The 576,716-nt window shown below is 40.1% G+C and overlaps 3 protein-coding genes, 3 long non-coding RNA genes, 1 other non-coding gene and 4 pseudogenes across 19 annotated transcripts; 2 read left to right on the forward strand and 9 right to left on the reverse strand.

The window, feature by feature from the left end:
• Nucleotides 1-7,619: 7,619 nt before the first annotated feature.
• Nucleotides 7,620-7,772, reverse strand: LOC112654919 (U1 spliceosomal RNA; annotated as a pseudogene).
• Nucleotides 7,773-16,732: 8,960 nt separating this feature from the next.
• On the reverse strand, nucleotides 16,733-86,978 carry LOC112654363 (uncharacterized). Of its 5 annotated transcripts, XR_007402235.1 has the most exons (6): nucleotides 86,790-86,951; nucleotides 86,239-86,348; nucleotides 67,995-68,506; nucleotides 66,491-66,684; nucleotides 56,256-56,427; nucleotides 48,453-49,256 (listed from the first exon to the last, which is right to left on the reverse strand). It is a non-coding gene; the product is annotated as an uncharacterized LOC112654363 (long non-coding RNA). The 5 variants fall into 5 exon arrangements; XR_007402234.1 differs by having other exon boundaries at nucleotides 66,491-68,506; nucleotides 86,790-86,978; XR_007402233.1 differs by lacking the exons at nucleotides 48,453-49,256; nucleotides 66,491-66,684; nucleotides 67,995-68,506 and adding an exon at nucleotides 16,733-17,510 and having other exon boundaries at nucleotides 86,790-86,959.
• Nucleotides 86,979-87,017: 39 nt separating this feature from the next.
• On the forward strand, nucleotides 87,018-276,927 carry ZDHHC17 (zinc finger DHHC-type palmitoyltransferase 17). 5 transcript variants are annotated; one of them, XR_007402232.1, is made up of 18 exons: nucleotides 87,020-87,198; nucleotides 113,756-113,859; nucleotides 123,336-123,458; nucleotides 131,645-131,722; nucleotides 132,332-132,476; nucleotides 137,839-137,903; nucleotides 138,534-138,696; nucleotides 145,633-145,758; nucleotides 153,925-154,067; nucleotides 155,785-155,885; nucleotides 163,038-163,162; nucleotides 164,232-164,294; nucleotides 166,918-167,011; nucleotides 167,917-168,000; nucleotides 169,515-169,672; nucleotides 170,395-170,489; nucleotides 230,676-230,769; nucleotides 276,821-276,927. XR_007402232.1 is itself a non-coding variant. In XM_025439403.3 (17 exons), exons 1-17 carry the CDS (start codon nucleotides 87,106-87,108, stop codon nucleotides 211,969-211,971), a joined length of 1,956 nt encoding a protein of 651 aa, XP_025295188.1. In that variant the 5' UTR covers nucleotides 87,018-87,105; the 3' UTR covers nucleotides 211,972-212,092. The 5 variants fall into 5 exon arrangements, 3 of the variants coding, with proteins under 3 accessions (XP_025295188.1, XP_025295190.1, XP_025295189.1); XR_004804989.2 differs by lacking the exons at nucleotides 230,676-230,769; nucleotides 276,821-276,927 and adding exons at nucleotides 190,389-190,570; nucleotides 196,675-201,047; XM_025439403.3 differs by lacking the exons at nucleotides 230,676-230,769; nucleotides 276,821-276,927 and adding an exon at nucleotides 211,776-212,092 and having other exon boundaries at nucleotides 87,018-87,198.
• Nucleotides 112,844-113,020, reverse strand: LOC112654898 (U4 spliceosomal RNA; annotated as a pseudogene).
• Nucleotides 181,457-195,192, reverse strand: CSRP2 (cysteine and glycine rich protein 2). The gene is made up of 6 exons (XM_025439408.3): nucleotides 195,062-195,192; nucleotides 186,561-186,673; nucleotides 185,998-186,166; nucleotides 182,914-183,043; nucleotides 182,350-182,443; nucleotides 181,457-181,764 (listed from the first exon to the last, which is right to left on the reverse strand). The coding sequence occupies exons 2-6, from the start codon at nucleotides 186,670-186,672 to the stop codon at nucleotides 181,688-181,690; spliced, it is 582 nt and encodes a 193-aa protein (XP_025295193.1). The 5' UTR covers nucleotide 186,673; nucleotides 195,062-195,192; the 3' UTR covers nucleotides 181,457-181,687.
• On the reverse strand, nucleotides 255,077-271,545 carry LOC112654823 (uncharacterized). The gene is made up of 3 exons (XR_003133395.3): nucleotides 271,034-271,545; nucleotides 260,009-260,577; nucleotides 255,077-255,389 (listed from the first exon to the last, which is right to left on the reverse strand). It is a non-coding gene; the product is annotated as an uncharacterized LOC112654823 (long non-coding RNA).
• Nucleotides 276,928-303,406: 26,479 nt separating the features above from the next.
• On the reverse strand, nucleotides 303,407-344,234 carry E2F7 (E2F transcription factor 7). 5 transcript variants are annotated; one of them, XM_049094026.1, is made up of 14 exons: nucleotides 344,009-344,233; nucleotides 342,956-343,048; nucleotides 335,434-335,712; nucleotides 332,314-332,482; nucleotides 327,484-327,774; nucleotides 325,964-326,122; nucleotides 324,408-324,542; nucleotides 314,614-314,799; nucleotides 314,071-314,140; nucleotides 311,187-311,661; nucleotides 309,647-309,902; nucleotides 307,975-308,040; nucleotides 307,619-307,743; nucleotides 303,407-306,183 (listed from the first exon to the last, which is right to left on the reverse strand). In XM_049094026.1, the coding sequence occupies exons 2-14, from the start codon at nucleotides 343,046-343,048 to the stop codon at nucleotides 305,977-305,979; spliced, it is 2,511 nt and encodes an 836-aa protein (XP_048949983.1). In that variant the 5' UTR covers nucleotides 344,009-344,233; the 3' UTR covers nucleotides 303,407-305,976. The 5 variants fall into 5 exon arrangements, with proteins under 5 accessions (XP_048949983.1, XP_048949981.1, XP_048949980.1 ...); XM_049094024.1 differs by having other exon boundaries at nucleotides 307,852-308,040; XM_049094023.1 differs by having other exon boundaries at nucleotides 307,619-308,040; nucleotides 344,015-344,233.
• On the reverse strand, nucleotides 316,801-322,496 carry LOC112654267 (small ubiquitin-related modifier 2-like; annotated as a pseudogene).
• A 51,224-nt stretch (nucleotides 344,235-395,458) lies between the features above and the next one.
• On the reverse strand, nucleotides 395,459-397,362 carry LOC112654347 (14-3-3 protein zeta/delta-like; annotated as a pseudogene).
• A 26,089-nt stretch (nucleotides 397,363-423,451) lies between these two features.
• LOC112654905 (U6 spliceosomal RNA) lies at nucleotides 423,452-423,558 on the forward strand. The gene has a single exon (XR_003133456.1). It is a non-coding gene; the product is annotated as a U6 spliceosomal RNA (small nuclear RNA).
• A 129,164-nt stretch (nucleotides 423,559-552,722) lies between these two features.
• LOC112654350 (uncharacterized) lies at nucleotides 552,723-566,415 on the reverse strand. The gene is made up of 3 exons (XR_003132933.3): nucleotides 564,759-566,415; nucleotides 553,909-554,015; nucleotides 552,723-552,918 (listed from the first exon to the last, which is right to left on the reverse strand). It is a non-coding gene; the product is annotated as an uncharacterized LOC112654350 (long non-coding RNA).
• Nucleotides 566,416-576,716: the final 10,301 nt, after the last annotated feature.

Raw genomic sequence — 576,716 nt, forward strand, 5'->3', positions numbered from 1 at the left:
AAGGGATTTAGGTAAAGCTGGTATTTGTTGTTGATTTCCCTCAGAGTTGGAGAGCAGACCTGCCCAGATTTTTTTTGCTTTGTCTCATTTGATGAGTCATTTGTTTTTGACTCATCAACAGCCTTGACAGAAGTAAAGGAATAAGAATCAAGAAGTGAGAAACTCTATCCTGCTTAGGTATTAGCACGGAAAGTAAATGTAGGTTAGGATGACAGTCCGAGATCTTCAGTACAGAACATTTATGGGCTGGGCAGTGACGAACAAAAGAACTCTAGGCCTCATTTGAATTTATATGTCTAGTTTTATTATATGTCAAGCCTAGTTGTATTAAAGCACTTCCATTTTTTTTTTTTTTTTTTTTTTTTACCCTCGAACTATAACTTTTGTTGGGAAGAGAAATCTTGCAAACACATAAAACAAATTGCTAGCACCATGCCTGCTAGCATAGCATAGTAGTTGTTAGGAGTTAGTTGAACAGTTAGGTAGTCAGGGCCAGGGTCCCCACCAAGAAAATATGGAATTGGGACAGCTAAGACAGAATAGCACTAACATCCTGTTGTGTAGCTTGGACAGGAACACACTAACATTCTTTTCTGTGGCCTTTGCATAGGTGACTTCTGCAAAACATCCCAAAATAAAACAATTCACCACAAAGCATTTATCACCATCACAAGCAAGGGGCACTTAAGACGTAAGCCCCCAGATGTCGGCCCCAAAAGACCATTAGCACATAACATTAAGCGATAGATAGGCAGATATGTGACCAAAGCCCTGGATGGCACGACTCAGCACATCCTGGTTGCTTAGATAGTTCCTCGAAAGACCGCGTAACAACCGCTAATCTTAGAAACTCCAGTGGCAACCCTCTCAGGTTCGCTTCCCCTCTTGGACCTCTGTACTTTTGCTCAATAAACTTTGCTTTCCTGCCCACCCCTCCTTGGTCCACCTCTTCATTCTTCAAAGCAGTGGACCAAGAACCCTGGGTGCTAAAGGAATTAGAAATCCTGTAACGTAGTTACCAATGTGGAATCTGGAGTCAGACTGCTTGGGTTCGAGTCCAATTGTATAACTATTGGCAAGCTGTTCAACATCCTAGTGTTTCTGTTTTCTGTCCTGTAAAATGGGGATAATAATATCATCTACCTCATAGAGCTGCTGTGAAGATAAGTTTATACATGTAAAGTGCCTAGAATATTATTATCTATGATCATCTGGTATCTGCACTTGTCATATATTATTTTTTGAAGTCTTCATAACAACTCTAGAAGTAGGTGTTATAACTCCAGTTTTCAGATGGAAACTACTGACCTTTGGGGCCTGAAAGACCTTGATTTGAATTCTACCTCTTAGATGTTTGGCCTGGCCAGGATATTTAAAAATAACTGAGCTAATATTCATGAGATAATTCCTGGTTCCCAGTATTCTGTTAGAATTGAGTGAGTTGTGGGGTACCTGGGTGGCTTAGTCAGTTGAGTGCCTGACTCTTGGTTTCAGCTCAGGTTATGATCTCGGGGTAGTGAGATCTGAGCCCCACATCAGGCTCCATGCTGGACATGGGGCCTGCTTGGGATTATCTCTCTCTCTCCTCTTCCCTCTGCTCCTCCCTGGTACATGCAGGCATTCTTTGTCCTCAAAAAAAAAAAAAAAAAAAAAAAAAAGGAATGAATTGGTGAATGAATGTAAAGCACCATGCCTGGCAAATATTATCAGACTGGCTTCATTGCAAATCTCTAGAAAGCATCGTTCTTGTTATAGTTTATGAAATTAGGACCCAATTTCATTTCCAGTACACAAATCCTTATTTAATCATATTTAATCTTGACGTTTTTAGTGATGAAAAACTCATTACTTTAATTGGTCTATTATTTTTGAGGATTTTTAATTGTTGAGAGGCTCTCCATTATGATGAACTGAAATCTGTCTCTTTTTTTGGCAGTTATATATTCATCAGAAGTGAAACATTGTTACTCAGATGCTTTTACTGGTTGATGTGGGCTTTTTAAAAAAATTCCAGTGTAGTTAACATATAGTGTTATATTGGTTTCAGGTAGAAATCTTGTCTTTCATATAACTTGAACCCACTGAGTGTAGTTCTGCTCTTTTGAATGGTACAGAATGAGTCTAGTACAGGTCCTTAGAGTCCTTACATAGGTGAGTGAAAGGAAGGCATGAGCCAAGGACAATTGCATATTTCAGGGGTCCATGAACCCAGATGAGGAAAAAATGACATATTTATTTTTGTTTATCTCTAATTAAATTCAGACTTCCTTCAATTATGAACGAAAACAACAACCAACAGCAGCCCTAACAGTTTCTGTGAATTTGTCAACAGAAATTACACCTTTTCATATCACATTCCAGTTGTTCCAGAAATCTGAAAAATATCACTCACAGCATAACTTGGCAATTTTAGAGATTATTAGGTCTGTTGCTATGCTGTGTTATTTATTGTGCTAATAAAAAATCATATATGTTGCTATATCACAACTTGACCCTTTCATCTCTGTCTTTGCTCCTGTTCTTTCTTCAGCTGATTCCTAACAGACCCTCTTCTTTGATAACCAAACTCCGCCCTTTTCCCTCTTAAGTAGACCAAATGCCTGTCAGTGGATCAGTGCTCTTCAGAGGTCTCATCCTATTTATAACACCTTTCCTTACCTTTCACGTAGGCATTCTCCCTCTCAACCCGGTTAACCTAATAAAGGCACGCAGAATTAAAGGATTCATCTTCAACTGAGATTACTAGTTAACCCGCAAAAAAAATCACAATTAAATGACTAATGAGAATGTCAATGAGTATATTTCTAAATCAGTCATTATTCCATCATTGATTTTTCCCTCAAGTGTTTTAAAACTCGTACAAGCTATTGTTTGAAAAACATAATATTAATTATTCTTTATGCAAAAGCTGTATTGGATGTACATTAACGTGGCTGAAGTAGAATATGAAAGGTGAAGGATCCATTCTATCACTGGTGCTCGGATGCACCATAATAATGACAATTCATTGTAAGAAGCGTTTGTTTACTGAGCAAATACCATTAATGGGAGGTTCTTACTCTAGGAGATAAATCAGTAAACAAGATAAACTCTCTGTCCTTGGAGAGCATTTCATTTTATGGCAGACGCAGCTCTAATATTGAAATGTTTATAGAGGTTAGACAAAATGTTAAATAGAAATACCTTCTTTCCAAGTAAAAATAAGGTTTTGGAAGACAGGCATTGCCTTTATCTTTCCTCCCACCCTCCCTCCCTCTGTCACTTCTTCCTTTTATAACTTTAAAAATCATTCATGGCATCTAACATACATGTTACCTGCAAAACATTTCTAATAAATTTCAGTCTGATATGTTGAGCTCAGGTATTCTCATAAAACATTTCAAGATGGTAGGCCTTAATCATTAGACACTATGTGGTGTGTGTCCACACGAACACTGTAAGAGTTATTCTTTCTGCAAATTACTAGTTGATTTTCCTTTTAGCAGTCTCTCTGATTTTGATGACAATGATGATGACGACAACGATGACTTTACCTTTAGAGACAGTGTGTTACAAGTTAGGTTGATGTCTCTAAGGCTTTGCTTGTAAATGACAGTAGCAGTCTAAATGATCTCAGACGGCTCTAACAGGTCTGTACTTTTTTTAAAAAAGATTTATTCATGAGAGACACAGAGAGAAAGAGATGCAGAGACACCAGCAGAGGGAGAAGCAGGCTCCTCGCGGGGAGCCCAACGTGGGACTCGATCCCAGGTCTCCAGGGTCACTCCCTGGGCTGAAGGCGGCACTAAACTGCTGGGCCACCAGGCTGCCCCAGCTCTGTACTTTATTGACACCTATCAAGAGAGGCCCATTTTGTTTATGCATTTATCACTGAGTTTCCCAATAGTCATTTGGTTCTGTAATGGTCACAAGACCAGCATAAGGGAGATGTCAAGATGTTTTAAGTGGAACTATATTACAACATGGTTTAGTATAAAGAAAATTGTGTGTCTGTCTGTCTGTATGTATGTTATTGGATAAATCACAGTCTGAAAAATGCCCACATAAAAGCTCTTTATAACTTTGTTAACTGATTATGCTGGTAAGAATCTTTTTACATAATACCAAAAAGACTTTTATGGAATTAAAATCAATTCTCCTGCCTACATTAGCGTGTGACCTTTCAACCACATAAATGAAAATTACTTTTATGTGTATTTGGAAGTAGAAAGAGGTCTTTAATATTGAAGCAGCCATGGCTTTCACCTTCAGAATATTTAAAATGCCAATTAAAATGTAAATTATGAATAGTTTGAAAACTGAAGCTTCTTTCTTAAAAATCAGTTTTTTAAAATATTGAGTGCTTGAACAAAGTGGAAAATATACTGCACACTTAATGATTTCTTCTTGAGGTTCACAGAGACTTACAAGTGTGAAATAATATGTAAAAGCATTACCTCTTGTTATTTATGACAAGTTAAGGAAAGGGAAAAGAGTAGTCTTCAAGACATCTTTTTAAAAATTAAAGTTCTTCAAGTATTGATATTGTGAGTTTCAGTTAAGTGCCATATGTTGGGGTTAAGCTGTTAACCTTTCTTGTAATGGCAGTAAATCCTAGAGGAACATGGAGCCAAAGGAAAAGTAGCTTGGCTACTTTTGAGATGTGTAATGGTGACAGGGAGCAATAAGATGGGAAGCTAGTCAGAAAGGCCTGGGAAAGGCCCAGGCAACTAACGGAAGCTTCATATTGCCACTCCCAACCTCCCCCAAGACTTAATACCTCATGTCCAGAACAATGTGGATCCCTAGGAGAATATACCTCTGACTACTGTTTGCTTTGGGGCTAACTCCTGTGCCTCTTAAAGAGGGATATTTGAAGCTGTAAAATATGTCGATGGAATGATGACAAGAAAGTGTCATTTCCCAAGGTGTGAGTAGGCCCTAGGGCATTATAAAAATTTAACAAATGATCACTCTCCAGCAGAACATTTCTTTAAGACTTGCACTCTTTTGTGCCGTTTTTGTCCCTTCTTGTTTTCCTCCAGGCACCTATGAGAGGAAAAAAATTTAAAAATTGAAGTGTTATCCAAATAATATTAATAGTCAGTAATCATTAGCAGAAATAATAGCTCTAAAATATCAGTGTAATGTTAGATATTCCAAAAGTACGTGAAAATGTAGTGTGAACATCAAAGTTTCTCAAAATTTGGAGTTTTAGTAATAACTACATATATTGTCAATTGAAGTATATAAAAAAATAGCACCAGGGATCCCTGGGTGGTGCAGCGGTTTGGCGCCTGCCTTTGGCCCAGGGCACGATCCTGGAGCCCCGGGATCGAATCCCACGTCGGGCTTCCAGTGCATGGAGCCTGCTTCTCCCTCTGCCTGTGTCTCTGCCTGTGTCTCTGCCTCTCTCTCTGTGTGTGACTATCATAAATAAATAAAAATTAAAAAAAAAATAGCACCAGAAATCACCACCGCCCCCCCCCCCTTTGTAGGTCAGTGCTCACTGCTGAGTGTGCTGTAATTATATACACTAAATGAGCCACAGCTTGAGCTAATAATACCATACTAAGTACTAGAAAGCTGTAATTACACAACTACATAATATATGCTTGGCAAGATTTTCAGTATTGGAGAATCTACTGTCAAAGAGCATCTGGCAGAGTTAAAGGTCCAAGTTAGAGGTTAGAATAATTGGTCTAGACTGAACTAATGCAGGGTATTGTGGCTCAAGTAGAGTAAGCCATATGCCTATTAGACAACCCAGTGATAATGAATACATCTAGAAATAGTGCAAAGTCTTAAATCATATAATCCTATTACTTTAAAACAGAAAACATTTCCAAGACTGAACATCTACTACACTCCTGTGCATCATGCTAGGTACAGGAGATTTTAAAACAAACAAACCAGGAGAGGAAGAGATAATTTCTGAATGCCAGTTGCTCAAAATTATGACATAGGGTGAATCTGTGTTTTCATAGAGATACATACAAAGTACAATGAGTTAGCAATACCATTGCCAGCTCTGCTGTTAATGACCTAAATTAAATCACTACTCTACTGTTATGTTTGAAAAACGTTTCCATTAAACCTCATGTTCTCATGTTTTTTTTGTTAGAATTACATAGGATCACCTTCATAAAGATATTTCTGTTCCAATTTTCTCCCTCCGTGCTAAGCCATTATATTTTACTTTGAGTTCTGCTCTATTAAGAGCAGCTAAGATGATCCCACTGTTACAAATTTGTCTTTCTATCTGTCCCACTTAATGGATACAGAGAAGTCTGTTCTCTTTAATAAGAGCTAGTCTTAGTGCTTCTTTTGTATGCCTTAGCTCTGGATTTAATTTAGCTTACAAAAAGCTTTATGTAGAAATCCAATTCATTCTGTTTAAAATACATATGCTTAAGGGTACCCAGCTGGCTCAGACAGTAGAGCCTGTGACTCTTGATCTCAGGGTTGTAAGTTCAAGCCCCACATTGGGCATATAGCTTACTTAAAAAAAAATTTTTTTTTTTAAATGAAATACACTTGCTTATATTTTGCCAAGTGCTATACTTTTATTTTGGTAGGAACTACTTGTTAGCCAAATGATTTCTTGGATTTTTTAGATGGTGAAGAAATTTTCAGTCCAATTGATATGATCATTTTCAGGAATTTGTTTCTAAAGGCATCTAGTTTTCTTGTGACTATTTTGGGAAATTTCCAGATTTTACAGTCATGTGTTTGCATGGAAATTTTGTCCAAATTTGTTATAATGGAGCATAATTTTACTTTGTAGCTATTACTTGATTTAGGGAATCGTGTGTATATTTTGATGCTACTAATCTCTAAAGCTCTTATTAAGCAATAAATTTGGATCATCAGGCAAAAATGATCTCTTTAACTTAGGCATCATTTAGGTAGGTCATCATTTAGGAAACTACTCAAGAGACTTTCTCCTCTTCTAATACATATGCTTAAATTTTTTCCTCATTGTTAGTCCTGGTGAGAATGTTCAGAGCTATTAAATATGACTATTCAAAGAAAGCCATAGAATATTGATTACTGCTCTGCTCATGGAGATAAAGCAGTGTACTAACTGCAGTGGTTCTAACCTTTCATAATATAATACATTCCTGAAATTCACAATTATACAGGGCAAAAAGGACTGAGCATATGAATAAGGAAGCCAGAAGTAATTATAGGTACTTATTAGACAGAATTGGACAAGCTGATCATTGCAAATGCAGAGCAGAAATCACCTGTGCCATTAAACAGATCAGCTGATTATTATGGTGTGTTCCACAAGGGTTCAATTCTCTGTCCTTGCTACATATAGGTAACTAGATTACTGGTTTCTCTTTATCTGCTTCAGAGAAAGTATTTTTTAAAAATATTTTATTTATTCATAAGAGTCAAAGAGAGAGGCAGAGACACAGGCAGAGGGAGAAGCAGGCTCCATGCAGGGAGCCCCATGTGGGACTTGATCCTGGGACTCCGGGGTCATGCCCTGAGCCAAAGGCAGATGCTCAACCGCTGGGACATCCAGGCGCCCCTTCAGAAAAAGTATTGATTTCTTTTTCTTTTCTTATTCTTTCTTTCCTCCTCCCCCCCACCTTTTGTGTGTGTGTGTGTGTGTGTGGTGGCACAGGGAGGGGAGAGCACTAATGCAGTCCCTGACTACCATAAATCACAAATTATGCAGTCAAGTTTCGCACATTTGGGGAAATCTCAAGCATCAGTACATCTGGAGTGCAATGGATAAGCTTAGCCTTGGGAAAACCACTCCTCTGCCAGGTAAGTATCCCCTCTCTTTTTTCTTTCAGGTGAGATAATCCCAACTGAATCAACAGAAAGACTATGCATCTAATAAGAGGTTTCACAAGAATTCCAGATACTAGATCCATTTACAAAAATTGGTAGTGTTCCTCTGTATCGTCATTAGCTGACTAAAAATGTGACATTCTAGGATGTAGTCAAAACTACAAGCTATGAATTTAACTGAATAAACAACGTATATGATCTCAGTAGAGAAAAAGTTTTAATTTATTAAGGGCATTATGGCCTTAAATAAATAGAGTGCTATACCATGGTAACGGAATGGACAGCAACAAGGTAAAAGGTGTTTTCCAAAATTAATCTGTAAATTCAGTTCAATCCTAATGAAAATTCTAGTAGGACTTTATTTTTGTTTCTAGTAGGACTTTAAAAAACTGAATTCAACATACTTATTTTCCTAAGTATAAGAAAACTAAATATGTTATGAGTAATTACAGCGATTTTGAAAAAGGGTCTGGGGAGAGGTCACTGCAGGTATCAGATAACTGGTAGATAGAATTGATAACTGGATAACTGAAGAAAGAATTGATAAAACATTTAACAGATGATATTAGAAAAGTGTCATTTTATAGAGAAAATGCTAGATTCTTAGCTCATAGCAGTGTTTCTCAATCCTTTTTTCATTCTTTTCTACGTAAGAAACTTTTTTAGATTCCCCCCCAATTTTCTACCTTTTCCAATGAAATTTTAATACCACAAATATTTTATATATCTATTGCTGTTTATGTCTCTTGGGAAGGTGAAATTTAATTGGATTAATGTCCTAAATGGACAATGTAAATCTGAAAAGTTAATAGTAAAAGGAAAAAAGAGAAACACAGATTATTTTTCTGGCTTTGGGATGTGGGAGATCTTCTTAAACCAACTTCCGAAAGCACAAACTCTAGGATAAAAAAGAAATGGATGGAAAAGATTTAGAATTAAAGACTTTGCTTGATTGAAAGATATAATAGGTAAAGTACATGTACAGATCACAGATTGGAAAAGGATATTTTATTTATTTATTCATGAGAGACACACACACACATACACACACACACACAGAAAGAGAGAGGCAAAGACACAGGCAGAGGGAGAAGCAGGCTCCACGTAGGGAGCCCGACCTGGGACTTGATCCCGGGTCTCCAGGATCATGCCCTGGGCTGAAGGCAGGGCTAAACCACTGAGCCACCCAGGCTGCCCAAAACCAATTATTTTAATATAAAATATGCAAAATACAATAGAAGACAAGCATGGAGAATTGACCAGATATGAGCTCTTAGAAGATGCTCTCACTAAACACCAAAGATGAACCAAGTCTCTCAAAAGAATAAACATATAAAAAGCTACAGAAATTAAATGTTAAAACAATTTTTCAACCATACTCCATAGCTAATAACTGTGATCTAATGCCTTCAGTGGAGTGCTAAAATTATCAGTAGTCCTGGCAGTGTTCTCAGGGACATCTTCACCGGGTCAGCAGCACCCCCAAAAGCAAGCAGCACATTCCAGTTTTGTTACTCCCAGTGCCAAAGCCCTTCAGAAGCCAGGCCTGAGCAGCATGGATCACCATCTGTCCTTTGAAAGAAAAACAGTTAAGAGTCTGTTTGCTTGGTTATTCCCTGCAAAGTAAAACCACACTTAGGAAAAGAATCAACCGGCCTCCTGGTTTCACTGACACTTGCTCCCACCTGCTAATAGAAGGTCTCAGTGTTCTGTACAGGATCTTCTCAAACCAAGGTTTTTATGAAGGTCCCCAGGGTGTCTCTCCAAAAAATGCTGGTCAGTTAACCTGAGGAAACAGCCATTTTTTCCCCTTGTCCTCTCACCTCCACTGAGCATGTTAACCTCCTTCTCTAGATGGAACCAGTCTGTGAAATTCTGCTCTCATGTCCACTGGCTATGGCTGCTGGGCAATACAGATTGCTCATACTCGATGCTTCTAATAGAGTGAAGCCCTGGAAATTGCTTCTCCTCTTAGAAGATGGCCAATAGGTTCTTCTGTCTCAACAAATTTTTGTAAACAAATAGTTTTTAGTTAGAGGTTTTCTCTACTGGCCATTCCCACACTGTATGTGGAACGTGAGTCTTTGGGGCCTGATCTGATGGCAAGGCTGGGTTGAGGACTCTCTGCAGAATTCTGAATTGCCCCTCCCCTCACACCTGTGAGGTCTAGGCCCTTTTCTCTGGGAAGGAGTCTCACCAGAGGGCTCCTCCTCTTGCAAATTCTTGAAGCTCCACCTCTGTTGCTCACCAGAAGGGCCCTGAAACATCTGAGTTCCACTTACATTCAAAGTGGGTCACCTTCCAACAGCAAGATCAGGAAGGAGGAGGCACAGATTAAATTATACTCCCTATTTCCTGACACTGACTGTGAGCCATAACTCTCCCTCAGCCTAGCTGTAAATAGCAAATTTCATTGGAAACCCTGGAGTCCATCTCTTTCCTGTTTGGGCACAGAACAGTCCTCTAGAAATATGCACAAAAGATTTAAATACTCAGTGCAATAAAGATCTAAGAAATGGCTCCTGATGTGTTTTCCCTTTGCCAAATGTCATTTTTCAAAAGAGAAGGATGTGAGGTGTGGACGGTGCCTGTTGGGCAGGAAAGAGGGAAATAGCCTCTCCTGTATTAGATAAGAAGAGAAAAAGAAGCAAAGTTTATACCATCGGAGAGGAGTCCAAGCACAGGAAGAGAAAACAAACTGTTCAATTAGGGGAGCCAGCTAAAGCCAAGAGGCAGGAAACCAACAGGATTTCAAAAACCTTTCTTTTTTTCATGCTAATGGACCCTTTGGGTGAGTGGTGCTGACCGAGGCAGCTCTCTGCAGAGATGATGACCTCCTGTCCTTTTTCTTTAAGTAATGTCTACACCCAACCTGAGGCTTGAACTCAGAACCCTGAGATCAAGAGTCACGTGCTCTACCCAGCTGAGCCAGCCAAGCCCCTATTGTCTTTAATTCTAGCCCCAGCCCTTGATATCCGGCTCGTGACAGTGGCTTGCCCTTTTATCCCGGATAATAATCTGAGTGAAGCAAGGCTGGAGTAAACCCACGTTGCTTTAACAACACGGGTTCATGACTTTTACCAGTGGCCTAACTCATGCGGGCATATAGAGATTGCTTCACTGCTTAGGTGATTCTAGAAGGGAGTTATTGGGAAAGCATGAGCTAACTCCCGGGGGTAGCCTATTAGCGTCGTGCCAGCGGCAACAGATGCCAGCAGTGAGTTGCAAACAGTGAGCGTGCCATCCGCCGTGAGCTTGCAGAGCCCAGCTTCTGTGGGCATTTAACCACTTACGTGCACTTCTGCTGCACATTTTTTCCAAGGAGATGCTGCATCGTTCATTTAGTTGATCAGGACGACAAGGACCCTTAGCTGGAAAGGAAAAACGATTGAATAGTTTGTCTTATTTTTAGGAGGGAGAAAAAACATTGTTTTAGTAAATTCAGCATTTGGAGCTGAATATGTAATTCCCGTGATGGCGATGAAGAACAGTAAAAGCAATCCCCCCTATCCTGAAGCCTGGCTCCCCGCACCCATCCCTCCCTGAGGAGTAGCCTGAGGAGTATAAATGACTACTGGATGCTTTATAAGATGGGGGAATCTGAATCCTTAAAAAAGGAGAAGAGATAATGGTCTCTGAATTTCATCAACAATCTATATTCCTCAAATAGAATTAAAATAGAATTAGAGCTGCTTATTATATAGAAAAATGTTTCCCGAATGGAAACTTTAGTATCTGAGTATTGATTTCAGTGATACCCAGGGCATTCTTTTGTAGACAAAGGTCCTGCCCAGGTTTGATTTCTGTCCTTTTACTAATTTAAGTGCATTGAATAACCCCCTTGAAGTATTGTTCGTTTTTTTTGGTGGTTGTGGTAGTTTTTTTTTTTTTTTTTTTTTTTTAAGTCAGTAGAACATTTCTTTTGGAGAATCAGTTTCTTTTATATACACTTTCCTTTTTTACCCACTGGTAAGCAGAGACTTACTAAGGATCCGTCATCAGAGGGAGCATGGCTTGTGCAGACACGTGGGGGTGAGCATCATAAAGAAGACTCCTCCTCCCTTGGACTCTTTTCTTTCCTGATGTTGACACCACTTCCTCCAACATTTTTTTCATCATAGTCTGAAAAGCAGTGAGTTTTGGCACACTAAACTGGTGAAAGTAAGTCATTTTTGAAGAATGTGCTCAGGAGACACAAGTGCAGTGCCTGCTTCACCTGCTGATGCCTTCTGCTTTCTTCACTCCACCCCCTGCAGGCAAGCAAACCCAGATGTTCACCGTCTGTGCTTGTCTAGCATTGCTTTAGTGACTAGGTGGCTGGTATAATTCACTCTGATTCAGGTTTTGCTTTGTTTTGATAACAATTTTTCCCTAAGTATTTTGAACTATTTTGAATTGCTGGGGGGAAGGGGAATGAGTGCTCAAAAAGATTAATATTTAATGGTGCATGCTGTGGATAAAATTATATCCGGATTAACAAAGCATTTGAATTTGTGTTCAACTAAGAACAAATTTCTGGTATTTCTTTGACTGCCTGTGGGTCTTGAGCAGTCATATTTGAAATCCACTTCTTTCATGCTTCTCTTTACTTTCGTTAGCTTACCTAAGCAAACTGGAAATTTACTCTTACTGTTCTTATTATGTTCATTTCCAGAGTTTTTAAAAAATTCTCTCCAAAGAGCTTGAAATCCAGTCATTTGCACCATCCCTAGGCCTTTGTTGGCCCTGGGAAACTTTTTTGTTTAAACTAAATCCCTTACATTTATTTTTTTGTTCTGTTTTATAATCTTATTCCTGACTATCAAAATAATGTGCTTTTGGGACACCTGGGGGGCTCAGTGGTTTAGCGTCTGCCTTCAGCCCAAGGTATGACCCTGGGATCCCGGGATCGAGTCCCATGTCGGGCTCCCTGCATGGAGCCTGCTTCTCCCTCTGCCTGTGTCTCTGCCCCCCACCCCCCTGTGTGTCTCTCATGAAAAAATAAAATCTTAAAAAATTTTTTTTTGTTGTAAGGGAGCCACTTTTGAAGACTGTGCTCCAACAGAACACATGTTACCACTACATTTGGTCTGGTAGATAGGTGAGAGAAGTGTATAGCGATTTATTCAATAAAAGAGCATGAGCATGGTTTCAAGTGTCTCTGCACTATAGTGGCTGGAGAAACAGATCATTTCTAGTTGCAGTAATTCAGAGAGGCTTTTGCTGATAGACAGGAGAGAGAAAGAAAGAAAAAGAAAGAAAAAGAAAGAAAGAAAGAAAGAAAGAAAGAAGAAGGAAGGAAGGAAGGAAGGAAGGAAGGAAGGAAGGAAGAAAGAGAAAAGAAAGAAGAAAAGGAAGGAAGAAAAAGAAAGGAAGGAAGAAAAAAAGAAATTCAAACCAACTTCTAGAAACTACTGGCTCATATTTAGAATCTTTACCAAATTGGAAACTCTAAATGTCTCATTAAGAAACAAAACTAACAATTTTTAGGGATCCCTGGGTGGCGCAGCAGTTTGGCGCCTGCCTTTGGCCCAGGGCGCGATCCTGGAGACCCGGGATCGAATCCCACATTGGGCTCCTGGTGCACGGAGCCTGCTTCTCCCTCTGCCTGTGTCTCTGCACCCCCCCCCCCCTCTGTGTGACTATCATAAATAAATAAAAATTAAAAAAAAAACTAACAATTTTTAGCATTCAGGGACAGCTTCTTATGACAGCCCAAGCCAACTGCAGGGCACAAGATCACAAGTCAAGCTTGTGGGGTGGCCCTTTTAAAAACCAAGGCCTCTGAAGCTGACAGATGAAAGTCTTATTTTTATAGGGTCTGCAAGATCCAGGTGGTACAAAATTTTGCGTGTCACACTTACAACTGAAATTCAACCATTACTGATTTCCTTGAACCAAATGTGCCTAAGAGCACTTAGTTGTGACTTCCAGACTCCTAGGCTACCTATCTCTCTGGTAGTGGGAGGGGCGAGACCCGGACAAGCACACTGGCTCCCCGCCCTGCAGTGAACCCCCGCGGGCGTGCTTGAGGGGAGAGGAAGGAGGGGGGGCAAAATGGCCCTGGAACCTAAGAACCAAAATGTGTGCTCGACACAGTGAAGTCTGTCCCAGAACTGGAAGTGCCCGTGAGAAGCAATTCTTTGGTACTGAGTAAGGGAAAGGTTAAGGTGTAGACAGAGATAGGGGGCCCCTGGGAGGCTCTGAGACTGTTCCTGGCAGGGAGAAGTGCTAAGCAAGCGTGAGAGAGAGAAGGAATCGACCAGACCACCTGGCCCCAGATGTTAAGGAGTAGTTTTCTCTGGTGGCTACAGCGTGATCCAGAACATGACCAACCCTCAGAGAGGTAAGTCCTTAAGGATGTCACCAATAGTCCTTGCTCAAAGCAAGACGGCACAAGAATCTCTGGGCCACAGGCTTCCTGGTCAACTTTTCAAAAAAGACTGGCCCTAAAAGCCCTCAGTGGCCACCCCTCGGGGACCCCCTCACTCTGGAGAGCTTTTTCATCCTTTTTGTTCTCACCCTCACTTAATGAACTTTCACTTCACTTAACCCTTTTGTCTCCATGAGACTCATTCTTTGACTTCATGAGCCAAGAACCCTGCAATCCTTGAACTGCACCCCAGTGTTTTCGGAACAAGCCTTCGCCAAGCCTGTGCTAGAAGAGGGCTCCTCTCTTCGAGGCTCTGCAGTGCCTGGGAGCTGGGATCCGCGTGGCCACAAACCACACAGGAATACTCTGGTTGTGATACTCCGGTTTTCACAGCACAGTATACAGGTTAGGAATACGGTCTCTGGAGCCAGACGTTCTGAGTTCAATTCCAGTTCCTTTGTTAGAATTTAGAGCCAGGAAATCCAGATTACAATCCTGGTTTAGCTATTTATTATACCCAGTGACCTTACTTGGGCAAGTTCCTTAACTTCTGCGCGGTCTGCCTCTGTACGTTCCTCATACAATGGGGATGACAAGCGACCACCTCGTTGGCTTCTTTGTAAGAATTACATGAGTTACTATATGTAAGGTGCTAAGAAGATGCCAGACATGAAGTAGGTGGTAGATAAATGTTTGGCCTTTCCTTTCCACCAGCTTAACTTGAACACTTTGTGTAGCAGACAGAAACCATGTACGGTTAGCTGACGCAGAGATGAAAAAGGTGATGGGGTTTATTATAAGAATATAGGGATGGGGCAGCCCTGGTGGCGCAGCGGTTTGGCGCCACCTGCAGCCTGGGGTGTGATCCTGGGGACCTGGGATCGAGTTCTGCATCAGGCTCCCTGCATGGAGCCTGCTTCTCCCTCTGCCTGTGTCTCTGCCTCTCTCTCGGTGTCTCTCATGAATAAATAAATAAAATCTTAAAAAAAAATAGATTACATTCCCTGACAGTATATGTATCTTATTATCTGTAGCTTTATTTTTCATTGCAAAAACACAATTTTTATCTTTTCGATAATGATATCTTCTAATCTCTCAAATTCCAGACATCAGAAAAGTCTGTATGGTGAGATTTTTTAGATTCTGTTCTGATGCTTGTGGGGTGGGAGGAGGTGGAGGATGGTCCCAACATGGTATCACATGGTACATATAGCCCAGCATAGCCCTATCCCTCTTGCGCTTGGTATGTGAGCAGAAGCTGAACCTCCCCAATATCCTGGGAAAATTTCTTCTTTTTTTTTTTTTGTCCTCCTGCATATTTGGTGAGAACATTTCTACAGAGAATAAGTCATCAGTATCCTAGAATTTGTGAACTCAAGGTCATCAACTTTTTCCTGCTGTCTTATGCTACTCGTAGGTACAAATCACCTTGTCAATACAATCTCTTAAGGGAGTGGGGATGAGCATCCCTTGGTGGACTCTTATCCAAACAAACTTCCTTTATACACAGATGGGGAAAAGGAGGGCTTGTTGGACCAAGTCCAGGCTAGTGGAAAACCTTGTACAACTGGGGGATCTTCTTTAAGAAAAAGAATACACAAATATGAAGGAAATATCAGGTATACAAGCAAATATCTACTTTTAATGAGAAAAAAATCACAGCACATTATAAATTTTGAAAAGCTAGTAAATACCACAAATACCACAAAATCCAAAAAATATAATACTCTTATTAACCATCTGCTTGACCTCTGTTATTCTTTCCTACTTTTTTTGGCCGCATACTTCTTAATCACCTCTCTAAACGATAATTTTTTAATTTTTTATTTTAAGATTTATTTATTTCAGAGAGAGAGCATGTGAGTATGAGCAGGGAGAGGGGCAGAGGTAGAAAGAGATGCAGACTCCTCGCTCAGCAGGGAGCCCAACGCAGGGCTCAATCCCAGGACCCTGAGATCATGCCCTGAGCTGAGGGCAGACACTCAACTGACTGAACCACCCAAGCTCTGCATATTATAATATTTTAAAATTAGAGAGAATTGAAAGGTAATTTTATCTTTCCTCCAACATTGTTGACCAAAATTTGTTTTTCTTATAGTTTTAAAAAGTTTTTATTTTCAATTTCATAATTCTTCTGTGTAGGATTGTGTAAATTTTTAGGATTGTCAAATTTGAAAAACCCTCTATTAAAGTTTCTTTCATGGCATGAACTGCAAGCTTCTCAGGGCATTTAAGTTTTCTTGAAAAATGACCGATTTTATACTCTTTAAATTGATGACAACCATTAACTACTTTATCATCAATGTTTTCATTGCAGTTGGTGAAATGAGTTTTATGTTGTTTCCATAGATATCAACATTTCATGTTGTATCAGTCTGGGTCCAATCAGGAGAGAAAATCACATGGTAATTTAATAGGAAAACTTTAATAAAAAGACATAAAAATATAGAGTATAGAAATAGCAGATGATAGAGGCAGCTACTACCCTCAGGGCTGAGATAGAGCATGCCGAGCCCCCACACCCCCAATCAGGACTGAGATGCGTTGTCTAGCTGTGACTCTTTGAGTGGCGGAGAAGTGGCTGTGGTGCCCCCCCCCCCCCCCCACCAGTGGGACTCGGGGGCCATGGGCCTCTAGAGTGCTGGTGAGAGCTGATCCTGGGCCTCCTTAACAGAACTGCCCAAGGGGCTGGTTGGGGGGCTCCAGGCTCCAGTGCAGGGCAGGGGCTGGTACTGGAGGAGCTACGAGTACTGTAGGGCTGGATGCTGGAGAAACCACCCACTGCAGGATCTGGGGCTGCGGGGCTGTGGCCGGCTCATGTGCTGTGGGAACCAGCCTAAGCACAAGCCTAAGCACACCGAGTAAGGGAGCAAGCCTCTTCCTCCCGCAGGGTTCTCCGGACGCTCTCCTGAGCTACTGTCAGAACCTCAGTGCTAGCTAGGAAAGGAAAATGATTTTAAAGGCCTGCATCCATTTTTCAAAAAGAAAAAAAAGGGTGATTTGACACTGAGGGTCAGGACCTCAGTAACCATACCTATATCAGCTAAGTGGGAAATTTCAACCTTTCTCCACGTGATCAACTTCTCTCTTTTTTTATTTTATTTTATTTATTTATTTATGATAGTAACACAGAGAGAGAGAGAGAGAGAGGCAGAGACATAGGCAGAGGGAGAAGCAGGCTCCATGCACCGGGAGCCTGATGTGGGATTCAATGCCGGCTCTTCAGGATCGCACCCTGGGCCAAAGGCAGGCGCTAAACCGCTGCGCCACCCAGGGATCCCGTGATCAACTTCTCTTATCAAACAATCCAAGAGTCTTATTTTTTTTCTTCTTTTTCCTTTACAAAAGATGCTGCTTTTGTCATGCTCTGAAAAAAAAAAAAATCTTGTTACTATTTGCCTCTCAATGTCAGAATAATTTCCACTGGTTTCATTGCTCTTCTTTATCCCTTTTGTTTCATATTGCATTAAATTTTTATGACTTTTTATCAGCTCTGTAATAAACTTAAAGCTGACAAAAGAAGATAGCTTTATATTTTTCAAATTAAAAGCCTATCATATCTGGCTAGTTTTGCTGAAACTTTCCAAAATGACTTTCCAAATTGTAGTTAAAGTGGCCCCTTCACAACTCCACTTTCCTTAGCTGTATTCTCAAGGTGCCTATTGCCATTCCAATGCCATCTGACATTAGAGAAAGTCTGACAAATGGGAATTCTGAGTAGAAAGAAATAGTGGTTAAATATCTTATTTTTTCCCCAATTTTAGAAAAACATATAATCATATTAAAACATGTGATCATATAAAATTATATAGGAACATTTCAGCAGAACCTGACCACCAGTTCATTCTTTTCTCCATCTTACTAAACTCTCTGGTCTGCTCTGCATGCTTTTACAAACCAGACCGTATATACTATTAAAAGCCTGTGGTGAAACCAGGCAAGGAAGTGATCTGGATGGCTACCTACATGTCTAGGCCTGCTCCCCGCTGCTCCTTAGCTCCTGGCTTTCTAGATGCTTTGGATCCCTTCCATGCCATACCCTGGTCCCTGTGCTTTAACTAGCCCAGGGTTTAAAATTTTTTCAGAATTCAGAAGCAAGTAGGTATTGCAAATGAGCACAGCAGCTCTGTTAGTAAAGGGGGATTTATGAGGAAGAGGAAAGACATTTCCCATTGAAAAGAATACTGTTGCCATGCAGAAATATCCACCTAGAATAATTCTGACTTTTCAAGAGAAGGTAAAAATTTAAATGTTATGTGAAATCTCCCGAATATTAAAGATTGGCAGTTACTTTAAAAATACTTAAAATTTTGGGATCCCTGGGTGGCTCAGCGGTTTAGCACCTGCCTTCGGCCCAGAGTGTGATCCCGGGGCCCCAGGATCAAGTCCCACATCGGGCTCCCTACATGGAGCCTGCTTCTCCCTCTGCCTATGTCTCTGCCTCTCTCTCTGTCTCTTATGAATAAATAAAATCTTTTTAAAAAATCCTGTGGATCACAGTTTTCTTCTGGAGTAAATCTGATATGTGAAAGACTGACCACTCAACCAAAAGTAACCATCCTCTACCTTTCCAGTCCCATCTTCTAATTACATCATCTTGTTTCATTATAATAATAGCACTTATTTACTACCTGACATTTATTAATTATCTGACACACACACACACACACACACACACACACCCCATACAAAGAAAGCTCTGTAAGGACCCTATGTAAGTTGTTCACAACTGTACCCCTGGCACCAAGAAAGAGCACATGACATCTAATACACTCAGTATGTCTATTGAATGAAGGAATGAATGATTTGTGATTTAATACTTTTGAGCTGCCCATCTTTGTTTCTTTTCAATATGAATGTAAGGTTATTTCCCTCTAGTCCTAGAAACACTGGCAGCACTTTCCCCTCTTTGTTCAGGCCCCAAACTGACGGGAGGAGAAGCAAACATAATTGCCTTCATCTCCATTTCAAAAAGACACAAAGTTTTTAAAATAAAGTACTGTAGATCAAAATTTTAAAATTTACATTTAATTATATTTGAATCAAGAATGTCAGTGTGTTGATCAGAATCTAAGATTCAGATAAATATCTTTAGCCAAATATATAAAATATAACTGATAGAAAATACAATAAATATAAAAATCCAAAGTTGTTATAGTCTCATGGAAGTGATTTTTCTTTTTTGTTTGCTCTTAGTTTGTTCATGTCAGTGCTTTGAGTTACAGAGGATGAAGTTTCCAATATACTGAGGTTGGTGAAGCATCTAGCATCTCCTCTCCTAATCTGCTGTCTTACATGCATGCATTGGTTATAGAGCCATATAGCATATGTTATTAGAGCCATTTTTTAAATTTTTAAATTTTTTAAAAATTTTATTTATTTATTCATGAGAGAGAGAGAGAGGCAGAGACACAGGCAGAGGGAGAAGCAGGCTCCATGCAGGGAGCCCGACATGGGACTCGATCCCTGGTCTCCAGGATCACGCCCTGGGCCGAAGGCAGATGCTCAAATGCTGAGCCACCCAAGTGTCTCAGAGCCATTTTTTTTAAAGCAGAGTCAGGTCGACCAAAGAATTCATTTTGTCATCCTTTTTGGAAATGGAAGACAAAAGCTTTTTCTTATTACCACTGTTAGAATTTATCAAAAGAGTTTTAAGGCCAAAGATTTACATTTGCTTGTATTGGTCTGTTTGAAGCTGAAAACTCATCCACAATATTGTATCTTGTGTGAACAGAACAGATGGATGACAGTTGTTTTTTTTTTGTTTGTTTGTTTTTAAGATTTTACTTATTTATTCATGAGAGAGACACAGAGAGAGAGAGAGAGAGACAGAGACACAGGCAGAGGGAGAAGCAGGCTCCACGCAGAGAGCCTGATGTGGGACTCGATCCTGGGTCTCCAGGGTCATGCCCTGGGCTGCAGGTGGCGCTAAACCGCTGCGCCACCAGGGCTGCCGGATGGATGACCCTTGTAAGAAGGGACAGTATGGGGTGCCTGGGTGGCTCAGTCTGTTAAGCACCTGACTCTTGATTTGGGCTCAAGTCATGATCTCCAAGCTGGGCAAGGAGCCTGCCCCTCCCCCCACACTCTTAAAAAAAAGGAAGAACAATGCAAGTTTTGAGCAACTGTGGCTATTTCCCCAGCACTAATCAGAAGAGCGCATCATGTAGGTATGTCAGGCCTGCTTACTTTGATGTAATAACTCACCATTAGAAATAAGCAACTCACGCCCTTTGTTTTGATTCTCTGTTCAGTGAACTATCCTCTCTGGCTTCCCACACGAATTTGCTGCCCTAAAACACATCAGGTTCTCCACCCAACCTGCCCATCAGAATTACATGGGGAACTTTTAAAAAGTAACAGTACTGCAGCCTCTCCTGAGACCAATTGAACCAGAATTTCTGGGGCCTATCATAGAGCTCCGTCGGTGATTCTAAAATGTAGCCAAAGTAGAAAGCCGTTGGCCTACAGGAGACAATGCGCTGATTAGATTTACCTGCTCCAAATCCGCTAATGGAATCCTCACCATTGACTATAATTCCTTGTATGATCTGAGCTCTGTCCGCCTGTGAAGCCTGTCACCCACTGCATTCTCTTTGCTTCCCATTTTCCAGCCATACTGGCTGTATTATCTAATTCTACATAATGAGGGCAGCCCTGGTGGTGCAGCAGTTTGGCGCCGCATTCAGCCCAGGGTGTGATCCTGAACACCCGGGATCGAGTCCCACATCAGGCTCCCTGCATGGAGCCTGCTTCTCCCTTGGCCTGTATCTCTGACTCTCTGCCTCCCTCCCTCTCTCGCTCATGAATCAATAAATAAAATATTTTAAAAAATTCTACATAATGAGTCACCCTAAAACTTAGAGGTTAAAAATAATAGACATTTATTATCTGAGAGTTTTAGTAGGCCAGGAATCCAAGCAGCTTAGGTGGTGCCTGTGGTCCAAAGTCTCTTACGAGGCTGAGATCAAGGTGTAGGTTACAACAGCAGCTTCATCTGAAGGCTCAAGTGGGAAGGGGTTCACTTCCCAGCTCACTCACATGGACGGCTGTTCTTTACCAGCTGTTGGAGGGAAGGCCTCAATTCCTCCTTCCTGGCTGTTGTGGCCAGAGGCTTCCCTCAGTTCTCTGCCCCGAAGACCGTCCCATAGAGCAACTCATGGAAGCTAGCTTTGTCAGAGCCAGTGTGTTGGAGGTTCCCCAGGACAACCTCCATGTTCAGAGATGAGTCAGGAAGCACTCAGGGGACTGGTCACATAGTCGTACTCACACTAAGATTTACCAAAGCAATGTAGTGAGGACACACAGTCGAGTCATAAAAAATGGCACAGAGTTTGGAGGAATCCATCTGCAGGACCCCTTATACGCTCACCCTGCCATAAAGGCTTGCACAGATCACACGCCTCTCCCAGTGAAGAAAGTGCAGCAACGTGTGTGCAAGATTTCTGCCCAGGAAAGCCCATGAAAGACTGAGCACCTGAAGATTGTATCGAGGGCAGCTCATACAGGTACCCCCTGCCCAATGAATCCTGAAATTCCAGACTCCCCGCTGGAAAGCAGGTGCTCGGCATAAGCATATTGTTTGCACAATCAGTCGAGGCGTAGTGAGTGGCCCTTATCAGTTTGGGAAAGTCCTACAGCAGTGTGGGCAACTGTTCACCAGCCACATTCCCAGATGCCCGCCAAGAGCCAGTCTTACCAGTTGGCCTAAGGACAGCCGTCTTGGCAGGCCGTGGTAACTTTTTCTGCCCAGTGAAAAACTAAGACAGCAAAAAACACCCAAGGCCAAAGCCACCGCCTTTTTGGAACCTAATCCTGGCAGTGACATTCCATTACCTCTGCCAGATTTTATTCAGGAGAAGGTAGTTACTGCCCCAGGCCGCACCCCAGGGGAGGGAGTTTCCTAAGGGCGCCAACACCAGTAGCCAGATCGCTGACAGCCGTCTTTAGGCCGCCCACCCGACTGGCCTACTTCTTACTCCTCAAACCTCCCCAGGATTATTTCTGCCTCAGAGCCTCTAAATGTAATGTTTCCCCTTTCTGGTATTTTCATCCCTCACTTAATTCAGGTTTCAGTTTAAATGTCCTTCCTGGGGGACACCTTCCCTGATTATCCAATTTAAAATAGCACACACTCCTTCCTGACAAGCTTCATCTTTTTTATCCTGCTGTATAGATGCTTTATAACAGCTGCCATGATCTGCATTTATGTTCTTGTTGCCATCGTTTGTGCAAATTGCACGATAGTAATGGTCTTGTCTATTTTGTTCACTGTTGATACAAGGATGTAGCAATACCTAGCGTACTTCAAATTCGTTACATGAATAAATGAGCAGAATTCCGGACCACCCAAGTGTGGGGATAATAAATATATACATCGGGCTCTTAAGAGTTTGTTTAGTCTGAGTCTACCTGCAAGACAATAATCGGGTTTGGCCACGGCTCAGGGCTGCTCTCCCAGGTGTGTGGAGCCGAAGACCTCCTGGACCAGAGCGCCTCGCTGAGATGCTGCCGACCTGGAGCTCTGCCCAGGCCCCGCCACGTCCCTGTGACAGAACACCTCTGTGTCGCCCAGAAGCTCTCAGCCTACCTCCTTCACGATTGCGTCCTAAGGGTCCAGCTGTGCCAAGCTCTAGGCCAGAGAATAAAAGCTGCTTGTGGGCAATACAGTCTCGCCTTCCCGGAGCTTGGCCCGGGCAGAGTCCCCGGTAGCCCAGGGTTACCCAGGCCGGGACGGGAATGGAGCGGGGCTCCTAGGTGTGGAGCGGAGTCGCTGGAGCAGGCCGAGCAGGCTGTAGGAGCCGGGGCTTGGCGGCCTGGGGCGGCTGCAGGTGACTGCCACTAGCGGGACGTGGCGGAGCACAGGTGCGCCGCCTGGTCCACCGGGACCACCACCAGGCTGCCCCTGGGGGGCAGGTGCAGTCCCTGGGCTGCTGGACAGACCGCGCTGGTGGCCCCGGGCCCCCCAGGCCTGCACCCCCCCGCCCCCGCCGCAGCCCAGCGGCCGCATACCTGACACAGACAAGCCTCCTCCGCCCGGTGCACAGGTGACAGCCCTGGCCGCACCTGCGATGCTGAAGCCCTAGGCTGCACGTCACCCGGTCCCAAGGGCTCCAGCCACGGGCAGCGTTTGCCAAAAGCAGGGGTGAGGAACCGGCTCCGGCAGGTGTGAGCGGTGGGCCCGGGCCCTGGAGCGCTTGGCCTGGCCGCACGCCCACCTCGCGTGGCAGACCAGTGTGCCCTGTGTGAGCAGAGCCCCCACTGCTGATTCTGTTTTTTTTTTTTCTTTTTAGATTTTATTTATTTATTCATGACAGACCCAGAAAGAGAGAGGCAGAGACACAGGCAGAGGGAGAAGCAGGCTCCACGCAGGGAGCCCGACACGGGACTCGATCCCAGGACCCGGGGTCACGCCCTGCGCCCAAGGCAGGCGCCAAACCACTGAGCCATCCAGGCGCCCCCTTCTTCTTCTTCTTCTTTTTTTTTTTAAAGATCCATTGGTGATTCTACATATAATCATCTCTAAAGCTTCATGCTTGGGCAGCCCGGGGGGCTCAGTGGTTTAGCACCGTCTTCAGCCCAGGGCGTGACCCTGGGGTCCCGGGATCGAGTCCTGCGTCGGGCTCCCTGCGTGGAGCCTGCTTCTCCCTCTGCCTGGTCTCTGTCTCTCTCTCTCTGTTTCTCTCATGAATAAATAAATAAAGTCTTTAAAAAAATAATAATAAAGCTCCATACCTACTAGTAGTGAAAAGCCCCCTACCTGTGTCGTCCTCCCGTGCGTCACGGTGACCTTACTGCCAAACGAAGCCCGGCCCGGCCACCTCTGCAGCCGGTGTCCGGCGCTGACCGAGCCCCAGGAGCCGTGCGCACACACGTGCAGGCTCACCTGGCAGGAGACACGTGCAAACAGGTGCCGTGACGCAGAGGCCAGAAGGTCAGTGTGACCAGGAGGCGTGACGAGGCGGCACCCCGGCGGGTGGGCCACATTGTGACTGAGCCCACAGCTCAGCAGCGTCCCTCCTGCGGCCGAGTGTCCAGGCTGAGGCCACTGCCAAATGGTGACACAGAATGTCTGGCAGCTGCCGGTGGGGCCGGGCACTGCTTGCCCCCTGCCCCCCGGCCAGGCCCGAGACGAGTCCAGGGCAGGCCACAGGGTGCAGGGCCACGGGCCCACCTGACTCGGGCCCCCTCACGTCCCGCCCGTGCCCGCAGCTCACGCCACCTCTTTCTGGACTCCTGCCACCAGAGCAGCCACATGAATGAACGTTTTAAAGCTTCAGTCCTACGACGCTCCCGGCCCCGGCCCTGGACTCGGCCGCTGCCGCCAACTGCACTTTGACACCCAGACCTCTTGCCACGGGGGGGTCACCGTCGGGCCCCCACCCGCTCCCCCAGACTCCACGTGGGGCCCTCCCGGCCCTCTGCCCTCCCGCGGGCGCCTCCCTCCTGTCCTTCGGGCCGTCCCCAAGCCACCCCTCCCGGGGCCTTCCCTGGGCCGCTGCCCACACGGCCCACCCGCCACCCTCTTCCTGCGAGCACCTACCACCAAGTGACGTTCGTTTACGTGTTGACTTACCACTGACTTCAGTCAACCAGAATTCCAGCTCTCGGACGGCAAGGCCTTACCTGCCTTGTTCACAGATCTTCCCTGGTGCGCAGAATGGTGCCGGGCGTATCATGTGCACTCAAAGACATTTTCTGAGTAAAGCTTGGACTACAGTAATTTGTGGTCGTCTTTCTCTGCTTCAACCTTGCTTGCCCTAATTCATCCGCCAAGATCTCCCCACAGCATAAAATTGATCCTGTTGTTTCCCCCTACAGATGGCTTGAATGATGAGGTTAAAAACTGCTGAGCATGGCCTGACCTGTGTCGTCCTCCCAATTTGTCCAATTTGTCAGAAAGATAGTTCTGTTAGGGTATTATTTATGGGCATATGTCGGGGTATATTTATTTATACACAGATGTGTGTGTGTGTACATGCATTTTGTTGGATTTATTACTTGTATATCCTTTGTAAGCTCACCTGTTACCTTACTACTCCCTCGAGTAAGTACCCCAAGGGAAAAAACTTTGCCCGATTCATCTTTGTATCAGAGTGCCCAGTGGGACACCTGATGCTGATGAACTTACTGACGGGACTCACTCATTTATTCATCAATTCATTTCAACATTCAAGAAATAGGTGTCAAGCTCCAAGCTGTGCTATGAACTAAGCACTGTGTTCTGTGTCACTGGGGATTCAGCAGTGAACCAAAGTCCCTGTTCTCAGGAAGCTTGCTTCCTGCTAGGGAAACTGGCCGTAAAACTATAAACAAGTGATTATACAATATAATGTTGGGTGGTGCTACGTGCCTTGAATAAAATGAAGAGGTTCACTTATTGTGAAGGAATTTTTCTTTATGAAACAACTAGATCCCATGTGAAAAGTAGACCCTGCTGGGCCGATAGGCAGTCAGAAGGAGAAAAAGACCATTGGCTAAAATAAGATTGGCAAGCCCCAAATACAGGAAGCACAGACAGATTTCCTGAAAGCTCTGGACTAGCAGCAATGTAGGGGAGGTGAAGCAGAGACTTTCAGGCTAAACTGAAATCCCAAAAGGGAACTTGTGTGGTGCCAGGTGAATGACATTTCTGGATCCCAGCAAAACATCACAAAGGCTCTCTGAAGAAAGCATCCTCCCAATATATGCCCTCAATAATAGCTCACAATAAAGTTCAAATCCCAAATTCACACACCATGAGTAAGAGTCAGCAGAAACAACAAACACAGAAGACCCACGGACTATGCATATCAAATATCGGACGTATGATGCAAAAGCCACATATCAAATATTTAAAGAAATAAAACAATTGCAAAATTAAGCACAAAATAAGACTACAAAAATTATTTGGAGAAGAGCCAAGTAGATGATTATAATTGTTGCAATGAAAACCCAGTGGATGAGTTACCTGGCAGGTTACATATGGCAGCAAAAAATAATAAACTGGAAGACTGATTTCGAAAATGCAGCATAGGGGATGAAAACAATGAAATGTTACTATTGACCAATATTCTCTCGTTTTGTGGAACAGTCAGTCAATGCAGACAAAAGAACACTACTAAGGATGGCTGCCCTTAAGAGAGTACCGTCTACTTGGTAGGCATATATAATTGTAATTAATTTTCACAGTGACCCAAGAGGCATGTATTACCCCTGTTTTACTAGTAAGAAAGCTGAGCGCAGAACTTGAACCTGGTTTATCTGACTCTCAAACCTACCATTTTAAGGAGGCATGGCTATGAATTGATTATAAAACCAATTTTACTTGTTTTGTTTTTACTATTTTAAAAATATACTGTTTGCTACTTTTTACTAACATTCACATAACTAATAAAATTGATACGTTAAAAAAATCCTAGCTCTCTCCATACTTTGGTGTTATAAATAAGACGACAAATTCACTGAATTTTTGATTTACAAAATTGTTTCACTTGGATGCCTCCTCTAAAAAGTAAGTTAAGTCATGTCACTGCTCTGCTCAAAACCTTCCATGATAATAAAAGGCAAGGTACCTGCCATCGCATGTTAAGGGCCTCACGATCTGCACCCCTCCCGGCTCTCAGGTGGTGCTGGCCTCAGGACCTTTGCATTTGCAGTTTTTTCGTACTGTAATATTTTTCTCTCAGATATACGCATGACTGGCCTCTTATGTCTTCCAGGTTTCTGCTCCAATGTCATTGCATCAGAGACGTTTCCTGATCATCTTGTCCAAAAGTAGCACTCCTTCTCTCTCAGCCCATTGCCTTTATCTTCACGTCCTCCCGTAGTTGTGTACATAGAACTAACTTCCTACCCTATGTTCTGTAGTCCTGATATATGGTTGGTCACTTGTTTGTTATTGGTTGCTTCCCCACATTAGAATGTAAGCCCCATGAGGACACTGGGCAAATGTTTCTTGAATGAATGAACCATGTAGAAACGTCTAGAGTGAGCTGTATCTGCTTGGTGGTTCTCATGGTCTGTCTGTATTAGAATCACCAACATACATGTTAAAAATACAATTCCTGGGATCCCTGAGTGGCGCAGCGGTTTGGCGCCTGCCTTTGGCCCAGGGCGCGATCCTGGAGACCCGGGATCGAATCCCACGTCGGGCTCCCGGTGCATGGAGCCTGCTTCTCCCTCCTCCTGTGTCTCTGCCTCTCTCTCTCTCTCACTCTCTGTGTGACTATCATAAATAAATAAAATTAAAAAAAAAAAATACAATTCCTGCGCCCCATACCTAGACATGCCCTGAGTATGAAAGCAAGGATCTAAGAATTTATATTTATCCTTTATGCACTACCTACTAATGGTTTGTATTTTTTAAAAGTAGGCTCCATGCCCAGTGTGGGGCTTGAAGTCGCTACTCTGAGATCAAGAGTCACATGCTTTACTGGCTGAGCCAGCCCTAGTGGTTTATATTTTTCTTTTTTGTTGTTGTTGTTGTTGTTTTTTTTTTTTTTTGGTTTATATTTTTCAACGGATTCCTTTACCAGAAGATTCCTTCATACTTAGTTTTATATGCAGAGATCCTGTTCAGTTGTTTGCATGATTTGGTAAGTCTGAAAATTTGGATTGGGTAGTTCTTCTAAGATAAACATTTCCCCTGGAGATGGTACCCTATAATCAGAGATACTCCAAGAAGGTGTCAGGCTTATATATTCTTTCAAGTTTGCACACAAACATATAGCTATCAGCAGGAAGAGAAAGTTTCCAGCACTGCGTACGTGGGAAGTTTCCTCTAAATTTCTTCACGTTGTGGAGTCTTGTATCATGATGACTACCGCAGGGGGCGCCCTATTAAGTAAAGTGGCCCGTTGACATCAGCTGATTGCAGGAAGATCAGAAGCTTGAGTTCTGTGTCTTGGGTCAGTGCAGCCTAATCCAAAAAGAATTCCTTTTTTTTTTTTTTTTTTTCACTCAGATGCCTAATGTACCAAAATTATTTTTGGGGTCTTCATTATCTTCAGTCAACTCCCAGATGTCATTTTTTGGGTTGTCTTGATTTTGGAGTTTTAAAGTCCTATACCCAAGAATCTAGAGTGCAGGGTTAGCATGGAAGACCAGAATATTGCAAAGACCATAGAAATTGACAACCAAAACCACTTATTTTACAATGTCTCTTGGTGATAGTTTCTGTCTGTATTGTGTCAGCAATGCCCCCCTCTTTTTAAAATTAACTTGGGAGAGGTTGATTTTTCCAAAGTCCTTCCTCCTTGAGCATGGGCAGGAATGGTCTGATTGACTAACTACATGGAGGTGGATGAAGGCCCAAGGCTTTCTTCCCCACGTGTTTGCAGGGATCTGGCACGTGAATGTACAGGTTGCATCCTGCGCACAGGCACCAGGCCTGGCGGACCGCCGGTGGAGGCTGCTGTGCAACTGTGCTCTGGTCAGTCATCAAGCTCTGTGCCCTTGGAAGGACCTTCAGTGGCTGAGAGAAGTAGGTATCACAGGCTCCCCACAGTCCTGTATTAGACTTCAGTTTAGTATCCTTGTGGCTCTTGTGGACTTTTGTGTAGGAGTGACTAGGGCTAGGACCAGACCACCAGGGGAAGTAAACCAGACATCAAAGGAACCAAGAAATCCATATAATTACAATATGTATATCTGGCAAATATACCTCCCTACAAAATGCCTATTTTTTTATACTCATTTTTTTTTAAGATTTTATTTATTTATTCATGAAAGACACAGAGAGAGAGAGAGAGAGAGAGAGAGAGAGAGAGAGGCAGGCTCCATGCAGGGAGCCCAACGTAGGACTCGATCCCGGGCCCCCAGGATCACATCCTGGGCAGAAGGCGGCGCTGAACTGCTCAGCCACCCGGGCTGCCCTATACTCATTCTTTATTGGTTCAAATTAGATATCAAAGAGTTCATAGGGGACAGTAACCACATTCATATGATGAGAGTGGAAAAATCAGTCAAAATCAGGTCATAATTCTGGAAACCATGGAGGAACAAAATATAAATGTAGTGAGTGTAAGAAAACCTTTGATTCTAGTTCATATGTTATGTGACACCAGAGAACTCATACTCAATTAAATATGTGGTATGCAATAAATATGGAAAAATGAGGATTTACTGGAATGGAAGATTTCCCATTTGGATTCAAGGTCCCTTAGTAATTTTTAGAATAAACTCATGCTTTTCTAATTGCATTTTGACCTTACCCAGCAAAATGCCATTCAGTGGTTATTGGTGAAGGATTGAAGATGAATTCTCATTCCCTTGAGAGTTTTGTTTTTCCTGAAGTCTATTGCCTGAGGCATGGTACCTTGCTTTTTCTTATGTTGTTTTTTTTTTTTTCTATGCCTGGAATTTTTTCCTCATCTCTCCAGCTTAAAATTTTAAGTGTCAATTTCTTTGTCCAGCAGCCTTCAACTTTTGTTAGATGAGCTAGTGACTCTCTCTAATCTGAATTTCATTCTTTATTCATAAATGTACTCCAGCTCTTGGCACTGTAATGGTTTGTTTATCACTGCTACTCATTAATTTTTATTGTTGTTTTAGTTGTTGGATGAATGGATATTTTGGCAGCGCTAAAAGAAAATGTTTTCGTGTAGTTCAATGTTTTTAGAAACATTTGTAGCTAAAATAAAAAATAAGAGTTCAAATCAGTATTTTTTTATTGTGCTCATACTATAAGGAAAGCACTACAGAGAAATAATTAGATGGGATCTTTTTCCTTAAAATAAGTAAAACAGTAAGGGAGATAAGACATATAAGTAAATAACCATAAAACAAGGCAAGAAGAGTGTATTTACTGTGTCAAGAGAAATACAGGTACAGTGCTATGGAAAAGCAGAAGAGGAAGACATTACTTCCCACTTTGGGTTGGGAGTAGGAGGATTCAATGAAAAGTTTTCACTTTTTGTCTTGTGTCTATTTTCCAATTAGTTTAATAGGTGAATATAATATTGAGATTTATAACAAAAATATATATTTGGTCTTTGTTTACATTTCTAGCACAGAGCTCTTAACATCCTCGGAATTTCCTAAATGTTGAGAACAATAAATATCTTTTGTTATGTTAATGAGGTGACTTTTGGAAAGCTATGTAACCGAAGAATGGGGGCTGGCTTCCAGGGGAGCCAACCGTGTCATTAGAGGGCTGAAATTGTCAGTGTCTCCCACCCCCCACTGACCACCTCTTGTAGGGGAGAGAAGCTGGAGGTTGAGTTCAGGCACCCACGGCCTATGCTTTAATCAGTTACCTATGTGATGAAGCCTCCATAAAAACCCAAAAGGATAGGGTTCAGAGAGCTTCCAGGGTTGGTCAACATGTAGAGATTCAGGGAAAGTGGTACTCCCAGAGTGTACGGGTTTCATGCCCTTTTCCCATACCTTGCCCTATGCATTTCTTCCAACTCATTCCTGAATTATATCCTTTTACAATAAACTAGTAACCTAGTAAGTAAAATGTTTCTCAGAGTTCTCAATAATTAATGAGCCACCCTAATAAATTAACTTAGCCAATAGAGGGGGGTCATTGGAACCCTCAATCTATAGCTGGATGGTCAGAAGCACAGGTGACAATCTGAACTTCCAACTGGCATCTGGAGTTGGAGGAAGTGGACTGAGCCCTATGGGACTGAGCCCTTGGCCAATGGGATCTTTATCTCCAGGTAAATAATATGAGAACTGAATTGAATTGCAGGACATCTGGCTGGTGCTGAATTACTTGATAGTGTTGGGAAAACCACCACACATTGGAATCAGAGGCAGAGTCATTAGTGAAAAACAAAGTTATAATATGTGTAACAATGAAGGAATAGGGATCCCTGGGTGGCGCAGCGGTTTGGCGCCTGCCTTTGGCCCAGGGCGCGATCCTGGAGACCCGGGATCAAATCCCACGTCGGGCTCCCGGTGCATGGAGCCTGCTTCTCCCTCTGCCTGTGTCTCTGCCTCTCTTATTTCTCTCTCTCTCTCTCTCTCTCTCTGTGACTATCATAAATTAAAAAAAAAAAAACAAAAACAATGAAGGAATATTTGGAACATGGAGAAGATAAAGGAACATTCCCAAACATCTAAGCAAAATCTAAGGAGTTTTCTAAAAGGATACCATCATTACAACCTTTGTTAGCACCTAATCTTCTTAATATGCAAATTTCTTTTTTTTTTTTAAAGATTTTATTTATTTATTCATGAGAGGCAGAGAGGCAGAGACACAGGCAGAGGTAGAAGCAGACTCCATGAAGGGAGCCCGATGCAGGACTCGATCCCAGGACTCCAGGATCACGCCTTGGGCCAAAGGCAGGCGCTAAACTGCTGAGCCACCCGGGGATCCCCAATATGTAAATTTCTATGGGTAAAAATGGCATTGTTACATATTTGTCCACATCAGGGCATACAATTTTAGGCATCAATAAATTAAACCAGCACAACAAGATTGTCAATGTTTCATCAGTTAAGGTTTAAAGGAGTCCATAAATGTGAAAGCTTTACAAGTTTCTGCAAGATAGAATGCCCTATTAAAGGAGTGAAAAAGGAAATAATGGGAAAGGTTATGGACAAATTATCAGAGAATAGCTATTTACTTTAAAACCTTCAAGAAATGAATGTAGAACTTTTTCTCCATAAGCACACTGGATGTGAGAGGAAGAGTCACGTGGTATATTTGACGTGAATGTAAATTTTACATGGGAAAGAAAGCAAGGTTATCTTCAAATGAAAGCTCCAGTTTCTTTTGAGAGTAAAACCAAGAGAAATCACGTCATGAATGCAATCAGTTGTGGCAGAGAGGCTAGCTGGGCACTTAGCTAGGCAACATTTCCCAGTCTCCCTTGCAGTTAGATAGATACAGGCGGGTGACTGAGTTCTAATCAGTAAAATGGAGTTGGAGTGATGCATGCCACCTCCACAGCTGGTCCACAAGATCCCCCCAGCCCCACTCCAAGCATGTTCCTTTCCCTTTCTGTAGTTTGATGAAAATGAACACTGTAGTTTGGAAGTCACATGTTGAAGATGAAGGTGACACAAGATGGGCTGGCTCTTAGAGGAGGGCCATCAGCCATCAGGAGCAATCATTTTGGACGTCATGTATGTGAAAATAAATTTTTATTGTGTTTGAGCTGTTGTACATTTTGAGATTGTTTGTTATAGCAGCTGGTGTTACCTTAACCGATACAAAAGGGGTGTGTTAATAACTTCTTACTGAAAGTGGCGCACTTCAAACTAGATTAACCCAACGACTTCCCAACAACAATGCTGCTACATCCTGCCTTTATCTGACCATCAGTACGGCCCATCCCTTGTACTGATATAGACTTTAGCTAAAGGTGTAATTGGGTAGGTGACATTTAATAACGTGAAGTCTTGAATCCGTTAGTCTGAGTTGAATCCCATCTCTGCAACTGGCCTTCGGCATGTTATATTTAACCTTTCTATTCCTCAATTTCCTCATCCATTAAATGAGGATAATAACCCTACTTTAGAGTTTATTGTAAAGATTAAAGGAGACAATATAATAAAATTTCTCAGAACAAGGTCCCCGCAGAAGGTTTAGTAATTAGGTTAGCCATTATTAAGATCATGTGGGAAAATAGGTCCTCGCATTTGTGTGTTCCCCCCCCCCCCTTTGGGTTCTCTTTTTGTCTTTGTATTTCTCTTTTTGGATTCTCCTCTTTTAGAATAACATTTGAGGGTTTCTGTGGATGATCTCTCATGGACCTCCTTGTGGCTAGTGCCATTGACTGGGCATAGCAGAGCCCAAACTGTCCCGTTGGTCCACGGGAAAGGAGACCTCTCCCAGGCCTTCCTCCAGTCCAGGCAAACAGGACAATTGTGATTCAGCTTAAGCACTAAGTTTCATTGGAGCTTATATCCACAGCTCCAGAAAGAAATATTGAATGATTTTGTAACCTAGGAAGAGATCCTGTGGCTTTGGGAAGTAACTGGTTCAGGATATCAGATTTGGGGCATTTTGCTGTCTCTTTCTGCCTGTAAGACGTGACTACCATTCAGAGATACCGGTTTCAACCTGGGTGACCTCAATGTCAAGGAGTTAGACAAAAATATTATTTTAATTAAAGGGAATAGTTGATGTCAATTGAATGTTTAGTGTGTGCCAGCTACTGCTTTTAAGAATTTTGAAGTCTTTATTGCTTGAGATAGATGGGGGTGCTTTCTCCCCACAGCTCATATCTTTCCCAGTGTTCTCTGTACATATCACTACTATTGATCTAGGTATTCACATTAAAATCTTGGAGGTGTCCTAGATCCCTTACTTGTACCTTATATGCATACTTTACTCATACCTTATATGCATCAGCAAGTCCTATAGCCTCTACCTACAAATATATATTTCACCACTTCCTAGTTTTTTGTGGTCACCCCTCTAGCTCTCTCTTCCCTAATCTACTGCTGTAGCCCTTTAACTGTTCTACTTCTTCTGTTGACCTACTGGAGTGTATTCTTTATGCAGCAGTGAGAGTGGCCGTGCTATAAAATGTGAGACACATCACGTCCCATCACTCACCCTCCCTAGTCTCTTAGTGGTCTCCAGCATCCATTCCAGGCCTCCAGTATACTTTCTCAGCCTGAGGGGACTGGAAAACTAAGAGGCAAGTTTCTTAGACTCTCTTGCAGTTGTGGCTTGGACACATGTAGGAAATTAGGAGGGTGGAAGTGCAGTGGAGGCCATGTCACCGCTGCTCTGTGATAGCAGATAAGGGATCACAGAGATCAACACCACTAATGTGGTGTTGAGAGATGGTCGTGGTAGCAGCAATGAAGCCTTCCTGTTCCCTGGGTCACAGCCACAGCATGTATTCTGAAAATTATCAGCTCCTTTGCAAACTCTTTTTTTTTTTTTTTTTTTAAGATGTATTTATTTATTTAAGAGAGAGAGCATGAGCGGATGTTGGGAAAAGGGACAGAGGCAGAGGGGGAGAAACAGGCTGAGCACGAAGACAGTAACAGTAGTGGGGCTTGATCCCAAGACCCTGAGATCATGACCTGAGCTGAAACCAAGAGTCAGATACTTAACCAGCTGAGCCACCCAGGTCCCCCCCTTGCAAACTCTTGATCGCCCATTTTCCTGATTGTGGTAGAGGTAGAAGCTTTTCTGGCAGAGGCTGGTTTGGTGGTGCTGTTCTGCATCTCATTCCTGAGGATCATCGTAGAGATTGCTCTATAGCTTTTTTTTTTTTTTTTTTAGATTTTATTTATTTATTCATGAGAGACACAGAGAGAGAGAGAGAGGCAGAGACATAGGCAGAGGGAGAAGCAGGCTCCACGCAGGGAGCCCGATGCGGGACTCGATCCCAGGACCCTGGGATCACGAGCTGGGCCATAGGCAGGTGCTAAGCCACTGCGCCACCCAGGGATCCCCCCTCTATAGCTTTTTTAATGGTTTTATAAGCACCCAAATTTCTTTTTCATTAAATAATGAAAGCATTTTCTTTTCCCTGTGACTGAAGCTTAACTGCTACACTCTAATCACACTTAGAATCAACCTCAAGGGGATCCCTGGGTGGCTCAGCGGTTTGGCGCCTGCCTTCGGCCCAGGGCGTGATCCTGGAGTCCCGGGATCGAGTCCCACGTCGGGCTCCCTGCATGGAGCCTGCCTCTTCCTCTGCCTGTGTCTCTGCCTTTCTCCTCTCTGTGTGTCTCATGAATGAATAAATAAAATCTTAAAAAAAAAAAAAAAAAAGAATCAACCTCAACTCCTCGCCAAGGCCTGCAAATCCTGGATGATCTGCCCTTAGCTACTCTCTGCCGCTGACTCCACTTCAACTGCACTGAGCTCTTCCCTGAGCACACCAAGTTTGCCCCTACTTAGGGCTCTTGCACCTACTATTCTTGTTCCCCTAGATCTATAGTATGACTCATTCGCTTTTTTTCATGTTTGTACTCACACACCACTTCTTCGGAGAGCGCTTCTCTGACCACCTCTCTAAAAGAGCTGTCACTCTTGACCTTTTACCTTCCTTTATTTTTCTTCAGGTACCTAATATCTGCCATTACAGTATGTATTTGGTTAAAGTCTGTCTGCCCTGTTGGAAAATAAGCTCTCTGTTCTGCTAAGGGCTCTATCTTCAAGAGAGTCAAACAATTCTTGGCAAACAGTAGGTATTTCATAAATATTTTTTGAACAGATTCCCATTTTACAGAAGAGGAGACTTGAGGCAAAGATTGATCAAGTAACTTGTCCAGACTCATGACAAGAGGAGCGGCAGCCTGCTGTGGAGCATCTAATGTCCTGTCAAGCACGATACCACGCTGCCTGCCCAGCCTAGCTGGCCTCCAATCACTCACTCACAGACTCCACCTGAAAAAAGACTGATCACACCGCTGCGGGGTGGGAAGCAGGTATAGCAAAGAGGTTGAAAAAGAAAAGGCACAAAAATGCTTAAGGATTTGCCTGCCCAGGAGAGCTACTTCCCACCCATGTGCCTGTGAGGTGGGCACATCCTGTGCTGGGCCATAGCACCGCGCCTGTGGGGCCATCCAACTCCCCAGCGCAGCCGGGTTCTAAAACCACCTATTCCTCTGCTTCCCAATCTCTAAATGTACTGAAATGACTTCAAAATTGCACTATGCTAGGGCGCCTGGGTGGCTCAGGTGGTTAAGCATCCGACGCTTGATCTCAGCGCAGGTCTTGATCTCAGGGTTGTGAGATTGAGCCCTGTGTTGGGCACCACGCTAGGCATGGAGCTTACTTTAAAAAAAAAATTCACTACCCTACTCAGCACCTGGATCTTCTCTAGGTTGTGGTGGAGATTTTTTTTTTTTTAAATACTGCAAGAGCTAAAAACAAAACAAAACAAAACTGCAAGAGCTGATTTTTACTCTTTATCATTTTCCTTTCTTAAAATTTTTTTCTCTTTTTTGTTCTCTATAGTTTAATAAACAATAGCAGTTCAATGCTGGTTTTATAACATTTTAAAGTTCAGAAGTAACAAAGTGGTACCTTGTTCACATTTCCACTTCAGGCCCCCAGAGAGGGAGAAGTTGATGGCTTTGTATCATCTGTTCTTTTGTCACTACCTGAAGATCTCCATCATTTTCTCCCACATGAAACCTTATCGTATCTCTCTGGGAGTCACCCTAGCTTGGTGGAATGACTCAAGCTCTGGAATCACACAAGCCACAGTTCAAATACTGGCCTACAAGTTTCTTACCTCTCTCAGCCTGATTCTTTACCTCTAAAATCAGAATGAAGACATCTTCCTTGGGGGCACCTGATTGGCTCAGTCCATAGAGCATGCAACTCTTGATCTCAAAGCCGTGAGTGCAAGCCCCACGTTGGGTGTGGAGCTGCTTAAAAAAAAATTTTTTTTTAAATAAAGTAAAAAATAAAATCTTCCTTGCTGAGATTTGTATTAGAGATCATTTACATAAAGAACCTGGCACAAGCAATAAAACATAATCAAACTATATGTTGGCTAATTGAATTTAAATTAAAAAAATTGAATTACCAAAGGAAAGCAAGAATTTTTCTTTTTCCTCCATTTTTAAAAAGATTTTATTTATTTATTCATGAGAGACACAGAGAGAGAGGCAGAGACACAGGCAGAGGGAGAAGCAGGCTCCTTTCATGGAGCTCGATGTGGGACTCGATCCCAGGACCCTGGGATCTCGACCTGAGCCAGAGGCAAACCTTTAACCCTGAGCCACCAAGGTGCCCCCTTTTTCCTCCACATTAGAGCATAATAGCATGAAATTAGTATTCTGTGATTGCACATGGAATTAATTTGCACAGTTCACTTCCTGAACATATATGCTTTCTTTTTTTTTTTTTTAAAAGATTTTATTTATTTATTCATGAGAGACACAGAGAGGGAGGCAGAGACACAGGCAGAGGGGGAAGCAGGCTACATGCAGGGAGCCCCATGCGGGACTCAATCCTGGGACCCCGGGATCACGCCCTGAACTGAAGGCACTCAACCGCTGAGCCCCCCAGGTGCCCCAAAAGCACATTATTTTGATAGTCAGGAAGAACATTATAAAACAGAACAAAAAAATAAATGTAAGGGATTCCTTAACTGTAGAATTTAAAGAATCAAACAGCAGAGTGGAGTACCCCCAAGCTATCCGTAAGTCTTGCTCTCCCTTCACTGCTTCCCATTCGCATCTTTCCCTGAGAAGGTAACTGGTTCTTGATACTATCACATCTGAGGCAAGATGAGAAAGGCTAGAGTGCCCATGGAGTGAGCGCTGGCCTCTTCTAGGCCTAATGCCCCGGAGAGAACCAGCTCTTACCCTGTACACCCAGCTAAACAGGTTAGGTTCATGTCTTCGCTGTAAGCTGAATGTCTACGTCCCTCCAAAATCCAGATGTCAGAAAGTAACTTCCAATGTGATAGTCCTAGGAAGTGGGGCCTTTGGGAGGTGATTAGGTCACAAAAGTGGAGCCCTCTTGAGTGACACTTGTGTCCTTCGATAAAAGACCTCACTTAGCTCCCTTGCTCCTTTTGCCATGTGAGGGCACGGCAAGAAGATGGTCAGGAAGCAGGTTCCGTCAAGACACCAAATCTGCCTCTGAAATAAATCTAGAACTGAAATAAATCTCTGTTTGTGATGAGCTCCCAGGCTCCGGTGTTCCTTTATAGCTGCCCTGGGAAGTAAGACACTTTCCCTCACTGCTTCCTGGCACTTTCAGTTTCCCTGAGATCACTAGTGTCGGGCAACTGTACCGGGCCCTGGAGATACGCTGTGGCCTTCTTGGAGCTCTGGAGAGAGAAGCCGAAGACACAGTAGAACAATGTGCTGACCACCACTAAGAGGTAGACCCTGGGGTGCTGCGGGCGTCAGGAGACACCTTAGCCCAGCCCATCGCCACCAGCGAAGACTTCTTGGAAGCGTTGATCTGTAGTCCACGTTCACTCCGAACGCACACATCTCTAACCCCTGCAGTCCCACATCCTAGCTTAAGAATTCTTTTACTCGTCATCAGTCAGTTCCATCTCTCATTCTGCTGAGGGACTTCTGAACCCACCGCTGCTTCCCTGACGTAGCTCTCGACCTCCTCACCTTCAGCAGTCAAACATGTATTTCCAGGAAACCTTGCATTCTTCTTTGCGTGTGCCACTCAGAGTTACATAATTGGCACCTTTCCATTTTTGCCTTTGCTACCAAGAGACTCAGAGTTAAAATGAGAGTCCAATTATTATTAGAGTTTTATACCAGATTCTCTGCTTCTAAATGATTTATGGTTTTTTTAATGGTTTTTGATAACAATGATGCCATTATTTCACGAGGAAGCCTGAGACCATTATATGTCAACTACCTCTACTTTTTTCCAAACGCATTAGTTTTCTGTCTTTGTAATCCTCCCTCCACCCCCCACCCCCACCCCCGTCTCAGGGGAATGCACTCAAATATATGGGCACTGTGAGTGAACTCTCATGGGGTTTCTTCACTGGTTTCCCTAGCCTCTGTAGTCACCTTGCTATGTGACTAATTCTTGTCTATAAAATACCATGTTTCTTAAATATTTTATTTATTTGAGAGAGAGAGAGAGAGAGAGCAGAAGCAGGGGGAGTAGCAGAAGGAGAGGGAGAAGCAGGCTCTCCACTGAGCAGGGAGCCCGATGTGGGGCTCCATTCCAGGGCCCTGGGATCATGACCTGAGCCCAGGGCAGCCATCTAGCCAGCTGGGCCACCCTGGTGCCCCTAATTCTTGTCTATAGATATACACAAAACTTCCCTCCAGGGGACAGAGAGAACTTCCCTTCTCTTCCCTATTGCTTAACTCCCTCTCCCCACCAGTTCCTATAGAAAAAAAAAAGTTTTTTAGTCATTTGTTCTAAATGAATTTGTTCAATTCATTTCAATATTCTTTTACTCCATGTAAGTTTGTGGTTCTCTGACTCCAGATTGGTTGTACCATCTTTACAATTTCCTAATAAAAAATACATAATAATAATCTTTGGCATGCCTTGACTTTATATCTATATTTTACCCCTTTTGAAAACTGTTAACATGTACATAAAATTTTGAAAAATGAAGTCTATCTTTTCTAGTTCCATTTTCTCACTTTTGAGTTACCCATTTAAATCTGTCTTCTGCATCCCATCCCACACCAAATGTATATATACGCTCATCAACTCTATGCTGAAACCATTCTGGAGAAGCTCAGGAGGGTGAACATTTTTCATTTCAGTCTTTGTGTGATTTGCTGCAAGTGATAGTGTTAAGTCCAAGTGATATTTACTGGTGGAAAAGACAAAGGTTCTATCTCATAGTGTCATTTGTATAACCAAAACTGATGATTCTGACCTTGGTTTCAGTATTTTACTTCTTTCCTTTCTTTTTCTTTCTTTCTTTCTTTCTCTTTCTTTCTTTCTTTCTTTCTTTCTTTCTTTCTTTCTTTCTTTCTTTCTTCTTCTTCTTTTTCTTTCTCTCTTTCTTTCTTTCTTTCTTTCTTTCTTCTTTCTCTTTCTTTCTTTCTTCGTTCTTTTGTTCTTTTTAATTTTGGATGAAAAAGCTGAGATAAAATACTGAAGATATCTACTGTCCCCCATTCTGTATTTATAAAAATTTCTCATCCTGGTGGGGAGAATTGCCCCAGCTATGCAGCTGAACAACCCTGAAGCTTTATACCTTTGAAAAATATGGTGGTCCTTTCCCATAATATCCTGCAAAACTTTTAAGCTTCATTAGGGTTAATGTCCTCTTTCAGATGGAGCACCCCAGAGCTGAGTCCTCAGATCTCTATCTATACTCACTCTTAGGTGTTTTCATCTAGTCTCAAGGCTTTTATATATAGTTCCTTCACTGAAAACTCCTAAATTTACTTCTCCAGCCCAGATTGTTCCCTTGAACTCCAGATTTGTATATCCAACTGTCTTCTCAGTGTCTCCTCTTGGGAATCTAAATGGCTCATCTCACTACTTAACATCTCCAAAATTAAGCTCCTGATCTTCCCCCACCACCTCCTAAACCTATTCCTCCCACAGATTTACCCATCCCAGCAAAAGGCAACGTCATCTTTCTGGTTACTCCGATGAACAACTAGCATCATGCTTCATCCCCGTCCCCACACCTACCTCTTTCTCTTACATTCAATCTATCGGCAAATACTTTTGGCTCTACTTTCAAAATGTGTCTAGACTCTCACCCTTTCTCAACACTACCACTGCTGCCATTCAGTTTCAAGTTTCCATTGTCTCTTGCGTGGATAATGGCCTCCTAACTGACCTCTTTAGTTTTGGGCTTGCCCTCTACCATCTGTTCTCAACACAGCAGACAGGGCAATTTTTATGAAACACAAGTCAGATCATGTCACCCCTCTGCTCAAAGCCCTGCAATGACTGTCCATCTGTTTCAGAGTTAAAGCCAGAGTCCTTAGAGTGGTCTCTTCTGATCCCTACCAGAACCTGGACCTTATCTCCCACTTCTACTTCCTTAGCATTCATGCCTCCTTACTTGTCCTTGAACATACGTAAGCACACTCTCATCTGCAGGTCTTTGTACTCTTGAGCTCTCTGACATCTTCAGGTCTGTCTCTCTCCCTTCATTTACATCTTTGTTCAAATATCACTTTCTCAGTGAAGCCTTCCTTCACTTCCTTATGCAAAATTATAACTGCCCACTAGCCCTACCTTCTAGCCCTCCCTGTTCTATCCTTTGCGTTTTATTTCTCTATAGCACTTGTCATCATCACCTGACATTCCTTGTATTTTACTTTGTTTATTGTCTGTCTCCCCAGGGAAGGCTATCTACAATGCAAAATTGACCAAGTGTTTTCCTTAATGAAAGGTATCCTAATGTCATGTTTATGACCCCTAGTTATAGATATGGAGTCATATCTAAATAGATATAAAGAGACTGCCTGGTTTGAGCCCTGGTTCTATCACTCAAATTCTCTATGCCTCGGCTTTTTTGTTTATAAAATGAGGATAATAAAAGTACTTTTCTCATAGCATTGTAGTAAGGACTAAATAGGACAATGCATATACTTAGCATAATGCCTGGCACATGGGAAATGTACAAATGATAATTTACTGCCTTGGTTTCAGGGCATAGGATATGGGCAGGTATTTGGTAGTCTTTCCTTCTTAATTACTTTTTTCTTTTCTCTTTATTCTTTTTAATTGTCTGGTATTAATTTGGTAATTATGGTGAATAAGTGAAGATTGGTCTGAATAGCTTCAACTACCATTTATACTTGGGCTCAGAGACACTGTAGAACACCCAAGCAAAAATATGGCTTCCTTTGCTCCTTGGGGCAAATAGCAGAACACAGCTAGCAGCAACTCCTGAGTTTTACACATTTATAATTCAGGCAGTGAGCAGCTGACTTGATGCTTTTGGTCTGCAGTCCATTAGCCCAACATGAGCCAGGTGTTCACCTCTAGTTCAATCACTATGGTGATGGCACGGAGTCATGAAGCCTGGGCGGCATGGAGTCTCTATGGAGCTGCTCCCACTGTCATAATATGGATGCAGTCGGCAGAGAGAATTTCTGAAATAAAGCAATGAGGAGAAAAGAGTGCCGCAGGCATCCATTGCATTGGTACAGTATCATTACAGAAACTGTTCAAGATTTCCTACAATGTTTACCAGATTTGAGTCAAAATGATAAGAGGTACCCATAACAAATCTGTAATATTTCAGCTTCTTCAAAGAGACTCCATATCCTGAGTATTCAATGAGGCTCTAACTTCTTGAATATTTTACATGGTAAATCCTGCCCTTTGAGAACAATGTTTCATTGATTTGGGGTTTTCTCAGTTGTTTCTTTGTCTTTGTTTTTGCTCCTTTCTTCGATATATGAGGAGAAAACTGCAGCTATACCAGGGACTGTATGGTTGGCAGCTGATGTTTCTGTATCTTTCTGCCGATTAATGAACTATCAGTATCTGAATTTTTGGTAAATGTAAATTAAATGCATGCACTTGGTGTCTTAGCCAGCCTGGCATGTAGGGCACAGTGTTAAAACCACAAACAAAAATGAAAGCAGTCAGACTGCTCTCACCTGCTAGGAAGCTTATAGATAATATAAAAATATAATTTATGTCATCTTGCTCAGCATGAGCTGATATATTCTTCTATGAAGAGTGTCAGACTGAGAGTTGTAGTCTTAGGATCTAGTAGCACTAGACACTAGATCTCTGTGACACTAGACAAGTCACAGCTGCTCTGGATTCAGTTTTCCCATTTGTAAAATAAATTGATTAGAATAAATGTCTACACATCCTCTCAACTTCTGAAATCTCATTTTGCTAATTGTGAGTCTCAGAGCAGGTAGGTAAACAGTTATTTATAGGACTAACACCTACTATAAAGGCAGGGAGGCAAAAATAGCAAAGAACCTTGAACTCCTCAAAATACAAGCAGACAAACTATTAACAAGCAAACATCAGTTTATCAGTTTAAGTCACTGAGGTCAAGGAAAGCAGTGCCTTAACAAAATCAAAAGGGAAGAGTCAGAGGATTGTGTAGGATTTGGGAAGTCTGGACTCAACGGGGTTTATGGCAGATATGTCAGAGTGAGGGCCAGATTGGGATTGAGCAAGTTTGTGAAATAATAGTTGAGGGTTGGTGGATATAATGAGGTGAGAGTTTTGAAGTGAGTCTTGATAAATAAACCCTGGTTTGGTAAGGGAGGCTGTTGTCTGAGATAAACTCATTTGCAAGGGATTTCCTAAAGCAAACAGTCAAGCTATTTATTGGCTTATGGTTTTATCTTTGGGCAAAGTTAACTGGAACAAACAGCTGAGTTGTGTTGACACAGGTGGTCTCAGTCTTTAAGCCTCCCCGCTCTATCATATTGATGCAGGTGGCCACAGTTCTTAACTTAAGTCGATACAGAACAAAATCGCCTGCAGCAAAAAGTGTTTGATGAAAGCTCTACTCCTGGCCTTTCTTGAATTCCAAACTCATATATTTGACTTCTCACTTGACATTTCTTTTTGGATGCATTATATATTTATCAAATTCCAAGTAGAGCAAATAAATTCTAAAGAGACCTCTCCTCCATATTCTACAGTTCAGCAAATGGCAACTCCCAGACTTAAAAGTATTTATTTACTTATGCAAATACTAAATGTTAAAATAACTTTCTGGGTTTTGCAAATATATTTGAAATCCTATTTCTTCACTTCAGAATAGCAAAATTGAATTGTAGTGATTAAAATAAAAATACTAATTTTTACATGTACTCTATTCAAGCAACTTAGAGTTGGATTTCAGTTGATGAAGGGAGAGGGCTTCCCAGGCAGCACCTGGGAAGGTACCCCTGGCTACAGCATGATGCCACTGAGCTACACAGGTCAGGAAAGCATAGTGCCATCTTGAAGGAAATGAATGCCTACTGAAGGTCTGCGAAACATGCATAAAATGAGTCTGAAAGAGTTGGAGAATTTAGGAAGCTTATCCACTTCATACAACCACAGAACTAGGCCAGAAACTCCTTAACAAATATTAATTGAACATTTACTATCTTCCGGGCACTGAGCTGGCAATGAGAATGTAGAGATTTAAAAAATCCCACAAACCTGTGGTTTCTGCCCTTCTGGTTTTTTCTGTGAAGTGATTACACATATGGAGACCTAAACAGGGTCTAAATCATCCAAGGCCTCATGTGCCAACCTTGAAAGATTTACACAGTAAAGTGACACATTTAGTTTCTAATTTTACAAAGAATAAGTGGTCTGTTAGAATGTTAGAGGATGACTGTGGGTTAGGAGGTAGCTGGTAGAGGTCAGAGGCAAAGAATCTGAGAAACCACATGGGAGGCTGCTGTAGTAAAGCCAAGCAAAGAAATGATGGTGGCCCGAAGTCAGAGAACTAACTGCACCTGAGATGGACATACACAGATGGGAATGCTAAGGACACGGAATTAGCAAAGCCCAATGAATGGTTTGATGACAGGAGCTCAGAATTAGGGAAAAGGAGAAGTCAAGGATGAAAACTGTTGGCAGAGAGAAGGTAAAAAGATCATTGAAAGGATTCTGGTTTTTTGTTTGTTTTTTTGAAGTTTTACACCCCACAGGTTTCTGAGGTAACTTGCTTTCCAAACAAGCAATTAAAAGAACTCCCTACTGTATTAATTTATTCCACAAAATTTACTATTATACATTGTGTTTGTGATTAGAAACCAGCAACTGGTAAGCAAGGAGCTTTCCTGAATTACAAATGTTCTTATCATCCTGATTAAGATTTTGAAGTAAAAGAATGAATATATTTAACAAAAAGCCTGGTAAAGATACCTGTGCTTTCTGTGTGTGTACTAAGTAAACTCTCTGTGTGGTTGGCAAATGCATAGTTTCTCAAATTTTAAAAGAATTCTCTGAATGTAAAGTCATGGGTAGTAGCGATGAGACCACCCACATGGGTTTTATATAGACGAACTCTAAATTATCTATATTAGAAATGTTCTAACCACAATCTTTTTTTTTTTTTTTTTTTTTTTTTTTTTTTAACCACAATCTTTTCTAATTATCATGTTCTCAAAAAGTACCCCTCAATTAGTCAAATAGTTACATTCAGTCAATTCTTTTCATACATCAGCATAAAGCAGTTTTAATCGTCTCTAAAATTAAAAAAGTAAAAAGAATTGTACTTTTCTTTATAAAATAAGCAAATGAAGCAAGCTTTTTATTTAATCCACAGGTATAGAAAACTGATTATTTCTATTTTGTATAATATATAATATTTCCCAAAGGACTTCCTCTACCAAAGCATAATTCATAAGAAACCTGTGGTTGCATTTATTTACATTTTTAGCAGAATTTCTACAGTTTATGAATTATTCCTTTCTTCTTTAAGATTTTCTATTTATGGGCAGCCCGGGTGGCTCAACAGTTTAGTGCCGCCTTCAGCCCAGGGTGTGATCCTGGAGACCCTGGATCGAGTCCCACATCGGGCTCCCTGCATGGAGCCTGCTTCTCCCTCTGCCTGTGTCTCTGCCTCTCTCTCTCTCTCTCTCTCTCTCTCTCTCTCTCTCCTCTCTGTGTATTTAAATAAATAATAAAAAAATCTTAAAAAAAAAAAGATTTTCTATTTATTTCCTTGAGAGAGAGAGAGAGAGGGAGAGAGCGTGTGCATGCGCCCAAGCACGGGGCGGGGGGGGGGGGGGGAGTGCATCAGAGAGAGAAGCAAAGAAAGGTCCCCACTAGCAGGGGGCCTGGTAGTGGCTTGATCCCAGGAGATCATGGTCCTGACCTGAACCGAAGTCACATACTTAACTGGCTGAGCCACCCAGGCACCCCAGTTTATGAATTATTTCAATTGGCATTCTATAATGCAAGAACTTTCTAAGTCTTTGCTCATTAAAAAGATTTTCTACACAAATGGACATTGACATAAGTGTTCTCTGTGTAAATTGTGCAGGCAGCAAATTGGGCAATGGTGAGGTGAAGCACATACGCTTGGACATAGTTTCAGTTCATTATAAATATGTAAAATCTGTAAGAGACGAATGCATTGATAGATACACAAAATCATCTTAAAAGATGACTCATTGCCCGAAGAAGCCCTGATTAGGATCTAATTGATTGCATTAATATTTTCAAAGATAGGAGTTACTAAACATACAAAATATGACAGTAAAGGCAAGCCAAGTCCCCAGTAATTGTCTCAGTCCGTGAGAATGGGCGCCTACACATGGGACCTAATCTGTGGACAGATTTGGGCAGCTTCAGTATTTCCTATGGAAAGGACTTCTAGAAGGCAATCCTTCCATCATGAGAAGTAGAGACCTGTCTTGAAAACTACATTTGCAAATAAGCACATTGTTTTCACTGCAATTTAAGTTGCTTTAGGAATGCTGAAGGATATTGGGGAGGCTCAAGGGCTCTCAAGCCATCCCTTGGTGCTCTGTGAGAGAGCTGAAAGTCTCAGGATGTCTTGGGGGCACAGCAACTCAGAGGAATGTGCCTTCAAATCCAATACCTATTATGCCAATTACTGGTATGATACTTTCATAAAATTATTCAATCTTTCTGAATCTTGGTTTGCTTAGTATCATATCATCTTGATCTTGGTTTGGATATTTGAATCAAGACTGAATGTATTAAATGCCAATTATTATTACAACAGTTTAATGCATTAAATACTTGTCATTTTATCACTCAAAAAATGTTCTGTACCACTGTACTTGTTTCCTGTTGCTGCTAAAACAAATTAGCACAAACGCACTGACTTAAAACAGCCTAAGTTTATTATCTTACAGTTATGGTGATGAGAAGTAGAAATGGGTCTCACTGGGCTAACATCAAGGTGTTAACAGGGCTGCACACCCTCTGAAGCTCTAGAGCAAAATCATTTCCTTGTTTTTTGTTTTTTTTTTTTCCCAAGGTCCTAAACACTATCCTTGGTTTGGGACCTCCAGACAGACAGCAGTCCTGTCATTTGGCCCTCTGCTTCTGTCATTACATCTCCTTCTCCGATTCTGACCTCTGCCTCTCTCTTATAAGGATGACAGTGGGCCTACTGAATAGTTGCAGATAATCTTATAATCCTCTCACTTAATATCTTTAAATTAATCACATCTGCAAAGCCCCTTTTGCCACGTAAGGTAATACATTCACCAGTGTACTAGCCAGGGTGCTCCAGAGAAATAGAATCTATATATATCCCTATCGATCTCTCGGTCTATCTATAGTTTATTGTAAGGAATTGGCTTATATGATTATGAAGGCTGTCATGTCCAAAATTTACAGTGTGGGCCAGCAGCTTAAGACCCAGGCAAGTGGATGGCGCAGATTAAGTCTGAAGGCAGTCTGCTGGAGAATTCCCTATTGCTCAGGGAGGCTACTCTTTTTCTATTCAGGCGTTCGACTGGTGGAATGAGGCCCATCCACATTCTGGAGGGCAATCTGTGTTCACCCATTTAAATGTTCACCTCATCCCGAAACACCCTCCAAGCCTGTAGAGGCCACTTTTTAGGCAAACAGGCTTGAGCAATGAAATACAGACAGGCCCATCAGGTGACCCACCTCAAAATGTGCAGAGGCCCTGACTGGTCAATGGGCTACTTAAAACCAGGCACAGTTCCCACAAAAGGGAGAATTCCTACGTGCCTATACCTCCCTACCTGCCCCCTTTAAATACAGCCCCACCCACTACCTTGTTGTAGACAGCATCTCCTGGCTGCTGACCCGCCCGCAGCTCCCTTGCTGTGTATTCAGTAAACTATCTCCTTTATTCTACTCTCATGAGTTCTTTCATCTCCCATGCCACCAGCGTCCACCCAATCGTTGCTCCACACTGGGGGACTCCCATCCGATTGAGAGACACCTCATTTAGGTTCCACATAGTTGACATATAAAACCATCACAAGAGTTTCAGGGATTAAAATTTAGAATCTTTTGAGAGAGGGGTGATTTTCCTGCCTCCCGCAAATTATCCACCTATCTATCCATATACTGAGCTCTGTGCTAACCACTAAATCCTTAAAAACAGATTAGCCTAGTTTCTGCTTTTAAGGAACTCACATTTAGTGGAGAGGACACATAAATTGATAAGTACAATACAACAGAGTAGGTGTAATGATACAGTTATGCACAGTGTGCCATGGTGATACAGAGGAGAGGCAAGTAATTCAGCTTGGGAGTGGGAAGTACAGGTGGAGAAGGTGGGGGTAACAAAGAAAGCTTTCTAAAAGGGGATAATGCTTAAGCTGAATTTTAAAGGATATGTGGGAGTTTAAAAAGGGAAAAGGCATTGCAGGCAAAGGAATCAACCTGAGCATAGAGAAATAACTACTCCTCTATGTCTGATTCTAGTAGCTTTTTCATTGTATTTTAACTTCATTTGAAGCTTTTTGTGTTTTATAAAGAAATACCATGTTGGCCAGAGAACCCAAGGGCCCAGTTCTCTTGGCAATAATACTTTTCAGTATAAGTGAATAAATGAATAAATAAATGCAGGTGTATATGCCAGTCTTTGTGGTATAGTTAGAGCTATTGGTTACTGACCAAATAACAATCTTGCTCTTATCCAGAAATCCAATTTTGTTCAGAGATTTGGTACTAGAATACTCAGGGAAGGTGGGTCCCTCCTTAGCCCCAGGGGACAAATTGTGAGTTTCTCTAATTCAATAGGAGAAATTCTTTTTTTTCTTTTTTTTTTTTTTAAGATTTTATTTGAGAGAAAGCATATGAGCAGGGGGAGGAGCAGAGAGAGGGAGACATGCTGACTCCCCGTCAAGACCTGAGCCAAAGGCAGACGCTTAGCAGACAGAGTCACACAGGCGTCCCCTAGCCACACTTTAAATACTTCGTTGTCAAGGGCCATTTCTATCACTGCAGAAAGTTCTATCAGACGGTGCTATGTGAGATCTGACAGGAGGGGGAAATTCAGTACTTCACAAATCAGGACACAACAGCAGCTCAGCTGAAAGGTCTCACATTTATTACTGAACCAACCTACTGGTATAGAGGCATAGTAACAGAGAAAATCATTCCCTTGATAAGACATGTCCATTGGCCAGGTAGGAAGGATGTTTCCATATTGATAAGATAGGAACATGTGATCTCCATGTGGCTTAAATATGTGTGCCAATTATGTTTGCTATTTCATGATGTGTGATGCTTCCTCACAGACCCAGCTTGGTTCTTCTCCAGTGTCTCCTCTTGGAGTTGTACCTGATTTTATTACCAGTTTTCATCCGAATCCACTGGGGAATAAGACGATTCTGCTTTTGTTTCTTGGCCAGGAATCACTTGATTCTGAAAGTCTTGTGAGAAGACATGGCGATCACAGTCAACCACACGCAACCAGGATGGCGGCGGAAAGGAGAGATCAATAGGAGAAATTCAATGGAAATATCTATTCCTTTTTGTTCTGATTCCTTTAGGAAAGGCAGGTGACATTGTTGTGGCCATTGAAACAAAAGAGAAAAGAGAAGTTGGCTGGGGAGCTTCTAGAAAATATTTTTCTTTTTGATGAAAACATACATATGAGGAGAGGCTCTTGGCTCTCCTTTCTTGTTTGTTTTTTGACTTTGTCATTTGTAAATGTGACGTTTGGAGCCGAGGCAGCTATTCTGTTACCATGAGGAAAACATTACTACACGCCAAGCATGAAACCAGGAAGATGGAAAGAACCTGGAGTTTTAGAGATATCCTTGAACAGCTAGACCAAAGGAGCAGGGTGGAAGCCAGGGAAGACTTCATATTGAGTGCACCAGACATCTGCAAAATAATCAAGCATTATCTAGATTGACTTCCTCCACATTATTTATAAAAGAGTATTTTTAAAAAATCTTATCATAGTCTAGGATGCTAGACTCCAGGAGGATATAGGAGAAGAAAGAAAATTCCATCCTAGAAAAGATATATTTATTTTAAACATGTTCTAAACTCTTTCTACAAACAATGAAGCTTTGGACTTAGAATTCAGGAAAAATCATCCCACCTTACACTATCCACTTTTCTCTCCTCTTTTTGGAATTTTCTTGTTCTAATTAAGTTTTAGACACTAAGAAAACTTTTTTACTTGCAGTATTTTTTTTAAAGATTTTATTTATTCATTTATTTGAGAGGAGAGAGAGTATGAGTGGCTTGTGGGGGCAGAGGAAGAGGGAGAAGCAGCCTCCCCACTGTGCAGGGAGCCAGATGCAGGGCTCCATGAGGGGCTTGATCCCAAGATCCTGAGATCATGACCCCAGCTGAGAGCAGACACACTCAACCAACTGAGCAACCCAGGCACCCCTACTTGCAGTATTTCTGCACTTACCATTTTATTAGTTTCAACTATGCACAAAATTCTTTTTAGAGACATGCAGAAATGTTTAAATTTAGAAATAATATGGTTTAGTTTTTTCTTTACAAGTTACAATTTTTAAAGTAATCTCTACATCCAGTGTGGGGCTTGAACCCACAACCCCAAGATCCAGAGTCACTTGCTCCACCAACTGAGCCTGTCAGATGCCCCTTTCCTTTACATTTTAATTCATGTTTCTACATGTGTAATTATATCTTTCCACAAGTCTCTAAAAAATGTGAAATTTACATATACACATCTTTAAAATTATGGATTTCACTGTTTTGATATCACATTAACAAATAGTTAATGAATAAATAACTAGAGAATATACCTACAATGAGGATTCCATTCAGTATTTTGGATTTTTTAAAACTATTTTTTATTATTATTAAAGTATAGTAAATGTTCTGAGTCACTATTGTGCATTCTTGCATTATATATTGATTTATAGCACATTTAAGTAGCAATTATTCTCACTGCTGCAAAGTGCTTGTGCTCTGCTCACTCAACATGCAAACATTTTAAATTACAGTACATTAAGATGTCAATGACAGAAGGGAACATTCTAAAAATAAAGTGATTTTTAAGCATTTTATAAAATGACTAACTCCTCTTTTACCAATGAGGATATATTCTACATTCCTTCAAATGCTTCTTAAAAACTTAAAACTTAAAAACTTTTATGAAACAAAGAGACAAACTTCTGATTATTCTATATTGGTGAAATACTGTCTATACTGATTATTCTATATCAGGAAATACTGTCTTCCTGATTCTTTAGCGTTTTCTACCATAGAATTAGACTTGTGTTTCAGGCAAGAATGAATCTTGCTATGTACAAAGATAAATTAATATGATCTTCTTGATGACTTTTTCATTTCCATTTTTGCCTAAAGCACTACATTGATCGGATACTTTTTTTTTAAGGATTTTATTTTCTTTATTTGAGAAAGAAAGTGAGGGGAGGGGCAGAGAGGGTGAGGGAGAAAGGCAGCAGACTCCCCTCTGAGTTCGGAGCCTGACACTCATGATCCTGAGATCTCAACCCTGAGATCACAACCTGAGCAGAAACCAAAGGTTGGCTGCTTAACCAACTGTGCCACCCAGGTGCCCCTGATCAGATGATATATTTAGCCAAGACTTACAGTGATTGTCAATTCTCATTCATGGAATGAAGGAAATGGTCAGAAAGTTCCCCGACTGTGTGTCAATAAAATGAATTTGCCACTTCTTTGCCCCCAACATAGCCTGAAGTGTGTGAGCCAGGAATTTCAATACCATTTTGAGGCTTTGAAGTTTAATATATTTGATAAAACACCTCCTGTTTCTGGATGGGTAATGAAAATATTGTTTTAAGGTAAGTCTGATCCTTGGTGAGCCCAACATTTTGGGTTGCCTTACTCAGAGAAGAGCTTTTTAATTTATTCTTTCAACAAGTATTTATTGAGTGCCTACAATGGGATGGATGCTAGAGGTATATCAATGACCACGACAAAACTGGTTCTCTTTGCTCTGTTTCAACCTAGAGGGAAAGGGATATGGTGAGACAGGATGTAAGAGAAGGAAAACAGCTCACATTAACTGGGCATCTCTCTGTGCTACTTACTGTCCAGGTGTGATCACATTTAAACCTCACAGCAACCCCATGAAGAAGGTATTTTTGTCATTATCCACATTTCACTGATGAAGAACTGAGACTTAGAGGAATATCTAACTTGCTCAAGACTGAAGGGCTCATGAACAGCAGAGCAAGGAATTTAACTCCAGTTTTGCCTGAATTAAAACTCTATCCATTTAAGTACTATGCCCAAATGCCTCTGTTATCTCATGGTGATAATTACCACTGAAAGAAAAAAGATTGTTTTCCTTATTTGAAAATAAAATTTTCCATCATATTGAGTTAAAGCACTTTCTCTATGGGTTTGGCAATCCAATTAGACATCCTTGGGCCTGAGTCCTATCCTTTCTTACTGGTAGAAAGTGGGCTGTCATCTTAAAATAAGCAAACCAGAGTGGCCTCTGTGTGTCTGTGTCTGTATACACCATTTTTTCCATATATATGGGAAATTAGTCCACAACATATGGAGAATTTCAGCAAAGAGATAAAAAGTTTAAAAATTTCAGCAAAGAGATAAAAAGTTTTAAAAAAATGAAATGCTAAAAATGAAGATATGATATTAACTACAAAGAATTCATTTCATGGGCTTAAAAGCAGTCTGGACATAGTAAATAATCACTGAACTGGAAGACATTTGGGCCAACAGACATTACCCAAACTAAACCACAAAGAGAAGAGAGAGATAAAAACAGATTACAACATCTAAGACCTTTGGAACAATACTACTGATCTAAAACATGTAATTGGAGCCCAAGAAAGAGAGATGAAAGAGTCGGGAGTTTCCAGTAATTTTCCAAAATATTTTTAAAGACATTAACTCAACAGAACCAAGAAGCTCAGCAAATGACAAGAAAGATAAATACAAGGAAAACACACATATCTATATTATAGTCAAACCACAACATCTTTAAATTACCAAAAGTAAAGTCAACCTATACTATACTCTAATGGTTCTTTAAAAAGAAATACAAAATAAAGACATTTTCAGATAGATATAAGATGAGAGAGAATTTGCTGACAGCTGACCTAAACCATAAGAAATACCAAAAGAAATTCTTTGGTCTAAAGGAAAAATGATACTCGATAAAAGCTGGGTCAGCAGGAAGAAATAAAAAGCACCAAAAGGCTTAATATATCTTTTTAATATTCCTTATTTCATATAATATTATATGTTACATATATCTTATATGTGCTTACGTAGATAATAGATAACAGAGACAGAGACAGAGATAAAGACAGATTCCTGTAACCTGCAAAAACTGGCAGGAAAAAAAAGGGTCCCGCTTAGAGGGACAAGGAAAAACACCAAAATTTATGGAACACCACCTAGAGTGGTATGGAGTCTTCATGCATGCAATGTAGGCATCGGCAAGGGCGCCCGCACCCTGCAATCCCAAGTTCCAGATATGATTGGCCCAAACCTTCCATCTCCATTCCCTGAATTCTTTCTATTCTCTGCATGTTTGTGTCTATTCTTTTATCTCTCTGTGACTTTAATGCAAGCCAGGGCACATAGTACCTGCTCTGTTCCCCTCTTCCAACCCAAAGTGGTTTTGAAATATAAGATTGTATCAGGTAGCAGAAATTTTACTGAAGATAGAAACCTGCCATCCCACTTTGAACAACTGAACCTTTAGAACATTCTGTTGTAAATGTCTCACCGGTCTCTTCTTCTATGTACTAGGCCTCCATCCACCATCACATAAGCTTCTTTTTGCCTACCTTTCTGATCCTTTTCTCTCTCAAGAACTAAAGAAGAATTTTCTCATGTTCTCATACAGAGAAGCTTAGCCATCCCTCTCATTCATTGCTTTGGCTCCCGTCAACATTCTTCCCTTCTTCGCAGAGGGACTTCACTGCATAGCTCCAGGGGCCTCACGGAGTCCACATCTATCTATATTATAGTCAAACCACAACATCATAGTCAGTCCACATAAATGGGGCTCCCGGGGCTCGTGTCATGCGCAGATTGAACAGCAGTGTGTGGCAGCCCTACCTCTGTTCTGTTAAGATATTTTGCTAATCAAAGACTGTTCCACTCTTAGCTATTATGCTAATAATCACCTATATTACATAAAAGACCTACAGAAACTTTTAGGAGATTGGAAAAAAAGATTGAATAAGTGGAAAAGCTATGCTATATACTTGAACAGGAAATCTAATGTAAAAAATGTCTACTCTTTCCAAATTACTCCTAGGTGTCATCAATTCTAATAAAGATACCAACAGATTTTTCTTTTCTTTTTTGGTACATGACAATTCTATAAAACATTTGAATAATTGCACAGAAGAGAATAGCAAAAATAAATCTTTTGGAAAAAAATAATGAGAATAAATATTAGACCTTATAATGATCATTAACACATGTAACCATCAGCTAATTAGCTAGTTTCCCATCAAGCTAGCTATCTTTGATCTATCTTTGGTGAACATTTGAAGCATCTTTCTTTTAATGACATCTTTCTCTTCTTCAGGAGAAGGGCATTACCCCCACTATGCATCCCGTATGGTTTTTGTGAGGTTGCCAATTATAGGACCCTGTCCCCTGGTCAAAAAGTGGACATGTACCATAGGCAGGATCAGAGAAGACTTCTCTTCTTGACCATAATGCTTGGCCCAGGGACAGGTAAATGACTCAAGTCACTCAGAGTTTTCCTTGGAAAAATCCAAAATGAAGCTGAGAAAATATATCCTCTTCTGAGAAAGATAACTGGGATGATATAAGCCCAAGGCTGCTGGCAGATATGTTTTCTGCAGTGCAAAAGGCCCATCTGTTACAGGAGAGAGTGAAGCCAAGCAGAAGGAAGTAAACATGAGAGATGGAATGAGTAGAAGGGAAAGTCCTGGAGGTATTAAGTCCCAGACTGAATCTCTGAAAATCCAGAATGCATCTGGTTCTGTAAGGTCTTCTCCATTCTCAATTTCTGTTTCTCTAGTTTATTTCTGATCATATAGCCAGAGATTTAGTGATAGAGCTACAGCAACAGGAAATATTTCACCTCACTCTGCCCACCTGTCTCTTGGTTACCACCCAAAGGAGGAAGAGAAGAGGCACACCCTGATTGGTCAGGATCCCAGACATGTTTTAAAGTTATGATTTGCTATGGGAGGATTTCACTCTAAGTTAATGGTAGTGGTTATGGTGATAATGGTAATGGTGGTGATAAGAATATTCAGAATTGTCAGGCACCTGGCTGGCCCAGTCAGTAGAACACGTAACTCTTGGTCTCAAGGTTGTGAGTTTGAGCCCAATGCTGGATGTAGAGATTACTTAAAAAAAAAAAAAAAAAAAGAATATTTGTCAACATTTTTTTTTTGAAAAAAAAAGAATATTCCTATTTGCAATAATAGCAGCAGCAGTAGCTCTGCTCCTGGATGTGCCAGGAGGTTCCTGGATGCCCCGAAGTTTCTCTAGATGTTATTTGCCTCTGGGGCTAAAGTGTGAATCAGTTGCTCAGAAAAGTAGATTGTAGAGAAGCCATAATTGGTTTGGAATAATAGCATCTGAACAGACAAATGGCATGAATTATTTTATGCAAACTCTGTGGGAGTTTTACCATGGGTGCAGCTCTACAAAATTCTCCTTTACTAGAAACACTGGAGTTCCCCTTCTTTGGGGGAAATCTGAGCATGCTCAGCCTTACTTTCAGCTATATGACTTCGACCGTGCATTTCTCTTGGTTCTCCTAGGTTGTGCAAGCATAAGGCTCCCTACACATGGAGACAGCAGAGGATTATCATTCTAACTCTTCCTGGCATGCTTTTCTGCCATCGCCCCGCCCCCCCCCCGCCCCCCCCGTCACTTCACTTGTATATTTTTATCCCCTCTCATTTTTAAAAAAAATTTTATAATTTTTTAAAATTTTTATTTATTTATGATAGTCACAGAGAGAGAGAGAGAGAGAGGCAGACACACAGGCAGAGGGAGAAGCAGGCTCCATGCACCGGGAGCCCGATGTGGGATTCGATCCCGGGTCTCCAGGATCACGCCCTGGGCCAAAGGCAGGCGCTAAACTGCTGCGCCACCCAGGGATCCTTTATCCCCTCTCATTTAGGGAGTTTGTAAAACTCTGTTGAGTGTTTCATCTGTCTCGAACATTCGTTCATTGATCCACCCATTTATTCCAATCTATATTTAACGAGTGCCTACTATGTGCCAATCATTATGCTAGTTGTACCCCAGGAACTTTTAACCTGGTAGGAAGACAGACATGGAAACACTTTAATAAACGATTGCTAAACCCAGTCCCAAGTACCAAGGCCTTGATATGGTTGGTCTAGCCACCTTCCCTCAGTAGCTCAGTGTTTCGTGCCCTTTCTTTCCTGTGTTATATACCCAGTCTCCTCCCGGGAGTATAACTGAGGGCGCTTAGTTCCACCTTCTAATCACAACCAATTCAAGCATCTCCTACCCTCCTTATTTCCTTGCTTACGAAACAGGGAAAGAATAAGTGCCCCATCTATAACATGTGATGCTTCCTCCATAGGCACACTGTGTAATACCAGAGCCCCTGGCCATAAGTCCAAAGAATCTGGGTTTTTCTGGGGCAGGGATAGGAAGTGGGGAAAATTATATATCTGTGATCTTGCAAATTACTTCCTACTGCTCTACCAACGGTGGCAATGGAAGGGCAGCGGAAGATGTAAACTTGAAGACAAGGGATTTCACTGTTAGCCAGTGAAAACAGAATTCCATGCAATGAACTTGCTTTCATAAAATAGGATTCAGTAGTTCATTTTTATTGGTATTTGTATTAATCTATTTGTACTCATTTAATCTATTAATGTAGATTAAAAAGTAACTAACCTTGGGCACAGTTGGTTGAGTGTCTAACTCTTGGTTTCAACTCACGTGGTGATCTCAGGGTGGGGATCTCAAGGCTGTGAGATCAAGCCCCGCCTCAGGCTCTGCGCTCATCGTGGAGAGCTTAAGATTCTCTTTTCCCTCTGCTTCTCCTCACCATGTTCTCTCTCTTTCCCTAAAAAGAAAAAAAAAAAAGTGACTAACCTTTAAATTTCACTTTTATATGCTTTTATTTGCTCTCGTACTTTATTGTCCTAAAATACCACCTACTATGACAGTGGCATGTAAGCTTTAATTAATTTTTTAATTTTATAGCGAAGTATAATTGCATTTTCTATTGTTTTATGAGTTGTGTTGTAATGCAAAATTGTGATTAAAAATTTATTATAAAACTATGTGTGTTGTATAAATAGAAGTAGTTGGGAAATAAAAAAAAAATTACCCTGTTTTTTCCTCTCAAATTCTACTTCCCAGAAGCCACATCACTTTAAGGATGACTGATTTTTCTCCACAAATCCCATAAATGACACACACACACACACACACACACACACACACCTTATAATTAGCGTTCACCACTAAACAATCTGTTCAATCATATAAATATTCATAGTTTTGATGTACTATGTAGTATGTTTAACTCTATTGAAGTACAATCAGAATAATTTTAGCTTTTTCACTATTACAAACACTGCTATAATAAATTTGTAACATATAATCTTGCCTGATTATGTGATATATCTCTAAGGCAGACTTCTAGAAGTGGAATCAATGGGTCAGTGAGTAAACATATTTGAAATTCAGACAGATACTAGGAAAATGCCGTTTAAAAAGGTTGTGCCCGCCTGTGCTCTCACCAGCAGCATGTATCTGAGAGTGCCTGTTTGTAACCTTTGCCAGTCCGGTAGTCAGCATGGTACAACATTGTTTTGTTAATATGCAGTTCTTTCATCATGAATGGGATCTAGCACCTTATCATATATTTATTAACCATTTGTATTTCTGTTTTTTTGAACTATATTCTTTTTGTGACTGGATTTTTTATATTGCAGATAATTTCCAAGAAGGTATATTATGTACATGTTTTTGTCATTAAATGACAAAATTATTTATTTGTTTATTTATTTATTTATTTATTTATTTATTTATTTATTTATTTTTTGACAAAAATTTTTAAACCATATCATTAACATTAGACATAGATGCCAGGGTCTTATATAATGAAATGCTGACTTTTGATATGAGGAAAAGATACCCAATCCGTCTGGGTCCCTGGGACCTTCCTCCTTCCCACATTGCAGAGCACCAGTGGGTTTGCATTTGCAGCGTTGTTTTACAGTATGGGTGGATGATAGTCTCAGACATTCACATCCTCTTTACACAGCTGCACAGCATGGTTTTTGTCGTCTCAAAAACTGTAGCTCAAAAATACAAAAATTGTAGAGGATGGGCTAATTCCATGCCAACAGCACACAAAGGTTTTCAGAGGTTATGTGAGAAGGAGGTAACGAGACAGCATGACTATGCCATGTGTCGCACTAGAGAGAGGAGCTTGGCCTAGCTCTCAGGTGCACCTGTGGAAGACACAGGGGACAGGAGTTGAATGCAAAGAAGATTCTAGTCCTGGGGTGAGATACTGGGACGCCACACAAAGATTAAGCAAAGGACCTATTTGTCTTTGTTTAAATTCAGTTTAAGTAGCTCGCTAACATGGGGACACCCTTGAGCAGAACAAACCAGCTGTTTTAGTTTGTTTGTTGGTTGGTACTGGTGCTTTTTGGTGGCAAGCTCAGGTCCTGACTCAAATGAGTTCAGGCTAAAAAAGAATTCACTAGTTTATGTGAAAGGAAGTTGAGAATTAACTATTTTCAAGCATCAGTGAGTTCAGGGCCGTCCCTTATTTCTGGCTCTGGCCTGCCTTTCTCCACATGGGCTCCTTACCCCATGGGCTTTTCCTATGGTCACCAACAGCAGCAAGGTTTTACCTAACAAATGTCAGGTGATTTCTTAAGTGCTGGCAATATAAACATGAGTGAGAAGACATTATCCCTGTTATTTTTTTTCCATTTAATAAAAATTTATTATTAATTCCATTTTTAGAGAATTCATCTCCCTTCCCTTAAACAGCTAATTCCTTCTCTTCTTGGACTATTTTTGTTCTCTTCTCACCTATAACCTCTCTAGTAAATTCCAAAGTATATACAGTTTTTTACCTTTTCACTTGGATATTTCATTTCAACTTGCACAAGAATATAATTTTTTTTTGGTAAGAATATAATCTTTATATTTTTATTGATGGTTGCCCATTTGTCCATTGATTCAATATTTTCAGTTGTTTGGGGTTTTTTTAAGAACAGTTTTAGGTTCGCAGCAAAATTCCCATATACCCTCTGCCGCAACATGCCATACAACTTCCCCTATTTATCAACACCTGGCACCAGAGTGGGACAATTGTTACAACTGATGAACCTACATTGACGTATCATTATCACCCAAAGTCTATAGTTTACATTAAGCTTCACTCTTGGTGTTGTGTATTCTATGGGTTATTACACATAAAGATGATATCCATCCATCATAATAGTATCACACAGAGTATTTTCAACACCTCTGTGCTTTGCCTGTTCATCCCTTACCAGCCCCCAACCCCACAATCTCTGACAACCACTGACCTTTTTATTGTCTCCATAGTTTTGCCTGTTCCAGAACATCATATAATCATATCATATGTAGCCTTTCCAGATTGGTTTCTGTAACTTAGTAATATGCCTTTAACAGTCTTCCATGTTCTTTTCATGCCTTGATAGCTCTTTTTTTTTTTTTTTTTCCCAGCCCTGAATAAAATTCCATTGTCTGGAAGTACATTTACCTATTGAAGGACATCTTGGTTGATTCCAACTTTGGCTATTATGAATAAAACTGCTGTAAATATCAATGTGCAGGTTTTTGTGTGACATAAATTTTCAACTCCTTTGGATAAATACCAAAGAGCACAATTGGTGGATCATATGGTAAGAGTTTAGTTTTGTAAGATATGAACAAACTGTCTTTTTTTTTTTTTTTTTAGTATTTTATTTAAATTCAATTAAAACTGTCTTTCAAAGTAGAGGTACTGGGGTGCCGGGGTGGCTCTGTTGTTTAAGCTTCTGCCTTCAGCTCAGGTTGTGATCCCAAGGTTCTGGGATCAAGCTTGCATTGGACTCCCTGCAGAGCTTCTCTGTCTTCTTCTGCTCCTTCCCACTACTCGTGTTCACTCTCAAATAAATTTTTAAAAAATCTTAAAAAAAACAAACAAAAACCGAATTAAAGATACCAGTTTGCATTCCTACCAGCAAGGAATGAGGGTTTTTGCTGTTCCACACCCTACCCATTGTTGGCTATTGTCAGTGTTCCAGATATTGGCTATTCTCATAGGTGTGTAGTGGTATTTCACTATTGTTTAATTTGCATTTCACGGATGACATATGATGTGAAGCATCATATGCTTGTTTGCCATCTGTGTATCTTTGGTGAAGTGCCTATTAAGATTTTTGGCCTATTTTTTTTTTATTTTTTATTTATTTATTTTTATTTATTTATTTATTTTTATTTTTTATTTTATTTATTTATTTTTAAATCAGGTTGTTTGCTTTCTTATAGTCAAATTTTAAGACTTCTTTGTTAATTTTGGATAACAATCCTTTAATATATATGTTTTGCAAATATTTTCTCCTAATCTGTGCCTTGTCTTTTTTTTTTTTTCCTTTTTAGAGATGGGGAGGGAGAGAGATGGGAGATGGGCAGAAGGAGAGGGAGAGAGGGAGTCTTAAGCAGGCTGCATGCCCAGCACAGAGCCAGGCACAGGACTGGATCTCACAACACTGAGATCATGACTTAGTCCAAAATCAAGAATCAGATGCTTAGCTGACTGAGCCATCCAGACACCCCTCTTCTCATTGTCTTGACATTGTTTTTCACAGAGCCAAAGTCTTTAATTCTAATGAAGTCTAGCTTATCCATTTCTTTTATGGACCATACCTTTGGTGTTGTATGTAAAAAGTTATCACCATACTCAAGGTCATCTAGGTTTTCTCATCTAGGTTTTCTCATATATTACCTTTTAGGAGTTTAATAGTTTTGCATTTTCCATTTAAATCTGTGATCCATTTTGAGTTAATTTTTGTGAAGGGTGTAAGGCTGAGTCTAGATTCACTTTTTTGCACGTAGATGTCCAGTTGTTTCAGTACCATTTGTTGAAAAGACTAACTTCTCCATTGTATTGCCTTTGCTCTTTTGTCACAGATCAGTTAACTGTATATATTTGGGTTTATTTCTGGGCTATTTTGTTTCTTGATATATTTGTTTAGTCTTTTGCTAATACCGCACTCTTGACTTCTGTAACTTTATAGTAAGTCTTGAAGTTGGATAGCTTCAGTTCTCCAATTTTGTCCTTTTCTTGCAATATTGGCTGGTTATTCTGGGTCTTTTGTCTCACCATATAAGCTTTAGAATTAATTTGTCAATTTTCATAAAATAAGTTACTGGGATATTTATCGGGATTCCATTGGATTTATATATCAAGTTGGGAAAAACTAATATCTTGACAATATTGAATCTTCCTTTCTATGAACATGGAATATCTCTCCACTTATTTAGTTATTTTTGTTCTTCAGAGTTTTGTAGTTTTTCCTCATATAGATTTTGTACATATTTTGTTAGACTTATACTGAAGTGTTTTATTTGGAGGGTCTGCTAATGTAAATTATATTGTGCTTTTATTTTCAGATTCCACTTGTTCATTGGTGGTATATACAAGATGATTGATTTATATATATATTAATCTTGTATTTCAGTAACTTGCTATAATCAATTGTTAGTCACAGGGCTTTTTCTCTTTTTCTTTTTTTTTTAAAGATTTTATTTTAGGGATCCCTGGGTGGCGCAGCGGTTTGGCTCCTGCCTTTGGCCCAGGGCACGATCCTGGAGACCCGGGATCGAATCCCACATCAGGCTCCCGGTGCATGGAGCCTGCTTCTCCCTCTGCCTATGTCTCTGCCTCTCTCTCTCTCTCTCTGTGACTATCATAAATAAATAAAAATTTAAAAAAAATAAAAAAAAGATTTTATTTTATTTATTTATTCATGAGAGACACAGAGAGAGAAGGAGGCAGAGACACAGGCAGAAGGAGAAGCAGAGAAGCAGGCTCCATGCAGAGCCCAATGCGGGACTTGATCCTGGGACTCCAGGAGCACACGCTGAGCTGAAGGCAGGCACTATACCACTGAGCCATCCAGGGATCCCTCACAGGGCTTTTTTTTATTGTTGATTCTTTTGGATTTCCTACATAGATGATCATGCCATCTGCAAAAAGACAGTTTCATTTCTTCCTTCCCAATCTGTGTACCTTTTATTTCATTTTCTTGTCTTACGGTATTAGCTAGTACTTCCAGTATGATGTTAGAAAGGTGTGGTGAGAGGGAATATCCTTGCCTTATCCTTATCTTAGTAGGAAAGCTTTTAGTTTCTCACCATTAAGTATGAGCTGTAGATTTTTTGTAATTTTTTAAATCAAGTTAAGGAAGTTCACCTTTACCCTTAGTTTACTGAGAGTTTTTATGATGAGTGGGTGTTAGGTTTTGTCAAATGCTTTTTCTAAATCTGTTGATATGATTATGTGATTTTTCTTTTTTGGCTTGTTGACATGATGGATCACATTAATTGATTTCCTAATGTTGAACTAGCCTTGAATACCTAGGACAAATCCCACTTGGTTGTGGTACATAATTATTTCTATACATTGTTGGATTTAATATTTTGTTGAGGATTATTGCATCTATGTTCATGACAGATATAGGTCTATAGTTTTCTTTTTTTATAGTTTTTATAGTTTTTCTTTTCTTTTTTTTTAAATAGTTTTTTATAGTTTTTCTTGTAACATCTTTGTCTAGTTTTGATATTAGGGTAATGCTGTCTTTACAGAATGAGTTAGAAAGTATCTATTCTGCTTCTATCCTCTGAAGAGATTGTAGAGAATTGGTATAACTTCTTCCTCAAATGTTTGATCAAGGTAAAATTTTAAAGTACAGTTTTCTTTAAAGACTTATGTATTTATTTATGAGAGACACAGAGAGAGGCAGAAACACAGAAAGACAGAGAAGCAGGCTCCTCACAGGGAGCCCGATGCTGGACTCAATCCCCCGACCCAAGATCACACCCTGAGCCTAAGGCAGACGCTCAATGGCTGAGCCACCCAGGCCTCCCTTAAAGTACAGTTTCCATTTGAAAATTACATACTAGCATAGAGTAAAAAAGAGCTCAAATCTTAAGCAGGTATCCTGAATAATTGTCATAGGAAAATGAAGTGCTAGGTCACCTAGAAACCTGTCCTGGGCATTGTGTTAGGTGTTACACATACACACACACACACACACACACACACACCTATATGGATAAATAAATACACACCCATTTCTTTTATTTAAAATTTAAAATTTCAATCTTCATATAATTTTAGACCTTTGTTTCAATAACTATGTAACAGTTATTCCATATTTCTATGTGGAAATAGAAAATTTCCACATATCCTTCACCTAAGATTCCTCAAATATTAATACTTTATTACATTTTCTCTTGAGACTTTCAGACATGATGGTCCATTACTCTTAAATACTTCAGCAAATATTTCCTACAAACAGGAACATTCTTTTATATAACCAGAGTATTATGATTACAATTTGGAAATTAACATTGATGCAAAAGTGTTGTCTGATATATGGATCATATTCAAAATTTGCCATTTGTCTTAATAATGTTGGCTATAGCAAAACAAAAGTCTGGGTCATATGTTGCATTCAGCTTTTATTTAATTTGAAATAATTCCACCATCTTTCTTTATCTCATGACATTGACATCTTTTTGGAGTACAAGCAATAATACATTTTGTAGAATATCCCTCAATTTAGGTTTGTCAGATGTTTCTTTATGATCAGATCTAGGATGTAGCAGACATGATGTTTTCTTCTCAATGTATCACTTCAAGAGGCATATAATACCAATTTATCCCATGTCCTTCTTTTTAAAGTACTTAGCATCTAGGATTGGTGACAGATACACAGAGGAAATAACTGTGATATAGTCTGATTAGCACAGTAAGAGAGGCGTGTGTGTGTGTGTGTGACATCTTTTATTCCTTCCCTACAATCTCTTAGCTCCCCTTTTTCTGTAGCTATTTCTGCCATAACCAACTATGTATGCGCTGCCACGGTCTTGCATCAAGTGCACAGATCATCTCTTGCTTTTTTGCACTAAGGGCTTTTTTGCTACCACCATGTGCAATGCCTGCTGCCCATCCAGCTATTTTGGCATAGGCATAGGCTGGGGAGGGTGAGGGAGCTGACACTCAGTGAGGCAACCTTCTATCACTGAGATGTAGAGCCAGTGAATCCATCATCTCCTCTTCTGTGTCAGACAATTCTGATGATTCTGAGACATAATTCACGCAGCTCCCAAAGGCCTCCTCAGTAAGACCAAGCTCCAGGTGGCCACAATATTGACCAGCTCAATAGTTCATCTTTGGATTGGTTTTCTTTTGTTCCATTTGTCATTCTTCTCCAGAATCCTCTACCCCCCTGCTCCTGTCCTCTGGAATTATTTCCCAAAGTAAACCAACTGCATCCAAGTCCTTGTCTCAGACTCTGCCTTTCAAAGGAACTCAGGATAAGATGTTTGATATAAGGAGTAGACCTAGAAAGCAGACCATCAGGAAAGGATTCTGGAATTGAATCCCCTGCCAGTTGGACACTTCCACTGCAGGTAGAAAGTGTAGGTAGTCATAACCCCTAGCCTGACTCAGGATCACTAAGGTTTCCACTAGCAGATGTTTAGAATAAGTAATGATGGAAAGTCAAGCATTTGTTCATGGACTGGGAATGGTCCTTGAACAATTTAAAGACAGGTACTTTTTAAATTCAAGTATAATTAACATACAGAGTTGTATTAGTTTTAGGTGTATAATATAATGATTCAACAATGCTATACATTTCTCAGGGCTCCTCAGGGTACCTGTACTCTTAATCTCTTCATCTGCTTTCCCCAGACCTCTCCCCACCTCCCCCCTGGCAGCCAACCATTTAAGAGTCTGTTTCTTTGTTTTATTTCTTAAATTCCACATATAAGTGAAATCATAATGATATTTGTCTTCCTCTGATTGACATATTTCAATTAGCATTATACTTTTAGGTCCATCTGTGTTACATGAATCTCTTCAAATTAGTGTTTTCATCTTGGGTGGGGGTTAAATACCTAGTAGTGTAATTACTGGATAATATGATAATTCCATTTTTAATATTTTCAGGAACCTTTATACTGTTTTCCACAGTGGCCATATCGATTTGCATTCTTCACCAACACTCATCATTTCTTGTCTTTTTTACTTTCGCCATTCTGACAGGAGTGAAGTGATAACTCATTGTGGTTTTGATTTGCATTGCCCTGATGATTAGTGATGTTGAGCATCTTTTCAAGACAGTAGTATTTGTAAGACCTTGGGATTGGCTCACTTTTGTTAAGGGCTTTTGAAGACTTTTTTAAAAAGAAAAAAAAAATAGGCTCAAGGTACCAAGTTTCAGTTCAAGACAGGCTGTGAAAATCAGAACTCCTCCAAAGCAATATTTAAAGACGTACTTATCTTTTGCACCCATGGGAAAACTGTGTTGATAATCAGATCTAAGACGGATAGATAGTATAGCTACAAGGAGACTGAATACACTGCCTTGACAAGTCCTCTATGCCAAAGGAATGGTCTTGGTAGGGAAAGAAAAGAACCCTAAGACTTGCAACTGTAGCATGTAGGTGGGCAAGTCTGAGAATTCGAACCCCCAGATTCTTTTGAACTCTCTATTAGCACAAGTGGCTCTGTGTGCTTTACTTGAGAAGAATAGCCTCTCATTTTTGGGAGACATTACAAAAACCTCAGATGAGGCAATTGCCTATAATTAAACAAAGAATAGTAAGACTTGGTTAATAATTTACGTGGAAGGATTGAGGATACAGGTGTAGGAATGAATTTTTAAAGTGTTGGGCCAAGGTGAGCAGCATATAAAGGTGGACGGGAGAGATTGAGATTGACATTTATTGACATTGAAAAATACTTTCAAGACATAGCAAGGAAACATGGAGCTAGTCCTAATATATTGCTGAGATGGTTCTCTAAAGTTTGGATAGAATGAAGGGCTATAGGAAATGAAGGAGAGATTCTAGGAATGCCCTAACTGCCTTAAGGAAGGTGTCAGAAGGCTCAGGGTGGTTAGAATAAATTTAAAATACAAGACCTGAGAATCTACCATCTGATTATGTTCCTTGTGAGGGCCCAGGAGACATACCCATCTCCAAGGCAGTCGGAAATACAGTAAAGAAGGTACCGTTGGCATCTTTGAAAAGCTCATTCATAGCTATTCACTGCAGTTGACAGTAAGAGATGCTGCTGTGGAACTGGGCTCCCCAAAATCAATTGGACTGATAAAAATCCAAAATAGCAGAGGCCAGATAGAGCACATGACAGACAGAAGGAAAATGTACATAATTATAATAATGGGCTGCAAGGTCAGAGTGGCAACCAGCGAATCTTCACCCACAGGACTCTGTGATGATGATTAATAGACCATGGTGTTCCTCAGGGCACGTTAAATGAGCATCCACTAGGGTGTTACCTGACCTATGTGTATAACCAGAAACAGTCAACAGCTGCTGAACCGAAGGCTGATGCCAGCTATCTCCATGAAATGTCACAAGCTCTCACTCACTTTACAGATCAAGCAAGTTTCAGACCTGAAACTCATCATTTGAAGGGGAGGCTGAGACCCACCACTAGTAGAACAAGTATATATATACAACAAATATATTTCCAATTATTCTCCAAAAGGACACACACAAGGAAACCGGATAGGTCAGATTCCTCTCACAGTGCTCCCATGAAGTCATAGACCCGGTTTTGCTTATCTCCCTGGTTTCCAAGTGAATGACTGGAAGGGATATACTTAGAAACTAGAAGAAACTTCATTTTGGTTTCTTGTCCTGTGCAGTGAAAATTATTATAAGTGGAAGGACCAGTGGAAGCCCCTGAAGCTGCACATTCTGACTGGCTAAGATAGTGAATCTGAAGGAATATAGCATCCTGAAAGGAAATATAGAGGCCAGTGTCCCCACTGAAGACTTAAGGGATGCGCAGGTGTTGGTAGCCATCATATCTCTGTTCGACTCACCTATTTAGCCTGTTTAGCCACTGCAAAAACCAGATCCATCATAGAAAGTTATGGTGGACTACTATGAATTTAATCTAAGAATATCTTCATCACAGCTGCTGTGCCAGATATGGCATATTTGATAGAAGATAATCACACAGCTTTTGGCACCTAGTCCATAGTTATTGCTTTAGTGAATAGGTTCTTCTCAATCCCTGTCAGTAAAAAGGAGCAAAAGCAGTTATCATTTATGTGGGAAGGGGAGCAGAACATACTCATTTTCTTGCCCCAGAGCTATGTTAACTTGCGGCTTTCTGTCACAATATATGTGGTCCACAAGAACATTGACTTTCTATAGAACATCATGCTACACTGATAAGTTGAGTAGCAAGATGCTTCCACACCTGCTGATAACCATAAATGGACAAATGCAACAGCCTTTATCCAATCAGGCTAAAGCAACGTAGGGCTTTCGCCCCTCCAAGATGAAGAAGCGGGTAAGCCACCAGATAAGCAACCTAGATGAAGCAGAGTGGTGGGAGAGAGAGAGGAAGAATATTAATTATGACCTTGAGAGCAATTGCAGCTGGTAAGGGAACGTTGCTTGTTTCTCTAACGCTCCTGTGTCAGATCTTTTGTGGGCATTGCTGTCAGCTACTGCCTTGAAGGCTCCCTGATAGACTACATGTAAGGCAGGCCACTAGCAGACCTGGGTGACACACATTGTGGAGTATACTAGACATCTCTTACGCTGACCCCAATCCAGTTGGGCAACGTGACTGATAGATGATAGCTACTACCTCTTACTCTCCACCCTGGGGCTTTTCTGCTCTGCAAACCTGGAAGTAGGAGAGTTAATAGGCCCTAAGGCAACAATATCAGTAGGGAACAAGATGCTTCCTTCCATCTATGTGGCAGCGAACAATTCCTAACTCTGCCCTCTTAGATACTCTCCTAGGCCCCTATTGCCTATAAAGGTAACCAGATCAGTAATGTACCTCTGTACTGATTTTTTTGGTTACCCTGTTTTATTTCTAGTCCTCTACCCCCAAATTTTGTCCCCTGAGATCATGTCCCAAACTAAGTGAATATGAATGTGAACCTTGTCTCAGATTCTTCTTTTTATAAACCCCAGCAAAGACACCAAAGTAAGATGGAACCCCAAATGTGATGCTATAAGGTTTTTCAAAGAAAATAACAATTGAGTTATGCCTTAAAGTCTCACCTAAAGATTTTCCATGTGGATAAGAGGGAAGAGTGTTCTGCGTAGAAGTAAAAGCGTGGAGAAAAGCAAAGAGGCAGGAAAAGGTGTGGCATATTCAGGAAATCTTAAGCGTTTCACAGTGGTAGAAGCAACAGGGTCATGTACTGGAGGTGGCAGGGGATGTGCAGGGATAAACAGGACACAGGGAATTTTGTGTGCCACGCTAGCTGGGACTTCTTTTGTAAACAATGAAGAAACAATTACATTAATCCTTTTACCAAACTTTCTGCCTAGCCTGAAGGATTGTGAAAACCAGCTTACTTTTTAATTTCCAATTGAAACAGGAGTTGCCATTATCTATGAACACTTAAAGATGAAGCTGTCCTGAGAGAGCTCATTGAAAATTCTAGAGAAGATGTATGGTGACATAAAGTAGACACTGTTGGGGTGCCTGGGTGGTGCAGTCAGTTAAGCATCCGACTCGGTTTCAGCTCAAGTCGTGATCTCAGGGTGGAGCCCCCATGTTGGGCTCCCTCTCAGTGAGGAGTCTGGATAAGACTTTCTCTCCCTCTACTCCTCCCCACCACTCACTTTCTCAAATAAAACTTAAACAAAACAAAACAAAACAAAACAAAACAAAACAAAACAAAACAAAACAAAACAAAACCAAACAGACACTGTTGACTGCCTATCCAAATCCATTTCTTCTCCCCTCTCCCTTCTTGCTGAAAAGGGTCCCAATTTTGTTTGTGCATACGGGCCATACAGTTGGAGCAAGAGAAGGGCTTCCGGACTTCAGGTGACAGTCTAAGCCAGAGGTTAGCAAACTTTTCCTGTAAAGAACCAGATAGTAAATATTTTAGGCTTTATGAGCAATATGGTCTCTGTTTCAACTACTCAACAATACTGTTGTAGTGTGAAGGGCAGTCTTTAATAATGCTAAACTTTATTTATGACACTGAACTTTGAATTTCACCTAATTTTAAAAAAAAATATGTTTAAAGATTTTAATTCCAGTAAAATCAACATACAGTGTTATATGAGTATCAGATGTACAACATAGTGATTCAACAATTGTATACATTACTCACTGCTCATCTACCTCCTCTCTGGTAACCATCAGTTTGTTTCCTATAGTTAAGAGTCTGGAAAAAAAAAGTGTGTTTTTTGTTCTTTTTTTTCTTAAATTCCACATATGAGTAAACTCAAATGGTATTTGTCTCTGATTGACTTATTTCACTTAGTGCTATACTCTCTAGATCCATTCATGTTGTTGTAAATGGCAAGATTTCATTCCATGGCTGAGTAATATTCTATTATATGTATATAGTCCTTCCTTATCCATTCATCTACTGAGGGACATTTGGGTTGCTTCCAAATTTGGCCATTATAAATAGTGCATATACCTTTCCAAATTAGTGTTTTTGTATTCTTTGGGAATATACCCAGTCATGGAATTACTGGATTGTATAGTAATTCTATTTTTTTTTTTTTTTAATTTTAAAGGAAACTCCAGGACAGCCCAAGTGGCTCAGTGGTTTAGCGCCGCCTTCAGCCCAGGGCGTGATCCTGGAGACCCAGGATCGAGTCCCACATCGGGCTCCCTGTATGGGGCCTGCTTCTCCCTCTGCCTGTGTCTCTGCCTCTCTCTCTCTCTCTGTGTCTCTCATGAATAAATAAAATCTTAAAAATAAATAAAAATAAAGGGGGGACGCCTGGGTGGCTCAGTGCTTGAGCACCTGCTCCTGGCCTATGGCGTGATCTGCAGTCTCAGGATCGAGTCCCACATCAGGCTCCCTGCCTGGAGCCTGCTTCTCCCTCTGTCTACATCTCTGCCTTTCTCTCTTTGTGTCTTTCATGAATAAATAAATTTTTAAAATCTTAAAATAAATAAAAATAAAGGAAACTCCATACTGTTTTTCACAGTGGCTACATCAGTTTGCATTCCCACCCACAGTGCACAAGCGTTCCTTTTTCTCCACATCCTTGCCAATACTTGGTATTTCTTGTGGTTTTGATTTTAGCCATCCTGACAGGTGTGAGGTGATATCTCATTGTGGTTTTAATATGCATTTCCCTGATTGTTAGTGATTTTGAGCATCTTTTCATGTGTCTGTAAGTTATTTGTATGTCTTCTTTGAAGAAATGTCTGTTCATGTCTTCTGCCCATTTCTTAATTGGATTATTTGGGGTTTTTGTTGTTGTTGTTAAGTTGTATAAGTTCTTTATATACTCTGGATACTAACCCCTGATGTCATTTACAAATATCTTCTCCTTTTCAGTTGATTGTCTTTTTGTTTTGTTGATCATTTCCTTTACTGTGTGGAGGCTTTTTATTTTGATGTAGTTCCAATAGTTTATTTTTGCTTTTATTTCCCTTGCTTCAGGGGATATATCTAGAAAATTGTTGCTCTGGCTGGTGACAGAGAAGTTTACTGCCTGTGCTCTCTTCTAGGATTTTTTTTGGGAAATATTTTATTAATTTATTTAAGAGAGAGAGAGAGAGAGCAGGGGGAAGGGGCACAGGGAGAGAGAGAGAATCTCAAGTGACTCCACATGCAGCTGTACAGTTTTCCCATTTGTTGGGAAACCATTTGTTGAAGAGACTTTTTCCCATTGCGAAGTCTTGCCTCCCTTGTTGTAGATTAATAGACCATATACATGTGGGTTTATTTCTGGTCTCTCTATTCTGTTCTGTTGATCAATGTGTCTATTTTTGTGCCAGTACCATACTGTTTTGAATATAACAGTTTTGTAGCATATCTTGAAATCTGGAATCATGATACCGCCAATTTTGTTCTTTTTCAAGGTTTCTTAGGCTATTCAGGGTTTATTATGGTTCCATACAAATTTTAGGATTATTTATTCCAGTTCTGAGAAAAATGCTGTTGGTATTTTGATAAGAATGGCATTAAATCGGGGATCCCTGGGTGGCTCAGCGGTTTAGCACCTGCCTTTGGCCCAGGGCGCGATCCTGGAGTCCCGGGATCGAGTCGCATGTCAGGCTCCTGGCATGGAGCCTGCTTCTCTCTCCTCCTGTGTCTCTGCCTCTCTCTCCCTCTCTCTCTCATAAATAACTAAGTCTTAAAAAAAAAATAATGGCATTAAATCTAGACTGCTTTGTGTAGCATGGACATTTTAACAATATTATTCTCTCAATCTGTGAGCATAGATTATCTTTCCATTTCTTTGTGTCATCTTTAATTTCCTTCATCAATATCTTATAGGTCAGAGTATAGGTCTTTCACCTCCTTGGTTAAGTTTATTCCTAGATATTTCATTATTTTTGGTGAAATTATAAATGAGACTATTTTCTTAATTTCTCTTTCTGCTGCTTCATTATTAGTGTATAGAAATGCAACAGATTTCTGTATATTGATTTTGTATTCTGTGACCTTACTGAATTCATTTATCAGTTCCATCAGCTTTTTGGTGGGGTCTTTTGGGTTTTCTGTATATAGTACAATGTCATCTGCAAACAGTGAAAGTGTTAGTTCTTCCTTACCAGTTTGGATGCCTTTCATTTCCTTTTTCTTGTCTGATTGCTGTGGCTAGTACTTCCAGTACTATGTGGAATAGAAGTGGTGAGAGTGGACATCTTGTATTGTTCCTGACCTTAAGGGAAAAGTTTTCAGTTTTTCACCATTGAGTATGATATTAACTGTGGGTTTTTCATGTGTGGCCCTACTTTTTTTGGGTGTTTTATCATGAATGGATGTCAAATACTTTTTCTGCATCTATTAAAATGATCATTTGGTTTTTATCTTTTCTCTTGTTGATGGGATGTGTCATGTTGATTGATTTGCAAATATTGAACCATCTTTGCATCCCAGGATGCAATGAAACAGCTCCTACTTCATCAATCTGTTCTATTGGTTTTATAGTTTCTATTTCATTTATTACTGCTCTAATCTTTATTTTCTCCTTCCTTCTACTGGCTTTGGGTTTTGTTTGTTCTTTTTCTGCTCCTTTAGGTGTAAGGTTAGGTTATTTATTTGAGATTTTTCTTGCTTCTTGAGGTAGGCCTGTCTTGCTATAAAATTCCCTCTTACAGAAGCTTTTGCTGCATCCCAAAGATTTTGGACTGTTGTGTTTTCATTTTAATTTATCTCCATATATTTTTAAATTTCCTCTTTTTAAATATTTTATTTATTTATTTATGAGAGACATAGAGAGAGAGGCAGAAGCAGGCTCCCTGCAGGGAGCCCAATGTAGGACTCAATCCAGGACCCCAGGATCACTACTTGAGCCAAAGGCAGACACTCAACCACTGAGCCACCCAGGTGTTCCTAATTTCCTCTTTGATTTCTTGTTTAGGAGCATGAAATTAGTAGTATGTTATTTAACATCTATATATTTGTGTTTTTTCCAGATTTTTTTCTTGTGGTTGATTTCTAGTCTCATAGCATTGTGGTCAGAAAAGATGCATGGTATGATCTCAGTCTTTTTTAATTTGTTGAGACTTGTTCTGTGGCCTAACGTGATCTATCTTGCAGAATGTTCCAAGTGCACTTGAAAAGAATGTGTATTCTGCTGTTTTAGGATGGAATGCTCTAAATATGCCTGTTAGATCCATCTGGCCCGATGTGTCATTCAAAGCCATCATTTTCTTGTTGATTTTCTGTTTGGATGATCTACCCACTATAGTAACTGGAGTGTTAACATTCTCTACTATTACTGTATTACTATCAGTTACTTCCTTTACATTGGTTCTAAGCTGCTTTATGTATTTGAGTATACTCATGTTGGACACAAATATTTATAATCATTATCTTCTTGTTGAACTGTTCCTTTTATTATTATGTAGTGTCCTTCTCTGTCTCTTGTTACAGCCTTTGTTTTAAAGTCTACTTAGTTTCATATAAGTATTGCTACCCCAGCTTTCTTTTCACTTCCATGCATGATATTTTTCCATCCCTTCACTTTCAATTTGCATGTATTTTTAGGTCTAAAATGAGTCTCTTATTGGCAGTAGATAGATGGGTCTTGCTTTTTATCCATTCTGTCATCCTATGCCTTTTGACTGGAGGATTTAACCCATTTACATTCAAAGTAATTATTGGGAAGTATGTACTTGTTCAATTTTATTGTCTTATGGTAGTTTGTCTAGTTCTTCTCATATTCTCTTATCTATGGTTAGCTGGTTTTCTGTAATGATATACTTGGATTCCTTTATTTTTGCATACCTATTACCAGTTTTTGATGTGTGGTTACCATTAGGTTTATATATAATATCTGAAGATATAGCAGTCTGAATTAAGTTGATGAACGCTTAAGTTTAAACCCATTCTAAAAGAGCTAAATTTTTACTCTTCTTCCCCTCCATGTTTTAGGTATATGGTATCATACTTTAAATCCTTTCATTTTGTGAATCCCTTGACAGATTTTTATAGTTATACTTAATTTTGCTGCTTTTGTACTTCCTACTTCTCTTACTCCTGCTTATGGTCTATCTTTTCCTTTCAGAGTCCCCTTTCACATTTCTTGCAAGGCTCATTTAGTGGTGATGAATACCTTTAACTTTGTTTGGGAAACTATTGCATTTTATATTTGAATTATAGCCTTGCTGGATAGTGCATTCTTGGTTTCAGGTTATTTTCTTTCAACACTATGAATGTATCATGCCATTCTTTTCTGGCCTGCAAAGTGCCTGCTGAAAAATCAGTTGATAGAAGGTTTTCCTTGTAACTGTTTTCTTTCGCTGCTTTAAAAAAATCTATCACTACTCTCTGCCATTTTAAGGTCTTGGTATGGACCTCTTTGGGTTGATTTTATTGTTCTTTGTGCCTCTGGCTCTAGATTTGTTTCTTTCCTCAGATTTGGGTAGTTTTTAGCTATTACTTCCTCAAATTTTCTGCCCTCTTTTCTCTCTCTTACCCTTCTGGGATCTCTATAATGTGAATGTTAATATGCTTGATGGTGTCACTGAGTTCCCTAAATCTATTTTCATTTGTTGCTCTATCCTCTTTTGGTGATCCATTCTTCTGCTTCCTTTAGTCTACTCTTTATTCCCTCTAGTGTATTTTTTTCCTTCTAGTGTATTTTTATTTGTTATTGAGTTCATCTCTGATTGGTTCTTTTTTTATGTTTTCTATCTCTTTGTTGAGGAGCTCACTGAGATCCTCTACTCTTTTCTCTAGGCCACTGTGTATTTTTATGACCACTACTTTAAATTCTCTATCAGGCATATTACTTATCTCTGTTTTGTTTAGCTCTCTTGCTGTGATTTTTGTCTTGTTCTTTCATTTGGAATATATTCCTCTGTGTCCTCATTTTGGGTAACTCTGTGGCTATTTTTTAATATTTTAGGAACATCAGCTATATCTCCTGCTTTTGAAAGTAGTGGTCTTATGAAGAAGAGGTCCTGTGGTGCATTGCAGTGCAATGTCCTCTGATCACCAGAAACTGGCACTTCAGAGGTGTCTCCTATGTGTTGTGCGCACTCAATTGTTGTGGTTAAGCCACGTTTGCCTTTAGTCCAATCATTTGCAATGGCTTTCTTTGCCTTTTGTGGATAGGGTTTGGTCCAGTCTGGGGCCACCTTGGACTTGAGTCAGACCAGGAATTTGCGGGAACTGAGGTAGCACCAAACTCCCTGTGTTGTCCCCGAGAAGCTTTTGTTGGTAGTTGGGGTTGCAATCAGACCAGATGTCTGCCCCTGCCCACTGCTAGGGCCCCAGTTGAACTAGTGCATGTAGTTTTCTTCCTGTCTCCTTGGGACAGAATCACTTTGGAATGGTGCTGCTCTCTGTCATGGCTGTTTGCACACTATTATGCTTGTGGTGCTGCTTTGGATGGACACCCATGTATGTTGCAAGGGACAGGGCTGCAGTTGACCTTGAGGGCAGGATGTGTTAGTCCAATGCAGAAGGGGACCCGCAGTAGTTCAGGATCTGCTAAGGTCAGACTGGAGGGGGCAGGCCTATATAAGAGCATGGGGGGAGGGCATGAGTATGGGGGGAGGGCATGCTGTTAGCACAGTCTCCACCTAGCTTGCTATCTCCCCCTGCAGGTATTAGTGTATCTAGGCTGGGGAGCAAGGGAAGGAAATGGCACCCTCTGGCTCTTTTGTTCTTGGGGAAATCTCCCAAAGATCCCTGACCCTCTAGCACAGGCTCTGAGGTTAGTAAACATATTTTCCTCCCATATATCCTAGGCATTTTTCAAACTGTTGCTTCTATGCTGTATCTCCATGGGGCTGTTTATTGTGTTGTCTCTTTAAGGGCAGGGACTCAGTTTTCTAGCACCCTTTCATCTCTTCCAGGTGTTGAAGTTCTAGGTGTTAAGCCCCACTGACTGCAATAACTTGAAAAGTTCGGCCCCTCTGGTTTTTAAAGCCAAGTTATGGGAATTCGTCTTCCCAATGCAGGTCCCCCATGGCTGGGGTGCCTGGCATAGGGTCTGCTCATCTCCCTTCTCCATGCCTGTAGCATCCCTCCCTCCTGTGGACAGTCCTGTGAGTCTGTTTGCCCCCCCCCCCCCTGCTTTTTAAAGATTTTATTTATTTCTGAGAGATACACACAGAGAGGCAGAGACATAGGCAGAGGGACAGGCAGGCTCCCTGCAGGGATCCTGATCGGGACTTGATCCCAGGACCCTGGGATCACAACCTGAACCAAAGGCAGATGCTCAACCACTGAGCCACCCAGGAGTCCCGAGTCTGTTTGGCTCCTGATTGTGTCTCTGTCCTTCCTATCCTCTTTGATGTGGCCTTTCTTCTACAATTAGCTTAGAGAGTGTGTTCTGCTGGTCTTCAGGACGCTTTCTGGGTTCTCTATACTGATGTGGATATTATCTAGCTATATCCATGGGACAAGGTGAGCCTAGGATACTCCTACTCTGCCATCTTCCCTGGAAGTCACCCAATTTTTCTGTATCACAAAATATTTTTCTTTTGATTTTTTTGCAACTATTTAAGAATTTAAGACCCATAGCCTGTGGCCCCTACAAAAATAGGCAATGAGCCAGATTTGCTCATAAGCCATAGCTTACCAACTCCTTGTATAAACTAATCAGGGTGGTCTAATTTCCTTTGCCAAAATTGGCTTTACTGTGGACAGGTAGTTGAATCTTGACCAATGCAATCTGAGGAATGGTATGTTGCAAGCTTTCCTTGATTTAAAAAAGAGGCACATGAGAAGGAACAGTCCTTTTATTGCCTGTAGATATTGCTATATGATGAATAATGCCTACAGCTGCTATAGCCATGTTGCAGCCATGAGGCTTCTTGCCTTTTTACTGAGAATAGCAGAGGAGAAAGAAAGAATCAGATTGAATCTTCATATTAATGAGCTGTGGAACTAACCTGGAAATTACTTGAATTCTCCTTAGGAGGATTACTCAAATTACTCAAGTGTTGAATTAACTTGACTGTAGCTTCTTGTTATAAGAAACACTAAAGGTCCTTACTATAATAGCTACTTTTAGTCAAGTTTTCTGTTACTTGAAGCCAAAAATATTCTGATACTAAAGGACTCTGGGGAATACTACGTAAGCCATTAAATAGAATAAAATAGAACTATAAATGCTGCAATGGAAGGATATTTAAATCAAATTAAGTGGAAAAAAGCAATGTATGTAACAGTTTGCACAGTTAGGATATCATCTCAAGGATATATAGGTATATACATTAAAATTTGGGGGAAGACTATGATTAATTATGATTCACTCTGGGAAGTGTTATTGGAATGAATGGGGAGGAAAAAGACTTAATTTTAATTGTGGATATTACCTATTGTTTAAATGTTTTAAAAAGATGTGCAATTATTACTTTCCAAATTGAAAAGCTCATTAAAAAACAGAAACTTGTTAACATCTAGATAAGCAAATATTGTGACCAGGATTCTGCAGGAGTTTGGAGATAGAGCAACTCAATGCTAATGCCCAAAATGTAGTAAGGCCCTATATTCAGATAAACGATTTCACTTCTATTTTATTCTCTTAATGTGGTATCTTGATCTATGCCACCATCTCTCTGAGTGAAGCTTAGAAAAGTATAATCTAGAAGAGCAGAGCAGAGCATAACAGATACTGCAACTACAACAGTTTAGCTCCTCTTATCTTTCTGAGAGACTGAATATCTAATGGATTGCCTTTGGGTGTTACAACTGCATCTTGTCTCAATTACCATGTGTGTTAATGATTTAAAAGTGGGGGAAAAGGGTACTCAGTAATGGAAGTCTTTCCTTAAGTTTTACTAGTGAGACTTCCATTATCTGGGAATGATTTGGGTAAGGAAGATAAAAGAGAAAATCAAGAATACTGAGAAGAAGATAAAATAAAAAGAAGATCTACAGCATGAGGGGTTTAGAATAGCAATCAGGAAGAAATTTCTGATAGTAAAAACTATTACCAACAGAACAGAACAGAGGTTAATTACACACATTGTGGACTTTTCATTATGACAGTTTAAAAGGAAATTATCATCTGTGTAGGATGGTAGTATCACTAGAATCACAAAGATGAAGGAGAGGTTACAGAGCACCTATTCCAAGTCTCTTCATTTTACAGATGACAAAACTGAGACTGAGAAATTAAAGCGACAAAGATCATCCAGTTAATTAGCTACAAAGCCAGAACCAGTGTTCAGTTTCTTATAATAGACTTTATGCCACATTTACTGAGAATTGTCTGAAGGCAGTAGAATAAACTAGACGTCCTTTATAGCTTAAAGATATTACCCAAGAACTAAACCTAATTTATCACAACCAGGGATTTTTTTTTTCACCTGGGGTCCTTGCTCAGGAAGTCTTGAACCCTTTGATATTTATGCAAAATTATGTGTGTGTATGTATGCTTGGAAATCTGTAGTTTCCAGTGCCTTCTTATGATGGACTACTTTAACATCAAGTACCCCAAAAGCTGAATTTGAGATTAATCTCAGAGAATGAAAGTAGGAAAAATCATGCAATCGATGAGGTGATCAGTTAGAAACTAACCTCAGCAAAGACGGGTGGAGGAGTTAAGGGGACTCTCCAGGTTCAGGGATGCATGAATATTCTCTAGAGCATCTGGTTATATCAGCATATCAAAAGTTGACTGTGTATGGAGGAAAGCTCTCATGTGTTGGGGATTTTTGAAAGTCCAGGTGGCCAACTAAAAGTGCACAAGACTTTTTCTCTTTAATACCTGCCCTCCTCCTCTCAAAAAAGTTCTAGAAAATTCACCAGTTCGGCAACCAAAAAATGAAAGGGGCACACCCTCAAAGTTAAAAAAGAAAAATAAAAAAACTTGCAGGCACACAAAGAAACATGAACATTCTGAAACAAATACCAAATTATGAGATTAGCACAAACATCCCCAAATTCGTAGAGAAATAAACCTAATGCATCTCCTTATATTTTTCATTTTCTCAGTGTACATTACTAGAAATAGCTGTAAGAAAGGCTGGTGAAATGGAGAAAGTGACCTAGGGGTCTGACTCTAAAGAAGGGCTTCTCACTAAAATGGGGAGACCATCTGATATCTGAGATTATGTTTTTTTTTTATGGGAATTCTCAGCTAGGACAAACAATCAGCAGAGAGAGTATGGCTCAAGTTTTCTAACACAAGTTTTATCTTTCCACACCAGAGCTTATCTCTCCTCCCTCCCATTTCCTTGAGGTACAGAAGAGTAAACAGAAGATGAAATACTCTGCTAACAGAAACTGAATAGAAACCAAACTGGACTCAGAGATGAAGGAAAGGAAGTAAAAACGTCATCCACTCGGTATCACAGCAAATAGAAGGTCTTTCAAGAGCTATCCAAGCCTGAGCAAGAAGCAAAGAAATGGCATGGCTACCATGTACGCAGGTTATAGCCAGACTGTATGTAACTTTCCCCAGGTCACAGAATTAAGATGGAAGCATTGGGATTCAAATCCAGGGGGTCTGATTAGCCTGGAAAATCTGGATAGAAAAGTGTTTGATTTACTAAACTCTTTCCTAAATGAGATAAAGCTGTTGAGCCAGCTGACTTCCAACTCAGTTTGACCCTTAGATGTCAACAAGCCAACGAAAGAAAGGGACTGTGGTTCCTGTTCTCATAGCCATAGGGGACAAAAATCATTCAGCATCTCTCTCTCCCATGATGGACCAGAAGCCTGGGGTAAGAAGTCAGGGACAGCAATGCTGGGGAACATTATGGGCGAGGCCTGGTCACAGTCTAGCTCTACAATAGCTACCACACACTCACACTGCCCTAATGAAGTCCTGCTATAAAAGTTTATGCCTTTTAATGCTTGCTTAAACAGGAGCCTTGGCAGAGGTCCAGCATAGCAGTCAAGGCCCTATTAGCACAACTGTCGCCCTTTCCATTACTAAGTTAAACATGCCTGAAACACGAGTATCCTGTTCTAGAATCTGGGTGACAAGAGAATGGATGTCATAGTTGGGGCCATTTCCTTCATGCATCACAACAACCAGAGCCCTATTTTTTTTTTTTTTTTTAAGACAAAATGTGAAGAACACTCAATTTATTCCTGCCACAGGTTTGATCTGTAGTCTTGTAGTCCAGTAGTTTCTGAAAAACATAAATGACACTAACTAAATGACATACAGGGTGCAAGCAGAGGGTGGGCAGAGATGTAGAAAAGATGTGGAAAGGATGCCTGGGTGGCTCAGCGGTTGGGAGCCTGCCTTTGGCTCAGGTCGTGACCGTGGCGTCCCAGGATCAAGTCCCGCATTGGGCTCCCTGCAAGGAGACTGCTTCTCCCTCTGCCTGTGTCTCTCATGAATAAATAAATAAAATCTTTTTTTTAAAAAAAGAAAGAAAAGATGTGGAAGATCACTGAAAACATGTTTTGACCTTTCCAGATTTCCCCTGATTCAGAGGGCAATGACACAGTTTCTCTCAACTGCTTTCAATGCCTCATGGTAACCACACAAAAGATGTATTTTTATTTTATTTTATTTTTAAAAAATATTTTATTTATTCATTCACAAGAGACAGAGAGACAGAGAGAGAGAGAGAGAGGCAGAGACACAGGCAGGGGAGAAGCAGGCTCCATGCAGGGAGCCTGATGACGTGGGACTTGATCCCAGGTCTCCAGGGTCACGCCCTGGGCTGAATGTGGCACTAAACCGCTGAGCCACCTGGGCTGCCCAAAAGATATATTTTTAATAATAACTAACTTCATTTCCTCTTAAAGTTGTGGCTAATTTTAAGTACTATGTAGATAGTCAATGACAAGAAATTTCCTGGGATTGTTGAATTGTTATATAAAAGCTAGTAGTGTATATGACATTGGATCAAAGAGGTAATTTTATGGCAACAAAACTATCTTTCTATCCAGTCATGATAACATAATCAACTAGCGGGGATCCCTGGGTGGCGCAGAAGTTTGGCGCCTGCCTTTGGCCCAGGGCGCGATCCTGGAGACCCGGGATCAAATCCCACATTGGGCTCTCGGTGCATGGAGCCTGCTTCTCCCTCTCCCTGTGTCTCTGCCTCTCTCTCTCTCTTTCTCTCTCTCTCTCTCTGATTATCATAAATAAATTAAAAAAAATTAAAAAAAACAAAACAAAAAAAACCCATAATCAACTAGCATATATCAACCTAACAGCTTATTACCTGTTGTCTACATATTTGATTTCGGGGCCCATTGATACATCATTAATTATCTGCAAACTACCTCATATGTAGATGTCCTACAGAATCCCATGTAGCCATCATATTAATTCACTGTAAAGTGTTAACTTACCTGTAAAAGGGATATATCTACCATACTTACTTCTTAGCTTCGTATGAGGAATAAATGGGATCATGTACATGAAGGATCTAGAATAATGACTGGTACCTAGAATATTTACCATTAGTCAGGGCTCTTCCAGGGAATAGAATTCCCTCCATATGATGCAAAGAAAGAAGTGTTAGTGAAAGTACAGTGGTGTGGGTAGGGTGAAGAGAATGAGCAAGGGCTGGTAGGAACCCAGAGACTAGCAATGCTCCTCAGGCTGAGGGGACATGGGAAAGAGCCAGCTGCCAGCTAGAACTGTAGAAGAGGGACCACCAGGTAGGCATTAGGCTAAGGGGGATGAAACTGCTGACAGGGAAGGTTTGTCACAGCAGAGGGGGGATGGGAAGAAATACTCTAACCTATTTCTTAATGCCACTGCCTCCCATCAGCCAAACCCAAGGGGCAGCCAGTTTGGCCAGATAGTACAGGACATGCAGTCCTCAGTGATCAATTTGCTAGAGCATAAGGCAGAAAAGAGCAAATCATGGATTTGCAGGGAGTGGGGTGCTGCTAGGGAGAAGGGTAAAGCAGATTAACCAGCATGCTCTAGTTCATGTTCTATTTTAAATTAAAAAAAAAAAAAAAACAAAACCAAAAACAAAAAACAAGAAACCCTATCAGAATCCCAACAAAGTTGGTAAAATGCTTCTTTTCCCTACTATGAGAAATTATGTAGAATTTTATTCATATAAAGGCTCATATATGCTTTCTTTTTTCATTTATTATTCATTCATGTAACATAATTAGGAAATAACTGCTTTGAGAAAGCAGTATGTCAAGCATTATGTATAGGGTTGGTATTCTTGTCCTTATGGAGATTGTCATTTACAAATCACTCATAAAGGGTAATTTAATATCATGTAAATAATATAATAATATAATAAAAATGCCCAAATTTTCATTTATGTAAAAGGGAGCACTACTTCTAAAAAAATGGAGATTTTACATTTTAAATGTTCCTAGATTTGAGCAGCCTTTTTTGGATCTTATACCCATTTGAAAATCTGTTGAAAGCTATAGATTCTCTCTCCAGGAAAAAAAAAACAAACGTGCATATGCATAAAGGCTTTCATTGATCACTGTCCTAGTCTCAAGCTTATTCACTTGAGCCTTTCTTAGATACTCTTCCTATCTCCCCACTGGCAGGTGTTCATAGTATCTTTTTGGACTTAGAGGAACTCAGAAACACTGCAGAGCGTGGAGGGTCAAAAGACAAAAAGAGTAAAACTTAGTGGCCCTGCCTGACATGGCCATACCTTGTTATTCCCCAGTTGTAGTAAAATGATGGAGCCCTGGTGCTTAACAAGAAAAATTTGCTTCCATCTACAGAATAGGTATTGCCAGGGCTCTGATCCGTGAGGCTCCTGGGCACTCAACATGCCTTCAAAGGGGAATCTTTTCTTCTAGGAGTACACTCCCTCCCTCCAACTCCCCATTTCCTGTCCGCAGGATACTTTCTTTGACAAGTTCAGATCCAGCACTCCATCCTCTTGCTACCTGCGCAATCCTTTCTCCTTGTTCCCCCTTCAATATATACATTGCTATTTCAAATCCTCATTATTTTTCAACACAAAGTTCCACTGTCTTTCACACTGATGGTCCTTAAAGGCTGATCCTAGGTTATCAGTACTGATTCTGTTCTCTTTAGAGATGTGACCACCTGCTCTTAAACATTCCCTAGAAAGGAAGAATTTGCATACCACACTTCCCCCTCCTCCACCAAAAATAATGACAGGGTCACCTGGGTGGGTTCCTAGGTTAAGAGTCTGACTTTTGATCTCAGCTCAGGTCTTGACCTCAGGGTTGTGAGTTCAAGCCCCATGTTTGGCTCTATGATGGACATGGGGCCTACTTAAAAAACAAAAACAAACAAACAAAACCCCCAAATTCAGTTATACATTCATTTTAAGTTAGTAAAACTTAAGAAACAAAACTTTCTATTAAATCAAGTTGGATGTTTTGATCTTCCTGCATTTTTTTTTTAAGATTTTTATTTATTTATTCACGAGAGACACTGAAAGAGAGAGGCAGAGACTTAGGCAGAGGGAGAAGCAGGCTCCATACAGGGAGCCCAATGTGGGACTCGATCCCAGGACCCCAGGATCATGCCCCGAGGAGAAGGCAGATAGATGCTCAACCGCTGAGCCACCCAAGTGTCCTGATCTTCCTGTATTTTTGTAAGCATATAACTCTGCAAATGATTTCAAGGGTTTTGGGCTTTACATACTGTATTATCTATTGTATAATATATATCTTTTTAAAAAAGATTTTACTTATTAATTCATGAGAGACAGAGAGAGAGAGGCAGAAACACAGGCAGAGGGAGAAGCAGGCTCCATGCAGGGAGCCCAACATGGGACTCGATCCCGGGTCTCCGGGATCATGCCCTGGACCGAAGGCAGGTGCTAAACTGCTAAGCCACCTGGGCTACCCCATAATATAATATCTTATCCCAAAATCAGCAGCTCAGAAAAATAAACACTTAATACTTTACACAATTTTAGTGGTTGAGGAATCCAGGTGCAGTTTAGGGGGATGGTTCTGGGCCAGGGTCTCCCATGAGCTTGCAGTCAAGATGTCAGCTGGGGCTGCAATCATCTGAAGGCTTGACCTGGGCTAGACTATCTGCTACTGAGGTGGCTCAGTCACCTGCCTGCCACATCCAGGAGGCTGCTGGCTGTTGGCAGGAGGTTAGACTTCCTTGCCTTGTGGACCTCTCTCCATGGGGGCTGCATGAGAGTTTTCATGACATGGCAGCTGGATCCTCCAGAGTCGGTAATTCAAGAGAGAATATGAATCCACAATGCTTTTTATGAGCCAGCTTCAAAAGTCACACACAATTTTTCAGCAACATCTTATTGGTTATGCATATTAGCCATATTCAGTGTGGGAGGGCACTACCCAAAAGTGTAAATACTGGGAGAATTGTTGGCTTATCAGTTGACTATCACACATCTCAAATTCCATATATTTCCTTTAATTCTCCACTTCCTTTAATTCTCCAGCTTAATTTTATTTATATCAGTGATTCCTACAGAGTGCAAAAATATGGTTCTCATTTCACTTAAAATAAGATTATAGGGTACTGCTTGTGTGCTTGCTTTTCTGTATTAAAATGGCAATAGCTTGGGCAGCCCGGGTGGCTCAGTGGTTTAGTGTCGACCTTCGGCCCAGGGCGTGATCCTGGAGTCCCAGGATTGAGTCCCACGTTGGGCTCCCTGCATGGAGCCTGCTTCTCCCTCTGCCTGTGTCTCTGCCTCTCTGTGTGTGTCTCTCATGAATAAATTAATAAAATCTTGAAAAAAAAATGGCAATATCTTGCCCTATCCCAGTTTTGAGTAGGTGACATCTAATTTGGTTCTAGAGTCCACAATTCTAATGAGATACAAAATTTATGAAATGACTTCTAGGAAAATCTTGGATTTCCAATGGATCTCATTAGAATCCAAAGGGCTATAACTACTGAACAGCATTTAGCTAAGTCAAATAATCTGTATGGTATCTTAAAAATGATCTCTTTGTTGTGGTCACTAAATCTAGCATTTCACAGAAGAAGTGTTTAATAAAGTATTAAATGGACCAAGTAATAATTCACCCAAGATAATTACAACAGAACCAAGAACAGTAGATGGGGAAGAGTTAGGAGGCTTTCAGACATGGTTCCGCTACGATCTAGTTTGGTGACTTTAAGCAGGTTTCTTAAGTCCCCCAATTATCATTTTCCTATTTGTGAAATGTTGGAGTTTGACTAGAACTGGATGACCTCTAATAGTATCTTTAGCTCCAGTAGTCTCTGAAGTTACATATGAAGCCACTTCTATACAATAATTGCCCATTCCTCTCTGCTTTTAGATCCATTTCACAATTCTCCTCTGACAAGGTCCATGTTCTCTATTTTATTCTCTTTCAGCAACTATTCTGCATTCCTCCATAATTCTGTGCCATTCTTTTGCCAGTTTATCCATTGACATGTCTACTTTCTTGGCTGTCCTTCACAGTACCCTGAATATATCGTCTCAAATCTGCATGTAGATAAGGACTCTGTACTTACCAAGATGGACTTATTGTATCTACAGGGTTCATTTGGGTCCATATTGAACCTCACCCAAACCTCAACTTCAACATATTTTCCCTAAGAATGTCTGCTCTTACTCTTCCTTTCTTCCTTCCTTCCTTCCTTCCTTTCTTTCATTCATTTAATAAGTATTGTTTTCAGTCATACAGCAGTGAGCAAGGCAGATATGGAGTCCAGTTGAGTTGCTTTAACTTTTCATTCACTTTTAGTGTTTTGTCCATGTTGTAGAATTCCCGGAAGTCACAAATAAAAGCATCTATGGCAGCCAGGCAATGATGATGAGTGATGTAGGCCTATGAGCCCAGTAGAGACCAAGCAAGGAAGCCCAGATCTCTCATGTTTTCCAGCTAAACTAGGAATCTAGATTTTATATATATATTTATTTTTTTTAAAAAAAGATTTTTATTTATTTATTCATGAGAGACACACACACACAGAGAGAGAGAGAGAGAGAGAGAGAGAGAGAGAGAGAGGCAGAGACACAGGCAGAGGGAGAAGCAGGCTCCATGCAGGGATCCTGACATGGGACTTGATCCCAGGTCTCCACAATCACGCCCTGGGCTGAAGGCAGCGCTAAACCGCTGAGCCACCTGGACTACCCTAGAAATCTAGATTTTAAAGTGAAATCTCCTGATTTATTGAATTTTGGTATCTACTTCAAAAATATTTGGAAAACTACCATGTAGGCCAAATGAAACATTTTGGTGGCTGAATTTGACCACTGAGCCTTCCATTTAGGGACCCCTGTGAGCCTAGGCGTCCTGGGAAGGCTAAACATCCTCATTTTTTGTAAGCTCATACACCCCAATGTTCCTAACACATGGGCACCTGCAAAACATTCTTGCCTGCTATCTATGCCTTGTGTCTCCGTCACCCCCCAACAATTCAGTATCTTCTTTACCCCATCTCCCAACTGTTGCTTTTCTTTACTCCCATTGTCTCTTTCCAGTAAATGTATGGCATAAGGGTAAAGAGGAGCAAGATGAAAATTGAATTGTTGAAGTGAAAATTCTACTTTAGGGCAGCCCGTGTGGCTCATCGGTTTCACACGGCCTCCAGCCTAGGGCGTGATCCCTGGGGTCCTGGGATTGAGTGCTGCCTCTGGCTCCCTGCAGGGAGCCTGCTTCTCCCTCTGCCTCTCTCTCTCTGTGTCTCTCATGGATAAATAAATAAAATCCTTTTTTTTTGTTTGTTTGTTTTAAAGAAAATTCTATGTTAAAATGCATCTAAAAGCAGTTTGGAGCTCCAAAGGGAGAGAACCCTAATTCTGTGTAGTTCTGCAGGCTGGGTGAAAGAGTCAAACCCAAATCCTTGGTTTGGGGTGGGACCAAAATGATGCAAATGAGCTCAGACTGAGAGGAGACCGAGAGCAGCGCTGCCGGGAGGACGGAGGCAGGTAAGCCAGCTGCAAAGTCAGCAGAGGACCTTGCTCTTCCCACCGGCCGTGCAGCAGCTGTGAAGAGCTGTGCCCGCCTCTCCCTCTTATGAATGATGCCTCGACCGTTAGCTATGCAGCATTTCCAGGAGCTAATATCTGCTATTTAGCTATCTTCATGCATTTCTGGGAGCACCCCGTGAAGGAACAGCAGACTCCTCTTGAGAGCATCCAATGCCCGGTCGCTCCCCGCTTTTCCGGGCCCGGCTTCCCAGGGAGCGTCGGATGCAGCGCTGCGCCCCGCCGTCTGCAGACCCTGCAGCTCCCCTTGGCGGGAGCCTCAGCCTGAGGGCAGGCCCCTGACCCTCGCCTCCCCTGGGCCCTCCCTCCCGACCTTACCCGGCGGCTGCTCCTGGCTGATGCGCTTGCTCGGGAGGCAGGCTGCTGTCGGGATCTCTAACGCATCGTCCTGGCGGTCTCTGCTGCATCCTCCTCTGAGCAGCTTAGGGCTACAATTTTTAATAATAGCAAAAAAAAAAAAAATACAATTTTTTTGGCGATCTCTGCTGCATCCTCCTCTGAGCAGCTTAGGGCTACAATTTTTAATAATAGCAAAAAAATACAATTTTTAATAATAGCAAAATCAAAGAGGCATGTGTTGTAGGCCTGTTGTTTTAGCACATTTGTAGGAGCCACTCCCCCCCCCCTCCCCCGCCCCGATTCCTACAGCCCTAATATGCGCTTAAAGACGCCCTAGGTCCTTTTATCCGGTTCGAATTTCAGCGAATTCCGTTTTAACGACGTGGGTTCTCAGCCCCCGGGTTACATTAACATGCAGCAGGTGGGGGGGGGGGGGCGTGGGCCTCGAGGGTGTACGTTTTTGATGTAATTACTGCTAATTGAAGACCAACGAGGTCCGGCCGGGCCGTCTCCCGGGCCCCAGGCCTCACCCGTTGCTCCGGGCGCCCCCGAGGGTGCATCGCGGGAGGCCGTCCCGGCGGGGGTGCAGGGCCGCACGGGCAACGACCAGCAGGCCTCCCAGGCCCCAGCCGCGCTGCTGCAGCCGCGGGGTCTCGGGGCCGCGCCGCGCACGCGCACAGCCTCCTCCCCCGCTCCCCCCGCCCCGCCCCGCGCGCACGCGCACAGGGACCCCCGCCCCCGAGGGAGGCGGGGGGGGCGCAGGGGGGTGCGCGGGGGCCGCGGCTCGCCCTCGCGCGTGCCCTCGCCGCGCCCGAGCCCCGCCGGGGGGAACCGCTTTCTCCCGGCATGCAGCGGGCGCAGGGATTTAACACCAAGATGGCGGACGGCCCGGACGAGTACGACGCCGAGGCGGGCTGCGTGCCCCTGCTGCACCCGGAGGTGAGGGGCCGCCCGGAGCCGCCCCAGCCCCGGGCCGCGGGCGCCGGTCCCCCCGGGACGCGCGGAGGGCTGCGGCGGGGCCCGGGGCCGTGCGGGGGCTGCGGGGCGCGGGCAGGCGGGCAGGCCCGAGCGCGGCCGCGGCTGCGAGCGGATAACGGGGCGGCGGCGGCTGGGCGGCCCGGGGCGCGGGGCGCGGGGGGCAGCGCTGCTCGGCGCCGTGCGGGCCGCGGGGGCGCTTCCGGGGCGGGCGTCCGTGCTGGACGCGGCCGCGGGCACAGGTCGCAACTTTCGGGGGGAAGGCGGGCGCTCGCGGCGGGCGGGGCTGGGGGGGCTCCCGCTGCGGGCTCGGCCCCCGGGGTCTGGCGGCGGGCGGGGGGCACGGCTCGGGGTCCGCCGGCCTGGCTGCAGCTGCGGGCTCGGGGCCTCCGGGCAGCTCGGCCGCCGGGTCGCGGTCTGGAGGCGGGGGCAGGGGGCGGTGCACGGCCCCGGGCCCGCTGGCCAGGCTCCGGCTGCAGGCTCTGGGCCTCCGGTCGCGGTCTGGCGGCGGGGCGGGTCTGTGCGCTGGACGGGGGGGAGGGGGGGGTGCACGGCCCCGGGCTCGGGACCTCCGGGGCAGCTCGTCCCCGGGTCGGGGTCTGGGGGCGGGGGGTGCACGGTCCCCGGCCCGCCGGCGTGGCTCTCGCTGCAGGCTTGGGGCCTCCGGTGCTGCTCGGCCGCCCGGGTCGGGGCGGGTCTGTGCGCTGGAGGGGGTTGGTGCACGACCCCGGGCCTTCTGGCCTGGCTGCCGCTGCAGGCTCGAGGCCTCCGGTGCAGCTCGGCCGCCCGGGTCGGGGTCGGGGTCGGGGCCGTGCATGGCCTGGCCTTGCTCCCGCTGCGGGCTCGGGGCCCTCGGGGCAGCTCGGAGGGAGCTCCGGGCTCCCGCGGTCTCTGCGGGATGAAGGCGGGACCACGGCCTCCAGGGTGCGGTGGCGGCGACGGACGTGCACGGCTGCCTGGCTCCCCCGGAGCGGGATGGTTCTGCTGACCTCGGGGTTGGGGCTTCCAGCCTGCGTCGCCCAGTGAAACGTGGACACACACACACACACACACACACACACTCAGAGTGCCGCGTATTAACACCCAACCACCGTCTTATTCATCACTTTGATTTACTAGAAGCAGATGGGACAGTTCTTTAGGAAGATGCTTGAGCTGCTCTCAACCAGAAAGGGCTCCTCAGGATTTCTGAGAAACAGAGCTGTACAGTAAGTCTTTGCGACCAAGGTAGTGACATTTTTATTTATTTTTTGTTAAGGATTTTATTTATTTATTCATGAGAGACACACACAGAGGCAGAGACACAGGCAGAGGGAGAAGCAGGCTCCATGCAGGGAGCCCGACATGGGACTCAATCCCAGGTCTCCAGGATCACGCCCTGGGCCAAAGGCAGGCGCCAAACCGCCGAGCCGTCACCCAGGGATCCCCAGTAGTAACATCTTTGGAGCTGCCATAGGACATGCCCTTTCTTTTAGTTCACACTTAGGCCTTAAAAAATACACCAGGGCATAAAGTTCTCAGATGATGACTCGAAAATGTTGCCAAGGAATAGGTCTGTTCATGTCTTCTCAGTGAAAGTCTTAAATACTGAGATGTTGATTTTATGTATTCTGACATAGTGTTCTTTCAGTGAACCGTTGGTGTGTGGCGTGGTACATTGTTTGGCACTTTAGGAGTAATTGTAACTGATAACAGATCCCTAGCGCTGTTGCTGGTAGTAATGAAGTGGCCTGTAGGCTTGGAATGGAGAGCCCAGTCTTCGGGTTGCCACTTAAAAGAACGTTATGAGAACATCGGCTTCTCCTTCCGCACACTGCAAGTAGAAGTTGATATGAGATCTGCCATTCTTTTTCATCTGGCAGACACAAGGCCCAACTACTTTAGATGTTTTGAGTCTTAACGCTGTGGTTTCCAGTGTTGCATGCACACCTGGTGCAGACCTGGTAAAGTTCTGCTTCCTTGCACTATGTTCTTGGGCAGACTCCTCTGAGTTCTAGCTTCATCATTTGTATTTATGGTATGAAGTGACAATAACTAATAGGCTATTATGAGGATCGTGATAATGTATTCTTTTGTTGTTGTTGTTAAAACAAGCAGCTTTTGGTCTCAGAAAGAAACCTGTTCTCTGCCTTGGTGGGCAAATAAAATAATAAGACTTTTAACAACTGTAGGAGACTTGGGTTCCAGTTCTGTTATTTGTAGTAATTAATTAGCCAAAGGACTTGAGACAAGTACTTAATCTCTCTCTCTCTCTCTTTTTTTTTTTTTTTTAAAGATTTGTTATTTGTTCATGAGAGACACAGGCAGAGGGAGAAGCAGGCTACCTGCAGGGAGCCCAGTGTGGGACTTCATCCCAGAAACTCCATCCCAGGACCCTGCGGTCACACCCTGGGCCCAAGGCAGATGCTCAATCACTGAGCCCCCCAAGCGTCCAGTACTTAATCTCTTAAAGCCTGAATTTGTTAATCAGAAATGCAGATGTGGCCTAGTTAACTTGGTTATAAGGGATCAGGCGAGACTGTATGTTGAGGATTAAGAACTGGCACATTGTAGGTGTTCACTTAGTGTTATTTCTTTTTCCTCTACCAGGAGGGAGATGTTACACGTGTGTTTTGGTTTTGGCAAATGGTTTAGAGACTTGTGTGGGTTTTAATTTATGGAATAGAATATTGTAGGAGCAAGTTTTATTTTACTTCAGATTTAACACTGTGTCACAAAAATAGTTTTTCACTTAATATTTGTTGAACAGATGAATTATTTGTAGGATAAAGAAATTAGCCATTCCTTAAATCTGCTCTTAGTATGCATACTGCTCACTATTAAAACCTTTCTCGGGATTATGTAATTAGCTGAACAGGGAAACCTTTTTTTAATTTTTTTTTTTTATTTTAGAGGTATTTACTGTGAGAAAACTTACTTTTTAATTAATCAAACGATCCATTAATTTAGTGAGTCTTTTAAACATTTGTTTATTTTGTTTGGGTCAGGTACTGTGCTGGGCTCTTGGCACTTTGGGATTTTCGTGTTTAATTCAACGAGAAGCAGAATAGGATGTGGTTGAGAGCCACTGGTAACAAAATCTGGGTTCTGCACTTGCTGTTATTATGGTAAATTTACATTTGTAAAACTGGGTTGTTACTCCTTATAGTGCTTATTGTGAATATTAAGTAAAAAAATAATGTTTATAAATGTTTATCAATGTTTATAGAGTAGCCATCCCAGACCACAGCAGGTGGTCTGCCAACAACTCTGACCTTCTGAAAGCCCTAGCATGTAGTGAATACTGGTGCTATTACTTTGCTTTCTGATGAAATAGGTGATTATTCATTTTATTATAATGGAAGAAATTAGAGCTATTTGGAAAAAGTTGAACTGATTATCCTGGGATTAGGGTGCTAATCCTAGCTCTGTGACTTTAGGCTGTTGGACATTTAACTACTCTTAGTTTCTTTGCTTTTAAGATAGAGAGGCTAGGGGCGCCTGAGTGGCTGAGGTCATTAAGCGTCGGACTCTTGATCTCAGCTCAGGTCATGATCTCAGAGTTGTGAGTTTGAGCCCTGCGTTGGGCTCTGTACTGGGTGTGGAGCCTACTTAAAACAACAACAACAACAACAACAAAAACAGAACATAAAGAGGCTAGACTAGATCTCTTAAGATTTTTTTAAACTCTACTGTTGTAATTGTATGTTGTGATTTTTCAGAATCAGTAGGTTTGAGCATCTATCTTCTACATGCATAGCACTGTCCTAAGTTATATGGATGAAAATAAAATAAGTAAGATATCTTCTGCTTTCCAGAAGTTAATGATCTAATTTGGAATGTATACACATGTGAAACACTTAACAGAAACCAAATAAATGCTGAATTGATTAGCCTATAAGCAGTGTCAGATTTCTGTCACCTAGAATGGTTAGAAGAATGACTTCAACAGAGAGAGAGACCATATGTTGGTCTACAATCCCGTGGACTTGGTATCACCGCTCTTATGTTTCATCCGCTGGTGTATCCTCAGTAAGCCGTCCTAGCTCTTTCATAGAATGAGGCCACAATACCTCCTTTTGCCAGAGTATTATTATAGGGGCTCTGTGTTTCAGCAAGATCTGACTCAGCTTTGAACTGGATTGCCTAGATTATCTAGGGCTTTCATCTCTTGTTTGCTTCCTTTTTTTCTCAATTTCAAAACTTCTGTTACTCCTTTTCTTTAGTTTCTCTGTTTTTTTTTTTTTTTTTTTAAATGACAACATTTTTTTTTGCTTCAAATTAATATCTATCTGGGATGCCTGGGTGGCTCAGTGGTTGAGCATCTGCCTTTGGCTCAGGACGTGTTCCTAGAGTTCCGGGATCGAGTCCCGCCTCGGGCTCCTGAATGGAGCCTGCTTATGTCCCTGCCTCTCTCAGTGTCTCTCATGAATAAATGAATAAAATCTTTTAAAAAAATTAATATGTATCTCATTTTTCCCTTTGTTTAAAATGTTAAGCCAAAGTATTACTACATATCTCTTGCCTTCCGATTTTCTAAAATTTCTTTTTTGAAGTTTTTCTTTAGTGAAAATGATTTTGCCTTTTTCCATTGGTATTTTTTGACCTATTACATAGAGATAGACATATGTACACATAACTAAAACATTTGCTTTCAGAAAGTAGATAGAAAATTCCTTTGAAAATTGTTTTTCTTCTTTTGATAGGTTATGGACATATTCCTTATCCCTTTAAAGCGTATCTTTCTGGCAGGCTTTAGAATCTGATGCCTTTTTTTAGGGAGAAAGCTATATGTCATGTTGTTGTAATTTAGATTTAAAAATACTGTAACCACTGAATCAATAGATACAAAATGAAAATGCAACTAATTGTTGACCTCATGGATTGTGGCAAAGCCAAAGTTGAAAACTACTGACCTATACCCCAAAAAATTGTATTTGGTTGTGAGATACCATTTTAAGTTTTGACTTCTTTGTTTTATTTTGCTTGTTTTTATTTAGAGAGTCATCCCAAAAGTATTTATTAAGAATGGATAGTGGAGTGGATAGATACAAGAAGATACAGATTAAAAGTATGAGTAAGGGGGATCCCTGGGTGGCTCAGTGGTTTAGCGCCTGCCTTTGGCCTAGGGCGCGATCCTGGAGTCCCGGGATCGAGTTCCGCGTCAGGCTCCTGGCATGGAGCCTGCTTCTCCCTCCTCCTGTGTCTCTGCCTCTCTCTATGTCTATCATAAATAGTAAATAAAAGAATATTAAAAAAAAGTATGAGTAGTAGTGTTTGGCTGCTTGAGCTTAAATCCTTAGTGTTGCCACTTACTAGCTATGTGACCCTAGGCAAGTTATTGAACTGTGTCCTATTTTTCCAGACTAAAATGGGAATACAATAGCACCCCTGTCTCATGAAGTTGTTGTCAAGGTTAAGACAACATATATAAAATTCTGAGTCTGGTGCTTTGTAACACAATACACGTTAATACTAATGTTGTGGTATGAATTTAGTAATTCTCAAGCAGTAGTAGTAAACATATATTAGATATGGAGGCAACTAAGCAGCTAAGATAAATGAAACTGGGGATTGAGGAGAGGATGGGCAGAGGAGTCTGTCATAAGCTTTTTAAATACTATTACATTTTCTTAAAAATGTGTGCCTTGATATGAGGAGCATTTATTGAACATCTAAATTACAATGCTGATGCTCTGATAGGCCACAAAGTAATGGGGAATATAAAATAAGGCATTGCAGAATAACAAAAGATTAACTGTAGGCCTTCAGATCCCTCACAATAGACAAAAGTGTGTTAAAATTTTGTTAAGAATTAAAAACCCATGGCAAAACCCATTTTCCTCCAGAGGGTATCCTAAGGTTATGTTAGGGTAGTTAGGATTAGTAAAGGCATCTTGATACAGTGTGCTTTTTAATAGAACCTCTTAAAACCACATAATCCCCAAACCATTTCAATATCAGGATTATGTGAAATGCTCTTTCTCAGCATCATCTAACTGTAGTTAGATTTCTACACTTTCTACAGTTAGATGATCATCTAACTGTAGTATGATTTTGTAAATAGATTCTATTACAGATAGGTATTTTAAAAATAAAATATCAAATACTTTAAACTTTAGAGTTTGAAAAATTGATTCAAGGCAATATTTAAAAAATATGCAAATAAAATTCTCATTCAGTATGATTTTCCAGTGGTAGGATAATTTTCTATTGAAAAAATCTTTAAAATAGAGCTACATAGGCAGCTAATTTAAAAGTAATGTGAAACTTCAGTTTTCTGTAAAGGAGATATCACAAAGAACTTAATTTCATGAGTTATAAAGGTATATTTTTTGCTTTTTTAATCGTTGGTGAAAATTTGTCATATGATTATTGCATTTTCTAGGGTTAGTAGATAAAATATGAATCTTTCTTTGATAAACCACAATATTACAATGCCCTGAGCTAGTCTTTCAGATTGTCAATGATTATTATTGAAGAGATGGAGATGAAGGGCCTAAATGTACCTGGAGTATGGTGGGTTTGGTTTCTCTCTCTTTCTCTCTTTTTTTTTTTTTTTGCATATATGTTAAATAGCTTATATTTTTAAAAATCAGTTCTTTAATACTAGGAAAAGTCAAGTAAAAAATAGTAACTACTGATTGAGATGTTACTGTACCCTTGTCAATTTTTTTTTAAAGGTTTTATTTATTAGAGAGTTACATGCACGAGATGGGGGAGGGGCAGACTCCCAGCTTGACAAGGAGTCCAATGGGGGTGGGAGGCAGCTCTATCTCAGGACCCTAAGGTCATGACCTGAGCCAAAGGCAGACACTTAACCAACTGAGCCACCCAGGTGCCCCTACCCTTGTCAATTTTTAAAAATAACTTTCTGGATTATCAGCATTTGTTAATTTATGAAGGATTTAATGAGGATGAGCAAAACTATCGCTATTTTCATGAAAAATTAAAAAAAAAAAACTCTTCTGTGAGCTGAAGAGAGAAGTTGCTTGTTTTTTTTTTTTTTGCTTGTTGTTTTAGAATCCTTGAGTTGCAAACCCTTTTAAAACTTACTTGGGGGCAGCCCAGGTGGCTCAGCAGTTTAGCACTGCCTTTGGCCCAGGGTGTGATCCTGGAGACCTGGGATTGAGTCCCATGTCGGGCTCCCTGCATGGAGCCTGCTTCTCCCTCTGCCTGTGTCTCTGCTTCTCTCTCTCTCTCTCTCTCTCTCTCATGAATAAATAAATCTTAAAAAAAAAAAAAAAAAGACTTGGGCAAAAAAGGGAAGTTACTAATTACATAACCCTAACTTAGGATGGCAGGGATGCATTTAAACTCAAGGATACCTGACTTGAGCTGAGAATGTCACCAAGACTATTTTCTGTCTATCCTCATCTCTGCATGTCAGCTCTATTTTCTTCTAATGGGGAGCTGCTGCTTTCTTCTCTGTAGTGGCGACATGCATGCTGACTCCCCTCCCCCCCCCGCCCCCCCCATATCTCAACTTTCACTAACCATTAGAGAGGGACTGCATGTCTTCCTTTATTCCACACTGGAAAGTGGCATTGCATTTTCCTGTTTTAGGTTATATTTCCACATGACCATGAAATAGGGCCTGTAATTTGCTAACATCTCTTGGTTGGATTTGGGGAAGAATAGTTTGCTTAAAGAAGGAATGCTGGCAGGCAAAATTATTTGTCTTCTATATTCTTAATGGAAAGAACTGTTTATTTGCTTTGTTTCCAATCATCTAGTTTTTTATATGCTTTAAGAGATATTGTAATTACATTGAACTCATTCTTAATGCCAAATATTCTAATTGGCTTACTGAATAGCATTCTGTATTAATGATCTAGACCAGGAGTTGGGAAGCTTTCTGTAAGGGCCAGGTAGTAAATATTTTCAAGTTTGTGGGCCATATAATCTCTTTAGCAACTGCTCAGCTCTGTGCTGGTCATAGGAGAGCAGCCAAAGGCAATATGGAAATGATTGGATGTGCTGTGTTCGAATAAGACTTCATATATAAAATCAGGTGGTGTGCCAGATTTGACCTAGAGGCTATACTTGCCAGCCCCTTATTGGGACAATACATTGAAACTCCAGGAAATTTATATTAAAATATATGTTTCAATGCCTTGAATTCATTAATCACTTGTGTTCAGTAACTATTAGAACTGGATTCATGTGGGAGATGGGTTGGGTGAACTAAGAGAGAGAGAGAGAGAGAGAGAGAGAGAATGTGTGTGTGTGTATGTATTAGAATCTTATGGAGACTTTTGATAGAATACACCTATTTCCATCCACACCTCTCAAAGCCTCTAATTTCGTATGTGGATTTGTGCTATGTATATTTTGAAAAAGTCCCAGGGATGATTCTTATACCTCTCTAATACTGGTACATACTTGATAGGTGGGAAAAATTTTACTACAGGAGGAAGAGGGAACCTAATTTGACATTTAATGTATGAGGCATTGTACCATATGCTTTTCATGTTTTCTCTTCAGTTTGATAGCAATGGTAATTGCTAACATTGATGAAATTATAACTATGAGCTAGTCACTGTCCTGAACAGTTTTGCATATATATTCATTCATTTAATTCTCACACTTTTTTTTATACCTATATTACAAGTGAGGAAATGGAGACATAGAATAAGTAACTTGCTGGTAGTGCCCTAATTGAATTTGAATCCAGTTGCTCCTTTTTATAGTGCAGCACAGTGTGAAAGTGATACAGTCGTAGATACGTTTCATTGGATATTATTTACCAGGCACTGGTTACCTGTGATTGCAAATGCCCTCATTTACTTTTTTTAAAAAAACTTTTAATAGGCTTTGTTTTTTTTAAGACCAGTTTTGAGTTCACAGCAAAACTGAGCAGAAAGTGTAGAGCTTTCCCATATACTCTCTGCCCCCCATACCAGCACCAGCCTCCCCTGCATCAGAGTCACATGTGTCATGAATGTACCTTAACACTTCATTATCACCCAAAGTCCATACGTTACACTAGGCTTCACTTTTGGTATGTATTCGTCAGGTTTTGACAAACGTATAATGATATATATCTATTGTTACAGTAATATACAGAATGGTTTCACTGCCCGAAAAAATCCTCTGTGCTCTACCTTATATTCATCCCTCCCTCTCTCCCTCCTAGTTCTGGCAACCACTAAATTTTTCTTTCTTTCTTTCGTTCTTCCTTTTTTTTTTTTTTTTTAAACTGTTTCCGTAGTTTTGCCTTTACCATAATGTCGTGTCACGTAATTTGAATCATACAGTCTGTAGCCTTTTCGGGTTAGCTTCTTTAGTAATATGCATTTAAGCTTCCTCTGTATTTTTTCATGACTGGACAGCTCATTTCTTTTTTAATGCTAAAGAGTGTTCCATTGTGTGGCTGTACCATAGTTTAGATACTCATTTACCTACTAAAGAACATTTTGGTGATTTCAGTGTTGCACTCATTTTACTTTTTTACAGTTCTGCAAAGGAGGTGTTACTGAGCTGTTTGCAGATTAGGAAGCAGTCAAGGGGTGAAGTACTTTATTCAGGTTCACGTCATTAGCAGTTGGCAGAGTGTGTATTAGAACCTAAACTCTTGACTCCAAAGCCATAATTCTCATATATATTCTGCTATATAGTTTAATAGGTCAAAACACAAATTGTTTTTGATTATGTAATTGAAAAACTGTCAGAATTACTATCAGCTTTTGTTAAAGGTGTTAGAGGAGGACTCAATTTTGGTAGTTGCTCTAAGTCCACTTCTTTGAGTAGCTATTTGACTTGAAATCCAAAACCTAGATTTTCTTAAAAATACTTTTCTTCAAAATGTTTCTTCAATTTATTCTGTTTTGTCTTTCTCCTGCTTAGTCTGAACCTGTAAGCAAAATATGTTTTCATTCATAAAATCCCTTGAGAGGAAATGAAATAACCCTAGGTGTGGATCAGGGTGGAGGGGCTGGAGGGGTCGGAGAGAAATACTCTTAGTATTAAATCTGTGGCAGTGGCTGATAAGACAAATGTTACTGGCTTGAGTCTAGACACTTGGGGTTTAAGCCTTTTTGAAGAGTCCCTCTTTCATTTGTGTTACCATGCCTCACTGTAATCCTAAGTATTCACTGCTCTGCATTCGTAATTCTGCAGCTATGATCATGAATGAACTGTAGATCTTTCTAATGGAATTTTTGCTTTCTGGTTGAACACCCATTATGAGTATCCAAGATCTTTCAGCTGTTTAAGAAGTTAATTGAGTTGATTTCATAAGTTTCCATTGTTTAAACTTGTTTTTTCCTTATATGTCTTCTTTCCTGTGGATAATTTAATGTAGTCAAATCCTAAGAAAGGCCACACCTGGGGGGAAAAACTGACAAACTGGAATCTAGAACTGTATCATTGCAGAACAAGTAAGAACTTAAACTTTCTGAACTATGATCCCAACATCTGATTTGTTCTATATTGAATAGTGCATATGAATTTTCAAGGTATCAGAAATTTAAATTCCAGTATGGGTTTTATGACTTTTAAAAATAATGACACATGATTATTGTCAAAAATTTAAGAAATACAGAAGGTATATAGTAGAAGGTAAAAGTATGTAACCAATGCATTTTTTTATGAATACACTTTGGATGTAGTCCCATTGTAGCATATAATTATCTTTCCCATTCTTTGTAATGTCTAGACCTGCCTTGTTTAACGTGATAACCACCACCAATGACATGTGCCAATTTAAATGTAAGTTAATTAAAATGAATATAATAGATATTCAGCTTTTCAGTCACACTAGTCAAGTTTCAAGTGTTGATTAGCAATGTGTGCCTAGTGACTACTGTTTGAGACAGCATAGAAATGTAGAATATATCTGTAATTGCAGAAAGTTCTGTTGGACAACACTGGTCTGGATGGTTTTTAAAAAATGTATATGCCTTTAAAAATATTTTCTGCATAACTCTTTGTTAAGGCATATTTTATTTATGATAAATTGTGTGAATTTAAAATGTTTAAGCTGATAATTTTTCTTTGAGTTAAACTTTTTGAGATAGTTTAGATTCACATGCAGTTGTAAGAAAAAGTGCAGAGAGATCTTGTGTACCCTTTACCTAGGTTCCCCCAGTGGTAACACCTTGCAAGATTATAGTGTAGTATCACAACCAGGAGATTGATATTGACTCAGTGAAGATACAGAACATTTCATCATGACAAAGATCCTTCATAGTGCCCTTGTGTGCCATGGTAATCTGTTAATTCATTTTGGGGCACCTGTGTGCCTCAGTCGGTTAACCATCTTCCTTTGGCTCCGGTTATCATCCTAGGGTCCTGGGATTGCCCCCCATGTCGGGCTCTCTCCTCAGCGGGGAGCCTGTTTCTCCATCTCCCTCTGTGTGCTGCTCCACTTGCTTGTGCCCTCTCTCTGTCAAATAAAATTTTTAAAAAATCCATTATCCATTTCTATAGTTTTACAATTTTAAGAATATTATTTAAATGGAATCGTAGTGGTATGTAACCTTATGGGATTGGCTTTTTTCAATCAGCATAATTCTCTGGAGATTCATCTGGTTGTAGCAGTCAGTCATTAGTTCCTTTTTATTACTGAGTAGTAAGTATATGGATATACTACAGTTTGTTTAACCATTTACCTGTCAAAGGAGATCTAGGTTGTTTCCAGTTTTTGGTTATTATAAATGAAGCTGCTTTAACTGTTTGTGTATAGGTCTTTGTGTAAAAATAAATTTTCATGAGGCACCTGGTTGGTGCAGTTGGTTAAGTGTCTGACCCTTGATTTCAGCTCAGATTGTAATCTCAGAATCCTGATATTGAGCTCCACATTGGACTGTCCACCCAGTGTATGGAAGCCTGTTTAAGATTTTCTCCCTCTCCCTTTGCCCCTCCTCCCCATGCACATGCTCTCTCTCTTTATCAACTAATACATAAATAAAGCTTAAAAAAAAGTTTTCATTTCCTGGATAAATGCCCAGGAGTACAATTACTGGGTTATATGGTAGTTGTATGTTAGTGTTCTCAAGAAACTGTCAGGCTGTTTTCCACAGTGGCTGTATATTTTACATTTCAGTCTGCAGTGTATGAGTAATCAGATCTCTGCATCCTCACAGCATTAGATATTGACATTTTCTGATTTTAGCCCATTTTAATAGGTATATGATGATAAGTCATTGTGGTATTAATTTGCATTTCCCTAATAGCCAATGATGCTTTGTTTTCATGTGTTTGCCATCTTTATATCCTCTTGGGTGAAATGTCTCTTCGTATTAGTTTGCTAGGGCATAGAAATACCACACATGGTGGCTTAAATAATGAAAATTTATTTTTTAATTGTTCTGGAGGGTGGAAGTCCAAGATCAAGGTATTGGCAGGTTTGGTTTCTTCTGAGGTCTTTAGCTTTAGCTGCACTTTTGCTGTGTCCTCGCATGGTTTTTCCCTCTGTACTCAACAGTGCCCCTAGTGCCTGTGTCCAGATATCCTCTTCCTTTAAGGACACCAGTCAGATTGGATGGAGGCCCACCTTGGTGACCTCATTTAAACTTAATTCCCCTTCTATAGGGGTTAGCTCCAAATACAGTAACATTCTAAGGTACTGGCGTCTTGGCTTCAGCAAATGGATTTTGGGGGGACACAGTTCAGCCCATAACAATGCCTTTTGCCACTTTTTTTTCTCCAATTGATTCTTTATTTTATTGTTGATTTTTTAAATATATCCTAGACACTAGTTCTTTGTCTTGGTTTGCAAATAGTTTTTCCCAGTCTATACAGTCTTATCAGCCTCAGTAGGGTCTTTCTTATGGCATAAGTTTACATTTTGCTGAGGTCCAGTTTCTACGTTTTTACTTTTATGGGCTGTATTTTTTTGTGTCAAGTCTCAGATTCCCCTTCCTTAGCCATAGATGTCAAATATTTTCTTTTTCTTTTTTACAGTTTATAGTTTCACAGGTAACACTGAAGTTCAGGATCAGTTATTTTTTGCATAAAGTGTGAGAATTAGGTTGAGGTTTTTTTGTGTTTTGGGGTTTTTTTGGCCTTTAAATGTCCAGTTGCTTCAATACCATTTGCTGAAAAGCTTATCTTTCCTCCCTTTAATTGGCTTTTACATTGTTGCCAGAGATCAGTTGAACATATTTCTGTGTGTGTGTGTGTGTGTGTGTCTAGGTTCTGGGTTCTCCGTCATTGATCTATGTATCTGTCCCTCAACCAGTACTATACCAGCTTGATTACTGTCGCTGTATAATAGGTCTTGAAGTTAATTAACTGCTTTCTTTATTCGTTTCTTTCAAAATTATTTTAGCAATTTTATTTGCCTTCCTATATGAATTTTAAAAATGACCTTGTCTATATCTACAAAAATTCTTGCTAGGATTTTGATAGGAATTGCATTAAACTTGTGTATCAATATGGGGAGAATTGACAACTTTATCATGTTAAGTGTTCCAATCCATGAATGTGGTATATCTGTCCATTTGTTTAGATCTTCTTTAGTTTCTGTCAATAGTGTTTTGTTATTTTCAGCATAAAATTAAGTGTTTGGTTACACTACTTTTTATACTCTTAGGCTGACTTAACAGTGTCTCTCCAGCAGTTCTCATAGTCCTATGTCGTCAGTTTTTATCCTTATCAGAGTATATATACTAGCAATCATTTCTCCCATCCTTAAAAAAAAAAAATTCCCAAACCAAACCATATTTTCATTTGGTCCCACTTACCTCTGACTTCTCTATTTCTTTGCTCCTCTTTATAGCACAACTCCTTAGAAGAGTTGCTTATATTTGCTGTTTCCAGTTCTTTTCCTTCCCATCTTTTCTTTAATCAGCTGGGCATATGCCCCACCTTGTCAAAGTAAAGCAGCATCTATATTGCTGAATCCGGTGGTCAGCATGGACTCTATCTTTCTTGACTTTTCATCGGCATTGATATAGTTGATTTCTCCTGGATACATTTTCTTTGCTTTATGGAATCAAAACAAAGTGTAGTTTGGTATCCATCAGATTTCCTCAAAATTAAGTCTGGTAAATCTAAGTATAAATCTAATCTAAGTGAAAGGAAAACTCAAACATTGCTAGTGAGAGTTTAAATGGGTACCATCACCTTAGAAAGCAATTTAATGATAGTAAAGTTGAGTATACTCAAAGTCTTTTTATCCAGAAGTTCTATTACTAGGTGCTTTCCCTAGAGAAACTTTTACAGGCGAGACCTGTATAAAATTGCTAATTGTAATAGGTTTATAGTAGCAAAAATTCTCGTAGGGAATTGTATGTGATCATTCATAAAGCAGTATCTAGCAATTGCATTGAACTACCATGTATCAGCACAGAAAAGTCTCAGAAACATAATGTTGGGTGAAAGATACCAGATATGAAAGAATAAATACTTTATGATATATTTGTGTATATGCTATTAAGTGGGACTTTCTGTGTCATCTAAGGATTTTTCCTAGAGCTCAAAGCTGAGGACAGTAGCTGACAAAGGATCCCTGCAGTGTAAACAGAGAGGCGGAACTTGCTGAGAAGTGGCTATGATTTGTCCTGGAACTCTATTACCTACAGCTTATACAAAATAAAGATTTTAATGAGGAGAAGGGCTCTTTGAAGGGTTACTAATCCAAAAAAGGAATCCAAAAAAGGATAGTGTTTATATCATCCTCTATGTGGATTGCAAACAATTTCTCTGAAAAATTGAGGAACTTTCAGGAGGGAGAATGTGTCTGTGACTGGATGCCTGCTGGGATGCTGTCTTGGTGGAGTGTTAGAGAATTCATGGAAAAGTGTGATTTGGCTCCCCTGCAGTTACTGACGGGGCTGCTGCTGCTTTCCTTGGGAAGCATAAAGGTAAGGGATATATGAAATTAGTCTTGCAGTGGAAGAGCTAGAAGAGCGGGCTTCCTCTGTGTATGTAGTGACGTTAAGAGTCTTTCCTTTGGACCAGGTGAGCACTTGAGATGCTGGTTAGGCCAGAGCTGTCATGAAAGAAACTTAACCAAAAGATAGTTGCCTGCTTGGCATAAGCAATCCCAGGTTATACCAGTAGCATAACAGCTAGGGAGGAGTTTTTAGACGTGTGCTGAAGAATGCCTGCCTCTCCTACAGCAGAAGATGTTAGAGAGGAGATTCTGTCAAAGAAAACCAGAGCTGGATGGTAGTTAAAGTGGTAAAAATTCATTTCATTCAGGAACTATTGCAATAGGGGGGAAAGAAGCCCCTCAGAATAGAACTGAGCTCAGTTCTGAATATAGCAAGGACAATTGGGAATATGGCCAATAAGAATGAGGGTTCAGTGGATTGAAATACTAACAGGAGACATCAAGGGTAGGGGGATTCTTGCTGAACTGACTTAAGAGACTGTTGCTGAAAGCAGGCCAGGGATCAGATATCAAGGTGGGAGTTTCTCTCAAAGCTGATGTAGCAGCTTACAGACAGCATCAGCGTATATGAATTTGTCCCTTTACTTCTCACTTTCTCTCTCTATCCCTGTCCTGTGGTAGGCAGAATGATGGGCCCCCCAAAGATGTCAAGTCTTAATCCCTGGAACCTATGTTGTTACCTCAATAAGGGAAAAGAGTCTTTGCAGGGATAGTTAAATTGAGTGTTGAGATGGAGACGTTATCTTGGCTATTCAGGTGGATTCTAATTGTAGTTACATGTCTCCTTATAAAAGGGAGGCAGAGGGGGACCCCTGGTTGGGTGGCTCAGCAGTTGAGCATCTTCCTTTAGCCCAGGGCATGATTCCAGAGTTCTGGGATTGAGTCCCTCATCGGGTTTCCTGCATGGAGCCTGCTTCTCCCTCTGCCTCTCTCTCTCTCTCTCTCATATGAATAAATAAATAAAATCTTTAAAACAAAAAAAGGGAGGCAGAGGGAGATTTGAACACATGTGCACAGAAGGCTATGAAGTAGACTAGAGAGATCTGGAGATGTGGGCCTGGAATATTGGAGTAATGTTGCTGCAAGTCAAGGAATGCTGGAAGAGGCAAAGAACAGCTTCTCCTCTAGTACCTCTTGAGGGAGTGTTGCCCTGTTGATACCTTCTGATACTGATACTTGATTTTGGATCTTTGACCTCCGGAACTGTGAGATAATATCTTTGGTTGTTTTAAGCTAATAAGTTTGTGGTAACCTATTATCGCTGCAATGGGAAACTAACACACCATCACATAGTATTGTAATTATTTGTTTGCATAACCTTGGGAACACAGAACACTGGATCATTAACTCTGCCTGAGGGAAACAAAGAAGGCTGTAGTGACATTTGAATTGTGAATCGAAGGATTTGTAAAAAGTGTGCCAGATCTGAGATGGGATATGCCTTCTAAGTAGAATAGCTAACATGACCAAAAGGACCCTGAGGTTTTTTGATAAGCATGGTTTCTTGAAATGGCTGTTATACATAAACATTTAGGATGCTTAGAAGAAAATGGTAGAAAAAGTAATTTGGGGCCAGTTCATGCAATTTTGCATGATTACTGAAATGTTCTTGCTTTACCTTCTTTTACATGATTATAAGGATTTTAAGCAGGGGAGTGATTGGAATAGCAAGATGGACAGACCATTTGAGAAGATGTTGTAGAGGCAAAGCAAAAAAGAGGTGATGGATTTATTTTGAGTAAAGTAGTTAAGAGTTGGTAGCTAATTGCACCTGAAATTTTGGGGACTTGAATGAGATTTAGTGTGGACGTTTTGTCCACACTGTGAACATCAGAATTGTTTATCTCATCTGTAATTTCCTTGTTCAAAATTCCCTGTTTGTCTATTGCTGACTGAACTAGATGTCTAAGTCTTTGTTTATTTAAACTCAACTGCAGATGGGATTTGTGCATTTCTTTTAGGATTTTCAGTGTTTCTTTGCCATCATATTTGCAATTTGGTGATTGAATTTAAAACTTAGTGTACACATGCACTTAACTCATACATTTAAAAAACAAACAAAACTTCTAGTGCTTGAAGGATACTTCCTCAGATTTGCCACAGGTGGGACATTTTGTGTCTGCCCCAGCTTTCTGGGGCCAAGTGGGAAATGTGGCCAGCACTTGAGCTTGGGCTCCTGGTTAAGAAGAGTTAGTTGTGTGTGTGAAGGGCAGGAAGCAGAGAAGTGGAGAGAGGCTTCCATAAGAGTTACAGGCCAACTAGGAGATAATATTAAAAGAATGCTAGTCAGAATCCTATAGTTGGAGGATAAAATTAATCTCAAGTGGACGTATTTTATAGTGAAAGGGTATGGTGGTCAACTGGGCATTATATCCAAATACAATGTTACTCATTCTCTGGAGTAATGTATTTGAATACAATTTAACAACTTTATATATAATGGAGAAAGAATAAAAGGCATTGCCTTTTTAAAATGGAAAAAAAAGTAAGGAAATAAGGATTTACTGTCATTATTTTTTCCTAATGTTGCATTTGATGTGTTTGCCAATGCTATATGCCACAGAAGTGAAAGACCTCATTTACTTGCAGGAGTAAATGTTTGGAGTGCTTGTTTATATTCTTGGACTATTCAAAGAAATCATCAAAAAAACGGATTAAAAAAAAAAAACGGATTAATATTTTCAACCATGTGTGCAGATACGAGATAAAGTTGAAGATTACCAGTACTCTTATGTACCAGTTATTACATTAAGGATCTTGAGATGGGGATGTTATCCTGGATAACCAGCTCCAAAATATAGTGGTTTATGTACGTCTTCATTGCAAAGTCTTTACCAAAATAATTTTCAGAGTTGTATTAGTCAGATTAAGCTGGGTTTTGCTACACTAGCCATGCTGAAGTCTTAGTGGCTTACATGTTAGTGTGCAGTACACATGCACTGTAAGTTGGATAGTGGCTCCTTTGGGACCTGGACTGCTCTCTGGAATATTGCCATTTTCCATGGTGGTGGGAAAGAGAATGAGGAATTGCATACTGGCTCCTAAAATCTGTTCTCTGAAAGCAACATGTCTCTTTTATTTATATCTCATAGTTGAAAAAAGAAAAAGTCAATCACTTGGACTCAATTTAACTTTCAAGGGTCCATGGTGTACTTAATGGGTAGCAGTAATGATTACAGTAGTATTTAAATATAAAAATCAAGACCAAAAAGTCCAAGAAAAAGATTGTATGTGATTATAGAAAGTATAATCCTTGATATATATTGAAAACATAAATAACAACCCCAAAAATATAACAAGTGTTTAGATCAGTATGAAAAAGTTTAATAGGGATCCCTGGGTGGCGCAGCGGTTTGGCGCCTGCCTTTGGCCCAGGGCGTGATCCTGGAGACCTGGGATCAAATCCCACGTCGGGCTCCTGGTGCATGGAGCCTGCTTCTCCCTCTGCCTGTGTGTCTCTGCCTCTCTCTCTCTCTCTCTCTCTCTGTGTGTGTGACTATCATAAATAAATAAAAATTTTAAAAAAAAGTTTAATATATAATCTCAATATGTGAAAATCTGATTCAAATGTATTAAACAAACAGATTTCAGGCTTCAAATAGAATAAAATAGCCAGAGGATAAGAACAGGCAAGTCTCAAAAGATGACATAGAATATAGTAAAGCATATGAAAAGTTAAAATATGAAAGGTTTTTTTTTTAAGATTTGATTTATTTCAGAGAGCAAAGGAGAGCAGGTACCTTTGGGTGAGGGTGAAAGGGTGGGGAAGAGGGGTGAGGGTGAAAGGGTGGGGAAGAGGGGTGAGGGGCAGAAGGACAGGGAGACGCAGGCTCCCCACTGAGCAAGGATCCCGATGCAGGACTTGATCCCAGGATCTCGAGATCATGACCTGAGCCAAAGTCAGATGCTTAACCAGCTGAGCCACCCAGGCACTCCTGAAATACCGAGTATTGTTTGTTTAAATTAGGGGAAGAATTCAATAAAAATAAGAATAATGCTAGTGAATTTATGGAGAAATGGGTTAATCATATGATACTGGTGGGATTATAAATATAATCCTTTTTTTTTTTTTTTTTTTTTTTTAAAGATTTTATTTATTTATTCATGAGAGACACAGAGAGAGACAGAGAGAGGCAGAGACACAGGCAGAGGGAGAAGCAGGCTCCATGCAGGGAGCCCAATGTGGGACTCGATCCCGGGACTCCAGGATCACACCCTGGGCTGAAGGTGGTGCTAAACCACTGAGCCACCCGGGCTGCCCCATAAATATAATCCTTTTGCAAAACAATTTACATATTGTATCATGCATCATAAAAATATTCATTCTCTTTAGGAATTTCACTTTAGGAAGTTTACTCCAGTTAAAAAGAAGAAATACTAAATGAGTTAATGGTAGTATTTTTAATAGTGGGGGAAACCCATCCATTTATTGTGTAATTTTCTTTAAGGGCATGAAATACTATGCCAGGCTCTGTTTGTGCTCAGCGCTGGGAGTACACAAATGATTGAAGATAGCCTTCTTGACTTGTCATAGTTTCCAGTTCGATGGTGAAGAGATGGTGAAGATGGTGAAGAGAAGGAGAAGACAAGGAATGGAATGCCTAGAAAATAACATCTGAGTTTAGTTAGGAAATATAAGCTTAACCTAAATGTGCAGTGGTTGGGAAATGTTTCAGCATTTTTTTTAAAGATTTATTTATTTATTTATGAGAGAGATTGAGAGAGAGCGAGAGAGAGAGCGCGCGCGGCAGAGACGCAGGCAGAGGGAGAAGCAGGCTCCATGCAGGGAGCCCGACGTGGGACTCGATCCCGGGTCTCCAGGATCACGCCCTGGGCTGAAGGCGGTGCTAAACCGCTGAGCCATCCGGGCTGCCCAGCATTTTTTTTTTTTTTTAAGGTTTTATTTATTCATGAGACACAGAGAGAGACAGACAGAGACACAGGCAGAGGGGGAAGCAGGCTCCATGTGGGGAGCCTGATGTGGGACTCGATCCCAGGACCCAGGGGTCACGCAGATGCTCAACTGCTGAGCCACCCAGGCATTGCTCAGCGTGTTTTAATATATCAACATAATTATTTTGCAGTGGTTCAAAGCATTTCTTACAAAAACTACCTGTAATGGCATGAAGAAATGTAAAACGGAAGATTCTAAAATATGAGTACTATGATTACAGACTGAAAATATTTGGACAAATGAAGATTGTTATAACAGTTTTGAAGGAAATTTTAAAAATTAGGTAAATTAGAAAACACCACTTTCTCCTAAAAACACATAACTCTAGTCTATGAAAAACAAATCAGATATATCCTAGTTGAGGGACATTCTGCAAAATACCTGAGTAACACGCCTCAAAACTGTCAAAACCATTAAAAGCAAGGGGAAGTCTGAGAAATTGTTAGAGTCCAGAGGAGCTTAGGGAGCCATGAGAACTTAAATGTAATGGGATAGATGGAATCCTGGAACAGAAAAAGGATATTATGTAAAAACTAAGGAAATCTGAATAAAGTATAGACTTCAGTTAATAATAATGTATCAATATTCATTAATTGCAACAAATGCAGTAGTAATGTTAGATGTTAATGGTAGAGGAAACTGGGTGTGCAGAATGTAAGTACTCTGCATTGTTTTTTGTAAATCTTATACTATCCTAAATAAAAATCCTAAAAATTTTATTTTTGAGGAGATGGGGGTGGGGGATGTACATAGAGGCATTTGTTCATCACCTTCTGTGGAAAGAAAAAAATGTATGCCAAATTAATGTATATTGTTACAAATATTTGTATAGATGTAGATTAATTCTAGAAGGAAATGAAGTGAAAACCAGCTTTTAAAGAAGCTACAAGGTGGTGGTGAAGTTTATTGGAAGCAAGCAAGATTAATTTGAGTTTGGATGGAGGCAGTGGTGGTACTACCACAGTATGGAGAGAACTTGTGAGTCAGGTCGGACTCTTATTAGAAGCAATAATCATATAGTGTTCGGCAGGGATCCAGGACCACAGCAGAGTATGTAATATATGGGATCTGTTGCTTACTGAAAAAATTGATTTGAAATCTTTACATTTTATAATCAAATCACTTTTGTCTAATCTTCCCTTGAAGAGAGCATCAAAAAAAGTTAGAATTCTGTTGAATTGAGTGTAGTGCCATCTGCTGGCACTGTTAACTAAATACATTTTAAAATCATTTTATGATCTTGTAATGGCTACTGCTTTTCCTAATGCATTGTTCCCTTGGTTATATTTGTTGTATGCTTATGCATTCTTTTTGTTATGTTTAATTGATGTTCCTTTTTAAAAAATCCTATGGTATGCCTAAAATTTAATTCATCACTACTTCAGGTTTTAAGAAGATCTCACATTTGGCTTGTCAGTTTTAGCTGGGACTTAAAATAAGTCATGTATGCATAGACCTTTTTTCCTTTCTTCTTGTCAGTAACCCTTTATGGTTAAAACCTAATTTTATCTCATACATTTAATGAAATTAAATTTGAGTGACTCAAAGTATGTAATTAAGTACATTTAGCTTCTTGATTCAGACTTTGTCCTATTAGAATGATACCTGACAGCATACATTTACACAGGGCAGATCATAAGCATGTAGTTGATCCCTGGCTTGCTAAAATCACTGTGTATGTGGGCTGAGCACCAAAGATAGGCAGGTAACATGTGCCTTGTAGGTAACATGTATGTCCCCTAGAATGTTGTTGATTTCTCCCTCTTTGGCGCGTGGGGGGGGGGCGGGGATTGGAAATGCATTTACTTAATTAATTTGGAATTGTGGCTTTTTCATCTCTTTTGCGCGTGCACATGGCTTTCTCTCTTTCTCTCTGGCAATTATGTTTTGCCCTCTTTGAATTATCTTCATAGTCTTTGCCCATTTTGTCAAATGTGGTGTTATTTATGCTTTTCTCAGAGCTTAGTTTTGTGTGCACTAGGGCTGTTATTGCCAGTATTCTTATATTTAAGCCTTTGGTCTGGCTGGAAGTTATCTGAAATAAAGAGGGAGGTGAGAATAGGTAGGCTGGAGTCTGGTCCTGTCAGGGGGTAGTCACATCTCAGGGATGCCTGGGAAATTGACCTGCAATTTACCTTGTCCTGTAGTAAACATTGAAGAAAGTCCTAAATTAGCTTTTTGAACAAGTTACTTAGACTTGGTATATGGCCAGAATTTCTGGAACAGTCAGGAAGGTTGCACACTCATAAGAACAGGAAGATGCATCCTTCTCTCAGGAGGAGAACCCCATCCTTCTCTCTCTCAGGTATCTGTATGTTCTTTTTTTTTAAGATTTTATATATTTATTCATAGAGACAGAGAGAGAGAGAGGCAGAGGGAGAAGCAGGCTCCATGCACGGAGCCCGACGCGGGACTCCATCCCTGGTCTCCAGGACCACACCCCAGGCTGCAGGCGGCGCCAAACCGCTGCGCCACCGGGGCTGCCGCATCTGTATGTTCTTAGGCAGATATGGGCTGACCTGGGAAGCCTCCATTAGTTTGCCCTGAATTCTGTTGTGTGTGGCCCTGTTATTTTCAGGTGCATTTCAGTATTACCTACCATTAAGGAAACTATATCCTTGGCTATATTTTGTTGACATCTTTCTATCAAGCATATCAGTCTTTATGTTGGAGATTGCTAATTTTTTTTTAATCAAATGGCTAGCAATTGTTCATTTATACCATATATTGAATAATACATCTTTCCCTCCTGATTCTTTTTTTTTTTAAATTTATTTATTCATGAGAGACAAAGAGGTAGAAACAGGCAGAGGGAAAAGCAGGATCCCTACGGGGAGCCCTATGAGGGGCTTGATCCTAGGACCCCAGATCGAAACCTGAACCAAAGGCAGATGCTTAACCACTGAGCCACCCAGCCCTCCCCCCCCCCCCCCCCCGCCCAATTCTGATTCTCATTCTTCAAGCTCTCTTCCGTTGCCCTGTTTATTACTGCATCACTCCTATTTTGCTTTTGTTTCCTTCAGTGGTAGGGCAAATCTCTTCCCTTACTCTTTTTTTCCTGAATATTCCTAATTTACTCTTTGCACATTTATTCTTTCAAATATACTCTTCTATCAAATCAATTTTTAGAGAACCTTTTCTGCTAGAGCACTTATAAGACATCTGTATTTAGTTGTTAATAAACGTAAGCTCTGGGCCATAGAGGATTCTTTAGTTAGTGCTGCTTCCCTTTTTTTAAAAATAAAAATGAATGTAACTAAAGATTTAATAGGTCTAGCATTCTAAAAAAGTTAACTAGATTGCACACAGACACCTGGCAACTAGTTGATTGGTTATATTCCACCCGGGCATTTGAATAAACATGTTTATGACATCTACCATCTTGATGTACAAAGCCAGCGTTTGCGTCCACCTGCTGTGTGACTGCAGCAGCCTGCAGCTGCTCGGGATCCCAGCTCTTCTCATTCTCGTCTGTTACTTCAGCATTAGAGTTTGGAGGTGTCTTCTCCTTCCTTCAGTTCACTTCAACTATTGAGCTGTAAAATCCTTTGGTTGTTGGGACGCCTGGATGGCTCAGTCCATTAAGCATCTGACTCTTGATCTCAGTTCAGGTCTTGTTCTCAACGTTAGGAGATCAAGCCCTGCCTTGGGCTCCATGTTGAGGGTAGAGCTACTTTAAAAACAAAACAAAAACTTTGGCTGTTAACTAGCTGCTTTAAGGATCTTCCTATGGCTGCCATTTCTTTAGTATAGAAAATCATTTTATGTTAATCTTAGAAGGCATCTTGGAGGATTTGTAATCTAGTAGTTTTTGAACTCTTTTAAAACAGCTGCATCTTGTTCCTCCCCCTTGCCCCCCCCACCCCCCATTAAAGGAATATTAATATAAAACCTCAGTATCTAAAGACCGGGTAAGTAACAAAGGGCTTTGTTTAAGAAGTGAATGAATTGAGAGTGGGGCTTAAGCCTTGGAGCTCTTGACACCCTGTTGTTGGTCCTTGAGGCACTTCAGAGGATCTGTGTCCTTATCTTATTCATCCTTCTCTTTTTACAGATGAAGGACCTGAATCCTATAGTAGTGAATTGCCTCACTGGGTGTAGCCTAGATAAGAAAGTGGCAGACTTTGAATTCAGGAGCCTCTCAGTCAAGGACTTTTTCTGTTACACCAAGCTGCTTCTAATGGATTTACCACATTCTTAAAAGTTACAGTGGTCTACATATGTATTTTTAAAGTAATACTAATTTCTTGGCAAGTATCAATTAAATTGTTTCTTGGTCCCCATTTAAATCGAAAAATTATACAATTTAAAAGTATAATTAAATATGTGTTGAAAATGTATCTGATATGTAATAGCAAATTTGTAATTAAAAATTGTACGTTTATTGAAGATACACTTATTGACATGAACACAGTATATTTTTTGTGTTTTTTTGAAATTAAAAAAAATGTTTATTCCTAGGCCTAGTGATTAATAGTGATTATCTTGATAGTGTTGTCATTCGTCACAGTGATGAGGTACTAGTTCTACAGTTCAGTTTCCAGGTTAAAAGCGAGAAAAATAATTTGAAATCCATATTACAAAATTTGTTTTTTTGGAAATGAAACAGGTTGGAGATTCGCTTTAACATCATTACTTCTGCCTTTTAGTGGGAATAACTTTACCTCTCTGGAATTACTGTAGGGATATTTTTAAGTTATCTTTTAAAAATCAAGTTTCTTTTACTAAAAAGTAAAAACAAAACCTTGTAGATGGATAAAACAGATTTAATATAAAAATGTAACTGGAAGAAAAAAGTGATTTTTTTGCAGTTTCTGTGGAGAAACTAAGAGTATAATTTAATCATTTTGTATAATAAATGAGGTTTCTGGGGATAAAAATGGAATTAAAGTCCCTGGAAGCATTAGGATAGTAAGCCTTAAAAAGAGATTTATTTTTTATTTTGTGAATATTATTTTTGCCTGTAAAAGTAAATAAGAATAGTAATTTGCCTTAACAGATTTTCATATTGAAATAGGTTTTTTTTTTTTTTTTTGAAATAGGTTTTAAAGTTATTACTTTTTAGATCTTACATTGTCTTTATTTAGGTTTTAATTTCTTATTGCGAGGTTCTTGCTTCCAGTATTTGACTTAGGTTTCTTACCTACTTTGTCCTTCCACTCTGGATTGTAAAGTTCTGGAGGGCAAGTGACTGTCCGGACCACAGTGGAGCCTGGTGCAAAAGGAAAAATCAGCAATACTGTTGTTGCTGTCTATATTTAAAAGGTTGACGTTTGGGAATTTCTTTTTCTTGCATTGGCTTTGATTTTTAAAACATAATCTATTAAAATATGTATTTAAAAATTCCTGTATATACGTTAACATATATATATTAGTTTCAGGTATACAATATAGTGATTCAGCAACTTTATACATACACTGGTCATCGTGATAAGTGTACTTTGTAATCCCTTTATCTATTTCACCCATTGCTTCCTCCAGCCATCTGTTTTTCTCTATAGTAACAGTCTGGTTTTGGTTTTTTTTTTTTTTTTTTGGTTTGTCTCTTTTTCTTTGTTTCTTAAATTATACATATGAGTGAAATCATATGATACTTGTCTTTCTCTGACTTATTTTGCTTAGTAATATACCATATATCCATCCATGTTGCTTCAAATGGCAAGATTTCATTTTTTTTATGACTGATGTTCCATACCACGTCTTCTTTACCCATTCATCTATTGATGGACACTTGGGCACTTTTTATCTAATTACTGAATTTTTTGGCAACCTCTTAAACTTAATGTTGGTTTTATCATATCCTGACTTGAGGATGCAGTACACCATATTGTGCTTTCTGGATAGCAGGCCAAACATGTTCAGTTTTCTGTTGTCATATAAAAGATAATTGTATCTTAGTGTTGTGTTATATTGAGGAAGCTATGCATAACAAATTTTGTATTTTCAATTAGCAATAATCGCGCCTCGGATAAACCTCATTGGCTACGATACTGCCCCTGCGCAAAGCTCAAATTTTGTATTTTAAGTAGAAAATTATGTATAGCGTACAAGCTTTGAATGGTTGTAATATTCTGTAAAACTGTTTAAAATTAAGAGTGTTGGCCTATTTAGAAGTATTTAAGCAGACTTATATTTTATCAGAACTGACCTGTTGTTCCTTACTCACTTAATGGTAGATGTTTAACAAGCCCTCAGCATAAAGGAGTTTAAGGAAAGATAGTATCCAAAAATAATAGAAGAATAATTTCCATTGGTTTGTTTCTTTACCACTTTAGAGTTTATTTGGCATGTGATGAAGGTTTTAAAGTGTTAGGTGTTAGAGTGTTGTTGAATGGCTGTGTTGTATACCTGAAACTAGTGTAATGTTTGTTGCATGTCACCTGTACTCAAATTTAAAATAAAAAAGAGTGTTAGAGGCAGCGGTTATGCTGGAATTAAAAAAAAAAAATTGGTCTGAGAGAATGAGAATTGATTTGATGAAGTAAGAGTTCTATGGAGCTAAAGATGAGTTTCAGTTGCAAATTTGTCACTAACTTCTAGGTTCACAGCTTTCTGTTTTAAGAGTATGCACAAGGGGTAGATCTATTAAACATGCTTTTTCTCTGCATCTTTAGAATGAGATAAAACTAATCATTTCAATAGTGAACATTTTTCAAACAGTGCAAAAGTGGTAGTAAAATATTGAAATGTTTTCTGTACCTTTCTTCTTAACTTTTGCCTTTGTGTGATTTACTCTTTAACAGGAAATCAAACCCCAAAGCCATTATAACCATGGATATGGTGAACCTCTTGGACGGAAAACTCATATTGATGATTACAGCACATGGGACATAGTCAAAGCAACACAGTAAGTTTTACGTTGTAATCATTATCTTCTTGGACATAGTATTTCTTGTGAAATATGAGCACATGTATTTATTTATCTTTATTGATAATTCTCTATTTGATACATTGTTCTCATACATGCTCCTTGTATAAATTTAACATAGCTGATATAAAGTCTTTGTCTAGTCAGTCCAATGTCTGGGCCGCCTCAGGGACCATTTCTGTTAATTGCTCCCCCATCCTGAGTGAGTTACAGTTTCTTGTTCCTTTGCATCTCTTATAATTTTTTTTTGTTGAAAACTGGACTATTCAGATTCTATGGGGTGATAGTTTTTGTTTGTTTTAAGATTTTATTTGAGAGAGGGGGAGAGAGAGCACTGAAGGGGAGGGATTGGGAGAAGCAGGCCCCCCACTGAGCAGGGATCCCAATGTGGGGCTCGATCCCAGGACAGGAGATCATGACCTGAGCCAAAAGCAGATGCTTAACCAACTGAGCCACCCGGAAGCCCCTGAGGTGATAGTTCTTATATTAGATTCTCTTGGGGTTTTTTGTTATTTGTACCATTTCTAAACTAATTCTGTAAAGTCTGTGTCTTTGTCATGTATGGCCACTGAGGTCTCTGCTCAGTTAGTTAGTGGTCAGTAAATGATTGGACAGAAACTTCTTAAGTGCTTTTTGCTTGCCCAGAACCTCAAGGTCAGTCAGACTAAGAGCTTAGGGCCTTCCGAGGTCTTTGTTGAACACGTGCACACCACCTTATGCTGGTGAAGGGCCTTCTAGATCCCCAGGGATCTGTCAGAGCTTTTCAGGCCTCATGGATATCTTTTCCTCAGCTTCCGCTTTTAAGCTTTTTGATTTGTCTCCTGTTTGACCCAACTGTCATCTATTCTCTCAAGCAGCTGTGGTATTAAAATATTTCACAAATAGGCCCCCAGGGAGAAGCTTTTCATGAGTTTAGGTGAGGTTCCATAGATAAGCCTTTCGAGTGAATGACTTCTCTTTTGGACTGAGGCTTTGAGAGAACCCTCTCCCTGTTCTCACTCCAGGTACTGGTGTAACCGAACCATTGTGAGTTCACTCCTTGGTGGGTCACAGGTACCCCGGTGGAGTTGTCCTACAAAGTAAATGTTATTTGCAGCAAGTGAGGAGGTCATGGGGAATAACTTGCAAAGCTGTGACTCCCTGAGCAAGGGTGGATGGATTCCTTTTATTTAGGGTTAAGATGAATATTTTAAAAAGGGATTCTTGCCATCACATGTAGATGCGGGCATGGGTTTGCACACTCGCCTTAAGAAAAAGGAAACATGCCTGACATACATTGTATGTTATGTAGATGAGACCTGTGCTCCTTCTTGGGCAGAGATTTTAGTGTTACAGTGAGTCAAGGTAATTGTCAGTCATTCTAGAGGTTACTCCATGGTCCGTCTGTACAGGTGCACTTTGGGGCTTGGAATCAAACTGGTGTGGATGGCCTGGGCCAGCTGGAGGTCTTGTGAGGGCCATTGCTATCCCTTGAGGGGTGCTTTTGGCTTCCATTTGCGGGAGTTAAGAGATAGCTGGAAAAAAGAGCTTAAGGAAGAAATGTGGGACAGAGGTCAGTGAGTGGGCAGTAGGAGGTTAGTTAGGTCTTGGGGTCTAGCTGGTGATGCTAGTACCAGGAATACAAACATTTTTTCAAGGCTGCTGGGGAGCAGAGAGGCTAGGATTGAAATGTTAAAGTACCACAAAGTTCTCTGTTCTTAATGAAGCTCATTGTTCTTTTTGACTGAATGCTCCTTGGATTGCTGATAGCCTTTTATTAATGTCCAGAGTTCTGAAGAAGTTGACTGTTGACACTTAATGCCAGTTTTTTCTTTACTTTGGTGGAGAGACAAACTTTCGAAGTTTCTTAGTTCAGTGATGTCACTGTACTTTCCTGAATGTTATATAGTTGAAAATCAAAGCACATCTTGAATGTTAGTTATATAGTCGAAAATCAGAGTACATCGTGCGGCCTACTCTTAGCAAATTCTGCTGTGTTACGTTCATCTTTCCTTTTGAAACTGCTCCTTTTGATATCTCCTTTCTCTCATTTTTGATTTATCTGTTTCACCCATATGCATCATTTCCATCAGCAAATAGACTCCAGTATCTATCATATTAAGAAAAAAACAACCACTTTATCCTTCACATACTCTTGTAACTGTTCTATTTCTTGAAAAATATCTATGCTGTCTGTAATTTCTACCTTTGAAAACACTTATTTAAATTGTGAAACATCTCAATTCTTTGGTAAGGTATAGAGAAGAACATAACTGTCAGATTAAGCAGATGCTACTAACATTTTGCTGTAATTGCTACAGGTTGCTCAGTGTGCTACTACTCTCTTTCTTCTCCCCAAGGAAACTTCTCTTGAAACTGCTGTGAATCATTCTCATTCCTGTACATTTATTTCGACAAACATCTATAAACAAAATATGCCATTGTAATATATGCCTAAAATTTATATAAATTGTGTTCTACTCTGCATATACTTTACAGCTTGTTTATTTTTTTTTAATAAAAAAAACATAGCTTTTGTGATTTATTAGTGTTGGTAAATAAGGGCCTCATTGTTCAACTGCCTTGCATTCTTTTTTTTTTTTTTTAATATTTTATTTATTCATGAGACACATGGAGAGAGAGGCAGGGACACAGACAGAGGAGAAGCAGGCACCCTGCAGGGAGCCCAATGCGGGGGGGGGGGGGGGGGGGGGGGGGGACGACGACGACGACGACGACGACGGACACGGGACAGGACGGGACGACAACTTGACTCGATCCCCTGAATCATGCCCTGAGCCCTGAGCCGAAGGCAGATGCTCAACCACTGAGCTACCTCAGGCGTCCCTGCTCTGTATTATTCTCATTCCTTGCTGAAGGACACTTAAAATAGTTTCTGTAGTACTTTTTAAATTGCAAACATTGCATCAATGAATGTCCTTTTTCCTGTGTATACAAGTACTTCTAGGGTAGATAACTCAAGTGGAATTTCTGGCTTCTACATTATGTTCCCTCATCTTTACCAACTATTGCCAAATTGATTTCCAAAGTGTCTGTGCCAGTTTGTACTTGCACCTGCACGGAATGAATTCTTTGATTACTTCTTGCTAAATCCTAGTTTTGTCACACTAACAATTGTCAGGGTTTTTTGTTTGTTTTTGTTTTTTTCCCCAAGATTTTATTTATTTATTCATGAGAGACCCAGAGAGAGAGAGAGGCAGAGACAGGCAGAGGGAGAAGCAGGCTCCGTGCGGGCAGCCCGATGTGGGACTCCATCCCCTGACCCAGGATCCAGGATCATGCCCTGAGCCAAATGCAGACGCTCAACTGCTGAACTACCCAGGGGCCCCAACAACTGTCAGTTTAAGAGTTGTGAAATGTTTTTTTTTTGTTTGTTTTGATTGTCTTTCTCTGATTACAAATGGTGTTGAATATATTTCCTGTGTTTATTAGCCATTTAAGTTTATTCCTGTGCAAACTGCCATTTTAAATCCTCTACCCATTTTGGGTTCTTTTGTCTTTTTGTGATTGATTTGTAAAAGTTTTTTATGTATTTCGGTGGAGTCCAAAAGAAGTGAATGGTATCTGTGTCCTCTTGGTGCCCTCCGGAGTCCTGTCTTGCTACTCTCCTCCACCCCTTTGCACCCCCCAGTCATGCAGCTCACCATTCAGTACTCCTTTCCAGGGTGTCAAAACTCGTATTTTTTTTTCCTGCAACAATGTGATAGGAACTTGTCCTCTGGAAACCTGGACTTGCACAGAGGTTCTCTCATCTGTGGGTTGTTGTCTAAGATAGCATCATCCAGGGTTTCCAGACCCCTGTCAAGAAGGACTGGAGCCAGTTTATGGGCCACTGCAAGACCCATGGTTGGATCTGTCTGTATATCTGTTACCCAACACATGGGTGGGTGAGACTTCTCAGCTCCCTTCAAGTGTGGTACTGGATCCGACAACTCCCACAGAGGCACTTTTGTCCATGACTAGATCCCAAATTACTGTTGTTGGAAGGGGGACAGAACGATAGATGTCTTATTCTACTTTGATGCTGACATCACTCTGGTCCATTTCTCTATACTCTTTTTCATTTGTTTCCACATTGTACCAAATTGTTTTAATCGTTTCTTGGTCTGCACAGTTGTCTTAGCTATTTTTAGCCTTTTACTCTCACAAATGAATTTTAGGCTCTACTTGAGAAGTTCATAAGATACTCATTTGTGATTTTAATTAGAATTTCATTGAATTTGTAGACCAATCTGGGGGAAATTGATGTATATATTTCTTTAGGTCTTTAATGTCTTTCATAAATCTTATTTATAGTGAGAGTAGTGTAATTAAATATGCTTCTCATTATTATTTTAGATGGTTTAGCATTTCATATTATAATGATGTAGAAATCTTTAAAAAAAAATTTTTTTTTAAATTTATTTATGATAGTCACACAGAGAGAGAGAGAGAGAGAGAGAGAGAGAGAGGCAGAGACATAGGCAGAGGGAGAAGCAGGCTCCATGAACCGGGAGCCCGACGTGGGATTCGATCCCGGGTCTCCAGGATCGCGCCCTGGGCCAAAGGCAGGCGCTAAACCGCTGTGCCACCCAGGGATCCCAATAATGATGTAGAAATCTGATCCTAAATTTATTTTACTTGGATACTTTGTTATAATGATCTTTTTTTTTTTTTTTTTTTTTTTTTTTTCTGGAAAAAAGATAACCTCAGAAAGATACGTAATTCCCTTAAGGAAGAATTACAGCATATACTGTATTTACTAAGTCATAGTAATTACTTTTTCAGTATTACTCACTAGGCAAATATTTTACTGAACTTTACCTTGTAAATACCATGTTTTTCTTTTCTTTTTTTTTTTTTATGATAGTCACAGAGAGAGAGAGAGAGAGAGAGAGAGAGAGAGGGGCAGAGACACAGGCAGAGGGAGAAGCAGGCTCAATGCACCGGGAGCCTGATGTGGGATTCGATCCCAGGTCTCCAGGATCGCGCCCTGGGCCAAAGGCAGGCGCCAAACCACTGCGCCACCCAGGGATCCCTCCATGTTTTTCTTAATTTTTATTTTTTAAAAATTTTGTTTAAATTCAGTTAATTAACACATAATGTATTTATTATTGGTTATGATCATCAGCCTTATGTAACACCCAGTGCTCATTATATCACATGCCCTCCTTAATGTTCATCATCCAGTTACCCCATTCCCTCCTCCCTTCCCCTCTAGTGACCCTCAGTTTGTTTCCTATGATTAAGAGTCTCTTATGGTTTGTCTCGCTCTCTGATTTTGTCTTATTTTATTTTTTCCTCTCTTCTCCTATGATCCTTTGTTTTGTTTCTTAATTTCCACATGTGAGTGAAATCCTGTAATTGTCTTTCTGTGATTGATTTATTTTGCTTAGCATAATATCCTCTAGTTCCATCCACATCTTTGCAAATGGCAAAATTTCATATTTTTTTTTGATGGGTAAGTAGTATTCCCTTGTACCACATCTTTATCCATTCATCTGTCCATGGACATCTGGGCTCCTTCCATAGTTTGGCTATTGTGGGCATTGCTGCTATGAACATTGGGATGCAAGGGTCCCTTTGGATCAATACATTTGTATCTTGAAGGTAAATACCCAGTAGTGCAATTGCTGGGTCATAGGGTAGCTCTGTTTTCAACTTTTTGAGGAACCTTAACACTGTTGTTCAGAGTGGCTGCATCAGCTTGCATTCCTACCCACAGTGTAAGAGGGTTCCCCTTCCTCCACATCTTTGCCAACATCTGTTGTTTCCTAACTTGTTCATTTTAGTCATTCTGACTGGTGTGAGGTGGTATCTCATTGTGGTTTTGATTTGTATTTCCCTATGCCGAGTGATGTTGAGCATTTTCTCATGTGTCTTTTGGCCATTTGTATTTCTTCTTTGAAGAAATGTCCATGTCTTCTACCCACTTCTTTTTTTTTTTTCTTAATAGTGTGTTTATTTATTCATCAGAGACACAGAGAAAGGCAGAGGGAGAAGCAGACTCCCTGTGGGGAGCCCGATGAGGGACTCAGTCCCAGTACCCCAGGATCACAGGGTCACAACCTGGGCCCAAGTCAGACACTCAAGCACTGAGCCCTCCAGATGTCCCTGCCATTGTTGAGTTTGATAAGTTCTTTATAGATTTTGGATACTAGCCTTTTATCTATGTCATTTGCAAACATCTCCCATTCTGTAGGTTGTCTTTTGGTTTTGTTGACTGTTTTTCCTTTGCTGTGCAAAAGATTTTTATCTTGATGAAGTCCCAGTAGTTAATTTTTGCCTTTGTTTCCCTTGCTAAATATCCATTTTTAAATGACAGTTCTTGCAAACTATTCAAGTTTTGGCATTTTCATAATTAAAATAAATGGATTTACACTTGTTAACAAAATTATTTCAAAATATTTTAGTGCATCCGCATGAGGTTTTTATAGGTGATATATTTAGGTCTTTCAGATTCTGTATATATAATGATGCAAACATTTCCAAACATACAATTTTTAAAAAATATTCTCTTTACAGCAAGTTTTTTTCTGAAGTAGAAGTAGTTACTTTCTGTGTTTAAAATACTGCTTTTGCCTTGAAGGGGAACAGACTGTCTTTACCCATTTTAAGAATATATGGATGGGGCTCCTGGGTGGCTCAGTCAGTTAAGCATCTGCCTTTGGCTCAGGTCATGATCCCAGGATCCTGGGATTGAACCCCCACATCAGGCTCCACACTCAGTGGTGAGTCTCCTTCTACCTCTACCTGACTCGTGCTCACGTGCTCTCTCTCTGTCAAATCAATAAATAAAATCTTTAAAAAAAAAAAAAGTATATGATTGATAGCGTACTGTGCATTCATTTACCAGCCCCTGCCCCCACAAAAGCTAGTAACTTTGAAATACTTTTCTTTTTTGTTAAAGGGAAAATGCAGTTCATTTCTTTGCATGGTTAAAAAGATTTTCGGGGCACCTGACTGGCTTAGAGAAGTGTGTGACTCTTAATCTTGGGGGTGTGAGTTGAAGCCCCATGTTGGGTGTAGAGATTACCTACATATATACATTAATTTAAAAAAATGATTTTTGTTGTCACTTATCACTTATTTAAAGTATGAGGTAGATTCTGCTTTTTAATGTGTGTCTAGTTCACTTAACTAGGCACATGTAGGCAGATTTCTGAAAAAGAACAAAGAACTTAAGGTACCACTGTCATCTCCTGTGGATTGTGGAATTCTTGCTCTTCCCAGGTTGATTACCTTGTGCATGTGTGTGTGCATGTGTACACACGTAGTACAGAGCCAGAGAGGGCAGCAGTGTGAAGGCTGTGTTAAATATTAGTGAAGCTTGATTTACTTTTTTTTTTTTTTAAGATTTTACTTATTTATTTATTTATGAGACACACACACACACACACACACAGAGGCAGAGGCAGAGACACGGGCAGAGGGAGAAGCAGGCTCCATGCAGGGAGCCCGACATGGGACTTGATCCCGGGTCTCCAGGATCACACCTGGGCTGAAGGTGGTGCTAAACCGCTGGGCCACCCCGGCTGCCCTGAAGCTTGATTTATTAACTACCCCATGAATATAGGTAGATGTTTTAATATTTACTTCGAATGTCCCATTATGTCCCCCAGCCTCACCCTGTGGTGTGCCTTCTCCATCTTGGAGACCACTCTGGGAAATTACAAATATACTCAAAGCTCATTTAAATTTGCTTTTGTGTCTCATATTTCCAAGGACCTGATATTTTGTTTAGAATAAAATTGATGGTTTTTGAGGCTCCATGATGGATTCTTGGTGGTTTATTGTACTGTTCTTTCTTTCTTTCTTTTTTTTTTTTTAAGACTTTATTTATTCATGAGAGACACAGAGAAAGAGGCAGAGACACAGGCAGAGGGAGAAGCAGGCGCCATGCAGGGAGCTCGATGTGGGACTCAATCCTGGGACCCCAGGATCACGCCCTGAGCCTAAGGCAGACACTTAACCGCTGAGCCACCCAGGCGTCCCTGTACTGTTCTTTCCATTTTTGCTTATGCTTGAAATTTTCCATAATAAAAAGTTTAAGAATTTTATATGGCCACACAGTGATTGAAAGCTGAAGGAGGGAGGAAAGGATCAGGCTTGCCACAAATGCCATTCTTCTTTATCAGATAAAATCATTTTTCCTAGAACTCTCTCAGTATACTTTCTCTTCTCTCTGATTGGCTTAAATGCATAGGACTCTTCTTCCACCAGTCCTGCTTCCCATCTCCACACATTCTTCTTTATTTGCTCTCAGGAATATCAAAGCTAAATTTGTAAACAAAGAATACTGAGGTTGGGAAGCATCCTTTCTTCTTTTTGTTCTTATAAATCATTGATAAGCACTTTGTTATTTTTTTTGTGATTTAATATTTTTTAACATAATTGCATTTGTTATAAAAATCTTTAAATGTTTTGTGGAATAAATGGTGATATTAGTAAAAACAAGCAATCATTAGCCATTTTATTTCTGGTATCCTTTTCTCTTCCAAGTGATGAGATATTGCATACTTGTAGATGAGACATTTAAAACTAAAAGTTTTACTAATGGGATTAGTAAGAGCTGTTGGAATATTGATTTTTTTAAAAAAAGATTTTATGTATTTATTTGAGATTGAGCAAGGGGGAGATACAGCATGAGCCGGGGAAGGTGCAGAGGGAGAGGGGCTTGATCCCAGTACCGCAGGATCATGACCAGAGCCAAAGGCAGACGCTTAACTGACTAAACTACCCAGGCGCACTGGAATGTTGATATATTTTTTTATGGTAAAAAAAAATTATTAAAAAAATTATAAATTATAAAATTATATTTAGATTCATAGCCAGCTGGACTCAGTTTAGATGATCCCAATTTTGTTGGCAACATCCAAAGCATCATAGGAGCCAGTCGAACATATGCTTTCTTCCTCCATCAGGCCTGATCAAGGTGCTGACCTTGGCCACATCAATGTCCTAGAGCTTCTTCGCAGCCTGTTTGATTTGGTGCTTATTGGCCTTGACATCCACAGTGAACAGTGTTGTTGTCTTCTATTTTCTTCATGGCTGACTCAGTAGTTAAGGGGAACTTGATGGCGTAGTGATCAAGCTTGTTTCTCCTGGCGGCGCTCTTCGAAGATATTTGGGCTGCCTTCAGAGACGCAGGGTCTTGGGTTGTCAGAATGTAGGTGACGTGCAGATCTTCTTTTTTTTTGTGACTGTGCACACCTTTCAGCACCGCTTTCTTAGCTTTCAAAGCCTTTGCTTTGGCTTCGGCTTTCGGAGGGGCAGGGGCTTCCTTCTTCGCCTTCGGTGCCATCTTCGTGAAAGGAGCGGAATGTTGATATTTTTAAAGTAACATTTTACCTTGAGAAGTCCATTTTAATTTCCAGGTATCAAAATGGAGCATTATTTTCTTGTAGACATGTTACTTTGGGGGTTAAATTTTTTGTCAAAAGTAGTAACAATCTCATATTTTCTTTCTTTTTAAGATACGGAATATACGAACGCTGCCGAGAATTGGTGGAAGCGGGTTATGATGTACGGCAACCAGACAAAGAAAATGTTACACTCCTCCATTGGGCTGCCATCAATAACAGAATAGATTTAGTCAAGTATGTGTTTTCTGCATTTTAAAGTAATTATTTATTATAAAATTATTATAAGTAATTATGAAAATTAGCAATTTCTAAAATTCATTGCTTTTAAAATGTAGATTTTATGTACCTTTTTCCTGAAAATTGTTTTTTTAACATATATTGATGCTCATTTGTACAAGGTGATGTGCCGAGTGCTTTTCCATGTATATTTCCTTTAATCTTAGTTCTTAAAATAACCCTGAGTGAACACAATAATTACTGTTCTCTTGATGTGAAATTTGATGCATAAATAGATGAAATATGTTACCAATGACATGCAGCTAATAAAAGTTGGAATCAGGGTTTCAATAATGTAACTTGCAGCTCACATTCTAAATGTAAATTCTATAGGGAAAAGCTAGAAAAGAGGGATTACAAAGATAATAGGTAATAATCTGTTTTAAATATTCATGCATACTGTATACTGCATACTTAGTATGCATAGTATGAGTGCATACTAAGTATAAATGATTTTTATTACTTATTGCTAATCTGCTTGCTTAGTATTAATAAGAGGTAGTTAGATAAGCAAGAGTCAGGGTGATAAGATGTCTTAGTAAATCTAGTTTAATATTCTCTGACAGTTTTGACATAAATTCTTTAGATGAAGACATGAATCTGAAATAAACTAGTTGCAGACGTGCAGTTAAGTACAGCATACAGAATCCAGGGACAACTAGGATATTAATGCTAGGTAAAAGAATTCGTCCCTTTGAATACTAAATAAATTACTAAGCATTGAACTCTGAATCATTTCTTCCAGAGAGCATATCTCCATTTTATTTGTTCCTTTTTTATTCTTGTATGTCTAACCTTCCTTCTGCCTTCAATATGGGTCTACTGATATCTTAATTCTTTCTTTTTTGTTTTTTGTCGTAAAATGTTTTTATTTCATCTTCATTTGTGAAAAGATTTTCACATGGTATAGAAATCTAAATTGGCAGTTTTGTTCATTTTATTTTTGTGTTTTACTCATTGAAAATATGATTCGTCTGTTTTCTGGCTTCTGTTACTATTGAAAAATCATTCTAGATATTGTGCCTTAGAAGGCTTTTTTTTTTCCCCTTCCTTCTGCTTTTAAGATTTTTCTCTGTTTCTGGTTTTCTGTAGTTTCATGACGATGTTACCAGGTGGGGATTTCTCTTTATTTACCCTGAGTGAGATTGCAAGGAATTCTCTATTCTTTGGATTGATGTTTTCATCACTTCTGAAAAAATCTCAGTTATTATTTCTTAAAATATTGCTTCTACCCCCTCTTGTTTTGCTCTCCTTCTGGAACTCCAATTAAACATCTGTTTGACCTTTTCGTTGTATACTTTGTGCCCTATATGTACTACTATCCTTTGGTGTGCTTCATTCTGAGAAACCTCTAACTTACATTCCAGTTCATTTATTCTCTATGTATAATCTGCTGTTAAATCTATTCATTGTGTTCCTAATTTTATTTTTGAGTTCTAGAATTTTTATCATTTGTTTTTTTCAAACCTGTATTACTTAAATCATCTGTGGCTGAAATTTTCAGTCTTGTCTTGTATACTTGAACATAGTGAATATAGTTATTTTATAGTTGTATCTGAGAAGATAGCCTGTATCTGTTAATGTTGTTCCTGTGTGTGCCTGATTATCTTTAAATATGTACTAGACATTGTGCTTGAAAATTATTTGTTGAATAATTGGAGGCCTAAGATGAAATTTCCATTTGTTTTTGCTGTACCCACCTTAAATTTAATTTCAAGGCTTTATATTTTGTGGATCATTCAGGTGGCTGAAGACCAAGCTAGGGCCAGGTTTACTTATGGTTGATAATTACCGCTACAGTGTAACTTTTTTGGGTCCCAACCCTTGTTTTGCTTTTGTCTGCTTAGCTTGCTTCTTGGTCAACTCTCCCTTGTCTGCAAATTATCTCTAGGGCAGATGGTGCCCAAGCAGTTTTCTAACTTCTCCAGATTTTAACGCTCTCCTGAATCTGGGCCTGGTTAATGCTGGTTAATCTTCTTAGGCTTTACTTTTTAGGAAATGTTTCTTAGATTTCATTGAACTTTCTAAGTTTTCTTTAATGGGAGGGTTGATTCAAATTATTTAGCCTTCTAAACCTGTTTGTTTTTCAGTTAATGTTATTTTAATCAAAATAATGTGTAGACAATTTAAAAACTCAAATAGTACTTAAAGGCTTCAATGGGAAATGGCAATCCCTCCCTATCCACTCGGTCCTGTAGCCGAAATAACTATTTTTAGCACTTGAGCTGTTTCTTTTGGTATATACTCTTTATTTCATATACTTATGTTGCTACATTTATCTAGAAAAAAATGACAGCCCTTTTGCTTTTTCATATATATACATCTTTAAGATTTCTCATTAACAATGCAAGTAAGAGCTGCATCATTTTTAAATAGCTATATAATCAGTTATATGGGTTTAATTTATTTAATGGTTTTCCTGTAAATGAGTGTTTAGATCGATGTTGATGTTTTTATCATTAACAACTAGTGCTCTAATTGATATCTTGGTCACGTATCATTTTGCTAATGTTCATACATATCTGTAAAATTCATAGGAGTAGAAAAGTTAGATTAATTTTGAATTTTAATAAAATTGCCAACTTTTATGTTGTTAATTCTTATCAGTTACTATATTTTGACTTTCTATTTTGAGATAACTAGATGTCCTAAATCTCCTCACCATTAATAATTCTTCCAGCGCCTACTATAGTTTTAGTTAAATCACCATGCAGAGTTTAGGTTGCTGTATGTAAATTCTCAGTGCTAAGCCCAGAAGTGTTCCATGATTATCTGTTCTTTCCTTGTAGAATTTTGATTTTTGTCTGAAGTAATAGTTAACTTCATGTTTAAAATTTTCTCTATGTTGTAACTAATTCTTCCCTTTTAGAAGTGTACAACTTTTCTGTATGGAAACAGAATCACCTAATCTATCCATTCCATTTTTGGAGGTGAGGAATGGAGGAAATCATTCCTGGAATTCTCCACTTTTCAGCTCCAACCCAAATTGTTTGCTCTTTAGCGCTAACATGCAACCATTATAGGGAGACTTTCCTTTGGTGTTATTCTGGGAAATCATTTTGCTCCAGTGTTGGTCTAAGTTTCCTGGGTCTCAGGTTTTTGTGTCTATGGGGTTGCTATCTGGTTTTAGTAGAGCACAATTTCTGATAGCTTTCTGAGAGAACACTTGGGAGGTTAAAGTTCTAAAGTTACTGTCATTTCTGCCCTTATACCTTATTGGTTGCTTGGCTGACCATGAATTTAAAGATTAAAAATAGTTTTCTCAGAATTTTGAAGCATTACCTTATTATTTCCTTAATTCATATATTACAGTTGGGAGTCTCTTCGTTAAAAAAACACGCATTTGGGCAGCCCGGGTGGCTCAGTGGTTTAGTGCCACCTTCAGTCCAGGGCATGATCCTGGAGTCCTGGGATCAGGTCCCATGTTGGGCTCCCTGCATGGAGCCTGCTTCTCCCTCTGCCTGTGTCTGTGCCTCTCTCTCTCTCTGCGTCTCTCGTGAATAAATAAATAAATCTTAAAAAAAAAATACACATTTGTGTTTAAAAATAAAGTCTGAAGTGAGAAATAGAGACAAACAGACTTGATGCTGCCTGCCTTACAAATGTTCCAAGCCACATGTGGACTAGTTAGGTTATAGAATAGTCAGTAATTGTAGCATAGGTGTCTGTGTGCATTATATTTTCAGGTAGATAAACTTAATTTTTCACAGTGCATAATCTACCAAGTTATTTTCCTAAAACAGGGTAAAGGCAGTTTTTGATAACAACTGGTATTCATAGCCTCAGGATTATTTTGTTCTACTGCATTTGGAATTACACCTCCACTTAAAAGCTACAGTATATCCATAGCACAGCAAATAGCATGAACATCATTTTTGCATAGGGCTCCCATACTCCTAGGTCCTGGGGGAGTGGCTTGAGGTCATCCAGTTGGATTTAGCACACATAGTAGGAACTCAGTGCTTTTATAGTAGGAGCAAGCTTGTTCTTTGTTCCACAGGAGACATTACCTCATCTCTCAAGGCTGCTTGATACGAACACAGCTTGGAGAAATGACCTGTGTAAAAGTAGTCAGGACCTTGCATTCTATTCATATACCTGTAAGACATATGGAAATGTGAGAGACCCATGGGGACGTGTCTCTTCTAACAGTTATGTTCCATCAGGGTATATTAAGGGTACTTACTGCAAACAGAGTAGTTGTGTCACTTTCGTGATGATAAGGTGTAAGTATAATGTGGGAAGGCAGAGATGTTCACCTCAGCCTGGATTGTTTGTATTTCTGATGTTTTCAAGTGAAAGTCTTTAAACTATTTTTCAACTTTTCCCCTAATGTAATAAAATAGAAAAGATTAGCTCAAGCTCTTGTCTTCAGTAGTCTTTTGTTACCTTGAGATTCTTTGTTAAAAGTAACTAATAATACTTGATTTCATTTTGATTTCAAGTCAGACCTTTATTAAGGAACATGGGGCTTTGTTAAAAAAATATTGAGTTTAAAATTTTCTGAGAACACATTGTATGTATGGCTTATTCTTCTTCCCTGGGAACATTTTTTTTTTCTTTATGTGAAAAGTTCACATTATTGTGAAAGTTCACATTATTGTGTACTGATATGGCTTGCTTTATTTATTTACTGACTTACTTTAAATCCAGTTTGTGGCCATTAAGTTGTCACTTTTAATCAGGAAACTTGCCTTTTTGGATTAGGGAGGTGTTCTTGCATGTGCCTTCAAGAGTGCCTTGCTTTCATTTTCTCTGTTTGGTTTTTCCCCTTAGGAACTCAGATGCTAACACCAACCAGACTGATTCTTTCTCTTACCATTATCCCAAGTACTTTTTTTTTCTTTTGGTTAAGATTTAATTAAATTAATTAATTATTCATTTTAAAGAGAGAGCATGAGCAAGAGGAGGGACAGAGGCAGAGAGAGAATCTTAAGCAGACTCTGTGCTGTGTGACACCCCACATGGGGCTCTATCTCACAACCCTTGAGATCATGATCTGAGCTGAAATCTAAAATCAGGAGTGGGATGCTCAACCAACTGAGCCACCCAGCTCTCCATATCCCAAGTAATTTTTATCTCCTAATATAGCTATTGTGCTTTGGGGGAGAGTTTCTTTATTTAATTTATCTTTTAGTGCTTCCTTTGAATTTCTAATTTTATTTTTTACATTTTCAATTTCAAGCATTTTTTTTCTTGATCTCTGTACCCCCCCCCCCCTTAAAAAATATTTAGTTCTTCATATCATGAGTATATTCTCTTAGATTTTGGAGGATATTAATTGTAATTTTCGTTTTGTTTCTTAAATTTTTCTTCTCTATATATTACCTATTTATTTTAGACTTCTGTTTATTTTATCTCCTTCTGTACTTGAAACTTTCCTCAATTATCTGGTCATATTTAGGAGAGATATATCAAAGCTGATTGGAAGTTGTAGAACTTACATCACAACAGGATCCTCCCAGATGTCTGTTTCTAGTTTTTCTGTGGAGTTGTTCAGTGTTTCTTAGAGAAGAATCTTCTAATCTCTTTGTGAGAAGGAGCTGAGTATCTTGAGTATATGCATGCTGACTTGATCAAGGTTATGATTGTTGTTTATAGTGTAAACTTTCATTGAATTATTGTTTTTTTTTTTTGAATTATTGTTTTTTCAGTATAGTGTCTCATATGGTTCTCTGATTTAATTCCATGAGTCTTAAATTTCTCTAGTAAAGGTGTACTGAATATACCTTTGAGAAAGTGCTGAATGGTTGAGTGTTAAAATCAATGTGAGCCTGAGGCTGGAGCCAGAAATCCTCATTCATACAATGAAGATTAGGGATGTAAGAATGATTCTAAACTTTATTTTTTTATTTTTAAAAAGATTTTATTTACTTTTTCGTGAGAGGCAGAGAGAGAGGCAGAGACTGGAGAAGCAGGCTCCATGCAAAGAGCCCGATATGGGACTCGATCCTGGGACTCCAGGATCACACCCTGAGCTGAAGACAGACGCGTAACTGCTGAGCCACCCAGGTGTCCCAATTCTTTAAAAGAAGAGTTTGAGTTAATATTACAATAATTTTAAAATTCTGAGTAGTCACATTTTAAGTTTGAACATATCAGTGCACAAAGAAATACTTATCTAGTACTATCAGCTTCCTGATTGTTTCAGTGTCACTAAAATGCCTGTGATGTTAAATATTGAACTTTCAGTGAAAATATAAGTTACCAAACAACTGTTTTTTCAACTTTTATTAGCTTTTATTTATTTTTTATTTTATTTTATTTATTTTATTTTTTCTTTTATTAGCTTTTAGTCAGTATTTTTGTTTATAGTCTACTTTCTTCATTACATTCTACAGAGGTAACAGTGACCTTTAATCTCTTAGTCTTTCTAGGGTTTTATAACATACTCCATTTCGCTTCTCATTGGTATCCCCCTCTGGAGACATAGGTGTTTTAGCTATTTACATTTTATCTTTCAAATGGTTATTGATATCTCTTGTTCATTGATGATCCCACCTCAAAACCTAGGGATCATTAATTAGTACCTGCGAACATTCCTTGATAATCTCGTAGTAAGCAGGGGGGCTTGAGTTTAAAAATAAGAATCACAAGACCATCTCAGAATTATGTAGTTTTGAACTAGGGTCTTAGCAGCTTTAAAGAATAACATGTTATAAAAAGTTAGTACTTCTAGTAGTTTGCAATGAAAAGGCGATAGTTCTTATTTAGTATGCAGAAAAAAGGTTCTCCTGTCCTTATGAAAAAAAAAAAAAAGGTTGCACTGGAACCAGTCTGGAAGTCACTTTTTTACCATAACCCTAGCAAAGATTTGAAATGTGAATAAAAATAACTTTCAGGAACAAATATATTGACTAAAGAGAAGGTAATAAAATTGCCTTTAAAAATATCCCAGTTTGGGGATCCCTGGGTGGCGCAGCGGTTTGGCGCCTGCCTTTGGCCCGGGGCGCGATCCTGGAGACCCGGGATCGAATCCCACGTCAGGCTCCCTGCATGGAGCCTGCTCCTCCCTCTGCCTGTGTTTCTGCCTCTCTGTCTCTCTCTGTGTGACTATCATGAATAAATAAATAAAATCTTAAAAAAAAATAAATAAATAAAAATATCCCAGTTCTTATCAAAGCTGTTTGGCTGAGCTATACTTCTCTTTGGGCTCAAAAAACCATTTTCAACTATTATATAATGTCTACCAAATACCTTAGGAAAGAATTTAGGAATAGTTAAATGTTTGTGTTCAGTCTAATGTCTCTGATATTTTGGACGGAAATATTTTAGTCTGGAAATATTTTGTTAGGTTACTTTAAACTGTTTTACATGATAGAGTGGAATCTGGCACTTCATTACGTAATGCTTTAAAAATGCCAATTTAACCAATACATAAAGCGATAAAATTCTGAATCAAGCATGTAAGTATGAGTATATTAAATGTTTAAAACTGTGCATTAAAAGTGAATGCATTAGTGATCTAAAGCAGTAATCACTTAGACCAGTTTAAGAATCTCAGTAATATACGGCATAAAGCATTTGACATCAAGGGCTTGAAATCATTTATAGTCAAGATTCATTACATTGATCAATCCAAAGTAAACATTATGATAAGCAGCTAGGTCTTGTTCATTTCAGAGGATATCAATGTTATAATGTTAATATAGTAAGAAGGTTGTTCATTCTTTTTAAAGCAACACAGCTTTAAAGGTATAAGTCATTGTAAGGAACCTCTGTGTTGTAACTTATAAAATTCTTGCATGTATATTGTTTGATTTAATCTACAGTAATTTTGTGAGTAAAGCTCAGCTTCTACCCATGGTAGACTAAGTGGCCTATTCTACACCTTTTCTCTCTATTGCTGCTCTCTGATCCAAGTCCTGTGGTTCTCTGACTGCCACCTTTTTTGTATGATTGTTATTTGACACTGCTCTTCTTTTTTGTAACTAAAAAAAATTACTTTCCTTTCTTCTAGAACAGAAGAGTGATGTGTTTGATAAATTCTACTGAATATATTTTTTAAATATCACAAAAGAGTGTTTATCATCAAGGGCATAAACTAGTATGAGGTCTACAGTGGAAACATTTTTACGTTTTTTACATAATTTCTTAAAATTGAAATGAAAGTTGTCTAAATTATTTAAAATTTTGTCTTATAGATACTATATTTCGAAAGGTGCTATTGTGGATCAACTTGGAGGAGACCTAAATTCCACTCCATTGCACTGGGCCACAAGGTTTAAATTTGCTTCTGGATTTTTTTTTTCCTTTGGTTCCTTAATGAGTCTATAAACAACTTTTCTTTTTTTTATGATATGCTAAAATGAATGGGATAACCTATGCTAATAGTTAATATCAACAGTGTACTAATATATTGCTGTACACTGTTATACCTGCATTGACAGCAAAGTTTATTGTCCCAAAGTGTCTTTAGGGAATTCTCTATACTGATATTAATCCAGTTAGATTACAACTGAGTTAAACTTTGGATTTGTAAATGTAATAATTATGCAGCCTCTATATATTTACAATTAAACAAGTTGCCCAGTTCATGGGACAATTAAGATTATATTTGAGTAGAACTAGTAGTATATAGTAACTATTTTATGTTACATATTTAAATAAGTTATAAATACCTAAAAAATTTAAATGTTATTTCAGTTGAGACTTAAAGACCATAAAATTATCCTAATTATCCCATATGTCTTGACATATACATATTTTAAGAAACTTTAATAAAAATTGTGTAATCTTTTCCACCATTGCCCTATTTAAAAATGATCTTTCCAGGAGATCCTGTTTGAAATAACTTTATATATTTAAGTGTTTATTCTTTTATGTTTTAGACAAGGCCATCTATCTATGGTTGTGCAACTAATGAAATATGGTGCAGATCCTTCATTAATTGATGGAGAAGGATGTAGCTGTATTCATCTGGCTGCTCAGTTTGGACATACCTCAATTGTTGCTTATCTCATAGCAAAAGGACAGGTAAAAAAAATCACAATGGTGTGGCTTTTAATCAGATGTTCTTCATGGTTTAAATGCCTGATATCATTGGTGTTACAAGTGTAACAACCTGGTGATATTTAAATAGTACTTTCTGATAGATGGAAGAGAATAAATAAATAATATCCTTAGTTTGATATTGAGGTATTAGAGTTAAAAATAAGAAAGATAATAAAAAACCAGATAGTGATCCATTAAATTGCATCTTTTATTTCTGAGAATGATAGAGATCTGAGAAAGTAAGAAAATTCAGGTATCTATTCTTTCCCTTAATTACATCTTTTGAGTATATACTCTGAATTCATTTAAACTTTTTTGAACATTTTACTGGTTATTTTTTCTATTAAGTACTTCTCATAGTAGGGAATCAGTTTCTGCTGCATTAAATAATGGTACTTCTCCATTATTACATATCTGAAAACATGATTACATGTCCTCTTACATATCAGAAAACTTATCATGATTTAAATGATTCTTCCTGATTTTTCAAGAGTGTGTACTGTTATAATCACATTAAACAGAAAACAGCTTATATATACCATCTTTTTGTGATAAATATATTTTGTTGAAATTAAGATCACTCAGTTTTTCTTTCATGTCATTTCTCTGGTTATACTTAAACATTAGTTTTATAGCTAAGAATCTCATAAGAGTAAGACAAATGATTTTAATTCATTGCTATTAACATTTATTTTAAATTTTATGCAGATTTGGAATTCGAATAGTGTTTATTTTATGGATTCTTTAAGATATTTGTTGTTGGCAGTGCCACACAATGACATTTGTGTGTTGTGAATTAGATTGTAAGGAAAGTGGCATAGACTGGCTAATTGTTAGATTGTAAGGAAAGTGGCATAGACTGGCTAATTGTTGGAAGAGGGGTTTATTATCTAATATGTGTTAACAGAGTACCCCCAAAATCTAATGGCTTTAGAACAGTGCCAACCATTTATTACTTTGGGTTGACTGGGCTTGGCGAGATGGTAGCCCTTGTGATAATCCCTGGGGATTACAGTCATTGGGGGCTTGACTGGAATGGAGGATGGCTCACTCATCTACTTTGTGCCTTAATAGGAATGGCTAAAAGGCTGGGTTCGGTTGGAGTGCTGAGATAGTGAAGATAGTGATTTCTTCTCCATGGTACCCATTGACATAGTCTTTCTAGCAGGGAACTAGACTTTTTTTTTTTTCTCAAAGATTTTATTTATTTATTCATGAGAGAAACACAGAGAAACAGAGACAGGCAGAGGGAGAAGCAGGCTCCATGCAGAGAGCCTGATGTGAGACTCGATCCCAGGTCTCCAGTATCACACCCTGAGCCAAAGTCAGACACTCAACCGCTGAGCCACTCAGGTGTCCTGGGAACTAGACTTACGTGGTGGGAGCTACCGAAAGAACAAAAGCAGAAGCTGTCTGCCTTTTTAAAGTCTTATGTCTTGAACTGGCACAGCAACATTTTTGTTCTATCAGTTAAAGCAAGTAACAGGGTCAGTCTCTGTTGATTGTGTGGACAACGGGTGTGAACCAGCAGGTGAAGTTTGTTGGGCCATCTTTGGGTACCAACTGCCACAGATTACTTTTGTTTTCCCAAATTTCTTCTAGACTGGGGTTTGGAGCAGTGGATGGTGCTATAACACATGATAATGTTAGTGGCTTTTTATTTTGCAGGTATACATTTATATGTGTTCACTTTTTATTTTGGTTTTTAACTGGGTAAGAAAAGTGGTATACATTTTTTGAGTCTTTGTTAGCTTATTGATGTTGGGGTCTGGATGTTTCAGTATTCTTTATAACTTTGGTGTAGGATGTTGGCTATAAAATTCTTAAGGGACAGGGATTTCTACCTGTCACATTACCTTTTGTATGATAATATATGCATGATGATAATAAATGTCTGGCAATTTTCTTTTTTTTTTTAAAGGTATCTTCAATATTTTTTTAAATTATTTTTTATTTTTATTTATTTATGATAGGCACACAGTGAGAGAGAGAGGCAGAGACATAGGCAGAGGGAGAAGCAGGCTCCATGCACCAGGAGCCTGACATGGGATTCGATCCCGGGTCTCCAGGATCGCGCCCTGGGCCAAAGGCAGGTGCTAAACCGCTGCGCCACCCAGGGATACCCAATTTTCTTTTTCATGAGTAGGTTTTTATTTTTGATTATTCAATTCTTTCGCTACAAAAGTAGCATGCTTATTATAAAATATTCAAAGGTAAGAGAAAGAGTATGACTTAGAAAATGAAACTCCACCTTCTTCCCTTAGCCCCCCCCACAATGAGATTACTTTCTTTAGCAGTTTAGTATATATTTTTTCCATGTATACACTAATTATAAAAGGAAATTCCTCTAGTGTTCATGACACCATACTCTAAATGAGGTGCAAAGTCTTTCCCTGCAGAAGGACTACAGAACCATGTGTGGTCTAGTCGGAGATACTCTCAGGCCCATCTTTTGTCATCTTCCTACTTACTCTGCTTTGATACACCAGTCTTCCTGCTGTTCCTTGAACAGCTCTAATATGCTGTTGTCTTCCGGCCTTTGTGCTTGATCTTATCTTCTTCTGCTTGGTAAACACATTCCTTAGACAAACAGTTCTCTTATTTCAATCAGATGTTTGCTCAAATTTTATTAGTTCTGATTAGTTCCCAATTATAAGTAATAATAAATTTAGTATATTTTTTTCTCTTTCCTGTCTTTAACTGACTTTATAATATTGTTTTTCTTAGTGTTAACTTTGTTCTGGTAGGTATAACTACATTTCTTTTAGTTGATTTTCAGCTTTAAGTAATATCCTTTGATTCATAGCTATTACAGAGTAGGTACTTCTACTTTCTTTTCAGCCTTTTTCCATTTTCTCAATTTTTGATTAATTGTATCAGTTTTACATTCCTTAGGACATATAACATTTCCATTTAGTTTGTCATTCTGTTCTTCACATTTGTTTCATTTAGTTATACTGTTAAAATATATTTAGTGCTCACTACCAATTCTTTTGGATGATTTTCAGGAGAAAAGGGAAAATACTAACTTATGGAGCCCTGTTGATCATGGAATCCCCATAAGCTTTTGATCTGGGCTTGTTAATTCTTCCTTATAGAGAATACCCATACGTCCAGGCTGAACTTGGAAAAGAAGTACCAAGTTTTAAACCCCGACCCAAAGAAAGAAAAGGTTGAATTTCATTTTTCTTTTAGTATTCTAGAGATGTGGCGTTATTTTACATTTTTAATTTTACTTATTGATATTTTTTAATACTATCACTTTTTAAAAAGGATATGAAAAGACAACTAAGAAGGAAGAAGAAACTAAAACAAGAATTTACATGTTTGTTTTAATTGGACATCAAATTTAGTTGAGCTCTCTTAAAATTAAGAAAGTGAAAGAAGTAAAATTAAGTTACAGTACTTGGCTCATTCAAGAAACAAGGAAACTTGTCATTTCTGAGAGGATTTTCTTAAGATTTTTATTGAAAAAAATCAATGTGTATATTGGAAATATTGAGAGAGGTTGCATAAGATGTTCCCAACCATTGTTAATGTATATCCATAAATGGATTTGTAATGGATAAGGTGTAACATTTGGATTTCAGCATTCATGATGAGGTACTAAAAGTAATGATGTCCAAGGATGTGTGTTCTAGTTTGTCTGATGTACTGATTCTCAGCATTTTTTATGCTTCATTACACTTGGATAATGTTCATATTTGAGACCTACTCCCATCAATAATAGTGGTTCACAGAGAACTGCATAGAGGTATAGAGTGTTTTGCAGTGTACTCACTATAACTCTCTCCTCTCTGCACTGACTGGCATGTTAGATAACACAACTTGGATTAGAGCTGCTGCCTTTATATAATCCAGGAATGGACGATGCAGAAAAAAAGATTAAGGAACTGCTTATCTATTAAGCGTTTGTTATGTTCTAGGGTATGGGCTAGGTGCTTTACACACATTATTCCATTTAATCATCACAAGGATCTTACGAAGCCATTATTTATATTGGCATTTTTAGATGAAGAAGCTGAAGCACAGAGAATTAAAGTCATTGTGCCAGTTTTATAGCTATTAAGTGGTGCAGCTAAGAATTAAAAACCATGTCTTTCTTATTCTAAAGCCTGTACTTTCCCCAAACAAGTAGGTAGATAAATGTCTTTTTACTTAACAGATGGTTGTTGATAATTTACTCTGCTGGGCACTGAGAATACAAAGATGAAGTTAATATAATTTTAATCCTCAAAGAACTCCTGTTCCTGTTCTAGTTAATGAGACAGATGCCTCAGGCATATATAGTCCAGATTGGAGTTAGGAGAGATAATTTTAAGGAAGTGAAACGTACAGAACCTTTGATGCATCAAGATGTCTTGAAAGATTTAGTTAACTAGGGAAGAGTTTTAGTTGAATAGATGGTAGTTTTAATTGTAATTTGTTAAAAAACTAAGCAAAAGGTTGGGGAAGTATCATAGGAAGGCAAAAAGTTGGCTGGGAGAAGGAAAATAATCATGGTTTACTATGCATTTTTTGCTGGGTATAGTATTCATGTACATTTATAATATAAATATCAAATATTTATAGCACCAAAAATACAATAGATCTCTTGAAAGAATAAATAGGTGTATATTTGTGATGGGGCAGGAAGAGAAAAGAGGGAAATTCTCATTTCACATACTGAAGAGTCTCAGCAGATAATGCCTAAAACTGAAAAATCAAAAAGTAGCAATTCAGTCATCTTATTTTAAGATTTGGAGGACTGAAAGAGATGAAAATAGTGGGGAGTAAAACAGAATTGCTTTATCACCACACACTTTGCAGAATTATTTGACTGTAAAAATGTACATGTGTAACAATAAAATAAAAAGCAAACTTTTTTCAGTTTATTGAAAAGAGAAGTCTTTTTATTCCTCGTTTTGAAATGCCTAGAAATAAACAAGGTTTTATTATTCCTCTTTCATGAAATGGTATAAATCTCTTTTTCACAGACTTCATTTAACTTATCCTCTGTGAATGAAAGATGAAGAATAGATCAAGATTTCTAAATGTAAAACATTGAAAAGGGTGATTAAAGCATCTGAAAAAGGATATCTATAAGTATGTTACTTAAATACATATTTAATGTATAATCCACTAAATATATCCCACTAATGAAAATATTTAGTGACAAATGATAGTTTATTTTAAAGTTAGAAAAGAAAAAAAAAAGTTAGAAAAGAAAAATTTTCAGAAATCAGCCTTAATTGAGTAATGTTACATTGGCTTCTCCTATGATATGTAAATAGATTTTTCTGAGTAAATTTGGTAGGAACTTAAAAGTCAGACAGTAAAAATTTCTTTCTTTTTATTCTATCAGGATGTAGATATGATGGATCAGAATGGAATGACACCTTTAATGTGGGCAGCTTACAGAACGCATAGGTATGTAACCATTATAAAATATTTAAGATCATTTTCAACATATTAAAATGTAAAATAAGTGATGAGAAAAAGCAGTTAATGTTCTATTTACTAATATTGAAAATTCTTATGAGTACATTGTATATAATAAATTACCTTTTTAAATGTTTGAGTCTGGGCTTACCTTGACCTTGGTAATGGTAGTATCTTTATTCTTTTAGCAGTTTTTAAGAATGAAAGATGTTACCTTATTTTTAAAAACTATTTTTTTCGTGTTATTTGTATATTGACAGGTTTATTATATTAGTAAGTTACCTGAAAACATTTTTGGAATAATCCAGATTTAAATTTAAAAATGTGATTGTTTAATTATATGGCTATTAATGACCTTACTCCCTAATCAAAATTAGAAAATGTCAGGACCAAGTATGCCCTCTCTTGGAACAGTATTATTTTATACGGGTGTTGCATATCCTTAATACATCATATTAGAATGTCCCCTCGTTACCAATTATAAGGTTGAGTATAGGCTAGAATAGAAGTGTTCCAAGATGGAATGCAAATGCAACCACGATCAGTTTAGTGTCTGTAATGATTTCTATAATTGAAATTAGGGTTGTTGTTGTTGTTTTTTTTTTTTTTCCTTTTCAGTGTGGATCCAACTAGATTGCTTTTAACATTCAATGTTTCAGTTAACCTTGGTGACAAGTATCACAAAAACACTGCTCTGCATTGGGCAGTACTAGCAGGGAATACCACAGTCATTAGTCTTCTTCTGGAAGCTGGAGCTAATGTTGATGCCCAGAATATCAAGGTAAAAATATCCTATATTGATTATGCTATGTGAAATGTTAAGATCTTAACTCCTCAGTAAAAGATAGGCTTTTTCATAGAGTGTCAAGGAGGGAAGAACCCTCTTATTTAAGCTCAACTCTTTGCTTCCATGCAAGAATTTGTTTGGAAAGACTGGATTATTTGCTTTTGTCTTTTAATATTGAAGTAATTTTCAGATTTGATGGTCTTTTCATTGGTGAATTCTTACTGACTTTTGAAAATTAAGTTCTATAATATGTATTTTCATAGCTGAAGGAAATAGTTTTCTGGTTTCTTTAAGAAGATCAGTACAGAGATTCACAAATTTGTAGTTAAACCACATTATGCATAACAACTTCTAGTAATTCTTTGACTTGTTATTGTCTTATTTTAAAGGTCAAGATCTTTAAATTTGATAGGCACCTTGATGTTTATAGGAGAACCCACTTCCCCCAGATGTTGGACTAATCCAGGAAAAGTACACAGAGTTATCCAAGAGCAAAGCACAGTTAACATTCACACTGAACATTTAGAAATTTGTAGACATTTTATGAGTACTTGAAAGAAAATTCTATTACTAGTCTTAAATTTTTACTTAACCATTCTAATTTTTAAAGCCTGAGTATCTGCCACGACTTTCATCAACCCTTTCTGTGAAATGACTTTAAGTTTTTAAACATCATCTTTCAGTATGTGAATTCATAAGTAACGTTATGCCCTTTGACAAATGTTCTTTAATTTTGACTATAAATCATAGTATTTTCTGAGTCATGTTTCTTAAATTTCTAGGGGATATGTGCTAATTAAATCTGAAAGAGATTTGAGCCACATAATCTGAAATGGCAATCAAAAAGAAGGTTATCTCCTGCTGGATCAGGGCATCTATTTATGTTCCAATGAATAGTTCTTTCTGTATTTGATTACTCTGAGGTTGAACTACTAAAATAATACAGCTTAGACTAACTATATGGAGCCTAATTTACTTGAAATTTTAATGAATTTTTAAAAATGAGTTTCATTAAAAATGTTTAGTTAAAAGTAAATATCAAATATCTTGTTGGAAACTATAAGAAGTTGAGAAAACCATATATTTTCTTTCTTTTTAAAATTTCAAGTCATTTTGTCTCTACGCAAAGTGAACAGAGTGACCTAATATCTACCAGTAAAAATTGAAAAGAGGAAAGTTGGTATACCATAGTGCCTGGCACATGGTGGGCACTCTAAATATTTGTTGAGAGACTGAATGAAGATTTATGTAGTCATGAGCATAACCTGGAAGCTAGTTTTCATGACTGCTAGTATACCTGTCTGCCACTTCTGTAATTCTAGAGAAAAAAGTTTGCTTTCCCAAATGTCTTTAAATAGGAAGCTCAGAAAAGTTCATAACACGGTGTCTAGTAAATTAGGCCGACCTCAGGCCTAGAGGATAAGAAGGAAGAAGTTTGATTAAGGCTGACCAATATCTGCATAAGAAAAAATTAGTGAGTCTACCTTTATGTTTTATATCTGAATTGCTTTAGAGCATTATTTTTCTTCTCTTTGGTACCAGACACCCATTCCTAAAATGATCATGCCCCAGGAATATATTTCAAAATATTTATTTTAGTGTTAATATTAGTGAAAAGATAGAACCAATTTCACCATGGCAAATATTGAGTCTTTGTAGATTCTGCCAAGAGTCAGTCACATCAGTGTATTGAAATAACAGTAATGCTAAAAATTGTGACAACATGACTATACAGTTCTGGAATTTGAAGCTAGTAGTGTGTATTTTTAGACCATTTAAAAATATTATTTCTGTCCATATAGAATTTAGGTAACTTCACTCAAATCATGATCTTTAAGTATTTGAAGTGTGGTTTGTAAATTTAATGTCTTTCAAATAAATAGTGAACCCCCTTGCACTTCACCTTAACCATTGCCTAAACTTTTATTAGACTTAGAATAAGAAATAATCTATAATGAATTTCAACAGGAAGGTAATGGTAAGAGAGATATTTGAAATGATTTATATGGTTTGTACCTTATATTTTTAATATTTTGTAGGTTCAGGCACATGATCTATTTGGTACCAAGATAGAATATGCTTAAATGTAGCTCGCTGGTTTTCTTTCTTTCTTTCTTCCTTTCTTTCTTGCTTTATTACTTTCTTCCTTTCTTTCTGAGAGAGCACTCAAGAACAGGGGGGCGAGTCAGAGGGAGAGGGACAAGCAGACTCCCCAGTGAGCAGGGAGCCTGATATGGGGCTCAATCCCAGGACCCTGGAATCATGACCTGAGCCGAAGGCAGACACTTAACTGACACCCCGGCACCCTTGAATGTAGCTTTCTTAACTAGTGCACTTCGTATGAGTACCTTCGAGTCCACAGTGTCATATAATTATTGTGCATGTAAAACTTTTTTTTTTATTCTGAGAGACAGCATGAGTGAGCATGTGTGGAGGGGACAAAAGGAGAGGTAGAAAGAGAATCTCAAGGCGACTCCTCCCATGAGCCTGAGATCATGACCTGAGCCAAAATCATGAGTCATACGCTTAACTGACTAAACCACACAGGTGTCCCCCAAAAGAAGTTATTTTAAATGTAATTCCCTGGTAGCTTCTGGAGTGACAACACCATCATCATTATGTTATTTTTCTTAATTGAGGTATAGTTGGCATGCAACATTATGCTAATTTCAGGTACACAGCATAATGATTGGAACATAGAGTGGGGTGACCACTGCAGCAGATCCAGTCAGTATCTCTCACCATTACATAGTCACAAAATGTCCTTTTTCCTTGTAATGGAAACTCTTAAGATTTACCTTTTAGCAACTTTCAGATATACAGTAGATACAGCCGCTATTCTGTACATTACATCCTCAGGACTTATTTTAAAACTAGAAGTTTGTACCTTTCAACTCCCTTCACCTATTTCACCCCTGCTTCTGGCAACCACCAGTCTGTTCCTCTGTATCAGTGAGCTTGGTTTTGTTTTGTTTTATTTTTGTTTTATAGATTCCACAAACAAGTGAGATTATATTTATCTTCCTCTGATTTATTTGAAGTGACATTATTTTTAAAGAAAATAAAGTCTAAGTAGTTGGTTCAGTTGCTCAGGGAACATTTATACTTTCAGAATAAAAATAATCTTGCTGTCTACACTGGTGGAAAAGTAGAATTTTGTTTTCAAATGCACTTTTTCTGGAACTTAAAAGATGAAATAAGTATCAGCTGTTTTTTTTTCTAGTGGAATCTGGCATTCCTAATATGCTGCTCTGTAGTCACCACCTTCTAGTGGAAACTGTTTATTCATTTAGCAAATATTAGTGCTGGGGAGTCCAGGTGTTTTAGACAGATGAAGTCCATATTCTCTCAGAGTTTACATTGTATTAGGAAATAGTTAATTAAAACACACACATGAGACATACAGGCAAATATGGTACAGTGATGAGGGCTATGAGTGACTTGTGAATACCTCTGAGGAGCTAGCATTTGCTTTGAGACTTGTCTGATGAAGAAGGGATCAGTTATACAAAGACACGTGGGAAAAAACTTTGCATGTAGAGGAGCCTGCAAGTTGCAAGTCCCAAGGCCAGGAGTAAGCTTGCCATATTAGAGGTGCAGAGAATGACAGCCTGGACTGAGTGCAGTGAGCAAAGGAGTGAAGTCACTGAGAGAGGCAGGTGCCAGATCATGCAAGGCTACGATAAGTGACTTTAATTATGTTCTCAGTCATGAGAAACAGTTGGAAGGATTTGTGTAGCCTGGCTTTATACCTTGTGTTTTAAATATTCTTTTAGAAATATTTAAAACTTTGGTTGCTGATGGAGAATGCATTGAAGAATTAAGAAAATGGAGAGGATGAGTGGAGCTCATTTAGGCCGTTGTAATCAGGCAGGTAAACTTAGTTTAACCTACTATTACAGGAATAGAGATGGAGAGAAGTGAATGGATTTGGAAATGATATTTCAGAGTAGATTAGATATGAGGGTGAAAGGAAATATTGACGGCTGAATAAGTAAGTGTAATACATATTGAGGTTGTGAAGATGAAGGAAGAGGACTTGCTTGGCGAGGGTGAAAGGAATTGGTTCTATTTTAATCATATATAATTTGAGATGTAGTGCCTTTTAGTTATGTGGAATGGCAAGCTAATTAAGTAAACTTAAATTGGTGTGAATTTCAAAAGGGAAAAATTTATTAATTAAAAATAACCTAGGTTCTTTGTCCAGGAATTTGAGAAATAAAGTTGATTTATGCCTGTTTATTTTTCCATTTTTCTTTTTAAGTCTTAAAGAGAGTCTAGTTGATCATGAATTACAACAAAAAATATGTAGTCTGAAAATCTGGATATGGCTGTAATAGGAGTAAAAGTTGCATTCTTCAAAGAATATAAAAATTATACTTTGTGTTATACAACTATTTTGTTGATCCTAATCTAAAATAGCTACTTTCTAAATAAGATTAAACTTAAGTTTCTTAGAGATTATATCTTTATATTAGATATTTGCCCTTGTAAATTATTTGAATAAGGAATTCGATTCTTTTAATATGTAAATAATGATTTTTTTTTTTCAAGATAAAGTAACTTTAAAATGACTGTTTTGATCCTTAGAAGAACAAGATTAGCCATATAACCTAGATTAGAAATTCTTAATCTGGGACCTACCAGTGAATTTTGGTTAGGGGGTGAGCCCATACGTTGTTACGAAGAAATGACTTGTATCAGTACTTTTCGGGGAGATTGTCAATGGCTTTCATCAAATACGACTCAAAAGAATTTAAGAACCATGGCCCCAGAAAATAGTTACATGGAATAAATCCAAATCTTAAGAAGCGATAACAGTAAGGGAAGGAAAAGTGATTTGGGATACTAAGAATTAAAAAAAAAAAAATGACCTATGTATGTAGTAAACCCTTCTTATGGTAGCATCTCATTTGTGAATTTTTAAAAAATAATATTGTTCACTCTCCCACATGTTTTGGTTGTACAGATAAATGTAGATGAATTGAGTTTTGGGAGAACAATTAATCTCTGAGTGCTGCCCAAGCATGTATAGTTTATTCTTTCTAAAATTATCAAACAACATAATTTTTAGTTTGTGCAGGCTATAAAATTACTGAACTTTGTTAATAGATTGAAAGACTCTTACATGGTTTCTTGAAATGAGGTAAGAACTTTTATCTAAAAATAGTTTTCTTTACCTCTTAAGTACCTGACCTAGATGGTCTCCAGGAAGGAATTTTCCTTAGTTTTCATAATGAAATTCAATCTCCGGCAAAAAGTTATCTTTCACCCTCCACCTTCCATTATGTTTATCTCACCAAAACTTTTGAAAAGTTTCTCTTATTACCAGTTACATAATCTATAAATACTCCATGATTCTTGTTGTTATTGGTCTTGTTTTATCGTTTACTGTTTTGGCTGACAACATGGAGTAATCAAATAGAGACTTGATTCAGAACCTGGGCTTTAGTATCATTCTTTAAGTTAATTGCTTGTTTATTTTACTGACTGAATGAAAGAACTATACAAAAGCAGTCAGAAGACTAGAGGAGTAGTTGGAAGATTTCTTAAAGCTCCCTCCATCTTTTTATCTAGGCAATCCTTAGGTGTCACATGGCCCTCTAGTGGAAGGGATGCTCAGCTGGACCGAGGCAACAGCAGGATATTCTCTGGGAATTGTTACCCAAGGGATTGCTTTTATTCAGGTAATCTTTATAGTTTGGATTAATTAGCTGGTTCTTACAACTTAGGCGATAGAAGTTTTGAATAGGTAAGGAGATATTTTACAGTAAATATCCCTATTTGTGGAAGACTCACCTAGATTAGCCCATTCCTTATTAAATACTATTGACCTTTTATTAAAGGATTGGTTGGGCTTTTTTGTTGTTATTCTTGTGTTGTTATAGTTGTTACTATTGGTGGTAGTGCCGTGTTTTGTTGTTTGCTTTTTATTTTTTAGTATTTTTTTAAAAAATAAAGTATACTTTATACTTGATAATCATCCCTCATAAGTAAGGCACTCTAAGGTTTATTTTTTGTTTTTATCCAGTTTTTCAAAGTAATATTTAAATATTTCCCCTTTTTTAAATAGTTTTGAATATTCATCTATACATTCTTAAAATTTTGGCACACAAAAATTTTCATTTTACTTTTCTATTTAAAAAAGTAGATAAATAGTGGAAACTATTAAATAGAATAGAAATGTAGGTGTTTGACTAATGAGAAAAAGGATTTTGAATTAATAAAGGCACAAAGAAGTATGGATCTAGAATTAGGGGCACTTATGTCTCGTTTCTTTCCTTCCTTAAAACACTTTATTTTATTCACTTATACTCTTGGGCATTCCTCTTCATGAGATTAAAGGGAGAGCTGTAGGTCCATAACCCGAGTCACTATTTTTTTGTTGCTGTTCTCATTCTCTTTGGAAATTTCTGGATGGGTGAATGAATTTAAGATGACCAGAATGCCAGTACAACAGTAGGAATAGAAGTTGACTTCTCTTTTTCTTCCCTATTTTCTTCAGACCTTTGTCATTACTGAGATTAAACTGAGAGGTTTCTGGCAATTTGGTGTTATAGTAATATATTTTGTAGTGATAAGTACTACTAATAAAACCCTTAAAGAATATGAAATAACTGATAAACTGAATGATAGCCTCTGATCCAGCAGGTGCTAAAATACCTACTTTTTGGTTTACTTTTATATGTCAAAACATAAGCAAAAATAGAATCTATAGAATAAGATGAGTAAATATATTTACTGATTGTACCTTGAATGGGAAGCATAATACAAAATTAGATGCTTTTAGCATTTGACTTTGCCCAGTGTCAAAATAATGTTAATGAACTAATTGTTCAATTTGTTTTTATGGGAGTACTTTAAAAGTTGGCAACTAAATTATTTTACTTTTTCTTTTACTTTTAACATGAATTTTTTTCTGCTTATTAGGGCGAATCAGCACTTGACTTGGCAAAGCAGAGAAAAAACGTGTGGATGATCAACCATTTGCAAGAGGCGAGACAAGCGAAAGGATATGACAATCCTTCTTTCCTTAGAAAGCTGAAAGCTGATAAGGTAAATTCATGACTGAAGACTTACATAATCTTTTAAGTAAGATTCATAGGCATACTTTCTTAGCTGAGCATTTTTAGCTTTTATTTATTTATTTTTTTAATTTTTATTTATTTATGATAGAGAGAGAGAGAGAGAGAGAAAGAGAGGCAGAGACACAGGCAGAGGGAGAAGCAGGATCCATGCACCGGGAGCCCGACGTGGGATTCGATCCCGGGTCTTCAGGATCGCGCCCTGGGCCAAAGGCAGACGCCAAACCGCTGCGCCACCCAGGGATCCCCATTTTTAGCTTTTAATTTTGCCATTGGCCAGTGTAATTTTTAAAATACTATATTACCCAAGACAAAATGAAGTCAGATAGCAGTTTCTCAGGGCTCTGCCTACTTGGTAATTTGATAATTAAGAAGAAATATATGTAATTGTTTAAATCTCCATAGGCTAACATAAATTTTAGTTCATTGATTAAGCTTTCCTTTGTTAGTGAGAGAGAGATCATAAGTCCTTACTGTTTAAGTGCACTTATTAATATAATAAATCATGAAAAATTGTAGTTCTAATACGTATCTTTTTAAACTGCTCACAACTCTGACCTCTAATTGATTCAAGCTTCCCATTCTTTTATAGTATGTTGTAACTTTTTTTAGAGTGAGAGAAACTTAGATTCTTCACTTCTCTATAGAAAGACTGTATGACTGTTGGTTCAATTGCCTAATTGTAACACTATGATTTTAAAATTAAGAATATTTCCTCCAAAGAGGGGGTCTATATTCCTTAAAAATTTCCTTCCTTTAAAAAGGAAAAGTCAACTGGCAGTTTCTTTATAATACTTAAATAATTGACGAGGTATTTTGGCTAATTTGTCAGTAATCACAAGTTGAGTAGTATTATGCCTTGACTACCATTTTATTCAGTCTGTTCTAGTTGTAATAAAGATGCTTTATTTAAGGTTAATGATCTATGTGTTATCAGGACAAAATGACAAGTTTTGGACAAAGGGAAACGTGAAAACATGCCTCATTTATTTATAGTTCAGACTTCCTTAATGCGTTGAAACCATTGGTCATTACTTAGACATGAGAAAGGTTAGATTTATAGTTTATAAACTTACCTGTGGGGTGCCTGGGTGACTCAGTTGGTTAAGCGTCTGCCTTTGGCTCAATTCATGATCCTGGGACCTGGGGATCAAGCCCTGAGTTGGCTCCCTGCTCAGCAGGGAGTCTGTTTTTCCCTCTCTCTCTCTGCCCCTCCACCCCAATTTTTTTTTCCTCCACCCCAATTGTACTATCTCTATCATGTGCTCTCTCTCTCTTAGGTAAAGAAATAAAATCTTAAAAAAAAAAAAACTTGACTATTTTAGAAAAGAACCTTGACTATTCTCAACCCATAATTGAGAATAATGAGCAGTTTTTGCATGTCATGTGAACTCTTCCATTTTACTATTAGATATAACATAGAAAGTGATTTATTTTAATTTTCTCTGATAGAGCTCTGTCCTCTAGGGTGTACAGCAGTTTTTCTCAACACAGTGAACAAAGCCTGATGTCTCCTAATAACTAAGCTTGTAATAAAAGTGTCTTGTAGTACTTTGAACAGTCCCATAGTATTTATGCTTTCATTTTGTTTAGTGTAAATACTCTAAAGAATTTTTAAAAAATACATTGTCAGATAAAAATGACTTTGTAAATTCCAAATGTTTAATAATATACTTATTATTTATTTTTCTTGTTTTTAATTTTATAGTTAATATAGCTATATACACATTTATCTGTTTAGATATGATTTCTTTTTAAAAAGAGAGCTTCACAATTGCCTAGGTGGTGCATTCAGTTGAGCATCCAACTTTTTGCTTTCAGTTTGAGTCATGATCTTAGGGTCTTAGGATGGAGCTCCATGTGAGGCTCTGCACTTAGTGCAGAGTCGGCTTGGGATTCTCTCTCCCTCTTTGCTCTTCCTACTTGTTCTCTTTCTTTCTCTCTCTCTCAAATAAATCTTTAAAAAGTAATAAATAAATAAAAGAACTTCATTAAAGAGTTTAGCATAATTTTATTAACATTTCTATATTATTGTGATCAGTTCAGAAGTCAAGTGTTATGTATTTTTGGTTTTGCATTAGTATTTTAAAATATATTACATTTTTAAAAAGATTACTATATAAAAATATATGATGTTTGGGGGCTTTGTAAAATTAAGTATTTGTAATTATATAGACTATTCTCTTTTCATCTCATTAGAAATATTTAAATCGTAAGCATGATTTGATTTGCTAATCTGTGAAGTATCTTCTTTATTTAAAACTAAACAAACAGTGACACCTAGGATTCAGTAGTATTTTACTAAAAATAAGTCATCCCAAGGGGGAAAAATATTTTTGGACAGTGCTAGTAGATAGATGTGGAGGGAATCTTAATTTTAGAAAACAGTATTAAAAGCTCATAGATTTTTAAGGTTAGAAGATTTTAGACACAAGTGAGGGGCAAAGGGAGAGGGAGAAAGAGAATGCCTCCTAAATAAATGTTTAATAATAAGTTAGGAGAAAATCTCTAAATTAGTATTTTTCAACACTTAAAAACCCACGATCCCTTTTGTTAACAGTGGAAATCTCATTGTCCTCTTTAACACTGTTTATTATGTGAAAATGAATCTGGGAAGATGGAGTAGATATGCGCTTCCTATTCTTCCCCACTAAGTACAACTGAAAAAGCTGGATGTTATTGCTGTAATGTAAGAAGATTCTAGGGATGGAAAGAAGAAGGCAGAGTGGCTAGGGAGCTCAGGATCTGAAGAATGACATGGTGGCGAGTTCCTGCGTTTCCTTTTTTTTGTTGCATATATCCCAAAAGTGGAGCTGACAAAGCCAACAACTTAGAATCACAAATGGATATGGGCAAAAAGGGCTCCAACAAAATCTTGCTCTCTGGCCAAAGAACCACAGAAGAGGCAGCTTAGCAAGATAGAAGCTTTTAGAAAATAACTTTCTATCACAGCCAGATATTTGGCTGATATACTACAGCCAAAAACTGTGGCTCCACCCTGAATCACATGAGCAAAAGCCTAGACATTTACCCTTACCATACTGTAATGAAGTACCCGAACTTCTTTCCTGGGGTGGTGTCAGAGAAGACTAAATAGGGATTTGGGACTTTCATCCCCTCTGGCTGTTAATGAGGTCTCATCCCTGCTGTATCAGGGAAGACCACATAGGAAGCAATAATGAGGCACTCCTAACCCTCCTGGCCAGGGGAGGTATCAGTAGAGGTATAGTGGGGAGCTGGAAGCTCTACCTTTGCCCAACAGTAATGAGGAGCCCCCTGTCAGGCGTCATTGGAGTCCAGTTTGAGATCTGAACCTCCATCTCACCTGACAGTAACATGCTTCACTCTCCTCATTCTGCCAAGCTACATCAGAGGAATCTATCTAAAAACAAAACAAAACAAAACAAAAAAACAGAAAATCACTCATACCAGATACTAAGAAGGTCCAAAACTGATGAAATGCAAATCAAATAGATGCCAACAACATGATGACAGAGATATTAGAATTACCTGACGAAAGATTTTAGAGGAGTCATTATAAAAAGGCTTCAATGAGTAGTTACGAACATGCTTGAAACAAATGAAAAGTAGCCTCAGCAAAGAAATAGAAATCTAGAAATAGAATATACAGAAGAACCAAGTGGAAATTTTTAAACTGAAAATTATAATAACCAAACTTTGCAAAATTCAGTGTATGGGCTCAAAAGCAGAATAGAGGGGGCAGTGGAAAGAATCAATGACCTTGAAGATAGAACAATAAAAATTAGACATTATAACAAAGTATCTAACAGTGATATGATTAGAATCCCAGAAAAAGAAGAGAAGGAAGTTAGAGCTAAAAAAGTACCCAAAAGATACAGTGGCCCATAAAATCCCCAAATTTGACAAAAGACCAACCTATAGATTAAGAAGTGGAACAGAATAAAATCAAAGAAATCCTGCCTGAACACACCAAGTCAAACTTCTGGAAACCAAAGGCCAAAAAAAATTCTTGAAATCCCCTTGCTAGTAAGGGTGAAATAGATCAAATAACAATGGATTTCTCACCAGAAACCATAGAAGCCAGAGGAAATTGGCACATTTTCCAAGTGCTGAGTGGAAAGAACTGTCAACCCAAAATCTAGTATCCAGTAAAAATATCTTTCAGGAATGAAGGAGAAATCAACACATTCTCAGATAAAGGAAAATTAAGAAAATTTATTGCCAGCAGCCTGGAAGAATAGCTAAGAAATGTTCTCTAAACAGAAAGAAATAGATAAAAGGAAAAATCTTGGAACATAAGATCATGTAAACAAAATTATGAATAAGTACAATAGACTTCTCATCTCATGCTTGACAGTTGGAGCAAAAATTATAATATTATTTGATATATCTCTAAATGTAGGTATATATGTGAGACAATTTATAATCTAAACAGGGAAGGGTAGAGGGACATAAAGGGGTAAGGTTTCTACAGTTCACTTGAACTAGTAAAATGATGACACCAGTACATTGTGATAAGTTATGTTTATATAATATTTGAGTAACCACTAAAAAAACTATGGAGGGATAAACTGGAAAATACTATAGATGAATCAAAATATAATTCTAAAAAGCTTTCCAGTAACCCACAAGCAGCAGGAAAAAGAAAATAGAGAAACAAAAACATAGAGAAGTAGTAGAAAGCAAAAAATATAATTATGAGAAATGCAAATTAAAACCATGACTTACTATCATATGCCTATCAGAATAACTGAAAAAGTTGCAGCACCGCCAAATGCTGGTAAGGAAACAGAGAAATTACTCCTGATTACGCATTATTCATACATTACTCGTGGAAATACAGCACCCTAGAGAACAGTTGGACAGTTTTTAAAAAAACTTAACATGCAGTTACCATACAACCCAGAGGCTGCACTCCTGGGCATTTATCCCAGAGAAATGAAAACTTACATTTACACAAAATCCCATACATGAATGTTTATAGCAGCTCTATTCATAATAGCCCCAAACTAGAAACAACTCTACAGTCCTTCAGTAGGTGAAGGTTAAGCAGACTATAGCGCACTCATACCATGGGATGTTCCTTAATAATAAAAAGAAATGAACTAATGATACAAACAATAACCTGGGTGCATCTCTAGGGAATTAGGTTGAATGAGAAAGCCAATCCCTTAGGTTATATACTATGTAACATAAAATTCTTGAAATGACAAAATTACAGTAATGTAGAGCAGATTAGTGGTTGCCAGAGGTTCATATGCAGGTGAAGGTAGCTGGTAGGAGGGAAGTTGCTCTAAAAGGACCACGTGGGGAATCCTTGTAGTGATGGAAATATTCTGCATCTTAACTGTATCAGTGTCAACATCCTGATTAGGATATTGTACTACTGTTTCTCTAGATGTTAGCCTTTGGGGAAACCTGGGTAAAGGGTCCTTGGGATCTGTCTGTATTATTTATTACAACTGCATGTGAACCTATAATTGTTTCATAATCAAAAGTTTAATTAAAAATAGGTTACTGAATTATAGAATCTAGGTGGTGAATACAGCTAGTATTCACTATAAAATTCTTTCAGACTTACTATATATTTGAAAATTTCTATAATAAAATTCAGGAGAAAAAAAAATAAAATAAAATTCAGGAGAAAATAGATTTTTTTCATATCTACAGAAGCAGCACATCACCATTACATCTTTTTAAAAACATCTTTGTGGCATCATAAATACATATGTTAAATAATATTCTGGGAAGAAAAAAAAAAAAAGAAAAACTCCAGAATCCCACACATAGGTATTTATCCAAGTGAAATGACTTCTGTTCACACAAAAACCTCTATGCAAATGTTTATAGTGGCTTTATTCAGTCTTCAAATTTGGAAATAACCCTAATCCCTTAGCTGCAGATGAAAGAACTGTGATACTATAATAGAATACTAGTTAGCTTTAAAAGGAACAAACTGCCGATACAACATGGATGAATGTCAGATGCGTTGTCTCAGGGAAAGAAGCCAGGCTTAAAGGACTGTGTCAGTATGATTCCATTTATAAGACATTCCTGCAAAAAACATAGGGGTAGAGATTAGTGTTTGTCCGGGGCTGGGACTGGGAGCACAGGGTATTTCAGGATATAACTGTTCTGTGTCTTGATTTTCACATAACGATGTATGTTAACAAAACTCAGAGAACTATACCCAAAAGAGGGTGAATTTTACTATTTGTAAATTGTATCTTTATTTTTAATAATGAAAAAATTATGGCTGTTGCTGAGGAAGAACAAGTATCTGAACTAAAAACAAGGCAAATTACAGATAATTTTAGAAAATAGTTTTTCAGGGCACCTGAGTGGCTCAGTTGGTTCAGCATCTACCTTCAGCTCAGGTCATGATCCTGAGGTCCTGGGATGAAGCCCTGTATGGGGCTCCCCGCTCAGAGGGGAGTGTGCTTCTCCCTTTGCCCTTCCCCCTGCTCATGCACTCACGTACTCTCTCTCAAATAAGTAAATTAAAATCTTAAAAAAAGAATACTTTTCCAATCAAGGCAAATTACAAATAATTTTAGAAAATAGTTTTCCAGTGACACATCTGCCTTCGCTCCCATCAGTACCCACCCCTTACATGCTCTGTCCTCCCGGTTATACATCTTCTCTAATGTCTTGATATAAAATTCTTGCATACTAGAGATGAAAATACAAATCAGGGGGATCCCTGGGTAGCTCAGCGGTTTAGCGCCTGCCTTCGGCCCAGGGCATGATCCTGGAGTCCCAGGATTGAGTCCCGCATCGGGCTCCCTGCATAGAGCCTGCTTGTCCCTCTGCCTGTGTCTCTGCCTCTCTCTCTCTCTCTCTCTCTCTCTCTCTCTCATGAATAAATAAAATCTTTAAAAAAGAAAATACAAATCAGAAAGGTTAGTTATTTTATGACAGCATAAAATTAAACTCTGAAGTTATATTTAATTATTTTTCAAGCCAAAATTACACATCATTCAAAATGAATTACAGTAATTGGGAAAGGCATGGCCACTTATATAAAAAATATTTATTTCAGTGGAAGCTAGCAGTATAAAAAGGGGCACTAAAAAAGTGTAATATCTTAGCCTTCAGAAAGGTAGTCAGTGAGGAAAGTAATATTTGTACTCTGAACTTTGTTAGGTCACAGCTGGAAGATCATATGTTGTTCTATCACTTAAGGTTTAACTCTAGAGACTTGATAACTGCCTATCATTTTGTGAGGGGCTGCTATGTGGAGGAGGTAATTAATAGACTTGCTTTGTGTTGTTATGAAGGTAAAATTGTGGTAGGTGTCCTAAGGAAGTAGATAGGTTTTGTATTTAGAAGTAGGGACTTTGTGGGGATCCCTGGGTGGCTCAGAGGTTTAGCGCCTGCCTTTGGCCCAGGGCGTGATCCTGGAGTCCCGGGATCGAGTCCCACGTCGGGCTCCCGGCATGGAGCCTGCTTGTCCCTCTGCCTGTGTCTCTGCCTCTCTCTCTCTTTCTCTCTCTCTCATAAGTCAATCAATCAATCTTAAAAAAAAAAAAAAAAAGAAGAAGTAGGGACTTTGTAACAACTAGATCAGTACAAAAATGAAATGGAACTACCTCCAGAATGTTAGACACTGTGCTTTGAAATATGTTCAGGGGCACATAATCTTCATTCCGTGGACTCTGGGACTCTATAGACTGTTTTATTTTCTGTCTCATTTAAGATTTTAATATACTGTTTACATGTATCATTCAAAGTGTCTTCTTCAGGCTAAGCATCCTCACCTTTCTTTATCTGATGTAGCTCTTAGAACATCAAGTTATCCTGGTTCTTCACTCTCTAGTTATCAGTGGCCCTTTTAATTGCGTGGTATCGTCATGAACAGTTTTCTAGTTTACGTGTTGGCAGGTGGCACTGCTGTCTCCCGCATCTGAATATCTGGACCCACTCCTATAACTTACATTCTCTTTTTCACAATTTTACCTAAGTACTTTTAAATTGCCTATTAAAGCCTATCTAAAAGACTGAGACTAGCACCTTGAATAGTACCTGTGCGTAGTAGGCATATTTGAATGAATGAATTTCACCTTCTGTTGCATGTTTTCACAAAGATAACAATGGTTCACATTCAGATTACTTGAAACATGCAAACTTTCTGACATTGTTTTTTTCTGTACAGGAGTTTCGGCAGAAAGTAATGCTAGGAACTCCATTCCTAGTTATTTGGCTGGTTGGGTTTATAGCAGACCTAAATATTGATTCTTGGCTCATTAAAGGGCTAATGTATGGTGGTGTTTGGGCTACAGTACAATTTCTTTCAAAGTAAGTATGTTGTTTTTAACTGTATTTTTAACTGTTCACGAAAGGATATAATTGGGAACTTGCTATGTAAAATTAATGTTTTGTGTGTTTAGAACACTGCCTTTATGTAATACGTTCCATCTTTATTTAATGTTAAAGAATTTTGGCAGACTTTTATCTGGAATCTTTTAAGTTTTTTAAAGTTGAAATTATTTTTTTCTTTTTCTTTTTAAATTTTATTTTTAAAATTTAAATTAAATTAGCCAACATATAGTACATCATTAGTTTCAGATGAAGAATTCAGTAATTCATCAGTTGCATGTAACACCCAGGCCTCATCACATCACGTGCCCTCCTTAATGCCCATCACACCCAGTCACCCCATCCCCCACCCACTACCCCCCAGCAATCCCAGATCAATCAGAGAAAGACCATTACATATGGTTTCACTCGTGGAATATAAGAAACAGTACAGAAAATCATAGGGGAAGGGAGGGAAAACTGAATAGGAAGTCATCAGAGAGGAAGACAAGCTGTAAGAGACTCTTAACTATAGGAAACAAACTGAAATGTTGAAATTCTAAAGGTACTTTGGGTGACAAAGTCTAACATTTTTAAGGCCAGAATACAGTTTTAAACATTTCAGTAGAAGTAGACGAGTCATTGAACTCTGACTGTAATACACATATGGCCTATTTTTAGGTAATTATAATCCTTGAGCTTACCTTTCCTTAGGAATTATATTTTCTTTGGTCACTTATTTTAGCAGTTAAGGTAGAGTCTGAGCATATGAAGTAAGGCTTAGCCTTGGTATTTTCTCCTCTCTCATTTTTCTTTAAAATATTGTGATCTTTCCCTGTCTTCCTATCCTTAGATCCCTTTCCTTTAAGTTGCCCATTCAGTAAATCTAGGCAGTTGTCTATGATCAGATCTGAAACTTCCCACCTCGTCTCCATTTCTTTAGTACTTTGTTTTCACCTGAATTTCAAAAAAAAAAAAAAGTTCTGAAAGTAATTCATATAGAGATGAGAATGACTGGTAATACACTAATGTGTTAACTGTCAGGAAGAAGCTTAATTCTAGGTAATTTAATCTCACTTTAGTGTTCCTAGGAGCTCCAAGGGATCCTATAAATAGGAATACTTCCTAATTAGCCTACATGGATAGTTGATCCTGCTTATGTGTAATAAAATTCATTAATACTTATTTTTCCCCGTTTAAAATTCTGTACATAATAACCTTCAATTCTATTACACTGCCAGTTCATTCTATTTGAAAAAGCTGTACTAAAAGCTTAACCAGGAGTCTGTAAGTAAGGAGAAATAATGAAGCATGAAGAAAAACTTGAGGATTGCTTTGTACTAGTTTATCAAAATTATAATGCATCTTTGGTGACTAATATGCTGAATGATAAGAGTTACTAAATATACTAAATTGTTGATTTAAGAGGATAGGAGTAGACTGAAATTCTGAGGTTGAAAAGTTCACAGAATAGAATATAATTCCATTTCTTGTCAAATTAGGAACTTCAAAATCTTGCTGACTGATTCAGCTGTGCACTCATTTATTATTGATTACCGTGAAAAATGGTCTTGGTATTTATTTAAGGAGCCTATATTTCTGAATTTTGGTTAAGCCAAAGTTTACTATGTAGAATGTGTATAATTTTCATTTAAAAAATCATTTATTTTTGCAACAAAGTATAGAGCTCAAATTTTATAAAATTTGTATTTTGCAGATCCTTTTTTGATCATTCAATGCATAGTGCATTGCCCCTTGGAATATATTTGGCAACCAAATTCTGGATGTATGTAACGTGGTTCTTCTGGTTTTGGAATGATATCCTTTGGTTATAAAGGTCGTATCTAAAGCAACTTTTGTTACCTAAATGAATGTTTCATAGTAATTTAACATTAGGACTGAACTACTCATGATTTGCTGCGGTAAAACAGTATTTCTAGAAAAATACTAAGTGTGAACCAATATAAATATTGTTTTAAAATGTTTCATATTTAATAGATTGCTTTTGAAAGCTGCTTTTAATGACTACATCAATAATGAGTAGCTATTATTTATTGTTAAAGGGCATTTTCTTAAATGCTTTGTACACCTTTAATATACATTCTGTATGTTAATATTTTTATCTCCACATTTTGTAGATGAGAAAATTTAGACTTAAATAGGTTAAGCTGTTATCCTTGCCCAAGCTCGTCTCTGGTAAGGCAGAGATAGAAACACATACTTGTCTGATTCAGAAACATCTATTTGAAACCTTTTTACTAAACTGTGATTTTCATGGCTTAGTATCAAACTGTTTCTCTAAATATTTTCTTAATATCACAACTTTTTATTTTGTTGTGGTAGGTAACAGTTAATTTTTTCTTTTGTATCAGGAAAAGCATGCAGTGCTGTGTCTTCAAATATTGCTGATTATTTCAGTTTAGTATACTTTAAAAAAGTAATCTTATTTGAAATTGTAAGTATGCATATGTGCATATGTGTGTATCAAAGAAATAAGGCCAATGTCAACTTTTTATATTTTTATATAGAAAAGATCAAATCATTAAGACAGTCTGTTTTATTAAAATAAAGGCACATGTTTCACAAATGTCTGTTAGTAAATCATTTTTCAAAATATTAAAATACAAAGCTGTAAGATAGGTTTTAAATAGAATGCAATTTTTGTTGACTTATGACTGTTCTGAACAATTTTAATTAATACCTAGTTTCACTTCACAGTCTTGCATGTTTTAACGTTGTGTTCTTTTTGTTGTGTTTTAAACAAAAATGAAGTATCGAAAAACAAATGCTTATTTTGAGACAAAGGCACAGAACTGTGGCTACACTTGTCATTCTTACATTTTTATAGCATTATGCTTTTAGAAAGTATAGTGCTTTTTAAATATTTCCTTAGCCTAAGTATCTTTTGAAATATTTCCATGTAGTACTTTTTGCTACCTCATTCTGCCTTGTACTAAACTTTGACATAAAAATTGTTTCTCAAGGATTTATTGAACATTAGGATTGTTTTCTTGGAACAGTTAGCCTAGGTAAAACAGATCTGCTTATTTTCGTTACCTCATCTATTTTAAATTTATAAGGAGCACTGACCTCTGAAATGACATTAGTATTCCAGACATATTTTCTAATTTTGTTTCCTAAATTGGACAGTAAACTTTATATCATGAAAAAACTCAGATTCACATCTCAAAATAATTTTAGACTGTTGCTGTTCTATTAATCTGTTGTACATATAAGTGGAGAAAAGCAGGAAAATTAGTAAATCACAAATAATGAAAACTTCATGCCAGAGAATTTTATGTATTCTGACTTGAACTTTTTCTTTCTTTTCCTTCCTTTTTTGGAGATAGAATAAAATAGCTCTGCAAGCTTCCAAATATAGGGAGTTGAGAATGTTAGAGGTAGATTTTGAAAGGAAGGTCAGCACAATCAAGTCAATTTAACTTGCCCTATATAAGTCGCATGTATTAGTTTAATTTTTCAAATAAAAATTATGGTATGAGAATACCAAGTTTTTATATTTAACCTATCTGTAAAGGAGGGATGATCATAGAATTTTTGAGAAGATGAGTTTAATAAATTAATAAAGTATAGGACACACCTGACATGTAAAAAATGTTAAATAAGTGTGTGTTACTACCTTATGCATGACTTTTTGGATCATCGTGTTCACATGGGCTTTAAGTGTGCATTAACGGTTTCTTTTATCTGAATGTTTGTGTATATGCTGCTCACGGAATGTGGAATGAAATCACAAATAACTTTAAATTGTGATTATAAAAAGAAAAACTTAACACTTCTCTATGTTTAAAAGAACCATATCTCTATGCCCTATGTGATTTTAGAGCCATATTTTGTTTTTCAGTATTAAACTTCGCAGCCAGAGATAGGAGCTCTAGAAACTTATAGGAAGGGAACAAAAAGAGCCCAGAATAATTTATGATGGAAGCACAAGGATGTTAGAAGTTCATGAGGTTCATGATATAAGATGATGATTGAGATAATGGAGTTAAAAATGGTAGCTGTTGTCAGAAACTACCTCTATTGTTGACCTCAGCCTTTTTGCTGTTGTTTCTACCACTTTCCTCATTCAACTCTTGACTGCATATGTAATTAAAGCTGCTTAGACTAGTGAAAAATAGTCAATTTTCATTATTTGTGCTAATTATGCTCTATAAAGTTGCTGCAAACACTGAATTAGCAAATACTAAACCTGTTGCTCCTAGGGAAAAAAGAAAATGTAAGCCTCTAGTCAACATTTTTTGTCAGCCAATCAGTACATAACCTTGGTTTTATGTGTTTCTGTATAAATACCAAATATAATATTTGTCATTGCTTAACATTGAACTAACCGCCAGCAGTATTATAACCCATGCTTGAACAAAGCATATCTAACTCCTATCAAGTAAGGCACACCATAGCTCTCTCACATTTAGGAACATTTGATACACTTCAGCATTATAGTAGGAGGCCATTTTAAACAGCAAAATCACCGACAAGAAGCGCAAATAGGTAAACAGTAGGACATAGAATCAACCATAAAAAGATACTTGTTTACGGTATAAGAGCTGGAACAAGTAGGCAGACTATTGCCTTGTTGGATTCAGCTGTCATTGTGTACATAGGGTGACTCATATTTTTTGCTACTTTGCACATATCCATGAATGACTGTAAAAATACTGTGAGTATTGATTTTGTGGTTTCAAATTTTAGCAAGTAGGCATGAAGGTCAACTGTAAAATAAACTTTATTTTAGTATCTTATATATGATACCTAACGAGTGTTTCTGTGGTGATTATGAATTTTGTATTGATATAAACTATTCTAACAAATAAGTTCTTATTCTGTTTTGCTGTTCATTAAATAATTATCATCTCGATGTGCCTTACATTTTATTCAGTGCTTTTTGGTTTATAGTTCTTTCAGATATATTGTTTGTCTTGGTTCTCAGAGCAATTCTTTGAGATTAGAAAAACAAACCACACAAATCCTAATCCTGTTTTCTAACTGATGGAGACACTGAGACTCAGAGAAATTGTATGTCTTGCCCAAAGTCCCATAGATAGGTAATTATCAGGAGTCTTGGGTAGGACTCAGCTTTTTGACCTGATAACAGTGTATCTTCAAATGTCTTATCGTACACTCTGAACATAATTTTAAGTTTTTAAACTTTCCTGGAAAGTAGCATGTAGAAAGACTTTAAAAATACCCTTCATAAGTCATCAGATGTAAGTCAAAAATTTATTTACAAAGCTGTTTACCAGAGTACTATTTATAATCGAGAAAAAAATGAAAATAACCTAAGTATCCATCCTGAATGGGGAATAGTTGTTATCAGTTAGCTGTGTGTAATAGGGGATAAAATAGCCATTAAAATGCTTTTCTAAGACTTGATGTGGGCATATGCCTAAGACCTAATAAGTGAAAAAATATTGATGATAAGCTATTAGAAATTTTATGTCTAAAAATAAATTAGTTTTCATTCAGGTTTTAAGTTAAATTAAGCTTAAACTAAAGACGGATATAAAAAACTTCTGGAACCTGGGATGATTGCATATATAAAAATAAAGACATTACTAAATTATCATTATCACCATCCTCTCCTATACATTTGCCTCTTAAGTATTTTTTTCCTGTAGTTTACTATTAGGACTTCTTCAGTTTTTTTGTGTATCTTTTCTAATTTCCTTATAATATTCTCTAAGCTTTTTAATACCTGTCTTTCAGTATCCAGTCACCACTTTCTGTGAATTCTGACAATATTGCTATAAATATCATTGTATATCATTTGTGTGTGTGTGTGTTTGTGCAGATGGAAGTGTTTCTGAAGTCGTTAAATATAATCTAATTTATTAATTCATGTGTATTTGACTACTGTGTCTAATGAATGATATGAGTGGGGCTTGTGTCTGTCTTCCTTTTTGCTTATTAGGGAACTCATTGCTTCAGTATACCCTTTCCTCACTCAGTCGCAGCATCAACCTTGATATTTATCAGTTTTCCCATACTCTATTCAGTTTATTGATCTCTCTGCTTGTGCCAGTACTGTTTTATTACTATAGCTTTCTCCTTCCTTCCTTCCTTCCTTCCTTCCTTCCTTCCTTCCTTCCTTCCTTCCTTCCTTCCTTCCTTCCTTCCAACTTCGTAACTTCCTCTCTCCCTCTCTTCTAGTACAGTTAACATACAGTGTTATATCAGGTTTAGGTGTACAATATGATTCAGTAATTCTATACATTATACAGTGCTCATCATGATAAGTGTCCTCTTGATCCCCTTCTCCTATTTTACCCATCCTTTCCTCCCCAACCTCCCCACTAAAGCTTTATTCTTAAATCTTGATATCTGGTAGGCCAAGTTTTGCAATTTTTTGTTTCTCAGGAATACTTTAGCTTTTTTTGGCCCTTTGTGCTTCTGTTTAAGTTTTTTAGAATCAGCTTTTCAAGTTCCATGAAAAGCCCAATGCAATATTGATTGAAATTCTATTAAAGTTGTAGAAGAATTTAAAGAAAAGTGAATTATTTTGATGTTTAGATATTTGCCACTGCAAAGTAACATTAGATTGGTTAGCTTAAATAACAAGGAAATTGATTTTCTCACAGTTCTGGATAAGGATGCCAGCATGATTATGTTCAGGTGGGGATTCTTTTCCTGGCTTACAGGTAGCCAGCTCCACCCTGTGTCCCACATAGCAGGGGAGAGAGATTTCTTTCTTCTTCTGAAATCTTATACAGCCACAGTCCTGTTGGATTAGGGTCCCACCCTTCTGAACCTCAATTGATCTTAATTACTTCCTAGAGACCTTATTTGAATTGTTACAGTAGAAGTTAGGGCTTCACATGAATTTTGGGGGGTTGGGTGGGGTAGGACATTAATTCAATCCATAGCAGAGAGCCAGGTTGGACTGATGAGAATTCTGGCTTTGTCTTCTCATCCACATTTTCCATACTACTTATACAAGTGGAGGTGGGATTAAGAACTATGGCAGGCAGCTTGCCTCACCAGAGTCGTCTTCCTTTCTTGATCTCCAGTTGAACTTTATGGTATAGTATGGCTTGTCCCCTTCCTGAAGTTGTTGCTGGTATTTTACAGAGTTGATTCATTTGGTATACTGTTCTTTATTTTGTTGGGTATTATGGTAAGTTAGAGCTACAGTTCACAGCAGGCATCAGAATACATCCAAGCAGATTAAAGAGTTAAATGTAAAAAAAGGTTCCATAAACATTTAAATGAAAACATTGATGACACATACTTCTTTTTTTACCTAATTGGAGGACTGTTTAAACATAAAAGCAGAAATATAAATTAAGACAATAAAATAAGGCTTCTTTTGCTTCTCAAATTGGTAATTCTTTGCTTAAAGCTGATGGAAATATAGTAATCACGCAGTATGTGTTGTTAGTGGGATCTTAAATTGGTGTATCTTTCTGGAAATCATCTGACAGTATAAAAATATACATCAAGCCTTAAGTATGTTCATACCCAAAGATACTGTTCCCATAATACCTAACGACCCAGCATCTTTTGCTGAGTGCGTTGGAGAGGCAGGCTAGCACAGATAAAAAGAGCCTGGAATTTAATGCCTGCTCCACCTTAATTTACTCGGCAACTTTGGACTATTTTGTTAACCTCTGTCTTAGGTTTGTCATCTGTAACATGGGGATAGAGTTCTTGTGCAGATTAAGTGGCATCTAGTTGATACAGGTGTTACTTGTTTTATTAATGTTCATAAAAACACTATGATCTCAGTTGTTAAAGATGCAGATTACAAAATATAAAAGGAATTGTTGCTGGGTTGTGGAAGTATTGTTTTTGCCTGTATGCTTTTTAATGTTTTCTGATTTTATCAGAAAAAAAAAGGTTGTTTTAAACCTTTACGAAAAACAACCATGCCATTTGTGGAGAGTTTGTACATTTTTTTCTGTAACTTTACAAAGTTAACTGGTGTGACCTGTTAAAGCTAACTTCGAACTACCGTTTGAAGATATCTAATCTCTTTGCCTGTAAAGACCAAGCAAATAAATTCTATAAGTTCATCTGATATTTGATTCTTGAATATCCTATCCCTTTTAAATCTGTAGTCCTCTCTTGAGTTGCTCCTTAGCCCTCTTGCAGATTTAATCCAGGCTTTAAGAATCTGAGTTATTTACATACACACCTTTTGAAACTGTTATAGTGTATAAAGGTCTGGCTCCTGAAAAATACAAGGTTCAGTATTCTTTTCTTGTACATTTACCCAGCTTTAATCTCAAGAGTTTTAGCTGTTGATGCTTGTACCTACATAAAAATCTTGAAAATGATATTTGAGTATTCAGATATTTTGTGCCTCAGAAATGTGTTGCTGTAGCAACATTATTTTTCTTAGTGTTATTTAAAGTAGTTTTTGATTCCTCATTTATATTTTTAAAGCCTAGTACATTTCTTATATTTTCACTAGGTAGAAAAATGTGAACATAGGAACTCTGTTTTAAGCAAGTTTATAAATACTTTTCTAAAATTAAGGTCAATTTGAATGTGTTCAAAAAAAGGCAATGGAGAGAACTTAAAAGCAGTCTTTTAAATACATGGGTATGGTATCCTAAGTGGTAGATATATAAAGACTTTAATGCATATAAAGGAATATGTTAATAACTTTGAACATGAGAAAATCCCTTCAGTTTTTATCAGAAGACATGATCATTTAAAAATAACATGTTCATTGAATTTTTAATACATTACTGACTTTTTTTAAGTGTCAGATAAGTGTACCCAAATGATTTAAAGTTGGTAAAGAAATCACATTTTTTCTTTTTATATTCAGTTATGAACATAATTTAAAAGTATATTTTGATATAATAAATCAGCTTGTATTTTTAATGGGTAGGTGTGTGTGTGTGTGTGTGTGTGTGTGTGGTAAAATTTTAAAGACTGTAAATTTACCTATAATAGTAACTCATTTATCATTGCTTCTTTAGATTCCTTAACTTCAGGCACATCTCAACTTTTTATTTATCCATCTTCCATTCCTTGCCAATAGTGTTGCGCTTTTCTACAATTTTGGAAAATCTTGGAAATCAGATCCAGGGATTATTAAAGCTACAGAAGAACAAAAGAAAAAGGTAGCCAGATAGAATCTAACTAGTCACATGTGTTTAATTGCCAAATTATCAATATTTATACCAGATATTAGAGTACAAAGAAAGAAACAATCTTTTAGAACATTAAAGGAGTTTCAAACCAAACTGAGGTTATACATAGTTGTTGCTCACCCTTGGTACTCCCAAATGCCTGTCCTTGCATTTTCATGACATTTTAAAGTTTCATGTATTTCCCCTTTATAAGAATTGTAATTGCTTTGAGGAATGAGTACAGCATTTCAAACATCTCTGAAAACCCTCAGCAAATAATACAAATTCAGTAAATGTTTATCAAATGTGTAATTGGAAGGTCAACAAACTGGTTGATAGTTCAGATATTATGTTTCCATTACATGTATATATTTATGTGTATTTTCAATAAAAATATATGTGTATGTATATAAAAAATCCTGGGCACCCCCAGGTGTACTAGCCCAGGTACTTTAGCAAACCAAATGTACAATTCAAAGGTGTCACAAAAGTAGAGAATTCGATTAGACTGGAGGCAGTTGAACTACGTTCAGAGCTATTTTATCCAATCTCTGAAAAAAAAAAATCCTAATGAATTATTTCTGTCCACAGGAGTCTAAAACACTAGCAAGTTCTTAGGGTCTGATCCTCCCTTTTCTGGCCCTGTAGAGATTGCTGCCCTTATGCTTATAATATTCTTCAGACTTCAATACTAATTGGTTTGCTGGGTTTTCTTAGTCATAATACAGTTCTGAAGATTCAGTTTTTTATTAAACTTGAGTTTATTTTCATATCTTAGTGATCAAAACTTACACAACCAATTCTTAGGATAGGTAATGTAGTCTTATTGTCAGAGGAATAGTCCCTTAAGTTTAGAGTTGGGTTTTTATATACTCAAGAAATAAAATTCCTATATTCATATTATAATGAAATAGTAGAAGTAAATGAATAAAAAGATTTTATTACTTTGAGCTGAAAATATTAATTAAAAATGAACATTTTTATTGATTCATATTGATGGCACTATAGTTGGTGAACATTGTTAGTTTTGAATAAAATATATATTTTTTTAAATTTACAGACAATAGTTGAACTTGCAGAGACAGGAAGTCTGGACCTCAGTATATTCTGCAGTACCTGTTTGGTAGTATTTTTTTCTTTATTCTTCCTTCTCTCCTCCTCCCATAGCAGTGGCATAGCATAGAGGGGTGGGGAACAGGAGAACAGCTTCTTATGCTGAGCACATGCCCCCCGAATGTGCTTGCTCCCGTGATGGTAGACCTTGACTATACTTCTGATTCAACGTGTATTAATTCTTAATCTCTTCTTCTTAATGTAACTCAACAAAGAAAAATCTAAGTAATAAAGTATTAAAAAAATCAAAGGTTTATTATAATTTCCTAATAATTGTTTTCCTAGATATTTTAAGAAAAAATTAAAAAAAAAAAAAGAAAAAATTTATTCTTATATTTAAAGGTCACAGGGGGGAAATCTGTTAGATAACTTTAAGACAGCAGGGCCTCTAAAATGGTTCAGTTTGAGTAGTTATCTCTTTGTATTAGAGGATTCAAGCAACTTTGAGCACTATTTTATCATTGATGTTAAAAGTTGTCATCTTCAACCAGGTCATAAAGAAAGATATATATGAAATTAAATAACATTTACTTATGGAATCAGGTATAGTAATACATTGTTTATGTTGTTACTATACATATTGCATTTCTATAGAATAATACTATTTTGTGTTTTAATTATTTTCTGCTAATTTTTATAATCAGTTCTTGAGAAAAATATATAGACTGCCACAGTGGTTAAACCATATTTTCCTACACGGAAACAGAAATAATCCTTAAATCATACCTGAAACTGAATGTCCTTTTATACCTTTAAGTTGCACACTGCCACTGAACTAATGTCTTAAAATGTAAATAACAAGAATTGACTTGGTTTGAGATTTGGGAATATGTCTTTGAAATGGAGCTCTAACTCTCCAGATTCTTTAAGGTGTTCCACCTAACATTCCTTGACCAGTTAGGATTTTGAATATTCAAAATGTATATTGCTTTACTCTAGAGTCCTGACTAGATTCTTTTGTATTGTCAAGTATTCTTTAAGAAGGTTTCTGTTTCTGTGCTTTGCAGTGGTTAATTTACAGGCTTGGCACTTTACTGTTAAGAACATTTTTATATTCTCTGGTTCTCTGGACATAAAGCCAAGTATGCACAAAGCCAAGCATGCATTGCTGATATGTTTGCCATATGACAAACAAATTCTTTTGTAGAGTCACTCAGTGTTGTTTCATTGTTAAATAAATACCTGATGGCAAGAACAAGACTAATTTTATCATAGCATAAATGTTTTATTATATATTATGTTATTCTAAGCCATGTCCTTGTAGATAGATAATTCAGTCATGTAAAGAAAAGAGCATATCCTATTATAAAATAATTCAAACTGATAGAGGTATTTGACATTATATGGGTATCCTTCACTTTGATAGACAAGACCCTAATAAGACATGTAAATAAAAATTTCCAAAAGGTGAATTACTCTAAGTGAACCAAGGAGCCTACCATGTTCAGTAGCCTTGTGTCAGTCTTTGTTTAGAATTCATTGACAAGTATTACCAAAGGAGAAGTGTAGCTGAGGGTTACAGCTGAAGTAGCTGAAGTGGGGGTATAATTTGTTTAATGCGTCCTTCTTTCTCCTAAATATATTTAGTTTCATATCTGTGGTGAAGAATAAGTGAGCCTTTTGTTTATAGGATCCACAGATCATTTTAGTACACCTAAGAACTGCATAGTCAACCTATGCTTTTTCTTAGTGCCTCAAAATGGTATATAACCTTATGCAAACTGGTGGAGAAAAGGCAGTGCTTTTATTGAAACACTAATGAAGGATATTACAAATTTCGTTTCTGGCATGGGTTAATAGCTAGCTCTTGTCATGGATCCAGCATTAAGACTAGCAGCCCTCCAAAGATCACTAATGAGGTCTTTATGCACTTGGCTGATTCAGAGTAATAGAGAGTGAAACATTTCACAACACCTAAAACAGTAAGACATCATAAACATGAATTCCTTATTGCCTGTCAGCAGCTGAATAATGTATTTTATGTTTTTGCAAGTAATAGGGGCTACCTAAACTTGCTAATAAGCATGGTGTACGTTCTTAGGTGGCTCATGAAGTTCAGCAGGGGAGATGCTATACCTTAATCTGAGATCTCAAGAGCCACTGAAAGAGAAAGATGTGTACACTTACTGATTTTTGCTAGATTTGTTAACTTTGGGAAGACATTAATGATTTTGAATTTTAAAAGCTGCTTTTATTCACTTCTAATTTGGCCTTCCTCTCTTACTAAGGAACAATTTCATTTTATTAAACAAGAGCCATATCATGACCATTAACCACAATAACTTTTCATTTAAAAGCCTGGAGAGTGAGGTTTTTATTATTCAGAAACTCGAGGGATGTGAATTAAATATAGTACCATTCATCGCAACAACAAAATGGTTTTTGATTCTTAATTATTTTTGTCAAGTGATGGTTCTACTACATTCTGTTTATATTCCACAGTAGCCTTATCCTTTTTATCTTTGTTGCAGTTGAAATCTCATTAAACAAAACAGTAGTGGTTTTTATTTTATTTTATGCCTTTGGAAACATAATTTTGTTTCCTTCATAATTGTATTTTGAGAAAAGAAATGTTCAGCTTTCCTTTCTTCCATGTAATTCCTTTCATAACCTTTTAAAATGCTTATTAACAGATACGGAAACCAGTGAGGTCCAAACATTGTGGTGTGTGCAACCGCTGCATAGCAAAATTTGATCATCATTGCCCATGGGTGGGTAACTGTGTAGGTAAGTTTTATTAATAATATCTAAGTGCATTGTTCTTTTAAGTTATTCTAGGTAACTAATGAAGTACAGTATTAAAGTAGATGATAGAAACTTCATTCCTACATCCTACTGTAGCCTTCTTCTCCCCAATCCTCATGCCTCCCCCACCCCCCCCACCATTAATCTTCTAGTTGACAAAGAGCAACTCACTTGTGAGAAAGAGGGGAAAAGTTATAAAATCAGCATCTAGAAAAGATTGATATTTCTCTATCAATTCTTTTTGGTGCCTACTCTTTCCTATTTTTTTTTATTGGGTTTAACAGTGAAATCAACAAGGAGGTAGATAGTATTGCTTTTTAGTTAAACTGGAGAAAGTTAAGGCAATAAAAATATTTGGATGGATGTTATGTACAGAAGCAGAGAAGAATGACAGATAAAAACTCTGTATATACCTCAGTGTTGAAGAATGGTGTGGTCTCAGGAGGTCAACTTAGTGGTCTGAGAGATGGCCCTGGGTTTTTATGAGGTAACAACAGGAAAGCATTGCAAAGATTGCATGACTGATGGGGAGAAGCCTTTAAAAAGTTGGATTGTAAAGTTTATAAAAATAAAGATAGAATAGGTTATGTTAAACCTCACAAAGCAAACAGTAGGTGTTAAAACTCAGAATTTGTTCCTTGGCATTTGACTTCAGAATGAATATCATTGTGGTCATCACATCTTTGTAATTAAAAGAATTCTTATTTTAAGACTTTTAATAAAACATTTATTTTCCTGAAGAACATTTTATAAAATAAATAATGTATGTGATTATTGTCCAAATTGTATCATACCTTTCATGACGTTCTTTTACCCTATCCCCAAAGGGTGTATTTCCAGTTGTTTTTTTTCTTACCTGAAAAAATTACTTCTGTGTTGTTCTCTAGGTGCAGGCAACCATAGATACTTTATGGGCTACCTATTCTTCTTGCTTTTTATGATCTGCTGGATGATTTATGGTTGTATTTCTTGTGAGTACAATTAACTTTTTATTTTCTTAAAACAAATGTATACTTTTACCTACCATATTAGCAAAATAGGGTAACAAGTCTTTTAACTAAAAATTATGGTTTGGGGCATTTTACTACAATAAAACAAACAAAAGATTAGATATAGAACTATAAACAGGGAGGCCTGTCAGTTAAGCAACTGCCTTTGGCTCGGGTCATGATTCCAGGATTGAGACCCAGAGTCACGAGTCACAAGTCACCAGTCAGGCTTCCTGCTCAGCTGGGAGTCCGCTTCTCCTTGTCCCTCTGCCACTCCCCCTGCTTCTCACTCTCTGTCAAATAAACAAAGTCTTAAAGAACTATAAAGATATTCAATATATAATATAAGCAACAGAATTCAGTTAGCTATGTTTTAATATGTGTGTCCTTTGAAAAACATATTAGTTTAATAGACTTTAAAAAGCTTCTGGGTGAAATATAACATTTTTCACATCACGTGCTTGCATTAGTAGCTTACAGATTTTGTGACCGTGCCAGTTGCTCTTTCATACCAAACAGTTGGGAAAATACAGTTAACTTTGCACAGAACTTGAAATATTTCAGAGTAAGTTGTAATTATTGCCTATTAGAGAATATTAAAAGGTGTTAGAAGATCCTTTTTATTTATTTTTTTAATTTTTAATTTTTTTAATTTTTAGGAGATACTTTTTAAAGAATAAATTGTCATTCACTTGATCATATGGGCATAGGGGCAATGATGGGTTTTTATTGCATTGAGAACATGATTTGAAAAGAGTTTAAATGAAGATACTAGTTACTAAGCTTCAGGTCTTAGCATAATATGTGTTAGATCCTGGCTTAAAATAAGATGTGGAAGGATGATTTCCTAGTCCCCGTTTTCACAGATATTAAGAATAATGTCTCTTACTGCCCTAATGAAAAAGGCTCCTTCCTCATATAGGATTAATAGAAAGATTTGGTCAAAGATCTTGACCTAATTTCTGGCCCAACACACCTCAGGGAGAACATGGTCCTGCTAACAGTAGTAGTACTCACAACAGTAGTTTTTTAAGGCAGCATCTCTAAAAGAAGAGATTTTTGTTTTTGGAAAAAGCCCTCCCTCACCAAGGTGATCTTGTGTTATATGCCACCCCCCAAAAAAATCACTTATATACATATCATCTTATGTTTGTATAAAGGTAATATTAACTATTGTATGTATGCAATGCCAATCAAATAAAAACTGTGTATTCTTAAAGTACTGTAGGGTTGTTTTTTTTTTTCTTTTTTTTTTGATTGGCTGGTGCGTTTTTCCATTTCTGTCTTTGCTGTGTTTTTCCACCAGTTATACACTAATCAATATACTAATTTTTCACTAATTATGGGGTTATTTAGAGTATAAAAATTTGCATTCAAAGTCATCAGCTAAATCTAGACTTTTGGATCATGGTTTCCAAGCAGTGCCTACATCAGATGCCTTTGTGAGGTGGTTGGATGATTATTGAGTAAATGTGAACCTTCTGACCTCATTTTAGACTGGGGACTCCACTGTGAGACCACTTACACCAAGGATGGATTTTGGACATATATCACTCAAATTGCTACATGTTCACCTTGGATGTTTTGGATGTTTCTGAACAGTGTTTTTCATTTCATGTGGGTGGCTGTATTACTCATGTGTCAGATGTACCAGGTATGTACGTGATTGGTTCTTCAGTGCACTAAAAACAGTGCTTCATTCCTTGTTAAAAGACAATAATGAAGTCTCTTTCTTAATCACTTCTACTTTCCAAGGATTAAAATTTTCAATTCACTTTTCTTAATCTTCCTTTATTCTTTCTTTACTTTTCCTTTGCTCTTCCTTTCTTTTCCTTTCCTTTCTACCTCCCACTTTCCTTCCCCCTCTCCTTCTTATATTATGAACTTTGTTCTTACATTATGATTTTTCAGTACTGCTTTTGACAGAACTTACTTCTGTTCCTGATTCAGATAGAGCCATTTGGATATAGGTGTGAGCTTAGATCAATGATGCCATTAGTTTTGTGTTTATTGGGAATGTTTTATTATCTACAAATATCAGTATTTTTCAAGAGCCTTTTTTTAATTAAGGATTTTTTTAAAAGCTCAAATTTTTAAGGGGCTGATGGAAAAGTGGTCTATGTAAATAGTGTCCATCTCTCCCCGTGTACAATGCCAGATAACCTGTTTTTTAAACATTTTCCTATTTAACTGGCTGCTTTTCACAGGAGTCAAAGTGATATCGTGTAAACTAGTTTGATGATCTCCTCATGGAAAAAGCAAAAACAAATGTCATCATTTTTCTCTCCATCCTATTCCTCTTGAATATTAACTTATTTTACATTAATATTTATTTTACATCAGAGAATTAATGATTTGCTTTTTCTTACCTCTTAGATATCATGTTTAGGTATTACTACAAATGAAAGAATGAATGCCAGAAGATACAAGCACTTTAAAGTCACAACAACATCTATTGAAAGCCCATTCAAGTATGTACATGTTTATAAATTTAGTATTTTCTTTTGGCATATAAGTTAGCAAATATCTAGTGAATATGTCAAAGAGAAATATTTTTTGGGTATGTCAATAGGATATGAAACGTTTCTTTTGCTTAGCAATATGTAAAAGAGCTCATAAATCCTACTGCATTCTAGGGTTTCTTCCAGACATAGCAGTGGTTAGTTTACCATAACTTAAAAATTATCACATTAACTGTATATAAATTTGTAGCATTCTTTTTTCTTCATTGCACAATCCAAACGCTATTGATTTACTAACAGTTAGTAATATAATGATAATGTATAATGATAAACATGTATCATTATACATTAACATTCAGCTTTAACCTTGCAGTAAGTTTTTACAAATTTTCATTGACAAATGTATCCAGAGAATTGAAATACGATTTAAAAAATACAATAATTGAAATTCATATTTAGGGAAACTTCTCAGTGCAAATTATTGTATTTGCTCTGTGCATGACACAAAAATATCCATACGCATAGTTTTATTTTTCCTTTTTCTAATTGAGGTATAATTGACATATAACATTATATTAATTTCAGATGTACTACATAATGATTCAGTATTTGTGTATATTACAAAATGACCAGCACGATAAGCCTGGTTAACATTTGTCACCAAACACAGCCACAGAATTTTTTTTCTTGTGATGAGAACTTCTAAGATGTGTCTTGGCAACTTTCAAGTATACAACAGAGTATTATTAGCCATAGACATTACATTATATCCCCATGACTTACCAATTTTATAGCCCTAAGTTTGTGCTTTTTGACTTCCTTCACCCATTTTGCCCACACTCCACCCTCTTCCTCTGCCAACCACCAGTCTGTTCTGTGAGCTTGGTTTTTGTTTATTTGTTTAGATTCCATATATAAGTGAAACTACATGGTTTTTGTCTTTATCTTTCTAATTTATTTCACCTACAGTAATGCCCTCAGTGCCTATTCCTGTTGTCACAAATGTTAAGATTTCCTTTTTTATGGCTGAATAACATTCTGTGTGTATGTATGTGTGTGCCATATATGTGTGTGTGTGTACGCACATACATATGCACACACACAACACATTTCTTTATTCATTCATCCACTGATGGGCACTTAGGTGGTTTCCATGTCTTGGCTATTGTAAATAATGCTGCAGTGAACTTGAAGGCACATGTATCTTTTGGAGTTAGTGTGGGTTTTTCTGTTTGTTTCTTGTTCTTTTATTTTTAGAGGGTTTTTTTTTTTGGGGGGGGTGGGGGGAGTAGATAAATACCCAGAATTGGAATTGCTGGATCATATAGTAGGTAGCATCATCTTTAATTTTTTTAAGGACCTCATACTGTGTTGCTAGTGGCTGCATCAGTTTACCGTCCCACGAGTAGTGCACAAGGGTTCCCTTTTCTCCACAGCCTCACCAACACCTGTTATTTCTTGTCTTTTTGATGAGAGCCGTTTTAACAGGTGTGAGGTACTATCTCAGTGTGAGTTTGGTTTGCATTTCCTTGAAGATTAGTGATATTGAGCATCATTTCATGTATCTGTTGGCCATCTATAGATCTTTGGAAAAATGCCTCTTCAGATCTTTTGCCCATTTTCTGATTTTTTTTCTTTTGAGTTGTAGGACTTCTTTTTGCTCTCAAATTTTATGAGTTCTTTCTTTATATATTTTGGGTATTAATCCCTTATCAGATATATGATCTGCACAAATTCTTTCCCATTCAGTAGTTGCCTTTTCATTTTGTTGGTTTCTTTTGCAATACAGAATCTTTCTATTTTGATATAGTGTCACTTGTTTATTTTGTATTTGTTGCCTTTGCTTTTGGTGTCCTATTAAAAATTTCACCACCAAGACCTATGTCAAGGAGCTTTACCGCATGTTTTCTTCTAGCAGCTCTGTAGTTTCAAATCTTGCACTCAAGTCTTTAACCCATTTTGAATTAATTTTTGTGTATAGTGTAAAATAGTGGTCCTCCGATTTCATTTTTTTTGCACTTGGCTGCCCAGTTTTCCCATCACCATTTATCAAGGAGATTGTCTTCTGTGTGTGTGTGTGTGTGTGCGTGTGTGTGTGTATAAAATCTTCTATTTAGTCTGATGCTAAGAAGTAGTTTCCTAATTATATGAAATACTTAAAACTTTTAAATTTTACTCAAGCTACTTGCCTACTACCTTCAAGCTTTTGTAATGCTATTAATTATTGCATGCTTCTGGAAAGCATACAAACCTTTAAATAAAAGCAAAAATAAAGGAGTCAGTTGAGTAGTTTTGAGAATTCTCCCATAGGCATGATTGTTATATAAAATGTAAAACTGTGACTGTTTTTCCAGAGGTGTTCTTGAAGTCCTAAAATTCCCTGAACTTATCCTTGACGTTTCTTTTCTTAAATTGTAACTTTTAGATACATTGCCAGCTTCAGAATGCTATTTGTAATTATTTCGTCTTTACATTCTCAATTTTGGATGTAGTTTGTCTCCTTGCCAAAGAGCCACCCATCAAGGAAAGGTTTTATCAAAAGTTACATATGACACAGGAATGAGAGAGATGCAGATTTGAATAACTTTAAAATATCATGGTGTAACCCATTAAACTAGCAAAAGAGAGAAGAAAAATTAGTGTTGGGAGAGCCATGAAGAAACACGAATGCATATATATTTTGTAAAGTTATAAACAGGTTCTATCTGGCAAGTACCCTGAGTTTTTAAGTTTAGAAAAAAAATATATTTAACACCAAAATTATATTAAACTCGTGTATTAAATTATTATACTAATAGACTTTTTCTTTTCTTTTTGTTGCGGGGGGTGTTATAGCCATGGATGTGTGAGGAATATTATAGACTTCTTTGAATTTCGATGCTGTGGCCTCTTTCGTCCTGTTATCGTGGACTGGACCAGGCAGTATACAATAGAATATGACCAAATATCAGGATCTGGGTACCAGCTCGTGTAGCAACATCTTTATCCTATGAAGCATATTGCTGAGTGGTGCCTGAAAATTGTGTCTGTCCGTGTCTCTCTCACACTCGAATCCACACTTTTTGAACAATAGCATGCTATATGTAGGGCTAACAGTGAATTTTACAGTCTTTTTTTCAACACTTTTATTAACAAAAGTAAACATGGACAGAGCACACTGCCACTTCTGGGAAGAATAAAGATCATTAAAGGAATTTTAATGGTTCTTAATGTGGGAATTCACAACATACTCAACTTTTTGGTTTTGTTCTCATAACATTTTTCACAAAGAAAGAGTGAACTTATTCTGTTGACAGACATGGTATACTGATTAGAAATGTTCGATTTTAGCTAAAACTAAATTTATGGTATACGGCTAAATTTTATGATGCAATCTACTATGACTATTGCATTTAATTCCAGGAGAGTTGTCTCAAATTGATTCAGGCTAGTATTATGTACATTTTAGAATGTACATGTAAATACTGTGATAAAAATCATGTGGTTTTATTAGGGATCTACTGTAATATGTCTTCAAGGGCACAAGAAAATAATGTTCACAAAAATATGTGCTAACAATATTTTATCGCCATCAGCTGTTGCAATGCTGATATATTTCTAGTTCAGTGAAATAATTTGTAGTAACCTTGCTCTGAGGTTTTATGGTCTGATAATAAAGCACTTGCATGAGTATAGTAAGTCATGTTATTTTGTTCAAACTTAAAAAGCCCTACTAAGTGCATGATACACCTCATAGAATGTTATACTAGCACATACTATCCAGTAAAGCATAAATTAGAATTTAATTTGATGTGCACAAACAGTCCAATTTTTAAGAGTTGAGGTAATTTCAAGGCAGAACAAATAAGTTAATGCAAAATTCTCAGTAATAGAGATAAATGGATATACTTCTAGAATTCTGAGCTGCAAAATAAATTGTAGACAAAATAATGGAGTTTAGCTAAAGATGGAGCATGATCTCTGTACATATAGCACATGCGAATAAAAGAAAAGCTAATGGTATATTCTGGTTTTTAAAAAATGACCTATCTGAAAGAATTTAATCCTCAAGATTATTTCAATTTTCCCAATATTGAATGTTTTGAAATTTGTTAATGCTGTCTGAAACAGTTTCAGAAAGATTTTCTTACTGTTAAATGTGATGCACTGATCAGTTTTTGTTGCAGCATTTCCATACTCTCACGGTGAACTGTTAGTCACTGCTTCCATAAATATTGTTTACAGAGTGAGACTTGGGTTAGTCCTCTTAAGTGCTGTAGCAAACTGTGGTTCAAGCAACCTGTGGGAAACCTGTGAGAGGGAATGGGCTTGGGGGGAGGGTGGGAAAAGAGTGGTCGGACTGCTGACAGATCCTAGACCAGTGTAAAGATTGTGTATCTGTATATAAATAATTTATCAAATAGTTTTCTCTTTGTGTCTATATGTGTTAGTGTATTTAAAGCTGCTCATTTCATTTTATCCAACCAAAAAGAAAAGGGAGATAACTAATGAGCTTCTAGTGATGTTCAATATTGCTGTTAATAGGCATTTATACCCTGCAAGTTCACTGCATGTCTGATGCTTGGTAAAATTAGTATTCTCTGTAAAAAGCAGATCACAGGTATTAAAGCAATCTAGTGGTATACCCGCCCCTTGCCTTAGTAAGAGGAGCAGTGAAACTGTATATAGTTGATGTTCAGTATTTCCAAGTACATTTTTATATAGTAGTTTCTTTGACCATAAGTCACACATCGAAAAGATTACCTTTAGTGTATTTGAGTGTTTTAATATTAGAAAATTGGCATACGTACTTTATTTTTGAAAAGGGAAAAGATGGGTGTGGGGTGGCAATAGCATTGTGCCATTTTGTCATAGAATGTAAAAAATTGGTTAACTTTACAAATGTCTCTGCTAGTTTTGACTACTAATTGGGGGAAATTTTAGATAATTTTTAAATTCAAAGTTATTTATAAAAGGCTAGAATTTGTTTTAATTTTTTGTATTTTGAGCCACTTCACATGAAGACTCAGTTGCAATTTTTATTGAATACATTTTTATTAACAGTCGAATACAATGGTGGGATTCTCAGAGTTTGGATAAGAGTGTTGTTACCATGTTCTTTCTTTGTGGTACAATATTCTTTTCAGTGCAAAAGAGATGTCTTTCAGTTAAATACTTTAGATCTATAAGTACATGGAAAATATTAGCAATGTTAATGCTTTAGTACTAACCATCTCACAGTACCAGTGAAATCTGTAACTTAGAGATGGTCAGATGGTCAGGAGCCAACTATGCAGCAGTGTACCGTACCGTCTGTTTACTTATTTTGTAAGTCCTGTGTGTGGATCCAGCTTAACCCAGTTCTAAAGTTGTGTATGAAGGTGACCCTTTTGGGAATAGTTCATAGCAGCTTAATTGGATACTTTTAGCAAATAGGAACTTATTTCTCAACCTCGGACATGAATTACTTCTCTGGAGGTTTTTTTCCCCTTCATATTTTTTGTTGTTCCCAGGAATTCATTTGAAATGTTAATAGGCATAAAACTGCATCGTTATACTTAAGCTATGGGTATTTTTATTTTATATTTTATTTATAACTGTGCCAAGTATTATTTTGCTACTTACCGTGTTACTCTGTGGAAAGAAAAACCTGTAAAGTGTTTAATAAATTAGTTCTCCTTACATAAATTAAATCTGTCAAAATTTTGTAAAATATTAATCAGAATAAATATTGACTCTTAAATGTGTGCTTGCCTGTTATTTCACTCAGTTCACGTCAAGAAACTGAGGACACTCTGGGAGTGGTACCTGTGATACGGAAAGATTCTTTGTGTATTTATATCTGGGTCAACTAGGAATCAAGTAGCAGGACTAGAAATTAGCAAAAGTAGAAGGTGGTGATAGTATTCCTTCAAGAAATCCAATACTGTGTGTATGTAATTAGTGTTTTTTTATGAAGATTTTATTTATTTATTCATAGAGAGACAGAGAGAGGCAGAGACACAGGCAGAGGGAGAAGCAGACTCCATGCAGAGAGTCGGACGTGGGACTCGATCCAGGGTCTCCAGGATCATGCCCTGGGCTGCAGGCAGCGCTAAACCGCTGTGCCACTGGGGCTGCCCTGTAATTAGTATTTTTTAAATAAAAGGAATAAATTTTTCTTTAAGAATTTTGGATTCCATAGAGTATTAGGATGCTCAGGGACTGTATGAATCTCCAAATTTTATTTTATTTTATTCCTTCTTAAAATATTTTACTTCTTTATTCATGAGACACACACAGAAGCAGAGACACAGGCAGAGGGAGATGCAGGCTTCAGGCAGGGAGCCCAACGCGGGACCGATCCTGAGACCGCTGGAATCACGCCCTGGGTCGAAGGCATACGCTCAACTGCTGAGCCACCCAGGCGTCCCTAAATCTCCAGATTTTAAATCTAAGTGCTGTCTAAAGACACCAGGGTAAAATTTTGGAAAAGGAAACCTACCAAACATTGATCTCAGTTACTTGAAAAGCTGTGCAGGACAACTTCTTTATTGGGGAATTTAGAAAGCAAAAATTGTGAAGGAACTCTTTGCTTCCTGTTCACAGGATTGTTTATGGTTTAATTGAGAACCCAGTCATAGTAAATATTTTCAGATTGGACTAATACTCATTTCACGATTATCTTATGATACTTGAAGTGATCCCTCCAGAGCTTTATAGAGCTCAGGTAACAATATTTTGAACAAAAGTAAAAATGAAGCAAATTCTACAGCAGGCCATCTATGATAAGGATATCTGGTTCTAAGTTTTAGAGATAACTGGAAACCAGTGATACATATCAGGTCAGGAAGTCTTAGCTTCTTGTCAAAAAGAAAATTTCAGTTCCACAAAGTTGTTGGTATAGAGTTATTAAATATCTTTATGTGATGTATAAAATAGAGAAGTCTGTAAATCCAAGTGGAATATTCAAAACGTTCCTTGATCTAGGTCGGCTAAGTCTGTACATCCAAGTGGAATATTCAAAACGTTCCTTGATCTAGGTTGGCTAAGTCACAAACTCCAGGAAACTAGTAGATGTGCCTTTTAAAATTTTTTTGCCTTTGGAGTATGAATTTTTTGCTCAGAATATCTATCATCAGACATTTATTTGGATTGAAAAAAATACATTTTAATAGACAGCCGTGTTTCTAGTACTCAGAAGGAGGGACTGTTCCCATTCAAAGCATCAGAAAGCCTCATTGCTGTTGGTTCAGCTTGGTTCTGTAGGTTTACAGTTTTCATCAGATTTGGAAATTTCTCAGTCATTATATCTTTAAATATTTGCTTTCCCTCCCCACCCCCCCGGCTTTTCAGGAAACCCCAGTTACACATGTATTAGGCCACTTGGGATTGTCCTACAGCTCACTGATCAACTCATCTTTTTTTTTTTTTTTTTTTTTTAATTTATTCGTGAGAGAGACAGAGAGAGGCAGAGACACAGGCAGAGGGAGAAGCAGGCTCCACGCAGGGAGCCCGACGTGGGACTTGATCCCGGGACCCCAGGATCACACCCTGGGCCCAAGGCAGGCGCCAAACCACTGAGCCACCCAGGGATCCACGTTTTTTTAAAAGATCTTATTTATTCATGAGAGACAGAGAGAGAGGCAGAGACACAGGCAGAGGGAGAAGCAGGCTCCATGTGGGGAGCCCGACACAGGACTCGATCCCGGGACTCCAGGATCACGCCCTGGGCTGAAGGTGACGCTAAACCGCCGAGCCACCTGGGCTGCCCATGACTAGTAATTTTTGATTGGATGCCAGACACTGTGAACTGGATGCTAGGTATTTCTGTATTCCTACAAAAAGTGCAGAGCTTTGTTCTGAAACGCACTTACTTAGAAGCTCCAGGCCTTTCAGGATTTATTACTAAGCAAGACTTGATAGGCAGGACCCCAGTGGTGGTCAGTTTGTTTTAATTAGTCCCCATTGCTGAGGCAAGACCTGTGTGCTCCGTCTGAAACAGCACGACTCGTATTTCCCATCTCACTGGTGGGAATGAACCGGCTCTATTCTCAGCTCCTTAAGCACCAGACGTTGGTCTAGGTCTTGCAGTTAGTTTGCTCTCTGGTCTTGGGTGTTACCTCACATGCATGCACGATTCAGCCCTCCGCTGGTCGTAGTCTGCATGCGTGTGGTTTCCTGTGCAGCTCTCTCCGGTCCCTCAAACTCGAGTTGCCGGGGTCCCTCCGGGCTCAGCTCAGTCTCCACTCAGTGCCTTCCAGCCCCACCGGTGTTCTCCCTCTTTGTGCCACAGCTACAGCCTGGAAACTCCCTAAAGCAGTAAGCTTTGTTAATCCTGGGACTGGTCTCATTTTGCCTGTAACTGTTCGTTGTTGCCTGCTGTCCAGTGTTTACAAACCATATTTTTTTCCATGTAACTTGTGGTTTTGGTTGTTTCAAGTGAGAGGGTAAATCTGGCCCTGTTGTTTTCACTTTGCTTTAAGTAGAAGTCTGAGTTAATACATTTCTTTAATTTCTAATATGGAAAATGCTGATAGATGTAATTGGTCATAAGCAAAAGCTCCTTGGGGTCCCTTAATAATTTAAGAATGTAAAGGCATCCTGAGATTTAAAAAAATTTGAGAACCAATGATTCAGACCAACATTGCCCAGCACTTAAGGTGTTAGTGGTTCCATGGCCAACTAATTTGGTGTAAGGCTCTGAAGTTAAAACAGAAAGCAAGCAAGCAGGCTTCTCAACTACAGGCTCTCCAGGCCTTCAACGTGCTAGTGTGTGATTCATATATTTATATATACATATTTATACCTCGATACAGGTTGATAGCAATACTTCCATATGGCATTTTAATATCACATTTGGATTGCTTTGGGGGCTGCCCTATTGACCTAACATCCAGATATCGAAGGTGATTCATCCCAGAGCAGTCTACCCAAAGCCAAGTTCTCTATTCTCCTCCGGGAGTCACTGGTAACTAATTTTACAATTCTGTAGTAACTGTTTTGTTGTGGCTCCCAATTTAATTTTTATTACAAGTGGCTGTCTCAATTGTTTATTGGGTAGAAATCTCAAATTACTACGCACCTGGCATTTAGAGTATTTTCCTCTCCGATATCTAGGAGTATCTACAATTTCAGAAATTTAATAGGTATGGGAAAGTGGGTTGTGTGTGTGTGGGGGGGGAGTTTAATAGATCCATTTTGGTTATCTATAGCTGCCTAATCAACCACTCAAAGATTTAGTGGCCTAAAAATGGTATTTTTGTTCATAAGTCTCTAGTTTGGTCAGGACTTGACAGGAATAGCTTATTCTGTTCCACTTGGTGTCAGCTGGGGTGGTTCAAAAAACAAGACCAGAATAATCTGAAGGCTTGCTCACTCATGCCGGCTGATACTGGCTGATGGGCGAAATCTCAGCCAAGGCTACGGCTGTAGCATCTCCCCGTAGCCCCTTCGTGTGTTGGGCTTCCTCAGAACATGGTGGCTGAGTTCCAAGAGTTAGCATCTGAAGCGAAAGACACAGGCAAAAGCCATACTGTCTTTACTGATCTTGTCTCGTCCATCGTATTGTGCTGGTTAAAAACTAGTCACTAGGGTTGGCCTTTATTCAGAGGGAGGGGAGAATCAGTCTCCAGGTTTTGATGGGAATGTCCAAGAATCCGTGGGCAGGTTTTAAAACTACCACATAGGGAATTAGAAGCTACTCCGTAAGCCTTCTTTCATGCGGCCTAACTCCATTTATTGCTGGTTAACCGCCCCCAGGCTAACACAAAGGCCTTCTCCTCTGCCACAGTGGAACTTGGCTTCTAAGACATCGATGAGGTGCTCAGGGCCGTGATGCATGAATTCTTTTCCCTAGTACTTCCTCACGATGGACATCTTCCCACGGAGTCCCTGCTATGTTTTTGATGGCCTGCCCAGCACAGCCCCTGTAACTTGCCATAATAAGTAATAGCAGATGTTAAGATAGGCTTTGGATTAAAATATGCTATTGATCATGTCAGTTCAGTTTTACCAATACACATTGAGAGACCCATTTCACACCCTACCCCTGAAAAAAAAAAAAGGTTGGATTAGTCTTTGATAACTCAGTCTCGGGAGACATAATGAAAGTATTCTCTGTACAGCCTAAAGTTCCTTTTTTTTTTTTTTTTTTTTAAGATTTTATTTATTCCTGAAAGAGAGAGAGGAAGGCAGAGACGTTAAGCAGAGGGAGAAGCAGGCTCCAGGCAGGGAGCCTGACGTGGGACTCGATCCTGAGGCCGAGGATCACGCCCTGAGCCAGGGGCAGGTGCTCAACCGCTGAGCCACCCAGGCGTCCCTAATGTTCCTGTGCCAGGACAACACAACATTCTCTGCAGCATATGCAGGATTGAGATGTTAGAGTGAAGCACTTTAGTTACCAGGATCTAGTAAGTGACCATCTCTCAGATCAGAGTGGAGTCTAAAAAAAAAAATAAGTCCTACCCTGCCTCAGATTCTAAAGTTGTCCGTAGGTGGCTGTTGGTAATAATCTGTAGATTTAGGTGAATCAAAAAATTGTTTCAGTGTTTGGACAGCATGCCCACCAACCTGTGGGTCACTGTCCCTTTCTGGGGAGCTTGTTAGAGGGGCCTCTGTGGCCCTGCTTCTAGAGAGTCTGCTTCTGTAGGGTCTAGGAGGCCGCCTTTAAATACCTCTAGGTGCTTCTAATACAGGTGGTCTCGGAGCCACGCTTTAGAGGTGTAACCACCAGATGGAGTGGGGAGGGAGGAAGGGCAGGCAGCCAGGAGAGGCCCTGAATGCTGACTCTGAAGGGCTAGAACCCGTTGCCTGGCAACCCTCACTCTGGAGGCTTACTTGTCAGGTTAAATAATCTCTTCCACCAGCTGGAGTGTAGACATTAGCCTAGTAAGTCACCTGTGTAATGAGGTGGACCCTCCTGAACCACTAAAGTGCAGGTAGGGATCCAAGTGACTTTCTACAACCTGAAATCCCAGCTCCTTCTCCAAAAGGCTGACTGAGAGACACTCACCAAATCAAGCTGAAGTTTTATTTAACATGTAAAAGAAACAATTCTTGGGAATGCTGACGAATAAAGCAAACGGATACAGTGCTCTCCTCCTGCCAGTCAGCCAGCCTGTCCGCGTAGGGGACAACAGACGGTACTCAAGTGCTGGCACGATTTCACAGTAGTTAAGTGTTGGGTCATCTGTGCCTAGGTGATGTAGCGATTCTCCGTGTGTGATCTCGGTTCTGGGTTTACACCTTCACTGGGCGTGAACAAGGGCTCCTGCTCCTTGGCCGTAGCCAAATCCCTTGGGCCCAAAGTTCTTTGCATAGCATCCTACAAAAGAAAGGGGAGAGACAGTGGGAGACCATTAAGTTTTGCTAGCATTGCTTAAGACCCACAAAACGACACAAACCCTTGTAAGTCTAAAAAAAAAAAAGTTTGCCACGACCCAAAGAGTTTAACTTATTTAAGATCTAGAACGAAGTGATGTATTAAAGATCTCAGAGCCGCAAAGTTAAGTCCAAACATTTTGATTCCTCAGTATTCTGCTCATGGTCCTACTTGAGTTACAAGCATAAAAAAATCGGGCCAGGCAAGTTACAGATTTGTCTGTTACCTTCATAGCTTCATATGCTCTGCTGGAAACACGTGAAAAAAGACTCTATACTGAGGGGTTTTTTGTCTGATCTTCTGGGGAGTTGGACCAGAACATGGCTTTATTGCATCCTCTCAAACTGTTCTGTGGGTCTCTGCTACCTGCAAGCACCTCAAGATCCTCTATTTTCAAATAGTGGCAGTCTCACCTTTCCCCACTGCCAGAGCTGGGATCTTTTTTGTCTTTAAATGCTGGTGACATTTCCTTGACCCATGACCAGTGTGGGATACTCAGATGGGCGTAAACACATAAATTATTTTTACCTTTACAATAGATTTCACCTTCTTTCTCAGTCAAAGTTGTTGATTCGAGACTCTTCCCACACTTGGCACACCGGAAACAGTTTTTGTGCCAGGGCTGGAAGAGACCATTAAGGCAGTCTGAGGGCCCGGGCTCCTGCGGCGCGGCCCACCCGGCCCAGGAGCAGCGAGCCTCTCCCCCCCCGCCCCCCCCCCCCCCCCCCCCCCCCCCGCCTCGCACCTGCCCCAGCACCTGCACGCTTGCTAGCGGGCAGGAGGGCCAGGTGCCGGCTGCATGGGCCCGGCCCGAGGCGCCCCTGGCAAGGGCTGCTCCCCGCTCCGAGGTGGGGGCCGTAGGGAGAGAGCACCTGGGCTTCCTGACACTTGGCACCACCCGGCAGGTCCGGGTTTCGGGGCGCCCTGTCTGAAAACAGGTTTCTTTCAAGCAGAGAGGAGGTTTGCCGAGTGAGGGCACTGCTTCAAGATGTCAACGACTCGGGTGGGAAATCTAAGACCCGAATCCGAGGGGCTTGTTTAGTCCTGGAAGGGAGCTGGGGGGGGGGGGGGGAGGACACCCCAGCACCCTACCTTCCCGGCTCCGATGATCTTCTCGGCTGCATACACGGCGTCCCCGCAGCGGGAGCACTTCTCAGCGCCTCCGAATTTCTGAGCAAACTTAGAAGTGTTGGGGTTCGTCGTGGGCCTGTGAGGTGGTGCACTGGGGGGGGGGCACAGCAGGGCTTAGCAGCGGTGACCTGGCGCCGGGTGTCCCGCCCCACCCGGCAGTCGCTGCTACCGAGGCTCCTAAGTCCTGTGTAGGTCAGTGATGGGCAGGGACCACGGTGGGGGTCCCCGAGGTGGGAGGTGCGACTCCAGCGCTCCCTCGGAGGAAAGCTTGCACCGAGGTCCCTCTCTGCTCCGTGCTCTTCGGGTCCCTTCTCTCCAAGTCCCCGGAAACCCGGTTTTCCCCCGCTTTCTTTCGTGAGCTCCCCCTTCACTACACAGGGGTGTCTACTCCGCAGCGTGAGGGCTCGGACACCGGAAGGTCAGAGGACAGCGGCACGTGGCACAGGTGTCCCGTTTCTCCCGTTGGAAAAACAGGTTTTTTTTTTCCTGATTATAGTTTAAGTCACATACATTTTTAAAATAAAATGTTCATTTATAAATGCTGCCTTTTCATAAAACAACGTATTCCAACGCTCCACCTGTGTGTGCCTTTATCCGTTCACCTTCGCTGGGTCACGCACCCCGCGTGAGGCTTCCGTGTGTGGCGTTTATGGAACCGTGTTCGCCGGCTCACTGGAAGCCTCACTCTGCGCAGCAGATACCAGCGCGGTACAGGCCCGCGTATCAGGGTTCCCAGTCGCCCCTAATGTATGCATTAAAAAAAAAAATTCTACAACCTATTGTATATACTTCCCCCCCCTTTTTTTTTTAAAGATTTTATTACTTATTCGTGAGATAGAGAGGCAGAGACCCAGGCAGAGGGAGAAGCAGGCTCCCTGCAGGGAGCCCGATGGGGGACTCGATCCTGGGACTCCGGGGTTACACCCTGGGCTGAAGGCAGACGCCCAACCGCTGAGCCCCCCGGGCATCCCTACTTCCCTTCAAGAGTGATCTTTAGAAGGTGTTCACCGGGATACTCATCATTTGGATTAGGAGTCTCCCAAGAAAAATTTCCAACACATCTTGCTATTAAGAACTTAGTGGAGATCATCTCCCGCCTCCGAGCGAATGACCCGGGAGGCTGCGGATGACTAACCCCACGGCTCTGATGGGACGTAACTGGCTGGCGAGCCAGGGAATCCGGATGGCGGGGAGTCTGAGCTGAAAAGGGCAGTCCCGCCTCGGAACGTTCCTGCCCACTCAAGGCCGCTGCCTCCCCAGGGGATCCCATGATGATCTACGGTCCCCATGTGCCATCGGCACCACGGCCCTAAGGGTGCTCCAGGCCAAGGCGCTCCCAGACTCTAGTCACGAGGAGTGGCTTCTGGAAAAGGAATCCTCCACATCTGGTCCTCGTATGTGGCCAGGCCAAGCCGGGGAGGCGGCAAGGGCGCAGGTGGCCGGGCCAGCGCAGGGGGCTTGCCAGTTACTGGAGAAGGTGGAGAAGCGGGCAGAGGGCCCACTGGTCTGCGACTTTAAGACCATTAACTTTTGGGGTTACGGATGAATTTGGTTTCACTGGGGGTAAGGTGTCTAGGTAGATGTGTTCTGAAAGACTTGAAATAAAATCTTGGAATACAAGAATGGATCTGAACAAGCTGGCACGGAGAGCAGAACAAGAACAATGGACTTTAAATAAAGACCACGGTAAGCCGGGCTCCCACAGGCGATGGCACGCAGCGTGGAGTCAGCCCCGTACAGGTGCACGACGGGGCACGGGGGCTCGGGAAGTCTGAGTGTGGAAAAGACCCGAAGAACGGACAGGTGGGCCCTCATGCAGGGGAAAGAGCACAGGTGTGGGCGCTCCGATCCTGGCTGTGTCACTTCCCTGTGACCTGAGCCTCAGTGTCCTGTCTGTAGAATACAGATGACAGTATCTACAGAGGTGCTGTACGGATTACGTGTAATGAACATAACTGTTCCGCAGGCAACAGGTGCTAAGGATTATTTCAGGCAAACCCATGATGTTTGAGACGGTTACACCAGGTTCCTTTCCAGCCTCTACAGTTAAGCAGCAACGTGACTGTAGACAAATCACTTAATTTTCATTGTTTGAATTTGTTAAGACGGGAAAGCCTACGCTGTCAGGTTGCGAGGATTATACGAGGTAACGTGTTGACATTGCACGGCGGCCAGCTCACAGAGCGTGATTAATGGTCTTGTCCAACAAAAGGTCGTCTTGTTGGAATATTACACCAGTTTTGGCTTCTTTAATATAAAATGTTTGTGAAAAACGTGAAGTTCAAAAGAGTGAGTCATTGGGCCAAAAACAGGAATTAAGAGGGAATTGCAAATGAAGAAATTATGTAGCCTGAACATGAAATACAAAGTGAAGGTTAGCAGAGTCAGCATCGTGCTGTTTAGGTACTGGAACCTTTTAAAATTTAACACTGGGCAGCCGGGGTGCCTCAGTGGTTTAGTGCTGCCTTCAGCCCAGGGCCTGATCCTGGAGACCCTGGATCGAGTCCCATGTCGGGCTCCCTGCATGGAGCCTGCTTCTCCCTCTGCCTGGGTCTCTGCCTCTCTCTCTTTCTCTGTGTTTCTCATGAATAAATAAATAAAATCTTTAAAAAAAAATTAATACTAGTCTCTCAAAAGCAGGAAATAATTCCAATTTTTAAGTAAGAGTTTTTAGGTTAAAGTCCTTGCTTGGTGAAGTAGCCTGAGGTGGAAGGAGTGGCGAGTGGCCAGGACTTTTCACTGACTTGTTCCCTGCAGGTGACCGGGCGTCCCATGACTCAGACCCTGCCTTTCTGTCTCATTTGATGCCTGCCCCTGGTCTGGGGTAAATGTAAGCCACGTGCTTCTGAGAACAGGCTCCTTGATACACTGGGAACTGCGGTCACTGGAATAATCAAGGATTTTTTTTAGGTCCCAGCCTGTCCTTTTCAAGCTTACAGAAGAGTCTCTTGTTGATACTAGGAAACTGGCACAATTGGGCTGACTGGGGCCGGCCCTGGGCGGTGCCCCCCCCCCCCCCCCCCGTCCCCCGGGGCAGGCGCCCACCTCTCGGGCTTGATGCCCAGCCTCTCTCCGCGGTCGGTGCTCAGCGTGCCCGCGCCCTGCCCGTAGCCGTAGCCCTTGGGCCCGTACTTCTTCCCGTAGCAGGACCGGCAGTAGATCTCCTCGTCGTGAATCGCCACCGTCGTGCTGTCCAGGTTTTTCCTGCAAACCACTGCGGGGAAGAGGTCAGGGAAGTCAGGCCTTCAGGGGCGCCGCGCGGCCCTTCTCCTGGGGACGCTGAGGCCAGACGCTGCCCCCCCCGCCCCACCCCCCCCCCCCCCGTGACCCGAGGCCGAGGGGAGGCGGGGGCCGGGTGAACGGGGAGGCTGGGGGGGGGCGGGGGGGTGGAGGGGGGACGAGGGGGGGCCGGGTGCACGGGGAGGCGGGGGGGGGGGAAGGGGAGGGGGATCCGGCTGCACGGGGGGGGGGGGAGGAGGGGGTCCGGGTGCACGGGGAGGCGGGGGGGGGGGGGTAGGGGGAGGAGGGGGAGGCCGGGTGCACCGGGAGGCCGGGTGCACGGGGCGGTCACGCGGTGCGGGGGCGGGGGGGGGGGGCCGCGGACTCACTGCACAGGAAGCAGCAGCGGTGGAAGCTCCTGCCGTCACACTGCACCTCCTCCGCGTGGTACACGGTCCCCCCGCAGGCCGCGCACCGGTTTCCACCTCCCCACACGGGCATCCTGCAGGAGAAGGGCTCGTCAGGAAGAAGGGCTCCCCCTGCCCACTGCCCGGGGCGCCGCGCGGAAGGGGCCGAGCCCGCAGCGCATCCCCCTCCAGTAGCCCCCCCGCCCCGCCCGCCCATCATTCTCCCATCCAGCCCATCCCCCCCCACCCCCACCCCCACCCCCGCCCGTCCGGACACCCAAGGACCCGGGACCGGGGCCCCAGGAGCCCTGAAGGCCGCGGCGGGGCCTCCGGGAAAGCCGGTGCCCGGAACCCCCTCCCCCTTCTGGTCCCACGTCCCCCCAGATTCCTCCAGGGAAGCGACGTCCCTTTCTAGGCCCACGGGCTTTAGAAAAGTATTTACTAACATGTGGTCTCCTAGGACGGTCCACCAGGCCTCCCCAGTTTCTGATGAAATTCAGCTGAGAATTTACAGACTTTATCATCTTTTAAAGATTTGATTATTTCACTCCTGAGAGAGGCAGAGACACAGGCCGAGGGAGGCGCAAGCCCCACGCAGGGAGCCCGACACGGACCCGATCCCGGGACCCCGGGGTCATGCCCTGAGCCAAAGGCAGAGGCTCAAGCACTGAGCCCCCAGGCGTCCCATAAAACCTTAATAATTTTACATCCCAACAATCAAGAGCATGATCAGGGGACCCATCCTGTTGAACAGCATAGAATCAGAGAATCAACCTGTAATTGGAAATTAAAACCAGGAAAAAAAAAAAACGGTCCTTTACCAGAAAGTTTGAGAAACACTGGTGCAGATGGCATGGACCCCACCCTCAACTCCAGGGCCGGGCACTCGGTCATGGCAATGAGGCCACTGCTTCCTTTGCCCTCTCCCCGGTGCCCTCACCCCAGTGATCTATGGGAGAATGGGCACACGACCCCGAGGCAGGTCAGTGAAGTTAAAGACCGGGCTTTGGCTTAGGATGGTGTGGCCGCAGGGGCGGATCCGCTGGCCGCTGTCTGACCATCCTAAGAAGAGCCTAAGACCGAAGCCAGCACAGAAGAAAAGGGACAGACGAGGTTCAGACACCTTGCAGCTGTGTCTCGCCCCACCCCGGGCACTACGGGAGCCACTGAGTTGCCTTCTGAGCCTCCTTCTGTCTTCCGATGGGGCCCAGGTAATTCCAAGCATCTGCAAACGTCACAGCCTCCCACGAAGGCCTCCCGGGAGGATGGACAGCGCCGGACCAGGCCTGCAGGCTCTCCCCTAGGAGCGGCATACACCTCTGACCCCCTTCCCTGGACACAGGTCGCCACTGTTAGCGTCCTCAGGGAAATCTGAGCCTCACTGTGCGCCCTCGGCCACAAAGCCTGGCTCCGGCGGTCTGCGCTGGCTTGAGCCTGCACTGCGATTAGGGATATGGGCTTTACCCCACGGCTCCAGAGTTACCAGAGTTCTGGAATGCTCGGAGATGCCACAGACATCTGCCGGAAGGACCTAGTGATTCCAGGGGAAACCTAAAACCAAATTCAGGCCTGTAGGTAATGGCCTTGCGATTATTTAAAACTGGATCCCACGGATCAACAGCCCAGCTGGCTTTTAAAATACCTGGTTATTGTCAAGGCGTTTCTCAGGAAGTGTACTATTCGACGTCAATGTGTATTTTCTGTGTTCACACCTGTTTACCTCGGTGCCATCCCCAATAAGGAACCAGATCTCCATCAAGGCTAATGCCCTCTTGGGTTATCTCCGAATAGCATTTGAAAATATAGTTTTCGAAAACTCATCACTTTATGTTATTCTCCACTAAAGAGCAGTCTGGACTTTTAAACAGGCAAGATCTCTCCTTTATGTAATTCACGGTTACTTGAGTTGACTTCTTGTAAGTCAGGTCCGATTTGTACCGCACATGCCACCCCAGCCAAGTGAGTCACTTTTCAGGAAATACCCATCAAAGGGCCTCACCATTCAGCCTACTCTGTTAAAAGCTTCTTCCCCTCGAGGGCGGGGACCACATCTCTTCCACCTACCAGAGTCCTTGGCACATGTCAAAGTGACTTCTGTGGTTTTAAGGAATTCTCCCTTTTGCAATCGTCCGTACAATTCCCAATTCGGTCTTATGCTTGTCAAGACGGAGGCAGCACTGGTCTACTTCTCCTTGTCACATTTTTTAATTCTAAGTAAAAAATTTGGATTCTAAGTAAAATTCCCAAGTCCTTAACTCTCTAAAAGCTCCACCGGGGTTCAGGGCTTTCCTGAGGATTTCTAAATAACCCTCCCCATGGTCCAAGCCGATGGTGTAACAGAAGAGCCTCCTCGCAAAGCTTCGGCCGGGCGTGTGCGTGGTTCCTTATGTTGGATACCGGGGGGCTGGGTGTTCCCTGCAGTATGTCTGGAATATTTTCGAACGGAAAGAAAGGAGGGGAAGAAGGGAGGGAGGAAGGCTGGCTTGGATGGATGTGGCTTAGCAGCACTGTGAAAATGGTTGTGCGACCTTGGCCTTCGTTTTCTCATCCGTAAAATAGGGACGGGTAGCTCGCTACCCAGCAGATGCTGTGAAGGTAAAGGGAGGTAAGCGAATGTCCTGGCCCCGTCACTGTCCCTCCTGCCCTCAGTCTTCCAGCCGGCAAACCCGCTGCAGAAGAGCACGGCTCCCAGTGACAAACAGGCTGGAGAAAAGACTCAGCTGACTGGTCGCGCGTGGATCTTCCCAGGGGGCCGACAAAACACATTGCAACCGTCCTGAGGGTTCCCTTTGCGGCGACTCAGAAATGAAGTTCAAATTTACACTCTTAGGGTGACCCTGACGGACGTCTCCTGACTTTGGATGATCTTCCATGTGTCACTCCTGACCCTGCTGTGCAGAGACAACGACTGTGAAGCTTCGTGGCTCCTACGAGCCTGGGGCCGCACCTCTGCACGACGGCCGCCCCGCGTCCCAGCAGTGGATTTGCACTGAGCGACCCGGGCCACGTGTGCCCCAGGCCTGTGCATTCGCTTGCGGAACGGTGACAGGAGGCCTGGAATCCCACCTGACACATGTTTCGCACAAGAGGCCAAACACAGGCTTCTTCTCGGTTTCTCAGTCTGTTGGGAGTTTTTCAAGGTCTGAGGGAATTCTAACGCCAAGCTTCTTCCACCACGTTAGATTAAAAAGCTTGCTTTACATCTGAACCCCCTGATGTAATTTCTTTTTGCTGCTTCTCCCCAGGCAAAGTCACCACCCCAAATTTCATGAGACTCACCCCTAGGAGAAAATGACTGTCATCCACATCTGAGTCACCTTGTGCTAAAGTTACCTCATTCCCTAGATAAGCAACGGGAGCCGCAGAATGACCACACGGGTCATTCCCATGCCACCTGTTCTGCATTTACCATCTTATTTTAGATTCTATGTGTCTTAAATCTGTGAATTCAGAGTCTACACGTCACCACTTAAGAGTTTAAATTATTTGCTCCGATACCAGAGGCTTGGAGTGAATCGGGTCTATGAACCCAGATCCTAAATACTTCCAGAAGCTTTGATGTTTTCTTACTACATACAGGGTTTGGTTATGACACTAGAATCAGGCTAGAATCCCGTCTCCTGAAAAGGACATCCATCATAAACTGGCTTCATCCTGAGGCCCATCCGGCGGGGTCACTAAAGATCATGTAAATGAGTAGCCTGGTCCTGAATTACAGTGATTTTTTTGCAGGATCAGAGAGTTGTAGTTTGGTCGGAGATGAAGCTTTCCTCTGAGCCCATTCTAAAAATGTTTCAGTCTGCTCCCCAGGCCATCTGGTTAGCCCGCCTCCCTTCTCTAGAAGATACGCCGACCAGGAGGGACTTCAGGGCTCAGCCCCGGTCCCGGCGGCCCCTTCTGCCAGAGCCAAATCTGCAAGGCCGCGCAGCCTCAGGCCGCAGCCAGAGCATGGATTTGGGAGTCGACACAGCGTCATTTCCTTCGTCTGCGAGGTGAGGATAACGTGCCTTCCTTACAGTTATCAAGCGGGTGAGATGGAAAAAATGCTTGCAGGAGGCACCCCACGTACAGGGACAGGCTCCACAGGAAGGCACCCCACGTCCCTCCCATCAGGGCAACTGGCTCTCTGCTTCCCCGAACTTCCCTCCTGTTCACAAGTAGAGGGGCAGCTCCCGCCCCCCGCGCCACGCTCTCCTGCGCGGAGGTTCCACGCGCGTGTGCTAAGCCAGTGTCTACTGAGCCAGGCTGGGGATGGGCCCGCGTCGGGGACTTCTGCTCTGGCCGCAGAGCGATGCACGTGGATACGGGGACAGCGACCTGGGACGCAGAGGGGGCAGGAAGGGACCCGTCCTGGGTGCACCCTCCGCTTCCCCGGGCGATGGGCGATGCTGGGCTCTGGGGGCAGTGGCCCAAGGGTCTGGGTCATGTCGAGGCTCCGGAGACAGGGGCGCCCAGGGCTCAGCGGGGGGCTGTGCTCTGAGGTCCCGGGATCAGTCCCCTCTCTTGGCATCTCTCATGAATAAATACCATCTGAAGCCCCCCAGATGCTGCATGCAGAGGCCTGCGGTCTGGGGGTTCAGCGGGGAAGCAGGTGCCTAAGACCCCCGGTATGCAGGTGGGGCATGTGGACGGTGCCGAGGCTGCGCGGGAGGCCGCCTGCTGGGGTCCCCGGCCTCGTGGCCCCAGACACCCTATGTGATGAAGGGTTGAGACCATGTTGCCGCCCGAGACTCTTGCCCCAAGTTGCCCCACGACCAGTGGGCAGGAAGGCCCGCCCGCATCCCCTCCCACCCCCTCACCCCCAACCTGCTGCTTTCCCCAAAAAGCTCCCGACGTTCCCCTCCACCGCCTCAGCCTGTTCTCACTGCAGAGGACCTGTCTTCTCGTCAGTTCTGTGCTCCCGAGCCTCCCATCAACGACTAACTGTACAGCCTGCCTCCACTTACTCTGCAGCAGGGGCTCCAGCAAATTCCTTGACCTGGATGCCACCTGCCACACCACATATCGCAAGCACAATGCAACTGGGCTGTCAGTTTGGTCACCCCGGCCCCCAGCACCTGCCACTGCGAGATACTTGATTATTCAAACAGTTTACTGTTTGTGTGATTTTTTACTAGTTCTGAGCTTAAACGATATATGGAAAGCATTTAGAAAAGTGCTTGCCATGTGGTAGGTAATAATGATTACAAATACTTACATACAACCTACTATATGTGTCACCTGTATTAAGTAGTTTACTCATACCGCCTTATTTAACTCTCCTACTGAGCAAGGTAGACATGATCATTATACCCGTTTTATGGGTGGAAAAGCTCTGGTATAGAGACCTCAAATGGCTCGTAACTGAAACCAAAACAAAATTACCAGTTCAACTTAAAAAATTGACACCAATAAAATTCAAATCAGCTATAGGGTTTGTTTCACTGATTTTTGCTAAAAGTAAACCACTGTTGGCAACACCGAGATAGTACTGACTTCCGTGGCTCTGGCACAGGTGCTTTTTATTTTTTTTTAAAGAGTTTATTTTATTTATTCATGAGAGACACAGAGAGAGAAAGAAGGAAGCAGAGACACAGGCAGAGGGAGAAGCAGGCCCCACTCAGGGAGCCCGATATAGGACTGGATCCCGGGATTCCAGGATCACGCCCTGGGCCAAAGCCAGACACTCAACCACTGAGCCACCCAGGTGTCCCCACAGGTGCTTTTTAAATTGGGCATTTCTTGTACTACGTGAGGATTCGATTCTCTCTGGACTTCTCTCTTTCTGAAGTACTGTGACGCCACTATGAACCCTCTTTCCTATAGTGAACCAGGAAGCTATTTGACCCTAATGGAGTACATGGCATTTGTCCTTTTTTATTAGTGAAGAACAATTAGTAGTACTAATTGGCACAACCAGATAGTAAACAGAACAGCAAGGAACCTGATATCCTCTGCGAGTGATTCACAGCATAGTTCTATTGGTTCGTCCCCTTGACTGACACCAAAACTTAAAATTCTTAACAATCAGAACTTGTGCCAGGCTCCTCCGCCACCTAGTCTGAGAAAACTCCCAGTCGGGTGCTTGAACGGGGACCACAGATTCCTTGAAATACTGGGGACTGGTGAACTTGGTACCATGTACTTTATTTTACGCACTTAAAAACCTTTTGAGGGCACCTGGGTGGCTCAGTGGTTGAGCATCTGCCTCCGGCTCAGGGCGTGAACCCGGGGTCCTGGGATCGAGTCCCGCGTCGGGCTCCCCGCAGGGAGCCTGCTTCTCCCTCTGCTTGTGTCTCTGCCTCTCTGTCTCTCATGAATAAATAAAATCTTAAATAAAATTTCTTTTTTTAAAAAAAGGCTCAGAGGTTTCACCGGACTGCCAGAAGCATCCACCAGACAAAAACAGTTGAGTATCACCATTCTGGGTTATCAGGGCCCCACGGGAGGCTAGAGACTCCCCCACCCATAGAGCCCCAGGGATGCCATGCAAATACCAGCCCAGGAAATGATCAGGTCGGTGCCTTGAGGAAACCTGTGAATATCTGCAAAAGAAGAAACCTCCCCCAGGCAAGGCCCAGTAGCTACTGCTCAGCTGGCTCTCGCTGGTGGCCATCTCCCCATCCGTGCAGCAAAGTTCATAATAGCGTTTAATGACAAGAAATCTCTCCCTGGCTGAGCGGGGCTCTGTTCACAGATCAAGATCAACAAGCCTCTGACAACCCCTCTGTACATGCCATTACATCCATTTTATAAGATGAAGTAGCCGAGGCTAGAGAGTAAAAGTAACTTGCCCAAGGTCATCAAACCAGTGGGTGCTGGAGCTGGCACAAGACTTGGGGACTGGGCAGTCCTACCCTTTTCACCAGCCCAAGACTCCTCTCCTCGAGGGGAGGCCCATTTGATTTGATTTACCTCATTCTTGGCAGGAAAGAAAAATTAGAGGCTCCCATCTCCATGGTCAGTTGGTGACAATATTGAGGCTAGAGCTAGGCTTCTAAAGCTCCTCATTTATTGCCATCTCGTCTATTCTATGCTGACATTCTTGCTATTTTAGTGTATAATACAATTTTCCCCAAATCCAAGTTATTTGGCAAGTTCATCAGACCTCCAGTGAGTATTGCCTTCATCACAGTATTTAGCATATCAGTATTTCTATCAATCAATATTTGAATACATTTTGGAGGAATCCATTAAAAATTTATGATCGAAACCTTAGATGAAATCTGCTAATGTTATCTCCTGCCTGAGTTCAATTAAATATCTATCCCCTACAATTGCAATCTTACTCCTTCCTTTCTTCATTCAATTAACCAATACTGGCTCTTGTCCAGCTGTGTTCAAGGCACCCGGGCAAGTATAGTGAGTCTCAAAGACTGATGAGATGCAGACCCTGCCTCTTGTAACCTCCCCCTAAAAGAGCAAAGAAAACTAGAATCCAGAGTAGAAAGAACACAGAAATATTGATCAAGTACCAGCAGCGGTCGGCGGGAGAGAACAACGGCCGAGGGCAATGAGGGTGGACCGGGGCGCACTGCGTAAGATCAGTGATGGTCTGGAATGCAGTTTTGAAATTCTGTGATTGCTTTGTAAACCCATCGGCCATCTCGGTCCTGAGAAATCTGAGTCAAATTATAGCCAAATGTGTGGTTGTCCTATTTGAATTCTTGGCATTTCCTAAATAGACCTTTCAAACAGGTTAATTAGAAAAGGACTAAGGAGACCCCTTTTACTGCCTGAGTTAAAAAAATTACTACCCCAAACTACAAGATTGTCTCTACTGAAAGCACAAAAAAAGTGAAAATGTGCTTAGTCTGCAGACTGCAAATAAAGCAGGTTAAACGTTTTGGGTAACTATTGAAACAAATGCCCTTACAGAAACGTCGGGGTGGGGCAGGGGGTTGGGGGGAAGGGCCGGAGGCAGGGCTGGGGGCAAGGGGTCTGGGTGGGGGGGCAGGGGGGTCGGGGGACCGGCCGGGGCAGGGGAAGGGCCTGGGGACAGCTCGGGGCAGGGGAAGGGCCTGGGGACAGCCCGGGGCAGGGGGAGGGCCTGGGGACAGCCCGGGGCAGGGGGAGGGCCAGGGGTAGGGACCGGGGCAGGGGTCAGGGGGAAGAGCCGGGGGATGGGCCAGGAGCCGGGGGGCCCGGGGCAGGGGGATCGGGGCCCGGGGGGTGGGTCGGGGGGGCAGGCGGCGCGCCCCCGCGGGGACACCCCTCCCCCAGGGGCTGCCGACGTGGAGCCGGCGGACGCGGGCGGCGCGGCTCGGGACCTGTTGCGGCGTCTGGGGGCCGCGCGCCCGCGCTCGGGGTTTGCACCTGAGCCGCAGCGAGCCGGGACAAAGCCGCGCCGGGTGTCCCGGGGCCGCAGGGGAGGCTCGCGGCTCGGCCCCGGAGCCCCCGCCCTGCTCCCCCGAGTCCCGGGCAGCCCCCGCGGCGGCGGAGACCCCGGGCCGGGGGCGGGGGGCGAGAGGCCGGGAGGGGGCTCCCCCGCCGCCACTACTCACTCGAGTCGGGCGCAGACCACGCAGGCCGGCGGCGCTCGCGGGACCGGGGGCACAGCGCGCGGGCAGGCCGGGGCCGCGCGGGGAGCGCCGCAGCCTTTATAGACTCCCGGGGCGTGGCCTGCGCGCCGCCCCGCCCACCCGAGGGCGTGTCCTCCTGACGCCCCGCCCACCCGGGGCGTGGCCTGCGAGCCCGCCCCGCCCCGCGGGTCCCGGACCCCTCGGAGGGCAGGGGCGCCCGGCGGGGGCCGCTCTCGGCTGGGCAGCGGCCTGGGCCCGGGGACAAAGCGCCGAGTCCCGCCTCTTCCTGCGGTTTCCCGCCGCCTGGCGTCCGCGCCCCGCCCCGCCCCCTCCCCTGGGACCCGGCGGCGGGAGAGGAGGCTTCCTCGACCCGCAGAGACCGGGGCGGGGCGCGGAGGCTCCCCCCAGGCGCTCGGGCCCCCCGCCCCCCCACGGGATCTCTGCGGCGCACGCGAGCCTCTGCTCCCCTTGCCGGCTTCCGCGGATCCAAACCTTCCCGCTCCCAAAGAGCAGCGGGTCTCAGCGACACGAAATAGATGACGTCACGAAAACGTGAGGAATGGAAACGTTATTCCCACTCCCACGAGTGCTGAGTCGGGGGCGGGGGAGGGGAGAAACCCAACCCCAGCCGGAGCCCAGGGTACCCAGGAGTCCGGATCTCATCCCTGAGCTGCAGGATTATTTATTGTTTTATTTCATTTTTTTTAAGATTTATTTATTTATTCATGAGAGACACAGACTGAGAGAGGCAGAGACACAGGCAGAGGGAGAAGCAGGCTCCTGCATGGACGTGCCTGCATCCCGACGTGGGACTCGATCCTGGATCCTGGGACCAGGACCTGAGCCACCCAGGCGCCCCTGATTTATTGTTTTAGGTGAAAACACAAGTAGACCACGTCCGCTTCCCGTTCTAGGCCCCCTGGTGACCCCGGGGCCAGACGCCACGATCCCTGAGAAGTGGTCTATGGCAGGATGGGGAGCTCAGAAGAGGCTGTCTCCGGCCCCACCCCTCCAGGCGCAGAGCCACGGGCCTTCCCCCCGGGGACACTCGGCCTCTGGGGGCCTGGGTCGTCCTGTGTTGTGGGGGCCTGCTGTGCGCATTGTGGGGTGCCCCCAGCATCAGGCGCCAATATCACCCTTCCCTCCTTTGTAAGGATCAAAACCAAGATGTGGCTTTGCCAAGTGCCCTCGTGGGGAGAGGGCAGAGGGCACCTGCTGAGGCCGCTGGCCCCCCCCCCCCCCACACACACACCTGCAGGAGGGCTTGCAGAGCCGGCTCCGGCTGCTCAGCTGGGCCCAACCCAGGGCAAACCCATTAGGACAGCAGCCTACCGTGTCTGTCCCCCCCCCCCCCCCCCATGCTGTGCAAAGACACAGGGTGCTGACTGACACTGACGTCGCCTGATGTTGGGGCAGGAACCTGGAAGTACTGCAAAAGCTCATCTGCTCTGAGCTTTCCTACATCCACATTTTCAGGATTTCAGCTAATGTAAAAGTGACATGAGGCCTGGGGCTGACATGACCATTCGGTCCTCTGATTTCATATTCACTCTCGCTCCGTTGCTTACAGTACTTTTTTTTTTTTTTTTGCATAGGTTTCTGGAGTGTTTCTACAGAGTGAGACTCTGAACTTCGCCGCTGCACTGGTTTTCAGCAAACCATTGCCCCTTCTCTCCTACCCTTGGTTTCCTCTTGATGCCTCCCAGACCTGACCTGTTTGCTTTCTGATAGGCTTATGTCATCCCTACACCTCACAGGCTCATTCTTCCATTTGAAGTTGGGCTTACTTCTAACCTAAAAGTGTTTCTGCTCTCTGATCCTACATATGTACTTGTCTCCGTGCACTTTACAGTGCGTCTGGAGATAATGTCCAACATCTGAATTTAAATGAATTGGTATTTGTATTTACTCATCAACATTTTAAAAAGTATTTTAGGGATCCCTGGGTGGTGCAGCGGTTTAGCGCCTGCCTTTGGCCCAGGGCGCAATCCTGGAGACCCGGGATCGAATCCCACGTCGGGCTCCCAGTGCATGGAGCCTGCTTCTCCCTCTGCCTATGTCTCTGCCTCTCTCTCTCTCTCTGTGTGTGACTATCATAAATTTAAAAAAAAAAAAAGTATTTTATTTACCTTTAAACATTTCTTGAAGCTGTTGACTCTTTTCTTGTAAATATTAAGAAATTATTTCAGATCATTAGGGAGAATGGTGCAGAAAGGAAGAGCATGGACTTTGGAATCAAACACATGTGGTTTCAACATTCAGCTCTGCAACCTAGTAGCTCTGGGAGCTTGGCCCAATACTTAACTTCTTCACACCTTTTTTTTTTTTTTTTTTAATCTGTGGAATGATGATACTACACGATTCTTAGGATTGTTAGGAAGACTAAATCAGATTATGTATGTAAAATGCCCAGCAGAGCACCTGGCTCATGGTAAATTCTCAATAAATGATGGTAGTTATGTTAAGCAAGGCTATCTTGAAGTCCTTTTCTGCCTCGAGAAAGAAACAGAAACTGTGTTTTGCTGAGCGTTCATCTTATATTGTCTGCTGAAAGGTTTGGTAGTAAGACGGTATTTAAGTGTTTGCCAAAATAATTAAGAGCCTTCTGGTAGAAAGTAAATTGTGTGCCTGGGGAAGAGCTAGTGGGAGAAGAATAAGCCCTTCTGAATTCCATACAGGCCTAGTCTGTTTGACCCCTTCAGTCTTACAAGAAGCAAAATTGAAGGTTAAATATGTCCAACGGGATGTTTCTTTCCCCCCCTCAGAAATGCACATTATACTTGTAAAAGCTCCTTCGTTCTCTGGAACCCATTAAACAATTTCAAAAGAAAAGTTCTTTGTCGAGGTCACTGTCCTAAGGCAAGTTGAACCAAGGTTGCCTTTCTTCATGACCTTGTGCTCAAGTTCAGATTTTTCAAATATTTTTATTATTTTTATGTCATGCTACTTTTTCTTAACAAAACTCTGAGCCAGATGAGTGTGAACATAAACATAGGGCCTCTTTGTTTTATTTAAGGCAAGGATTCTTTCCCAGAAGCCAGAGAGGCTATGGTGAAGAGGAATTTTTTGGTATATGTGAAATAAAGGAAAATATAAATTCTGACTTTGCTAATCTGCATGTTTAATAATAATAATAATAATAATAATAAAAAGAAGCAGCTGTTCCATCTTGTTTCTTAGCCAAGATTTAGCAGCAGTGGTAGGAATTAAAAATTCCTCATACTCAAGCCGAATAGTCTGCGATGCATTTTCTGGCAGAGAAAAGAATCACATAAATTACATACGCTTAAATCTTGAAAGGTAGATTAGAATATCTTATTCTTGATATTTGTCATTGTTGCTTTTTTTTTTTTAAACTTATCTGAAATTCCCATTTTGTTGTAACTTGCATCACTTCTTAGCCTTCTTTCTCCAAAGAATACTATTTCCGGGGCGCCTGGGTGGTTCATCAGTTAAGCATCCAACTCTTGATTTCCATGCAGGTCATCTTAGCGCTTGAGATCCAGCCCTGTGTCTAGAGTCAAGAGTCAAGATTCTCTCTCTCTCTCCTTCTGCTCTTCCTCCTTTCCCCCCTCACGCATGCGCAGCGTTCTTCTCTCTCTCTCTCTCTCTCTCTCTCTCTCCAAAAAAAATTACTATTTCCTTCAGTGTTATGACTTCTGTTACAGGATTGTTGATTTTTGTCTCCTCTCAGAGCTTTTCCAGCTCTGCTTATACTTTCTTGTCGCAGCAGAGGTCTCCTAGCTCGACGAGGATGACAAGTCTGGTTGGCTTCATCCTCCAAGACAATGCTCGTCCGCCCTCTCTCAACAGTGTGAGCGCCCCGCTGCTCCTCTTTCCCTTCTCTTCCTTGGGTTGGGTTGGTGATCTCCCCATCTTCCTTCGCACCCCCAACCACGGCCTACAGCTCAGCCTACCTCCTCAGACAGGCTGCCTTTTCTCTCTTGTCCCCGATGTCAGAGGAAGAGGTGGTGGTTCTCCAACCCCTTGCAACAAATGTCTACTCCGAAGGTACCTTTGGTTCAGTTTTTCAGCATTCTCCATTACATTTTCTTGCTCTTCAATCTCTCCGTCTCGACAGCTTTCCTATTGCAAAACTGCTGTGTACTCTGTATCTTAAAAAGCTGGCAAGACTTCACCGCCTTTTGTAATAGGTAATCGAGGTGGCCCCCCAGCATCTCTTCCTCTTTCCCAGCAGCCTAGGCCTTTGTGTGGTTTTGGGGATGGAGTACTGGAGCCGGTCGAGGCCTTCCGGCCCTGCTTTGGGTGGGGTGGGGGTCGTGTGACCTAAACCTATCCTCTCAGAGTGAATCTCTGAATGCTGGGGGATGCGGACACAGAAACATGCTTACCTGTTCTGGAAGGTTCTGTGTGCCTACATGAGGCTCACAGTTGATACAGTCGTTTTTGCTGGTAGGAAGCCTCCCTGAGGATGATTCGACACAGAGAGGACGGAGAAGTGGAGCTGGAGCTCTCAACAAAGCACTTGGGAAGTTTGTCTGCAGGCAGGATCTTTTCATTTCGGGAGCCAATGAATTCCCATTGTTGTTTATTCCATTTTGAGATAGACTCTCTGCTGCTTGTAATCAGGACTTCCAACTGATTGTGGTGGTTTAAAACCATGTCCACAAATTCTTTGATCATCGGGTGGAATTTCATTCCCCTCCCCTGGAGCAAGTGCTGGAGTTAGTGTCTTGCTTCTAGAAAATAGAGCAGAGTGTAGGATTCTAAGTAGACTTCTTTCTCTCTCATCCCTCTCACCCCCTTCTATTTCTGTCTCTGCCTCCCTCTCTCACCACTTGCTCTGGGGAAGCCAGCTGCCATGTCAGGAGGACACTCAAGGGCCTTGAGGGGGCCACAGGGTGAAGAACAGCCAACAGCTCGGAGAATTGGAGCCCTCTCCCAGCAAAACCACGAGTGAGCTCGCAAGGAGTTTCTACAGTCTTGTTAAGCCCGGAGAAGCCCAGCTGATGCTTTGCACCCTTGTGGGAGACTCTGAGCCTCTCCCCATGGTCATCAGAGAGTCCCAACCGCTGGATCACTTACTGTTTTTCAATCTTTACCCTCTCTGACCTCTTGGTTACAGGACAACATTGAGTAAGTATAGGATTGTGTGCGCATGTACAAAATGGAATCTTCTAAGGTCACATTTCTGAAGTTTCCCATAAATGTTAACTTCTCTCTTAAGACGTTGTTCTGATGAGAATCAATTCTTAAAGTCACAATCACAAGGAAACGTATTGCTTCTCTCCCAAAATTTCACTGTGAGGAATAGAGTACACTAGAGGATGTACGAAATAATTTTTTATTATCTCATTTGTGATAAGAAACACCAGCCACTTTCAGGAAAGTAAAATATAAATATTCCAGTTTTTTTTAAATATTCCAATTTTTAACAGAGTTTTGTTTTGTTTTGTGTTTTGCTGCAGATTACATAAAAATAAATGTGTATTTATCCACCAAATTTCAAGGAAAACTTTTAGAATTTGTAATAGGGCTTATCGAAGAATTTTGATTCTTTCCTCCGTTCAGAAAAAGTCTAAGTAAATTAGTCTAATTTGGGATTTAAAAATTAGTATTTGGATCTATAGTTTATTTCAGATGTAGTTAAACTAGACATCCATATGTATTTTGGTCCCTGACCAAAGCTCCAGAGAAAAATCTCATAAAAATTTCCACTTAAAACACCATTCATGTACATACACGTTTGTATACGTATATACGTACATACATGTATATATCCATATATTACATACATATATATAATGCTTTTGGGGAAAGTGATGTAAAGAACATTAACAGCATTTTGGAAACAATGCACAATTGCTGTAATTGGTAGCCACTTGATTATTTATGGCATTTGCCTGCCAGGATTTTTCTGTAATGGTCCCATATGGGAATGAAAGTCATTTGTAAAATGAAACTTCCCTTGTAAAAGAAAATTAAAAAAAACTGTCATGTTTCTGCATCTCTCACCTCGTAAGAAAAGTGTCGAGCTATAGGCAAAAGGTTAATACCTTTAAAAAAAAAAGCTCCTATAAATTCTGTATTTATATGTTTATAAGGAAAGCTGACTTGGATTTTACTTTAAACATTATTGGCCTACCCCATTCCATAAAGGATTATGGGAATACCCAATTCCCATTCCTAATTCTTAAATAATGCCATGTGTTAAAAGACTCAAGTTTTTCATTTATTTGTGCCTGCGTTCACTTCAACAGAAGACTTGACGTGCTGAAGCAGAGCCGAACCCACCGGCCTGTCAAGGGCTGGGTATGAGCTCACCTCTGTGTTTTCATGGACTTGCCAAACTATCAAGTCCTCTGTGGCAGGGCAGTGGGCTACCCTGGAGCGATTTTACCCTGGAGCGATTTTCGTCTCCTGTCCAAAATCAGCTGTGAAATCTTAAATGGGGAAGAGCCAAAGTGCACACACCATCGGCGGCTCTTCAAGCCGACAGCATGAGGAGCAACCCCAATAACAATAACCCTTTGCTGCAAATCCCTTGCATGTCAAACGTTTCTTCTGGTCCAAACAACAGCCTTTTTAAGGTCGGTATCTTTCTTTCCATTCTTCAGATGAGTAAAGTGAGCCTCGCGGAAAATGAGTAACCTGTCCCCCAGCCACGTAGTAAGTGGCAGAGCTTGGCCTCGGGTCCAGGCTGGATCAAGCCTCACACTTTTCGCTACCAAGTAGGGCCTTTAACCAAGAAGAGCAGGAAAGTACTTCGGCCCATGGTGCTAGGGACCAAGAGCTCCGGGGGTGCACGTCTTCTCCAGGCACAGCAAGGGGGACCCCTGCAGAGGGCAGGCGAGCTCCAGGCCCCGTGTGGCTGGGATCAGGCCATGACACGACGTGGCACCGCGGATGAGCCGGTTGCGGGGACCCGGGGCGCGGGCGGCCATGGGGTAGGAGCCGGGTGGACCCCGAGGAAGCCTAGGCACCGAGAAGGCCTCTCCCCATTCCTGGAGCTCAGGCCTCCAGATGGGGGGGGGCCCTTAGCTCCGAAACAACACGCTTGGATTGGGGCACAACCAAGTTTGACCCATGACCTTTCTGGGGCCCAAGGGTGGCCTAGATGCCCTACGCGGGGTGCAAACGAGGCTCGGGGCCTTCCCTCCACCTCCATCCACCTGAGGAAACCGGTGAGTTATTTAACCTTTTCGAGCTTAATTTCCTTCTAGGTCTAGCCCCGATCACCCAGACCTTTGACCCTAACCCCCGTGGCTCTACTAGCCGCAATGATGTATTACCGCCCTATGTTATTTTGGCAGGACAGGTGTTCGCAGGTAGTTAGGTGCCCGATAGTTGCAGGTAACATCTCCCGAGTGGAGCCGCGCAGCACCCAGGGCAGCAGAGCGGGCCTCCAAGAGCCCCCCGCGCCCTGCAGGTCCAGGGACACCCTTCTGTGCCCAGGCCGCCCCTCAAGGTCTGCTGTGCCACAGTCTGAGGGGGGCCTTCCGGCTCAGCCCCCGAGGACATGCCGTCCCCGACCATGGGTGTCACCTCACTTGCCTTCCTGACACCTGCTCGGGGCGTGGGTCCCCCCTCGGGGCCTGCTGAAAATCCACGGGTAATCAGACCTTCACCAGGGGATCCACTGAGATGTTAGCAGTGTTTGCTTTGATCAGAAGTGTAACTGCCTTGGGCCCAGGCCGTGACCCTGGGGGCCCGGGATCGAGTCCCCCATCGGGGCCCCGCAGGGGGCCTGCTTCTCCCTCTGCCTGGGCTCTGTTTCTTTCTCTCTCTGGGTCTCTCAGGAACAAATAAAATCTTAACAAAAGAAAAGAAGTGTAACTATTCATTTCTCTATCTCCGCTCTCTCTACCATGAATATTACTTACATTATGTTTTGCAAGAATGATGCTTCCCGCCTTCGCTCCCGTGACTCTGCAGGCATAAGGTGCGGCCGCCTCTCGGTCTTCTGGCTGCCTGCTCCCGAGACACGGGCCCCAGAGCTACACCTTGGAGATCCTGTCGGAGAGCGTGTTGGTTTTTTCTTCCTCACAGCATGTATCTCGTTGCCCATTATTTTTTTTAAATTTATTTTTCAAAAGATTTTATTTGTTTATTTGAGATAGAGAGCGCGGACGGGCGAGAAGCAGGGGCAGGGGGCGGCAGCAGCGGGCCACCCCACCCCGGCGGGGAGCCTGATGCGGGGCTCCATCCCAGGGCCCCAGGGCCTTGACTTGAGCCCGAGGCAGACGCCTAACCGAGGGAGCCACCCCGGCCTCCACACTGCCCATTGTAAAACGGTGCTAACTTCTCTTACGACGTGAGATCTGCGGGATTATGCAGTTCTATTTTGTTTTTTTAATTAAAAAAAATTTTTTTATTGGAGTTCAATTTGCCAACATGTAGCATAACACCCAGTGCTCATCCCATCAAGTGCCCCCCTCAGTGCCCGTCACCCAGTCACCCCCACCCCCCACCCACCTCCCCTTCCACCACCCCTTGTTCGTTTCCCAGAGTTAGGAGTCTCTCATGGTCTGTCTCCCTCTCTGATATTTCCCACTGATTTTCTCTCCTTTCCCCTTTATTCCCTTTCACTAATTTTTATATTCCCCAAATGAATGAGACCATATGTTTTCCTTTTTCCGATTGACTTAGTTCACTCAGCATAATACCCTCCATCCAGCTCCATCCACGTCGAAGCAAATGGTGGGTATTTGTCATTTCTAATGGCTGAGGAATATCCCAGTGTATACAGAGACCACAGCTTCTCTATCCATCATCTGTCGATGGACACCGAGGCTCCTTCCACAGTCTGGCTATTGTGGACATTGCTGCTAGAAACATTGGGGTGCAGGTGTCCCTGCGTTTCACTGCATCTGTATCTTTGGGGTAAATCCCCAGCAGTGCAACTGCTGGGTCCTGGGGCAGATCTATTTTTAACTCTTTGAGGAACCTCCACATAGTTTCCCACAGTGGATGCACCAGGTCACATTCCCACCAACAGTGCAGAGGGTTCCCCCTTCCCCACATCCTCTCCAACATTTGCTGTTTCCTGCCTTGTTAATGTTCCCCATTCTCACTGGGGTGAGGTGGGATCTCATGGTGGTTTGGATTTGTATTTCCCTGAGGGCCAGTGATGCGGAGCATTGTCTCATGTGTATGTTGGCCATGTCTAGGTCTTCCTCGGTGAGATTTCTGCAGTTTTGTTAACGAAGATCAACCTGAACTGTAGGTCCTTTGGACGAAGATCACACAGCTATGCACACGGCAGCGGTGGAACAGGAGGGATGAAACTGGGAAGGGAGGTGAGGGGTGGATAGACCACGTGGGGCTTTGAATGCCACGTTAAGAAATAGGGACTCGGTTCAAATCTTATCTCCTAAAGAAAACACACACACACACACACACAACTCTTATCTCCTCCAGAAAATACTAAAATATATTTCATCTATTGCTTAAAGATTCATTTTGAACTTGGAACCGCTTATGAGGTTTCTAAATCAGTAATTGGGATTCATAAAAATTTACTTAAATAATTTGCTTTATGTAGTGCCACAGAAAATGCTGTGAGCTCTTTAGGTGTTAGATGGCTATAATGCCTTTCTTGTAAAAATCCTGAGTTTGATTAATGTCATTACTTAACCTAGTGTTTTTAAAGCACCTGCTATACGCGAGGTATTTTTGCTAGGCTTTGGGGGAAACAGCATGTAAAGAAAATTTCTCTTCTCCAAAGGCTTTATGGTTTAGTTACAAGAGTCTAGACATTCATAAAACCCTGCAACAAAGAGCATAATGTGAGACATATTATAGCACGGGAACCCGGGAGCCCGGGGGGAGCGGGCCCTGATACAAGGAAGTGAGGACAGACTTTTCTTTTGAAGGCATTGGGGAGGAAGGTGGGCGGGGAAGTGGGGCGTCATTGATGTGTTATCCGGCCAGTCACCTCTGGGAAATGGGAGCTTAGTCCTCTGGGGACACCAGGAAATGACATGGACACGACCCCACAGTCATTCCACTCAAGTCGCACAGGAGATGAGGTGCTTTTTCACCAGTGTTATGGACTGGATGTTGTGTTCTCCAAAATTCCCATGTTGAAATCTTAATCCCTTATGTGCTGGTATTGGGACATGGGGCCCCAGGAGGTAATTAGGTTTTGATGAGGTCATGACAGGATTAGTGTCCTTATAGGAAAAAGACGCCAGAGTGCTTGGTATCTCTGTCCCCATGTCCTGTGAGGACACAGCAAGAGTCAACTGACTCCAACTAGGAAGAGAGCCTCACTGGGAACCAAAGCAGCTGGCCTCTTGATTCTGGACTTCCCAGCCTCCCAAACCATGAGCAATAAATCTCTGGGCTTCCGCCGCCTAGTCCAGGCTATTCTATCACGGGGAGCTGAGCACATTAAAAGGACCAACTGCTTTCCATCAGTCTTGGAACAGGGGGCTCTCTGGAAGGGGTTCTTTCTTTAGCGCTTCTGGCCCACCGAGCATGGGCAGGGCAGCCGGCTCCAGGTTTGGAGGAGGTTCTCAGCCAAAGACATGCAGCTTTTATTTTTATTTTTTTTAAAGATTTTATTTATTTATTCATGAGAGACACACACACACACACAGAGAGAGAGAGAGAGGGGCGCAGAGACACAGGCAGAGGGAGAAGCAGGTTCCATGCAAGGAGCCTGATGTGGGACTCGATCCTGGGTCTCCAGGATCACACCCCGGGCTGCAGGTGGCACTAAACCGCTGCGCCACCGGGGCTGCCCAGACATGCAGCTTTTAGCAGTTGAAAGTCCACCTGCAAACCCTGCAGGTAAAGCTGGAGGTGTCTGGGTGAGAATTAGCAGCATCTTCTAGAAGGTGAATCCTAGAAGGGACGTGAAAGTCTTCATACTTCGGGGAGGATGAAGTCTTTCAACTGAGCCTTAAAGAGGTAGGATGCCAACAGACAGGAAGGGACAAGCCATGCCAAACACACGGGAAAGCTGGAGCCTAAACCAGGAGAAGGCAAAGTTTGGGATACTTTAGGTAACGAATACGATTTCTGTAATTCTATTTTATTTGTTTTCCTCCTTGACAATATTTAATCCTTGGGTTTTCTGTCTAAAAAATTGCTTGTACCTTAATTTAAAAATAGTCTATTGCTAAGAAGTGCTAACCATCATCTGGGCTTTCAGTGAGTGAGAATCACAGATCACCACCACAAATATAATAACAATAATGAAAAAATAGTTTGAAATATTGCAAAATCACCAAAATGTGGCGCAGAGACATGAAGAGAGCAAATGCTGCAGGAAACACAGTGCTGATACGGCTGCTGAAAGCAGGGTTGCCACAGAACCTCAACTTGTAAAAGCCTTGAGCGCTACAAAGCGTGATAAATGAGGTATGCCTGTATCTAGATTGTTTTCAAACTTTATTCTAAGGAATATTCATTTAATCAAGAAGTATGTATCCTGTACAACATGAAGATGAGCAAGACAGATCAAACGCAGTTTAGTAGGAGATGCGGAAGGTCAGTCTGCAACAGTTGACCAGGCCTCCGCCCCTGGGAGAACAGGTGATGCTGCAAGCCCCTGGTGGGCAGGGCACTGCCTTCTTTACAGTCAAACCCCCTGTAAGCGTCAGACGGCCTGGCCCGTAGGAGATCCTGGGTGACACTGGCCAAGTCACAGGAGACTGCGCCTAAGCTGGGTGTGAATGGCGTAAGAGGAGAAGGTGAGTTGAGGTTTTGTAGGAGTATCATGGTGATGAGCAGCACTTTCTTCCTCTACAGCTTTCTGCATATCCTGACACATGAGGCTTATTACCCAGATATTTTCTTCTGTGATATCTTTAGCTTAGGGTGAAATATATTTCATTTCCTTGGAATGTGGTCGGCTAAGACCACCCCTCCCTTCTTGCATCATAATATACCAAGAGAAGCTTTTCTTTAAATTCTAGAAACCAATTTTATTTACTGTATAAATGTCTTCACCTCGGGTGGCTTCACCGAAACACCCGCCCAGGCCTCTGGCTTTCTCTTGAATTGCATTTCTGTCAGCAATTAACATGTGTAATGTTTTATCTTGCTAAGTTTTGCATCTCATTAAAACAGTTCATGAATCACTTTTTATGGTTTCCATGTAGGCTGTGGAATGAGCTCATTTGCATATAGATCCGTGTCCCTGCCAAATTTAGGAGACCACCTTTGGAATGTATCTGTTTTCTTGCTAAGACCCCCCCCCTTTCTAATATTACCTCCATCTCCACCTCCTTTTCCTTTTAATAATTTTTTTCCATCACCAAACCACCAGCAGGCATTTCCCTCAGGGCCACTTTCACAAGGCCAACAGACTTTTATGACTGACTGTAAAAGCCGCTGTGTGAAGAGCAGCAGACTAGGAAGCCGCGCTAGGGGTGTGTTGTGGGCAGTGGGCTGAGCTCATTCATTAGCCGGGGCACCCACTCCCCAGGCTCCGTCCAGCTCCATCAGAATCCCAGGCTGTTTCGGTGATGGAATGTCTCCTGACAACCGGCTGGCTCTGAAAATGGTAGGCCTGCTAATGCCAAGGGTCTGCTCCGGTATTTCTGAAACTGGCTTCCAAGGAACATTAGAGAGTTTTGCCAAATAAAACGGTTTTGTGGTCAAATAAGTTTGGGAAACCTTTCATATTCTTTCTCTTGGAAAATTTATAAAATATATTAGCATATTACAGGTTCCTAACCCTATTTAACCATAAAGACCTTTCACAAAGAACCTATGAACAACTCACAGGTTACTGATGTTCTAAGGAATGTTATTTGGGAAAGATGGATCCATATCGTTTCTACAGAGTTTATTTCCTGGATTTATCAGATAAGAGGAAATGAACAGCTTTTCTTTAGTTCTTGATATGTATGTCCCCAAATACCTTCAAATAATACATTTACTTATGCTTGTTTTTCTCTGACAAGCTTTGCCTTGATTATCAATATGGTTCACACTGTGTTACTGATTCATAGATGAAGATCACCTGATATGTTCTTAGTTAAATTCGTTTAACACAGTAGTTCTCAAAGTGTGGTCCTAGACCAGAAGCTGCAACATCATCTGAGAACTTGTTAAAAATACTGCTTTTCAGGTCCCACACCTACTTACTTAGAAACTCTGCGGGAGGTCTAGGAATCTGTGTTTTAGTGAGCCTTCCAGTTGATTCTGACGCACAGTGAAGTTTGAGGACTATCAGTTTAACACAGTTTAAGACATTTGCTTTCAGCTCAGGAAGGGCAACAGGGACTAAATTTATCCTCCTATCTGAAACAACTGAAAAACTGGACAAAATGTATGAAACAATGGTTCTCAGATGTGGGACATCAGGCAGCTCAGGATAGTCGTCCTTGAGAAACCAAAAACAAATGAAATAACCCCTACCACTGCTCCAGCTTAGCACCTAAAGAGAGTTTCTAGGTTGAAGTCACAGAAAGAAGATCCAGAGAGCTGCAGAGGGTTCCCCTCAAGTCCTATGCTGATTGCTGATTAGAGCTTGAGCATGCGGAAGCCACCTGAGGGAAAGATCTTCCCAAATGGAGCAGAGAAAACAATCCCAACAGCTCACACGGGACTGGGGTAGGTCGTGCTCCCACCATCCAGAGGAAGAACCTTCTAATTCACCGAGCGCTGGTAGTACCCAGAGGGCAAAGTTGTCTCTCGAGTAAGGCTGCTCTGGTCCTGACTAATAAAACTTAAAAGTCTTGAAAGGATCCAACTACTTCCAAATAACATAACTATGTCCCAGAACAACATTCTAGAATATTGATAGCAGAACTTAACAAGGACTGGCATCTAAAACAATCCATAATAAAGAGAAATAAACCAATAGAAACAGGTCCCGGGGCAATGGGGTGGCTCAGTTGGTTAAGTGTCCAACTCTTGATTTCAACTCAGGTCATGATCTCAGGGTTGTGAGATTGAGCCTCATGGCAGCTCTGCACTAGGGATGGAACCTGCTTAAGATTCTCTCTCTCCCTAACCCTTCACTCTAAAGAAGAAAAAGAAGAAGAAGATCTAGAAGTGACACAGTAAAATCAGTAAATAAGGACATGAAAACAGTTATAGCTGTATTCCATAGGTTCATATGATAAGGTAGAGAAATGCTTGAGCCTGTAGAGACATGGAAAACAGTAAAAAGGCCCAAATTGAACTTTGAGAAATTAAAGATACACTAAGATGAAAACTGCAATGTATTAGACTCAACAGAATAAAAAAAATTACATAAAGAGAGCAATGGAAATGATCCAAAATGAAACTCAGGAAAAAAAAAAAAAGACTGAAAAAAAATGAGTAGAGCATTAGCGAACCGTGGGGCAATGTCACATGACTTGATACATGTGCTTAGAGTTCCTGAAGGAGAGGGACAGTGAGGATATTTGAAAAATAATGACCAGACATTTTCCAAATTTCATGAAGATTATAAATCTACAAATCCAAGAAATTCAGTAGAGTCTAAGAACAAGAAATTTGAAAACAATACCAAGGTATATCATAATCAAATTGCTTAAAACCAGGATAATGATATGAGAAGCTGTTGGGGAAAAATGCCACAGAATATGTGGAGGAGGTTTGGGGGCAGTGGACACAAGGATCAAAACGACAGCAGATGTCTTGTGGGAAACCATGTGAGCCACGGGACAGTGGGGCAATATCGCAAAATGCCTTTCGAAAATGAAGGTTAAATAAAAAGTTTCTTTCAGGCATACACAAGCTAAAAGAATTCATCACACCAACAGACTGAACCAACATCAATTTTTAAAAGCAGTCCTTCAGGCAGAAGGAAAATGATATTAGAAAGAAATCTAGAGGTACTGAAGGATAGGGAACACTGGAAATAGAACACAGATAAACAAATATAAAACCACCCACCCACTGCTTGGCTTTTTTTAAATAATCTGCTTAAGGGACGCCTGGGTGGCTCAGCAGTTGAGCATCTGTCTTCAGCCCAGGGTGTGATCCTGGGGTCCCGGGATCGAGTCCCATGTCAGGCTCCCTACATGGAGCCTGCTCCTCCGTCTGCCTGTGTCTCTGCCTCTCTCTCTATGTCTCTCATGAATAAATAAATACAATCTTTAAAAAAAATCTGCTTTAAAGATCAATGTTTAACAGAAAAAAATGCAACATACACAATGCACTGTAGGGTTTATAATGTATAAATCCAATGTCAGATGTATGACAATAATAGCACAATGACCTGGAGGTAGGAAAATGGAGTGTGCTATTGTGAGGTTTTCATACTCTCTGTGAAGTGGTATATTATCCCTGGAAGTTGACTGTAATAGATTAAGGATGTACACTATAAACCCTAAAGCAGCCACTAAAACAAAATAAAATAGTTACAGCTAACGAGCCACCCAAGGAAATAAAATGCAATTACAAAAATATTCAACCCAAAAGAGAGCAAAAAGATATTAAAAAGAGAGAACAAATAACAGATGGGGCAAAGAAAAAACAAACTGCAAGATGATGGATTTAAAACCAACCGTATCAGTAAATACTTGGACATGTAAACAAGAATTTTTTTTTTCCTATAGTCTTAGGCAAATAAACGAGCTTTATCTCCTATCGGCATTAGGTTTCTCTCAAAAAATCGTGCAGTGAAAGATTAGAAAGTTGAACTAATCGTGGTTGTAACAGCAAAATGATCTTGGCAGTGAATCTTATTTGAGCTTCGGCACAGAGAGGCGTCCAACAGGTTCAGCCAAGAGACACGAGCTGAAGGCACTTGGCATTTCTTGCTTCGCAGAGATTTAGGTAACTCAGGTTGCTGGAGGGTAACAGCCCAGGCGTGGAGGCTCCGAAGGGATTTCTTGCTCACAGGGCTGGGGCTTAGGAATGCTATTCAAGGACTTTCTTTTGTTCCCCAGGAACCTCTCAGGCCTTCTGAGCCAACCCTGTGGTTGGGCGCTGGAGTCTGCTCCCTGCTCTGATGGCACCTGCTGCTCTTCGGGCCAGGGGCTGCCTCCTTCCCAGCACTTCTTCATCCTCCAGACCCATTCACTTCATTCATTCCTGTTCACCCTTTAGAGCTTAATTCAAAAGCGCCCCACTACTCGCCTAACCCCCGTCCCAGATTCTTACCACATTTAAAATCACAGACAGTGGGGTAGGATTATTGGGATGGTAGAGAGGGAAGAAAAAATAACATCTGTATTTTTCACTCCCTCGGATTAAAACAGTCCAATCTCTGGTTGCCACTTGGTGCCTCCCAGCCACCCCCCTGCTCCTCGACCTTTTAAGAAGTTCCTGAACTTTATTGTGCGGGTGGGTGGTAATCAGTGGAGGGAACACTTGAAAAACAGGTAAGCCTAGAGGAGCCAGGATGGAGAAGAGAGGAAGCAGAGGTCATGTAGAAGCGGACTTGGGCAAAGGGAGCAGGCACAGGAAATGAGGGAGGACAGCAGGGAGGTGGAGGGGGTGGGAGGACTTTGGTGAGCACTGGCTGGCAGCCAGGCCCGGGGATGACATGAGACAGGTGGGATACTGGGAGCGACAGGAGAAGGACACCAGCATATCAAGGTGTGTGTCTGTGGCCGGGAGTTGAATCCCTTTGACTGTCACTGAGAGGCACCGTTAAGGATAGAAATTGCTGTTAGTGGAACTTGGGTCACAGAGGGTGGGCCACACGGGCCGCCCCAGTGGGCAGTGCCTCGGTGTCTGGCTGCCACTGTCCGTGCCCCTCCGTTTGGCAAGGCAACCCCCGCATCTTCTGAGCACCGACTCTCTTCCCTGCTCTCAGCCCACAGGCTCCTCCAGGTGAGCGTGGGATGCAGGCCTGCCCATCAGGGCAGCACGAGCCCCGGCCAGGATGGGTGCAGGCAGCGCGGGGAGTCCTCTCTGAGCCGGTGACAGTCCCGCCCAGGATGTCTGCCTGCAGAAGAGAAACAGTTCTGTTACTACTGGATTTGAACACGGGAATGGGAACTGAAATATAGGTGAACTGGCTGAAGGAAGGAGATGCGCGGCCTAGAAAACACCTGGAGCCCCTGCAGCAGCCCCTGCCTCAACTAACCCTCAGCTTTTTAACTACCTGAACCAATAAACACCTTCTTCTTCTTCTCCTTTTTTTTTTTTTTTTTTTTGTTATTTTTTTAATGGCACTGTGAGTTGGCATTTTGGCCACTTGGAACTGAAAAAGTTCTAAATTATACAGCGTTCAACTCCTATGTGCGCTACATTGGATGGGGCCTGTCTCTGTGACGACTCTGCCGAGGGGCGGGATGAGGGCCTCTTTGGTGCTCTGCTGTGCCCCTACCACCTTATGTACTGTCTGCAATTTTGTTGGGTAAATGCGTGCATATTTGGGATTGGTTGTTGTCTGTCTCCCAGCTAGATGTAAGTTCTCTGAAGGCTAATATCTCTCTATATATGAAAATCTATCTCAGATGCTCAAGCACAGAGCCACCCAGGTCTCCTATTTCTAGATTATTTTAAGTTGTCACTTATCAATGACCAAGAAGTGAATATCCAGGAAAGGCCCTAAAAAGTCCACGAGTAATTCCAATCCCCCTCACTGGAGTCATGCAAGCACTGAATCCATTCCACGACCAGAAAGAAAAGTTTCCATCATTTCCTCTCCCTGTTTAAGTATTATATATGATTCAACAAAGAAAACAATTTTCTGGAAAAGACTTGGATGGTGCGAGTTCCCTGAACCATCTTTAGTAGTGGGGAGAAAAGGTTGAGATTCCAGGAAAATGTGGTTTTATCCGGGCCATCTTTCTTGTCGGGACGAGGCTGGTGAGCAGGCTTCGGAAATGAGGGGACGCATTCCTTTTCTCCAGCAAGAGCAGACCAAAGCCAGACCAAGCCTCAGAAACAAAGAATAAACGGAAAGCAAAACAGCACTTTCCTTTGCTAATCTCTGATCCTCTTCTCGCATCTGTTCCTTCTCCTCCGCCCTCTGTAGGTGAAATGACCCATTAAGTTCATGCAGAGGAATCTCCGATTTCTTAGGTTGATTTTATCAATTAATTAATACATGATGTTGTTGGAAATTGTGGGCGTTGACTTGCATTATAATGAGCTCTAGAGAATACAAAAAATGTCAAAACAGTGACTTTCGTTGTAATGAAGTCATGGTTAGAAAACAAGTCTGAAGGGGCAGCTGGGTGGCTCAGTCGGTTAGGCGTCTGCCTTCAGCACAGGTCATGATCCCAGGGTACTGGGATCGGGTCCCAGTCAGGCTCCCCGCTCAGCGGAGAGGCTGCTTCTCCCTCTCCCTCTGCTGCTCCACCTGCTTGTGCTCGCTTGCTCTCTGTCACATAAATAAATAAAATCTAAAAAAAATAAAAGAAAACAGGTCTAAAAGAAACAATTAACATTCACTGTGTGGTGAGTTAACATGAAAGACTGAGCTCAGAGAGGGGGAAATGTTTACTTCTTTATGTTAAGTCTGGAGCAAGGATTTGAGAATTTATACAACATGGGAAGAAGTGAGTGCTTCTTTGACATCAGGACGAAAGAAATGTGTGCCTTTCAGCCACCATCCAGCTTGACTCTCCCCTCTACAGGAAACAATTATGAAACTATAAGGTAAATTCTTTTTAGAGAGAGACATGAAAAAGTATTTGCTGTACAATAGGAAGAGTGTGCTGTGATCAGAGCAATAGCCCGCTGATGTTGCATGTGTTCTGCTGTGAATATTTATACGTCCACGCTGTGGACTCTTGACAATGCTATTTATTATAAGAGGATTCCATTTGTGCTATTTCAGTGATAAAGTGTCAACCATTTAAATAGTACTCATCCCCTGAATATGCATATTCTGATGTAGATCCTTAATAGCTAGGACACCAGAGTCCCGAGCATTTGTTTGTACCAGATACATCACAGGTGCTCATCAAGTGTTGAAATAAAATGATAAAATGCTGATTTGTTTCAGCAAGCATGTATTTTAAAGTTTCTCTAAATTCTCATCTGGAATTTTTGCCAAGAGTAACCTGATGTGAATTAATGTGGTTAGACCTTCCCAGTGATGAACATAGAGATCCTGCAGATGTCTGGAGCTCATTTACTAGCCTTCTGAATCTGACACTTAAGCACTCTTTAACTTATATTATCATTATAATAGCTTTGGGTGCCAAAAGTACTTAGTAGTTCTTCCCATGCTTCATACATAGGAAAGATTGTTTCTCTGTGGGTCACACCTTCAAAGCAAGTTTTGCAAATTAAAGAGGAAAAACATCTGATCAAGTGTTTTGTTTTTAATCACCAACTACTACTTTAAAATGTGAATCCATGCGATAAACATGGAGGAATTAGGATAGTTTGTTACTCAATGATCAGTTCTTACTAAAACGAGTCTTTGAGATGTTTTTTTAGCGAGTCTGGATAATGCTAGAACATTCCTCTTAAGCTTACAGTGGCTCAGGACGTTTGCTGGCCCTGATTTTAAGCATACAGATTAAAGGTGTGAGGACGTTGAGGTATGCGGCTGATTATGTTTTCCAAAGACGGTCACCACAATACACCAACTCCTACCATGTGATGTTGATACTAGTCCTACTAAGATGTGGCCTCTCTTTCCTCCCCTTGAATCTGATGGGCTTGCGACTGTGGTAGAAATGGCCCTATGTGGTTTCCAAAGCTTAGGCATAAACAGCAAGACAGCTCCTACCTTGCACTTTTGGGTCACTTGATCTTGAGACCCAACCACCATGTGTGAAGAAGCCCAGATCACGGACTGAGGCTGTGGGTGGGTGTTCAGACCACAACTTTGGCTGACATTCCTGCCAATGGCCAAAATCCATGACTATATGAATAAAGAAACCTTCAAAATGGGGTGCCTGGGTGGGCTCAGTCATTTAAGTGTCTGCCTTGGACTCAGATCGTGATCCCAGGACCCTGGGATCCAGCCCTGCATCAGGCTCCCTGCTCAGTGGGGAGTCTGCTTCTCCCTCTCCCTTCATTATTGCTCTCTCTCACTCACTCTTTCCCTCAAATAAATAAATGAATAAAACCTTAAAAAAAAAAAACCAAAAACCTTCAAGATGACTTCAGTACCAAAAACTGTCAGACTGCATGAGAAAAAATACTCCAAGAGAGAATTACCCCTCTGAGCCAAGGAAACCTTCAGACTTGCGTCAATAACAATAAAACGTTGCTGTTTTAAGGGACTAAGCTCTAGGGGTACACATTGTGCAACAAAGATAAGTAGAACAAGATAAAATGAGGTTCTCTTCAATTCCCTCAGTGGTCTTTGGAGGAATAAGAATTCACGGCATTCCCTCCACCTGGGAAGTTTCCTGATGACATAGCAGCAGACAACGGACAGAGAAGTCAAACTGGTCTCCCAATCGTGTAGCGATCTGTGATCATCTTATCTCTCAGTGCAGTCAAGCCTATTGGGAAAACTACAGAAGCCTGACAAAATTAGAGGGGTATTTTTTTTAATAACTAGCAAATAGAAAAAACCAACTACAAAGAATATGAAAAATAGAGTATCATTTTCGTTTTTTTTTTTTTCTTGGTACCTAACCGAGCTCATTGAGGGCATAGGTTTTCTTTGATTGTTTTTCCTCATACTGTACCCTCAAAGCCTGGAATCATGCCTAGCAGGGAGGCTCACTAAAAATGCATTGAATGAATGAATGAATATGAACACATTGGAGAGAGTGGGCATCAAAATTTATTTCTGGGACGTAGAATTATGGATGATTTTCTTCTTGTTTTCCCTAAACTCTCTACCATGATCATGGATTACTCACAGATTCTGTGAAGGTTTGAATTAATTAGTTGGCTTATTTTATGGTCTTCTTGTAATCTATTTAACTCAGCTGGGATTCATTTGTCTGCCAATTTAAAAACATGGGGCCATCACTTTATGCCAAGAAAGGCCCTGAGAGCAAGTGTCTTGCCACCAAATTTAGGATGGAAAAGAGATTTCAGTCTGCGTGCCAGCTCTGATGGACAGTAGCGGAGGGACCCCCTGGAGAAGGATCCTTGGTAACGATGATGCCTCATCCCTTAGCAGTATCTGCTGTGGATCAGGTTAGAGGAGGGGGTGTCATGGCCTGCGGACAGCTGACTTGGCCAATGACTATCTTCATCTGTCTTGTGTCGAGTGCTACTGGTTTAAACTCACCATGGGGTGGGTTTAAGATGTGATCATTGAATAATCCTGGAAGACGTCCACATTCTCATCCCTGGATTTGGGGTAACAGTGTTGACTGAGCTGAGAAGTAAAATGATCACGCGTGGCAACATAATTGGGTGGTCTGGTTAGACTTCTCTTTCCATAAGTTGTTGCTTTGTGAATACATGATGTCCCCGGGGCAAAGGGGAGTCAGGGGCTGTCGGAGCAAATTACCAGCCAGCTGACCTTAAGGTGGGAGGGACCCTGGGTTACCCAGGTGGGCCCAGTGAATCAGAAGGGTCTTTAAAAGTGGAGGAAGGAGGCAGGAGAGCGATAGTTGTTCTGAGAACCAGAGAGCTGGTCGTCGGAAGGACTCTGGTCCAGTTGGTGACTTTGAAGGTGGGGAAGGGTGCCGGGAGGAAGGTGGACTCTAGAAGCTGGAAGAGGCACGGTGAAGGTTGTGTCCTCGGGCCCCAGGGAGCCATGGGCCCTGTCAGCACCTTGCTCCCAGCCCCCTGCATCCACGTCGTCCTTCTAACCACAGGGAGGAAAACGAACATTCCCTCCACTTCTCTGAGTTCACGGCTGAGCCCCCTTGTACTTAAAGACACATGAACGAGAGAGGCAGAACCCAGAAGCTTGTTACCAGGAATACCTCATGGGCACAGGGAGACGCCCAGGGAAGATGAACAATTCGAAGACGTAGCTTTGATTTGGGACTAACTACCACCAGAACAGGGAAAGGAAGGGCAAACATATACCCCTTAGGGGATAGTAAGTGATTTTTGCGAGAGACAAGTGGGCCCCCAGAAGAAGAGCTGGAAGGTATGATGGTTGTGACAAAGTCTGTCTGGGTGTGGGGGTGACCCCCATCTCCTCTGCAGCGAGGAGTCCGTCTTCCCTGGTTAATGAAACCCCAGGGAAGGGGATTCCTAACAATCGCATTCCTTTTGCAGGAAGGGGAGATGGGGGGAGCTCAGAGAAAGCCCCTCCCTACATCTGCTCTTCTTCAAGTGGTTACAGCTCAAAATGACCAGTATGCCAAACCGGATCGTTTTGGGGACGCATACTCCTTTATCTTTCTTAACCTGCAGAACTGTAAGGTAATAAATTTGTGTTAAGTTAGTTGTAATTTGTTACAGCTGCAATGGAAAAGTACAATATGGGTTATCCTACCTCTAAAGAAGAAACTGCTATTCCACAGCTCCCTCCCCGAATGCTGACCCATTGGGTTTTTTTTTTTTTTTTACTCACTTTAAAATTCATGGCCAGTTTCTTCTAACATTTTGAGGCTCCAGTCTCTCTCAACCATGTTATATTGTGCGAGAAGCAAGCAGGTCTTCTCATGGCTGATAAATGGTCTAATTTCCCTTTATCTCAAATAATTTTTCCATCCGGCAAGACCACATTCATCGGACAATTATAGAACAAAAAAATAAAGCATTTGAAGTTGGATTGCCATAAGAAAGGGAGAGATTAATATTAGAATTCTTGATTATGTCTTTGGGGAAAAACTATAATCACTGAATATTGGATTTAACAAAAAGTCCCCGCTTATTGGGGTGCCTGGTTGGCTCAACTGGTAGAGCACGTGACTCTTGCTCTCAGGGTCGTGAGTTCAAACCACATAATGGGGTAGAGATTACTTAAAAATGAAATCTTAAGAAAGTTACTGCTTATTGAGAAGTAATTGTTTCATATATTCATATTGCTTCATACACATTATCTTGTTTAATCTTTAGACCAACTTTCAAAGGGAGGGACTTTTGTTTCTATTTTATCAATGAGGATATCAAAGGTCAGTCTAGGCATTAACTGGTTCAAGTTCAAGTAGACCTGTGTAGAGGTTCCCTTGATGGGTCCGATAACATCTTCCTTTGTTTGTTTGTTTTTTAACATCTTTCTTTGTGATAAGATATTCCCTATGGCCTCCTCCCAAAGCCTTTGTTTAAGGACAGTGTACACATTTGGAGGAGTTACACGCAGATCTCCCTCCAGCTATGGGGACAAGCAGGTGATTCGCTTTATTCTCAAGAACTATCATTGGCTTTAAGAAGCAATAGCTCTAAGATTTAATTATAGCTGAAGTAATGTCTACAGCAGTGCTTCTAAAATGTGACACCATTTTAGAAGCACCTGGGGAGCTTTTAAATATCCCAATGCCCAGGCCACACTGCACATCAATGAAATCCTAAACTCTTGGAATGGATTAAGACCTCAGTAAATTTTTAAAGCTTCTAAGGAATTTCCAAGTTTAGGAGCTCTTGATCCCCAAGCCAGAACTCCTTTGTGGTTGCTCTGTCCCTGGCATTAACTGGTTTATGGTATGTAATAGTCGGTTCCGTGAGCACACAATTTTTTAAGTGAGTATTTTGAGGGATCACCATAACTGTAGTTCCTCAAAGTTAGAAGCTTGATGAGATTCAGGTTGTCTTAAACCACAGATTCATTTTAACAAGTTTTGATTTCTGAGGATATATATATTTTTTAAGGTTGTATTTATTTATTGGAGACCGAGAGAGTGCACAAGACGGGGGAAGGGGTGGGGGAGAGAAGAAGCAGAAGTAGACTACCCGCTGAGCAGGGAGCCTGATGTGGGGCTTGATCCCAGGACCCAGAGACCATGACCTGAGCTGAAGGCAGACGCTTAACTAACTGAGCCACCAGGTGCCCCAATTTCTGAGTGTGTTGATGAAATTTCCTTTTTTCTTAACTTGTATATTTCTTCTATTCACAGTTCTTCTAAAGCCTTCATTCTCTCTAACTTCTCTACTTATATCACCATACATGTTTAGAGACTATCTTTCGAGCCTTTTACTACTGAGGTGGTCCTACTGTATTGACTTAAGACAAAAACTCAGAAGCAGGAAAACCTTTTAAAACGTAATATAAATAAAGGAAATCCAAACAAAGACACTACCAGTGTCTTGTGATGTGGGGTAGAAAACTCCTGTCCCAATGGGGCCAGGCAGGAAATCTAAACAAATGAAATCGGCTGGTGTTTTTGAAGCGAATGGGAGGGGGAGAGAGAGGGAGGGAAATGGGGAATATAGGGTGTCCACTGTTGCCACATCTTTTTTTTAAAGAGAAGCTGAAATCAGGTCTTTTAAGTGTGTATATACTTCTTAATGTCTGCTCAAACAATTTAAAAATACTGTGTCATTCAAACAAAACATGCATGTGCTTGGGACTCAGCCACACTGGCCTCCAATGTTTCATGTACGGATGAGGGTGGATTTATAGGGGCAAGTGTCCTCCAGTGAGTCTCCTTGGGATCCAGCCTTGATTAGAATGATAGCAGATGGCGCAACCTTGATTTTTTTTTTTTTTTAATTTAGAGGTAAAATCACTGGCCATTGATTGGACATTACTCATGATTAGTCATTATTGGACATTGGTTGTAAGAATGATCACAAGATTGAGCAGTTCTGTAGTTAACAGCATTGCCTGGAGTACTGTTCTTTGTATGCTCTGCACAGCTAGTATATATTATTTAATAACAGCATCTATCAGTACAGAATTAAGACTAGTCCATGGCTATGGAAGAGATCATGGAACGGTGTTAAGAGTAATTTTTGAGGTAGAAAAAAGCATTGAAGGATGGGGTGTAGGGTGTGGAAGGAGAGGAGAACTCAGAAAAACTGCATTCGTATTTCTTTGAGGGAAAACTGGTGGAATTATTTACTTAAGAGGTTTTGATGAGGATGAGAATTTTAGAAATCCATTCTTATAAATACTCTCATCTCTTGCTCTTCTTGTCATTATCAAACTCAAAGCAGGGATTGCTTTTTTTTCTTTGCTGCTTATTTGCAAAGCATGTATAGATCAAATTCACTGTTTGACCTTCTTCCCCTATCCTTTCAGCTTTCATTTCCTTTGTGCTGGATGCTTTGAATTACATACAGTAATAGAGACTGGCTACAGTTGACTAGTTCTGAGGAGTGTTAAGATAAGTCACTTGCAATCCACAGAGGCTAGAAGCATAAAGAATCTCTTAATTTGCCTAACCTCTGACTTGCAAATATGCATTTTCTTGATAAACTTGCTATTATCCTTCCAGCTCCATCCTCTGTTCAGTTTCCTGACGTTTGTTAATGGAAAACTCTTAATTCCCTACAATAAAATTAACAATCAAAAGGCCAATTTATGCTAGCGCCTTTTGTTATAAGCCTAGCAGCAGCTACCAAAGGTGAAAAGGAAGGGGTGGTGGTAATTCTGTTTTTTTTTTTAAACATCATAGAATTTGATAGCTGGCAGGCTTTAAAACCTACCTGGTCATGCCCTTGTTTTCACAATGTGGGTTAGTGACTTGGATAATCACACAGCTGGCCAGTGGAGGCACTAGACCCTATGCCACATGTTTTGACTTTGACCTCATTATAAAGCACTCACAATTTTCAAAGCATTCCCATATTTGGTCCTTTTAATGGCATTATGAAATAGGCAAGGTAGGAATTATCCCATTTTACAAATGATTTAATCAGGACTCCAAAGTATAGAAATATATTCAAGGTCAAATGACTAGAAGCCAGAGATCTCCATCTGATTCAGGACCTTTCGGAGGTTGAAATTGCCTAAGCTAGTTGCGTTTCTTGAAACACCCACTATCTTTAAAACTCCTCAAAAAAGATCATGTTTATTATAAAGGTTTTCATTTAACAAATCGTTTCTTCTAACATAACCCCTCACTTCCAAAGATGACTCTATGTATAAGCTCACATGGGGGTGACTGGGTGATGGGCACTGAGGGGGGCACTTGGCGGGATAAGCACTGGGTGTTATGCTAAATGTTGGCTAACTGAACTCCAATAAAAAATTTTTTAAAAAGTATGAGCTCACATGGAGATAATATCTAAAGTCTACATTTCAGACTTTAGTGAGGGCCAGGCCAACTTGTCCTTTTGGATGATCCCCAACCCTGATGGAGGAAGGAAAGGGAGAGAGTCAGAGAGATAGGGAGACCATAGCACCTGCCCCGAATAAAACACTCAAACTTTGAGTTTCTTAGGCAACCCCATAATTTCTCTGTAGAAAGGGCAGCAATTACTGGAATCCCTGGCTTAAAGCTGCATTTGCACAGTACTTTAAGAACATTTATCAAAGAATGAAGACAGGAGTAGAGGTAAAAACTGGTAGATCGTATTCGTTGTAGATGGAGGGGCTCAGGTGGGAAAGTTGGCCAAACTATCCTCAGCTCTCTCACCTGTTTTTGATTTTTTTTTTAAGATTTTATTTATTTATTCATGAGAGAGACACAGAGAGAGGCAGAGACACAGGCAGAGGGAGAAGTAGGCTCCATGTGGGGAGCCCGATGCGGGTCTCGACAAGGACCCTAGGATCATGCCCTGGGCCAAAGGCAGATAGATGCTCAACCCTGAGCCACCCAGGCGTCCCGTGTTTTTGATTCTGTAGAGATGGACCATCAGCAGACTTCCTTCACAGAGAAGTGAATAAAATCTCAATCTAAACCCTCCTCCCTCTCTTTTTGCTTCATTTCAAACAAGAGTGTTCTATTCTTTTTTTACTTAGCGTGGCTTTAAATAAAGAATTCTTTAGATCCCCTCTGGCTCACCACCTCTGGCTCTTTTCAGAGAACTTCAAGAACCAAGGACCACAGTGAAAACTGAAATAGAACTGTGAAAATCTCTCACTGTAAAGCTACTCCTAGTTTTGAAGACCTTTTCACATTTGGTCCTTTTAAAGCACCACTCGACAGGCAGGATAAAAATTATTACCCTATTTTACAAATGATTAAACTGAATCTTGGAAGGGATAGAAGTACATACAAGGTTATATAACTGTGACCCAAAAACAGTTTCCACAGTTCCATTTTAATTCTATAGGTTCTCTAGAAGGACACTTTGCTAAGGGCTTAGAACTTGGGGAAAGCTCATGCCTGATTTTAAAATCCAGGATATTTTAATCTTGTTTATCACAGTATACCCAAAAACTTCAAGAGTTTTGGGTGTTTGTGTTTTAGTGTTTACGAAATGGTGCAGCTATTTTTAAACCATTCAGTATTTATTTTGGACTCTAATCCAGATTTCATTCACTCCTGCTGTTTCCCAGAGGTCAGCTCCTTCTATGCTGTTAGCTGTTTATCATGACCATGATCCATTTAGGGGGGATTTGAGGGGGACAAGTCAGAATTCTTGGTGTTTTTGCTATTGAGCATTTGATAGATGGGTTTTGGGGGAAACTTCCCCATATAGTACTTTTGACTGATGAACACTCCACAGAAATTAGTCTTCCTAACATCATGGGAAACTGTTCTTGTTTGACATGAAACAGCTCTTCAAAGTGCTGGGATGTATAATTTAAGGCTCTGACTACTTTTTATTTTTGCAAGGAACTTTCACATATGTGGTCTCTATATACGAGTGGGAAGACTATGTGCCATCCTTTCAGCTTTCACAGTAGGAAAAAGAAAGGCTAAATTGGCCGTGTTGTGTAGATAATTAGGGGCAGACCAAGAACCCTAACTAACTCCCAGCTTGCTTTTTGACCATCCTTTCTACATGTTGACATAACAAGGGAGCAAAGACTGTGGCCAACCAGCTGGCATTTTAATATTTGAGGAAAATAACAGTTTGTATCCTGTCTCTCTGTGCCAGCCACCAGTTCTTTACTATCTTTGGCCACATTAAAGAATCCTTGGATCCTAGATCATAGGAGCCCCTTTTTGATGGGAGATAGTGGCTGCTCTTTTGTCAACATCCTCATTATATGTAATATGTATTTTGCCACTTGGCTTGTATTCACTGTAGCTCTCTGGTGGGCCATTTCATTTTTTTATTTTTTTAAAGTTTGTTTTATGCCTTTAACCCTAGTCTTGCCAATATAACAAGGTTTTTATAGGGAGGGACTGACCAACTTTTCCAGGTGCATTCTTGATTTCAACTACTCATTTTGTTTTTTAAAAAGATTTATTAGAGTGCCTGCATGAATGGTGGGGTGGGGGGGGGGTGCAGGCTGGAGGCAGAGGGAAAGAGTCTTTTTTTTTTTTTTTTTTTTTTTAAGATTTTATTTGTTAATTCATGAGAGAGACCAAGAGAGAGGCAGAGAGAGAGAAGCAGGTTCCTCGAGGGGAGCCCGATGTGTGACTTGATCCTGGGATTCCAGGACCAGATCCTGAGCCCAAGGCAGGCGCTCAACCCCCTAGCCACCCAGGTGTCCCCAGAGGGAAAGAATCTTAAGCAGACTCCCCACCAAGGGGGAGCCCAACACAGGGCTTCTCATAACCCTGAGATCATGACGGGAGTGGAAACCCAGAGTCAGAGGCTCAACTGACTGAGCCACCCAGGAGACCCCTGGTTTACTTTTTTCCTCAAGGTGATCTTGAGTTTGACTTCACAAGATGTGTATTAAAAGATTTTCCCCTCTCTTATCAGTTAGTTATCTTCTGCTGGAGAGAGATCCAGGACCACTGCTGGATGCTGGTTTCTTCTTACCTGCCATACTTTACATTTTCTTCCAAGTGAAAGGATCTCCTTTTGTTTCAAATTAATGTCCAGATTCAAATGACAATGAGGCCGGCTACATGATGTGTAGGGTCCAGTGCCAAGTGAAAATGTGGGTCCTCCTTTTCAAAAAGGAGAGAAAAGGGTCATTAAAGGTACTAAAATGTAAAACTTTCTTTAAAAATATTTTATGTATAAAACTTAATAGGGGTAATAGTGATGCATAAGGAGTTTTATAAATTACAAAAAATATTTTTGGTGTCCTAATCTTATAAACTAAAATTATACTTTATTAATGTGGCATCTCGATGGATCATATAATTTTGTGGCTTAATTTTCTGCAATCCTAAATTTTATTTATTAAATCACCAAAAGTTATACTTTTTCATCAATGGATTTAAAAGTGATGTTAGTCACCATTGGCAGATTAAAGATTGCAAGTAATTTTTGATATACATTTGAAATCAAGAGAAGGATATTTGTAATCAGAATGCTGATGGCACCGTTACTGGAGCTGTTAAGAGTATTTTATAGAATGTAACAACACTGGGATAAATTTCTGATATAAATTTCAGTACATCTAGAACTGAGGATTCTTGGAATAATTTTTCTAAAAAAAATACTTCATACAAATCATTTTGTGTAGGTCTGAATTTAGTTTTAAATGTAAATTTATACAATGGCATTTTAATTTTTCCTCTGGAATTTCCTGTGATGTGAGGAGGAGGGGTTCAGACAAGAAACAAAGAGACCTTAAGGTCTGTATATTGTTAAATATTCATTTATTCTATTGTGTATCTTCAATTATAAGAACAAAACAATTTAAAAATTGTTTCCCTTGTTAATATTGGGTTCAGCCAAAGGTTCACATGAAAATAGTGGTCTTTTTCATGGACCATGATCATTTTTAAGTTATTTCCATTTTTAAGGCTGTAGATATTTGCTTTACAGTATATGGCAGTTTCCAAATTCTTTGAATAATTCTAATAATTCACCAATATGCTTTATTTTCATGTCCATGTATACACTTCTATTTTGTAATAACTTACTGACCAAGTTTGCTGCCTGAGTATGGCATCAGTGCTGCCAGAGGGAGAGTTAATATTTGTTCAGATATGGTAGGGACACACCCTGGGGACACATGAGCAAGCTCGCCTTCCACTCAAGCCCCTTGTCTCTCCTGTGGCCGTGGCTGTTGCCGCATTGCCCATCTAGGCCCAGCTCCCAGCCCCGCCACCCCTCAGGCCCTGCACCCCGCACTGCTGTGCATGCCTGCTGGCAGCTGTGCCCGTGGACCTGAGCCCAGGCGTGTGTGCACCACAACTGCTTGCACGCATGGCTGCCTGCTTTCTCTGCTCATGCCCAGGCCCCACAGGCCCATTAGACTTTGCTCCGAAATACAAATTCAAGAATAAAATAGTAAACATTTTAAGACGGCCCAACAGAACATGGTAAACCAGGTGTGGTGCTGTGCAAAGGCGCAGGTTGCATGCCCATGAAGCCAGCCTTGGCAAGTAGGCCTTTATGAGCAATTTCTCCCTCCCCCAAATCAGAGATTATTAAACAAAGTTAGAACTGTCTCTACTGCCCTGCCTGCCTTTGTGACACTGCCTAACATCAACCCCACCCACTAAGTTCAAACCTGCCGCAACAAGGTTTATGACCACCTATCTTTGCTTATCTGCTAGCACCACCTGCTTTGAGTGTCTTGTACTCCCTTTATCAGCAAGTCGTGTGTACTGACTCTTGTCCTTCATCCTTTGGCTAATTCTTGTTTATTTTTATTTTGCTCCTCTGTCCTTCAGTCCTGATGCCTGGCACCACTTTGCAAACAGACTCCCTACGTGTGTGCCTTTATCTCAGGCTCTCCTGACAAGAGAACCTGGATTCTAACCATTGCTACAGCGCTTAGGGAGGTGTGCTTTGGGGGGCTAATTTTACTCAGTGATTAGCTAGACCTCTAACCATGTTGGCAATCCCAGTTCAGATACTAAAACATTCACTCATTCAGCAAATACTGAGTGCTTACTCCGTGCCAGGCACAGAAAAACTGGAAACAAAACACAAAAATTCCTGCCTTTGTGGTGCTCATGGGAGAAGTGTTATGGAGAAAAATAAAATGGGGGAGGAATTTTGCAATTTTTTTTTTAAAGATTAATTTGAGAGAGAGAGCAAGAGCATGAACAGAAGGGGCAGAGATGAGAGAGATAGAATCCTAAAGAGATTCCACATTGAGCATGAGCTGGATACAGAGCTTGATCTCCGACTCTTAAGATCAGGACCTGAGCCAAAATGAAGAGTTGGATGCTTAAGTGACTGTGGTACCCAAGTGCCCCAAGGTTTGCAGTTTTAAAGAATGTGTCAGGAATTGCCTCCCTTGAAGGACGAAGGGAGCCATGGGGAAGCCTGAGAGAAGAGGTTCTAATTAAAGGCAGGACGAATGCAAAACCTCTGAGGTGACAGGGGCCTGACTGGCCTGCAGGTAACGTGGGGCCATCATGTAGGGCAGTGGTCACGGGCAGGGTCCTAGCCGACCAGGTAGAGAAGCTAGGCCAACTCTAGTAGGACCATTGAGGGCACCATATGGACGTTGCTGTTTATGGGGGAAACACATTTTCTGCAAAACAGTGACTCGATCTGCTTTGCTTTGCGTGTGGAAAGCGATCCCAACTGGGTCTCACAAACTCAACCAGTTTTCCCAATTCTTTCTCTTGGCTTTTAAACAATTTTAAGCAGGCCTTTCTAAATTTTTTTTTTTTTTTTGGTAAGATAGTCAAACTTCTAACGGTATGACATTCTTTGATTTCTTGATTGAAAATGCTTTTTGAAACATTTTTATTCAGCACGACACGTAAATTACATATGCTATTGTCTTTATTCAAAAGAGACCTTTTGTTCACTGATAGAAATACTCTGTCCGTCACTGCCTATATTCTTTGAAGATCAGCTTAAGACGTTGTATATCTAATTATTCTCATTGTTTGAAAATGCATATTTTCCACTGATTTGAATTTGCATTTTGACTTTTTCTTTGTTTTGCAATAAAATATCATTTTGTTAGCCAAGTATGTAAGTGAAATCTAAACCAAATTGCTTTAGCTAAGAGGTAGGGCATGAATGTATCATTCAATTTTATATGGAACCAATTATTTTCTCTGCCGTAATGAAGTCAGGATGGCATAAAATTAGCTTTCTGGGTCTTTAGTCAATAGTGTTTTTGTTCAAAGTTTTGAAGATCGTTTGAAGTAAAGCTGCTGAATCCTTATGAGGGGGCATCTTTCCCAGAACTATAAACAAGTGTTGACAGCAGTAGACCAATATTTGTTCATACCCCAGAAGGCACAGCTCAACCTGTATCACCTACTTCCTCCCACTCCCCACTCATTCTTCCCTAAGTTTCTGTTTCTTTTTATGCTTCTGGTCCTTTCTTCTTATACTCTGCTCCCTTCCTCCAAACCATCTACCTTAAAAAGTCCACCAAACTGCAGTTGCGAGGGGGCGTGTGGGGATCTAGACTACAAGCTGGACAAATTGTTCTAGCTCCACTGGTTCTTGCATCAAGAGCCCCATCTCCATGCTAGTGACCTGTTCCCAGTGCCCAGAGAATGTTCCCACAAGAACAAAATGTTCTCCTCCCTTGACCAGATTAATGACCTGTGAAATCTGCAGGGCAAAATGCTTAAAAGAAATGTAAAAGAACTCACACACCGGAAGAATTCAGTGTAACAGTTGAAACTTTTTTCTCCTCGTAGGTTCACTACTGTCAGTTCAATGAGGGCAGGGGTCCGGGTCTTTGTGGCTTGTTCTTCTTTCTCCAGCAGTAAGTGAAAGGTCTAGAATGTCGTCAGCACTTCAATATTCCTGTTATAAATGAACACAGAGCTCACTTTACATAGAGCATTGTAGTATTTGGTTTATTAAAGACCTACCTGAAAGGAGCAACAAGATTTAGGAATTGGTTGTTGAATCTGTTGGCTAATATGAGTCAAAAAGAACAAATCGGCATTTGCCCAAACTCAGATAATCACTTCCGACAAATGGCCTGTAGCATTTGGGTCGATTGGATGGTACTGAATCTTGCCACGTAACATATCAAATTTGTTTTGTTATGTAGAGAGACATTTGGCAATTAACTCATCCTCGTGAGCTCATCGGATTGAAGTCCTATTTAAACATTTTTCTGAAGTTGCTGTGGAGTACACATCTGTTCTCTTTTGGCCTAGAGCACCCATTCACCAGTCATGTCGAACTCCTCTTAATTTGGTTAATGTGCTATCAGCGGTGTTGCCTACTCTAACCAAAGCTAGGGGATTCAGGTTCAGCCATTCAGAGCATCACACTCCCCGGGCCATATTGTTGGATTAGGGATGGTCTCATGAGCCAAACAGAGCTAATAAAATGCAATGATATCTCTACTAAGCCACTGGGAAGGAGTATAGTTAGGAAGCTACTGTCTTCAAATGTGGTGTTCTGGGGGGGGGAAAAAGGCTGATAATGATGAAACTAACACAGTGGAAATGAGAGAGAAATAGGGTCAAATTTGGGTCACTATAATATATAATTAAAACCCTTGATGAGCATATATCTAAAGCCATGCCTAGCTCTGAAAAAATGCCTAGCTGAAAAATTCAATATTTATATAAGTTTATGCTGTGTTTTTGATCCTTTTTGATAAAAAGAATTAAAACTAACACATAGGGGATCCCTGGGTGGCTCAGCGGTTTAGCGCCTGCCTTTGGCCCAGGGCCCAATCCTGGGGTCCTGGGATTGAGTCCCACATCAGGATCCCGGCATGGAGCCTGCTTCTCCCTCCTCCTGTGTCTCTGCCTCTCTCTCAATCTCTGTGTCTATCATGAATAAATAAATAAATAAATCTTAAAAAAAAACAACAACTAACACATATTTCCTTTTCTGTTTGTCTCTTGGCTTTTTTCTTTGTGTTTTTTTTTTTTTAATCACTTCTATGTTGAAACCTACTTGAGCTTCATCCCATAGGTTTTAATATATAATCTCATGTTCAGTTTTAAAGTGTTATCCTATTTCCATTTTGATTTAATTTTTAAAAAGATTTTTGTTTGATAGAGAGTGAGACCACAAGCAGGAGGAGTGAGAGAGGGAGAGGGAGAAGCAGATTCCCCACAGAACAGGAGCCTGATGCGGGGCTCCATCCCTGGACACTGAGATGATGACCTGAGCTGAAGGCAGATGCTTAACTAACTGAGCCACCCAGGCGCCCTCCATTTTTATTTAATTCTTGATCCACAGACTCTCTATAATTACATTTAACAATTTTCAAATGTAGGTATTTTGGCAAGTTATATTTTTCTTAATATGTTCTAGTTTTAGTGACTTGTGAGTAGATAATGTAGTGAGTATCATTTTTTTTGAAATACTGAGATTTACCTTATGACTTAGTATAAAGTTGGAATCTATAAATATTAGATGTTTGGAAAATTGTGTTTAGTATTCATATACATATTTCCATTAGCTCAAGCTTCATCATTATTTTAAATCCTTAATATTCTTACTACCGCTTTGCTCTATCTATAAATTGCTGAAAGAGATGTTAAAATCATCTATTATAATTATGGATTTGTAAATTTCTTATACTTGTGTCAATATTTTAGCCATGTTAGCTAACTATATACTCAGGATTATTATATCTGGAGGTAAACTGTCTTTGTCATGTCATATTTTTGCCTTAAAATCACATTAATATGATATTAATATAGCTGCACCAACTTTCTTCTGGTTAGTATGTATGTTATATCTTCTTCAATTCTTTTTCTCTGAATTTTTCTATGTTCTTATGCTTAAATTTTTTTTGTCAACACGTATTTTAAAACCATTATAAATTTTATCTATTAAAAGGTTAATCATGAAAAGAGAGATAATACATAACTAAAAAGCTAAAAGAGGAAAACAAATGGGATCATAAGAACACTTGATCAATCCAAACAAAAGAAGAAAAGAATTAAGGAACAAAGAATAAACAGGATGAATAGAAAACAAATAGTATGAAATTTAAATCCAGTGATATCAATCATTTTAATTATAATTCACATTCCAGCTAAAAGATGCAGATTGTCAGAGTAGATTTAAAAAATTGAGTGTATTTTCTGGATTCTTTCTCTGTAGCAAGCGAGATTATTAGAGAGCTCAGCTTGGACTATCTTACTCTAGTTTACAAAATGCTTGCTTCTGCCCAAGCTATAATATCATGCTGTCTGCTTGTAGTGTGGTTGATATAAGAAATGGCCATATAAGGATATTTTTTGTAGTATATGTAGACCCCTCATTAAAGACCTGACGTACTGTGTGGCTCAAGGTTTTGTATAAGGTTTCATGCAATAAATCCCTCCCAGAGTTCATGCTAGGAAAAAGTTTGGTTCCTGACAAACTAAAAGCTTTCTCTTATTAGTTATATAAAGTGACATTTTTCTTTCCTGTCTTGTATGCAAGAGCTTAGGGGGGAAATCTTGTGATTATTTTTAGTGATTGTCTTTCATCCGAGTTTTTGCTAGAGCTAGTTTTCCCTCCCAGTTAACCACCACAGTGATTGAGCACTAAGCCTATTTAGAGAATAAGGAAACAAAGGATACAAATATTTAAAAAATGGTAAAGACAGACACATAAAGAATTACGTTATAGTTAGGGAGTGCCTTCATAGAGGTATGTACAAAGTGCTACAGAGATGTAGGTGGAAATGCTTAATTTTACTTGGAGTGGTGGAGCTAGGAAGGCTTCACAGAGGAGGTGACATCCGAAGTAGGATTTTAAGCACGTATGGGATCTTATCAGGAGAAAAACATACACTATAGCAGTGCTAGCCAATAGAAGTATAATACGAGCCACATAGGAAATTTTACATTTTCTAGTGGCCACATTTTAGAAGTAAAAAGAAATTGATAAAATAAATTTTATTTTTATTTTTTGATAAAATAAATTTTAATATATTTTATTTAATCCAATATATCTACTATATTATTGTTTCCACTATACTATACTGTATGATCAACAGGTAATCATTTTTTAGTAAAACATTGTGATACTTGACATTACCTTTTGTATTTAAAATCCAGTGTATATTTTATATTTATAGCTAACAGCCAATTGTGGCTAGTGACCTCCACATCGAACAGTGCAGGACTACTGCATTTTCAAAGACAGAAGAGAAATAGGATATCTGGGAAACTGTAAGTAATCCTGTATGGTTTGACCATTGTGTGTGTGTGTGTGTGTGTGTGTGTGCTGTGCACATGGTGTGTATTTTGGGGAGGGGGTGGCAAATGGAAGAAAAATGACCAGAAAGGTAGATTGGGGCAAGAAAAAGAAAGATGTTTGATTTTATTACATTGGAATCACTGAAGGTTTTCAGCAAAGAAGGATATTTTCACATCTGCACTTTAAAACTTTAATTCTGGAGGCCGTGTGAAAAATAGATTGAACTTGAATCTGTAGTTTTGAAATGGAGGAGGAAAGAATTTGGTATTTTGAAGTTAGCATGAGCAGAACTTGGAAACCGTTTAAACGTGGGGAGTGAACAAGAAGTGAAAATGACATTAGGTTTTGAGTATATGCAGCAGTGTGAATACCATTAGTGAGAGGGAATTAAACAGTAAAAACAAATTTTGAAAGGGTAATAATTAGTTTGATCTATTTTGTGCATATTAAGATTTGTAATCGGCGTTTGAAAATTCCAAGTAGTACCAGGTCCAATCATGGGAATATCTGCATGGTATGATTGGAAATCTCTACCCAATGGATATCCAAATTTCGTGTAAATTTATCATAAGTTAAATTTTTTGAATTGACCGGATTATTTTACTTATTTCATGTAGAAGAACAAACATGTTAAAGTTTCTAAGCAAATATCAAAAGAGTTGAAGAATAGAAGAATATACCAAACAGTAAATCCAGGTGTGCATTAAAATACATTCAAACTGCCATAATCAAATTGCATAAAACAGGAGCAAGAAAAGCACTGTCTAAAAAGAGAAGATAGACTCAAAAGAGACTAGAAACAGGATTTAGATGACTATTTACCCAGGTATAGGTAGGGTTAGGGGGTCCACAGGGAGTTTGAGGCACCACACCAGCAAGGATCAGAGAAAAAATATTCCGACCTCTCTCCTTCTGATCTCTGATCTCTTGCCAGTGTCTCCCATTGGCCAAAGAGAATATACAATCAGGAAGCAAGGGGCCTGGGTGATGCAGACCCTGGCCAGTAGCTGCCTGGGATGAGGGGTTGGGCAGAGAATGAACCTGAGAGAATAGAGTAAGGCTAGCTAGCATATGCGGACTAATATAGGATAGTTGGCGTTTCTATCTATTAAGGGGGAAAAGTACTCTTAAAAAATGGCACTAGCTATCCACTTGGAAAAAAGTGTTTGAGTCCTATAATAAAAAAAAATTCTAGATGGATTAAAGTTATAAATGGCAAAACAACATTTTATAACTTCTGGTTGAAGGAGGCCTTCTTAATCAAGAGCGGAAACTATAAGAAAAAGAATTATTCATATCCACATAGGTGTGTATGTAAAAGATATATATTTATGTATACACATATTATATACATAAATTCTGAAGGGCCAAAGTCATTATGGACAATATAAAAAGAAAATTATGGGCCAGGAAAAAATATTTGTAAAATATACAATAAGTGGTTAATATATCCTATATTCAAAGAGCTACTAAATAAAGAAGTTAATTTTCTTTAAATGGGCAAAGGATATAAATAGGCATTTCATAGAAGAAGGAATGCAAATGACCAGGATACATAGTAAGAAAGTGGCCAACTTCCCTTTTTGTCAGAGAAAGTCAAAGCCAAAAAATGGAGTATAATTTTCATCCATCAGATCGGCACATTTTTTCTTTTCTTTTATTGAAAAAATGCCTAAATCCATACTGTAAAAAGGCCAAATGCTACCAAAAGGTATGTAATGAAGCAAGCCTGCCTCTTGTAAGTCACTGGTACCTCACACTCTCCCTTTGGGGGCAGCCACTGTAAGTTTACTTATGTGTCTTCCCAGAAATATTTTCTGTGTATCAAGTACACGGGGTGGGGGGGGGGAATATATATATGTAACAAATTACAAACAGGAACATGCCATACCATCCAAACAGGAACATGGATGATGATGCTCCATTCCCCCACAAGACTCTTCCCCTGTTCCTCTGGCAAACCCCTAGCTGTCCATTATTCTGGACATTGGTGTTTTATTTCATCTCTATTTGGTCGTGTTGTAGAGCTGTAGAACATTCTGTCCTTGGGATGCATCGTAATTAGTCAGACCTTTAAGCTGTTTCTAGACTGTTGTTACAAGAAACAAAACCACACAGACCCTGCTGTTCCAAGGACAGCTGCGGGACCAATGGAGAGGTGGAATCGCTGAATCCAAGAGTTTGTGCAGTTCAGATTTTCATTGTCTTCCAAAGTGGGCACAGCACTGTCCCTCCCAGGAACTGTATGTGTTGACACGCATCAGGCTGTTAGCACAAGTTACCTTAGGGCCCGGAATGGATGACAGGCAGACTTTAAGGCTTTCCTCGTGCACCTGAGATTTATTTTACTTATTAGAGGACCCACAAATTACTTTGTAGTTATTTTTTAAAAATCAAATGAAAAGCAGTTCGACAACCCACAGACGTACATGGGGAGAGGGCAAAATTAAGCAATGTCTGGGCATAGTGAAAAAGCCCTGTTTAAATGCACTTTTCTATTGTAGGCCTTTCTGGAAGTAGGAACCCTACACATGAATATAAGTATGAAATATATCCGTGCCTGGCTCAAATGGAAATTCTAGACTTGTTTTGGTGTGGATGAACCCCTAAGGAGATGAAGGTCCATTATCTCCACCATTTACCTAATTTCTTTTTTTCTGCATCCCATTAAAAGGCTGCAAAATGTTGGTGCCTCTTCCAAAGTGCTGCATGAACTCCTCTAAGATGGTGATTTATTTGGGCCGTTAACAAGAGTGCACCCCTGACTCTTCCTCATTAAGTGCAAGTTATGTTTTAAAGATCTCTTTACATATTTACCTCCATTTTAAAAAATATTCCATTATTTTTGTTGTTGCACTTCCTGCTGGTAGCCCCCTTTTTGATAAGGGTTCTATAGGCTCTTGGAAGGCTACGGCCGTGAGAGGGTGCAGCGCAGAACAAGGGCATTGTTCACCTGTGAACAGGTGTCTTCTGTGCTTTCCGTGCCTTCTGGCAGGTGCCCTGTACTAGGACCGACCAAGGCAGGCCCTGCAGCTGCGGGTGCACTGAGCCTTTAAGGAGACCTGGGAGGTTCCTGTACCTTCTTGGGAAGAGGAAAAGGAGTGGTACCTCGGGACTTTCCAAGAGAAGATGGTAGGCACTAACAGTGAGATTGGGCAGGGCTACGCACAAGAGAAATTAAGGCTGGGCTGCTAAAGGATTTCAGAAAAGAGTCCCATAGTAGCCTTTTCCCTTAATAAGTGATAGTGTTAAATAAATTATTAAAGACCATAAAAGCCCCATGAATAAGCATTGGCATTTTGGAGTGATTTCTTTTTTTCTTATTCAGAGTTTTATTTTTAAGATTTATTTATTCATGAGAGACCCAGAGAAAGAGAGGCAGAGACCCAGGCAGAGGGAGAAGCAGGCTCCATGCAGGGAGCCTGATGCAGGACTCGATCCCAGGACCCCAGGGTCACGCCCTGAGCCGAAGGCAGACGCTCGAACACTGAGCCACCCAGGCGCCCCTTATTCAGAGTTTTAATACATATATCATCCTATTTGGGTGGGTGGGGGCTGTGTAGGGAGAGGAGGGGAAGGAGGGATGGGGGGGGAGAGAGAGAGAGAGAGAATCCTTTCCTTTCCCCTATAGGAAAAAAGTCAAACTCTTCTTAACTTGGCATGTAAAACACTTGACAATATCCTGACTTGACTGAAACCCAGCAATTACCAAGCATAGACGTCATTAAAAATAAAAAAAAAATTTTTTTTCTTGAAAAGGTTCATTGTTGATCAGGGAAGACAGAAGTAAAGTAAATGATTATGACATGTATGACCATGTATGGGTGGGAGCCATAGAAACCCTTCCAAGGAGGGAGGGGTGGCTCATCCTATGTGTGGGGTCAGGACACACTCCTTGAGGCGGTGACATCTCTGGGGTGTTTTGTTTTAAGATTTACTTATTTATTCATGAGACACACAGAAAGAGGCAGAGATACAGGCAGAGGGAGAAGCAGGCTCCATGCAGGGAGCCCAATGGGGACTCGATCCCAAGACCCCAGGGTCACGCTCTGAGCCACCCCGTGTCCCTCCAGAGTGTTTTGAAAGAGAACGGGAGGCAGAGGAGGGCAGAGGCTGGGAGGGCTCCAGGCACCTGCGACGGTGGCCTCCCTGCCCAGCTCCCTCACTATGTGCAGCAACACCATGGTCCCTACTCTTCTTGGAGGAAAAGCAGGAAGGGCGGGGGGATGAGATGATGTTGCTCCACCCCCCCACCCCCCCACAAGACTCTTCCCCTCTTCCTCTGGTAAACCCCTAGCTGTCCTTTAAGATGCTGGTCAAATGTCTCTTCTTCTTCGACTTCTCCACTGCTGCCTGCTGTGTACACTGGTGTTAATGTTAACCACACGCTATAGCTACTTGTGTAGCAAGGCCTCCCACCTGAGAGCTGGTTGGCTGGACTTTTTCTGATAATCTGGGGCAGGCAGATCTTCTGGAAATGTGTTAGGATAAGGGACTGAGGAGCATTCTGGGAGAAAACGTTTGGGAAGAAAAGCCAAGAATAATAAGCTGTCCCGTAAGAAAGCCTCGGTTGTTAGAAAGCAGGGCAATCTGAGGACCATGTGATCATTGTTCGGCCCTTGTCCATCACCTCCAGATCTGTGTTCTGTACACTTTGTGACACTGGGGCTGGGAGTCTGTTGTGCTGAGGAGAAAGCCCCAGGGGGAAATGGGAATTCAGACAAAAAAAAGACTTGCTTCTCTGCTTGCTCCCCATTCTGTATCTAAGTGACCACGCTCCACCAAGTACAACCGCTGGCTCCAGGGGCAGCTGGGTGGCCCTCCTTCTCAAGGTCAAATTTTAACTTTGAGGGTCTGCTCCTCCTGCCTATGTTGTAAAAATCCCAACCTCCATGAATATATAGATATGAATCCTAGGACATGTGAGCTGAAAGATAATTTTCTGCAAAAACAGTATTTTAACTCCTCCTGGAGAGCACGGTCCAAAACTGAGCATGTTCTCTTCATTTGACCACAGACTCTTTCTGAGACTCTCCTGCTGAGGAATTCTCTTGTGGGAGTCCGTGGAATCTGAGCTTCAGAGTTTAATATGGCACTAACCAGTTGAGAAGGGCGGGGGCGGAGGACAGGAAAATTTGACTGATGACCAGGCAGGAACATACATGAGTAAAGTGGGTTAAGTCAGTAAAACAAGAGAGAGAAGTCTTTGGAAAACTGGAACCAAGTACCTTGTCAATATGGGCAACTACTACTCAGCTCCAGCCCATTGCTGCCTTGTGGGAATGTGGGGCCCAGGATGGTCTGGGTTTTTAAGAAAGCCCCAAATCGGTATTTTGAGGGAAAAGTAGCCATTGGTCACTATTCCTTAAATCTGCAGGAGCTAATGAGATTTGTTCACAAGATTTGTGGGAGCCTTAGAAATATTTGATCCTGAGGCACCTGGGTGTCTCAGTCAGCTAAGCATCTGACTCTTGACTTCAGCTCAGGTCATGATCTCAGGGTTGTGAGATCAAGCCCCACATCAGGTTCCCACACACTGTCTCATGCTTGCTTGCTCGCTCGCTCTCTCTTCCTAAAAAGAAAAGAGAAGAAACACCTGATCTTGGGAGATCTCTTTGCAAGGATCTTTGTTGCTATGATTGTAGATGTGGGTAGGAAGCAGTGACACACAGTTTGTATTTATTCATGCTTCTTCCTTATTAGATGCTGAGCTCCCTAAGGCGCAAGGGTTATAGGGGAAGGGCTTATGTCTAATCCATCCTTATATTGTTAGCCCCTGATGTAATTCTTGGAATATAGTAGTTCTAATGAACGGCTGAATGGATGAGTGTGTTATGAAAAATAATGTAATTTGTACAACCCAGCTTGGAAATTAGACTTGGGTTCTACTCCTGGATTTATTATGAGCTGTGTGGCTTTGGGAAATCACTTACCTGAAATTCTCTCATCAGTAAAGTAGAAATACTAATAACTACCTTCCAAGGATTTCTGTTTTTTATTATTTATTAAAAACCTCTCTTGTGAGTTTTTTTTTATTATTCATTCTCAATTTATTAAGATAATGAATGTGAAGGTATCTTGTGGAAGGATTAGCTCGGAATGGGGGTGGGAGAGGCGTTCAAACGTTTTGTCTTCCTTCAGTAGCTTGCTCTAGATCCATCGCACCCCTGGAACCAAAACCGTGTTGCAAGTGTCCTAGCCCAGTGGTATTTCCCCTGTGTGTGCTGACAGCCAATAACACGTTCGAAGAGAATTCTATTTATTGCTAACGTCGAATTGTATTTCCACCAGAATGACTCTGCTATGTTGAACACTGACCCGCCATTCAATGAGGAAAACCTTCCACATTACCCACATTTGGGCAGCTTAAATCTTTTAAAGTATCTTAAAAGGATGTGTCTTTGATTAATTTTCCTTTTCTGGAATATCTAAGGTTACGATTTGAGCAAATAGTCCTCTTATGAAATGTACTTTTTGGATTTCTTCCCAGAAGTCACTTACTTTTCCTTTTCTCATATTATTTGAAGTAATGAAACTAGTGCTTTCATGTAATGCCAGTCGTTAATGTGCTCGAGGTGTTTATGTGGTGAAATGAGCTCTGGATGCCACCAGACAGAGAGCTCCTTCCTCCTCATTCCTTTGCTGTTAACTTTCTGTTGCCTCTATCCAAGGCCACGTAGCATCTCCACTAAATATTATAACCCCGAGGTCCCTCTCTTTATTTCTCCTTTATGTCTCCATGTGGCTGTTAGTCATCAGCCAAATGTGAGTCAGGTCAGGTGATAATGGAGCAAAGGCTGATTTTTCTCAGTGTATACAATCCTGGAAAAACAAACTTCATAGAGTTAAATTGGTTATAAATACCTATGTTCGTCGCCCACCTAATTCACTTTGACCTGATTCACTTGGTCTAACTATTAAGCTTTTTTTTTAAAAAAAAAAAAAGATTTTATTTATTTATTTATGAGAGACACAGAGAGAGAGAGAGGCAGAGACACAGGCAGAGGGAGAAGCAGGCTTCACACAGGGAGCCCAATGGGGGACTTGATCTCGGAACCCCGGGATCACGCCCTGAGCCAAAGGCAGATGCTCAACTGCTGAGCCACCCTGGTGCCCCCAAATTATTGAATTTTTTAAAGATACCTTCTGTTTTACTTCCCTACAGATTTTGAATTGTCAAGCCTCCACATTTAGGGGAGTCAACTCCTTAAAATAAATTATATGTCTATATATCTACATACAGACGTAGAGATCTATCTGTACATCTAGGTATGTAGATAGGGATATAGGGATTTAGAAATAGAAAATATAGAGCCGACAAGATGGGTGCACATGTGGATATATAGAACCAATGGGACACATCCTGTTGGTTCCATGTATTTATGTCTATACATCTATCCTGTTGATTAGATGTGTCTATTCGTATCTATATCTCTCTCTCCACACACACCCTGTTCTATTTATCTGGAGAATCCTGACTAATAGAAAATCATAAGAGAAAAACGTATAAATTAAATTTCATCAAAATTAAAAACTTTTGCTCTGACAAAGACACCATGAAGAAAATGAAAGTCATGCCACAGATGACAGATATTATATATATATATATAATACTATGTATATATCTTACGCATCTATACACACATAATATATGTGGTGTATATGTATGTTAAAAATGATTTATATTCAGAATATGTGAAGAATTTCACCACTTAATAGTAAAGCAATAACAAATGACTGAGATCTTAACAGGCACTTCAAAAAAGATGTGTGAATGGCCAATAAGCACATAAAAAGATGTGCATTGTTATTATTGTCAAACAAAGCCGGACACTAGTTAAAGTGGTGAGGAAAGCTTTTTATTTGGTAATTCTATTACAATCAGAAAAAGAGTCCAGTGTGAAGCAAAATCAACGTTGACTTGTGCAGCAGTAATGGAGTATTTTATTTTATTTTATTATTTTATTTTATTTTAGTAATGGAGTATTTTAAAGGTTGAGTGGGGGGATAGGAGTGGGGGAAGAGTGGGGGCTAAGGTAGAGTCCTCCTAAGAATCCTGTACATTTTGTTGTCAGAAAATAATCAACATTTAGAGACCTTATAATGGACAAGACCAATTCACTTCTTTATCTTCACAGCAAACCTTAGACTTGGAATGCTTAAAATCTAATTGTCACTTCAGAACCTTATTATTCATCACTTTACATAATCTATGCTTTCCTTCTTCTCTATGATCGGCACTTTTAATCATTCAATGAATGTGCAGACAAGCAAAACTTATAGATATTTTTTCACAATGAATCCTGATGATATTTGATCTGTAGGAAGCATGTCCATAGCACTGCTTTGCATTGTCTGTGTCACTACAGCAATTTTTTCAATATGAAATTTTTTTAGATTTTTTTTTTTTTTAATTGCTGAGAGACACAGAGAGGCAGAGACATAGGCAGAGGGAGAAGCAGGCTCCCAGCAGAGAGCCTGATGTGTGGGACTCGATCCCAGGATCCCGGGATCATGACCTGAGCCAAGGGCAGACGCTCAACCACTGAGTCACCCAGGTGCCCCTCAATATGAAATTCTATAGCATATGAATAGTATGGGTAAAGTATTTTGTTACCATAGTATGAAACTTTGGTGTTCTGTTGTTTTGTTTTGATAAAAGAAGAAAACCATCACTCAAAATATCTTTAATTTTCCCTATAAAAATTTAGGCATCATTTTAAATAGGTTTTAAAACAAGTCTTTAAAATTAGCAAATGGAATCAGGCTTAATTTTCTTAATTAGAAAATTAGAAAACTCAAATGTTTGAATAAAAGGTTATATCTTTCATCTTGGAAAATTTTATTCACGAATTTATTTTTATTCACATGAAGAGAGTTTTTAGGAACTTACATAAAAAACTACATTCCCTCAATAGGATAAATTATTAGAAGTACTTACATGAAAGCCCAGTGTAGTTTTTAAAAGATTTCTTGTTTATCATCTCCCTTAGATTAAAACATGAAAATCAAAATCACATGTTGAAAGTGATGAGTTACATTATTTTCTTCACTGTTTTCTTGGTATAATTTATTGGGGCCTGTACATAACCTACAGATGATTTATCTAGTTTATACAGTTTATACAGAATAGTAATTTCCCATGTAGTTTTACCCAATTTCTCTTGGAACTCATTTTGGGCTAACTTCGATAGTTAATAAATTATTAGAATTACTTTGTGATAGGTGTAATTAATAATCAAGACTTCCAGACTCATTTTTCAAAGCCTTTAAATTAATCAAATTATGTTTCCAAAGGCAGCAATAGGTACCAAATATATTTTTGCAGGAAATATAAATTATATTAAGGATAAATATCTTGGAAGCATAACCGTCTTTTCAGATCATTGGTTTTGTACTTTTCTTTGGTAAATTGCTGTAGAAATTGAGTTAAAGTATATATTCCTTGTAGGTGATTTAATTCTGAAGAGAACAAAATAGGAAAAATGACAAATATTGAAAAAATTTGAAAGAAGTTTAAATTTCATTCCTTTTTAAAAGATTTATTTATTTACTTATTAGAGAGAGAGAGAGAGCGGTAAAGAGAGAAGAGCACATATGTGCCAATGTGCACGGGGGACAGCACAGAGGCAGAGGGAGAGGGAGAGAGAATCCCAAGCAGATCTGTGCTGAGCATGGAGCCCACGCGGGGCTTGACCTCACCACCCCAAGATCATGACCATGTGGAAACCAAGAGTCCGGTGGCCCAACCACCTGTGCCACCCAGGCACCCAGAGTTTCACTCTTCCTGGGAAAGGACAAAAAGGAGAATGTATTCCAGGATATTTACTGGGGCATACTTTAAAGAATCTTGTGGTTTTATAAGTTTTCCTTTAAAAACCTACATTTTAGAGGTTCTTAGGAGAGCCTGTCCTTCAACATGGATTAATAGATCCATCCTACTGTTGGAAAATTGGTGTAGAGTGGCATGGTGCCCCTTTCCTGATAGGGGTTGAGTCACCTCTCTCTCAGACCTTGGCTAGTCCTAGGAAAATGTATAGCAAGGACATTCTGGTGAAAATCCTATCTCCTGTGTGTTGGGCTGCAGACAACAGGGCTGCTGGTAAAATCATAGTTCAAATGCACAAACCACATTTAAATGTTTTGCATGTGTAAACATGCATGTGTAGACATGTAACCCTAGCACGTCATCCTCAGTGCTCTGGATGGTCTGACACCCACCCCTGCTTTCTTGGTCTGGTGCTGCTGGCAGTAAGCCAAATTTCCAGGCTCCCTAGAGAGGTGCTATAGGTGGATGGTCTGTGCTGCCGAATTTGCTTTTTGACACAAAGCCACCAAGTCCAGGGGGACAGGCATTGGCACACAAGGAGACTCTGTTGCTGCTAGCTGGGTCTTACTGCTGCTTGGTGTCTCTGGGAAATAGGTTTATCAAACAGTTAGTCACTAGTATCATTTCAAGAGATTTGGATGTTAAGGTATCTTAACGGAGTGCACACTCACTCATTTACACGTACATGCAAATTAGAGAAATCTTTCCCATCACCTCATAATGACAGAACTTTATGAAGCTAAATAAATATAAGATGATGGAGGCCAACTTGATTATTCACCATAGTTTTAATTGCACAGGAGGAGAAATAGCTGTTGATTCAAGTTTTAATGCAAGCATTAGGTTTACAGGTTAAACAAAACAATGAAGAACATTGAACCAAACATCCCCAGCTCAGATTATCCCTGAATAAGCTGATAAGCGAATTTCGGCAGGTGCGCTAGTAATTCAGGATCATAAGTTGGGGTATGAATGTCTGCATCACAGTTTTCTCGTACAGGGAGGAATGCTGCAGAAAACAGACCCCGAGAGCCATCGTGGGAAGCTTATAGCCTTGGCATTCAAGATCGTTTGACTGGTTAGAAAGGAGAGTGGCACTAATAGACTTTTCTGTTGCACTCAGGTACCTTGTTTTTCCAATTTGCGATTTGAAATACACTGTGGTATTTCTCATCCATCCACACAAACTTCAGAGCTTCTGAATTTAAAAAATAATATAAAAAATAATAAAAAAATAACACTCCAATGGAAAGAATGATGATTTGAAACAAATTGCAGGGTAACTTTGAGAAAGTCTAGGAGCAAATTCCCCATAGAACGTACTTCCAATATCTGACTAGTGAGTTGTCGTTGTTTTAATAATACAGGGAACAATACAGGCATTGACAAATATGGCAAATGTCTTCAAAGGCTGCTGTAGGGTTGTTATGCCGTCCCCTGGAGACATCAAGTTCAAAATTGCTGCCACCTAAGATAAAAGAGAGTGTGTGTGTGTGTGTGTGTGTGTGTGTGAGTTTTCCATCTTGATCTTCTCTCTGCTGCCCCTTAAAATCAGAGAGATTTCCTTGTCTTCATTCATTCATTCAGTTCAAAGCACAACTTAATTTTGCTGTAGAGACCCTTAATGCATCAAACCATATACAACTAAACTAAATCCTGTTACGCTAAGTATAATATATAGATTATTTTTTTAAAAAAAAACCTTCTGGGCAGCCCGGGTGGCTCAGCGGTTTAGTGCTGCCTTCAGCCCAGGGCATGATCCTGGAGACCCGGGATCAAGTCCTGCGTCAGGCTCCCTGCATGGGGCCTGCTTCTCCCTCTGCCTGTGTCTCTGCTTCTCTCTCTCTCAATCTGTGTCTCTCATGAGTAAATAAATAAAATCTTAAAAAAAAAAAAAAAACCTTCTAATTGCTTCCTATTGTATTTAGATACACTTAAAAAGAAAAGCTCAACTCCAGACCATGACCCACAGGGGCCTCCATGACTTGGCATGTCCACCTCCCTCCATCTTCTCCCCCATACTGCAGCAATAGTGGCTTCCTTCCTGTCCACAGACCACACGAAGCTTGTTCTCACCTCAGGGCTTTTGCTCTTGCAGGGTTTCCCTTCCCCCCAACTCCTTGTGACTGGCTGCTTTTCACGATTTCGTTTTTAGCTCAGAAACGACTCCTCAGAGTTGAGTTGGTGGAACTGAGTGGGTTGAAACTCACTTTGTTTGATGGGCTTGGCCAATTTTTAAAGCATCCAATGGTTTCAGAGGCACTTACTACTCTGTCAGCCTACGTTGCCTTTCTCTAGGCCAGAAGCCATGTGTGGAAGCCTGTATTAGGGTAACACTACCAGTTGTGAGAGAGAAACTCCATATTCTCAGTGGCTTATGGTCACACGAGTTTATTTCTTGCTCAGGTCCCAGTGCAACGTGTATTTCTGATACATTGGCTTCCATACGCTCCTTTAGGGACCTACACTTTTCCCATCTGTGCTCTGCCTACCTCTAGAAATTTGGTTCGGACATACATGTATCTTAACCATTTCATCCTCTCTCCTTTCACTCGTCCGTTCCATTCAGTCTCCTTCCATCGGCCAAATGTAACCACTCGGGCGACATGTTCCTGCCTGAGGGTTGGGGGAAATTAGTCCAGCTGTGAGCCAGGAGAAAGGCAATGGGATTTGGGAAGGCTGTTAAATTAATTAACCAAGGAGGCTGTGAGACTGAGGTGGCCCTAATGCCACGGCGGCCTACATAAGCAAACCAAAAATCTGAGCCTGTAATTGCTTCAAGGTTATGAAATCAAAACACTAGAGATGACCAATCACTAGCAGCCAACAAGGCTTTAAGCTGTAGCCAATCAAATAATTTCTTTTCTTCCATATCTTCTGTCTTCTCCGTCATTCCTGTTGGCAGCATGCTCCTAACCATTTCCTGTTTGGCACTGCCCCATTGGAATGGATTTTTGCTCACATAAATTCTTAGAAATTTTAATGCCTCAGTTTTAACAACACACAACATCCTCCTTCCCTTTCCCCCACATCCAGCTGTGGCCCAAACTCTTGTTAAGGAAGCAGAACTTTTCTTCTGGGGCCTCCTCTGGTTGTAGGTCCTGATTCAGTTAGCTCAGGATTTCTCCAGAATGATCTTCGTAGACCCTGTGAAATCCTATTTCCATTTATTTTCTTTTAGCCAGGCAGTGTTCTTTTTTTTTTTCCCAGGCAGTGTTCTTAATGTACATATTCAATGGCATTTTTATTGCCCCTGAACCTCTGTTATTATTTTAGTCTTGGTCTGTCTACTTCCTCTTGGTCATGGATTCGTGTAATAGCTTATGCCTTCAATCTGTATTTTCTCACATTCCAGACTCAGCATATCCTTGTCCGCATCACTTTGCATAGTTCTAGCACCCCTCTAATTCTCGGTGCCGGGTCGCTTGCATTCAGTTCATTCTAACCTTTGTGATTATCTCCCTCGGGGGATTTGCCTTCTACTTCTTATTAACTGCATCACATTTTCCTAGAAACTCTACACAATACCATGAAACTCTTCCACATTGACAATCCATCATCAAGTTTTGGGGAGTTTTTCCGGAGTCATTTACCAAAGCCTGCTTTTACAAGAGCAACCTGGTAAAATCACGGAAGGGGAATAGCATATACTTTGGGATTCGATAGATCTGGATTTAAATCTATATTCTAATTTATTAACCGAATGATCCCACAGAGATGGTGATGATATTACATAGATTTATCATGAGGATTAACTAAAATAACAGAGTGCTTAACAAATAGTTTTTCAAACTTTAATGGGTACACACATTACTTTCACTTATTATTCCTACTCCTAGATGGGAACTGGGTGAGATCATATCTGGTGAAAAGAAACAGATGACTAACTTGACTTTATAGTGTCAGGTAGTCTCTGAGTGAAGCTTTTGGCTTGCACAATGTGGAGTGGAGGCTCCGGAATTGGTTCATGAGTCTGCATTCTGGCCGAAGTTTCCTGGGGGAGTTCTGAGCCACCATCTAGGACTGCACAGGCTGTACACCACGTAACTCAAAGGGGTGCCTTTTCATAACTAATGGTGTAAATGACACTTCTGGGAGCTGCTTAGTGAAATGGTCCTAGGGAATATTGATTGGATTTGGTTGAAATAATTTTCCTGATTTCTTTCATTACAGTTCAGAGAAGTAAGATTTTCTACCTATGTGCTTTAAATTAAATGCCACTTAATTATCTTTGTTCTGGTTTTAAAAATATAAGACGACCGTATCAGAGGATAGAAAAGTTAACATTTACATGTGCAAATTATCTTAAATATTATCTAACTAAATTTAATTATTTTTCAGACTTGGTAGAGTAGGTTGTCAAATTAATACAAGCTCCTGGTCAAGGTGAAAAGAAAATGAGAATATTTTGTTTTTAGTAATTCTTAGATACTTGATATTCTTTGAAAACAAGACAGAATGGTTGCTAGTTATCATCAGGCTCAACGAACAAAGTGTATTTTCCTCCTCTTGCCTGCTCATTCTAACTTAGTCCACTTGGGGCTCCCGTATAGCACAGATGTGATTTCCCGGACCTGCTTAGCCAACTGGTGAATGGGAATAGGTTTTAGATTTACAGATACTAGTGTACCGTGAGTACTATGGAAAAAGGCAATATTGTACTTGAAATTTTAAGTTCTCATCAGAATAACTGGCATGGATTTATATAGCTACTGTCACTGACACCATGCCATGAATGTTTTATAAATTTTTGATGTAGTCCAAAGAAAACAAATTGCAACAGATCCCTCCTGCATTGTCAATTAGGTGAGCAGATGTAACTGCTAAGAAGCAAGGCCCTTGGAGAGCCATTGCCTGTGTTACCAAAATTAAAATTGGGCTGGATATTTGGGGCTCCCTGCTCAAATCCCCTAATTACATTTACCAAAGCAAATCATTTTTTGAAAACATGGCTGCTGCCTCACTGGTCAAGATTTGGAAGATATTATCTAATAGTCTATTAAGGATGAAGGCAAAATGATTAAATGCCAGTTACTATGATTCTTGTACTATTTTAGGCGTCGAGATTCTTCGGCGGGTGGTGATCCTATTTTAATTTTCTTGGTGCAACTGAAATGATCTTGCCCATACTAATGCTGGTTTTGCTTTCCAGCTTATCCTTTGACATTTTTACCATCCCCAGGTGTCTGACTCTATCTTTCAGATTCAATTTAACTGGAGAAGAAATGAAATAACTTGAAAATGGCCTTGTTAGTTTCATATGCTATCAAATTAATAAAAGGTCTTATCCCTGTATGCAGAACCCCTACTCCACACATTTTTATTAGGAATGAGGTTTTCTTTGTCTGGCTTGGATTTGTGTGTGTTCTGGCCTTGGCCAAGCCCTCTTCATTTTCCAAATAGAAACTTAATGCACATAAAATTAACGACAAATCTGATTATGGTGATTTGCATAAATTAGAAGACACTTTTATTAATTTCCAAGGGCTTATCTCTACGAGAGGACATATAAATTTGGATGCTAATTAAGCCAGGATTACCTTTGTTAATGAATATAAGCATCCATTAAGCTCTCTAATGAAGAGGAGAGTGAACACTCATGGGTGAGGACACTATACCGTAGGTGCTGGCAGAAATTACAAACTTCTGTTGTTATATTTCACAGCATGAGGATGGCTCATTTATATTAAGAATAATTAGTCTAGCTGTTTTTGTTTTTTTTTAAAGACCACCGCAAGAAAAAAAAAATCAGAACCCTCTTTCCTTTGAGGGAAGACCAATTTGAAAGGAAAAGAATGTCTCCTGTTCCTGGTAAAATATTAACAGGAATCCCCCTGAAAACCTGTGTGGAGGTTTCTCAAAGAGTTAAAAATAGACCTGCCCTACCATCCAGCAATTGCACTGCTGGGGATTTACCCCAAAGATACAGATGCAGTGACACGCCGGGACCCCTGCACCCCGATGTTTCTAGCAGCAATGTCCACAATAACCAGACTGTGGAAGGAGCCTCGGTGTCCATCAAAAGATGATGGATAAGGAAGCTGTGGTCTCTGTATACAATGGAATATTCCTCAGCCATTAGAAACGACAAATACCCACCATTTGCTTCGACGTGGATGGACCTGGAGGGTATGATGCTGAGTGAAGTAAGTCAGTCGGAGAAGGACAAACATTATATGGTCTCATTCATTTGGGGAATATAAAAAATAGTGAAAGGGAATAAAGGGGAAAGGAGAAAAAACGAGTGGGAAATATCAGAAAGGGAGACAGAACATGAGAGACTCCTAACTCTGGGAAACGAACAAGGGGTGGTGGAAGGGGAGGTGGGCGGGGGTGGGGGTGACTGGGTAACGGTCACTGAGGGGGGCACTTGATGGGGTGAGCACTGGGTGTTCTGCTACATGTTGGCAAATTGAACTCCAAAAAAAAAAAAAAAAAAAAAAAAAAGACAATAAAAAAAAAAAGGAATCCCCCCTCCCAAGGAGAAATCACTCTACATTCTTAACTGGCTCCCGAGGACAATGATCGACTCTTCCGTTGGCCGTAATCACAGGTGTACTTCCTCCTGTATTTCTTTTGCCCTGTAATAGTTTCTTGACATTATCGGCCATCAGCATGGTATTGGTGCTAACGAGAGCTGTGGAAAATCTGGAACAGGTCAACAGCAAAGACATTCAAGAAAACAGCAGGACATAGAAAGCAACGCAGGGAGAGCCCTGAACAGAATTTTGAAGAAGATAAAATTTCCTCCTAGGATTTCATCTCTTTCTTTACTTTTTCTTCTTTTGTTTTTCCTACATGCCGTGTGTTTCATCTTCTTTTTACATTTCTCTTTTGTTTGGGTGTTTTATCTTCTTTCTAAAGTATCTTAGGGCTATGCTCTCTAAATTCTCAGAGTAGGCCGCTCTCAGAGGAGGGACCCTTGCTCTGAACCTCTCCCCGTCAGGCCTCCTTGTTCCGCGGCCCAGGGTTTGCTGGGTGGTCGGGGAATCCGATGAGCAGCCTCAGAGCAAGCCCTAGAAGCTAGAATGAGCTTGAGTTGGTTATTCCCTGAAAGTAGCCACAAACTTGTCACACCATAAAGCACACAGGCCTGAGTCCCACGTTCAGGTTCTTAACACATTCAAGGTATTGCGACTTTACGCAAATCATTTAAGTTCTCGGAGCTTCATTTCCACGTATCCATAACGTGGGGCTAATTGACAGATTCAGGGTCATGTAATAAGTATTACTCGAGTATTTGGCATATGCCAGGCACCGTCACAAGGGCTTTACATCTCTTAATGCGCCATCAAACGATCCCAAACCAGCGAGCCCTACTAGGACCCCTGACAGAGGAGAAGAAAGACACACAGAGATGTTGATTAATCGAGCCAGCATCTCTCCTGCTGGATTACTGCACTACATTCCTGCCTAGTCTTCCTGTTTCCATCCTTCTTGGCGTCTGTCTGGTCTGAGTCCCTCCTCTGCTCAGCCCTTTCTGGTGGCTTCTCCTCTTACCCAGAGTGAAAGCCCAAACCTACTGCATGTGCTACAAAGTGGTTGTGATTGTGTTGCCTCTCGGGCTTCGCGGTGTTCCAGCCCTTCTCTCGGGCCCCCACAGCTCCACGGCTACACCTTCCCTGCCCCTCCTCCGGGGCCATGAGGCTGCCTCCTCCTCCCTCCTGCCCACTCTTCTTTCAGAATCTCCAAGGCTCCTTTCTTCACGTTCTTTTCCCAAAAGCCCCTTAGTAAGCCTTCCCTGGTCACCTCATCTAAAATGACAGCCCCCCTCCACCCCCTAATGCTTCTTATCTCCCTTCTCTGCTTTACCGTTTGCTTTTCTTTTCTTTTTTTTTTTTAACTTTGACACCTGTGTGTCCCCTAAGCTCTCACTTGCCTGGGTTGCAAATCTTGGAGGATTTGATTCCCTGTTACCAAAGGATGTAGGACTCCCAGAGGATGGACTGAGCTTCCCTCCAATCTGGGTGTTTCTTTCCTATCCCTAGTAGCCAATCACACACGGGAGGGGGTCCAGCCCCGGGGGGCAGGGGGCCCACCAGTAGGGCTCTGAGTCACAGGTGCTATGAGAAGGCCTCCCAGTGAGGATAGCAGCCACCCCCCTCCGCCTTCTAGTCTTGGGCCTTCTCTAAGGCCTCCCCGTCTTCCTTTCCTTTGCAGTCAGTCTTCCCAGCTCTGCCTCTGTCCCCCACCACTGGGCGGCACCCAGGGGAGGCCAGGCCTGGACCCAGTCAGCCTTCCCGGGCCCTCCCCAGCTCTGGGACCCCACCTGCAATCTGAAGTACTTCTCCATTAATAAACTGCTGTGTCGGGATCCCTGGGTGGCGCAGCGGTTTGGCGCCTGCCTTTGGCCCAGGGCGCGATCCTGGACATGGAGCCTGCTTCTCCCTCTGCCTGTGTCTCTGCCTCTCTCTCTCTCTGTGACTATCATAAATAAATTAAAAAATTAAAAAAAATAAATAAATAAACTGCTGTGTCCACACTTCGTGGGCTGGTGGGAGCCGAGAGTGAGAAAGAGCCTTCCTTGAGAGGCTGCCATGGTGAGAAGTGGAGCCCCACGGGGCCGGCCAGCGTGGCCACCTGCTCCTGCCTGAGGCCCCCCCATCCTACCTGGAGCGGGGCGCTCCGTCCAGCAGCCTGTTCTTGTTCACGGGGGGCTTTGCATCTCCCACGTGCCCCATGGAGGGGGGGCCCCCCCCCGAGGGCCCTCAGCCCGGCCTGGATAGACCAAGCTGGGCCCTGCCTTCAGGGCCTCCCCTGCCTCGGTGGGCCTTCTTGGTCTGGTCGTTCAAGTCTAGAAACAATCAACTACAGCTCTGCTCACGCGGTAAGCATCAATTGCAAAATAGGGCTTATTCACCAGTGTTGCAAGTTGAGGCAGGAAGAAGTTAAGGAAAAAAGTATCTTTAGATACTTTGAGGAAATGCAGCTCAGACATTTTTAGGGAAATGTTTCAGGTGTAGCAGCATGCAAAAAAAAAAAAAAAAAAAAAAAGGGAATCATGGCAGTCCATAAGTTTTTTTAAAAAAAGTGAGTGTGTTTAAACATCAAGTAAAGGAGTAAATGATCCAATGTCATCTTTCATAGAGAGTGGGAGGCCCCTTCCTTTGTGACCTTCTGGTGTTGCTGTAAGTCTCCCTGCGTGAAAATGCCCCTTTCCGCCACGGAAGACAGGCTGCTTGGCCCTCCTGAAGCCTTACTGCATGTAAGGGGCGCGAATATGCTTATTGGCCCTGGAGAAGAGGCCTGCTGACCTCGGGGGTGGCCCAGGAGCATTCACGTTGCACACTGTTCCTTCTGAGGCGACTTCTTTCCGTTGCCTGTAGGCACCTCTTGTTACTTTTTCTTTCTCTCTTTCTCTTTTTCTTTTTTTTTTTTTTTTCTATTTTTGGACCTCTTGGAAACCCATGGTCTTAAAGAACAGAAAAGGAATGGAACAACACATTCTCACTTACAGTCGAGCATGGATTGAGGCAGGGAAAGAGAAAAAATTGGCACAATCAGGACGGTAGCAACAGCTAACAGTTTTGCAGCTTACAACACGGCAGGCACTGTGGCTAAATACTTCATATGCATTATTTCATTGAATCCTCGGAGTAGCTCCTCTTACAGATGAGACAACTAAGACCCAGAGATGTTAAGTTCATGCTCCAAGGTCACCCAGAGAGTCAGAAGAACAGCTACCTTTCATCTAACAAAAAAAACTAGTTGGTTTGTTTTTGTTTTTGCCTTACGTTACACAGAGCAACAAAACCTTCTTATGGCTTCTAGTTACATATTATGAATTTTCAGGGAAATTCCTGTTTAAGAAATTTTTTTTTTCTCAGCCCTGTTTGTATCTTTCCTATTTTTCTCCACTTCCCTTTTTTTCCAGGCCACATAGGATAGTAGAAAGAGAAAGGATGTTGGATATGGGCAAGGTTTATTCAGTTTTTACTATACAGCTTTCTAAAAATAAAAGATGAGGCAAATGCTTTAGTCTCTTGAACCTCAGTTCCTTATGTTTTAAAAAATAATAGCTCTTTCTTAAAGTAGGATGTAAAGTAGGATGTAATGATGCAATATAAAAATGCATGTGAAACTTGAATACTCCAGCCCTTCTTAAATTACCTGAAGTTTCCACTTTGTACAGTATTTTATTCAATGGAACATATATCTACTTCAAAAATCCTAAGAAACAATACAAATCACTACTGAAGTGTCTAAAAAAAGAAAGGAAAGAAATAAAGGGGTAATCTTATTTTTCAACATTTATCAAAACCTCTTAAAAATTCTCGGGCACCTGGGTGGCTCAGTCGGTTAAGCATCTGCCTTTGGCTCAGATCATGATCCAGGGGTCCTGGGATGAGCCCCACATGGGGCTCCCTGCTTAACGGGGAGTCTACTTCTCCCTCTCCCTCTGCCCCCCAACCCTGCTCATGTGCTCGCTCTCAAAATCTTTAAAAAAAATTATCTTCTCCCTCAAATCATAATTCATAGTTCAGCTACCCCAACTCTGTCCACAAATACTAGTTCTTCCTTATTGCTCTCTCCCCCCAGTGTCCTTACCCCAGGGCCACATTACCTGGTCCTGCAGGGATGACCATTCCATTGTCTGAGCTTTGAAAAGGTGGCTTTGTCTCAAATCATTTCTAAAGCAGTTTTGCTGAAACAAATACATGTAACAGCAAAAACCTTCAACTTTTCCTCCCTTTCTCCCCATTTTTCTTCCATCTCTTCTTCCTTAATTACTTCCTAAATAAAAATGATGTTTATTCCTTAAAGCCAATAATATTCGGTTGAAGCCTGTATGATAGCATTTTCTTCTTTTTGTCTTTTATGGTTAACTGTGTCTAATTTTTCAAATTGACTGTAAATTCATTGATTTAGTTAGGAATGCTTTTGGCTGCAAGTAACAGAAAAATTTGACTCGAGGTGCTTAAATGGAGGTTGTTTTTCTTATCTGCAAAATGTTAAGATGAAAGAAACCAGCTGTTGGCATTGGTTCAGCAGCTCACTCTTTGCAGAGCCAAAGTCTCTGCTCTAGTTAAGTCTTTCATTTAATCAAGAAAGCTTTTCCAGAAATCTGAGCAGAGTTTATTGTTGTTTTTTATATCTCACTGGTATAGGCTGTGTCAAAAGGCAATGCCAAACTTCAGGGAGGAAAGAGATTGAGATTAGGCCTTTGGTTTGCTTCGCTCTTAAAGACAGAACATGTCTTGGCCCACCCTTCCTCACTGTACCCAGTGCCACCTCTAGACATAGATAGTACTCAATACATATCTGTTAAATTGGCAAATTTATGAATAAATAAAAAAAGAATGTAGGGACGAATGACTTTTCAGCTGCTGAAGCCAACTCTTAGGTAGTACTCGTTCTAAGACTCATGAAGTCAGAATGTGACATGGAGAATTTTCCATGCTGAAATGAGGGAAAACATAATTGAAATAATCCACACTCTGATTTTTAGAAACTCTTCAAAGGGCCAAGAAAGGTTCAAAGGGCTTACTATGATCTTTGGTAGTTGCACTTGCTTCAGGATTAGGAAAAGTATTTCTAAAGGAATCTAAAGGCATTGATGACTTGAAATTGATCAAATTATGGCTGTTTTGTGCTGTTTTTAAAGACTTGTTTTTATTTTTTTTAAGATTTTATTTATTCATGAAAGCCATGGAGAGGCAGAGACATAGACAGAGGGAGAAGTAGGCTCCCTGTGGCAGCCTGATATGGGACTCGAACCCAGGACCCTGGGATCATGACCTGAGCCAAAGGCAGACGCTCAACCGCTGAGTCATCCAGGTGCCCTAAAGACCTATTTTTAACCTAAAAGTTTTAAAGTCACAGGACAGATGAAAGGATGGGAGAAAGATATGACAGGGTGAAGGCCTCAGTAGAAATACCCACATGAGGTCAATCCTACTCGGCTTTATTTAATACAGTCCTTGAGTCTTAGAAAAATCTCTTCATGCATAGACAGTAGCCTCCTAGGAAGTAGGCAGGGGTAACTTTTGTGGACTAGCTTCATTCCCACTTCTATTTTTTTTGTTGTTGTTGTTTTTATGGCTTTCTCTTTTTCTCATTTCTCATTTTTTTGTGTCTTTAGAAGTTGTCTTAAATCCATCTTGAATAAGCAGTGGTTAGGGAGCACTCATGACACTATTTTCTATGCCCATTTCTGAAACAAAAGGCTGCAATGACTTTCATTTTTAAATAAGCATTTTCAGAAACAGTCACAGAACTTGAGATAGAACTGAAAGTGTTAAAGATTTCACTTGACACTGTATGGCAACCAACTGGAATTTAAATTAAAACCTAAAAAAAAAAAAAATGCACTTGAAAACATGTCTAGGCTTCTTTGAAGTGTGACACATTGTAAGTTCACTGCCAAGCTATGAATTTAGGCACATCATATGGTGTTCATATTTATGATGGTCAAATCTGTCTTTCACAATTGCCACCCCACCTTCCCCAATACTAACCCTAATATTTCCTGGGCAATTAAAGAATTGTGATTATTATCTTATTTGAATTTTTGCCTTCAATTAGGCATATATGAAAATAAATCTTTTCTTTTTGTAGGACTTCATTGAGACCTATGAAACAAATGAGATAAAAAGGTTTCTTTTCATTGCTGCTTGCTAGATAAGAAATGAGTCTAGCCAATGCCTTATTTTTAAAAGAGCTTGTCTTGGGAGCAATTCTTCATTTAGTGTAAATTCTCAGCCTGCATTGTGGAGTGAGTAATACTGAAATCTTAACAGGTGGCTTAGCAATTGATGCACAAAGAAAAAGAATTATTACAACACCTTAACTGCTTGCAGATGTCCTGGGTAGGAAAATAGATGCTTCTTTTGTTTCATAGTGTGGTCTTTACTTTTCATGTTTAGTGATTTTTTAAAATTCTTGACAGGAATGTGTATACATGAATCCAACTGATTTTTTTAATTTATGACAAGGAGAATGTCAACCAGGGAAGGAGAATCTGTGCAATGGAAAGAAGAAAATGAGAATTGATAGAAATGGAATGAATTGTTTGTCCTTAAAGTGAAACTAAGGAAATGTGATTGAGTAGTGAACACAAAGGAAATGATATTTGGATTCTAGGAAACTCTGTTTCATGGTAGAACTTTTCTGGAACATGCATTTAAATCCCTCTATTTTTAATTTAGACTTTGAAATTTGGTTGTCACAATCCTGCTGTTATGTGAGATTTATTAGCGTATCCTGAAATTTTTGAAAAGTCCTATTTCACACTGGCTGGTGAAGCTTGTGTGGCCTCCTCTTCCTTCCCCTCTTGACTCTAGCCTAAGTGTTAGAGAGTAGATGGTAATAGATACTATTCCCAGCCCCCTAATCACTGAGAAGCATCAATTCTCTTTGTGGGTTTTGTTATAAACCTCTAGAATGCAAATATGAACACTTAATGAAATAATGAATGTGAGCAATCATCTTCAATTGTTGCTAATCTCACAAAGAGGCAATAAAAAATTAGGTGGCTCCTACTGGAAATCTACAGCACCACCTATAAAATATTTTTGTCCAAAAAAATCAAAGTTTTATCAAAGCAAGCTTTAGATCTAACTAATTTATAGTGAATAGAAGGAAGAGAGGAATATATAAAAAGGCACCACGGGGATTTATTCATCAAATTTCGGAATGTGAGAAACTCTATAGGACAAACAATCTGGTTTCTTTGACACATGAATTACAAGGGAAAAAGGGGAAACTATAGATGAAAAGAGACAATAAATATCAAACAAAAACAATGTATGAACCTCCTCACTTGGCGTCCAGTTCAAGCAGCAACTGTTTTGTTTTTTTGTTTTTAATTGTTATTAATTGTTAATTAAATTGTTTAATTTTAATTGTTTTTTTCCCTGCAATTGGGGGAAATCTGAACATTGGTTGGTTATTTAACAATACTAAAAATTATCAGTGATCTTTATGTGTAGTGATGGCATGGAAATAATATTTTAGAAGTCCCCACCTCGGGATCCCTGGGTGGCGCAGCGGTTTGGAGCCTGCCTTTGGCCCAGGGCGTGATCCTGGAGACCCGGGATCGAATCCCACGTCAGGCTCCAGGTGCATGGAGCCTGCTTCTCCCTCTGCCTGTGTCTCTGCCTCTCTCTCTCCCTCTATATGACTATCATAAATAAATTTAAAAATATATATATTAAAAAAAAAAAAGAAGTCCCCACCTCTTAACATGTCTGTAATTTGCTTCAAAATAATTTGGCTAAGGGAAGATGGGTGGTTTAAATGACGTAAGTTTGGCCATGAGTTGGTAATTAATGCACTTGGTAATGGGAGCTTATTGTACCATTTTCCTACTTTCACTTGAATTTTCATAAATCAAAAGTAAACAAGTGGTGCCTGGGTGGCTCAGTTGATTAAGCATCTCACTCTTGATTTCAGTTCCGAAATCGAGCCTGACATCAGTCTCCGTGCTGGGTGTGGAGCCTTCTGGAAATTCTCTTTCTCCCTCTGCCCTGTGCTCTCACTCTCTCTCCCTCTCTTAAAAAAATAAAAAATAAAATAAAAAACATTGCTTGTTTACTTTTTTTTTTTTTTTAATTCCCACAACACAAGCACACAATATCGCAGATCTTTGTAAGAGCTCCGTTCTATTCTGACAATTTCAAGCCTGGACCAGGAGTACTCCCTTGTCTCCCCCGAAGCCTTTCTTAGAAAATGCCCTTGTGCTGAATTGCCTTCATTTGCATCAGCTCAGTGCTCTGGACTTACTGCTCTTGTTTTGACATCATGTTGTAATTGCGTGGTCACCTGTGGAGGAGAATAATATTTTCAGAGCAGCTTTTTGTTTCCCATATTTATCCTTACCCCTTGGCCAGCTAAATAGTTTGTGTGAAGGGGGTGATCGAGTGGACATACAGAGAAAAAGGAGTTGCTTGTTGACCTTTGAGTTCCAAATCCTGGGGCTAAGAAGTACCCATGTAGAGATGAGATTTGATAGAAGTGATGGGCTAGAGAAGCGCTAACTGGTAGCCACAATTCCTTGAGCTGGAGTGTGGAGGACAAAGGGGAGAAGGTGGGGCATACCCTAGTGGGAGACAGAGCTGGGATCTAGGGTGAGGGACCAGGTCTGGAGAGTTCACATATACAGATGTGGAGTTAGTCTCCAGAGAGAGCTTGCTCACACTAGACCACCTACTAGAGTGAGTGCTGTTTGGCAGCAGTACCAGGGAACCACGTGAGAGCTGAGTTAGCAGCCTTAGATGGTCCATTCCAGTGTGGACTGCATATCACCTTAGTACTGGGGTACATATCCTCATTAGTACTGGGGTCTGTTAATGGGAAGAGGTAGATATGGAGAGAATATAACCTGGTGGGAGGCAGAGACAGATGAGATCAGGAGTTGTGGGATATGCCTAAACAAATTCAGAAGTAAAACCAAGAAGTAGCAAACAAGGGCCACGGTATCCCCTTATTATTGATAAATCCTAGGTTGGAGATGTAGAACCTGGGTTACAGAACCCCAGATGAGAAGAGTGTACTTCTCCTCCCCATAGGCAGTGCTCGATGAAGGCAAGCTCTCCCTCTGGGAGATAGTGGGATGTCCCAGGAGGCATTCGACAGCTCCCAGTACTCATTCTGGCAAGCAGGCTTGCTCCCAAGAAGGAAAAGAGAGATGATAGGAGCATGACCACTTTATTCTCCCAATTTTATCAGATAGAGAAATGACTACAGTTCCTATCTGATAAAATGGGGCAGGAGAGCCAGCAGTTAGATCTGTTGTGCTTCTTTCAACGTTAAAGGAAATGCAAGGAAACACTCAGACACACTCTTCCTCAAGAGACTCCCTTCAAATAGAACTATCAAACCACTTATAGATCATCTGGTAGAGTGACCTCCATCTGCACAGGACTGTGCTCAATACCCAGTCAATTGATCCAAGTGGGCCAACCACCATCTCAAAATCTCAGGACTTTTGGAAGTACTGTGGTAGAGACTATGAGCATTAACCCCCCCAATGGGCAGTGGTAGCTGTAGATAAAGCCTTGACCCTCCCCACTTACTCACAAAAGTGGTGAAATATATTTTCATCATTTATTCCTTTTTTTTTTTTTTTTTGCCTTCACCACACACTGTATAATATTTTTGAGGGCAAAGATGAGGCTTTATTCAAAGTTTATCAGTGTCTGCCAAAAAGTAAGGACTCAATAAAAGTTTACTGAATTGGATCATCATATCATTAAGGGAATTTTTAGCAATCAAACCACTATCTTGACAGCTGAGCTCAAGTCCACTTGTCTTATGAATTAACTCCCTCCACAGACCATTATAATGCCACAGCTGCTCACTTCTAGGCAACCATCTATTACTACTTTTATCAGTAAATCTTCAAAACAGTTACTGTCTTGAGACGTGAAAAATGACTACATTCTCCTAAGTAGTTGAAATAGTTAATAGAGGCTATAAATTTACAAATATTTGTTCCGTTCATGCCCTAGAGTTGTGAAAATCAAGCAACTTAAGTGTCTTAACCATGTTTCTAGTTCAATACAGTGTCAGCCAATGACTCGGTGTTGAACTATTTATGTCCCTCTTAGAATTGAAATATAATTTTGTCAACTTAGAAAACATTGTGCTTAACTATCAAATTTCTTAGGTTGTGCAAACTCTCATGCATGAATTTATCTTGTAGTTGACATTTACCACTTGTTGACCACTCAGCACCAATACCCTTTCCTACTTGCACTCTGATTGTGTTTAGGGGACTTACTTTGTCCCATCATGTGCTGCCTCACTATGGTGGTAAACCCAGGTATTTGCTCTGCCATTGGGAACTCTGAGGTGATTCCTGTAGGTTCTTTCTAGCAGATGCTTTCTCCTGCCCCTCAAGGACCACCACGGGGGTAGGCACGTGATATTGTTAGAGTCTCCTGCAACTCTGCATAATCACACAATTATACGAAACTGAAAGAAAGTACTGGAGCTCCTGGACGGCAATGGTACCATCTGGGCAAGGTTGACAACAGTTCCTGCTGTAAAGAGTCACCTGGTTCCATTTCAAGACTGTTCTTTTTTTTTTTTTTAATCTCTTCCTTCTGATTTGTAGTCCTCCTGTATCCCTTTAACTAATCTTTCCTTTTGTGTTTGTTTCTGCCAAAATGGTTTCTGTTGCTTGCTACCATAGAACCTTAACTGACTCACACAGCTTGGGAGGAAGCATCACGAGGTAGAAGAAACCCGGAGCTGAGAGTCATGATGTATGAATTATAGTTGTGGCTTTGCAACTCACTTTCTTGGAGACCAGGAGAAATCCCCCCAAACTCTTTGGCCTTTGATTTCCTTTTCCAGGAAGGCAGCAGGCCAGATAACCTCGAAGCCTAAGTTTTTAAAAAGCCAACTCCATTAATCCTATTGTAATTGGTTAGGAACCACTATGAAGAAACAACAATGTTCTAAGCACTTTTGTAGATGTTTTATGCATACAAGGTGCTGTGAATATTCCAGCTACATTAATGCTTGACTGAGAATTTACTCTGCAGGCCACCTCTTGGGTGGAGTGACCAGATATTGGAGCAAATTTCAACAACAGAGAGTAAAGGGGCATGTAACTGCCTGTTCTTGGAAAATATTACCTCAGCTCACTGGGGTGTTTATGACAGAGCTAACCTTAAAGATGATTGATGGGATTGGCTTGAGATCCAGAGAGTAGGGAAATGCTGACACGTTACATTAAAATTAAAATTAAAATTAAAATTAAACTTATTCAGCAGATATTTATAGTGGGTGAGGCACTCTGTCTTTCAGAGAGCTTGAGCCTCTCGTAAATTTGAGGTAAATATACACAATCTTGAGTTTGGGAGTGGTTGTCACTGAATGTTTCCTAACATTTGTGAGTTTTTCCTTGTTTCTGGTTTCATTAAATTTGGACTATTCCAATGTGGATTAGCACTTTCAGTGACCCATGGATGATCCAAACACCAACGGCCAGTTGCTTCCGATTTGAACTAGACTTTGTGGTAATTACACTTGACCTATATTTACAACTCAATAATTCAGTAAATAATATCATAGCAACACAGCATCTAACAGAAGTTTGATGATTACCTAGATACTTCTGATTCCTACCATCCATTTGGATACTATAAAATACCTGTAAAATCTACTTTGAGATTATAGTGAGTGACCTGTTTGTAGTTTGCTCGGCTGCCATAATCAAAGCATACCTACTTCATTTGGCCCTGTATGGATACCTGGTCCACAGAACTGATGGACCACTTGGTTTAGGGTCTTATCTGAGACCTTTACTTCAACCAAGCTAATGACTTTTCACTCCTCAGGTTCCTGCAGTGGCTTCCCATCTCATTTGCAATAAGAGCCAAAAGTTATAGAAGAGCCTATAAGACCCTATGTTCTGGTCCTGTTGACTGTCTTGCTTAGCCTCCTTCCATCTTTCTTTGTTCACTGCTGCCACACTGGCCATCTTGCTGTTCTTTGGACATACTGAACTCTTGGCTGCCTCAGAGAGTTAGCCCTGCCTGAGTAAAGAGCCCTCTAGTGCCCTCAGAGCTGTACGGAGGAGTTCTTCACTACCAGTGAGGTCCACCATGAAGCACTGCATCTTGCTCCTGTGGGAACCAGAGGGTCTGATGGTGGGTAGGAGGCCAGGAGGCTGCCAGCGTTTTGCTTGCTACAGTCTTTGTGCCAAAGTTGTCTGTTATTCACCAAAGCCATCTCTGTACCAGTTTGTTGTGCTAAAGCTGAGTTACCAGGCATCTGGGTGGTTCAATTGGTTAAGCGTCTGCCTTTGGCTCAGGTCATGACCCCAGGGTCCTGGGATGGAGCCCTACATTGGGTTCCCTGCTCAGTGGGGAGCCTGCTTCTCCCTCTCCCTCTGTCTCTCCCCCCACTTGTGCATGCATGCTTTCTTTTTTGAAACAAATAAATAAAATCTTAAAGCTGAGTCACCACTTATACTAGTGCCATGCCCATGGGCAGAGTGCAACATGACCATTTGTTAAAGGTAGTAACTAGTATTTGTTGAACGCTTAACTACGTGCCAAGAACTTTACTCACTTAACACTCATAATAGCTCTGAGGTAAGGACTGTTACCATCCACATTTTATAGATGGCAATGATGGTCTTTGAAAGGGTTAACAATTTTAAACAGATAGCAAGTAGAGAGGCTGGATTCCAACCAAGGCATTATGATTCCAGAAGTCATGAACTTAATGGCTCTAGAGTCAACTCACCGTGCTGGGTTAGTGGGAAAGAACCCTTTCTTCCACTTTTTTTTTTTTTTTTGTCATTTTAAGCACCATGTGTTCATATATAGTTTTCATCCAAAAAATATAACTGTAATTTTGTTCCACTTGTACCCGCCGCACCAGGGCACCAATCTGTCACACTCTCGCATAAAATCAGAACTAACCTGGACATTGTGATTAGATTTGATGTAAGACGTAGCAAAATGTGGGAAAGCTTTCCTGTACGATCTAAATTAAAATAATGAGAGTGATTATTTTGAAGAGACAACTCAGACAGTAGGAACAAGCACAAAGTCAGCTTCCTGGCCCCTCCCTCTCACTACCATCTGCAAAGTGGAAAGCACCTCCACATATGTCCTTTTATTTGTTTTACTTTTGAACTTCCTGGCACGACTTCTTTTGATAAAGTGTTCTGATGCTTTAACAAAGAAAGAGAAGAAATCCCAAATCCAGAGAGCCATTATGAATGTTCCTTCCTCTTCCCTTTTTCAGTTGGGTGTGTAGGGGCCCAGTGAGGACATAATTCAGGATCCAGCCTCCTGGGGATTTTGTCAACAAGGATAGTATATTTTGATAAGGACCAACACAGAGGCCCTCAGCCTTCTGGACAAAGGTGGAGTTCCTGGCTAGGATGCCTTTGAAATGTTTTCTTCAGGTTTCTCTTTTGAAGTACTGGGATAAACAAAACCCTCCTTTAAATTCTTTCTGCTGTCTTTGATTGATTCTCCTTTCCCTGTGGATAAAAATAAAATGAAAAAAATTATAGCTATTTCTGATATTGGTAGTTCAAAAAGCTCAAGTATCTCCATACAGGGCAGTCATGCAGTTATTGGGGCCACATGAAATTCTGATTCGCCAAAGGGATTGTGACTCAGTCTAAAGCCCTGCCAGGACTTGTAGGTTTAGGGTGGTACAAGGGGGGAGGAATTTTGCTGCAACAGCTGCTGTGCTTTCAAAACTGTGAGAGCAACCCCACCTTATGATTCCCATCATTCTTCTCTCGCATTCCCACTTTAGTTTAAAAACTGCATTTAAAGAGGAAGAAATGATGTGCAGATAAAAATTGAAATTATTTTATCCCCTGGCTAAGTACCTTTCAAGCTGAGCATTTTATGAGTCCACAATAAGATGTAGTGATGCACGTGTACAAATACCTCTTCACATTTTAAAATAACCAGCTCCACAGGTGCCATGAGAGCATTGCATAAAATATGACATTAGGAAAAAGAAATCTCAGCGTATTTCAGAACATAAGACACTGGAGCAAGTTTGCTTTACATTTCGTCTGTAGTAGCAGAAAAATTATCTCATAATGGTGTATTCTGTTCTCATGGTTGGGTTGTCTTGCGTACAATCCTTTTATGGCTCTGCATTGATGTCAAGTAATTACTAGGCCACTCATTTTTTCTTTTTCTTTTTTTTTTCACACTATTTTGCAGTCTATTTTTTCCTCCAAAGAGGTAGAAAATGGATTTCTCAGTGCCTGGCCCTGTAATAACCCATAGCAAACTCTAGAAGTGTTTGCTGAATGAATAAATGAATGTGGGTACTTGACAGTCCACTGAAAACAAGCAGGTTGAAGCATTTATTTGAGTCCCATTATCTTGGTACTTTTCAACTAGAATCCTATTTTTCTGAGTTTGGCAACCTCCTAAATATCTGGATGTGTACATAAGCTGTATTCCCATTGATTCTGTTAAATTTGTGAAAGAGCCAATGGATTATTTTGGGACAAACCATCAACCACTTGAAGTTTAAGCTTAGAGATAAAGCTGAAGTCGTTTAGCACAAATGCGCAATACCGAGCTTGGTATATAATTTTTTCTGTTTGTCCAATTGGAAGTGTTAACTCTTGTTAACCCTTTGGGGCCCTCTGCCGCCTCAGCTGGAGGCAGGGTTGTCTTTTCGCCCTTTCTGTCGAATGACCACTTTGAAATAGGAGCCAAGCTGGAGAATTTATTCCTCCCTCCAGATGTCTGTTGCTGGAACACAGCTCTTAAAGAGATTATGTCTCTGGAGGGGACCAGACTGCTGATATTATTTCTGACTTCAAAATATGTCAATGACAAAAATAGGGTTCAACATATGGAGTTGAGCTTTGTAGAGCCAGCATTCCACACTTCTGTATAGAGGGATCCATCCACCCAAAGCAATGTTAAATATAGGTTATGATATATTTTCTTAACATCCTGTAAATAATTTGCTCTGATTTAGAATATCAACCTCAGAAGGGATCTCAGAAATATAGCTGATGCATGAATCTTCTGAATCTATATCCAACCTCTCCCTAAATTACTGTACTCTGTAAATGTCATTCCCTTATGAGATGCCAAATCTATATTTAGGGTAGATCTAAAAGTTGAATAGTTCTTTCTCACAACAAGTGGAAATGTCTTTTCTCTATCAGATGCTAGTTTGCCTAGACACCTTTCATAGGCATCCAAGGGATGAAGCTAGGACTGGTGGGTAGAGTTTACAGACTAATTTTTATTATCAAGAAGAATTTTCTGCTGGTCAACACAGTCTTGGCATGGAATTAGGCTATATAATCAATGGGCAGGAGTGTTATTGAGATTCATGCCTACTAAAAGTACTGGAATTCATCCAGTGTTGAGACGTTATGATTCATTTTATGATATGCTTCTTTAGATGTGTGCTCTGGACATTTAAATGTATGGTATACATCATACATGTGTATCAAACTGCCTACTTGAGATCTCCACATATTTAACCCTGAGCCATCCATTTCTTGATTTCTTCTTATCCTGCTCATCCAACGATCTTCTGCATATCAGTATATGGCTCCTCTGCCTAGCAATCAGAATAATTCTTTTAACTCATCTTACCTCCTGTTCACTTTGCCTGAAATGTTACTCTCTGCCTCCATATACCTGTATGATAAGCTCCTCATTGCCTGGACTCTGCTCAAATATCACCTCCTCAGAGAAGCTCCCCTTGACTATAGTATCTGATGTAGCACTCCCTGTCACCCTTCCTTGGTATCCTCTGTCCCTCTTACTTTATTTTTCCATGAGAAACGGACATCACCACAAATTTATTTAGTTGATGATTGTCTGTGCTAGAATTTAAGCTTCTTCAGGAAAGAGAATGTGTTATATTGACTGCTCATCCTTAGTGCTTAGAACAACTTCTGGCTTATAGTAGTTATTTAATAAATATGTATTGGAAGGGGACACCTGCTACCCCAATGTTTATAGCAGCAATGTCCACAATAGCCAAACTGGGAAGAGCTGAGATGTCCATCAACAGATGAATGAATAAAAAAGGTGTGGTATAGATAAATGCAATGGAATATTACTCAGCCATCAGAAAGGATGATTTGCATTGACATGGATGGAATTGGAGGGTATTATGCTGAGGGCAATAAGTCAATCAGAGAAAGACAATTATCGTATAGTTTCACTTATATGTGGAATGTAAAAAACAGCACAGAGGATCATAGGTGAAGGGAGGGAAAACTGAAAAGCAAGTCATCAGAGAGGGAGAAAACCTTGAGAGACTCTCTTAAATATAGGAAGCCAACTGAGGGTTGCTGGAGGGGAGGAGGATGGAGGGATGGAGTTACAGGATGATAGGCATTAAGGAGGGCACGTGATGTGATGAGCACTGGGTGTTACAAGCAACTGTTGAATTATTGAACTCTACATCTGAAACTAATGATGCACTATATGTTGGCTAATTTAAATTTAAATTCACATATGAATAATAATAGAAATTTAAGCAGGAAAATAAAAGGTAAAAATGTAACATATGCTATGTGTGACAAGCAAAAGAAGAGAGATAGTGCTTATGAATTTTTTATACTAAAAGAAAATAAATTAATGATTTTGATGCCTGTTTGTAAAATTATTTTCCCAAAGCTGCAATCTTCCTATGAACCTCACAGAGTCACTTAGTGTGCATGTTCCTTCTTGACCTTCAGAAGGAATGGAGACGTTGTAAACCTCACCAGCATCGGCTGTGATCCATTTTCCTAGAGAATATGAATCCCCAGATACACCAAATATCAGGTCTGGGTGACACTGACTACTAGATGTCAGGGGTGAGGAGCAATCATTAATTTTACCTCTAAGTCAGTCTTTGAAGTAGAAGATAAATCCATCTGTCGTATCTAGAGGGCAAACAAAGCTTTCTTATTTACTTTTCCCACAAATAAGATCATCCCCATTCTAAACCCTGTGAGACTAGGCTTCCTAATTTGTACAAATTTTATTAATTTTCAGGGTCTTTGTTTCTGTATTTACAGAAAACTCCTATCTCAATTAAACTTGAATGGGATGACAGACTCACTTTCAATTTTGTCACTAGAAATGGTCATTTCTTTGCCTTAATAAAGTAGCTTTTGTCCTGAATAGTAATACCTGGTGATTTATACATTTTTCTAAAATTAATAATGCTGTGTTTTATATCTGTTTTTCAGTCTTTTTAATAACAGAAAAATGGACATCTCCAGAATGAGTACACTTTAAATCTTTCCTATATAATAAGAGTTTTAAGTGCTAGTGAGAAAAGCCATGAATTTTTATTTTTCTTGAGACCTAAATACATTATCTTACAACTATCATAGAATTAAAACCTGAGAACAAGTTTTGTGGGAATAATTTATTTTAGGTCTTGGAGCCTCTTGTGTTTTAAAGAGAAATGCACCCGGGAAAATAAAAATGTCTCAAGATTCCTCAAGGAATGAAGTTATTTTTTTAAAAGTTACATTTAGGGTTGTGCACCGAATGGGAGGAAGGATGCTGTAAATCCACGGTCCATTCTGAAACACAACTTAACAACTCATAAAATATCAGACTCTTTGACCCAGTACTCCCACGTCTAAGCATTTGCCCTGAGGAGATGTCACATAAGAATGAAAAGATGTAGGCATATGAGTGTTTCTTATAAATCTGTTTTTAATGTACAAAAATTGGAAACATCCCAGACATCTATCAATAGAAGACTGATTAAGTAAGTTATTGCACATAAATGCAATAAAATTCTTAAGGCACTAAACTTGATGTAGCTCAATATTTATTGACATGAAGAGATGTTTGTGACATAGTGTTGAGTGGAAAAAAACAAGTGAAAAATGCTCTCAACATGATTCCATTTATGTAAAATTGTATCCTTCTCTTTAGAAAGACATTCATTGAAATGTTATTTGTGGTTATTTATGGATAATGAGATTTGGGTGATTTATTTTTGGGGGGGGAATTTTTTTTTTTTTGGTTTTTAGATTTCTATTGTGTGTACGTATAATTCTAATAAAAATGCAAATTCATAAATGAATCTCTCATAATGAAGTAAAATCTAATAGGAAATATACTTTTAGACCTATTTGTAGCAGCAAATATAACTGTAGTCAATTTAGGATCAGTCTGTTTAACATAGGAAGAAGAAAATTGGAAATAATGTTATATAAAGAATGTCTTATCGAGAATAAGATTTTAGAAAGCATTTTAAAGATGATGTCATTTAAACCCAATGTGGAAAAAGATAGATTTTCTTAAAATAATATTCCTAGAATTCTAAAAATCTTTTCACTTCCAGTAACTTTTCATGAAAATAATGTTTTAGATGGATATTTTAGAGCCTGCTGATTTGTACATAGTGATGAACAGAGGAGACCTTGGAGCATGTGGAGATCCTGGTTTTGGGGCCAATGAAAATCTCTGGCATCAAACCTTTTCTGATGGTGAACAGTGTTTAGCTGAATCATAAACTTTCTCATCTGATCATCACTGATCACTACCATCCTTATTATCTATATATTTGGAAGCTTTTAAACTGTACAGTTTTAAATGCAAAGAAATAGAGATTTTTTTTTTATTGATTCCCATTGGTAAAGATTGAAACAATTGATACTACACTTTTAACACAAGCTCCCAGGAACATCCTCATGAACTAAGAAGTTTGAGAAACATAGTTGAGAAAAGCTATCCACCTACAACGATGAAGACAATGAGAATGCATGAACATTCTCCAAGGTGGATTCCATGATACATTCAGCATTATAGTCTCAGAACACCTAAAAATCAAAGAAGCTGATACCATAAATCTCCTAGAAGAAAACATAGGCAGCAAGCTCCCCTTGACATTGGTGTTGGTGATGATTTTGAGAATCTGACACCAAAAACAAAAGGAGCAAAATAAAAAATAAATAAGGAGGACTATATCAAACTAAAAAGCTTTTCCACAATGAAGGAAACCATCAACAAAATGAAAAAGCAACCTAATGAATGGGAGAAAATATTTACAAATTGAACATCTGAGAAGGTGCTAATATCCAAGATATGTAAAGAACTCCATAACTCAGTATCAAACCCACAAACAATCCAATTTAAAAATGGCATTTGAATAGACATTTTTCCAAAGGAGACACACAGATGGCCAGTTTGTTGAGCAACGTGAAAAGATGCTCAACATTATTAATCGTCAGGGAAATGTAAAAACCATAATGAGATATCACCTCACATCTGTTAGAATGGCCATTATCAAAAAGGCAAGAAATAACAAGTGTTGGCGAGGGTGTGGAGAAAGGGGAAGCCTCATGCACTGTTGGTGGGAAGGTAAACTGATGCAGCTACTATGGAAAACAGTGTAGAGTTTCCTCAAAAAATTAAAAATAAGTCTACCATATGATCCAGCAGTTCAACTTCTGGGTGTTAATCCAAAGAAAATAACACTAACTTGAAAAGATATTCATTGCCTTATGTTTGCTGCAGCATTATTTACGATAGCTGAGACATGGGGAAAAAACCCTAAGTGTCCATTAATGGATGAATGAAACAGGAAATTTTGGTACACACACACACACATATACACACAATGAATATTCGGCCATATAAAAGAAGGAAACCTTCCCATTTGTGACAACACAAATGGACCTTGAGGACAATAGATTAAGTGAAATAAATCAGATATACTGTATCAGCTCTCTTATATATGGAACCTAAAAAAAAAAAAATGAATCCAACTTCATAGATACCGAGAACAGAATGGTGGTTGCCGTGGTGGGGTGGGGGTGGGGATTGGGAAATGGGAAAAATTAGTGAAATGAGTTAAAAAACCAGAAGACTGATATACAACCAAGCTACTTTTTTTCTACACAAAGTATTTTTCTGTATATGACATTAGATTGTTTTCCCAGGATTTGATCCTATTTAGACACAGAAATCTTACCAGATATTATATTTTGATAATAAAAAAACTCAAAGGAAACCCTTTCATTGATTGATTCTCTCATTTTTCATCTACTCATATTTTGCTGGTATGGATCTAGCAGGTGCAGTGCAGCTCTGGAGCTAACAGTTGCATCAGCACTTCACTAGATGGCAGCTGAGATGTGTTCCTCCAGTAACAACTGCAATTGTAGTTTTAACTTACCTGCTTTAGACCTGGTTGGGTTAGCAGCTCTTCCCTCTAGGTCTTTCCTACTGGGAACTGTTTCTGGAAGCCCAATCTACAACCGCTCTTCTAGTTCTTTCAGTTGTGGTGTAAACACCTAAATCCCTACATTAGATAACTTTCTGCAAGAAACACCTAATGTGGTTTTGCTCTTTATAATTGAATTCTAACTTCCTCCTCACTCAACCCATGTTTTGGCGGGTAATTACATTGGAAATGTTTTCTCAAGTTGTTTCCCATGTATCTTGATAGTGGACATTGCTATTGTTCGCACAGAGACTCTCAAACTCCTTTTACTTCTGTTTACTCTTCCAGCTTTAATGGGCTTTTGCTTTCAACTCTTGAGCAGCCATCTTCCTCGAAGGACTGTCCTCAGGCTATTGGAGCAGCTTTGTTCACAGACACAGAGAACTGGAAGGGCCTGGGAGTTTATGACTCCTTAGAGTGATGCTTCGCTAGTGAATGACCTCAGTGGGAGATGAAGGTCCAATCTCTTGTCTTGGGCACAACAGTTTTGAGGCTATGACTTACACTCCAGAAATCTCTTGAGGAAATCAGGCTGAGAGCCCTCTAGGAACTTGCTGAAATGAAAGTCTCCTTCATTTCCTTTTCTTCTCCGTTGTGCTTCTCTCTCTTCCTTACCAGTTTTCTCTGAGAGCACTTCCTTGCACATAAAGTCTCATCTCAGGGTCTGCTTCTGAAAAAACTCAACTCAGACAATAGGTCAAACATTGCTTTCCAAAGGCTCCTAACAGTTTTCCAGAATTGAATCCAACAACATGATATCTTGCCTTCTACGTAGACTAAAAGCTCTTTGCTCTTCAATGGCAGTTGATGGTGATAGTTATTCCCCACTGAACCTGGAAATATGGTTTATACAAAGCAAGTTAATAAATGGAGGCAGAGGGTCAGTAGTCAGTGATTTTTTTGAGATTGCATCTAGATGGATTAAGTGAAAATTCTGTGTCTCATTATGATTCCCGTGCATAAATTAGTCTGATGTGTCCAGACAAAAGATGCTTTACTCCTGCAAAGTACTCCTAAAGGCTAGGTAACATTTTTAGTATATGTGCTGCGAAGCGAGCACTAAAGGCTAGATAACAAAGATGAATTCCATCTTGAACTTTTTTTAGTTCTAGAGAATTAGATGAACAGGACAGTACTGCCTCTTCCCTCAGTTATGATAAATTGCCTCATCTTTTATATTATGTTAGCAAGAAGGAGTGGCTCTTCCTGTTGTTGCTTTTAAATTTATCTTTATTTGCATAGCTCTTGAAATGAGAGGACATGTGGGTTGTAGAAGTCAAGCTTGTGAGCTTGTAATCGATGTAATATGATGATATGTCATCTAATTGAGGCCTATTAGCCTTTCTTCATAATGGAGGCATGGAAAATAATAAGGGAGATTAGGTTAACTGGTGATATTTTACTATTCAAGTCTAGCATGAAAATCAATTTCCCAATGATTTGATTTAGTTCTATGCAGCAGGAAGTGGATAACTAAAGAAAGATTACAGTATTAATTATAGATTCTTTCCTTAGCCATTCATCATTAGAAACCAATAAATATTTATTCATTACTCCGTGGAAAAGTTAAATCCTCTCATCAGATAAAATTTTCACTTTCCATTTAGTGATTTTCATAGTTTTAGTGTATGTTTGCTGGTTGGTGAAAAAAAAATGACCTAATGTAGGGAAAGAGTTTTCCTCTCTTCTCAGAACTTCAGTCAATAAATATCTAGATTAAAGATCTTGCAACTTGTCCCCTCATGCAACAGGGGAGCTGAAGCACATCTTTTCTAAAGGTGGATCCTTGAGACAGGAGTTCTGCTAGGCATCACTGAGAGAGCAGTCCAAGTTCTCCAAAGGCCTAGCATACACCAAATAATTTGTATTCTTTTTTCTTCAAGCATTTTTGGATTGTATACCCTTTTGGAGATGCCCTAGTTTTGGAACCACCACAATTATACTAATTGGATCAAATGGTTTAACAAATATAAAGTGCTTAGAAAAGCTCCTAGAATATTTTAAGTCTTCAGTAAATACTAATTATGACATAGACCAATAATTGCTTCTCTGAAACCCTTGGAGTCAGATATGTATTTTGGAATTCAGAATTCTTTAGACTTTAAAACAGAAGGTGAATATTCTGTATCTTGATATCTCCAGTACCCCCAATCATATTACGTTAGTATTTGTACAGCGAAACACATTCACACAAAGTTATCGTAAACAGCCTCATGTTAACTCAGATCAGACTGTGCCACAGAAAATCTATTTTAAAACTTCTGGGTTTTAGAGGTTTTTTGATTTTGTAATTATAGCTGAGGGGTTTTGAACTATATTATCATCATTATTTTTTTTTAGATATATTTCATTTTTTAAAGCAGTCTTAGTCACAACAAAACTGAGTGGAAGCTACAGAGATTTTTCCATATATCTTCTGTCCCCACACATGTATAATCTTCCCATAATCAGCATTCCCCACCAGAGTGGAAAATTTATTACAACTGATGCACTTACATTGATAAATCATTATCACACAAAGTCCAAGATTTGCAATATAGTTCTTTCCTGGTGTTGTGTATCCTGTGGGTTTGGATAAATATATAAGGGCATGTATCCATCATCACACAGAGTATTTTCACTGCCCTGAAATTCCTCTGTGCTCCACCTATTCATCTCACCTCCTCCCCCAGCCCCTGGCAACCACAGATCTTTTTCGTGTTGCCATAGTTTTGCCTTCTCCAGAATATCATATAGTTGGAATCATATAATATTTAGAAGCCTTTTCAGATTCTTTCTTAAGTTGCGTCTACTAATAAGTGCATCAAAAGCATTCTTCATTTATGTTAGTTTTTTTGAATCTCTAGCATTTTGTTTTGTTTGCTTGAATTTCCATCTCTCTGTTTACCATTGCTCATCTGTTTTTGCGTGTTATCTGCTTTACTCATTAGAGCCCCTTAGCATATTAATCAGTTGTTTTAAATTCCCAGGCCAATAATTATAAAAATCTGCCATATCTGAGTCTGCTCTTGATGCTTCTCTCTCTTCAAACTGTGTTTTTTGCCTTTTAGTATGCCTTGTATATTTTTCTTGATAGCTGGACTTGCTGTACCAGATAAAAGGGACTGCTATAAATAGGCTTTAAGTAATATGGTGGCGAGGCATGGGGAAGGAGACGTGTTCTATTGTGCTATGATTGGGTAGGTCTTTTAGTGAACCTCTGCCTCTGGACTGTGAAATTCCCGTGTGTTTCTTGGTTGTTTCCCACACCCACCACCCCTTTAGGTGGGACAGGATGGTTAGAGTTAAGTATTTCCCTCCTCCCATGTGGAAGGCTAGAGGGAGTTGGAATTCTATATTCCCTTCCCCCAGGTCAGGTAGGCTCTCATAACACTCCAGCAGATTAGGCTCAGTTAGATGGTTTCTCCTGAGTATGGAAGTTTTAAGAATAGTTCCTATGTATTTAACAATGATTCATTTTCCCTGCCCCCTACCAGAAGCTTGAAGGGATTTTTCTCTGCTATTTTCTATGAGAGTCTGGTAGAGTTCCAGAAGGTAAAATTCATGTAAGTGTGGAGGCCTCCTGTTGACTGGGCTCCCCACCCCCCCTTGAGTTTTTCTCTCTCAGATTGTCCACATGGAGCCTCTAGCAATTGACCAATTACACTTAAGGTTTCGCTGCCCCAGCACAGGGATAGAGGGTGAGTGTAAGCAAACCAAAGCTGGAGCAAATTGTGAGACTAAGGAGTTTGCAATTAGGATGATTTTACCTTCAAGCAACGACAAACTCTTATTCAAACTGGCTGAAACAATAGTAAATGCATTACACGATGAGAAGTACGGAGCCAGAATGGGCTCCAGGTGCGTTATAGCAATTCCTCAGCACTTTCTTTGCTTCTCTGTGACCTTTGGGTTCTGCGCAATTCTGTTAGTTTTATCTCCAGGCGTCCTTGACAACATCTAGAAGAAGAGGAATACCTCAGTGTGATGGTCACTCACTTCTCATTGGTTAGATAAAGTTAGATGCCTGTTAACAAGCCAACTGGTTGATGCTGATTTTCTGAGGCAAATAGATGTCAGAGAGTCAACAACGGTGATGACAGCAAGACAAGATTAGCCTCTTTAGGCTTTAAAGGAGGCAGGGTTGTTCATGTCATGTTGCTTCATATGAAACAATTATTAGTGTCATCTTGGTCACTGGTGAAGCGGTGTGAGGTGACAGCTTAAAGAGTCAGAGAGATCTGCGAAGCAGTGCATGTATTGGCCTTGGAGACCACCTCTCTAACTGTAGAACCTCTCAGGCAGTTCTTAGTTCTTGTAGAGTTCCATCCTGTGATGCTGGTAACTCCAGCAGGAAGACTGTGGCTCTTGATTAAACTCATGTTTATTCATGGAGTTAGACTCAATCAGCTTGAAAGCTTGCCTCATGCCCAGTTTATTTTAAATTGGCCACAGCAAAGTTTTACAAAAATGAGTTGGTTAGTGAGGAAGAGAAGATGGTGTTTTGGTCATGAGATTGGAAAGCCCACCAGCTGTTGCTTAGTTGGCATAATCTTAACACTTTTCTTTAAATTATTATGGGCAAGCTGTAAAAATAGCAGAAATGACTGGATTCTGAAGTAAGAATCTGGCCTTGCCATACTCAAGAAAAACTCTTGTACTAATGTGGAAAACCCAGGTGACGTTAGGAACTAGCAAAGACGATCTTTAGTTGAAATTTAACTTCAAATCTTTTTCTCTTTTACGTTCAAATGCTTTTGGCTAAAAGCAGTAATGCATCTTGCCTTTAATGTGGTAAGAATTTTCACATGCTCAAACTTTAACCACACAATTTAGTAACCTCTTTAATCTTGTTTGTATCGATTTATTCAGCTGAAGAGTCCAGTAGAATAGTAAAGTGAAGACATCAAGAACAATATTCATCGTCCAAATGTTTCATCAGAGGACTTTATTTCTTACTTTTGGGACATGCTTTGAGGGAGCTGGTAGGGAATAATAAATAGGCTATCTTGTGTATTTTGATACTTTCAACTTCTCCCCAAATTTCTAGCACACGCTATCATAAAGGTCAAGCTTTTGAGAGTATTATTTTTCAATGGTGACATTATCCAAGTTTATAAATATCAAATAATCTCCTTAGTCAGAATCACAAGGGTAGAATTAATGTAAGCTCAACCCATTCCCATAATCAGCTAGATCAGAGCTGTAGAACTTTTTTTAAGAGTTAAATAAATATAAACTAAAAAAGTCACGTAAACCAAAAAAGAATAACATATGCCTTGACTTCAAGGTGCTGTCTGGTTAGGTTTCAGTTAGGTTAAGGTTAGGGTTAAGCCTAAGCAGGAAATGTTTATACCTAACACAGTGAGTGACTTATGTCAGACATTGTTCTAAGCATTTTCCCTGTAGTAATTCACTTAAGCTTTACAATAATCCTATGAAGTAGGTACTATTATCCTCATTTTGTAGATAGAAGAACTGAGATACAGCAAGTTTAAGGATCACATGGCTGATAAAGGGTGAGACCAAGATTGGCACCCAGGCAACTGGGTGGTGGTGCTCATATACTCACACATTACAAAATTTGGCCCTGGACGGGGTTAGATAGCCATCTGAAAAATATAGCTCCTGTAATGCCCAGAATCTTCAGTAATGCAGTGTTAAGTACAGGACTGCTTAGGATTTAAGGGCAGAGATTATAGAGCCAGACCCCTACCACTAATAGAGAGGTGACCATGGGTAGGTTATTTCCATGCTATTTCCTCTGAGCTATAAAACTGAGCTAATTGTCTCATCTAACTAGTCCCCAGACTCAGTATGCATAAAATTCTTAAGAGATTGTGATCCAGTAAAACTACGTAGGGTTCAGGAATCTGCATTTTAAATAAGCGCTTCGAGTAAGTCTGGTGCGGTCTGTCTTCAGACACTCTTTGGGAAATATGGAATTCTATCTCATGGGAGAGGAGAAGCCAGGCCTATAAAGCACTGGGCACAGTCCTGGCACATGATTGGTGGATGGACACCACAGCTTTCATCTATTTTGGTGTCACCAAGGCAGCCCCAGGTCAGGAGAGAGTGGGAGGAGTCTCTGATCTCAGGAGTGACTGCAGACGAAGGGACACCCATGTTAGGATGAAAGTGAAGATGAAGACGATGATGGTGACCGATATGCTAGTATTCTCTGCTCTGCGAGAGGGGTAACGAGGAGGAGAAAGAGAAGGCTGCCAATTCCTCTCATTCTCATTTCCAAATCTTAGAAGGATTTCATTAGGTTTGCCTTCAGGTTTAACAAAAGAAATCTACTCTATTCTCAGGGTCCCTCTGCTCATTCTCTCTCCATATTTCCTTACATATTTTTGCACGTGCCAATTTCCTTTACTAGAAGAAATCTTTCCCTCTCCAACTTACTGTGAAAAATGCAAATGTCTAGATGAGGTAATGTTTTGTTTGACTGTGTTTCAGCAGCATCACGGGTTAGCCATTTAACAAATGTCTATACCCACTTAATAAATCCTTCCTTGTTTTGATGGGGCAAAGTAGTGAAGGAAACGAGCTCTTATGATTCCTAAAACAAAGCAAGGAAATCCATGAGGATGGGCAGCAGGATAAGGTGCAGAAAGAGTACTGAAGCTGGCTCACTAACTACACACTGCGTCTAGCTTTGATTGACTTTGTTCTTTGAGCTGGGCTGGTGCCCTTTGGAGGCCTATAGAAAAGTAGTTTTGTCATGTAGCTGCAAACACAGCCAGCTCTTTTGCATTATTTATGAACTTAAACTCATTTTTTTCCAAAGGACTTTTTAATGGAGGCAGATTCATACTGTGGTATAATGTCTGGGCCACAGAAATGCAGTCCAAAAATAGATCCACAGCCTATCTTATTGCAAATAAATGTGGATGTGTTTTAAGACTAATATAACACCATTTACACTACCTCCAAAATATCTTGAAGTAGAACATTCATAGGTGTATTCAATTTCTTTCATGTATGTTAAAAATCACGATGCACACACGCATATTGGAAGTCCTCAGGGAACCGTGGCTTGGGTGCCTTTGAATTTTGGTGGAAAACAGAAGTTTCCAAGCCCTTGGAAGTAGAGCATGAAGTCTGAAATTAGGCTCACTAGATGGGGGATTTGTGTGACGTTTTGCAAATCACTTAACATCTCTGAAACTCAGTCTTTTTGTCTGTTAAATGATGAATCATGAGATTTTAATAAAATATTGCATTAAAAATCCCTATTACAGTACCTGGCACATAACACAGAGACATTCAAGATGTAGCAGCTCCTATTATAATTTCTTAAATTTTTGTTATCTCTGTATTAGATCATCAATTGGTTATATCTTCAGGCAACTTTATACTAAAATTTGTATTCTGGGCAGCCCAGGTGGCTCAGCAGTTTAGCACTGCCTTCGGCCCAGGGCGTGATCCCGGGATCGAGTCCCACATCAGGCTCCCCACAGGGAGCCTGCTTCTCCCTCTGCCTATTTCTGCTTTTCTCTTTCTGTGTCTCTCGTGAATAAATAAATAAAATCTTTTTAAAAATTCATATTGTTTTAGGTGCTAAAATTTTGTGTATATTATGGTTCATAGTATTTGAAAGTATATAATGAATACCATGATCAACACTGATGTTATTTTGAGCATTAGAATCAATTTAGAAAACACCCTGATGTTTGAAAGTGCAGCAGGCATACTGTAACCATCAGACCACATGCATGAGAACAGATTATAATGTCTAATCATAGTAAAAGAGAAAAATTGGCAATGCCTGGGACGCTTACATGATCACAGAATAATTATATTAGCCCTGCGCTGCCTACCTCTGTATACCTTGTTATATCAGAAAAATCAACTCCTTTTTAAGTCACTGTAGTTTGATTTCTGTTACTTGAGGATGAATACATTCCTGTCAATTAATAAAGACTAAACTATTCTGAGTGAGATAAGCAGAGCAGATGGTTCAGCTGACAAGATGACTTATGGTTGAAAGTAAATACAGACTAGGTCATTAAAACTCCTAGGACTGAAGTGGCCAAAGGAGCTTTTAAGAACTATAATGCCTATTGTTCAAAGTTGCTTGCAGTATTATGTTGTTGTGGATAAAATGTATAGACCTTATAATTTTTTTGTGAGTGGAATCTTGTAGAAATTAGAGTTAAATTTCTCACCTGGACTGAAATGGTACGTAACTGAGAGAACTGAGAACTGAAGTAGGAGTCCCAAGGTCAAGTTGACATTCAAAATATAAGTATGTGGAGTCCACAGAAATTTAGGAGTGGGTCCTGCACTTGCATAGGGTGTGGTATTTAGGGTTGAAGTTTGGACCAATTTTGACCAGTGTTGGAGTTGGAAGGTTTTTGTCTGACATTTTAATTGCATGTCTTTAACCTGATGGTTATAGCATCCGGTTGGCCAAATTGAAGAATCTTAATTGTACTTTTATATCAGAATCCTTTTAAATATGTTTTATTTTTCTTCTTCTACATAGGAGAAAACTAAAGATAAAATGGTGAATTGAATCTTTTCATGCTATAAAAGTATACAAATGATAAAGAATGCCATTTGTGTTAATGCCATACATTAGCCCACCCAAACTCCATTCTTCTAGTTTACAGGTTAAAAAGTTAAAACTACATTTCCTAAACTCCGTTGCGGCGAGGGTTCCGGAAGTGAATTCAGTTCTGCCAATTAAAATACCCAAGAGAGGTCTGAAAGGTAGAAGTAAGGTGAAACCATCTTCCTGTGATTCTTCACTCACTATTCCTGCTGACACATAAGATGTTGGAAGAGTTAATGTTTCTCACAGCAGTACTCTCCAGCTTCCTGGGTGTTGAGGGGCAGTTGCAATGTTAGCAAAAGCCATTCTTATTTCTGAGGATGGTGTCCTACTCCAGATATGTGTCCCCATGGCCACACAGAATCTGTGACTCTGTGGCCTTCTGGCTATAGACGATGAGAGACCAGTGCATATATTTAGCTAGGCCAATCAGGGTTTCACTCTCTCCTGTGTGATTCAGATTTAGCACACGATTCTAGTTCTGTGGTCCTCAAATTTCAGATGGATAAAGATCATGAGGAGCTTGGGAAAAAGGAAGAATCCAGTGCTTTGCTTCTGGTGGGACCCAGAAACCTCCATTTCAATAAGGACCTCTATCGGATTCAGATGCAGATCATACTTTGAAGCATGGCTACTGTTGGGCAGGTCAACTGAGACGTCATGGGGAGCCAGACTTCAGCAACCATTGTCGGCCTGCAAAAGCAGAGGAAAGTGACTCTGCAACTTTAGGCAATTTGTCATGAAGGGGAAGGAAAGACAAAAGGCAGAGAGAGGTAGATGGAGGCAGGGGAAGAAAGGAGGGCCAGAGAGGAAGAGAAGGGAAAAGGTACCTTGGTTCTTATAGTTCTTGGTCTCAGGTAGACCCTTCTGAGTCCTGGCTACAGTGTCTGACTGGGATGTCATGATATTACCCAATTTAAAAATATCCACTTTTAATTTAAGTGAATTGAACATATTTCTTTCTCTTTTTAAAAAAGATTTTTTTTTTTTTTAGAGAAAGAGTGAGAGCAAGGAAGAGCAGAGGAAGAGGAATAAGCAGCCTCCACACTGTGCGTGGAGCCCAACATAGGGCTCAATCTCATGACCCTGAGATCATGACCTGAGATGAAATCAAGAGTCAGATGCTTATTAGACCGAGCCACCCAGGGGTCCTGAACAATTTTCTCTTTCTTTCTCAAAGATAAAATGGTGAATCCGTTCTTATGAATTGTAAGAATTTTTATGAATCTGCCAAAGGCATTTTTATTATGTTGTATATTTCTGGGTATGAAAAGTTATTTTTAAAGGACACTTTCATATATCTCAACTGGGGAGCTGCTACTGCCCTTAAACACTCCAGAAACTGGAGCACGAGCTCTGGAATTACGCCACTTTAGAGTTTCATATTTCCATACCAACAATAATGTATTGGGTATATGTTGTTACCAGTCTTCTGACTTTTGCACTATAGGTGAGGCCAGTTAGGCTTAAAGAGAAGAATAGCTTACCCAAAATACATGGCTAGTAGATGCTAGTTCCAAAATTTGAACTGAGGCCATTACTCCTATCTCCTCATGTCCCTGCTTCACAAGCACACATTGGTCTACGGAAGTGAACAAAGGAGGACAAAGTTCCTGACGTTACAGAGCTAAGGTTCTAGTGAAGAGAGATAGCAATAAACAAAATACTGTAAGCACTAGAAAGAAAAGTCAGTTTTTAGAAGTAAAAATCTATTTCTGCTTGGTAAGGTAAACAATGTAAGCATTATCAGAGTGTACGCTTTTTCATTTACCTGATATCCAACCCTCCCCAACTAATTTTAGAATTCTTTCTCTCTCTCTTTCTTATCTCTACCCAAACCCAATGCTAGCTTACTCAGTTCAAATTCTTTTTTCTGTAAAGGACCAGGTAGTAAGCATCTTCGGCTTTGTAGGCTGTCACTCTCCTGCTGTGGTGTGAGAGCAGCCATAGACCATACGTGAACAAATGAGCATGGCTGCGTTTCAATAAAACTTTATAAAACCAGGCTGCATAAAAAAATAAAAAATAAAAATAATTAAAATAAAATAAAAAATAAAACAAAAAAATAAAATAAAAATAAAAATAAAAATAATAAAATAAATAAAAATAAAATAAAAATAAAAATAAAAAATAAAAAACCAGGCTGCAGGTGAGATTTGCTGGGGCTACAGCTTGCCAACTCCCGATCTGCAGCACTGAGAAATTGTTAAAGAAGAGAGAACTGTTTATAGCTACTTAAGTTCTTATGAACTTTGGTAGAGATTCTAGTAACTTTGATTTAATGGTGGCTCAGAAAAAAAACTAAAATAACAATTTTTAAAGAATTATACCCACTTCTTTGAATAAGTCCTACTTTTCCTTTGCACTCAGACATTGAAGAGTATCAGAATAGAAGAAGAGAAGGAAAAAGTTGAGGCATGCCAGGCCTGCTAGAGTTAAAGTGCTAGCCGAAGGTCACTGTGAACACAATGTGGTTTGTAGTATTTTGCAATAAAGTAAATGTTGAAGTTATTCCAGAAAATACTGTAGCTGTTATACAGCTGTAACCAAGTAGAGCCAATTTAGTCAAATAAAAACCAGTGCAGTGGAGTGCAATTTAATGTATTATGGAAGATTTTCATGAACTTGGAAGCCTGGTTATGACCATGGTGACTAGACCCAAGAGAAGCCAAAGGCATTTTACTGGATGCTTGAACATAAGGAAAAGGGGCAAGATTGCATCGGGTATAATCAGCCCTCCTACTTACTGTGCTCTCTAGTCCATTACAAGAAATACTAAGAGCAAAGTAGAAATGCTTACATGACGTTAACCAGGGAAGTGGCTACGTGGAGGGAGGGAGTGTTGACGGTGGGAGAATGAATACCTGACAACTGACCGCCCTGAAGAGGTGTGGTGCTGGGGGGATAGGTGACGGAGGAAAAGGCAGTCGAAAGAGGAGAACTAAAAGATTTCACCCATCGGGTATATCGGGCAGATTATCATCCAACCACTACACCCAAGATTCTAGCACAAAGCAGAAGTTAGGACCAGGCAAGTCTTCAAGACCCGGAGACGTTGTCCTCCTGCAGCAGACACCTCGGGGAGGCTCACCCCTTTGAGACGGTCTCTCCGGTTGTTGGGCTGATCCCAAGGCTGCCACCTTCTCAGAAGAAATGAGGATGGATGCGAACCTCCCACGATCCAGGGCAAGGCAGATAGCGTCACTGCCTCGGCTGACAGGGGACCACTGGAATGAGGCTCTCCCTCCGTGGTGGACACTGCTCGTCGGTTGTAACAGCATCTAAGTCCTTTTCACTCTGTGGAATATCCAAGCCGGTCTGTGGAGATAATCATTCTTCATCTGGTTTCCTCTCCCTGAGGAGTAGGCAATAGGAGCCTAGAATTTAATACGTGTGGTTATACTTGGGGCGGACAGTAAAATGTGCATTAGAACTTGGGAACAGGGAAACGCTGTAGCTCTCTTGGAGTTCAATCAGTCAAATAACACCAATCACACATGATGGATGGATACCTTAAAAAAAAAAAAAAAAAAAAACCCAGATGTGTCAAAGGTCAAAAGGAAGAAAGGCAAGGACTGGAAATCAAATCCAGATGGGATGTGAGAGAAAGTAATACCCTAAATGTTACTGTTCCATGTGAAGGACTTCTCCGGGAATAAGACAGATTCAGGAGGTGGGCTGGAGACAAGATTGACATCCTGAGGAGTAGGAATGCTCTAGGTGTCACCAGCTCTGCCCTTTAGCCAAGGATCCTCTGACCAGGTGATGGGAAATTCCCACCCAATTGGCTATTACACTGATGCAATGATTGTCCCAGAGTTTATTTGTTCTGCTGAGGGCTGTATGTCCTAACGCCTTCCATCGTGAGAAAGCCCTAGGTGATTATCATTACGTCCACTTAGCCCACCAAGGCTGAGAGAGGCCACATAACATACCCCATAATGTCTCACAGCTAGTTTGTGGCCCAGCTGGGACTTGAGCCCAGACTGCCAGGAATGGAAGACCAAACTCTTGAGTCCCTGCTCTAGTGCTCCCCATGTATGCGTGTATGGTCCCCCCGCCAAGGGTGGGGAGGTTAGGCCACCACAGGTCGATCCCACGTCATTCAACTAACATACTCATTTTTTACAAAGAGTTTATTTAGAAAGTATCACAGTTTAAACAAATTGTACCAGTCGGGTTTTCTCTTAATACAAGACTCGTGATGCAAAGCTGAAGCCACTCATGAGGATTATGTTTCTCTAGAAAGTTGGGTTGTTGTTGTTGTTGTTTTAAGGAACATTTGTGAATCATACGTAATTAGCAAAGATCTCCTTTAAGGCAGAGGCTGGCCAGGATCCTGCTCTGTGGTCTTCTGCCGCAGACCGTCTCTCCGTTACTGTGTGTCCACCTGCTGTACTTCCCAAGCCTGGGAAGTGGGGCAAAGAGTGTTGGAAATGGGGGGATTATTATGAGACGTGACTCGAAGGCAAGGAACATCCAGGTATATATCTTAAGGGAGCTACTGCAACGGTGCTCACTGTTCTGTGTGACAGTAAAAATGCTTAACAACCAGGATGGCATGGCTTACAGGGAGGCTGGCAGTGGTAGCATGGTGGCCTGTCAGCCCTGCCCCAGCCCTGCCTGCTTCACTCTTTGGTCTTGAGGTCAACTTAATCCTCTCTTCATACAGCAGAGAGCCAGCCTCCTCAAAGGCAGACAAAGTACAGTAAGCTTCTAAAATAACCACTTAGAAGCAGAATCTGAAGCTGCCTCCAGCTTGGGGCTGCAGCAGGGCTAGAGGACCTGCTGGGTCCTGATACCCAGACTTGGGAAAGCTCACCTAAGACCTCTGGCCCCAGATGACAAATACCACTAGAATTTTTTTTCTTTTTTTTTTAAGATTTGATTTATTTATTCATGAGAGACACAGAGAGGCAGAGACACAGGTGGAGGGAGAAGCAGGCTCCATGCGGGGAGCCCCATGTGGGACTCGATCCCGGGTCTCCAGGATCACACCCTAGGCCGAAGGCAGGTGCCCAACCACTGAGCCACCCAGGCCCTCCTGCAACCAGAATCTTCCTGGGTTACTTGTCAACATGCTGGTTGGGGTAGACCAACCTACAATGGCTCAGGCACAGTAGAAGTTTATTTCTCTCTCAGTCAACAACTGAAACAAGGTTACCAAGTGACTCTCCTCCACATGGGGAGCCAGCAGTTCAAGCTCCTTCCCTCTTACATCTTGGCCACCCCCCCTTAGTGTCGTCTTGTCCCTGTAACAAGCTGGAAAAGGAGAGAAGAAGAGATGGAAGAGGTTTTGAACCAGACGCATCTGAGTTCCAATACGAGCTCTGCCATTGGTGAGCTGCAGCCTGAGCATGAACCCTCTGAGCCTCAGTTCCTCATCTGAGGGTTAAATGAGGTGTCACGTGTTGAGTGCAGTGCTCAGCTCAATAAGTAGTTGTTTATTATTAGGTACCCGGCATACTTTTTTTTTTTTTAAGATTTTATTTATTTATTCCTGAGAGAGGCAGAGACACAGACAGAGGGAGAAGCAGGCTCCCTGCGGGGATCTGATGGGGGACTCGATCCAGGGCCCTGGGATCAGGATCTGAGCCAAAGGCAGACGCTCAACCGCTGAGCCACCCAGGCGGCCCCCGGCACACCTTCCTAGACACCACCCTGTGACATTGGAATGATGCCCATTTACGGAGGAGGATCCTGGGTTCACGCAGCAGGTAGATGGCGGAGCTGGGCCTGGGATCCAATGCACAGGCTCCTGACCACGGACAGGGCTTCCTCCTATGTGGGGGGACCACTGCCTCGGCATAAGAGAGCTGAACTCCTCACGCTCCCTTTAAATGTTTTCAATATTAGCTAGATCTAAAATGGAACTGGCATCTCATTCTCCTTTTCCCAGCTACCCTGGGGCTGAGGAAAGGCAGGCTGCGTCCAGTACATTCTATGGCTGGCGAACAGCATGTGGAAATGCTTGCTGACACAGACCAAAAGTGAACTCGAGTGACTTTTAATTTCCAAAAGAGACCAAAAGAGACCTTTAAAATACTTCCTTTTAGAGAGTAACTACCAGAAAAGGTTATACTTTAAGAAAACAAGCTTGAGTGGCAAAGATGGAGGGTTTTTTTTTCAAGTATTATTTTACTTTTTTACAAGTTAGAAACCATATGGAATTTCCACTTTCACATAGCTCGTAAATGACTTTGCCTGGTTTTCTTGAAACTTGATCTTCCAAACTCCAAACTCAGCAAAGTCTGATGACGAGTTGGTGTCTGGAACTGATATTCCAGAGGCTAGATTGTGATACAGGATGGATTGTTCAGGAAGGAAGGAAGGCTTATAGATTGCAGGGAGTGAGACATCTTTTTCAGCTATCAGGTTTTGACCTGATCTTACCTCTGAAGGCCCTAATAACTTTTCTATTTCTGGACTAAGAAAGTATTCTGCTTGTTATTAACTTTTGACATTTCCAAGAAATGAGGACGTTTAGTACACTGCCCTAAGAGCACGTCTATGCCACGATCCACATGCAAAGCAGGCAAAGTTGAATGAAAATATAGAGGCTCCCTGACAATCTATTTGATGTCTTTTGGATTAAATTTTTTTATTTTAGTTATTCATCCTTTGTTTAATGGGGGCATGGTTGTGACTGAAAAAGTAACTTTTGGTTTTTCACTTCAGGATATTTTCTACTCTGGCATAAGCAGGAGCAACACCCATTTTCCCAGTTACAGCTGTGAAAGCTAGAGGTGGTTGGCACGTATTTCTAACGGGTTCTTATAACGTGTGGGTAGATCTTTTTTTTTTTTTTAAGATTTTATTTATTCATGATAGAGAAAGAGAGAGAGACACAGACTCCATGCAGGGAGCCCGACATGGGACTCGATCCTGGGACTCCAGGATCACACCCTGGGCTGAAGGAAGGCACTTAAACCGCTGAGCCACCCGGGCTGCCCCATGTGGATGAATCTTTATGGGTTGTTGGGCTAGCCTGGTCCTCAATCTCATTCTGATTACTCGCCTTCCCTTGTATCAATGGTTGAGTTAGCAGTTGCTGAGTAACAAATCATTTCCAAATGTAACGGATTAAAACAATCACATTTATTGTTACTCACTAGTCTATGGGTCCACTGGGCAGACTGGCTGGCCCCACCTGGGATGGGCTTGACTGGTATGGGCTGGGCTTGTTCATGTGTTTCCGGTGGGTTGATGGGTTGGTTGGGAGCTGCCTGGTATAGAAAGGTCTCTACACAGATCAACTCTTCACCAGATGGTCTCTCATCTCACACCTGAATAGCCCAGACTTTTTCTCATGGTGGGAGAAAAGGCCAAAGCAGAGGCCACACCCACCACTTCTACTTCATTGTTTTAGCTGAAGTAAGTCACAGTCTAGCCAAATTTAAGGGGTAGGGAAATGGACTTTCCCAGATGATAGGAAGAGCGCAGTCACATTGCAATGAGCATGATCAATTAAGGGTGGATGGAGAATCGGGGCTATATTTACAATCCATCCATGGCCTATAACAGTAATATTATAAAGTCAAGGAAGTTTGTCTTTGGTAACTCACTGTTCCCTTTCCTATAGCACATGTTATTTGAAAGCTTAGTGGATTTGAAGTCCAAAGACAAAACTTAAGTTCTGGCTCTGGAATTTCCTTTCACAAACCATTCTGCTCTGTAAGCACTAATTCGTTCATCTTTAAAATGGTGTGATGGGGACGTCTGGGTGGCTCAGCGGTTGAGTGTCTGCCTTTGGCTCAGGGCATGATCCCGGATTCCCAGGATCGAGTTCCACATCGGGCTCCCCACAGGGAGCCCGCTTCTCCCTCTGCCTGTGTCTCTGCCTCTCCCTCTGTGTCTCTCATGAATAAATAAATAAAATCTTAAAAAATAAAAAAATAAAATAAAATGGTGTGATGACATCAGTCCACCCGTGCCTTGTGAGTTTTTTGTTTTTTGCTATGTACGCTCTCACGTGTTTAATAAATAAGGTTAAAACGAGACCCTTTCTTGGGCCGCCTGGGGGGCTCAGTCAAGTAGGCATCTGCCTTCAGCTCAGGTCATGATCCTGAGGTCCTGGGATCGAGTCACCACATTGGGCTTTCTGCTCAGTGGGGAGTCTGCTTCTCCCTTTACCCTTGATCTCTGTCTAATAAATAAATACAATATTTTTTTTTTTAAAGAGAGACCCAAAAAAAATAAAAATAAAAATAAAGAGAGACCCTTTCTCTTAGATGTTCAAAGCCTTTAGGCTGGTTCTTGGCCTCTGAAGCCCCTCTACCACCACCACCACCCTGTCCCCACTCCATGTAAATATCCTTGTTCTACTTAAGTTTGTCTTTCCACACCTGTTCCCCCATCCTGTTCTGGACCTGCCCCAATTCTGACTTCATTCCTCCATTAAAGTCAACTCTCCTAATGTCTTTTTCTTGCCTTGAAATAGTTTAACTGGAAATTGATAAATGACTTCAACCAAAAATGGTATTGATTCCAGATAAAATTGCCATTTTAACGTCAGCCTTCTGAGGAGAACAGGACTATTTCCACGCTTCTGTTAAGCTCCGGTGGGTTCTCAAAGCACTTTGCATGCACTTCTTCAGTAATTACAACCATTTCTTGAGCACTGATAAGGGCCCTGGATACATTTTTTTTTCCTCCTCCTATTGACTAGATGTCAAGAGCTCAGCCCTGTCATTGACTAGCTGTGTGATTTTGGGTATAGCACTTCTAAGGAAGTTTTATTTCCTTAGAAATAAACAAGCCAATATTTGCCTAAAAACTTTATTTGTTTTATTTGTCTCACCTCTAAACTGAGGAAATTTGACAAATTGACCTTGAAAGGCCCTTGAGATTCTGAGAACTTACAATATTCTAGAATATTTACAAAATGGAATATGGAGAATCCAGCATTGTTTTGAATATTTCTTTATTTTGTGGTTTAGTAGATCAAGTAGCCAGTGATGACTTAGAAAAGAGGAAATCCAAATTGAACTCCAATAAAAAAAAGGGAAAAAATGAGGAAATCATAATCATAATTAAAGTAACTAATATTTATTGAGTAGGCTCAGACTGTTGCTTGACAAGGAGTTGTTTGCTATGAAAACCATCTCATCTTTGTTTTATAGTCCAATGTTAATTGAAGAGTTGTCATATTGTCATAAAACTGATTGTATCTGAGAAAGGTTTTCTATATGGAGGGGTGGATGACAGAGGAAGAGAAAAGAAAGGAAGGAAAGAAGGAAGAGAAGAAACTGATACTTACTGAACTTTTATTATAGGTGTGTGGTAAGAGACAGTTATGCACACTGTGATCCTGGGCAGAGAGAGCCAGGTGTTCTTCAAATTCCAGGTCCTCTTCCTGGGTGCTCAGCCAGGTTATATTGCCCAGCCAGCCTTGCAAACATACATCTCCCACTCTTGCCCACTTCCAGCTTACTTAGATGGAGGTGATGCTCATGGTGATCTTGAAAGTCATTTGTCCAAGATAGCAGAACTGCTGTTAACCTCTTATGCTGAATTTTGAGAGTCTATTTGTTACGACAGTTTAGACATATGCTTGCCAATATATGACGTTAAATTTCAAATCATCGCTATGAAGTGGAGACTCTTCATTTTTAAAGATACTTTATTTACTCATGAAAGACACACCGAGAGAGGTGGAGACACAGGCAGAGGGAGAAGCAGGCTCCCTGCCGGGAGCCCGATGTGAGACTCAATCCCAAGACCCCAGGATCACGACCTGAGCCGAAGGCAGATGCTGAACCACTGAGCCACCCAGGTTCAGACAAAAGAGGTCCAGACTCTTTTCATTTTTATAGATGAAAAACCGAGGCACAAAGTGAGGAGGTAAATTTCTTGGGCCATACCAGTGACAAAGCAAGGTTTAAACTTCAGCTGGTCCAACTCAGTCTACACAGAAGACTGCAAACATTCTGTTCATGCATAGAGAAAAGCCTACCAGAGTTTCACAGTAGAAGTTCCTTCATATTTCTACATGTTGGACAAAGGGCATCTTTTCATGAATTAACGAGTAGTAAGATAGTAGTGCCTACAACATTCTGAACTCGAGATGAACAAGAGGCAATGTGCCGGCATGGTGTTAGTCTGACATAATCCAAAGGGGCCATTTGCTGACTCTTTATCATAGGCAAATTATTTCATTTCTGTGGGTCACAGCTTTCCTATTTGGAAAATTAAGGTAAAAATTAAAATTAAAAAAACAAGCCAATATTTGCCTAAGAACCATTGATGAATGGCTATCTATCAAAGTTTTCTATTCCCTCTTCCCTTTTATCAATAGCCCTTACTCAAAAAAAAATTTTTTTTTAAATTTAAATAAATAATAGCATAACTTATATCCCGATTAATCAAATAAAGTTGATCTCTCCTGGGGTATAAAAACCCTCAAAAATTAGGGTTGAGTGTTAAAAGAAATAACATTTTGAGGATTAAAAGAAATAATAAATGTGAAGTATGTAACACAAGGCCTACCATATAATAGGTGCTTTCAGTGATTCCTTTTTAAAAAGGCAAAAGGGGGGATCACTGGGTGGCTCAGCAGTTTAGAGCCGCCTTCAACCCAGGGCATGATCCTGGAGATCTGGAATCGAGTCCCACATGGGCTCCCTGCACGGAGCCTGCTTCTCCCTCTGCCTGTGTCTCTGCCTTTCTCTCTGTGTCTCTCATGAATAGATAAATCTTTAAAAAATAAAATAAAAAATAAAATAAAAAGGCAAAAAGGAATCCTTATTAGTACAGTGTGTTCAGAGCCGCTTGAGCATTCCGGGTTTCCTTTTCCTGAATCTATCCATTGGGGTGTGATTTGCCTTACTATTAGCATAAGTCATAAGCATCCTGCACAGTTTTTCAGGAAAAGGAGGTAATTTGGGCTGCAGCCATGTTCTCATTAGAGAAAATGAGGGCAGTTAATGGTTAGTGTTCAGGAACAACAAAGCTCTCTTAGTTGCTTAGCAACTGGAGCTGGGGGGTGTGGTGGGCAGAGGGAGAGAGAAAAACAGAGAGGAGCATAAAAAGTGAATTTAAGGTACAGGCCACTCCCAGGTGGGCCAAGAGATGTGTGCATACAGCGCTGGTAAACACAGCTCTAGCTCATTTGTTCCATGACTGGAAAATTTAATGAAATACTTTGGAATTCAGCAGTGGTGAGTTACAGTGGACATGCGTTGTTCCAATGCAATGTGTAAACTGTTTAGGGAGCAAGTGGGTTAGGAATGGAATACGGTGAGGATTTAGAAGTCCTCTGGATTTGGAGATTTGTCCTTCTAAACAGACACTACTGCCACCAGGTGGACAATGCTGGGAACCTGCTGGGAGCTGAAGGCTGAGGGATGGGCTCCATCGCTGGAGAACCTGGTGCTGGCCTGCAGGTGGTTTGCTCTTGGACTTACCCCTTCGGATAATTCTGAAAAATTCTGGTCTATTTATAGGTTGATGTGTAAAAGTCTTCGTTATAAATTGAAATGGTTGTTAGGAATATAACCTGCTATGGTTTTATCACCATTTTAAAATAAAACCGCTGTATCATTCCTTTAAATGTGGACAAGGGCCTCTAAACGCCATAGGGATTTTACGTGTGTGTGCACTATTTTAAAATTACATGAGAAAGTTTTTTTTAATGAGTAATAGTCACATAATTCCTTTTCTCCCTGAAACTTATATTTGAGTTCCAATTCCCCAGCCGACTTATGTCCTAATGTTTTATATATATATATTCTATATAAGTATAAAATGTTATGCATATAATGCTACATATATTTTTATATATATTTTTCTTAACAAAGCTAAGTATATAAATTAGAGTTTACTTATCTATTTTCTGAATTTTGGCCTTTGGCTGGCTCCTTTGGTAGAATGTGCAAAACTTTCATTTTTTAAAATTTAATTAATTAACATATAATGTATTATTGGTTTCAGAAGTAGAGGTCAGTGACTCATCAGTTGCATATAATACCCAGTGTTCATTACATGACATGCCCCCCATAAGGCCCATCATCCTGTCACCCCATCCCTCCAATAGTTCAATTTTGCCTTTGTTTCCCTTGCCTTTGCAGATGCATCTAGCCAGGAAATGCTGCAGCTGTAGTCAAGGAGGAGGTTGCCTGGGTTCTCTTCTAAGATTTTAATGGATCCCTGTCTCACATTTAGGTCTTTCATCCATTTTGAGTTTATTTTTATATATGGTGTAAGAAAGTGGTCCGGTTTCATTCTTCACATGTCCCAACACCATTTGTTGAAGAGACCATCTTTTTTCCGTTGGATACTCTTTTCTACTTTGTTGAATATTAGTTGCCCACAGAGTTGAAGGTCCATTTCTGGGTTCTCTATTCTGTTCCATTGATCTATGTGTCTGTTGTGTGCCAGCACCACACTGTCTTGATGAACACAGCTTTGTAGTACAGCTTGAAGTCCATAATTTTGATACCATCAGCTTTGGTTTTCTCTTTCAACTTTTCTTTGGCTATTTGGGGTCTTTTCTGATTCCACACAAATTTTTAGGATTGTTTGTTCCAACTCTGCAAAAAAATTTGATAGGGATTGCATTGAATGTATAGATTGCTCTGGGAAGCAGAGGTATTTTAACCCTGTTTATTCTTCCAATCCATGAGCATAGAACTTTTTAAAAAAATTTCTTTGTGTCTTCCTCAATTTCTTTCATGAGTGTTCTATAGTTTTCTGAGTACAGATCCTTTACCTCTTTGGTTAAGTTTACTCTTAAGTATCTTATGGGTGTTGGTGCAATTGTAAATGGGATTGATTCTTCTATTTCCCTTTCTTGTGTCTCAGCGTTAGTGTGTAGAAATGCAACTGATTTCTGTGCATTAATTTTATATCCTGCTACTTTGCTGAATTCCTGTATGAGTTCTAGCAATTTGGGGGTGGAGTCTTTTGGATTTTCCACATAGGGTATCATGTCATCTGCAAAGAGTGAGAGTTTGACTTCTTTGCTGATTTGGATGCCTTTTATTTATTTTTGTTGCCTGATGGCTGAGGCTAGGACTTCTAGTACAAGGCAAACAATAGTGGTGAGAGTGGACATCCCTGTCGTGTTCCTGATCTTAGGAGAAAGGCTCTCAGTTTTTCCCAATTGAGAATAATATTCACAGTGGAATTTTTGTACATGGCTTTTACTATATTGAAGTATGTTCTTTCTATTCCTACACTGTGCAGAGTTTTAATCAAGAAAGGATGCTGTACTTTGTCAAGTGCTTTCTCTGCATCTATTGAGAGGATCATATGGTTCTCATCCATTCTTTATTAATGTAGCGTCTCACTTTGCTTTGCAGATGTTGAACCACCCCTGCAGCCCAGGAAAAAAATCCCACTTGGTTGTGGTGAATAATCCTTTTAATATACTTGGTGAGACTTTTTGCATCCATATTCGTCAGGATATTGATCTATAATTCTCCTTTTTTGGGGGGATCTTTGTCGGGTTTTGAGATCAAGACAATGCTAGCCTGACAGAAAGAGTTTGGAAGTTTTCCTTCCATTTCTATTTTTTGAAACAGCTTCAAGAGAATAAGTATTTTAAAAAATTTTTTTTATTTATTTATGATAGTCACAGAGAGAGAGAGAGAGAGAGAGAGAGGCAGAGACACAGGCAGAGGGAGAAGCAGGCTCCATGCACCGGGAGCCCGACGTGGGACTCGATCCCAGGTCCCCAGGATCGCGCCCTGGGCCAAAGGCAGGCGCTAAACCGCTGCGCCACCCAGGAATCCCTTTACATTTTTTTTTTTTTTTTTAAGGAGAATAGGTATTAATTCTTCCTTAGATGTTTGGTAAAATTCCTCTGGGAAGCCATCTAGCCCTGAACTCTTATTTGTTGGGAGATTTTTTGGTTACTGCTTCAATTTCCCTGCTGGTTATGGATCTTTTCAGGTTTCCTATTTTTCCGTTTCAGTTTTGGTAGTTTATACATTTCTAGGGATGCATCCATTTCTTCCAGATTGCCCAATTTGTTGGCATATGATTGCTCATAAGATGTTCTTATAATTGTTTGTATTTCTTTGATGGTGTTTGTGATCTCTTTTCTTCCATTCATCATTTTATTAATCTGGGTCCTTTCTCTTTTCTTTTTGATAAGTCTGGCTAGGGATTTATTGGTCTTATTAATTCTTTCAAAGAACTACCTCCTAGTTTTGTTGATCTGTTCTATTGTTCGTTTGGTTTCTATTTCATTGACTTCTGTTCTAATCCTTATTAATTTTTGTCTCTTGCTTTGTTTAGGCTTTATTTGCTGTTCTTTCTCCAGTTCCTTTAGGTGTAAGATTAGTTTGTGGAGTTGAGAACTTTCTTGTTTCTTAAAAAAGGCTTGTAATTGCTATGTACTTCTCTCTTAGGATCGCCTCTCTGTATCCCAAAGGTTTTGAACAGTTGTGTTTTCATTTTCATTCATTTCCATGAGTTTTAAAAATTCTTCTTTAATTTCCTGGTTGACCCATTCATACTTTAGCAGGGTACTCTTTAATCTTCATATATTTGTGTTGTGATTTCTACTTGTGATTTCCAAATTTCTACTTGTGATTGAGTTCAAGCTTCAAAGTATTGTGGTTTGAAAATATGCAGGGAATAATCCTAATCTTTTGGTAGTGATTGAGACCTGATTTGTGGCCCAGTATGTGACTATTCTGGAGAATGCTCCGTGTGCACTTGAATTTATTTTTATTTTTTTAAAGATTTTATTTATTTATTCATGAGACACACACACATACACACACACACACACACACACACACACAGAGGCAGAGACACAGGCAGAGGGAGAAGCAGGCTCCATGTCAGGAGCCCGATGCGGGACTCGATCCCAGGTATCCAGGATCACGTCCTGGGCCAAAGGCGGGCGCTAAACCGCTGAGCCACCCAGGGATCCCCTCCATGTGCACTTGAAAAGAATGTGTATTCTGTTGCTTTAGGATGGGGTGTTCTGGGTATATCTGTGAAGTCCATCTGGTCCAGTTGTCATTCAAAGCCCTTATTTCCTTATTGATCTTCTGCTTAGATGATCTGTCCATTGCAGTAAGTGGGTGCTAAAGTCCTCCACTATTATCATATTATCATCAATGTGTTTCTTTGATTTTGTTATTAATTGGTTTATATAATTGACTGCTCCCAAGTTAGGAGCATAAAATATTTATAATGGTTAGATCTTCTTGTTGGATAGATCTTTTAATTATAATATAATATCCCTCTTCATCTATCATTATGGTCCTTGGCTTGAAATCTAATTTGTCTAATATAAGGATTGCTACCCAGCTTTCTTTTAATGTTCATTAGCATGTTGAATGCTTCTCCACCCGTTCACTTTCAATCTGGAAGTGTTTTTGGCTCTAAAATGAGTCTCTTGTAGACAGCATATCAATGGATCTTGCTTTTTTATTCAATTTGATACCATGTATCTTTTGATTGAGTCATTTAGCCCATTTACATTCAGGGTAACTATTGAAAGATAATAATTTAGGGCCATCGTATTACCTGTAGTCACTGTTTCTGTATATTGTCTCTGTTCCTTTCTGGTCTGTGTTACTTTTGGGCTCACTTTGCTTAAAGGATCCCCTTTAATATTTTTTGCAGGATTGGTTTAGTGATCAAAGTTCTTTTAGTTTCTGTTAGTCCTGGAAGCTCTTTATGTTTCCTTCTGTTCTGAATGACAGCCTTGCTGGATAAAGTATTCTTGGCTGCATATTTTTTTAATTTAGCACCCTGAATATATCCTGTCAGTCCCTTCTGGCCTGCCAGGTCTCTGTGGATAGGTCTGTTACCAGCCTTATGTTTCTATCTCTGTAGGTTAAGGGCTCTTGTCCTGAGCTGCTTTCAGGATTTTCTCTTTGACTCTGGAATCTGTAAGCTTCACTATTATATATGTTGAGGTGTTGACTTATTTTTATTGATCTTAAGGGGGATTCTCTGTGCCTCCTGGACTTGAATGCCCAGCTAGTATCTTAATAATAATTATTTTGAATTTTAGCTCTGACATTTTACTAATATCCATATTAATTAAGTCTCTGGCAGTCAGTATGACATCTTGTTCTTTTTGGGGGGGTTAGTTTTTTTGTCTTGTCATTTTGTCCAGAGAAGAATAGATGAATGAGATAACAAAATACAAAAACATCAATCATGACCCCAGCAAAATATATTCTAAACAAACCAAAAGAGTTCAGAAACCAAACAAGGAAAATAAGAGAGAGTATAATCAAAACAGGTGGACAGAATAGAGCAACATACTAGGTCCTGGATGTATTTTGGTCTGTTTGTTGGGAGAAACTAGATCTCAAAAGCGTAAAGAAAGAAAAACTTACATACATACAAAAATAAAACTGCATACAATGAAAGGAAGACAAAAATGAAGAATACATACATATAAAACATAAATGTAAAAGCGAAAATTACAAAAGACTTAAAAAAAGAATTTATAAAATAAGACACTCAGAAAAGGGGAAAAAGACAAAAGAAATTTGAAGCTGAAAGGCTAAGGGATTAGGAGAAAAGATCCTTGAATTCTCTGTACTATTTTCTCCCAGCCCTGGAGGTTTTCATTTCTGTGGGGTGGGTAAGGCCGGTGTGGACTGGGGTCCCGGCTGCTCCTGCCAAGGGCGGGCCTGGTTGGATGTCCCCCCAGCAGAGTGGGCTTGGCTCGGAGTCTCCAGGCCCTGCAGCCCCTGTGGTGCACACGCAGGCCCTGCCGGGCGGAGGGGGCTTCACCTCGGTGCTTCCACTTGGGGGGCCCTGCTTGGAGGGGGCACCTGACTGACCCCCAGCCCTTGCCTATGGCAACACAGAGCTGGAGGCCCAGGCCGCTGCTCTATCACCTGCAGCAGCCAGGCCCCAGGGTCCCCCTGCAGTCTGTCTTCCCAGACCCCTCAAGTCACTTCTCTGCACCTCCCACCTTGCAAAAACAGGACACTTTTTAAAAGATTTTATCTATTTATTCATGAGAGACACGCAGAGAGAGAGGCAGAGATCCAGGCAGAGGGAGAAGCAGGCTCCATGCTGGGAGCCTGATGTGGGACTTGATCCTAGGACCCTGGGGTCAAGCCCTGGGCCAAAGGCAGATGCCTAACTGACTGAGCTACCCAGGCATCCAGGCACCTGCAAAATAGACATTTTTTCATCTAGACTTTGAACACTCTATCACCCATTATCTCAAGAAAAGTAGTGATTTTGCTCCAATTTTGTTGTCAATGAACTGAAAATGTGCTTTATAATTAACCTACTGCTACTATGAAGAATATAATCATATAAACATTTCTTCTTCATATAGAGTTTCTACTTTCTCCACTTAGTAAATGAATTTAGCTTTTTAAAAAAATATATTTTAAGTAATCTCTATACCCAATGAGGCTCGAACTTAAAACCCAATTGAGCCATCCAGGCACCCCTAGATATGTTTTGATTTATGTACCATTTTTCTTTTTTTAAGATTTTTATTTTATTTATTCATGAGAGACACAGAGAGAGGCAGAGACACAGGCAGAGGGAGAAGCAGGCTCCATGCAGGGAGCCCGATGTGGGACTTGAACCCAGGACCCCAGGACCAGGATCTGAGCCCAAGGCAGATGCTCAACCGCTGAGCCACCCAGGGACCCCACTGGTCACTTCTCTATTTGTAGAATTGCAGCACGTCTTTTTTTTAGAGCTCAGGTTGAGTTCACAGAATGACTTGCCAGCTATCCAGCTGAATTCCAGGGACCAAATTAAACAAGGGTCTCCTACTCCTCGGCCATCTTCCTCCCAGTCTATAAATTAGAATGTAAATGACAAAATTTTTCTGTGATTATAAGGCTTTAGTTATCTATACTTTTTAGTACACAATTGATTCAGAAAACACAAATATGTTACAAATGTTGATCAATAATGATTAAGCATTAAGAAGTAGTGCTTTATTTAGAAATCTATATCTTAGATGGGGTTTTAAAAATTAGTTCACTTATCTATGATGAATATTCATTATTGCTAGAATGGGAAAGGGAGCAAAATCAGCATCCAAATCTTATATATTTAACATTTTTTTTTCCAGTTGTAAGCTTCAAGCAACTTCATTCACAGACATAAGTAATGGGACCGGAAGACATTGTATTAGGCAATGTAACCCAATTCTTTAACTGATTTCTGAGTTACTTGCCCAAAATGGCCTACTATTCTTCTATTTATTTGTTTGCATTAACAATCAGTAACAACTGGCTTAGTTTTGCTTCAGTGGTGTTGACAGCAAACAAATTGGAAGCTCCCTGACCTGCAAAAAGATTTGATACCCAGTCATTAGGATTGTTTACTTTCTCAGCACAGATACTAATACTTAAAATCATCTCTATGATGAACATCCCATAGATTTTATACTCCAAACAGTGCATTTTTGTAATCTTTGGCTGGTGGGACATAAACTCTTCTTTAATGGGAGAAAGAGCTTAGAAAGGGGAGATGGGAACAGAATATTATTTTAAAAAATCAACACATTATAATGTGTCATACAAGAGTAGCAGTTGGCCAGAGGTTACCAAGGCTATTAAGTTTATTAGGCTTAGAAATTACCAAGATTATCAGTTATGATTTAAAAATGAATACAAATGGAATTAGAAGATGGAAGGGAAGTCGATTTTCTTTCTTTCTTTTTTTGGAAGTCGATTTTCTTATAAATTATTTGAATGCATTTCTATCCCTTGAAAATTCTTAATACATCCCAGTTTGAAATCACTGGTTTATCCCAAAAGCCTCTCTGTGGTGACACTTGCCTGAAGTCTCATACCAAATTGGGCTGTGGCAGCAGGGGCTGAGGTGGGCAGAGTTAAGTTTTCAGGGTTGAATTAATTGAGTTTAAATAATTATTCCTTATTTTGTTTAGTCTTCCACATGAGATAGAGAAAGAAAGAAAGATGGTGTTGTGAGATGTTAATAGTGATTTTGGAAAGCCCATGCTACTGTCAATTCCTCACTTACTATGCTTTTTAAATTGTGGCAGTTAGGAGAGCCTAAATTAAGATGATAACCTCAAATCTCAGTGATTTGAGAACAAGTTTTATTTACGTTCATGCTGCGTGGTCATTGCAGGTTGGCTATGCCTCTGCTCCTTGCTTAAGCATGTGACAGCACAGCTCTTCCTTGGGACATGTGATTTCTTGGCAGAGGGAAAAACAGCCCTAAAAAACCACGAGTGGTCTCTTAAAGCCAAAAACAGTCCAAAGGGACTCTCATCACTTCCATCTACAATTCTTTGGAAAAGTAGGTGTAGAGGCTGAGTCCAACACAGTGAGGATATACAGACATCCCCCAGGAAGGGGCAGCAGATATCCTGACTGATGTTACAACCTCCAGTAAGGAGATGCTGATCATTTTCTAAAATTATTATATTAAAATAAGAATGTAAAAAATATAAAAATATTAATTTGAATTTTAAAGTTATAAAACATTTCCAACATACAGAAAAGTAGAAATCCACATAAACCAAAACATGAGGACTTATATTCTAGAATTACCAACTGTTAACATTTGCCATATCAACTTCAGATCCCCTTGTTAAAAAAGAAATAGGGGCATCTGGTGACTCAGTGGGTTAAGGATCTGACTTTTGGTTTAGACTGAGGTCATGATCTTGGGGTCCTTGAGATGGGCCCCTTTGTGAGCCTCAGCTCTCGACATGGAGTCTGCTTGAGATTCTCTCCCTCTCCTTCTGCCTCTCCCCCTCTTGCATGCATGCTTCTGCGCACTCTCTCTCTCCCTAAAATAAATAAATAGAATTTTTTTAAAAGGAGAAATAAAACATTGTAGATGCACCTGAAGCCCCTCACCAGCCCCATCTCATTCCCTTTTTAAGTCCCTGCCTTCCAAGAAGTAATGACCCTGATGCGCGAGTGTATTCTTTGCATCTATTCTTTTATACATTTATTACAAAAGTGCTTTAAAAATATACAAAATGTAAAGGTCTTTACATTTTACTTTTTCCACTCAATATTACGTATTTTAGATATACCTATGTTGATGTGTGCAAATCTGGTTATTTCATTGAAAGTATATTCTAGTAGTATGTGATGTGAATAGATCACTGTCCATGTTGTTGGAACTTTGTAGCTTTTCGTTGTTACAAAAATGGAATGATAAATACCTTTTTATGTGTTTGTATGTATCAGAGGAGAGTTTCTCTAAGATTTATGTCCTCGAAATGATTGAAACACTTCCCTAGAGTGGCCTTGCAGGGTTGGAAAAGCTAATTGCCTTTGCATGCCAAGCTGAAGCTTTATAAATAGTGGCTCCAAGGGGGGGGCAGGCTTAACAGGACAGGATGCCCAGTGTTATACGAGACCATCTGGGCAGAGTCAGAGACAGCCGCACAAGACTTTTCTGGGCCCCTGAGGCATGCAGGAGGCTTTTGGAAGACCATCACCCTAGAAAACTAGCAGCTTTCCTTGCCCTGAGACCCAACAGACTTGGGGCAGGCTGTGGTTGGACGAGAAAGACCCAGTAGGAGATCCCAGGGAGGTGGAAGTGGGTGTAAGGAAGTCCCCGTGGATGTCAAAGAAATACGAGGGACCACAGAGCAGAAGGAAAAATGTTCACCTCAGCTGATGTCAGTTTGAACAGATAAGGACTGGGGCACCTGGGTGGCTTGGTCAGTTAAGCGTTGGCCTTCAGCTCAGGTCATGATCCCAGGGTCCCAGGACTGAGCCCTGTATCGGGCTCCCTGCTCCATGGGGAGTCTGCTTCTCCCTCTGTCTCTGCCCCATCTTGTGCTCTTCTCCTTCTCTCTCTCTCTCTCTCTCCTCTCAAATAAATAACAAATAAATAAGATCTTTCAAAAACAAAAACAAAAACCAACAGATCAGGACTGAGAAGCAGTTTGTCCCCCTACCTGTGCTGTGAAGCCACATGGCTGGAGGGAGACGGGGGGACTGGAGGGAAATTGCTCTTGTAGGCCCGCCTCTATTTCCTGCTTATTACATTCTAACAGAACCCCAGTTTTGTTCAGGTGTCAACCCCACCCCCGTAGAGCCCATGCACTCCAGCTGCAGGGATGGGTCTAAAAGGCATGAGGGTAATGCTCTACTCCTTGCTCATAATTGGTCTAGAAATGGACATGTTAGGCAATTTGGGCCAATAATGAGGAGGGACTTTCTGGAGGAACTCTGTGAAAGTTCTCTCTTACTCCTCTGGAGGCCCTTTCAAAGATTTGTTTCTTCTCTTCCTTTGAACTTGGCTTGTATGAAACTGTAATTGCTGTAGTCGGATACAACTGGCATATAGGATAAAGCAGAACAAAAGGGATTGGAGTGAAAAATGAGCTGGAGTCGTCCTGCCTCTACACCTCCAGTGATGTACGCCCAAGGCCCTTGTTGTCGGAGCCTGTCTGAAATATGTTTTTAAATACTTGCTGCTGAAAGGGCTGCTTCTAGAAAGAGGCAGGGAGTGGGTGGTGAGGGGAGGGGATTGAATTCACTGAAATTAATGTCTGCCCCAAGGTAGAATGAAGGCTTAAAATTAAAATTAATTTCGATCACACAATATATATGAGCAGTCCTTGCTTTGCACAGTTCTGATACGCGCACGTCCGTTACCACGGTTTAGGTAAATAACACCAGTCCTCCCACCCACCCACCCACCCAATAGCAGGACTCAAATCTCAATTACTATGATATGATATATTAACCAAAGCAATTGCATAAAGTACAAACTTTGCTGCTTCAGCCCACAAATCACTATCTAAAAAGCAGATGCCCACCAGGACCCATGTCCAGCGTCACTCCTTTCAGTTCATTGTTCCTGCAGAGTCTCTCGGTTCACACAGACAGCAAAGCATATAGTCATGTTGCATCTTTCACCCGATGGTGAGAACACATGACATTTTAATAAAATTATTTCTCAGGCTTGGTCAGCAAAGGTGAAAGTGGGGCAAAGAAACAAAAAAGTGATACTATTTGAATTGAAATTTGAATCGAATAGCCACATAGTTTAGGAAGAAATAGTGGACAGTGTAGATGTTGACGGTGTCACCGCTTGAAAGGTGCCAGAAATGCAGCTACAGGCATTTAATGAAGGTGAGATCATCAGCATAAGTGGCGATTATGGTGAAAAGGACGAAGATGCCCCAGACGAAGTGATGCCTGCAAACACTTGACATTAAATGAACTCTTGGAGATAGTTGATGGACTCAGAAGTACAAAGGATAAAATTTGGAAATTCACCCAAACTTAGAAAGGAGTGTAATAATCCATCAAGACATAGGAAAGATCATCAGTACTTACCTCATTTATATGATGAGAAAGCAAGTGCTGTCCAAACTATTCTTGATATATTTATTAAAGATTAACTTGAAGATCGAGAGCAAGAGGGAAAAAGCAGGGGAAGGGGCAGAAGCAGAGGGAAAGAATCTCAAGCAGTCTCCCCACAGGGCTCTGAGCCCACCGTGAAGCTGGATCCACGACCCTGAGATCATAGCCTGTGTTCATTACATCCCAAGCCCTCCTTCATGTCCGTCACCCAGTTACCCAGTCCCCCCCGCTTCCCTCCCCTCCTGTGACCCTCAGTTTATTTTGTATGATTAAGAGTCTCTTATGGTTTGTCTCCCTCTCCGATTTCATCTTGTTTTATTTCTTCCTCTCTTCCCCTGTTATCCTGTTTTGTTTCTTAAATCCCACATGTGAGTGAGATCACATAATTGTTTTTCTCTGAGTGAGTCATTTCTCTTAGGATAATATCCTCTAGTTCCATCCACATCATTGCACATGACAGTATTTTTTTTTGATGGCTGAGTGGCATTCCCTTGTACCACATCTTTGTGCATTCATCTGTCAGAGGACATCTGGGCTCCTTCCATAGTTTGGCTATTATGGGCATTGCTGCTATGAACATTGGGGCGCAGGTGCCCCTTCAGATTCACTACATTTGTATCTTTGGGGTAAATACCCAGTAGGGCAATTGCTGGGTCATAGCTCTGTTTTCAACTCTTTGAGGTACCTCCATACTGTTTTCCACAGCAGCTGTGCTAGTTTGCATTCCCAATGGTGAAGGTTTATCGAGTGAATGATTAGCATGAGTTTGGTGGAGTAGGGCTATGCACGATCTGATGCTGGTTCGAAGCTGTTGCTTCTTGTACTCACCATTTTCATTTTGCCATTGCACTTGAAACTACCCCAGTCACAGGGTGCGTGATTATGTACCCTTCAGCTTGGTTGACCACTTACTGACACACTCATCGAGCAAGGTGCTAGGCTGTAGATAAGAAAAACTTAATCCCTGCCTTGGAGGGTGTCTCAGTGTGGTGGGGAAACCAGCTCCTTCTTCCTGAAGGAGGAACATTTGAACTGGATTTTGGAAGATGCATATGAAACAGCCCCATAGAGAAAGAGAAGTGAGAGTGGGAGTTGGGTCTTTTAGGAAGAGAGGATGGCTGGGGCAAAGGCAGGGATGCAAAAAGGGATATGAGGAATGTGTGCATGATTGACAGTGGGTGGGTGGAAGAGAAGGAGGGAGCAATGGTGGAGAGGAGACCGCTGGGATTTGTGTAGAATTTAGGAAACATTCCAGGTAGTTCCAGCAGAAAGTTTTTAATACAGGGAATTTGGTGCTCATGAAATCACTGGAAAGCAGGGAAAACAGAAGTTGGGGTTGTTGTGAGGGGTTCAGATTGTCATCATGGCTGCTACACAGTTTGGGGGAGTATGGTTGGGAACAGCATGAAACTGTGGCCAGTATCACAGCTGGTCCATGACCTTGGGCTAGACATTTGGATCGCGTGTGGTTGCTGCAGAATCTCAGGGCGCTGCAATCTGTACTTGAGGAATAACAGCCCCAGCTTCCTTCCTCTCTACCAAGTCCTGCATGAGAGTATTTAACAGACAGAAGCTCAGCTAGAACCTGGTAGCAAGGGCATCTGGGAAATGTAGTTCCCAGGCTTTCAGAACCTGTGATCAAGAACTTGGAAGAGGAATGGAATGAACCTGAGGGTCAATAATCTCTAGCATGGCTGTGAAGGCAGGCTGGGGCCAGACTGTGAAGGGACAGGAAAGCCTGCTAACAGGGTCAGGAGAAGGCTGCGTGGGATGCCTCTGGATGCTCAGAAGCAGAGTTATGACAATTCAATTTATTTTATAAGCGTTGGCGGCTTGGTAGAGGCCATTCTTTAAACTAAAAGAGAGGGGCACCTCGGTGGCTCAGTTAGTTGAGCACCCGACTGTTGGTTTCGGCTCAGGTCATGGTCTCAGGTCATGGGATGGAGCCCCACATTGGGCTCCAGGCTTGGCTCAGAGTCTCCTTGGGATGGTCCCCCTACTTTCTCTGCCCTGCCTGCACTTGCGCTCGCTCTCTCTCTCTCTCAAATAAATAAATAAATAAATAAATAAATAAATAAATAAATAAAATCTAAAAAAATAATAAACTAAAAAAGAAAACACTACAAGCTATATTATAATTACTTAACAGCTGTTAGGTATCTAGAACCATGCAATGAAAAAGCCTTCGAAGGTTGTTGGGTTTTTTTCTTGTTTTTGTTTTTTTTTCTTTTTAATTCTTTGTGGTAACTCATCCTGCAATGCTCTTTCCTCATTTTTTTATTGGGTGCACATTTTGTGGCAGACACTGTGATATAAATAATCTATGGTCTCTGACTTTAAGAAGCTAATATTGAATTTTCTTTTTGGTGAAGAGTAAGAAAGTCCTAGAGGGTTGCTTAGTGGATTAATCTGTTGCTTCTCAAAGTAACTTTTGCCAAACTGTAGTTTTGCACTTCAAGAAAAAAAAAGATCTATCAAACCAGTTTAAAAATTTTGTATATATATTTCTTCTTGTAAATTTAAGTCTAACAAATCCTGTAGTAAAGATAAACTGTTTAAATGGGTAACTGGGATTACCCGTTTTTATTTGATTCTTAATATCTATTAACAGTTGAGTTCTCCAGGGCATAGTTGGGGAAAGAATGGATGCTCCAGTTCAACTGAAGATTACTAACAGGCTATTTACAAAATGGGATGGAAAGAAGAAAACTATTTTAGGTTTATTATTTGAGTCCTTAAGTATTTTCAGGTCAGAAAATACGTTGACCTAATCAAACTGATCTTAACACTAAAAAATTAATAGCTATCAAAAATTGCTTTTATGAGATGTTAAGTGCTTAACAGTCATACAGTCATAGAGGAAAATGCAGATCTTGGACAATGGAAGTTTATTTTATTTTTTATTTTAATTTTTTTTAAAGATTTATTTATTTATTCATGATAGACACAGAGAGAGAGAGAGAGAGAGAGGCAGAGACATAGGCAGAGGGAGAAGCAGGCTCCATGCAGGGAGCCTGATATGGGACTCGATCCCGGGACTCCAGGATCGTGCCCTGGGCCAAAGGCAGGCGCCAAACTGCTGACCCACCCAGGGATCCCAGAATGGAAGTTTATAACTATCGTGACAGGATGTTAAATAGCGAGCTTGGCTGTAGGACCAAATTCTAATAAATGCTGCATTCCAAAGAACTGATCCAGCAGATTTTGCAAATAAAATACACAACGGCTGAATCCCTTCACCATAGGCCTTGAAAGGGTTGAGTAAATGGAAATAAAAATGGAGTTTGTGATTTCTTTGGAGAATTAATGTCATGGTTCCACACTTCGGCCTCCCTAGAACCACGAAGGGGAGGTGTTGGGCAGTGTTGCTTGCCTCTCACTCTTCTCTGGTGTCTGACTCTGGCTGGGGGGGTGGTGTGTAGGGGATGTGGGTGAGCCAGCAGCCTTGGCAGCAAAAGGAGATGCTAATGTGAGTTTGGCTGGAGCTTCTCTCCAAGAATCAGGGCAAAGGACACCACACGTGGGCTGATGGGGATGCAGCCAGCCTGGGACTTTTCTAAGTCCTGCCGACGAGCCTGTGTGGAGCAGACTGCAGGAAAACCAGAGACTGAAGAGGAGCAGCTGGAGGAAAATGCATTGCCTGCATCACAGGAAGTTTAGGCAAACATCCCCACGCTTTGACCTTGCTGGGGTTAGAAATCTAGGCAAGCTCACAAGGAAGGGGAAATGCTCAGTGGAAATGAAGATCCATGCCCTCCTTGCTCATCTTGAGCCCCAGGTGCAGAAGCTTTAAATGCTCATTGCATAATATAGAGATACTGTCCTTGTAACTTAAAATGACTATAGAACCTCTGTCCTGGACAGTAACCAGAGAAGTCACAGCTCCCGGCCTGATGTTCATGCAGGGGCAAGTGGGCTACCCGTTACAGGGTCAAAGGGAACACCAGAAGACAGAACTGCTTTCATGACTATGAGTCCTGCTTGTTCACTGCATTGACACCATTAAACAAGGAGGGGGGATGGAGAAGGTATTGGGAGATGCCCATGATAACAGCACGACCCCATTATAACATAACCTACTGCTGAACACATGCTAGTGAGATGCTAATGCTGAGGTCTGTGTAGAAACTGCAGGGCCACTTCCATGGATTTTTTTTGATACATACAGTACTGTAAATATATTTTCTTATGATTTTCTTAATAACATTTGCTCTTCTCTAGATTTATTGTAATACAACATACAGTACTTATATAAAATGTGTCGTTATTGGTAAAGCTTCTGGCGAACAATAGGCTATTAGTAAGTTTTTGGGGAGTCAGAAGTTTGGGGATTTTTACTGCACAGGGGTCGGTAGCCCCTAAACCCCGTGTTGTTCAAGGGTCAGCTGTATATGCCTTGGGAGAAGGGAGGCTACGGACTGGGGCAGGAAGTCATGTGTCGAAGGAAGAGGTCACAATTAAAATAAGAGGCAGGGGCTGAATCTTCCAGCCTTAGCAAAAGGCTTTAACAAGGGCAAACCCCTGTTGTGCGGGGTCCTATAGACCCTCTGTTCACCATTTTGGAGGCTTCTGAATACCAAGACTGGGCTTGATACTGGAATTTCAAAGCTATTTTCTTTCCTAGCACCTCATAATTTAGCAGGAAGGACTGACAATGTAACCTGACTGACTCTGGAACTACAATTAAGTAGGGAAAACCACAGTAGGCCTGTTGGGAGGTTAATTTGAAAATGAGGGTTAACAATAGAAGTTGGCTTTGAGGGGCAGCCCGGGTGGCTCAGCGGTTTAGCCTGCCTTCAGCCCAGGGCGTGATTCTGGGGACCCTGGATCGAGTCCCACGTCGGGCTCCCTGCATGGAGCCTGCTTCTCCCTCTGCCCGTGTCTCTGCCTCTCTCTCTCTCTCTCATGAGTAAATAAATAAAATCTTAAAAAATAATAATAATAATTTGTCTTTGAACCAAGGGTAGGCATTGCTCGAATGAACAATGTAATGTTGCAGATGTCATGAGAAGTTGGGGACATGGTCTGCATTCACCTGTGATTCTAATAAGTAGATTAGCATTGGAATCCTCCAGAAGCTCCAAACCCCAGATACTCAGTAGAAATCAGGCGCTCAAGGGCATAGTCCTCTTACCCTCTCGAGCTCCTGTGTAATTCTGACACATTAAGTTTTGGTGTTTGGGAAGTACTGGGAGGTCTCAGTAAGAGGATCAGGTCTTGGTTCACGAGGGCCTGGTCAGCTACGGTGCAGCTGTTAATGGTTCTGCTGAAATCGGTAGACATAGCCCACCCACAAATACAACCAACAACTCTTATGAAATGAATTAATTTTTATTACTATTTTATAAAGCTTAATATCTTTCTAAGAGAAAAAAAAATCAGTTTACATGTAGTCAAGTTACAAGTAGATAGCTATAGATAATATAGCCATGAGAAAAGAGAGCAGAGCGAAGTAGCAGGAAGACAAAAGCAGTAAGCAGCAATAAAATTAATAACTACACAAAACTAGCAGTGCAATAAGATTAGCTGAAAGCAGCTTTACATTGAAAAAAAAAAGTTACTTAAATACAGAAAATAGCACCTTACAAAAAAGAATTGAGAAATGTAAACTTGGTAGGTAGATTCAAGTATAAAAGTTATACTCCCAACTCTTGTACCAGAATGAAAGGGTTTCACAAACCCTGGACAGTGTAGGGCACACACACCTCCCTCAGTGCCAACTCAAAGCTGCGTTTCATTAGCAGGATCCCCAACAATTTTTTTTTCTTATACTAAGTTATACAATGATAGATTCAAGATTGCCATTGCTTCTTCACTACCCCAAATACCCAAGTCTAGCTTAGCAGCCTCACTACCATCATTTGCTCCGTAAGAAACATACATCTTCCTGACAGCAACAACCACTGCATTGTTTATTTTTTTACATATCACAAAGCCACATTTAAAAGTGGGTTCTGAATACAAAAGGAATGTGTTCTTTGCTTTCTATTGCTGAGTATGGTCCACAGAGTCGTAATATTCTGATTTATGGGGTTGCTTCTTAACACCCCTCAAGAACCATGAATTCTCTGAGGTTTTTATGGTCATATGAACAGAATAAAAAAAATAATAAAGGAGAGCAAAGAAGTTAAAGTAATAAGTGGCAAGCATCCAAAAACAGTGAGGGGAAAATCAGATCGTGATTTCATCTAACTGTAGACCCCCTCAAGTGAAAATATTCCGTGGAAGTTCTTAAGTGTGGTAGGTTTGAACATGCATGCACCCTGTGCAGAGACAGATGCTGTGTCCTGTAATTTAACTGAAAAAGACAATGCTTGTTTCAATAGGGGAACTCCTCATATTAGCTCAGGGTAATCATTACTGGGAGATTGTTGATGATTAGAACCATAATTTTATCCGTTTAGTGCTAGAAAAGACTGTAATAAAAAAAGGAAAAGAAAAAAAAATGCCATCTTGTAAACTTTAAAAGTTTAGTGTTGATAAAAATTTTATATAATAACAAATTTATTTAATCTGGCTAACCTACCTCAAGTCTTCAAAAATCTTGTGGGGGGGTAATAAGGCTAACATTATCCTGTAGTTAATATAAAGCTACTTTTACTCAGACTCCCAGAGCCTCTTAAATTAATATTTTTATTTCATAAAACATTTTATTGGGTCCAAAAATAACATAAAATAGAATCCTACACCAAGATTCGAAATCTAAGACAGAAGCTTAAAGAAGAAAGAAATAGAGAAAGGAAGGAGGGAAGAAAGAAGAGGAAGGAAGAGAGAAGAATGAGGTACACATCGATAAATCTAGGAATACAAAGAGCTAGCCTGGCTACTTACTGACATCCTAAAGCAATACGGGTTAACAAAGGGGTATTGCATAATATTTTCCAGAATTGTATTCATGCTAGAACAATGAATCCCTGCACTCACCACTCTTATTTTTCAGAAACACTCTGAAAAATAACTGGTTTGAAGACTCTTGGATGCTGAACATAATGTGTCCAATTTTCCCTCTTACCCTTCCAAAAATAAGAAAAAAGCAAAAGAAAAAATGAAACGGTCACCCATCAGTCCTCTATCAATCTTTACATCATTATGCTTCAGAATTCTACCGAAAGGTCCCATCCAGGTTCCAATTTTCCGTGTAATCACTTGCTACCGTCCTGATTTATTCAATAAACAGCAATTCTTAGAAGGCATCCATACCGGATACTCTACAGTTAACATTTAAATTTAAAAAAAGCCAAGGAGCATGTAATGAAGGAAACTACACACGGTAGGGTTTTTAGAAACAAACAGCAAAACCCTACTGTGCTCCTCTTGCTTCTCCTGCCCAGACGGGGTCAGCACAGCTCATTACAGCAAAAGGTGTGCCGTTCACAGTTATTGTAGTCTTAACATTCTGTCACGTGCATACATTTATCCACGTTATTAGTAGGCTGTGAAGTAAGTGCAGGGCAAATTATAGGGGGAAAAAAAAGGCATAAACATTCAAGTCGTCATACCCTGAAAAGCATGCATTTTGCTGTCGTTGTAAACTTTTTTGCACTAAATCCCATTTCAGGAACAAAATAAATAACACCATAGGATTCACGACTGGAGCTGGCTTCCCGATGAAGCCCAAGGAAGCAGTAGCTTTTTTGAACTGCAGAAAAGAAGTTTCTCGCACCACAGATGTGTACTGGGGGTGAGGGGAACCCGCCGAGAACTCAGCACGGTAAGTGCTAGGCAGCCCCTGGGCCCTTCTGGAGTCACAACCACCGCTGGGGGCTCGGGTGACACTCGCTGCACACTCGCTGCACAATCAGCAACCGTCACTTTCGGGAAAACAGAGGCTTCATGGGTGGGGAGATACCAGCAGAACCGGGGGTGAAGGCTCCGGGCGGCCTCAGTCGGCCTGGGTGCTGGGGGGCCCGGGGGGGCCGGGGATGTGGAGCCGCCTCTGCGCCGAGCGGCTGTGCCGGGCCGCGCTGCCCCCTCTCCTCCGACGGACAGGCTCCCCCAGGCTGCCCGGAGTCTTGAAGAACGTCTCGCGCTGTGTGCGCCGCTCGCTCCTGGGGGTCACGGGGGTCGCGGGGGTCGCGGGGCCGGGGCACTGAGGGCAACAGAAAATCAGGGCTGAGGCCGCCCGCTCCCGGGAGCCGAGCCCTGCCCTGCCCTGCCCTGCGGCGTCCCCATCTCCAGGCGTCCCTCCTGCCTGGCTCGCCCTCCTGCCCGGCTCCTGCCCACCTCCTCCCAGCTCCTGCCCAGCTCCTCTCCACCTCCTCCCCAGCATCTCTCCAGCTCCTGCCCAGCTCCTCTCCACCCCCTCCCCAGCATCTCTCCAGCTCCTGCCCAGCTCCTGCCCACCTCCTCCCGAGCTCCTGCCCACCTCCTCTCCAGCTCCTGTCCAGCTCCTGCCCAGCTCCTCTCCAGCTCCTGCCCACCTCCTCCTGAGCTCCTGCCCAGCTCCTCTCCAGCTCCTGCCCAGCGCCCATCACGCCTGGAAACTCGGGCGGCCTAGCGAGGGCTTAGGAGCGGGGCGCCTGCACCACCCGCCTGCGGCCTCGGGCAGCCCACTTAACTGGTCTGCCCCTGGTTTCTCCGTCCATGCGGTGGGGCTGACGAGAGCGCCGATGCTACAGGGCTGCACGGGTTAGACCACGCTGGGCCTACGGTCAGTACGTGCGTCCAGGCTCTTCTGGTTTACTTGCCAGAATGTAACCTCTCGCGGTCAATGTTAAATAGTGATCTCCTTAAGGTGCCCTAAAAGGGCAGGGACCATTGTCCCGTTTACTGTCCTTCACTGCCTGGATCGGTGCCTGGCACGTAACCGGGGATCAGAAACCACGTCTCCTCCTCACCGCCTTGTTGAAAGACAAACCGGCTTCACCTAGCAAACCGCCAGCCTCCGACTAACTTGCTTAAGATATTTCTGGCCACAACAGAAAACCCTTTCTCCACGAGAGGAAGTAACCACTCTGAACAATGCCTGAGGCGTAAGAGGAACCAACGTGCCTATTGGCTGGACTACGACTAGGGCACACACAGTACTGATTAATTAATATTGATCATAAACCCGTGCGTGCACATCTGTGTGCGTACGCGTCTGCTTATCGACGGCCTCCTCAACGCTGCACTTTGAGAACGACAGAGGCCGGGAGTCTTTGTTAGCATCCAGACTTCTGTTTCCCTGAACCGTTTCTAGAGCCGAACGAGGAAAATTCGCGGCGGTCTCCTTTTACTCATCTAACGGAGTGAAAGCCCGGAGAAATCACCTGAATATTCAGCATTCATCACAGAGCCCCCTAACTATCCTCAGGATAAATCCCTCTGATTTAAGGAACAGATTGACAACTAAAAAGTAGTTTTGTCTCTAAAGCGCAGCATCCCCCACTTGGGCCCTCGTGCTTTACAGGACAAGCAGGGAACCGGGCGACAGTGACCTCGGGCGTCTGCTCTACAGCCACGGCGTTCACAGCAACGCTAGGGACACGCGGGCCGCCCAGGTCACAGAACGACGGTCCTCCTGGGCTCAGGGCGCGACTCACCTGCTGTGGCTTCACCGCGGAGCCGGGATGTGCCGTGCACCCTGGGGACCCGGGCTGGACGATGCCGTGTGGCCCTGGCACCTCCGGGCTCAGGCCGAGCGAGCGTGGACGCTGGAGCTGCGGGTCTGCGGAGGGGAGCGTGGACGACTTGGGGTTAACCACGTTTGTGGGGCCGATGAGGAGGTGAGCCGTGGATCCCAGGCTGGGCACCCCGAAATGCACAGGCCCCGCACCTGGGAGCGCGCCGGCGGCAGAGGAGACCGGCCTGGGCACGGTGGGAGAGTAGAGCACGGGAAACGGGCCCAGCGTGGGAGACGGCAGGACCATGCACGGAATGCCCAGGGGGGGCAGCTGACCTGAGGGAGCCCCCCCGGCCTGGGGGTTCCGGCTGCCGGGCAAGAGCACATTGAAGCCATTCAGTCCTGAAATGGGAGCAGAACGGGACAAGGTGGCAGTGAGCAGGACAGAGGTCTCGATCCAGATCCCGTCCCCCGTGGCCCTGCCAACGAGTGCTCCCACCGACCGGCCGGCTCCACCCCCCCGCCCCGAGCTCTCCCTGCCCTGCACCGCTCCTCCCTGGCACGGGCCACGGAGGACGCCCCTCATCAGTGTGTCACCACCTGGTGGATGCCCATGTCCCCCGACCGGGTTGGTATCACGTGTGTCCGCTGCGTGCAGATCCAGGAGGAAAGGGAACTTAGGAGAAATTTTTTCTTTATTTTCACGAACTCCTAATGAATCTTTCTATTTCCTGCAACCTAGATCACAGGCTGCAAAGCCCACAGTGTTAGGAGTACCTTGACTTTGTCACTAGCACAAAGTACAGGTATATCCGTATGACTTCGGCTGTGGCAGGTGCTTACTGGACTTGAAGATCATCAGGACTTTGAAATTATGAGAACACGAGACCTGCGGTCAGATCTTCTTATTACTATGATTTACGTTATTCTTTTCTAACTGTATTTCAAAGTAATTGGCTTCCCTTATTAGCCTATGTATTTAATTTTATGCATTTTTAAAACATTCTGAGGAGGAATCCACAGGCTTTACCACAGCGTAAGTAGGTTCTTGGCCCAGAAAAAGCTCAAAACCCCTGTGCTGGGCTGTCATTTTCATTTAGCAGGGACTGAGTCTGTTTACTGTTTATCAATGTATCTGCACCACCGAGTATCATGCTTACATTAAATCCCCAAAAAGTATTTGCTAAAGGAATAAAGAACGTTCTGTAGGTAACTGAATAATAACACCTACCTAACCTGCGAAGCGAATGCAAAATTTAGGAAAATCAATTCAAGTCTGTTTGCATCGAGAGAAGCTTTACGTACACGGTGCATATTTTAAAAATTAGGTACCTCTTATATTTCAGCTTTATTCCAAAATACAAACAGTGCTGGAGTCTTACTGTCAGACACTATTATTCGAAGTGTTTTAGATGGATTACCTTCTAGAATTTAGTTCGATTTTGAGAGCACCCCCATGACACAGGTGCCAGTGCTGGTGCTGCTTTACCAGCGAGGATGGCGAAGTACTTAAGTTCATGCAGGGACTGAGAGGCTCTAACATGCAGCCCTCTCACTCCAGACCTGGCCCTCGACCGCAGTGACACGCTCGGTACCTCTGGATATTCAAGACGTCAGCATTGCAGCTGTACATGGTGGCCAACAGGTTCATAGTGTTCAGTAAAGTGAACCAGTATCAGATTCAGCTGAATTATAAAAATTGGATGATCTTTTGAATTGTGCTTTTTTAGCAAATAAGGTTTAATGTGTTTGAAAAAAAAAAAAAATCACCGGCCCTAATTATTTTCATGGAATCCTTGGAGTTGGCCAAAGGGGAAGGAGGCAGCCTTTACCTTCATTTCGTAGATGGGAGAAAAGAAAGGGCTGAGAGTAAAACGATTCAGAGGCCTTTTGTAAACAGCAGCTGACTGATGAGCCACTCTGGTCAGGTGACGTGGACAGAAATGTAGACATCTAATTTATGATCTGACCACCCCGAGGGGCCCTGAGACACGATGACATCCCTTACCGGCCGGCGACTGCACGTAAAGGTACTGCAGCAAAGAGGGCTCTTTGGTGCTTTCATTTTCTTTTGAAGACTTTTCCATCTCTGTGTCTCTTGAAGGATTTCCCCACTCGGAAGAAGCGAGGCAGTTTGCCGTGGCCTTTCCCGAAGCCTCCTCTGCAGCAGAGGCCTGGGCCTCCATGTGAATGTCTTCGGGGGCCCCAGATCTGCCGTTACTCAGGGTCTTGGCGGAGGTGAGGTCTGTGGCCTCTGAAGGTTTCTAAGCACAATCAATCAGGAACCGGAAAAGGGAGTAAAAATCCCAGTAGTGAATCTCAGTAACAGCTTTCTCAAAATAGCTAACACATCCACCAAGTCCAGGATAGCTGTGTGCCACACTGAACTGCGTATGTCCGCTGTCTCAGTCATGCGTATAGGAACAGCCTGTGCATCACTGTCACATCATGTGCTTCTGCAGGCTTAGGATTCCTTTTTTTTTTTTTTTTTAAAGATTTTATTTACTTATTCATGAAAGACACGGGGCGGGGGGGCGGCGGTGGGACACAGGCAGAGGGAGAAGCAGGCTCCATGCAGGGAGCCTGACGTGGGACTCGATCCCAGGTCTCCAGGATCACACCCTGGGCTGAAGGCGGCGCTAAACCGCTGAGCCACCCGGGCTGCCCTGCAGGCTTATGATTCTTAAGCACAGAAACAATGGAGTTTTAATAACACGCTGGCCATGGTGTTGAGACTATGAGAGAAATTTCAGAGCTGCTGAGGCATAAAGGGTGTTGATGCCAGGCTTTCGGTGGCCCAGTAAGAACTGCGGGACTGACCCAAAGCCAGTCTGGGTTATCTAAGACATATATACCAGCCAGGCTTTCACTGTTGGTCTGCAACCCCAGGCTAGATTCAAAATTAGAAAAATTCACTCTGGCAAAGGAAAGGAACAGAAGAGAAAGGGTCTTAAACAGCACATTGATTTCCACGAGTGTGCCTCGCTGACCCAGCACCGACGCTGTCCTGTCTCATTAACCTCCGAATGGCTACTAAGCAGGAGGTGTGAGCAGCTCATAATTTTGTCCCTTTCATTTTGGAGCCGGGGAAGCAGGATCTGTGAGCAGTGATGAGAACTGACACAGACACGGAAGGACTGGCAGCACCCATGCTGGACGCTGGACTTTGGACCTCAGGTGACTCCTGGATTCAGATGGTTATTTCAGGGATCTCAACTCATTGAAGAAAAAAAGGGGGGGGGAGGCAGTAGCAAAACAGGGAGGAAACATACAAACACATTAACAGTGATTGACTCTATGTGGTGGGATTATGGGTCTTTTTTTTTTTTTTAACACCTTTTAGCATTTAATGCAAAGTAGGAGTTTGATGACCTCTCTTATGGCGGTATTTTATGGCAAGATTTTATGGCCAGCGCCAGTTGGCTTAATGATACACATGATACGCGCAAGACCTCACATTCCAGACTCAGGAGCTTCTTAGTCTCTGTGCCTCTGATCGGGAAGGAACTTGAGTTAACAGGATGTCACTAGGCACCCAAATCCCTTACCTTGGGCATGACCAGAGCGAGGGGGCTGTCTTCGTAGTCCCTGCTCTGTCTTTTAGGGGCTGGCTCCTCCGCCTGGGGCTTCCTCTCCTCACCGAGGCGCTTCTGGACAGAGGGTGTGGGTGGCCGGTCCGCCGGGACTCCCGAGCCTGACGTGGGGGCCGGGCCCTCCTGCAGCCTCCCGTACAGCATGAGCAGGGACGGCGAGGGCACGTACACCAGGGGCTGGCTGGCCAGCAGGGCTGGCTTCAGGCTTTCCACATCCGAGGCGGCCGAAGCTGCTGAGACACCCACTTGTCCGTGCAGACTGTTCTGCGTGGGGAAAGCCTGCAGGTCCAATTGGGCCACAGAAAATACCTGGTGCGCTAAAGGGTGAGCACAATATTCGGAGTCAACAGACAGGCCGGGGAGAGGAGCAGGAGGGTCCAGGCTGCCTGATGGAGGCATCGCTCTCTTACTAGTGGCAACGGCTTTCCCCCTGCAAGAGAAAGACACATAATGGGTCCCGTCATCTCATTGAACCAGCTCCCGATTCTCTGCCTTCCTAAGGAGAGACGTGCCCTAGCAGAAGAGAGATAATGCTGCTCAAGCTGGTACTACAGCATGCCCCTGACGCCCAGCACCCAGCAGCCAACCCTGGAGGCGGATGACCACAGAACCTGAATGCATGGTTAGGGATGGCCTGGGTGAGCCCTTGGGGAGATCTCAGGTTAGGGCCCAGACTGGCTCCTCCCCGCCTCCTCCAGCTCACATAGTTCTCAGTCACTTATGTGCTACCCCATAGCAGGCCCACAGATGCTCTGTGACTAACATACTATTATAATGATTTGACATCATTCTTTTTAAAAAATTTTTGATTTATTCATGAGAGACACAGGGAGAGAGGCAGAGACACAGGCAGAGGGAGAAGCAGGTGCCCCCGCAGGGACCCTGATGCAGGACTTGATCCTGGGACCACACCCTGAGCCGAAGGCAGATGCTCAACCACTGAGCCACCCAGGTGTCCCTGATTTTACATAATTCTAATCGTAGTTACCCCCTGCCAGTTTACGAGGGAGGAAGAGTGAGGCTCAGAGACTAACCAGCCTACAGAAGGTCAGCCGCCCCGCTTGGAGCTGGCCTCACGCTCAGCCCCGTAGGCTAGGACACCCTGGGTAGGTAGGCAGCCAAGACTCGACCAGAGTTTCACTGAAAGGACACGTCTGGTTTGTCTCAAATCCACTGTGAGATAAATGAAGTGGGGAGGGGGTGGGGAAACAAAGTTACCTGCTAAGTTATTTTCTGTCATTCTTGTCCCATTCTGCTCAGGATTCCAATTTTTAGGCACAACGCATTCAACATTAAGCCCCACTTGATACGACATAAACAATGTCTGGGCCTTTTATATGGAAAGATTTCTAAATATTAAAAAAAGTTTGTATTTTTCGTGATTTTTGGAAACAGATGAGGAAAATCCTTTTAAAGGGAGTCCTTTAAGAACTGGTAAACGGGATCCCTGGGTGGCTCAGCGTGATCCTGGAGTCCTGGGATCGAGTCCCACATGGGGCTCCCTGCATGGAGCCTGCTTCTCCCTCTGCCTGTGTGTCTCTGCCTCTCTTTCTCTGTGTCTCTCATGAATAAATAAAATCTTTAAAAAAAAAAAAAAAAACAAAAGTGGTAAACAGGACAGGGATTTCTCAGTAAGCCCTACTTTGCCCAGGCTCATTGTCCACATGCCGCTGGGAGTCAAATGGAGGGCCCGGGGCTGCAGAGATGAGCAAACCTCTCCAGCCACAGTCCCTCTGAAGGAGCGATCACTGCTGGCTCTGCGAAGCTCAAAATGCCCCCACCGAGGTCCCACCCACCATCCTACCTCCAGTCATCTGCCTTCAGCCTCCCCTCCCCACCAATAAGAGCACCATCACCTGGGCCCCAGTGGTCTTTGTGAGGTCTCCTCCTGCTCTGGGGAGTCTTGCTGACTCACCGTCTTACACAGATTCCCATTCCTTTCCATCTGCACTGTGACACACCTTAACCCCACCCAGAGGGCTCCTCTCTGGGAAACCTACTGTAGTTCTACAGTGTCTGTCTCATAAACCCAACCTCTTCTAAGTTTCAAAGCTTTTTGCTTTCGGTTTTTTTGCCAGTTTGACCTATTCACCTCCAACACTTGGAGTTCTCACGAATGAGGTTTCCTTTTTCCATCCTATTTGTACCGATCGTTATAGCGAACCGCATCCCATTTACGGTCCCCGTATCTGATCCGACCTCAAAATCTGTTTCTTCCCAAATCTGTCATGAAAAACCTCTCTTGTTCCCACGTTAGCATTTCTTCTGCTTTCTCCCATTAATAGGTGATTTCCTTCCAAATCAGACCCCAAACATGAGTCCCCCAACCCGGGTTTGAATCCTGCTCTGTCACTTCTTAGCCCTTTGACCTTGGGCAAATTATTTAACCTCTTTGGGTTTCTGTTTCCTTTCTGTAAAATGAGGATAACAATGACTGTGGTTATGATGAGATGAGGTAATATAGACAAAACTTTTGGAACTGGACCTGCTGGTTCATAAGCAAAGCTAGCCACAGTGATGATGTGACTCTGGGAACAATCGTCAGTTCTCAGCACCATGTTAATAGTCAGTTGTCTTTTTTCAGTGTGTTTTCATTTTTTTTCCCCTCGAAACTTTCATTCAGCTTAGGGGATAGATTTTTTTGTACTCTGTGTCTCCGATGCTATACATCCAGCATAATGTTGGGCACAAATGGGAAACTTACAAAGTTTTTAATACACAAATGGCTGACCTCATGAACGAGACTGCTAGAATGACCTGATGAGTGGCATGCCAATGTAGTCAAAGTCAACAGCAGAAAATAAAAATAATGCGTTCAGAATTTTTTAAGACTACTCACTGTGAACCGTCTTCTATTTTCTGTTGGTAAACGGCTGCCAGACTTCCAATTTCTAAGGAGTACCCTGATCCTGAAAAGGAAAATAAGACTCTAACAAAATATGGCAAGAGACTTATACACACCAATTACATATAGCTGGACTCCTTATTCACTGCTCAGGGATTAAAAGATTATCTCAAATCCGTTCCGGTTTTGGTTCAAAGAGAAATTTCCAGAAGCTAGCTGTTAATGGGGAATTCAGATCTCCTCAACGATTAGAAAGAAAACAAAACAAAACAAGTGTGGCTTGGTAAATGTGATGAATGTCTGACATACATCAAAGAGACCAACCTTGGCAAACCAGCTGATCTTCACTGGTGAACTTGGAGGAGTTTCAGGCACGGGGCCATGTTCCTTCCCCATGAAGTCAGCAACTCTTTTACCCTCAACCATCATTCTGCTTCACGTAAGTGGCAAAAAGAGTCAGGGCCTAGACTCAGCTTATTTTAAAATGCCTGATATATCACAATGGACAGAGTCCATAGAGTAAGAAAAGGCAGATACCTTGTTCTTCTCTATAAGGGCTGCTGGGTTCTGAGTTCACTTTCCTCTGGATCCTCTCAGAAGCCTGAACTGTATTGAAAGAACCATGTCGAGCCAGCCTCTGTTTTGCACAGACTTGAATCTGGCCATATGTTTCTCTTTTCAATTCTGGTAAGACAGATGCAGAAACATCCACTAGTTCTTCATCTAAATAAATGAGAGAATTGGTAGTGTTGTTATAGAGCTATAATTCAGGATGATTTCGGCCTTTTTAAGATATAGCTTTGAGAGTCTGTAATTGTAATGGAGCTGCCCTGTAAATTAAAAACTAAGACAATCAAAGGAATTCTATGAGCCTTGTCTCAAACCCCAATTTCTTTTGATGTACTAATTTTTTTTAAAAGTTAGTAAAAGACTATAAAGTGAAACTGAATCCATATATATTCTAAAATTATCTCAACTGCAACAGAAGTAGAGCAAGATGTTCTCCAACCCAAATTAGAATGGACCTGATATTTCAGATGCTTTCTTTGGGCAGAGATATCAAAGGAAAACCCAAACATACTCAGCCCAATGTGCATATTTAAGGATTTTAACAATAATTGAGATCAGCCTTTTGGGCCACAGCTCTATGGCAATGACTAGAAGAATTTCTATTTCCTATTATGCTTTATTATGTATTTCTTATGCAATAGGAGGCTCAGTTACCAAGTGACCAAGGGAATAAGGTCAGCAAAAACCTCATGGTTGAAATGCTGCAGACCAGTGAGAACAGAAGCACCTCAGAAGCCCATTTTATGCTTAAAGGAGCCTGAGTAAAATCAGGACAGAATTTTCAATATAGAACCAGGCCTATATTTTTAACCTGAAATAGTCCCTGTTGCTCAGTCACTCCTACCCCATTCATCTGTGTGATTTTTCTAGGTTCAAAGCATGCACATTTTAATTATAAGACTACCTTAATAAATGGCAAGGGTCAGCTAGGCTTGCATTTTCTAAAACATTTAAAAAGTCACCTTCACAGTTTTCTTTTTCTCATAACAAAAACTCCCAAAATGATCTTTTTAGAAAATCAAAAATCACAAAATCAATGAGAAGAAAATGGGTCAGGACAGTAACAGGGAACAAATTTGCCCTCCTTCCTTAAACAAAACTATCAGACAAAATATATAAAACAGTGGCTCTCACGACATTGGACAGCAGGAGATAAAGGGCAGTGATCCTTAGAGACAGAAATCAAATGAGGTGAGACCTGTGATTGGCCTCACTTACTGCCTTGAGCATATTTCTAGGTTGGAGTATAGGGAAGGGAACCTGGACAGAGTATAGGGAAGGAAACCTGGACAGAGACTGGAAGTCTCCCCAAGTTGAGGTTGGAGCTGGAAGCCAAGGAAAAGCCAGGGCAGCTACAGTTTGCAGAGCAAAATGCCATAGAAGAGAACCATACAAAAGGAATGCTGGAGATCTCCAGAAGGTCGCCCCTTAAATATTCAGTGGAGCACTCATGCATGTGAGGAAACTACCCAAGGTCAGGAAAGGATCCACTTAAAAGGAGAAGGAATAGCATCTGCAGCTTATCCAGGGCTGGGAATAGTGCCCTTTGCCAGTAGCCAGCATGGAAAAAAATCTCAAAACTCTTAAGTTACTGGTTAAAAATAACAAAAAGGGTGTTACTGCCTCAGTAGTGGGGATAATGCACTAAAGACTGTTGATGACCATGCCTACCAAAGCTTAAAAACAAGACCTGAAAGGTTCACTGTTTCCAAGTAACTTCACTGTATCGCAGAACAAAGCTGAAGAACATTTTTAGGAGTACTGAAACGTCTAGCACCCAATAGAATGGAAATCTCAGTGTCTGGCATACAATTAAAAATCATCAGGTACACAAAGAAGTGGGGAAATACAACCCACAGTGTGGACACAAATCAACTGAAATGGATTCAAAAGTGACACAGATGATAGAATTAGTGGACAGGCACATTAAGACAGGCATAATAATTGTATTCTGTGAATTCAGGAAACCAGAGGAAAGACTGAACACATTAAGTAGAGACATCAAAAATATAAAGACTCAAATCAGACTTCCAGGGGTAAAAACTAATGCTGGAGAAGAAAATACAGGGGATTAATGGCAGATTAGATGATGCAGAAAAAAAACAGTGAACTTGAAGATGTAGCAACAGCAACCGTCCAAAATGAAACCTAGAAAAGAGAATGAAAGAAACAAAACATCAGTGGGCTGTGGGACAACTTCAGGCAGTCAAATGTAAGCATAACTGGAGTCTCCAAAGGACATAAATAAATATTTGAAAAAATGATAGCTGAAAATTTGCCAAAGTTGATAAATGCTTTCAATCCCTAGATCAAAGAAGCCCAACAAACCCAAGTACAAGAGACACGAAGAAAAAGTACGTCAAAGCACACATATCAAATTGTTTAAAACCAGTCAGAAAAAATCTTAAAAGCAACCAGAGAAAAAGATATATTACATATGGAAGAACAAATGATGATAGAGTTCTAACCAGAAACAATTCAAGGTAGCAGATAGTGGAACAGCTTCTTTCAAGTACTGAAAGAAAAAACCTTCAACCTAGAATCCTTTACCTGCTGAAAATATCTTTCCAAAACAAAGGAGAAAGGTGCACATTTCCAGTTACATGATAAGTACGATGGCCTGATGGCTATAGCTAATGCTGCCATATGTTCTTTTTTTTTTTTTAATTTTTATTTATTTATTTATGATAGTCACACAGTGAGAGCGAGAGAGGCAGAGACATAGGCAGAGGGAGAAGCAGGCTCCATGTACCGGGAGCCCGATGTGGGATTCAATCCCGGGTCTCCAGGATCGCGCCCTGGGCCAAAGGCAGGCGCCAAACCGCTGCGCCACCCAGGGATCCCGTGCCATATGTTCTATATAAAAGGTAAGAGAGTAAGTCCTAAGAGTCCTCATCACAAGGAAAATGATTTTTTCCTTTCTTTCACTTTTTATTGTATTAATATAAGAGATACTAACTAAATTTGCTGCAGTAATCAATTCACAGTGTATGTAAGCAAATCATTATGCTGTATATCTTACACTTATACAATGATGTATGTCAAGTATATTTTAATAAAGCTGGAAAAAAGGCAAAATAAAGATGCCTGGAAGAATACATTATTAGCTGACCTGCACTATAAGAAATGTTAAAGTCCATCAGGCCAAGAAAAATGATACCAGATAGAAATCGACATCTACAAAAAGGAGTGACAAGCACCGTTAAGTGGTGACTACTGGGTAGATATCATTTTTCCCCCTTTAAAAGGCAGAAGACTTTAAGACAAAAATAAAAACAATGCACTGTGGAGTTTTTAACATACAGAGCACTAAAACATTTGGCAACAACAGTACAAAGGCCAGGCAGAGAAAATGAAAGTAGGCTATTGTAAGGTTCTTATAGAATATAAACAGTATAATATCATTTGAAGGTGGCCTGTGATAAATTAAAGGTGCACACTATAAATCCTAAGGCAGCCATTAAAATAATACAACAGAGAGTTATAGCTAATAAAGCCAAAAAAGCTAATAAGCCAATAAAGCCAGTAAGATGGAAGAAGAAAAATAATAAATCCCAAAGAAAGGAGAAAAAGAGTAAAAAGAAGCAATGAATCAATGGGACAAATTAAAAACAAATAGCAAGATAGACTAAAATCAAATATCAGTAATCACATTAAAATGTAAATGGGTCTAAACTCAATTAAAAAGCAGAAATTGTCAGATTACATTTAAAAAGCTCTTAACTGTATACTGCCTACCAGAAACTCACTTTAAATACAGGTATCAATAGTTAAAAGAATGAACAATATACACTATGCTAACTAATCAAAAGTAAGCTGATGTGGTTATATTACCATTACATAAAGGAGATTTCAGAGCAAAGAATATCATCAGGCATAAGAAAGGGCCATTTCATAATGATAAAAGGGTCAATTCACCAAGAAGACATAGCGATCAATCTTTAATGTTTATGCACCTAAGGACAGCTTCAAATACAAAAAGCAAAACTTGATAGAGCTGGAAAGAATAGACAAATCTGCAATTATAGGGCAGCTCAGGTGGCTCAGCGGTTTAGCGCTGCCTTCAGCCCAGGGTGTGATCCTGGGGCCTTGGGATTGGGTACCGCGTCGGGCTCCCTGCATGGAGCCTGCTTCTCCCTCTGTCTCTGCCTCTCTCTCTGTGTCTCCCATGAATAAATAAATAAAATCTTTAAAAAAAAAAAAACCACAAATCTGCAATTATAATCAGACTCTTCAATGTTCCTCTATCAATAACTGATAGATCACGTAGTATCAGTGAAGATAGAGAAGACTTTGACCAATCAACTTGACTTAGTTGTCATTTACAGAACATTCCACCTAACAAAACAATACATGTTCTATCAAGTGCATGTGGATAGACCATATCTGTACCATAAAACAAACCTCAATGAATTTGAAAGGATTCAAGTTATACAAAGTATATTCTGTGCATACATGGAATGAAGTTAGAAATGTATAAGAAAAAGATCTGGAAAATCTCAAAAGATTTGGAAATGAGCACACATCTAAATAACCTGTGAATCAAAGACAAAAAAGGGAAATCCTAAAGTATTTTGAATTGAAAGACAAAGGAAGCACACATATCAAAATTTGTGGGATAGAGATAAAGCAGCACTTACAGTGAAATTTATAGCACTAAATATTTACTAGAAAAAAAGAATGATATTGAATGACTACCATTTCTACCTTAGGAAAGTAGAAAAAGAGCAAACTGGACACAAAGAAGAAAAGATCTACTAGAGAAAAGCTGAAGAGCCCTATAGCTAAAGATACTGAATCTGTTGTTAAAAAGCCTGCTCACGTAGAAATCTGCTTGCCCACATGGTTTCACCGGTGACTTTTACCAGGTAAAAGCAAACTGGAAATAATCCACATGTCCACCAACAAGTAAATGAATAAAGAATGATATATTGGGGAAAAAATGATATATTGGGGATCCTTGGGTAGCTCAGCAGTTTGGTGCCTGCCTTTGGCCTAGGGTGCGGTCCTGGGGTCCCAGGATGGAGTCCCGCATTGAGCTCCCTGCACAGAGCTGCCTTCTCTCTGCCTGTCTCTGCCTCTCTCTCTCTCTCTCTCATGAATAAACAAATAAAATCTTTTTTAAAAAATGATATATCCACACAATGGGCTACTCAGCAATATAAAGGAATAAATTATTGATACATGCCACAGTATCATTAATCTGAAAATAATTATGCTGAGTGAAAGAGGCTTGATAAAGAGTATATACACTACAGTCAATTCCTTTTTTTTTTTTGTTCATTTTAAACAAGAAGTTTATTTAAACAACAAGACGCTTGACATGAAGGGAAAACAATCTAGGATTTGTTTCTTTTAGAGTAATTTATCCCTACATAAAGACAGATTGCCCTACATGTAACAGCTACATACAAAAAAGTTATAAAATTGTCCTTGGTTTTACAATGATAAATGAAAAACATTAAAATTCTCCAATAGAACAAGGTATGCAAGGATTTTTATGTTGTTCTTTTTTTGTTAAACAGTGAGAGCAAAATAACTTACTGGAATATAAAGGTCAGAGCTGACTGAGCATGCCACTAATGGAGAGAGGGGGTAGTTTCACAGAAGCAGTATTTTCCCCTATCCCATCTCCATTTGATGTCGATCAAAACATACCATTGGCCATTTAGTTAAAAAAAAAAAAAAGTGATATGCTTGTGCACATACACAGTCACTTTATGAACAATAAAGGAATGGGGAAAGGGAAAATGAAAGAATAGAGAAAATTCTACTGTAGTGGTCAGGGTGTGGTGGAACCAAATTATGGCTATTTGAGAATGGCTTCTTGATCTGGAGGAACAGAATTCTGGAGTAAAGTAGCAGGTTCCCTTTTTAGTAGACACTCCTTGTCTGCTGCTGGAACACATCAATTGTCCCTTCACCCTCCATCCCACTGTGCAGGTGTGTCTGTTTCATTGATTGGCTGCCCATCAGATCGGAATCTGATCGGCCTCATTGACAAACCCTGTCCTTCACACTAGGCTTTCAGTAGTCTACCAAGTGGTGTGTGCCTCTTAATCTTAGACTGCACCACAGAACCATCCTGCCCTGCCACCTTCAAATTAATATGATCGTTGTTCTCAGTCTTCACTCCTTCCTTGGGCTTTTCATCAGCCGTGACGAGTGCCAGAGTCCCCTCAACTGCCACTTCACAAGAGGCAGCAGGTCCCCACTGAACGAGCACACAAGCCACTACAGTCAGTTCTTGTTATTCATGGCCATTATGTTACCATGAACACCATTAAGTTACCATGAACACCGAATTAGCAAAAACTGAACCACTGCTTAGAGGAAATATAGGGTTAGGTTCCTGCCAGCCTCTGGTCACATTTTTTCTGATCAACACATAACCTTGTCTTATATTTTTTTGTTTAAAGCCACCTTATTTAGTATGTATCGTTGATCCATTAGCATTGAACTCTTAGCCAACAGCACTAGAACGCATGCTTGAATGAAGCTCCTCTGACATATGTATTCCCTCTATAGGCCATTTACAGTCTTCTACTCAGAATCATCAATGCTTCAGTACAACACCTGGGAACCATTTTAGCAGCAAAATCCCCAATATAAAGCACAAAAAAAAATGTGAAAACATGGCACTAAAAAGACCACAAAAAGGACACTTGTTTAGACCATGAGAGCCAAGTACGAAACAAGTATGAGAGACAAGAAGGCAGGGTGTTGCCTTGTTCTACCTCAGCCGGAAACAGAGGTGTGCTGTCAATCAAAAATTTTTTGCTACTTTGCATGTCTGTGAACAACTGAGAAAATTCTGTGAGTATTGATTTTGGAATTATCAAAAAATTTGAGTATGTAAAATTTGCAAATAGACACTTTGAATAATGAGCATCAACTGTATATAATTCCCTTGTAAAAAAATTTTAGAAAATATGTGTAATGCTAAAGTGAAAGAAAGCAATCAGTGGTTGCCCTGGGGCTGGGGGGCGGGGGGCATAGAGGGAGGAATTACAAAGAGACAGGAGATTCCAGGGGGGTGATAGGTTCATTATCTCCACTGTGGTGATTATTTCACAGGTGCACACAACGCAAAACTTACAAAATTGTCATTTTAATGATGTGCCATTTACTCTATGTCATAAGATCCCAAAAAAGCTGTGAAAAAATGAAAAGGCCAGGATGGTGGGAAGGAGGAGAGGAAAGAGATATTAAGTGCACCTGTGAGGAATCGCTACTCAAGAAGTGAAGGAGAGTGAATTAAGAAAATCAAAGGTAACTTGGAGTTCTAGATTCGATTGCTGGGTTGATGCTGATGATGGTATTGTCAGTAATGAAACTAGATATACGGAAAAAATATCAGGTTTCTGCGGGAGAGAACGGGAGTCATGCTGAGGCTCCTGATCTGGTCCCAAGACTTCTTCCCCTGATCAGAGCAGAGGTCTTCCAGTTGCCGTCCCCATGGTAACACAACTCTTGACTTCTCAACACCAGCTCAGCTCCCTGGCTACCTTATTTTCTTCAGTGACACTACCACCTTTGAGCTCCTCTTTTATTTTAATCCAACGAAAGATCCTTTGTCATTTCTGCCTATTACATTTAGGACAAACTTCTTGGTTTATTTTGGAGCTTCCAAAATGTGGTCCTAACTGATCACATTTTATGTCATTATTCCCTATCCCATGCCCGCCGCTTAAATCAGTGTGGTTGTTCTCTAAACACACGCCAGATTTGTTTTTCCGGTATCTGTTCCTTGAACTAAAAAGCTCTCCTTCCCTCCAAAACCTAACAGTCTTGTCTGTCAGACTGTAACCCATATCATCTCTGAGTTCCCAGAGAGCCAGGGCCACCATGTGTAGAGCTTAATTGTTTCTCTAATTTTCAAATACATGCTAATTATACCTTCAAGAGAAGCTCATTAATCAACTAAAGTGAGTAAAGGCACTGAGCTGGGTACGATGGGGTGATCATGGATGAAAAGACGGAGTCTTCTTTTAACTCATTAGGCATCTACCTCTTTAGAAAAGTTTGAGCATTCCTTAAAATGCTAAACATAGTGAACCATCAATGGATATGCTCATGAGAAATGCAAACAGATGTCCATACCAAAATTTCTATCTCAATGTTCAAAGCAGCAGTATTCATAATAGCCAAAAAGTGGAAAAAATCCAAATGTCCATCAACTGACGAATGAATAAATAAAATGTGGCATATCCATACAACAGCATGGTTTCTACAGTTAAAAGCAAGGAGGTACCGACATACGTTATAAGGTTGAAGGACCTTAACAACAGTGTGCTAAGTGAAAGAAGTCAGTCACAAATGACCAGGTATTGTATGATTTCATTAATAGGGAAATCTATAGAGATGAAACAGATTAATTTTTTCCTGGTGCCAGAAGGGAGAGGTTGGGAAGAAGTAGGAGGTGAGTGCTAATGTGTACAGGGATTCTTTTGGGGATGGTGACTTTGTTTTCCAGGGAATTGTGGTGATGGTTGCAAAACTCTGGACTAAAAGCCATGGACTCGTACAATTTAAATGGATGAATTATGTGAATTATATCTGATATCTTACATGAATTATATCTTATTACGGTTGTCAAAAAATCAAAAAAAGACCGAGTCTGGCTTCAAATGCACAGAGCTGGGGCAATGGCATGCTATTCACCTCACCAAGTAAATAGCACAATACTATGACTTGCAATAGCTCCCATGAGAACGTCTGCTCTGGGTGAGCAGGGCAAACTTCATGGAAGAGGTGACATTTGAGCCCCATCTTGAAAGTTGAGTATTTTCATGTCGAAGACAGGAGGGCTTCACAGGTGAAAAGACTAGAAGCCAAAGGCAAAGGAGTAGAAAATGGCAAAAGTGGAGAATTCATGCAGGCGGGGATGGCGTCTTTAAACCTCTGGCATTTAGTATAGTAACTGTGCACAGTCCACATGCAGTAGGTACTTGCTGGGTTGAATTAGTTATACTTGATTTTAAGTGGTTTCATCTAGATCCTAAGTGAATAATGTGCTGTGAGCGAGGCAGAGAGCTGTATCTTTTATAAGCCTGGGTTAAGTGGCAGGAATTTATGCCTCTAATACCAAAATTGGAAGGGTAATTTAAAAATAACTTTAATGGCTTTTTTTTCCAGGCAGCATAGCTATATGTAAAGTAGCTGGTACAGTGGGATCCAGTCCCCAATTGCTCAGATTTTACCTGCCAGATAAGTAGAAGTTAATACCCTTTTTGCTCTAGTTAAAGTAAAATTATGACATTTGTAACCTGTTAAATAAATTACCAAAAAGGGGTTCGTTACATCTACACTATATTTAGAGGCCATCTTTACCACACATTAGTTTTGTGATAGTAATTGACATAATTTTCACATTACCTGGAATTTCAGAGAAAATAATGCTTCATTCTGATGCAGAAACGAGAGTTTATAAGAAGTGTTATTTTTAACCCTCAATCCCAAACGTCCAGAAACGCTGGAATAAGATGAAAAATGCTAATGAGCCAGAATGTAATACTTACAGAAACCCCCACGTTATAAGCTCTCAGGATTTCCCTTCCTGCGGTACGGACGCCGGCCGCACACACCACTTAGGGACTGTATCGCTCACTGTCCCGAGTGACACCACTCGTCTAGTTTTGACCAGTGACATGGGTTGTGGGAAATGAAGATCGATCTCACCGTGTGGAAGCTGCCTGAGTTGGAAAAGGAATTGGGGATTGTAAATAAAACAGACGCCCGGCAAAACCATGCGACCTTACCACTGGAGCTGAAGTCCACAGGCCCGATCCATTTGAAGGCTGGTTTCCGGCCTCGCTCCTCGGTTACGTGCACTTTCTTTATCAGGGCCAAGCTGGTCAGAACGTTGGCTATGTCATAGAGGCGTCGTACCTTTGCTTAAAGATATAAAACACAGTTATGGTCACGCGGTCTGGACACCATTACATTTTAGTTTACGTGACAGGTCACTTTTCTCGGCCCCATCCACACCTCCAGCAGGAAGCAGCGGGGTGCAGCAGAGGCCGATGACTCTGTCACGCAAGCACCTGGGATTTATATATCTGATGTATCTGAGGACACAAACTAAGGGAAGGTCAGTGTGTCCTTCCCCTTCCACAACTTCACACCCCTTGTCAGAGGCACCTGGTGACAAGCAGGGAGCGCTGAGATTGCGAAAACACCAAGGGAGGAAAACGGGCTGTAATTAAAGGCTTCATAAAGGTAATTCTGATGTGTGGCACGGCGTAAGCTAGCTCTGAGTTTCTCCGGGCAGGTGGTGGCACCAGCTCTAGCAGGCAGCTGGCCTGTAAAAACAACAGGGATTCCCTAGAGCCTCCTGTGAGGCCGCGCTCCTGGGCACATGAGAGCGTTTTTGGGCTCAAGGTGGTTATGAGGTTCAGCTGTGCTGATGACAGGCAGCTCCTCACCTGAATCCTGGCCACCTGGTGGCGGGGGGGGCATTCCCTGAGCCTAGGAGGTTTGGGGAGAGACATTCAAAAATGCCGGGACTAGAGGAGAAATCCAGAAGGGCTGGTAAGGCATTCGACAGTCAGGGCTATACCCAGAGAGTAATTTCTATTCAAGAACTCAATTTCCAGGTAGGAAATCCACTTGACCTTGGGGCTAATATCAAGGAAAGGAGCTGTGATTATGGTCCAGAAACATCAAACATTCACCCCAGAAACAATTTTCTTCCAAAGCCTGATAGAGCTGAATTCTATCTAGGTGTTTCTCCTGCACAGTGGCTATAATTCCAATGGAAACAGAAAAAGCAGAGAAAGCTCATGGCTTCCTGGGGCTTGAAGGGTCTACCGGCAGCCAAGGTTATTTGGCTCCACCCAGGCTGACAGAGAAGGAAGCCACCCTGGGTGTGAAACCTGGAAGCTCTCTCCTTGCCCAGCAGCCGTGTCCCACCACCCCTACCCTACCCTGGTCATTCCTCTGGTTCTTACCTGCAGACAACTTTCATCTCCACCCATCAGGAGAGTAGGCAGGGGGGTGAGGAAAAAAGGGGAAAGAAAACTCAGACATGCCGTCTTGGAGGCAGCGATACTAAAGAGAAATGCAACGTGTCCTACACCCCCCCTGACCTGCACCTGTGAGCTGGCATCTGCTTCCACCATCCACTCCAACTGCTGGGGAAGAGGCTTCAGACAGAACTTTAGTGGGGATTCTAGTATTTACTAACTTACCTCTCACAGCCCCAAGGGTGCAGGAAGAAAAAAAATTATTTTTTCAAACTCAGAGGCAGAAAACATCCACATAGGAAATCCTACCCTTGTGGTAGTGATAAGTGGATTTAGGTAAAGATCCTTACTTTTAAATTTACTATGGTCCGGGGTATCCTGGCTTTCTTCTATTAGTATTTTGGCCGCCACATCAAGAGTAATGATCTTGGTCTTGGAGACAAGGAACAGCATGACAAACTTCTGGCTCATGATTCTCAGAGACTTGTCTTTCCTACTGTTTGCAGATGCTACAAAGGGAATGAAACAAAAGCATCAAAACAATTTACCACATGAAAGACGGTATTCAGGGTCTGCCAGAACCACGAACCCTAACAGCAGATGGAAAGATCACTCTGGTTATAGGCAGAAGCCGACTGGACACACATTACAAAAAGATGGCTCTTAAAGAAATTAGGTGGATTATCCTTTTCTTTCTTTTTTTAAAGTCATCTCTACATCCAACGTGGAGGTCCCACTCATGACCCTGAGATCCAGAGTTGCATGCTCTACCAACTGAGCCAGCCATGCGCCCCAAGAAATGAGACGGATTTTCTCATGGCTTATAAAATTACTCTACAGTAGGCATAAACCCTGAAATGCATATTTGACACTACTCTTAAAGCTTTATACTCCTACTTCACAGAACGCAATCCATGAATTATTTTTCCAGAAGCAACTTTTTGAAAAGATTAATGCAGAAGGGTAATAGGACTGGACAGACCTCAGGGACTGTTTTCAGAACATCAACTCCTCCCTCAAGGCCAAGAACTTTTTTTTATATCTCTGTGCCCACAGTATCTAGAATATTTGAAACACAGTAGGCACTCGCCTTGTCCATCGCTTTTCAGAAGTAAGTGAAGAAATAAGCTATGAATGAACAGGAGAGAGACACTGATCAGATGTGTGCTGCTGCAGATGGCAGGCAAACCATTCCCGACAGATGGCGGTCTCCTCTGGTGACTAGGATAAGAACTGGCTCACAGGGTGGAGCGAAAAGGCACGAGGCAGTAAATCTAATGAAAACCAGGCCCACGTTTCCATTCCTGTTATACTTGCAAGTGAAATGTGAGTGATACTTGTACTTTATCATCTTAGCAATGGGGAACAGGGTGAGAAGGCTGGAGGCCCACGGTTAAAACAGGAAGGGAAGAACAATATAGATACACACTTTTAAAAAGCATCAAATGACAGGAGGGGTTATCGATCTTTCTTATCAAGTTCTCCCCAAAAGGTTCTCTTCTAAGTAATCTACTCTAAATATAATCTTAAATATTTAATTCTCTGAAAAGATAACTTCTTTCACAGTAGAAATTCCTTACAGGCTCACAAACAGAAGTCAGCATGGGGCTGTCGATCTAAACTGGGAGCACTGTCAGCGATCTGTGGTCCAAACGTACCAAATACCAAGTGAACTACCACTAGACAAGCTTGACGTGAGGTCAAGTGGGAAGCCCGGTTGGGGAGCCATCTGTCTCCCTTTCTCCAGTAGACAGGAGGGCATCTCCCTCCCGGGCTATCAGTCTGGCATTTCCCACCTTAGCAGTGAATTTCTACGGAAGAGACCATCGCTCCCCCTCTGCCACTACTTGGGTGGTTACAGTGCACTCACAAGAGGGATAGTCGGGTTCAGAGAAATCCAGTAACTGCTGATCCTGAGAATCTGGGTAGCCATCTTTTTTACGTTCTCCGAGTTTATAATCCATCAGCTCTAGCTCCTTCTGTTGGAGATGTGCCATCTGCTCTTCATATTTCTGCTCCTCTCCCAGTCTCTGGAGGCTCCTCAGGGTTTTTGGCAGGCTGTGCCGTCCATGCCAGCCATATTGATTCTTGGCCACCCGGCTGACCAGATGCAGTGATTCCAGCACATTTACAATGTCATAGATACGTCTCCTTTCAACGCCTGTTTGAAAAATAAAAGTTGACCATCGTGCAGGCAAACATTTTTGAGTAAAAATTTCCTTGGGGGCTTGGACCATGTCTGTAAACTACATGATATCCCGTATAATAGCAAGTACAGATGCTCTACGAACTCAACTCACAAAGATGCAAGCAAGAGAGATGATTTTTCTTTCTTGTTCTTGGGATCCAATCCTCAACAAGAGCTAGGATAAAACATCCACCCAGACACAGATGATAGAGTTCCATCTCTATTACGTAAACACTAATATGTCTTTTCTTTAGACCTGTTAGGTAAGCCACACAAACATTTCAGCATGATAAACAGGTGGGATTGAGCAACACATGTACTACTGTGTCTAACGGACACTTGATGAACGCTGTCTGGTTGATTTGGACTTGTATTCCTAACTATGCAGACTGTAAAATAAACTGTGTCCAATGCATGACACCTCATTTGGACAATTCTCTCCCTTCCTGGAGTTTGAATGATGTGAAATAATTATCTTCTTAACTCTCTTAATGGCCCAGTTAGGAAAACAGATGGCAAATATTTTGTTTCCTATTTTGCATTGGAAACTCAAGAGTCAAGAGCTCGGGCACCCTTTTCAAGTTGCTGGAGGAAGCCACAGCCACGGCTGAACAACACACAAGTTTCCTTTTGTTCATCCTGGCCACCGATGATAACTGTCCCTGTGTTCTCACTCACAGGCATTTGGGCCAAACAGCCCAGTGGTGAAGCACAGACTCTTGATGTACAATACAGGCTGACCATGAAGTTCATCGATTGTCTACACACTTTCTCAACGCTATCAAAATAGCTAGGATTATGAGCTGCCTATCACATTTACCAAAAATATTTATAGCCGTTATGCATGGGGGCTTTGAGGTCAGGCTGCCTGGATCTGAATCAACCCTGCTTTATCCCTTACTAGTTGCATGATCCAGGGGAGTTACTTCATCTTTCTGTGCTTTCATATTCATCTCATAAGGTCACAAAGATTAAATGTGGCCATAAATATAAAAGGTCTAAAACAGGGTGTGAATTTCATCTACTGTTTGTATATTATTTTGTAAATGCTTTCTGCACACCATTGGAAATACCTAAAATCCCTGCTAGCATGAGAGGTCACAGCAGAAACAGAGTTTAAAACTTTCCTCTGACTCATCCTGTTGTGCAACAGGCCCTTAAGGCTTCTGGAACCCACTGGCTCCTTTGCTCTCATCTAAGTCCCCATAACAAAAGGCTGCAGGCAGCTCCCAGAAAACTGGTCCAGCTACAAAGATGCCCTCTTTCTGCTCACTTGCCAGGAGTGGTTACATAATCCGAGCAGACTCAGTGAATGTAGCTTCTGGCCTTTCTAGGATTTAACAAAAGAAATTGAGCAAATTGCGATGAAAACTTTGGAGGTGAAGTAAAGTTCTATCATATGCATAAAGACGCATTCCACAGTCAATCAGAACATTTCGGCTCATGACCCTGAGAAGCTCTTCACCCTCAGAAGCTCAGGCTTCAGTGCCAGATGCCTGCTGGAAGTTGCTGGCAGGGGCAGTCAGCAGTCCCTTGACCAGATCCGCCTGGCTTTTTATTCCAGTCTGTTTTCATATATTAGCACATCTTGTTTAGAGTGTAACATTCTATAAACCTTCCCATTAGAAATGTCATGTGAATGCAACTGAGACACCCCAGGGCCAGCCATATGCTGGGCTGTTTTGTTATTTTGTATTAGATACAATCTGCTAAATCCCCATCTAGTAGATAGAAATACTAAGAAGGGGAAAATAAAGGAAGATTCTGACCACTTGGAGGGTAAGATAAATGTTTAATGTGCACAATGGGTGTTTAATAGGTGGTGTTGGTAAAAGCCAATGAGGTAGCTGCCTGCCTAGATAATCATCTTTTCAATCTGGACCGAGTTTAACGGTCTACTGGCCGGTACACTAAAAAGTTCCATTTCACAGGTCTCAAGAACTTCAGGTTACTGAGTGGCTTGCTCTGTCAGGAAGGTTTTTTCCCTTTCTGTATCAACACAATCCTATTAATCCTAGTCATGGCATTAGTTACTCCTTCAAGGGTTTAGCAGTTATTACCATGCTTCCCTAAGTCCTCGATGGAGCTTCTCAAGAGCATCTCTCAGTCCAATAAATTCATTTCTAAGTCTGTTCTATTGTCCACTTACCGAGGTCACTCCTAGTTCTTTTACCTTTTTTTTTTTTTTTTTTTTTTTAAAGACTGATTATTTATTTGAGAGAGCAAGAGCGAGCTCAAGCAGTGGGCAGGGCAGGGAAGAGGGAGAGAATCTCAAGTAGATCCCCTGGGTGCTCAGCACCAAGCCTGACTTGGGGCTCAATCTGACAATCCTGAGATCATGACCTGAGAGCCAAAATCAAGAGTCGGATGCTTAACCAACTGAACCACCCACCTGAGCCAGGTACTTCTAATTCTTTAACTTCTTACCTGTAATATCCATGTCAAATCTACGTAGGACCACAATCTGGGAAATAATGCGATTGAAATACTCTGAACATTTCTGGTTAGCATCTGTTCTTATAGCTGTGACCTGGGACACAGCATGAAGTTTAGACTGAACCCCAAGAAGTGGTTGCCACTGAAATAACGTCCAAGAAGGGACTCTGTTTTTGGACCTCATGTGAAGAGAGATGGCAGGTTCATTTGGCAGGAGTGGGTGATCATGAGACATTAGGAAGCCATTTGCAAAAATCTCTGGAGTTCTGCTCCTACCGGCCATAACATGGGCACCTTCAGCTCACATGGAGTAGGAGTCCAGTTTCCTGTCTGCCCTTCCCCCCAGGCCCACCCCTGGATCAGAAACATAGCCTTCTAACATCCAACCTTATATCTCCTGCATGGACATTAAGTGCAAGGTCCCCAGATGGAGGCTGGTATGTGGAGGAAGCTGGCTTCACGAACCCCAGGGAGGACACTGCATGCTATTGTTTTACCCTCGTCCTCTGTAAGACTAGTTTCCAGGACCCTGTGCCTTGTTTGGGTGTATCCTAAGCCTCTATTCAAGTGGGTCACATTCCCCTTCTTGTTTCATTGGCACCAATGCCAAATACTGTATTCTACTTCTGGACTCCTCAATCGAGGCACCATACTTCCTCTTCCTAGAGGCTGAGAGGGCAATCTGGGGAGGGCAGAGAGATCTAGTAAGAGTTGAACAGAAACTGTTCCACGTCACAGAGTTACCCAGGCTAGGTCCCGAGCTGGGCATGTTGCTAACATTATCCCCAACTTTGCTACGTTTCTGCAAGGGTAGGTGCTATGATCCTTACATTATAGACAGGAAAAGGTTAATTAACTTTTTAAAACTCTCATGGCCTATAAATTGGAGAGCTGGGCTTCAAACCCAGCCCCATCCGACCCAAAGCCCAGCCCATGGTCTTTCTATCACAACCCACTGCTTCCTCATTATCTCAGTTTCCAGTAACTAAAATATTTTTAGTCATCAGTTTGAGTAATTCAGATTGACAATCATCTACTGGGGCACATTTCTCAGGGCTAGGGGAAGAAAGAGAACCAAAAAAAAAAAAAAATTAAAAATATAATGTAGGGATCCCTGGGTGGCACAGCGGTTTAGCGCCTGCCTTTGGCCCAGGGCGCGATCCTGGAGACCCGGGATCGAATCCCACGTCGGGCTCCCGGTACATGGAGCCTGCTTCTCCCTCTGCCTGTGTCTCTGCCTCTCTCTCTCTCTCTCGCTCTGGGACTACCATAAATAAATAAAAAATAAATAAAAAAAATACATCTTTAAAAAAATATAATGTATCATAAGGCCTGTTTAGTTGATTTTTTCTATCTGTATGTACAACCTCATTTTTTAAGGGGACATCGCAGACCTTCAAATCACTGTGATTTCTGCTAATTAGACTGTCAACAATAGGTTTACCCTTAGACGAACTGCAATGTCCACTAGGGGTCTCTATTCTGAGGCAGCAGTCTACTTATTTACCGCCCAAACACCACTGCACATTACACACACCCAAGCCGTGTGAACACATGCACTCCTCCTCTTTGTTATAAGGTTTAGCTGTTTGAGCTATGTCCAGATGTGCTTCTCCTAGTTTGGCAGGTGCACTGTGAATATCACAGTCTATTGCTTCAAATCTAATGCTCTTGCTCTCAAATCCTGTTTGATTAACAGAAATAACGCCAGGTCTGAACTCTCAGAAGCATTATTAAGGACAAACAGCAAGATACTTTTAATTTTTATCTTGTCTGTAATAATATGAAATTAAAATTATATATTAATTTTTAATGTGAGTCTTTTATACAAGTATTTTGTAAGGTTAGAAAAAAAAATTTTTGTTTGACCCTCAGGCCTAGAAGACTCCCTGGAATCCTATACATAAGGATGAGAAATTCAATGACAGAAGGAAGCTCGACTTGCTCCTCTGTCCTTACTGTTTGGAGTCCGCTCTTTACTTAATGAGAAGCCATCTGAGGACTTTGGCTTGCCCGAGGAAACCAGTTTCCCACTGTGACTACGCACAGGCCTCTAGGTAATCTGATGATACATACCAAGACTGACAGCAACTTCATCTAGAGAGATGGTGGTTTTCTCGCTTGACAAGGGATAACTTGGATAGCGAGCTAGAAACTTTTGGCACAGGAGTCCTAGACTTTTCTGTTTTCTGCTTGGCCGTTGTTTTTCAAATTCGTCCACAGAACCGTCTCCAACAACATCAAGCTATAAAAGGCAGACAAAAGGGAGAGATGTCACAGTTAATTCCTAACAGAGAAAGTGCATGAAAAATGGAAGAGAAATGCACAGAGAAGTGAGAATGAGTTATTGGCAAATTGAGGGGGATGTCCCAGTCCATACCATCCTAGATTCTGGATAAAATACAAAATTTCCTACTCCAATTTTCTTTACATTTTACTGATTGTTTTCTTTGGACTGAATTTTTTCTCCTTTGAAACTTGAGGATGAGTCTTTTGGTTAAAAGCTGAAAAAATGATAAACGAAGTTGTTTATGGCTTGTTACACCCTCGCTACTAATGTACTCACTAGGTCAGCATCACCAGGAGCTTGTTAGATACAGAGTCTCAAGCCGCATCCCAGACTTGATGTATCAGAATCTAGATCTTGGGTGATTTCTATTGACATAAATGTCTGAGATCACTGGCGTGCACTGTGTCACCAAAGTGTTTTATTTTTACAACTGGCTAAGGGTTGATGGAACTGAACAAGGGCAGCTAAATCTTACTGCTCCTTATTCTTTATTTTAAGTACACTAAAGTAGTGCCCTTGTCTCATCAACCCACATTTGAAAAAGGCTCAATTCAAGCCTGAGAAAGTAAAAGGCTTTTCAATGAACAAATTCAAGGAGAAAAGTGATATGATGATCTTAATGGCTTCAGAAAAAGCATTTGCTAAATTTAACACCCATTCATGATTCTCAAAAATGCCTAAGAGAACTTCTTTAGTAAAAAGTGTATCCATAAAAACCCAACAGCAAACACATGTCTTAATGGGAAAATCTTGGAAGCGTTCCCTCAAAATCCAGAAAATGATAAGGGTGCCCATTATCACTGTTCCTCTTCTACATCATATTGAAGATCCTAGACGGTGCATGAGGACAAGAAAAAGAAAGTGAGGTAAGGGATTAGAAAAGAATAAGCAAACCTTTCATCCTGCAGAAGACACAACTGTTTACATATAAAACTCATAAGTATCTCAGGCAACTTATGAAAAATAATAAGTGAACTCAGCAAGGTAGCTGTAAAAGCAAAACTACATTTAAAAAACCACCCATGTTGCCATACAGTAGTAACAGAAAATGAAATGAAAAGACATTATTTACAACAGCAATAAGAATGATGAAGTTTTTAGGAACAAATCTAGCAAAAATCTATTTGTGTAAAATATTAAAACTTAGATCTTAGGGAAAAGCACTCAAAACTTAGAGAAATATACTATCTTCATGGATAGGAGGGCTCAGTATCATAAACAGGTTTATTCTTCTCAAGTTAATCTAACATGCAATGCAATCCCAATTAAAATCCGATCTGAAGTATATACAGAAAAACAAAAAGCAGAGAATAGCCCACACACTCTGAAGCAAAATAAGGTGAGTCTTGCTTTACCTGATATCAAGCCTTATTAAAACATGGTATTGATGTAGGGATGCACAGATTGACCAAAGGAACAGAAGACAGCCAAGAAACAGATGACAGAGATAGCACTACCAACTTAGGAGAACAAGAAGGAAGGACTACATAAATAGTTAGGCGGGGACAACTGATTACAAGCAACGTCAAAAAAGACAAGCACCAAATTGAAATGTAACACAGTGAACACAAAAAGGTTTGTTTTCAAGATTATACAATAAACTCTTACATATCAGCATTGTAAAAAAAAGAACCCAATAATAATCAGCAAAGAATATGAACAGACACTTCACAAAAGAGGGGAAAAAAACATGGTGGCCAGTAAACATGTGGAAAAGGGCTTAGATGCATTAGTAACCAAGGAAAAGCAAACGACTGCCACACAAAAATACACAACTGTATACCCATTAGATTGGCAGAAATTAATAAATTTGACAGCATCAACAGCGTCAGAGGAGATGTGGATCAACAAATGTTCATGTATTATTGGTGGAGGAAAATAGCACTTGGGAAAGCAATTACTTTGTGGATATTTGCATATCCAATGACTTAATAATTTCACTACTAGATGTATATACTCAAGAACAGTAGTTCTCAAAATTCTGGGGCATAGAATCCCTTTATAGTCTTAAAAATTACTGAGGAATGTCTTTAAATTGATTCTTCACTACCTTTTGATAGAATATTTGGTCATATAAAATATACTTATCATGTACATAATATCTTTAGCACCCAAAATCAGATTCAGGACATCTTTTTCTCTTCTCCTGTTCCAATTTCTTCATTTTGGTAATTTTTATAGCACAAAAAATCCCCAAAAGGAGGAAAAATGGAGAAATAACTAACTTTTCTAAACAAATCTTGGAAAAAGTTTGAAGGGAGAGTGAAAATTACTGACCATTAATTTTTTTTTAAGTATATATATATATGCTGTTTATTCTATAGCCCTGGTTCCCCAAAGGACAGATAACTTAAAGATGATTTAACTTTAAGGCCTCAAACTAAAGAACTGAACATATATAAAAATAATGAAATTTCCCTCAAAGTCAGAACAAAATTACAAGTTGCAGCAGCATTAAAAAAAAAAAAAATCCAAACTTCTTCACTGAATCAAACTTACTAAATGGTTTGGCTTAAAAATGACCATTTTAAAAATGTGTACTGGGAGTAGTCAAGGCAGTAGCATACAGAAGAGAAAATAGCATTCATTATGAAAAAAATGAGACAGAATTCCATTTCAGCTATAAATAAGATATTAAGTTTTGATATATTTTGATATCTATAAGTAAGCAGGGATTTGTAGATGAAAGATACTGTCTAACCTACCTAAAGGCATTTTACCATTACAGACATTTGACATGCCATTAAACCACCCCAATAGCAAAAAAAGTAAAGCGAGAGAGAGACATTAAGTTTAATATTGCTTTTGGCTCAAGAATAACTGAATAGTGGAGAATTTTATGACATGCATATAATCAAGTAAAAATTTAAAAATTCTGTAAAGCCTGAGGAGTGCAGCCTGTTTACCTGCAGGGAGTCTGTAAAGGCATCATCCTTGTTTTCAATGGGTCTGAACAGTCCCTTTTTCTTCTCCCGGTCTCTTATGTCCGGGCTGGCAGCACTAATGAGCATCTTCAGGTTAGCTGTGGGCGTCCATGGTTCTGTCTGCTGCCTTTGGTCAACAAGCTTAACTGGAGTAATGGGATTTCTTTCTGGAGTGAAGATTTTTTGCTTTGATAAATCAATGGGTTCATTTTTTATTGGAGTCTTCGGGGCCATCCTTGAGCGATCAACAAATATGTTTTCCTATTTAAAAAAAAAAAAAAAAAAAAGAGAGACCTTTTAGCAAGAAAGAGAAAGGGCAGGTATAGGCTAAGAGCATTTTGTTCCCATGATTCACTGAGACATGAAGATACAAAGAGACCCTATGTTCAGGGCTGAAAAATATCAGGCTAGGACTAATGAAAATAGGATTCTCGGAATCCAAGAGTGGTTCAGTGAGAAAATGATCATCACCTACTGCTTTCATTTTTTTTTTTTTTTTTTTTTTTTTAAGATTTAATTATTTAGGAGCACCCAGGTGGCTCAGTGGTTGAGCATCTGCCTTTGGCTCAGGTTGTGATCCCGGGGTCCTGCGACTGGGTCCTGCATCAGGCTCTCCACATGGAGCCTGCTTCTCCCTCTGCCTGTGTCTCTGCCTCTGTGTGTGTGTGTGTGTGTGTGTCTCATGAATAAATAAAAGCTTAAAAAAAAACTTTATTTATTTTAGAGAGAGAGAGAGAGCAAGCAAGAGGGAGGGGCGAAGGGAGAGAGAATCTCAAGCAGACTCCCTGCCAAGTGTGGAGCTGATCCCAGGACCCTGAGATCGTGACCTGAAGTGAACTCCAGAGCAGGTGCTTACCTGACTGAGCCACCCAGGCGCCCCTCAGCTACTGCTTTTAAACATACTTCTCATGGCATCTCTGTAAACAAAGTCGTGAGTGTATCTGTCCCTGGTAGATACTTGTAATAGCTGGGGATGATGAGGGCAACTGTGAGTTGAGTCCATATTGCTTCTTTATTTACAAGTTTGCACTAACTAGTGCAGTACAACTATGCTTTTGTAGTTCAGCGTTCAGCAGGGCTAATATAGCAATTAGTAGCAGGATCTACGGAAAAGTATCCAACAAAATGCCACATTTCAAACCAACCAGGAGGGCTATTATTTCCCTAGAGCAGAGCTTCAGAACTGTCCATGGTGAAGGACCAGGGTTTTTTATTTCCAAACTCCCACATACGGATACATGGTTTTACTTCACAGGATTCATTTGCAACTTCCACCCCTTGTGAGTCTCCATTTGAGTTGGTCAAACAATCTACGCCTGTTCAACAGGAAGAGACCACTGATCATAGGCTTTGATGCCATACGGGGCAAGATCAAATCGCTAGAGCTAAGTGCTTGACTCTCAAGTTCTGTTCTTACTTTTTTGCAGTTTAGCAATAGTTCGTTGGATTAGCCCAAAGCCCTCAGACCACACTTTGAGTAGATCATCTTAGATAATTAGAAGAAAAGATCAACGATGCATCCATTATGTCCTTTAGTCCACTATCAAGGAGTTAAGTATATGAAAGCTACATTTGGAACTACCAAGTAATGAAAACAAGCTTCTTCCCCCTAAAATAAGGATTTGCCATTTGAAAACAGAAAAGACTCTGCTCTTTCTGTAGCAGAATTCACCTCCAGGCAAGAGTTCATGGTTACTTGGATCAGCAGAAGCTGCCAGCTGGCCACGGTGAGGCTCTGCCCTGGCGTCACTGGAAAGAAAGGAGGTGGGATGGGGGTGATGATTTCCCACCCCAGCAGCAGTAAGCAGCCAGCACTGCCTCTATGCATATCTTTTGACACGTCCCTCCTAGTGTGCATCATCAGTATAAAAGTCATTGGTAAGTAAGAAACAGCTGACAGCAGGTTTCTGAAATCCTGCATCTACAAATGAGCTTGTCCTGGGTGCACACTGGGAGGTCATCATCACAGCTCCAACAAAAGGCACCCAGCAGGCCACTGATCCCCACTGGCACCTACGGAGAGGTGGTATGGGGAAGTAGCTCTGCATGCAGGCTCTGGGCCCAGCTTACCCGCCTCTGCCACCTATCAGCAGCGGGAGCGTGGGCAAGCTGCTTGTCTTCACTGTATCTTAATTCTCTCAACTGGAAATGAAGTTCATAAAAATACCAACGTTGAGGGTAATTAGAGTAATTCCTGGCCTATAGTGAGCTCTCAATAAAACTCAGCTGTTCCCTGCTCCCCTCCCTCCCCTTCTTTATTACTGTTCATTCTGGCACTCAGAGCTAATGCGATGCAGCACGTCACTTGGCCATTTAACTTTCTTCGGTGCGTACCTTGACTCATTAATGAGACCGTGCAGTTCTGGAGGTCAGGGAGCAAGTTCCACACGTCTCATTCCTCACAATTTTTGGCCCAGTGCCTTTCCCCTTACAGATGCTGAAAGGACACCATGCCTTGATAAACCAGTTTTCCAAAAAATATCCCTGTGGCAGAGGGTGTGGTCCCAGCTCTGGAGGTGGACAGACCTACCCTCCTCCTGCACTGTCTCTAGGGTGCCTGCCTCTACTCATAGGAATGAGGAGCTCCTGCTTTTTCCCTACAGAGGAATACTTTAGGTGGATTATTTCCTCCAACACTTCGATATATTTTCACTGCAGTTTAAGTAAAACTTAAAACAGGAGGGCAGTTAGGTTACCTGTGAAGTTGTGATTGACCACACCTCTACATCAAAAGAAAAAAAAATGCCACCCAGATTTGCATTCTGAGATCTCAGATGGGCAGAAAGGCCACTGCACTCAAGTGCACCCTGCTGCACCTGTCTGGCTAACGCAGTCCTGACACCGTGAGTGGAAAGGGAGTCAGAATTTGGAAACGTGGTTTTTATCTCAGCTCTGTGTCTTTTTGATACGGGACCCATTGTGTGTTCTTTCTGGCCCAAGTCTCCCTATCGATAAAAGAAGGGGTCCCAGCTGAAGCGAGGGTTCCAGTGAGGCCGGCCCGCCGTCGGTGGCCACAGGGATGCACGGAGATCTCCTCGGGGATCCAGGACTCCTTCCCCGGCCGCCGAAGGGTGGCCCACAGGGAGCCCTTGCCGGAGGCTCTGGGCTGAGAGGGCGACTCCTCCAGGATCGCAGCCTCCGGGGGGCCTGGCCTGTCGTGATGCCGGCAAAGACAGCAGCGACGGAAAGGCCGGACCCCTGGCCCCCGGCCCGACGCGGGAAGGACTGTGCGGGTCATCCTAGATGGCAGTGGGGTGACGTGCTAGACCCCGGAAGCGGTGCTGCGGATCTGCGGGCTCCCACCGCCCCTCCCACCCCCGGGCGCCCCGGGCACGGCACCGGGCACCACGGCAAGGGCGGCCTGTACCTCGCGGTCAGCATCGCGCCGGGGCCTGGCGTCCAGGGCCGTGGGCTCTGCACTCAGGACAGCCCGGCCCGGGTCTCTCACACAGCTTTGATCTCGGCCCCTCAAGGAGCACATCCAGCTGTCAGCCTTGTCCAGGCCCTTGGTGACATTTGGCCAGCTGCTCTTCCAGGTCCATCTGGAGCCCATTCCGCGCGTGCCCACAGCACACTTGCTTCTCTTCGAACCCGCCCTACCCCATTACCTTGACCGCTATCCGCTGAAACCCCACCGATGGCTCGAGGCTTGCTGCGAAGACCGCATGTTAGGAAGGCCTCCTGCTAGCTATCAGACAACTGCTCTCCTTCCCGTCAGAGCACATTCTAGAATGGGTAATCCACACCAAGGGCTTTCTCCTGCCCATCTCCCAGGGGGTCCTCAACCACCAGGCCATTCTGCTCCACTGCTCTCAGCCAGCCCGCTCTCACTTGCCAAATCAATAGCGCGATTCCTCACTTGACCTCACCGCAGTGACTGCTGACCATGTGCTCTACAAACACGCAGCCCTTCGGAAATGGCACACTTTCTCTCTTGGTTCTCTACCCACTTCTCTGACTGCTTCTTCTCAGTCTCCTTCCTTGGTTCCTCTTCTTCCACTCTTAACAGCCTCCGCCCTCCGCTCTTCTCTGTTCACGCTCTCTGTGATAGTTTACCCACGCTCACGTACATGGCTCTGAAACCAAGCTGTACAGGGCACCTGGGTGGCTCAGTCGGTTAAGTGTCTGCCTTCAGCTCCGGGCATGATCCTGGGGTCCTGGGACCGAACCCTGCATCAGGTACCCTGCTCAGTGGGGAGTCTGCCTCTCCCTCTCCCTCTGCCCCTGCTCACTTTTTCGCTTGTGCTCTCTCTCCAATGAATAAATAAAAGATCTTTTTTAAAGATTTTATTTATTTATTTATGAGACACACAGAAGAGAGAGAGAGAGGCAGAGACACAGGCAGAGGGAGAAGCAGACTCCATGCAGGGAGCCCGATGCAGGACTCAATCTCGGGACTCTGGGATCATGCCCTGAGCCAAAGGCAGCCACTCAGCCACTGAGCCACCCAGGCATCCCAATAAATTAAAAATATATATTTAAAAAGAATTTAAAAATTAAATAAATAAAATAAATAAATAAATAAAAATTAAATAAAACCAACCTGTATGTTGGCCATTCCCACATTTGTATCTGGCTAGGACCTCTCATGAATTCTAAAACCAGGCAACCAATGCCTCCTGCACATATTTATATATAATCCCACAGGTACAAACACATATTTCAAATCAAACATCTTTTTTCTTCATCACTCTTAAAAGTGATGAATGACCTTCAAAGAAAACCAGTGCTCACCAAGTCTGGCCACTGTCCCCAAATGTACTTGCTCATTTCTACTTCTTACTGGTTCCCCTCCTGTCCACTTGCCTAAGTTAGCTTTCATTTCTTCAAGCCCTTGCTTGTTGAGCTGTTATCTCCTTCCCAAAGCACCCCAACAGCTCAATCCTTATTGCTCACCTGTGTGTGCAAACCATCCATTTTCTTCCTTTGGCCTCCCTAAATGAGCCATAAATAACTTAAGAGGAGAGTCTTGTTTATTATCTCATAACCAGGTTCTGTAGATTTGGGTGATTGAAAACTCTTACATGTTTAAAAAAATTCTCAAGTAGCAAGAAGATGCATGCATAATACAGTACTTAGAGTTGTTGACCAACATGCAGAAAGTCAGGAAGAAGAATTCCTTTAAACGCCAGCTGACCCATAAAACGCTGTACCAGGCATCTCTCAGAGGGTTTCAAAGGAGTACTTCAGCACGCTTAGCTTCTGGCCACTGAGTATCTTGAACATCTCTTGAATACCTACACCTCATGCTGTTTCCTCTGCCCTCCATCTCCGACTCGCTCACTCTTGTTTTTTTGTAGGTTGAACATCCTCAGCCATTGAGGCTTAGTCCAGATGTTACCTCTGCCGTGAAGCTTCCCAAATCTCCCCAGGTTCCCTGTGAATTTATTTCGTCCTCCTTCATTTTGCCAAACATTTTGCCCCTGGTCCTATGATGGCACTTACCAATCAGTTGGTTAGTTTTGCAACTGAGACCATGAAAGTCTCCCAGGGAAGTGAGAGAAGGGGCCTACGTGTTTGTCTCTGAGTTGTCAGTACCACCGAGGACAGCGCCAACAGTGTGTATTCCTGGGTGCTTTACAAACACCTGAAGAGGGAGGTGCTATTTATTAGCTCCGATTTACAGAAGGAAAAAACAGGCTTGAGAGAGGTGAGGCAACCTAAACCACTGTATCCCAGCACCTGGAACATCAATATTTACTGAGTGACCGAAAAAAAACATTAGTTCAAGATTATGGAGCTAATAAATGGCAGAGCGGGAAATCAAACCCAGATCTATGTTACTGCAAATCCCATGTTCTCACCATCCCTAAAATCCTCCTTCCTTCACTATATAGAAAAGTAAAAAGGAGACAACCCATGCCCCCCAATATCTGGACAGAAGCACTGTTCTCATCCCTTGCCTTCTCTTTGAGAGGTGAAATAATCCCTGCTCATACATTCCATTTCAGACATTTTAACTGCTTTTCCGATCTCTTTTGAGCAATTTGAGTTTCTCTCTACAAGCATTAAAATGTCAAAGTTCAAGGGGACGTAGCACTCACTGATGCTAACTAGAGTAGAGCGCCCTTGTGGAAGGCACTTAATAAAAAAATCACTGACCCAGAAGTAAAGAAGTGAACACTGACTCAGGCTTTATATAAATGTATACACATTCCTTCAAGGCTGTCCCATCCAAGTTATAGAAGAAAACAAAAAGTTTAGCTCTGAAACTCCCAAAGCCAAAACTTTCAATATACATTTCAAAGTCTGGGTATTTCCATCCTCACAGGGCTTATAGGCCATTTTTAGAAAGTCCTCTTGAGAACAGTAATGTTCCGGTATACTCCTTTTCCTAACAAAAAATTTTTGAGTGCTAGGAATAGAAATCTACAAAAAACATACAACAGCACACCTATCCAAAGTTATCAGCTGTTAAGCATACTTCAAAGGTCCACATAACAGGTACTTTGCAACCTGGCAGTTTCACCACTGATGCTAAACCTAAAAATAATACCAGGAGCCCAGAGAAGTTCAATGCCCAAGTAAGTTGCTATGCTCCTATTTGTATCCAAAGTTTCTGGATTTATCTACTTGACTTCTGCCTAAAAATGCTTACACATTCACTAACGAGCTTACACATTCACCTTTTCAGTAGGGCACTGGCTGGTGAGTGCAGCTGTGCTGATGCCGATATGGTGACAGTTTGGACATTACTTTGGCCACTTTATTTCATTATGTTTCTTGAAGGCACAGCCACGGTCTTAAAAATCACAAGGGATACAAAAAGGGAGGGAAAGGCTTAGTACAAAACCAGCAGGAGCACCGTTGAATATTCAGAGTATGCTAGTGAGCTAAGTCATTTTATCTCCCTATATATCAAAGAAGGGCACAGGTCATAATTTTGGGTGAATGGAACAGCCGCTAGGTGCTGGTTCATCGGTACGAAGAACATTTCAGCCTTTCACAATCCAGCATCTACAGTATAAGGTCTATTTTCTTGGGAACTGAGGCTTCTACCATTCCTGCACAGCATTACCTAATTCCACTCTTGACAACTCTAAGTATTATAAACTTTTGATTGCAGCACATCTTCGATTCATATAAACTGGTTCCAACATTACATCTAACTTAGACTCTTCCCACTGCACAATGAGTGAGAAACTCAACAATAATGGTTTGGATGCCTCCATTTTTTAAAAAAGTACATTTCTGGGCAGCCCGGGTGGCTCAGTGGTTTAGCGCCGCCTTCTGCCCAGGGTGTGATCCTGGAGTCCAGGGATCCAGTCTCACGTCGGGCTCCCTGCATGGAGCCCGCTTCTCCCTCTGCCTGTGTCTCTGCCTCTCTCTGTATGTCTCTCATGAATAAATAAATAAAACCTTTTAAAAAAAATACATTTCTATAATGTTCATCGAAATTATGATGTTTAAAAGGTAAGTACAAATGGCATGCTGGAACACTTCATTGAATTTGACATCGCCATCCTAAATATGTTAGAGCTTTAAGGTTGTTAAGTGCACTTACCTTTTGCGCATTGTCCCCATCTTCGATTGCAAAATCTAGTCTGGACTGCCTGGGGTTGATCAGGTCTTTTAAGGTTAAACAGTTTACCTCCATCTGAAATGCACAATTACATTACAGAGTGATCTTACAATCAGATGTTTTCTCCTCCAAAAAAAAGATACCTCTTTGTTACTTGCTCATGAACATGAACTTCACACCTTCCCAGGAGTAAAGCCGCCCCCCCAAATCTGAAGCACATGAAGGAACACGAACATTTAAAGTGCGCTGGGAAATTACTTAAAAACCTGGGATAAAAAAAAATCGACAAAAATGCAATTTTTTTTTTTTTTTTTTACGAAAAGCAACAGCACAAAACAAAGTTACCAAGTCGGGAGAGTGTAGGGCAGATCTGTCAGAAAGTACAGGGTCTCCAGGGTCAGTTAATTTTGGCGCAAAGAACTGGGAGGAATTCGGCTCCGAGGGGGTTTTGAATGGGGGCGGGGAGGGAACCTGAGCGGCCGGGAACCCACCGGGCTTCACCGCAGCCCGTTCCCCGCCCCCGAGCAAACCCCAGGATCAAGGGGCGCAACGAGCCCCCCAGATGGCAGGGAAGGCCAGTCCCTTCCAGGGCTCCGCGGGAGGGGGCCTGGAACCCCGACGGTCCGCGCCGCGAGGCCTCGATCCCAGATCCCCGCCAGCAGCCGCACGGGAGGCGGGACGGCCGCCGGGTGGGTCCCGGGGTCCCCGCAAACCCGCGGCCCCCTGCGCCCCCCGGAGTCCCCGCGACCCCGCGGTCCCTGCGCCCCCCGGGGTCCCCGCGACGCCCCCGCCCCCCCCCCCGCGGTCCCTGCGCCCCCCGGGGTCCCCGCGACGCCCCCGCCCCCCCCGCGGTCCCTGCGCCTCCCGCGACCCCTGCGCCCCCCGTGCCCCCCCGGGGTCCCCGCGACCCTGCGCCCGCCCCCCGCGGGCCCCGCGCCTCTCATGCCCCCCGCGCCCCGCCGCTCACCCCCACTGTGGGAAGGCCTCCTGCCCCCGGGCCTCCCCCCCCCCGTGCCCCCGCGCCCCGCCGCTCACCCCCACCGTGGGAAGGAGGCCTCCTGCCCCCGGGCCCCCGCGATCCAGGCGGGCGCGGCAGCAGCGCGGCGAGCGGTCAGCGGGCGGGCGGCGGCATCGGGCGGGCGGGGAGGCGCGCAGACCCCGCTCCGAGCGCCCCGAGTGGCGGGGCCCCCGCGGCGTCCGGCCGCGCCGCCGCTCCAGCCCCGGGCCGCGGTCCCCGCGAAAACACCTCCTCTGGCGCCTTGAGCCCGAATTTGAGAACCCGCCAATCGGCGGCGGGCGGCGGGCGGCCCCGGCCAATGGCGAGGCGGCACGGCCCGGCTCCCCGCCCCCCGGGTCTTGGCGCCCCGCGCCGCGCCTCTTGCCCGCCGCCGCCAGGCGCTGCCGCCTCGCCCCCGCCCCCTTCCGGGTACCTGGAAACCTCGGGCCCGGAGCCCGTTCCAGCCGCGGACGCGGGAAGGGGGGAGGGCGGGGAGCGGGGAGGGGAGAGAGCAGCGGGAGGGGACGGGGAGAGGACGGAGAGCTGGGCGGGGAGAGGAGAGGAAGGAGGGAAGGGGTGGGAAGGAGAGAGGAGGGGAGGGGAGGGTGAGAGGACGGAGAGCAGGGGGGAGCAGGAGGGAGCAGAGGAGAGGGAGGAGGAGAGGAAGGGAGGGGAGGGGGAGAGCAGGGGAGAGGGGAAGAGAGGAGAGGGAGGAGGGGAGGCGGAGGGAGGAGGAGAGGGAGGGGAGGGGAAGAGCAGGGGAGAGGAGAGGGAGGAGGGGAAGGGGGAGCAGGGGGAGGAGGAGAGAAGGGGGAGCAGGGGGAGGGAGGGACGAGGGGGGGGGAGAGCAGAGGGGGGAGGAGACGCGGGAGAGGAGGGGAGGGGGGAGGAGGGCGCTTTTGTTATGCATAAAAGGCCCGCCGGCTGCCCCGGCTTGCCGCGCTGGGAGACCGCGGGCACCGCCCGGGAGGGGCGGCCAGATGGAGTTTGGAGAACACGATCCCCCCGCCCCCGGGGCGGTCCCTCCAGTCCCCGGGTATCCCCCCCCCCCCCCCGAGTTGCCCCCTCGCCCCCCACCCCGGCGCGCGCCGGCGAAGCGGTCCGGGCCTGTCCGGGCGAACGTCCTCGCCCCGCGCGGGCGACTCCGCGGCTGCCAGGCCAGGCCAGGCCGCTGGAGCAGATGGCGCGCCGGTTAGCCCAGGACCCTGCACTGCAAGCAGCACCAGCTGGTTTTTTCTTTACTTTTTTTCTTTTCCTTTCTTTTCTTTTTTGGTAAATCCTGAGAAGTTTTCTGGTGGTGTTCCTTTGTAAGAACGTCGCCAGTAGTGAAGGGCCAAAAGCCTTCTTACCTAGCCCATCCCGGGAAGCCCGGATCCGCAGCAGCGCCTCCCCCTTTCAGCCTTAGTTTCTTTTTGGGAAGATGAACCCCGACGGAGGCAGCTGCGCGGGGTGTGTGAGCTGTTGCTACCGCAGGTTCAGGTTTACAGGTTGAAAACCTGTGAGGTTGAGAAGACAGGAGGCCCAGGGCCCATCTCCCCTGCACCCACTTGTACCTGCGCCTTATATTTGTATGGTGCTTCTGTTGGGATTAATCAACCGGTAATGACATGTTATGCTTTAACTGGGGTCGTTATTCACATTTCCTTACCTGTTTCCTACTGTCTGTTCCAGGATGCCACATTACCTTCAGTGGCCACGGCTGGGCTGGGATCCTGGTAGGTCATTTTGTAGGATGTCCTGCTATTGGGATTTGAGGCAGCCTTTTTAAAGCATATCTAACAGACACAGTATATGCCCAAATCATATACTTCTCTTTATATATATATCCGTAGCTAATGCTCTGCTCTCCACTCTTCACCTCCCAAATATATATATATATATATATATATATATATATATATATATATATATATATATATATGTTTTAAATGCACCGTCTGCAGAATTTAGAATGCTCAGTCACGTCCTTCACTTTGTACTCTGTTTAGGTTACTGATAAATGCAGCCTAGAAAAAAAAAAAACACTGTCAGATCCTATTTAAAAGGCCAGCATGGAAATATTATAGAAAAATAACGATAGTAATAAAAATTTGATGTCTTTGGGCAGCCCGGGTGGCTCAGCGGTTGAGCGCTGCCTTCAGCCCAGGGCATGATCCTGGAGACCCGGGTTCGAGTCCCACATCAGGCTCCCTGCATGGAGCCTGCTTCTCCCTCTGCCTGGGTCTCTGCCTCTCTCTCCCTCTTTCTCTCTCTCTCTCTGTGTGTCTCTCATAAATAAATAAAATCTTTAAAAATTTTTTTGATGTCTTTATATTAGAAATATTTTGAACTGAAATCTATCTTGTAGGTACAAGCAGGAGGAGACAAGTATAAAGAATAAAATTGCAATTTATTAAATTTTGCACTTCTATACAAGCAGAAATTTTTTATTACGAATTTTTTTTCCCCAACTGTATTACTTTCCCCTGGCTGCTGTGACAAATCACCACAAACTGATTGATTTAGAATAATACAGATCTATTCTCTCACAGTTCTAGAGGCCAGAAGTCGCAATCAAGGTGCTGGCTGGGCCACATGCCCTCTGGGGCTCTAGAGGAGAGTCTGTTCTTTGCTTCTTCCTGCTTCTGGTGGCTGTAAGCAACCCTTGACGTGAGGCTGCCTCACTCAGCCCTCTGCCTTGTGGTCACATTACCTGCCCCCTCTTGGGTCTGTTAAATCTCTCGTGAATCCCTTACAAGGACGCTTGTTACTGAATATATAGGTTCCACTTATAAAATTCCAGATAGTTCCCTCTTAAGATCCTAATTTAATTACATCTGCAAAGACCTTGTTTTTCCCATTAAGGAGACATCCATGGGTTCCAGGGAGTAGGACATGGATGTTCCTTTTCAGGACCACCATTTGGCTTTTTTAGACCCACATTCAATTTATTAAAATCCATTCATTTCTCTGATGTTTCAAAATAATAGTGGTTGTTTCTTTGAGGTTAGGCAGTTTTGTTGTACACCTTTTTCTGGCATTTCAAAGTATTTTTTTTTTCTATTTCATTTTGCTATTCAGAACAAGAAAAACTCCTTACGTAGCTTCAGACTCTTGTAATTTCATCGATTGCTTAAAGTAACAGGGATCTTAAATTTGGAGGAAAACCTGGAAATGAGTGTTTGGTGGGTGAATTCAGAGACGTCACCCCAATACACTTACTTTGATGCTTTCGAGCCCCACAATTTGTAAATGATCTATCAATCTCTCATTTATCCAGTTGACACTGATGGGGGAGGGGAGCTTGGGTGGAGCGCCCGAAGATTCCCTGTGAGTGGCTTCTCAGTACAGCCAGATCTTCCTTACCTTACAGCATGGTGGCTCAGGCAGTTGGACATCCTTAGGGGCTCAGGGCTCCAAAATGAGTACCCACATCCACAAAGTGGAAATTGTATTGCCTTTTATGATGTGGCCTTAGAACAAAGAGAGCATCAATTCTGCTGTATTTTTTTGGATGAAGCAGTCAAAGATACAGCCATATTCGACAGGAAAGGACGCATACCCTACCCATTTCCCTCCAAGCAGCCCTCAGTTTGTTCCCTATAGTTAAGAGTCCATTATGGTATGCCACCCTCTTTTTTTTTTCCTATCCCCATGTTCATCTGTTTTGTTTCTTAAATTCCACATGTGAGTGAGATCATATGGTATTTGTCTTTCTCTGACTGATTTTGCTTAGCATGATACACTCTAGCTCCATCCACATTGTTGCAAATGACAAGATTTCATTCTTTTTTTTTTAAAGACTTTATTTATTTATTCATGAGAGACAGAGAGAAAGAGAGGCAGAGACACAAGCAGAAGGAGAAGCAGGCTCCATGTGGGGAGCCCAATGTGGGACTCGATCCTGGGTCTCCAGGATCAGGCCCTGGGCTGAAGGCAGCGCTAAACCACTGAGCCATCCGGGCTGCCTGATTTCATTCTTTTTGATAGTTGAGTAATATTTCTCTGTGTGTGTGTGTGTGTGTGTGTGTGTGTGTGTGTGTGTAACACATCTTCTTTATCCATTAACGAACAGATGGACATTTGGGCTCTTTCCACAGTTTGGCTATTGTTGATGCTGCTGCTATAAACATTGGGGTGCGAATCTGTATTTTCGTGTCCTTTGGGTAAATCCCTAGTAGTGCGATCGCTGGTAGTCCTATTTTTAACTTTTTGAGGAACCTCCAGTCTGTCTTCCAGAGCGGCTGCACCAGCTTGCATTCCCACAACAGCGCAAGAGGGTTCCCTTTTCTCTGCATCCTCACCAACATCTGTTGTTTCTTGTGTTGTTAATTTTAGCTGTTCTGACAGGTGTGAGGCGGTATCTCATCGTGGTTTTCATTTGTATTTCCCTAATAATGAGTGATGTTGAGCATCTTTTCATGTGTCTGTTAGCCATCTGGATGTCTTCTTCAGAAAAATGTCTATTCGTGTCTTTTGCCCATTTCTTAACTGGATTATTTGTTTTTCGGGTGTTGAGTTTGGTAAGTTCTTTATAGATTTTAGATACAAACCCTTTATCAGATATGTCATTTGCGAGTATCTTCTCCTATTCCGTAGGTTGCCTGTAGTTTTTGATTGTTTCCTTCACTGTGCAGAAGCTTTTTATGTTGATGAAGTACCAATAGTTCATTTTTTGCTTTTGTTTCCCTTGCCTCCGGTGAGGTGTGTCTGGTAAGAAGTTGCTATGGCCAAGATCAGAGAGGTTGCTGCCTGTGTTCTCCTCTGGGATTTTGATGGTTTCCTATCTCACATTTGGGTCTTTCATCCATTTTCCATTTATTTTTGATGCACCTTACCTTTTGATGGAAGAAATGTCAAACAATTTGGGGCCATATTTTAAAACTCCCACACCAGGTTTCATGCTGATTTTGTGACTCTACCTCTATAAGCTCTACCTGGAAGGTCACTGACTTTGGAACAGTATTGTAGTACCCACACGGTAGTAGTTCCCAAGTTCTCAGCCCTGTCTATGCTTTAGAATCCCTTGGGGTTGGTGCCAGGGTGGCTCAGTTGGGTAAGCATCTGCCTTTGGCTCAGGTTATGATCCTGGGGTCCTGGGATCGGGCTCCCTGCTCAACAAGTCTACTTCTCTCCCTGCCTCTGCCTCTCCTCCCCACTTGTGCTCTCTCCCTCTCTCTCAAATAAACAAACAAACAATAAAATCTTTAAAAGAGAGAGAGAGAGAGAGAGAATCTCTTGGGAAGATTTTTTAAAATACCAGGACCTGAGTCCCACACCCAAAGACTTCTAGTTTACTTGCTCCGGAATTGGGCTTGTGTATTTTAATTTCAATGCCTAGTGTCTTGTTCCTTACCGTCATGCTGGTTGTATGCTTATTCGTCAATTTTTTTTCGAGTGCTTCTGATTCTGTGGTTTCAGAAATGGATCCTCTGCCATCAATGAAGAGAGGAAGATTCGGCAGGTGTGTCACCCTTTGGAGGAGGTGGAGTTGCAAAGGGCTGACTCCTGCTGACTTGTGGCTATGTCGTTGGTTTTTGGAAGGAGTTGATGTGGTCATTGAGAACTCATGGGTAAGGTAGAGGTATAACAGAAGGATGAACAGCAAGAGCTGTGATCAAGAGAGTAGATACAGACGACATGTGACATTCCTCTGTGCAAAAGGCTTAATCTGGGATCCCTGGGTGGTTCAGTGGTTTAGCATCTGCCTTTGGCTCAGATCATGTGATCCTGGAGACCTGGGATCGAGTCCCATGTCAGGCTCCCTGCATGGAGCCTGCTTTTCCCTCTGCCTGTCTCCCCACCCCCCCACCCCATGTGTCTCATGAATAAATAAATCTCAAAAAAAGGGCTTAATCCATAATGTCTCAAACTAGCAAATATTTTATACTTTTGAGGTCCCAAATCCCAAGATTTATTTCACTTCACAGTAAGAATACAATGTAGTGAAATAGAATTCATGTCATGGGACAGTCAGTCGTCCAGTTACTATTTCAGCTTCCTTGCATGGTTGTCCTTTTCTCCCATTCCTGCAAATACCGTCATCTAGGTGGAGCATCTGTTCTCAAAAGTCCAGTCACCAAGGGAATTAGAAACTGATTTTTCTCCACGCAGGCCACAGAGGGACGTTGGCTTCACATGCTGGCAATTCTCAAGTCTCTAGGAGTGGATCAGTTTATCAGTTCTTAAACTGAGGCCTCTCATTTAAAATGGCCTTCCTCTCTTCAGCCATTCATGGGCCTAGGAATGTGATACATTTGTTTCTCTAACTGCTAGCAAGTTTGGAGAAGGCAGACTATAAACAATGTCAGGAGAATAAGTCCATGATTGGTTCCTGCTCATAGCCTTAGCAACAATAAAAAACAACAAAAAAAGATCATATTAATACCAAAGGGCAGTTATGGCTCCCATCTCAAATTGCATCCAGATGTCCAACTGTTCTAAGAGAGGTGCCTAAGCTGTGCTTACATGTCCCACAGGGAACAGAGGAATTCATTCTTTATCTTTACAGACTCCTTGTCATCTTTCGCACTGTACAGCAAGGTCATTTTCCTTAGTGAGCACGTAATTTGTGTTATCACTGAATGAAAAGATAGCTTATTTGGTGTGCATGTGTGTGTGTGTGTGTGTGTGTGTGTGTGTGTGTGTAGTTGGGCGTGCATGTTGTAGGCCAGGATGCGGAGAGAGAGTCGTGCTATAACAAACATTATGGACCATGGCAGGCAGGATGAATTTTGAGCTGGGTAAGGTGTTTCTGGCAATGTAATGGTGGAGAGTATTTAATGGGGCCCCCTTTACATGACACCACATTTATGCTGCAGATTTGGATGTTGGTGGTGGTTTGGAGGGAGTGCAGTGGGTGGGACAGGGGATTGATAAAAACGGGGATTGACCACTACCCTGGAATTGAGATTCTGGAGAAAATGGCGAACAAGCTTCACCTTAATTTCCAAAGCCTTAGAGAGGGAAAGAATTTGCTTTGAAGAATAGAGAAGTTCTAGACAAAGTTTGGGCAAATGTGCTAGGTAATGTGGAATAAAAGTCTTGCCTCTACTAGGCCCCAGCTTTCTCTTTAAAGTGGTAGGGCTGGGGGCGCCTGGGTGGATCAGTTGGTTAAGCGGCTGACTCTTAATTTTGGCTCAGTTTGTGGTCTCAGGGTCCTGAGATTGAGCCCTGTGTGGGCTTTGTGCTCCCTGGGGAGTCTACTTGAGAATCTCCCTCCCTCTCCTTCTGCCCCTCAGGCTCGTGTGCTTGCTCTCTCTCTCTCTAAAATAAATCTTAAAAAAATAAAATAAAAATATGGTATCCCTGGGTGGCTCAGTGGTTTAGTGCCGCCTTCAGCCCAGGGCATATCCTGGAGACCTGGGATCGAGTCCCGCATCGGGCTCCCTGCATGGAGCTTGGTTCTCCCTCTGCCTGTGTCTCTGCCTCTCTCTCTCTCTCTGTCTTTCACGAATAAATAAATAAAATAAAATAAATAAATAAATAAATAAATAAATAAATAAATAAATAAAGTGGTAGGGCTGATTTGGAAGTCCTCTGAACCTGCCAATTCATTCCAAATACTTATTAGATACTTAGGTTATCATCTTCTATCATCTTCTTTTCTTTTCTTTTTTTTTTTTAGGTTATCATCTTAAAACTGTTTGGTGGTAAGTCCTTATCACTTAGTATGGATATATAAGAATATTGCTGAAATCATTTTTTATTTCCACATTTGATGAAATTGAACACATCTCTACTTACTACATTACTTTATGTACATACATTAGTAAGGAGAATGTTAAAAAACATCAAGCCAAAGACTGATCTTTGTAACCTTCATTCTTCGAAGCTTAGAAATAAATGGCTAAATGTACTTTCTACGCTTACCTAATAGCATTATATTCATAGCATTTATTCATTGTAATCGTTTGTAGGACCACACAAAGATGTTTTCCATTGTGCACTGAAAAGAAGTTGGGGTTGGAGGTGGTGGAAAGAAGATTTTGGGGTTAGCAGCTCAGAACTAGAAACTTATGTTTAAATACTACAGATATTCCCCTTCCTAACTCAGAGCCACCTTATCACATGCAGGGCCTTCCACCTTGGAAAAACTAGAGAAGTCGAATATTGAGCTCAAATGGAGATGCATTAGCCCAGGTCTTCTCTAAACAATCAGGGGGAAATGTTCACGCACAGAGGTTAATGTGCCGTCTACAGGAAGTCCCTGTTAAAAATGTAAACTGTTCCTGGAAAGAGTAATCATTTAACCAACGCTGCCCACGTAGCGCATTAAGACATCTTTGCTCAGCCGATCCCTGGGGAAGAAAATGGGGTTAATTTCTCTGTACTACTTCATATACACTGAACTTTCTAGCCTTGTTCAGAGACTCCCTCCTGCCTCCCCATGAATTCTGGGAGTCCCCGTCATACATATTCTCAAACAGGTCCTTCCAACCTTGACCGATACCCGAGGCCTCCACTGCCGTATGTTTGTTTTTTTCTGCCTTTACAAGTGACGCGTGACAGCAGGTATCTCCAGGGAGGGAGCATGGCCACCACCTCCAGGTGCCAAAGCCATTGGCACTCAGGTCGGGGATACTCTGTGATGCCATTGTGCCTCCATCGGTGTGGCCACTGCGGCCATCACATGAAACCAGAACTGGATCTTCACTGCTTTTAGGACTGGCCTTGCTGCTGCTACTGCTTCGGTGAGGTGCTGCTGCATGGAGTATGGGAGGTAGCCTCAGGGGCTCTCTCTCGTCTCCTCCCACCCCCCAGCAAAGTCATATCAGGCCAGGGCCTCTCTGTGTTGAACTAGGGAGTGTGAGAACAATCTCTGTTGGTAGTTTTTTTTTTTTTTTTTTTTTTTTTAACTTCTTATCCCTTTTCTAAGCATGGGGACGGGCTGGAGGCCAAATCTGGATTGTAGACACTATGTTATACTCCTAATCCCCGCCCCCTTCGCAACAATGACAGAGACATTGTGATTGGACCAAAGTCTGGTCTCTTTTGATGAATATTTCCCAAGACGCTCTCTCTACTCCTTTAGTCACAAAGTAACATGGCCATGTCTTAGGCATAGACACTAATGACCTCACAGCTTTCCAATAGGTCTATCAGTGTGGCCTATGAAGACATAGGCCCCAAGAAGAAAGAGGTCAGGGTAGGCTTGGTCGAGTGGGGCAGATGTGAGTGGAATCAGATAAGATCAGGGCAGGAGTTCTTTCTTCTTCCCGGAGGAAGGCTTGAATGGGAGGTGACCCTCCATTCCTAACAAGGTAGGAAGAGAGAGTCTCCTCATAAAAGGAGAAATAGTGTGGAAAACAGCAGCTTGCGTGACCAACAATAAAAATGCTTGGGATCCCTAGGTTATTATTCCTGTCAAAGATTTAAAAGATATGGGGATCCCTGGGTGGCGCAGCGGTTTGGCGCCTGCCTTGGGCCCAGGGCGCGATCCTGGAGACCTGGGATCGAATCCCACGTCGGGCTCCCGGTGTATAGAGCCTGCTTCTCCCTCTGCCTATGTCTTTGCCTCTCTTTCTCTCTCTCTGTGACTATCATAAATAAATAAAAATTTAAGAAAAAAAAAAAAGATTTAAAAGATATGAATAAAATCTTGAGACTGGTTATCTAGAGCAGGCCTTCGAAATAAATCGCTGCTTCTGAGTCAGCAGAATGGAGACTTTTGTCCTGTTCTTATATTCAGCTGAACACCCATCTGAAGAATGACACTGTGTCACACAGGAACCTACCAGGCCCTACAAATTAGGACCTACTCTTCTGGTCTACATTTTAAAGGCATACTTTAATTAAGTTTTCTTTCTCTCTTCTCCAGATGTTGTCTGTTATAAAAGCCTCATCAAGAGTGATTGTGTTGTAGCCAAAGGAATGCCAAAAAATTACATTTCTTCTACTTAATGTTATTTTTAAAAGTTGTAGGTCCTTATGCACAAGAGAACATAATCTTTATCTTATGTACATACGATACTACATATCTTTATGTAGTTTAAGTAAGCAAAGTAACAGTATTTTCCCCTCCTTGTGTGTTTTGTTTTTTGCAAATAATATCTAATATTTTATTGCTTTTATTTTTTCCCCCTTAGGCCTACACCAGCATAGCAAAATGGTCTAATATTGTGTGTGCGTGTCCATATGTGTGTGTGTGTGTAATTCCTCTTTATTTTAGTTATTCAACATTTTTTTGGCTGATGAAATTAAATTTTGCCTATCCTTTTGACTCCAGGAGGATTTCTTCCTATGTTCAAACCCACTTTTACTGGGTTTCTTATTGTTTAATTATGTTCCCACGTGGTTACTTCTGTTTTCTTGAGCTTGCTGAAATTTACTCTAAAAATGTGTTTTTCCACTTTAATGATTTCTTTACTTGTCTCATGGTTGTTAAATGTTTTATTGATGTTTGCAATTACAGTGACATGATGCTGGAGTATCCACTTAGGGTAATTTGTGTTTGCTCTTTTCCTAAACTTCTTGTAATCTTGTGATTTTTTTTTTAATAATGAAAAATTTCAAAAAGATTTCACCTTAGTCAATGTCAACGTAAGCCAAGCAAAGTTGCTAGTCAAGGAAAAATACAGTTATAGAAATGATCTACCTTTTTTTTCTCTAGTGACTCCTCTAAAGGAGGGAAACAATTACAAGCTCAGCTGAAGCCCGACTGGGAGATGTGAGGAGAGGAGAGAAGACCATATTACTGGTGGCGGATACCACATGTTGCAAGGATAGGGCTAAAATTACAAATGTAAAAGCGAGAGATGACTTAAAATGTGCATGATAGTAAGAATGATCTTGCTTTCACTATTCTCTTATGATTTTCTTGTTAAACTTGCAATGCAAAAATAAGAAAGAAACCTCCATGTGGCAGCCTATGAAGAAGCTTCACTGAATTTTGTGGCTATAAAACTGACCTCAGAGGTAGCTGATTTTTGTGTGTTTGTTTTAGAACAATCACACTTGGCTGCTTGAAAGAAGCCAAAACAACCTGTCCTTAAGGCCAATGACAATCTCCTGGTTAATACAAAAGGTGGTACCGAAGATGCATATGCTTTCATGGCATTAAACCTCGGTGAGGAGTTCTTTATGGGCTGGATACTCAGAGAGCATTTGTAAGGCCTTCAGTTAGTTTCATTTACTTTCACACATTAATTATTAATACCTGTGCCAAGACAATAATACTATTCCCTCGTCACTCCAGAGGACACCAAGCGCTTTATGAGCTGCTGGAAACGAATTCGTACTCTTGGTGCACAATGTAGTTTTCTGATCTCAGCCACCCAGGAGCATAAATATTGTTTATGCCTGAATTTCAGACCGGGAGCCTTTGGCACCACCTTAAAGGTACAGCCAGAATCTAAACGCCGACTGATTCCCACTACCCCCACCACCATCACCACAATCTCCCAATTCCAAGCCACGTCTATCTCTCCCCTGGGTTGTTTTCCTAGTCTCAAAGCTGAGTTCTCTATTTGTTGTCCTTGTGCGATTTGTTCCCAAGCCCCAGCCACCGTGATCCAAATTAAAATGTCAGATCATGTCCCTCTTCCTCTCCAAATACTACAACGGCTTTCCAATCCATTCAGAGTAAAAGCTAAAGTCCTTACACTGGTCTGCAAGGTTTTAAGGAGCTGGTCTCTTTTTTACAACTCTGATCTTATCACCTTCAATTTTCCCCGTGTTTGCTTTGCTTCGGCCACGCTCAGCTCCTTGCTAATCCTTGGACACATTTGGCATTCTGCTGCCCAGCGGCCGCGCCGTTACTGAGCTGCTCCCTTAGCCCGGAATGCTTGTCATCTAGAGATGTGTAGCTCTCTCCTGTACTTCTCTTAAGGGCAGGCTAATTAAGTCACTGCAAGCTTCTCTAGCGAAGCAACTTTACAGGTTCAGTGATTTAATAAAACAGAAGTCAATCTCGCTCAGGCAACAGTCTGACAATGTTGTCCCTGAACGCCAACTAGAGTTCCTGGATGTGGCAACTCTTGGACCCAGGCTCCTTCCATTTGCATGCACGGTCTTTAGACAGTCCCCGGACACCTCTGTTTCTGGCTATTGGAAGGAGAAACAGTAGACAAAGCAGGTATCACTTCTACTCACTTTCTCTTAAGAGCGTGCTACACAGATACACTGGGCCTAAGGGGAGCTGAGACTGTAATCCCTGGTTCTGCACCCCAATAGCACACCCCAATAACGCCATGGGTAGAGAGTAGAAGCTCATAGCAGCTATTTCTGCACAGACTGCTGCCTGGCCACCAAGTACCTGGGTGGCCTCCCTCTGAAGGAGCCAACTCAGCGTTCCACCCAGGTGCCACATCCAGGACAAGGTCCGGGCCCTCTGGGTGATACGTTATTTGGGCTCAGAGACCTCTAAATTCAGAGGCAAACTGTCTGTCCAGCTCCCCTGCCATAAACCTCCCATAAATGAGGAGTCAAGAAGAGGATAACACCGAAACTCTTATTTGGAAAAGGGTGGACTAGTAGGTGTGTAGCAGTAACTGGTCCATAGCTGTGGGGCTCCAGCTGGGTGGGCCTTATGCAGGCTCCCTGCCCGGGAGGAGGCAGGGCGGGGGGGGGGGGGGTGTCCTTCATTAGACTGGAACTTATTCACTGGCTGCTGTGGTCCTGAGCTCTACCCTCGGGGTGTTCTTTCTTGTCCAGGATCTTTCTGGCGCTGATATCAGCCGTAAGGAATCCGGCTTCCTTGGAGCCAGCACAGCTTTCACAGCCTCCGTCCTGCTGGGGGTATTTGAGGTCCCTAGGAGGATGCTTTAGTCACAGGCATTTTAAGGCTCAGATCGCTGTTCTTTGGAAACATGATTCCCTTGATTTCTTTGGAAACATTATTCCCAGGATTTCTAGTTAGTTCCATGTGCCAGTAACCACATCCAAAGTTCTTAGAAATTATCCTTCAGTCCGCTCTATTTCTTCCCCTTCTTGCCCCTATACTTATTTCTTTCTTAACTTAATGGGGCTAACTTGAGGCCCCTTGAAGCAAGAGGCTTGGTGGGAACACAATTTGTGTTTTAGCCTCGCAAACCTATGCTTATCCAAAATGACTGAATGGGCACTTTTGCTCATTTTAGATGTTATTTCCTACTGGTTGATATCTAGAAGCAGTCTGCTTTCCGCACTCTCAAGGCCCCAAACATGTCTTTTGTGCTACTTGTTACTTAAATGTTAAACCAAATGCTTTGGTTAGTATTTTATTATTAGTATTTTATTTTCTACGCCACCTCAAAGAATCCGTTTCTGTAACGAATGAATCTCAAACCTTTGGATGATTCACACAAAGGAATTTTATTTTTCTCTCATGAAACAATAAAATGTGGATGTTCCTGGTTGATGGGTGGCTGTCCACCATATTCTGGATTTCTATTGTCCGGTGTGGTGCCCCGTGTGGCTCCTGAGTACTTGAAAAATGGCTAGTAGCACTGGAAGTGTTCTGTAAGTGTAAAATACAGACTGGATTTTGAGGGGGTGGGGGAAGAATATAAAGCATCTCATTAATATTTTTTTATCTTGAATATACGTGGAAATAATTATTGGAAATATTGGGTTCAAAATGCAGTATTAGAATGAATTTGCCATTTTTAAATGTGTATTAATGTGGCTATTGGAAAATTTTAAATAACATATATAGTTCACATTATATTTCTCTTGGGCAGCACTGTTTTAAGCCTCAGACTTCTGCTTCAGTTGGCAGAAAAGGGAAGAGCCAGCAGAGGGGCATATCAGGTTCATAAACCCTGGCTTAGAGGTAAGAGAAAGCATGTCTACTCAAATTGGATTGGTGAGAATCACTCATGTGGCTCTGCCAAGATTTAGGAGGGCTGGGAAGAGTAGTCCTGGCTCAGCGGCCACCCCTCCGCCACAGTTTTCCCCTAATCAGGGGAGGTAAAGTCTTCCCTGGACTGCTGCAAACCGCTCCCCAACCCCCTTCCCTAGCATTCCCTGTCTTATTCCCTTGTTTTGCTTTTCTCTAGAACACTTTTACCATTTGGCCTAGTATATGTTTTATTTGTTCACTTCTTTTCTTTCTATGTGTAAACGCCAAGGAATTTTTTTTTCAGTTTTTTTATTGTGGTAAGAAATACACATAAATGTTTTTAACCATTTTAACCATTTTTAAACCATTTTTAAGTGTACTATTCAGTGCTTTTAAGAACATGCATTTTTTTGTGCAACCATCACCACCATCCATCTCCAGAACTCTTGTAAAATTGAAATTCTACACCCATTAAACACTAACTCCCCATTGCGCCCCTTCTCCTCGTCCTGGCAACCACCAGATGTTCTGCCTCTATGACTCTGACCACTTTAAGTTCCTCATACGAATAGAGTCATATGGTATTTGTTTCTTTTTGTGACTGGCTTCTTTCACTTAGCATAATATCCTAAAGTTTTATCTGTGTTATAGCATGTGTCAGAATTTCCTTTCTTTCTAAAGGCTGAATAATATTCCAAAGTGTGTATATATCATATTTTGCTTATCTACTCATCTATGGATACTTGTGTTGTTTCCACAGTTTAGCTAATTTAGATAATGCTGCTATAAACATGGGTGCACAATATCTCTTTCATTTGTCATATGTACCCAAAAGTGGAATTGGTGGGTCATATGGTATTTCTATTTTTTTATGGTAGTTCTATTTTTAATTTTTGAGGAACCATCATACTCTATTCCATAGTAGTTGCACAATTCAACGTTCCTGCCTACAGTGCACAAGGATTCCCATTTCTCTACATTCTTATCAACACTTGTTATTTTCTGTTGTTGTTGTTGTTGTTGTTTTCATTATAGCCATCCTGATGAGTGTGAGGTGGTCTTTTGATTTTGATGTGCATTTCCCTAGTGATTAGTGATACTGAGCATTTTTTTCGATGCTTATTGGCCATTTGTATGTCTTCTTTGGAGAGGTCTGTTCACATATGAAGGCATCCATTTTTGTCTGTATATTCAGTGCTCTGTCCCAGTGACTAGAACTGGGCTGCCAGGTGTTAGGTACTTGAGGACTGGTTGCTGACCAATGAAGTGGTTGAGCCATATTGGTCTGCGGAGCCACAAGTAAAGCATCATGGAAAGGATCTAGGGTACTTAAGATGACATAGTTTAAAACCAATTAGTATAGTCAGGTAAATGATGCATCATTTTTTATCAGTACACAGGTGTGAACAAACCAGAATTAGACATTACGTCAATGTCAACTTACATCATAGATTTTAAACTTGAGCTGAAATTGATCACCTTGGTGTTTTGTTTGCTCTTCGCAGTATTGAAAATTTGTGTCTTTTTTTTTTTTTTGAGAATTTTGAATTTTTATTTCCTTATTTTTATTTGGTGACTAACTTAAAAAATCAATATTTTTACATTGAAAGACTTAGATCAAGATTTCACTTTTCAAATCTCCTGTTTTTTAAAGTTATATGCACTATTTAGAGTCTTTCAGTGGTTATTTAATTCGTATCATAGCAGCATACAACTGATAATGATTATAATAATACTTTATGGGGTTAAAAAGAACACAGAATCTAATTTTGGACAATAAATCTATGTAAGTCAGAAAGGAGTTAAGTTTCTAAATTCCTTATGTTATTTGGAGTGGGTTAAAATACTGACTATAGCTTTGATTAATTATTATGAATACAAAATATTACCTAAAAATTAACCAATAAAGAGTAGATATGGAGTCTGTAATCTATAATCAGTAGAAGAAAACAACCAAATAAGAAAGCAAATTGCAATTCCATTCCTAAGTATATAGCTAAATAATTGAACATAGGGACTCAAACAGTTATTTGTACACATATGTTCATTTCAGCATTATTCAGAATATCCAGGTGGTAGAAACAACCCAAATGTCCATAAACTGATGAGTGGATAAATAAAATACAGCATATACATACATAGGAATATTATTAAGCCATAAAAAGGAATTTAGTTCTGATCATGCTACAGCATGGATGAACTTAGAAGACTCTATGCTGAATGAAATGAGCCAGACACAAAAGGAAAAAAATGATATGGTTCCACTTATGTGAAATGTCAAGAACAGGCAAATCCATAGACGTGGAAAATAGATTAAGGTTACCAGGGGCTAAAGGAAGGAAGGAATTAAGAATTTATTGCTTAACAGTTACAGAGTTTCTGTTTCAAGTGATGAAAAAGTTCTGGAAATAGATAGTGGTGGTGGTTTCACAATATTGTGAATGTAATTAATGCCTCTGAATTGTATGCTTAAAAGTGATTTTAAAAGGCAAATTTATGATACATATTGTTTACCCTAAAATTTTTCAAAAATAAAAGTAAACCAATAATTTGTCTGAAGAAAGAATAAAAAAAAACATAACAAAAATACAACAAAGGAAAAAGCACAAGCAGGATAATAGAAACAATCCAGGTAACAATATCTATAAATCTATTGGACTCATCAGCTAAAAGACAGAGGCTGTTAGAGACACATCTGAAACATAAAGACTAAAGTTGTAAGTAAAAGGATAAAAATAATTTAAAAAAGGTATATTAACCAAAAAATGTTGGACTTCCTATGTTAATATTAAAGTAGAATATAAGACAAGAAATATTGTTAAAGAGAGTCACACTGTAATGATACAAGGCTTATTTCAATGGGAAATTCTAATTGTAACTTTATAGAACTCAATAAAATGTATAAAATACAGTATAAAATTTATAATATCTCAAAATGTAGAGAGCCAAATTGATGTAATAACACAAGAAGTGGACAAATGAAATATTTGAGTTGTAGACCAAAAGTTTAGTGAATATGTGGAAGATTTGAGTCACACATTTAGCCTTAATTAATAGATACATAGAGAACCGTTGGTTTATAGAACCAATGATTAAAGAATGCATATTCTTCTTGAGAACACAGGGAACAAACCAACCAACCCACCTGATTATGGGCTAGGCCATAAAGCAAGCCTCAACAAATTGCAAAGGGTAAGTATCATACAGCTCGTGTTTTCTGTCAACAATGCAATCTAGTGTAAAATCAATAACAAAAATGTAAAAAAAAGTAAGCAATGTATTTGAATACTTAAAAATATGTATTTCTAAGTAACTCTAAGTCAAAAAGAAATGATAATGATGATTGAATAGACCTAGAATCAATGGTAATGAAAAAACTAATGATAAAACTTGAAAGATGGGCAAGAAAGGTATTTAGAGGGAAATTTATAGTAATAAATGCTTTTTTAAGAATGTAGATTGAAAATCAAGAAGGAAAGCATATAGTTAGAAAAAAATGGAATTGGGCAGCCCAGGTGGCTCAGTGGTTTAGCGCCACCTTCGGCCCAGGTTGTGATCCTGAAGACCTGGGATCAAGTCCCACGTTGGGCTCCCTGCATGGAGCCTGCTTCTCCCTCTGCCTGGGTCTCTGCCTCTCTCTCTGTCTCTCTCTCTCTCTCTCTCTCTCGTTCTGTGTCTCTCATGAATAAATAAAATCTTTAAAAAAATTTTTTTAAAGAAAAAAATGGAATAAAACCAAAGAAAAGAAAATATAAAAGTATAATAAAAGCAGAGATTAAAAGAAAATATACACTAGCATAAACAAAGCTTCAAGTTTCATGCCTAAGTATATAGCCTACAGAACTTTTTGCACAGTTGCACCAGATAAAATAGACTTAGTGACAGAAATGCATTGCTAAAATGGAATAAACAAAAATGAACAGAAGTGAAAGTCACAAATAATAAAAAAAGAAAGATAAAATCAGAGTAGCATTGTATCTTTTAAACAATTAGAATGTGTAATTAAAAGCCCACAAAGAAAACTCTAGTCTCAGATGGACTTCCTTAGTGAATTCTACCAAAAGTTTAAGAATAATACCAGTCACACATAAAAGTCTTCAGAAAATAGAAGAGAAAGGAACACTTCCATATCATTTTATGAGGCCAGAATTCCTCTGAAAACAAATGTATTAAAAGATAATGAAATTAAACACCCAAATCCCTCAGGAATACAGACAGAACAAGTCTTAACAAAATATTAGCAAATCAAACCTAGCAATATATAGATAGGATAACACCTCATGAACAAAGTAGGTTTATCCCATCCCAGATATGCACGATTAATTTCGCCTTCAACAATCAATTAATGTAATTCACCATATTAAAAATAATAAAAGGTGTGAAATCCGATTATTATTGCCATAGGTACAGTGAAATTACTTACAAAATTCAACACTCAATAATGATTTTAAAAATCCTGCGGAAACTAGAACTGGAAGAAACTTCTTCATTCTGATAAAGGGATTCTGAAGAATCTGCAACTAGCATCATTTTTACTAGTGTAAGACTGGATGGCTTCCCTCTAACATTAGGAGTGGGCAAGGGTATAGTTTTTACCACCTCTAGTCACCATTTTCCTGGAAGTCTTAGCTGTTGCAACAGGCAAGAACAAATAACAGGTATATAGATTGGAGGAAAAGCAGCAAAACTTTCTATTTTCAGAAGATATGATATTATATGTAAGAAATCCTTATGAATCTATAAAAAGCTGCTAGAAGCGAATTTAGACAGATGGCACCATACAATGTCAATATGCAAAATTCTATTGAATTTTTTATATCAGCAATACACAATTGGAAAATCAAAAGAAACAAATACTATGTACATAGCACAAAAATTAAGTGCCTAGAAATAAATTTAGCAAACTATATTTAATATATGCACCTAGAACATTACCATATATTGCTAAGGAAAATTAAAGAATATCTAAACAAATGGGAACATATATCAGTTTCATGGGTTGGAGAAATCAATGCTATTAAAATTTCAAAATTTCCCAAATTGTTTTATTGGTTCAACATAATCCCAAACAAAATTCCTGTAGCCTTTTTTTTTGTAGATACTGGCAAATTTATTATCAAATTTCCATGGAAATACATAAAGTCTAGCATATACAATACAATCCTGAAAAATAAGAATAAGGGGCACCTGGGCCTACATTTGGATCAGGGTGTAATAGAGTCTCACATCGGACTCCCCGCAGGGGGCCTGCCTCTCCTGCCTGTCTCTGCCTTTCTCTCTCTCCCCCCCCCCACCCCCGTCTCTCATGAATAAATAAATAAAACCTTTGGAAAAAAAAGAAATATGTAATTATACAGAAATATAGAAATAATTATACAGACTTACATAGATATATAATTATAATATACAAATTGAATATAAATTGATTTTTGATTATGACTTCAAAGTGATTCAATGGATCCACTGCTAATATTTTCAGCAAGTGGTATTGGAATAACAGGGTATCGAGAGAAATAAAATGAGTCTCAGTATGTATATTACATTATTTACATAGGTTATCTTGAAATGGATCACAGCCCTAAATGTAAAAGACAAAACTATAAAACTTCTGGAAGAAAGTATAGGAGATAATCTCTATGACCTTGGACTGGGCAATAGTTTCTTTGATAGTACAAACCATAAATTATTTTTAAAAGGATAAATTAGACTTCATAAAGATTAAAACCTTTATGCTTTGGAAGAAACCACTGAAGAAATGAAAGTCATACCACAGACTGGGAGAAATTATTTTCAATATTTGTGCAAAAGGTACCGGTATCCAGAATATATAAAGTACTCTTACAACCCGAAAATAGGAAGACAAACAATCCAATAATAAAATAAGCAAAGGATTTGAACAGATAATTGGCAAAAGAAAGAGACACAAGTGGCCAATAAAACACATAAAAAATGCTCAGTATTACTAGTTATCAGGAAAATGCAAACTGAAACTACAGTGATATATGACTACTAACCCCCAGAAAGACTAAAGAAAATGAAAAAGGTTAACAATATCAAGTGTTGGCAAAGATGTGGAGCATCTGTAACTCATATATTACTAGAAGAAGTGTAAAATAGTACACTTTGGAAAACAATTTTGCAGTTTAAGCATACAATTATACCATCTAATAATTCTGTGCATAGGTATTTACCTAAGATGAATAGAAATACATGTCAACACAAAGCCTTGCTCATTAATTCATTGCAGATTTACTCATAGTAGCACCAACACTGAAAACATCTCAAGAATCCATCAGCAAGTGAGTGAACTAGCAAACTGGTATAGCATGCAGTGGGCTATTGCTCAATAATAAAGAGAAAAGAACACACAACATGGAAGACTCTCAAAAATATATGGAGCAAAGACGCCAAAGAAGCATGCGTACTGTGTGATTCCATTTACTGACATTCTAGAAAATACAAAAACTAAGCCCCTGAGAGAGAGAGCAGGTAAGAGGTTCCCCAGGTCCAGGAGTGAGGTGGGATTGACTGCAAAGAGCCACTGAACATTCCTGGAAATGTTCTGTATCTGGATAGTGATGATGATTACGACTTGTGGTAGTTATCAATTGTCAAAACTCTTTTAATGGTATTCTTAAAATAAGTGTAGTTTATGAGAATTATGATATAATTATATGATATATTATAAATTATGATAATTTATAATTGTATAAATATGCAATTTATAATTGTAAATTATACTTTAATAAAGGTCATTTAAAAGATGGATGACAAAATCAGCGTCAGATCCCAGCTTAGTCTAGCACTACTCTTCTGCACGACCAGTGGGGTGTCTTCCTGGAAATATGGCTACTGATTCGGGAGCTATGGTCAGGCAGGCTTTGGAATTACTGGTAGAGCTTCTTCCTTTCAGAAATTTCATTGATTTTTCTTTTCATGAACATCCATTTTTGTCCCAGTGACTATGATAGCTCCTGAGTTACCTGAAGATACTAACTGGAATTTTATAATAGTTGTCTCCAATCCCTGATTTATCTCTATTTGCTTGATGGCTGTAAGGATAGGGAAAAGGAGGAAAGTCCTAACTGGTCAGTTATTTTGTTCTCCTTTTCTCCATTCTCCTGCCATTGAAGACCTTGCCTTGAAATTATTGACAAAGGATCCCCTAATAGATAATATGCTGACCTGGAATATAGTAATGGTTTCCAGGGTCAAAATTTTTTTTGCCCAGGGTCAAATTATAAGCCAGATTTCGAAAGTAAAAAAAAATAATAAGAAGAAAATAAACCAAATTTCAAGTTCTAGAAAGAATAGAGGATATTAGAAAGCTAAAAAAGCAATGTTTGTCACTGCTTTATTAATTATGTTTGAGAATTAATCACAATTTTTGTTTTTATTTGAGCTGTTTCTTGTTCTCATTTTTCTGTTATTCTCCACTATTGCTTTTACAATTAATTTATAATTAATTATATTCACCAATCATTTCTTTCTTAGAAAGGTCTTGTGTAAATTAATCATGAGAATATTTTCTTCTGCTTAACTTTGCTTACATTTTCTTAAACAGGTAACATTTTTAGTTTTCATACTTAATTTCAGTTCTGCCAAGAATAACAAAGTGCCTGCTATTTGTTCTGTACTGATCCTGGAACTAGAAGAGTAAAGATGGTAACTGGACATGTCCTTACAGCCAGAGAGACATATAAAGAACCAATTTGATAAAATGCAGTCTTCCATCATAGAAGGACATTGAAAAGTGCATCAAAATCAGTTGGAAGAAAAAAAAAATCAGTTGGAAGGAGGTCCCTGGGTGGCTCAGTGGTTGAGCGTCTGCCTTTGGCTCAGGGCGTGATCCGGGGTCCTGGGTTCGAATCCCACATCAGGCTCCCTACAGGGAGCCTGCTTCTCCCTCTGTCTGTATCTTTGCCTGTCTCTGTGTCTCTCAGGAATAAATAAATAAAATCTTTTAAAAAGAATCAGTTGAAAGAACAATAGATGCTGCCTTTTGAGAGAGAATTAAAGAGAGCAAGTGGCTATCAAAGGCTAAATTATCTAGAAGTGAAAGAAGGAAGGATAGTTTACATAGAGGGGAGTGGAGTAAGTAAAGAATCAGGGTATTTTTTTCTCCCATTGTCTTGTAAAGTTGAATCAAGGAGCAAATTATTCCAACAAACTTCCCATGATTTTTTATTAGGATCCTTTTTTTTAAAAGATTCATTTCTTTATTTGTGAGAGAGAGTGCATGCATGTGAGGGAGTATGCATCGGGGGAGGGGCAGAGGGAGAGGGAGAGAGGGAATCTCAAGCAGACTCCCTTCTGAGCACAAGCCCGACGTTGGGCTCTGTCTCAGGACCCTGAGACCATGACCTGAGCTGAAATCAAGAGTCGGGTACTTAACTGACTGAGCACCCAGGTGCCCCTACATGGACATTTTTGAATTGCATTCTAGATTTTCACAAATATTCATGAAGTCAACACCTCCAGACTGGGCTGCACTAAAGAATGGAGGTGAGAGCATTTTATACCCAGTGGAGTGGGCTTTCGGAGCCCATGAGATCAGCCCATGCAAGGGTTCACTCATGGAAATGTCAGCCATCATGTACATCTTAATGGGAAAAATGTAGAACCTTGGATTTGGAACATCTAGTCATTGAAAGCATCACTGACATCATAATTAAGGAAAGCATTTTATAATGTGGGGAAAAGCGAAGAAAATGCATAAAAGGTGAATGTTAATAGGCACAGTACAGTTAACAACTTGGCGCTGGATTAACTTCTTTCCTTCCATACCCACACCACTGAGGTCCTCCTTCTGAAAGAAGAAAAAGATTCATAGGTCCTTGGCGAAGGGTGGTTTAGAGCCAGGAAGAGGCCCGTTATTTCGCTCACATTAGTACAAGGGCAGCACAGGGCCAGGCAAGCAGTTCCGGACCTGAGGGTATACCTAGTGGGATAGGTCACACCCAGACGCAGTGGCTTCAAACGACAACATTATCATATTTCTCAGTGTTGGCTGAACTTTTCCTCTGCTTCCTGTGATTGTATCTAGGGTCATTCGTAAAGCTGAATTCTGGAAGCTCAGCTGGAGCTGGGACATGCACGGACTTTGGTACCTCAGGGCCACTTGCCACGTCATTCAGTGTTTGGCTTGGATGGCCTTACACCACAGTGGCTGGACCATAAGCACTTTGGTCTCTCTTTTCATCCAACCTTTGTTTTATCCCTTCATCCATTTCCTAAACTCTCAAGAAATATATCTTATGGACATGCTCATGGAGTTCTCTCTTGCTCATCTGCTTTCCTTCTGCCCATGGAAATCCCCCTCATCTCACAATGCCCATCCCTACGACAGCTCCCTTGAAGAAACCCTAATGACCCTTTTCTTTTCCACCCTCTGATGGCAGCATGGTAGCTTCTCTCAGCTCTCACAGAATGTTGTCATTCTGTCTTGTGTTTTGTTCAGCTGTTTTGTTCTGAGGAAAGCTTGGCTCCATCCATGAGTACTTATTCTGTGGACTTACACTGTGTTTTCTCTTCAGACATACATCCTAGTTAGATGTCTCAGCTTTCATACGAGACTGTCAACTCTCTCCATTTTGACTGACCAATGAAACATATGAAATTGAGCATTGTAAAATAATTTGTGCTCCAAGTTCTTGTCAGAGGTTATAACCTAGAAATCTATGCTGCCCAGTACCTATCAAAAGCTCAATTGTGAAAAGTAATATATATGGAGAATTGCCTGAAGGATATGCAGTCCATCCATTCTCTAGACACTCAATTTTATTCCTGGATTAAGCCAAACCAAGAAAGAGCTGCAGCCTGAAATACTTTTATTTCTGTCCCCCAGAGAATTACTTTTACAGATTTGCTCTTGGCATTATGCCATTGGCTTTCATTTTGATGGACGTTATAAGGCAGAGCCTGTTCAACTTTTTGCCAACGAAGTTGAAAATCTACATTTTCTAAAAAATATATAAATTATCAAAATTGACTCAAGTACATTTAGGAAAACCAATGACTGTGGAAGGATTTGAAAAATGTTGCCAAAGATTTGTTCCCCTCCAGAGCTAAGCCCATATTTTTGGGAGCAGATATCTACGGAGTTTTTTTTTTTTTTTTAAACCTAACAACTATGTATCTGCCTGTTGTCTTTCTCTCTCTCTCTTTTTTTTCTTTCCTGAATTGGTCAGTACCACTCCTTCTTTTGGGGATGAATCCTCCCTCACCTCCATTATATGATACTACGATAGCAGGAAATCACAGTATGCTGATTTCTGGCCACAGAAACAAATCCATCATGTTGAGCCATATTTGCAACTATCTTTGTATATATTAATTCAAAGTGGGGCATGTGACCCAAATGGAGTTCTTTCTTTGTATTTGTATCTGTGGGAAAAGTTCTCTTCTAGATTGCTAATGGGGATCACATGAATCCATAACAGAATGGTCACAGCTATTGCTTCCCATACAAATTTAGCCCCTCACTCAGATACAAATACGAAAATCAAAGAAAAGAGAACATTTTCCAACATTGCCGGAGTCCCTGGTGCAATAAATTTTTTAAATTTTCTTTTTCTTCTTCCTATTCTTTTTCTTTTTCTTCTTTTAAGCTAAAGCTAGTTTAATTTAGGTATCTTTCACCTGCAAGTGAAATACTTTTGATCATACTGGTTTTATAGGTGAACTTAAAAAGTAATTAAGGGAGAGATAATTCCTTTGTTCCTCTCACTATTCCAAATCATGGGGGGGAACCCATAAAATTTCTCTACCCATCTTTAAGGTTAGCATAACTAAGATAAAAACTGAAAAACCATAGAACAAAAAGAAAACAATGAGTGCACATGAGTATAGATGCCTACATCCTGAATATAACCCAGAAGACATCTGTCTCCTTGTCTCCACAGGATGACTCTCGTCCTGCATCACTGAGTATAGAACTCACCCCCTTCCCTGGTGTGCTCAGAAAACCCAACCACATTTTATCTGTTAGGATATAGAAGTTTTACTGTGGTAACAACCCCAAATTCATAGTGGTTTAAGACAATGAGGGCTTATTTCTTGCTTCCTCTACTGAAGGTCAGCTGGGGACTTTTTCACACAGGAATATAGGCTTTCAGAGTGTCAACCATTTGGAAAATTATTTAGTGACTGCTAGCTCTTAATGCATTGTCACAGAGATTCTATTATATATATAATAATAAATTATATAAAATATAATATTATAAAATATAATATATATTATTTATATATAAAATATAATATATATCATATATAACATTATATATGATATATATATAATTTCTATGTAGAGACCATTGGCTAAGGTAGTCATATGTCTACATCTAACGTTTACAAGTTGGGTAAGAACAATCCTACCTTCATCCTGGGAGTAGAAAGAAATGCAATATTTGCAAATAGTCCTAATGATTACTAGATAACTCCTTTCTGGTCACCAATTATTTGGTTTACTCTTTCTACATTCAAAGTACATTTTTTTCCTATCCAAGGGAGACTATTCAAAATTTCAATAGTCTAATAAAATGAGTGTCAAAGTCCAGGATCTCGGTAATGTGTGGTAGTCTCTTAACCAAGAAGGAGGTAATGCTTCTTAATCTATGGCAAGCCTGGGTGTAGCTTCTGGAGACTTCTGAACTAAAATGTTACCTGCCCCTCACACACTCAATATATACAGGGATTGGGTAATAGGAAAAGCTCCCCTTTTCTGGATGTAGGGATTTTTCTTTGAACTAGCACTGAGTTGGCACATTTGACCATCCATTATTCATCACTGTTCCTACCTTCCACCTAGATTCTTGTTCTTTTCCTCCCTTTGGTTATATGTGAAGTGGGCATCAAGGACTATGTCCTTGATTGGAGCAGCTATATTCACCCACTTTCCATTCCATAGAAGTTTGGGACCTATGGTTGTCTTAAATCTAGAACAGCCATAACTGTTTTTAGTCTCAAAACCCTCAAAAAATTGATATCTTCTTTCCTATGTGATTTCAGTCAGTTTCATGTACCAGAATAACCACAATTCTTTTCTGGACATAATTCTCATATTTGCTGTATGTCTTTGTTTTCTTTACGTTACGTTAAATGATTTCTCACTGCATAAAATAGATTTTCATCTTTTCATGCTCTAACAGTGTTTTCCTCACCATCCACCTCCCATTACTTAATCCAGAGCCAAATATTTTAGTGTTCTTCTTGGTTCTTTTTAATACAGCAACACACTACTCCATACTATCAATTTCCATATTGGTTAGGATAGACTGGGTTACGTTGCAGTAACGATCTAAAAATGTTAGTGGCCTAAAACAACAGAGATCTGTTTCCCATGCACACTGTGCCTTACTACGGGTGTGGGCTCTGCTGTATATAGTCCTCATTCAAGGTCATACATGCCAGACATTCCATTTTCTGGAACATGACCAACAGCCATGGCAGAGAAAAGGAAATGTGGAAAACCATGTATACACACTAAGAGCTTCCACCCATGTTACTGTCACTCACATTTATTGGCTAATGCGAGCCATTGTAATTTCAAGAGGTTGAGGAAATTAAATCCTACCACATGTCTAGAAGGACATAGAAATAAAATGTCTGTGAAGACATCCAATAGATAAAACACACATGCACACACACCTCACAACATTTATAATCTTTATGGACTTTACTGAAAATGTGTGGAGACCAAAACAGGAATTATATCACATGATATAATGTGGTATCATTATATCCCATTATTCTATAGAATAATGCAGAATCCTGCAGAAAAACCTCCACCTGAAATTTCTCTTCTTCCCAATTCCTTTTCTATAGTGTCACTAATGTTTTATTTTGTTCTCTTTCTCCCTCGTGCAGTACTCAGCCTCTCTGTCTCCACTCTGTCCCTCTCAGTTTTTCTGTTTGGGACTTAATATTCTATACCCTTTCATTATGGAGAGCAAATTCTATTATCCTTGTTATTTGCACATTTCCTCAAGGTCCTATATACCACCCCAAGAGACGCATGAAGCATTTCTTCTATACAAATATAGTGCTTTCCCTAGGAATCTGGGTGAATGCAATTTTCTCCATCTTATTACATTAACAATATATTAGCAAGTCAAATCTAGCATTACCAAGTAGATTTTGTTCCAGAGATGGTTTAGCATTACTATACCTATTATTTCAATATCTTATATCAATTAAAAGAGAATATCTGTATAATCATCTGGTTTTGCTCTGTCCAACATGGTGGGCATTAGCCACACATAACTATTCCAACTGAAATTTGAATGACTGAAGTAACATTATCTTAAAAATTTGGTTCCTCATTCCCACAAGCCACATTTTAAGTACTTAGTAGCCACATATGGCTAGTGGCTATGAATTAGCACATCACTGTAGAAAGCTCTGTTGAACGGTGCTGATCTAAATAAATGCTGAAGAATCATTTGATGAAAGTAATTGTCATTTCTGATTTTAAAATTTTCATCAATGAGAGTTAGAGGGAAACTTTGTTAAATTAAGAAACAATATATGTGAGAAGCCTATGATAAATACTATACCAAGTAATGAAACACAGGTAGTGTTTCCATTATTTTCAGGAAAAAGGGTGATCATCACTATCACAATCATATCTGTTAGGATTAGATTTGGCTTTATTTCTCTTATTCAGGAAAACTGGAGAAAGTCAAGGGTGGTGAAGTGGATCTACTCCATGGCCTCTTCGGGTACCCAGACGTAGTCTGGCATTCCTAGGGTGTGGTTTTCCTTCTAAAAAATTAGGATGGCAACTCAAGTTCCAGATATCAGATCTGTATTTAAGGCAGAGGATGGCGAAAAGGACAACGAGTAAGGAAGAAGGGAGACAAATGTGGTATTTGCTGTTTTTAAAGAATGCTATGGACGTTGCCATATGATAATTCTGCTGATGTTGACTAATAATTGGTTCCATGGCCACCCTTTGTTGCCAAGAATGCCGGAAACTGTAGCCCTTCTTCTGAGTAGTTATGTGTTTATGTAAAAATTAGGGTTTTCTATGGATGAAGAAGAGACTAGATAGTTGGGGACGACTAATCCTTTCTGCCTTACTGCCTTATTTAGTATTGTTGTTGAGGTCGTAATCAAAGCAATGCCACAGGAGAACTAAAGAAATATAGATACTGGGAAAAAATGGATATGATTATCTTTCTCCTCAGAAGATTAATATCTCAAAATCCAACTGAATTAACTGAAAATCTTCTTGAAACAAATTAAGAGAATTCAGTAGAAATGTGAGAAATATGCATGAATACAGAACTTTCCAATTTATATTTTTCTTGAAAGAGGCAGAGACTATAATGAAAAAATATGGAATAAATATAATGCCTATGGATAAATTTAGCAAGAATAGGAGACTTATATGAAGAAAACCTTAGCATTCTTTCACAGGGCGTAAAAAGAAGATCCACATAAATGAGGAGTTTTGGCATGTTCCTGGATGGAATGATACAGTGCTCTAAAGATATCAGTTCTGCCTCAAATTTGTAAATTTCATACAGTTCCATTCAAAGTATATTTTTTAACTTCTGAAGGTAATGATGCGATTTATGTTAAAGATTGAGAACAGCAAGAAAACAGCAAAGAAATAGTGAAGGGTATTTTCCCTAGTAGATGTCAAAATGTAGGGTAAAGCTACAGTAATTATGTGATGCCAGCTGAGGGATTGAGAACGGGACAGAACAGAGTTCAAGACGAGGTATACACAGCAGAAGACAGCACTGTAGTGTATGACCTTGGGAAAATTCTTAAACCTTCTGTATTTCATATTTCATATCCGTCAAACAGAGGTAAGCTAGTCTGTACTGCACTGACTTGCTGTACGGGCGATATGTGTATTTAGGATAATGCCTGGCCTGTCGTAAGCGCTGTGAAGGTGTGAACTATTAATGTCAGAATTTAGTATGTGGTAAAGTTGTCATTAAAATCAATGGGAAAGAATATATTATTATTTTTAAAGATTTATTTATTTATTTTAGAGAGTGGGAGGAGGGGCCAAGAGAGAGGGAAAAAGAAACTTCAGCAGACTCGGTATTGAGTGTGGAGCCCCAGGCAGGGCTCAGTCTCACAACTGCAAGATCTGAGCTGAAACCAAGAGCTGGCTACTTAACCAGTTGTGCCACCCAGGCGCCCCGAGAATGTATCATTTAATACAAAGTGTTAGAGTAATTGGCTTATATTTGGAAAGAAAGAAGAAAGGAAGAAAAGGAGGGAAGGAAGGAAGGAAATTAGAACTCTAAGCTCACACTCATAAGTTAAGTGGTATGGATTAAATAATTATAAGAATTCCCACAAAAGTATTAGAAAAATGAGGAAGGATTGTAAAAGTACTCTTGGAGTATGGATTCTTATTCTTATTTTTAGCATGATAGCAATAAAATGAGCCATAAAAGAAAACACTGTCAGATTTTACTGCCAACCTAAAAGGAAGTGGAGGTAAGGTGACGACGGGTGGTGTGATGGTGTAGGAGTCACTGGCTGGTCAGGTAAGAGATGGTGGATCTGAGAAAGCTTATTTAAATACCATAAAAACTTTTACGTCCAATTTCTTCTGTAAACTGTGCTACTACTTCTATGGTTCAGTTTTCTGTTTTGGAGTGCTGCACTTCGGTAGCAGAAAATGTCTATGGACATAATAGCATTCACTTTTTAACTTTCAGGAATATCTACTTACAGCAGCTTCCTTTTAAATGATTGCTTCTACTTTGAACCAGATATTCCATGATGCTTACAGTTTTAAAAATTAGATGATTATGATGGATAAAACATAACTATTGTAAGTCAAATGTATAAGATAGTAATATTAGAGCAGTTTGGCTGCTTCAGATTCTAAATTGGATGTGGGTTGTTTTGGTGAAAGGAAGGCAGCAATATTTTTAATATTATAATTGTTTCTATAATGCACATTTAATCTGATGGAAATAACCGTTGCAAGAGTGCTTTTTTTTTACCTTTATAGAAAAGTATACGCTTACAAAATTACATAAATATAAAAAAATTAAAGCAAAAAGGGCAGAACTTGATATTGCATCAAATATACATTATTCATTATGAGGAAGAGAGCTATAAAAATGTAGAATTCCACAGGGTATAGTTTTTATGCAAGAATTGATGTAGCAGATTGAAAATTTAGTTGGCAAATAGCTACTGACTTTTTAATTTAGAAACATTAAGATTTAGTGTGTCAATCTGGCTGCTACATGGATTGTGCAGTATTCAAAGCTCTAAGTTAAAGCTCTGTAAGATTTAAGTGTGATAACATGCAATACAAAATCATCTTTACAGAAAAATCTGATTACTTGGATCCCCCTCTATGCCCAAGAGTTTGAACCCCATATGAAACATTAATGGACTTCTATATTTCATTTAAAAGTTCTCACTGAGACGGGGCACCTGAGTGGCTCAGTGGTTGCGCATCTACCTTCAGCTCAGGGCGTGATCCCAGGGTCCTGGGATCGAATCTCACATCAGGCTCCCTGCAGGGAACCTGCTTCTCCCTCTACCTATGTCTCTGCTTCTTTTTCTCTCTCTCTCTTTCTTTCTCTCTCTCTCTCTTTCTTTCTCTCTCTCTGTCTTTCATGAATAAATAAATAAAATCTTTTAAAAAATTCTCACTGAGAATTATTAGAACATCAAAGTGACTGGAGCTACTAATATGTATCTTCTTTAGCTGTACACATGAAAGAAACTAATTTTTTAAATAAAAGTTATAAGCAAGACGGTCAGGTATATTTGATATTCTTTGATTTATGAAAGGTTACAAACTAGTTCAGGGTTCGTTCCCCCAGGATGATAGTGGAGCTCTTCGAACAATGAGTTCTAAAGGGAAAGGATTGGGTGCCATGTGTCTCTAATTAGAACTGTTAATTTACTAATGTGTTAAAAGCATTTTCTCTACCGCCCTCTACCCCGCCACCCCCAACAAATCAGACACTCACTGGTGATGTCGTCATCTTATTTACCCTTCTCCCTCCTTCTTCCACATACATAGAAGTTTTGGGTCACATCATGGTAACCAACACTGTGGCAGCTGCTACCCACTGTTCTGCGTCAGGAAAAGCTTCCATCTCTTCAACATTTCAGATCTGCTTTCCCCATGGACATCCTTGAACTGGCATGTAGGTGATCATCTGGAGGCTTGTGTGTGTTATAGTCCTCTCCATTTTTTTTTTCAGGGAAATAGGGAAGGTGTAATGTGCGGGTGTGATTTTCTTCTAACCCCCATCTTTAGTCTTTCTCCAAAAAATAAAGAGTGGCAGTTCATCTCTCACCTTTCTTGCCCTACGTGAAGTTCCTTCTCTGAATCTCACCTCCATGCCTTGCCTCACAGAGGTCTCACAGGAGACTGCTTAAAACTGCCTCCCATTGTCCAGAGCCCATGGGCAACACTATTCTCAGTATTGCCTTTGCCCCTGGCACACCATCTCTCTTTTACCTTTACGCACCCCCCCCCTCCATTTTGGGCACCGCCTTCTGTCCATGCTACCGTCTAGCTTGTCCAATTGAGGTCACTCCAAGTTTGTTGAGGATTTGGCATCTGGATCATAGTCTTTCATGTCATGGCATGATCCTGGATGACTTTATTATCTACATGGATGATAAATTCAACACTTTAGTCTTAAGGGTTAAGACTTGGGTTGGGTGCCATGTATCTCTAATTAGAACTGTTAATTTACTTGGACCTTCTTCTTGAAGGTCCCATATTACAACTACCTGCATGGCTACCTGCTGGACTCTGAAATCTTTAATATAATCTTTGCCCCTAAGCTTTAGTCACCCAAACCTGATGCACTGCTTCATATTGCTCTTTCCCATACTTTCCTATTCTTTTAATTCAGTTCTTCCCTGCAGTCTTAATATGCTCAAATCTTTCCTTTTTTTTTAAGATTTTATTTATTTATTCATGAGAGACAGAGGAGAGAGGCAGACACACAGGCAGAGGGAGAAGCAGGCTCCATGCAGGAAGCCCGATGTGGGACTCGATCCTGGGACTCCAGGACCATGCCCTGGGCTGAAGGCAGGCACTCAACCACTGAGCTACCCAAGGGATCCCCTCTTTATATACAAAACAACTTCATCTCTAGTCACAAGTCAACCTCTAGCTGTCTGTTAATATCTCCTATTCACTTCTGAGTCAAACGCCTCATGAGAATTATCTTTAAAAACATCTTTTTTTATTTTGAGGGTAGTTGACACACAATGTTACATCAGTTTCAGGTGTACAACATAGTGATTCCACATCTCTATACATTATGCGATGCTCACAACAAGTGTAGCCACATTCTGTCCCTAGACAGTGCAGTTAGTGTATCATCAACATATTCCTTATAGCTGTGCCCTTTATTTCTGTTACATATTCACTCTGTAACTGGAAGATTATCCTTATTTTCTTCTTTGACTCATTCCTCAGGAGTGGGGCAACTGATTCCACCAAGTCAATGAAATTGCCATTTCTGGCCATCATCTAATTATCCGATCTAATGGACTATTTTCAGACTTCATTATGGTTTATCTCCGCAGCATTTCATTCTCTGTAGTCGGTTTTCCTTCTTTGGATTTTCTGGCACAGTTCTCTCAGGGTCATCTCGTGATTTCTTTCCAGTCTCCTTTGCCAATTCCTACTCTTGTTTCCATTCTAAAATGTGAATGATCAATTTTTCTGTTCTTTTTGTGTGCTTTCTGGACATCTCATTCTCTTCTGTGACTCCTATTTATAGGCTGAGGATTCATGAAGTCTAAAGGGAGGTAAATGAATAAATACTTTCTAAACAATACATCTTGTCTCAGGAATGATTTAAAACTGCTAATAAGGATATGAGAAAATCCAACTGAGTAGCATAAAATCAGTATGAGACAGAAGGAACAAAGAAAAATAAGAGAGAAAATATCACCCAGGAGAAATGAGCTAACTACACTGTAAGTCCTAAATTTAGTCTTAAGCTTTTGAGAAATCAGTGAGAAGAGGGTGAGATCTCATCATGGTCATGCATTCAAAAATGCCCGTAGGGTACCAGTTGTTTAGAAATCCAACCATTGCTACATATCATAGTAAACACTGTGGAACAAGCGTTTGTCTTGGGTGGAATGAGACGGAACAAAAGTTCCCCTCGGGGGTGGATGAGGAGGCCTCCAAAGAGTATGGATCAGATCTTCAATGTCATCATTCCAGAAGATGAACTCATGAGTTCCCAGAGTCTGTATCTTCTAAACACCTTCCATTTAGACAATGGCATCCGAATAAGATTCAATTTAGTTAAAGCAGTTCTGTGACAGGCCAATGTAATATAGTTTACATTCCTAAGGAAACATTTTAGTGTATCTTGAGGTGAAGGTAATTTTGTCTTGCAAGCCATTCTCCCTGAATATTCTCATAAAACAGCCTTTGCTACCCACTGAGGACATTGAGATTCTACTCTGTGGCAAGTATTTAACCCAACAGACTTATATATCTAGCTTTAATCTAAATACTTAGTAGTTACCTGCACCTTGATGTGCCATAGGTATCTCAGTTTCCAAAATGTATCCATTATTTCCCTCCAAACTGATTTTTTCCTAGCGCTCTGACAGGGAATGATAACATCATGTACCTAGTCTTATCCAGAAATCTTTTTTTTTTTTTTTTTATCCAGAAATCTTGAAGGCACCCTAGACTTTTGTTTCTTTTCCCCCTGAATCTTGCACACAAAAAATACCCACATCCTTCTAAAAAAATGCCCACAATCCTTCTGATATACTCTCCTTTTATCTTGTGTCTCTGCCCTGCTTCCTAGCTCCACTGCCCCTATTTGGGTTCTTTTGGGACCTTATCATTATTTGCCTGTACTACTACACTATTGCACTATTGTCTTACCTGGCTTCCTTGGTCCTAGTCTGGCCCTTCCTCCTTGAATCCACTTTCCATCTGATTCCCTTTTGTATCTCTGGCATTACCACAGTGATTAGCACATGGCAGGCAAATCAGGTATTTTTATTGGATGGATTCATATATGGATGAACGTTCACACATGCGGGTCTTATGAGAGGCACTATTGTAATGTTCCTTTCTAATAACGGAATAATTATATCTATACTCATTTATGCACTGTCATGATTAAGGCAAGTATTTGTTTAGAGTAATAAGTAATGAAATATTGTTTCCCAGATTCTGAGCTTTTTCTTTTTTCTTTTCTAATTTTTCCTATGGGCAGCCACTTGAGGAGAAGACCAAAGAACTCACTTCTCACATCATTGTTAGAAGAAACTCCAAGAGAGGCCTAAAGAGGAGAGAGGGAGAAGGAGGTGGAGATGAGGAGCCTTACAGCAGCTGTGAATCCACTAACAGCCTGGAGGTGGGAGGTAAGGGATTGAGTCAGAAAGGCAGTCAAGATTTAATTAAAGACCCTGGTATGGAGAAGCTCATGTGAGGAGAACAAAGAAAACTCACCTGCAACTGGCTGGTATTTGTGGGGAGAGGATGAAGGGAGGAGATTTATATGAATGTTAAAAATATGTCACAATGTGGGAGGGAGCCCATAGGGAAAACTGTAAGATAAGTGCATGAAGCCTGATTGGTTGAGGGCTTAAGTAACATTAGGAGAGGCTCTTGAGGGGAATAATTGCACTTAGGCAGCTGATTGCTACAGCCTCTGGAAGTGTGGTGGCTGTTTTATCCAAGTAGAACTGTGCTATGAGTTAGCTAATGGAAGGGTGTTGGAAATCCATGCAAACTTCATCTTGGTCTCACCTCTACTCTACGTGGGTGAGAGAAGGGAATGAGTCATAAGCATCACTTTATGATGCTGGCCCTGGAACTCACAGGAAGCAGTATGAATACTTCAGTAGCAGTCTTACCAAAGAACTAAACCGGACAGGACAGTAGATTTTGTACAGGGTAGTAATTCTGGATAAATAGCCAGATTATGACTTTCAGAACAGGTTCTGTCCTACAGACCTGTGTACTGATCAACAGAGAAGATCTCCTGGAGAAAGAACATTTAATTAAATCTCTTTAAGTCATGAAGCCACCTATCTGTTTCTATTTAAAGGCATATTGCATCTCTTACTTCCTTTTGGCCAAAGGACAAGAGGAAATAAAAAGGAAAGGAAGGTAAGATTACTATTCTTATTAAATCTCTAATGACAATAATTTCAATAACAGCCAACGTGTATTAAACACATGTGTTTAGGGCATCGGTCTCAGAGCTTCAGTTGTATTGTTATTTTTTATTTATTTAATCCTTGCAACAACTTTGGGATTTGTATAATTTTGTTACCAGGACAGACCTCCTTACAGTAGAAGATTATAATTATGGAAAGATGGGATTCCAGCTGAAGATGCTGCTTCTGTGGCCCATCAGGTGCTCTAGGGAAGACTGTGTTACTTAAAGCTTTGGTGTGCTCGACTTGTAATTTACAGATATAATAGCTACCATAAAGAATTATATTGATGATTAGAGATAACTTTATATAAAGGGTCTAACATGATGGTCACCATGGAGAAAGTGGGTGATAAAAGGGAATTAATGTCAGGTCCTCTTTGATTAAACTCTCTTTGTTCTTGTATTTTATTTTATTTTATTTTTATTTATTTATTTTTGTTCTCATATTTTAAAGTCAGGATAAAATTAGTTATCACTGTTTTCTTTTTCAAGCCCTGCTATCTATCTATCTATCTATTTATTTATTTATTTAAATAGTGTTTTGTTTTTTTTTAATTTTTAAAGGGAGTTCTAAGGAGATAAACAGACCAACTCATAATGAGAATGGGGAGATGTTCTTGACTCTGGCTAATGATTTTTAGTCAGTTCCATTCAATAGTAGACAAACTTAGAGCCCAAAGAGTTAATGTTATAGCCAGGTATTCCCAGTCTTTCCCAAGTTCATGACCCAATGTCTGGTAAAGGGCAAAACAGAAAGAAAAGTTCCAGGAATGCAGGACTGAGCCAGGCCAGATTATTTTAACTTATTATTTGGCCTTCCAAAGAGCAGAGCAAAGCACCAGTAACAGAGAGATTAAGCCACAGGCAGTTCTGATAATATATTTTCCCAAACTAGACTCAGGCAATCTTAGTAAACTGGCATAGGTTGGTTTTTGATAACTTCAGATGGTCAAAGCATATTTGAGTGTTTTCAGAACAGCAAAAGATGTAAGTGATAAATAGTGGGGATACTGACCTCTTGAGGGAATGGTTCATGAGAAAACTAATAACACTACCAGTTTCTATCATTAATGTCCTGGGGAAGCTATAGAATTATTCAGGGGCTTGATCTTAATTATCTTCTAATGAAGATTTGATTTCATTTGCTCTTTGTAATCTCTCATTCTCATTCCTCTTTCCATACACATCCCTTGTTTTTAATTTCATAGCGTTAACATGTTCCATGCTTAATATTCTCAGTACAACAGCTGAGCTCTTCAGAGAGAGACTGTGTCAGTCTCACAAATAATATAACGAGTTATGTGAGGGCCTCACTTTACTACCGCTAGTCATATTTTTATGTGATGCGTCTACTCAGCAGGAAGGAGGAATGAAGGATTCAGGGAGAAGCAATGTGATATCCACTCCTGTAAATCTTTTTAACTGCTGCTCTCCCAATTTGCTTTAGCCTTATTAAAAACTATCTTTTAGGCTTTTCCATATTTTTTTAAAATAAAATTTTCCTTATATCGAAGTGCTACATTGAGATTGTATAAAGAAACAAAGTTCTGTAAGGCTCATTGTGAAAAGGCACCAATAACTTTAATGGGTTGTTACTTCTTAATTTTTCAGTTTTAGATGTTATCTACTACTTTCCGACTATGGGAGGTGAAGGCTTAGCTCTCTTTCCCTCCCCTCCTCGCCCACCCCAATCACACACACACACACACACACACACACACACACACACACCATCCATCCATCCATCCATCCATTCCGCCATCCTCTCAGTAAAGTTTCATAGTACTGAAAAATTTCATTGGATCTATATGCATTTAAAGAACTACAACTATGCAAATGCTAGTTACACTTGAGTAATGTAATATAATTATTTTTATGGACAAATTGGGATTTTCCTGGAATTCATAATTATCTTTTTGTTGATGATTATTCTTTTTTTTTTTTTTTTGTTGATGATTATTCTTTTAATGAGTTTATCACAAATTCAAGCCCCAATTCGCACCCAGCTGTCTAAATCTCTCATGAACACATCCGATATTCTATCAGTTTCATCTTTGGGAAATAACTTCCCCAGGAACTTCTAACTCACTTAAATTTAGGCAGTGGCTTTCAAAACTTGCTTTCAATCCCTGCTGCCCAGCTGTCCTTGGATCTTATCCTGGTATTTCCTTCCTCTCCTTTCTTGTGTAGGAACCTCTGGTTCTTCAGTTCTGAGTCTTTTTCTTCATCTGCTCTGGCATTTTATCGGATAACATCCATCAGTAGCTGCCTGAGAAAGAAAGGATAAGCGGCAAAGTTTTTGAGACTTGCATATTTTAAAATGTATTTATTCCACCTTCAGACTCAATTATAGTCAGGAGTGATAGTTTGTTGGATACAAAATTCTAGGAGGCAAACCATTTTCCTGTGCAATTTTAAAGGCATCGTTCTGTTGTTTCGCAGCTTCTGCTGTTGTTAATGAGAAGCTGAAATGCCATCATTATTTTTGATGGTTTGTGTGTAAAACCTGTGGTCTCTGAAAGCTTTTTTTTTGTATTTGTTCTTCCTAGTGGCCTGAATTTTTACAAGAATGCACCTTAATGTGGGTCTGTTTTCACCCACCCTGTTGGACATTCAGCCTGGAAACTCACATCCTTCAATTCTGTTCATATTTTCTGAAGTTGATTTTTATTTCCTCTTTCTGCATGTTCTTCTGGAACACCCCTATTTAATGAGGTTGGATCTCCTGAATTAATTCTCTGATGTTCCTATCATTGTTCTACTATAGACCAATTCCGTATTTTTCTATTTCTGAGTGATTTGCTTAATATTTATTTCAGGATTTCTATTGTGTTTTTAATTTCTACAATCATTTAAAAAAATTTTAAACATCAGCTTCATGGTGATGTTTAAACTATATGGTGTGTATAATTTATATACAACAAAGCACACCCATTTAAGTGAACAGTTTAGTCAATTTTGACAATGTATGTTTAATCAGTATATGAACCACTTCAATTATACCAAAACATTTTTTGTGCTCTTGGCTGGCTTTCATCATACATCTTTTTTCATCCTTTTACTTTAAACCTATTTTTACATTTAAAGTGGCTTCTTGTACACAACATATACTTGGATCTTTCTTTCCCAATCAATACAGATGATAACCTTTGCCTTTTAATTGTAGTGGTTAGACCATTTTCATGTAATGCATTTATCTATCTGGTTGGGTTTAATTGACCATTTTACCATTGACTTTTTGTTTGTCCCATTTAGTCATTGGTTATTTTTCATATTTTCTGCCTTCTTTTGGATTAATTGGATTTTTTTTTTTTTTAGTATTTCATTTTATTTCCACTGTTGGCTTATTCACTCTAACTCTACTATCATCTTAAAAAATTTTTTTCAAGAACTCTTTTATTTCCAAATAGCCTTTTAAAAAATCCATCCTATTGGTTCTTGGATATATTTTTCTCTTTATTTCTGTGAGTATATTAATACATTTTGAGCTTTTCTTCTCACTGCAGAGTTTTTCCAATTTGCTTTCTTCCATCTGTTTGTTTTATCTCTTTCACATCAGAGGCTTTCCTCAAATGTTTTTTAACATACTATAGGAGGGTTCCATTTTGGATAATGACCTACCAACTATAGTGGATCCTCACTTTTTGGGAATTTTTAAGGTGAGGCACAGCAAGAGTAGTAGCAGTGATAGAGGGAGAACACAGTCAACAGGTGCTGAGATGAAGGGAAGCTGAGTCACAAGAATGAGTAACAGCTGACCACTGCATTTCAGGGGATGCCTGTTGCTTGAGTGGGGATGAATGACCTACCAGATTCATGAGGGCAAACCACATGGCTACTGGAATAGGTTTCTGAGTCTTCCAGTTCCAGTGTATCTGTGGTCAGAGCACTTGGATTTGAATCCTGGCAATGTGACCTTGAGCATATCACCTAACTTTTCAGTCTTAACTCCTCATGTGTGGGGATAATAACCAGAGATTGTTTCAGAATTTCTATTTAGAGGTGGCTTGTGCTGGCAAGCTGATTGGAAGGGGAATTTATAGTGAGTTGGCCTAGCACATTTCAAAAAAGTCAGCTTTTCATATCAAACAATGGAGAGTGGCTGAGAGAGAGAAAGAAAGAGAAAGTTAAAGATACCTGTTGGCACCATTATTCCTAATGACACTGGTTGGCTTATTATGACTGTTAAATGAAATTACTTATTCTATATTATTCTATTTATTCTATTTATTATTCTATTTATTCTAAATATTCTATTTATTATTATTGATGATATAAATTATTATAATATTTTTGTTGCCAAGCATATGAATGAAGGAGATATGACAAAGAGGAACAAGAGTTTATTGAAGTGACAGGCAGGTCCTGGTGTCTTGGATCTTACTAACATTGGATCTTACTAACAAGCTTGATCAACTTCTACTCTAAATCTGGAGTTAAATGAGTGTTGGTCTATCCATTGTGTCCAATTCTATCTCTTTAGTGCTCTAGAGCACTCCTCTCCTATGGTTACTGCCTGTAGTTAAAACTGCTCTCTCTGTCTTTGCTTTATCACTGCATTATGCCCTCTAACAATTGCATTCCCAGGGAACTCTGTTTATATCGTATACAATGACTTGCTCCGAAGATGCTGTTTCTGGTTTTTAAATTTGTATCTTGTCAGCAAAGTTCAGTTTCAAGTCCCAGTAGCCAGGCACCCCTTCCCCCCTTCCCCCGACTGTTCCCTACATCCAGTCTTTATTCACTTTGCAAATCTCATCACGCCTAGAAGATGGGCTGAGACAGTACATGTGGAAACACGACCCTAAATAAGATACACCAGTAAATATTTTATGATTTTCACAGACAGTTGTAGCTGAGGGTCTTGTGAAACCATACTGTTAATCAAATCTTATAAAGTGTATTTTTCTCTTCTGCTTATTTGAAGCTTCCCATGTGTTCTTATCTGAGTTGAGGCATAGTTTTAAAAAGCCATTGTTGCTGAGGCTTAAAGAAGTAAATGCTCTTTGAGGTGGACTCAAGCATCCATTTGCCTGCCCCGGCTAATGCCTAAAAGCTTGGCATTCCCACGCTCCACACATCTAAGGGCCTGAATTTGCTTTGAGTCAGTCTCCTTCCTCACCACCCTGACTCATACTTCAATTATTTGCTCCTCCCTTTCTCCTTGCTAGATGTAATGCTCTTGCTCTGATTTGGCTTTTCTGAATAGGTTTTAGCCTTGTTTGAATCATTATCGCTATGAAATGTTTACATGAAACCCCTTTGTATAAGGGTGTCCACAGGTCTGACTTTTGGGCCTTAGAAAGGACACCACTCTCTGAGCCTTCAGTGAGTCATTTGTTCTTCCCTGGTTCTGGATTGGAAGTGGGTGAATTGAATATTCTACAGGTATTAAGGGCTTTGGATATCACGAAATCACCAGTTGTCAACATTTATTCCCATCAATACTTAACGAAGGAGAACTTTCATATCAATAACACAGTCCCATGAATATAGCTGGATTTTGTGAAATTCCTACTACACTAGTAATATCATTATTCTTTTTTTCTCTCACTCAAAAATGCAGCTGGAAATGTCAGTGAGAGTGACATTATTAATGGGATACTCTTAAATCCACTGTAGTTTATGGAAAATTTATAAACCACATTGCTTTATGATGCATAACAAATTACTTAAGTTATAATTCATTATTGATTAAGACACTTCAGTTAATTCTAAATATTTTTCTTTTTTTTAAAAAAAAACTTTTTTTTCTTAACTGTAGAATTCTTTTTAGTAGGGACCTGTTTCTGAGAAGCCCCCATGTAAAACAAATTCAGAGGATATCTCACTGGATGAGGGTAGGTACTCAGACCTCAATCTCTTCAGCGTTCTTTGGACCCTGCTGCCCCTCCATGAAGTCCTTAGGGCTTTGCAGAGCACAGTTTGAAAGCCCGATACCTTTGATTATGTCTTACGCCCCAAGCAGTGATTCCATGAAGTTGAACCACTGTGAGAGTTCCTCCAGGATAAGGCATCTAGGAAAGTATTTTTAGGAGGACGCTGTAGAACTGTGAAATCAGAGTCCCACTTGGAGTATTGGAACCAGACTCGGATGCATTGTCCTATTCCATCATTACCACGTCCCTCCAGGCCCTGAGATAATTTTCTGACTCTTCTGTGACTCAGGATTATCAGCCAGAAGGCAAGGACGCCTTCCTTGGCCTGCCATCCTTTCCCAAACTCTCACTGCCATTTCATCTCGATCCATGCTGACCTCACCTGCCTGGCCCTTGTCTTACTGATTGCCCCTCTTTCCATTGTGGCCTCTGGAACCCCCCTTCTCCCATCGACACACTCCATTATATATTCCATACCATTTTTCTCTTTGCTCTGTGTTTCCTTATCTTGGTTAGTGACTGCACTATCCTCCTCCTCTTGCTTTCTGAGTCATCTCTGATTACTCCCTCTCACATACCCTCCACTTCATGTTCAGTCACCAATTCATGTTGATTCTAGGCTCAGAAATGTCTCTAGGGAGGCACCTGGGTGGTTCATTCTGTGAAGTGCCAGACTCTTGATTTTGGCTCAGAGCAGGATCTCAGGGTGAGACTGAGCCCCGCACTGGGCTCTGTGCTAGGTGTGGAGGCTGTTTAAGAGTCTCTCTCTTGTGCACATGCCCCCTCAACCTCCCCCATCTCTCTCTCTCTCTAAAGAAATGTCTCTCAGATGTGAGGGCAATCTGGTTGTGACGTCTGTCACTCCATCGATCACCAGGGCTGATTTGGCCCCTCTGGCTGGCTAGGTGGGTGTCCCCTTCCTCTCTCACTGCTCCATGTGTGACCTTCCCAACGATTGGTCAAAGAGGACAATCTTCCCTGAAAAAAGAGGACTGTTCTTCAGTGGAGGGTGTTGGAGTAGCTGTGTCAGAACCTCCAAACAAGCTCTCAAGGTTCATTTGTAGGGAGCACATTTGTTCTGGAGTCTGTGAATGAAGCTTCCCAGACTCCAGACACATCCAGATGAGGTGCTGCGTGTGGCAGTCTGCCTTTATTAAAAAAAAAAAAAAAATAAGGCTCTCAGATCTGACATCATCATAATCCCTAGGCTCTTAAAATAACTTTTTGCACAGAGCTCTGAATATAGTCTACAGTCAAAAAAGTTTGCTGAGTGCAGTATGTATTAGTTTTAATCTTTCCCAAATGCGTATGCCCTCTTTCTTGTCTTTTGTCCTGTTTGTTCATATTCCTTCTGGCTTCAGTCTCATATTTGGATGAAGATATTTAAGATTTCTTTCTATCCAATATTTCCCATGGGCAGTCTTTTGAAAAACTAATACTTGTAACCTTAAGGTGGGATTTTCATGAGGTATTTTTCAAACTTGAGTAATTTTAGTCAATTTTCGTATGTAGAGCAGCAGTTTCCAACCTTGATGTTGTTTTGATTGGGCATTTCAGAGGTCCCTGGGGTGTAAATGGGGGAAATATGGGTAAGTGAGACTAGCACTGTGATGGAGGGAGACCCGTAGGGGAATATGTGTCAGGTGGTCACTTCTACTTGAGGTTATGGAGGTGGGAAGGTTGTAGAGGGCTTCAAAGAGAAAATGGCTTCCACATTTGGAACTTGAATGTTGAGTTGGTGTTCAGATAAGGAAGAAGGGATGAGAAAGTTTAAGATAGGTTAAACCAAAAATAGTAAGATGTGTTCATTGTATTTTATAGAAAGGTTAGGATTTTAATGGTTGAAAGTGGAAATGGACATATCAAGTGGAAAGAACAGTAATAGTTAAGGCATGTGGTTTAGGACATGTCCAGGACTTACCAACAACTCTTTGATCTCATGACAAGATGTATCAAGAGAAAAGAGTAGATAGGCAGGTGGGTTTTAGTTATGGAAAGTCACAAGAACCATAGTAAGTAGTTCAACTTTACAAAATGGGGAGTGCCAGAGTGTTCTTTACATGGGAAAGATAGCACCAGAGCTACGCTGTAAGGTCAGAGTTCTGGTGGACTGCGTGAGGACCTGCAGCAGGGAGAGACTGGTAGGATGCATTGACCAGACTTGGGACTGACAAGTCTCTAATGGTTATTGAAGATTTTGGTGAGCAGATGTCATAACCTTATCTTCCATTTAAGAATGAAAGTTATGGGGAAAGAGGAAAACTAGGCAGATAAATGTTGTGCAGGGCCCTTAACAGTTTGGGTTTGTTTTGTTTTGTTTTTAAGATTTTATTTATTTATTTGACAGAGAAAGAGCGCACGCGCACAAGTAGGCAGAGCTACAGGCAGAGGAAGGGGGAAAGGGAGAGGCAAGCTCTCTGCTGGATCCCATAATCCTGGGATCATGACCTGAGCTGAAAGCAGACACTTAAGGAACTGAGCCACCCAGGCATCCCTAAGCTTGATTTTTTGAGGAGATTGCTGTTGCTAATGAACCTTGCCTACAGTGAGGAGGTGGAGTGGCAGGAGAGGAGAAATTGGTGTGGGAGGATTGCTACCTGTTGCAGCGACTATCTAATCATTTATATATTTCTTCCCCTCATCAGCTACCTTTCCAGCAACTACCATCTGTAACAAAAGGAGAGATTTTATGGAAGAAGATTTAAGAAGAACATTAGGTAGGCATTTGTTCATGCTAGCAGTACTTGACATTTTACAGGTTCTAATTCATTGAGTCCTCATATCAATGCTACGTGTAGGGTTTTTTTATTCCTCTCTTACAGTTGGGGTAATCAAGTCTCTGAGAGGGTAAGTTACCTATGCAAGGTCACACCATGAATAAATGCAGAACCGAGATCTAAACTCAGGAATATCCAGATTCAAAGCCCATCCATCTTCAAACAAATGTTGTTTTGCATTTTTGTATTATCTTAGGAAATGTTTTTCTTCTCTTATGAAGTATGGTTGTTGGGGCTGTGCGCTCTGGGAGCAGCTCGGAGGGGCTCGTGCGGCGGCTCCGCGGAGGGGGCTGTGCGGCTGGGAGCGCGAAACCAAGCGCAGGCCCTGGAGCACAGGGCGCCGGGACACAGCCCAGGATCCGGCCTCCCCCGGGACAGGCAGAGGCCGGGAGGGCCCAGGACAGCAAGGACGCTCCTGCCCCAGCTGAGCAGATCAGCGGCCCCGCCCCGGAGCCTCCAGGCCCTGCAGACCGAGAGCTCTGGAGTTCCTGCGGGGGCTGAATCCAGGGCTGCAGAGCTGGCCGCCGCTACTGGGGTTGTTCCTCCTGGGGACTCACGGGGTAAACAACCCCCACTGAGCCCTGCACCAGGCAGGGGCACAGCAGCTCCCCCAACTGCTAACACCTGAAAATCAGCACAACAGGCCCCTCCCCCAGAACACCAGCTAGACGGACAAGTTCCAGGGGAAGTCAAGGGTACACAGAATCAGAAGATACTCCCCGGTGGTTTTTTTGTTTTGTTTTGTTTTGTTTTTGTTGTTGTTGTTGTTTTTTGCTTTTTGATTTGTTTCCTTCCCCCACCCTTTTTTTCCTTTCTTTCTTTTTCTTTCTCTTTTTTCTTCTTTTTTTTCTTTTTTCTTTTTTTTTGTCTTTTCTTTCCTTCTTTCTCTCTCTCTCTTTTTCTCCTTTTCCCAATACAACTTGCTTTTGGCCACCCTGCACTGAGCAAAATGACTAGAAGGAAAACCTCACCTCAAAAGAAAGAATCAGAAACAGTCCTCTCTCCCACAGAGTTACAAAATCTGGATTACAACTCAATGTCAGAAAGCCAATGCAGAAGCACTATTATACAGCTACTGGTGGCTCTAGAAAAAAGCATAAAGGACTCAAGAGACTTCATGACTGCAGAATATAGAGCTAATCAGGCAGAAATTAAAAATCAATTGAATGAGATGCAATCCAAACTCGAAGTCCTAACGACGAGGGTTAACGAGGTGGAAGAACGAGTGAGTGACATAGAAGACAAGTTGATGGCAAAGAGGGAAACTGAGGAAAAAAGAGACAAACAATTAAAAGGCCATGAAGATAGATTAAGGGAAATAAACAGCCTGAGGAAGAAAAACCTATGTTTAATTGGGGTTCCCGAGGGCACCAAAAGGGCCAGAGGGCCAGAATATGTATTTGAACAAATCCTAGCTGAAAACTTTCCTAATCTGGGACGGGAAACAGGCATTCAGATCCAGGAAATAGAGAGATCCCCCCCTAAAATCAATAAAAACCGTTCAACACCTCGACATCAAATAGTTAAGCTTGCAAATTCCAAAGATAAGGAGAAGATCCTTAAAGCAGCAAGAGACAAGAAATCCCTGACTTTTATGGGGAGGAGTATTAGGGTAACAGCAGACCTCTCCACAGAGACCTGGCAGGCCAGAAAGGGCTGGCAGGATATATTCAGGGTCCTAAATGAGAAGAACATGCAACCAAGAATACTTTATCCAGCAAGGCTCTCATTCAAAATGGAAGGAGAGATAAAGAGCTTCCAAGACAGGCAGGAACTGAAAGAATATGTGACCTCCAAACCAGCTCTGCAAGAAATTTTAAGGGGGACTCTTAAAATTCCCCTTTAGGAAGAAGTTCAGTGGAACAATCCACAAAAACAAGGACTGAATAGATATCATGGTGACACTAAACTCATATCTCTCAATAGTAACTCTGAACTTGAACAGGCTTAATGACCCCATCAAAAGGCGCAGGGTTTCAGACTGGATAAAAAAGCAGGACCCATCTATTTGCTGTCTACAAGAGACTCATTTTAGACAGAAGGACACCCACAGCCTGAAAATAAAAGGTTGGAGAACCATTTACCATTCAAATGGTCCTCAAAAGAAAGCAGGGGTAGCCATCCTTATATCAGATAAACTAAAATTTACCCCGAAGACTGTAGTGAGAGATGAAGAGGGACACTATATCATACTTAAAGGATCTATCCAACAAGAGGACTTAACAATCCTCAATATATATGCCCCGAATGTGGGAGCTGCCAAATATATCAATCAATTAATAACCAAAGTGAAGAAATACTTAGATAATAATATACTTATACTTGGTGACTTCAATCTAACTCTTTCTATACTCGATAGGTCTTCTAAGCACAACATCTCCAAAGAAACAAGAGCTTTAAATGATACACTGGACCAGATGGATTTCACAGATATCTACAGAACTTTACATCCAAACTCAACTGAATACACATTCTTCTCAAGTGCACATGGAACTTTCTCCAGAATAGACCACAAGCTGGGTCACAAATCGGGTCTGAACCAATACCAAAAGATTGGGATCGTCCCCTGCATATTCTCAGACCATAATGCCTTGAAATTAGAACTAAATCACAACAAGAAGTTTGGAAGGACCTCAAACATGTGGAGGTTAAGGACCATCCTGCTAAAAGATGAAAGGGTCAACCAGGAAATTAAGGAAGAATTAAAAAGATTCATGGAAACTAATGAGAATGAAGATACAACCGTTCAAAATCTTTGGGATGCAGCAAAAGCAGTCCTAAGGGGGAAATACATTGCAATACAAGCATCCATTCAAAAACTGGAAAGAACTCAAATACAAAAGCTAACCTTACACATAAAGGAGCTAGAGAAAAAACAGCAAATAGATCCTACACCCAGGAGAAGAAGAGAGTTAATAAAGATTCGAGCAGAACTCAACGAAATCGAGACTGTGGAACAGATCAACAGAACCAGGAGTTGGTTCTTTGAAAGAATTAATAAGATGATAAACCATTAGCCGACCTTATTAAAAAGAAGAGAGAGAAGACTCAAATTAATAAAATCATGAATGAGAAAGGAGAGATCACTACCAACACCAAGGAAATACAAACGATTTTAAAAACATATTATGAACAGCTATACACCAATAAATTAGGCAATCTAGAAGAAATGGACGCATTCCTGGAAAGCCACAAACTACCAAAACTGGAACAGGAAGAAATAGAAAACCTGAACAGGCCAATAACCAGGGATGAAATTGAAGCAGTCATCAAAAACCTCCCAAGACACAAAAGTCCAGGGCCAGATGGCTTCCCAGGGGAATTCTATCAAACGTTTAAAGAAGAAACATACCTATTCTCCTAAAGCTGTTTGGAAAGATAGAAAGAGATGGAGTACTTCCAAATTCGTTCTATGAGGCCAGCATCACCTTAATTCCAAAACCAGACAAAGACCCCACCAAAAAGGAGAATTACAGACCAATATCCCTGATGAACATGGATGCAAAAATTCTCAACAAGTTACTAGCCAATAGGATCCAACAGTACATTAAGAAAATTATTCACCATGACCAAGTAGGATTTATCCCCGGGACGCAAGGCTGGTTCAACACCCGTAAAACAATCAATGTGATTCATCATATCAGCAAGAGAAAAACCAAGAACCATATGATCCTCTCATTAGATGCAGAGAAAGCATTTGACAAAATACAGCATCCATTTCTGATCAAAACTCTTCAGAGTGTAGGGATAGAGGGAACATTCCTCGACATCTTAAAAGCCATCTATGAAAAGCCCACAGCAAATATTATTCTCAATGGGGAAGTACTGGGAGCCTTTCCCCTAAGATCAGGAACAAGACAGGGATGTCCACTCTCACCACTGCTGTTCAACATAGTACGGGAAGTCCTAGCCTCAGCAATCAGACAACAAAAAGACATTAAAGGCATTCAAATTGGCAAAGAAGAAGTCAAACTCTCCCTCTTCGCCGATGACATGATACTCTACATAGAAAACCCAAAAGTCTCCACCCCAAGATTGCTAGAACTCATACAGCAATTCGGTAGCGTGGCAGGATACAAAATCAATGCCCAGAAGTCAGTGGCACTTCTATACACTAACAATGAGACTGAAGAAAGAGAAATTAAGGAGTCCATCCCATTTACAATTGCACCCAAAAGCATAAGATACCTAGGAATAAACCTAACCAAAGAGGTAAAGGATCTATACCCTAAAAACTATAGAACACTTCTGAAAGAAATTGAGGAAGACACAAAGAGATGGAAAAATATTCCATGCTCATGGATTGGCAGAATTAATATTGTGAAAATGTCCATGTTACCCAGGGCAATATACACGTTTAATGCAATCCCTATCAAAATACCATGGACTTTCTTCAGAGAGTTAGAACAAATTATTTTAAGATTTGTGTGGAATCAGAAAAGACCCCAAATAAGCCAGGGGAATTTTAAAAAAGAAAACCACTTTAAAAAAAAAAAAAAAAAAAAAAAAAAAAAAAAAGAAAACCATATCTAGGGGCATCACAATGCCAGATTTCAGGTTGTACTACAAAGCTGTGGTCATTAAGACAGTGTGGTACTGGCACAAAGACAGACACATAGATCAATGGAACAGAATAGAGAACCCAGAAGTGGACCCTGAACTTTATGGTCAACTAATATTCGATAAAGGAGGAAAGACTATCCATTGGAAGAAAGACAGTCTCTTCAATAAATGGTGCTGGGAAAATTGGACATCCACATGCAGAAGAATGAAACTAGACCACTCTCTTTCACCATACACAAAGATAAACTCAAAATGGATGAAAGATCTAAATGTGAGACAAGATTTCATCAAAATCCTAGAGGAGAACACAGGCAACACCCTTTTTGAACTCGGCCACAGTAACTTCTTGCAAGATACATCCACGAAGGCAAAAGAAACAAAAGCAAAAATGAACTATTGGGACTTCATCAAGATAAGAAGCTTTCGCACAGCAAAGGATACAGTCAACAAAACTAAAAGACAACCTACAGAATGGGAGAAGATATTTGCAAATGACATATCAGATAAAGGGCTAGTTTCCAAGATCTATAAAGAACTTATTAAACTCAACACCAAAGAAACAAACAATCCAATCATGAAATGGGCAAAAGACATGAACAGAAATCTCACAGAGGAAGACATAGACATGGCCAACATGCACATGAGAAATGCTCTGCATCACTTGCCATCAGGGAAATACAAATCAAAACCACAATGATATCCCACCTCACACCAGTGAGAATGGGGAAAATTAACAAGACAGGAAACCACAAATGTTGGAGAAGATGTGGAGAAAAGGGAACCCTCTTACACTGTTGGTGGGAATGTGAACTGGTGCAGCCACTCTGGAAAACTGTGTGGAGGTTCCTCAAAGAGTTAAAAATAGACCTGCCCTACGACCCAGCAATTGCACTGTTGGGGATTTACCCCAAAGATACAGATGCAATGAAACGCCAGGACACCTGCACCCTGATGTTTCTAGCAGCAATGGCCACAATAGCCAAACTGTGGAAGGAGCCTCGGTGTCCAACGAAAGATGAGTGGATAAAGAAGATGTGGTTTATGTATACAATGGAATATTACTGAGCCATTAGAAATGACAAATACCCACCATTTGCTTCAACGTGGATGGAACTGGAGGGTATTATGCTGAGTGGAGTAAGTCAATGGGAGAAGGACAAACATTATATGGTCTCATTCATTTGGGGAATATAAATAATAGTGAAAGGGAATATAAGGGAAGGGAGAAGAAATTTGTGGGAAATATCAGAAAGGGAGACAGAACATAAAGACTCCTAACTCTGGAAAACGAACTAGGGGTGGTAGAAGGGGAGGAGGGTGGGGGGTGGGAGTGAATGGATGACAGGCACTGGGGGTTATTCTGTATGTTAGTAAATTGAACACCAATAAAAAATAAATTAAAAAAAAAAACAGGGATCCCTGGGTGGCGCAGTGGTTTGGCGCCTGCCTTTGGCCCAGGGCGCGATCCTGGAGACCCGGGATCGAGTCCCACGTCGGGCTCCCTGCATGGGGCCTGCTTCTCCCTCTGCCTGTGTCTCTGCCTCTCTCTCTCTCTCTCACTATCATAAATAAATAAAAATTAAAAAAAAAAAAAAAAAAAAAAAAAACAAATGGTGCCAAAGGGGGGTGCGAATGAAGTATGGTTGTTAATATATGTCTCCTAAATTGACATCAAATATTCCAAATCTAGGTAGTAATTTAAGGAGCAAATTAAAGAAACCCACACAATCAGACACATCCTTTTCCATTTTCATTCATGCAGTTTAGTTTCTATGCACTGAAAAGCCTGTTATCACAAAATTAGACAGCCACGAATGTAAGTGACATTTTTTTCCCTTTTCTTTTCTGATTACCAAGAGGATCTCACCTAAGATTAGAAAGTATTTTGGTGCATCACCTCTCACGGGAATGTAAAAAATAAATTGATAAATTTATGCACCACTGTGAATTCTTCATGACTGAGTTGTCAATTGCTTCCTTCAGGCAATGAGCCAATGTTTATTAAGTTGCTACAATGGGCATATCGTTTTGTGAGGTTTTGTGCAAAGTGTCAAAAGAAATAGCAGTAGATATGATTTCCATCAAAGACAGTTGTGATCTAATGAAGGAGATGAATAAAATATATAAGAATAGAGGAGAATAAAAGTATATATATATATATATCACTAGAGATCATGTATGTATCACTATAAAACAATGATTATAGCAATGATAGATACATGTCTAGAGACTGTAAAAATAGCCAGAATTAAGTGGAATTGTTCTCCATAGAAATATGGTAAAGTAGAAAGAACAATTTTCAAATTTTATAAAATTGTAAATCAAAGAAGTCTATGATATTCAAATACTCGTTAGACATTTTTTTTTGTATTTGGGATTTCAGTTTCTCAACCTTATCATCAAGACTCACTGCCTCCCATCATCAATATTTATTGAGCATTTACAGTGTACTAGGCACAATAGAACATACAGAAAACATTGTTCCTGCTCTTGTGGAGCTTACATTCTAAAAGAAAAAAAATACACCTCTTTTAAAATGGTATTTTTGTTTGGTGTTTTCTGCAAGGTACTGAGGAAATAGTCTGTAGGGTGAGCTTTGGGTATAACTTAGCCCCATCATTATTTAAAGAGAGGAAGAGGAAGGATTTTAAAGGCAGACAATGACCTTTCAGGATAGGTAGGGCTTACAAGGAGATAAACACAATCTCATCAACTAAGGAGAGATTTGCTGCAGTAAATAGGATGAGGGAAATAGTTTGTGGGATGCAAGCAAAGGAAGCAAGGTATCCTTAGACATTGAGTGGAGCCAGAAAGATCATGCAGCCTTTTATCCAAGTACATGGCCACCAAGTAGGAATGGTTGGTGACAAGAACAGAAGGCTAAAAAAGGTAATCCTGTGCACCTGACAGAAAGAATAAAGGATCAAAATTGAAGGCAGGCTATAACAATATCAAGAAATTCTTAAAAACAAAAGTGATTTGGAAGCACAAAACTTAGTTAATGCTACCCAATGTCATGATGGGCCAAGAACATTGTGGCTTCCTAAGTTAGGAAATACCATATACCAAAATTTTAAATGGAACACATTACTTTTTTCCAGTCAATCCCCTGTCTCTGAAAAAAAGCTTTTTTTTTTTTTTCCCAGGGTAGGGGAGGAATATGGGACATGGTTGGGAACAGTAGTAGTTATATTAGTAGTATTTTGTTATGATAAACTTTGTATTTAAACTTGGTAAAAGCCCATTAGCTGCCAAGAGGGAATAAGGAATAAATTTCCAAAAATGTACAATTTCCTTTAAAGAAGTTTCAGAACCAAGAAACTAATTTACATGAAGAGCTGTAGAGAAAGTAGTTGAAAAGTCCATTCATAAAACTTTCATTCCACTTACATGAACTTAATACACGTGTTCTTAACAATTATGCTTGGATTGTTCATGAAAATTTCATAAGACATTAAACAAAGCTAGCCATCATCTCAAGTTATTTCCCTGTTAACTATTTTTACAGCACATGCATGTTAGGCAAGTATCAAAAAAAAAAAAAAAAAAAAAAAAAAGAATCACAAAAGCAAAAAACCAAACCAAACCAAACAAACAAAAAAACCCTAAAAATAAAAAAGTTAAATACATGGGATTTTTGTTTTGCTGCTATGCTTGATATACATAAAGTAATGGATATTAAGCAATTCATTTTTACTGCATCTTTACTTGTACATATGTTCTTAGGTTGTCTAAAACATTTAAATACAAATAAAAGGAGTGTAGCAAAAATAATGAAAGCAAACAGCAGGTAACTTTACAAATAATGGAATGTGAACCGTTTCTGCCCCTATCCAGAGTAAATTGGGTCACAACTAAAGGAACACTTCTGCAACTGTACTCAAAGGTGTGCACATTGAGAATGAGTATTCCACAGATACTTGTGGTTCACATGTAGTATCTACGGGATACCCATTTCTACTACAGCCTTGTAAGTGCTCTAAACCTTAAAGTACCCACAATAACTACACCTGTATCTGGAACCAATTTTCTCTTTTACTCCCCACCAGGACAAACCAAGATGTGGGCAGTTTTCTTTGCTTAGACATGGAAGCAGTTTTAACACTGGCCCTTGTGAAGCCACAATGTACCAAAAGTACTATGCCAAACATTTATAACTAGTATAAAAATTCCACATCCCCATATTAGCCACCTCAAGATGAAAACAGATAACTCCCTAAATGTTAACTGGTTCTGCTCCCCTAATATTCAACATAAAAACCACATGGGAAATATAGAAATTCAAATAGAAGTAACATAAACCTGTCATAAATCGTAAACAAAAAACTATTTGTGGGACAGCATGAATGACAAATGGTCTACTGTGTAAATTTTAGAATGAGGCAGACAAAAGTTGGAAGGCCGGTTAATTTTCCCCTCCTTCTCCTGCTTCAGCTTCGTCTCCTTGGGTGTCCGATGTCCACAATGTCAAGTTGTCTCTCAGTAATTGCATTATTAGCGTGCTGTCTTTGTATGACTCTTCACTTAATGTATCAAGTTCAGCAATGGCTTCATCAAAAGCTGTCTTTGCAAGAGAGCAGGCTTTCTCTGGGGAGTTCAGAATTTCATAATAGAACACAGAGAAGTTAAGGGCCAGACCCAATCTGATAGGATGTGTTGGTTGCATTTCCTTTTTGCTGATTTCAAAAGCTTCTTGGTATGCTTGTTGTGACTGATCCACAATCCCTTTCTTGTCATCACCAGCAGCAACTTTGGCCAAGTAACGCTAGTAGTGTCCTTTCATTTTCAAATAGAAGACTTTGCTCTCTGCTTGTGAAGCATTGGGGATCAAAAACTTTTCCAAAAGAGATAGTACATCATTGCAGAGATCTCTTAGCTCATTCTCAATTTTCTCTCTGTATTCTTGAACCATCTGCTGTTTTTTCTCAGCACCTTCCGTCTGTTGCTCAATACTTGAGATGACCCTCCAAGATGACCTAGGGGCTCCTACAACATTTTTATAAGCAACTGAGAGAAGATTCCTCTCCTCATTGGGTAATTCAGCTCCTTGCTCAGTTACAGACTTCATGCAGGCTGGCATGTCATCATATCGCTCAGCCTGCTCGGCCAGTTTGGCCTTCTGCACCAGCTCATTTTCATCCATGACTGGGTGCTCTGTGTCTGGAGTGGGTGGCGGCGGACAGAGGGGTGCTCAGCAGTCTCTGGGCGGCAGCGGCGAGGCTGAGACTCTGTCCGTGGATCTGGCTGCTCACAGGCTACAGCGGCTCCACAGACACCCTCCTTAGACATTTTTATGACTTCTTGCAAACATTATGACTTTAGTTTTTCCAAGTTTCCAAGTCTGTGATTAATAGGTGATGTAAAATTGAAAAACTTCAATTCAAACCAATTTAGCACACATCTTTGACTTTTTGGAAGCACATAAAATTCATTCTTTTTCAGAGTTGCTCACATTTAAACACAAAGATAACTAAAAGGCTACTAAGCACAAATGAAACAGTACACAGAATCACCAGAAAAAATATTTATGATATTATGATAAAAGTTACTCATATTAACTCTCCATTAGAACGTTCATTATTTTGAATTTAACAGTAAAATAAGGTATCGTATTGATGTTACACATCAGTGAAAAATACATTGAAGTAGCAACTATTCTCTGGGTCTTTTGCAATTTGAAAATAACCGTGAACAATTACTGATTAAGAATTAACAATCACATTCAAAAGAGCTGAATCAATAGTGGTGATGGTATGTGGTTCATTTAGTTATGGAATGCAACAGCCTTGGAGTCAGGGTTTTGAATTCTGAATATCTTTAATTTTTATACTTTCATGCCACAAAAACCTGCAATAATTCATACTCCTTTAAGAAAAGTGTGATAGGGACACCTGGGTGGCTAGTGGTTGAGTCTCTGCCTTCGGCTCAGGGCATGACCCTGGGGTCCTGGGATCCAGTCCCACATTGGGCTCCCTGCATGGAGCCTGATTCTCCCTCTGCCTGTGTCTCTGCCTCAATCTCTGTGTCTCTCATGAATAAACAAATAAAATTGTCAATAAAAAAAGAAAAGAAAAGTAGGATAGAAGTGCCTGGGTGGCTCAGTCAGTGTCTAAATCTTAATTTTTGATTGGGTCATGATCTCAGAGTTGTGAGATGGAGCCCTGTGTCAGATTCCCACTGGGCGTGTAGCCCGCTTAAGAGTCTCTCTCTCTCTCTCTCCCTTTCCTTCTGCACTCCATGGAAAGAAAGAAAGAAAGAAAGAAAGAAAGAAAGAAAGAAAGAAAGAAAGAAAGAAAGAAAGAAGAAGAAAGAAAGAAAGAAAGAAAGAAAGAAAGAAAGAAAAGTATAATAAAATGGCTCAAATGCTAGGTGGGAACAGAGGATTATGATTCTAGTTCTGTTTTAGAAGATTATTAACTCCTACTTTGAGCAAATATTGTATATCTTTGAGCCTTGATTTCTTCATTTGTACTTTCATTCATTCAACAATTTTGGGTATGATCTATGGTGTGATAGGTATGGTTATGAAGTGATTAAATGAGAAGCAGTCTTTGCCTTATTAGGATGTATATAATAGGAGAGAAAGCAGTAAATGCACATAAGAATGTAGTTTCAGATTGTCAAACGTCTTTAAAGGAAAAAAATGGGGTGCTATGAGGGAGAACCAAGGGGCTGATGGCGAGCCATTTTTAAGTTTTCTGGTGACACCAGACTCTCTGGGAAAGTGACATCTGAGCAGAGACTTGAAGGTTGATGAGGAGATGGCCAGTTTTGAGAGAAGAAAAGGGAAAGGCTGTGCCAGGACAATAAACAACACCCGTGAGACCCTGGCGAGGAAGAATGCGGCATGTTTGAGGAATCTAGGGAAGCTGATGTGGTTGTAGCTGAAGAGACAAGAGGAGAGTGGTCACAGGGTGGGCTGAGTGAGAAACCGAGATCAGTGTAGGGACTCTCAAACCTCCGTCTTGTTCAGGGCATTGGGTTTTATCATAAGTGACGTGGGAAGCCATTGAGGAGTTTTAGATGAGTGATATGAACTTTCAGGCCTCAGTGTGGAGAATGGACTGAAGGGACACAAGAGGAAGGAAGAAGGAAAATGAAGAGACTTAATAATTGTCCACTTGACAATGATGGTGGTGGACTTTCCTTTAGGGTTGGTGATACAAAGGGACAGAAGGGGAAAGAACCAGCATGTATTACAGATGCAGAGTGGACAAATGTCATTAATAAATTGACTATGGGGGGATCCCTGGGTGGCTCAGCGGTTTAGCACCTGCCTTCAGCCCGGGGTGTGATCCTGGGGTCCTGGGGTTGAGTCCCACATCGGGACTGCATGGAGCCTGCTTCTCCCTCTGCCTGTGTCTCTGCCTCTCTCTCTCTCTCTCATGAATAAATAAATAAAATATTAAAAAATAAATAAATGGACTATGGGGATGAAGGAAAAAAGCAGTGTCCAGAATGACTCCTGGCTTTCTGGTTTCAGTAACTGGTAGACTAAGGAGGGGCCATTACTGAGGTGAGGAAGGCTGGGAATAATGATAACACCTATACCTCTGTGCTGCTTTGGGACTGCCTTTGGAAAGATCTATATATTTCCTGGGGTTGGTTCATATATAAACAAAAGCCATTTATAGAAATTGCATTCTGGTTTAGCATAATATAATATATTTCAAGGGCAACCTTGAAAAAATCAGATAATGGATTCTTTTTTTTTTACTAGGAAATAATATCTTGGGAAAATATGAATATTAATATACGCTACTGCATTGTGAGGGAAACAGAAAATCTAAGGAAAAAAACTTTACGTTTTTTTAAGTGGTATGTAGCAAACATTGAAAGAGTAAGATACATAAGTTGCAATGTTAGAGGGAGGAAATTAAGATATAAATAGATTGGTCTATAAAGCTCCCTAGGGACCATCTTCCTCATTCCTTGAAGAAAACTATTTATTGTTTTCCTATCTTCAGCAGCTCAGTGGTTGGGGTGGGCAAAGAGGATTTAGTGGTTGAGTCAGGTTTGGTATTTTTATGAAATGAGTGTAGGGAAAGAACCAGGATGCTCTTTGTAGACGTGGGTGGGAGAGTAATTAGAATTTTCTTGTGGCTGAAGACAAAGGAAAAGTGAACTAAAATTTAGGGATCGTGCATAGGAAACAAACTGAGGGTTGCTGGAGGGGAGGGGCGTGGGGGATGGAGTAACTGGGTGATGCGCATTAAGGAGGGTAAGTGATGTAGTGAGGTCTGAGTGTATTTTTTTTTTAAGATTTTATTTATTCATGAGAGACACAGAGAGAGAGAGAGAGAGGCAGAGAGACGCAGGCAGAGGGAGAAGCAGGCTCCCTGCAGGGAGTCCGATGTGGGACTCGATCCCGGGACCCTGGGATCAGTACCCGAGCCAAAGGCTCAACCACTGAGCACCCAGGTGCCCCAGTACGGTGTGTTGTATAAGACTGAGGAATCACTGAACTTTATCTCTGAAACTAATAATACACTCTGTTAATTAATTGAATTTAAGTTAATTTTAAAAATCTAGGGATTGTAGCAACAAGCAGTTAGTTACTCCTTTCTCATGATAAAAACCTAAGACAAAATGCACCATGCAAGTTCCTAAATTCATCCTGTTGTTTCGTGCTGCTAGGACATTTCTGTATGACAGATCTGATCTGGATAGTGCTAGAAAAAGCACCGGGCTGGGGACAAGTGCCAGACCTGCTGCATACTCAATGTGGGACTTTGGGCAAGTTCCTTAACATTATTCAGTCTGTTTCTTCATTTATAAAATAGGAACTGTAGTACCTGCCGCAAGAGTATCCTTGAAGGCCAAATAATATTTTCTTTTCTGAAATGCCCGCTATTATGCCTGGAGCTCTGTGGGCTGTCAATAAATAATTATTGAAGTAGAATCATGTAATTGCTCCTTTAAAAATAACAGATATAGTAAATATTCTGCTAATGAAATCATACTACTTTTAGATCGAGATTTTTCACTTTTAAATTGGTATTTTAGGGGCACCTATGTGGCTCAGTCAGTTGAGTGCCCAGTTCTGGGTTTTGGCTCAGGTCACGATCTCAGGGTCCTGGGATCAAGCCCTGCATCAGGCTCTGCACTCAGCCGGAGTCTGCTTGTTTCCCCCTCTCTCTGCCCTTGCCCCCTACTTGTGTTCTCTCTCTCTCTCAAATATATAAATAAATCTCTTTAAAAATTGGTATATTATATAATATTTTATGAAACTTCTTATGTGCACCTCTTTCTTGTAAAAATTTTTACTCTGAAAGAATTGTAGATTCACATGTAATTGTAAGAATAGAGATCCTGTATGTCTTGGACCCTGTTGCTCCTAATGATAACATCTTACATAAATATAATGCAGTATCAAGTGGGAAAGTGGGAGATTGCTACTGATAATCTTACTGATATTTTGCTGTCAGCTTTACATCTACTCCTTTGTATGTGTGTGTACTTGGGTCTAAGCAATTTTATCCTATGTGTCGATTCCTATGAAACCAGTACAGCCAAGAGACCAAGCGGTTCCATCTCAGAGATTCCTTGTGCTACTATTTTGTAGCTACCTCCCCTTAAACTCCTTCTTTTAACCTCTGGTAACTACTAATCCATTCTCCATATCTAGAATTTTCTTATTTCAAGAGATTTACATAAATAGAATTATATATATAATCTTTTGAGAATGACTTTTTTTTTCCACTCAGCACAATTCTCTTGAGAGTCATCCAAGTTATTGTGTGTATCAATAGTTCATTCCTTTTTATTGCTGAAGTAGTGTTTAATGATTTGGATGTACTGTAGTGTGTTTACCTTTTCAGTCTTTTTTTTTTTCCTTTTCAGTCATTGAAAGAGAATTTGGTTGTTTCTAGTTTGGGGCTATTAGAAATAAAGCCTCTATGAATATTTGTGTGCATGTGTGTGTGTGAATCCAAGTTTTATTTACACATTTTTGTTTTGTTTTGTTAATTCATTAATTTAATTCATTACCTCAGTATTTTTAAGTAATAGATAAGGAAATATAAAAATTAGCAGTGAGTAGGATTGTCTACGTTGGAGGTATTCCTCTTGGTCAAAATGGGAATAATTCTAGGACGCCTGGATGGCTCAGTGGTTGAGCATCTGCCTTTGGCTCAGGGTGTGATCTTGGGTCCTAGGATGGAGTGCCACATCGGGCTCCCAGTGAGGAGCCTGTTTCTCCCTCTGCCTGTGTCTCTGCCTCTCTCTGTGTGTCTCTCATGAATAAATATATAAAATCTTTTTAAAAATGGGAATAATTCTGACATTTATGTCAATGGACTATAATTAAATAATATAGCCTGACACATGGGAGCTCACATGTTGGCTACATATATATCTAAAATATTAGCACCATATAACTATGCCAGCTGCTGGTGAAAATGCATGGCTATATTTACATAGTAAAGATATTTATATGCCAATAAAACATGTTTGCTTGTAAACTGTCTCCCAAGAAAAACACTTCTAATTGTGACATGTACTAAAATTTAATGCCTTATTACAAATAAGTACAAACATTTGCACATATGCATCTCCCTTCCTTTGTGCAGAATGCACAGAAGTGTTAAAATAAGTAAAACCCTTGGCACATGCTCAGACCACATCAATTCTTACTCATCTAGTGTCACTAAATGAGAAGCCCTTTGCCTGGATGATTGGTAAAGTTACAAGGCTCAGCAATTGTTAAATAATTTTAACAGGGGGAATTGGGTGATGGGCATTAGGGAGGGCACTTGAAGTAATGAGTGCTCGATGTTGTATGCAACTGATGAATCACTAAATTCTATCTCTGAAACTAATGAGTCTATATTAATTAAATTGAATTTAAATAAATAAAAAAATAATATTAACAAATCCATATATAGAGCTTACTATATATTAAGCACTGTTTTTTGCCAGTAGTGCTTATTAATGTGAAATAAGTTCCACTAAAATCCTGTGGGGTATACGCTGTCAACGTCCTCCTCCTATAGCTAGGAACACTGAGGCACAGACAGTGATTAAGTAACTTTTCCAAGGTCTGACAGCCAGTAAATGGCAGAGTGGCGAAACAGTCTTGTTCCAAAGCCCATCCCCTAACTACATATTCTTTGCAAGTGTAGAATCAGTGAATTCAAATAAGTCAACATGCCCAAATAAGATGTTTTAATTAAAACTGGGATTCTGGGTTTTTCACTTCTGAAAGTGAAACAAGAACTCACAACTTTCCTTCAATTAAACTAAATTCTTTTTTTTTTTAAGATTTTATTTATTTATTAATGAGAGATGCAGAGAGAGAGAGAGAATGAGAGGCAGAGACACAGGCAGAGGGAGAAGCAGGCTCCATGCAGGGAGCCCGATGCGGGACTTGATCCCGGGACTCCAGGATCACTCCCTGGGCCGAAGGCAGGCGCTAAACCACTGAGCCACCCAGGGATCCCCTAAACTAAATTCTTAAATAAATGTGGTATCATCATAGACATTTCCAAGCTAAAGCCTCAGTGCTACTTACCTTAGAATTAAACACATCAGGGTAGGTTCACTCAGGGTCTATTACAAGAACTTCTTTAAAAAAAAAAAAAAAAAGAAAAAGACTTTTTGAGAATGAGCTTATTCTAAGAGGAAAGAGAATTAACAAGCAAGCTTGGTAATCAGAAATGAGGACCAATTTTGAGTACAACGTGCTGTCTGCTTTTGAAATTTGCTTTTCAGCATGATGCTTATGAGTTTATCTCTAGGAAGCCGAGGTCCAAAGATAAAAATGTAAATATCCATTTTCACAAAAGAAGAATTAGTAATATATACGTCAAAAAGAGTAAGCAGAATTGCATCGGTACCCTTTAAAAAAGAGTATGGTACAAAAAAATGGAGGGATGAATAAGGTGAGTACAGAAAATATGAAACCTTGCTGCATTTAGGGCACTGACACATTAGTAATGCTTGAAGTTTCAGCCATACCCTGCCCCTACCACCATGGGAAGGCTCGAAACCTTTCATGGCAGCACCTGGCAAAATGCAAGTCTGAGTCTCTGGCTTCACTATCTGGGCTTAATGGATTCACCAGTGGCATGGGGCCAGCTTTGTGTCAGGAGGAGGCAGGGTGGCTGGCACAGAAATCAGCACCATGGACAGCAGGTGCTGGCCTGGCGCTGGGCACCATCCGCAAAGGGGTGCTGATGTGTGGGGAAATGTGGCGGGCACCAGGCGGAAGCAGGAAAAAAAACATGTTTATACTCATTTGATTGAAACCTCAAATAAGGCATTCTCAGAAAAATTGAGTGATAAGGAAGGGAAGGTTTTAGAGAAAAAAGTTGTGTAAAACAAGGTAGAGCTACGGCTAAAGAAATACTGCTCATCACTATAATGTTATATCATTATTATTTGTGCAACTGGCGCTTTGATACAACAGGGGAAAATCCAGGTTACAAATCTAGTTGCTTTCTCCAGGAATAGCTTTTGTCTTGTATATTTTTAATATAGTCTTGACTAAAGATAGAAAGATGTCTTTTAAATTTCAATCTCTGTGATGTAATGAATGATAATGTGTTCAGAGTCCAGAATGTGGTCTACTTTCTCTATATTTTGCCTAAAATATGTGAGCTCTGCGAAGTACATACAATCAGCATTTTCTTGTGATTTAGGGAATTCTATTGAAGTTGGTTAAATAACAGGAAGAGTTCTGGTTGCCTGTTGGTGCATAAAAAATAATTAAATCTTAGTGGTATAAAAATGCAACCATTCTATTAAGCTATGTTTCCTATGGGCAAAGAATTCAGACAGAGCATAGCCAGATGGTTTATGTATCAGGACTCCACCAGAGAAATAGCACCAGCAGGATGTATGTGTATTAAGAAACTTATTGCAGGGATCCCTGGGTGGCGCAGCGGTTTGGCGCCTGCCTTTGGCCCAGGGCGCGATCCTGGAGACCCTGGATCGAATCCCACGTCGGGCTCCCAGTGCATGGAGCCTGCTTCTCCCTCTGCCTGTGTCTCTGCCTCTCTCTCTCTCTCTCTGTGACTATCATAAATAAATAAAAATAAAAATAAAAAAAAAAGAAACTTATTGCAAACAATAGGCTTACATGATTGTGAGGGCTAATTAAGCTAGTCTGACACCTTCAGGGCAGGCTTTCAATAAGGGCAGGCTTCAATATCTTGGACGGGGGCTGCCACTGGTGGAATTTCTTCTTGTCTTCAATTGTATTCTATTGTTTCTCTGTAAATTCCACCTGTGGAATTGCAGGCCACAGGTGGAATTTCTTCTTCCTCAAGGAATCTATTCCATTCTGAAAGCTTTCGACTGATTGGGTTAGGCTAACCCATATTACCCCGGATAATGTCTTTTACATAAAGCCAACTGATTGTAGATGTTAATCATGACTACAAAATTACCTTCTTATATAGATAAAAAACTATGTATCTATCTATCTATCTATCTATCTATATCTATCTATCTATCTATCTATCTATCATCTATCTATCTATCTATCTATCATCTATCTATCCACACTAGATATAAAACTTATATAGGGGGACAAGGCAACACCTTAATTTGTGTTTGATTGAATAACTGGGTGCAGTGGCCTAGCCAACTTTGACATATAAAACTGACCATCACAGTTTGCCTCTGCTCCGCAATGTCTGGAAATTCAGCTGGGAAAACTCGCAAGGTTGGGGTGACCCAAAATGCTGGGGAACTGTAAGGAGATTTCTTCACTCATGGACTGGTACCGAATTTAAAGGCTGGGCTCAGCTGGCCCTGTCACTGGAGTAGGATACTCATGCCCTATTTATTTGGCTTTGGCTTCTCACAGCATAACAGCTGGGTTTGGGGAAGGAGCAAGCTGAAAGGAAGTGCCCTGAAGGAAAACTGCCAAAAGAACAGGAAGACACTGTGTGGCTTTTACTGATCTAGCTTCAGAAATTATGAAGCCTCACTTCTGCACATTTTATTGATAACATGCATGTCACAAGGTCTGACCCAAGAGGAGGGAACAAGACTGCCTTTGATGGAGGAGTGGCGAGGTCACATTGCATGACAGCACATAGGATGGAGGATATTGTTGCAGCCACCTTTGAAAAATATTGTCTGCCACAGGTTATGAAAATGCACAGTGTCTCTGCCAACTGAAATAAAAGAAATGTTTAGAAGTTCACTAACTATTCATCAGCTCACCTCAGACACTCAAAAATGGCAGAATTTAATAGAATTAAAACTGATTTCTATAAATATGTTGCTCTTTTCTCCTATTCAAAAACCTATCAAGTTAGGGCTTCTTATTAAAAATATGATAATTTATGATTGCTCTGAGACTAACCCACTTAAAATTTCAGTGACCTTCTGGGAGTAAAGCAGATATTGGAACCTGTATTAATGATCTATTGCTGTGTAACAAATTACCACAAACTTGGTAGCTTCAAGCAACATACATTTATGGTCTCACAGTTTCTGTGACTCAGGAATCTAGGCATGGCTTAGCTGGGTTTTTTGTTTCAGGTTCTCTCACAAAACTGCAATCAGGATTGTTGGCCAGGGATGGGGTCTCATCTGAAGCTGAACTGAGGAAGGAGCCTCTTCCAAGTTCACATGATTGTGGGGTGCCAGGATTCAATTCCTTGTGGGCCATGGGACTGAGAGTTCCAATTTCTAGTTGGCTGTTTCCTGGAGGCTACCCTTAGCTCCTTGCTATATGGGCCTCTCCATATGGAAGCTTGCTTCACAAAGCTAGCAAGGGTGAAAGTCAATGGGGAGAGTCTGCTAGCAAGAGGGAAGTTAGAATCTTAAGCGATGAAATCACAAACATGACAGAGTGTCCCCTGGTTGTAAGCAAGTCACAATTTCTGTTCACACTGAAGGGAGGGAATTCCACAGAGTTATGAATACCAGGGGGCAGGGCTAATTTGGAGCCATCTTAGTGTCTATCTATCACAGAAAGGTTAGATGCAATTGCCACAGCTTGAGATAAGGTAGAGGCACTAGGTAGCCAAAAAGTGGATGCCTAATTCTACATCTTCTCAGCTCATCTCCCTTCTGCTATTTCTGCTGGGCCACCAGCTGAAAGTGGCTCGTTTGAACACCATTTTTACCACCTAAATACACTGATCTAACATTGATAATTGATCTGGTTCTTATTTTTTTTAAATAAAGATCTTTCAACATAAGCTCTTTCCTGACCTCCAAGACTAGGAAAAAATCTTGGAAGCTGTTGAAATATTTTTCCAGCACTTTGAAAAAGCACAGAATTGCCTATGCAGTCCTTGTCTGTATCAAAACACGAATGTGAGAAACCTGGAATGTCTTCTAAGTACTCATACACAGTGAAGCATTTTGTAAAGAGACAGAGTTACCTATTACAAAGTCCAGGAAAAGCCTTCTAGCAGCCTCAGTCCAAACCATTCATCAGATGCTAAAACAAATGAAATTGAATAGCATCTCCCAGGTGATGTCAGCTGGAAAAAAATCGAAAACCATTTTTGATTTGGGCTTTCTCTGAAAAATATAGCATATTTTATGGAAAGAGATACTTTCTTATTGTGTCCAAATAATATTTCTGCATGAGTTCCTTGTGGTAGTAAATAATATGTATGTCTTGGACACTTCTCTGCGGTTGATAGTTTTCCAGTAATTTAGTGGTAATAGGTTTTATTTTTTTAATTTTTAAAAAATATTTATTTATTCATGAGAAACAGAGAGAGAGACAGACAGACAGACAGATAGACAGACATAGGCAGAGGGAGAAGCAGGCTCCATGCGGGGAGCCCGATGTGGGACTCAATCCCAGACCCCAGGATCACGCCCTGAGCCAAAGGCAGATGCTCAACTGCTGAGCCACCAGGGATCCCATGGTAATAGGTTTTAAGGAGTATACACTGAGCTATACAGCTTCTCAAAATTGTTTCTCTAAAACATAGCTTTATATTTCTATCCCCTTTTCAATTGTACATAATACTATTTTCTATTTAGATACAGATGACATTTTTTCCTTTTTTTAAAAAGACATTTTGTTTTATTGAAATATAACATATATACAACACATTGCATGAATTATAGGTATACAGCTGGACAAATGATCGTACCATGTATACCTCCAGGTCAACACTAGTCAGATCAAATATTAGAATATTACCAGGATCCAGTTCTTTCTCTACAAAGTCCACTATCTGGACTTTAAACATCATGCATTTGTTTAATCTATTTTTGTACTTCATATAAATGAAGTCTTACAGTATGTCCTCTTGTATGTGGCATTTTCATACAAAGTTTACTTAGAAAATGCATTCATATTGCTGTGTATAGCAATAGTTCACTAATTTTCAGTGTTGTATAGCAGTCTATTGTGTAAGTATAATGTAAATCATTATTCTAATAATATCAGTTTCTAGTTTGGAGCTATTGTGAATAATGTTGTTAATGCACATTCTTCTACAGCCTTTTGCTACACATTTCTATGGAGCAGGTACCTAAGAGTAGTATTGCTTGTTTATAGGGTATGAGCAGTTCAGCTTTAGTAAATACTCCCAAATGGTTTTCCAAAGTGGCTGTACTAACTTATATTCATACCAGAAAACGCTTTGAGGGGAAAATTGAGCTCGCCTTTCCACATTTCCCTTCTTTATTGGATATTTGTCACTTAAACCCTCACTGTTTTGGAATCTTTCATATGCCTTCAATCAAATATTTAAAAATATTTTGTCTGCCTTTCTTAGTTCTCCTCTGCCCCAGCAGGAGTTTGCTCTGCAGAAGTCTAATAGACTGTTCTCAGAACAGAAATCCGGTCTGCACGTCCTTTGAGCCTCAGGAACAGTAAAAGCTAACTTTTATTTTGTTCTCCTAAAAAAGAAATGAATGAGTAAGAACTAAACAGGCAAGTGAGTACAAACAGAAAAAACAAGAAGGAATAGCATGCATAAAGACAAGGGCATAATGTATGCAGAGAATCATAAGTAGTTTAGCATAGCTGGATCGCAAATTATGAGATGGTAGTAGAAAAATTACAGAAGCCATGTTATAAAAGACCTTAATGCCATACTAAAGAGCTCGAATTTTCATTTAAAAGCTGAGGGGGATCATTGGTCATTTAGTGCAGGAAAGAATAGGATCAGATTTTAATTTTCTAAAATTTATGTTGAAAGCAGTATGGGATGTATCTGAGGGCCAAGACTGGGATCTAGAAAATTAGTGTCGTGAAGAGGTATAAAAGAAAGGATAGAGCTTAAATGAGAAAAAAGGGAACAGATTCAAAATATGTTTGGATGGTTAAGTCTGTAAGAAAAATGAAGAAAAAGTGAGAAATGATGCCCAGTGTCTTGCTTGGGTGAGCAAGTGCACAATGGTGTCAATACCTGACACGTGGATGAAAGCAGGAGGTCTCTTGGATTGGTAAAGGATGGAGGCAATGATTGAATTCACTCTGGACAATGTCCATTTAAAGGTGCCTTTGGGAAACACAGGTACATGTATGAGTGTGGAACCTGAAGATACTGGGAGGGGCTGGCGATAAGATTTTGGTGTTATCAGTGATAGGTGGTTGTAAAAATCTTGAGATCAATTAGATAACTCAGGTGATGCTACTTATGCAGAGCAAGAAGGGAAATGGACCACAGACAAAGCCTCACCCTAAGAATGACAAGCAGAGGGAGATGGAATAATAAAGCAGATCAAGAAAGCATTACCAGAGAAGCAGAAAGAGAATCAGGACAGAGAAATGTAATCAAACCAATGAGATGCATACTTTAAGGAAGGAGAGGTTAACGGTGTTAAAGCTGGAGAGAGGATTTCTGAGATAACAAATGTGTTTATTTGGACATTAGAACCTTATGGCTTTAGTTGACTAGAAGGGAAAGAAATCAGATCATAGTGATCTGAGAAACAAACAAAACTTACTCTTGAGATGTTCAGATGAGAAAGAAATGAGAGATAATTGTAAGGCTAAAAGATACTGAAAGGTCAAGGATATTTTTTAAATTATGAGGGATGTTTGCACATGAACTGGAGGGTAGGGCTGTAACACAGAAGGAGGAACTGGGCTGATCTTGAGAGGTCAGGAGAGGGTTAACAGATTGAGAAAAGTGGAAACTATAGCTGGAGACTGTAGAAGTGTAGCAATTCTGAGTAATTGCAGGATTCTTTGCTTTCTGTGTAATGCTTTTCTGAAATACTTGAATTTTTATGGTTAGCATGCGTTACTATTATAACCAGAAAAAGCAATAAAGATTAAAATAAAGATGCAATGAAGCATTGGATTTCTGTAAAGATTCAAGAAAATCAGAATGAGAAAAGTCCTCAAAATATGAAATTAGATTATTGAATATTATTCTCCCTGTACCTTTGTTATTTAAATGAAAACACTTATTTGAAAACCAAGAATTTGACTATTTGTGGGGGGCATCATTCGGATTTTTTCCCAAGTAAATAAAGCAGCGTTCCTCTCAAGAGAAAAATAGTTCCCTAAATATACACGTCATATAATTCATTAGAAAACATTATCCTAGGAAGACTGCTTGTAGGCACTTAATCATCTATTATTTTCTTTCTCTGAATAGTTCTTGTGATATTATTCGTAGCATAATTTGCCTGATTCAGTACTATGTTTAACGATTCCAAAAATAACCTATTGATTCCAGCAAAAATTTGACAAGGGAAAGGATTTGGCAGAGAGAAATGTTATACTTCATGAATTAGTGCCTGTACCACTCAATCTTCCCCTTTTGCTAGATTGTCCCTTTTGGTCTAGCTCAGAAGCTAGCAAGTGAAAAATGAAAAACTATCTATTATAAGTGAGTGATGGGAAAAGCAAGATGCTTAAGTGAAAGTCATCGAATATTATAAATTCATGTGAAATTCTGAGGATTCCTCTATCCTCGCTCCCTCCCTGGATGGAAGTGGGGCAGATTATCTATTATATTGCTGAGCGTTGTACTAAGAAAACTATATTAAGTTAGTAGTGGTTGGGTAGGCGTGGCCGGATCCAGTCTGCTCCTCGGAGATGGACAACACGATTCCTCCGTGTTTGCTGTATCCAGGGTGGCAAATAGGCTTCATTTTGACTGCACCTCTGATCAGGTGGTCCTGGCTGCTTGGAGCTCTATCATAAATAGGCTGGAGGCACGGAGTGGGTGAAAGCAGAAATGTCTGCTATGGCAGGTGGAGTAATGATAACCTGGGAACTAAAAAGGTAAAGGTGTTGGAGCCTCTGCCTTTGAGGGTGGCCCACAGTGGAGATCCTACTCATTGGCGTGGTGCTAGCAGAGCAGGAGTGCCAATGAACTGAGTATACTTGCAGGATTCTTTGCTTTCTGTGTAATGCTTTTCTGAAATATTTGAATTTTTATGATTAGCATGTATTACTATTATAACCTGAAAAAGCAATAAAGATTAAAATAAAGATGCAATGAAGCATTGGATTTCTGTAAAGATTCAAGAAAATCAGAATGAGAAAAGTCCTCAAAATATGAAATTTTTCATATTTTCAAATTTTTCACTGGGAGGTTTGGAGGTCAAGGGTTCATGTAGGGAGGTTATAGGAGGAACTAAGTGGGTGAGAGAACATGTGGGAGCAAATTCCCTGGATCTGGGCTCAAGCCTTGATGTGGTGTGACCTTGGGTCACATTTGTTCTTTCATCAGCAGGAAAGAATGAGAATAATAATAATTTTCTTGTTTTTTAAAAAATAATAAGTCATTAATAGGATTGATTTATTCTGCACATACATAGATGAGAATTGTTTGTAAACTCTAGAGCACTATTACAATTTTTTAAAGATTTTATTTATTCATGAGAGACAGAGAGAGAGAGAGAGAGAGAGGCAGAGACACAGGCAGAGGGAGAAGCAGGCTCCATGCAGGGAGCCCGATGTGGGACTCGATCCTAGGTCTCCAGGATCCCTCCCTGGGCTGAAGGCAGTGCTAAACTGCTGAGCCACCCAGGCTGCCCACTATTACAATTTTTAAAAGTTGATTGGTAATGAGTGTGTCTGGATGACTCAGTAATGCCTCCAACTCTTGATTTCAGCTCAGGTCATGATCTCAGGGTCTTGAGAGGGAGCCCCACGTTGGGCTCCATGCCCAGCATGAGGCCTGCTTCAGATTCTTTCCTCTTCCCCGCCTCTGCTCTCACACACTCTACACACTCTCTCAAAAAAAAAAAAAAGAAGAAAAGAAAACCGATCAGTAGTGACATAGTTATGACATGTTCACAAATAGCATTTATTGCATTTTTCATTGAATCCTAGTGATATGAGAGTAATATATCCAGTGCTGAGAGAACGGACGAGAGAGAGATTATTTCCTGCTGGAGAGATGGCTCCTCATGAGGATGGCTTTATGAGGAAAGCAGTGTTTCAGCTGGGCCTCAAAGGTTAGATAGGAATCTGGTAGTTGAAGATAAAAGGACTCTTCTAGGAGGAGAAAGCTGGGTGAACGAAGGCCTAAAATGAAGAAAACAAAAAAATAAGAAAATAATAAATAAATCCTGTAGTTTTCCTGGTGCTTTATGATTTAGAATGTCTTTTTTTTTTTTTATAACTGGTTGAGAATAACCATACCATTTCGCTGTAGCATGGGATGTGCTTTGGGGGCTGGAGAGAAATAAGATTGGGGATCCTGACTGAGATAATATTTTGGAGGAATTTGAATTCTTTCTTAAGGAACATGCGTAGAGATGAGCAATCCACATAGATGCAAAACATTTCATGAACAGAGATTCCAATTCTCTGTTGTCACAGAGGAGCATACTGCATGTACTTGGTATGTTAATAGATTGTGCATTTTATAGATTTTATTTATTTCCCTTCCCTGGATATTTGCTTACAACTCTACATTTTGCAGGACTTTAATGATGCCTTCTGTGTACAACTCTTCTCTGACCCTTAATACCTCTCCTGAGCAATTGTACTCCTTGCCTGGGCACATAGCTTTTAGTGCCTTCATGGTTCGTGCAGGAAAGGACGTCCAAATTCATCTCTTATTGCACCCCTCCCTTGTTCAGAATCCCACAGTGCTTCTGCCTTGCGTTCTGGATAAGGTTTGGACTGCTTGGCCTGGCATTCATCTTATCTGGCTGAAAATCACCTTTCTAGTTCTATCTCCTATTATTCTTTGATATATGCCCTATATTCCAACCATCTTTTTTCTCTTTCTCCTCTAAATATAGTTTGAGCCACTTTGACCTGCCCCTGTGCTCCCCTCCCATGCATTCAAGTTGTACCTAATCATTCACTAGTAAATTCAAATGCCAGTTCCTATACAAAGTTTTCTCTAAACCTTACATCTGGAAGTCATCATTCATGCTTTTAACTCATAATAGGTAATACTTTTATATCGCTTACTATGTCTTAGACACTCTCTTCAACCTTTTACATAAATTAACTCATTTCATTCTTACAACACCACCTGTAAACCAGGTATAGTTACTGTTTCTATTTTACAAACGAGAAAACTGAGACATATCCTTATTTTGCCAAACATTACGTAACAAATAACTGGCATAGTTGTGATTTGAACTGAGGAACTCTGACATCAAGAGTTGGGCTGACTGCTATGTTATTATATGGCCTCTTGCATCTTATAACAGTTGGCATCTGCCTGTGGCACTTAGTATTTTTAATTTGATTGCTTGTAGATTTACTCTACTTGCCCGCTTTGCCTGACCCTGGGCCTTTAACTCTTGGGAACCCACCTACTGTAATTGGAAATACATGCATTAAGAGAGAAATCTGGGTATCCTGTTTCTGACAATGGCCAAAGTCCCAATTTTTTCCCTGGTCTAGCCTTGGTCGTTAATTCTTGCTCCATTACTATTTACTTGACCTTTGTCTTTAACTAACGTAACTTCTCCTTTTTCTCTTTGTTTCCCTTGCATGTGTTTCTGTCCTCCTTGGGTTCCTACTATATCTGGCTTTTAACCCTGAGATCCTGGACCAACATATCTGGCCACTCTTGCTCCAGCTTTTCTTGGGAGAAAGAGTCAGAAACTACAGTATTAGACATTCCTAAGGGCAGAGATTCTTATCATCCTGTATCCTATAGAACGAGGATGTATCTTCCACATAGGAACTCTGTAATCTTTTATTGAATAAAAGGATGAGCAAATGAAAGTGGCCACCATCTGCTTATTGTCCTTGACTGCTAGTAATGTCTTTTCTGATGATTTTTACTATTATCTGTTTCTCGCACTATCCTTTACGTTGAATTCAGATTTCAGCCTTGGCTCTCCAAATCTTATGGGTCCTGCTATGACTCAACTAGTTAAAATGGCAGGTGCTTATTGGGCACAGAGAGGATATAACAGAAGATGCAGACACTGATTTTAAAATAATTTCATTATCATTTTCTCATAAAGGCTCACATATATAAAAACTTGTTATATTAAAAATACCAATTTAACAGTTTCAGATGAAAGTAGTTGTTGCAAGTAGACACACAACTAAACGACAAGTAACAGGACAGATGATAATTTGGGAGAAGAGGACAGGATCATCTCAGGCAGGATGGCTAGCAAAGGATTTCAGAAGAATGAAGAATTTAAAACATTTATTTCTTTTTTTTTAGAGTTTTTACTTAAGTTCCAATTAGTTGACATACAGTGTATTTTTAGTTTCAGGTACAGAATTCAGTGATTCATCACTTACAGAACAACACCCAGTGCTCATCACAACCAGTATCCTCCTCAATCCCCTTTACCCACTTAGCCCATCTCCCCATCTACCTCCCCTCCAGCAACCCTCAGTTTGTTCTTCATAGGTAAGATTCTTTTTTATGGTTTGCCTCTATTTCCTCCCCCATGTTCATTTGTTTTCTTTCTTAAATTCCACATAGAGTAAAATCATATTATATTTGTCTTTCTCTCACTGACTTATTTTGCATAGCATAGTACTCTCGGGCTCCATCCATATCATTGCAAATGACAAAATTTCATTATTTTTTGTGGCTAATATTCTGTTATATGTATGTATGTATGTAAGTGTGTGTGTGTGTGTGTGTGTGTGTGTGTGTACGCCACATCTTCTTTATTCATTCATCAGTCAATGGACACTTGGGCTGTTTCCATAATTTGGCTCTTATAGATAGTGCTGCTATAAACATCAGGATACATGTATCCTTTTGAATTAGTATTCTTGTATTCTTTGGGTAAATACCTAGTAGTGCAATTGCTAGGTTATAGGGTTGTTGTATTTTTAACTTTTTTTGAGGAATCTCCATATTGTTTTCCAGAGTGGCTGCACTAGTTTGTATTCCTAGCAGCAAAAAATGCAGTTCAAAAATGTTCCCCTTTCTCCACATGCTTGCTGACACTTGCCTTTTTTTGTGTTGTTGATTTTAGCCACTCCGACAGACGTGAAGTGATCTCATTGTAGTTTTTATTTGCATTTTCCTGATGATCAGTGGTGTTGGGCATCTTTTTATGTGTCTATTGGCCATCTATATACATCTTCTTTGGAAAAATGTCTATTCATGTCTCTACCCATTTTTTAATTGGATTATTCATTTGGGGGCTTTATAAGTTCTTTATATATTCTGGATACTAACACTTTATCAAATACGCCACTTACAAATGTCTTCTCAAATTTCATAGGTCGCTTTTTAATTTGTTGATGGTTTCCTTTGCTATGCAAAGCTTTTTATTTTGATGAAATCCCAATAGTTTATTTTTACTTTTGTTTCCCTTGCCTCAGGAGACATATCTAGAAAGAAATTGCTATGGCTGATGTCAAAAAGGTCTGTGTTCTCTTCTAGGATTTTCAGGTCTCACAGTTAAATCTTTAATCCATTTTGAATTTATTTTTGTGTTTGATATGAGAAAGTGGTCAGTTTAATTCTTTTGCATGTAACTAATACCATTTGTTGAAGGAACTGTCTTTTTCCCATTGAGTAGGATTCATTGACCATAAGGTTGTGGGCTCATTTCTGGGTTTTCTATTCTGTTCTATTGATGTCCATTTTTGTACCAGTACCATACTGTTTTGATCGCTACAGCTTTGTAACATAAGTTAAAGTCTGGAATTGTAAAAAATAACATGAAATTTACTATCTTAACCATTTTTAAGTGTATGGTCAATAGTGTTAAGTATATTCACATTACTTTGTAACAGGTGTCTAAGACTGTTTTGTCCTGCAAAACAGAATCTCCTATACTTATTAAACAACTCTCATCTCCCCTTCCTCCTATCTCCTGATAACCACCATTTTACTTTCTGACTCTGAATTTGAATACTTTAGATCCTTCATATAAATGGGGTCACACAGTGATTTGTTTTCTTAAGAAGAATGTAGATTTTGAGCTGTGTCTTTAAAGATGATTGTGACTGAATAGGCAGAGATGAAAGGGGCTACATAAGGTAAATTGATTAACATAGTGTAGTGTGAAAAGGAATTATTTCCTTAACGTGTACTGAGATAGATAGAAGCCAAGACATGTTCCTTATTTATTTACCTTGGGCCAATTCCTCTTAAGTTATGGATGTTTTGAGGCACCTGGGTAGCTCAGTTGGTTAAGCACCTGCCTTTGGCTCAGGTCATGATCCCAGGGTTCTGGGAATCAAGCCCCGCATGAAGCTCCCTGCTTAGTGGGGGGCCTGCTTCTCTCTCTCCCTCTTGCCTGCTGCTCCCCCTGCTTGTGTTTTCTCTCTCTCTCTCTGTCAAGTAACTAAATAAAATCTTAAAAAAAAAAACTTATGTTTTGACTGCTGTTCACTGTGTATATTTATATCTGACTTTTTTTTTTATATCTGACTTTAGCTGTGGTTTTCAACTAGGGAGGATCTTTGGACATTAGTTATATAGACTTATCAATGTAAATTGTGATCCAGAAGATAAGTAGATTGTTGTCTAAAAGCATGGACACTTGGGGTCATTGTTTTCACTTTAACTGTGATGGAATGGAGTATTTAGGTTTGGCTTTGAAACAAAGGTTTTCTGTTTGTTTGTTTTTTTAAAGAACCAACCCATCAAGATAGGAAATCTACATACTGGTTTGTGTAATAATGAACTTAGGCACATAGATAACACATGTTTTATTGTTGTATTGCTCTTTTAATCAACAATTCTATATCATTAGGAACTGGTAATTTTTTTTTTTTACCTAAGAGACAAGGTTCTGACACAGTTCTGAGCCTTTTAGGTGCAGTCTTCTTCTTCTTCTTTTTTAAGATTTTATTTATTCATGGAGACACAGAGAGAGAGAGGCAGAGACATAGGCAGAGGGAGAAGCAGGCTCCTCTCGGGGAGCCCGATGTGGGACTCGATTCTGGGACCAATATATGCCCTGAGCAGAAGGCAGATAGATGCTCAACCTCTGAGTCACCCAGGCATCCCTTAGGTACAGTCTTCTTGAGTTTTGTGTTAATCATCCTGGACAGGTCACATGACTCTCCACATTTGGACAGGACTAGACCTCACATAAGGGATCAACCACAAGTCCATGTGGTACCTTAGGGTGAATGAGGAAAAGGGACCTTTTCTCCAAGACAGTAACTTCTATCTGATGGGATATGGTCTTGATATCTGCTAAAACATTATAATAATTTGGTCAACTATATGAACAGTGGCCTGTAGGGTTGTGCAGGACAAAGACGATGGAAGAGTCTTTCAGAAGCACAGTGGCCATCGACAGAAAATGGAGCGGAGCACCTAGGTCACTCTCTGTGAAGGCAGAGGAGTTAACAGGTATAGATTTTTCCCTGTAGATGTGTCACAGGGCAAAACAAGATGGAAACCTAGAACTTGAGTCTCGATACTATGAGATAGGCAGAATGAAAATTAGGTATAATGCCAAAGTCGAGAAGTGGAAGGTTGGGTTTGCCAAGAGTCAGAACTTAGGGGGACAAGCGAAATGCACGTATGAGGATTTTGGATAAGAAATGCAGGTATTTGAAGCAGCTTTTTACAAAATTATAATGCAAGTTTGCACAGGAATATATAGTTAACTTAAAGGAACAAGAATGGGGCAGATAACAGTTTATGTTCATAGTAGTAGTAATAATAACTCACATTTATGCAGTGCTTCAGAATTTATAGGACATTATTTTTTTAATAATAAATTTATTTTTTATTGGTGTTCAGTTTGCCAACATACAGAATAACACCCAGTGCTCATCCTGTCAAGTGCCTCCCTCAGTGCCCATCACTCATTCACCCCCACCCCCGCCCTCCTCCCCTTCCACCACCCCTAGTTCGTTTCCCAGAGTTAGGAGTCTTTATGTTCTGTCTCCCTTTCTGATATTTCCCACACATTTCTTCTCCCTTCCCTTCTATTCCCTTTCACTATTATTTATATTCCCCAAATGAATGAGAACATATAATGTTTGTCCTTCTCCGATTGACTTACTTCACTCAGCATAATACCCTTCAGTTCCATCCACGTCGAAGCAAATGGTGGGTATTCCTCGTTTCTAATGGCTGAGTAATATTCCATTGTATACATAAACCACATCTTCTTTATCCATTCATCTTTCGATGGACACCGAGGCTCCTTCCACAGTTTGGCTATTGTGGCCATTGCTGCTAGAAACATCAGGGTGCAGGTGTCCCAGCATTTCATTGCATCTGTATCTTTGGGGTAAATCCCCAACAGTGCAATTGCAGGGTCGTAGGGCAGGTCTATTTTTAACTCATTGAGGAACCTCCACACAGTTTTCCAGAGTGGCTGCACCAGTTCACATTCCCACCAACAGTGTAAGAGGGTTCCCTTTTCTCCACATCTTCTCCAACATTTGTGGTTTCCTGCCTTGTTAATTTTCCCCATTCTCACTGGTGTGAGGTGGGATCTCATTGTGGTTTTGATATGTATTTCCCTGATGGCAAGTGATGCAGAGCATTTTCTCATGTGCGTGTTGGCCATGTCTATGTCTTCCTCTGTGAGATTTGTGTTCATGTCTTTTGCTACAGGACATTATTAATACATATCTTATTTTGATATTTTTGAGTACCTTTTAAGGCAAGAAAACCATTTATCATGATTTTATAAATAAAGATTAATAAGTTTCCATGACTTACTCAAGTTCATATATATGATAAAGCTAAATTTTAAGAATATTTTATTTACTTACTTATTTGAGAGAGAGAGAGAGAATGGGTGGCAGGAGGGGCAGAGGGGGAGAGAGAATCTCTTAAGCAGACACCAGGCTGAGCATGAAGGCCCACACAGAGCTCAGTCTCACCACCCTGAGATCATGACCTGAGCCGAAGCCAAGAGTTGGACACTTAACCGACTGAGCCACCCAAGTGCCAAATACTTCTCAAATACTTCTGAGTCCATGATATTTTTTAATATACCATGATTTATTGTTTTTTTTCTGATAAAGTTCCACAAAAGTTTCCTGGTTAAACTGTTCCCTAGACTTCTACTGCAAGTCACCAAATTTATTTCCTTTTATTTCTGGGCACAAAATATAGACTCCATTTCCAGCCACATTACTAAATGATAGAAAATGATGTAGATCACTTCCAGGCCTGAGCCATAATGCAGTGCTCATCTCCCTCTCTTTTACTGTCTTGATGTCAATAACCATGGCAGCCTTAAAAACTACATTTTAAAAAATTCAATTAATTAACATATAATGTATTATTCATTTCAGAGGTAGAGGTCAGTGATTCTCAGTCTTTTTTTTTTTTTAAGATTTTATTCATTTATTCATGAGAGACACAGAGACAGAGAGGCAGAGACACAGGCAGAGGGAGAAGCAGGCTCCATGCAAGGAGCCCAATGCCGGACTTGATCCCAGGGCCCCAGGATCATACCCTGAGCCCAAGGCAGGTGCCAAACTGCTGAGCCACCCAGGGATCCCCTATCAGTGTTATATAATACCCAGTGTTCATTACATCACGTGCTCTTCTTAATGTCCATCACCCAGTTGCCCCATCCCCCTCCCCCCATCCCCTCCAGCAACCTTCAGTTTGTAGAAACCATGTGTTGAGGATGGAAGAGTCTCTATCCACTTGAGTATTTGAATAACTACATGGAAAAGAGCCCTTCCTCTTCCAAGGGATCATTTCTATTGAGTTTATTGAGCAGGAAGTTCTATTAAGTTAAGCCCCTGAGCATTTGGGTGGCATCTATTTCTTACAGCGGCTAATGTTACCTTAGTAATGACCTCTCTTTACATTATTTACATGTAGTCTCTACTATGTAAGCATTTCGCTCTTGGTTGCTTATCTGTGACTGAAGTTATTTGGGGTAGGTGTCCAACTTTTGCTTTAAGGCTGGATTTATACCATTACTTCCATTTCCTCTTTAATCCCTCTGGTCTTTGAAGCACATGGAATTAGGTTATATACTTTGCCATCTCCTCTCCCCCCCCCCCCCACCTTTTAAAGCAATCTACTCTCCTCCACATCACTCCCCCCATGCATTATGGATTTTAGCCATTAGTTTACTAAATTTCTCACCATCACTATTTTTGTTTATTCTTTGACCGTCTCTTCCTACCTCTCCAGTTCACTTACTCTAGTGTAACTAAGTGAGAGTAATCTACTCCAGTAATTCTTGGATGCCATTAGGAACCCCAGTCCACTGACTCTCACTGGTCAACATCCATCTTTACCTTTACCTGGTTAAAATTTCTCGGTCTATTGTTAAATAATTTCCATGTATACATATTCAGCTCCTTTGCCTTATTCCTCCTACTGTTTTGATCTGGGAGAAATCCAGCCTTGAGTAAATTCAACTTTGTTCCTATTCCATCATTGGATTAGTACAACTGAATGTAGCTGGGAAAAAAATGCAACAGTGCTTTCTAGGCTAACTTTAAATTTATGTTCACAAACCTCAACTGGATTTGGTGTCTGGCCCTCCTCTACTTTCCACATATGCTTTTTCCAGTGATTCCATCCAGGTCTGTGGCTTTAAATATATCATATGTTATTAACTCCCAAATGTCTATACCCAGACTTAACTCTTCCTGTGTAATCCACACCTGGATACTCTACTCTCCATGTGCCTACCCAACAGGCATTCAAACGTCTCAGCAGCCAGGGAGACTGGATGCAATGTCCAGTGTAGTCCTTGTCCAGTTTCCCAACCATACCTGCAATATTGGTGAAGGAATAAGTACCACCAACAACTAATGTTTATTCAGTGCTTACTTTATGCTGGGAACTTTGCACATAAAATGATCTAATCTTCACAGAAAATCTATTAGACAACATAATTATTATCATCTCTGCTTCAGAGAAGGGGAAACTGAGATTCAGAGCCCAAATGGCAGAGTTGGAATTTAAATCAACTAAGCAGGGCTTAGCAGACTTTTGCTGTAAAGGACCAGATAGTAAATATTTTCAGTTTTGTGGTCTATATTGTCTCTGTTACAACAAACCACCTCCACTCTTTTAGCGTGGAAGTAGTCACAAACAGTGCATAAATAAACACATATAGGTGTGTTCCAATAAAACTTTATTTACAAAAATAGGTGATAGGACATATTTTTGACTTAACAGGTGATAGACTGCCAATTCCTGCTTATTGCTGCATTGCCTGGGTTAAATGAATGACTGAACAAATGAATGAACCAATAAATGAATGAATGACACCCTCTTTGGCACCAACCCCCCCTGTTTTGTTCCCTCCCGGTTCTCTCGTGAGTATTCATGAGACTGCTGGAAAATCATGTCACTGCCAAGGAAAAAACACCACAATTACTCCTTAGGGCTGAGTGAGGAGCGCAAAGGGCAAAATCTTATAAGAATTGTGTTTTGCTCCTAAGTTGGGTTAGGTGAGCAATGTCCTAGCTCCCTTAGACTCTAATTGGATGGCTAAGAGATGTAAATCATAAGTTTTTGGTCCAGGAGTATGTTCCTTCTAGGATGGAGTCCTAACATTTCTCACCAGAACCTTCATGATCTGTTTTAACTGTCCAGTGTCATTATTTTCTACACTTACTCCCTCCAGCAACACAGGAGACCTTGCAGGATTTGGAACATGCAGGTTCCCTCTCACTTTTCGGTCTGTGTGTATCCTGTCCTTTCTGCCTGGAAAACTGTCTCACTTCAATGGCCAGGCTCACCAATTGTTTGTTCTTTAAAACTCTGCTGGGATGCACATGTGAACACACACACCCCACAGAATTTCTCTGTTGCTAATTAATTTTCCATTGATTAGGAGCACATGAGACATGAGAAACAGATTACTAAATTAGGTAATATTTTCAACAAAATAGCACTAGGGTAAATGCTGTCATTACTTCACACCGAAATTTAGCCAGAAGGTAATTGGTTGACGGAAGAGCTAAGCACTGCCAAGGAGAGTGTTTGAGCAAGGGTGTTCCTTTGCTGGTGGTTAGCTGTGAAGCTGGGGAGGAAAGCGTTACAGGTGTTTTCCGTGGCTGCCAATTTCCCTACTGTCTTGGGTGCTGCAAACTGATTTTCCTCTGCCAGTGCATGTAGTTTACAAGACGAACCTCACATAAAACACAGTGGTTACATTCCTGAGAACATATGCAAAATTAAACCACTGACCCAGTAATCAAATAAAACTTCTCATAAATTATGGAGATTGTTCTTTGCTTTTCTTAAAGCAAACAAGCCCTTTGTCCCTTAATTTTCCAAATAAATGCTCTTGCAACAAATAGGAACTTTATGGGTCCAGAAGGGGATGCAAGCAATAGCCCTGTGGCCTCCCAGTGAAATCAAAGACTTCCCTCTGCTTCCTGGACACGGATTAGGGCTCTCGTGCCTGGCTCTACTAACACAGGCCAGGCATGCATGGCAGCACGGTGGGACATTACCTGGTAAACCAGAACTCAGGGTAAATTGGACATAAGGTCTCACAATGACTTGGACTTCACCCAGGTGGGCCTCAGGTAGAACCTGATTTTTCTCGATCAGTGATTATTTCTACATTATCACATGCAATTAAATATCAGCATAAACTGAAGGAACAAAGAATGCAGTGACTCTAAAATCATGATTATATGGTCTCAAGAGTACATTGGCAATAGCACCACCTTACTTTCCTGGTAGGCTTGATTAATATTAATTAACGTCTCTCTCCTGAATGCTTTTCAATTAATGGAAGGGAAAGCAACTCTCAGGTGTGTTGGATGAGGGACTGGGCTGTTGTTAACATTTCAATTGAAGAGTTTACACACGGTTGAAAATCTATACTGCTATGTATGCTTTGATAGAATAAATGTTTATCGTTTTCGATATTTATTGACTGCCTACTGTGTGCCAAATACTCTCTTGGCAGGATGTTTCCTGAATGAGCTCATAATTTACTTCAGGGTTCTGGCTATGGATGTAATTTAACATGATTGGAGAGAAAAATGGCTCCATTAATCAAACTGATGGATTTGTAAATTAAAATATATGAATCAGGATTTATGCTCCTATAGTACATTTATTATAATAAATATTAAAGTCTAGTGCTTGCTTCGGCAGCACATATACTAAAATTGAAACGATATGTTAAAGATGAGCATGGCCCTTGCATAAGGATGACACACAAATTTGTGAAGTGTCCCTTATTTCTAAAAAATATGTTAGAAATTTACATCTAGACTACATTAAATTAATGCATATTTTAATAAAGAAAAGGTCATTTGAAAACTCAGTTGCAAATTATTTATCTTATAGAATTTGTCCTAAGCCTACTGATAATTTGAAAACGTATTTAATGTGTAGGCTATGTTTTCTTTGGAATTTGACGATTGTGTAAAATGATTATTTAGCAGTTGAAACACTGTGGAACTTCCTTTACTTTGAAGTGCATGTATGTTTGGGCACATTTCTCCTGATGTAGTTCGGGGTGATTATTTTCTTTCCTCTTCCTGTATTTATACCGCAGAATCTTTTTCAGTTAGAGAAGCTTGTTGCAATTTCAGCTGTAAAATAGGCAAAGAACTTTCAGTAAAAACCAACATGCTCTTCTACGTAGTTGACCAGAAGGAGGCTCCCTTCCACCTCACTGTATTAAGTTCACTAAAAGCTTCCAAACGTAATTCTTCCCAGGCGTTCTAATATTCCCCAGGCTCTCTCCATCGTTGGTGGTGGTATGGGCAGCACTCTGAAATTTTCCTTTCGGGAACAGAATTTAAACTTGCGTCATAAAAAGATTTCAGTGAATATAAAACATCTTCACACCAACTCATTTATCTATTTTTCTCCTACTTGAATGACAATTAACAAAGATGTTGGGATAAAATTTTCCTCACTTGGGATATCTCAGTATTCCTTAGCTTAATTCTTAAGCTTTGTTTTCTTTACAGCTTTGTTTTGTCAAGCATGTCCAATACATTTTTTAATAGCATTTTGTTTTATTTTGTTTTTTAAGTAGGCTCCATGCCCATCGTGGGGCTTGAGTTCATGACCCTGAGGTCAAGAGTAGCATGCCCTACAGACAGCCAACCAGGCACCCCAACCGAGTCCAATACAATATTTTAAAAATTAATATTTTAAAATGTATCAGTAAGGCGTTTGGATTCCTTAAAAAGCGTAGCTGTCTCTGCCTACCTATTCATCTTAGTCTCTATGCATCTATAGGTAGGAGACACGTGTTTTAAAACAGAGGGTAATCACAGTTCACCACAGAAGCCCTAATTACATTGCATTTGACAATGAAAAAGCCACTAGTAGATTCAGAGCAGAAACAAAAAGTGCAAAATGTTTGCAGAGTGAAGAGGGATGTATCCGCCGCTGTAGGTACACAGTCCATTAAATGATGTCATGGGGTCATTTTGAATACTTGATTTTCAGGTTTTGTTCTTCATTGTCAAGGCAGTTTATGGAGTTCTTGTAAAAACAGCATTGCTGCTCGTTGGAGGAGACTTGCCCTTTAATGATGAAGCAGAGCTGGTTATGAAATACCCAACTGTGACTAATTTTGGAGGAGTAACATCTCAAATAAATTGTCTCCTCAGAATGCTGTTGGAGCTAGTGAGCAGCAGAATGATGATGCATTTATCTGTGCTAATTGCTCCTTTGAGGGTTTATTCCTAGACAGGGCACAGAGTAGACTAATGCTGTACTTCTCACCTCTCCTTGTCACAAAGATTTCAGTTTTGGAGAAATATGATAAGCAGAATAATGAACCTCGGAAATGTCTGTGCCCTAATCCCTAGAACCTGTGAATATGCATGGTTTGTGGCCCCTTCCTGCATTTTCAAAGCCACCTGTATAACATCTTCAAATCAGTCTTACTCCTGCCTCCCTCTTACAAGGACTCTTCTGATTACATTGGTCCCTCCCAGATAATCCAGGCTAATCTTCCCATCTCTACCTTAATCACATCTGCAGTCTCTTTTGCGTGAAGATAATATATTCACAGGTTTCAGGGATTAGAGCATGGCTATCTTTGTGGAGGCCATTTTACCTACCACAATAAGTGTTTGCATGCCAGGTTTATAGTCTTAGAATGCTCACTCTTAGAATGTTTCTTCTTGGGACACAATTCCAATGCTATGAGGAAGTCCAAGCGACCATGTAGAGAGGCCTCCATAGGGAAGAACCAAAGCGTCTGGCCAACACTCCCAACTGAGCCCCAGCTGGCTGCCAACACCAACTCCTTGCCGTGGGAACAAGGCCCCTATATAAACCTTCCAACTAACCCAATGCCCAACCCATCACCACAGAGCCGAACTTTTTGATCAATCCACAGAATCATGAAGGATAATAAATAGTGGTTGTTATTTTAAACTCCTAAGGTTTGGACGTGGTATGTTATGTAGCAATAGGTAATTGAAATGCTACTAGTCTCTTATAACTACTACTTGAAATTGAGGAATTCCGACTAGAGGAAGTTGGGTTCTTCTATCACGTATTCAGTATGAAACAGATGACATAGGTCAAAAACATAGCGTCCCTAGCTCAGCACCTGGCACATAGTAGGTACTATAAAAGTATGAATTATATTTTCCCAAGTAGTCTTCTTGCTACAAAGATTAATACCTACCTCTGTATTGAAAGAGAAGATTTTTCCCTGTTAGAGAAATTTATTTAATAAGGCACGTAACAAAAAATTTTCTGATAATTTTGCTCGGTGGTCCATAATTTAAAGTTATAAAGCCTTAACCTGAATAATGTCTGTATTCCAAAACGATCTTTTCTCAGAAAGTACATCTTAACTAAATTTTAGAATATGAAGTGGAGTCTTGCAGTTCATATTGTTTAATTGCGCTGTCACACAAGAATCTTGGAATTTTTCTTAGTTTGTTCAATTGCTGTAAATGACTTCTGAAAGTAATATAATTACAACTTGTTACGGTTTATGCATTCATAGAATTCATGGAGCAAGCTGAATATGTAACTATTCATTTGGAGCCTAGTTGATTACCATTTGAAAACAGTTAATGGAGTAGCTGATTAGAATACATTGCAAAGAGGCATGATTTAATTTCACATCACCTAGAAAAATTTGATGCCATGTGTGTTAATGGCAGTTTTGAGGGGCATAAGGATTGACATGTTTTCCTGAGCTAAGCGATATGGCCGTGCTGACTCAGTGAAAAACTCACATTTCAAAATACATGAAGTAAGTAATACAATGCAACCTTCTGTGATTAAATTCATCACCTGAGTATTAAAAATGTGAGTGAAGTTCATAAGTAAGGTTTAAAGTGGTGCACTGTGAGATTTGGATGGAAATCCAGCTCAGTGGGGGTTTTCAAATTTTTATAGCAAACTATTTGAATGGATTATGTTCACTTTGTGTTCAGCCTGCTTTTTTCCCCCTCCTCACCTTGGAATCACCAGACTGAAGCTAGAGAGATTTTTTTAAAACTCACAAATCTGTCATGTCATTCCCCCACTTAAAGCTCTTTAGTGGTTCCCTGTTGCCGCCACATAAAAATCCAAATTTCTTAGCTCAGCAGACAGGGTTCTGTGTGATTTTCCACTGCTGATTTTGCAATCTTATCTCTTGACCATTTCCTTCAATGGCTCCAGACATGGAGAAGGACTTGTAATTATTTTCTTCCCTAAGCTACTTTTGGCCCAATGGCCTAGTTATTCCCTACATATCCCTAGCATCTTGTTTAAATGTTACTTCATCTTAGGAAGCTTTTCTTGACCCCTATCCTCAAGGAGCCTAAAAGCAACTTCATGTGCACCTCTGGTACTTCAGTTTTACTCATTTGATGGCACTGATGACGCCAAATCACAATTGCCTGTTGAATTGTCAACTGCCCTCCATTGAGCAGAAGTATACTGCAGGGAGTACTGTGTCAGGTTAATTTTTGACTCTAATGCTAAGTATGGTACCTGGCACATAGAGGAACTAGATATGAATTCACTACATGAACAAAGATGTATTTGCTCAAAGTAAGCAGAGTATAAAAGAACAATTATCAATGCCTCACATTTAGTAGGCACTGGGTATGGATTCATTCATTCATCCCTTATCATGGATCAACACCACAGGATTCATCATTAGTTATATGCCATTTCCCACTGACTTGCCATGTGTTATTTACAAAGGAGTAAGCTGTTGAACTGTATGGTAACATCATATAGAGCAAAATTTTCTTAGAATGGAATAGGCTGGATTCTATAAAAGCTGAAACAGTAGCTTCTCATTTTTAGGACTTCGTGCCTTTTTTTTTTTTTTTAAAGTAGGCTCTGCGCCCAGTATGGAGCTCAGTGTGGGGCTTGAACTCCTGACCCTGAGATCAAGACCTGAGTTGAGATCAAGAGTCAGACACTTAACCAACTGAGCCATCCAGGCACCCCAAGACTTTGTGTCTTATGATCTTTATGCGTGTCTTATGCACACTCTGTATGCATCCTTCTAATTTAGGTCTCAGACTAGAAGGTTTCTCCTTGGAGAGCTTTTCTTGACCACTCAATCCAACATCCTCCCTATCCCCTCTCTCGTTGGGGATCTCCAGTAATTATCATATCAAGTAGCTTCAGTATCTTCCATTACACCTATCACTCCCTAAAACTATCTCACTTATGAATTTCTTTTACTTATTGACTATAAGCATCTTCCAGAATGAAAGTGTATGAGAACAGAGACTTGCCTATTGCTCTAGTGCTTCGAACACCACCTGTCATGTGGTGGGTGAATGCATGCACAAAATAATCTAAGAGAGCTTCCTCCAATGATGACATTGGCCAGTATCCCTCAGGATCATCTCAGCTGCCATTAATCAAGTTTCTTGTTAGACAAATATTCAAAAACACATGAGGTGATATAATTGATAAAATTTGCACATCCTATGATGACTTTCTATCAAGTCAATAGAACAGATGGCTGATTTTATCATAACTGTTAGTGACTTTTATTGGAGAAGAGAGATATTGGCCAAATAATCTTGTGTAATCTATTAATTTTGGAAAGTTATTATGGCAAAACAATAGGTTTTCTTTAAAAAAAAAAAAGCATGAGTAATATGAAATCATTATAATACATTTCCATAAAATTAGTTTCTGGGGGACTACTTTGTCATCTTTTCTTTCATTTTCTTGAGAGGGACTGCACCCAAACCCTGGAAGGAAGACAGAATTGAAAGGAAAATGTGCTAATTTTCTCTGTACCCCTCACTGTTTTTTCCATGTGAAAGAGAATGACATGTTGATTGGGGCAGGAGGTCATTCACTGGCTCAAGTTATGCGTTGGGTAAAGTAACTATGCACATCCTCTTTCTGGCATTCCACGGGAGATGTTATAGTCCATGATGCTTCATGCAAGTGTTTGGGTAAGAGAGTTTTATGGATTTAGCCTTTTCCAAGGTAGGCCCCAGGGTCTAAATTCTGGGATAGAGTGAGACCATATTAGGGATCTTTACTATTGCTCTAATGCAGCCAATACCAGAGAGTTCTACATGCATTTCATAGTTTAAGTTGATCCCCATTATTTGAAAAACAGGTAAAGCAAACTTTACCTGTATTGGAACCCACAGGAGAAAGGGCAAGAGAGTAGGCTTTCTAGAAATGCTAGCACCAATAATTGTTCTTCATGAATGAGAATGTTTCTTTGGCTTTTTATACAAAGAAAAATTTAGAGAATATGAGTATTGCATGTTACTACCATCAGAGAACAGCAATGTAATATTAATTTTTCTAAGTAAATGAAATGTATGGAATATAGAAATGCCTTTAATTTAGAACCTGAAGTTGTGATATTGAAATGATGTCCAGGGACGCCTGGGTGGCTCAGCAGTTGAGCATCGACCTTCGGATCAGGGCGTGATCGTGGGATCCAGGATCGAGTCCCACATCGGGCTCCCCCCATGGAGCCTGCTTCTCCCTCTGCCTGTGTCTCTGCCTCTCTCTCTATGTGTCTCTCATGAATAAATAAATTAAAACAAAATGAAATGATGTCCATAGCACTGGTCTTCCGCCAAGTGAAATCTGGAGCCAGGCTCAGTAGAAGACTCTATTTGACTAGAATCAGCAAAGGTTAACAAGCAAACATTTTTAGCTGTCAACAATTAAGCAATATACTGTTTCTCTTTATTTTTACTAATTCTATACACTTCTACAATGTAATGGTAGCAGGTGTTAGTGTTAACTGGTAAGTTTCTATATTTATTTTAGAAATTGACACTTCGTAAACATCAAAGCAGTGTTGCATAGGTGCTATGTTCCATATGTCTAGAAACTTAGTCATCACTATCATCATTTGACATTCTTTATAGAGAGATGGGAAATAAAATAGGATTAGCTCTTTATTTTCACTTTAATTTGATAGCACTCTAAACTACTAGGACTCTTATAATCTCATTTGACTGTAACCCAAATTTAAACTATGGACTAATACACCTTGATATCTAAGAATATAATATAAGATCCTGTTGTAAGTTGATATTAAACTCTTCTTGTTTATGAAGATGTTTAAGAAAAAGTACCACTTAACCAATGAAGGGGCACTCCCAGGAGAAGACGACAAAGGAATACAAAGCAGCAAATACTACCTTGTATTAGCAAAAAGCTACTGATCTTTTATATTTCAAGAATGGCATATGTGGAAAATTGTCAAAAATTTTGAAAAGCGAAAGATGTCAACACAAATTGTAGTCTTGGTTATTTTAGTTCAGCCTGTGACATTTCTTAGATAACCTCTAATTCTTACTATCTTCTGAGTACGATATGCAAGAAGACTGATAAATAAGGGTGCAGATCTTTGTTTTTCATTTGCGTAGGCTATTAGGATCATAAGTGAAACCTGCCCATTTTGTGATCTAATCAATTTTCTTTGGTTTAACACCAAGACTAATGCATCCCTTTCTTAGGCTCTTCCAGCTTATCTGAACTTAGAGTTTTTAGTCATTCATGTAAAGCCTTTCATGTCAGTTTTAGATTTGAAAATGGGTCCCAGCTGCTCTGGTTTCTTAATCCCTCCCAGAAAGGCATATGTGACAGCGTCTCCCTCAGGGAGATTGCAGCTCCAAAGCTTTTTCTCCTAGGTGAGGAAGTACTGGGCCAGACTCTATTCATGCTTACTTCCCTAGCTGGCTAATTAGATTAATACATGTTTTATGTTTTTTATGAATAGACATAAGAATATAAGGAATATAAGAATAGTGTTTTATAGATATATAGTTATATATAATTATATGTATGAAATGATTTTGTAAATTGCTGTATGCTTAGTATTTTTGAAACTTCTTTCAGGTGCTAGTATGTAGTAAGGGTTCAATAAATATTGAATAAATGAATGAATGAACATGTGAAGAAATAAAAGTTGGCTTAATAGCCGACTCACGAATTCTGTTAGTTTCAATGTTTTGCCCCAGTTTATTGGGTTTTTTTATTTATTTACTTGAGAAAGAGAGAAAGCGAGTACAGAGGGACAAGCAAGCTCCCCACTGAGCAGGGAACCCCATGCGGTGCTCAATCCTGGGATCCTGGGATCATGACCTGAGCCAAAGACAGACACTTACCTGAATGAGTGCACCCAGGAACCCCATTTGTACAATAATTTTGAAAGCTGTTAAGTATTTGATTTATATTTTTTATCTAATTAAAGAACTAAACACTTAGAGGCTTGTTTGCTGTCTTCTTAAAATTATATAACCTTACTTCTGAACTTACTCCCTAAGAAGTTTTAAGAGATCTCTTATCTATATTTTATTAAATCACCCAATTTCACATTTAGAAATTTCTTACCCAAAGAATTCATAGGACAAGTTTTCAATCTCAACACACTTAGCTATACATGCCATATGCTAATTTGTTCCAGAATTAAGTTAGAACAATGGACTCCATTCCAAGATTCTAGATTACATCAGTGCTATATAATATATGCTTATTTATACTCAGGGTGGATTCTTATATTCTTCTAGTAAGTGTGGAAAAGATTAAAATAATCAGTTTGGAATAATGGAATTCAAATTCTACTTTTGAAGCTTAAAGACAACACTGGAACTTTGGCCAAAAGTAGTAGATAATATTGTGAATAGAATTTATCAAAATGTAGATAAAGTAAGCATCCTGAAGCTATCCACCTTGAAAATATGACAGACTTTTTGCCAGTGCTACTTTGTCTTATTATATCAATTCAGGTTTTATTAAAATTCTGTTGTCTCTTCAAGGGTGAGCATAAGTGGTGGTATATAGAATAGTGAAGTCTTGCTCAGGATACGGTTACGGTCGTGGATCACACCACATACAGGCTGCACTGCTTTGACAATGCAGAACCTAAAGCAACTTTTCCACATATCTTAGCAAAAGGTATCTTTCCCTGTAAGTGCAAGTTGAGACTTGTTTTGATACTGGCTCCTTAGTATAATTGCATTTGAAAACTTTTAAATGTACTCTTCTATTTTATTTTATTTTTTTTTTGTACTCTTCTATTTTAAATATGTTTCTTTATAGCTGAAAAAGACTCCCCAATCAACATAATCTTAAAACATAAGTCATCTTTTCTTTGACACTTTGAATGAATAAAAAATGATCAGTCTCCCCATTACTACTTATGGCTGCCTGTCTGTCTCTAATTGAACACCCTCTTTAAATACACCGTTGAGTGAGGATAAAAAGGAGTGGCATTATATTTGTGCCACAAAGGCATCAGAATATTATATGTTCAAGACAGAAAAATTTTTGAAGACAAATGGAGTGGTGATCTCATTTTTCATCCTTATTATAGGTTAACCATAACAGTCACGGTATTTCCAAGACCGTCTGAGCAACTGATTTACATTTCTTTACTACATCTATTGCCTTGGTTGAATGACATAAAGGGTATTTGCCAAATTCACTGCTCTCAGGAGAGTCAGCTTCCTATTTTCTCTGCAGTTGGAGACACCAAGTCTTGCTTTTTTATATTAATATCTTCTAGTAGGTGTCAATACAAAGCCTGTAAATATAGTGCTTTGCAAAAGAGTATTTCAGATACATAGTTTCTAGAGTTTAGAAGAGGGTAGCTTTATGGGAGCCTGTATAAAATTTACATTTGTTGCTTAACAAGCTATTGACCATAGCTCTGTTTTATTTTAGTAAACCTTAGGTGAGAAGGGAAAATAAGCTGAAATTCTGATGCCTAACCCCTTTGTTTGTCTTTTAAATGGATTGAATGAGGGAGGTCTGTTGGTTAGTGCAACAGTGTCAATAGAACAGCAGGATGCCACAAAAGCTGAAAAATGCGTTCTTAATAGCTTCTTGATGGGGTCAAAAACAGGTAATATTCTTTCACTGAAAAAGAAAATGAGAGATCATAAATGAAATTCATGCTATCCAGTTAGAAGTATCTGTTATTATCTGGTATTTTCAAATGTAAATAATTGTTTGTTTTGAATGTGTCACTAAGCAGGTAAAAAAATTTTTTTAAACCAATAACCCTTTTCTTCAGTATTAAGATGAAAGATGAGCCAGTGTTCTTCTTGCTGGCTAAGTCATTTTACTAGTGAACACCCTTGTTTGATTGCCCAATTTGTTAGATTTTCACCTTACTAATAATGGAAGGTGTTCTCTTTTTCGTAAACGGAGGAAACTGTAGGTTTATCTTTAACCAAACCACAGGGAGGCTGAATAGAATGACTTTTAACCACTCCCTTTTCAACCAGGCAGCACATATAGACTAAAATGTGCATCAGCCAGTATGATGGATAAATACGGAGGAGGCGTGGACAGGAAAGGAAAAACAATCTGAATTTTCACTAATTTGCTATCACTGTAAATGACAGGCTTTAGGATCACAGAATATTGATACCGGGTCACTTGACTCAACCCACTGATTGAACAGAAGTGAACCCTAATCCAAAAGAGATTAAGGGGTGCTCATTCAATATGCCGGTGAAACTTGCTATTGGAGCCTGGAGGATGGAGGGCAGTGCTCTCTTCTCAGCTCCAGCTTGTCGTTGATAGGTAGGAAAATGGGACCAGAGCCATTATGTCTTCAAGTGAATGTAGAAGTCCAGATTTTAATGTGAAATCTCCCAATCTTTAAATATTGGCAACTGCATAATTAAAAAATTTTGAAACATTTCGCCACTCAACTATATATCTGTGGGTTTCCAATTTGTAGCCTTGGGTTAAGACATATAATATAGTTCACAAAATGGTTCTTTAGCCAACAATTGTAAAAATGAAATGTGTTTTTGAATAATTGTAATTCAGTGAACCTTTGTTAGTACCTGCTTGAGTGTACTGACCTTTTCCAAAAGTGTAGGCGGTACAATTCCATATCTCAAAGTTATGAAGTAAATATTTATTTATGATATCTCTGGTTATTTCATGGGTACTCATACACTTCTCCCTAACTAAATTATAATCCCCTAGAATTATTTATTCTATATCTACTGTAGCATCTTCTGATTGACCTCTACTAATTCTGCTGCAGACATTCCAGGCATCATCTCCTAACAGTGTTCAAGGGGAAATGGGACTGTTTCTTTCCATTTTTCTGTTTTAAAACTAGGGAAATCTCTCATGGAAGCTCTCCAGGATGTTTGTCCTACTTGTCAGAACAGAGTCATACCTTTATTCCTGACCAAATCATTGGTGATTAGAATGAGATTATCATAATAATTCTAGGCCAGGACTTCTCAACAGGGGTATATTGGTGCCTCAGGGAAGAGCAGGGAGGACATTTCAAACCTTTGTTCTGTGGGACTGTCCCATGCATTTTAGAATGTTCACCATTTAAGACCCTTAATGAAAAATACCTTTCGGTCACTAGGAAAACCCCAAAATTCCCCACCTGGCATTTCCCAAGAGCCTGAGAGTGGGGAAGAACATGTCCTGTTTAGGACAACTGGCTTAGGTTAATCATTTTGAAGGAATGAATTGGGATTAATCACAAAGACTGTAACACTCTCCCTTCATGTTTCCCCATTTCAGCATCATTTCTCTTATTATCCAAGCCAGAAGCTAAAGTGATATTCTTCAAACATGCTTCTTCCCCCGCTACAATAGCTAATAATGACCAAGTCTGCTAAAATACAAATTAACTCTAATGCTCTTGGTCACCTCTGTCATCATCATGGCCCAGGCCATCATCTCTCTTAGACAATTGTTATAGCTTCCTAACTGGTCTGCTTACTTTCTTGCTCCTTGTTCTTCCAATAGCCACAAAAATGACCTTAAAATATATTCGGTATATGTAGCTCTCTTTAATGAATTCCCACTAAATTATGGGTGCATTTATTTTTTTCCTCTCACTTGAACTCATGAGTGTAAGTCATACCTTTTTGGTAGATTGGATTGTTTTTCCTAATTCTTCTCTTCCTCCTTACAAAGGAATTACATATCTTTTGCTATGTGAGCTTTTAGTTCCTCCCACAAGAGTAAGCAGGTTTTATTTCCTTATTGCATTGATGTTGTACTTGGTTATATGCCTTTCTTTGACGTACAGAAAGCTGTCTTGAGAGACATGATGTTTCCACTTGCCCCTCTCTCATTCCTCTGTGTGAAGATTGTATATTAGTAGCTCCTGGTCTCAGAAGGAAAATTCTTGGTGCAAACCAGAACTCAACACAACCTTGATTCAAACCCAGCTGAATCCTTAGTAATAATGTAGAAAAAATACATATTTGCTGTCATAACTGGGATTTCGAGTTTATTTTTCTAATGCAGAATTATTGTATCAATAATACACTAATTATAATTAGCAATAGTTGAATAATTTTATTCAGGGTTTCAGGCTAGTACTGTGTCATGCAGCAGATATTAAATAAATATTCAATAAAGATGCTAATGGTTAAATTAGTTTTATGATAGGTAACTACATTTGAACTTATTCTAATTGTTTCTTTCTTAGTTGCTCTTGTATTAAGCCATGTCAGATTTCTCTCATTGATCATATAGGTCCTTTTGGAAAGCAGGAATCAAAGACACTCTTCAATTAAAGTTCATTTCCATTTTCAGGTCTATAATCCCAGTGCCAATCAAATAAGGGGTGTAGTTTATTAGAGCTTTGTGGAAGTTGGTGAATTGGGTGGTTATGCAGAAAAATGAATTTATCCCATGTTGGAGTTCCACCATTCTGCATGCCAGTTTCTTAGCACAGACTGTATACCCCAGTGCAGGCTTTGGTAGACACTTCTATCCTTCCGCTTTTAAAGATGATGGAATAAAGACCAACCATATAGTCAATCCACAAACATCTTGTCAAGAATATATCAAGTGCAAACTGTGTGTCCATGTCTGGGCAAGGTAGGAAAGTGCTAGGAAATTGGGAAGTTAGAAGGAAAAGAAAGAGCTAGGAAGTGATTGGGAAGTAATGGGAAATCCTGGCTCTGGTCTCAAAGAGCTTACAATTTTTTTCATGGACTCTGAGACCAGTACCTAGTAAACCATTGTGAACAATTATGGACAGTTTACTTACAAAACAAAACAATCTTTTTTTTTTTTCATTTGGGTGCAGCTTTTTAATTTGTGTAATCTTCATCACTCCAACGCTGATGACTTTGTTTAAGAGGGCCCACTGTGTTGATGGCTGTCTTGTAGACAGTATCAAAGGGATTTCCCTATTTAATGTTTACACTGATGGTTACAGATGGGGTTCCCTGCTTCAATGAGGCTGTTGGGAATTTTGTTCAAATGGCTCCATTCAGGCATACTTATTATCTAATTGAAGGATCAAGGGAAGCTTCGCCCAGGGGAAGGAAGACAGAGGGAGCATGATAGCTGCTATCAAGTATTTTAAAGCTTGTCATCTGGAAGAAGGATTGAATATGAGGCAGGGAAACCCGATCGGAGTCTATAAGACCCAAATAAGTTGTATTCATCATAGGATTCAGGGTTGCCCTGAATGGTTTAGATGACTTCACTTGGCATGGGGGGCAGGAGGGAAGAGTAGTCTCCAGTGTCTATTGGTAAGAGCATAGTCACGGTTTTCAACCATCTCTGCCCTTGGTTTAGAAAATACTAGTGTCCTGAGTCTGACCCTAGGGTTCCAGACTTTCTCACCATCTGACAGGTGGAGCAGCATCTCTGATGTGTGCCTCCATTCTTCCATTAGATGTCTAGAAGTGTAGCTGCAGACCAGCATATTCTCCAGGGCTCAAAGATGATTATGGGGCATGCTGGAAGTAGTGAGCAGAGAATCACTGTGAAAGGCAGTTGTTCTTTCTAAACTAAGGTACAGGGAGGGGTCCTCTAGGCTGGCCTCAGCTCGTCTTGTTCATGGCAGTCCTTCCCATTATTCATGGCCTGGATATCTCCCCTACCCTAAAGGGATCCCAGAACTGGGCTGAGGTTGTCTGCTGCCTCTCAGACCCAGAGCACCACTCTCTTTGCTTTTTCCTGTCTTCCTCCCTGGCTACCACCATGCTACTCCTGATCAAGCCTTACTTGTAATCAATCCTCATTCTATTTCTTTTCTCTAACAATTGATCTACTTATTAGAAAAAGTACAGACATTAGAAACCACACAAAATCTTATTACCTCTCTCCTTATTGGGAGGATATCTTACATGCTTCTCTATAGTTATAAGGAATTTTTGAAATTTCCTTACTAAGCAAGGGGAAAAAGTACCAGTTAAGCCTTCCTCTGGAACTCCTCCTTCCACTGAATACTTTCAATGCTTTGGGGAAAAGAACTCCTTCCCAGAGAAGATAATTAAGTTATTGACAATATCTTACGGGCAGGATGATATGGCTGGGGAGAGTTACATGGAAGGTTTAGCTAGAAGACTTCTAATGTCTGTTAATGAATTAACTCATATTCTGTCCCATAGATTTCTGTGTGTCCCAACTTCTACAGACTAATACTTTTCTCAAATCCAGTGAGTATCTTTATGATCATTACTTTAAAAGTCTCTATCAGACATATTACTTATATCCATTTCACTTAGGTCTCTTGCTGTGGTTTAGTCTCATTCTTTCATTTGGGACATACTTCTCTGTCTTCTCATTTAGTCTAACTCTGTGTCTGTTTCTCTGTTATGAAAGTCAGGTTCTTTCCTTGCTCTTTTTTTTTTTTTAAGATTTTATTTATTTATTCATGAGAGACACAAAGAGAGACAGAGACACAGGCAGAGGGAGAAGCAGGCTCCCTGCAGGGAGCCTGATGTGGGACTTGATCTCAGGAGCCAAAGGCAGACACTCAACCACTGAGCCACCCAGATGCCCCTCTTTCCTTGCTCTTAATGGTGAAGACCATTAAGTCTTAATAGACTTGTGAAGAAATGTCCTGTAGTGTCCTGCAGTGCAGTGTCCCCTGTTCCCCAGGGCCTGGCATGTAGGAAGAATCTCCTATGTGTATCTCCTGTGCTTTGCTGTTGAGTCCTGGCCTCTTTTTCCTTCAGTCCAATTGTCTTCAAAGACTCCCAGAAGGGGCAGAGTGCATTTTAACACAGTGCACAGTGTCCTGCTTATGAATGAGACTTCCACTGCTTGCCACAGGAATGGAGATCCTGCAAAATGCGTGGGTTGAGAGATGTGGTGTTGGCAAGGTTTGTGCCAGTCTTCTGGGGGAGGGGCCCCACGGCGTGGGGACTAAGGTGAGACTGGGAAGAGTAGATCCACTTCAGTGCAGCGTGGAAGGGGGTGCTTTATGTGAGCAAGTCAAATAGCAAGCGTCAGTGCTGCAGGTGGCTGTTGTTTCTGGTGGGGGGCAGGTAAGGAAATGGAGCCTGCTAGCTCCTTTGTTCCTGGAGGGGTCTCCCCATGATCCCTGTCTCTCTGGGCTGTCTCTGAGACAAGCAAGCAACTCTCCCTACCGTCTGCCCACCTTGCTCCCTCCACCCCATCTGTGTTTTTGAAACTGCTGGTTCTGGACTGTATCTGCAAGGGCTGTTTGTCATGCTGCCTCTTTATAGATGGAAATTCTGATTCTTAATGCCCTCCAGGCTTTACCAGAGCTGAACCCACTGATTTTTTAAATTCCAGGCTTTGTGTCCTGCTGGTTATAAGAACTCATGAAATTCAGCTCTTCTTGCTTTCAAAGGCAAATATTATGGAGATTCATCCTCCCTGACTCCTGGGCTCCTTGGTGTGAAAGTCTGTTTTTGCCCTTCTCTGAACCACTGGCTCCCTCCCAACATGGGTAGCCATAGTCCTTTTCTCTCCCAGATGGCTGTTCACCTTTCCTACCTTCTTCAATGTGGCCTCTTCTCTACCTTTAGTTGTGGAGTTATTTATGCTGATGTGAGTGTTATCTAGTTGTATCCATGGGACAGGGCAAGTTTAGGATTTTCCTACCCTGCCATCTTCCCGGTAGACCAGTGTCCACTTAATACATTCTCTCATTCTCATTATTCAAGAAATGATACTGAAATGGCACTCATTCAATTCTCGTAATGTCTTTTTGAGGGGTGTATTATCTTAATTTTATGGAGGAGAAAATTGGAGTTAGAATACATACACGTCAGAATGAGCTAGAAATGATGGAGACTGGACTGACATGCTGATTTCCTTGAATCCCAGAACACATTCTCTTTCCTCTCTCCCACAATCTACAACCAAGAGAAGGCAAAGTCCTCTGGGAATGAGATACAAGTTGAGTGTTTGGGGGAAGTAAAGGCAGGAAAAATATATTGAGATTGAAATTGAAATTATCAAATTCATAACATTCAAGGGTCAGCCTTATGAGGGACATGAACTGGTTTATATTACATGGAAGTGGGGTAAATAGGAAATCAGTATGCTTTTCTGTTTCTCCTATGCAATAAGAGCTGCCTCTGACATTTCCTGTATGTACCAGCTATGCAGTCCTTCATAGAATCGAAAGTAAAGGACTGTGAGTTATTTACCTTTTTTGTTGTATCTTCTCTACATGTGTATGTTTCGTGCCTTTAAAAAACTTTTTTGTTTGTACAATTTAAGTTATCTTCTACAATGATTTGGAATCCAGTCTGTGATTTGGAAGACATGTAAACTGTAGTTCAACTACTGGTTACATTAAAATTGTAACCAATTTACCTGGAAATATGGGGATTGGTCCTTTAATTTCTTTCTTCCCAATCATTGTAAATTCATATCAGTGTTATAAACCTAGACTCTTGCTTTCTTTCCTTCGTTTTGAATTATTTCATGTAAAATATCCCTATTACTATAAAACATTGTATTTGGTGATGAGTTTTGTGTGTGTATCTTATACAACTACTGGTATTTAGATATATCATTCTAATTTTAATATTGGCTAATTGTTTCTTATAACAGTTTTCTCATAGTTAATCCTTAATCTCTCATTCTCATGCCATTGTTTCACACTGGCTTAAAATAGATGTTTTTTTGGAAAGATATTTGAGTGGCTGGTATATTTTCTGAGTTCTTCCACATTTGAGATTGTCTTTTTTGTTGTTGTCTTCACACATTGATAACTTTGCCAGATATTTAATTCTGGACCCATTATCTTCTAATTTATAATGGTAAAGATGCTATTTTGTAGTGTTCTATGATTTTAAGTGTTATTGAAAAAAAAAAAAACTAGGGCACCTGGGTGGTGCAGTTGGTTCAAGTCTAATTCTTGGTTTTAGCTCTGATCATGATCTTGGGATTGAGCCCTGCAATGGGCTCTGTGCTCAGTGCAGAGTCAGCTTGGGACTCTCTCTTCCCCTCCCTCTGCAACACCCCTCCCCCAATAAATAAATAAATCTTTAAAAAAAAGAAAGAAAGAAAATTGTATTTGGGGTGCCTGGGTGTTTCAATTATTTATTTATTTATTTATTTATTTATTTATTTATTTATTGTTTCAATCATTTAATGTCAGACTGTTGATTTCAGCTCACGTCAGGATCTTGGGGTGGTGGGATCAACCTCATGTTGGGCTCTATGCTCAGCAAGCTGTCAGCTTGAAGTCTCTCACCTTCTCCCTCTGCCCTTCCCCTCACTTGCATGCACACACTCTCTGTCAAATAAATAAATAAATCTTTAGAAAAAAACAAAGAAAGAAATCTGTGGTATATAGTACTCTATGATTAAGTGCTATTGAAAGAAAACTATGGGGACGCATGAGTGGCTCAGCAGTTGAGCATCTGCCTTCAGCTCAAGGTATGATCCCGGGGTTCCGGGATCAAGTCCCGCATCGGACTCCCTGCAGAGAGCCTGCTTTTCCCTCTACCTATGTCTCTGCCTCTCTCTGTGTCTCTCATGCAATAAATAAATAAAATCTTACAAAAAGAAAAACTGTGTGCAACTTGATTTTATTCCATTTTGGGCCATCTGACATCTTTGTTTTTATAATTTGAAAATTATACTAAGTATGATTTTAATTTGTTTATTTGTTAGAGAGAAAGAGCAGGAGGAGGGAGTCTGACATCGGCCTCAGTCTCAGAACACTGGGATCATGACCTGAGCCAAAGGCAGGCACTTAACTGACTGAGCCATCCAGGTGCCCCTATTAATTGAGTGTTCTTAGGACATAAAGTATGTGAATTGAAGTATATTGAATTTTCAGACTCAAGACTTTATTCCTCTTATAACTTTTAGTTTTATTTTTATTGATGTATAATTTATATATGGTGAAATACAAAATCTGTTGAACATTTGGGTTGTTTCCAGTTTGGGGCTATTGTAAACCAAATTTTTATGAACATCTTTATACAAGTCTTTTTATGGACACATATTTTTATTTCTTTTGAAAAAAAACATGGAGAATGGATAGGTATATTTTTAACAGGGTAAGAAAACATCAAACTATTTTCTAAAACAGTTGTACCATTTTGTACCACCATCAAAAAGGTATGAGAATTCTAATTGCTCCATATCCTCAATGACATTTGGTGTCAGTATTTTTTATTTTAGTTATTCCAGCATGTAGTATGTACCTGCTGTTTGGTTTTATTTCTTTTTTTAAAGATTTTATTTATTTATTCATGAGATACTGAGCCACCCAGGTGCCCCTTATTTTGCATTTCCCTAGTGTCTAATGGTGTTGAACGAAATTCTCCTTCTTATTGCCATTTGTGTATCTAAGTCTTTCCCCATTCTTATTGTACTGTTTGTGTTTCTATTTTGAGTTGCAGGAATTTCTTATGTATTCTGGATATACATGTCTTGTTATAAATTGTTACATGTATATACATATCTTGTTATAAACTATTATTGTGAATGTTTTCTCCCAGTCTGTGCTTTCCCTATTGATTTACTTAGGTATTTTGAGCAGTGGTTTTGTATTTTAATAAAGACTAATTTTCGGGGTTTTTTTTTTCTAAATTCGGGTTTTTTTTTTTAATGGTTAGTGCTTTGTAAAAAAGTATTGGCTTACCTCAAATATACTTGTGAAAATATTTTTCTATCTTTTCTTGTAGAAGCTTTATAATTTTAGCTTATAAAATTTGGGTTTGTAATCTATTCTGAATTAATTTTTTGTATGGTATAGCATGTAAGAGTCAAGATTCATTTTCTCCATATGACTAGCCAGTTATTTCTGCTCAGTTGTTAAAAAAGAATTTCCTTTCCTCTATTGAATTGATTTTTTTTTTTTTTTTTTTGCTTCTGTCAGAGTCTTTAGAACATGTAAAGATGAATCCATTCTGGACCTTCCATTCTGTCCCAATGCATTATTTGTCTAGCTTTTCACCAATGCCACACTGTCTTGAATACTGTAGCATTAAAGGAAGTCTTGTGATCAGATAGCGTTAATTATCCAACTTTGTTCTTTCTCAACATTTTTGGAGGTGTTTTAGGTCCTTAGAATTTTCATATAAATATTATGAATAGCATGTCAGTTTCACAAAGAAGTAAGGTCTTTCTTCAGCAAATTTTCCCTCTATTATTTGCTTTGATTCCTTCCTTCCTTCCTTCCTTCCTTCCTTCCTTCCTTCCTTCCTTCCTTCCCTATTGATCCTAGGTTGAAGCACCTATTTCTTTCTCTTTTTCTCTTATTTTCTCTCATAGTAAAATTTCTTAGGGCTTTCATGGGAGTTCTGGCTAAGTTTCCCAAAGTTATCTTAGAGTTTACTGATCTGATTTTTTGTTTCTAACTGCCTCCATTGTGGTTTTAATTTAGTGATAATGTTTTCATTTCCAACTAATTATTAATCTTTGATTTGTCCCTCTTAATTGTACTGTCAACTCAGTCGTTCCTTGAATCTTGCTCATGCCTGGATTAGTCATTTTCTAAAGGCTTATTTGATTCTGGCAGTAAATCAGCATCAGAGGCAACCAGTTTCTTTCACAATGGAAGGAAGTATTAGGGTTGTTTTGTTTTCTCTTTTTAAGCTAATATAGTGCTTAGAGCACAAGTTCCCCAAAAAAGTACCTGTTGAGTTAGTGGATATATGTACTTTTTCTAAGTGCTTCCCTTTAATTATACTCCAAAATTTTTTAGGTTTCATGATTTTTCAGTTTTCTTTTACTTCCAGAAGGTTGCCTGTGCTTGCCAGCCTTTGTAGGAGTTGAGTGGGTTCTGTTAGAAATTGGTATGCTTCCTGTTCTTGCCAAATGTTATGCGCAGGTCCTTTGAATCTAGATAGAAGGAAGTAGGGAAGAAGCAAAGGACCAGATCAACAAAAATACAAATTACCAGGATAAGAGGATCAGGGAGGGAGCTGATGCTGTAGGGATTATGGCACGGAACTGTGTTTCTGTGCCAAATTATAGATTAATTGTCTCCCATATTCCATGTGTGTAATTCCATGCCCACTTTGGCTCTACCTTTGCTACAGGCAAACCATGGAGCCTTCCAGTGTTGGCCTGTGGTCCTGTGCTATTAGACCGCAAAGCAGGAAAGAAGAAATCTACCATAGTCATGCTTTCTATCCTTGTTCTGGATGTGTCCTTTAGTTAATAAGGATTGGCCAAATTATCTTCTTATTTATTGTCTAATATTTTGATTCCCACAGGAAGCCTTCTACTCTTTTTTATTTCTGGTATGAAGCAATGGAGATCTCTTCTAGTGTCTGGTGTGAAGGCAACATTTCCAATTTGAATATCCTATTGGTCACTTTAATGAGATTTTGGAAAGAAACCTAGACTTGTGTGTTCATGTAGCCATTTTTCTCAGACGTCACATAGACTTTAAATGCTTTAGTCCAGCATGGTATCTTATTTCATAGCTTGAAATAAGGGTGCGATTATCAACTTCTGTTGGGTCCCCAGTTGTGCCAGAATGACTGAGAGAAGGGTTTTCCTTTGCCTTAAATCTAAAAGTATCATTCTTCTAATGATAGGACCCAATGTTTTTAACCAAGCTTGTCCTGGGTTCCTAGCTTGAAATGTGCCTTATTCCTTTTTTTTTTTTCCCCTCCATAGACTATTATTTCACTTCTGAAAACACAGGTATAGATGAATCACTGACCTCTGTCACAGAAATATACGTTTAGTGACATTCATCTGATGTAATGGAAAGGAAATGTCATTCTTTGCTAGATTTCTCTAGTCAAGAAAGATTGAATATTAAAACATTGGAGTTCTAGCTGTTTTTCTGACTTTTTAGCTCTGCTAGTACATCTGTGCCTGAGGCAGTAGGAGCAGCAACAAAATACAATAACTGTACTTTGCAAAAGAGGAAGATGTCCTGTACGGATTCATCCTAAAAACCAATAGATTGATCACCTTGTAAACTGTTGTTCCTAGGAAAGGCTCTGATTTTATGTTGCTATACAGCTTTTCTGCCCATCAGAAGTATTCCTGAGAAGAGATTAACTTTATTATTTGTTTCCAACACCAACAAATTTAAACAATTAGAACTTAAGCTGGTAATCTAATTACCTGACAACTAAAGAAGATTGTATATTGTAAGGAGACCAATATATCTATTTTATGTGGCAAATGGATGGTCCTATTTACCATGATTCATTTACCTGCTGTTTTGTGTGCACATTCTTTTGTCAGATTGATGAGTGACACAAGCTGTTCCACTAACACCAAAGAGAAATCACTGTTTTGCCACGATATTCAGTGGCAGTGTTTTCACTTTGTGTATGTAAAATTTCATGCAGATAAATGAAGGATCAGTCAGTAAATATTTCTTGAAACTCCTAGCTTATGTTCAGTGCCTTGCTGGGTCCAGTAGAGGACACAAAAATGTATAAAATATGGTACTTACATGAAAGTTTTAGAGAAGAAATTTGATCGATAAGCTTTATCTGTTCTAACACATTTCAGTAAGTTCAAATATAGGCTGGAAATCTTTTTATCAAGCCCTCTTATTCTCTTCAAAATTTTATTTAAATTCTAGTTAGTTAACATATAGTGTAATATTGGTTTCAGGGGTAGAATTTGTTTATTTTTTATTTTTTAAAGATTTTATTTATTTATTCATGAGAGACACACAGAGAGAGGCAGAGACACAGGCAGAGGGAGAAGCAGGCCCCATGCAGGGAGCCCGATGCGGGACTCGATCCCAGGACCCCGGGATTAAGACCTGAGCCGAAGGCAGATGGTCAACCGCTGAGCCCCCCAGGCATCCCTCAGGTGCAGAATTTAGTGATTCATCACTTACATACAACACCCAGTGCTCATTACCAGGGCCCTTCTTAATGACCATCATCCATCCCCCCACTTATCTCCCTCTATCAACCCTCAGTTTATTCCCTATAGTTAAATAGAGTCTCTTATGGGTTTTTTGTTTGTTTGTTTGTTTTTTTAAAGTCTGGCTAGAGAGAATGACTATCTGGGTTTTTTAAAAGGCCTAGATATGGAGGGAAGCAAACCATATATATATATATATTTTTTTTAATAGGGAGAATTAGAAATTTGTACTTAACAGATAAATGGAACTGGTTTTATTCATGAGCTAGACCTTCTTGTTAGACTAATGAATTGAATATGTCAGACATGGTAGTAGATATGCAATCCCTGCCCTTAAATCCATTATATTTTAGTGAGTGAAACAAAAAATAAACCAATAATTACAGCTTGATAAGTGATTTAATAGAGGTTTGCAGACTATTGTCTGTGGTCACATCACCTAACTTAGATTGGGAAAGGTTCCTGGCAAGGAGGGATAGTTGATCTGTGCCTCAAAAGTTGAGAATCCCGTATATGGATCTCAGGGATTTGAATATACTATAGTCCCTTTTATCTTAAAAAAGAAACCACCCAAATCTTCCTGGGCACCTCAAAGACCTCCCTTCAGGTTCCTCTAGTTCACAGCCAGTCCTCGTCATCTCCCGGAGACTCTTCATTGTAGCACCATTTACTTCCACTCACACCATTTTATTAATTAGCTTTTGCCAAGACCACCAGGGACCTAAAGATTTCAAAGGACAATATTCAGTTCCCACTTTACTTGAAGTCTCTTTAGTTTTGGGGTTATTTTATCAACTCCTTTTTGCAAACATGCCTTTTCCTTGTCTTCTATGAAACTCAAATTCTCTGATTTTCTTATCTTTTTACCTACTTCTCATTTTCCTTTGGAGATTTCCCCTTCTCTTTTTAATCTTTAAGTGCTGAAGCTCCTTATGGCTGCATCCTAGGATGTTCTTGTCTTGTCCCCTGGGCAATTTTACTTTACTACCAGAATGTCTCATATCAGGTGTATGTTTAAGACTCTATCCCAGACTTCTTCTGAGAACCTTAACAACTGTCCAAAGGCTCACTTGACATCTCCATTTGGATGTCCTATAGACAACTCAGATTATACTACTCAAAACTGAACTCACGATCTTTCCCTTGAAATACATTTTTTTTTTCTCCAGAAGATGGGAATGGGCCATATCCCCAATTTCTCAAAGATAAACCCTGGATTCATTTTCAATGCCTCCTTCTCCTTTACTTCACACAGCTACTCACACATTGAGTCTTGAGGATTTTACATCTAAAATGTTATTTGAATCCACCCTCTTTATTCCAGGTCTTTACCCTTAAAGTTCCTCTTTGACTCAAACCTCCATGACAGCCTGCTGAGTAGTACCTCTGCTTCTACTCTAACTCCATTCTGATCCATTGTCCTTGCAGAGGAAGTGTGATCTTTTAAGAAGACAAGTCAGATCATTCAACTTCCTTCATAAAATGCTTCACAGGATTCCCATTACTTATGGGTTTGCATAATCTGGTTTGCCCCAACTCCCCCTCTCCTTGTGATGCCAGCATACCCAGGTAAATGCTAAATCTTTCATCCAGATTTTCATATATAGAACAACAAATGGTCAGATTGAACTTTTGGGGAACTTCCTCTGAATTTGCCGTTTGGAAATACTGGGAGGGACTAGCCATGTGGCTTCACATTCTCATGCCTTTCATCATTATTTTTGCCTCTGCCAGAAACCTCCCTCTTTTTTGCCTGGCATCCTCTTCCCCATAAGTGTTCCTTTAACACTCATGTGTGGTAAAGATTCTCACTTCTGTGTTTCCAAAGGACTCTACAATTTATAAAAATCACCATAGCTCGCAGTTATTGAGTATTTACTCTAACCAGGCTTCCTTTTGGATGATTTAACTATATTTCCTCCTTTAATCCTCAAAACAGCCCCCTAAGGTAGGTACAAGTTATTATTCCCATTTTACAGATAAGGAAACTGAGGCACTTGGAATTTAAATAACATAAAAATAAAACTGTCTAACCCAGGCACTTTTACTACTTCCCTGTTGCTGACTGCTGTGCCATTTACACATTAAAATGATTTGTTTCAAGGTCTATAATCACCAAAAGTCTGTAAGTATGCAGACTTTAGGAACTGTAACTTAGTGCTGTATTATTACCTACCCTACTGGCTGGCATATAGAACTATTCTTAAATTCTTGTTGAAACAAATTGAATCAGTTGGCTGCCTTGACATTGTATAGACAGGATTTCACTCCTCCTCTTGGCTTAGAACCCAGTGGGTATTTAGTGGTAATGGAATTTATAGCCATTATGGAACGTATGTGGTAGAAGAAGCCCCAGCATCCAAAGATTACACATTCTTTGTGAAACATTATCCATTTGGCTGTGGTTTGCTTACCCATGTTCAAAGGTCTGTGATTAATCCCTTTGCTCATCTCTTAGGCTGGTTTAGGCTGATATTACAAGGACTTTAAAGCAATCATCTTTGGCAGCTGAGCTCTTAGCAGCTCATCTTCATGCTATTAAGAGATACGTACTTGTCCAGATAAGTATCAGAACAGAGGGAAGAAGTTATCAAGTCTCTTGGATTTCTAATACGTATGGAAGGAAATTGATATGATTCAAGAAGATACTTCTATGATATATGTGTGAGTCTTTTTTTTTTTTGACAATTTCAACTACACTTAAAATTTTTTCTAGTATTTAGGGTGGATACAGAAAATTAATAGCAATAGTTATTTTAGTGCTTGTAATTACTAATGACTTGATTCTACTCCTGGAAGCAATAAACTTTTACATTCTTGCAACAGAGCAGAAATGGAAATAGGTTCCTTTCTTTTCTTCTTCTTCTTCTCCTCCTCCTCCTCTTCCTTCTTCTCCTCCTCCTCCTCCTTCTCCTCCTCATCCTTCTCCTCTTCCTCCTCCTCCTTCTTCTTTCTCTGTAGCTATGGAACATGAACCGTAGATGGAAAAAAATTCCAAGTTTTTCTTTTTACCCCAAAGAAAGTAGAGATATATGCACTGTAAAACCTCCATTAGGAAGCACTTTGGGTCAAATCAAGGTTCTGACATGCACTGCATTTTATTATAGTCAGCAGGGTTCATGCGCATGTGGCTGTGATTGCAGTCCCATAGCATCAATGCTGTAATGGTTATTCACATACCAAAATGTTTAGCAAAGCCACTTGTTTCCTTACCCTTTCATCTTATGCACAAGGGAACGGTCAACTGTGAGTTGAGAAAAGAAAGATCTCCATAGCTGCATTGCATTTAACTTGCTTAATTTTAATTTATGGAATAGAGATTATGTTTAATTGGAAAAAGAAAGAATTACTTTTGGAACATTTGTTCAGTATGATTAATAAAAAAAATAACCTCAACTGCAATTTTGTCAATAACAAATGTGAGTATCATAGACCACAACACAGCTGTTTTATTTTATTTGTGCTTCTATTTAGGTAGTGTGTCAGAATGAAAACCAGCATGACATTATTTAAGTACTACTGAAAGGCCTCATACCACTTTACAAGCAGCACATTAAACCAAGGTCTGACCTTTCTATGCTCATTAGAATTTGCTGTTCCTTCACGTAACGCTGAGGCTCCCATTTCTGCCATTGTGGTAAAAATGGCCAAGCCATCCCCCTCTCGTTTCTTCTTACTTCTGTTACTGCTGAGTAGCTATTATATTTGGCTGATGTGATTGAATGTCAAAAAGCTCAAGTGAGAGGTACATGAAGCACTGTTTCTTTTTTCATGAGATATCCTCAGCACAACCCAAGGTTGAGGATGACTGGCAAGAAATTGTGTGATGTAGTTGAAAGTGCCAATGGCCATGTTAGTTTGAATGCAGGGCTGGCTCTTCAACAAAGTCCAAGTAATGGTCCCAAGGGCAAGCAGACCAGGGCTAAAGGCTGCATGTCATCCAGGACCCACACTCCTTCTACACTGTTGCTCTGCCATTCTCAACTTGTGGTTTCCATGTATGCTCTAAAGTAGCTGCTTTGACTCTCACCATCATGTCTACTTTCTAAGTCAGCAGTAAAGGAGGAGAAGTTGAAGTGGAGAGAATACTTTTTTCTCTTTCTTTCTTCTTTCCTTTCTTTCTTCCTTTCTTATATCATGACATAGAGGTTGTACCAGTTATTTCCACTCACATCCAATAGGCCAGAATTTTGTTACGTGAACCAAAGAAATTGGAAAAGTAGTTTTTGGCTGAGTGGTCATCTGCTTAGCTACATATCAGAGGTATTACAATTGAAAGAAAAAAGGAAAGAATGGATTTACAACTAATAATGCTATAATCACTGCTGGTGAAACCTGAGGGACAAAGTAGTATGGTGCAGGAGTAAGTAGATGATCATCCTTTAGCTCTCTATATAAGACGCAGAGACTGGTTATGGTTAACTAAACTTAACCAAGACCAGTTTGGAGAACAAGGCACAGAACTAGGCTCAAGACAATGCAGCTACAAACATGTACATCATATCACGGAATGATCTACCTATTACAGTGTCACTAGTGACGTCACCTCTGGACTCTTAGATTCTTAATTCTGTTGCCTATCTCATTACTGGAAATTGGGTATTAGAGTGCCTGGGTGGCTCAGTGGTTGAGTGTCTGCCTATGGCTCAGGTCATGATCCTGGGGTCCTGGGATTGAGTCCCGCATTGGGCTCCCTGCATGGAGCCTGCTTCTCCCTCTGCCTGTGTCTCTGCCTCTCTTTCTCTCTGTCTCTCATGAATAAATAAGTAAAACCTTTTTTTAAAAAAAAGAAAGAAAGAAACTAGATACTGGATGCTGCCAAAATTAAAAATGAATATTTTTTTATTGAGGTAAATTTGTGTATAGCATTATATTAGCTTCTGGTGTATAACATTATATATAACAAACAATATAATAATTTGATACTTGTATGTGCTACAAAATCATCATCAGAATAAGTCTAGTTACCATGCATTACCATACAGTTGACCCCCTTCACCTATTTCACCAACACCCCACAGCCCCCTTCCTTCCCTTCTGATAGCCACCAATCTATTCTCTGTATCTATGAATTTTGTCTTGTTTGCTCGTTTGTTTTATATTTTAGATTCGATATAAGTGAAATCATAAGAAATTTATCTTTCTCTGTCAAGCGTTTCATTTAGTCTAATACCCTCAAGGTCCATGCTGTCACAAATGGTAAGATTTCATCCTTTTTTATGGCTGAGTAGTATCCCTGTGTGTGTGTGTGTGTGTGTGTGTGTGTGTGTTTGTGTGTGTGTGTGTGTGTGTGTATACCACAATTTCTTTACCATTCATTGATCAATAGGGCACTTAGGTTATTTCCATATCTTGGCTATTGTGAATAGTGCTGCATAAACACAGAGGTGCATGTATCATTTCAAATAATAATCTCAAATTATTTTTTCAAATTATTTTCTTTGGATAAATACCAAGATATGGACTAGATGGATCATCTGGTAGTTCTATTTTTAAGTTTTTGAGGTACCTCCACAGTTGTCTATAGTGGCCACCCCAATTTACATTCCCAGCAATAATGTACAAAGGTTTTCTCTTCTTCATATTCTCTCCAAGACTTATTATTTCTTTTTTTTTGATATTATACATTCTGATGGGTATGAGGTGATATTTCATTATGGTTTTACTTGCATGTCCCTGAAAATTTGTGATGCTGAACATCTTTTCATGTGCCTGTTAGTCATCTATATGTCTTCCTTGGAAAAATGCCTATTTGGATCCTCTACCCATTTTTTAATCAGATTGTTTATGTTTGGCTGTTGAGTTGTTTGAGTATTTATATATAGTGGATTTTAACTCTTTGGATATTTTGGATATTACAAATTTATTTTCTCAGTCAGTAGGTAGCTTTTCAATTTTGTTGATTTTTTTTTTTATTGTGCAGAAGTTTTAGTTTGATTTAGTCTCACTTGTTTAATTTTGCTTTTGTTACTTTTGCTAATGGGGTCAGATTAAAAAATTCAGCCCTAAGATTAATTGTCAAGGAGTTTACCACATATATTACCTTCTAGGAGTTTAACAGTTTCTTACATGGAAATCTTTAATGCGTTGAGTTAATTTTTGTGTATGGTATAGGATAGTGACCTAGTTTCAGTCTTTTGCATGTGAATGCCAGTTTTCCAAAACCATTTATTGAACAATCTGCTCTTTCTCCATTGTATTTTCTTGCCTCTTTTGTCAAAAATTAATTGGCCATATAGGTATGGGTTTATTTCTAGGTCCTCCCTTTTGTTCTTTTGATCTGTGTGTCTCTTTTTATGCCAATTCCATACTGTTTTTATTACTATAGCTTTGTAGTATAGTTTGAAATTAAGAACCGTGACACCTCCAGCTTTGCTCTTTTTCTTAAGATTGCTTATGGCTATTTGGGATCTTTCCTGGTTCCATACACATTTTAGAATTATTTACTCTAGTTCTGTGAAAAACACCTTTGATTCCAAAGGGTTTGCCTTGAATATATAGATTGCTTTGGGTAGTATGGACATTTTTAACAATATTAAGTCTTCCAATTCATGAGCACAAAATACCTTTCCATTTATTTGTGTCTTCTTCAGTTTTTTCCATCACTGTCTTATAGTTTTCAGTATACATTTCTTTCACCTCCTTGATTAAATGTATTACTAGGTGTTTTTTACACAATTATGAATGGGCTTGTTTTCTTTATATATATATTGCTATTTCTTTCAGATAGTTCATTTTTAGTGTATAGAAGTGCAACTGATTCTACATATTAATTTTGTTTTCTGCCATTTAATTGACTTTGTTTACTAGTTTTAGCAGGTTTTGGTGGAATTTTAGAGTTTTCCATATATAAGATAACATATACAAATAGTGACAGTTTTACTTCTTCTTTTCCAATTTGGGTGTCTTTTATTTTTTTCCTGCCTAATTGCTGTGGTTAGGATTTTCAATACTGTGTTGAATAAAAGTGGTGAAAAGGGCATCGTTGTCTTGTTCCTGATCTTAGTAAGTATGATGTTAGCAATGGATTTGTCATATTTGTCCTTTATTATGTTGAGGTACATTCCCTCTATATCCCCCTTTGTAGAGAGTTTTTATCATAAATGGAGTTTAAATTTTGTGAAATGCTTTTTCTGTATCTATCAGGATGATCACATGTTTTTTATCCTTCATTTTGTTAATGTGATATATCACACTGATTTGTGAATGTTGGACCATTCTTGCATCTCTAATATAAATCCCACTTGATCATAGTATATTACCCTTTTAATGGATTCTTGAATTTGGTCTGCTAATATTTTACTGAGGATTCCTGCATCTTTGTTCATAGGGATATTGCTTGTAATTTTCTTTTCTGGTAGTGTTCTTGTCTGCTGCCGGTATGGGGGTAATGCTGGCCTTATAAAATGAGTTTGGAAGCATTCCCTCCAGTCCAATTTTTTGTAGGAATTTGAGAAGCAAAGGTATTAAATCTTTTTTGAATGTTTGGCAGAGTTCACTAGTGACATTTTCTGGTCCTGGACTCATTTTGGGAAGGTTTTTGATTATTGATTTAATCTCCTTACTAGTAATCAAACTGTTTAGATTTTCTATTTCTTCCTGGTTTAGTCTTTATGATTGCATATTTATTGGAATTTACCCATTTCTTCTATGTTGTCCAATTTGTTGCTGTATAATTGTTCATAATAGTCTCTTGCAGTCCTTTGTATTTCTATAGTATCAGTTGTAACTTCTCTTTCATTTCTGATTTTATTTATTTCAGCTTGCTTTCTTCTTTTGTTTTGATTATAGCTAAAGGTTTCTCAATTTTGTTTATCAAGAACCAATTCTTAGTATAATTGACATTTTTAATTCTTTTTTCTTTTTGGTTTCTATTTCATTTCTTTCCAGTCTGCTCTTTATTATTTCCTTCCTTTTACTAAATTTGGGCTTCATTCTTTTTTAAATTCCTTTAGGTATAAACCTAGATTGTTTACTTGAGATTTTTTTTGTTTCTTAAGACAGCCTTGCTGTGAGGTTTCTTCTTATAACTGCTTTTTGTTCCCGTACATTTTGAATTGTTGTATTTATATTTTCATTTGTCTCAAGGTATTTTGTGATTTCCCTTTTGATTTCCTCATTGACCCATTGGTTGTTCTGTAGCATATTGTTTAATCTCTACATATTTGTAATTTTTCCAGTTTTCTTCCTGTAATTGATTTCTAGCTTCATATGCTTGTAGTTGGAGAATATTGATATGGTTTTAATCTTGCTAAATTATTGAGTTTTTGTTTTCTGGCCTAACAAGGGATCTATCTTGGAGAACATTCCATGTACATTTGAGAAGAATGTTTATTCTGCTGCCTTTGGATGGAATATTGTGTATATATATATTAAGTCCATCTGATCTAATGTGTCATTTAAGGCCAGTGTTTCTTTATTGATTTTTGTCTGGATGATCTGTCCATGATGTAAGTGGAGTGGCAAAGTCCTCTATTGCTGTCAATTTCTCCCTTTAGGTCTGTTAATATTTGCTTTATATATTTAGGTGCTTCTATGTTGAGTACATAAGTATTTACAAATGTTATATCTTCTTTTTACTTCTTTTTAAAAAGATTTTATTTATTTATTCATGAGACACAGAGAGAGACATAGAGAGGCAGAGACACAGGCAGAGGGAGAAGCAGGCTCCATGCAGGGAGCTCGGTGTGGGACTAGATCCCAGGTCTCCAGGATCAGGCCCTGGGCTGAAGGCAGGCGCTAAACTGCTGAGCCACCCGGGCTGCCTTTATATCCTCTTTTTGGATTGACACTTTTATCATTGTATAATACCTTTATTTGTCTTTTATTACAGTCTTTGTTTTATAGTCTATTTCATCTGATGTAAGCATAACTATCCCAGCTTTTATTTTTCATTTTCATTTGCATGAAACCTTTTTCTATCCCTTCCTTTTCAGTCTGTGTGTGTCCTTAGCTTTGACATGAGTCTTTTGTAGGCAACATATAGGCAGATCTTTTTTTTTTTTTTAAATGCTTTCAGCCAGGGGATCCCTGGGTGGTGCAGCGGTTTGGCGCCTGCCTTTGGCCCAGGGCGCGATCCTGGAGACCCGGGATCGAATCCCACGTCGGGCTCCCGGTGCATGGAGGCTGCTTCTCCCTCTGCCTGTGTCTCTCTGTGACTATCATAAAAATTAAAAAAAAAAAATGCTTTCAGCCATCTATGACCTTTGATTAGAGCATTTACATTTAAAATAGTTATTGAAAGATATGTACTTATTACCATTTTGTTCATTGTTTTCTATTTTTGTAGCTCCTTTCTACTCTTGCTCTCTTTCTTTCTGGTTTGATCCCTTTCTTTAGTATTATGTTTAGATTCCTTTCTCATTATCTTTTGTGTATCTGCTATAAGTTTTGCTTTGTGGGTACCATATAGTTTATATATATATATATACATCTATATATATATATAATGTATATATATATCATGTATATATATAAATATATATATGCACATACATAATATATATATACACAAAACAGCCTATATATGTAACAGTCTACTCTAAGTTGATAACAACTCAAATTAGAACACCTTCTAAAAACTACATATTTGCTCCTCCCTCCACCATGTTTCATTTTTGATATCATATTTTACTTGTATCCTTAAATTAATTATTGTAATTATAGATAAATTTACTACTTTTATATTTTAACCTTCATGCTAGATTTATAAGTGGTTAATCCACTCCTTTTAATATATATAAGATAATATGTATATTAAAGATATGTGAGATATATATGATACATATATATATCTTTGCCTTTTTCCAATGAGATTTTTACATTTACTTTCATATTATGTTTTCTTGTTATTAATTAGTGCCTTTTATTTTCAGCTTAAAGAAGTGTCTTTAACATTTAAGGCCAATTTAATGGTGATGATCTCCTTTAGCTTTCACTTTTGCTTTTCTAGAAAAGCCTTTATTTCTCCTTCAATTCTGAATTATAATTTTGGTTGGAAGTTTTTTCTTTCAGCACTTTGAATATATTGTGCAGTGGCCTACAAAGCTCCTGCTGAAAAATCAGCTGATAGTCTCATGGAAGGTCTCTTATACATAAAAAGTTGTTTTTCAAAAAAAAAAAAATGTTGTTTTTCTCATGCTCTTTAACCTTTGACACTTTAATTATATATTTCTTGGTATGGATTTCATCAGCTCATCTTGTCTGGAACATTTTGTGCTTCCTGAACTGGATATCTGCTTCCTTCCATAGGTTAGGGATGTTTTCAGCCATTATTTTTTCAGATAAGTTTTCCGCCCCTTTCTCTCTCTCTCCTCTTTCTGGGATCTTTATAATGAAAATGGCATCACACTTAATGTTGTCCTATAAGCCCCTTAAACTCTCTTCACTTAATTTTTTTTTCTTTACTCTGCATGAGTGAGTTCCATTGCCCTGTCTTCCAGGTTGCTGACTGTTCTGCTTCATCTAATCTCCTGTTAAACCCTCTAGTGTATTTTTCAGTTCCATTATTGTATTGCATTCTTCAGCTCTGTGATGTCTGTCTGATACTTTTATATACTTTCTATGTCTTTGTTGAGTTTTCACTGTGTCCATCCATTCTCCTGAGTTTGGTGAGGATATTTATGAACATTACTTTGAACTCTTTATCAGATACATTATTTATCTCTGCTTCATTAAGATACTTTTCTGAGTTTTTTGCTTGTTTTTTTTTTGTTGTTGTTGTTTGGAACATATTCTTCTGTTTCTCAATTTGCATGACTCTTTGTGTTTGTTTCTATATATTAGGTAAAATGGCTATCTCTCCCAGTCATGAAGGAGTGGCCTCATATAGGAAATGAACTTTATTGTTCAACCTTACTCTAGCTTTTGGTTGTCTCTTAAACTTCTGTGATTGTCTAAGTAGCTTGATTAATTCTTCATAGATTCCCATTGATGAGAATGTGCCAAGACCAGTCAGCATCCCCAGGACAGTGATTCCAGTCACATCTAGTTTCAGGATGATTGATAGCCAGGTCCTCAGGCAGCAGAGCTTAAAGTATGCAAATATATACAGTCCTGTGGAACCACAACTGTAAACCTTGCTGACCTCCAGACTAGGAGATCTGAAGGTATCCTCTGGGCATCAGATGCAAAATTTAGGGATTCAGATGAGTGTGTAAGTTCCTTTCTGGAAGCTATCATTGTTGTGTAGAGGCCATAGGAGGGCTCAAAGATGGTGTGTCCCTCCTATGTTCCCTGAAAGTTCCTCTGTAGCCCTAGATGTGGGGCAGACCTGAAGCCTTTCTCTCACCTTGAAGGTACAAAACAAGAATCGGGGCCTATTTTATAGGTGGGCTAGGGGATGTTTCAGTCTGTTGTCTCTGCAGTGCCCTGGGTTTGGTAGCCTGCCAAGAACTGTCTTTCTGATTGTTATAGTCCTGTGGGGACAAGAAATGCAAGACCCTCTGGCCACCAGGGTCAGGGAATCAAGAGGTGGCCCCTGGGTGATTATGCTCATGTACCAGCTTTAGCAAGGCTATGGAAGAGTGTTGAAGACACCCATGGCTTTACTAAGGCAGGGAAACTGTGCTGGGAGCAGGGCATGCTTATAGCTTTAGCAAGACTATATCTGGGTGTTCCCACTTGCACTAGCAAGGTATAGGAAGAGTGCAAAAATCACCCTCAACAGTACCTGTTCCCCAAAGAGAGTCCCAACTGGTCCCTGCCCCTCTGAGAGATACTTTGCAATTAACAAATGAATTTTCCTCTTAAATGATCCACTCAGTTCTCAAATTACTGCCTTTGTGCTAGGTCCCATGATACATGAGTTTGTGTGTAAGCCCTTCAAAAGGAGTATCTTAGATCTTCACAGCCTCCTGGGTCCTGAATGAAATCCCCATTGGTTCCTAAAGCCAGATGTTTTGGGGCCCTCATCTCTCCGGTGCAGGCCCAAAGTGTTGAGATGCCAAACATGGGGCATAAACCCCTCACTTTTAGGGAGATGCTGTGGACCATGATATCACCCCACCATTGTGGGTCACCTCACTGGGGACGGGGTTTTTGACAGACTGCATCTCACCTATCAGCCTCAATGTCACCCTTTTATTCCTGGTTGTGAAATAGCTCTTCAGCTACTTTGCACTCTTTTTTAGTGGGAACTACTCCATATGTAGCTGTAGATTTGGTATATCTGTTGGGGGAGCTGAGTTGCATCCCAGCTTGGACTAGTAGCCACATGGAAATGAATTTTTTTAAAAGATTTTATTTACTCATTCATGAGAGACACAGACAGAGAGAGAGGCAGAGACACAGGCAGAGGGAAAAGCAGGCTCCACGCAGGGAGCCCGATGTGGGACTCGGTCCCAGGACCCCAGGATCATGCCCTGGGCCAAAGGCAGGTGCTAAACCACTGAGACACTCAGGGATCCCCGGAAATGAATTTTAAACTGTCTTTTCTTCTTTGAATTTTTGTGCCAGACTCAAAATCCCGGGGCGGGGGGCGGGGGACACCAATTTGTCGAGTTTAGCACCAAAGGCTGCAGCCTAGCTGAATAAATATTTGGCCTTGTAGACATCAGCAGTGGGAGGTGAAATTCTGTCTTTCACAAGATTGACTTACACAACTGTGGACCCAAAGTATGAAGAAGGTTTTTTTTTTTTTTTCCCTCCAGGCAGCCATTTTTTTAAATGCCAAAAACATGCACTATAATCACCAATATATTTTTCAAATTGGGCAAGCATAGCCTAAGTGCTTAAGTGTATGGTTTTAGAGTTACAGAAAATTGGGCACTAGTCATTGTTCTGTAAAATCAAGGTATTCCTCATGCCTACCTCCTAGGGTTTGTGGACAATATATGTAAAGTAGATGCTTAATAAATTGAGGGAAAAAATGGGAAAGGTGTGGACACTAACTTTGAAATATAATTTGAAGATTTTAAAAATACTTTCTTACTTTCTAGGCAGTCTTAATATTATCCACCCACCCATATCATCAACTAGTTAGCAATCAACTCAGTTCAGATGACACTCTATTTTTTTTGTGTGTGATTTTATTTATTCATGAAAGACATAGAGAGGGGCAGAGACATAGGCAGAGAAAGAAGCAGGTTCCCTGCAGGGAGCCCGACACCGGACTTGATCCCAGGACCCCGGGGTCATGCCCTGGGCCAAAGGCAGATGCTTAACCGCTGAGCCACCCAGGCATCCCTCAGATGACAGTCTAAAATCAATTTGGAATCCCTTAATAAGCAAGGGGCTCATCCTAAACTTATCCAGATTTATAAGCTAGATAAGAAATACTGTGCACTACTTTTTGTAGTGGATTAAAGACAACAAATTTGTCCCTATAATCTAGAAGTACAAATAATAACATCTCAAAAACATATTGCAATTATACTTCTCTTTAAATATTAAATGAACAGCTTTTGTTTTCCTCTCTCAAAAGTGAATTCTCCTTGACAGTGCTTTTGTGCTGATAATATAAGCATTTAAAACTTGTTTCTACCTACCACTTCAAACTTCCTCCTCTTAAAAAAACATCATAAGAAGTATTAGGAAGAATGACAAAGGCAGGCTTAAGTAGCTCTGTAGGCTGCCAAAAATACAGGTTGGATGGTGTTCAGCACCTGGAAAATTCGTTAAGACCATATGGACTGTCAGAAGTTCAATGTACTGGAGAAGAAAACTCCCTGCGGTGCCAGCATTTGAATAAAAAAATCATTGTGAACAATGGCTCTAGGAGATTACTGTGATCATTCAAAAAGTTGCAGATTCTGCTGCTAATAGAGAAATTATAAACTAAGTTATAAAATCAGTTGTGGAACAGGAACCAAACAAAGAGACAGAACTGAAAAGAACTCTTTGGGTAAATAAGATCAGTGTCCCTTTACTTGACCTTAGTTCTTAGGGGTCTTAGACTTAACTATATACTATGTCCATGCATACGAAGAAGTGAAGTTAATGTAGTAAAATAAAATGGAAACTTTTCTGTTTGTTTGATTTCTATTTTTGTTTGAAGGACAGATTAATATTTGTCAAAATTTCTATATTAATAAAATTAACATAAAGTATGAAATGACCTGTTATGAAAATATTTTAGGGGTGCCTGGCTGGCTCAGTCCATAGAGTATCTGACTCTTGATTTTAGGATTATAAATTTGAGCCCCACACTGAGTATAGAGATTACATAAAAATAAAATATTTTAAAAATCTATAAGTAAATTTAAGGGGCCACAGATACTGTTTTATAAATTAGAACTGTGCACTGCTTTTCAAATAATCATTTCTGAGCTTTATGGAACAAAAGAGTAAGCTCTATGAGTATTTCTTTTATATATTTCTAAGATAAAATTAGTTTTATTCCTTTTCCTTTAGGTTCATTAGATGAAACTTGCCAACTGATTTAACGAAACCTAGGATAGGCTTCCCTGACATCAAAGGGTAAGCAGAGGAAGAGTGATGAGACATTTATAAAATGAAAGAAAAGAGACAGGGGCACCTGGGTGGCTCAGTGGCTGAGCATCTGCTTTTGGCTCAGAGTGTGATCCTGGGGTCCTGGGATCAAGTCCTCCCTGTATTCCCACAGGGAGCCTGCTTCTCCCTCTGCCTGTGTCTCTGCCTCTCTCTTTGTATCTCTCATGAATAAATAATAAAATCGAAAGAAAGAAAAAAAGAAAGAAAGAAAGAAAGAAAGATTATAAAATGAAAAGAACATATATATATAATTTGTCAAAGAAGATTTTGACAAAAAGTACTTGATTTGTGATTGTCCCACAGAGAAATCCTAATTTTAGAATTAAAGACACTTGTGTGGGTATGGCTGGGTGGGTGGTTAAAGTGCTAGGTACTCTGCTTCTTTTAGTGAAGTGACCAGCATCTCATCTTGCTCTTTATTCTCAGCACAAGAAGCAATAGAAGATTTGCAAAATCCTAATTAATCTTATAAGGATCTATTGTAGGACACTGTGACCTGTGAAGAGCTGATCCCTCAGACAGTGAAGAGTGACAATATTTTTCAAATTAACTTTCTTTTTTCACGTATAAAAACAGTTCACTCTAACTTGTTGAATATTTGTAAAATACAAAAAATAAAGATGCAAATAAATACCATAGTAAATGTGCCCCTCAGGGTTAATCATCATTAACATTTTGGTTCACTTCATTCTAATCCCCCCTCCTTTTTAAAAAAGATTTTATTTATTTATTTGAGAAAGAGAGAATGAGCAGGGTGTGTGTGAGGGAGGAACAGCAGAGGGAGAGAGAAGCAGACTCCCCACTGAGCAGGGAGCCTGATGTGGGGCTGAACCCCAGGACTCAAGATCATGACCTGAGCCCATGACCTGAGCAGATGCTTAACCAGCTAAGCCACTCAGGCGCCCCTCCCAACCCCTTTTATATTTCCTGGCATCCATATGAGGACACAGAACATCCATTTCAATGATGTTTTGGGGGAAATTTGGAAGATATGAGAAATTGCTTGGAAAAGAAAAAAATACACGATTTATAATATGATCAAGTTGTTGCAAAGTATTCTTAATGTTTAGTGAACATTAAACAGCAGCAGTTCTTTATTAACACACCATCAGCAGGGTCCTTTTTATTAGGCATTCCCATTTCATCAAACTCGCCTGTGGTAGCTGTTGAGTTCCTCTTTTGCTTTCAGCTCTGTGATGGGAGGACCATAAAATAATCATAAGATGGGATGCTTGTTAATTTGGGGAGTCAAAGGCATAACTCATGACTCCAAAGGAAGACAGACTATTAAAATGTAGTGTTGATTAACCAAAAGTGAGTATTCATTGTGGATCTGAATATTTGAAGGAAGAGTCTATGGTTGAAGTAGAGACTGAGCTGGGTGTGGAAGAAGGGGCAGAGAAGGCATAGAGAGGACCAAAGAAAATTTTGCTGGACACGTGGGCAGTCAGGGTATGTTAGATTTTATTTTATTTTTTAAGATTTAATTTATTTATTCATGAGAGATGCAGAGAGAGGCAGAGACACAGGCAGAGGGAGAAGCAGGCCCCATGCAAGGAGCCCGATGTGGGCCTCGATCCTGGAACCCCGGGGTCACACCCTGGGCTGAAGACAGACCTCAACTGCTGAGCCACCCAGGCATCCCAGGATATGTTCGACTTTAGAGGCTTAACTCCCGAAGGAATTTGGACTTGGTGTTGTAACTCTAGGATGTTAAATAAGGTTCAACTTCCATGTCAACTCTTTTTGCCTGGTTGTGGCCGTTAGGAAGTGGCTGTGCTGACAAAGATTCCAAGCCTAGTCAAAGGAAGGACCAAGATGCTACGGATAGTGATGTCAGCTCTGATCAGGGGAGGAGCAGGCTTGGCATACTGCTATGTAGTTGTCTACAATACAGTAGGCAACACAGCAGTGGGTTGACTTTTGGAACCAAATTATCATTAAATGTGATAAAAAAGATATACATGCAACAAACATTTTGTTCCTATAGTTTTTTTATGTAGAAAATAAAGACGTGGACAACATTTATCAGTACAAATGCCGTTGAAAATGATGCAGTGAAACTCAAAATATATTTCTTTAGCTGATACAGGGAAATTTAATTTGTTGTTAAGATTTTGTTTATTTATATTCATGAGAGATACAGAGAGAGAGGCAGAGACATAGGCAGAGGGAAAAGCAGGCTCCCTGCAAGGAGCCCGACATGGGACTTGATCCCCCAGATACCAGGATCATGCCCTGAGTCACAGGCAGATGCTCAACCACTGAGCCACCCAAGTGTCTCAGGAAATTTAATTTGAAACAAAATTTTTTTCTAGGAAATAGTATGTTGGATATCTCTAAAATAACACGAATAATCTACTTAAATTCATCATACAGGAAGAAAGTAATCCTTTCCAACATTTATTAACACTAAGATTTTTTTTATCTATATATTTAAAATATTAAGTAGTCTTTTAGCTTTTTACTTTGTTAGAGTGATCAGTTGGGAAAAGATATTGTTTAATTTCCCAAGCTATTTATTTATCTTGTTTCTGATTGTTAATTGGTAGTATATAGAAATTTGATTGATTTTTGCATTTGAATTTGTATCCTATGTCCTTCCTCTACTAATTTTTTAGTTCTAGTAGCTCCTTTTTTATTTGTGGATCCTTTGGGATTTTCTACATAGCCAAGAATGTTTTCTACAAACAGAGACCGTTTCATTTTTTCTTTTTCAATCTGTATGCTTTTTATCTCTTTTCCTTGCCTTACTGCTTTGCCTGGACCTCCAGTATGATGCTGAGTAGGAGTGGTGAAAGTGGACGTATTTATCTATTTCTTAATCTTAGGGGAAAAGCATTCATTCAGTCTTTTACTATTAAGCATGATGTCAGCTATATCTCTACTCACTTTGTGTTCACTATTTCTGTCAATTATTGATTAAGGATTATTAAAGTTTTTATAATTGGTGATTTATTTATTCTTCCTTGACTAAGAATTAGACATTTTTTATTGAATTAATTTTTAGAACAGATTAAGGTTTATAGCAAAATTGAGAGAAAGATACAGAGATTTCCCATCTATCTCCTATCCCCACACATTCACAGCTTTCCGCATTATCCACATCCCCCACATTTCTTATAATTGGTGAATCTACACTGACACATTATTACCCAAAGTCCGTAATTTACATTACAGTTCACTCTTGGTGTCATACATTCTATGGATTTGGACAAATACATAGTGACATCCATCCATCGGGGATGTTACGGTATCATGGAGAATATTTTCACTGCCTTAAAAATTCTCTGCACTTTTATAACTTTTGCTTGGTGTGTTTTGAAGCATTTTTGTTATGTACATTCACATTTAAGATATGTCTTCCTGTGATATGACCCTCTTTTGATAATATAACACTCATCTTTGGTAATATTCTTGTTTCTAAATTTACTTTGTCTAATTTTAATATTGTCCTCTCCAGCTTTATTTTGACTAGTGTTTTCATGGTTATCTTTACCCTCTTTTTCTTTTAATCTATATATAGATTTCTATTTAAAGTGAGTTTTAAACTAGGGATCTTGCTTTCTTATCCAATCTGACAGTTTTTTTAATTGATGTATTTAGATTCTTTACATTTAATATAATTATTAATATGATTAGATAGAAATCTACCATGTTGGTAGCAGTTTTCTATTTGTTACATTTGTTTATTATTGTTTTTATTTTTCTGCTCCATTTATTGATTGATTTTGTATATTTGAGAGAGAGTGAGCTAGAACAAGAGAGCACAAATGGGAGGGAGGGGCAGAAGGCAGAGAGAGAAGGATAAACAGATTCCCTGCTGAGCAGGGAGCCCCACACAGGGACTTGACCCCAGGACTCCAGGATCATGATCTGAGCTGAGGGAAGTTGCTTAAACAACTGAACCACCCAGGTGCCCCTTTATGCTCCTTAAAGATTGAATTTTATGATTCCATCTTATCTCCATTACTGACTTATTTCTTATACATCTTTTAAAATTTTTTGATTGCCTTAGGTTTTAAAATATACATTTTAACCAATTCCAGCTTACATCAAATAATATTATATTACTTTATGTGAAGTGTAAGGATCTAATAGCAGTGTATTCCCAATTCATTGCCCTGCTCAATACTTTGAGCTGTTGTCATATATTTTGCTTTTATATATATGCAATAAACACATCAAACGTTGATCCTATTGTTGCTTTAGACAGTTTTTATTTTTAACTTTTTTAAAGTTTTAAAAAGATTTTATTTATTTATTTGACAGAGAGAGTGAACCAGAGAGCACAAGTGGGGAAATGCCAGAGAGAGAGGGAGAAGCAGGTTTCCCACAGAGCAGGAAGCCTGACATGGAGTTGGATCCCATGATCTTGGGATCATGACCTGAGTTGAAAGAAGATGCTTAACTGACTGAGCAACCCAGGTGCCCCAGACAGTTTTTAGAGTAGATGAAGATGAAGGACAAAGAATTATGTACGCATCTCCATTTATTCAGTTTCCTTATCTCTGTATTTCTTGGTATAGATCGAAATTCTCTCTGGTATCTATCATTCTCTTCTGCTGAAAGAATTCCCTTTAAAGTTGTTTCTGTTGGAAATAAACTCTCTTTTTTAATTTTGTCTCAGAAAATATTTCTCCCTTACTTTTGAAAGTTATTTTCACTGTGTATAGAATTATGGATTGACAGTTATTTTGTGTTTAGTACCTTAAAATTGTCATTCTAGATTATGCTTGGGGTTTTGACTCACATAGTTTATGATAAATCTGCTGTAATTCTTATCTTTGAATCTTTATGTAATATGTTGTTCTTTTTGATTGCCTTCAAGAACTTGTCTTTATCTTTGGCTTTCATCAGTTTGAGTATAATATATCTAGGCATTTAAAAATACCTATCCTGGGGATGCCTGGGTGGGTCAGCGGTTGAGCGTCTGCCTTTGACTCAGGGCATGATCCTGGAGTCCTGGGATCGAGTCCCACATTGAGTTTCCTGCATGGGGCCTGCCTCTCTCTGTCTGTCTGTCATGAATAAATAAATAAAATCTTTAAAAATAAAATAAAATAAAATAATAAAATAAAATAAAATAAAATAAAATAAAATAAAAATATTTATGCTGCTTGGTGTACTCTGAGCTTTTTGGATCTATGTTTCATGTCATTCATAAATTTGGGGAAATTGTTGGCCATTATTTTTGCCAGTATTTATTCTGTTCAATTTTCTCTTTCTTCTCCTAAGATTCCAATTACCTAAATGTTAGATTACTTAATATTTTACTACAACTTTTGGATTCTCTTTTCTGTTTTGTTCTGGGTTTTTTGTTTTGTTTTGTTTTGTTTTGTTTTTTTGCTTTTTGTTTTTTACAGTCTTTTCCTCCTTGTGTTTTTTTTGAGTAATTTCTATTGACCTATCTTCAGTTTCACTGATTCTTTCCTCAGCTGCCTCAGGTATGCTGATTAGCCCCCTGGGAATACTTCATCTCTGTTACCATATATATTTTTTTTATTTCTAGCATTTTCATTCGATTTGGTTTCATAATTTTCATCTCTCTGCAAAAATTCCCTAATTGTGCGTGCTGTCGACTCCATTAGAACTTTTAACATATTAGTCATTTTTAAATTCTTTTATAATTGCAACATCTAGATCATATCTGTTGATTACTTTGTCTTTTGACAGTTTATTATGTTTTTTCTTTTTGTGGTTTATATTTTTTGTATGAATGTTGGGCATTTAAGGTAGTATGGTAGAGACTGAAATTATAATTATTTGTGCTTGGAAATGTCCACCTTTTTTTCTTGCTTGGTTTTAGAAAAAGAGGGGATATTGAGTCAGTCTAATCAGGATTTGAGCTGGATGTGTTTTCATTGCTGTTGTGATACTCAGCACACTATAGGCTTTAAATTCCTTGTCCTTAGGGTGGTGGCTCGGCTGCTGGGGATTTTTCTCCGTATCTCTGCCTCAGCTTTAGGTCTTCCCTTTGTGCCTAAGTGTTGGACAGGGTCTCTTTCCAATCTCTTGTCCCTCTCTCAGCAGCAGCCTGCTGTTACTTGTTCCTCGTGCTTGCTATCATAGTTGTTCTGGGTGAATGTATAGGCCATTTTCTGTGTACTCATTAAGTAACAATCATAGGCAAGTATTTTGTCCCTGAGCTTGGGGTAAGACTTTCTCAATGATTCTTTTCCTCCTTGATCTGCAGGAGATCACTAAACATCTGAGCCTAGGGTGACTTCCTGCCCTTTCTGGAGGGACAGCATTAATTCTTTTCTATTTCTTTTCTCCAGCTGCAATAGGTCTTGCCATTTTATCCAAGAGTGACAGGGTTTGTTGTATCTTCTCTCATGAATTTAAGAAAGGGAAGATGAGGAGCAGAATCCATTGTTCCAGTGGATGTTCTCTACAAGAAAGGCTTTTTCCTAATTCCTTTCTTGTCCCAAATCTTTCCTGTGAGTACCTGATAGTGTCCCTGGAGAAGAGCCGATGAGTGGGTGAAAGTTCCCTTTGTGTTTGTGGCTCCAAGGGTTACTATATTCTCATACTAAATAGATTATAGGTGGATTTTGGCAATTTGCTAAAAATTTTAGATGCTTTCTTCTTATCATCTTACATGATGCCCAGTGTCTTCTTTAGGAAAGCAAGGGCTTAATGGACTCCTTATCACCTGTGTTTCTTTATATTTTGAGTTCATGTGTTGCCCGGAGACCTCAAATTTTCCATAACAGTAATGAATTTGCAGATTACTTGACATTTTTTGTTGTCATTGAAAGGATGGGAACAATGCTTCTTCCAGATTTTTAAATTCTAGATAGAAGCTTAAATTCCATTTATTGTGAATTATTATTATACAAGAAAAGTCTCTTGTTGGATTAATATGGCTTGGGAAAGGGCAGCCCGGGTGGCTCAGCAGTTTAGTGCTGCCTTCAGCCCAGGGCCTGATCCTGGAGACACGGGATCGAGTCCCAGACAGGCTCCCTGCATGGAGCCGGCTTCTGCCTCTGCCTATGTCTCTGCCCCTCTCTCTCTCTGTCTCTCATGAATAAATAAATAAAATCTTTTAAAAAATATATGGCTTGGGAAAGATTTAATTTTGTGAAGTTGTGTTAGCACCAATTTAAGCATTGTTTGTTTACTTTTATTCAAAATACAAAATAATGTATAATCATATATAATAAATGACAATACTACATGTCACAAATATACAATAAGTATAATTGGGGATACCTGAATATGTATTAGCAAGATTATTGCTTTCGAATCAGATCAGGGTTTGAATCTTTGACTTGCCATATTCTTGCTATGTGATTTTGTAAACATTTTTTCTCTCCAAATCTCAAGTTTTTTCATCTTTAAATGGAAAGAGAAGTACTTAAACAATGGGGGGCTTTTATTTTTATTTTTATTTTTTTATTGGAGTTCAATTTGCCAACATATAGCATAACACCCAGTGCTCATCCCATCAAGTGCCCCCCTCAGTGCCCATCACCCAGTCACCCCCACCCCCTGCCCACCTCCCTTTCCACCACCCCTTGTTCGTTTCAATGGGATGCTTTTTATGATACTACAGACCTTGATATGTAACAGATGCACTAGTAAATGTTCTCATAGTCAGAGATTATCTGGTTACAAGAATAGAAACCTCTTCTGAGCATTGAATAAAGAGCTTATTGCAAGAATGAAATAATCAGGCTTCCCTTGGAAGGGTGAGGAGCAGAGTCACTCCAGCTGTAATACATGCGTCTTTATTCTTCTGCTCTACCATGAATGTGACTCAACTACCAATTGGTTCTGTTGCCATAGTTCTCTAAATTTTAAGAGGGATATCTGATTGATTCATTTTAACCTGTGGGCTGGTTCCTTTTGGATCAGTTCATCTCTGGGTCAGCAGTTGTGATCAGGGGAAGGAAGCAGGTCACGTGGTTCAAACAGAGTCCTAGAGGCTTTGGTCAGAAGAGCTTATTTAGAAGAGGCTATGAGCATGTAGAAAACTATTATAATCTCTAGTTCAAAGCTAATTATTTTCACTCTCTCTTTTCATTTAATTTTTCCTAAGGAGAAACAAGATATTATTTAACATCTATGAAAATTATTGAATTTATTTTATATTTCTACCTAATTTTCCCACATGAACATGGATCCTTTTCTAAATACATAATACCTATTACATTCAACACTAATGGCCACCTTCTCCTAAACCATCACTCTTCCACTCCCAAAATATATTTTAATTGCAAAGGAAGACATTTTTTCATTAATTTTCATAGACTAGGACCACTTGTTACTCTGTGGATGTCTCAGATTGGATAAGTAGACAGATATGGCATTTGAATATCATCTCTGCTGCTAACTACCTGTACAGTTTTAAGTTACTTATGTTCTCAGTTTCTTTTTCTCTAAACAGAATAATAATGATGCTTACCTCGGAAGGTTGTGGTGGGTTAACCTATGACAGTAAGTACTTCATGACACCTATGAAGTACTTACCATGTTGTTAATAAATCATAAATATTTAATAATAAATGTTTTTATCTTATGGTAGTGATATGCCTCACCAGAGATTGAATTTGATTTTGTGGGAGTTTTTTTATTTGTTTTCATGAGAGAGAACATGATGGTAGGATCATCAAAGACAGTCCACCTAGTTGCTTCTCACTCCATAAATGAAGATGTGGAGTGCTTAAAGGTGCATCTTTAGGGAGACTTCTTCGGGGAGTAGACACCTTTGCATCATAGAAGTCTGCATCCCATTCTGAAGTCTCCCAGCCTGAATGAGATAGTAATCTTCTTCAGGATTTGTAGGTAACCCTATTTTCTAGGGAAATGAGGTTATTATCATATCCTTCGTGTGTCATGAACTGGTGACTAAAAAAAAAATTCATGGAGACATTCTCTGCATGAATCACTTGAAAGGTTTGAAAGGTAACTATCTGATCCACTTCTAATCAAGCACTGCGGATGCTGGCTCTTGTTCTATAAGGTACTGGAAGTGATCTTTAAAGAGCTGATGAGTCAAAGCTGAAACTCTGGGTGGGTAACTGGGGGATATCCTTTGCAACCTTAGCCCCTTAGAGACAGTAGGATAGTCCTACGCTGGAGAACTGAGGTGACCTGCATGGTAATAGCTAGTGGTGGATCATCGTAGAGTAAGCAGCTTCATCTGCCTGATTTGGGAGGACAAGCTTTCAAGGATAACACCTGTGGCATCTAGAAGCATCCAATTAATAGTCGACATTCATTGTGCACTTACTGTGATGCACTGTACTAAGCTCTTATGTGAATAAACTTATGTAATTCTCACTATATATCTGACAGGTAAGGCACTGAAGCCAAGAGGGGTAGAAAATTACTCAACCTAGAAATTGGCAGAACTAGAATTCAAACCCAAGTGGTCTTACTCTGGAAACTACATTATTAGCCCACCATGTGTGTTGCAGATATAAATAATATTTCCCATAGGGAAGAGAAGGCAGACAGATCTCCTTTTGTAATGTAAAGTAATGTAATGTAATGTAATGTAGAACAGGATTTTAAATAATTCAGGGGAAGACTGGGAGCTCCATGAGAGAGATGTTTTGCTTTTGTGTCACATGAAATGTGACCATATTGATATAAATATTATAATTTCTTTTTTTTAAAGATTTAATTTATCGATTCATGAGAAACACACACAGAGAGAGAAAGAGAGAGAGAGAGAGGCAGGGACACAGGCAGAGGGAGAAGCAAGCTCCATGCAGGGAGCCTGACATGGGACTCGATCCCGGGTCTCCAGGATCTGGCCCTGGGCTGAAGGTGGCGCTAAACCGCTGAGCCACCGGGTGCCCTATTATTATAATTTCTAAGTAATTTTCTACATATGCTCTATTGTTCCCTGTGAGATGTTAACCTCCTTGAGGAAACGGACTGCTGCTAATTTGTTTTATAACCCTGCCTGCCCTACTTCCTCCATACACTTTATAATACTCTGCAAAGAATTATTCTTATTCTTAAAAGATCATTGGCAAGGGTTCTGGGACAGAAAAATAAGACTGGACCTAAAAAATATATTTAGACAAATAAAATATGGAATAAAACCAAAAACCTCATTATTTAGGCTTCTGGTGATTGAAGCCTTCAGTTTTACTATTGCTAAGAAATCATTCATAAAGGAAATACTTGAAGTATGCTTTACAAATTACCCTCATGAGAAACCACTTAAGTGAATGGTTTGGGCAGTACATACTCAGTCTCTTTTGTGAGTAGAGATGACCAAATGTAAGATGACAGTGGCTATTTTTCAATATGAGTCTCTTCAGAATAGAGACCTAGCAGTGAGAGATGAGAACATTAATTTCCATGTGCCCTAAACTCTTCTGTCTCTTGGGAACATATCTGCTGACATAGGACTTGACACCAAGGCCACCTGAAATAGTTCCTTATAAAATGACAGTGAGAAAACCTATTATCCCTGCTCTTTCTGTGTACGAAAAGGTAATGCCCTCAACTATCAATATAGCCAGAGTAATGTAGAGTTTTGTGAGAATTTTCAAAAGAATGACCAAGATCAGTAGCAGAGCAAAAATAAAGCATGATCATCTTTTCCAAAGAGATGACAGAAATTAAAAATGGATACTTCTTTTTCAGAATGAATTTTTTTAAGGAGAAAGTAAAGAAAGAATGACAATGCTTTACTATAGATCTTCAGCGAAAGCAGCAAATGTCACCATGCTCTAAAAAAGAAAATTGTTTGAGCTTTTTATAGAACCTTATTATTTTCTCATCATAAAAATTTTACTTAATTTTGAAAGGCATAAATCTCTCAAAGCTGTATAATGTGAAAAAAATAAAACTATCTGCAACCTCACTATGCATTGATAACTAGTTATTACATAATTCCAGATTTTTTTCTCAATTCATTTAGATCTAGAACCATATATACATTTACATTTCTTTCCACAAATGAGCTCTCTGTATGGATCATGGAAGTAACATCATACTTTACATATTTTATTACAGGTTTTCTTATGTAAGGCTATAAAGGGAAACATTTCTCCATATTGGCAGAAAAGGCTCATTAAGTTCTAAAGATCTGAGCTCTTTTTACTGGTGTAGAGTTGATGGGAAGCAATTTCCCAGCCAGGGATTCTCAGCTCTTTTGCAGCTATGTGGGTCCATATCACTGGTTTTGGTGAAGTAGAACAGGAGCTGAAGTGATCTGCCAAATGTAAACTAAGGAGGTTAGGTATCTGTGTGCCTTTCCTACCCTTTCACTCCCTTCCAGGTTGTACTTGGAAGCCATGTTTGCACTTCTTCCATTGTCATCCGTGAAATATGGCTTCTGAATAGCTTGCTGGTGCCAAGAGGAGAATAAAGGACACATGGAGTCAAGCCACCCCAGCTTCCCTATAACATGAATCTGCACAGTGAAGTAGAGCTGCATCAATGGCCTGCAAACTTGTGATTGAGAAATAAATTATAATTATATTGCATTAACTATACTTCATAGAAGCCGATATGTCTGAAGTACATATAATTGAGCCTAGAAAGAAAGATATGTCTCAGAAAGAACTGTGGATGTGATTTTTGACAAATGGTCTTGGTTGGAATCAAAAACATAGATTTTGGAGGAAATTGTATTGGCAAAAATAATCTCAGCCTAGACTAAAGGGGACTTAGACTATGTGAAATACAAAAGTTACCTCTCAACATTCTGTGGGCAGAAAGCAGACTGAGAAAACAACTCAGGATTCAAGAATGGTATCTTCTCTAGTGTCCTTTTGAGAAGTGGCCAAGGAAGAGCATGGAAAAGAAAGGATCTTGACCTCACCACAGAGGGCTTTGCCAACAGTTCTTGAGAATAATAGACAAAGCAGAAACTTCCAGGGATTGGGATTTAGGCCAAATCAAGCAGCAACTTCTCTCAGAAAGACATGGCAATACATCTACAGGGGCTTTCAAGAACTGCTAATGGACTGCTGATTGCCATGCCTCTCAATCTCCCCCTTTTCCAACGGGACTGTTTATTGTGGTTATCCAGTCTTTGTTCCGTTATTATATTTTGGATGAGATAAAGGAGATAATCTGTATATTTAGATCATGGGTCTTTGAATCAAGAGGTGGCACATGGAGACCTGATGTAGGTCATGAGATCCTGGACTTGAAGTCTAATGTTATCAATAGATGAGATTTGGAGAGAGGGGAGATTTGACATGGGGTTCGAGTATTACTTGCATACGAGAGGAATATGGATATTTGTAAACAAGATAGGGAGGACCGTCGTAGATTAGATTATTGTTTAAAATGATTCACTTTCTCCCTTTATCTTTACCTTTCCATATGAATACTTCTTTGCACTTTAACCTTGGGGTTGGCCATATGCTTTGACAAGTGATCTGTTAGCAGGCATGGTGCAAGCCAGGGCTTAATATATGCTTGAGTTGTGGCTCTTGCCTTTTGGGCTTCTGCCATTGTCATAAAAAGCCCTCAATGATCCCACTGATCTCAGGAGAAGAATAAGGGATATATCGAGGGGAACCACTCCAGTGGTGGCTACCTAAAACAAAGCTACCACAGGTCACCAACAAAACTGAGCAAGAAATAAAGACTTATTTTTGTATTTCATGTTAGTTTGAGGTTCTTCTATGAAATATGTCTGGCCTTGTCTCTTACCCTTTTGCTAAAATGTCACCTTCTGGGCAGCCCCAGGTGGCTTAGCGGTTTAGCGCCGCCTGCAGCCCAGGGAGTGATCCTGGAGACCTGGGATCAAGTCCCACATCGGGCTCCCTGCATGGAGCCTGCTTCTCCCTCTGCCTGTGTCTCTGCCCTTCTCTCTTTGTGTCTCTCATGAATAAATAAATAATTTTTTTCTTTAAATGTCACTTTCTTAGTGACTGACTTACCCTAATTAAAATGACAACCAGGGGCCCCTGGGTGGCTCAGGGGTTGAGCTTCTGCCTTCAGCTCAGGTTGTGATCCCGGAGACCTGGGATGGAGTCCCATGTCGGGCTCCCTGCATGGAGCCTGCTTCTCCCTCTGCCTGTGCCTCTGCTTCTCTCTCTGTGTCTCTCATAAATAAATAAATAAATAAATAAATAAATAAATAAATAAACAAACAAACAAACAAACAAATAAATAAATCAAATGACAACCAATACACCCTATCCCTCTTCCTTGGTATATTTTTCTCCATAGTAATTCCCATATTCTAATTTTCCATATAATTTACTCATTTGGGGGCTTTATCCTTTGTCTTCCCCAACTAGAAAATAAGTTCCATGAGGTAGAATATTTTTGCCTGTTTTCTTTCTGTTATATCCTTAACACCCAGAACATTACCTGGCACACAGTAGGTATTCAATAATTTTTGTTAAACGAATGAGTATATATATATATATGTGTATATATATATATATATATATATATATATATAGTATCAAAAGAAGTACAGAAAAATTAATAGTGGCCGTCTCTAGTTTCTGTGAATATGGCTGATTTTTCTTTATATTTTCTTTATTTTTCAAATTATTCAAGGTAAGTATACAGGATTTATTTCATAAAAATAAAAGAACCTTAAACATTGTTTTGACTAGACATAGACATCGCAGGGCTTTTTTTTTTTTTTTACCTTTGCTTATTTTAATATTGTTGAGATTGTCCATTTATCAGTAATCACAATTTTGTCCTATCATCTACAATCTGTAGGCAGGAGACAGTTCAAAACAGAAGGTAAGTGGGTCAAGAAGAGAAAGTGGAGTAGCTGAGAGTTGAGAATTGAGTCTGGGTATAACAACCAGAACCTGGAGACAGACTGAACACAACAACTGAGACTCACAACCCAGAAATCGGTCCCATGAGTCTCTGTATGAATCTGAGCAATCTTTATTTTTTAAAAAATGTTCCTTTCTCTCAGGTTAAAGCATTGCCAGTTATTCTCATTTCTAATTATTTTTGAACTTTTAGACAAGTTCAAGTTATGCCTCTTTTAAGACATTTTAATGAATTATTTTATTATACCTATACATTTATGATAAAGGTACATTAAAGAATCAAATAAACCCTGGTTAAGAAATCTCATTGTTCTATTCTATAGGGTTCCACTAAGTATGCTGACACAATCAGAACAGTAACCATACCAGTAGGATGGTTTGGTATCTGGCAGATTATTAAACTCCTTTCAGAGGAGCTGGAGTAACTGCATGAAGCTTCTTCTCCTATATTGAAAGATAGCGTCGAGACTAAGACGGCCATGAAACAAGAAGGTGCTGGCTGTGCAGGATGAGAGCCATTGGATGTTTCCTCCATTCACCTACCCTCTTTTTTCCTTCCGTCTTCACCTCAGTTGGAGGACTAGAGAGGCTGAGCAGTAAATTCTGAGTCCCAGTGCCAGGTAAGGTTTTCTAAGAAGAAAGTGGTTTATCTTGCTTGATATGAATTTCTTGTGATTCACAGGGTATACCACCAGGACTGTGGTTGAAGGTAGTATAGCATAGGAGTGAAGAACATGGGGACTTGGAATAAGATGAATTTGATTTGAATTTCAGCTCTACTACTTACTAGTAGTGTGCCTTGTCAAGTAATGAAATTTCCTGAACCTCACTTTTATCATCTGCAAATGGAAAAAAAAAAAAAAAAAAAAAAACCACAAGGATTAAATGAGATGTCCTTTACAAAGTGCTCAGTATTGGATCATCATTGAATATTTAACAAATACAGCTGGTATTATTCTGTTGGTTACTATTACTACTATTATAGTTTTCATAGCTAAGACCTGTTTAGTTAACGAGGAGTAAGGCTGGCATGCTGGCCTTCTGGAAAATGAAGAGAGGGAGAACTTGCAAAATATAATTAAAAATGAATATGCCTAAGGTCCTCAGCTGTATACTAACTCACGACTGTTGATTGCATTGTCATTTTGAAATTTAACATCAGGGCATTACTATATAGATACTACAGTGTTATAAAATTCGGTACGTCTTGACCTTAAATGATGCTGCACTAGCTCAAGCTCTTCTTTGACAGTTATAGCATGCAGTACATTCCTGAGTCCCAACCATGGTGATCAAGTCTATATATTTTATTTTTTCATGAGAAGAAACCAAACCCAAATCCTAGAGCACCACCAGGGTGGAGGATTGAGAAAGTTCACCTGATAAGCATGTAAAATTTCCACCACCAGTGGATGGACAGCAGAGAGTTATAAAACACTATCATAGGCCATGAAAAAATAATATCAGGGGCAAAGCTAACACATTCATATGAGACATTTGCTTTTTATCAAGATTTCCTCCGATTAAATGTAGGGTGATGATTATTGTAAACATCCATGTGATATTGAAACAGCTGTTGGCATCCTAAAGGAATCAGCATCACTCCCTCCATGCTGGGTCTTTACTGCCCTACTGCTCCTTTTTGTTTTTGAATCTAGCCTCATTACATTAATAGCTCAAAACCTTCTCAGGCGTGTTAAAAATAGATTGTAAGAGAATTGAAAGCAGTGTTTTCCTCCTCCCTCCCACTCCTTTTCTCGACTGTAATATAATGGCACTCCTCAGAAACAGTCCACGGAAATCAGAATTTTCTCAGCGGCTTGTGTGGGAAATGTAGACTATTGTGAACAAGTGTTGCAGCCCACTGCTTGTCAGGAAGTCGTTTTTAGAACATTAGTCGAACAAACACCTTCCATTGTCTACAGAGTTGAAAGTCCAATGAAATCTCCTTATTTCTTTTTCTAAGCCAACTTGGTGACACTTAATACATTTAACCCTTTTCATTCTAGAGTCTCAGGTTTATTGAAGGCTTTTCCTCTCAGTGATTCTTAACCTTTTGTGTTTCCTGGACTCCTTTGAGGATCCAATGGGACAATGAACTCATGTGTTCATTTTGCAGGGGATCTTCATTCTTTCCTCTGTTCCTACCCCTCATGTTGGGTTGTCCTGTAGTGGATCTGAGTGATTAATGATCAAGAGAAACTCTAAAGAAGAAAAAGTGAGACTCTCCCTTCTCCCATGGCACCCCATTGCATTTTTCTAATTTTCCTTTGCAAACTTACTTTAAAAAAGGGGTGGGGGCCTGAGGTCTACTGACAATAATTTTAAAAGCTGTTAATCACTTTCATAGTCTTATTTATTAAAGTGATAATTTAGAAACTTAGTTTTCCTGACTGTAATAAAACTAAAAAATTAACATAAGTGCATACAAAAGAGTTGGACCAAGAGGGCAGAGAAGGAATAGGCTATGTGTAGCCAGTTATTAAGTGTCATTGCACTCTCTAAATATTTGAAGGGCATTTGTGGAGATTTAACAACCACATAATCATATTATCTTGTTTCAGAGGAGTTTGCAAAAGAAGGTTTTCTTTTTTAAACATGTTTTGGTTAAACTTAAGATCCTAAGATTTAGTGTTCAATAATGGAAGTTAAGGAGTTTGACTGTCATGGACATATTCAAGAGAAGGATGCTGTACTATCTGACGGGATGGAGTATTGTAGAAAGCATTTCTGTTCTCTGTGTCTAGATAACCTCTATCACACCTTTGCACTAGAAATTCTACAAATAACCCAAGAATTTAGTTGGTCCATAGGAAGAAAACTTTTGAGATGTCTTTCCTCTCATGTTCTTTTTCCCTGTGGGTACACCCAAGAGAATAATTTTAATTCGTGTTGAGATGGAGTTCCAGCTTTCCAATATCAATCATCTTCTGTGTGGTCTTAGATATCTAGGATGCTATTCCATGAGAACCATAGCCTCTTTTCCAATACCTTGAACATAACAAAATGCCCTGTTATCCACTGGGAATTGATTGCTGTCATTTAGAGGGAGTGAAACCACAATCTGACCTTCAAGGAAAGAGTACACTTGAATTAACTGTCTTATCAAGAATGTTCTTTCTTTCTTTTTTTTTTTTTCAAGCATTTTCATTAACCACTATCTGAGAGTCTACACTTAAAATTTTGCTTTTCTCATCTAAGACCATATCATCTATTGCTATCTGTGGTGAATGTATAAGCTGGGAATTGCCAGATTGAAAAAAATGTGATGGCATTTAACATCCAGGATTATTTTTCAAGGCTCCGAATGATCTGGAATCCCTTACGCTGAAACTTTCTGACAGCCCTAGCTTTCGTATATGTATGAGTCAGTTCAGGCTGCCATAACAAAATCCTATAGACTAGGTGGCTTAAATAACAGGAATTTATCTTCTTATAGTTCTGGAGGCTGGAAGTCTGAGATCAGGGTGTCAGCATGGTCAGGTTCCAGTGAGAGCTCTTTTCCTGGCTTGCTGATGTCCACCTTCTCACTGTGCCCTCCCATGGCGTGTCCTTGGAGCATATGTGTGTAGAGAGAAAGCAAGACAATTTTCCTCTTTCTAAAATCTTCAATCCTATCAGATGAGGATTTTATGATTTCTTTTAACTTTAATCATCTCCTAAAAGTTCCATCTCCAAGTACAGTCACTTTGAGGGTTGTGGCTTCATCATGGAAATTTTGGGAAGACACAATTAGAGCAATAGAGCATATGTTTATTCTAGACCCTGAACAGACTTTTGGATACATGTTGAAAGAATGGGAAAGAAATTTGTTATAACACGATCTTACCTGTAATCTACTCTTGTGACATGGACTACCAAGACATCAAATTCCAATATAATTACAGAGTTAAAAATGTGCGTGTGTGTATGTGTGAAAGAAAAGTCAATGAAGTCAATAAGCATTTTTAAACTATTTGCTGAGTCAACGTATAGCCAGGTATGACATAGCTCTGTCTTTCCTCCCCTATAATAACAAACAAATACCAGAAAGGCATGGACTTTGCCCTCAGGGGTAAGAACTAAAAACTATCCAGGTGAAAAGTACATTAAAAAGAAAAGCTCATGTGTGTTAAGTGCTGAGTAATTGGATCAGAAAAGGAGTGCAGTTAATCTTCAGAGGATCATCGTGGTGTGAGAAAATGAAGGAAGAGTCCCATATCAGAGGAAGTAGGACATCAGATGAGCTGGGTGGGGAAGGAAGTTTAGGATTTGAGGAGCATCAGAAGTTTTCTTAGAAGACGTGATGGCTGCTTATTTAGGGAAAAGAGCAGGGGAAGGGCAAATCTGTAAAGCCTAGGGGACAGAGGTTAAAAAAAAAAATTGTACACTCAGTGTGTGTGTGGGAGCCCAGAAGCAGTGGCTGGAGGTGGAGGGCCAGGCCGAGGGCGGAAAGGGAATATAAACTAGCTGCTCAGAGCTCATATCACTGAGGGCTCCATGGGCCCTATTTTACTCTGCAGATCAGAGATTTCTAACACTGCCTCTTTCTGTTGTCCCTTGTAGTTTAGACTGACCTTCCTGCCACAGGAATTATAGTAACAACTTCCTCTTTTAGCCTTGTCCCCTCTCTCATCTACCCCCTATCCTGCACCAGAGAGCTTTCTAAAAGTCAAGTCTGATCTTGTTCCTCTGCTTAGGTCCCTGGAATAACCGATATTCCATAGGCCTTGCCTACAGGCCTTGCCTACTGCTTCACCTTCCATTCTTGCCAGGTTCTCCCCATAACACCCAGCTTTATGTCCTAGTCATACTGAAGGGCTTGCAATTTTGTCTCATCCAACCCTTGGTTATGTTGCCACCCCTGCCTGGAATGGCCTTCATACTTACCTCCTTTTAAACCCTTGCTGAAAGATCACCCCCTCCATGATGGCATTCCCAATCTCCTTTGCCCCCAAATGGATCTGGCCATACTCTTTTTTTTATGCCTAACTATGTCTATAGGTACAAATCCTATATATTGTAGCTTAGTATGGGGTTGGATACAAGAGATGTTAAGAATTTCAAAGCAATAGGATTTGGTCAGATAATAGATGTGGGTAGACGAAGGATTTGGAGTCTGGGATGACTGCTGTGTTTCTTTTTTTAAGATTTTATTTATTTATTCATGAGAGACAGAGAGAGGGGCAGAGACATAGGCAGAGGGAGAAGCAGGCTCCATGCAGGGAGCCCGACATGGGACTCGATCCCAGGTCTCCAGGATCACGCCCTGGGCTGAAGGCGGCGCTAAACCACTGAGCCACCCGGGCTTCCCGTCTGCTGGGTTTCTATCAGGAATGACATGTTGTATGTCCTAGAGAATAGAGGAGCAGAAGGGTTTGGAGAGAGAAAGACCAAGTTCCATTTTGGTGAAATTAAGTTGGTGTTGCCTGTGGAGAGCCAAGGTGAGATGAGCTATAGATTGCCAGATATATGAGCCTGGAGTACAGAAAAAAGATCTGCATATACACATTTGGGAATCAATAAATAGGCAGCAGGTAAATCTTTAGGAATGAATGAGATTATTCAAGGTGAGATACTACAAGTGTGAAAGGCAAAGAGATAGGTGGATGTAAGTGATTGAGAAAGAAGGTTGGGTGGAAAATTGCCCCATATCATCGTTCCTATTCTGTTTCCCCCACCATTTTGGTCCCTGGGACCACAAAGAACCTTGCAACTTGATAAAAGCTCTGTAAACAGGAAAGCTTTGTTTGCTCTTCAGGGCTTCAGGGCACTCTAAGGTACAGTGAAATGTGAATCTATCCTGACAATGACAATGAGGAAGTCTCTCTAACCCCATCATATGTGATTGTGTGTAATACCAGTACAGTTCTAATTCAGTATTTAGGGAAAAAAAGGTTATATTAAAGTAGATTTTGACTTTTGGAGTATTTCTGGCTATTAAAACTTGACTCCCTAAATAATTTAGAAAATTTTGAAGCAGGAATATATCTGAATGTTATTCTTAGATGTAGCAATACTTTCCTCCTAGAAATTTCTTTTTCCAAGTTTATGTGTAAGCAAACACAGTACATTTTACAGCAAGAGAAAAGTAAGTGTGGACATATTATTCCAAAGATTCTCTGCTTTCTTTACCAAGAAGAAAGAAATATCTTTTTAGGCACAGGAAGAGCGAGGATAGGGAATGCACGGTCATTAAGTGTTGATGAAGTGGCTTCATTTTGTGATAAATGAAGGTGGATGGAGAATACCCCGGAGTCATGGGTGTGGTAAGTGAAATAGTGCAAGCCACCTGCGATGGCCACCACCTGATTCAGGGCAGCCAGGTCTTCCTGTTAGTATTTTTCATGCCCCCTCACACTTATTCGAACACTGCAGAACTTCTTTACCAGCATAAGAGGGCTTTTTAGCTTGCCAGAGCACTATATTTCACCCAGTACTGATCAGTGGAAATGGGACCATTTTCTGCATGGGAGACGTGAAAGCTGATCTCCGTTGTCTCCGGCCCCGGGTGGGGAGGCCTACCCCCAACCCCCCCCCGACAGCAGGTCAATGAACAGGCGGAAAAGAGGGAGGAGGAGGCTGCCTTTCAGCTACAGCAGTTAAATCAATCTTGGCAAATCGAGTAACATGCCTCAACCAGGCTACTCTTATCTCTCTGTGGTCAATTAGAGGAAAATCTCATGAGGCAAGAGAAGGAAAAAAAAAAAAAGAATGATGTAATTTCTTTTATAGCCTCCTTGGCATGATTCATATGAATATTCATTATTACACATGGGAGGTAAATATCTTATCAGATCTGGGCTCAAATGTAGAGGCACCTTTGTAAAGAAAGAATAATTCGACATAAACCTTGCATTTGTCTTAAGGAGGTGTGAAATATTCGGAGCTTGTATAAATTTGAGACATAGGCATATGCCAAACTGTTTTCAAATGTTTATTTTCTGCTATATACCCATAACTGTCTAATTTTGGCAGTAGCTATTTTTGTCTTAAAGTGAAAATATGCTTTCAATTCAATTTAAAAAACTGTGCGATAACTTCAAGTTAGTTTTATAATAAGAAATATGCATTAGCATTAGGTAATATAATTAATTTTTATGATTTTCTTTTTTTTTAACTAGAAATCTTTAAGGAGACTATGCTTTTGTCTTCATTGTACTGCTTAGCTATTTTCATAAAAACAAAGATTTTCCATGTCACATTTTCAGGTGTCTTCAGGGAAGAAATTTTAAAAAGGATGTTAAAGCATTGGCAAATATGTGGCAAATTCTATTTTAAACATATTTTCAGAATATCTATTTTACTGATGAATAAATAGGAGACATTCAAATGACATTTCAAGGTTAGACTAGAACTAGGAAGAAAACTGGGACATACTTTTAAGTTCTCTTTAGCCCCAACCATCTCCTGGATAGCTAGTCTCTATTTTATATGTTACAGGTGGAACCCATCGTTATTTTCTCCCAAACCTACTCCTCCACTATTATTCTCCGTCTTGGACTGTGGTATCACCATCCATCCAATTGCTTAGGCCAAAAATTTGGATTCAGCTTTTTTTTTTCCTTACCTCATTTTTCCATCTTTCAGCAAATCCTCCTAGTTCTACCTCTAAAGATGTAAACAGAGCGTTTTTGATATTCTATTACCTTCAACCTGGTCTGGGGCACCAACACCTCTCCCTGGGATCATTGCAATAATTTCCAAATGTCAAGTGTGTGCTAATTTAAATAGTTCAAGTTACCTCATTGTTATTTTCACACTCTACAAACTATTTTCCACTCAGTGACCAAGTGATCTTTCCTGAAATAAACAAAAAAACTAAGAACCAATCACTGGTCTATCTAAAAGTCCCTACATTTAGAAGAAGCCTTCTTAACCTGGCCTATACACCCTGCGTGATCTGTCCTCTGCTTTTCCCCCTCTAGCCCTGTTTCTTTCATTTTCTCAGTAGTACAAGTACTTTCTGGCTTGTTCATCACTTTATCCACAGCAGAGTGCTGAGCACAACAGTAGGCACTCAATACATTTGTCAAATGCATGAACAAATATTTTTTATATTTTCTTGAGGGTAACATGAAGTTCTCCTTTGGCTTTGGTGCTAAGCAGAGCTCCGACTAAATCCTTACATGGTGTTCATTTGAGATTTTCTTTTTTTTTTTTTTTTTAAGATTTTATTTATTTATGAGACACACAGGGGGGTGGGGGGGCAGAGACACAGGCAGAGAGAGAATCAGGCTCCGTGCAGGGAGCCTGATATGGGACTTGATCCCGGGTCTCCAGGATCAGGCCGTAGACTGAAGGTGGCGCTAAACCGCTGAGCCACCGGGGCTGCCCCATTTGAGATTTTCTGACGGATAATCTCTGAATGAAAGTTTAGGGCCCTCAGGGCCTGCTTTGCAACCTGTGCTATGCTCCCTTCCTTAACATTTCCTGTTGGCTTAGCTACACCTAGGCTCTGAGGTCAATCCTGACTTAAGACAGGGCCTGATTCAAGGGCCTGTGTTTTTACTAGCAGGTGACTCGACTTGATGGTACCTTAATACCAGCTCACTATGACCTTGTGAATAGTCACCTTATTTTGAAGCCCAAGTTCGTATCTTGATCCTTGACTTGGTAACTGAATATCTGCTTACTTCCTTCTGCCCCAACCACTACTCAGTAATCCGTCTTCTTCCCAGTCCAGGACCCACCTTATCCTCATGTCCACTTGAGTTGATCTGTATTCAACATTATACCCTATTGGACACCACCATAGATCTCTTCTAAAACTGATTTAGCATTATAGTTGAGACCCCATAGTAACAAAGCCATCCATGAGAGGATGAATGAACAGCCATAATGTTGGAAGTAAGCCTTCAGAAAACACCCAAAGCTATTTATGCATAAATCATGTGAAGTCTCTCGTAAGCAATTAAAAAACAATTACAACAAAATCCCATGGTGTTCAATATTTGCATAGTTCCAAAATGTTCTATATTCTTTAAAAAAGGAAAATCTGAGTGGGGAAAGCTACATGGCGATATATTTATCCCATATATAATAATTAGTAATTTTATTTTTTATTTTTATTTTTTTAATTTTTATTTATTTATGATAGTCACACACACAGAGAGAGAGAGAGAGAGAGGCAGAGATACAGGCAGAGGGAGAAGCAGGCTCCATGCAGGGACCCCGACGTGGGATTCGATCCCGGGTCTCCAGGATCGCGCCCTGGGCCAAAGGCAGGCGCCAAACCGCTGTGCCACCCAGGGACCCCTAATTAGTAATTTTAAACTATTGTCCATTTTTGGGTAAGTTGTCAATACCTCAAAATCTCCAATTTAAGGGAATTAAAAAGAAACTGATTCTACTGAAGGTTTATGATCTATGAAAAGCTAATGTAGAAACCAAATGAACTTATTTTCAGACATAATCCCTTTAAGTATGATGGAAAACCTACCTCGAATTTCTTAATCAGGACCTTCTCTAGAGCTACTGTCCTGACAGAGATAGGAATTTAGGAGAGGATAAAGTGAGATGTCCTTTCTGATGCTACAGCTAAGGTTTTCATCTTGCTAGTGTCTGCAAAGCACTCTCAAGCTCAGCAGGAAAACATCGAAGTTAAGTTTTACTATCCCTTCTGAGTTTTATCAGATAGTCATGCCACAGAGAACCGTGAACAAGCTGGAGAGACAGAGATAAATGAAAAGTCCCTTTGGTGAAGGGAAAAAAGCAATCACTTAGTAGGATTGTAGTTTTTACTTTTCTGCTGATAACAAAAAGAAATGGTTTAGTAATTTGTAGGTAACTGTGTTCGTAAGGGAAACATGCTATTTTAATTTACTTATTTCAAGGATAAATGAATCTTTTTATCAACCATTGACTATTATTTAGCTCTATCATTTTAAGTTTTTATCTCTCATTTTCTTGAGGAAAAACATTAAGAACCCCAAGAAATAACACTTTGATGCTTGTATTAGTCTGCTTGAGCTGTCATAACAAAATGCTACAGACGAGGCAGCTTAAACAACAGGAGCTTATTGCTCACAGTTCTGGAGGCTGGAGGTCAAACATCAAGGTGCCAGCTGGGTCAATGTCTGGTTAGTGAGAGCCATCTCCTTGAGTTGCAGACAGTTACCTTCTGATATGTCTTCACATGGCCTTTCCCTAGTGTATGCAGGGGGAGACAAAGAGAGAAACAAAACAAGCTCTCTGGTACTTTTTTGAGGGCCCACCCTCATGACCTCATCTGAATCTAGTTACCTCCAGGAGCACCTGAGTGGTGCAGTTGTTTAAGTATTGGTTTTGGCTCAGGTCGTGATCTCAGGGTCATGGGACCCAGCCCCATGTTGGGTTCCATGCTCAACACAGTGTGCTTGTGATTTTGTCTCCCTCTCTCTCTGCTCCTCCCCACTCATTCTCTCTCTTTCTCTCTCCCTCTCTCTCCATCCCTAAAATAAATAAATAAATAAATCTTGAAAAAAAGATAAATCTAGGCACCTCCAAAAAGCCCATCCCAAATACTACCACATTGGGGGGTGGGGTCTCAATATATGAATTTGGAGAGAGACACAATTCAATCCAGAGCATTTTACTCCCAGAACCCCCAAATTCATGTCCTTCTCATATGCAAAGCATATTCATTCCATACCCACAGCCCTTAAAGTCCTAATTTATTTTAGCATCAGTTTTAAAGTCCAAAGTCTCATCTAAATATCATCTAAATCAGATATGGATGAGACTTGAGGTATGATTCATCCTGAGGCAAAATTTCTCTCCAGTTGTGAACCTGTGAAACTTGACAAGTTATGTGCTTCCAAAATATAATAGTGAAATGGGCATAGGAGAGACATTCCCATTTTGAAAGGAAGAAACAGGAAAGAAGGAAGGGGTGACAGATTTCAAGCAAGTCCAACACCTAAAAATTTAATTGGATCTGAAGGCTGCAGAATAATTCTCTTTGGCTCAATGTCCCACCTTCCAGGCCCACTGGACTGGCAGGGTCATCCCATGGCTCTGTAGGGGGACCCTGCCCCTTGTGCTTTCTCATTTTCAATAATATGCTCCTCATTTTCATCTGAGACTTCACCAGAATTACCCTTAACATCCATATTTCTAGCACTTCAAAACTCTTCCAGCCACTGTCTATTACCCAGTTCCAAAGCTGCCTCTGCATGTTTAGGTATCTGTTACAGCAGCACTTTTTTTATATAAAATAATTTTATGAGACCTCTTGATAAGGACACCTGAAAAGCTAGTCATCAGGATAATTCTGGAAAATTTCCTATTATTTGTATGTGCCCAGAACCTAATGGACATTGCAAGAATAAAAATTAATCCAAACTTGAAAAAATATTATGGATTTTAAATAAAGTATTTTTGTCTAAATAATAGGACCCGTGCCTTCAGAATGATGTAAAATTGGGGCCACTACTTCTTTTTTATTTCTTTATTGATAAGCATTTAAAAATCAAATTTATATGTGCACATAGTGGAATGAGTCAATTAATCCTATAAGATTATTAAGGAAAAGCAAAGACCTCATTTCTCACCCTCAATTTGGAGGAAACTGGTTATGTTAACAGATGATAATAGTTGACAAAAGGAGGCAGAGCTAATTAACTCATGTTTTGCTTCTATTTTCTCCAACATAAACAGTGGTCGTAAAATGGGAAAGTACTTATTAAACAACATGAAGAATATAGTTTATTGTAGATTAAGATGTAAAGAGAAAACAACAGCTTACTTTAGATGAACTTAGATGTTAAAGCCTTAACAATGTATGTCTAAGGATGCGGAAGAAACTTTTTAGGTTCATTTTAGAACTTTTTGAAATTCTAAATAACGACTGAAAAAAAGAGAATGCGAGAAGGAGCTATATGGAGAAAGAGTGTGTGTCAATGATGGGTACATGTCCTAACTTTTTTTTAAAGACAGAAATGTCTGGTTAAATTCTAAATATGATTTTTCAAAATCCTTTAATACATGAGCATTTAGAAACAAATGAGTGGTCACTAAAAGGCAATCTGATTTTTCTCTCTGTGGGTTCCCAGGATATCCAGTGTACAGGGACGTATAGTTGGTAGTTGCTTTCTTTTGTCAACTCTGTTCAAAACCCTAGCTGCCAACATCCTTTCAGCTTCATCCAAGAACTTCTTAAGAAATCTCCTTTCAATAAGTTTGGGAACACATAGTATATTGATGGTATAGCTGGGTTTCAGTAAACCATTTGAAAACATCAGTATGTCTTTACGAATAACATAGAGAAACAAAGGCTGAATGACAGTACAACGTAGTGATCTTGTGGTTGAGTAGTCCTACCTTCTTCCTTCCTCACCTGTAGGAAGATGTCAACCATCAGCACGACTGAGTGAATCACAACTGTTAGATTTCAGGCATCAAGGAGGAAATGGGGAGACTTTTTTTTTTTTTTTTTGCAAGGGTATTTTTGGCATCCCCTCAAATAATAACAAGTTGGCAACTTCTTGGTTATAGTTTCTGAGGATCGTATCCCTTGAGTAAATATTTTTAAAGCCACAAAATGAGCTTTGCAAAGAATGAGAAAAGTAAAACAAAGGAGTGTTTCACATTTAAGATTTAAATCTCTGTTCTTGGAGCTGTGCCTAGTTCTAGCAAAGCAGCAATATCTATCCAACAAATCCCATACAAACTATCTACAGAAATGTTGATTTTCCTATTGAACTATTAATACATAATTGAAAAACCACTTTATTCTTCATATACTTTTTTTAAAACAGTTCTTTAAAAAGTTAAATATGCTTTATCAGTGTCACCTCAGAAGACTTCTCATTTTCACCATGGAAGGTGGTTTTATTTTATTGTAATATTTTTACAAATGGCAAAGGAACACTGCAAAACACGAGAATTGATCAAGGTGATTGAGTGAAATAAATGGTATGAAATCAACATTTCTCCTCTTCTTTTCTTGTGTAACTCTCACTAACCTTTTTTTCTTAATGAAAACTGTCCTTAACAAATATGTATCTAGGGGACATTGGCATACGAAATGCTCTTTCATTGTGATATTTTGCTAGATTTATGGAAATTTTGCATCTAGGCTCTGACAATTTGAAAAGAGGGGGAAAGAGCAGTTTGGTCCCTGGCTAGGGCGTTACTGTTTGGTCATGCAGTTTTAGTAAATCCTACCATGTTGTGGTTCAGCTTTATTTAGTTTTGTGCTCACCCAAACTCTTGAGAATAAACCAAATGGCTTTCTTTCTCTACTGGTGTATTAGCTCTGTGCCTTGAATGGAAATTAAATGCAAATGCTTTCATTGCACTATCCCCTTGTTAATTTATCACATGTTTAAACACAGCAACATATTGGAAAACATTGTTATTTCGTAATCTTCAGATTCCTTGCACAATGATATTAAGAACAGAATAATAAGTAAAGATAAGCCGATGGGAAGCACATGTCTACGGGGCAACTGGCAGCAGTCCCACAGCCATTAGTCTGTGGTATCTGGTAAAACTGCTGGAGTCAGCATGACAGAGCAAAAAAGAAGGAAGAAAAATATCTCCGAAATTAAAGGAGGTGAACAAAGTACCATTTATGCTAAAAAGAATAGTTTATTGCCTCCTTTAAAATGTATGATCTGATAAAACTCATGCTCTGTAGCTGATTTTCTGTTGAAGGTTAATAACATGATGGTGGTGATGGTGATGGTGATAGTACAGAGGGCCAACTTCTGGGCAAAGGTGAAGCATAAGGTCTTGTACCAAAGGACACCCGATAAATATACGCAGACTTGACTGAGGGTGCGTGAGGGCAGTGAGGAGAATTAAGTGGTTCTACTGTTGTCTTGACAAACCGACGATAGAAATGCTAATCACAGCCAGATGTTGATCATGTGGGATTAAATTCCTGAGCAAGGCTCGGCATTCAGTGATGACTGTACACCTGTGAAGAGAGAGATAAGGAAAAGGTGTTAGAGATTTTTCCTTGTCTTTCTTCTCAGCACATTTTAAAATCCAAATGTGGAGCTCTCAATTCATTAGATTTGGTTTTAAAACCTGTCTTCAAATAAGCAAACATCACCCAACATGTGTTTAGACGATATTTCACAAACGGCTGCACCCTGAATCTGCTGTACTTAATGTGAACTATTATTCTTGACTTTACTCAGCTTTTTAATTTTTTTAAAGACTTTATTTATTTATTCATGAGAGACACACAGAGAGAGAGGTAGAGACACAGGCAGAGGGAGAAGCAGGCTCCATGCAGGGAGCCCGACGTGGGACTCGATCCCGGGGTCTCCAAGATCACGCCCTGAACCGACAGCAGGCGCTAAACTGCTGAGCCACCCAAGGATCCCTTTACTCAGCTTTTGTATCATGACAATCATGTTTCCAAAACAGCTAGTAATTGTTTTCAGTAACTTTTTTTTTTTTTTTTTGCTTTAGCGGGATATTGATGGGCTTGATTGTGTATCAGGTCATACAGATGTTTTAAAAGGGCATTACTGACTCTATCATCCATTGTTCAAAGTGTTGACTTCTGTGATGCCTGTCTCTCATTTTTAAGATTTAGTTTAAAATCTGGATCAATAAATAAAGCATAAACAATTCCCAAAGGCAGCTTTTGAAAGTGCTTTGTGCACCAAAATCCTATTTAAAATTTTGTTTCTGCTTACATGCTTCTCAATACGACATTATACGTCTGTTAACTGGTTGTCTCTTCAAGCCCTTTCCCTCTTTACCACCTTCCTTCCTTTCTTTCTTTCTTCTCTCCTGCCTTTTTAAAGAAAAAAAAAAAGGATCCATGGATACAACATACAATATGTTTCTTCCAACATGGTAGATGGTGGTGTCATCCACAGAGATGGGCAAGACTGAAAGAGTAGTCTTTGGAGGGGAAATCAAGAGTCCAAGTGCAGACATGTCGTGTTTGAAAGTGACATATCTCCAAGTGAAGATGTCAAGGTGCAGGATATATAACATAGGAGCCCAGAGGAAGGCGTTGGCCTGCAGATATAAATTTTGAAAGTCAACAGAGAATTAATATATTTAAAGCCACAAGATTCCATACAATCACTTAAAGAGTGAGTACAGTGAAAAAAAGAAAAATGGACCTAACTCAGGGTACTCTAAAGATTTAAAGATCAGGAAGAGAAAGAGGAAAAATAATATTTAAATATATTATTTTTAATCTTATTTTAAGGAGTTTCCCATCCTTGTTGATCACTATTGTTATTTATTTTGGAGTTGGCATGGGACATGGTTTTCTCTTTTTAGAATTTAAAAGGTTTGCTGTCTAAAGTCTACAGAGTGTGTCTGATTCAAGTCCAGTACTGTGAAGTGGATCCATATTAGTGCTGGGTGTGAGGCCAGTTCTTAGATAACGAAGTTTCCCAAGACTTAGCCAGGAAAGGAACATTATCAAATACCAGAACTACACAGGTGTCAGCATAGTCAGGTGGAAATGTAAAATGCAATTTAGGAATGAGACAGGAGTGCCTGGAACTGCGAGTCTCAAAAACCTGGAAAGGTAAAGTAGACAGGAGGTAAGATGAACAAAGGTGATACTAGTAGGGTCACGATAAAGCTGTCTGACATGGGGATGGTGGCTTGAAGGCCGGTAGCTTGTATCTGATCTCCGGAATACACTCTGGCATATGCCTTTGAAGCTGGGCTGGAAGCAGCCCTGCTGCATCAGAGAAAACCTACCATCAGACTTTTTTGACATTTCTAACTTTAAAGTGAACAGTCATCTTCTCCCAGATGTTCTCGCTTTCACTTCCGATCATTAGAATCACGTCCACTGCTTCCTTCTAAGGGTAAAACCCAGACTCATATTTCCATATGGCTGTCAGCTACCCACCAGGCACCGGGCTGGTCACTTGCACATATATCAGCTCTTTTGAGATTAAACTGTTGTCTTGGCCAAGGCAGATGTTCATATAAATAACCTCAACGGCCACGCTTTGAAAGCCATGTGTAAATTTCCTAAATCCTCCTGTGTGCTCTATTTGCTTAATAGTTGGTCTCATCTGGAATATTGGAAAATTTAGTTCTGTGTGATTTAGATGTCATGTCAGAGGAAGTCTTCACAGATAAATTTCTTTGTCCATGCAGAGACTTAATAAGTCACATCACCAGGTTAAGAATAAATAACAATTATAAACAAACAAGTAAGAAAGCAAGTCATAGGGGCACCTGGGTGGCTCAGTGGTTGAGCGTCTGCCTTCAGCCCAGAGCGTGACCCTGGGGTCCCAGGATCGAGTCCTCCATCAGGCTCCCTGCATGGAGCCTGCTTCTCCCTCTGCCTGTGTCTGTGCCTCTCTCTGTGTGTCTCTCATGAATAAATAAATTAAATCTTAAAAAAAAACAAACAAACAAGACATAAAATGAAAGCGCACACGAAATGTGGTCAAACACTGTTATTGTGGAGGGTCCTGAGTCTGACATTACATTAGGCAAGTGGATCTTTGACTGTGTCATGCGGGTGATTATCTCCTCTGAGACCAGTTGTTCCTTCTTGGGTCATCTGGGTCCTTAAAGGTCGTAGATGATCTAGCAGGGTCAGAGTATTGTTTTCAAAATTTTAGGAATGGAAAGAACATTTTATCTTGACAAAGCTTTGCCTATTTGCCCTTAGCTTCATTTTCCAACCCCACCATATCATTTTTTGACTGCCTTTTCTAACCCTGAAACTTCAGTGTGTTTATCGAGTCTCAGTTCTACATCACCTTCCTGGTGGGATGGATGCTGGTTATTTTACCATGACATGGTACATGGCCTCAAACCAGAACAGATGAGTCAATCAGTGCTTACCCATTACACGATGTCCTGTCCTACTCCCCACCTAGAGTGAGCCTGCCCACCCCACCCCCCCGTGGCATTCCCCACGCCTCAACGCCAGGAGTGTGAACATCCATCATTCCTCGTCCTGGGTTCTCCAGTTCCCTTCCTGCTGGGGATGATGTTGCATGCACCGGGTGAACCCACAGAATAGGTACCTGCATGATTTCTTTACTTAATCTGCACCGATAGGAGAAACAAAGCTTCCATGGGCCTCAGAAATCCTGATGTGCACAAGCTTAAGTTAGCTCCTTTGTGTAGAAGTCATGTTCTTCCCCTTCTTCAGCTCTCATAAAAACTTCCCTCAGAATACTCCCAAGGCTAGTAGTTTTCAAGTTAGGGTACTCGTTAGGATCACCTGGGGGACTTACAAAAAAATCCACATTCTTAAATCTCCCAGGTGATTCCGATCTGCAGGCAAGTTGAGCAGCACTGCCCCAGTCCTCCTTCCAAGTTCAAGCTACCAAGTCGAAGAGTAACCATGCCTCGAATCATCATTTAATTCTTCATTTGCTTTTTCCTCGTGTGAGGCCATTATGACTAGGTGGAGGCGACCAGGAAGGGAACGTGTATAACTGAACTTAAGACTTTTGCCTCTACTCGGTGACATTTCCCTCTGTGTCCTTGGCTGCTGTCACTTTTGAGGTCAAAAGAATGCAAACCACTCCGCATTTCTTCCAGTTTGCTCTTCTTGTTTTGTTCTTTTTCTACAGGTCTCTAGAAACTCTGGCTGATGATCTGTGAAGTTTCCCCAGAATTTACTGCTTAATGCTTTGATGCATTTCCTACCTCTTAACCACTTGACTTCTCTTCTGATCAATATTCGCCTCTCCATAGTAGATGACATTTCACAAAACAGAGTCACTGGGGAAAGAGAACAAAAGAGACTTTGGATGGTGGAAGGGTTGGTGATTTGAAAAACATTTGTGCTTTGGTCACAGTGAGGGAGGTTGTAACCACAGATGGTGATGGTTGGTGGCAGCCTGGGCTGACTGCTCAGGATAGCAGAGACTGCTCGCTGGCCTGAAATTTCTACTCAGAAATTTGTATCAGTCCCACCCAGGACCTTTACCTGAATCAACCTCAGAACCCACAGACCAACTGACCAGGCCTCCATCCTTGAGGATTGGCTTGCTTTGACCTTGTTCAAATTAGGTCAAATATTGCTGGTTTCACAAGGCCTCCTACTGTAGCTGAGACCTCGACTTATATCCGTACTGAAGCCATTTACACCATAATTCCCTTCGAAATGTCAAAATTGGCTCATCCCTTATGCCTTCAGACGTATTCATTTCTGTAGTTATCTCTTGCCTAGTGTCATGCTCTGCGCTTCCTATTATGAGAGGGGCCCCCAGCTCCGCTGCTTCCCCTATTCAAACCTCATTCCATCATAAGCCAGCTCCCCTACATCCTCCCTTTATGGAGTCTCCTTGCTGCTGCTTTACCACAGCCAACAGGCTTCTCCATGGAGGTATCATTTCAGCTGCATCCCCTCAAACGCAGAGAACCACAGAATTGTAAGATGAATTCTCTTAGAAAAAGGCTTCTCTATAGAAAAAGGCATCTATAATTCCTTTTTTTTTTTTTTAACTTCATGAAAAAAGATCCTGTCACTCGGAGGGTTCTGCGCCTGGAATGACATACCCTGGCCCTCCTTATCCCCGTCTTCTGCTTTCCTATTGGTTTCTACTTCATGTTAATGGAAACTGCATGCAGCTGCTTTACCATCACCCTCTTCAACTCAGATCCCACCATTATCCCAGCTCTGTTTCTGAGGACATTTGTTTGCAAGCACAGAAAAGTGAAAACTTGTATGGTATCGTTCACGTGTGCAAGAACGAGAATGTGTTTTCATTTTCTACAAGTGATCTCATTTTGCTCTCCAACCTCCATTGCCTTCATAGTGGGAAAAATAGAGCCAGAAAACAAAGCCCTTGAAAACCTTCAGTTTATCCCCTTGAAGTATGGAGTCTTTCCCAGCTCTTAGACGTATTTTTGTTGTGGTGGTTCCAGAGTTGTCGTTTGGATAAATGGTCATTCAAGTCAAAGTGATGCTCCCTATCAGGGCAATTTCTCCCCATTCTTAAGAACAGTTCTCTCTTTTCCTCTTTTTCAAGAAAACTGCAGTGTAGGGGGTGCTAGCAGACCCTGGCATGGAGGCAGGGCTCTTGGTCTGAGTTTTCCCAGAGCCATTTCTAGTTTTAAATGCAGCACACCTAAGCTGATCTTACCCCCGGGCATTGGCATTGGCTGGGGTGCAGCTGGTGGTGTCTGGTTCTTGGGGAAGGTTCCCCAGGCCCACTTCCGGTTCACTGCTTCTCTCAGGGCCTCTGTGTACCCTTTGGGGGAAAGCAGGGGAGCCCTCCAATGTGCCACGCTGGAGGGGTGCAGCTGGACTCCTTTACCTTCCTTCATCCTTTCTAATCGCTTATCACAAGGTCTCCATACAGACTTCCAGCCAGAAGGCAAAACACAAGCCTCCCCCTGCTTTTAACTTCCCCTTCAAACCCTCTGACTTCTGTGGGGATTTCTGCCTTCGACCCCTTCCCTTCTTCACATCCTTACTTCTCAAATGAGTGGCTTCTGCTCCCACCATGTTACTAAGACTACTTTCCATAAGGTCAGGAGTAATCTTATTTTTTTAGTACTTTCATTATTTACTTACTGGGCCTCTCTGCCTCATTTGACACCCTCAGCCCTTTGTTTTCCCAATTCTGTGCTTTCCTGGTTCCACTCAGAACTTTTTGCCTATTTCTTATTTTGTTTTCCCCTTTAGTCCTGCTGTTCATGAGAATCTGTCCTTGAATTGTTTCTCCTCTTATTAGGGCTAAGTCAGGAAGAGGGGACATTCTCCTTTTATTCCCAAGTTAAAGTACGTTCTATATACTGCTGCTGGAAAAAGAAAAAACAAAAACCAAAAAAGTATATCTCGAGCTCAGGACATTTCTCCAAGCTTTAGATGCATATATTTAACTACCTCCTGGATACTTCCAGGCCTTTCAAACTGAATATGTACAAACTGAACTCATTATCCTTCCCAGCTTCTCAGGCTATATTTTTCAATCTTGACTGATACCATTTTTTCCCTAGCCACTGGAGCTGGAGTACTTGGGAGTCATTTTTGGCTCTTTTGTTCTTAAATATCCTTATTCTCACAATGAATCACCAAAGCCTGCCAAGTTTCTTCGTATTCTATACCAATATGTCAATGATCTCTCAGTCATCACCTAAGTATCTGTGAGTCTACATATCTATCAAGGTATCATCGTATATCAATCATCTTCCATTATTTGTCTATGATGAAAATTTTTCTCCCAAAAGTTACATATTTTTAAATGATTAAATGTAAATACAAATATAAATTTAGAAATAGGGTAAACCCAGGATTTCAAAAAGAGAAAAAGAAGTGAGTATGTAGTCTGTAAAGACCCACATTGTAAAAAAAAATAAATAAAATAAAAAAAAATAAAAAAGACCCACATTGTAATTATTATTGCTATAATTAAGCCTCAAACTCAGTACCAAACTTCTGGGTAGCCAAAGTGAAAGTGAGGCTGGGTCAGTTACCTAATTTTTCTTATCAGAGAAAACAAAGGAATTTTCACAATTTAAGTTGTAAACTGTGATTAGCTGAAGCTTTGTGTTGATGAAGCTTTTCTTATCTTTCCCTTTAACTTCTAGGTCACCTTAAATTCCTCTTTTAAAAAACTCTCCCTGCAGGGCAGATCTCCTTGGGTACTTAATGCTCCCTGAACATTTGAAGCCCTTTCTTTCTTTAAAAAAAAAAAAAAAAAAAGATCCTTTTCAATTTTTCCCAGTCTGTCCCAAGCTTCGGGCCTATATTCTTTTTATATGGGAGCCCCCAATCCTTCTCTTCTCCTACAGCAGTGCTTTGTAACCTTGTCTTCCTTAAAAGTTCAGGTCTCTCTGCAACTCAGCATTTTAAAACTGTCAAATGAGATTTCAAGCGGATTTATACATGTCAGAGATTTAGCTGGGGTCTAAGTTGTATTCTTTTTTGGTTTCAGACATGCCTAGACTAGTTTGTGGGTCCATTGGGCCTGGATCTCTGGTGCCTTATTTCATAAAATGGTCAAGAAGTCTTTGATGAAGAACCGTGCTTGCATTAATGCCAGGGATAGGATGCGAAAATGCCACTTACAGTTATTATTTGTGAATGAAGCAAATATAGTAACCTTTACAGCAGATGCCTGTTAGCCTACCCTTAGACCCGGAGGAAGATAGCAGGGTCTCCATGCAGTACGGCAAGGGAGCCATGCACACAGCGTCTGCTGCAGGAACAGAGCTGGCCGTGATGTGCCTTCGCAGAGGCTTCCAAGTATGGTGCAGTGGTGGTGAGGCCAGGTGGGGTGCCAGCCGGTCGTGGACTGGAGTCCTGGCTCTGCTCCCTCCTTCTATGTGGACTTGGGTCTCTGACCCTGTTGTTCTGAGGATTAAAAATAAGTCCTATGGAGTACTCAACATTATATTTAGCATACAGTAAGGGCTCAATAAATGGGAGTTGATATTAATAGTATCATCATCATTATTATTCTCAGACATCACTGTAGGAAGGAAGAGCAAGGGAAGAGGAAATGATGAGCTGCATGGGAGATGAAAAGATGACTTTGGGGGCTCAGGTAAGACACACATAGAGGTTTCATCATCTAATTAGGAAAAGAGGCTGAGGAAGATTAAGATTCTTGGATTATATGATGTATGAGAGCTGAAAAGGCTTATGTCATCTCATTTCCTATCTGTAGAAATTGAATTGTTGCCAAACTTATGGGTATGATGGCTTCTTTATAAATGCTAGGATGGAAAAAATATCCCATGGATTATCTTCTATGTCAGATAGAGTCTTATAATCAGGAGGGCTTATTGGTTTTGTTTTGTTGTTTGTTTGTTTGTTTTTTCAGGTTTGGGACTGTTTCTGAAGTTGGCTTTTATCCTGTTAATACTATATAAGCTAAAATACTTTGTAATGGTATTTGACCTTTCTGTAATATTTTACAGAGTTGACCACTCCCTCTTTCTTGCAAATGTTTCATTTCTGGAGACTTCTACAAAACCAGTTTCTTGGGCAGCCCTAGTGGCTCAGTGGTTTAGCGCTGCCTACAGCCCAGGGCCTGATCCTGGAGACCCAGGATCGAATCCCATGTCGGGCTCCCTGCGTGAAGCCTGCTTCTCCCTCTGCCTGTGTCTCTGCCTCTCTCTCTCCTCTCTGTGTATTCTCATGAATAAATAAATAAAATCTTTAAAAACAAAACAAAACAAAACCAGTTTCTTCTGGTTTTCCTTCTACCATTCAGATCCTTCTTTCTGGCAGCCAAGTGTCTTCCCGAAGGCTTCTCCCTCTCAATGATCTGTAGTACATTCAAAATCCATGGCTTAAAGCACCATTTACAGGCATATGGCTTCCAAGTCCATTCCAGAGCCCAGTCATTCTCCTGAGCTATTGGGCCAGTACATCCAATCATGTCAGCCTCAGCAAAATGGCTTTATATAGAATTGATGACCCTGAACTTCCTTCAGCTACTGAAACAAATGGGGATTTCCTTTCATACAGGTGTCCATTTGGCCCCTGACATATTTCAGCCCCAGGTCTAGGTGGAGGCCTCTCGGTAGAAGTGTACAGATACTGGTCCTGACAGCTCTGTCAAATGATTTTTACCCCTCGTTAGCTGCATAACCTTGGGAAAGTTATTTAACCCCAGAAAGTCCTTATTTTGTTATCTTTAAGAAGGAGAATATATATACACTTTTAACTTTGTGTCTCTTGGCCCAATGGGTGCATCCAGGATCTATACATGTTTTTGTATTGTTAGATTTTATACATTTTCTTCTTAGAGTATTTTATTTTAGAGGGGGGAGGGTTCTATATACAGTTATGACCATGCTGAGTAATATCTTTCATTGGCACTATTTTGTTTTAAATTATTTCTTCCCTATTGGTTCAGTCTAGTTGTCTAGAGCATGCATTGTGTTGTTACCTTGGAAACCCAGCCTTTATACTATTGGTTAGAATGTCCCAAGGTTGTCCATTATATTCCATCACCTACTTACCCTCAAGAAAGGAAGTATCCAGCATGTTAGAATGAGCCTATAACCTCTAGCAATCTGTTACCTACATTTAAAAATTCGATGTGGCTTTTCATTCCTAACTTGTTTTTTAGCTTTTTCTTTTTATCCTTGGCACGGAAACAGACTTTTTTCCTCCATAGTTTTGCTCTGAATGCTAGCCTTTGTGGTCTCTAATATTTATGACCAAGAAGTGTATTTTCTGTTGATAAAAGAAATAATCCAAAGATGTTCCCTTCTTTTAAGCATGCTTGCTTCAGCAATTCAAAGTGGGTGGGGAGACTTTCTCTCTAGAGTTGCTAGTATGCTCAAACAATGAAACAGGTTGAAAAGAAAATGTTAACCTGCTGTCTTCAATTTTATATAAGCCTGTTTTTCCCTTTCCTTACCACCCTGCTTTTTAGGGAGTCTGGATTCCTTGACCTCAGTAAAAAGATGGTGATAGCCTTTCAAACTCTCAATATTAGTCTTCTTAATGCTTATTTACTATTAAATCTGTTGGCTTCCTCTGGCCCTAAGCCCTACAAATATATGCTGCACATGATGTAGACTTCATTGCCCTTGAGAAAATCACTTTCTGCACTCTCAATAATCAGTACATGAAGAAATGGTTGTTGATAAAACAAAAAACTGATTTAAAAAATAATGTTCCACTGGGATATGCCATTGAATTATGTTAAAATTACAAGTATGTCTATTCCTCTTTCCTTGTAAATGTAGTCTGTTCTGCTTTTTTTCTAGTAATTTTTCATTTTTTTCCAAATGAACCCATAAGTTAATCTACATATATAATAAGTTTCCAAATACGTCTTTTGTAATCATTAAGTTAACTTAAATAGATATACATTTGAGGCATAAAAATGCTATGGGTGGATTAAAAAATGTGATATTTATACTTTAAGCCAGATTCTCTTTTGAAAGTATATAAAGGAAATGTAAGACGTGCATATGACTATTGCACTGGCTTTTGAAGTCCTCTGTGTTTTTCTGTCTTGTGGCCTAGAAAAGAGAGTCAACGTAGTGTCAGAGAAAGAGCATTGCACTGCGAGTTGGCGTAGCTGTGTGCTCTCAGCTGGGCCATGTACCAGCTATGTGCTTGGCTCACTTACATCCCATTCACGGGTGTCAGTTTCCTCACTTCTGCTTGGCTTGTGATCTAGGAGTCCCGGGATGCAGCCCCGACCCAGTAGGGATTCAATCCCTACTCATTGGGGGTTCTGTTCCTTTCCTCTTCCTCTGCCCCTCCCCTGGTCCTTCTCTCTCTCTCTCTCAAGTAAATGAATAAAATCTTTAAAAAAATAAAATGGGCATACACTAATAACATATTTCCTATTCCCTGACATGTTTATTATGAAGTTTTAAGGATAAAAACTATCGAAAAGTATACTCTACCTCAAACAGAATATGGGGAAAAACAAGAGATCTTGGCTATCAGCTAGCTCATGTACTAAGGAGTTCAACAAATCCAAGGAAGAGTTACCATATTACCCTTACCATGTAAGTGTTCTCGGAGCTAGCACCATGGCTTCCATTTGCAGCATCTCAACCCTTCTCAAGCTTTAAGGAGTTTCTCACATACTTTGAAACACAAAGCTGTCTTTTGAATCCTTTTTTTTTTTTTTTTTTTTTTAACAGGTTGGCCTATCATGGGAGGGGCAAATGCCATTTCTGGTCTTGCCTATTCTCAGCAGTAGTTGGGGAGAATTTTGCCATATTATATGTCCATGCTTTCCCTCTCCCTATACCTCCCTACACCTAAATCCATACTTGGAAGGCAGGATGATACTGTGAAAGGAGCACCGGACTGATTGAGATGCAGGAAGTAGGTTTCAATCACAGTTCTGGCAGTAACTAGCTTCATAACACTCATACGTCATGTAATCTGTCTGTGCCTCATATTTGTAAAAGTATAGAACCTCTGAGTTTGAAAGACAAAAAACAAGAACAGCATAAGATCATTGATTTACCTATCCCTTGGAAAAATAAAAGCTGCTTAAATCTTTCATTTGGGGCACCCGGGTGGCTCAGTCGGTTAAGCGACTGCCTTCAGTTCAGGTCATGATCTGTCCTGGGATCAAGCCCCTCATTGGACTCCCTGCTCAGTGGGGAGTCTGCTCCTCCCTCCCCTTCTCCCTCTGTGTGTTCTCTCTCTCTCTCTCTCTCTCTCTCTCTCTCCCTCCCAAATAAGTAAATAAATCAATCTTTTTTTTAAAAAAAAAATCTTTACTCAACATCTCTAATGATAGAGATGTGATAGGCATGTGATATGATAGATTTAGGAGTCAGAATTAAATTTAAAATCTCTGATTAGCTACATACAACCTATATGACCTCGGGAAAGTTATTTATATTCTTCATGCCCCAGGTTCTTCTCTTTTAAATGGAAATAATAGTATACAACATAGGGTTGTGGTGAGGACTGCACAAAATAATGCATGTAAAGCACTTAGCATGGAGCCTGGGACATGATAAGGAATTCAAAAAATGGTGATGGTTGTTCTTCCTCTCCTTCTCCTCCTCCTCCTTCTTTTATTATTCCTCGTACTATGTGGTTGTTCAGACTTGATTTGAGCATTGCCAGTGATGGAAAATGATTGCCTTCTAAAATAGCCTACTCTTAATTTTGTAGAATCATGATCATTAGAGAGTGTTCCTTCCAGTCAACCCCAAATCACAGCACTTTATCTCTAGACATCCTTTTGTTCAAGTTCTGACTTCTCAGCTCATGACTGCCCTTTGTACATTTGAATATGGCTGTCATGCTCCCTATGTTACCCTATTCTCTTCTAACTTCTTTGGTTTTTCTCTTTGATCCTTTCTTCCCAATTTCTTTCCATCAACTTTTATATACCAACTTTCAAATTATTCTTGAAATCTTGCCATTAACTTGACATCAACCCCTTCAATCAACATTTATATACTAAGATGAGTAATTGCCTTTATTTCTAAGACATTCAGTAATTCTTCAGGCTGATCTTCCTTTTCAGTGTCTGGAAAGGACCAGCGGTCGCTCATGGCACAGATCTATCCTTACTTACACCACCGGTTCTGCCCACTTTGATTCTGTGCCAGAGAGCAAACCCTTTTTTATTTAATGTTACAGTGTTCTTTACAGCGTTTATGGGGGAATATCAGGTGGCATTTTCAATCCTATGATAATTTTTATACAAAGAAATGTGTGGAAGCACCCACAACATTTTTATGTACTCTTAAAGAGTCAGATTGACTAACCAAATTCATTTTTATGATGTCCTCATGAAATTTGGGCCTTTAAAGATATCATACAATTTATTGGCAGAATAAGCCTTTAAAACAGAGAGGTGGTAAGCATTATTTCCTCCAGCTTCACAAGGATCTGAAACCAGAGGTTTCCCAGGGGCAATGGCCAAATTACTTCAACAGTATAGTTATTTCCCGGCCAACCAGCCAACAGATAGGTTTACGGGTCATGGAAGACTGGCCAATTTTGAAAACATATTATATCCTTTTCCACAGAATTGCCCATTTATATTTGAAGACACAAGTTTTTACTTCACTTTGATACTTATTATTTTGCCTCAATATCATTGTATTTGCCTCACCTACTCTATCAGACCATAACCTCTTCGAGGGCAGGGAATTTATTTTACTCTCCTTTGCATGTCTTGTTCTGCCTAATATAGCACCCAACTCAAACTTTCACTCAACAAATTTTGTTGAAGAGTGCTTGGGTGGCTCAGTTAAGAGTCCAACTCTTGATTTCGGCCCAGGTTATCTAGGGTTGTGAGATTGAGCCCTGCATCAGTATCCATGCTGGTGTGTAACCTCCTTGCGATTCTCTCTTTCCCTCTTCCTTTGCCCCTAAATAAATAAAAAAAACCAACCAAACAAAAACAAATCTTGTTGAATTGAATTGGAATAAGGACTGTAAGAGCTAAGTGAAAAGGTGAATTTAGTTCTGAAGGAGACAGAGGATATAAAGATCCATAAGGTACATTATGTTACCTGGAGTTGTCAAAAATTTTAGTCCAGGTTGCCAATTTATATTCTTCATTTTTATCTGTTGATTATAGCATACATGGATCAATTTTGATATTTAAAGCCAAAATAATTCTCCAAATTGTGCTACAATTAAATGTTTATTGTTGTTAAATAACTAAAATACAATAATTATAATTTTCCATCTTTTTTCTTCAACCATCATTAATGGTTATTAGAGCATTGCTTAGGAATCCAAGATGCCCGGTATTGTTTCTTATTGACAAAATTTCTTTCAACCATTTGTTTCAACATTTGTAAAAATAGTAGTAGGAAAAGACAATATAAAAATAATACTTACTAATTATGATCAGTTTCCATGAGAGAAGAAAGAGTTATCTTTTATATATAGTCAAAGGTAACCTCAAAACTAGGAAGTTTTCCTTTATCTACAACTATTCTTACATAAAGGGTTATATTCCAAAATATATTTGAGTGATTGTCCCGTAAATAATACAAGGATGCTATGGAAATGAAGGGTACATATCTTCCTTAAATACTGGATCCACAGGAGCTTGCTGTGGAGTGTGCTCATTTTCTCAGTGAAAGCTCTTTGTTCCAATAAGCAGAAAGAAAAGAACATTATTTTTTGAAGGACCCTAGAGAGAATTCATTGTACTGGTCAAACAAATTGAATCTAAACAATGGATGTTTTGAGCATGTGAATCATACTTTTCAACTCTTTAGTGCTAATTGTGCTATGATGTCCTTTAATACCTGTGATATTGCAGCAGTCCACAGTAAATAACACTAAGACTCTTTTCTGCCATAAAGGCAGGTAATAAAAGTAGGATCTGATGGTCAGTTAAAGAAAAAATAAAGAGAGAAAATGGACAGATATATTTGGCTGAACATAAATAATTGCTTATATCATCTGGCCTAGGGTCAGCCTTCACTAGGGCCTCTGAAAGGCTGAGCTATTACACTCATTCCACAAATATTTACTAAGCACTTACCATGTACCAGACACAGTGCAACTTTAGGAAACAGGAAACTCTGTGTAGTGTACCAGTATAATTTTGGACTATTCAGCATTTCTTTATAGTTCTCAGCAGCATGATTATTTTGTTGTAGAGAGTTCTCTCTCTCCCACGTGTGTTGTTTGGAAAGGTAGGAAAATCCAGGTTTGTACTTCTTCCCATGGAATTCAACAGGGCTAGAGGCTCTTGGTCCTCACCCTTTTTTGCCCAAGAGAGTACATGTAACCTCTGTTCAGCTAGTGGAATGTCTTTACTGGCCTTGAATTTTAATTAATTGAATCAAACGCAGAAGTGATCTTTGGCTCTCACTCATAACGATATGAATGTTTCTAATATGAGGCCACTGCTGACATTTCCTTCCCAGCCCTCTAAACTCTCTTGTCCAGACAGAGCTTTATTTTTCTCATCTTCTGTCAATTCTGTGAATATATTAATCCTACCCTTGTAGCCTTCCAATACATTTCTTATATATGTTAGGCAGGGTTCATTTTAGCTAAGGGCCTTTACTGCTGCACCCTATCCAGACCTGTCACCACTCTGGCATCCCCAAAACTCCAAGGACAAAGCATTGCTTTAGATTGGTTCAAGTGGCTGATGATTACTCTGGCTTGTATTCATACCTGGGCACATCCAAATCATACTAGACCCTGGGTAATGAGGGCTCAGTGTTGCAAAGGATGGTTTCATTGACATCATATGAACTTGGGCAAGTTTAGGCAACAAAGTTGTTTTCAATAAAGAAGATAACAGGGGATAGGAGGCTCTGTGGTCATAGAGTACTGCCAGCAGAGGGAAGAAGGCAGAGGTGAGGATATACCTTACGGGTCTGCGTGAAAGCAAAGAACAGCAAAACCTAGCTCTGCCCCAGGATGGAAACAACTGTAGGAAGTGAACACAGACATTGTGATATTTTCCAGATGGGTCAGAGAGAAGGGAAAAAGAAATTCCCACAAGTCTTGTGTGGAAATGTAAAGGAGAGAACTGCCAAATGTGGATAGTGACATGCCCAAGGCCCTGTCCCTGGGGCGTCCATGAGCCTATTAGCAGTCATGTTTTCTTGGGAATGTTCACTTACACAGAGACTCCCCTTATCTGCCCCCCTTTCCCCCTCCTCCACCCCACCACTTCCCACACACATTGCAGGCCTTCCTTGTTCTAGGCCAGATCCTACAGGGACTGGAGGACGGGGTCCTTCCGTGGCCTTACTTGTGTGAGAGCGAAAGTAGAGAGTGAGAGATAAGACACAGAGATACAAAGACACACTGAGAGAGCGAGAATGTGTGTGAGGAACATAGAGAGGAGCTTCTTATTTCGTCTTCCCCAAATCATCCCCCTTTCCCGTCAGCCCCTCTTGCTACTTACCTGCTTCTTCTCTCTGCTCCTCCAAACCCAAAGTATTTGCTGCTTCCTGTAGCTGCTCATTTTGCTCCGGTCTCCAGACCTTTCCTTCACCTTTCTTGGGCACTTAGACATGCTCAATTCTTGCTCATTTCTTCTGCCGTCTAAGTAATTATCTTAATATTTTATTCAGTGAGAAAGCTATTCTGGAAATCTAATTTTCTTCCCGGGAATTGCAGAGCCAATTTGGGAACTTCAAACATCTGTAATCCCAGGAAAACATTAGGGATTAAAAAAAACTACACACACACAACTCAGACATATAAAACTTTGAAAACCATAAAGAAAGTTTCCAAAGTGAATGTCTTCTCATGCTAGATATTTTTATCTCTCCAGCACAGTTTCACAGTAGCTTTTCCTTACTATTCTTTTCAAAGTACCTCTTTGCAGTTACTGATTTTCAGCCTTGGTGTCTTTTCAAAGATGCTTTTCTGGGGACTGTTGATTTCAGGCCATTTCAACTGCATGAGTTATGCAAGTGTGAAAACTTTTTTCACTCTAAAAAAAGATGCTCCAGCCTATTTTTTGTACTCATAATAGAGGCAAAAGGATAAAGACAGAATTTGAGCATTGGTGGAATCTTTGCAAGGAAAGGAAGAGCTGAGAAAATTTATATCCCAAATCAATACCACAGTCAAAGCTAGAACAGAGGACTGATGACAAAATAAGGCTCCAAGTTATGCAGAGAACCACATTCTTATTACAGTTATATTTACATGTTGATTAGCATCATCCTATTTTTGCTTCTCAGCTTGTTAAAAAAACACAAAAAGTTATATTGACTATGAGCAGGAAGTTATATAAAGACCTAGAAAATACAATGAGTTTTAAAAGTTTCCTCTAGGTCCTTTAATATTAGTTCTCCAGTAAGTACATGGCACTGTGGACACTTACTGCTTTGAGAAATTTAGAATTGGGGGAATTTAAAATTTAACCACAACCTCTCTAGAGATTTCAGTACAGTCTCTCCCTGTGTATCCTGGTGCATGTGGGTACACACACACACACACACACACACACACACATATTTAAATGTAAGCATAAAACATACCTGAGGCTTCAATATATATGAACTATCATTTAGGAAATTTCTAGGCATTACTGAATTCCCTGATGTCTCTTAGAAACAAAATGTCTGTTTCTAATAAACTTATTGGTGTAAGTGCCAAATGAAATAAAATGTCACAGGCAAGACACAGAACTGATTGAAGAGTTGTTGACTATTTTACCAACCATTTTTCCGTCACTGGTGTTGCTTCTAATAATGAAGAACATGTGTCCTCTCACAATTGTGGAACTCAGAGGTAAAAGTAGCACAAAGATGACCCCTGGGCATGGATTCCCTCTACTTTGTTTATCAGCACAACATTTTCTGGATTTCCTCTCTTCTCCCCATGGTTCCCATTGCAAAGTGGACCGTGACTGTCCCACCCTAGAATCATGGAGTTTTCTTACTTTTACAATCTAAGTCTATCAGGATCATTCAGCTGCAAGTAACCCAATTTTTAACAGAGAACTCAAAAATGAAGGGCTTTAATTTTCCTACAGAGTGAGAAATCTGGGAATAGGTGGTTCTAGATTTGGTAAAGAAGCCCAAAGTTCACTTCAAGGAACTAGGAGTTTCCTATCTCTCTTCTCTGCCATCCTCAATTTGATGTTTGGTTCTTAAACTACAAGATGACTGCTGAGGAAGCATTATGGCCTCATGACGCCATGTTTGATTAGGAGAATGAGCTGGGGAACAGGAGTTTTCTTAGGAAGACACATTTCTCCCAGAAGCATCACTTCATGACTCATTGACAAAAAGAGGATCACGTTCCTCCATTCCTACCCAAAAAGAGGATCACGTGTTCCTCCATTCCTACCCCCATAGCTGCACAGAATATCGACCAGATGATTACCTCGAGATTGGATTAAACAAACCAGAGTCATCTCCTGGGGTTGGGCACATTGACACTGCCTCTCCCCATTATGGTTCCTTTGGCAAGGAAGAAGTAGCGAAGGCTGTTGAGTAATTAAGTTTTGCCAGTTTCCCAGCTGTGATTTCCACAGCCTCTCCCTCTGTCTGGAATGACTCAGCAGTGGGAGCCTTTGGATGTTCACCTCCGGTTCTAGCCCTCCGCTCAGAAAACCTCATTATTGGTTCAGAGAGAAAGCAGGTCTCACTTATTGTTCCATAACTTGTCACGTAATTCACAGCTTCATATTTATGTGCTCTCTCAGTTCATTTTTTTTTTTTTAAACCTAAGAGTTTCTAGTTTCAAAATACATCTTTATCAATGCTCTCCTCTCCCAACTAGGGCTACTTTTGTCTGGGTGCAAAATAAAAGGGAGACAAAGCCTATTCATCTGGTAACTTCTGGTTATCTCCTCTAATTTCAGGAACTGTAAGCCTCTGCCAGGATATAGTTTGTGATGTAGGTCATCTATATCCTCTTGTTTCTACTTTTAAACACTCTGCTGGCTGTCCTACCTTTCCCATGAATGTTTAATATGTATAATGATCCTGCCAGAATTGATTTTTCATTTACAGAGGCCATTTTCCAAAGAGGTTTGTCACTATTTTTAAAATCGTACTTTAGCATGTTTACAAAAAAGCAGTTCTAAGCTCAATTTTGTGTTAACAGTTTCTTCACTGATAGAAGAAAGGATTTTTTTTAAAGGACATTTTACATTATTCATATGTTATTGGTAAGTTGGAAGGTATGAAACTAGCCATTTAGATTTTAGGTACATTTTAAACGATTTATAGGGACACCTGGGGGGCTCAGGGGTTGAGTGTCTACCTTGGACTCATGGCATGACCCCGGGGCCCTGGGATCGAGTCCCACATCAGGCTCCCCGTAGGGAGCCTGCTTCTCCCTCTGCCTATGTCTTTGCCTGTCTCTCTCTGTGTCTCTCATGAATAAAATAAAATCTTAAAAAAAAAATACCCTTGAACATGAATAACTTACCAGTTTTTTTCAATTGTTTGTAAATCGTTTGTTTTTCTTTAAAGATTGTATTTATAGAAAATCTGGTAACCATCTAGTGATCAATAATGAATATTCTTGTGGTCCAAAATGAAGAGAAATCAGATGTAATAAAAATGAACATCTTAGTTTTAAAATAGGTGTTTTTTCTTTTCTTTGTTTATTCTTTTTTACTGTTTTTATATTAGAAGTCTTTCTTATTTGGATTTTAATTGCTCTTTCTTCTCCTGTCACTTATTCAACTTTATTATTGCTAAAAGAGTGATTGTCCTTCCTATTACATTATCCCCATTATCTTGATTACCTGAAATCAGGTATAGGTGTCACAGTGGGTTCTTAATTGGGAAACGTTGAAGAGGGAAATATGACTCTAGAGGAAGATCCCAATTTCCCTCCCTGATAATTTAATATTTTAAAAAATTAAGGCTTTTTTAATATGGGGAGGCATCTTTATTCCTAATTTCTCCACACGCCCACCCACCCTCCACACATGAAATTCAAAAGGACTTACAGCAAGAAAAGAAAGATAGCAGTTATGCTTTCTTGGATCTTAAATCTTGTCTGCAGATTTTTATAATGAAATGGAGGAAAAAATAAATTATTATTTCTTTGCTTCATGTTCTTGAGAGCCATGAATCCCAAGATATCATAGAACTTAGCAAAATAGCTTGGATACTGATTGAAAAGGCAGACTCAGAGTCTAGAAATGCAAAATAACAGCCCATATGCCAAACCACATGCATTGTAAGGCTTGGTACTTCTGAGGGAAGATTTAAAAGGCGACAAAGAATTCCAAATTTGGAACCCACAGAGACATCTGGTATCTTAGAACTTTCCACTTTCTCTTGGCAGATATTTTAGCTAATTTTCCCACCTTGGTCAGCGTGTATAATTCTTTAAGTTTATTTTAATTTAACATATTCTCTCTATTCAATGGTTACTGTAAAATGGCCTTACTCTCAGGACCAGCCATTTAATTTTAGCACTTAGATCATTTAGCAATTTCTTAGAAGAACAAAAATAAGGGGATAGGATTAATTAACATAATGGGTACATCATCAACCTTCTTTGTGGCATTTATGTTTATTTCCAACACTTAGTCATCAAACAGATGCATGTAAAAAAAAAAAAAAAAAGACAGATGAATCAAAATGTGGAAAAAAACATTGCATTCCAAATGGTGATTTTCATCACCAGTGTGCATGTAGTGGCTCTTCAGCTTCAAGTGATTATTACCAAAACTATCCTGAGAGGTATCCTCATTATGTTATTTGCTTCTTACAAACCAGTAGCTAGTAGCTGATCTGTGTCTACTTGGAGAATTCATTAGTTGGGCCCACATTTGCCCAGTGGGATGGATTGGGGATCAGAGATTAATGAGACTTTGGGACAATTACTGTGGAGAATGTACTAAGGGGTACATATAAGGATTATTGAGTAGTAATGAAGACTTAGTTGAAAGTGAATAGTATGAATATTGAGTAGTGTCAACCATCCCTATTTAATGACACTCATTAATAGTATCATGGAATTATGTTTATTGTAGAGTTGAAAAAGACCATCTTATTGAACTTTTGAACGGACAGATGAGGAAACTGAGGCACAAAGAAGCTAAGTGAGTTGTCTGGGTCTACAAAGCAAATGACAGAGCCATTCTAAATCCTGCACCAGATCTAAAGATAATATTTTGTTTTAAATATTTTATCTATTCATTCATGAGAGACACAGAGAGAGAAGCAGAGACAGGCAGAGGATGAAGCAGGCTCCCGGTTCCTGATACAAGATTCGATCCCAAGACCCCAGGATCATGACCTGAGCCAAAGGCAGATGCTCAACCACTGAGCCACCCAGGTGTCCCTGGAGGATAGTATTTATAGGGATTTCAAAGTATGACTAACTTTAAAATATTGAATTTTAGAATTTTCTCTTTTTTTAAGATTTTATTTATTTATTTGAGAGAGAAAGAGATAGTGCACGTGCGGGGTCAGGGGCAGAGGGAGAGGCAGACTCCCCACTGAGGAGGGCTCCTGACTCTGGCCTCAGTCCCAAGACCCTGAGATCATGACCTGAACTGAAGGCAAACACTTCACTGACTCAGCCACCCTGAATTTTAGAATTTTCCATGGATTCTCTCTCTCTCTCTCTTCCTCCCTCCCTCCCTCTCCTGTCAAAGAGAAGATCTTGCTAGAATTTGATCAAAATAATTTCTTGTCTTTGTGGTGCCATATTTTGAACTACTGTGTCAGGTCTTATCAGAGCCAAGAGAAAATGGCAAACATGGGAATGTATATACCATTGATGCATCTCACCAAAGATTTACAGTGAGCAGATGGTCTCTTATTTTATCTATCAATTGATAAATTTCATTTTATCATGTTCTAAGTTCAATTTTAAAAATTTGCCACTTTCCTGAAAATGCTTTAAGAAATGGGATAAAGAGTAAGTATACTAGAACTCTTGGTGGATCCCTAGTTACCATCATAGTTACCACTCATGTAGCTGCAATACCATTGGATGCATGCCCCCTTCGTACTTAAATATCAGGTGTCTAGCCTGGCGGACATTAGAAACCGTCTAGTGTGGCTGACCCTTTCATATGAAATCTAATTCATTTTCTAAAATGGGATATGCTCAAGTACAAACAATGATGGGTAATCAATGCCACGTTAAGATATGACTTAGAGACTCCCTTGTAATGTCACTTAATGACATGGGAGGGTTTTTTAAATGCCAAAAATACTTCTTAAAATAGATACCTCCTTTAAAGTTATTAGTCCTTATTTTTGGGTATCGAGATAATAATCATTTAGACACATTTTATGTGTATATTTCAAAATTTCTACAAAAATGAATCACATTTTAAACAAGAAAAACATAAATATTCTTTTCATTAAAAGAATAACCAAGGGCAGCCCTGGTGGCTCAGTGGTTTAGCGCCGCCTTCGTCCCAGGGTGTGATCCTGGAGACCTGGGATCAAGTCCCATGTCGGGCTCCCTGCATGGAGCCTGCTTCTCCCTCTGCCTGTGTCTCTGCCTCTCTCTGTCATGAATAAATAAATAAAATCTTAAAAAAAAATAATAACCAAGTAAGTATAAAAATTAAAGCATAAAAAAGGAAATCTGGTTCAAGGTAACAAATAATATTGAAACATATTGTGGTTCAGAGAATGTCTTAATGTCTTTAAAAGAGGGGTGGTGGTAGAAATAACTTTATATTTTTGTGATTGGTATTGCAGAGAATAGTGAGAGAATAACAAACTTCGCAAACAGAATGTACAACTGAAATAATTTTAAGGGCAATAAGATTGAAATACTACTATTTTTTTTTACTATTATCTATAATAATAAAGTACCTCTTCTCTTACACAAGCAACTGAGTTGACATATACTTTCAACACACAAGGAATATAAATAACCTAAAAATTAGATGTATTAATCAAATGTAGCAATAATACTTTTCATTTATGAAACATTTACTTGTCCTTATTATTACTGTTTCTTCACATAGAATGGTTTACAATAGAAAGTGTTTCTATATAGAATCTCGTATGAATTCCATCCCTTACATTGTTACCAGAGAGGCAGTGCGGTTATTTTGAATGTTCATTTAATGAAAGAGGAAACATCTTAACAGGGCGGATGACCTGCTCAGGCTGAAAGGGTGTTGGTATCTTCTATGACTTGATGGTAAAAGTACCTGTTTTAGATCTTTGTGAATAGATTTGTAGTTTGCCCTTCCTCATTCTCTTTTTGTCACCAAAAATGTTACCCTTATTCTTCATATGTTCATGTTTCCAAGTCCTATTTTACTATTCAAACTATTTTGATTAAAAGCAGAGTGATATTTACAGTATTTAGCAATAAGAATGATGTGGGCAACAACTAATCAAAGTGGTTGCTGGAACAGGCACCGTTTCATCAGGATGTTCCTCAAACAAATGCGACACCTGTAGGTGTGTTTTCGCTAGATAATCAACCTTGTGACGGAAAACCCAACTTAAACTATTTTAAGGACTTGTGAGTAGTTTTTTGACACACATATCTGCGCTGTCCAAAGGTGGACCACTTTTAGATGAAAGAGGTGATGTCTCTATCCCTTTGTTCTGCTTTTGATTATATTCTTAGAGGTGCAAGATGACTTACAATGGCTCTAGATTTACATCCTATTTCCTCTGCAAAAATGAGTGTCTCTCTGTTGATTGCCTGGTAAAAGTCTGGGCACTAACTTTGAATTGGCTCTGATGAGCCATCCTGTGGCCAAGGGGTTGTGACACAGGAGCCCCTGAGGTGGGCAGCCAGCTCCACCCAAACACTGGGCTGAGATTGGGGGAGGAGAGCTCCTGAAGGAAAACTGAGGCTGTCCCGAAAAGAGGGAGGATTAATTAATAGTCAGTGACAAACTGTATATGTCCACTCCACTCTCTTTCCTTGGAGATATAATACAGCTTTGTTACTTTAAACATTTATCTAAATTATAAAAGAAATGCACTCTTATTTAGAAAACTGGAGAGTAAAATGTAAGAACAAAAGCAAACAAAAATAAAATTGGTGTTACTAAGTTAGAAATGAAGGAAAATGTTGTAATGTCTGTAGCAGGATAATTGATTGCAAATAATGAGGTTTAGAAGTGTTAGCTTACTATGACTTAAAATCGGCCAAATTGATATTCTTCTCTCTAGTATCTTTAATGTTTTCCTGTATAAACCAGATTGCAGCCACAGGCTTTATTATGGCATTGTAAAATAAGACCAATCATAATAAGAGCAAGAATTGTTTTTCATAGTGTTACTAGAACTTAGTGTTTTTCTTAAAATATAAGGTAGGATAAAGTATATAATTTGTATACTGACTTGTTCCGTAAGTATTAAGTTAACAGAAATACACATATTGTATACTTAATAGAATGTATATGTTATAAATGTGAAACAGAAGATAAGTCATATACAAAAGAAAATTGATTCCCAAAATTTCAAGATGTCATTAAAATCTTTGGAAATTATATTGCCACAATCATACGTGTCTTTGAAAAAAACTCTAAAAAAAAAAACCCCAATATTAATCTGTATGCTAACTCTCTTAGCCTAATACTTAAAAATTTAAATTAGTGTTTTTGGGGGCACCTGGCTCTTGATCTCAGCCCAGGTCTTGATCTCAGGGTCATGAGTTTGAGCCCCATATTGGAATCCATGCTGGGCATGGAGCCTACTTAAAAAAAAATCGGTGTTTTGGGGTTTTAATCCAAATGAGTCTTGAGTCTTGAGTCTAAAAGAACTACCATGACTGACCAAGAACTTTATCTTTGACCATGCACTACAGCACTTTGCAATAGAAATGTAATAAAATCCACAAATATGAGCTGCATATATCGTTTAAAATTTTCTACTAACCACATTAAAAAGAAACAAACGAAATTAATTGTGATAATATATTTAATCCAGTGTGTCCAAAGTTGATTTATCATTTTACCATGTAATCAATATAAAACATTTTAATGCCATATTTCACATTGTTCTTTTCATATTAATTTTTAAAAATCTAGTATGGATTTTATACTTATAGCACATCTTAATTTGAACTAACTGTATTTCAAATGTTCAGCACCTACATATGCTTCACAGATTTACTAGGCTAGGCCAGAGTTATTTACTCAATAAGCCAGGATGATGATGATGATGATATTATTAAGACCTAAATTCCTAGTATATTCCTTGACAATTTCAGTCCTCAGCCTATCTAAAATTGGATTGACTATATGAGATTTGAGATGCTCTGTTGAGGTTGTGTAAGCAGGCTAGAGGGAATTTTGGCTTTACTATAAATCATTTTCATGTATGTTACTTATGCTGAATTTACACAAAACTTCTATTTGTAAATTTCAGGTGCTAAATGTTGTTTAGCTCAACATTCTTATCATTAATCTCAAAGCATAATGATCTAAAGTGGAAACAAGCATTCACAACACACTTAATAGCGGAAAGGGCAAGTTCAAGGTCTTGGGAGCACAGCAATATGCTTGAAAATAATTAGTAGGATGTTGTTTTCCTGGTATAATGGCATGTTATATACATTATAATCAATAAAGGTGTGTTGGAGGAAGGCTTGTACATCTTGGCTTACTTTAAATGGCCTCTTTTAATGGTCATGAAATCTAAATGGTCACGAAAAAAGAATTTTAGTATAAATCAATACCCAAAAGTGTGGCAAGAAATAAGCATGGTCCTGTAGCACAGCAAATCAAGAAGTATAGGGAAAGTACAATAGGGGTACATGTGGTTTTATATTTTTTAAGTAATAAATCTAAAGGCTAGTTAGGTGGATCGATTACTTAAGTAAATTTACTGGGTTGAACTTTATGTTAAGTGGCAAGAGTAAATGAGACAGGCCTATATTTTAAACTAACGCACCTGATCAATAGGTACCGCGTAACTCTTTAACCTACCGTATCTGCAATGACCACACGTCCCACATTTACCAAAATGGTTCCTGTTCAACTGTTGCTGTTCCATTTGTACCTCATTTTTGGCCGAATGAGGATATTCCAGGTCTAAGATAGATCTATTTCTTTCTCAGCAATAAACAAGCAATACAGTTTAAACTTTGGGAGGAGTTTCCAGGCTAGATCCAGTGGTCATTAAGTTTTCCCACATAAGGTAGAATTTGGAAACAGGGAAAAAATACCTCTGTTCAACATCATTTTTTCTCCAAATTGTCACCATACTTGCTTACCAGGCCCTGGTATAGATTTAGATTGTTAGTCCTTAACTACAAGAGAGTACATTGACATCATTTCTGAATTGGGAAAGGCACAAGTGTTGCGGGAAGTATGTGTGTGTTAGCATTTATTATGAATATTTCCCAGGCTCCTTGAGGAAAACATTTATGATAAAAATTAGGAATGCTGGATATTATATTGACTCAAATATATTAAATCTCAATAGAAATAGGGATTCATTGTCTCATAATTTGTGGCACTTTCTGAATGAAAGGATGAAAAACAAGAATCCTCATCGATTATGGAAAATTATCCCTCATCAGTAAATACTACCTCTTTGCAATTCTCTTTATTTTCCCCACCTGGAATTCCGATAATACAGACTTTAACCTTTTCTTCTCTTTGACTTTTGTCCTCTCTTTAAAGTGCCATGGTGTTGCCTTCTCAGTGATTTCATCAGTTCTATCTTCCAGTCTACTGATTCTTGTATTTCTTTTATTTTGGCTCTGCTTAATCTACTGTGTAATCCATACAGTTTAAAAATAAACATTTGTGAAGAGCCTGGGTCTTTTAAATGATATCTTGTTCTTTTGAGAGAAGCATGAAATACACATACAGATGAGTGTATAACTTATTAATCACACTGAATATATTTTTCAGTGAGTTTCTTTCGGGTGCTTCTTTTCCATTTTTTATTCTTTGTCGTCTACTTCCTTGTTTTTAGAAATTATATGTCCTCTGGCTAATCATTTAGTGGTTAAAACACACGTTTAATTGTGGTAAAATGATGTGACATTCATCATTGTAATGATCTTAAAGTACATTCAGTGGGATTAATTACGTTCACAATCTACAGCTGGCCCACATTGCACACAATGTGCAATTGGAACTATAGGGTTCCAGAAATTTTTACACCCCAGATGGAAACTTTGTCCCCATTAAGCAGTCATTCCCAATTCCCTTCTCCCCCCAGCCCCTGCAACCACAAATCAACTTTCTGCCTCTATGGATTAGCCTGTTACGGACATTTCATGTAAAGGGAATCATACAGTGTGTGGTCCTTTATGTCCGGCTTGTTCCATTGAGTGTAATGTTTTCAAGGTGCATCCACATTGTAGCACGTTATCAGGAGCATGCTAATTCTCTTAATGGCTGAATAACAGTCTATGGAATGGACATTTCACATTTTGTTTATTCATTTATCTGGCAATAGACATTTGAGCTGTTTTTACCTTTTGGCTATGTTGGAAATAGAACTACTATAAACATTCTTGTGCAAGTTTTTGTTTGAACACCTATATTTAATTCTTTGGGGTATATACCTATGAGGGAAATTACTGGATCCTGTGGTAATTCCATGCTTAACTTTTTGAGGAAGCACCAAGTTGATTTCCACAACACTGTCATTTTACATTTTTACTAGCAATGTGCAAGGATTCCAGATTTTCCACAGCCTTGTACAAACTTGCTATCTTCATCTTCCTTTTCCTATTTTGTAAAGATTTATTTGAGAGAGAGCACCTGTGAGTAGGGGGAGGAGCAGAAGGAGGGACTCTTCAAGCAGCCTCCTCGCTGAGTGTGGAGCCCAACTCTCTCCCACAAGTGATGAGATCATCATCTAAGTTTCTACCAAGAGTTGGCCGCTTAACTGACTGAGCTACCCAGGCACCCCTTCTTTTTTTTTTTTTTTTAAATGGCCATCCCAGTGGATTTCTCCTATCACATACTGCAAGCAGTCTCACAGTGTACTTTCCATTTGCATGTCCTTAATGACTAATGCCATTTAGAATCTTTTCATGTCCTTGGCTATTTGGATATCTGTGTTGGAGAAATTTCCATTTTTGAATTGGGATCGTCTTCTTGCTGTCGATTTGTGAGAGTTCTTTATAAACTCTTGATACTAGACCCTTATCAGATATATGATTTGCAAATATTTTCTCCCAGTCTCTGAATTGTCTTTTCACTTTCTTTATAGTGTCCTTTGATGCATTAAAGTTTTTTATTTTTATGAAATCCAGTTTATCTATTTTTCTTTCATTGCCTGTACTTCTGGTGTCATATTTAAGAAACCATTGCCAAAAAATTACTAGTCAAGAAGATTAAAAAAGAAGAAGAAAAAGATTTTCCTATTCTCTTCTAAGAGTTTTATTGTGGTCGACCTTAAATTTTGATCTTTAACCCATCTTGAGTTAGTTTTTGTACATAGTATAAGGCAAAGATCCAACATCATTCTTTTACATGGCATGTTTTGCCAGACTTTTAGTGTTTCAGGGGAGAGATGGTTCCTGGAGATCCCTACTCTGCTATATTTGCTTGTATCACCCTACCCTATATATTTTAACATACATATTTAATTTTACAAAGTCTAAAAGATTTCACCTTTCTCTCAAAAATATATTTTAAAAATACCATCATTTTAATTGCCTTCTGCCTTTATAGGCTATTTTCCCCATTATTTAGTTCTTAGCTGCTTATAAATCTTCCATAATAATGATGATTATGGGGCAGCCCAGGTAGCTCAGCGGTTTAGTGCCGCCTTTGCCCCAGGGTGTGATCCTGGAGACCCAGGATCAAGTCCCACATCAGGCTCCCTGCATGGAGCCTGCTTCTCCCTCTGCCTGTGTCTCTGCCTCTCTCTCTCTCTCTCTCTCTCTCTCTCAGTGTCTCTCATGAATAAATAAATAGAATCTTAAAAAAAATAATGATGATTATGATAATGGCAATGAAGATGACAATGACTGTTGCTGTTTTATAAAGCAATGCTTAAATAAATTTTCTTATTCATCAAGATATCTCCCCACTATTCCACTGTAAATCACAAAGCCTCCAAATCTTCATTGCCAGTGTGGTAGCCATTAGTCACATACGGCTATCAAACACTTGAAATGTAGTAAGAGGGAGAAATTCAATGTTGTTTCAAGTTTAGTTAATTTGCATTTAAATTTAAAAAAAAAAAAAAGGAGTTGAGGGGCACCTGGGTGGTTCAGTCAAGTTGGGCATCTGACTTTGGCTCAGTTCATGATTCCAGGGTCCTGGGATCAAGCCCTGCATCGGGCTCCCTGCTCAGTGAGGAGTCTGCTTCTCCCTCTTCATCTGTCTGCCTCTGCTTATGCTCTCTCCTCTGTCAAATAAATAAATAAAATCTTTTAAAAAATAAAAATTTTAAAAAGGAGTGGAAAATAGTTTTCTGTTAAATATAAACGTCTTATTTTCATAGGACTACATTTTACTTTAAATGTTAGCATTGCAGCTTCAATGTGTTATAAGTATAAAATACACACACTGGATTTCAAAGACTTATGAAAAAATAAATGTAAACTATCTTATCAGTAATTTTTTATATTGATTACATGTTAAAATGATAATTTTAATACAGTTGGCTAAATAAACTATTATTAAAATTAATTTCACCTGTTTTTAATTATCATAATGTGGCTACTAGAAAATATAGGATTATATATATGCTTCTATTGATAGCACTGTTCCAATCAATGTGATTTTCATCTCTGATATATATATATAAAACTTAGAATTTCCCTTCCTGAAGATCTTTAGGTGATAAACTCTCTGTTTTGTCTAAAAATGTCTATTTCACTTACCTAACTCAAAGATAGTTTCTTGGGGTGCCTGGGTGGTTCAGTTAGTTAAGCGACTGCCTTCAGTTCTGGTCCTGATCTCAGGGTCCTGAGATTGAGCCTCACATCAGGCTCTCTGCTCAGTGGCGAGTCTGCTTCTCTGTCTCCCTCTGTAATCTCTCTAGCTCTCATTCTCTCTCCAATAAATAAATAAAATCTTAAACAACAACAAAAGACACCCAAAGATAGTCTCTCTGGGTGTAGAACACTGAGTTGATATTTATTTACGTTGCTATTTCTAAGTTGATATATTGTTCTACTGTCTTCTGGCTTGTGCGGTTGCCTTTGGCAAATGTACATTCACCCAATCACCTGTGTTTATTATCCTCTGGATGCTTTTAAGCTCTCCTTTAAGTTGGTGTTCTCCTGTGGTGGGTCTAGATGTAGATTTCTTTTTATTTATCCTACTTGGAAGATATTGGGTTTCTTTGAACTGAGGCTTTGTGTTTTTCCAGTAATTCTGGAAATTCCAAGGCATTATCTCTTTAAAGAGATCCTCTCTCCCATTGTTTCTATTTTCCCCTTTTGTAACTCTAAATAGATGTACATGTGACCATCTCTTTCTAGACTTTATATGTTTTCACTTCTCATCATAGTTCTTGTCTCTTTATCTTTCCTGGCTACATGCTGTTAATGTATTGTTTAATCAACATTTTTTTTTGAATTTTATTTATTTATGATAGTCACAGAGAGAGAGAGAGAGGCAGAGACACAGGCAGAGGGAGAAGCAGGCTCCATGCACCGGGAGCCCGATGTGGGATTCGATCCCGGGTCTCCAGGATCGCACCCTGGGCCAAAGGCAGGCGCCAAACCGCTGCGCCACCCAGGGATCCCAACATTGAGTATTTTTATTTCAACTATTGTATATTTTACTTGCAGAGGTGCTGTTAGGTTCTTTTTGGTCATTCTTTGCTCATATATTGAAGCTTCTCATTAAATTCTTTACATATGTTAATTATAATATTTTCTATATTCGAACATTGTCAATGTCTGATCTCTGTGGGTTTGTTTTTGGCAACTGTTATTTCTACTTGCTTTCATTCATGGTACTTTTACTTTTTTAAAATGTATTTTATGACATTTCAATGTAAACTGCATTATTCCTAGGTCTTCATCTTTAGGAATTTTTTGAAACCCATGTTGAAGGTAAGATCCTCAAGGAGGATTCTTACTTCCTTTTGCCAGTAACTTGGAGGATTTTGTTAACCCAGAACCACTTTCATTTTTCCATTTAGGTATTTTTTTTCAATCATATAAGTAGTATGAATTTGCAACAAAATCTGCATGTATATTGGCTTATGGATACACATTTTTAGGAGAGGATTTTTTTCCTCCTCCACCAAATGCAAAGGCTGAATTAGGGAAACGTCCTGGATTTCCCCTTCTACGTGATGGGTTTATTTCTAATTCATTATTATACCGAAGGGGTAGCCTTGAGGGGGTTGGTGTTGCGGTTTAAGAACCTTTATTAGGTTCCTAATTAAGGTGGGCCCAACACTCCAACTTTTGTTTTCTCTTGTACAAGGGTCTCATGTAGACATTTAAATGAAACCTCAAGATCTCCAGGGAGGCAGCAGAAATCCTTAGGGCAATAGCCAGCTTTGGTGTCATTTTTCCTTTTAGGATTTCAATTTTCAGTGCATTTGAAGGACCTGCAGATTCTTTGCTTTTGTGATAGTGCAATGATGTGCTAAAAATATTTTCTTTATATGGTATACAGCATTTTAATTCTTTCAATTAATGGATCATTCGCTGTATTTTGTCTGTCATAATGTTAGAAAATGATCTTTTGTTCCTTTCTCATAGTTCTCGTTCCATCTTTTATTTCTCATGTATTTTTAACATAATTATTTTATAGTTTGTGTCCACTGATTCTGATATCTGAATTTTTTGACAGTCTGTTTCTCCATATTGTGCTATTATTGTCTCTATTGACCTGTGTTCATGGGACTCTTGTTTTCTCACGTGTTTTGTAAGTTGGGATTGTGAAGTCATGGTTAGTGGGGCTTTATATATGGGAATCTTGTGAGTGAGGCATTCCTTCTGCAAGATTATTTTCTTCTTTTAGGTAGCTCAGCCATTTTCCAATCTGGGACTATTTTAAGTTTTGTTGATTTGGGGTTCCTGGGACTGTACATGTACTATAAAATCAAATGCTAAACTCACATGAAGGCAGGCCTATAGTTATTAATTATTTGACAGCCATGTTATACTCCTATTCAGAGCTCAGGATGGGATTCATACATTTTCTTGCCTTCTTTTGCCAGTAGTAGAAAGTCTTGGTTTGTATCTTGTTTCCTTGAGGATAAAGCCTTCCCACCTTTGTGCATTGGTCCCAAATGCAAGTCCCTCTTGGCTAGTGCCCAAGGCCTTGCTTGCTTCCTTAGCAAGCTGGTTTCAAGATCAGGAGGGACTCCAAGATCAGCCATAGTTTTTTGGGGGTGTTTTTTGTTCTTTTTTTTTTTTTTTTTTTAAGATTTTATGTATTTATTCATGAGAGAGAGAGAGAGAAAAGCAGAGACACAGGCAGAGGGAGAAGCAGGCTTTATGCAGGGAGCCTGACATGAGACTCGATCCCGGGACTCCAGGATCATGCCCTAGGCCAAAGGCAGGCACTAAACCACTGAGCCACCCAGGGATCCCCTCAGCCATAGTTTTAGCATCAGGCCATATTACCACTCTGCTTTCCAGCAACCTGGTCTTTGGGACTTTCTAATTCCCTTCTATTTCTCACTGTTGATTTGTTTTCTCCTTCTAAATTTGTACTTGACAGAGATTTATTTGTTTCGTTATTTTGACCCAAGAATCAACTCCTAGACTTTTTTAAAAATTCCATTGTTTTGCTGTATTCTGACATTAAAACTTTATTTTTTTATCCTGCTTTTCATTATTTTGTTTTGTTTTTGTTTTGTTATTGTTCTTTGTTTTTCTTATTAATTATTCCCATACTTTTATTTGTAAGCTTTCCCACACATTCTGTTTTGGATTTCTTTTGTTGGCATATATTGGATCTTCACTTAGCATATGTCTTATATCTTTAAGTTAACAACTAGTGGAATTAAAATGTGATGCAGACCTTTCAAGTAGCTAAAGAAAAAAATAATTAAAACATAGTTTATGTTATGAAAGATTTAAAAAGTAAGAAAAAGGGATCATAATACCTACTTTTATTAAAGGGAAAAAAAGGAATTATCATCCACCAATTATGGAAAAGGGAGTGTTTTGAATCTTTATTTAGTATAGAAGTTAAATTACTTACACATAGTTATAACTGATAGATTTCATGCTTTCTGTTTTTTCTTTTTGCTATTTCCTTGTTACTTATTTTGTGTTATGATTTTTGTGATTTAAACTAGTATGTATTTAGACTATATTTTGTGACCAAGACAAGAATAGGAACATTTTTTAGAAATATTCTTCTGTAAGAAATAAAGATTTTTACATAACTAACTATATAATTAATTGTATTATTCCTCCATATGTTATTTTCTCTCTTTTTGAATTCATCAAAGACAGAAAAAGATATGTTAAAGTCTCCCACAAAAATTATATTTTTGTCTTTCTCCTTGTTTTACAACTAGTTTCTGGTGTGTGTGTGTGTGTGTGTGTGTGTGTATGCGTGTGTTTATGTGTGTTTGGGACCATACTGTGCAGTCTGTTAAGGTTCATGATTTTTATATCTTTCTTTATTAATATTGTACTGTTTGATTTTTAAATCTTGAATTGCTGGGATGCCTCAGTGGCTTAGTGGTTAAGCGCCTGCCTTCAGCCCAGGGCATGATCCTGGAGTCCCGGGATCAGTCCCACATTGGGCTCCCTGCATGGACCCTGCTTCTCTCTCTGCCAATGTTTCTGCCTCTCTCTGTGTGTCTCTCATGAATAAATAAATAAAATTGAAAAAAAAAAATCTTGAATTGCATAGTACTTTACCCCCCAAAATATTCAACCCATATTTATAACCAATTATAAATGTCAAAAGTAAGGTATCTTTTTTATATTTTTTTATGTAAAATGAGGAACTTAACCCCACCTTTACCAGCTTTCATTCATTCAATAAAAAAATACCTCTTGAACACCTATGATGATTCCGTAGGCACTGTTTAAGTTGTGAAAAATAAGAATAAAAATCCCTATCATTTTGGAACTTAATTCTAGTGGGGAGAGATGGATAATAAACAATAAGTGAGTAAGTAAATGACTATATTTCATTGAGTCAAAGAAGTACTTTTTTTTTTTCACAATTTAGCATCTTTGAAATCAGGATGCCTTTTGCAACTAGTGATATATCATGTCCAATTGACTGCTTTCTTGGATAGGATATTTATGTCTTACATTGAATAAAATATTGTAGTTTATTCAATAGTGATAAATGCTATGGGAAAAAAGAAGGTGGAAAAAGGGGATGGACATTTCTGGAGAAGTGTTATATTTTTAAGTAGGATGATCAAGGATGCCTTGAGCAGAGACCTAAAGGAAATGAGAGAGTGAGTAGAAACACTGTGTGCAGTTGTGCAGGCCATACACTGCTTCACTTTTATGATTGCCATTCATAGGGATTATGTGAAGAGCCTTATAGCCATGTTCCATGCCTATGGAGGGAGCCATTTGGATATCAAGGGTAAGTGGGGTCCAGGTAAGAGTACATCATATACAAGGGTATTGATGCTGGAGGGCCCCTGGCATGTTCAAGGCATAGGGTGAGTGTGGGGAACAGTAATAGGGGATGTCGAAGAGTCAGTAGGGGCCAACTTTTATAGAGTCATAGAGCCATAGGGGGACTTTTTTATAAAAAAGATTTTATTTATTTATTTATGAGAGACACAGGCAGAGGGAGAAACAGGCTCCCTGCAGGGAGCCCGATGTGGGACTTGATCCTGGGACTCCAGGATCACGCCCTGAGCCAAAGGCAGACATTCAACCACTGAGCCACCCAGGCATCTGGGGAACTTTGACTTCTACCCTGAGTGTGATGGGAAACAATTTGAAAATATGGAAAAGGCAACTGATAACATCTGACTTACATTTTTAAAAGGACCACACTGACTACAGTGTTGAGAAGAGATTACAAAATGGGACAAAACAGGATATGATGAGATGGGTTAACAGGCCTGTTGCAATAATACAGGTGTGAGAGGAAGGTGCCTTGGTGGAGGAGGTGGCTAGTGGTCAGGGCCTGGGTATATTCTGGAGGTATGTAAGACCAATAGCAGATGGATTAAATATGAGTGGGGTATGAGTCAAGAGAGGTGTCAAGATGTTTCCAAGTTTCGGGGGCCTACGCAATTGTTCTCACTTCTCTGTTTATATAATCTAGACTTTAAAACCCAAATTATACATATAAAATTACTTTTTAATAACACATATTTTTATTAAAGTACTACCACTGATATTTATATTCAGTTTTCTAATAAAATTTATTGTGCTTACAAACACTAAGTTAAAATGATTTTAGTTCCTAACTGCTTTATTATCATTCTTGGTTACTAGATATTGAGTTATTATTTGAACTATCTCCATATCTGACTTCTGTCCATAATATTCTGCTCTGTATTTTGGCATGAACAATTTCCAGCTCAATATGAGATAGGACATGTAGACAGTGAGAACAAGGACAATGACATTTTGATTTCCTGACCACCCATATGGTAGAGAGATAGTTGCTTGATTTTCTGCTTGGTATAAACTATTGTTTCTGAACCAGGGGAATGACAAAAGATGGAAAGGTGTCATTTGCCTACTTGTAAGGAGGCAGCCCTGCCTTTTTCTGCTGGTGTAACAGGAATAAGTCACTAATTAGATCTCTCAGTGTGGTTTCATTGGCCTTACAGTGAATAAATTTCCCTGAGTGATTATCAGGACTTGTTTTTGTCTCGTTCCATACTTTCACATCATCTAGTGGGCTGGTGGTGCCATGTGTGCCAAGGATGGTTTAGTAGACATTATTTTAAGCTGGAATTCAGAGGCTTTACATTAAAACTAATTTAACAAGCTGCCTTAATTGAAGAAGGCACCAGCTGAAAATAACTCAACTTGTTAAAGGGACTTTATCTTTATTGAACTAGCAGGGTTTTGTTTTGTTTAAAAGATTTTTACTTATTTATTCATAAGAGAGACAGAGACATAGGCAGAGGGAGAAGCAGGCTCCCTATAGGGAGTCTGATGTGGGACTTGATCCCAGGACCCCAGGATCACACCCTGAGCCAAAGGCAGGCACTCAATCACTGAGCCACCCAGGCGCCCACAGGGTTTTGACTTTTATCAAAATGGCACTTTTATCTTCATATATAATTATTACATGGAACATTTGTGAGGAATTATGTCTTGTGTGACATCATATATTACACCTTACTCCTTTCTCCTAAATAGGCATTCAATTTGTGTTTCCTTGAGCAGAATTTGAAAGCAAAGTCACTCCCATAAATGTAAAGACCACATCTTGATCCTGATGGAAGTGTATTGCTTTCACATAGACACAGAGAATTAAGAATTTTATTCAGGAATTTAGGAAGTAACATTCGAACAGTGTGATAATGTGGTTCATAGTCAACACCCTTCTCTGCCTCGCTTGTTCTGTGCATTGTCATGTTAAGATATATTTATAGAACCTGCCTATATCTGAGCTCCTTGAGCGTTTAAGTGGAACAGCAAGAAACATTGGCTTTGCCCGCACCCTAGAATGCCATCTCTAAGAATACAGCTTTTATAGTACACGCATAGGAATAGTCAGTTCCTATATATTTCTGTACGCATTTTTTATTCCTAAATTATATATGGGAATGCAGTAAGTATTCTGGTCTGAGTCTTTACAGACAAAATAATATTGTCTCTTTTTAAATGTTGGACACGGCTAGTGCCAGCCCACCAGGAAGGCCTGCAAGCCTAGCCATCTGTCAGCAGAAGGAAAGAAGTGTTACCAACTGAAAGATAAATGGTCTTTGACTGAAAGGAGTTTTCCTTAGGATATCCTAGTCATCTTTTGTGAGTTTTGCTTCATTGAACGATAAAACCAAAGCCTGCTCAAACATGGCTTCATGATTCTGCAATGAAAATTTCCTCTTGTGGGTGGTTGTTGGTTATCAACATTCCACTGAATTATATATATATTTTTTCCACTGAATTATATTTTAACTTAAGTTTTATGGGATTGGGAAAATGGTACTTGTGTACCTAGTATTGTTGTTGCCAGAATAACTTTAAGAAAAAATTTTAATATTTGATGGTAATTACAAATAGTCCATGTTAACTTTAAAATAGCCACTCATCCAGAGGATATGAACAGTGGAAGTAGAGGTTTTTTGTTTTTGTTTTTGTTTTGGTCTCTGAGAATATTTATTCAAAAACAGGGATTGAAAAAACTGTACAGAGTGTCTGCTGCTGAGAATTCGGCCCCTGCCTCCATGCCACTCCCCCAGCTGCCCAGCAGGGTCCCTTCTTTGGGTTGCCCTCTGCCAAGCCCTGCAGGTCCATTCCAGTCAAAAGGGTATCGGTGGAAGCAGCAGGAATCTGCAGGGAGGTGGGGAGAGAAGCACGGCTCCCAGCCACCCCCCAGCCCTCCTCCCTGATCCCCACGGTGGGGCAGTAGGCTGAGATATGAACAGTGGAAGTAGGGCTGGGATAACATCAATTTATTTTTCTTTGTTCTTCGCCAGGAAGGCATATGTGGTTGAGAACTTGGATGGGAGGTGAAGTTTTAGGTCATTCTGAGAAAGTGTTCTCTTGACTGAACAATGTTACTACGAATACAAGCGTTATTTTTATGCACCTTCCATGTTTAAGGCCCTCTTCTGCATATTATGAGAACTAAAACAACAAATCTTAGTACAGTAGGAAAAAAGGTCATATTTTAGACAAACTATAGTAGAAAATAGGATTAATTTGCATTGCTATTCCTGTCTGGTTGCTAAAGAGGTTATTTTTTATTTTGTGGAATTGTGGGGACTAACGTTTTCTAGTCTTTATGGATTTTCTCAAACAAAAACAAAAGCTAAATATAGTGTTATAAATCCTTCAATTGCTTTTATCTTTATTGTGTCCTCTAAGCAATATACATAGTCTTTCCTAAATATCTTTTAACCTGTGTAATTTTGGGGAGATTAAAAAGTTGTAAAATTTCAATGTTACATTTCAAATGCTTAAAGTCTAATAAATAACTGGATTAATGAGAACACTGTGTGCTATTGGACACAGTGTGGCTTACTCTCTTTTGTCAAGTGATTCTGCAATCGTTTCAATTAGACTATAGCTTCTAAACAACAGAATTTATAAGAATAAACTGTATTTACTGTCGGGAAGCATTGAGGTGAGGTACATGCTTAGAAAAAGAAGGCCACTCGTTTTTCTTGTTCTTCAGTCCTAGTCTCTGTTGCTGCTGTTTCTGTTATAGCCTTGTAACCTGCTCAGGTGGAGAAGCCACAGCTGCCCAGCTGTGCTAAATAATCTCCAGAATAGGGGATCCCTGGGTGGCTCAGTGGTTTAGCACTGCCTTCAGCCCAGGGCATGATCCTGGAGATCTAGGATCAAGTTCCACGTTGGGCTCCCCACATGGAGTCTGCTTCTCCCTCTGTCTGGGTCTCTGCCTCTCTTTCTCTCTGTCTCTGTCTCTCATGAGTAAAGGTTTTAAAACCTTTAAAAAATAAAAATAAAAAATAATAATCTCCAGAATTAATTCTCCGTGGACAATACAGAGCCTATCATTATGGCCTTCTTTTAGGAAAGCCTATACTACAGAGACCCACTCACAAAGCAATCTTACAGATCATTATTCACACTATGCAGGATTTGGGGTCGGGGAATTTACAAAGGGAGTTCTCCTGAGATTCCTGTAAAAATCAATCTCCCATATGCAATAAAACACAAATTGACTGCCACTATTTTTTTTTTTTTTTAGGGGGGCAGAATTTTCAGCAGGACTTACCAAGAAAGTAAGTAAATTGAATTCTTTCTAAGCATTTTTAGGAAAGGAATATTGACTGTCACTAAAGAGATCCTCAAATTGTTATTCTTTATAATTTTATGCCTTTCAGATCTTGGGCAGGGATTTTAAGTCCAGATATTAAATATTTATTAATATGCATTCCTCTGTTGAATTGCTTCCATTATCACCAAAGGATGGGTTTTGGTCCAGGAAAGTGATTGTTACAGCTTTTTAGTGAAATGACTTACCAGTTTATAATGTGAAAAGAAGAAACCTGTAGAATATTGGGTGGCTACTTTTGTAAACATTACTGGCCTTACTGCACCCTAAATCGTAACTGCCTTTATTTTTTGTGCTCAGGGGCTTGCGTATGTATATGTAGTTACTAGAGCAGGGATTTAAATGCTATATTTTCTCAGTTAAAAAGAATAAGGGTAGGGGATTTTTCTATCTAAGACTTTAATATTGACATCAGTGAAGGATGCACAGGAATGTGAGGTATAGAATTGGGTCTTTTAATAGCAGTTGCTGGATTGCAATGCTGTTTCAAGCCAGGTTCAAATCTCTTTTAAGGCAAAAGAAGATGTTTACCTTAAAAAGCTAAGGCACAGGAGCTCAATTGGAGACTGTTTGCTGCACAAACAAACGCTAATGTAATGGAATGTTATTTGCGTCAGTCTATTCCTAAATACATTAATTTTCTCTTTTGCTATTCCAAATGTTCAATTAGATTCTTCAGTCTTCCCCCACCCCCTGCCAGGAGCATACTTGAACATAGAATTAGTTCCATCTGAAACAAGACTATTAACCTGTTATTTCTTGGGCTGCATTTGTATATTTTATATACCAGTTTACAATGATTCAATAATGAATTTCAAATCATGACATAAAGTAATACTATTAACGCACTGAAATATGAAGTTCAATGAGTGCTGATTTTTAAACCAGGATTATCTTTTAATTATCTTTCAACTTAGCTTTTTCTAATTATAAACTTTTACAGCACATTCTTATTCTATATCTATTTTCATATTTATTTATGCTACTAAGAAGAAACTGCACAAAATGAAAAAAATGGATTTAACATAAAAATCCAGGTAGGGCTATGCAAATTGGAGATATCATAAAACAGCATAAATGTGTATCTTTTGTATAGAGCTAATGGCAGGAAGTTAGGATTTTATTGTGCTTTTATTTTATGAATTAATGGACATTGTTATTTGAATTTTGGAGAATGCTTACTACTTTTTTTTGAAATGTTCATTTTCTGCAATATGTTCTATATTAAGAATTAACAGATTTATGTGGCACTAAAGGAGTAAAAAAATAACATAATGAAGAGCTATCTATCATTGAAATAAACTCTCCTTTTTGCGAGCTCATATTGGAAAATCTGAGATAGAGTGATATAAACAATATCTATAAGCCCTAAATTTATTATAGAAATGATGAGCTATCATTTTTATGGAATCAAAATCAAAGGCCAAGAAGGGATGGCTTAAGGCCATCACAATCAGGGCCACTGCCTCATACGCCGGCCGGTTTAGACAGTTGGTGAACTCAATTCCTTTCTTTAGTCATTACTGGAGATAACCCTAAGATTCTTATTTATATATAAACAAAGAAAAACATCTTCTTATAATTTAGCTATAGAAGATAAATTTATAACAGTAAAGCCTGTAAGTATATATATGTTATCACTTAAAGCAAAAATACCTATTAAGATTAAAAATAGGTATTTTTAATAATAATTTTAATAGGTAAGAATAGGTGAATCTCATTTGGATTCTGAGTCAATCAACCAGGTCTGAAAGGACACTTCTGAGATACAGGGAAAATTAAACATAGATTAGAATACAGCCAATATTAAAAATTGTATTAATTTTGTTGGATGTACTAATAAAATAGTGATTTTTTAAAAAATCCTTATCTATTAGAGGTAAATATTGATGTATTTCTAGAAGAAATGACGTGGTGTTTGGGATTTGCTTTAAAATACTCCAGAAAAAGATTTGGAAGAAAGTTGAGAAGAAAAACAGGAGAAAGCTGTTGGTTTTCAAAGTTGAGCAGAAACACTTGAAATCTTCCATACAAAAAAGTTGGAGAAAAAAAGCATTCATGTCAGAATGTACACATTGGGGAGTCCCTGGGTTGCTCAGTGGTTTAGCGCCTGCCTTTGGCCCAGGGCGTGATCTTGGAGTCCCAGGATCGAGTCCCACGTCAGGCTCTCTGCGTGGAGCCTGCTTCTCCTTCTGCCTGTGTCTCTGCCTCTCTCTCTGTCTCTCTCTCTGTCTTTCATGAATAAATAAATAAAATCTTTGTAAAAAAAAGAAAATTATAAAAAAAAAAGAATGTACACATTGAAGGGAGTGTTACCTTCAAAGTAGTCATCTTGGAAGGTTGTGCGCTTATTAAATACTTATTCCAATAGTGACAACACTAGCTAAAATAGCTCTGAAATACAGCTTTTGAAAGTGTGCTCACGACAGTAGAATTGTCAGCATGTGGACCGCGTGGCCCACGTTAGGATTTCGGTTTCCGGGTGGAGCAAGGCAAGGTGGGGAATCCTCTGTCAGCAAACACACTGCATCCAAAGGTAAGAGGAAAATTTTAAGTTAGAGGCTTGTTTTGAAAAGGAATAGTTCAGACATTGGAGAAGTCATTGCTACCTTGCAGTTCAAAAAAAAGCAGAGGTGGAATCAAGTTCTGGATTCAAAATCTGCGAGTCGGGAGGAGTAGGGTGGAGATTGAGATAAAGTTGGGGAACACTGTGCAATTCCAACAAGCAAGCCATCTAGTGTTATTAGATAATTGCGAACACCAGTGGGTGTTTGTGGCTCTAGCAGGTGTGCTGGGGGCTGGGGGGTGAGCAGAGGGGCCGCAGAGGAAAGCCATCGCTCCTGTCCCCCAGGGCCACCCCTCACTCTGGAGCCCGGGGCACCTCACCCCTTTGGGTCATCTCCTTCTAATCACCGGACTCAGCTCGGAATGCCTGTTGTGGACTTTCTCAGAGCAGATAGACCCGAAGTCCTGAAGCTTTGCCAGTCTGCACAGTAGTCCGAAGAACGTGTCCTGGGTCCTGGGTCCTGAAGGCAATTCCAAAGTGAGGGTTTGTGAAAGACTGGAAAATAGAATCCTCACAATAAACATCCAGCTTCCTTTCTTAAAGAGCACAAAATGTGTTTGCCTAATAGGAAAATTCCATTATGTTTTCTAAAATTTAGCCATATCGTTAGTTGTCGCCCGTAATTGTTATTCATTGCTGTTTCTACTGTAAAGGTGTTAAGATTGAGCAGCAGAGCATGATGCCCGAATTCGAGAGGGAGAGAGAGACCTTTGCTTCGAACAGCCGGACCATTCTTTGGTCCTAGAACACCTGACTCTGCATCAGTTCCTGTGAGGAGCAGCACCACCCCATCTAACCGGTTCCCATATTCATTATTAATCATTCTAAGTGTCATCTGCTTTGCCATATAGCACAGCGGGGGAGCCCCTTACCTGATCAGCGGGGGGAGCACCTTACCTGATCAGCGGGGGGAGCGCCTTACCTGATCAGTGGGGGAAGCACCTTACCCGATCTTGGCGAACAGAGCAAATGTAGTCACTTCTTTCCTTCCCCCGGACCTCTGACCACCTTGCCAGGCAGAGGTGAGGGTGCAGCTGGTAAACCAAGAGCTTACGCGGACCCACATCTCTATTCACACATCAGGCAGATGGACGAGAGCTGTTAAGACTGCAGTGTAGACAAATCATTGCCCAGATGCCCTTGATCCTACAGGTCTCTTCTCCGCCACCACCTCTGTGAACTGGAGCCTGCTTTGCCAGTGGCACTACCCTGGGGAGAGGAGGGAGGAAGACACTATTAGCAAATGTTGCTGCTTCTTTTCTTTTGTGTGTTTCTCACAGTCCTATTGTACACCTGACATCTGACACAATGAATGCATTATCAAATCATTAGTCCCCATCCAATGCGAGGCACCAAATCTGCAGTCAGTCAGTGCTGTAGAGATCCAGAGAAGCAGTTAAGTGTTAATGGATTTGCTTTAGGCATTTTACAACCTATTGGTCCTAATTAGACTGAGCAAGGGTTGCTATAGACAACCTGGAAATTTAAATAATGCATTTATTCTGATATATTCTTCCTAAACATGTCAGCAAGAATGTAAGAAAAAAAGAGAGAGAGAGAGTAGAGAGAGAAATCACCAAAGAGTGGAGAGATGAAGCAAAAATTTTACTTTTCAAAACCTAGAGCCTAAACCTCACTGAGTTATTGTGTATAGTTGATGATGTGGCTTAGCAAATCTTAAAATGGCAGCCTGAGTATAACACATTCCAGAAGCTTACACCAAGTGTCACCTAAACAATGTGGTTGCAAAAGAAATTTGAATTGATCACTAGAAACACAAAGCTAAATTGTAGAAAAGCACAGATTCTTCAGACGAAGAACAGGGATGGGATCTGAACCCAGCATGGGTCCTAGTGGTGTTAAGCCTGAAGAAGTAAGAGCAAGAGGGGTCACTTATTATACGAACTTTAATGAGCTGTCTTGCGGCAGCAACAGTGGAGGTCCTTTGAAGTACCCAGAACCCTCAGAAGACAACATTTGGAGAGACATACAGACATTTGCAATAATCAATAGCAACAGTGGCAAAAGCATTAATTAAAGCTGCTGCAGTTTTTTGCAACTCAAGGAGGTTGAGATTTCTGATAATTGTAGTACAGTAAATGGAATAAGGAAACCAAAGCTCTTTGTCTCATATGCAGGCCAATTTTCCATGCACAATCAAATTTTGCTTCTTATATTCCCTACCAGCTGCTCTAAACCCACTGAGGATTCGGAAGTCATGATACAATATTAGTAAGAAAATTAGAGTGGTAGCAAATCACAAGTTTTCGGAGCAACACAATAGGAGGTCAGTTCATATTAAATATCCACAGCCTGTGTGCACACACTCCATTTCCTAGGAGACTCTAAGCAAAATACCGCCTTCAGGGATATACACTTAGTAGCTTTTGCATAACAATAACCAAGATGCAGATCCCAGCTAATGAAATTCTGATGCTGAAGAAGGGCCCCCAAGGCTCAGAACAGACGCCTGGAGGAAAAAAGGGATAAACTCCTTATTTAAAAAGTAAACAGTCAGTCTCCTTTATTTATTCATTTAACATATATTTATTGCAGGCCTTCTTCCTATCACTTTGGTTAGGCCCTGGAGCTGTCTTGGTGAGAAAATACAGACTCTGGCCCTGACCTCAAGGAGTTTAAACCTAAAGGGAGACAGATTTCATGAAACATTCACATAAATGTATATTTACAAACTGTGCAGTTGCTTTGAAGTAAAGGTACCCGGTGGTATAAAAGCATCTAACAGAAGACACTGACCTTGGCCATGGAGGGTATACAGGGAATATGAGGGATGACCAGGAATTCTAAGAGGAGAGAAATTCAAAAGAGCTCTTGTTTCAAGGGAAAGCATGTGCCAAGAGCCTGTGGCCTGAAGGGACACAATGCTTTCAAGAAATGAAGAGAGAAGGAACATTTGGTGGGCAGAGGGCAAAGAGCAAGATGCGAAATGAAGTAGAGACACATAGGCAGACACTAGACCATGCAGGCCACAGGAACTTTTTTTACCCTGTAAAGCAATGGGAAACCATTGGAATTTACATGGACAGCTGTCATGAGCCTTTTAAGTGATCACTCTGGATAAAGTGTGAAGAATGGGATGGAAGAAGTCAAGAAGTAGTCACGTAGACAGTGGCTCAAGAAAGAGGATGGCTGTTTGGACAAGGATGATAATGAAGGACGTGGAGAGCCATGAACAATTCATGGAAAGATATTTAGGAAGTGAAATAGAAATTAAATTTTAAATATGGGTGGTAGGAAATGAGAAGGAGGTGTTGAAGATGAATCCTAGACTCTGATCTCCCTAATAGGGTAGATAAGGTATAATTTCCTTGAATAGAGAACCCTGGAAAAATAGCTGGTTTATTACAAGGTCACTACAAGTTTATTACAAATACATTGAGTTTGAGGATAACTGATGCTCATAAGTGGCTTTTGAGCATCAAAAAGTCCTATTTGTGACTCTTATTGGATTATTTGGGTATGTAAGTTTGTGTGTCATTGATAGGACACTGGTAATTGAAATCATGGGTGCGCATGAAATCATCAATAGAAAGAGCAGACAGTAAAAAAAGAATATGGCTATGACTAAGTCTAGGGAAATTGTAGTATTTAATATGGTGGCTCTCAAAATGTGATCCCCAGAGCAGCAGTATCGGAATCAACAATCATCTATTGGAAATGCAAACAGACATCCTGAATCAAAAACTCTGGAGGTGGTGCTCAGCAACATGCCCCAAAACACGTCTTCAGATGTTTCTGATGCATGCTCAAGTTTGAAAACCACTAATAATGGAAGGGTGGAGGAGACCTGTCTGTAAAGATTACTGACATTGAGCTGCTTGCCAGTCGGTAAAAGAGAAACCAAGGGAGTCCTTAGGAAAAGGGAGGAAAATATTTCAAAGAGAAGACAAAAGTCAACAGAATCAAATGTAGTTGGGAGATCAAGTGAAATGGTGGTCACTTCTGACTTTAGAGAAAATTATTTCCATCAAGGACTGGGATGAAAATATACTGGAAGGATCCTGAGGAATGAGTGAGAGGGGAAAAAAGGAGATAAGTATAGACAACTCTTCTTTTTAAACTTTGAATAGACTGAATCTGGAGGAGAGAGTGGAGATATGTTGTAAAATATTAGTGTCCTGAGCATGTTTTAATGCTGAATGATAAGATCAGCTTGAGAGAGAATGCAGGAGACAAATGTGGTAACTCAGCAGTGAGGGTTCTTGGGAAGGCAGAGGGTGTGGGTTGCAAAGCCCAAATGGAAAGACTATATTAGATCCGCTCTCTTGTAGCTGAAGGATGAGTGGGGACTCTGTGTCATACCATTCTCCTCCTTGCTTATTGCTTACTGTGCTCAAGCCACATGGATTTTTTTTTTTTTATTCCTGAATATGTAGTAAGTTCGTCCTTCTTCAATCGTATCTCAAATGTCACCTCCTCAGAGAAGTTTCCCTTGACACTGTATCTTATGTTGTCATCCTCTATTACCATCTCCGATCACAGCCTAATCCTTGACCCTATCTCTTACACTTTATGGCACTTTTCTGTCTCTGAAGGTATCATAGGTTTGTGCCCACTGTCAGGTAACTCCCGGGACAGACAGACTTTGCCCTGTCCATAGGTATAGCTCTAGGGTTTAGCACAGTACCTGGAGTGTGGCGGGCATTCTATAAACATTTCTTGAAGAAAAGAATAAGAAAAGGGGTGCAGATGATCTATCTGTATATTCGATAGACGTGGGTAGAAGGGTTTCTTGCTACTAGATCTTATTTTCTCTTCAAGTAATGTCAGGAGACATTGGATGAGTGGAGGACGTTGATTGAGGATGTTGATTTGCTGAAGAGTGGGAACTAGTTCCAGCTAGTCCAGAAGCTGAGAGGGTAAACCATATGGATCCAGAGAGAATTCCAGGTGGGGTTGAGAATCAGTTTGGGGACGATAACCATGACGTGGAATGGCACACATAGCTCTGCTGAGTGACTTTCTCCAGTGATATTCGGATAAATGGAGACGACATGGAAAAGGCAGATGGTTGGGACATCAGGGCTGGTGTTTTCCAGGTGGTACAGCAAAGCTCCAGAGGAGCAGGAGACTGTAGAGGATTAGCAAGAATGTTACTGAGAACCATTCACTTCAGGGCCTCGCCCAGTGAAGGGGTCATAGCAGGAATAGTTGAGCAAGAAACACGAAAGTTTGGAAAGTTGTGACCGAAGACCAAGATGCCTGAATTAGACATGTTCGGAGTCATGCTTCCCTGATGACAGGAAGAACGTGTGGTTGAGGTGAATGTGGAAGAAGTCATTAGAAAGGAGGTTCCGTGGATTTAGGTTTTCACATCCACAATCTTTCAAGGGCCTGAAATGTCTTACAAACCAACCAGATAGTTCAAATCTTAATGTAAAATTCTTAACTAAAAATAAAAACAGGTGAAAACCGCCTTACTGCAGTGGTCCTATGCTGTTTTTGCGTGGGTCTTAAAGTTGCATCTCTAAATTATGAATAATAAAGTAAAACCTCATTAGCTCATCCGCTAATTAAGAATTAGTGATAATTTGGTTAGCGGGGCTGATACTTGGTTTCATTAGTGAAAGAGCTGTAGAGTAAGAAATGGATTTGTATATTGATTCTGTCGCTTTTCTGAGTGTGTGTATTGGCCTTGGGCTAGGTTCTTAATCCTACTGAGCCTCTGCCTTTGCAAAAAGGAGGAAAAATTAAATGTCTCGCAGCATTATTGTGAGGCTTAAATGAGAACATGTGTGTCAAAGTGTCTATACGTGATAGTTCTCATACAACTGGAAGGCCTTATAATCTACGGAGAAGACATTTGCTATGGAAACAACATTGTAAAAACACTTCAACCAAATGCTTATCTTTCCCACAATTTTTAGACCCTCTTAGAAACACTGTTTACAAATAATACATAAAATTACAAATTTAAAGTGGACCAAAAATAACTGCCCTGTTTGTCAGCTGTACCTGAAATTAATGAAAACATATGTATTAAAAATAATTTATGATCCTGATTTTTCCTGATGTCAGAGGCTTTTTTTCTCAAAATATAAACTTATTTTGTTATTTTAAAATATGGCAATTCCAGTGCCATGACTGTGGGTGTGTGGATAAGGGAAGTGGGGAGGTGGGTATATATGGATACCATACCTATAACTTCTGTAACTTTTTTCTTTTCACATCAAAGTTGATATCATAATTTTTATTCTCATCTGGACTGGTTCAATTGTGGGAGCATCAATTTCATATATCAATAAATAGAATGATCAATACAACCTGTCTACTAAAATCTGCAATCTGACCAGTTATTTCAAATCATAATATGAGATACTTAACTGAAAACGAGAACACAGCATTCTTATATAGACATAAATTTTTAATTGCATTTTTGTAGTAGTTTTTTTTTTTTTAATTTTTAGGGAGACATGCATTGGCCCAAACCCTAATATTTGGTGTTGTGAACAGAAAGAGGCAAATGCAAAAAAAAATAAAAATAAATTTAAAAAAAAGAAAGAGGCAAATGCAAAAGGGAATTTATTATTTTGTCGAGAGATGAGAACAAACCTTTCATTTTTACAATACGATCGGATTACAAAATAACTCCAAATTTTCTATTTACTGACTTGACAACATCTCATACCTCCCCAACACCCTTTCTAGTTGGTGACTCAATGGGGGTATAATTGAAAGCAGACTAATTACTCCGATGTATGAAAAATTACATCTGTATCTCCTCTTCAACGTGTGTTGTCTAGGCACTGTCAAATGAAGATGCCACTTGAAAGTTTGCATGAATATTTGTTTTGATTACTTACATCCAGGTTGTCTCAAACTATTAAGAGCAGGAAGCTGTTTTTTTCCACATCAACTCACTAAAGTCTGAGCTCACCTATCCATCAAGTGAAAATGGTATTTAATTGGCTGCTGCTGAGAAAGTTCAAAGAAAAGTCATCAATACAATTTCCCATGCTGTAGCTGGTTTCTGAATTAAACTTGCCAGGATGCCAGCAAATGTGAACCAATTTTCAGTAAACATTCTGTTATTTTAAAATCCTTGGTAAGGAAATTCTTAATATATGTTTTTTCCTCCACTTGTTTTGAGAAATATCTCACTCAGGAACAATACAAATCATTGTACTGTAGGTAGAAATAAGGGAAGTAGAATATTTAAATGTTGTCAGAAGGGAAAAACAGGTCAAACACAATAATATTTGTAACAATGATACGTGGGGGTTTTTTTCCTTTCAAGTTGAATACAAAGTAGGAAATATAATTAGGTGAAATAGGTTAGTTTCTGATTAATGCTGTCTTGTGATTTAAAAGAAAAAGAAAAAATAGTGATTTGAATTCTCTTCCATGTTTTTCCATCTTGTTTGGGAAGATCCCAGAAGCCAGATTCTGGCCATGTTGCTTTTTACAGAGAAAGCATCCTACCCCCAGAAGTCAAAGCTGACAGCACGTCGAGGTCATATATGGGTGTATGTCACCCACCAAGTAGCACTAACTCGTGTTCCAAAGTATCAGTGACAGTTGGTTACTGTCGACCAGGCCATGACCAGGAATGGATGCCTCAGAGACCGCCTGCCCAGTTAAGTGCATTGGTGTCAAGGCAGGGCAAGGCCAAGATACAGAAATCCCAGTAGTATCAGGCACTGTGCCTCCTTGTCATTGCTTGACTCACCACACCCCCTCCTCATACTTTGATTTTCAGGCACATGCAATTTCTTTGTTACTCAAACAGTGGTGTATCTGGAAACAAAGAGTGGGGTTGGGGACAGAGGAACAACCACTATCCCTGAACACATCTCCAAGAGCAGTGCCTTTTCAGACCATAATGGGGGGAAGAAGTTTGAAGAGTGGCCCACCTTTGGTAGCCCCTGACTACAACTATGATTCAAAGGGGCCATTCGTTCTTCCACTGTCTCTTCCCAGGCTGTCCACATGCCTTTCATTTTACAAATTTAAAGTGGACCCAAAATAAATGCCCTATTTGTCAAATGTACCTGAAATTTTCTCTTGTCTCTTGAATAACTCTTACTCAGACTTCAGCCTCAGTTAAACGTCACTTCCAATAGGAAGCCACCCCCATCTCCCCCGATCTGGGCTCCGTACTTCTTTTCCATGTATCCATTGCCCCACTCCAGACAGTTCAGTGTTCATTACAATGTTTTATGACAGCCTGTTGACTGGATCTCTCACTAAACCACATGCTCCCGTCCACCAAGAAGAGGCTGTAAAACAATCAGAAGCATTATTTGGGGTCTTTAGGGAATGCAATCTGGGAGACACAAGGTGGGCCAGAACTGTAAGTGTGCTCTGAATTCCAAGTGAGGGAGTGCAGGCTTATAAAGGCAAAACTCACAAGGTTACATCACTTGTTTTGCAGGAATTATGATTGATGCTGACAGAGTTAAACTGGCTAATACGTGATTGGCTGTTTAGCCAACAGGTGTTACATTATCTCCCAATCAGTCCCAAGTAGGAAGATGTCTGCCAAAAAGTTGTTGAAGTGCAATTGACAAGTTGTAATTGGCAAAAGTCAAGCATCCAGTGTTTCAAAAATTGACAAAGGATGGACACCTGTGTGGCTCAGTGGTTGAGCGTCTGCCTTTGGCCCAGGGCATGATCTGGGGATCCGGGATCGAGTCCCACATTGGACTCCCTGCATGGAGCCTGCTTCTCCCTCTGCCTGTGTCTCTGCCTCTCTCTCTTGCTGTGTCTTTCATGAATAAATAAATAAAAATCTTTAAAAAGAAAAAAAAATTGAAAAAGAAGCTACAGATAGGCCTGGCTTCCTCAATATCCTCCAGACCCTATTTTGAATGACTCTCTTAGCAATACTTACTTCACTTTGGAAACTTTTTTCACACTCTTCAGGGGAAAAAGCCCTTATTTGTCTGACATTCCCAGTGTTTGACATCCCTACTAGAAAGTAATAGGCATGCAATAAATATTTGTTAAATGGATGAATGAATGAGTGATCTGCAATACCATATATACCATCTAACCTGGGTTTGAAATACAGCTCTGTTTTAATTTTGAAGTCACAGGAGCATAGATAAAACATCAGAGCTGCAATGGCAGGGGAAAGCCGTGTGTTTTGTTTTGGTCTAGCCATCTATTAGGAGACCTTAAAATGGGACTTTATAGATTGAGCTCAGACTGATTAAAAATATCTATGTGATGACTTGGTTATTATTTATACAAGAGAAGCATGTGCATGAATGATGGTATAAGTTAGTATTTATGCAGTTCCAATTTTCCACAAATATCAAGTATCTGTGGCAATGAGCATAAGTTTTGAAACTGAGAAAAAGTTTTTTTTTTTTTCAAGTCTGAAATAAATAGGGCGCCAACAAAGCCACCTGAGGATGCCTTGCTGCTTGTGTAAAAGGAAGTGGGAGACACATTCTAGATGTCTTTAAGGCAAGGCAGGAGAAATTCCTGCTGAGGATCAAGTTTGGACTTAAATATGATGGCTGAAAATAAATGTTGGCAAAACTCAGAGAGGCTAATAGTCATGGATTTAGGCATCCCTGGCAGGCCACCGGCAGAGGTTTGAGTATCAACTTTGAAGGGAGTAAAATGGTTTTATTTTAATAGTTTAATACTTTGTCAAACAATGACTTTTGGGCAAAGGAACATTTTCATATTTCACTATAATCTCAATACGTCTGTTGAACTGAAATTTCTCCATCATGTTAATTTTACTACCTAGCTCTTTAATATACCACCATGTTTGTCATCACTGCTTTTGGTTTGGCCTCCTTTATCTCTTTTACCTAGACCACTGGGTAGCCTTCTGATTGGCTCTTGTTTGATTCTATTTTTTTCATTCTTCAATAAATTTGTTACATTCATTGATGTAATCAGCTAAAGCAGGAATTGGCAAACTCTTTCAATAAAGGGCCTGACAGTAAGTATTTTAGACCATGGGCCACATGATCTCTGTTGCATCTGTTCAACCAGGCTGTTGTAGTGTGTAAGCAGCTATAGACAATACATAAATGAATGAATGAACATGGCTGTGTTCCAACAAAATGTTTCTTATGGATGCTGAATTTTATATCATTTTCATGGGTCACAAAGTATTATTATTCTTCTGGTCCTTTCCAGCCATTTAAAAATGTAAGAAAATGTCTTGCTTATGGGTCATAGAGAAACAAGAAGTGAGCAGCCTTTTGCCAGCCCCTGTTGCAAAGCAAATTTAATTGTAACTTCTCCACTTTCTACCTTTAGGTCCTTCCTCTTATTACAGTTAATTAATTCACCTGCTGTGACAGGGGGCCACTATACATTGGTTTACACTGGATTAAAGTTGACATTTATTTTTGTGTACCAGTCCAAGTGTAAATAGGCCAGGGCACGTGTAGCAACGTCTCTCTGGAGCTGGAGACCCAGGCATCTTCAATCTAGTTGCTTCCATTCTCAATGTGTGCTCTCATCTGCACGGTCCAATTTGCTTCATCATCACCCATTCCCATTCCCATGAGAAGGAGAAATAGGGAAGGAGAGGGCAAGATTCCAAATTGCACACGTTACTTTTGCTTACTTCCTGTTGGCTGGGCCTTGGTCACATGGCCACATCTAGTTATTGAGAGAAGCTGGCAAGTGCATTCTTTATTCTTTGCATTGATGTGTCTAGTTTAAATTGTGGATGCTAATACTATGGGATGGAAGAAGGACTATATGGGGGGGGGGTAGCGGTATCTGTTCTCTCTCCATGTATTCTAAGAGAATACCCTGGCTTTACTATTCTGGCTCCATTTCCCATTCCAGTCCAGTTTTCCATCACTTCCTGGTTTGAGTCTGGGTTCCAGTTTTATACAATATCTAGTAATTCTCAGAGCCAAGGCTCCTTCCTGCTTTTGCCAAAGTTCTCTTCTTTGCCTGGAGTGTACTCCCTGCTTCCTTTCCACCTGGTAAAATGCCTAATTCTTTCCAAGACTTCAGATGTTGCTTTTTCTGGTAATTCTTTTACTAAATTTCATTTCATATTGCATTGTTCCTTGCTAGAATATGAGCTGCCTGAGGGCAATATTTTGTTTCATCTTTGTATTCCTACTACTTATCACTGAGAAAAATCTCAATCTGTATTTACTGAATGAATAAATGACAGGACACTTTCGTCAGGCAATATTAAGCTAGATTTTACCGGCTGTCAGGAGTCTTTTTGATTGTGTGAAATGGAAAGGAAGGAGGATTGGTTGGGGTCCTCTGGTTGGAAGGAAACAAGATTCAGTCTCAAAAATTTAAATAAAGCAGAGCTTATAAAAAATATACTAAAGCACTCATAAAACCAAAAGACATGCTTACCAAAACAACCAGGCCTAAGGGTGAGAAAGAAGCAAAGGCACATGGGAGACGGGAGAGTTCTAACAACCAATGCCCTCACTCCTGGGGGAGAGGGGATGACTGGCCTAACTTGAATCAAAGACCACGTTGTGGGTAAGATATGGAGAAATATTGTCAGTGATAGTTTCAAGAAAGCATGGAATGGATAAGGGGAAGTTCCTTAAAGAAAGGGATTCTTTGCCTCCCCAGAACAACAACAGCAACAGCAACAGCAAAATAGGGGACTATCAGAAAGGCTTTGAGCAGCAATAATATATTTCTACTCCACCATTGCTCCTTCATGGCTCCTTGAAGATGCTACTATTACTCTACTATAGAGATAGCATATTACTCTTGAAACTCTACCCTGAGATCTAGGCATGAGGCCTGGAGGCAGTAGAGACTTTCCTTTCCTAGTCTGTCATAAGAGTCTTAGCTCATGGAGAGGACAGGCTCTGTCCCTGTGAGTCTTGCCAGGGCATCCATTGTGAAAACTTGCCAGTCTTTCTACTATACTTGCCAGGAATAGAAAGGAAGGATAAAAATGTGGAAAAATACCTGATGACATTCCAAGGAGAGAAGGGTAAAGCAGCAAGAAATGCAGACTTCTTTTTTTTAAAATAGCCCTTCCTAGATCTAATTCTAAGTCACTGATTGACCTTTTTGATTGGTTAATTTCTCCAAGACAGGGAATGGCGATCATATTGAACAACCTTATTTTGGCTACTTTGTTATATTGTTCTTCTTCTTCCATAGAAAAAAGCAGAGGGATTTATTGTGAAATTTATATTTACCAAGATAAAATGGAAAAATATAACCTCATCAAAATTGCAGATAATATATATCACTAAACGGCTTGAGCAAAACAGTGGCGTCAGGGTTGAGACAGAGAAGGAATTTTAAATAGGAATTCAGCAAAAATCATGAAAGACTAACCTGCAATTAGACTTCAGAAAGGAGGCTCTTGGACAAAGACGTCCCTAGAATTCCTTGGACAATGACAGAAGACCGGTTGTAGAACTTTGGAGGCAACCAAATATCCTGAGGGAAATTGTGAGCAGACTTGTAGGAGGTTGCATTAGGGGTAGCAGATCCAGGCAAATTGACTGCATAGAGAACAGTTGAATACACTGAAGAATTACATAAAATGTCATCCATTGCATCAGCCAGAGTTCAGTGTAAGGAACAAAACACTCCATGCCTTTAATTAGGGTTACATGAAATGCATATGATGCTTATTGGTTGTTTGAAGGAAAGAAGTAGTTTCTAGAATAGGCCTCCAGGAATAAATTCCAAAAGAGTTCATAATTTATATTGGGGATAGTACTATAAGTGGTGCAATGAGCTCAAAAACACACCCCATCACTTTGATTCCAGGTTAGTCATCTGTAATAAACCAGTTCTGTAATGAAGCTGCTGCTGTGGACAACTTCTTCTCATTACCCAGGAATCTGGACGATGGGCCCATAACTGACCCAAAGACTAGATAGAGATGACACAACCAATTCTTTATTTTATTTTATTATTTTATTTTATTTACATTCAAGTTAGTTAACATATAGTGTAATACTGGTTTCAGGAGTAGAATCTAGTGATTCATTACTTATATAAACACCCAGTGCCCATCCCAATGGGTGCCCTTTTTAATACCTGTCACCCATCTAGCCCATCTATCCTCCATCCACCTCCCTCCATCAGGCCACAACCATTTCTTAATAACTACACAGCTGGGGAACAGATCCTGGATCATTGCTATGGAGAGCAACTTCCTTTTCCGTGACGTTGCTTGCCAGTAGAAAGAACCAAAAAGGAACAGGCCAGTTCTTTCAGCTGACATTGTCTCCCAAATTTCACATAGGAGCATCCAATTGTCATGACTGAATTTACATCAAGAATCTTAGATTCAAGGGAGTCTAAATATTTTGTGTTAAGCTTTCTGGCCTCCTCAACTAGAAGGAAGATAGACTGGAGCTTGAAAAAGCTATAGCTAACTTCCAGTATCCAGCATATCCCAATGGTATTTACTTACGTGTGTTTATGTATTTGTGTCGTGTGGATGTTTCATGTATTTAGATATTTGTACCATGTGAAGTGTAAATGTGCCTTATATGTTGGTACTCTGTGTATGCATGTAGTACTTAATTAACCCGTAACTGAAATGACAAAGTAGGCTTAAAGCTCTCAGGAAAATGACACCTATAGAAAAAAAAATGTATATTTGTAGTTAGCTCTACTTATAGCTAAAGAGGGAAATGATACAAGGTTGATGTTCTGTGCAACTTAGTAACTAATGCGTGTATATATAAAACTTGCTAATTTTGTTTGTTTGTTTGTTTGTTTATTCATAAGAGACAGAGAGAGAGAGACAGAGACACAGACAGAGGGAGAAGCAGGCTCCCTGCAGGGAGCCCGATGTGGGACTTGATTCCAGGGCCCTGGGCTCACTCCCTGACCCTAAGGCAGACCCTCAACCACTGAGCCCCCCAGGCATCTCCAAAATGTGCTAATTTTTAAGAAAAGCTCCCCAAAGTCAATAACCTCTACCTTCAGTGATTCTTTGAGTCTTTTATTTATAGATTGTCTTTCCCACTCTCATCTCCCCCTTACATCACAGAAACTCTGGCTTAATATAAAGTGCTTCATCTTTGTGAGGTATCAGCTTGCCCTCTAGTTAGTCCTCTTCTTTATGCAGCAATACAGAGTGAATATAACCACAATGAGCTAATTCTTACCAAATTTCCTTCTCCTAGGGAACAAGACAAGGGAATGTTTGACCTCAATAAAACAAAATGGATCTGTATTAATGGCATACTAGGGAAAATCCATTAAAGTCATTTCAGATGATAAAGAAATTTGTTGAGATTTTCAAACCGTATTAAGGTTTTGTTTTTTTTTTTTAATTTATTTATGATAGTCATACAGAGAGAGAGAGAGAGAGGCAGAGACACAGGCAGAGGGAGAAGCAGGCTCCATGCACCGGGAGCCTGACGTGGGATTCGATCCCGGGTCTCCAGGATCACGCCCTGGGCCAAAGGCAGACGCCAAACTGCTGCGCCACCCAGGGATCCCCGTATTAAGGTTTTTAATATAAAATAACTTTAATTGTTCTTATCATTGAAATAAAATTAATGTGCAGTTCTTTTCTTATTTCTCTGGTTGGAAAAAAAAAAATGCAAAGGTTTGGGTTAACCACCCTACCAAGCTGAATATACACAAGTGCAAGTGGAGCTTTTCAAGATGCTTGAGCAATTCATCCAGGAAACAAAGACTCATTTGAGGCTATTCTTTAGTGGTATTTCTGGAGCCAAGAAAAGCGATACATTGGAGAAGGAAGAATCATGCTTGAAGAGTAAAGGTTCCCAGATGTTTCAGATAAAAACAAATAAACAAACATAAATATTAATAACTTTTTGTGAAATGAGGCGATAAAAGGATTAGGAAGGAATGCTTTTTGGTTGTTGCAATTATGGGGATTTTTAATGGGCTCTTCCACTCAATGGAAGATAAAGGCCATATTTAGCTCTTTTTCTTCTGCCTCAGAGAATGTCTGAAACACCCTTCAGTCGCTGCAGGGCAAGAATATGGATGGGGCAGACAGACTCGCAGCTGAAAGTTGTCAGGGCTGGAACACAGAAAAGCCATTTCAGGTTAATAACTGAGTCATGGCCTGCATTGTATAGAACACATTGGTTGGAGAAAATATACTTAGGAATTTTTAAAAAATGGATAAATAATTGTAAGTCAACTTACAACAAGTCCATAAATGGAGATTGAAAATGATACTCTTAAGGCAAAGGGGTGACATCCCAGAACAGGGCAACAGGGACAAGGAAATGTAGGACACTATGGCAGGAACTAGACTAGATACAGCTGACCAAATAATTTTCCTTGGTATTTTGCTTTTCTAAATTTATCTACCCATTTCATGGGATTCAGTTCAGGTCAATGGCATGTGGATAAAAGGGGTAGAAGCCATTATTATGAGAGCCTACAGATGCCTCTCTCAAATTTCGTTCATTAGCTAGTCTGCATCTAGAGATTCTAGGGATGGGCTCTGAGGTTTAGTCACTACTAGAACGCAGCAGAGCCAACCGTTGGAAGGAGCCTGGTCCTTCAATGATTGTGTGGAGTGGGCCACTCTTCCATCTATCTCACTCAATCTGCATTGGTTGTGACCCAAGCAAGAAAGACACCCTAGTTGGATTAAGCCACTACAGTGTATGGGTTGTTCATTGCAACAATCAGCCTCATAATAAGTCCAGTAATTAATAATCTTAGTAATATTAGTAATCTAATATTATTATTATTAAATCTAATAACAAATCTAATCAATCACAGAAGAGCAGAACTTGGAGATACAAGAAGAGGTGTTTAGACTAAACTATAGAATAGAAACTAGAATGAATGGAGACTTACTGATAGAGATTTTATAGCAGAAATCCTTGGATAATGTTCACAATCACTAGCTACAAAATTTGGCCAAATTTATTCTAAAATGCTCATTCAGTTTTTAAGTTTCCTTATTCTCACTTGACATTTTGTATTCCCTAAAGTATTCCAAATTAAAGATCCTCTCCAGATTTTATTAAATAATTAAACCATTCTACTGGAAGTGGAAATACCCTCAGATGAGGTTCTTTTTTTTTTTTTTTTTTTTTAATTTTTATTTATTTATGATAGTCACAGAGAGAGAGAGAGAGAGGCAGAGACACAGGCAGAGGGAGAAGCAGGCTCCATGCACTGGGAGCCTGACGTGGGATTCGATCCCGGGTCTCCAGGATCGCGCCCTGAGCCAAAGGCAAGCGCCAAACCGCTGCGCCACCCAGGGATCCCGAAATACCCTCAGATGAGGTTCTGATGCTCCCAGTAGAAATATCATTTGGACATACTGTGTACTACGAATGCATGCTATAATGCCATCTAAATAATTTATTCATTAATTTGTTCATTTATTCACTTAGTCAACAGACAGAAATGAGAAACATATGTACTGGGTAGAGTGGTTGGGTACGTGGGAGAGTAGGGCTTCCTTCTATGGGTAGTGGCCCAAGTACCCCACCTGTGGTCCACATCCCATTATTAGGACACTTTTAAAATTTAAATATGGCATTTTGAATGGTTGCTTCTGGCTCAGTTACTATTATTTTTGCTCACTTTTCTCTAAGAAACTGTATCTGGCTGTATTAGACATTCAGCAGTTTCATAGAAAAAGAATATAAATCTTAAGAGACAAGGTTTCAGTGAAAAGCAAAGGTTGGTAACCCCAGTTTTCATCATGATTCTTGGGTTTTCACATGTTATTAGTCCCTCTAGATTATTATTCCTATTTCAGTAAAACAGGTCAGCTCAGTTACCTTTACCTCCTAGGATGTATACAAATAGGATATGCCAATAGGATGTTTATTCATCCCGAATAGGAATGCAAGTCAAAGGAAAATATCTCTCATATGCAGGTTTGTAAATATTTTCTTTCAAGTTCAAATGTTGGAGCAATTGTGCTGCAGACATTGTTAAATGTGAGATTGAGCTTTTGTTGCTTGAAAGGAAGAATGAGTCATTTTTATACAAATAACTGAGCAGAACACCAGGAATCTTGATACAGAATCACCAAATCAATTTTTAGAGGAGTTCTTCTCCCCACTCAGAAAATCTCATAATTTTTCTTCTTTAGAGCACAGTGTTCATTAAATTTTCCTTTACCTTCTACTGGTATTCTCCTGCAATGTCTTTACAGGAAAAGAAAAAAAAAAAAGCATTTCTTTATAAATTGTGATTACCCTTGCTTAGGGTCTTCACTAAAATTTATTTTATGTTCTTTATGTAGGTCGCATTTAAAAATTCAATTTCTTGAATAAATACCTTTATTGAATGCTATGTGCTGGGAGGGGTGCTGATGACCATTAAAAAAAAAAAAAAGCCATGGCTTTGCCTCATGAAATGGAGGTGATAATATTTATCAAAGAATCACACAAATAAAATGACTACTTTGATAAGTGTGATGAAGGGGAGACACATGAAAAAATGAGACCGGGTGATTGAGCTGAGTTGTTTTCTGAAGGAGGTGATCACAGAGCTGAAATCTGAAGGAAGGAATAGAGAATCTATACTTAACTAGGTGCAGAACAGGGTACATGTAAGGTCAGGGATGGAGACGGATTTTTCACCGTATTTTAAGTCCCTGAGGTGGAAGGAAACAAGGACTTGACGGAGAAATTGGAGGAAGGGGCATATAATAGGTAGCAGAAAGCTGGACAAGGAAGGGTAGGAGGGCCTGGAGAAGGGACTATGAGATCATGCATTTCCACAGCATGGAGGCACAGAGTTATGCCCCCTCCCCCACAAATAATAATGAAAAATGAAAAACCATTAATATGATTAAGAAGGGAATTGGGGGTTGGGATTCACTTAAAATGATATAGTTTGTCCTTGGCTTATTTTCTTAGTTCAAGCTACTACTTGTTAGAAAATTAATTATAGGGTTTCCTGTCATCATATAGAGTGAAACACACAAATAAGAGCTACCCCAGACATAAAAATAGGGTCAATTTTACTCTCTGCAGGAGCAAGAGTATTCTTTTTTCAGGAACAACAGGATTCTGAATTGAAGAATGAAGGCACAATTTGTGCATACTAAAACCTTCCCAAAAGCAGAGATAAACCAGTCTATTCTAAAAAGTATTAATTGCTTACTTGAAGGACCTTTGAGGTCTTTTCATTATCATCTTGGGTAAGATCATTCAGCTTGATGGGAGATTGAGTGTTGTGCCTAAGAAAACACTTTGAAGACGGTACTATTACATTCCCAGTAGACTGAAAGATGCAGTTTCTGTTAAATTATGTAAAATATATCAGAGAAGTTTCCTATTTATGGTAATCTATACTCATAGATTGAATTTTGTTGATACATGGGCAATAGAATGAAGAGATTGAATAATGAATTATATCCTGATGTTTCACATAAAAAGAGAGGGACTTTTATCAGTTGCCTAAGTGTCTGGACTGAAACTGTAAACATAGATGGGAAGGACATGATTGGCAGGATTTCTACTCAGAAGAAAAAGTGGAGATCTTCATTTCTTTGAGTCTTTCTACCTTAGAAAATGAGACTTGGCTGATATCAGGGACAGCAACCTGGCAAACTTAATGTCTTCAGTCTAATGCCTACTCTGATACAAGGCAAGTAGCAAAGCTTCAATGCTTAGGAACACGACAGCAATGAGATTCACAAAGAACCACAGGGAAGAGCGTGACACGATTAGGGACAGCCTGGAGTTGTACTTATGACCAGGAGATGATTGGTCTATCTTGACTTGTTTTTTGAGGATTGATTTATATGTGTGGTACATAGTTTTTTTTTTTTTTTTCTCTTCCTGATGTTCTCTAATTTGTATTTCTTGATTCAATTTTTTCTAGAATGTGGTTATATATGCAAAAAGGTATAAATATTTTACATGAAAATGACTTTCCCAGAATGTCTATCATCCCCCAAGAATAGAAACCTGCTATTTGTGTTAAGAAGGGGAATGTGTCCATTGTCACCTTTGGATAGGCTCTTAGTTTCTTGACAGACTTCATTCCACAGGACTTTTTACTCATTAATCACAGTAGGTTCTCTCCTGCATTCAAGGATTCAGATTTCTATCTTCTAACCATTCCCAATCTTCTGGCCCATTTCTGTTGGATACCCATGGGTCTACAGAATCCTTACATTTCAGACACCTTGACAGTATTATAAAACATTCACTAAGTTCTTTCATGCTCTTTTAACAATAAATCTGCAGCAGAAGGCAAAGAGAAGCTATAGTTGAAGAATAATTCTTAGGCCATTCAAAATATTTAATTAAAGCTAAATTTTCACCTGTTTTAAATCTTGCCTACCTTCTTTCAGGCCCTGTGTTAGCATTTGTAGTTGTATGGTGTGCTTTTATTATGTGCTAGTATAAATCCAAATCTGGCTTACACATACCTCTAGATTTTTTCCTTAATAGATAAGCTCATTAACAACCTCAACTCTTGAAAGAAAAATCAAAGTAAATATAAGGGTTTAGTCATCCCTGGGAATATATAGTGGAGAAATCTGGGGATGTTTTATTTTCAAGGCGAGAGATTTGTCACTTGAAATTTGATATTAAGAAGATACACTATTTCTCTCTGAGAATAAAATTTAAAAGACCTTTGTAGGATAAAGTTCAAGTGAGCTGATTATGGTACACAGAACATAAAGAGTAGGGCTTGCTGAGGATTATTCATTAATAACATCTTTTAAAAAGATATTTATTTATTTGAAAGAGAGAAAGACTGCGAGAGAGCACAAGCAGGGAGAGTTATAGGCAGAGGAAGAGGGAGAAGCAGGCTCTCTGCTGAGCAGGGAACCCAATGTGGAGCTCCATCCCAGGACCCTGGGATCATGGCCTGAGCCAAAGGCAGAGCTTAACCAACTGAGCCACCCAGGTGCCCCATTAATAAGATATTTTTTAAAATATACTTTTTCCAGGTTGTGAGATGATATCTACTGAGTCTAATACTTGATTGAATCCACTCAGAAGATTTGGGGCAGGTTAGGGTTAATCCTATTAGAGCCATGTTATAAAACAAAAATGTGAGGACTCTCTTAAGAATGATTTGTGCTTTAGTAGAAAGGGCTTTCTTTAAAAGGAGACTTGAGAATATGTAAAATATTTCTGAAAAGATACCCTCAAAGCTATTAACACTGAGTTTTTCTGAGGATCGGAACAGAGGCCCGGGCTTGGTATGAAATTTAGACTTTGCATCCTACAGCCCTGTTTGCTGTTAAAAAACAACAACAAGAAACACAATAAAGCAAAACCAGAAAGCCCCCCAAAACATAAACCATGTGAATAGCTTACTCTTTAATAAATAAAAAAATGTTCAGATAAAATCTAGGACATGCAACAAAGGATGTAATAAGGATGTAATTTTGGCGAATTCAGCTTACAGTTGTAAATGGAGATCAGGAAAATGAGTAAGTGACTGGACATCTTCATGCTAACCTTTAGCAGAAGGAGTATAACTTTTGCAAGAGAAATCAAGAAGGGGATTGTTTAGTATAATATATCTAAAAAGGCTTTTTATGCAAATCATGGTTGTAATTCTATAACTGAGTCATTTGGTGTCTAGTGGTGATTCATAACTTACTGGACACTCTGGTTAAAATGTCAACACTGCTTAGGATGAAAATGTGGTGATATCAAAAAAAGGAAATGCAATATTTTGGGGAAATCAGCAGACCATTACTGTGTGACCAAGCTCTGTTAAAGGAGCATGATCTCATAGTTTTTCATGGAACCAGTTTCTGTATATGAGAGAGTGATTAATATTATGCATTAGAGAAGCTAATGCTTTGTATCTTTAATGCTCATGGCTCTATAATCACAAATTTTTAAAAAATTAACATGCAACACACATAAAGGAATGAATTTCAAAGAACACTTACACATTGAGAAGCAACTTTATTAAATGAGGTCCCATATTTGTTTTCTTTCACCAGGTTCCAGAAAATCTTGTTGATTTTAGAAATCTACAGCTGATTTTTTTTTTAATTAACAAAGGGATCTGAATATCCAGCTGTGATCTCTTTTGCTTTTCAATTTTCCACCAGAACTCAACTGTAAATTGCCTGGTTCCTAAAGCAAGATGTAATTCAACTGGTTCTTTCAACCATCCTGTGATAGACCCAGTGGGGAAGGCCCTTGAAGATTATTTTAGTAAATCTGTAATTCACTGACCTTAGCAAGTTTGCTCTAATCTCCTTGTTTCTCATTTTCTTTCCCATTCTTCTTCATTTTCTAGAGTATTTGTGAAAATAATGAGATGATAGGTTATACAGAAAGTGTTTTACATTCTTGGGAAAAGGGTATGATCTGTGAAGTGAGTAGAATGGTAGCCCCACAAAGGAAGCATCCACCCAGAACCTGTGAATGAGACTTTATTTTCAAAAAGCGTCTTTGTACATATGAGTAAGGATCTTGAGATCATCTTGGATTCTCCTGTGAGCCTTAAATCTAATGAAGAGGAGGGGACATGGAGAAGATCATGTGAAGATGGAGGCAGAGGTTGGAGTTCTACAGCCACAAGCCATGGGGCCTGGAGCCACCAGAAGCTGGGAAAGGCAAGGCAAGATTCTCTCTGGCCCTCAGAGAATGTGGCTCGACGGTCACCTTGATTTTGGACTTCTTGTTCCTAGAACTATGAGAGAATAAATCTCTTCTTTTAAGCCCTCAAGTTTATGGTAAATTTTCATGGCAGACACAGGAAACTAATACGAGGGGTCCTAAGTTACCATTGTCATCTGACATAAGGTAATGAGTAAGCATATGATAATTACTGGAAACATTGTAAAATTGCTGCTATAAAAGTGGTATGATGTATGGCAGGTTTTCAACTGGGGGTGACTTTGTCCCTAAAGACATTTGGCAACATCTAGAGACCTTTCTGTTGGCACAACTGGGGAGAGGCACTGCTGGTCTCTAGTGGGGAAGCCAGAATGCCACAAAACATTTGGAAATGCACAGGACAACTCCATGCCCCCCCCTCCCAGTAAAGAACCACCCCACTTACAAGATCGAGGGTGCTGAGATTGAGAAATCCTAACATCGGAGGAAACTTAGCATTCTGAGATTAAAACCTTAGCTCTGCCATGAATATGGGAGCAAGATGATTTACTCCAGGTAGTAAACCCCTTGGAGCTTTAGTCTTCTCATCTGTAAACCACTGTGATATTGACACCTGCCAGAGCTTTGTCAAGTTCCAATGAAATCATGTTCGTCAAAGAATTTTATCTTTAAGAGTTCTTTAATGGTAATGAAGAGGATTTCATTACTATTCCTGTTTACTTCTTTCATACAAACAAAAACAAACCTTTGATTTTTAATTAATATAGCTAGGAAGTCCACAATGAATGGATTCCCTGAGCTCCGGGGGACTCACTTTTATATGTTTATGGTTATTATCTGAAATAGAATAGTTCTCAGAAATCTCATGACTATTACTGTTTAATGATGTTTTTCAGTGGAAGGGATACTCTGGAAGTGCTCATAAAGTTTCTCTGGGGAGCTTATAGTTTATGTCAGATGAATAACAAAACCAAAGCCAAATCGAGGATTGGACAGAATTTTAATGTAATGTGTGTAATAAAAGCAGAGCTAGCACTATGTAGCCTTTAGAGTGCTTTTTGGTATATTTTTTTCTAATGATTATGACAACAGTCCTGTGAAGCTAGTTGGACGGGTGTTATCTTCATTTGACTTAGGAGAAAACTGAGGATTGGAGGAGCTATGTGCATAGTTAGCAAAGGGCAGGGTTACAATTAGAACTCAGATTTTCTCACCACTGCAGAGTATTTGTAAACGTCAGCCTGTTAGAATAGGTTATGGCAGTGATCACAGAAGTGTGTCCAGAAAAGTGGATATTTACCTGAGAATAAAAGGCTAGAAATTATTTGATAGACATTTCTAGGCAGAAAGTTTCAGTCATAAGACGAACAAAAGAAGAATTAAACTTGCTTTGGAGGCAGACTAGGAAAATTTCTGTGATGCTCAGTCCTGGACCTTCCTAGAACTTTTAGTGAAGACCTAAAGTACAATGACCAGTATCCTAGATACTGTGGAAAGGGGAAAGGGGAGAAGGAATAGGCGTACTTTTTTTATTCAGAAAGGTTATATACTAAGAAAAAAGTAAATTATTTAGATCAACTTATGCCAAAAGGTAATTCGGTATAGAGAATGAATACATTTAAGGTAGTATTTTTAAAAAATGAGATTCATGAGACACTAGTACCTTGAGATATAGTTCTTTAAAAAGCAAGAGATTCTTCTTTGGTCAAATAAATTTGGGAATAACTGTATTGCCATTGATTCTAAGAAGAAATGTGTGTGCATGTGTATGTGTGTGTTTGTATGTTTTCAGGTTTTACATCTCTGAATTCAAGATGTGCCTTACAAATGTGATCAGCTGATTGGCAAGTTATATATAAATATATATAATATATTTGAGTACTTGACTGGTCCCCCAAAATTTCTTTGACATCTAATGAAGAATGTGCCAACATCAAAACTTCCAGAATAGGTATAAGTGTCTTGGAGGAATATTCTAGAGACAATAGTGAAACACTCTTAAGAACTAGCACATCATGGGACCCCTGGGTGGCTCAGTGGTTGAGCATCTTCCTTTGGCCCAGGGCATGATCTCAGGGTCCTGGATTGAATCCCGCGTCAGGCTCCCTGCATACAGCCTGCTTCTCCCTCTACCTGTGTCTCTGCCTCTTTCTCTCTCTCTCATGAATAAATAGATAAAAATTAAAAAAAATTTTTAAAGAAATAGTGCATCATCAGTGCTCTAGGGGAAAATATTGTATGGAAAAATGATAGTGATATCATATCAGTGCTCTAAGGAAAAATATTGTATGGAAAAATGATAGTGAAACTCAGCTGAAAAGTGATTCAGAAAAGTCAGACTTTGTGAAAAGATTTTGTTAATACTGTAATTAATGACATTTACGTATATTTTCCTTTTTCTATATGCATGTGGGCGATACATGATTAAGTCTATCTATAAATCTATAAGGGCTCAGTCAGTATTTTAAAAATCATAAGTGATTCAAAAAAATCATCACGTCCTATTTAATTGCCATTATTACGTCCTGTTTAGTGGTACCTAAAGTGATTGTCTTAGACAGCATTAGACAGCACTTTAGATTCGATGAAATATAATATATTTCCCTTTTGGAATATATAGAAGGGTATACACTCCTACATATTAGCATATAGAGATGCTAATGATTAACATATTAAAAACTCTAAGAGGTTTTATTGCAGAATAATTTTCACAGCATTTTATGATACCCTTCCTTTTTTTTTAATTTTTTAAAAAAATTTTTTTTATTTATTTATGATAGGCACACAGTGAGAGAGAGAGAGAGGCAGAGACACAGGCAGAGGGAGAAGCAGGCTCCATGCACCGGGAGCCCAACGTGGGATTCAATCCCGGGTCTCCAGGATCGCGCCCTGGGCCAAAGGCAGGCGCCAAACCGCTGCGCCACCCAGGGATCCCCCCCTTCCTTTTTCTATAAAATGTATTATGTCTCAGATGACTTAATTTTATATTTTTCACACCAGTTAATAATACAACTTTGAAAAAGACATGTAATACAGGCCTACTTAACTTTTAAAACTGCATTTGTATCGTCTTCTTCAAATAAGGATTATTTTTATTACCGTTAAAATCAAGTACTAAAATCAATCACTGCTATTTGTCTCCTTAATTTATTATGGGTCAGGCTTCTAATAAATTAGGAGTTTTAAATAAGTTCTTTGGAATTATTTTTAATTAGAATATTACTACTTGGCTGAAATAAAGAACATATATGTTAGGGAGCAATAGCACTCATGATGGCTAATGTTATGTGTCAACTTGACTGGGCCATGTGGTCGCCGGATATTTGGTCAAACATTATTCTGGGTATGTCTGTGAGAGTGTCTCTGAATGAGATTAACATTTGGATATGTGGAATGAGGTAAGCAGATTGCCCTTCTTAATGTGGGTGGCCCTCATCCAGGCTTTGAAGGGCTGAATAGAATGAAAAGGCTGACCCTCCCATGAGTAAAAAAGGAGCTCCTCCTACCTGATGACACCAACATGGACATCAGTCTTCTTGCTTGGGACTCAAACTGAAACAAAACTTTCTTCTTGGGTCTTGAGACTGGCTGGCTCTCAGACTGGAGCTCTCCATCTCCAAATTGCTAACTACAGATCTTGGGACTTCTTTGCCTCCATAATCATGTGAGCCAATTTCTTAAAACCTATCTTTCTCTCTTTCTCATATATATATGTATATGAGATATATATAATCATGATATTGTATTATATATAAATTATGTGTCTATGTAATATATATGTGTATGTGTATATATGTGTATATATATGTATAGTCATATACCTGTCTTATATATTCTTTATCTCTGGAGAACCTTGTCTAATATAGCACCCAACCTCAATAAATACTTTTGATGTTCTTGCTACTCAAAGACTGGCCCCGGACTAACAGCATTGAGATCCTTTGGGAGCTTATTAGAAATGCACAATGTCAGACTCTCAGGCCCCATCCTAGACCCACTGAAGTAGAGTCTGTATTTTGACAAGATCCCCAGGTGATTTGTATGCACATTAAGTTTGAGAAGCACTTCTTTTTTTTTTTTTAAGATTTTATTTATTTATTCATAGAGACACAGAGAAAATGAGAGGCAGAGATACAGGCAGAGGGAGAAGCAGACTCCATATAGAGAGCCTGACATGGGACTCGATCCAGGGTCTCCAGGATCACACCCCAGGCTGCAGGCAGCACTAAACCACTGCACCACCAGGGCTGCCCTTGAGAAGCACTTCTTTGGAGTATCTTGAAGTCTTGCCTATAATTTGTGTTACTGAAGAAGAGTAAAAAAGAACCTTATCATTATTTGACATCAATACTTCAGGAGAGACATAATAGGGAGATTGTAACACAAGTATTTTTTTCTTTTTTTAAAGAATTCTGCATAAGATTTGGCAAATGCTTTTACAATGACAAATAGAAAAAAAATACCTTTGAAATTTTTATTCTTAGATAACTTCTAGATTTATCAGTTTCTAAATAATGCTATATTACAGTTGACATCTGCTTATCCTTAAGGACTAACAAGATTTCTGAAATTTATTTTGCCAATAAACCTTATGGATAGCAGCGTAAGCACCTTCAAACATTTTAACATTAATTTAGAGTAGATTTCAGGCAGCCTGTGTGGCTCAGTGATTTAGTGCCGCCTTTAGCCCAGGGCGTGATCCTGGAGACCCGGGATTGAGTCCCACCTTGTGCTCCTTGCATGGAGCCTGCTTCTCCCTCTGCCTGGGTCTCTGACTCTCTCTCTCTCTCTCTCAAGAATAAATAAATAAAATCTAATAAAAAATAATAATAATTGAGTAGATTTCATAACTGGCTTATGATAACATGTGCCCAACAGTCACAGCCATTTAATAATTATATCTTGAATTTTCTTACGCTAAGAATAACATTTTACAGCACTCTATAGTTTTCAAAGTAGCTTCGTGTACATCAATAGCTCATGAGATTCAGTAAACTTGTAAAATAGTTATAGGATATTTCTTCTAAAATACCTTTACAATTATTCCTTCACTTGTATTCTCACCTTTCTCAAGTTATAAAACGTCAGCTCGAATTTAAAGGTAATAAATATTTATTGCCACTGGTTGAATAATTTTATTAGTTTCGAGTATTTTTAGTTCTACTGCCTACCAAGACTAGATTGACTTGTTGTTGACTGAGTTCCACTCTGCTTTCTATTTAATGTGGCAATGAAATCAGGCATTGTGGCTTTTCTTTTCAGCCCACTTGCCTCCTTTCGGTGTGCAATACCTACCCGTGACTCATTTGAGTCTCTGCTTCTGGTTTCCGGAGAAGTAACTGTACTTAGTAATCATCACCCAGAAGTGGCTAGCTGTCGGGCAGAGATGAAGTCGCTGTTGTCTGCATGTCGAGGGTAGGATTTAATTGTTAGAGAAAATGATATCCTATCACACTGTAATTTTATCTTGCCCAAGGGACATTTAGGCACGGGAGGTTAGCCAAGGATGTCAGGGAGCAGCTGATGCAGCTGAGACTGGTTCTTGGTCCTAGGGAATTGGGCGGTTAGTGCTTAGAGGAATGACAAGGATGAGAAGGTATTGTCAGAAGTACAGTATTTTACTCTAAATACAGGAAATAAACTGCCAGTTTAGAATATTGCATTCTAATACTTGGTATTTGGAAGAGCTTAGTAATGCAAGAAATGAGGAAATCACTTTTTGGTAGCTATTCTGCTTCACAGATTCATTTATATACTTTTCAGAATAATATATCAGTTTATTGGAAGGCAAAATGATTTTGGGGGAGTTGGAGTATCGCTGCTATGAGACAAAACCCTTAGGAGTTTTTTTATTATAATAAATTATGTGAGCAACATCTGGTTGATTTTTAGAGAAGATTTGAAATTCCCTGGTGGATTTAAAAAAAATAATTTATAAATGTAGAAATGGGTCAACAATAAGGCTGATTACTCAGAATTTATATTTCTTTGTAAAACTAGTTAACTGTTCACAAGGGTATAATGGAATGAAAAAGACTTTGTTTTTATGAAAGCAAAGCCGTAAAAGCAAAGGGCAGGGAGACAAGGAGAGCTGATAAAGAACCATAGACTCATTCCATGCATAATTAAATGAAATTAACTCTTTGATAGAGAATATAAAATTGCTAATTATTTGTAATTAATGTCAAAACTTCACATTTTTAACATTTACCATTGGAATCACTTAGCTTCTATCATAACCCCTCTGTTCCCTCTCCCTCTAGGTTTCTTCCTGCTTTCAAGCAAGTAGTTTGCCCCACCTTGATACAAGAGAATAAAACAAAACAAAAAAACCTTGTAGCTTGACCCTACTGTTCCCCTGAGGCCCACTTGGTGTTGCTCAGTTCTTTCCCTGCCAGATTTCTCGGTTTTTGTGTCTCCATATCCAAGGACGCTGCTGGAGATTTTTCTTAAAACATTTCATGGAAGTAGCAGCACCTAGCACATAGTTGGCATTCAAACATTTGTACTTTCTCCTTTGTATAAAATCCAAAGGTTTATTTTCAGACTTTGTCTCCTCTGATCTCTCCACGACATTCAATACTGTTGACTTCCATCTGGTTGAATTTATCTTTAGATTTTCCATGTTTTGTCTCTTTTCAGATTTCTGTTTCACTGACACTCATTTCCATTTCCAGGTCAACACTGCACTGTCTTTTTGTCCATACTTTCTTTGACCTCTTTGATGACTCATCTTTTTCATCCCTCTCTTTGCCATTATTAATAAGCTCATCTGTGAGGCTACAATCCTTTAAAAGTGAAAGACTCCCAGTTCTGTATAGTAACTTCTAATCCTTAACCATGCTCTGTTTTTTAAAATTTCAAACTGTCCATTAGATATTTCCACTTGCAAGTTCTACTATTAGCTCAAAAGTAATATTTCTCCAACTAAACTAATACTCTCTTATCCTAAATCAGCTCCAATTACTTAGCTCTTACTTGTTCATCACATCAGTATTATCCTCATCATTCAGACTGGAAACTTTTTTTCACACTTGACCTTATTTTGTCTTTCCCTATTTTATTTTCTGGTCTATTAAGAAGCCTGATCAGTCTCTAGGTTCAGTAACTTTTCTTGGGAAATGGCTGTGGTTGATATTCCATCATTTCCATCCGCAACACCAAAGTTAATACTTTTCCTAAGTATTTGTTAAATCACAAGACACTCACTTGGTGAATAGCAGACACTTTCAGTTGTGTTAATCTGTGTATAGAATACCAGAGTTTACTTTTTTTAAATCTCTCTCAAGAGAAGTGCCAAAATTTTGCCTAGGAATCATAAAAGGCATTAAGAAACTTCATCTTCCTACAGAGATATAAAGGTTCATAAATAGCAGGGTAAAACTATCTTTGACTCACAGTATTACTTCCTTAGAGGAGTAATGACTTTGTGTTTGGAGAATATAAGATGAAAAGCTGCCTGACACCCTGAGGAGGGAAACTGAAGTAGTCTGTGGGTGGCTGACACTGAACCAATCCAGACCCCAAAGTTTTGAAAGCTGCAAATGTCAAGAGCTCAGGGAAGGGCAGGCACTCTTGTCCTTGGTTAGCACTGAGGAAGTGGGCTCCTGCTTCTTTGCAGAACTATGGTGGCCTGCACTTGGATCTGGATTGTCAAGTCATGACTTCACTAATGGATTGGCAGTGACTCTGGAATTTTGGGAATCTAGCCAACCACAGAGTAGTGAGAAGCAATGCACGTGACTCCAGTGTTCTTGCTTGGGTGTGCAAGTTGTGTGGGTGTGAACACTGGGGTTATATGGTTGATGGAGGGAGGGTTCTAAAGATTAATTAATTAATTCATTCATTCATTCATGAGAGACACAAAGAGAGAGAGAGGCAGAAACATAGGCAGAGGGAGAAGCAGGCTCCCTGTAGGGAGCCTGACGTGGGATTCGATCCCAGGACCCCAGGATCATGTCCTGGGCCGAAGGCAGACGCTCAACCACTGAGCCACCCAGGTGTCCCAAAAGTGTTTATTTTCAAAAGCTGTCATCCCAGCTAGACAAAAAGCTGGTTCTGGATAACTTTGGTGATTTCTTATAGTGGAATGCATTCATTCTTAAGGAATGCCTTCTTACTCTTCTATCCAATTAGAACCCCTGAGATATATTTAAATTTACACTTTGGCAACAAACAAATATTTTAAGCAAAATTATAAATTATATTGAAATTATAAATTGTATTGAAATTATAAATGCTAACAGAAGAAAATGCTATATTTGAATTATTAAATTGCGATGCTAATGCAAGCAGTAAAGGTCTTTGCTATATTAAAGATAATGTAAATCGAAATAGCTTTAATGAACAAGGTTAGGGGAAAATGTGTATTACTGTATTATTGCTTTGAGTACTTGATATGTACTCTGGAAAACTCAAAAATCATGAAATTATAGGTTATAATCCTGATGATTATTTCCAAAATTATTTTTTTTAATTGATACCCTAGACACAAATCTAATCAACTTGTGTGGGTAGAGCACATCCTCACAGAGTTTCTGTTAAGGAATTTTGAAGGATTTCAATAGTTAGATGGTCTACAGAAATAACATGCTGTAAACTCTCTTCTTTTTGGAACTTTGAAACAGAGTTAGAAACCTCCCACAGACATCAGGATATAACAGCCTGTAGAAGGGCTGGTGAAAAGTTTGGGGGGAAAAAAGTAATAAAATGGTCATAAATCTTGACTGCAGACTTTGGATTTCTGTTTTCAAGTGAATATACTGATTGAATCATCTCCTATAACTCTCAAGAGAAGTCAGATGCTCCTGAGTAAATTTTATGGATATGTATGTTTCAAAATACGTGTTTTGCCAGGGGGTTTACACTTGCCTTCAATGGGACAAATATATGTCTGTGATAATTTTAAGTTTTTCTTCAGGAAAATCTCATCACTTCCTAAGGATCCCAGAGTTCAGGAAATAAACTGGAAGGACCATATAGTTTCTTATCATTTATCCATTATTCTCCGAGATTTTTGTTCAATTTTGTTTCATTTTTAAATTAATGAAATATTCTCAGGGCATGTGTTCTTATGACCAGCATTCCATTTATATTTCCCCACTCATTCCCCTATTTGGGTGCATTGGTAGGAAAGAAATGGTTCTTACGTAGATGCTTCTAGAGATATTAGTACAAAAAAAAAAAAAAGGAAGAAAGAAACAATAGAGATATTAGTACAATTTTCTTGTAAAGGAGATAATCATTTATCTTCATCATCAGCAGAAGCCATCGTTCTAACTGGATACTGTGTACATCTGAGAGTAGGAGACTTAAATAAGCTTTGATTCTTATGTGGAGTAATGATAACTGGTATGAACCCAGAACAAACCTAGTTGTTTGACAGAAGTAGCAAGCGCCACCCTTCAGGTGAGACTCCTGATTAAGCCAGGAATGAAGCACTGGAATGAAGTGCTTATGACTTCAAGCTTATAAATTACTAGGAAAACCTCCCTAGTCTGCAAAACATCAAGGAGACAGGCATTAGCATTTCGCATCTGCTCTCCTGTGATGGTTATTACAGGAGCTGAGATATGACTCTGCATTCCCAATCACGTGATGCAGTCCCTATCTGTCCTTTCAGGATCTCAGATTGCAGATTGTGACTTGAATCGAGTGTTCGTGCAGAAGAGTTGCACAGTGAGTAAAATGTCTGGGGTTTCAAAATGAAGTATCCTGGTTTGTTATACACAGAACAGGGGGTGCTTATTAAATTTAATAATATGTTCCTTTTAAAGAAACAGAAAATGAGGATTTCCTGAGACTAGGACGTCAAAGCTCCTGTGTACCTACATTGTCTCATCCACATGCTTATGATACTATTTGAGTGTCAATAAGGAAGCACTTAGATAGTGGATTTTAATGAAATATCACAAGTGTGATAACTCAGTCTTATCAAACATGTAGACTGAATTCTTATATGTAAAATACTAGGAACTCAGGCTTAAACGTTTTTCATGCAGTAAATCACACAGTGTAGATTCAAGTATCTATGTAATCTATTTTACATAAAATGTTAATGTGTAGCTTAAGTATGTTGGGATCGCATGCAGTAATAGGTAGCTGTGGATTAGATTAAGTTATGAAAAACCAGCTGTCTTCAACTTATTTTTATTTTTTAATTTATTTTTATTTTTTATTTTTTTTCAACTTATGTTTAACTAATTATTTTGCCCAAAGACTGTATCTTCTATTTGCCTGTTATTCATATTTTTAATAAGTTAACTTTTCTATGTTTGAATTCCCACCAGCTATGGTTAAGGGGGCATCCTGTGAGTGGAATAAGCAAATCAATATGCTGGTCTGTGCTAGTGTTTTAGTTCCTAAAGGTGCCTTGCCAAAAATATCAGAAGAAAGAAACCAATATCCCATAAATGGAAGCTAATGAAATTCCTCCCCAAACTGGCCCTAGTCAATCCCTTGGTATTCGAAAAAGCTACAGTCCTGTCATCATGCTTGGTTAGAATAAAAACGAGTAAAATTTTACTAATATCTACCCATCCCCAGTTACTACAAAAGTTCAGGACTGTTCCCTCGCCCTCCTGTCCCAAGTAACTTCCATTAGGACTTGGAACTTTAAACACATAAAAGTGAACAGGACTCCTTTTAGAGGAAGCACATTTTACAAAGACCTGTTGATTTGAAGAGCAAAACTCATGTTTCTGAACTTTTCACATATGCAACAAGATTCTCTACAGGGCTGAATAACTAAGGGGTGACACTAGCTTTCCGTTTATGACTCGTTTTATACTTGTTGAGCTTTTCTTGAGAATGTGGCTCTGTATTCACTGATAAAGACGACTGAATGTATAATTCCTCTCCATATATATTGAGCTACTCAAATAGAAGTCCTCTTACTCAAGTATTTCTGAAAGGAAAAGAGAACATTCTTCTTTTGCTGTGTCAACCTTGCAAACACATCTAAATTTTTTAAATTTTTTTTTTTTTTATTTATTTATGATAGTCACAGAGAGAGAGAGAGAGAGGCAGAGACACAGGCAGAGGGAGAAGCAGGCTCCATGCACCGGGAGCCCGACGTGGGATTCGATCCCGGGTCTCCAGGATCGCGCCCTGGGCCAAAGGCAGGCGCCAAACCGCTGCGCCACCCAGGGATCCCACATCTAAATTTTTGATTTGCACTATCCGTGTGAGTCAAGAGGCGATGAACTTTTTCTAACTTTTATCTTTTTCTCTATATTCTCTGGCATGTGGGGAAAAAATCATTCTCTGTTCCATTTTATTTTCATGCTAGCTAATTCTTCCATTTTTGCTTGTTTTCCCCAAAAGATAAGAAATCTGTGCAAGTAAGAGTTGACCAAGTACTGGAAATCAAAATCTTTTTTTTAAACCTCCTACCACCTAGAAAATCTAACAGAAACAGAGCAGCTGCCTTGAAGAAATGGAATACCCTGGCTCCCACCCCCCCCGGCTTATTTTGATTCCATTTTTATCTGTTATTTATAGGAATGTGGGTCTGCTAGGGAATTCTAAGTCATAAAGCTTAAGGCAGGTGCCAACTTCCTCTTATTTCATGATCTGGGTGTGACTAGGGGGTAGGGATTGATTGTTTTTTTGGGGGGGGTTGATTGTTGCAGGCATTTTTAGAGGAAACCTTAGCCTCAATCAGTAGGATCAGCATCTATGCAAATTTCGCATAAGGAAAGACATTTTTATGGATCCCCAAATTCATGAGAACAAGTAAAGGTGATTTAATGATGGAAAAAGACATTAATAACGTGATCATGTCATGGTTTCAAGAGTTGTATACATGCTACCTTTTCTAGAGGTTTTTAATTTTACTGTCATAGTTTGCAGTACAGAAAAGTACTCATCTGCTACCGGTGTTCGACTGAGCGCCTCTGAGGAACTCACACAGCGGCTCACAGCTCTTGAACCTATCCTTGTAGAAGGTTCTTGGTGCTGCTGATCTCCAGACCAACAATAAGGGTTGTTATGAGGCCTCTGGGAGAGAGAAATGTGATTCTGAGCAGTGATGAGCACAGAAATGCAGGACTCACAGCTGGCCAGTCTTGCTCATTTTCTTCTGGGTAACCAAAGCTATAAACAAGGGGTAGTGGGAATGGCCTGGAAATCAATCTGCCGAATATTAAAAAGGTCACCATGGTGCAGAGAAGGATGCTAGCAATACTTGGAATATATGATGTGCTAAACCTGTGTGCCACATCTCTAATGACGATAATTGTTACACAAGAGCGGAACACATCGCCAATCTCCCGTTAATGGGTTTTAGAACAGACTGAAACCTCTTTTCAGGACCCTCGTTGTAAGCTCTTTTTGTATTGTGCCTTTGGGTAACTTATTTTGCAGCAATTTAATTAATTAATTTTTTTAATTAAACTTTTTACTTTTGAAAAAAAGAAAAACCTGCGGACATGCTGCAAGCCTATTACAATTCACTTCTATTCACCTGTATCACCTTTCATTAACATTTGTCACATTTGTATCCTCTCTACACACATAGGTATATGGAGATACTTTCCTACTTTCACGTGCAAATAAGAAACCTTCTTATTCTTAAATAAGCATTTTTTGGCGGGGGGGGGGGGGGCATTTCAGTGTAAATTCAGCTGACATCTCCTAAGAACAGGAACATTTTCTTATATAACCTCACTGCTACTCTCAAATTCAGGTAATAATCTATTTTTGAGTCCTTTGATATGAAAATTGAGCTTCTATTATCTTTTCCATGGAGATCAACTCCAAAATGAAACAATGCCAGATATCTGTGCATAACTGACCCTGTCCAAATGAAGGCCACCTTGCCACTCAGCAACTCCCTTCCCAAATGTTCCTACGTGCCCTTCTTGTCATTATCTTTATCTACTTTTTGTTCCCTTTACATTTCCCCTTCACAATTGATATTTTTAAAGGCCACTTACTGCTGTTCTCCATTCACCTAAGTAACTTAATTACATTTCTTGGAGCTGCATTGCTTATTTAAGTGTATATGCCTATAAAAAGAAATCTGTGTGACATTTTGCAGTTTGGTGGTGACTATTATTTCCTCCAGCCTTGGTAGGAGGAGATTTCATTCAAACTTTAAGAGCCTTCTAGAGGAAGTAGTTCAGTAGCTGATGTAGTAATTAACGTTGTGGCTATTTGAAAAAGCAGAGGCAAACACAGGCTGGGGGATCACTCTCAGAGAGCTTTTCTCTTGTCAGCAACTCGGCACCTGATGTTGTGGCTGGCAGATCTTTTAGGACCCTCTCCCCGGAGCTCTCATCTGTTAAACACAGAAATGCCATTGATCCTAAAGGAGTCTCAGGAAGAAAATGCAGTTTAGCGGCCTATTTTGGAACTTTTCAAAAGCAATTGCCAAGTTGAGAGGCAGGGTCTCCTCCTAAGAAAAGGAGCTTATCCCCAAAAGATTCTCCCCTAAAGGACCCAGGTTAGTAGCCTAAAATCAATTCAAGCAGCTAAAAGGATGAAAGGAGATTTCATGGTCTGGGGTGTCTTCTTTTGAGTCTCTGGTTGGGGGTTTTCTTTGGCTGCCTGACTAGAGGCAAAGATTAGTAACACAGTGCTTGCTTTCAGTGATCTGTGCTTCTACGCTTTTCCCTGGAAGGAAGCCCAGGCTGTGGGAACCAGGGGTTCTTTTAACGTTTGTAGGTCAGGATGGACAGGGTTTATATAGCTACATTCACACCAAGATACCAAGGAGGACAGTATTTACTTTTTGAGAATGACAGGTTTTTCTTTCTTCTTAAAGCTACTCTAGAAAGAAGAGCTGCTGCCTCTCTGGGGGAAGGCAGGTTGGCTCATTTGTGTAGCCAGAGAGGGCGAACTTTTCATCAGCTTTTATGCTCTGGATCTGGTGGTTTGTTTTGAGGAGGGAAGGGATCATCTTTTTTTCCCTAAACTTTTTGTGTAATCTAGTATAATCGCTGAGGTCTATAGCTGTGGTCCCTGTAGCTTTTAGTTCTGAATACACTTTTTTTTTTTGACCCAGTATGTAAGAGTAGGTAAAAAAAATCATATATATATATATAAAATAAAATAAAATAAAATAAATATATATACACACACACAATCCTCCCATAACTTTTTACTTTAGGGAATTAGGGGCAAGAAATTTCTTTTTATAAGCTTGATGTAGCCACAACATATTGGTTTCATTTTGGGGTAAGTTCTGAGGGGGAGCAGAGTACATGACCCCAGAATGTGGCCCTTTGGCATATGGATGATTTTGAGCTGAAGGCAATGAAGACCCAGCAGACTCAAGGAAGACTTCTTTTCTTTTGCATCTCTTTTTAATTAAAAAGAATTTAGATGGAGGGCCTGTACTAGGAATGGATATAGGAATGATCAAAGATAACTTTTGCATTAGAAATATTTATCTGTGTGGCATGGCAAACATGTTTACTAAACATCTGTTCTTCTCATCCTCCTATGAATTGTCTTCTTCCTCCTTGAGGTCCCAGACCCCTAACCCCGTCTTCTTAGCTCAGGGTAGTGTATGAGCCTCAACTGCCTGTCTTTGGGGCTCCCATACATACAAAATTTATTTTTCTCTTGGTTAATCTGCTTTGTATCAATTTATCTGTTAGACCCGTCAAAGAAGCTAGAAGGAAAGAAAGGGAGTTTTCCACTCTTACAGTTCCTTTTGAAAATAAAAAGTAATACATATCTCAGGATTCTTAATACTTAATATTAGGGGTTGGCATATAATGGGACAGTGGTTCTCAAAGTGTGATGCCTGGCCCTGCGGCATCAGCATCACCAGAAACTTGTTAGAAATGATCTTCAGAACCACCACAGTAAGAGCTCAATAGATCTTTGCTGAACATAATGGTGAATTCTTAATTCTAAAGGAGAATGACACCGCTAATACCCTGTTATAAGGCAGTGGTTCTCAAACTTCAGTGTGTATTAGAATAATTAGGAGCACTTGTTAAAATATAGAGTCCTGGAGCTCACCAAGCACTTCTGACTCAGTGGATCTGAGGTGGGAATTAGAACTTGCATTCCTACCACATTCCCAGGTGATGCCCATGCTACTGTTCTGGGGTCTCTGCTCTGAGAACCATTGCTCTAACATAGTGATTCTCAACCCTGGCTCAACATCTAAATCACCTGGGGTTGCTTTTAACCATAGGAAGAACTGGGCCCCACCCAGACCAAATCAGAGCCTCGTTGGAGGAGCCTGTGGGTGGAGGCCTTTACAATTTCTCAGGTGATTCAGATGAATAGCCAAGTTTGAGTTCCATTGCTGATCATCTCAAAAGATGTGAGTCTCAGCCCCATTAAGATAATCTGGAAGGCTTTAGAAGTCCTGATGCCAAGATGCCAATCCTAGAGGTTCTTATATAGTTGGTCTGAGGTGCAACCTGGGCATTGAGACCTTTGAGAACTCTGAAGGTGATTCCAGTATGCAGCTAAAGTCAGAATTTCATGCCTTTAGCTTAATCCTACATTCAAGGAAAACAAACATCACTATAGGGAAGTAATGATTTATTCTACCATCCCATCGTTCCCCATTTTATATAGAACTCATTTTATTATCTATTAACATTGGTATACTTAGAGAAAATTAGCTAAATGTTTAATTGAAGATTTATCCCAAATAACCATAATATCCACTTACTTCCAAAAAGCTCACTTGTGTGTGTGTGTGTGTGTGTGTGTGTGAGGTTTGGACAAATATCAAAGGGAGCACACATTTTACTTATCATGCCTTTCATACATTTACATATTTTCTTGCCAGTTAATGTTAGTACTATCATAGTTACCTCTATGATAGTAAAATGTGGTATAATGGAAATATGGACAAGGAAAGGACTCTGCTCTGGTCTTGTCATTATAACAGATGTTTACCTGTCTGGTTTGGTTGGTCATTTAAAAATTTATATAGCATTAAGGATAGTAGAACGAGACTACTCAACAGTATCCAGAGAAGCCCTTCACATCAGTTGACTGTTGAGTCAGGGGAGCTAAAGACTATGTGATGTTGAGCCAAGTCCTTAACATTTCCATGCCCTGAATTTCTCATATGTCATGTAATATTTATCTTGCAGGGTTTTTTTTTGAGGAATAGAGGAGGTAATATTGTCTTCGTCTTCTAGGATTGCCCACCCTGGGTGACTTACCCAACAGGCATTTATTTCTCTCAGCTCTGGAGGCTGGGAAGTCCAAGATCTAGGCACTGGCAGTTTCTGGCACAGTTGAACTTCTTGGTTCATAGATGGCTATCTTCTCACTGTGTCCTGAAAAGGAGGAAGGGCTGAGAGGCCCTTCTGGGGTCTCCTTTACAAGGGCACTAAATCCAATTCATGAGGGCTCTATCCTGATGACTTCCGAAAGCCCCCACTTCCAAATACAGTCATGTTAGGGGGTGGGTTTCAGCATATGAACTTGGTGGGGGGCACAAAGCATGCAAAGCATTTAACTCAGTATCTGATACATGCTAAAAGCTAAATACTAATTCCCCATTTCCCCCTCTGTCCTTTCTAATGTTACTGCTACTTCCCTTATGTCACTTTTTTGTCTTTAAACATCATTAAAATCATCAGCACTGAAAAAATGTCACCTCTCTCACTCTCATTTGCTCCCTCCCTCTCCTGCTCCCATTTATTGAGCTGCGATGTCTTGAGCAATGTACTAGGCACTTGCGGATACAGGGATAAGCTAGCTAGTCCCTGGCCTTAGCCTACCCAGTCTACTGAGGAAGCAGACAAATGACCCTACAGTTATTACACTTCAGGTGGGAAGAGTGGGTACAGAGGCAGCACAAAGAGTGGGACCTAAACTCAAATGTGGAACCGGGGAGTTTTGGCAAGGCATCCCAAGGCTTCATGTTAGAGGTTGAACAAGTTGCCAGGATGGGGCAGTGGGACCTGGGGAAAAGGGCAGGGGGCAGGATTCCTGGCAGGGAAGAGCATATGCAAGTGAGGCTGAGGGGGTGCTATCTGGAAAGCATAGCCTAAGTTAATCAGTTTGCCTTGCTTGGGACATGTGGGGGCAGGTGTGAGGGATGAAGCAGGAGAAATAAGCAGGGGCCAGATCATGAATGATGGATGCCAGGGGTTCTCAGAGTGTGGGTCCCGGACCGACAGCGCCCACATCACCCGAGATCTTGTTAAGACTCTACATTCTTGGGCCTCACCCTAGACCTATTGAAAGCGAAAAGCTGAGCATAAGCAGGGAAGTCCTGGAAATCTCTTGATAAGGCCTCGCGGTGATTCTGATGCATGCTAAAATTTGGGAAATGCAGTTCTATTCCATAATTTTTTTTAAAAAAAACTGGCCATTTTCCTGCAGGAAATGGAGAACTCTAGACGAATTTTAGATAGGACCACTATGCTTCTGAAGGCTTGCTCTGGAAGCCGGGAAAAGACAAGCAAGATAGAGGGTGAGTGCCCGGGGTCAGCCTGCAGGCACAGGCAGCGGAGCCTCCGGGGCCCGTGGGTCAGGACGCGGCGCAGGGCCACGGGGAAGGCCTACGCTTCCCGCCCACGGGGGCTCATTCCTTCGGGGAACGCCGGGCCGACCGCGAGTGTCACCCTCGTCGCTGCGGCTGGCGGAGCATCCGCTGCTCCGTGCGCCCGTGACTCTGCGCGATGCGCTCGGGGCCTCCGGACAAGCCCGCGGGGAGGCAGCGTCGTCTTCTCCGCCCGCCGCCCCCGGAAAGCCTGCGCGCAACTGGTGTAGCGCCCAGAGGTTAAGTATGGACAGCGGTGGAGGGTGAGCCTTAGGGAAGAGCGAAGTAAGGGGCCTCTGCTGCTCCAAATAATGCGCGGTGGCGATTAAGCCACGTGCATTGGTAGACGCGCTCCCTGGGGGAGGGGGGCTGGGTGCAGGGGCGGGGTGGGCGCGCGGAGCAGCGCAGGCGGGCGCCTGGGTGCAGGGGCGGGGGGAGGCGCCGCCGCCCGCAGGTGGGGGGCTGGGCGGGGGCGCAGGAGGGCGGCCCGGGGCTGCGGGGCTGCGCGTGTCCTGGAGCCCGTCCCCGGGGCGGAGAAGGGCGAGGCCTCGCTGGCTGCGACAGGAGGGCCGCGGGGGCAGATCTTTCAAGATCTCGGACCGCGGCCTCCTCCCGCCACCAGCTTCCCTGCGCGCCCACGGGCGTCTCCGCTGCGGGTGGGGCGTAGAACGAGGAGGGCGGGGGGGGGGCGCGCCCCGTCTGTGCCCCGTGCCTTCGGCGAAAAAAGTCGGTGCGCGAGGAGGAAAGCCGGCGCGGCTGCAAAGAGGCGCACGACTTGTTGAGCACACACGTCACGTCCCCTCCGTCTCCGAGGGAGGCTGTGCCCGCGTCCCGGCAGCCTGGGCTCAGCGGCGGGAGCGGAGGGAGGCCTGGGCCTGCGGGGTCCGCCGCGGCGGGTGGGCGCCCGGGGAGGTGCCGGGGCCCCGCCCCCGCCGCGCATCTGTCTCTTTAAATTCCAGCTGCGCGGCTGCGAAACAGCGCCCCTCGGCGGGCGGGCCGGCTGCGAGCTCGCTCCCGCGCTCGTTCCCGCGCTCGCTCTCGCGCTCTTTCCCGCGCTCGCTCCCGCTCTCCTTCTCGTTCCCGCGCTCGCTCCCGCTCTCGCGCTCGTTCCCGCGCTCGCTCTCCCGCTCGTTCCCGCTCTCGCGCTGGTTCCCCCGCTCGCTCCCGCTCTCGCGCTCGTTCCCGCGCTTGCTCTCGCGCTCGTTCCCGCGCCCGCGCCCGCTCCCGGCGGCGCGCCGCGGAGGGCTGCTGGTCCGGCGGGCTGCTCGGCGGCGGCGGCGGCGGGCGGGGCGGCGGCGGCGGCGGCGGCGGCGGCAGGAGGCGCGGCCCGGCCCACGAGGGAAGAAAGAGCGAGCCGGGCCGGGAGACGCGCCGCACCCGGTCCCGCGCCCGCGCTCGGCGGCGCCGGCAGCTCCCTCCGGGGCGACGACGATGAGCCCGGGCTGCGGGCTTTTTTTTTTTTTTTCCCCTTTCTTTTTTTCCCCCCCCTTCCTCCTCGAGGCGATGTCCGTCGTGAGCCGACCGCGGGGCTGAGGACGGCGACCCCGAGGACCTCCGCCAGGTAACGCGCCCCCGCCCCGGGCCCCGCGGGCCCCGCGCTCCGGCCAAACTTCCTCCGCTGGAGCGTCGCCCGCGGCCCCCCGGGACCTAGTAGCACATCATTTAAAAATTTTTCTTTCTTTCTTCCTTTCTTTCTTTTTTTTTAATTGTTATTTTGGCGGTCCCCCTCCCCTTTTTGATGTTCCCCGGACCTGCTCTTGCGCAGACGGGCGCGGGGGGCGCGGGGGGCACGCGGCTTCTCTCTCCCGGTTCTCTCCTCTTTCTTCTCTTCTCCTTACCGGCTCCATGCTGTTCCCTCCCTTCCCTCCTTCCCCCCTTTTTCCCGTCTCCCTGTTAGACGCGGGGACGCGGGGACGGGGGTGTCTCGCTGGTGACCCCGCGGCCCCGCCGCCGGGAGGGGGGAGCGTGCAGCCTGCGGCGCGGCCTCCGCCCCCGGGGCGCCCGGACCCGCCCCCCCGCGACCCTGCGGACCCGCGTGCCAGGTGCATCCGACCTGTGCGCTCGCTCCGCGACTCCTACTGCAAGGGCTGCGTGTGGCTTGCAGCCCACGGAAGCCACGGACAGAAAGAAACCCATGCTCCAAAATTAAAAAAAAAAAAAAAAAGAATAAAAGAAAAAAAAATCCAGCCCTCGTCTATAGAAACTCCCCCTTTTTCAATGATCGATACACACTTTGCCTTCTTTGCTATTAATTTTTTTTGGGGGAGGGGACCCGGGAGCCGGCCCCCTCCCCTCCCTTCCCTCCCCTCCCTCCTCTTCCCTCCCCTGCTACGGGGAACGCGCAACTTCTGCTGCCTTAACGGTCTCCCCTTCACTTTCACGCCTCGCAGGTGCGGGGACTGAGCGGGGCGCGATTGAAGCTCAGCCTCCTGCGCCCCCCTGCGCCCCCCTGCGCCCTCCTGCGCCCTCCTGCGCCCTCCCTGCCCCCTCCCTGCGCCCTCCAGCCCCAGCTGCCCGGAGCGGCAGGTGGAAGGTGCTGGGAGCATCCCGGGGGCGGGGGGCGCGCAGACCCCGCCGGGGAACAGCCCAGACCTCGCAGCCGGGTCCAGCCTCGAGGGCGAGGACCCCCGACTTGAGCTCCCGGTTCCCGGCGTGCGTGGGCCCCCCGCCGGGTGAGTGCGAGTCACAACTTAGTTACCCGCGGAGCCCCTCCGGGGTGGCGCCCGCCCTGCCTCTCGGAGGCCCAGCCGCTCGCCTGCTCACCACGCTTTTATTTTTCTCTTAGAGACCTGAGATGTCTGCAAACAAAGGATAAGTCAGGACGGCTCGTTTAGAACCAGAGATACAATTTATATGGATGTGGTTGTCGTTGTTGTTGTTGTTTCCCCCGAAAGAGCAAGTTGTCACGCTCTCAAGTTTTTCCGAAGTCAAAATATTCCCTGGGTGAGAACCATGCTAATCAGTGATTATCCTCCGCTCTGCTTCGCTGGTGCGCGCGGTTCACACCGGGAAAGGTCTGCGTTTCACCGAGCTCCCCTTGCCTCCTTCCCTTTGTCTGCGCATTTGTTTTTAAATCCAACTCTCCGTATAGAATGGGGGGGGGGGGTGTCTTGGAGCAGAGACTGGATCAAGGAGAGGACACACTGCTGATATATCGGAAAATACAGCCAATAATCCTCAGCGAGAAAACAATTACTGCCCCGCCACCCCACTCTGTTGGCTTTGTTTTTGGCCAGTTAAGAAGCTGTAGGTTTTAAAGATATTTTCATCTTCTCGACTCTGCACCTAATGCTGTTCATGCCACAGGTCATATTTATCCAGTTCAGATGAATATTTACAAAAGACTTAAAATTCCCTTGCAAGTGAAATCTAAAAAAGCATGTTTTTTTTTTTCTTTCTTTCAACATTTTCTTCCTTCTAGTGAGCCACGGTAGTAGTAATGGTCCTACATTATTGTTTTTGCCTGACTCCTGGTTTCGGTGTTTCCTGGTTGGGTGGGTTCTCTTGACATATGTACAAGATGCTCCTGGAAGACTGCGCGGAACCTGAATGCACAATTAGTTGTAGATGCAATAAAATGTTGATTTTTTTTTCTTCTTGCTCTTGGTTTAAGAGGTGTCATGCCCTCCTGTACATTTAGTATTTGGATGCAACATCCCCCCCCCTTTTTTTTTGTGTGTGTGTGTGTGTGTGTACATGACGGATTTAACATGAAGTCTGTTCTGATTAAGCCTTGCATGATTTGAAATTAAAAGGTATATTAGCGACAAGCCATAAATTATTCTTATTTCGGTGCATTGATCCTGAAACTGCTCCCCCCCCTTGTGATTGCATCCTGTAATAAAAGGTCGGTAATAATGAGTTATCTGTTTTATAAGAGGGAAAACAAAATCCCTCAAGTTTACTTACCTCAAGTCCCCATTTTCATGCTGAGGGATTGACAAATGTTTCTGATCTGATGTTTTAATAGACTGTATTGCTGAGCACTGCCAATTACCAAGAATATATTTTGTTAATTCTGAAAATGGTACAAGATAAGACATCTTTCAAGTTGTCTGGAGGGTTCCAAGTGACTCATCCTTGTAACCCATGGCAACAGGAAATGGTTGTCCTGGGTGCAAGCTGTAGTGTGGACACAAATCCACACTTTGTGATCATTCAGGGACTTGATAGGGGAAGTGTGCCGGCCCTGGCTCCTGTGTGGAGTCAGTCTCCTGTTAACTTTGGGACTTGAGTCAGAACGGTGATTCCCAGGCTTAGGTGTACAGTTTTCCTTAGCTCCTTATTCACTTGAGGAGTGTTCTGAAATTTTCAGAAGACGCAGGAGTTGAATGTCATTTTTGTAGGAGACAAGAATTTATGAGGACGTGTGCGCGTGTCTGACTTTGTGTGGAACTGGGATGATGAGGGTGAGCATATCGCCAAATGAAATGAGAGACTGCCAGTCTTAGAAGTGCTGGGAGTCAGGGAGCTGTACTTGAAGCAGGAGCCAAGAGACCAAGGTTCTATTCCTACTTGTCGCCGTTGGGGAGCTGCTCTTGGGGTGGTCTCCTTACTCACGGATGTCACTTGGCTTTGTTTTATCCAGAAGAAAAATGGGTGTCATAATCTTTTTTTCCTGTTTTTGAATTCTCAAATATATATGTATATATGACATAATCCTCCATATGCACAGGTGTGTATCCGTAGCCTCGGTGGATACTAGGATACATTCCACACACACACTCAGGGGCAGAAGACAAGTCTTCTGAATAGAGCAGGGAACTCTTTCCTTATACCATTGACAGATGGGCAGTGATGCGGGGTGTTTCTTTCCATTCCGGAGAAGGTGATTACTCTCTGTATTCTATGGATATAGGTAGTAGATCCTTAATGGCTCATCACATACTCTAATGTGCAGAACTGAATAATCCCAGCAGGCATCACCCTTTTACTTGAATGCAAGTGAGTAATAAATTTCTCCCACTTTTTAAAAAGACAATTTAAGATCTCCTTCCTCCCCCACCCTGCCCCATTTTGTAAGGAAAAGTAATTTTCTGTAAGGTTAAGTGGACCTCAGGGTAGGAAAAAAAATCCCCAGAGCTTTCTTTCTGCTCAGACTTCATTTTTCCTCCCAAGTCTAACTGTCAACAATAATATCTGATATGAGCCTCTGGTGGTGATGTTTCCATAGGTCATCATCCTTCTCCGTCCCAGATGAAGTCTCAGGACAAGCAATGCAGTAGCATAGATGCTGAATTTAACGTATCATTCAAGTTGGTTATGTAACTCAGCAGTCTTGTTTTTTTTTTTTTTTTTTTAAAAAAAACCGACAAAAAACTCCCAAGTCTTTAAAATTATATGTGTTTACTATTATCTTAAAATGATTTTTTACAGTGTTCCAAGAAAATAAGCTTGGTCCCTGTAGGGATTTAAAAGCTGCTTGTTCATGTCATTAAACAGCGTTTGTACAATGATACTTTTTGTTAATCTGTGCAGCGTTTTCATGAGAGTATAGCAGTTGGGACAATTGCTGGTTGTGCTTGTTTGGGTAAGTACTTGATGTAATGGGGACCTCGAGATTTCGATCTGGAAATGCTGCCAATGACACAGGACCAAAGTTTCCTTGAGGCAGAAAAGGGAAAATCAGTGTTTTGACAAGTAATTTATAACAGTTCAGGTATAGTCAGGAGGATTTGAAACAAGCTTTTACATTCCTTTTGTCTTGTTTTGTATATATTTATTTGTGGTCCATTTATATGTGGAACCACGGGCATCTTATTCAGCTTTCAGTTTTTCCCGCTGGGGGATGTCGGCCAAGTCTCCAACCTTACTTGGTTGCTTTGGGTAGGTTCGTAGGGACAGCATGAGGAAGGAATGGTATCTTCTATGTGCCAATGTTCCAAATACAAATGAGACCACAGAGTCCTACCATTAGGAGTTTTTTGTTTTTTTGTATTTTTCAATCCAAAGAAGCATTGTTCTTGAACACCTTCTTATGTTACTTTATTACATGGGATCAAATATCATGGCTGTTTGATTTTATTACTCCATTTTAAGGCTGTATTGCACAGGAGTTAAAGACTTAGCACCCGGAGTAAACTGCTTGAGTTTGAATCTCCACTTACTCTGCTTACTATGTAGGTTATCATTGGTGATTATTTTAATCTGAGATAATAACTTAATCTGTAAAATAGTCATTGAGAAGGATTTTTGTGAAGATTAAATGAGAGAATATATTGATTCAATATCGAGGAGTGTTCCTGGCATGTAATAAGTATTCATTGCATATGCACTATTACTGCTGTTGCTGCTGCTTCTGAAATGCATCAGAAAGCCATCGTTCCATAGTTATGTTTATGTTTAGTTTTGCTTTTCCTTCAAAGTCTGATGTGACCCATATAGAACACTTTTCCACCTAGGAGCTGTGCCGCTTCATTCTTTCCCTCTTCTCTGCCATCCCCATCGTAGCTTTTCCCTATAGTTTCAAGCTGAAAATAATAACCAGGTACCTGGGAGAAAAGAGTGCATCTGTTTCTGGAGGGTGATCCATTCTTCTAGTTTCCGGAAAAGTTTATCCTTATCTTTTTTTATATGCAATATCAACATTATCTATGTTTTGCTCAATTCAGTAATTGAAACTCAAAATCCGGATTAGCTTAAAAACAACCTGACAAACCTAAAACTCCCAGCTTTGGTGTTATAGTGCTTTTTTTCCCCAAAAACTACAACTGACTACTGTTACCCTAATGTAATCCTAAAGCAACAAACTTTTGCTAAAGAAGGTTGCTGGATAAATTTTTTACATTGTGTGTGTGTGTGTGTGTGTGTGTGTGTGTGTGTGTGAAATTACTTCAGGTCTTATCGATAAGAAGATGTCATTTGTTTGAAGATGTCATGTTTAATCCTTGCTTTTTATCTTTCTTTTGTGAGTTCCAGTGTTAAGAGCTGTATTGAATAGGTAAATTTCTTTACATATTGAGGGGATGTCTTTATCTGTAAAGTGAATGTATTGGATTAGTGTGCTTCCTAAAACATTTATTGTGGAAAAGTCTTGAATAAACACAAAAGTAGAAAGGATGGTATAGTGGATTCCCAAGGACCCAGCTTCAGTTTCAACAAATTAGGTGACCTCTTAAGATCCTTCTGGATTCTGTGATCCTGTGACTATGGAAACTTTACTCAGGTTTTGAGGATCTAGAATATTTGCTTTTAAAATAATATTGGTAGTACTGTCAATATTCTAAAATAATATAGTTATTAAATTACTGTACTGAGCGACGCCTGGGTGGCTTAGCAGTTGAGCGTCTGCCTTCTGCTCTGGGAGTGATCCTGGGATCAAGTCCCACGTCCGGCTCCCTGCATGGAGCCTGCTTCTCGCTCTGCCTGTGTCTCTGCCTCTCTCTGTTTGTCTGTGTCTCTCATGAATAAATAAATAAAATCTTAAAAAAAACAACCAAACAAAAATTACTGAGCATTTAATGGCAAGTCAAAACAGCATACATACCATATTTAAGAATAATTATTAAGAAATTGGGCTATAAAATGGAGGTCTGAAGCTATATTCTTCTTTCTTTCATTTGGAAGCTTGTTTCAAGATTGTAACGATAGCCAGCCTGCAGATGGTCCCCAGTGGTCACTGCCTGTTGAGATTCATGCCCTTGTGAGGTCCTGTCCCACCTTGTATCAGGGTTGTTATGTGTGATGGATAGGAGATGGCAGATACGACGGTGTCGGACTTCTGAGGCTAAGTCATAAAGGACATTGCCAGTGTTGCTGGGTTCTCTTGACTCACTTTGGGAGAAGCCGACCACCATGTTGTGAGGACATTCAGGCAGTCCATGGAGGTTCACGTAGAAGCGAGGCCTTTGCCAACAGCCAGCAGTTTCCCAGTCTGTCAGCCATCTGAAAGAGCCACCTTGGAAGAGGGGCCTTAGCCCTGGTATAGTCTTCAGCTGCCGGCGGTCTTGGGCAGCACACCCACCGTATGCTCGGGAGAGATCACAAGGCAGAGCCATCTAGCTAAGGCACTTCTGAATTGGGAACTCCTAGAAACTGCATGAGCTATTACATGTGTACTGTTTGAAACTGGAAAATTTTGGAGTAATTCGTTATGCAGCAGCAATATAAAAACTTTCAACTGTCTCAAGGTGGTTCTTATAAATACTAGTTATTGTTTTATAGATAGGTACAGATGCCAGTTAATAGAGTTCTGGTGGACAGAGTGCTGATTACAGTGCGCAGTTAACCATAGTGAATTACTGGCATCCTAGTCTTCTATACTTTAACTCCTCAGAAAGGATCTCTTGTGGACATTATCCATAATTAAATGAGGACAAAAGACCTGATGTTTCTGCTTTCATTAGTTGCTAACTTGGAACTTAATCCTGGCCCTTCCTTTTGGCACTGCTGTGTGTGAACAGTTCACCTGTTTTAGAATTTTGAAAGCCATCGCAGTCTGGGGATTGAGGACTGGGATAGGTTTTAGCTGATACTTGGGTAAACTTTAACGCAGTATCATAGTTTACCTTCAGGTTGCTCCCAGCACACACAAAGTCCTTAATGATTTAGGCTTTCATTGTCGCGTAGGCCTTTCTTCTGTTCCTGCTAAGCAGGGTAAGATTTAAGTGCCCCAAATATAATGTCCAAATGATGTCCTGGTAACGTTGTTTCATGGGGCCATTCTTTATGTATTTGTACTCAAGGCTTTTGTGTATATTGCTAGGTTTCCCTGCTCAGCATGGTTCTGGATTATATATATCCATCTGTTTTTCTCATTGTTATGTCACAAGTTTAATGAACTCTGAAAATTAGATATTGTCATAGGTAGAATAGATCCTATCAAAGTGCAAAGTTTTGGTATACCTGAAATGGTGTGGATCACAGAATTGAGAAGAGACAGTACCTTCACTTTTTACTTAACGGATCTGTTTTATCTATATAAATCACCATCCGTAAAAACTTAAAAAACATCTTTACTATGTATAAGTTGGTGCTAGGAACCTTGGAGAATAAACACTAAGAAGTAAAGGTCTTGAGTCTCTAAGTTGGTGTGAATATTGGGCTCTCATAAATGAGCCACCCTGTCTTACAGTTTGGAGTGTAAGGTTTTAGTACTTCCGTGTACTTTGTTAGGTAGGGTAGTTAATAGGATTCTTGCCCCTGGGAATTTTTTCAGATCCATGGTTATCCTGGTATGAAACAGTTATGGTGTTCACTGGCCTACACCAATATCATGCTCCCTGGGAATTGAAATTGATTTTTTTTTTTCCGGTCTTTAGCTATTTGAACAAGCCTCACCTGGGAGGACCAGAACACCACAAAGCAGTCATTCAGAAATTAGTTTTTAGGACATCACAAATGAGTTGCATCACAAGCCTCAGGAAAAAGTTAATGAAGTTCCTAGTCCTTGATATTTTCATGTTTCAGCACAGTGTACAATAAGAAATACCTTTAGAATTGAGGATGAATAGTACAGACCAGATTTTTTTTTGTTCTTTGTGAATTGTGTACAAATTAAACCACTCCCAAGTTGCCAGTGAAAAGGATCTACAGCAGACATGTATGAAGTCTGAGAGTGTTTCCTTAGATGTCTTTTGATAACATGCTTTTGTTTATTTGTTGGATAATATGTCCCATCTTGTGTGTTTGTTTTATGTGCTTTGTACATTTGGCATTGCATTAATTTACTCCGTGAAGTAAACATGATGTTTAAACAAAAGTAAAGTTTTATAGATACACATTAGTTGCTTTCTATGCTGTGATGAGGGCATCAGGGATACAGAAATGAGTAAGAAAAGGTCCTTGCCCTGGAGGAAGTTGAATTTGCTTAATTTAATTTTTTTTATTTTTTATTTTTCAGAGTGTTTAGCTGCTTATTTATAGCCAGACTTTACAATTTATTATGGTTAAGCTGCACTCAACACAAGATCGAGTTGAATTATGTTACCGTAATTGAGACTTACCCTGGGTTCTACACTGTTAATGAATGCTAATGCTCTTTTGAAGGTCTCCTATATATGGTCTCAATAACCACAAAGGCTTTTCTGCCTACAGCAGATAAACTCTCAATAATGTCACAGGAAGTTGCATTGGAAATCATACTGTTACCTATAGTTTTTTCCTCTTTTGCCAACTAAAAATGTCTCTTCAGGGTATTCCCTATAGGGCAAATGTCTGTATCATACTTTGGAAATACATTTTTTTCTTTTTTCCCTGCCAGAGTGGAAATGCATCTCATGAACTTTGAAACTTCCTGATGTTAGTGCTTGCTAATTGTAGTTTAAGAATTGAGGTGGGATTTCTTTAGTAGTATGTTAAGGTCCCAGAACTGCCTAAATTTTCCCTGCCAGTTACGTCCATCCATGTGCAAGGGATGCTATTCCCCAGGGAAGATCTATGTAGGCAATAGCCGCCAAATGGTAATCAGAATACCACTTTATTAATAGTATGAGATGGTGCAGTTGACCCTTGGTGCAGGGCTCTTTGGAAGATGGTGGTTTGGAACACATATTTAGTCTTGAGTCCAAATATGTAAATATATTTAGTCTTGCTATGCTCTGGTCTAGCCACAGTTTAGGAAGAGGAAGTCCAAAAAAGAAAGAGAGACCCTAATTTCAACTCAATAGCCATATAAAACCAGGAAGTC

This window comes from Canis lupus, chromosome 15 (assembly GCF_003254725.2).
Source record: "Canis lupus dingo isolate Sandy chromosome 15, ASM325472v2, whole genome shotgun sequence".
Taxonomy (NCBI): domain Eukaryota; kingdom Metazoa; phylum Chordata; class Mammalia; order Carnivora; family Canidae; genus Canis; species Canis lupus.

Bases quoted from the DNA above. Each gene is read 5' to 3' on its own strand.
- ZDHHC17 (XM_025439403.3), top strand. From the start codon at position 87,106: ATGCAGCGGGCGCAGGGATTTAACACCAAGATGGCGGACGGCCCGGAC. The intron at 155,886-163,037 runs ATATCCTTTGGT...AACTTCAGGCAC, and splicing joins GTTCTTCTGGTTTTGGAATG to ATCTCAACTTTTTATTTATC. The intron at 170,490-211,775 runs GTATGTACATGT...CCCTGCTCTCAG, and splicing joins TCTATTGAAAGCCCATTCAA to CCCACAGGCTCCTCCAGGTG.
- CSRP2 (XM_025439408.3), bottom strand. From the start codon at position 186,672: ATGCCCGTGTGGGGAGGTGGAAACCGGTGCGCGGCCTGCGGGGGGACC. The intron at 186,167-186,560 runs GTGAGTCCGCGG...TCTTCCCCGCAG, and splicing joins CCGCTGCTGCTTCCTGTGCA to TGGTTTGCAGGAAAAACCTG. The intron at 182,444-182,913 runs GTAGGGTGCTGG...GGTCTCTTCCAG, and splicing joins AGATCATCGGAGCCGGGAAG to CCCTGGCACAAAAACTGTTT.
- E2F7 (XM_049094023.1), bottom strand. From the start codon at position 343,048: ATGGAGGTAAACTGTTTAACCTTAAAAGACCTGATCAACCCCAGGCAG. The intron at 324,543-325,963 runs GTAAGGATCTTT...TATATCTTTAAG, and splicing joins GGACCATAGTAAATTTAAAA to CAAAGGTACGACGCCTCTAT. The intron at 306,184-307,618 runs GTGAGTCGCGCC...TGTTGCCCTCAG, and splicing joins CCGCGGTGAAGCCACAGCAG to TGCCCCGGCCCCGCGACCCC.